Source organism: Buteo buteo, chromosome 2 (genome assembly GCF_964188355.1).
Source record: "Buteo buteo chromosome 2, bButBut1.hap1.1, whole genome shotgun sequence".
NCBI lineage: Eukaryota > Metazoa > Chordata > Aves > Accipitriformes > Accipitridae > Buteo > Buteo buteo.
Window position 1 is genome coordinate 7,484,841 of NC_134172.1, and position 575,578 is coordinate 8,060,418.

A 575,578-nucleotide genomic window follows, 5' to 3' on the forward strand; every position below is an offset into this window, starting at 1 on the left:
ACACTTGCACATTAGCTGTCATTTGCTTTCTGTTCACATGATAGGTGGTGGCTGCTCTTATCTGAAGACCTGAAGCAGTTTGACATGGTGTAGGTCAGTGGCAGAAGGGATGCCAGCTGGTCGATCAATCAGATTTAGGATCTGTTTTTGATGGTTGGTCATGCTGGTCCCTCCCCTGCCTCTCTTTCCCTCGTGGTAACACTCCTGCAGCTTTGACGGTTTCCGCTGCTAACTGGAAGAGATTCCTGGACTTCAGGCAGCATTTGGGGGAAATTTTGGAAGTCTTCACAGTTAGGCAGGCCTGTGTTCATTAGCATGCACTCACGGTCTCATATTTTTTACTGCCTCTCTTCAGGGCTCATTTATTCCACTGAAATCAAACACAAGAATTCCCCCAAGGCATCCTTGTCAGATACGAAGTGACTGGGCTACACGACACACTCTTTCCAGGTACTGCAGCAGGTACAGGAAGGCTTACAATGGTTTTCAGTGTCGTATCAATTCATTATCAAAGGGAAATTGATGAATATCCACTTTTGCTGAGTTAGAGAGTCTCCTGATGGTTAACGAGCGTGAATAAAACGTTATGCAAATTAGTAGCTGAGAAGGGAATTCTAGAACTGAACTTGAATATGAAATAGGTCATTAATACAACACATTTTTAACATCTGTTGATTGTTTCTAGTGTTAATGGTTGTGGCAAAAATGTCTGTGTTAAGATTGAGTGAGAAGAATGTAAGATGACCTCGCACTCACACGCACATCCCTCTGAACTCCGTGCCATACTTGATGTAAGAAAGCAGGAGTGATTCTGGATGAACAAACAGGTCCCTACTCCTGGTGAAGAAACACAATTTATGGCCAAGGTTGCTATTTGTTCAGCTGGTCAGGACACCTCAGTATTGTGTGTGCCTAGCTGGCTGTGCAGATTTTCTCATAAAATATGAATACTTCTTCCAGATACAGACAGTGCTTAACTTGCGTTTACTGTATGAACAGTTATAGGTTTCTATTATTATTTATAAGCCTACAGTGTGAGCAGCTTTTCTGTAATGCTCAAGAAGTGTCAGCTTCTCTCTTGCCAAGGACAGACAGACAAGAGGACACAGCAAGAGGAAGGCAAAAAACAAGAGATATGTATACAAGGCAAACTAGATTTTCTGTAAGTCTTACAGGCCATCTAGGTGTTTAAAAACAATTAAAATTGGAATGGATTTGGGCTTTGTGGGCTTGGTAGTGTAAGGTACAGTGTCGTATCCTGTTGGTACAATCCGGTCTGTCTAGGTTTCTGTGCATGGGGTTGTTTTGGGTTTTTTTTTTTTCCAGGTTGAAGAATGAGTGATGAAAGCCAGCAGGTAAAACAGGAAAAACCCAATCTCTTTGAAGATAATCTATGGTGCTCATAGCTGCCCCAAAGGGTCTCCAACACATCACGGGAGAGGAGTGGCAAGTTCATATTTGGAGGGAGTGTGTCAACGGTCTTTAAAAATGAAAAATGAATACTGTGACACACAAAAAAAAAAAAAAACAAACAAAAAAAACCCAAAAAAAAACCAGAACATCAGAATAACTGAAATGTTCCTTTGAGGGAAACAGGCATTGGGATACACAGACGTACTCATACCCCTCACCTCCCCTGTGGCAGGATCGAGACCTCCCAGGAGGGCTAGGTCTGGGTAGGAAATGGTGATCATTACAGGGCATTTTTAAATCTGGTTCTGCAAAGCAGCAACCTTACAGTCTTGCAGACATTCAAAGGGGAGAGGGAAGGAGGGATGGAAGGAAGGAAATCTTTCCTACCTTCTCCCTGCCCAATGGTTATTGAACTACCCACATGAAGTGGAAAAGGTCCAAGGGGAGGACAACCCATCTGCAATAGCCAATAAACCGTGAGCAGGGACATACACACAGGACGCAGCACAGCAAGTTTCAAGCCATGGTAGTGACACGAGCTTCAGTTTCTCCCTTCTTGGGTGACCACCAAACTCATCCCATCCTCAGGTACTTTAGATGAGGATATTTCTCTCTGGCCAGAAATTCTACCCTCCCAACATAAAGTTTCAGCTTCCATGACCTGCTTTCTACCAATCTGTCAGAAATTTCTATACAAGCTCTACCTAAGACAGCAACAGGAGCCCGCATTCAAATGAGGTCCCTCTGCGGGAAGGGCGGTGGTTTGGTTCCCCTGTCATTGCTTTAGACCCAGAACTTCACTCACAGTCATTGTTTACAAAAAGGAAAAGCAAACTAAGCCTCTTGCCACGGACAATAACAGCCAGCACAAGTGGCCCATCCAACCCATGGTCTAGAATTTTGGTCAGCAATGAGAGGAGAGCAAAATACAATGATCACTTCTAGCTGAGGCACATAACCAAGGAGAACACAATTAGGGAAACACTGCAAGAGAAGACCAGGATGTGCTTCTTCAGAGACAAAGACATGGAATAGCAGGGTGACAGGAGTACTGTCTAAAATTTAAGGGAGGAGAAAGGAAACAGTACAACATTTTTACATTTTCTTTTGAAGGGTTCTGCCCACCCTAGCCAGGCTCTGCGTAGTGTCTGCACTTGCTTCTTAGCTATGAAACCTCAATCACCGCCTGGTGTAGGAGCTTTAGATTGGTGTCTCAGGTGGTGCAGTGTGCCAAAGCCTACTATCTCACAAGATAAGGATCACAAAACATGCCCTTTACCAGAGGAAGCCAGAGGGCAGAAAAATAGTAATGCAAGTACTCAGGTTTTAGAGTTCTCCAAGCAGAGAAGGACTCAGGTTGTAGAGATCCTCATCGAAATCCAGGGCAGTGATTTCAAAGCTCTCCTTCCACATCAGAGCCACCTCTATAAAACAAGGGGTAAGAAAAGACAGTAACAGAATTTCTCCATCCAATGTGCATTGCAACTCCCTGGATTGAAACTCCAAGTTGGTATAAGGAATGACAAGTCATGGTGGGGTAATGAAACCTGGAAGTTATGCAGCTTAACCACAGCCCAGGGGTTGGAGGTGCCTAGACATTAGGCTACCAAGACCAAAAGTCACCTAATTTCTTGAATGCGGACCCACAGCCAAGTTTAAATGATCCTTACCAGGCCCCTGTATCTCTCATTCATTACCTGCTCATAAGTGCTGGCAGTCACCTCAGCAACTTCACCTCCGTTCTACAAACCACAGCGGTGGGCTACTATATTTATTATCCCATCACAATTAACCACCTCTGATTAGTTCAACTAATTACTGGGTGCTAGCAATTACTCACTGACAGGCCTCCTCAGAGTCTTTAATAGCTGTTCCCACAAGATCAAACAGGTGAAGACCAAAAGAAGAAAGCAAAACAACTAAACAAGTGGGAAATGAGGGAAAGAATTAAGAAATCCCTGAACAGCTCCAGGTCCTTTGAGACCCAGGGTAGCAACCGGCCCAGCTAATTAGCATGCCTGTTGCCTTGCCAGCATGCATGGAAATTTTCCCTCCAGCCCTTTTTCTTGCAGAAGTTCATGATTTGGGATTCCTCTACAATACAAGCACAAGACAAGATGCATTTGCACATTCTAGTTTCAACACTGCAATGGCCCTCCAAAACACTAAATCATGTCCGGGTAATTTTGTTTAGAGGGTGAATTTTGGATCCTAGACCTCCAAGTGGAGGGATTTTCTTTGTAGCTGACTGAAGACCTCTGACAATGGGAGGGATTAGGGGAGAATGGAAATGCTGACAAAAGGATAGCCTTAACTGACGGGGAACATGCTGCTTTTATGGATTTCAGGGGCAAAAATCCTTAGGAGGATGCTTTACATGTTGTAATAGCATCTGTATGTTTTCTGTTTCAGATCCTGCCAACAGAACGGAATAGAAAATAAATTGTTAAAGACACTAAGAAAAGTGATCTTGATCTGTGTTAAATTCTACAGGATGCAGAAAAAAATTCATATAATTGTATCTGATGCTTAGAGAATGCTTTTGCTCCTACTGCCGTTGAATTTTATGGAATTTCCCTAAACAGGAGAGTGTCCAAATGATATCTTTGTTTGCAGGTCTGTATTTTTCCACCTGTGGTGGGGTTTTCAGATGGCTGGTGAGGTCAGCTGAGGTGCCAGCACCATCTTTACCTCTGGCTTAAGACAGTCTTGTTTGAACACACTTGTCCATGGTGGTCATGGACATGATAGTTTCTTCCTCGTGATGCAGATGTTTGCTTTCCCCAACTGTTTGCTCACTTGGATAAGAGCAGGTCTGATTACAGGCAGAGCATGAAAGTTTCTGAAGAGTGAAACTGTTCATTCTCTTTTCTCTGCCTCTTCTCCCTCCTGGCTCTCCACTTGGCTGCATGCTTCACCCCTCTGGCCATAGCATTTGGAAGATGTCTGCTTCCAGGCATCCTACTCCAAAGCCTTTCATCTTGAGTAATACTGATCTGACAAGTTTTAAGGGAGGATTTCGAGGCGTTCATAAAGCACTTCTGTTAGCTTCCAGGTGGCTTTATAACCAGAAGCTAGCTTGCCACAGACAACGTGGCCACAGATCCTGAAGCATCTCAGCATCCCAGAACCAGCCTCCAAGCACAGCTGAGATCTTACTAGAAGGACTGTAATCCTGGGGAAGCTGCTGGAGAAGAGATATTAAGCAGCCTGACATAGAATAAGCTTGGTTCAGGGCCTTATGCCTCCCTTGCTCCAAACACGACTTTCCGAAATGATGAATGATTGTTTTGCAAATAAGGGTTTTGCATTAGAAACACACATTATTTCCTGAATTGCCCCTCCAACCTGGAAAGACTACTGCCAACACAGGGGAACGTGTCCAACACTTTGAGCCTAGTGTGCCACAGGTAACGATGGGAGGACTGGAAGGCTGTCATAGGACAGGCGGTCTGAAGGACATGAGTGGAAAACGTGACCACTTCTGAGGACAACAAGCTTCCTGAGCACAACCCTCTGTCCCTGCGGGTGGGCATCAGAGTTGGGTATCTGTGTGGGGTGGGATGAATCCCGCTCAAAGCCAACAAATACAGACAGGATCATCTGCAGACCAAAGATGGAAGAAACACCTCTCCCACATGTACATGACGTTATTACCCAAGTGCACTCCCTGCTTGAGCAGGAAAGGACAGCGAGCGTGGTCAGAAGACCTCTCACACCCTGACAAACAGCACCATGCAGGTCCTTTCCCTTTCTGAAGAAAAACAAGGAGGGGGCAGAGGGGGAGGGTAGAGCTAAAGCGAAATTGTCCCATAAAACATTTTACTACAACAAACCGATTAACATTTGACTCTGCTATACAACCCGAACAATGCTAAAGGCTGCAAAATGCCTGCCTGAAAAGGCGATGCGAAACAATACAGTCAGACAAAGAGCCCTTGCCGAGGCGGGAAGGGCCCCCACACAGCCCCCCTGCCCAGCCGCCCGGTGCTTTCATGCTCATGCTAGCCAGCCATGCTGAAAAGGCTCAGGAAAGGTGTTTTGTTTCAAAATAAAATCTTTCTGAACCAAGCGTGCGCTGTAGAAAGGCAGGGCACGCGATGGCGTTCCCCTTTTACGGGAATGACAGGAGCCCTTTGCTCTTGCACATCAGAAATACTCCCCGGGTCCTGGTTTCTGCCCTCAAGCCGCTCGCCATCCACGCGCGAACCCCAACAGGCTCAGCCCGGGGGTTCCCCTCCATCCTGCTCATGTGGAGGTGGGGAGCACATGGGGACCAGGGCAACCGGCCACGTGGCCACCGCCTGAAAATAGGCAAGATATTGCTAATTGTAGTTCTTCTCCATTTCTGCAGGTGCATTCAACATACACCACTTAGATTCTTCTACAGTACTGGATGAGTTTTCTAGACCTAATGAGGTCATCATGTGAACTGGATTAGAGAAGAATAAGTTTTAACTCATATGCTTTTGCTAATAAATTCAACTCTGGAAATCAGCTGAGGTTCAAGCAGCCATAAGCATCTCTCAGGTTAGATTTGATACTTTTAGTCAGCCATAAGCAATACTTTTTCCACACACATAACACGTTTTTTTCCTTAAAACTCTCTTCATACCATTTCACCTTTTTTTTTTTTTTTCCTGCTTGCTTTTTATGATCGGAGCTGCTAGAACATCTTGCAGGAAGGCTTTGGGAGATCTCAAGAGCAATATCTCACAGGGCTGGTCCCCGCAGAGGTCTTGCAGGCACCTCTGGCAGCCGAGGAAGAGCTGCAGGTGGCCTCCAACATTTGGGGACCCATCGGGAAAGCGACAGGATCTGATGCACTGCATCTCACCCACCCTCCAGAGTACAACAGGTTTCGGTGTCCCAGGCTCAAAGACAAGCAGGGCTGGCATCCAGGAGCAGCAAGCCATGGCCTGAGGAAGGTGGGTGCAGAAATTTCCAAGAGCGGCTGCTGTCAGAAAATCAACATCGGTAAGGAGCCTCCTGGGTGGGAAAATGTCAGACCGGCTTGTCAATCAGAGGGTAACGGCTGACAAAGGCAAGCTTCTTGCTACGTCTTATAGGGGCTTTTTTTTTTCACCCGCAACCAGAAATTCTGGCTTGCCCACATTCACGAGGAGATGCCTCTTGCAAAGCATCCTCCGTGCTCCACCAGGCAGGTAGCAACACAACAGCGGTCAGGTCCGACCTACCACTCCAGGTCCACCGAAAAGCAACCACTGGCCATTATGGGCAGGTCAAGCAGCACTGGATGAGGACTCATTTTCAGGGCTGTGTGCCTGCAGGAGCGGGGGGGGTTCTATTTTTCAGAAGGGAGATGTGCCCTAGGGAAGCCCCATTGCTCCCCTCCACCAGCTCCGAGGAACAGGTGGCTACAGCGTGAATATCCACACTGGTCTGGGATGTTTAATATCAAACAGAGAGGGAATTAAGGTGCATGGGTCTGTGACTGCTTTACATGTTAACTCTGGACGGGATGAAAATGTAACCCGCTGTTTTTGCCTTTATAAGCAATACTTGGCTTATTCTGTTCCCAAGCTTGTCTCCTGTGCAGTGTATTTCTTTTGCTGATAAATATTTATGCTCCGTGATTTTGATTTATACAAGGGGCTTAAATATTGTAAAGCTGGATATAACCAGTGTAAAACAACATAAAACAAAGCACTAGTATCGAGAATGGGGTGGACTAAAAAGGCATGGCTCCTGCACCAGCCAAATTTTACCCCAGAAATGACCTCTTCCCCCCCCCAGGAGTGGCACAAACTGGCAGCTTCCCCCTCTCTGCTTTACAATTGAGATTCCCAAACTGTGTGTATCAAGCAGGAGAGGTGTTTGCAGTATTGCCAAGGTTACTAGAGTGAAAACATTGCAAATGGCATTTGCATGATTGTACTTTCAAATCCTAACTTGTAGCAACAGTGCATTTTAAATGAAGGGAATTTATAACTCAAACCAGAACACTAATCATATTCTGGAGTAATAGGATTTATTTGTTGGTTGTTTGGTGGTTGTGGGTTTTTTTAAGCTCAGAGACAACAAGCTATGTTCATGAAAAGGGAGATGGCTGGGCTTAAACCCTACTCCCAACAACATTTCTATAGGATTAGAAAATAAACAGGAATGTACTCCATTTTCAATATGCGGTTCAGAATCCATGTAGTCTTTAAAGCTTCCCTGCTATGAGAACATCCTAAATTGCTAAGCAAGTTCAGACAATTGCCATTTTAAATGAAAAACTCAGATTAACACAAAAAAGAGGGAGTCATCTGGGGATCAAGAATGGATGTTTAACAGCGCCCAGCTGTTCTCCAGCTATGAAACTCCTTACCCAAAGCACACTGGGCACGTTATGAAGCAACACTCAGTCCTCCACCAAGACTAGGATTTACAGCCCAATATCTTGACCAGCTAAAGCTGGAAGCAGTTGCCATGTTCCCCACGACATTGGATTTCTGGGACTGACTGGTAAGGTCCTGTGGCACCTAACTTAAAGTCATGCAATATTTATGGGGAGAAAGAGCTCGTTTAGGCTGTAATTTAGGAGGCGCACTAAATCTCATGGCCCATATCCTTACATGGAATAAATGGATTAAGTCAATATACACCACCCAAAGAGCTTGATTTTAACCTCCATGCCCTGCACACACCAGACGTATGGGAATAAAGGTGCTCCATGAGGGATTGAAGGTTACCAGAATTAGTTTCAACAAATTCCCTGGGGGTTTTACAAAAAAAAGAACTTTTCCAGACATTTCTGAAATATCTCTGTAAAACACACGTTAAAGCCACCTTCTAGGGCTTGTTTTAATATAAGTATTCTCAGTGGTGGTCTGTTAAGCTAACCTGCCAGACGTGGAAAACCAGGAGCGCTCATGTGGTCTGTTACTGCAGCCATCTGAAGAGATGATAAACTTCATCTGACCGGTGAGAACTTTGTATAACACACACTAACCTGGTCATTTAAATTGCACGATCATATACTTGCTGGTGATTGAGTCTGGGCTAGTTAAAGGGGTGTCAAGTTAGCCACCTATAAACAGCACCTAAAATCTCTAGTTGTGCTTGGAAATTTTGGCCTTAAGTATGTTCATAGACACACTGATTTTATACAGCGTGTATATATATATATATGTGTATAATTTCACACGCACATATACATACATCTATAAATGAAAAAATTAATCTAAAATGTCGCCGTGCAATCTGTCAAATAAAGCTGATATAATAAATATGCCACTTTATTTAACAACTGATGCTGAAGAGAACTAGGCAGAATGAAAGAAATCAAGACAGGGCTTAGTAAAAACACTGAGGAAGGCAGAAATTAAAGCAATCAATCACATTCTCGTGGAACGTCTACACCACTCGAAATAATATTTTATTGTCTGCTATTGATTGGATGCCACTGAACAAAATTGCAAACAATGAATCTGGTGTTATAAACAAGAACCACAATAAGAATAACTTATTTCAAAGCCTTGGCCGCACAACAGTTTGTACTCTGCAGAGCCAGGCATGGAGCACTGGACATATCTACTTGTTCTACCACCATAACCTAAGAAAACATCGCTGCTCATTAACAATGGAAAGGTTGGCATGCAACGGTGCCCAAAATAAGGGCACACTCCTCTTTCACCCTCCTTTGCATTTTAAGCGTGAACATTTAAAACTTGCAAACTTTTGTAGGACTAGAGAGAAGGACAAGGATACAAAAGAGAAGCAACACTGTGTTTTTTCAAACAGTGAGATCTCAATTCAGGAAGGAGGAGGAGAACACCTTGAATTTTAATCTCCTGATACAATCATGAGAAAAATCAAGGAAATAATGCTAAATCAGAAAGCAAAGCATGGCTGTGGTACCCAGTAGCCAGACCCAGGCAATTTTGTGGAAAATGAAAGAAAATTTCTATGGGCCCTCCAGCAGCCACTGGCCCCAAATCTCTTCCCAGGTGCTTTGCCCTTGCTCGGGTGGGACACTGCCACCCTGACCTGTGCAGAGACAAGGGAGACGAGTCAGGACCCAAGCTGAGCCTGACGGATAGAACCAGGCACAGGACAAGTCATGAGGGGCTACCTCCTCTCTCTGCTAACCAAACCCCAAGTTACTCATCAAACACCTTGACTAACACCACCAGGACAACCTGAGAAGAAAGATGCTGCTCATGCTGAGCACTGGTCTGAAAGATTCACCTCCAGAAAGGATGAGTTGCCACAATGCTTTACGGCAACAAGGAGTAGGACCCACAGCTGGTTCCCAAACCCCTCTGAGCTTGGCTTGTAGTAAGGAGCAATGAATATGCGGCAGGCTTTTTTGTGCAACTGGGGGAAAGTCCTACTTCTTTCTCACCCCTCTAAAGCTCAGAGGGTGATAAAACAGAGCACTACTAACACCTCTAGGAAAATCAAAGGGGACGGTATTTAGAAGAGCCAGCTGTTCCTGATGATATCCAGACTCTAAAATAAATGTGGGCAAATATGAATGCAAAAGGCTGGATGAAGGAGCAAGTAGCCAGGATGGATTAGAGGACACATCTCTTCCTGGGCTGTCCTATGATGCCACCGGGTTGTCACACGTTAGTCATTTATAGACACATGCAAACGGCATGAAAACACTGGGCCAAATCCATCCACAGTGCAAATTCATTGAGTCCCAGCAGATCTACACTGGGTTCTAATTTGGCTTATTATGTATAACTGAACATAATTCTAATTGACGGGTTTGATTACGCCTCACATCACTTCTGCTCTAATTTACCCCCGTGGGATGAGAAAGAAGTAACACACAGATTGAGGTCTGGCTCCAAGGGTGACAGCAACAAGAGGAAGAAAGAAAACCATCCCTGGACCTGTGCACGATGGCCAGGGGTGGAGCTGGAGACATTCCCTCACCGAAGAAACATTTACCCTGCTGGTATTCAGGAATCAGGATGTTTCTAATTTATCATTACGCAGCTTTACCTACCCAATAGTTTGCTACCCACCCCTGCAATATCTAATCTCTACTATTACTACATATTTTATGGAGTGGGAGTACCTATAGGCATTTTGGGGGTAAAAACTCTGCTTAGTATGTGAGGGAGAGTGTGTTTGTGCATGGGCGGGATTACAGTTTGGGCGATTTGTAGTTTATAATTATTTTCTCCCATCTGTCTCGTATACGCCCCCCTTCTCTTACAGACTCTTCATGTCTCACATTAGGAGACAATTTCAAACCTACAGGGATCAGCGGTGCCAGCCCCACCTTTCTAGGGAGGACGGTACTTCCAAGGGGCTTCCAGTTAATGTGGATGAGAGTCTGGTACACTGGACACGTTCATCAACCAGTGTGGAAGGAAAAGTTCTTCTAATGCATTATAGTTACTTCAGAAAGGTCGGCCTAGACCCCCACCAGGGTGGGAATATCCTTGCAGGGCTGGGACTGCACAATAGTGGCCATGGGCAGATCCATGGACCTTGGTGAATTCGTACTGTAAATGCTTTGGGCCCAGTAAGCCCAGGTGACAGCCCCAGGTTGTAGGAAAAGCTAAGGAGGAAAGGGCACAAGTGGTTGGAAGACAGCATGTAAAGTGGTTAGCGATGGCTCACTCCCAAACTCCAGAGGCTTGCCTCAAGTCTGGGTCTGGCCAACACCTTGATTCATACCTTTGATGAAGGGTCAAGGACGTGCTTGTGAAATGCATGGTGGGACCAAGCCCGGAAGGTCTTGAGCAGTGCTCGAGAGGAGAGGAGCAGAATTCAGACAGACCACGACCTGAAATGCAACTCTCTGAAAGAAGCAAGAAGGAGATCCAGAGAGGTAAGTTCAACCTCCTGCCCTCGGGAAGGACATCTCCAGACCACAGGCACAAGAGGTGCTAGTTTGTGGTCCGGAGGGCAGGGAAAAGGACTACAAAGAGCCAGCAATGAGAGCAGCATCCCATCAGAGTTGTGGGATGTGCTGACTGGAGGGGTACACAGGGAGGCACATGAACCCACCACGGCACAGGGGGCATAACCCCCAACTTTTCTCCTGCGGGGGCTGAGGGCAGCTGCCCTCATCCCAGCCTCTGGGCTCCCTACCCAAGACCAGGGACGCTTCCTGCCACCAGGTCAAGGCACATCCCACGATCAACCCGATTTGCTGTTTGGCCAGCGGTGAATTTCAAGCAGCAGCTCTGGCTTTGGGACCAAGCCAGCCTGCGCGGAGGAGGACACCGCATATCCACGGCACGGATTTCGGGGTGGTCAGCGCTCTGCCGCCCGGTTAGCAGCAAGGCTGTGCGCATACAAGGAGCATTTTAAAGGGGTGGAAGGAGCCATCGAGATGTACAAAGCCAAATCTTGTCCAAACGCGTGCGAGGGAAGGCAGCGGCACGGAGGAAAGCAATCTGGCACCCTCTAGTGTGATGCTCCGAGAAAAGCTCGTCCCTCCCGCACCCTTCCCCGTACCCTCAGCAGCATCTTTCCTCACAACCACACAGGCCGTCTGTGCCCACAGGCTCGGTCTCATCAGCCCTCTTTAATTGCCATCCACTGTAGCAAGACACGAAACTCGTTAGCGCGAGCAGCAACGCGTCACGGTGAGCCTGTTGGGTCATTTGCATCCCAGGACATTCAGCGCGTGCAAGCCTGATCTGTGGGAGATGCGCAGCCCGGTGAGGCTTTAAAAGAGATTTTTCAAAGCTTTGGGAACGTGGCGTGGCTGAGACTGGAGAATTGCCAATGCCAGGACGCCAGGGCCACCGTCCCATGCAGCACTGTGTGTGCGGGGTTGAGCGTAAAGGCAGACACATCCCAGGACAAGTGCTGGGAAATGAGATGTGTCGCTGTTTGACAGCATTAAGGCGGGAGGGAGCAGATTCAGGTGACTGCGTGACATCAGGGGTGGGACACTTGTATTAAGAGAGTCTGAATTACACAAAAAAACCCCCAAGGACCAGCCAGGGTCTCCCAGTCCAGCCCATCCCTGGTGATGCAGGCACAGCTACAGCTGCCCGAGAACATTTCACCTTTTACGACTTGGCTTTTAAGCCATTGGAAGAAAAACAACTTTCTTCCCGTCCTAATCACCTTCACCGTCCTCCAGTGAACTTTTGGGTAATGTATGCTGTGTCATCAGAGCAGCGCTGCTCCACGAATGGTAAACAGGTGCCCGTATATCTCTCAGGATGACAGTTCACATTATCATTGAACCCGAGGAGCTGACACAGAGCACAGGCAGGAGGAAATTAAATACCCCCAAACCAGAGAGCACCGTCCCCTCCCAGGGACTGAGACCACTTCCACAAACACTACTGAACCAAACCTCCTCCTATCCCAGGGCTTTGCAAACAAAAGGGGTTTGAGGTCAGACCATGCGGCCATGAGACAGCAGTTGGTGGCCTGACCTTCAGAACCTGGGATGATGTAGGTGGGATGGCTGTCCCAGCAGTGACTGCCGACTCTGCCAGCCATCAGAAACAGGACAGGGACAAATCCCAAAAGGCCATGATAGCTATTGTGACTGGTACAGCAAACACATTAATGTGAGTGTCCCTGTCGACCCCGGAGAGCTGACATCTAACCAACCTTCGTGCCACTGAATGTCACCCCTTCTTGCCACATCGTTGCTGGCATTTTTACATGTCAGAGGTTTCTATGATCTGCCTAGAGTTTTGGGTTTGGTTCAGGGCAAGCTCGTCACCTCAAAACAGTCCTCTATCCTCATGGCTCATGCTCTTCCTTGCCCTGTTGGTCCAATGCCAAAGGACCCTGCTCAGGTAGGAGGCAACCCAGGGCCACGTGTCTCCTGCATCACCTCTTACATCCCCCACTGCCCACCTCCACGTCCTGTGCTCCCCTGCACCAGCCAGATATTTCCCATGAAAAACAGCTGCCAGTAATGCAAGCTATGGATCTGGCTCAGCTCTGAGTAAAGCTGGATCCAATTTTACAAAACCCGTCTTGCAAGCAAGTTCATCTATAAATAAACACAAAACCTGGGATGTTTGCCTGGGCCCTGAAACAAAAGGACTTTTGCTACACAGCTTAAATTTTTATTGCTAGTTAGCGTAAGAGAGGGGGAAACACAAAAATGCAGGCTGAGCCAGGATCTACGCAAGCTTTTGCAGGCCGATCAGCCAGCGTATCCCCTTAATGACCTTTAAAATCACTCTTGCTTGTCATGCTAAATTGCATGGTCACTTTGTGATGTGGACACATGTTCACAGAAGACTAAGCTGAGACCATTCATGAGATACATTGCTCTAAATTGATGTACATATTCTAAAAAGTGTGATTTTTCTCCCTTAAAGATGTAACATCCCTTCTTAAAATCAACTTTTATTTTCAAAGCATAGACTCACCAAAAATGAACACACTGAATTCAGCAAGCTAAAGTCATCAGAGAGGTGACTCAAGCCATGTTCAAGACATTAGAGTTATGACCAGATCACCAGCCCCCATCAGAAGCAGCAATATTTTTTGGAGCAGGGCAGGAGGATAAACATTAAAGCAACTCACTTACACTGGCCTTTCCACTTCCAAGCCACGGCTTCCTTGACATGTGCAATGCTTGGATCTTTTTGGAAGACCACAGAAAGATACAGCCTTACCTTAAAATATTACAGAAGCAGTGCTTGCTAGTCCACCACTTCAAAAACAGGTTTTGGAAAAAATGCAATGGGGGTAAGTACTGCCCTCCCCGCTGCAAACCAGGCTGATGCTGCTCTGTATCCTGCCCACCATAGCAGGTACCTAGGGAAAAGTAGCAAACATGATTCTGAGTGTATAAAATTGAGTTCCATCTTCTAGTTATGCACTTACAGAAGACACAGAAGGAAGAGAAACTGGGGCCCAAGCATGATACTTGATCTACATTTGTACAACAGTGCAGCATCATGCTTGTCCACATCTACACCTCTTAAGTGCTATTGCAGTAGGAAAACTAATACAAGAATACCCAAAGCAAATGAGACATCTTTCATCTTCTCCTCACCCTCTCTAGAAGTTTTTAATAAGAACCATTAAATGAAAGCCAGAGGGCAGGTCATTGCCCAAGGTTAATCGACACATCTCCCTCGTGGTCAGTGAAATTGCATCTGGCGAGGGCTTGGCCAAAGGACCTCAGGAAGGTTTGGACAGGAGCTGTGTTGGTGAGAGCAGAGTGAAATCAGTGACAACAAGAGAAACAGCCTGAGCCGTTGTAAAACTGAAGAGCTGAAACCAACTATCAACTCACTGCCCCTACTTCTCCGCTGGGAAAAGAGAGGATTGTGCAAGCAATGGCACATATCTGTGTTTGTGCCATTGGGGGAAAAGCTTTACAGTTAACACATTTCTTGGTTTCAATTCCAAAGATGAGTGAAACAGAGATAGATTTTTCTCAATATCCCTATTACCTTATTTTTATTGCTTGTTTTTTAGCCATTACTTAGTTGAACTCAGACTTACTGTTAAATGTACTCCCATCAATGCTGGTCAACAAAGCATTTAGGCACGTGCTTAACTCAAAGCAGATAACTAAGACGCATTCAGCAAAACCCACCCATACACCTCACTTTTTTTTTCTCTGAATAGGGGCCCTCCATCATTTTAAAAGCTGTATTTCTTTTCAGCATAAAGTACTGCAGCCACAAAAATCAATGCACTATGCTTCATCAGTGTGCATCTGTCACTCAGCTCCCAGCACGGGAAAAGGAAGAAGCACACATAGAAAACGGTCACCCAGTCCCTTTCCTTTAAGAACAGCCAAGAGTAAAAAGATGCATAATTTAGCAGAATGGTTTTATTTGTGTATCGAGTTATTTTAAACGTCAGCTAAGGTTATGTTCTTGTCTTCAGTTGCTGCTGGGTGTTGCTTCAAAGTCATTCTGAGTCACTGCTCTCCATCTTCATCTGCTGATGGGCCCCCAGGTAGTGATGGAAACATAACTTCCCTTGACATGGATAACCTCCAATAAAGCAGCGACTTCCCTTTTGACATGCTGATTAGAATAAACGAAGGGAGGCGGAAGGGAAGAGGAAGGGGACCGTAGCTCTCGAAAACTAAAGAAAATGGGTCACATCCTGCTCTCTGCTTCTGTGGCATCAGATTCAGTCCAAGCTAATTGCAAAACAGCAAGAAAGTCATTAGGCTGCTGCTAGAGCTATTGATGGAAATGCAAATCTTTACCTACAATACCTTATTCCACAGCAAATGAACAGAAGGCTGGGGAAAACCAGAAAGCTGTAGTCTCGAGTCTGAGGGTCCAGCAGACTGAAGTATCACCTCTGTTTTTCAGATCTCAGTCCAAAAAAACCTTAAGGTCTGACTTCACTCAGATTTTCCATTAGTTGCATCAACACTGACTTTAAAGAAATTCCTGCAGGTTTCCACAAGCCTGAATAAGGTGCAGATCAGAGCCTGAGTGTTGAGTAAATCAGCCTCGACCCAGTGCAATACGAAAGGGCTCTGCTCAGAGGGATACAGTCTGGCTGGTGCTTTGCGAGACCAAGGGACGTCTCCTCCAGAGTCGAGCTTTTGTTTCGGCCTGACACAAGACTTGCCAGAGCCAGTAATTCTTTCCATTATCTTCCACGGACTTTGGATTAGGTTGCTTATAGTAAATTCAGCTTCGGCTGCCCAAAGCGATACTTCATGAGATCATCTAGCTCAGAAACAGGGTAGAAGGTTTCCAGAAAAATCCTGCCCTAGTCTTCCAAGCGATCCTGCTGAGACAATGACTGAGTCATTGCACTGGTCCCAGTATGGCTACCTGCAACTGGTTCACACAGCCAGGGGCTTCTGCTCTCTAAGAAAGAGTACTAACACCCCCCATCTCGACCTCTCAGTAGGGTCTGCACTCCTTGTCACATGCACATTTTCCACAGAGCGCCAAACATTGTCATTTACACCCATAAAAAGCTGAATTCAGCACTCTTTCCATAAAACGGATCGTGAACCCTTAACACCACTTGCCTCTCCTTGGAATAATAAATTATGAGGACAAATGGCAGAATCATTATCAGTTTCAATATCCAGTCATAAATAGTCTTGTAAGAACACTCAAATGATGGTGTTTTATTGCGTTAGATATCACTTGCCATTAATTACAGCATGAAACTTTTGTACTTTGATGAAAAGCATTTTAGCCAGCTCAGTTATAAATTTAAAACAGTCTTAAAACAAAAGTCACCTCAAGTTGTGGGTGTTTTTTTTTCTCTATAGATCTGAACACAAAATAGTATTTTAAGATTGGAATAACACAAAAGTAAGGTTTTATAAAAGTTATTTTACTGCACACACATTCAGTTTTAATGTGTACAGCAAACTAACAGTACCCATGGCTATTTTTTACAATAACATTGTTGGCAGCTGGATTTCAGTGCTGCAGATACTTCGTAGTTCATTTGGTTTAGTGGGGGTTTTCTTACTAATGATCAAATGCTGTTGTGAATCAACGTGATCTAGTTTACGTTTCTGCCCTGTTTCTTTTGTTTGGATCATTTCTCCTTCCTTCTGTCACTGTAACTCACCATGCAGGACAGAAAAGCAGCTGGCTGCAGAGCGTCCTGGCATCAACAGGAGCTGGGGGGTTCAGCCCCTAGCAAATCTGGGATACCCACAAGACCCCACACAGAGAAGTCAACTTCAGCCTAACTTCAGAGGGATGACCTATGGGACTGAAGCTAAGATCTAAATTTTCAAACAGTTGTGGGATCAGTCTTCAAATTTCCAAGTCAAGGGGATTCAGGCTGTGGCAATTGAAGTTGCTGCTCCTGGGCAACAGGATATCAGCCCATGGCATTGATCACATTTTGCATTTGTTTGCAAAAGGGATTAAAGGGATTATTCCACCCCCGCTCTGGGCGTGGTAACCTTACAGCCACCACAGCCAAATCCCCCAGAGACCAGGCTTCAGAGCCTCTGCTCAGGTGAACAGCAGTACATCTATTATTAAATCCAGAGGGACTGCTATCATACACGCATGAATGTACAGTCCCAAATCCAGACCCACGGCACCAGCTGTACTGGCTCCCATAGATTTTTAAGTAGATTTGGAGAAGACATTTTGCTTTCTTTTCCCAATCCTCCAGGAGGAATTATGGGTGGCCCAGCATTTAAATTATTCTCATGAGACCTGGGAGACCAAGGTTTGGCTCTTGTCCTGCCAAAGGCTCTCACTTTGCCCAGGGACACAGGAAAAACACCCAGCTTCTCAGAGGTATGGTGGGAATCTACTCAAGCTTAAGACAGCTAAGCTCAGGAGTCAGATTCCCATGACAGTCAATGGAGATCTGGTCCCTGCATTCAGCAGTGACTTCTTGTCCTACATGTGCCTGGAAATATGGCCCCCAGGAAGATCTGCTCTGTAACCTTCCAGGAGACAGAGGTGAAGCTGACCAGCTTGCAGTTTTCTTGGATCCTTCTTACTCTCTTTGAGGATGAACTTAACATTAGCCTCTTCCCAGTCGTTGGGGACCTTTCACGACCATCACCACCTTTCAGAGATGGTAGAAAGCAGTCTCGCAATGACATCAACCACCTTCCTCAGCACCCTCGAACACATCCCGTCTGGTCCCACGCACCCATGTATGCCCATTTTGCTTCAGTAGTCCCTAAATTGATCCTCCCCTACTACAAGTAGCACCTATCTCCCCTAAATTCTGCCACTAGACACAAAGAGGCTTGACAGCAGACGTTGCCAGTAACGACAAAGGCAAAGAGTACCTCAGCTTTTTCCATGACCTTTGTCACTAGGCTGGCCAACCCATTCAGCAGCAAATCAATATGTTCCCCTGTTTTCCTTTTTCTGGTGATTCACTTATAGAAATCCTTATTCTTGCCTTTCACACTCCTCACCAGCTTCATCTCACTTTTGGCTTTTTGATTTCATCCATGTTGGACCATATCTGAGATCTAAGGACAAGTGACATTCCCCAGGACTCATCAGCACCTGTAAAAACAGATGTCATTGTCGCAACTCAACTGTTGCTTGATATGGTGACCATTTGCTTTTTGACACAAAAGTGAGAAATTGAAGTAAAACAGTCTAATTGCTCATTTAAGGCAGCCTGTTCTTTCCTTTCTGCTTAGCCAGTTGAAACCTCATTTGACAATCTGAGAGTTTAGCTCCCAGTGCTCTTGCTTAAAATATAACAGATGGCCTCTAATAAGTAAATTGAAAAGTGCAAATAAGGTTAAAACAATTTTTCTTTATTGAATATCATTAACTTCAAGGCTGTCCACTTTAAAATGCTAATTAAACCTCACTTCCTTTTGCAGGGTTCTAGTGAAGAAAGATTGCCATGGGGTAAATTCCTCTTGTTTGCAGAAGACTAGCCCAGCAAACTGATAGCAAACTGGGCTATTACACGTCCCAAGCCTAAGAAGTAGAGTTGGAAGCTTTCCATTTGTTTATCCCTTCCATAGTAGTTCCTTCCCACAAACCAAACACAGTCAAGAAGGAAATTCAAAAGAGGTCAAGAGTGAAACCCTGCTCTGTTCACATGGCAAAGAACAGTTTCTCTAAAGGTCACTACTAGTCCAAACCAGATGCAGTTTTCAGCACAGGATTTCTGACACCATGTTATAGCCCTGCAAAATGTCGTGCTGCAGGTATGGGGCTCTATATTCCTGGCACCACACACAGAGCACAAGAAGTCCTTCAGCACCTCGCCCCCACCTTACTCCTAATTTCCAGTTCAAATTTATTCCCAATCAGTATGTGCCACTTGCTCATGTGCCAACGTTGTTCTTTGGCTTGACTAGCTTTTCCCCTGCTCTTCACCCCCAACCTGAAGGATTTTTACTGAATGATGGTATCGCCTCACAGCTTCTACCTGCTAGGCAAAGCAAGCTAAGCTTTTAGTCTCCTCTCCTAGGACATCCTTTCCCTTCCCCTAATCAACGTATCAGCCCTCTTCCTCACCTGTTCCAATTTTAACTCTTTCTTGAGCACAAGAGAGCAGATTTGCAAATGTCCTCCCAGGCTGGGTCTTACCAGTCTTGCATGAGGCAACGCTCCCATCTCAACTGGAAAGGCACACAGGTAAGCTCAAGGATAACATTCACCTTCTTCATGGCCAGGTCATACTCCCAGTTTCTAGTCATCATCTAAAAAAAAATAGTACGTTGAAATCTTTCACCTACTTTACCCCTGCTGAAGGTTGAGTTCCCAGTTCGATACAGGTCCAAGAGGCACCGCAACTCGGCGCCCAAAGACAGCCTCTCACGTTCGACTAAAAGCGATGGGTGCGGAGCAGCCAGCTTTTTGGACAACAGCCTCAGGACGACAGCGCCATCGTGGGGAGCAGGGAGCTCTGGGTGCTACCTCTGCCTGGTGGGTTTGACCCCAGGTCCCAGTTTGCAGGCCAGCGTTGGTAGGCTGGAGGAAGCTCAGGGAGGGAGCCGTTTCCCTGTCTCCCATGATCCTGGGCTGCTGTTGGTGAGAAAAGCAAGATGCATCAGGCCAGAAGAAAGAGAGCCTGCCTGAGTACCTGGGTCCCCTCACCAAGCAATTCCTGAGTCCAGACGCATTCTCCCTCCCTCTCTAAACACATGATTCTCACTCATCTGAGAAAGTTAATTTACTTCAGAGAATCAGGGTATAAATTACAAAATGCAGAATTTGACACAAATTACCTGTCCAGTCTCACCTCAGTGATTTCTCACCTTGACAATCTGGTTAAACATCAGCAACCCTTACCCCAAAATACTCCTGCTATGGACAATCCAACATTGCCCGTCCAGTGACTCTGAGGTTCAGCAGCGTTTCTGGGCCAAGAGAGAAGGGAAAGTGTTTCTTGACATTCTGGCCTTTACAGGAAGCTCTTGCCCCATGGTGGCTCATCTCTTTTGCTATGGAAGCCCATGAATGATGAGGGCTGACTATCAACAGGCACGGGCAGTTTTTAGCAACACTTGTTTAACCGGTCCATTTATAAAGCATGCCAAAACCACACACAACACAGATCAAAACGAAAAATCTGTATTCACTGGGCAAACAGCAAAATTAGTCTATGCTGAAAGGTTTTTGGGAGAGTCTGCCGTGCTGCAAACATGGTGAGATGGAATAAAATGAAAAATAATAGCCATATCTTCTGAGCCAAGAATCACTCTGAGGGAAAAAAAAAAGCTTTCACAGCAAGGGAAGTCTTGAAATGCAGCTTATTTGCTTATTCATTCAGTTGAACTGTCTGACTAAATCACATACTGGATTAGCTGCATTCAACGTCTTCTCTTCCCTCTGCTTGAGTAGGCGTTTCTTCTAAGGGACAGCAATGGCAGGGACCAGAATAATTAGGCTGAGAAATGGAAATTGGGAGAACATATTGTCGCCTTTCAACAACATCTTTCTTGATCAAAAGGGTATTTCTGCTATATGCAACTGTCCTCAAGTAGGGCAGGAATCTAGCAAAGAAATGATACCAGGAGTGACAGGGGAATGTCCCATCCTAACCTAACAAGCTATGGCAGCAGTGTGAAGAGATGCTCTCAGGAGGCATAAGATGTTATATCAAAGTTGTGTGAGACTCCTTTGCTTATTACTTGTTTTCTGCAACATGTTTTATTTTAAGATAAAAGTCCTCAGCTATGCAGCAGCTCCATTTCTGCTCTGTTTCTCTGTCTAAGTCCTTCTGTTATACAGCATGGCTTAGACTATTTTTTAAGGAGAAGCCCATCTTCCAGTACACCAGTATTTATCAGATCTGGAACAGAGCTGAGGTTTCAGGAGGGTAGTGCATACTTGTCAGTCAGAGAGTAAATATTGTCTCCGAACAGCAAGTTGAACAGACCTTTGTTTTCCTGTGCAATGCTTGTCTAAGTCTTAAGGGAGCTGTCTTTCACTGAACCGGGGTACTGAGCTTGCAGGCATAACACAAATGCCTGAAAGAGTCCAGCTTGAAGGAATAAACACAAGCAAGGGCATGCAACAAAAGGACAAAAAGCAAGACTGTAAGTAACAAAGCTCCCGACCTATGTCTGCTGGATATCTCCATGCAGGTGTATGGAGAGGACTGTCTGGAGAGAGCTGGGGAGGTCAATCTCATGGATTTGACGGTAAAAACAGAGCAGTCCTGGAACAAGAAAGCTTTCTAGTTTTACAGTGGTAACTGGGGACAAATCTTGTTCTCCAAAGTTGAGACCAGCTTTGAATCACATCTTCAGGAGTTCGGGCACAAGAAGAAAAATTGGCTTTTTCTGTCCTCTTCTCCACACTGCTGCTTTTCTGCTCAGCAGGGAGAAAAGGCTGACTCAAGAGACAAATCACCTGATCTGCCGTAGACATCTGCCATAAGATAAGATGAACAACAGCCAGAAACTCTTCTCCCTTGTGGTCCTCTCCTTTGATTATAAAAGGAGCCCATATGATAGCAGACACAGGTATCTACACTGGTCATACAAATCCCACACCTGAGTGACCAAAGACTTCTGTTTGGCTGATGAGATGCTAAAAGAGAAATGACAACCGGATGGATGCATTACAGAGTACTAAGGCACAATATACGAAATAAAAGCAGAGCTAATCACAGCATCTTAACAAAGAACATATCACAAATACCTGTCATCTGAAGATCTGAGAGCAAGAAACGTTGTATGCAATTAATAATATCCCCAGTCATTCTAATGGGCAGGCTGACGCATCAATGGATGAGGCAACTTAGTGAAAGACTGAAATCAGAGATCATAGCAGTATCCATAAGCAGTGACAGCTGCTCCTTCACCCTCACCCCTCAGGGTATGCGCTTCAAGAACACTGAACGAATGAGTTCCCACAATGGTCGAGACTTTCCCAGAAGTCTGGGATCACCACAGAAGCATCATTCTGTTTATCAAAGCCAACTTTAAAAAGCAACAGAGGAGCAGAAGAACAAGTAAAGCAAAATGACTCTTGGGGCTGGATTTCAGCAGGAGACAAGTTCATTCAGGGAAGTGTCAAGTAAAAGAAGTTCTTAGCATCCCGCAGAAGTGGAAACAGCTAACAAGGCAAACCATGTACAAGAAAAGGTTGTATCTGCTGCAGGAGAAGAAAAAGGAATTCTAGGGGAAAAAATAATCTAAATATCTTACATTCTGGTAATGTAATCTTTGATGACTGAAAGCTAAACCACTTGAACTGGCTATCCAAAGAGGCTTGACCCAGGCTATAATCAAAGCACAAAAGGTGAGCAGGGGCTGTAACTACTCTGAATATCCCACTCAAAGGTGTCCTACTCACACTTCAGATACACGCTCAGAAAAAAGTGGGTTACCAAAAAAATTCATCCCTAGTTCTTCTGCCCAGCACATCACATTGTACTTTTGACCTGCACAAAATGAGTGTAAAGTAATACCAAGGTAAGATCCTTTGGTACAGGTATGATTTTGTACCCAATTTGCACAAGAGTAAAACACTACTAAAATTTCAAGCCACATGGAAACAGGACTACAGTCACCTTCAGAGAAGCTTCTTAAGGAAATGCTCCTCACAGCATAGTGGTTCCCTGGTAGCTGAGTGACTGTCCACCCATCCGCTTATCATCCTTACCCCTATGTTTGCCAAATTCAACCCAATTTAACGTGAGGGTTGAGATCTCGCCAAAATCAAAATCCAAGAGGTTAGATGAAAAATCAGTGGCTGAGAGAGAAATAAAATTCAAATTAGCAACTTTCTGCTAGGGAAGGGGTTATGATTTGGCCCCGTATTCATGACAAGCACCAACAGCAGACAGTTTAATTCTCTAAAATGTTACTCTTTCCTTCCCCCAGCCCCTAACCTGTACACAGCAGTCTGGGGACCAAGGTAATAGAAATAAAAATAAAACAAATGATTTGTTGAATGTTCTGATTTGGCTTTTTGTGGCTTTAGATACACATCCTTCACTGCGCTGCTCTGTGATCTGTGGTGGTAGCTGCAACTCCAAAGGAAAAGAAAGCTGAAAAACAAAAAGGTCCCACTGGGATCGCACACAGCGGTATTCAGCTCAATTACTTATTAAAGGACCGGCAGAGCACAGACTTTTTTCAGTACATTACTTATTCAATCAGTGCTCCAGCTCTCTCAGACTGATCCCTTAAGAAAAAGCAAACATCTTTCCCTGTTTGTTTCCAGCTGCATCACAAAAGACTTTAAAGACTTCAGGCTGCAAAGAAAACTGTTTGTCTTTGGGTCATGGAACACAAAGAGCTTGTGGGTGAATCCAGTGCAGCTCTGATTGACTGGTGAGGGCACAGGGCCATCAAGCTAAGGAAGCTGCTTGGATTTTTCCATGTAACTCCATGACCCACCTCCAACCTAGAGTGGTTTTGCTTGTGCGGGGCAGCAGCTGCAGGTTGGGCAGCGATGAACAACCTCCTTTCGGCAATCAAGGGTGGGGATTGTTTCCAGGAGATGAGATCAATTTTCCAGCAGATTAGTCTAGACTGGAAATAGCTCAGCAGGTCTTCAAACACAGAAGCTAACCTTTTGTCTAGACGAGATGGGGATGCCATGCTGCTCACCTTGAAGAACGGCAAGGTCACTTACGGGGGAGGGAGGGAGGGAGGGAATCAACCACCATCAAATAAGTTGAGGTAGAAGACATTGGCTTGCCTTTAGGTTTCTGTTAGTTAAGATGTTAATTAAGTCAGTAACCTCTCTACTCCAGACAACCAGAATAACATACGCTAGACAAGGTGGCAAAAAACCACATGCTTTTGGAAACAAAAGGGCACCAGATCCTTCCACCACTGGGGACTTTTTTAAAGGGATGCACATGCGAGAGCAAGACGCCTGTGGTTCCTTGGCAGGCTAATGTGCATTCCTGGAAAGACAAAGAGTGGTGGAAGTCTTACAGCAGCATTTCTTCAAAGGACCTTTCAAGGGGGAGATTTATTGAGTCTTATTCTATCTGACACTAGTCAGTGAACATGTGCAACTTTGGTGAGCTGGAAAAAAAAAGAGCTTGTCTATAAATTCTTACACTCCAGACACCATTCCTCAGAGGCCAGCCCTAATAAACCCATCACCACAGCAATACTATAATTCAGTGGTGCTCAACTCCTGGCCCTTCAGAGTCTTGCATCTGAGTCTTTTCTCAGGGACTCCTGCAGCAAGCACACAGTGCAGCAGCTACCCTGAGGAAACAGTGTTTTAATGCTAATAGGGGACATACCAGAGAGCCCCAACCCAGCCCAACAGAGAAGGAAGTGTTTCCTTCTCCCTATCCAGAGAAGAGCTCAGGTCCAGAAAGTAGTTAAACCATCCAGACAGCATCCTACTAGCAGCACATAATACTTTGTTAGGAGCCAATATATTATCTAGAAATGTTCTAACATGTGCTATGAGCTGGGAAACATAAGCTTTAACCTTCTTCACCTGAGTAAGAAATTGACCCCGAGTCTCCCATTTCACAGGTAAATAAAGCCACAAAACTACAAGAGACATCAGTCTTCTCGCTCCGATAAGCCAAATGAGCTACTCAAGAAATTGTCACCAAAACTGCACAAAGCTAAAACCCTTCTCTGAACCCCTTCCCTGTGTGGTTAATCTTGTCAAACCAGTAACCAGGCAGAACTAAAGGCTAATGATGATGGTAATGCTGCTTAAACTAGCAGGCATTGTTTAACTTGCATTAATGAATCCTTCTGTACCTCTCTACAGCCTTGCTCAATGACAAAGCAACTGCTGACGGTGGAGGCCTGTGAGAAGTATTATACGTTTTAGCACTGTACCTTGGGACCCAGAATAATAAGCACATAAAAGAGATAGATGTGTATTTGTAATGCCACCTTTTAAAGCAATTGCTTAAAAGAAGCCTGCTTTAGAAACTCAGAAATGTAATTCTTGACCTTCCTGAGTAATCATGCTAATATCAAGAGAAGTTATAATTATTCAGTTGTGAACAAAAAAAGGCACTGTTCATACTCACAAATGAAGCACTTAAATATAAAAGGGAAAGCAAAGGAGGAACATGCCCATTCCCCTGCCACTCCGGAGGGGAGTCATGGCAATGGGTTCCCACCCTCAACCCAGAGATGCTACAGGGACAGGGAGAGTGCTCCTCTGCCACTGTAATGTGAAGAATATGAATTTGAGTCACCCAGCTCCAGCAGGCACATAATCCAGCTCTCACTCAATAAAGAGATCCTCTACTCCCTACAATTCCCTGGCTTATTCCCTAGGCACATTACAACTTCTACAAGAAGGGAAGAAAGGCTTCAGTCGCTTTCACGAAACAAGTCTGCTTTATTCCCAGAAGAAATTCTATCCTATGGGAAAGATACCTGCACTGCAGAATGGTGCAGTAAAGCGCTCCCACTTGCACAGGGTGATTTAGGATGTTCAATCAAATTCTGCCACTTCCACACATCCCTGCAGAAAGATCTCCTAGCTTGTATTTTCTCTTAAGATTTTCTCAGCTAGAGGCTACTTAATCTGGACTAAAACATTTGAAGTGAAAGAGTAGCAACAGAACAAGACAGTCACCAGTCCTGCTCGAGATCCCCCAGAAAGAAATGGGATATCAGTGGTAGAAAAACAACAGTGACCTTCATGCCCTGTTGGGAGCAGAGCTGTACTTCTGCAGTCGCACTGAGCATGACACAAAGAATTTCATAGCCATGATGCCTGAAGGAGGAAAGGGAAACAGAACAACCCCAAACCAGTGTGCAGATGAACTGACTGCTTTTTGAAACAGAAAGGAAACATGTTAAAACTTCCCACATTTGTTCCCTTATTTTCATTTTTACAAAACTGATGTCAAGTAAAACATTGTGCAATGGTGTCTGTATCACATAAGGCCTCTGTGCTTTCCACAATTTATAAAATCCAACCATGTCATGTTTTATCACACAACAGACTTTCCATAGTGTCATGTAACAAGAATTCCCCTTCTTGGAGGATCCAAGGGAGTCTTTAAAGACTTTAATCAGCCTTCACACCACAAATCTCCACATATTAAAGATGCGATTAAGTCAGTGTGCTTATGCTTTCTGTTGGGTTTCATGTAGGCAAAGATATAAACATCGACAAGTTACAGATGTACAGAAAGATAAGTCTCAAAAGATTTAAGCAGGAGAAGTTGTGGAATTAAGATACTGTGCTAGATAGGTATGCAGAGGCCAGCATGCTAAACACACGGAATCAAAGCTGACAGAGATGGGTACAGTGATTCATATATACAAGGGACTTGACTTTGTCATCCAGCTATTCCAGAACAGCAAGCACAATCTGAAAAGTACCTAAGAAAAATTGAAGTCACAAACACACAGAGCAATATGATGCTTTTTTAATCAGGTTTTCAATCACAGTGTAATTTTTTCCACCAACACGCTCAAACACAGACATTTAAAAATTATTTGTCTACAAAGAGGAACAAAATGATTTAAACAACTCCAGTAAATTCTGAGCAAATCTTTTCTGATCTTCTCCTTGGGAGTCCACTCTTCAGCCGACTTATAAATTTTGTTTGCTTCTATTTCGCAAGACAAGAAGAGGTTGGGTTGTAGATAACCTTCTGTTCAAGCGCAGCATATCTTTTCAGAAGTGGACGATAGAGCTAAAAAGGAAAAAGAAATAAGTATGTCTAGGTTGAAAAATTAGATTTTTATACACACTGCAGTTACAAAACATCTTCAGACCTGATAAATGCAGCATCTTCATAAGTACCTGAAGGTTTGGGGGGTTTTTTTGCCAACTTCCTCAAGAAAATGCTGCAGAGCCTTTCTTCTTCAATGTTGCAGTCCTTTTTACCGTTTCCTTTACAGCTTAATTTTATGACATGAACAGGTTGTTCTTACTGTGGCTGTGTTCTTGCTATAAGCAGAAGTCATCACTTCCAGAGGAAGCAGCTCGGCTAAAGTCACCTCTCCCAGTCTGACATGCCCCCTCGGTAATAGCTGTCCTAATCACCCAGGCAGAACTCCTGTCCTTGCCTCCCTCCGCTACCTCAGGATGGATCACTGCCTCGGTCCCCTCCTCCTCTGCCTTGCTAATAAGCACACCGCCACCCTCTAGCACAGTCAAACACCACCATCAGAAAGGTCCTTCTTGGCCAATATGCTGACTAGGGCCTCCTAAAATACACTTTACACTCCCTCTCCCACCCCTCTCATATTCCTGTATGTATTTGAGCAGCTTCTCTCCTTCACGTCTTTCACAGCCACGACTTTTCCTATCTACAGTCTGCTCCATGACCAGGTTCCTCACTCCTTGATCCCAGGCTTTTTGTATTTCCCTAGCTAGAATTCTCCAGGAATTTTGAGATCCAGAATTGTTACAACTGTAAAAAGAAGAATCAAGACTCAAATGTATTCAAAACCCCAGATTTAAACACACCCTATGTTTTTGGATATGGTCAAGATCCATGCTGGGATTTGTTTCATTCATTACCTTTTTTTTTCCCCCTTTGCTTCAAATTCATCACAGGACATATCGCAGAAGATGAGCTGCCTGTATGTGACCAGGTTACATAGCAGAAACCCTGAACAGAGCCTAGCCCTACTGCTGGCTCCAACCCAAAACTGTACTTCATCTAGATCTGGGAGATACACCTTCTTCCTTATCTCCTCTTTCTGGTTTTAACTGCCCAACTAATAAAATCAGTAGTTTGACAAGCCGTACCAGGACAGTTTCACTCATTTGCTGGCTCAAGCACAAAGAAGGGACTGCCAAGAGCCAGTGTGGGGTCTGGTATAGGCTCGAGCAGTCCTTAAGAGGATGCCATAAGGTCATATCCCTGCCGCAATGAATCCTACGGGCCGCCAGTCTAGTCTACAAGCCCTCTGCATTGATGTTATTCATAATCAGGGCAGTCTCGCTCCTGGCTCCAGGTTCAGAGAGGTTACAGAGTCATAATGAATCATACCCAGCAAACTGAATTACTGCTCTCATCAATAAGTGAGATCCAGCATTTAAATGCATTTTATCCTTTTCCAGGTAAGATCCACAGCCAACAGCTGTATATGTATATGCATGAAAAATTCAGGAGGAAAATGTTTCAAGTGTAAACTATGAGGCCACAGGAAGAGACAGGGTTGTTCGTGCGCAGTTTTATGTACAGCTGTGCAGTAGCCTCGGTGTCCATAACAGTCACACTTTCTCAGACAAAAGAAAAAAAAATCACATAGTTTTCTCATCTAGGAAATAAAGAATTGGTGTCTTTTGGTTTTGTTTCAATTGATGGCGAAATACCCAGTTTCTGTGTTTTCCTGAATGACAGTTTCAGCCTGACCAGTGAAACCTGGATTTATCTCTTCATTCCCACTCCCACCTTCCACGATGGCAGGTGAGAGTGACTCAATGGACAAATTCTGTAGAAGGAGCCTGTTTTGATCAACCCCTCCCTTTTACCAACCAGATTTTACAGAAGTTAAAGTACATTTCTACAACAGATTAAGTATATGAAGGGGAAGAAGAGAAGGAGCATCTACAGCAGATGGAAAGAGACACTGTTCGCTAGCCAAGGCATCATCAGGACAGTTTTAAACCCATCTCACAGTGACTGAGGCTTACAGTGTCTTTCACTGATTAAAACAGAGAAACCTACTCACTCCTACCTCTTGCAACAGACTTCTTCAGTGACCCCAGGCAACTCACTCAACATGTATGTACCCCAACCCCTCTTCTCCACAGGACAGCAATACTCGGATCCATGGAGATTTATGCAGATTTATGGGGTTAGAAAATAAAATGTACCACTATTATGAAATGCCACATGACTCAGCATGGTATTTTTAACTAACTACATCAGGGCCTTGGGGGCTCAGTGAGGTACATATACATATTCTTTTCATTTTCCCAAAGAATATTATTGCTCCCATTTCTGCTAAATATGCACATCAGAGTAAACAAAATATTGAGCAGGCAACTATGGCTATACTGGGAGTATCAGTATGTCAAACAAAAACAGCTCCTTTATTCACTGAAGCATCTATAATCAAGCCTCACTATTTCTTACTTTGCTATTCTGTAAACTTGATAAACCCTAAGTGCTCCTCAGCAAAGATTCAGCACAACAGCGCTGCATTGGTAAGTGAGCTCAGGCACTGAGAAAGCAGGCTCCATATTCCTTACCCAGCAGTATTTTTACAAAATACACAACAGTGCATTTACTAGAAGGCTGGGAAGTATTATTGTTAATACATCACTCTAAATTAAAATGTGTCAAAATAAATGAATAACCGCATTTACTGATATAGTTTCTTTTCCTGTTTATTGGCGTTAAGCACTTAGCTTGCTAATTGAGAAAATTCAGGCATTTTCAATAAGCTTCTCAGCCATTAGTGTAAATGAATGTTGCATTATGGACCATCTGAAAAAAAATGCAAACAAAAAATTAACAATATTCCTTGTACTCTATTCCTGTTCATTTGGGGTAATAAGCAGCGCAGTTCAGAGGGTGAAGCCAAAGTCTTAAATTCCTCTTCCTCAGGGAATTTGGCTGTAATACCACCAGTACATCACGGCTGATAAGCGCAGCAGTACTACAAACTTTTCATAAACGGTATTTTACATGCCAGCTTGACACCAGCTGAAGTTTGGGGCCAAAACAGCGCAGCTCCCATGAAGTACAGAGAAGAAAAGCCAAACTGCACCAACCGAGACCATGGCCTGAGCACACACACAGTTGTGTCTGTGAAAGATGCTTCTCCACGTCTGCTGCGACTGAACTGCCTCCGCAGAACCTCAGGCAACTCCTCCTAAGCGATTCCAGGAGCCTTTTTCCTGAGGCAATTATATAGATTTATTTTTATAATTGAGGTCCAAAGGGAATAAAGAACTCTCAATGATGCATAAAAACTCAAGAACATAAATTCCCTCTCTGTCATAGCCTCAAACCTAATATATCAAACCATGATATTTAACAAAAGTAATTACATGTATCACAACATGAACCTTATTATTGTCCATAATTTAATTGTCCTTGCTATATTATGGCCTTTTCTCCTGCTTATCTCTATAGCCTACTCCACAACATCAGCAGTACTCTGATGGCTTCATTTACAAACCCTAAACTTCTCCCTGGGACAATTTGGCCACGCTCCGACCATCCCACAAATAACTAAGAAAATGCTAATGATAAATATTACATTATAATAGAGAATAACTTAACCTGCCCTCCCTGAAAAATGCATTCAAATAAATGTTACCTTGCTCTCTAGTCCAAATCAAATATGTCATCCTCATACTGTATCTCACCATAGTACCAAGTCAACAGGGCTTTTAGTGTTTACATTGTCCCTGCTGCCCCCTAAAAGCAAAACCAGCTACAATTTATTACTACAAGTGACAATCTACGTGGATCCTTCTCTCTCCTGCAATGCTATGTTAGCCAGTGATTGGAGCAATTCACAATTTACCAATTACAAAGATGATGCTGATGATTATCTAATTTTAATTTACCTGAGTACATTTAATCTACCCTGAATAGGTTAAAATTAATCAGTCTCTCACAAACACTTGCTACTTTTGATAGGTTCTTTTTTTTTTAAACCAAACTCAAATTATTCAAAGAGATTTGCTTAAGAAATCAAGAGTTACAGATGTTTTATTTTTCATTCGTAGCAGTTGTTCGCCTTTCTTAGCACAAAAAGAATACTCATAAAGTAGAAAGAATATGACAGCATCCTGAAATACTCTGAAGACTCCTCTAAGGAAGCACACCTCAAACAGTTACTTTATTTACTTCAGATATTCATTCTGCAAGCTTATCTTAATCAGTTTAATAGGTTAAAAAAAATTATTGGCTACACAAATCACCTTAATCAAACTCCCATCAATACCTATTATATTTTTGTGGTTGTATTATTATTACCTACTTTGCACTAAATTACCAACCTAAACCAATTCTAGAAAACAACCTCCCCCTTTCAAAATCTAACTCAAGAAAAATATCATTATTTTAAATCAATAAATAGGTCATTATAAACTTCCTTGGTAATAGGGTCACTTCTATAAATCCACCTACTTACAAGGCAATTCACCAAAGTCAAGAAAACCTGTTAGGTCTACATTTTCCCTTCTTGAATTTTTGCAGGATTAATACATCTCAGTAGAGTCAATAATGCAATCAAAAATTACACATCCAGAGGTAGTGAACTACACTACGCCTTCTCACTACAAAACCCTACAGGACAACATTACAATAAATCTGACACTACGTCATAGGCATACGGCTTGTATAAACACAAGTGATCAACTCCAGATAATCATGTTCTCTCTCATGCTTTTTTGCTTAATTAAACAACTAGCCAGCCATCTGTGTTTTAACAGATTACTAAAATAGATCTGAATTCTGATGCTGGAATAATAGATTCTTTCTGTTAACATATATTTATTGCTCTAGAATCTCCTGGTTATTTCTGTCATGCATAGTGGTTCTGATTAATCTTTCTCTTCAGGGAGGGAGAGGAGGCTCCAAAGAGGTGAGATGAGTCTTTAATTTTTGCTATTCTGAAAACAGGAAGATGGATTCATCAGGTTAACCCACAGGTGACTGACTTCAGCTAGCCTGGTTGAGTAAGTGACCAAAGACTATCACCACAGTGGTTACCACCAGAATACTTTACGACCCATTTGGTGTCATGTTTGGGTATCGACAGAATAAGAAACAAGCTCAAGTGAGCCCCCACACCCTACAAATATACTGTGAAATGAGGTTCAGCTAAGAGACTTAAGGTCATAGCGACAGAGAGGGATTTATCCTCTTTGAAATGGTCTCTTCAGGGCAGGACAGTCTGCTACAGGATAAAGGCACATTTTTGCCAGACAAGTTGGAACTTACGGGACTTCAATTTCCACTGACTACCAACTCATCACCCACCGCAAGGTCTGTGTTCCCCTTTTTGTGACTTTATTCTGTTTTACCTGCCTATCAGTTTAACTGAACCAGAAGAGCTGTTTTGTGTGCTCCGCCCCTCCTTTTGGAGATCACATTCATTACCACAAACAATCCCTCAGCAATCAAAGAAACACTTTTTGCATTTTTGGTTCCTGGAAACCCCTACTGCGTGCATAAGCCTTGGCAATGAAGAGGAAGCTACATCAAACTGTCGCGTTTGACCTCTGTCAATAGGAGGTTTTCCTCTCTCCAATGATCTAACACATGTTGTCTCTGACCTACACCAGGAAGAAAGGATGAAACCAGAGCAGATTGCTGTGTTATGACCTGTTTTTTCTCCACCCTGCCAAGATTTAGCTGTAGCCGTCCAAAAAATGTAGGTAAGTGGTCCTGGGAATTTCACATTGGTTAGCCAGACTCTTTCAGAAGAGCTCCTCAGTAAGACAGAACTTAACCTCGGGATGACTTTGAAGTTTATAAAAAGATCTGTCATTTAAGTGAAAGGCTCTAACCTCAACAGAATGAAATTGGATGGACAGGGAGATGCAGCTCTGTAAAAAACAGAATCAAACTGACTCATCACATTATGAATTTTTACTGCACTGTTCATGCTAACACACTGTATTACTGACAGGCCTTCTGGCTTTCTGCGGTTTCACAGCCATGAAACTAGCCAGGGAATCCACCATCAACTGCAAAATTATAAGACAGGAAGAAAAAAAAACGGTGTGGAATATGTGATTGCAAGAAGCTGCTTTTAATGGAATGAAGCTGGCAAGCTAAGCTAAAGTGCAGGAACAGTTATTCCTTCACATGCGGTTTGGCCACTGCCTTCTCTATCATTCACTCCTATCTACTGGGGCAATAATTCACCGCTGTACATCATTTAAAACCAATAAAAAGATGTGCTATGAGAGCCAGGTCTAACCAAGTGGAAAAGGAGAAGAAAAGTATTGAGAGGGAGATAATTAACTCTTTTAGCTTCCAGGCCATTTTATGCAGACAGTAAAATAGAAAGAGGTAAATGAATTCCCCACCGATCTTTCCAGTTAGGTTAGCTTGGCCCCTGCAGGGGTACAAGGTGCTTGCTGCTCTTGCAAGGCCCCCGTGAGTGACAGCTGTATTCCCTGCCCTTGAGTTTTCTAGCTGAAGCAGCACCAGGGGGTCAAAAGCAGGTCTCTGAGCACGCTGCACCTCCACGCAAGCCAGCCTGGCAGCTTTTCAGCAGACAGCATTTTTGGGGGGAGCAGGGCAGCAACGTGAGGTTGAATCAGACACGGGGGATCTGCTCCTGAAGCGTATTCCCCGCAGAAGGCTTCAGCTGCAACACACACGACACAGGCCATTGCTGTTAATTATTTTATCTTTTAAAATGAGGGGGGAAGGTTGAGTAAATGAGATCAGATCAATCAAGTTTAAATTATTCAATGTCTTAATATTTCTGAAGGGGACTTCTGTTCGATTACTGAGCTCCTCCATCTCAGTTAATAATTAAATAATACGCTGGCAGGCACAATGCAGCATGATCATTTCTATTATTACTCATGATGATATCTAGTGCTCCACTACACATGTAGCTGGGAGTTAGTAGTTTTGGCAGATCATTAATTTCCCGGTTTAAATAAAAGCTTTAAAACCTTGTTGCCTGTAGTTAGGGCACATCCAAATCTCATAAATGGAGAGTGGAAGGCTGTGTTGATGTAAAAGTAGCTTCTGCACAGCTGAAGACAGAGTTAGCTTCACCTTTGGTTATTTAAACTTGTGTTCTCTAGGAATCTTGCCATATTGTATTGTTTGTTTATTACTAGACATTATATTTCAAAAGCTGTTGTAAAGTAAGGCCTTTGGCACCTGATAGGAAGAGGTGCAGGGTTGCACTGGATGGCCTAAGACAACGATTCGTTCCTTGGTTTTACAGGGGCTGGAACCACATAGTTAGCAACAATGACTATTTCTTTTGCTTTATCTGTGCGGCCCCATAAAGCACAAGCTTCACCTTCAGATGCGCTGAATTTCCCAGGATGGGCATGGTACCGAAGCCCTGTGCCTACTGAATCCTCCCAGCTGGCACGCTTTCCAGCTAGGAGCTACAAGTGAAGATACGCGATTGCTGACCACTGTTTAAGATCAGACAGGAAGGATTTTGGGGGATGTTTTCCAAGAGGCCAGAAAGCACCATCACCACGCCTTTTCCCATGCTGCTTGCTGCAAACAAGTCAAGACCATTTTGTCAATATTATCAGTTGCAACCTGACTGACCTGTATCCAAATTCAACCTATTTTATAACTTTTTCTGTCCCTTAAGGAACAGATTTTGCTCTCTGATCACATCCAGTTAGGAAAAATCACTCTTGCAGTCCTGGATGGAGAGACCAGATTATTGCATCATTACAACACTAAAGATCTCCCCAAATCACATCTATCTTTACAACAAGGAGTAAGAATTGTGTAACCAAATGTTTCTTAGATTAATCTATTTTACTAGAAAAATTAGTAAACCACTACATTTTGAGGTAGACAGGAAATGAAAAGAAAAATGGTATTCCCAAGCTTGCTCACCTCCTCAGCCCCAGTGGTTGGTGTAACAGCCAATCTAGGCTCCGGTGCTAATTTCACAACATCAGCCAAGGACACATTCATCTCGGCTACAAGCCCTGCAATGAGAATCACAATTCTGATCAATGCAAAAAGCACAATGAGGGATGTGCCTTGACTCCCTAGCAAATTAATACATTATATTGATCTTCCCTGGTCAGGTCAGCATTCAGGATTGAAGGATAAATGGCAGAAGATCTTACATTCCTACGCACTAGCCCGGGAAGTGGGGACTCTGTGATTGAGGTTTTGCCAATCACTCGATTCATACCCTGGAGAATAGGTAAGCAGCAGAAATGCTACTCAACGATATCAATAATTATTTATGGTTACAACAATACAGTAAACAGCAGTGAAAATATGTGAAAGCAAGGGATTCAAGGACAAAATGTGACTAAACAAAAAAAGGAAGAGAAGTGAAAACACTGTCAAGAAAATATGCTACAAATTATTAAATATATTTATATAAAAGGAACCAGAATAACAGGGGAGTTCTGCTACTACAGCATTTTGCTTTGCAAGTGAATCGCAGCATTTCAGGAGCTCCTTGTACACCTGCTAAGAACCCCGGGCTAACTGTAGAAAACCGTACTTGCAGACGTAATATTGTACTTTGTAATATTATTAAGGAGCCCTTGCCATCAATATTTCACTTATATTAGCAAGTCTTCACTTTTACTCAATTCCTTGGCCTGGCCAAGAGTAAGTCAGCTGAAAGCATCAATCAAAAATGCCGTTCAGAAACACACACAGCAAGCCCCTGGGGCTTGGCTGGCAGAGTACCTGAGCTAAGGAGTCCCTCCATCAGCACGGCATCTGAAATCTTCACTCAAACGCTCTGTCAACCAAGCCTCAAGATTTCATATGCCAAACTCGCAGAGGGAATACACATCTTCCATACACACAAAATATCTGCACAAACTTTAATGACGGCTCCACATTTCACGTGCATTCACAGACAAGGAATTTGCCTGCAGCATTAGGTGCTGGGGAGCTTCTGCCGGCTTCTGAAGCAGTAGGCAAAGTTTGAGTACAGAGTTTGGAAACTTGGCCCCCAAGGTGGAAAAAGCCATCCACTGTGGCTTCAAACATACTGATGATCCTACAGTACTGTTTCCACTGTCCTGCAAAGGCGTACTTTGCCTAACAGAACCCTTGTGTCTTTTCTGGAAATAAAGAGGAAAGCACGCTGTGTGCATTAAACACATCGACTCAATTTTTGGCTGTACAGTTTTCTGTGCTGTTTTCAAATGCAGGAGAGCATGTAGTCTTCAGATGCTATAATGTGACAGCAGAATTGGCTTCTAAAATTAAAACGTGGCTGATTTCTTCTGATGGCTGATGTTATCTTTTCCATGCTTGCTGCAGTCCCATGATCTTACATCAACTTGTACAGAAGCTAACCATGTCTTAAGGTCCAAATCCTAAAGTTTCTAATCAGAAACACTGAGGCTAACAAAAGTTGGCCTAAATAAGGACTTCGGAATTTGATACACATTCCTTGATTTGTAAGATATTAGAAACTGTTGTAAAATACGTGAATAAAATTTCCTGCCTGGGATTCAACTCTTGAATGGCTGATGGCCCACTCTAGTGGTTTAACCCCAGCCAGCAACTAAGCACCACGCAGCTGCTCACTCACTTCTCCCCTCCACCCCAGTGGGATGGGGAGGAGAATTGAAAACAAATAAAACCCATGGGTTGAGACAAGAACAGTTTAATAATTAATAATAATAATAATATAAAAAGATAACAAAAAGAGAGTGAAATATAACCCAAGAAAGACAAGTGATGCACAATGCAATTGCTCACTACCCACTGACCGATGCTCAGCCAGTCCCCAGGCAGCAATCCACCCCTCCCAGCCAACCCCCCCAGTTTATATACTGGACATGATGTCCCATAGTATGGAATACCCCTTTGGCCAGTTTGGGTCAGCGGCCCTGGCTGTGTTCCCTCCCAACTTCTTGTGCCCCTCCAGCCTTCTTGCTGGCTGGACATGAGAAGCTGAAAAATCCTTGACTTATTATAAACACCAATTAGCAACAACTGAAAACATCATTGTGTTAGCAACATTATTCTCATACTAAATCTAAAACACAACATTATACTAGCTACTAGAAAGAAAATTAACTCTACCCCAGCCAAACCCAGGACAACCATCCTTAACATACACCTGCATGCATTAATAGATATAAGTTAATTAACACTTTAAATCTGGGACTTGACTGTTGGATTACAGTGAGTGATGTAGTACAACAAGCAAAATGACTGGTCAACCTAAGAGCATCCCAAGATTTATGCTTTTACAAGAGAAAGTGCATACTCAAGCATGGAGCCCAGAACACCTTGCATAGCCTTCATCCAGACATTTAAAAGCTAGAAGATTATACATACAGTTTTAATAACATTTACTTAGCCAACAGTATTACTGGTCCAGTTGTCCCTGCTCTCTCTGATCTTCTTTGCTAGGATTGATCTTTTGTTTGGTTTGACCATTTCAGCAATCCAGTTTAGAGCCTGGTCCACAAACCAGGGCAGCAAGCTATACCAGCACCTTCAGTTGGGTGTATTCTTTCAAGAGCAGCACATGGAGGTAGCAACTCAACACATTAAGGTCCTAGACCTTCCCCTGACAGTATCAACAGTTTCCAGGCCCCATCCCTTGGTTGAGAAGAAGCCACCAGACTTGAATTATAATGTAAATGTTATTCTTGGGCCTGATGCAAGCTTATTAAGAGCAAAAAAGCCTCTTTGACCTGAGTGACCTTCCAGTCAGATCCACAGAGCTTTATTCTCCCCTCATTTTCAGTAATGTTAATTCCAAGTATTAACCAACTGAAATTAAATGCCCAGACCACTCAGAAGTATCTCCTTACAGTCTTACCGTGAATTGCTCTGTAAGCACTTCCTAAACAAGCAGAGTTGGCGGTATCGATAGTGTACACCGGTGCGTTGAACACATCAGACAGGACCTGAGGAGTATCAAAGCATCGGTTACGCATGTCCATGAAAGACAAGTGATAAGCAATCCCCTACCACTGCTTAGGAAAACAAATAGCTGCCATACAGCCCAGCCAAGCATTTGGGTACCCACGGAAAGAAGCACTGCAGGCAACAATGAGCTCCGAACTTGGCACACAACAGGGTATTGGTAAATCTGAGCTAGAGATGTAACTACAGCCAGGAAACAAAGTCCCATTTCTCCTCAGATCTCTTTATTACAAGTTCAGAGGAGTCTGGGTTCAAGCATCGTCTCCCTCATAAGCCTACACAATCAGCCCACGCCAAAGGCTTACACCAGGGCAAGGAGATCTGCTCAGGAACCCACAACTGGTGCCTGTTTTCTTCCATCGTGTTTATGGCTGAGCCAAGTGGGAAGGAAGGAGAAAGAAACCAGTCATGGCTCCTTAGTTCTCAACTTTGATAAAATAAAAGCTCTGGCAGTATGAAGGCCTGCTAAGCCTGTCTTCTTCACCTCCATCATTCCCATCCTATTAGGGGTACCAGGAAGAATGACAGAGGAGCTGGTTACACAGTCTCTACATTTACCAGGAATTTTCCTGTATTCAAGGGATCCTTAGCTATCAAGATACACCAAGACACTTCGCAACTTGGCTTGAGCAATACACCGAAAATTTTACAGGCAAAGAATTTGTTATGATATCCAACAGTTATTAAAGTTATTTGACCACACATCACTCCACATCGAAATCGACACCAGGTATCTCACATTCACTGAGCTCACATGCTCTTCCCCACAGCCTAGGTTCAGGAAAACAGATACAGAAGGGGAAAAATGAAGACACGTTTGGATAGGCACACAGGAGGTTCAATAACTCTTTTCCAAAAACGTTGTCAACAAACCCTTTCCATTTTGGTTTCCATCACCTCTAGAATTGCAGGTGCCCCTCAGGCTGAGCAACGCAAGAAGCAAGCAACAACTCAGATTTAACTTGTGCTGCTTTTATTGCTTTTGCCAAAGGGAACAGTGTATCACCCGATTTACATCCATACAATTGAGTGTAAAATAAGGCCAGAGTGTCCAGGAATCCAAATCATTTGGACTAGTGATCTGCAACCCCAATCCGGTAATTTACAGCCCTACTGATGATGGGCCCCAGGGCTTCATAAAAGATGACTAAGCAATTCAATCCATATATGCTATAGAAAAAAATAGTATGACATTTCCAAAGGATTTTGCCTCTTTCTCCGAAAGTTTGTGGGGAATCTGCAAACCAAAACCTTTGAAAATCACCAGTTTTCATAATTTTAAACAAAAGTGCCTGGTTGCTAACTAGAATCCAATGAAAGCCTGAGGTTATACACTTAAAACACACTTTTCTGGTAAGATTGCCAAGTCAGTATTGCCTAACTTCGCTTGCAAGCAAGCATTGAGCAATACACGAGCTTCATGCTAGAGGACAAATGGAAAATTAATCATGGTATCTATTAAAAAGCCCTCTGGAAATGATAAGGTCACAGAGTGTTGGTTCCACTGCCCATCCTGCCAGCCAATAATACCGTATTGTTTCAGCACATTCCCCATCTGCTTCTTCATCTCATCTGTAATAGGTATTTCTTGTCTTAAGCTTGAATTGTACATTCCTTTGGACAACAGAGGTCTTTTTTTTTTTTTTTTTCATCTCTGCAGAGCCTTATATAATGCAGCTCTACTTTATACTGAATGCTAGTAAGTGCTGTAATACTACAAATAATAACTACCTTTTGTGCCACATGATTATAAAATTAAAATTATTCAAAGTTCATATATTTAGTAAGTCATTCGAAACTGTGGTCTCTCTCATGAATAATTTTAAAAGAAACTGTTAGAGGTTTTACTGTTAAAAATATTTCACTGTGTTTCATGTGGTCATTAATCAAGCACCACGTATGTTATAAAAAGCTTCCCAGAACCGTGGAGAAAGCTGCCCTACTATATTTTTTTAACAGATTTTCCTAAGTTGCCTCCTTTGCAGTGTAAAATATAGGAGTTACTGAATGTTGATTAATTAAATGATAGTCTTTTGTAGCCCTGGAACAAATTATCCAAAATTGACCATGATAAGGGTGGAAGCTGTTATTCTTCATGGAACTGATAGGGTTTCTGAGGTTTTGATTAAATTAAAAAGGAGGATCCAATTAACCAGCGATTGAATTAAGTAGATGACACCGTATTGATCATATTATTTTAAGACACTTCTAACGAGTTTTAAAAGCAGCTGTGTTGTTATACATGAAGAGCAAGCACCACAGCCACCACTCTCCCATCCCCACAATTTTTCAGCTGTGTATGTTGCAGAATTACATGTTATAAGAACATTCAGTTCTCTGCCTTCATTTCACAGCAAGGAAATCCTCCTGGCACCTCAACTGGAAATACAGCTTTAAAAACAAATTCATTTATTAATCCAATCTCTTTCCTGACGTATTCTTAGTAGAATTACTCCAGTAAGGACCAATGTTTTAAGCAATTAACCTATCAGTTAATTTTCCAACGTCAAGTTCCTAAGCAAAATAACCAAAGCATATGAAGAGAAGTGACATCTACAGGCAAAACATGCCAAATTTGTTGTGTCCCAATCAGCTGTACAACCAATGGTTATACAAACATGTATTTTAGATGCCTTAGGAGACAGAGCTTTTTGCTCTTTGCTCTTCAACCTCCATTTATTCCAGCTCACGTTTTGCAGAGCAGACAAGCTTCCTTTCACATGATTGCAATTGTCAAGGAGTATGGCGCGTAGTTGAGGCTGGCCTCTAAACCCTCTCTAGCTGATGGAAAGGGACTGGCATCTCCAGAAAAGAATTCACCCTGCGTTGACTAACTTCAGTGCCAGGACTTAGCCCAAGATTAAGACAGGTGCCTTTTGGTGTAAATGTCTACCTCCAGGCTCGGTGTCGGAGCCTCTAGTCAAAGGGGAGCTTGTCAAGACAGTCAGTGGAGTACAGAAAGCTCTGGCTAACCCGTAGGGAAACATCCACGTTTGATAAGTTAAAACACCATCCGGTTTCCTTTGCATTGTAACTGACTGGATCTCCCCTGACTATTACAGGATTGACAGATTGTACACAGACATCACACCGCAGATGACTGGATTCGGGCAAGATGAATCCCAATCCAGATGTCTAGTTCTGTGCTAGCAAAAGTCAGGTGAGAGGCCTCTCGCCGTTTGTGAGCAAGGCTTTGCCAAATCTCAATGGGCAGAAACAGAGAGCACACAGTACTCTCTTCTCCAGAAGATGGATGAAGGATCTTAACCAAGCTGGATGCGCAGCAACAGCAGCAGAAGAGGAAGGTGGGAAGAGGGAGGACAGACTATACAGAAGCATAGCCTCCCCCCCAGTATATGACACAAAGCTAATAAGAAATAGATACTCGGAACAACAAAGGCAGGGGTTTTGTTTGTTTGGGGTGAGGGTTTTTTGAGTGTTCAGCACCAGCATAATCCCCCTCCAGTTTAAATCCATGGTCCAACTTTGATCTGAATGACAAGAACTACAAAAATCTCAGGTATTGTATCAAGTCTCTTCTTGATTTCTTTGCTGATTGATTTGATGTAAGTGATGAGACCTCGAAATCACCAGTGCTTCAGATACACATTCATAAAACTAGTCAAGTGTAAAAAAACCCTTTAAAGTTCAATACAAAATTAGCATTGGGCTGTTTCCACACTAAACCTGAAGAAAAGCCCCAAAGACCTGCAGCAGATTCACAATCCCATATCCACACCTTCCTGTGCAGCTGCAGTGATTTTGATTCAGCAAATCAAAATAAAAATGAAGATGTAACTGCAAGTTCAGTTCAAAGGATTTAATTTTCTACTTACCTGTAAGATCTTTTTATTGTGGGATGCGCCACCAGTAGCCAAAATCCTTGTTCTGGGCACTGCAATGCAACACAACATATAGATCAGACTGAAAGCACATATTGTGAAGATTTGCACTACTGAACCAAGCAATGAGAACAAGGAGGTGGGAGTCAGATGATCTGGGCTTTCTCTCTGTACCTCTAATTTCCCTTCTGTAAAAAAGGAGATAAGACTAATTACCCACCTTTCCAAGGCACATTAGAACACTTTCTTAGAAGAGGCAACATAAATATTGCAGATCTATTATTATTATAGTGCTATCAAAGTCAGGGAGATTTGCAAAAGGGATATACAATAAGAAAGACAGAGTGTTGTTACACTACAGCTCTGGTTTGAGGTCAGATTGGTTTGGCTCATAGCTGTATATATACAAACTGACAGATAACCTTTAAAATCAGGAGGGTTTTTCCAAACTTATCTCCTCATGATGTTCACAGTCAGAGTTTACTAAAACCTGGGCAATCCCTATACGCTTGAATGACAAGGAAGTGTGTCAAAAGGTAATTAGAGATGGTCTAAGTCACTTTAATGAAATAAAATAAAAAAACTGAATCTTCATCAAATGCGAATCCACAGCTTTAAAATAAGTGTTAGAATAATTATCCTGTATTCTTTAGTCCTTAAAGAAACCCACCCTTCCTTCTCACATTCCTGGATGTCTGTCCTGTGCCTCATCATTTATTTGTGTGCATGCTCCTCTGGAGCATGGCATGCAACAAGCCATACCTCTATCCATAACCACAATTCAGCAAGGCATTATGAACATGAGTAGTCCAAATGATCTCACTGAAATTCTTCAAAGGCTTAAAACAAAATAAATGCATAAATACTTTGATATCATATATTTTAAAAATCTAAACACTTACTTACCCTGATTTATGACAATAATAGTGATACCATCATGTATTCCCTCCCAAGAGGGGAATTCTTCTGTGGTTATTGTTTTGTTATCTTAACCTCCTTTTATTAATAAAAGCTAAAGATAATTTATTTCTCACAAGGCAAAGTTAGCCAACTTATACTGATGCCCTAAATAACTTACTGTCATTTATCCTTTCAAGCACCTTAATGACAAAAGCCCTGAAGACAGAATTAGAAATAAAGAGAAGATACAGCTCACCATGCCATTTCTAGACCCACAACTAGGTGCTCAGGTGGAGTCTAAGACCCAGACAAAGCACTGCATGGGGGACCCTATTTTACTGATAAATTTAATTTTATTTTCCTCTTTGGAGGATATTCAGTGATGCACAAATTGGGTTTTAAAAGCCATTAGGATCTCTGTCAATGTCAGTAAACAAATAAAACAAACAGCAGAGTGATTCCTCAGGGAAAACAAGTTTCAATTATACCAACACAGAGTGACAGATCCCTGCCAAGATTATCACAACAACATAATAGCACAGAAACCAGTGAAAAATAACTAGTAAGCCTCTGTTCCTAGAAACCAAACTGAACTCTAAATGATTTGCCTAGTAGTCACAATTCTGTCTTGCTAAACTTTGTTGCAAATATAAATTCTTGCAGAACCACCATATCCAACATGAAAACGCCACATTTCAGAGACAGCCAGCAAGACAGAATGAGGAACAAACATGTTTGCTACACTTCACAGCAGCTAAAACCAAAGAATAAGGCATGCTTGCTCTCCACTGCCTCTGGAAAGGGGCTTAATAAACTGCTAGGCTATCACCATCAGCAAAGAACGGTGGACAATATGAAAGTGGTAAAGCAACCACCCCTGCAAAAACCACAAACATATCTTAGCTCAACTGCTTCTTGCTCTTCCATCTGCATGGAGCTCTGTCTTAGGGCTTCTGCCACAACTTTTCAAATGCTTCGGAGCTCCGTCAGTGTATATTGCTGTCTGCTTTCACTAGCACAGTAACTGATAGCTCGGGCAGGCTGATTTGTGCCTTCTCGCTGACTCCAATGCCCCTCTAACAGATAACATGTTTGCATTAGGAATCGAGGGCTGGACAGAAGACTTACTCCTTGCTAGGTCAGAAGATTCATGTTTTGGCGACGTTATCAATTTATGCCATAACTGTAATTCAGGATACTTCTATATAAATAAGCTACCATAAGAAAAGTAGGGGTGAATTCACAGTGCATTAGCTATTCGATACAAACCACTCATGAGTATGCATTTACCCTACTAGGAGTTGAGTTAGATAACTACCAAGAGGGCAAACAGACCTCAAGTCTAGAAGTGTTTAGCACCCTGATTATTTGCACACCCATCTTAATCCAGACTAATTCTTTCATAGCAAAATAATAAGAATTATTTCGGTATATAGCTAACCCACCTGATAAAAGAAACTAACTTAATTTACACTGTGAAGTTTCTTATGTCGGTTGGACATCGCAAGTCCTAAATTGGATCAGCTCGTGAGTACGAACACACACAGATACACAGTAAAAAAAACCCAAGCCCTATGCTGAAGCTACATGAAGGGCAAAACCATTCATTCTCCTCCACTTCAAATGGTGTGCTGGTTTTGGCTGGGATAGAGTTAATTTTCTTCATAGTAGCTGGTATGGGGCTGTTTTGGACTCATGCTGGAAACAGCATTTATAATTCAGGGATGTTTTTGTTATTGCTGAGCAGTGCTTACACAGAGTCAAGGGCTTTTCTGCTTCTCTCCCCAGCCCACCAGCGAGCAGGCTGGGGGGGCACAAGAAGCTGGGAGCTGACCCCAACCGACCCAAGGGATATCCCAGACCATATGATGTCGTGCTCGGTATATAAAGCTGGGGGAAGAAGAAGGAAGGGGGGATGTTTGGGGTGATGGTGTTTGTCTTCCCCAGTCCCTGTTGGGCGTGCTGGAGCCCTGCTGTCCTGGAGATGGCTGAACACCTGCCTGCCCATGGGAAGTGATGGATGAATTCCTTGGTTTGCTTTGCTTGTGTGCGCAAATTTTGCTTTGCCTATTAAACTGTCTTTATCTCAGCCCACAAGTTTTCTCGCTTTTACCCTTCCAATTCTCTCCCCCATCCCACCGTGGGGGAGTGAGCGATCAGCTGTGTGGGGCTGAGTTGCCGTCTGGGGTTAAACCACGACAGATGGCTCGCTTCACCAAAACAGATCCCAGTAGGTAACAGCCTAGTGAACTCTAGCCATCGCTGTCTGACAACAGAATCTGGTCCGCTGTACTGGTGCAACTGGTCTCTCCAGACCACGTGGAAGAGTGATCTTAGGTGAACCCACTGCACTGCGTTTCCAGAGGCAAGTCTGCGTGAGGTCAGAGCAGAGACGACAGCTTCCCTGGTTGAGTTTCAGCCACTTCTTAAAGATGAGGAGTAGGTCCCAAAAGAACTTACTTGAATTTGCTGAATTTTAGATTTACCTCTTATTTCAGTCTCTCTCCAGAGAGTGAGGAAAATGCATTGATCACTGATTTCAGGGATTGTCTTTTTAACGCCAATATTGTGTACTTTACTGAACGGTGGACATTTGCTCTGAGATGTGTAATTGGATACATCTTATAAATAAATAAAGCAAGCCCATCATTTATGTATACAGGGGCATTAACAAAGACATCATTCATCCATCACTAGCAGTGTTCTCAGCCAGCTGTGTTTGAATCTGTCAGGAGCTACCATCTATCCCCTACGGCAGTGCACAGAAAGAACTTTAATACAGTGTTACTAAAAAAAAAAAAAACCAAAACACCCACCCTAGCAAACATAATTCATTAATTCAATTCTTTGACATTTGAGAGAAATCAGATTTAAACATCTTTTAATTAAAAGCTCCCTGCATAGTACCTAACCAACCAGTTTATTTCCTTCCTATTTAAAAACTAATGATTTTTTAGAGTGCCAATACAGAATTTTAACCTTATCTAGAAAACGTTTGCAGCTGCATATGGCATGGTGTCATCCTGCAACATGCGCATCTTCTACAGATCTATTATCTGATGTGGAACGTGGCAACTGATCTAACGAAATTCAGTTAAAACAATAATTACCACTGGACAGGAGGAGGGGAAAACCCGAGTAAAGTTCACTTTTGTGGGAAGACTGAGCATAAAGCACTTTCCCACACAAGGCTGAGAAGTCAGCCCACTCTATGTATCTTACTACTCATACAACAACCTCCATTCTGCCTTTCACAGACATCCAGCAAGAACTGAGTGATGTCAAAGTTCATCTCCTGGCTCTTGGGTTTCAGCCAAAATATTGCTTTCATTGAAAGGCATATAGTGGAAAAAAAAATATCTGTCACTGAGAAGAGAGAGAAATTGCTGTTAGTTGTGTTCAGCCATTGTCAGTGGTCCCAAAAAGAATGAAGTCCTGCATCACTGTATATTTACAAACACAGAACTGATGCCTTCCCAGAAAAGCAAGCAATTTAAGCAGATTAAGACAAAAAGAGGAGAGAAAAACAAAGATTTTAGAAAGTGCAAACTCAAAGAGCATTGCCCATGTGGATTCAGCAAGTGACACAGTGGAACCAGTAACACATGGCGAGTCTCTCCTGAGCAGCCTGACATCCCCTCTAATGGTCTTGGCACATAACCGCAGCTATTAAGAAAAATAATCACATAAGCAAACTCACATCAATCAGAGGGTTAGTGCTGATAATTAGCACCAAAAGTTTGCTGCCACATCATTTGTGCAAGGAGACTGGAGGTAGAAATTCAGCCTCCTGTTCCACCAGGAGCGGGGTCAGATCAGACTGCTAACGGGTCCGGACGCTGAAATCAATGGGATGACTCCTGACCTCGGGGCTTTTGGATCTGGTTATATTTCAACTGGACGGTAACAATGTGCCTATGTCAGTCCAGAATCTTGCTGGCTCATGTGCCGCAAAGTCCAAAAGCAGAATTTGACCTTCCATTTTGAGGCTGAAAACTCTTTAACTTTCCCATCTAAATTTCCAGTGGTGCACACAGCCCCGGTTTGTACCCCAAACTCCAGGTACTCGCTGACTTTCAAAACTCCTAAAAGACATTTCCAAGGCTTCACCCAAACAACTTCATAACATCTTTCTCATCACATCCGAATCCATAAATAAAACAGAACAATAGAACATGCATTCAAAAAGCAGCTGATTATGCACATGAACCCACGCCAGCTATAAGCATGATTGCGAATAACTACAATTTACAATTTGCAAGCAACAAGAAAAGTATCAGCCCCTCCTGTATTTCTCTGATTAACTCCAAACACTATAATTTTTTAAAAAAGTATTTTCTAGCTTTTAATTGAAGAAAAACAAAATGAAAATATATGATTATTTTGTCCCATTTATAAAACAAATGTTCCAAAATCATCCTCGTTGCATATTAACTCTTCCAAAAATCATGCTAATCTTTCTTACTCATATAAAGACTGTGAAATTAAACTCCCACTATGGTAAAAGGTTTCTCTTGTCTATATCCTTTAAAATATGAAAATGTACAAGGTACTGAACGCCCTTTATGTGCCTGTGAGCTCTAGGACTGGGTCCAAAGGCACTTACTTCTCTACCTCATTGTGCTGCATCACTTCTGACATCTGCAAGTATTTCATAGCAGAGAAAAAAAGACTGCCACAAATGAGCCTTCAGCATATTAAACAGTATCTACCTGATTGAGGAAAAAGTAATGTAAACTGGAACACACTCTTTTTTTCCTTTTCCTTTTTTTTTTTTAATTTAGACCAATACAACTGCCCAAGTGAATAAATTACAAGCTTGAAGCCAAACATTCAAACAAATTCAGCCACCTTTACAATTCTAAAAACAATACAGTAATTCATAAAAGCTATTCAAAACCTATTTTTAGAAGTGTTTCTGACTTTCACTTTGAAGCATCAGCTAATTTATTACAGAGAAAAGCAAGCCATATATTTGCCATATAGGTTGGCTGTTTTCTTACTTATAAGGAAAGAAGATTTTGTAACAGGCTTTAATTTCACTGCGGGTTTCAATTGCTCAAATGTATGTCAGAAATTTTCCAGACATAGAATTTATTCTTATTTTTTAAATGCAGTGCCTGAGGAAGAAACACAACTTTTAAGGATAGAATTGATCATCAGCCTCTAAGGCTACAGCTACTATCATACCAGCTGTAATTCAACAGGGGAAAAAAAGCCTCGATTTTCTCAGCAGCAATGACAAATATGGCTAATACTCTCAACATTTATGCTACGTACATAGATAAAGTCTCTACAATGATGTAGAGAACAGGCATGATTCTTCTTGCTCACACTGCTGTAAGGCATGTCCCTTTTCACAAGGGCATGTAGTGACAGGACAAGGGGTAAAGGCTTTAAACTGAAAGAGGGTAGATTTAGATTAGATGTAAGGAAGAAGTTCTTCCCTGTGAGGGTGGTGAGGCACTGGAAGAGGTTGCCCAGAGAGGTTGTGGTTGTCCCATCCCTGGCAGTGTTCAAGGCCAGGTTGGATGGGGCTTTGGGCAACCTGGTCTAGTGGAAGGTGTCCCTGCCCATGGCAGGGGGGTTGGAACTAGATGACCTTTGAAAGTCCCTTCCAACCCAAACCATTCTACGATAATATCACTAAAATGAGTAGATGTGCACACAGAGTAGGAATGATATCCATAGTCAAGACTTATATGCTGCTGATAGTCTAGGTCATTTTATGTTCTCAAGCAACTTCTAATACCAGAAATTCTTCTTCATGAGGATGCCAAATTCAGCTTTCCTAAGACCTTACTTCAATAAAAACAAAACTTTGTATTTCACAGCCTGAAGCTTAAAGACACCTAACCACCTAACTCTGAAAATCCTATTAGTCTAGCTCACTTCAGATATGAATTTATATTTTAACATTGTCTTAGAACCATCCCCTTTTTGATGGATTTCAGAAAAAAAAACAAAACAAAAACAGAAAAACGTGTATAAATTCTCTCTTAACAGCACCTTAAATTATTGCAGATCACCCACAAAATACACACAGCCTAAGATGTACTATAGGAAACAAAATCTACTCAAGATACAACCCCACTGATGATGCAACTTCATTGACTTCAGCAGTTATACAGCAGGGAAAACTTCAGTACATGAATGGTAAAGACTTATTTGGGAACAAGCAGATCAATAGTCATAACACTGTTATAACATATACACTGGCATATGCTCGCAACAAGACCTCTGAAATATTTGCACTTCTTGTAGAAATACTGCAGAGCTGCAATTGCTTATCAATTTGCTGTGATTTTTTTTTTTTGAGACATAGATCTCTATTTGACAGAATATTTTGATGAAGCCTGGGATAAATTCCAATGGTAATGTATTAAAAAAAAAAAAAAATCTACAACTCAGCACTAGAGTTTACAGCAAGGGGGAAAAAAAGCAGCAGATTCAGACCAAAAGTTTTTGTAGATATAGGCTGAATATTTTGGAAATATATTTCTGTGAAAGCTTTTAAGGAAAGACATGGAACACAAATTAGAAGGACCACTTAAATCTGATTGGTCAAGACTGAAAATGTATTTGGGGAAAAGTCCTCTCCTGAAGACATTATTACCAGAAGTAACATAATAAACTGTTGCTGTCTCTAACTTGTGTAAATTCTTCGTTCTGAATTAATTCCTTAAAGAAAAAATAAGTAATATATTTCATTAATTAGTAAGGCAAAATGGGTTCATGTACCAATGGAACTGACTTACATCAGGTTTAATTTTTTATTTTTTAGCCACTCAAAGTTTTCCTCTTTTGTTACCCAAAGTTTGGATATGGCAAGAATTGTGAAACTTAAAAGTCGTGTGAGTTGGGAAAAAATACTAATCACCACAAAAACTATTCAGCAGTTGTCCAAACATCCATAAAGTAGCCAAGGCCCCAGTTAAAGGCTTAACACAACAAAGCACAATCTGCTTTGATTTACCCCATACTTCCACAATTATTCATAGACTCTTGGCAACACCTCTACCTTCGCCTTCCACTTCAGAATTCCTGTTGTTCAGCAAATAAACATGAAATCTGGAACCAATGTGACAAATTAACTGATTCTCAAAAAATATTCTGAAGCAGGTGGTACAAGTCTGAAAACAAAACCTAGAGGTGATCCAAACTGGGCATTTGAAATCTAGCCATCACATCCAGCTATTTAATAACCTACCTACAGAGAGCTCCAAAAAATGTAAAAGGTCAGAGTGGACCATCTGCTTAAACAAGATCACACAACTTTCATACAGTGATTCCACCATCCAGCTCAGCTCTGTATTCACAGAGTATTCTACAGCAATCTGAAGACGACACAGAACCTCTGCTGAAGGACTCAAAGTGACAGAGAATTTACTGTGTCTACTGGCTGTTTTCATGTTTAATACCTTTAAAGTTAAATATTTGCACTTTTCCCATAATTCAGATTTTTACTCTTCAAACTTCTAGTCACTTGATCTTTGTGGCTCAAGCCTTCCAGTTAAAACATTACTATAGAATTGGGTTTCCCCTTCACGTGTTGGCACTTACAGACCACAATTAAATTGCAATTTGTCTTTCTTTTTGATATGCTAAGGATATTAATTTCTGGTACTCATTAAAAGGCATAATTTCAAGACCACAAACCACTGGTGCTTAGTGCTACTGGTATACTACCACTGCCTAGCAGAAATATCTTCACCACCGAAACCACTATCACAAAAGACCAAGATTGGTACGAGCATTAAAAACGTCTACCCTAGAAGTACCTGCCACTGCATGTTGTCAGTTTGCCTATCCAAATGTTTAGTAGGAAAGTGCCAGTTTATAAAAACTCTGATAAATCACAGAGAACCTTGCACTAGAACACTTCTTGGGAGAATGTTCCGGCTTTGAAGGTCTGTAGCTCCAACAGACACGTGCTCTGCGGAGTCCTGTGGTAGGAGGTCAGCTGTCCCACGGTCCCCGTCGCGGGAAGCCCCAGAGTTCAGGAGGGCTCTGCGCTGAGCTATACATCAGTGCCACTGGGAGCCCTGGAAATGCGAACTTCCAATACCTGCTGCTCAGTTCCCAGGACTGGAGGTGAAACATTCCCTCAAAGTCAGGAGCGTGCAAGATGTTCCCAGAAATAGGTAAAAAAAAAAAAAAAAAAAAAGTCACTGCTACCTTCGGCATTTTCCACTGACTAAAAACAAACAAAAAAAAATTAATTTTTTTTCATGTGGTCTGTTGCTAGCATTGCAGCACAGCTCAGTATTTCCTCAAAATATTCTGACACATGAGAAATTCGTGATTGAAACTCAGCAAAATATTCACCCTCCCATGCCTATCCCATCACAACTCTGATGTGTATAATTACCACATGTGGCTTTAGAGATCGCACATCAGTAAATAATGCTTGCTACTGAGTTATTTAGAAACACAAAAAACATCATTGTTTCATTTTTAAAAACTATTTGCCCTCATATACAGCAATATTCAGCCTTGCAAATCTTCTAAGGGAAATAGAAAATTATATTGGCAAATCAACATATAACACCATCCATCGAAGGTTAAAATGAGAAAAGCAAGCAAGGAGATAAATGAGCTGCCCAAGGTCGCACAAAATCAGTAGAACAACCAAGAATAGAACAAAGGCCTCTTCATTACTTAGATCACAAATGCATTCGATTCTGCATTAGTTAATCTGCAGAGTCTGTGCATCAGTAGCAAGACATGTCCACAGGAGAAAAATATAATAATAATCAGCTGCAAGTTCAGCATTACCTAAAGCCACAGGATATAATTAAAAGGTACAGGGTGCGATGACCTGACCTTGAATGCCACTTGAGTGAAGAGAGGAAAGAACATCCTACCAGGTGTTTTGACTTTAGAAAAACCCAAACCACCACAAACTTGGGGGAAAAATCAGTTTGGGATCTAGATTTCCAAACCAGGTCTCTACCAGATCTCAGGACTACTCTGCTTCCCTGAGCACCGGTCTTTGCATCTTACCAACAACGTTAACAAAGGCCTCTAGCAACGCAACAGAAAAAAGTCAAGGCCCAAGTATCATTTTATTTTTGCAAAGGATAAGCCAGCTGAAAAACAGAAGAGAACTTACAAAACAAGGTAATTGGGGTGTTTTCTTTACAAGATTTTTCAAAAGAATCATTACGACTATTTTGGCATCCACAAATATTGCCTGGAGCTCTTCATCTCCTAGTCCTGTAAGACTGTTTTGTGTTTGGTGCTGCTGAAGAGTTTTTCTTCTTGTTTTTTCCTTTTAATACCTCCTACTCCTCTCAATAGAAATAACCGACAGGTCGTAAAGTACTTCACAAGAATAAAATTAATTGATAGGAGGGTGTACCTACTTGCAAAACTCTAGGCTGAAGTAGCAGAAAATCTGTTTATTTTGTTTGTTCAACAAAGTTCCATATGCCGAGAAGGGAAGCAAATCTATTGAGTAAGAAACACTTGCTCCTTTTTCTCCCTAAAAACTATACCAAACTCACTAGCAGAAAAAAACTCCACACTGACCTATATGTGACTGTGGTAGGTTACTTCACTCCTCTGAACCTCTTTCTTTCTGTACCTAGAGAATACAGCACTGGGGATCGCTTGTACCAATTGAGGCTCTGAGCACTACTAAAGTCTTCTGTTATCAATAAACCTCCTGCTCTCCAAGTGGATTATTTAAAAATTAATTTTGTGACCACTGGCAGGCTAGAACTAAACAGAGAATACATTTTTTTCCCCTTTAACTGAAAAATAAAGGCTAGAGAAAGATGAATAGAGAGAAGCAATTAATATTTCCTAATAATTGTCATACTGAATGGGAGAACCGCTACGTTTCTCGGGGTTTCTGCACAGAAAGGTTCCAGGTAACTATTCATTCACGGGGCTGGGTTCATGTAAATCGGATGCTGTTGCCAAGCAACTATAGGTGCTAAGGAATGAAATACAGTCTGCAGAAACCTAATAGCCTGGAGAGAAAAAGAACTACAATCTGAGATTTATGGCATATATAAAAGGAAAAGAGTCATTCTCCCACACACACAAAGAACACAGATACTTTATTATAAATGTCCTTAGCATGTTTTTCTAAGGCATAATTAAGCAATAAAATCCCCACTCCACCCCAAATCAAACAGGTAAATTATTTTTTTTTTATATTTTGTTCATTAAGCTTTCTAGAAACAGGTCTTGAGAAATTGGCTACAGACAAAAGCTAAAATTTAACCCAAAGATCTTTCTTTTACCCAAGAAAAATGTTAGCTGTACAGACAGCACTGCAACTGCCAATCAGCTATCTACTTTACCTTCTTATGTTTTTATACCATGCTCATTAACATTGCATCTGATCATCAGAAATTCTCTTTAAGCTTATTAAGATTTTAAAATATTTTTAGCAAGTTAATTAGAATACATTAACAGAGCTCATCTGTGTTCACCCATCATGCATATTTTATTTCATTCAGGCAAATTGCTTTTAAATGAAATATTAGACCTAGGAAGGGTACACTGTCGGGTACTGAACAATACAACCCCTTAGTACAAACATTCACTCCCAAACACCCTAATAACTTCATGCCACTGGAAAGCAGGGAGATTTTCTGATGGCAAAGGGGATTTTTTTTAGTGCCTGCCCTATCACAATCCCCTCCAGCTGCGGTGTGTGTACACGGACCTGGAGGGTCATCCTGGTACCTGAACCATCCTTAGTTGCCATCGTGTTCCCAGACAATCAATAAAAGTTAAAGCTGCCAAGAGACCACTGCAATGGGAACCAAAGGTCCAGCTAAGAAGAAGGAAAGAATGTCTTCAACCCCTCACCCTGTAGTTCAAAGGCTTTTACAAATTCATGTTTGGTGGTTTGTTTGGGGTTTTTTTCTGCTGACGGTCTCTGAAGATACCATTTATCTCTAAGGCAAGAGGCCAATTAGAAGCTCTGGCACACTGTGGCACGGGCAGAGGTGCACATGGATTTGGCAGAACAGCAAGAACAGCTCACATAGAATGAACCTGAAATACCCTTTGCTTTACCTAGCATTATAAATTCTTCCCTTTAATGTGCACTAAATGTCACCAAATTCATGCACATAAAATTAAGTAACAGTTTATGAGGAAAAGGGAGACAGCAAAAACTACCTTGGGCTATTTTCACCATGCCACTTGCGGAATTTCACTCAAGTGAGATGAAGTCCATCACTGGACACTGAAAAGATCTACAACAATACTATAATAAGATGTTCCTCAAGCTCCTGCTATCCGCTCACTCAATCCAGTCAAATACGACATCTTTGCAATTGTTCATTTAGACTCCATACGGCCCAAATCCTTCCTACCTAAGGAAGGATGGAAAATCCCACTAATTTCATCAACAGTTCTCAAGCTAAGCGGTTACTTTTAGAGATCTGCATAAATCAAAGGATGAACAAAGTTTGCCAACCTCATGCTTGATTCAGATTTTGCACTCTCACTGCATTTCAATTAACCTGCCACAGATTGCAGAGCTGACATATTTGATTCAGATAGTAAAGAAAACACTCTTTAAAAAACAACAGGTCTGAAGCTTTTGATGAGCGATCATACAATCCATATCAAAACACACATTTAAATCTCAGTCACCACACATTTCATGATCTGCATCATTAACACTGTCTGATTTGAGGGATTTTAATAATCTCTTTTACAATCTATAACAGTTCTTTATCTCCAAGGCACTGATGCCTTTTAACCAACGATCATTATTTAGGTATGCTTTGCACCTGTAGCCTTCCCCGAGATGTTAATCCCTTCAACTCTAGAGGCTAGTCTTTTACAAACTGCTCTCATACTCCCCACGTTTTCTCCCGCTGACGAACCCCCAAACTGGATGCATTTCATTTAGCATTTGGCTGAACACATCAGCCACGCTGGCACAGGGAAATTTTAATCACAGCTGGGCAATTCTGTGGTAAGCTCTTCCGAAGGCCAAGAGAAGAGAACCGTATCGATGGGCGGAGTCCCTTTTCTCTAAATAAATCGCTATCGATCGCGCTGAATCCAAAACCACCCCGTCATAACCTTTCCCTTCTACTTCTACATTTATTAATCAACTCAAACATCAAAAGCATAAGCTCCAGCCTGCACCTCCTCCTCCTCAAGCTTGACCGAGCAGCGGTTTGCCTTTTTAAAGGAATTCTCTGCCTTCGACGGCTGGAGCAGAGCCTTCACCTCCCCACCGCAGAGCTGGAGTCAGGCAGCTGCCTTGGCCGCTGGGATCAGTCGGGATCTCTCCCCGGCACTCGCTGCTTGCTGAGTAACGAGTCGCACAATCCCAACAACCTATTTGTGGGCATTAAAGAACACAAACTGCCTTGGTTTATTTTGTAACATTTAAGCAGAGATATGTCCTATCCTAAGGAAAACACCCACCTAGAAATCAATATAAATTTCTAGTAGCATCCTAATTGCAAAGAGTAGGGCTTGAATGAGCAATGAAGGCAAACCGACATTTTAATGTCATTTAGACTGACCAAAGGCACTGAAATGTGTTTGCAATTAAGAGTATTCACTAGCAAAAGGAGGGGGGAAAGTAAAGCATGACTACCACACAATAGTAAAATAAAATGCAATTTAGCAAATCACTTTTTGTCATTGGCCTACCCTGGTGTGTGCTCATTGCTCCTACAATGGAAACAGCAAGTCAGTTATGCAAGCCAGCACAATTTTAACAAACCCCCATAATATCACCGCTAGAGCTGCACCTGTAGTACAGCTACGCTCAAGCTTACCTGGCTCGGGATTTTAATGAGAACCTGGAGCTCTCCACTGCTTACAAAAACTTCCCTGTTAACCCAGCCATCCCCAGAGCAGCTCGGAGTGTGTTATCCACCCCAATCCCTCGTCTGACTCTGCCAGCCCTCCCCAGAAGTCTCAGCTACCTTTACTAAAAAGCTGCAAAACTTCTGTCCGTCGTCTCTCTCTTCCCCTTCTCCCAAACCCACAGCACAGAGGATGAATGACCGATACTTTTTCTTTAAATTTTAAAACCTTCCACTACCTAAAACCCAGCCCCATCTAAGAATGGGACACCATTGAATAGCTACTATCAATCAAATTTTTTTTTTATTTTGTTTTTTAAGTAAGAGGCTGCTTACATCTTCCTTTGAAATGGCAAAAGGACAAGGTTTTCCAGTCTGGGTACCTGAGATGCGGTTCACCACATACACCAAAATACAGCATATTCTCTGAGTCCCGTTCTCTACATGATATTCAATACTTGCATAAAACAGCAGTCAACAAAAATGCACAACATCTTTTCCCAGTTCCTCACAGTTAACACATTAAGTGGCAATAAAGGGTGCAATGACTTTCCAAGGGCATGTACCTGTTTAATTATTCAAAAGAAAATTGACTCAGGCACCATGGTATGAAACACTAAAATATGCAAACGAAGTAAATTATGGGGGAAAGCAACAAACGAGAAAAAAGGGATCATGGTGAGAGGAACATATGGGGGCAGATTCTGATCTCCTTGTGTACCTAAGTTTCTCTACATACTTGTGTATAAGAAGAAAAGGTTGTGAAGTGACAGAGAAATTATTATTTACTCATTTCAGTACTCTGACTAGCGTCTTGAAACAATCTAACCATGCCTAGAATTTCCTAAGAGAGTGTTATTTTCACCTATATACATGAAGCAATTTCAGAAAAGGAATGTTTACACCTTTCTAGACAATCAAATCTTACTGCTGGGAAAACACTTACTTGTTTCAACAGAGGCTGGATAGATCAGAAGAAAAGATGCAGGATCTGATCCATGAGTAAATCTTGTTTATTCTAAATTAAGGGCCTGAAATAACTCACTAAAATAATAAGAACAGGTTAACAGAAAGATATCATAACACCAATTCTACTTATTTGTCCATAAAATATGAATATCCCATTAAGACAAAGAGTATTTGATTTTAGCTTGGACCACAGCAAATGTCTTTCCAATCAAGATATCTAGTGAATTGAATGTCTCTTGTAAGCAGGTGCTACTGTGTTATATTTTCATCCAAACTGCTGAGAATAAGCTAGAAGAAAATGACAAAGTAAATTGAACAAGAAAGTGTCTGATCTTGATGAATAATTCAATGATGCAATGCAACAAATACTGATTTTTTCCTGGTAAAGGCAGTTTACAACTGTCCTTTGCTTAGAAAAATGACCTTCTTGTGGTAATTATGCTTTTGTCTTTAGGCACTGGGTGACAGTCTCAGTAATACTTGTGATTCCAGTTCACAGCTCTGTTGCTGATCTCAAAGCACTCCATTCCTGCTGTATCATCTAATCCTTTTTTAATAAGATAATCCAACTACCGAAGAACTTCGATAATATTAGGCACCCTGGTCACTGACTGTTCTTTAACTATTTTGGTCAATTTTCTTGGGTCTTAAAAAGCATGAGAGTTAAAGAGCTCACAGAATCACAACCTGCACACAGGCATGAGCCATAGTAACTGCAGCACGATGTACTAATCAGGGCAGGAATGATGCCATCAGGCAGGAATGATGCCATCAGCCAGGAACACAGCAGCTCGGTGGATACCTAACAACTTCTTACTGCAACAGGGAGAACCTGGCAGCTAAGGATTTTATGATCCACATTCAGGATTGTCCAAACTCTAACAAAAGTACATTATACCTACTTTTGTCTTCTATCTGTTAAAAGGCATTAGACAAGAACTACAGCTGGAAAGCAGGATTCAGGGCTGTTGGATTGTATTTCTGCCTCACACCAGCAATGATTTCATGCATTACCTTGGGCAACCTTCCTTCACCCTTAAGGGTAGAGCTTCTACTTTTAAGAACAGGCAGTATTAACATTAAACCTAATGGAAACATGATAAAAAAGCATCTGCAAGGAGAAAAGGAATAAACCCTCTTCTCCACAGCCAGGACGGACAGAACAAAGCCTGACAGTATTAAGCTGCCACATGCCAAAGTTAGATTTGTTGCAAGAAAAGCTTTTTAATAGTCAAGATAGCAAGACATAGGAATAAGTTAACCACCACTCCCATTCCCTGAGGAACTGCTTGACCGCATGGATAACAGTGCCAACGCAGACAACCATCACTCTTCCATTACAGAAAAGTTACCGTGCAGCCAGGACTGCCAGAGCCACAGGTCCAGAATAACCATGGCCATATAGTCTAATGAAACAGAATTCACTTGGGAAAGGGCTGAGCTGGATGTCAGTCTCTGTTCCCAGCAGTATGTCTTTTATTCCCAACAATTAAAAAGCACAAGTAAGAATTCACCCATCAACCCTGTTGTATCCACAGTAAAGAGTGCATCGGAAGAACCCCATCACTGGGCAGGTGAGCTCAGCCTGATGATCTAATAACCAGAGAGCCAGAGAAATCTTCCTTAGACTTGTGGTACAACACAGTGTATTCAGGTCTTTCTGTAAGTCATATCTCACATATCAATATTAAAAAGGGACATACTTCACTAGAAGATCATGAATGAGAAAGGCTCGTTTTGCCTTTGCTCATTTATTCTTCGCTAACAGTGCTCTACATCTCTTTCTTGATGCATAGTCTTACTATAACAAAAATATACAGGAAAGAATCCAGTCTACCGTAGATTACCATTCCAGCCAGAACAACATCAAAAAAAAATTAAGAAAAAAATTAACCCTAGTAAAATCTGTGCTACTGGACATAACCAGTAGGACTGGCTTAAATACAAGTAAGGACACAGGCACCCAGGTGCGTATTTTCTGTCCCCTACAATATATTCGTACCTCTTGCTCATGAATACTCAGATTACATTTGGCTAGTTGGCAGCACTTCTTAACACCTAACAATCTAATAAAAATGTATTTTTTCTCTCTGCTAGACAAATCTGCCCACCTTCAACCTCTACTACCCATAAAACACACAATTTATTTGAGTACCTTTACTCCGAGTATAATTAACCTTTTCAATGTACAAAAGATTCTGTGCCTTTTAAATGAACAAAGAGCTATTAATGAACAAAAAATACTTTCCTGATCAAATGTTTAATACTATTTCTGGGAATACAGAGTATTATATTACTACCCATATATTGTATATAATACAGTATATAGCTCATGCATCTTCTTCCAAAAGGTTTCTGTTTTCAAAGTATCATTGTATAAGACAGATTTTTATACACAAGGAGGATACATTAGTCAGGTTACTGCAGATTTACACTGACAATCAGAAACAGAATGACATGATCATGAAAAAGAAAAAGCCCTAGTTTCAAAGCCAAGGGACGAATGTAAGAGGAAAACAAGATTAATTTTATTTATTCATTTCAAGGTTAAACTGCAAGGAACCTTAACATCGCGTACACGGACATAAGTTTTCAATGCATGGTTCGTGAACTCTTGGCAGCCCATAAGGTAAGAGAAGCAGGTCAGTTGTCAAGGAGACTTGAATTTACCATGTAAGAGGTCCAGTCCCATATTGAAAAATTTATGGAACGTACAAATTTTAAGTTTGAAAAATCAGTGACCAAGAGGAAAAAAGGTGGCATGTGAGTGTTTTTCATCCTCCTTTCCCTAATTTCTTATACGGATGAGAGATCAGGATTGGACTGGAAGGCTTGAATTCACCAGTGCCGCACATCTTCTCTTCTGTACGGACACTTAACATCAAGGCAAATGCTGGCTTTAGTTCTGAATTTTTAGCTGTATTTTAAATGAAAAGATGCACTGAATACTGCAGTAACACAACTGTTGATCACACTCTGCTTTGTAACAGAATTCTGTCTGTCAGATATTTAGCCTTAGTTACCAAAAACTTTCTTCAGGGAGTACAAACATTTCCCCTCTGGCATCTTGTCAGTCACAGCAAATCTGTAAATAAACTGTCAAACTCCATTCCAATCATTCCTGAATCTGCAAGGGAAAAAAGTAGTAAAATTGGTGCAGCTGGTTGTAGTCCCTGTAGAGCAGGGCTGATTTCACAGCTTTAATATGGTTCACTACTTCACAGCAAGTCCGATCTGATATACAGCATGCAGAAATGAGTGACACCTTTGCTAATCATTTTCTTAAACTTATCACATGTGGAGGTAATAACAGATGCAATGACTTTTCAAGGGTACGGACTGGTTAATTTTTCAAAAGCAAATCAACTTAACTTCTGCAAAATTAAAAATCCACTAAGACACACTGTCAAGCTATCTAAATTATGGAGAATCACACAAAAGGGGAAAAACAAAGCTCTGGTCATGAGAAAGTCTTCTTACATTGTCATATGCAAAGTAGGAACATAGCAGCTGCAAACAAGCCAAGGATCTAAATAGAGATGCTGACTTTAGCAAAGACTTATTAAATAAAATAGGAAACCCTATGTACTATTACCTAGAACATATTGGCACCCTTGTTCTATAATTCATAACTTACTAATTCTGAGAGAGCTGGTCAAGAATTTTTCTGCAAGATATTTTTTATTGGACCACAACAGCTAATCAAAGAGTTTTTCAAGGCCATGACAGAAAACATGCAACAGAAGAAAACCAGAAAGAGAGCAGATAAACACTATCACCTTGCTGCCTAAGGACTTACTTAGGATGTAAATCACCTGTTTTAGAACAGGAACAGAGCCTCAACCGGGGTCTGCTTTATCCCACAAATTTTCCTTCACCATCAAGTTATACAAAGTCACACTGTCTCTCTGGACTGGTGAATATTTCATAAGAAGCAGAATAGCCCCAAGCAGAAGTCAGTTTAGACTGACTCTAAACCCAATAGCAGAGACACTGGCTTTATTTATGTCAAATCTAGGTTCAAGACTCATTTCTGCTATCAGTCAGAAAAGGGATCTCAGTCTCCAAAAGGAGAGCCATCCTTCATGTCTCTTCACAAAACCCCCTGAAATGTGACTTTATGAGACAGTTTGAAAAGAAATTTTGAAAGCACATCTGTTCTTATGAAACAAAAATACAGGTATTTGGCTGCACATGCTTACTCAGTCTTCCTGCTCAGGAAAGCAAACTTTTCATGGGAATAGCTGAATGCACCATAGGAAAGGAAAGAGCACTAAGGTCAGTATGACTGCAATGAGTTTGAAGGTGAAAAAAACAAAACAAAACAAAACAAAACAAACAACATTACCCCTGTAATTAAGGTTGCCATATGTTCAGATTTCTGCTTTCTTGTTTTCTTTTTTGAGCTCAAATTTTGACTGGCTGAAAAGAGAGGAATACAAAATGCATTAAGATTTACCAAATGTGCCCTGGCCTCCTGTACGCTACATGTCTCAGAGATCTGACATATCAGAGACATCATGCTCACCATGCAAAGGCTATATGGCCTATCAGCTACTATTTCCTTCCACGAATTCCCAGAAGAAACAATGGGAGCCCTAACCCACATCTTCCATTCTCCTATCATGCAGAAATCCAAACCATATGCTACAAAAGCTTTCAGCAGACGCAACAATTGCTGCTCTCCAGAACTGAGTGTCAAACTGGTTTATCCTCGTCTACTTGTATACAAGCATCTCAACCAAGGTGCGTATAAACCACTGTGAACCTGAAAACTTCAGTGACCCTGGTCTAGACCCCTGTACATGTTGGTGTACAGGGTCCTTAGCAGATCTTTCATCTGAGAATTAACCACAAAAAAGAAATCTCTGGGCCTGAATCTCATTTCCCATATAACGACTGAGCGAGTTTATAATCCCAGTCTAATAATAGTCAATTCATCCTCAGAGTGCCCTTAACAGATAGGAATTATCATCATCCTGATTTCAGATGTGAGAAAAAGATACAGTGAAGATATTCATCTAGATGAACTAGGACTGCAGGCCAAGTCTTCTGAGTGTCAAAGCAGCATCTAAATCGCACCACCTTTTCATTGGAACTAGAGCCAAGGCTTTGCTTTAAGATCAATGAGACATCAAAATCCAGCCTGTATGCTTCTCTCCATCCAAAAAAAGCAGCATTATTTCAATTTCCAATAAGAAAGAAAATGGTTTATTGGATTGTCCTTCCAGTATCAAAAAAAAAAAAAAATAGTTTGCATACAAAAGTTTCAGCCCTACAAGTCTGCAGTGAAATACAACTCTCTCTGGCAGACAGCACAGCACAGCACAACAACTCATGACATGAAATGAACCCTAAGATAACGGCTGACAAAAAGGGGACTTTAAGTAAAAAGAATGCAATTATCCCAATGGGAGTTGCTCCAGGGCACCTGTGTTAACTCCCCTGCCAAAAGTATTTTGAAGTCTTTAATGGCTGCAAATGATAAGAAAAGCTATGATGAGAGAAAGTCCGTAAGGCTACACCTGCAAAATGAAGTATTTTTAAGAAAAATGCTTCAGATATAGAGACGGAAGCAATTAAAAATCAGAAGAAAAACGTGTACAGCTGTCTTTGTTTTACCCAAGCTGAACTTCCCCTGCAATTGAATCGCTGGCTCACTGGGGCAGCTGGCTGACATCCTGAGCCATGAACAGGAAAAGCTTGTCTGGGAAATCAGCACAAACCTCAGGCTTGTTTGCTTGGAAATGAGCCCACACGTAAACACGCTTACACACACATACAGACCAAGACCTATAGCATATGACTGCAAACTAATGGGACCTGGTGATAAAGGACCAAAGTTCTCGATGCCATCTTTGCCTTACTCTTTACTGCTAAGATTCGCTTTCAGGAATGCCAGGTCCCTGCAGCAAGGAGGAAAGTCCAGAGCAGGAAAGGCTTACCCTCAATGGAACAGACCAGGTTAGGGAACATTTATATAAACGGGACGTACAGAAGTCCATGGGGCCTCACAGGATGCACCCATGAGTGCTGAGGCAGTTGGCTGGTATCACTGAGTGAGACCACTATTCATTACCTTTGAAAGGTCACAGCAATTTGGGGAGGCTCCTGAGGACTGGAAGAAAGCAAACGTCACTCCTATCTTCAACAACGGCAAGGAGGAAGATACTGGGAACTACAGGCCAGTCAGGTTCACCTTGATCCTTAGGAAGATTGAACAAAACCTCCTGGAAACCATTCCAAACATATGAAGGATAGAAAGGTGACTGGCATTAGTCAGCATGGCCTTCTAAGATGAGATGACTGGTTTGGTGGATGAGCAGAAAGCAGTGGACGTTGTTCATCTAAATTTTAGCAAGCCTTTTGACACTGTCTCCCACAATATCTTCATTGACAAACAGAAGTACAGATTAGATAGGTGGACAGTGAGGTGGACTGAAAATTGGCTGTACTGCTGGACTTCAAGGTTGTGATCGGTGGTACAAAGTCCAGCTGGAGACAACTCACTAGTGGTGTACTCCAAGGGTCAATACTGGTCTGATACTGTTCAACATTAATGACCTAAATGATGGGACAGAGTGTATCCTCAGCAAGTTTGCAGATGATACAAAAACGAGAGGAGTGCTGACACACAAGAGGGTTGTGCTGCCATCAGCAGGACCCCAACAGGCTGGAGGAATGGACCAAGAGAAACCTCATCAAGTTCAATAAATGGAAATACAAAGTCCTGCACCTGGGGAGAAAACAGCCCATGCACCACTACAGGCTGAGGGTTGACTGTCTGGAGGCCATGAGCTGTAAAGCAGCTTAGGAGAAAAAGCCCTGAGGATCCTGCTCTACAGCAAGGTAAACATGATCTAGCTATGTGTCCTTGCAGCAAAGGCGGCCAACAGCATCCTGGGTTGCATTAAAAAGAACATTACTAGCAGGTTGAGGGAGCACTGCTCAGCACGTGATACACGGCGGTAGTGCTGGGTCCAGCTCTGGGCAAGAGAGTACAAGAGAGACATGGACATACTGGATTGAGTCCAGTGATGGCCATGAAGATGATTAAGGGACTGGAACACCTGGCATACAAGGAAAGGCTGAGAGAGCTGGGACTGTTCAGCCTGGAGAAGAGAAGGCTCATGGGGGAATCTTGTGCATAAATATTTGATGTGGGAGAGTAAGACTACAAAGCCAGATTCTTCTCAGTGCCATCCAGTGACAGAACAAGAGGCAAAGGGCACAAATTGAAATAAAGAAAATTCCTTTTAAACATAAACTTTTTTTTTTCTTTTTTTTCTTTTTTTTAAAAAACTGTACAGGTGATCAAATACTGCAGCAGCTTTGCCAGAGAGGTTGTGGAACCTCCATCCTTGGAGATATTCAAAACCCAACTGGACACAGTCCTGGGCCACCTCCTCCAGTTGGCCCTGCTCTGACCAGACGATCTTCAGAGGTCCTCTCCATCCTCACCCATACTGTGTTTCTAACTACTCTTAGTATAACTTATTACATGTAACTGTAAAGACTGTAAAATACCCTGAAAGACTACTTTGCAAAATCAGCCTAAACTGTGCAAGATATTAATTTACAAAGATCCATTTTTCATCATCATATGTTTCAGTCTGTACAGGCAAAAATACTAAACCACATGTAAGAATCTACTTCGAAATATAGAAACTAAATACTTAGGGAACAAGGAGTCAGAGCAAAACAGAAAACTGGTCATATGCCTGTAATTTAAAGTGTATCTTCAGTAGACTTAATGAAGTCAGGACAGAACAAGCTCAAGATGACAAAATTACCCAAGAAAGCACCATTATGAAGGTAATTTTTTGACTAGTAAGTAATTACACTCTTGAGGACATGACAGTTATTTTGTAGAGCAAAAGTTTGTGAATGTAGCCATCTCTGCAGGAGCCTTTGAACCCAAGTAAGCCAACTGATTTCAATGGGAATTGGATGGGACCATAGCAATACAGTACAACTTCACAACTTGTGATGATCTAGTCTTAAAGACTTCAACAAGAAACAAACACATTTAAAGATGAAGACCCCAAAGATAGCTAATTTACAGCTATACAGTTGAGATAATTTTCTATCCCCCACTATAAAGGCAAGGGGCTCTTCATCCTTTTCAAGTTCCTCATACAACATTTCATCAGAAAAAAATGGTACATCCTAGCATACATAATAGTACGGTTTTTTAGTGAGGAAAAGGAGGACAGAATATGTATAAAGGACATGCCTAAATTAATTTTGAGAACCTCCTTATTTTAAAATGCCTGGTATTTAACATTGTGATAACTCCAGGGAGGAGAGTTGCCCGTAACTTTATAAGGAGGAAACAAAAGGAAGCACTTGGATACTGCAGAGACACAGACAGACGGACAGATTTACTTGACATGCTCTCTAGAAGCCCTGCAGGCTTCATCAGTGGGACTTGTAAGGCCTTTGAAGTATAGCTGTTGCACAGCTTGTAAGTCCCTTCCTCCGGAGCTTGTGAGCTTGTGGTGTTATAAGCTACTTAAGCTCCTTAGTCTAGATCTAAGCAAACAGCTTGACGCACTTACAAGCTTCACTCCCTCTTATTCTGAAGATGTTAAGCTGCTTAGCTTACTGTCTTCAACTTTCAAACTCCTACAACCAAATCCTACCCGTACACCGTGCATCCACCTTTATTAGCCTGATTCTCCCCTCTGCTGAGGATTCTGAATGTCTTGTGCCAACTCAAAGGTAGAAGAAAATAATCTTTTATAGCTTAGTCCTTCCAAAGTCATAGCCAATACCTGAATGCCTATTGCTTTGGCAACTACCACTCCGCATTTTCAGTATCCACAGATTTACAGTAAAACAAACATTTTATCTATTCTAACAAATCTCTTTCCATCAATAAAGTCTATTAAATCTTTCGGTTATGATTTTGAAAAAAACTCCACACTGGCATAACACTCCTCTCACAAATGTGAGCTTTAACTATTAAATTTTGATTCAGTAGGAACTGCAGAAGCCTTTGGAAGAAAGGCTGCTTATACAGGAAAGACTGTTTTCATCTAAATCAAGCTGGTACCAGACTACTGGCATTTACAATTAATAATGTTACAGGAGAATGTTTAATCTAAGAAGTGCAGTAAGGCTGGCACAAATGGACATGACACATTTTCTAGGGCTGAAATCATTAAAACTTTGTATCTATAAATAAAAGATAGGGCAGACATTAATAAATCTGAACAAGAAACCACAAAGAAGAAATAATTCCATTTTAATCATAGCACAAAAAATAAGCTACTGAGCCAAGTCTGGAAGTGCTGCTATACCGAAACTAGAAATCTAAAAAATAAGATAGAAAACCTAAAAATGTCTAGCTTTCAATGACGATATTGACAGAAGCAGCATACTGGTGAAAGGCAGACAATCATTACATGCTATAAAATAAAAGAACAAATTATGTTGCAATGATATAGGAAAACCACAGCAGTGAGTGTTGCTATACATTCATGAAAACCAGAAGTCAGAGCAGACAAGCAAGTTAATTGTACCAACTTGTAACATAATCCATATGGTTTGAATACCACATCAATATTGGGACCATACAACAGACCACTTGTCCAGAATGATGACAATGAGTAAAACACACACAAAGAGATGGGAGAGACTGCCTGGACAGACAATACAGTAACAATGAGATACTACAGTTATCTCTATATGAGTTAGGGTAAATATCATACCTGAATATGCTTTATGCTACAACTCCTCAAGAACCCTAGAAAAAAAGCAGCAACTTCTGACCTGTGGTATCTTAAGCAGAAAACACATGGGTTCAGAAAGTTACTACTGAAGAACCACTCTATAACAGCTACCATGAAGTATTAAGTTGAGGTTGTTCAGCCTGGAGAAGAGAAGGCTCTGGGAACACCTTATTGCAACCTTTCAGTACTTAAAGGGGGCTTGTGAGAAAGATGGGGACAACCTTTTTAGTAGGGCCTGTTGCGATAGGACAAGGGGCAATGGCTTTAAACTAAAAGGCGGCAGACTTAGACTAGATTTAAAGGAAGAAATGTTTTACGATGAGGGTGGTGAAATACTGGCACAGGTTGCCCAGAGAGGCTGTAGATGCCCCATCCCTGGAAACATTCCAGGTCAGGTTGGACGGGGCTCTGAGCAACCTGATCGAGTTGAAGATGTCCCTGCTCATTGCAGGGGGGTTGGACTAGATGACCTTTAAAGGTCCCTTCCAACCCAAACTATTCTATGATTCTATTAAGATAAATTGATCTATGAAATGCCAATCAATTAAAATAAATAATCAATCCACAGCAAGAATACATAATTTCAGCAAAGTAGAATAACAAAAAAAGGACAAAGCACATTAAAAAGAATTTAAAGGCAGCAGCCAAAAGCCTAGAATACTCATAACTACCACTGAGATTGTTCAAGGACAATTAAGAATTTGGGACGTGTTGGAGGGCCTGTTCCAGACTGAGGTGTCAACAAGGGATATTTTAGAACAAATCCTGTGTTACCCATGCAAAAATTGTGTATAAATGAAGTGCCAAATTATTATAGCGTTACCTGTGGAAAATATAACCTCTTGCTTAAAACTGCCTTAGTACCAGAGGCGTGTTGGTGACAAACACGATGCCAGTTATCAAAATGGGCTCCCAGCTGGACATGGGGAGCTTTCAATAACTGAGATCCATACTCAGCTAATCAGCAGAAAGCACTGCAAAGTCAGAATCATTAGATACTTTGACAAATGTGATTTAATGGGGAAGACTCAGTGCCTTTTGTAATGCAAAGTCCTGCCAGACAGATCTGAAAAGGAGTCTCTGACTCAATTGCTTTACACAAGCATAAACATGGATTTCCAACAGTTTTTTTGACAAGGTCCTTCACCAAAGATTCTTGTAGAAAGAAGGCTGCCAAAGGACAAGAATGGAAGTGGTGTTACAAATTAATGATCATTTTTAAAAAAGAGATGAAACAAAAAGTAGGAGTAAGTGATCGGTTTTCACTAGTGAAAGGTGATCACAAGTAATGTGGGAAAGGGCAGAGAATGAGACAAGAAAGCCAACCCCGAGGTGTTTCAGATTTTTCTCATGATAGAGACAGGATAAGAAGCAAAATGGCAGATGAAATTCAATGTTGATTACATTCAGTGTTGATGTACATGGAAAGAAGAGACCTAAATTTGCACACCCAACAGGCTCTGAAGTATTATCTTTGAGTAAAGCATGGCAAATTTTAATAATTTCATGAAAATATCAGATCACTACTCAAAAATTGAAAAAGTAAGTACACTAAATTTTTTATAAAAGGAATAAAACCAGAAATAGTATCATGCCACCTTTTAAAAAATAAAAGGTTAGTGTCTGCTTGAATACTCAGTGCAGCACTGGTCCTACATCTCAAAAAGAACATAATAAAAATGGAAACAATATAGAGAGGCACAACAAGGTTGATCAAAGGTGTGGGACAGCTTCCAATGAGACATGAGTAAGTCTTGATTACAATTCTTCAGCCAAGAAAAGAAATGGCTAAACGTATACCGGGGGAAGCCAGCAAAGCACAAGCAGTCAAGGAGAAGATAAATACAGAATAATTATTCGCTGTTTCTCATAGTACAAAACCTACCAAGGAGCAAATCAAATTATCAGGAGACATGCTCAACACAAGCCAGAAATAGGGACTTCTCACACAATGCACAGCTCAGCTGAAGTGCTCAGTGCTACAGGATACCATGGGTGCCAAAAACCTACATGCTTTTAAAAAGTGATTAGAGAGGTTCATGGGAAAAAGTCCGTCAACAACTGTTAAATAAAAAACCCTCAGGGTCAGGAAGTTGCTGAACTGCAGACTGGTGCAGGCTGGGAGAATATAATAGCTGTTCAAGCCTTGCTTGGTATTAGAGACTGGCCACTGTCAGAGGAAGACTCTAGCCTAGCTGGCCCTTCGGCCTGACTCAGGATAGCCATTCTTACCTTCACCGACAGCACCAGAACTATTTCAGCCTTAAGCGCTCTTAAAAGAACCTCCCCTTAATTCTCTGCCACTTTTGAATGAAAGCCTGCAAATCAGGTCAAACCAGAGGTAGTCCAAAAGAATTTTCAGTGGGGAAGACACACCTTGCACATTTTTCATTTCCCTATCACAAAATACATGGAAGTATTTTACATTGAGTGTTTAAAAAATTCACCATCAAGCCAACAAATAAGGCACCTTCAAATCTTGCAAACAGACATTTGATTGTACCAGCTCTAAATTTCCAAGTATAGCCATTTCCCCCTCTCAATGTGTTTGTTTTAAAAGTAATGAGAAGACAAAAGTCTTACCACCTTAATTATATTTATCATAATTCAGGAGACTGCAACAATCTTGACCTTTTTTTCCACATCCTAATGCAATTTCAAATTAATCTTCTCTGTTTAACAAGAGTTATCAAATGCCATATAGCAGGTAAACTACATCTTGATTGCTGAGAAAACATCTCTTTGCAGAACGTTATTTGGCACGCATTTGAGTTTCATTGACCTCAGAGGTACCCAAGCACTTTCTTGCATCAGGCATTTCTAATCCTGACAGCACCAAGAGTCAAGGGGAGCTGAAAGCCTGTACTTCAACCCTGACACGTTCAGTCCATAACATCCTACTCAAAGGGTGGCCGGTCAAGATGCTGCTTTGCCTTTTTCCACTGTCATGAAGGGCATAACACAATACAGCTAAAAGAGAAAGCATTCTCTATTTGTCAGAAGTAATTAAACATGTCACTGACTTTCTGTAAAACTCAAGAGCCATCTGGGAAAAGAGCAGTATGTCTCCACATCCATCTGAGTGACAAGGTCAGAGCATCCCTCCACTTCCTTGGTTGCATCTCCATCACTGACTCTGTTCATCATGCTGTAAATTAAACCGTAAAAATTTGGATAGAGTACCTACTGTAATTAGCTCTATCTGTCCAAATGAGGCAAAATGAGATGGGGTGGCAGCTGAGGGATCCAATTGGCTCGTGACTGCAGAGTGACAGAACTAGGTCAACATGCCACCTTATTCAGAAGGAGAACAACATAAAATGAGCCTTGTCTTGCTACATTTCTGAGGCAAGGTTTCAAGACCTCCGGTTACCAAGAGCCCGCTAATAAAATGCTTTATATTTATACTCCTCCCTGTGAAAATTTGCTTTTGTATAACCCATTAGAAACTCTCATCTAACGATTTATGGACATTGCCTCGCATCCTTCTGCTGTGCACCTCAGCAGGCTGCCATTAGGTCCCCCTGAAGCATCCTCCTCTCCAGGCTCAACTAGCCCAGCTCCCCCAGCCTCTCTCCTCAGGGCAGGTCCTCCAGCCTCCAAGCATCTTGGTGGCCCTCCACGGCACTTGGTCCAGTTTATCAGTGCATTTCTCACATTAAGGGGCCCCAAACCAGGTGCAATACTCCAGATGTGATCTAATGGGCTGCTGAATCAAGGACCGCAATTCACTTCCTTCAGTTGCCCGGCTGTGCTTCTGTCGGTACAGCCTGTATGCTGTCAGCCTTCCTTGCTGCAAGGACACACGGCTGGCTCGTTTTTAGCTAGATCTCCCACGCCCTTTTCAGCAGAACTTCCCCCCAGATTCTTATCAGTGCAGGGAGTTTATGTGCCCCAGGTGCAAGACTTGATGTTTTTCCTTATTGAATTTGATGAGGCTCCCGACAGACTATTCCTCTGCTTAACATGCAACTTACATGATTTATTCAAGTCACATGCATGAGCTTCTCATCATCATATCAGAGGATAAGCCTGGAGATAGAGTTGAATGTGTAACACGGGATTAGGTGTACACTGGATGAAGTAGTGTGATGCACAGCTCACCTCTTTAGCCTTTTCTCATTATATCATAAGACCTTTCTCAATGTTTATATTCACAGTGACTAACACACTGGAGGTCTCTGCTAATAGTTCTCTGTTCTGAGAAACTTGGCCCAAGCCACGTGTCCCTGTTTAAAGGGACTTCTGCTAGGAATTGCTAAGAACACACTAGGTCACAAATGACATGACTCAGTTTCCTTGCTGGCTCTCAGCAGGAGGTGAAAAATTAGAGCTAGGAACTTAAGAAACCCCTTCAGAGCATGCTTAAACACAAGTAGCATCACTAGCATTAACAAGTCAATGAGATGACAATGTCTGTATTCAAATCAAGACCAAAAAAAATTTGGCTGGACTAGAGATAAAGCCCATTTATATGAAAAAACATACATTTTCTTCTAAAGGTGCTTTCTTAAGTCAGAGCTGGGATTGAAGGGTAGGAAAGCTTTCACTGTTGCTGTTTGTGCAGAACCTGTTCTGCAACTAAAGAAGCAATTGCAATTTCCACCACTGATCCTGCAGAAATTGTGTTCTCTCTTGGTTTTTGTTTGCCTTCTAAATTTTCTGTGAACTTTTAAAGCAGACAGAAGCATTTCAGGATTATCTGTCTGAACCAGTAATGCCAAGTGAAAAAACACAGGAAACTTACTTTTTTTTTTTTTTTTTAAAGAGCCTACAAGACTTACACAAGTAAGTGTCAGGGAGGAGGTGCCACTAAACTGACAAGTCAAGGAAGTGCATGTATTTGTATGTATGTAAACCCATGAATACTTATGGATATGAACCAAGTGTGTCTCTATGTAAAATAATTTCTGCCATTAAGATCAGAATAGCAGGACACCTATGTAATTTAAACATCTGTTTCAGAAGCTTTAAAGACAGCCTTTTCACTAAAATATGCATTCCAAAATAACCTCCCCAGGATTATTTATTAGAATTATTAATAACATTCATAAACTTGTGTATTTCCTTTGAATCCTTGTCAAGCCTAACATATTAGACAACTGCTGCGCTTGCAACCTAGAAGCACTTGGTCTTTTCATGCATGAGTGGCACTATGTCAGGAAGAGGTTAATGTGTAAAAACACAAAATGGATTTGGCAAGAAGGAAGAGGAGGAAACACTGCACTTCAGCTGAAGAATATGACATTTCAGCACATGAGGATACTAAAACATCAGCTATTTTCTTTCTAGGCAACAAGGGAAGTGCACTAGTATATGCTCCATATCTTGGCAAACTGAATGAGCATTACAATTTTCAGAAAACCTGGAAGGGAGTAAGGGAATCATTTCTCAATGCAGTGTGGGATTTGGATGAGCTGGTATCCACTAAGGATCTGGAAATGTCCTTTTTAACTCTCAGTTACAAAATGATTTTAAACATGGTGGGAAGGAAACAGTTATTGCCATCCTGTTCCGTAGCTGAACCATGAATCAAGACCTGAAGTGTCAATTTACTCTCAAGAATCTTTTGTTGTAGTTTAATTTACTTTTCCTCCAATGTAATCCTGGTGTCACCTTACTGTTTAATATTGAAAGATATTGACAAAGGAAATGCTGATTCATGAAAGTGAGATTTTGCTCTAATGTATTCATGTGAAAACAGATGAGCCTGTACCGTTACATGGTTCTTCCTCCCGCTCACATTTCATCTCAGCCCTGACAGAATTTCCGACGGGGTGAGTGAATCCTGCACAAATCCTGCAGCAAGTTTTTCTCATTCGCAAGCCAACAAACAAATTTGATTTCAAAGAAAAGCTTCATCCTCAGTGCAGTAAGAATTCTCCTTGGAGTGTAAAAGAGTACAACCACTTAGAGACTGAAGCAGAGCTGTCTCTGAAATTATGGAATCTGTTTAACTAGCTTGTTTCCTATTCATACAGCACATTCTGCTCCATAGGTACATATCTGCTGTGGCTTAATCCTGATTAAGATTTATATTCTAATCCAGCACTGCTTGTCCTCACTGTTCATAACACCTGTATTTTCATTGATACTGGGCTCGATTGCCTGGGCTGGGTCATAGCCTACAAACCACTTTAGCCACCTGAAACCAGTCTGTTTTGCAGGAGGAAGCAATACAAGCTCCTATTGTGCAGCATGGTCAAACCTTAAAGTTCAATACCAACCCACCTTTCCTCCATGCTAGTGCTTCCAGGACTTCTCCATAATTGATTCCCATTTAACTAGCATGCATTGAAAACAAACTACTGTTTGCTCTCCCTGGATATGGAGATCCTCATTCTTTGCAGATTGCTGCAGTGCCACACCATTCAATTCAGTTAAGCGAGTACCAGATGATGCCATTGCAACATGGTGCTAGATGGCCAGAGGATCATTCTGGAAGTCTAGTTATCCTCTGATCACAGTGTGGCAAAAACACCCATAAGTTTGGAAGAAGCACCTGAAAACATCTATGTAAGCATTTTCAAAAATCTTCCAGAAGAAAAGCCCAAGCAATGTCAGCCTCAAAACCACAAGACATCTCCTGCAAGGTAAAGATCTCTCTTTGCAACCCAGAAACTCCTCATCTACATGCCACCACTACAAGGAGGCACTCGATAGCTGGCATCACCTCACCAACAAACCCAGCATAACATACGGGAGGTTTTTGAGCTAGAATAGTCTCATTTTTAGTCTAGGCACAGAATAGGGATTCTGATGACCGTGGGAATGGAGCAGCATGAATAGACTACACTAACAGACAAAAATGTTTCAGGGGGACATTCTGGAACCACACTCCAAGGATTTGTGCAATGACAGGCATGGGAGGAAAGCATCAAGAAAGGGAAGCATTTTGCTAACTGTATGGTAGCAGTTACTGAGCAGTCAAATGCATGAAACAAAGCAACATGGCAAATACCATGTGGTCCTCCTCATCATGACGCAGAAAAGAGGGGGTTTTTTCATTCATTCCAGTAACAAAACATTACAGACTCTTTCAATGCTTTCACAGAACCATTTTGAATGACTCTGGATGCAGGTTGATCCAGAACTCAGAGAAACTGAGAGGAGGAGGACCAAGAGAGAGCAGGGGAAAAAGACTGGTTTCTTACATGTGGGGTAGAAGGGGAAGAAGTTTCTCCGGACACAGGGTGAGAAGGCTGACACGCATGCTCAGTGCTCAATGTCTTGTCCTAACTCTGCCACATACTCCCCCTGTAGACACAGACATCGCAAACAACTTAACCCCAGCATTGGAATCCTATCTCCCAAAGCCAGCTAGCACTTTGGATACACTTGCTTTGCCCACCACATGAGGGTAAAACAGAACTGCAACTACCTCACAAGCCTCTATCACATCAACTCCAACAATTATCCTGCAAGGAAAAGGTTAATCATTGACTGAAGCTAAATCAGTTTTACTCACATGGATGATTATGAAGCTACTAGCACTGCTTACCTCATATACTGGGAGGAAAAAAAAAAAATGTACATACATTGAAATGAGAGCAACTGCTGTAAACATCACCTGTCACCACTTCTCTGGCAGCATCCCACTTGCACGGATTCCTCACTGAACTGCCTTCCAGAAGGTTCTAAAGCAGTGAAGAGGTCTCATGTTTTCTCTCTACACCCTGCTGTAAATGCAGAGCAGCTAGAGCAGAGGCAGCTCATCCACTTGCGCTGGACACGTGGCTTGACACCGCTAGAATAAACTGAAGTGAGGAGCATGCAGAGCTGAAAGTATTTTATACTACTGTACTGGCAAGCTAAGAACACTTCTGCATGGGGGCTCAACAAGACAGGCAAGTTCTTCCACACTATAGAATAATACAGTTCCTCTAGCAGCTCAAACAGGAGCTCTGGAGGACACCAGAGAAACCCCACTATCTTATCCAGCACCAGGATGGATGCAGCAGCACAGGCACAAACCAGCCACAGCTGGGAACACGGTAGCACCACGTGTACCTGGCTTGCCCAGGGCTGCGTGGGCCAGTCACGCAGCAAGGCATACTCGCAGTTACGGTGTCCCCTCTCCACCTGGGACTGTCACAGGGCAGCTTTGGCAGCTAGTTTGCTTGATTTCACCTTCCTGAATGGCTTCCAAGGAAAAAATAATAGCTTAGAAATGAAAAAGGAGCTTTTACACAGACGAGTACCTTGGCTGTGCAAAGCGGACAAGCCCAAAATGGCACATACATTTTCCTACCTAGATTTCTACTGATTTCAGTCGTTTAGGATACAGCATTTTATAAAAATATTAACCAAAGGATAAAGAACAACTTGGAATAATCTAGTTCTGATACTTGAAGACATGTTTCCTTTATTTTGGATGTTTTAACCATGTAGGGAGATCTAGCATGTGAAACTAGCATTTTTCTCGCTAGCTACTAGTATTTAAAGTTAGCATAGCAGAAGCCACTGAACATTTATTCAGGTGAACTCAGGTATGTAATGGAGTTGCCTTTAGCAACTCTCCCTCGCTTCTGGGCCTCCTGTGACTATGCTACCTAAAGTATACATTTATCTTTCTCTGATGATCACAGCTGGGCAGGATTTTAAAACTTAAACTAGAAAGCCTTCAAGTCTTCATTGTACACAGTGCTAACAGCCCAGACAAAGAGGCAAAAGCAGCAAGAGGTTTATTGTAATACTGGTATTTTCCAAGCTCTTATCGAGCAAAGCATTTAATCTAATGTATTACACTTAATGAAGAGTCAGGAACTTGTACTGCAAATAACAGATCAGATATAATTGGAATTTGCTCCACACCACTAGCCTACATATATCAATAAAAACAATAACCACATTGGATTTTGGGCTCACTTCATTTGCATTTCTTAATTTAGTGTTTAACTAATTTAACAATAGTAATGATTTAATTCAAATTAAAATCTAAGGAAAATAATTTTTAAAAGCCATTAAAGATTTCATTAAGTTCCATCTAAATTAATATTAGCTTTCTTAATATTTTCAGTAAATTATTTTTTCTCTCACCACTGAAACAAACATGAAGTTTCCTCTGTGCAGTCAAGCTTTAGACAAACCTTGTTAGATTTATTGGTATTATTTCAAGCAATTAATTACTATACATTAGAGTTATTTAGAGGAAAAGCAGAAAAAATGGCAGGAAAATGGATGAAGCTGTTTTTAAAACACTGCATCCAACTTAGATAATTGTTCTTTGAGCCTTTTATGTGGAGCTCTTAGGGTATACACTATCCATTAGATCACTTCTCCCATACATTTGTGGTATTGCTCCTAAGCATCAGACACACATGAGTTACCCAAGCCACAACAGTTTTACAAGACATCTTCTGCATCTCCACATGTAGCAGTCACTTGCACATGAGTGACTACTCAGAGAAAATAATTCATTTCATAAATAAGTCAGTCATAATAACCAAAAGGCTTCTGCAAATCTCCAGTCTTGCCTCCCATCCCCTAAATGACACATGCATTAATAGGCATTAATACACATATATATATATATATATCTCGTGTGTAAGTGTGCATGTGTATAAATAAAAACTTATCTACATAAAACTTTCTTGGTTTAACCAGCAGAACACACCCGACCTCAGCCCTCAACATATTTTTGTAGTCTCCTGGAACGTGCAACTGATTTTGGGGTGTTGGACATGCCATCAGGCCAGACAGAAGGATGTACGGAGGAGGCAGATGCAAGGTGCTGAGGCCTCTCTAAACTGGAACTGCTCACTCTCAGTTTAGTCCCTTGGTTAAAGTGAAAAATGGTTAAATGGTCAGGCCTCTGAGGAGCTATGTGGCTTATTTTCAAGCATATAACAACGGCTGGAAATTAGGGTTATAGTCTTGCACTCTCCTGGTTCTCATGATTAACCCTTATTCATGCAAATGGCAACACTTGAAATCAACAGGAATGCCCTTGCAGTGATTACGCTTGTAAGTAACAGCCTAGATAACATCTGAAATTTGCACTGACCTCTATCACAGCTCATAGCAGCTACTTTAGTTGAAAGAATTTAATACCTTGAAGTAATGAATAAAAAAGGAATTTAAAACAGAAAAATAAACAAGGAGCCACTAGGTCCTGAGTACTTGGAGTTTACTTAAAAACACAATTCCACCTTTTCAAATAGATACACCAGCAATTTTTTATTCTAATGTGTCACCCTTAAAACCAATGGCTTCAGATGTTCACCTGCATTTCAGTGGGTACCAGGCTTTTATGTTCATAGACAGAATTAGGTATGAAATACAAAGCTTTGTATCACTTTCTCTGCAGCTTAAGTGTTCACTTGCAGGTAAACTTAAGTCATTTAACTAGAAGTGCACTTAATTTGAAGAGGTTACTCAAGCAGCTCTCCACTTGTACATTTGTATTACTATTATAATTAGAACTACTTCAAAATAACAAAAAGTTCATTTTTGACCAGAATAAACACAAAGGAAAAAGATCAAGAGCACCTTGAGTGAACAGAGTGAATGCTTTTGAAAATATCCTTCAAAATGCCTCCCGCTGTGTGACCAGTGACCATCTTCATTCCGATGCTACTCACAGGGCTGCTGCTACACAGACTGATAGACAACATTTTCTGCTGTTTTATATGTTTTAAGTTGGCCACTGAGAGAACTGAAACACTTTGCTGATTTGTAACAATGTTGAGTGTCCTCCAGCTTTCTGTAATTACTTCTTGAGATGCATACATGGAAATTGCTATGTACAGTTAAATACTGACATTCACCTGTTCAGTAATAGATACCAGCAATGGAGAGGGAAGGAACTGAGTGGCCCAATCCTGGAAACACAGAGGAGGCAGCCCAGGATGTGCTGGAATAGAGCCCCCAGAAGCCTTCCTTCCGCACATGGATACCTCTAAGATCCAAAGTCCTCTACCAACAAAGCCCATATTTGAAATGTAACAGAAGTGATCTTAACCTGTTGAAAACAAGACATGAGAAACCCTGAAGAAAGCTGCTATCAATTATGGAGTACATTGAATAGATACGTAAGTACACTGAACCTTTGGCTACCAACTTTAGGCTAAGGAAATCGAACGTATTTCCAAGTCAGTCCATTTGTTGTCCAAAATAATACTGGCATTTGATACTACTTCTATAACGAATATACATTGTTTAGTATTGCTACCTTTGGCAATATTGTTGCCTTGTAAAAAGAAAGAATTCAGTATTATGTGTTTGCACACACCAAACACCTTCTAGTGGAGTTTTTCAGGCAGACCATTCAGCCCATTCAAATTCCTATGCAGCCATTTCTTTCACTTAGTGTTACTGCAAAAGTGGAAATACAAACGCACACAGATTTATATTTTAGGAAGATGCTGGCTGACTTCTACAAACAGGGGCCAATTGAACTTCCATCCACCAGAACTTCTGAAAACATCCAATAATTACATATTTCAGAAGAATCAACTGAGATAGGCACACCCATAGGTGAAACATTTAGAGTTAAGCCACACTTCAGTAACATTTCAGATAAAGATTGACAAGTGCAGTTATCTGCACTAGAGGTATCCTCTAAAGAACTATTTCACTTTAAGACACTATTAATAATAAAACCATCACAAACCCACCCTTTGCTTGGTTGTATATACATACTTCTATTTTTAATTTCAAATTTCCAGCTTTCAGGAATTCCTTGCAATTTCTTATTAAGCTTCAAATATTGTCAAATGGAAGACAAATACTTTAAAACCAACAGAAGTGGTAGAGAAGTGGCCGTTTTGAAACTCACTCTCTACTTGAGTAATAATTGATGCACAATGCTCAGCAGGTACTCCTGAGTTTAGTTTTACTTCAAGTCTGTCTGATGCTGTACAACCACTGTAAGTGCAGTTGGAAAAAGACAATTTCAAGCAAACTTTTTCTTCGTGTTCTTTCATCCATTCTTCAGATTTTCCAATGAGGAAGAGTGTAGCACTGATGAGCTGAAGGCCACTGTAAAAGACTGTCAAGTCCAGCCCTTTGAACATCAAAGAGAAAAATGGTATCACTGTCCAGAAATGGGGATCAGGAATTTCATGTCACCTACCATATCATTAAGGGACTTAATTCTGTGGATGCTTTAATCTCACTCTTCCACACATCTGATTTTTCTTCTTCTGGTCAGTCTTGTCACTGATCCCAAATTCCAGCCTCCAAGTGCAAAGCTAAAAAATTTCTGTTCTTACGTCAGAGAGAGAACTTCAGAAGTACATACTGCACTTGAAGCTTATTTTTCATGAACTTCCCATCCTTTGCCACCCTTTACACTTGGACTAAACTGACATCGTGAAAGCCTTGGGGCTCAGACCTGTCATTTTACATGCACCATGCACACCTTTGCTAGTGCGTAAGTTAGACACACCACATACAGGCTAACTAACATCATAGTTTAAAGGCGGAAAAAAGAATACCCTTCATGTACGTTCTTGAAAACCACGGGCCAGAAATAAGAAAAAAAAGCTGCCCAGATTAATTCTTTTCATACATGAAAGAATTAAAGTTGTAGAATGCAAAATTCACTTGTCCACAAACACATGAACTTTTATTAGGTTTTTACTTAAACAAGAAATGTGGGGAGTAGCTGTTTATTTTTTTCTTGAGATAATCTGAGTAAGCACTGAGTAGCTGTCCTCGGGAAATCAAAGTCTGGATGGAACCAAAGCTTTAGATATTTAAATTTTTTTAAAAAACTTAGGCAATAATCCTTACTTTTAAAGTAAGGCAAAACTGTCTTGCTTAATCTCACGCAACAAACACAATCACAGCTAAAAATCACTGTGCGTGCAGGTAAATTGAGTAGGTAGGGAAAGAATGACTTCTCTAGTAGAATCCCTGTTAACACTGAAAAACCTTGCATGGGAGTTGATGCAGCTGAAAGCATTGAGACACTTAGCGCTCAGAACTGATTCATAACATGAGATGTGTAAGAGAAGCTGGATAACCTTAAACCAGAAAAAAGGAAAGAAAGCTGGAGGGACTAGGAAATCTTGGGAGAGCTGACTAGAGTTCACTAACAGGCGTGTCACATTTGAGCAACAAAAATGAAAATACAGAAAGATACAGAAAGAAAGATTTGAAGTAATGTATATGTAACATTTCACTAAGTGTCAACTAAGGTAATTGTAGTATTTTACAAGCAGAATGATCATCAAAATAGGGCATCATTTACAGTGATAACAGCAGCTGCTATTGGTATAAATGATTAATACAAAGCAATGTATATATAGCTGTGAATCAGATAAGCTTCCTAGCAATGGCATCTCTTACAGATTCCCATGTGTCTGAGACAGAACGGACCACTCTGATCCTTTGAACTCACCCTTCTATAACATAAATGAACTCTTTGGACCAGAGCACCTGTTTTTAGGAGAAAAAAAAAAAATCTTGTTCTTAAAACTGCCAGTGCTAAAGAATTCACTACACCACTGTCAATTGCTGCACTGTTTGATTTCAGTTTCTGTTAAAAATCCGCACCTTGCTTGTCATTTGAGGTTTGCCTACTTTCAACTTCCAGTTATTGAACCATAATGTTTCTGTCTCTAAGGCTCAAGAGTCCTATACTATCAAGTTTTCTTTCCCCAAGAAGGTACTTATAGACTGCAATCATGTCATTCCCTTGCTAATCTAATTGGATTTAAAACTGTAGATCAGTCTTAAAAAACAAGCAATAAAAGGAGATTTATTAGATAACCCAACTGATCTCCAAGTCCCCAGCTCCTAGAGATCCACAAAGCTCTAACAAAACCAGCCAACTGACAGCTTGGCTATTTTTCTGAATACTGCTTTAACAGAACATCCACTGAAACAGTCATAAACAATCTCTCCCAACATGAGGGCACAGGAATTGAACCATTTACATACTTGGTCTTTTGCTGACCAAACGTTAAAAGCAATTGTTCAAACAATGACAACATTTTATCACTGTGTCAGGAAAGAAAGACAGATAGTATCCCTTCCAATCTTTTTATTAACTCTTCAGATTTTCTGTCTTCATTGTGTTTCCTGTATATGTATAACAACAATAAAACAAAATAAAAGCAAGACAATAGCCACTGCATGAAAAATTCTAGAGCACATAAGCAGCTTCCTTATAGCACGTTAGGTCATTTCCTTCAGAGACATTTTATCTAACCCTTTTAAAAATTAGTTAAACTAATACTGTACTCTCCTGAGCCAAGTGATAACAAAAGCCCTTTTTCGTAAAACACTTGGTCAGGGAATTGGTAATAAGCTAACCAACCTTTCACTCCAGACCACTGGCTTAAAACCAAGCCTTGCTTGATCGTGCCTAGAAGGCTCTGCTACGTGATAGAAGTCTGATGCTCTGTGGAAAATAAGAGGGAATACAGTCAAGCTCTTGGCAAGGTATTGCCCGTCTCACACTGGCACTCTTATCAACCAGAAGTTTCATCAGAAAATACATATATCCTCTGCAACAGAATCACTGGCTTATCTGGGAGGAAGATCCTGCCTTTGATGAATTTGAAAGTATTTCTTGAGCCAACACTCCTCCCTCAAAAATACAGGCTTAAGATCTAATGGCAAGGAGTATTTATGATCTGTTCGTACCACATACCAAGCGGTACACTCTGCCCCATCACTGTTCTTACATGTTCCAATCTGACCATTACCACTATTCACTATTATTTTAAACAGAGGACTTCAACCTCCCATCAAGGGCACTGTCCTCTAATTATTTTTAAATTGTTTTCACTCAATTACTGAAGCAAAAGGCCCCTAACAAAGCCATCACCCTCATGCTGCTGAAACACCATCAGCACTCTTAGCAGCAAACAGCAAGAGACAAGCACGAAGCCAACACAACATTTTAGTATTGATTTCTCTAAGAAATTTAAATCCCGCAGGGCATAAACATCAATTTAATCTGTATGCAACTACAAAATGGCCTCACTCACAGTGTTCCTCATTTCAGCCAAAACACTGCTACAACTGGCATAGAAACACGTTAGTGGTGAAGGCAAAGGCAACTGATGGAACAAGTACCCCAGCGTTCCTGATAATTCATAAGAGTTTTGGAGACTACGATCACAGAAGCCAGTCAGTCAAACACAACCACCAGCACAAAAACCTGTCTCATAGCCTGACACAAAGCCATCCCCAGAGTGTCCCGAGAACCAGTGGCATCTAGCCTTGCCAAACCAGAGCCACTTCATCCTCCAATGGACCAACACTTTGCTGTGAAGTGACAGCCTCATGCCTTGCCTTCAGGTTTCTGTGCCTCCGCATGACAACATGAATGATGAAACACAACTGCTCCATGTTATACTAATTCCTATTTTCTGAGCTCCCCTTGCTCCATCAGACTGCCTTCCTTGCAGACAAAGCCACACATTATGGCTACCTTACATCTGCTGAAAAGAGCATCAGAAGAAAACACCATCTGAAGAAAAAGGAAATTTGGCACCTTGGAGTTTGCCCTCATATAATCTTAGACTGAGTTCTTCAGAAAATAAAAGTTCCCCCTCTAACCACTGAGAAGTCAGGCCCAGCATGCTCTGACATTTCCCTTTTTTTCCTAGCACTGCAGGACTGCTGTTTTGTTTAAGAATGTATCCCGTTGTATATCCAATTAGAAAGATGTACTTTCACACATTTGAAACACTGGTAACATGTAGCACTTAAGGAAAAACCCCGGCTCATTCTTACACCAGCACAAAGCCATGGGCATGCCTGTGTCACCCCAGCCAGCACTTAAGCACCAAGTACAGTCAGTAGAATTCAGGGCACCAACATTATTTGCAAGTGATGGATTTATGTATGTAAGAAACTGTAAATTACATAATAAACACAGACACGGGATTTTATGGACAAAGCTTGCGCTTGTAAAACGTGGCACCTTCTATCCATCTTCCCCTGCTGATGACAGTTAGGTGGCAGAATCAGGTTCCTAAAGGTATAAATGTGACACGAACAGCACATCAGGCGACTGGAGTGCTATGAACTCACTGATAGGCACAACAACCTGAAGGTAGAAAGCCCTGTCCAAAGACTTCAACAGCTTCAACACAGACCCCACCCCACATAAGCAGCCTACCTACAAGGCAGGATTTATTAATTGCTGCTGCAGTCCCACAAAAGCTTATTTAACACAACTCTGGCACAAACCTGACCCAGTATGTATAGACTTAGCGCTCAGATCACCATTGACATGAAGGTTTCTACACTGTAGACCAGTAGATCATTTAAACATCTATTGACTATATGTGTGATCTCCACTAGAACCCCTATCTGTGTGCTGTTTTCCTTCAGTGTACATAACATACATCATGGCAAGATTTACTTCACCCATCAGTGGGCAGAGGGGTAGATTTTGCTCTCAAAAATAGTAAGTTTTGTGGGTCTTCATGAGTACAGCTTCACTAGGTCCAAGCGAGGACCACTGCAACATTCTCCACTCAGTGTTTTTAGGATGAACTTTAGGATTGCTTGGTCAGAAATAGAAGCAACTCTGAAGTGATCATCAAGATCATTAAAGTATATACTGGCAGATCAGTTTGAACCACTGACAGCTTTATAGCTGCTGTGATCACCTGTGTCACTGAGTTGCAGACCCTGTCATTTCTCTATAAAGGTACCATGGTTTTGACTTTAGAGAGTCCCCAAACCACGCAGCAAGCATGTCTGTATGACCAGCATGTGAACTCCAGTTGTGAGTTTGGCTTTCAAAAGGGGATGGCTGCAAGCAGAAGAAGGAAGTGACAAAACAGAAGGTGTTTATGATACAATCAAAATTCAGGAAAATAAAGGCAGAACAGCAAACCTTCACCTTATCTGCATGAATCTCTGAATCGGAGGATGTAAACAACAGGGACAGACCAAACTTCACTTGTTTGTTTCTAGATCACAACGCTCTATCCACGCCTTAAGCACATAAGCAAAACAGGATACAGGGTGTTACTGAATGATTTCCCCTGAAATCTGATTGAGAAAGATTAGAGCAATTAGAACAGAGTGACACACACTTTTAAAACCCTTAAATCACGATTAATGTAAGGTTTAACTTTTCTCCTAAGGATCATTTGGTGACCCTGTGCCATTTTCAAAACAAGGCTGACACAGCCATCCCAGCCTTAAAGAAGAAAATCATGAGACAGAATCCCCTGCCCTCTACTGGCACACCAGCCGCACTGAAACCCGTGCACATGCCTGCAGGCAAGCACAAACAGCACCTGAAAAGCTGTTTTAAGGGTTTTTTTAAACTACTGTTTGTAATTTATATAAGATCTATAATGTACCAGACACATCAAACTGGGAACAAAACCTCACATATAAAACACTCTTTCAGCATCACTGCACTTCTTCCAGCAATGCTAGCTAGAACAAAGATTCAAAGTACTGCTCCTAGCAAGATAATATATTCATTAACTGAAAGTAAATTCTAAGGGATTATCTAATGTTTGTCATGTTCACAGTGCATAACCAAGAACTCTGTATGACAGATTTTTATTTATTTATTTTTACAAAATTCTCTTCCACATACGCTGCTGCTTTTCAGATTACAGCCATCCAAACTGCATTTGGACCAAGAATAGAGAGGCAGGTTCATGACTGCCAAAATGATTTTCCGGAACCTTGGTGCCAGAGCTAGGAAAATTCTTACCCAGGCTTCTGACTCATTTGCACCACTGAGATGGCACCACACAAGCCTCAGAACACCATAGCAAAGCGTTTGTTGTGACTGACCATGTCCCTTCAATTTTTGTTACAGGTCAATTTAAAAGGTGTCATTATATAACTTTCCAAATCTTGTGAGCAGTTATTACTGTATTCTCCCATTAGTGTAAACAACAACAACAACAACAACAAAACCCAAGATTTACACTGCTGTGATTGTATTTCTGAATGTAAATCAGCTTGATTCCTGGAAAAATCAAAGTACGTTCCCCATGTAGAAAAGGCCTAAAAGGAATTGAATAAGAACAAGGGTCCCGACTGTATATTTCATCCAAAAGATAAATAAGCTTTTAAATCACATTAAAAACAAAAAAAAGCAGCCTGAAATACAGCAGCTATTAAACAAGAGAAAGTCTGGCAATACCAGAGTAATTCCCACAATGCTCATCCATACCCTGAAACACATTCAGAACACACCCTGTTTTCAGAGCTGTCACACAACAAATGCAGATGTAAGCCTGCCATCACTACACAAATAACAGAATATGACATTTAAATAATACTACTAAAGAAACGTGGAAGATGCATACAGCCTACACTACATACAGCAGTTCTTTTTTAAAGCAACTCATCTGTTAGTTACCAAATAGCTAAAAGACCCTTGGGATGCAACAAAACAAAAGCATACAAGGTTCCAAGGAATGTAGAGGAACACAATGCAATCACACCCATCTCCTTTTTACTGTAGGCATCTATAGCATTAAAAAACCACAACAACAAAAAAACGCTTATTAAGCCATGTCCTAGAACTAGTCAGGTCTTTAGCTGCCCTACTTAGCCTAAATGTATTCACAGATAATTTCTACCCATTTGTTTCTGTGTCAGAGTTGTCCGATACCTTATATAGTTCTCGCACTCTGGTGTTTGTCTAATGCCTGACATGTACAGCCTGCAAAAGTAGCCTCTCCAGCCACGAGCTCTCTAGGCTATATAAGCCTAGCTTTTGGTGCAGCAGAATCTAAGAATGAAGGATAAACAGGTATTTTAAACACGATCTATTTGAATCTCTGCCTGTCTCCATAAATAACCTCCCCAAATAAATAGGGTTTCAAGTATATAAGAAAATATATAACAGGAAAACCTTTACAGTGTAAATTTATGAGGCAGTGTTGCCAAGTTTTGTGATTTGTTCCAGTATCTCTACATTTTCTCAACTTTCATCTCATGGAGCTCTCTCTTAAAAATAAAAAATAAAAAAATTCTATCCTTCATGATTATGGATAAAAGCCTGGAAGTAGGAGTCAAGCAATGGCTTGTAAAGGAGGAGGTCAGGATGTAAATAAAAACAATATGATTTTAAAAAATAAAACATTGGTTAAAAACCTTCAAGATGAGTTAATTCAGTATTTGTTAAGATGCCACTGGCTGATACACTGACAGAAAACGCCAGTAATATATCTTATCAACTTGCCTGTATTCTTTTTGTAGAATTGGACAACTAGTAATGATCTGATCCCACTCCTGTAGGTAAAATACTGGCTGACTTTGTTGTTCCAGTGTGCTAAAAACTATTCATATTATAAATTCTAGGAAGCAGGATTTCTTGCTTGCTAAATCACAAGACAGGGAAAGGCGTTCTGCTTTATTAACACAAAACTGAGGTAAAGGGTAAGTGACCAGCTTATGGCAGATCCAGGAACTGAACATAGATTTCAGATTTTCTGAGTTACAGTCTTGTGCTTTAGGCAGAAGGCTGGTCTTCTTTTCACTTAACAAGCTATCGAAGCCCAAACTCTTATTTAAAAATTGACAATGCAGCTCGGTAACAATGAAACAGCAAGAATACTTGAAAAAGAAGTCATCTTAAAGTTAAAACACTGGTCCTTCTAAAGTTAACATCTGCAAAAACCTGCCCCCAACACACCGTCAAAAATTCTTCCAGGAGGCTAATTTAGGATTCATACCAATTTCTGTATCAATCAGGCAGGACAAGAATCACAATACTGACATTACTGTTGGGACTCCTATCTTTGTGTTTGATCTCTAGTGCCATTCGTTCTGCAGCTTTTCATCATACTTACTGACTTTATATCCCAGCTTTTCAGCATGAATCCTCTTGGCCATGAACTGCCCTTCAATCAGTGCTCGTATTTCCACCTCCTTTGGAAAGTCTGAAACCTGTATCAAAGAGGGAATACATTAAGTTAACAAGCACCTTACACAGTATACATGCCAAGCTGGAGACTGGTTAAAAATGCAAGACAGATTTATAGTTGACTATCCTTGTCTTCACCCTGAAGTCTGCTTTCAACTAGGCCCAGTTCTTCACTCATACGCACAAGATGAACCTGAAGACTCGTGACAGAGAACACAACCCATAACCTCAGTGCTGTTGGCAAATCCATCAAACTTGAAATCAATGCACGATGGGAAAAGGTTCTACTGCAAGTTGTAAACTCTTCTCTATGCATTTTCCAGCACCGAATCTGCTTAAGAATCAATATCTCGAAAATATAAAATTAAAGCAAGTAGATAAAATTCAGATGCATTAAGCAGTGTCACAAAAATTTTAGATCTATTTCTGTCTGCACAAAAGTGAAACCATGTAATCTTTTCATTAATTTATTTAGTTTCCATACATAAAATTTTTCTGTCCTTTCGTCAACCAGAATATAAGGCAACAGAAGTAGGAAAATATTGAACTACAAACAAATACGAAGAATCTTCCACAAAAAGTTTAATCTTTCCATGCACTACAGTAAGTGCCTACAACTTGTAGAACAGCTAGAAGTGATTAAGCATTCATTTAAACAGCAAACATTTAAGAGACTAGTGCTACACTGCAAACACAAGATAGTATCAATCTCTGTTCACCCAGATGAGGTCTAATCGACTGGGAGTCATGACTGATCAAAGACATCTCTTGAGTTTCAGTACCACCCAGAAAGCCAGATTGTTTAAGCCAGGTTTAAACAACAACCATTCCTCAAAAAAAAAAAGATACAAAGAACTTTCTTTTCCATAACCTAATTTCTATTTTAATTCCAACTGGACTTGAGCCTGCGCTTACTTACATACCACTATGTAGCTTGTACGTTACTCCAACACATGCAGGACAGCAAAATGAGGTCTTTACTTTGCATCCACATTTAGTGCAAGATAAAAGACAAAATATTATAGCCCAGAGTTTCAACACATCCTTATCTGTGTGTCTGAAACTTAGAAGATGGGGACTAAGTCATGTAAGTGTACTAAGCTCTCAATAAGCTTAAAGTTAATCCTGTTTCAAAACCAGTGTTGGTTTCAGTAAATCCACATTTTCCAGTAAAGTAAATATTTCCACAAAAAAATACCATATAAGTTCTAGTTCAGACTTTGCACTGTAGATATTCTCAAGCTACAGACCAAATACTTCCTTATGAAAATCATCCCAGGGACTTGCATCAGTAAATGAAACTTGAAAGCAAGTATCTCAGACAAAACAAAAAAGACGATGGCAAAGATTTCAAGCCTTGACAGTACTCCTTCAAGGTTTGAGACATTAACTAGATTATTACTACCTTTTGGTTGTCTCTGTTGAATCTGTGAATCCCAACTGCTTCAGGAGTAATTTCCATCACATCAAAGTAGAAACCTGCATCAAGGAACATTAAAGAGCATCATGTTTGCTCCTAGCCCAAAGTTGAAATCTTATTTCAGCACATAGCTAAAATGATAATAAATGTTTATCACGTATTTGGAAAGACATTTGAGTCACCACACAGCCTGTTTCTTTACCAATTTCAGTCCACACATTTATTGAATTTAACTACTTTCAGTTTACAACAATATGGATTTAAGCATGTCTGGTTTTATGCATCCAAACAATATAATAAGCAACAAGCCTACCAAAGAGCACATATCCACCAGAACACACACACAAGCAATAGTAGATAATATATAACACATCCTAGAAATAGTTTCAGTAGGTCATATGCAAGGGTGAAAGAAAAAAAACAAAACAGAAAAAACGGTTAAGTTAGTAAGAAGAGTACAGGAATACTGGAACACTTCATGCACTGGATTAGATTTCATGAGCTTATTAGAGAACATCAGATATTTTAAGTCATGAAGCAGAGCTGGTCTCTGAATAGTTTTGATGAGATCTGAAGAAATGCAGTAATGGTTTGTAGACAGCTAGACAAAAAGTGTGAAAAAGATTTCTTTTGTGTTGATGGCAAGAAGGGTTGGTCAGAAAAGATATTCAAGAAAGGAGACCAAAAAAAAAGAAAATGAGGACAGAAAAACTCAACAGAATAGCTAAGAAACTAAGGAGAGTTTCTAAGGTTCAGACCTGGGAACAAGAGTATGCTGCCCTAGGAGCCCTACGATTACTAGCCAAAAAAACCCCCAAACAGTACCGTGCTTTAGCACATATAACCTTTTTAGTTTAACATTCCAAAAAACTGCCAGTAAGCAACACTGTGGGTTACAGATCTGCAGGCCCTGCCAGGAGGATATATGTCCCAAAATTTCTTTTCTGACCCTGCTGCCACCTTGAATCTGGCAGATGAGGTCTTCAGGTAAACTTGCTGGTTTTATTAGCCTTCTCAGGTACCTCCCAGACGCAACAGGACCCCCATCCCAGTCACTCCTCCTCCTTCCCTATTTGCTACCCCTGTTACTCTCATTATCCCAACCTCACCTTAGCAGCTGCCTCTGCCCATCTCCAAACCTCTGCAGGGGCGTCTTGTCACACGAAAGGGAGTGCAGGGAACAAGTGACACAAGGAAAGGTGCCTAACCAGTTACTTCTTTGCTCTGCTTCCCTCAGGAACTCAGATTGTGGACATTACTGTATTTTTACATGTATACCCAGAGGTTATCCAAGCATAAAGGTTATTAACGATGACTTTCACAAAACACCCATTTTACAGAGGATTGAGATATCCAAGTGAATATATTATAATACAAATTTTTAAACTTTAAGGCAGTGTCCTGGTATCCTTCAAATCAGTAACAACATTTTCATCAACTTCCAATTTTTTTAATACTGTCTAAAGTGGCTGACTTCTGAGTTTTGGAATAACTTCTCCCCGTTTTCTGAAACACCTGAATTGATTTGTCTTCTAGTGAAAAGAGATTCCTGGTCATTTTAATACCCCACAGAGATTGGATTTGACAGAAAACATAACAGAGCTTCTGAAAATTAAAAACCAGTGCTAACCTCACAGTGTCAAGAAACTCTTAAATTCACTTTCCTAAAGAGTGAAGTCTTCTATAGCTTAAATATCTACACTTAAAAACTTTGCTACCTACAGTTCTTAAATTCATTTTATGGATATCAATTCAGATCTAGGATGATGGCGATGATTTCACATCCAGCTCTGCAATGGTTAAATTTTAATCTTGATTACACATATGCTCACTTTTCAATAACTTAATTCAGAGCTATATACTACACTTGCAGAATGTTAAACCGTAGGAAAGAAAATAATATAAAACTTAAATACATGGGTTTATGTATATTATTTCAAAATATTTCCTCCATCATCATTTTGTTTCACTTCATTCACGTACCATAATGTGGGGAAAAAACAGGGATGAAAAAACTCTTGTGACATACATTGGGGAAAATGCAGGAAATCTGGGTATCATTTGACATTACTGCTTTGTTCACATGCGTGAACAAGATTCTAACAACTGAGAAAGAAATAATATGGAGCTATTTAATTCACTTGGTTTGAGTCTTCAGAAAAAGAAACAAACTTTAATGAAAGCCTCCTTCAGAAATTACTAGTTTTAAACATTCTACAGCTGAGATGCTGCTAACACCCTTTCAATGACCAGAAGAGCTCCATAAATATCATTTTCTTAGTGAATACTGAAGGAAAATACTATCATGACACTTAGCCTGCCAACAGAGCATTTCTAAGTACACATTAGGAATTTCCCTCGCTCTGGTTAACTTAATTCTTGGCCTTTATCATGACCCAAGTAAAAAGTTGGTACAACACCTATTCAAGTATCTGTCTAAGCAACCCCTGGAACTCCCAAGCCCTGCTAAGGCTCATACCCAAGTTTCCATTGTTTCCAGCAACAGTAGATGATAAGGCTTTAGAGAATTCATCCCAGGAGCCTGAAGCACAATCATCTCTGATCCTCTCTCTCATCAGAGAGCCGTTCTTAAAACTGAAATACACAAACATACCATATGCATTTCCCAAAACATTTGGCTCTAGATTTTTAAAGCAATTTGTTGTTTTACTCCATATTGGTGTTTATTGTATCAGCTGAATTAAGCTGGGCAAGCTAAAACATACAATCACTTCTTCATTATGGAAAGAGATAGAGACAGAGAAAACTAGGTAAGAAAGAAAACAAATATTACAGGACATGTTGAGGAACGCAGTGCACAGATGTTGGTATACATCTCTCCAATGAGTCAGCTTAGATCCACTCTGGCAGGCCACACTAAACCCAGGCTAGCTCTGAACAGCTAAGACATCTCCTCAGAGAAGTACTCTGACACAGCACTAAAAAGCTCACTCTGAGATGACTCTGCAAGGAGAAGCAAGAGTGTCTCTACATTGCATTCATGATTTCAGGAGCACGGTACCGGTATGGAGCCAGCTTGGGTCCAACAGGACTTAGGAGGTCTAGCTCCATGCCAGGATCTGGCAAAGGAAAGCACCACAGCTGCATCTGCACGGTTAAGGTCCAGAGCCAGTAAGCCATGCTGTAAAATAGGCATCTGTTCAGTGTTTATAGTCTTTGCACCCTTTATGCAGTCACCTCCTTTGCCATCTCTGTGAATATAACACTCCTGCAAAATACTGCCGCATTGGACTCGGACCCAGAAGAAAGCAGTCTGAATACTCTCCAGCACGGAGTTATCAGAACAACTCAGCAGGGAAGGCAGAGAAATATCCAGAAAGATGGCAAGGAAATTACTGAACTTTCTCAGTAGAAGCAGCTGAAGTTACTGGAGTTTTCTGTACAAATACTCTGCCTGGTAGCTCAGGCACTCTTTTTCTACTAACTGAGGGTCCCCTATTAACTCTAACATTCTAGAAATGAAGGGGCATTGGTGCAAAAGGGGCAGTGTCAGGACAGAAATGGCTAGGCAGGAAGAACAGGAACTCTTTATATCTGCATAGCTACAGAAATATCTTGTGTTCTGAAAGGCAGGTTTGGCCTTCTGCACATGTTAAGCTGCAGTAAAAGAATGGAAGTATAACAGTTATTCAGAAAAATGCCTCAGCGTCTCCTTTCCTATTACAAACAGGTTGCTTATATAGCTCTTTTACAAAGCAAAAGTGGGGAAAAAATAGGGTAAAAGAGAAATTTGAATGGAAAACTTACTTAAAAAAAAAACCAAACCAACCAACTACTGGGAAATCATACTATGAAACTCAGTAACTTGCAGTTGACGTCATGCTTTTGAACTCAACTTCATGAACACTGTTCCCACTGTCATTCACAGCCTCCTATTACTGTACAGGTAAGACTCAACATTACAGTTAAATGGCAGATTTGAGCTTTGCTGAAGTTTTGAGTTTCGAGCACCTACAATCCAGGGGATTTAGACACAAAATTTATCTGCATATTACTTGTAACTATTTGCCTAAACCCTATGACTTGGTTTGGAAGTTTTTACCCTGAATACAGTGAGTCAGTGAGGGAAAAGATAGCTTCAGGCCACCTTTCCACCTACTTGGCTGGCGAGGGGCCAAATAATTCCTGAATCACAGCAGCCAAAAGCTACCATGAGGATCATTCTCTCAGATGGGTTTCTTGAGATCTCAGTGTTTTCCACATGCACAGCCTAATACATCCCTGAACAGCACTGACTATAGTCTTGTCTGAAAAGGGAATCTTCACCTGCCCCATTATGTCCCCTGTGGACCACTAGAAGAGCACAGAAGTTATACAGCCTGGTCAAGCTTCTGACATTTCACATTATTGTATTTCAGAAGATTGTTATTCCTGTATATTAAATGTATTACCTTAGATTCATAGTGAACTGGCTCTAAGCATACGTAAAAATAATTTCAGCTTTTTATTGCCATGAGAATTTATCCTCCACAACTCTGCAGTTTCAGTTACTCAAATTAAACAATAGGAATACTATAATGTTGATGCAAATATTTCAGCAGTAAATTGCCATATACCGTACAGAATGCTGAATGTTCTATTCATTATCATTTTGAAAAAAGAAATAAAAAGCACTAACATAGAGAAAGAAATGTATATTATTGATCCCAGATGAACAAAAAGAAATTATATTACCATAGAAGTGCCATATATGTTTGAGAATCAACAGGATTGCAGAGTATATGACCTTCTAAGGCAGGAGTTGGTTCTTGGATCCATAGAAACAATGTGTCACTCGTGCCAAGGCTAATCTGGAGGGGAAAAAAAAATAAATAAATAATTGAAGCATTATCACAATGTGCATGGGAAGCAATACAGAAATTAAATTAAAACCATTTGTTATTACCACTAATTGTTTTTAAATTACACATTAAGTCAATTGGATTCGTGTTGAAGCTAGCTCTGACTTAGGTTGTCACGCCAGTGAAATACATACTAGATAGAGACTTAGGTTTTAATGTCTGGAGCATTAGTTAAAAATACTCACAAGAGTTTACTTAAAATCTTTCAGGCAGCTTACAGATAGAAACAAAAGAAGCGTAAATCCAATAAACAGAAAATCAACACTAGCAGATAAATTTAACTGATAACCTACAGCTATTTTACATTTCATATATTTCATTTATTCAGGGATATGGACAGTTTTCAGGAGTATGTTTTGACTTACTGCAATATCTCCTTCTTGAAGTCTCATCCCTGCCAATGATGCTGAAAGCAGAAAGTCAGAATACCAGAAAAAAGTCACTTTTTTGACTCAACCATACCATATTGTATGAGACATCATAACACGTCGTGCTGACCATCTCAAAGTACAATATAAATGGCAAATATGCTCATGATGGCCTTGGCCTATACACCGTAAAAGACAGGCAAAGCATTTGGGTGAGGGAGTGATTTTTAACAAAAACAGAATGCTCAAGACAAAAGACTGTGGAACTTCATGATTATCTAGTCTTTTATGTATTCAAGTTTTAAATACAGTGGACCTTACTTAAGAACACACTTCAAAGGAGAAACTCCCACTTAGATCAGACTACTCACATATTTATTGGACTAAGATAGATTTGAATCTCTCGAAGAAAAACTGGACTTTTGGGAAATGAAGAGTTTAACCATCTCCTGGAATATGAATGTAAAATATACCAAGATGAAGCCTCCATCTTTATTCAAACTTGCACATGTTACTCTAATACGGATAAGTATTTTTCACAGTCTTGAGAAACAGACAAATTTGCTCTATACTAAAACAGTCTCCAGGATTCAAAAAAACTGACCCTAAACTAACACCTTCCCTTATACTGAGATCTATCAGTCTAACAAAAGGACAGCTCTAATTCTTAGAGAAATCCTATGAGGTCCATCTCCACCTTTTTGCTTGAAAAGATATACAGCAATTTTTTAACTTATATTTTCTAAGTTAAAAGGTTAGCAGTTCATAGTGAGAATAGTTTCTTAGGGGCAGGCAAACAAAAACTGAAGTTATCAAGAGGCAAATGAAATCACCTCTAATTACTAGGCAAAAGAGAATTCATTTGTCATACCCAGCTTATCTAAGATGTCTATATCTCAGAAGAACCAGTGATGGAAGGCTGTTGGGAAAAGGTATTAATGCTGATAAACACAATGTTCTTTCACTGTATAGGGAGTATCTGAGAACCAATGAAATTGATTTAGAATTTTAGTACATGCATAATCATATTCACTGAATCTTACACATTTAATCATCTCACCTGGATTGTCTCCTGTAAATGCTACTATTTTACAGTCTGGGCTAAACCCATAACGCTGACTATAATATGGAGAAATGGGCCCCTAAGGAAAGAAAGAAAAAGAGAGGAAAAAAAGCTCAAAAAATGGAAAGTAATCTTGCAACGTATGACATAACGTGTTGTTACATAGAACTGAAAAACCCCAGAGCAGCTACAATAATAATTTCTGTGTATTTAAGGTATGAATGAATACTTTAAAGATTTTTAGCCCAATTTTTTTTTGTTGTTTAGAACCTCACAGAAATACCCTCTGATTAGATTTTGAAATAGGTTAAGTAAATAGTAGCATTTTAGCTTTGGGTCCTTCTCCAGTTATTCACATCAAGTAACATAAACACATCCATCTGTTTTGCACACATACGTGAATATTAATACATAGAAATTAGAAATTCAATGCAAACATAAGAGGAAGCACAACATTAATATACACCACAACAACAAATGCTGCAAAATGACCCATATTAGTTTAGGGGTCAAGAACTGTACTTTTTTTAAGCCACATTTGATAGCCATAGAGAAAAAACAGGAGAAGAAAAAAATCCACAAAAAATACAAGGACATCTATGAGAATTTTTTGTATGTTCCTCTCTATCACAGAAGATCAGCACTGAATACAGAGGGATCAGGTGATGGGTATCTACACTCTTACATGTGCACCAGCTAAAGCAATAGCTCTCTTTGTGCTGAGTAGTAAGACTAAATTCATTTACTCTAAGAGATGTGCAGCTTGATTTGATTTCACCATTATGCTACATGAACTGAGGAGCTTTAAATATCCCAAATTATTCACAAAGATTACCTCATTAACTCTACAAACCGTTTAAAACAAGGTCTCTGTCAAGAAATGCAGATGTTGGGTTCTGTTTCCGCATTAATAAATACTGTGCACAGTTCTGCAGTGACCAGGTGCTTGTGGGCATGGGAGGGGACCCCAAAGATTCTTATCACTGGAGCACCTACCAAAACTTCTCTCATCATAGCCCAGGGCATGCAAGAATCCAAGGAGATCAACAATGAAAGCTATGACAGATGCCAGCTAGCAGCTTTCAAAGATGTCTGTTTCTGGTCTGGCATACACATTCACAACACACCTGGAAATATTAAATCAAGCAGCATAGCTCTGAGGATAACTGTGTGCGCACGCTTGTGCGCACACACAAGTACACTCCAAGGAAGTGCTATTAGCAGAACTCTCAGCACGAAGCCTTGTTTTTTTGCTTACAGCTCTTCTAGACAGGCACATACCAGGACTGAATGGGATGGTACAGGGCATCCTAGTTTCTCCTCTAATCCAGGTGCACAAGCATTAAGGCAGGACACTGACCATACCTTTTCCCAAATCTGCAGCAAGTTCATCCCAGAACCTACAAGACAGATCAAAACAGGAAGCACATATCATTAAACTTCAGACAGTACTGTATCAGAAAATTCCACCTCGTTACAGGCAACAGAAAATTCACAGATGCATATTTTACATTCAAAGAGAATGGTTTCAGCTCTTCTAAGCATAAAGAATACTGATAATTCAGCCTCTGGATAGCTTTCACCTCTAAAGGTAGCAGGAAAGGCTTCTCTGATGCACAATGCATTAGACAATTCAGTTATTCCCAAATTAAGAGCAAAAAGAAGAACATGGATGCCTCCCCATCAACTCCTCCCCAAATCTTCCACCTTAGACAAAGACTTCACTACAGCTATCTAAAGGTGATGTAGCAATATCACATGAAGGTATGTTGTGCTCACCAGAGACCTAACAAATGAAGAAATTCCCCCCTGGGTGGTATGGCTTTACACTACTCCTTTTGAGTCCTACTCCTACCTTTGAGTAGTATCATATAAGCATCTAAGTCCATGCTGACTAATCTTCCTCCATATCAACGTTTCCTTCTTCAGAGATGACAAAATAAAGGCTTATAAGTCCAACAAAAAAGCAAGAGGTCAAATTTTCAAATGTAGCGTCTAATTTCAAGGCTAGTTTGGGAAGTACAGCTTTGAATACTAAAGTCATGATTTTCAGAAATGCTGAACAGCTCATCTGAAATCTGTAACACCTGCAAGTATGCAACATCTCTAAAGTGTAGATTCTGCGAACTGAATTACAGGTTGCAAAAACCTAGGTAACTGATTTGGTCACCTATTTCCTCACCAGAACCATCACTAGATCTGAGGAAGGCCTTTGCAGTTTTGGTTTGGTTTCTCATTGCTTCTTCCTCAATATTGTATTGCTGGTTTAAAAGTTAATTGAAGTTGGTTAGTGGCCGAATCTACATTACATACTGAGCACTCCACATCCCTTGCTTATGTTTCGAAGATGCCTTTAATTGCACATTTCATTACACTTGAAAATCTGTATGTGTTTCTGGTTAGTACTGTTCAGGGACATGTTAGTCTTATTCTAGATTAACAACATTTTCATTTCAAAGACCGTTTAGCCCACAACTTATCTCAGAAACACAGGCATATTCTCAGCTGAGCACAGTGGAAAACCTGAAATTTGCTTCCATTCAGTACATCTTTAAGCTTTTTAAAACACAAAGATGGTGAAGTTGACCCCACATGCAGTGTCTGTGGAACAAGATGATGCTTGCAATGCTGGGACACAGAAGAAAAGGGATGCAACCCACATCTTAGCCAGCACATCACAAGGCTCTAGCAATGCTCTTATTCTGAAGAAGGGCGCACGCCTGCAACACACTCCACACACATACACTACTGGTGGTTACGCACACACAAATGAGCCCCCCATCAACTCCCAGCAGCCTTTTTCACATGGGCTTAATAATGAGTTTAATAACATTTATAAATAAAGTATATATTTGTGCAGTCCAATCCTAAGCACCATCAACAAAGTATGGACCTAGTGCTTCACAGAGCGTTGTGAACAGAAGATGTGACACACTCCAGCTGGGATACTGGAATAACCCAAGCCAAACTGTAGGATATTTGGATTATACTTAGTAACATAAAAAATAGAATTAAATTTACTAAAAAATCAATCAATCCCATTTCAGGCAAATTAAACACACTTAACAAATTATGCACCGGTTTATTTGGCCTATGATTCTACAGCAGGAATTTGAGAGACCACAAAGTGCACCACGCCTTCCACAGGCAAAAGGTGCATTTTCCTTTTCTGCTGTCAAAATCACTACCACCCACAGAGAAGGAAAGATGGTAAGATTTATTCCAGCTTCTCTCAGTTCTCTACACAAGAACACTTTTAAATCTAGCCATCCCCTCCTTCCAGGGGTAAACTCAGTCCTTCCAGGGTAAACTGAACCCAGCATCACTGTCTGCAATTCCCGGAGGCAGAGGGTGTGAGCAGCCTTGAGTCCCAAGCTCTCAGGCATAATACGGCTTTCTATGAGGAAATACATACATCTATAAATTTTCCTGGAAAAGTCCCTAATTTAAAATGCCAAGAACCCCTTCGCTAAATTAAATTAATCAGTGAGCAACAGAATCTCTAAATAAATAGGAATTTTACTAGAGAAAGGTTAATTGTTGTTTTCTCTGGTTTTTTAGAAAAAAAAAATCCTTTCCCCTCCCCACCCTGCAAGCCTAGAGAAACATTTAACCAGTATCCTCCAATGCAATTTTGCTAGACATAAGAACAGCCTCCAATCTTTCCTGCCTAAAACAGGAAAAACACTAACCTTTATAACTGAAAAGGTCTAAGTTTATATTATATAGAAACAACACTTCAGTTTATTGACTGGTAGATATAGTGGCACAAAGACTTTAATATGCCCTGAGAAAAGAAAGATGAGCTAATTTACCCCGCCCTCAGAAACTCATTTAAAAGATGTGAAACAACTGTTTTACAAGAACTATTAATCTGTTGGCCTGGATACATCCTATGCAACTGCAGGCACCTGCATGAGAATCTCCAGTCAGTGGAAAATAAAAACCAGAGCTGAACGCTCCCTGGAACCACTTCTCTTTCTCCTTTGATTATACAAGGAGTGACACACAGCAAGTTCCTAACTTAAGCACTTCTGGTCACAACCTACACAACTAAGTTCAACATATAAAGTAAGTAATAATCTGATAACTAAAGGGAAAAAAAACCCCAAAAATCAAAGGCAGCTCTTCGACTTGTCACTCCAAACGGATACTCCATCAGCAATGAAGGTCAATAGCCAAGGCCATGGTCTAGTAAGGACTGAGGGAAGGATCAATACGTGGATGAATAGGATTCAGTATTTCACTGCAAGCATCACTGACTTTTAACATAAAGTGACCAGAAGCACAATCAGGACTTGCTAATATTTACTACATATACAAAAGTATAAGTGCTTCAACACTGGGGGGGGGAGAAAAAAAACAAACACTTTCATTATAAAGACCAAACGATGCAGACTAACTGGTTTTATTAATCAACAAACTAAAGATCAATATTCACATAAATTTATAAACAGTTAAGTGTATCTGTATTACAGCACTCTGGATTGCCTTTTCAGTGAGCTAAAATCGTAAGCAGTGTAACTCTGCTGACACCACGCAAGCTACATTAGGAGTAAATTCAGCCCACCACGCTTCCTTTTGAAAAGGCTTCAGTTCAAAGCATCCTTGTTTGATAGAACAACAAAAACAAGTATGCTAAGCTATGATTTGCCTAAGGCTCTTAGAAAAGCATTTCAAAAGATAAAGCTTCTCTAGGTCAAGAGCTGAATTGCTGTTCTTTAAGGTGTCTTCTAAAAGAAACAATGCCTCAAGTGTTCAAGTTGTTTAGGTCCCAAATGTATCTTACTTTTAACATCTGCACAATACAAATGAAAATTATTCTTCATTCCACCAGAATGTAATTTCATTTTTTTTAAATCAATCACCCAGGGTGCTCAGCCATTCACGAGGAGTGATTTGAACCTTATGAGATTGGACCTCTAAAAAGAAAAAGAAAAAAAAAATCCTGAAACTAAATAGCACATTTCCTACAATAACCTGCAAATTTAGAGAGATAAGTTATTGTGCAGAGCTAAACAATTTGACAGGGTCTTTTAAAGACGATATGACCTGAAGTTAAACCTACAGAAATGAAGAATAGGTCTATTATCTGAACATTATTTTGAGAGATGCATTTTAAACTATAATATACAGGTACAATGTAAAAGATCAAGTGAATTGCGAGAAATGATAAATGACAAGAAAACAAGTTTTTAGCTGGATCCAAATAACTACTGCATACTTTATAATTACATTTTATTACTGGAATTAGAATTCTCTCTTATTATGTTAACGGAAGAAAGGAACAAACAAGACAAAATATAGCTTACAATGCCAAAAGATCTTTTGTCTTGCAAATAGAACTATAACATCCTGCTTAGTTCTCTTATCTTTTTTTACACAAAGACTTAATAATCTTACATGCATAAACATCCAGAGGTATAACAGAACAGGCTCTCCTAGAGCTCTTTGAAAAATGCAATATATTTTCTAAGAAAATTTTCCAATGAAGTAAATTTTCATTTTCTTTAGTTTAAAATGTTTTGGTTTTCAGTCAAACACAGAAATTTTCATGTCCTGAAATTGAAGAAGCATGAGTTTCCCCCACTTGCTTCCAAGTAGAAAAGGCAGAGGTAACATTACCAAAGGGGGAAGAAAAAAAAAAAAAAAAACCACACACCAAACCAACCCCAAAATGATATTTTTTTAATGCTTATAATTTTAAACATTTGAATCAAAATTAACACTTCACTCTCACTGAGAAATAAAAAATCAACATATTTCTTTATCAGAAAAGGTACCTTGAAGATCTCACCATCTCTCTTTGAAACACAGTACATGGAGCTAATTCTATGGGTTGCCGAGTGGCTGAAGTGCTCAGTATTTGGGCCTAGTAAAGTGCAAATCTCCAAAGAGTTACTGTTGCCAATAATACACAAAAAAAATAAAATTTACCTGTGAAAATACACGGCTAACAGTACAGGACCAGAAGACAGATGTAATAATCTCACAACTGCTGCAAAATAAGCATGGATTGCCTTACAATTTTTAAGGTCTCTAGTATAACTGATATATCTGATATTGAATAAGTTGTCCATTAGCTAAAATTGAGGTGTCATGCCTTTTCCTATGGGCTTTGATGGAACAATGAAGGAAGAAAAATGAGTTGGTCTTAACACATGGGTGTCAACTATGGCTCTATAATGTAAAAATTCCTTAGAGAGCCTTGTTATCTAACCTTTCAGCTCTGAAATATATCTTCTCTTAGTTTCAGAGCAGGAATCAAAAATGCTATTTAAAAATAACAGCACAGCTCCCAGGAAAATGGTTTCCTTTGTAAGTGCCATTTAAAATTGCCATTTAAAAGCTGGATAACTGAGATAACACACAACAGAAAAGAGACGCACTAGCCTTGTCACTTTTTTGTCTTTGTTATGATGAATAGAGAGATATGGAAGGTTAAATATTTTTTTAACTGAGTTTAGGATTTTTTTGCTTGGTTTATGCTTTTTTCTCTGGTTCATTTTGAAAAGATATTTCTGTTGCAGATCCATACTCCAGTTAGGTGGGGGGAAAAATAATCACAATATACATCTTGTTCACATCCTGTGCAACTCAGAGCTAAACCAGCAAAACCAAAGAACAAATAGCAGAACTGTGGAGTCTAGCCTAAAAATCCACAACTTTTTCATGTTTTTAAATAGATATTTCAACATTCCTTTATACATCATAAAGTAATGAAAAAAAGGTACAATTTCATTCAAGAATATGTTCTGTGCATCCATTTTATAGAAATGGGAATCATACTATGATGGGGATAAATAACCACAGCTGACAGCACTGTCAAGAGTAACAATAAATTGAAAGGAGTAACTTAGCTTAAAATCTAATATACTTGTCATTAAAGTTTAAAGACTGAAAATAAATAGCAGAGACCTTGTCCCCCTTTTATGTAAGGTGGGGATGGAGAGGAAAATTTCCTTGTTGAATTGTACTACGAGAAAAGCCCATGCACTTACCATCACTGTAATCAATGGGTGCATAAGCTCCTAGGAAAAGGGAAGCTGCAAAACTACTAACCAAAGAGATTCTCTGAAAGAAAAAGTGTGAGATAGTAAGTCCCATCAGTATGCACTTCAAAGAAAGTAAATTATTAAGTAATTGGAAGCAGTAAATGTTAATAGATGCTTAATGTTAGGCACAGAAAGCACACAAAAATGCACCTAGGATTATTCAGTTCTTACTGCCTAAGTAATACACCAGATATCAATCTAAAAGTAACCCCATGATAAAAGCTGTTAATAGCTTTGCATTCTGAAACATGAAAAATACACCTAATATATTAGCATACTCTATGCTATCATGAATTAATTCACAACTTCAGTGTATCACAGAATCTCATTTCAAGGAAAAACACTTACTAATAAAAAAAAAAAAAAAAAAAAAAAACAACAAAGCCACCTGTATTGTTGATGACAGGGAAAATGCCTAGAAACCATGCGCTGGTCCACCCAGAGTGCAGGTCTGTAAGCTTTTTAGCAGCTCTGGCAAGGCTCTGCTAGCACCTTTACATGAACAACTATCTTTCTGCCAGCTGAGACCTCAGACCTCCCAGGAGCCGGTAATAATCAGCTTTGAACTGATCCACTACCTGCAGCTCTGCCTCAGGGTATGTTCCAACAGGGCATAAAATCCAGCTGTAGGGCTTCTAATACTGGCCCCAAAATGCCCCAGCCTCATGACACAATGCACTGATCCAGCACAAACTTGCTTCCACTTCAAATCTGCTATACAAACTACCAAGTTAACTGGCTACCGCCAAGCTTTCTGCATGATCAAGTATTATCTATTCCCAAGAAGCTGGCATAAAAGCTGAGAAGTTCCTTATTGTGTGCTCTGACTAATTCAGAAGAAATATGATTGTCACCCAATAACTAATCAGAATCACATCTCTACTGGTCAAGTGAGGCAGCAGTGACAGGTTTTTTATTAATGATCACAAAACCACTGTTTCACACAGCATTCAAAGACAGACTATAGCCAGAGTTCTAAAAGGTGGTTATAATGGCCAGGGAACTTAATGATGCACTTGCTCTTCATGCATCTCTCCCCAAGAATATATCATATTGTGCTTAGATAACGAAGGCCTACCTTCTGTGGTGCCCCAGTGGGCACTAGCTGCCTGAAATGGAAGGAAAAGGATGAAGTTAAACTGTGAATCAGCCAGTTTAGCAAGCTGACCTACAGACGGAAAAACATCCACCTTCCACATGTCATTGAGACTGCCAAGCTGCTAAGTGCTTCTTCAGGGTCCCCAAAAGCAACTCTGGCATAAGAGATATTTTGTGCTTGAACACAATATCTTGCATATCCTTTATTGTTAAAAGGTGCCATCAATGCAACCAGCCCTCAAAGTCTAAAATTGGTGTGTCTAGTTCTCAGTTCCATGGACCCACTTCCTCCCCATTAATGTATCTTTCTCTAAATTTAGTCTTAAGCTTATGATCAGACTGTATTAGTATTCTGTTTCATCCCATACCTTACTACTGTAAAGGTTATATAATGAAAACGTACTAAGAAAGAAAAAAATATTAAAAATTAAGCATTCTCCCACAAAATACAGTCAACTTTGCAACTCACTTCCTGTTAACTGTTTCATGCAGGGGCGAGATTTTAAAAACCACAAAAAAATTATGATCAATGCTATCAAGAACTGCAGTAATACAAAAACAGGAGCAGCCTGACTTCACAGGTCTGGATGTTTGGCATATTCTAATCACAGGACAGGAGTCCTTCTCTCATTTACATCATATTTGCATGGAGTTTTTACCTTGCTTCAAACCATGGCATTTCAGTCACAGATAGATACAGACTCAACAAACTGAAACAATAATGGAATTGCAAGCTGATTTCTGAAAATTAAAAATCAGAAGGAAACCAACTACACAATGCAATTCATTTGTAATAATAGAATCAACGTAGCTTCTCAAGGGAAGAACTACGAAAAAAGTCTAGAATCAATGGCACATCTGCACGGATGCCAGTTTGTATGGCAGAGCAATCACATTTCTGCATGCAAATGGCCAGTTCTAAGTGTGAAAATTTCAACCGTGTGCTTAATTACCCGCTTGTGTTCAAACTGCTGTAAATACAATTTGTTATCACCAAAATGAAAGTGTTTTTTAAAACTTCTTCCACAAAGGTGAGATCCAATAGAGCCTGCTATGTTAAATATAACATTCAAGATAGAACTGATGCCCCATTTTTATCTGCCTAATGACTAATAATTTAACAAAAAATAATCAAATTTTCAATTTTCATCTTAAAATCAAACACAAGAATCAAAACACCCTTTAGTAAAAAAAGACTGCAAAAACACCCCCACAAAATTAATTTTAAAATATTTTCAACTGTGTTTTCCAATAAGCATATTGAAGTTGACCCAACCTCAGTTTGCATGTAGACTTCAGGATTCTGGCTGTAAATCTTTGCTATCTGGTTTCCTGTAAAACGCTGAGAAAGAAATGCAAATGCTTAGAAACACAAACCCTAAATGGAGTCAATAATCATTAACTCTGTGTAATGAGTTCAGTACATTGCACTTTGGATATTTAATTTGCCTGATGCATGATGAAAGTCAGTGCACAGTAGGCAATCTGCGCTAAACAGGCTATAATACATAGTCTCATTATGAGAATTTTGCTCACCTTTTGAAAAAAAAGCATGTGAAAAAGCATTACTATCCATAATTTACATTTCAGAAATGACAGTTCAATGGAATGAATCACACTTATTCTCTGCACAGGAACCAGCACAATTCAAATGCTGCCTTCAAATCCTTGAAAAGGTTTAAGCTACCCAACCTATGTACCTCTCTGAGGCAGGTGAATCGGGAGCAAAGCAGGAAGTTTCATACTGAAAGAAGCAACTCCAGCACAGGATAATAGTTATAAGAATAATTATTTTTCATCCATGCATTATATCAAATAACAAAAAGCTTCTGACACTGAAACCTTAACCTTTAGCAAGTTAAAAATAAACTGTTAGTGGTATGCAAAGTCTGATTTCAACACTGGCCATAAATCTGGCATGATAATTCAAAAACAGAATCAGCAATTTGGGAGGTTAGAGCCTTATTCTGTTGAACCAACAGCAAGTGTAGCCAGGTGCTGAGATGCCTGGAGGGCAGCCCTGCTCCCACTCCATAACTCATTGTCACAGTTAAAAGAGAGGGAAGCATTAGGAAGGTGAGACAAGTGACAGAGTACTCTCCGATAGCATCCTAAACTTCTGAAACGCTTCTCTTAGGTCAACAGCTGCTTGTTAGCCTTCAGGGAACATTAAAAGGCCAATCTTTTAACTGCAGAAGTAACCTAGAGCAGGGATCCACAAACAGAGGGGTCATAACCCCAAGTAAACCTGTAACACAAACTGGATTGCCATCCCAATGGAAATGTGGCTGCACAGGAGCTCCCAGGGGAGAACAAGGCCCTGAGACTAAAAGCATGGCGACCAAACACTGTATTCCAGAACCACTGGCCAAATGCAACAGCTCACCCCAGCTGCCTCCTGCAGCAAAATTTCCAGTGTTTGCCTAATTTCACTTTAAAATTTCCACATCTTCCTTTGTGAGACTACTGCAAAGCACAGTATCATTAGAGTTTCTTCAAAAACTCTCCCTTTCATAGTTAATGGCTGGTCATTAATCTGCTGCGGTACCACTGTAATGGCAAATTGTTTCTATCACAAGACTCTGCTGAGGACTTTCTTCCCATCCATTCCTTACCTCATAGGCTCGAGAACCAGTAATACTCGCTAGGTGCTGTGCTCCCCCCACAGCTTTCTCCAGAGCGCTGCACTGGGAAGCTGTGCTAGAATCCATCCAGATGGGGCTGTTACTGACAGAAAAACAAGCCTGCAACAAACAACATCCTTTATTAGTAAGTCTGATCTCTAAGAAGTCCCTGCTAGAATAATAGCAATACAGCAGACGTACGTATCAGCTCACAGTTTAGTTCTCTGATGGGCCTTCTGGTCTCCTCTCAATAATTACAGGAAAGCAGATATTGGGCAGCATGTTGGTCAGTGGTGAAAAGTTTAACCCAAACTTCACACCAGAGGGAAGCAACATGCTTTTTTCTGCTGTTACTTGACATAACCTGCAGCACCATGTCTCAGTACACTCCTTTGGTAGCCAAAGCCCTGGGCCCTTTTATGCAAGTTTAGCCCAGCTTTTTAGAACTCCTCCCTAAACAATCAGATTATCTTTCCACAGCTCTACTAACAGATTTCTCTTTAAAGGTTGGCATAACCATTTGGAAATGCAACTGAGGCTTAGTGCATCACCAGAGAGCATTTTAATTCCATTTCCATGAGTTTTGCACAGACAAGCTATTTCCAAAATTAATCATTTAACAGATCAGTTACACAAATGTCTCCTTTTCAACATACAACTGTCCTTTCTGATCTTGAAGTAAGGAAGGTAAGGGTATTCAAGAGAAAAGTTGATTCCTTCCTACTTTTCTTTTTAAATAAAAGTTTGTCAAGTCTATGTTCAAAACTTACCAATCACACACACATGCCAAAAAAAAGTTGTAAAATACTTACAGGTTGTTTACAAAAATATTAAACTTCCTAAATGAGCAAACAGGCTGTGACTCTGACACAGAAAGGTTCTGGGACACCCACTGGCACCTGTAAGCTTTTAAAGCAGTATATACTGTCACTCAGAAGAAAAGGAAATGTCAAAAGCCCTGGAGCTGAAGGAATAACCAGTACATTTCCCTTTATGCTGCAGGGGCATGCAACTCAGTCAAACAAGAGAAAAGGTTTGCAAGGAGAAAAGCAATGTGTAAAGAGCAGACAAAGCACAGTGTACCTCTCCCTTCAGAGCTCTTTTATGCACCTTACCTTTAGTGACTGATGTAGAGGCAGTTTGGATGATGCATTCTTTAAAATTTCGATGCTTCCTTTTTTCCAGTACACACTCCCATGTTGCTGTAGAAAGTACAGAAACAGAAGTTGGAGATGACCTCCTCAAGCCGCAAAGTTCATATCCTGATCTCAACTTCAAAGTCTAAGGGACAGAGAACTCTCTCTAAACCAGGACCAAAAAATGCACCTTTTCAAATCAAGTGCCTCATTAAAAGACTCTTTAAGGTTAAGCAAAGCATATACTAAACCAGAAAACGTAGGAGTCAAGAGACAGTGACAATTCTGAACTATAGCAACTTCTAGTGGGAACTATTATTACACTGCTAATGGCATTAGATATTTATTTGAGGGCTCTTTGAGCTGTAGCCATGGTTCCACAGTCAAGACTGTTAGTTCTGTGCTATTTCAGTTACATGCCTGCCCCAGTCACCACTAACAGACTGCATAATATTGAGATTATTTGAGCTCCATCTCTCAGGTGGCTTCCTCAAGCCAGGCATCTCTGGTTATGCACCTGCAGGACGCCCTAGACAAACTGCAAAGCACCACCCAGCGAACCCACTAACAGTTCTTGATGACACCAAGTGCACACAGAACCCCCTGGGCACAGAGTACGTGACCACAGCAACATCCAGATTGTATTTCACATCTCTCTGCCATTTCTGCAGACAATCAAGACCAAGTTTGTCCCTTCTTTGGGACAAACACTGGCACATCAGTGCACCTCCGCAGTGATCTGCAGCATAAAGACAAGGTTCTTCAAAGAGAAAAAAGAGAGAGACAATGTGGGTTGGAAGGGGGCAAATAAATGAAAGCTGTTCTACCTGAAAGAATCTGAATATAGTACCAAGCTGATACCCCCAACTTGTTGGAGGATGGGTAAAATAAATGGAATATGAGCAATCTGAAAGCGCACTTCCTTTTTTCACTTGAGTAAGCTGGGGTTACTTGGCAATCCCTAACTTCTGTTTCACTGAAGAATTCATACCCGAGCCTTGATACTGGCTATGATTTTCAGACACTTTGCGCAGACTTTCAACTGAAATCAATGAAACATGGAGATCAAAGCAAGAGTTTTGATTAATTAGTCCCAGATATATCAAGATGAATAACCTAAACCTCATGTGTCAGAATTAGCTATCGCTTTGGTGCTGTCCTCACCCTGAATATCATCTGTTAAATTTATAAAAGACTTCCTTGTTTCACCAGCATACTAGGAGACTGGCTAACTGACTAAATGTCAGGATGGGTTTTATAAATCTCAGAAAAAAGGCATTATGCACTACAGGCTAAATCATGGCAGCATCTTTGTCATTTCTGCATCAAAGACTATCATCATTTGGTTTTTGTTGTTCCTAGGCAGATCTCTATCCTAGCCAACAACAACTGTGCTCAACAGGATGTTACCATGCCTTTAGCAAACAGCGCTCCTCACTATTTTTTCTACCCCATTTCCACAAGCACCTGGATATGCTGAAACTCAAAATGACCCCAGTCATTTCAGAATCTGTATGTACAAAGAATTTAAACAACAGGAAACCAACTAGTTATGCACTATACTGATCTAAACAACTGCACTATAAATCTCACCCTCCACTCCCACTACCTTTTAGTGATTGCTTTGTGTGCTTCAGGTTTTAAGTTCCCCTGAGGAATATGTCTTTTAATGGATGCTTATACAGAAGCTTTGGTCTTACTTGATGTCATTATGGTCTTGGGCAATACAATTATTTAAATGAAATTTATCGCTATACATTATACTCTGTTGAAAAAATACAGTAAGACTGGTTTTTTTTCTTTATAAACTAACCTGGCCAGCACCAGACAAAGCTCTGACTTGAGAGAATTTAAAGCCCGAAGACTTCATCTTTTCCAAAATCATATCCAGAGCCTGTAAGAACAGAATCAAGAATGACTGTAACAAGCTATCAAATTATGCATACTCACAATCTCTGGAATTAAACAGTAAATTCATGTCATCACTGATAAGAATCCATTGGCAGATAATGAAAAATTAGCTAATGACTATGGACTTCTCAAGAAGATGCATAAATTAATTTAATAAGTAAGAGTCCATAAAAGAAAAGTTGAATCACACAGGGAAAAAAAAAAATCTTTAAATAAGCTGAATGACAAAGATCCATTATTTGAAACCTAAATAAGAGGCAAGAGTTAAAGAATTCCAATTCAATAAAAAGCCACTTTTAAGAGTGCCAGACACAAAGCAGGATTGTCTTTTTCTGTTCTTACTTTTGGAAATCTATGAAACCTTAATGCGGTGGACCCTGCACCCAATCCCACAAGATGTTAGGTATCAATACCACTGCCCCCAGCGTCACCTGAAAACTGAAAGTCCCTTTAATATAAGGCTAATTCAAGTGAATTTTAGCACTTTAAGCACCTAGGTTAATTTTGTTCTAGCCACATGTTCCTGAAGTTTAAAACCAAAAATTAATCTATCTTTACATTGTTTCATTCAGATCAGCATTTCCCAGGCTATCTTGACAAATGGACCACTGCAAGACTTCAGAATTTCCCAAGAAACATCAGTTACCTGTATCACCTTATTATTAATTTAATAGTTACAACTGTTCCTGTTCATTATGGTTCAAAAGCCCAACTGCAAAGAAATTTACCAAACCTTTGTCAACTACCATGGATTACCAGCTGGGGGTTCTGTGACCTTTCAAATATCAAACTATTCAAAACACAGTAATAAGATAAATTTACATAGTACCATATGAGAGCAAGTGTTGCAGAACCTGCACAGAAGCAAGGAAGGCCTTCTTTTAAAATAGAAAAGAATGTTGTATTCCAAAATAAACACCAGTCAAAGTGACTGGGAATCAATGACTAAATTGTTCTTTAACCACTTACCAGTTGAGACATCAATTGGTTACCAAAGCTAACCTGGATGCTACAAAAACAAAGACTTGAGCTAGGCAAAGCAACAGCTGCCTCTTTTGTGTATGAAACAAAAAGATTTGGAAAAAAAAGAACAGTCTTTTTTTCCAAATGAGGGAAAGTCAGGAAAGGATTTATCACACATACAATGCTATAATAGCAGAGACTGCAAAAACAAACAAACAAACCCTCAAAATGTTAGCAACTTCCACTATGTTTGTTGATAACATTAATATTTGCATACCAAAGACACAGAATTATACTTCAAAGAAACAGAATACAAGCAAAAGTCCTATGCTGATTTGAATGATGAGTTTCACTATTGCCTGGAATACATTTTCATTTCAGTAACAGAAAGGAAAAAGTAGAACTATACAAAGCTTGTTCATACCTTGACCCACATTAGCACAGGAGAAGTGACTGTCAGTCTGTCACTGTGAATATAGACTCCACCTTGAGTCCTACAGAAAAACGGTATTTTCTCTTGGTAAATTCAGCAATTTTTTCCCTGCCAAGCAAAGTTCTTCAAGTTTATTAATAAACAAAGAGAGTTTGCAATGCTTTTACATTATGAGCAAGGATACTATCAGTGTTTGAAACCTGGAAAAGTAAAAGCCAGCTCCTAGGAGGTGACATTAACTGATGTTTGACCCAATTGTAAAGTAAATAATTTGCAAGGAAAGGCTCCGATCATGAAGTAAGATCTGTGATAGACTCCAATGCTGATACTGCTCATTGACTCCATGTAATTCATAGTTATTTCTAAGTCTAACTGTCACCATTAGTGGCTTGGACCTAGAAGATGAAATTCAATTTTTGCTGTTAAACCATCAAGTAAATAAATGTACTTCGTTAAAACTTATGACCACGGAGGATGACATTTGTAAATTCTAGTCTGCTAACTGAAGTAAACAAACACTGCCATCCTACATCTTATTGTGAGATTTGGAACCACTGAATTTGTCTTCAAATGCCTCTTAGAAGTTCCCCTCATGCAATTTACTTGCTGTTATCACAGCATTCTACCCTGACACAAAGGCAGTGCTTACTTCTGTGTCCCAAAAAGAAACAGTCATGTCCACAAGTCACAAAGTCCCAAAAGAGAAAAAAGAAATTGTTTATTTATACATAATACTTTGGGGTAGATTTTTTAAATCTCTTTCCTGTCGGGAGTTCTTGCCATATTTATATACCAAGGAAGGGAAGAGTACATACTACCCTTGCCAAGCATGAAACATGAACATGGCATGAACTTTTTCCATGCCTCCACACATATCAATGAGACCAATTAAGGCAACAGCCCCCCCACCCCGATCTCCAAAGTTCTAAATTATATTATCCAAGTAAAATATAAAAAGCCATACTTAAATTCCGGAAGGTCTTTATCAAAATGAACATTATCCTCATAAACGACACTCAGCTGTTCATCAATAGCAATGACTTTCAGCTAGAAGATAAAAAACGGGATGTTAACACAAACTAACAATAATTAAATAGCACTGAGAACTCATTTGTAACAATTCAATTCCCACAGACAAAATGTGAAAGAAGATCACCCCAATCCATATAATTCGCTGAAAGTATAGGTACAATTTTACATTAAACAGGTTATTATGTGTATTTCCAGCATGCCATCTATCCAGCAACATGTATATTTGTTTGCTTACATTCCTCCCGCCCTCATTTTCTTTCTCCTTAATTGCACAAGATCAAGATGCAGGCATATGCTAAAGAACAGCAAACAAATTACCAGGTTTGTAGCTTGCATCACGGTAACGGATTTTTCCAATTTCTCCAAAGAATACAGTATCTTAAAGGTGCCATATGGGCTTCCCCCCCTCCTTTTTTTTGCCCCATCTTTTCAAGGAACATTAGAATACCTTGAGGACCTTCCCCGCTCCCCAAATGGTGAGTAAATCAGACTCTACCAGTCTGGCAAAGCTCAGAGGGCATTACACAAGTGTATTCTGAGCTTCTGCAATATATGGAAAGCAAGATCCCTAATAGGTAACTCCATAAAGCTGAGCTTTCTTGTAAGCATAAACTAGAAGAGCACCACAACCTTTTCTCCTCTATCTTCTCTCAAATTCACCTAGTAGAGAAGAAAAACATTACAGCCTAGAAGAAAAGTGAGAAGGTAGCTCACACTCTACACATATTTCAACAAGGGAGAGAGTGCAAACTGCTGCTGAAGGAACAGACAAAAAAAACCTACAAAGACTAAGTCATCTCAAAGAGTTGTATTCAAATAACAAGGCCAACCCCATTTTAGCTATACTAATGTAGGGCCATTATTTATGCACTGGCACAACGCATTACCAATCTGATGCCCTGCACTAGTTTAAAAATGGCTCTGACTCACTGCAGCTTAATTGGCTTTCTGCTTGCAGCATGCCCCCTTAAAAAACACTTGATCAACCTAACCTGGATGTGTCTTTTCAAGCTCCCAAACTTCAGCACAGCCATAATGAAGTCATTTATGCTCCTACGCCTATTTTAAACATATTCAGGCCTATGCACAACTTGGGCAGAGTTTCTATTCACGGTGTAGTAACACCCGATTGCGCCAACAACTCAAAATTTCAAGCGACCCGAGCATCCAGGTTCACGATCCTACTAATCTTGATTCACACGATGACACTGGAAAAGCTGGGTTCAGGTGCAAATCCCAGCTCCCAGCCTGCCTGATGCGGCAGGCAGAGGGGTCTCCTCGCAGTCTGCACGTGGAGAAGGGCCACAGCGCTCCTTTCCAGGATTAAACGTATCCCCAGCAGGATGGGGAAGTGGGACACGTTAGGACACGCAGCCTACAGCTGCAGACAAGAGAAGGGACAAACAGAAAGGGACGAAGGATGCGCTTATGCAGGCAAAGAGAAGGAGGCGTGCGAACAGCCAGGCCCACGCAGCGCCCAGCGTCCCCCAGAAGCCTTAAAACACGAGAAGGCGCCGGGAACGATTTTCCATCAGCCGTGGCAGGCTGCTGGCGTGCGTGAACCCTCGGCACCGAGCTCAGCACCGCATCCTGCAGCGCCCAGCCCGGCCCTGCTGTAAACGAGGAAACCCTGCGAACCAAAACCGTCGCTGGGTGGAGGAAAAGAGGCGATGAGAGCTGACGGAGGGGAGGGAAGGCCTCTTCCCCTTCCGTGCTGCGGGCCACCACGGCGGCAGGTCAGTGGGCCACCACGGCGGGCGGGCCAGCCGGGGCCTCGACCCTCTCCAGCTCCCCGAGGCCCGGCTGGGTGCGCCCCCCCCCCCCCCGCTACGCTCCAGACCGCCGGAGGCGGCTGCAGCGCCGGGCAGGCCCCGGGTAGGCCCCGGGTAGGCCCCGCCGGACCCCCGTCCCCGCTGCCGGGCCGCGGGAGGGGAGAGGAGGGCCCGGGTGAGGCGGCCCCGGTACCTGCTGCGTGCTGAAATCCCAGCCCAAGTAGCAGGGAGCGGCCATGGCGCGGCGGGGGCCTGCCCGGCCGCTCACCCTTGCCCCGGCGGAGCGGGGGGCGGCTTTGCTAAGGCCCGGCCTCCCCGGGCGGGGTGGGGGGGAAGCCGGCGGGCCGGCCCCGCGGAGCGGGAGAGCGGGAGTTAATGAGTGTTCAGCGCCCACGCAGCCGGGCTGAGGCCTCATCCTTCCCTCCCTCACACGGAGGGGCTGGAGCGAGGGCTGCGGAGCAGGGAAGAGCTCCGGGGAGGGGATGGTGGCTTGCTCAGCGCCGGTAATTTATGTGCTAATAAGTGGGGATCCCCCAGTCGGCAGGTGCCCGGGTCGGTGGGAAAACACCAGTGGCAAAACACCAGTGACCACCCGGTAAACGGCAGCAGAACAAAAAAAGGGGCAACTTCAAACCAGGGTCCGAAGGAATTCACGGAATTTTAATATTCCATTAATACACGCCGGTTCTCTTGTGGTACCGCACGCTGGTTTGCGCAAACGCACTTTTACAGTGTTCCATAAAAAAAATGCAGAATCGTTACTTCGGCTGAAGTTTTGTTCTGTGGTTTGCTTTTTTTCTTTTTTTAGTTGGGAGGGTTTGGTGAGGTTTTAGGTTTTTGCATTACCTGCCATAGCATGTGACAAGCAAAGTGGAATTGCTTAATCAAAAGAAGGCTCACCTAAAATAGGCTTTCATTCTGCAATCAAGGCGGTATCTCAGCAGAGCCTTAATGAAGTCAAATAGGTTTTGCATGCCCAGGATCTTAAACTGTGTTAACAGTACAAATACTTAATTTGAAATGCCCTTTAAACTACAAAATATTACTAAATTTTGTCATATAGTGAACATTTTAAATACATTTTAAATAGTCCTAGTGATTTCTCAAATCCCTGACTCCCATAGGTTTATACTTTTAAGATTTCTAGTTATTGTTGCAAAGAAAAACCTTCAAAACATTAATCCTGAAGACTCTCAACCTACACTGCAAACAAACATTCTAATATACTGACTTTTAAACCAATCTTACTCTATCATATCATCTTTGAATATTCTGTACTGAGAGTATCTGTATTAGAAATGTGATCACAAAATCTTTAAATAAGACAGAGTTTAACTTAAAGTTGTCTGAAAAATATTTACAATGTGGGAATCTCTTCAAATGCGTAGTGTTCTTGGCCTGCATTTTAGTGTCTAATCCTGCAAATTTATCTGAATAGTTTGCACTCAGGAGGCATCCCAATGAAGTAAGTGGAAGTACCAGTCCATTTAAAATAAAGGTATGTAGAATTGTCACCCAGTTTGTAGTTTGTCTTCTTTAAATCAGATGGCCACCAGGTAGTGGTGGAATTTCGCTGCCCCTGGAAGTTCATGCTGGATGGACCTGTCCTGAACAAAGGTCTCACTTAACCAAGAAGAGGCTGTGAAAGGAAACAAAGCTTTTAAAATGTTACCAAGAACTGTTTTGTTAGTGTAACTCTTACCAGACAACAAACAAAGGATCAAATAACACATAGAGGTTGCTTTTCCATTAATGCAGAACGTGGCTGGTGAGCCAGGGAGGAGAGGCTTGCTCTGCCCTTTCACTTCCTGCGCATTCCCTATAAAAAAGTAACAAATATGGAGGCCAAGGCTTGAAATGCTGCAATTTTCAAAATATAACTACTGGCAAAAATGAAGAGAAACTAAAGTCATTTCTGAAGAAAGCCATAGGAATGATAAATGACTTCAGAAAAAGACATCAGTGGATTTTTTTAATTTTAAAGGAGGTATTGGTTAGTAGAAGGGAAACAACCATTTATAAATAAATAAAGCAATCTTATGAGGATATAAGATTTAATTACATTCTTCAGCAATCAGATCAGAAGAATAGTCCCGAATAGCAAGAAATGCTTTGCTTTAAATAGCACAGAAATGTTGGGGCTGGAGTAACCACCCTTGTGTTATCAGATCTCCTTAAATTAGGAACAAGGGTGCAGACAATAGGGTAGGAAAATCCACTCAAGGACAGAATGAGAATGTTAATGTTGCTACTTCCAGTCTTCATGTTTTCCTAGAGAAAACAGGGAAGTTTGGAGAATCATTGCCTTACCCTGTCACTCTGTTGCCCATCCTTGCAAGCAAGGCAGTGTTCTCTCAAATCTACTTGTGTATGGAAAATGTGCATTGCTGCTGTTCCTTCTGCATTAAAGTTCACGCTTACAGATACTACCATAGCCTCTAAAATTCTGTCTTGAAAGCAAACAAGGTTTAGCTGTGCAGTTATCAGTGAAGTTACATTCATGTCCTAGTGATGTTTTAGCACTGACAAATCCAGAATTTCCAGAGGGGATGGACAAAATGCCGTTTATAATTGAAATGTCACCACTGCAGATTAACAGCTTGAGGCAGAGCACAGATTAATCACTCAAGACACATAAAGCAGGGTAAAGGGAAAAGTGAGTTTATTCCCCTTTTCCTATTAACTAGTTTCTGACCTGATGGAGAAGCAATACTAACATGCTCTGCTAGGCCCTTGGCTGTTTTGATAAGTTATAACTACTATGCCAATTAATGCTTTTTTTTTCTTCCCTCACTGTCGAACTTCAACTGCAAATTCATTTCAATTCATTGCAAAACACAAATTATTTTAACTGTATTCCATATTCCTACAGAGATTTTTCACTTTTTATTCTCACTTCGAGTATCAAAGTCTGCCTCTGATCTCAGTTACACCCTGATATGAACTTAGATTTAACTGCATTCTTCAGCTTTACACAAGTGAACTCCTTTGAAAACAGTGACAGCCTAAGTACCATGCTTCATTATCATCACATCATCTTAGACATGCCAACAAGCTAGAGAACAGATAGACCAGACCTTTGATATAAATTAGGATTACTATATTGACAGCAGTCCAGCTATCCTGATTTATACTGGCTACGTAATTTAATGGGATGTGGAAGTATTCACACCTTCACAGGAAGTAACAGAACTCCATCGGCAACTACAAAGCTAGCAATCCTTTTGCTGCCAGCAGTAGATTTTGGGCATCTAACTAGTTATTTTAAGTAGCAGGGCAGCCAAATATTTCTAAGCCCCAAACGGGTATTTCACATTCGTACGTCAGCATAGGTTGGCATAGCAGAAACAATGGGTCAGCTAAGAGTCGCTGCGCATACGGACATCAGCCACGCACATGCAATACAACCGAAGCAACCCATGTTAGACCTAGCGCTGTTAGGCCTGCTGGCACAATTATCCTCTTCCCAATAAGAAATCTTGTGGCTCTTTAATTAGCCTCAGAAACATTAAACATAGTAAGCTGGGTCAGATAAATGCCAACCTATTTGCCAAGTAACCCGATAGTCACGTGCAATGCTGCTAATTAGGTGGGAGATGTTTACAATGTTAAGCTCCAATAACACAACAATAACACATTAACACATCACCTTAAAAAAAAAATCTCAGCTTGAGCACTAGACCTACCTACTGGAAAGATACCTGAACAATGACAATGCTCTAAAGGTCATTCCCCTTCTACTTAGCATTGCAGGTACTCTATTATCACAAAATCTCTAGCAATGTTTAACAAAGTACTGATGATATAAAATACCACAGTACCTTAAACTAAAAGATGAAGTTGCTGTTCTTTTTATTGAGATGGCATTATAACACCAAAAATGTTTTCCTTTCCCTAAATATGCACTTACCTGTTGAAGTTACTTTTGCACATGATTTTGTAGTAACCATTGTGTTCGTCCATGCTTCCAAATGCTGTGGAGAGTCTCATTATTCACTGTGTAAGAATAAGTACTTGATGTTTGAAAGCAATGGATCGAGATGGCTGTTATCCACTGCAATTTTACTAACCGTACTGTGAACGGATGTATAAAGATCCAGCAAAAGCCCTATGCATGAGTTCCGCAAGAGGAAGCTCAGACCACAGTTATTACATGGAGACTGAAGACGTAGCTTATTTAGGTATAGTAATTATTCCACAAACTTATTGGTTGATTTAATTCTTGACATGTGCATATTCAAAATCCCAGGTACTGCATTAACCAATTAAGGCCCTTTACAGAGACCTCATGAAGAATTGGCACAGGATTCCATATAAAGGCATATACATGCACAGGAACAATGGGTACAAGAAAAGAATTTAAATGATGGCTCAACTACACAATCTCAATTATACTGTCAGTTTCATAGGTATTGGTCAATTTGAACCTTTTATTTAATCATGTACATAAAATCCTCCAATTTCACTTCTATCAAATTCAGCAGAACATGTTGACTTCAGTGGGTACTGAATCAGGCACTGTGGAATTGTATCTGGTTTTACATACTCTAGTTTTACAGATGTAATTTCATTGACTCAATTAGGCTACTAGTGATTATGAAGTGCAGTACAAATTCCTCATGAGATCTCTGCATGGAAGTGAAGTGAAGGATGTTTCTGAATAGCAAATTATTTTTAGGATACTTTCCTCCCCTGCACAGATTTCAAGTCCATATTCATTCTCACAATAGTAATAGTACTTAACCATCCTCTTTGGAGGACTATCTTAACTAGAGTCATTTGCAAGGATTATTAAAGTTAACTTATACACCCAGCAGATTTCCTTGAAGATGAATACTGAAGTGGTTTGTGTCCTAATGCTCAAAAGCAAATATCTCAGAAGCAAGATGTTGTCATCCAGATAAAACTTTTCATTAACAACAGATTAACCAGTTCTTTCATGCTGTACTTGATTCTTATCAAACTCTACTTACAGATAAGTACTTTTTATTGATTAAAACCAATCAAAGATAAACTCATTCCCACTCAAACAATGCCTGAAGTGGAAACTAATATGGACAAGCCTTGCACTTTTCAGCACCATCCTGCAAGGATCAAAAATCATTTTGCAATCAAGAATGAATCAAAATCACGTAGTTTACCGGTGGAAAAATCAAGGCGGAAAATATATATGGCTTATCCATTTTGTTTTAGACCCTGCTTGAAATTGTCCCAGAGTTCCTATATGCGTATTATGTCTGTTGGGAGAATGAATAAACACAGGCTGCTGTCACCTCCCAGAGCTGTAGCCATCATAACTCTGTGGATAGAGAACAGTTGGAGAAGTAGTTGGTATAGAAAAGATACTTAGATAGCAGTACCAGAAATGTGAACTCCGCTTATCAGTAACTGGAATTAAAGGCTTCTGTAGGATCAAGGAAGCTTCAATGAATTTCCAAAATCCTCTGAAGAGGACTACTGAAGGCCATTCAGCAACTTCTCACCCTCGTCTCATGGACAGTTTTATGAGGTCAAAATGGAGTAAAACTAACCATCTTGTTTGTCACACTTATTTAAGAAACCCAGGTTCATTTGTTTAAAATCTCTAACTGGTAAATACCTTCAGTTTCTTCTTAGACTTGCCTCTGCACATTGCCACTTCTAAAAGGCAATCTTAGAAGTTCTCAGTGGGCAAGGACAGCAGAACTACAAAATGAACCACAAGTCCTGACCCTAAATTTTAGATGCTGATTGTCTGCACAGGGGGAGAGATTCCAGTCCTAACAATGCAGACAACCAACAGAGTCAGCAGCCCTCTAACAGAGCAAATTTCAGCATTTTAGTTTACTTTCCACAGCAAGTAACACTCCAAAGGAAGATTATTTAGTTCTCAGCACCCACAGAGTCCAGACAGAAGAACAGAGGTTTTTAAACGCTGCTTATGCGAGGCACAAAACTCCACATACAGAACATGTTAGGGAATGTTTTGACTGTACAGAGCTACATGATTCTGATGACAAGGTGGAGTGCTTATGGGTGAGGATGAGAAGGAAAGCCAATAAGACAGATATTGTGCTGGGAGTCTGTTATAGACTGCCCAACCAGGTTGAAGAGACGAATTAATCATTCTACAAGCGGCTGGCAGTAGTCTCAGAATCGTGTGCCTTTGTCCTCATGGGGGACTTCAACTTTCCAGACATGTGCAAGTTTTTCCAGTCTTGAATTGAGTCTATGGTCGGTCAGATCTCCCCTTGCCACCTTTCCCTTAGTTGAGGCTTCTTTGGCAGTCACCCGGCCTTTGGCGCCTTCTGGGGCAGGATGTTTCCTTTTATCAGTCTTTAGTTCCCTCTTCAAGGGCACAGTTGCAAAGCATGCATATTTCATACAAAGTAACCAGGCTCACATAGTGAAGTTATCGAGTAATGGTCCCCCTTAAAGGACAATGCATCATGTTTAACCCTGAATTCAGCAGTATCACCATGGCTAGGCTGTAACTCAAACATATGACTACAGGTTCAGTCCCTTGGGAACCTCAGGGATCTAAGGAATAGAAATCTGGGAAGCCATTTTACAGCCTCTACTAACCAGGCAACCTTCTCAGACCAGCTAACAAAATAACATTCCTGATTTATTTTTGATATACAGATATATTGATATATATCTACATAGACACACACTACCTAATTATATATTTACGTAAAGACCCTGAGGGATAAAAGGAGAAAATAGAATCCTATCAAGGAAATGTGAAGTTGGGCTACATATGACCCAAGCTCACCAAACCTTCAGAGGGACTTGAAGGACAGCTGGGCCACCCTCCCTTTGACACACTTGAACCCTTTATGTCTGAAAGCACATGAAAGGTCAGATCAGAAGAAACATCTCAAGATCATTCTGAAAACTTGCATCGTAGGTTCCTTCATCCCGTTAGCACGGACATGCAGAGGGCACCAAAAAATAACATTGCATCATCAGAAAGTCCTGTGCTCTAACTACTTAACCAATCTCTAACTCTGGCATGCTTTAAGGTTGTGCTTTCAAATAATAGAAATATATGTGCTCTCATAAAAAATCTCATTAAAAAGTAAACAATTATTATTGATTCTACTAATACTGCCTGGAACCCAAATAATAGCAGCCACCCTGTTTCTACCTTTCTTTTTGTTATTAAATTTTCTAACAATAAAACAGTCACTTTTTAACACTTCAAGATTGCATTTAAATTAAAAAACAAAAACACTACAGAAAGCTAGAGAAAGGGGATTATCACAGCAACTTTGATTCTCCTTCTCAGGGCCAGTTAAAATCTACAGATATTTGTATTCTATCTTTGTAACCTGCATGAACAGTGTTGGACATGTCTGTAATTCTGCACATGAACAACATGAATAATCATACATACCTCTGGTCTCAGGTGCAGTAAAATCCAGTGTTACAGGCAGTGCATTCAGTCAGTTAACCATTATGAGCATTTTTAATTATCTTTAAATCAACAATTATTCCTATAAGGTCCTCGAAACAATTTTTTAATAAAAAACTAATTTACTACTCACAAATTAATTAGTATGTGATAAAATTAGTTGCATCTTTTTAAATGAGATTTTGCAACCAAGGTCAAGGGCAGTAAACATCAAGTTCTAAAAGCCACTGCTTTTGGATTATGAAGTATTCTCAAATTTTTTTGCCTCAAGGAAATGAAGAATTGCTTCCATTGTGTAATGGAAGAACAGACTTAAGGAAAATATGGCACTTCAGACTTCAGTGGATAATCAAACAGAAATCACTCATAGATGGCGTTTTGGACAGGAGTTTGTTCAATTAAAGAAAGGCAAGTTTTTACACAAACCTAATCATGGCAATAAATTTTCAGAACATATAGTACTGTTAGGAAATACGTGTGCCAGTGCTAGGAAATGGCTTGACTGCTTATATTCCTCAGCAACCTACAAGCCAAATGGAGGCCTCTAACATTTAAGACTAAGGCAAACATACAGTCATACCACTCCAATAGTGCCACCTGCTGCGTATTTTAAAAGTATACAGTGGTCTGTAAATAGAAGCAGCTCAATTTAAAGACTGAATGATTGACTGATTTAAACAGAAGTTCTAATTCTGTGTATATGTATGACAATAAGAAAATTTTTTTATTATTATTTATTAGTAATACCTAAACAGGCTAGGAGTGCAAAGAGTAATCCATGAGTAATCCATTTTCAAGTTTATCTCAGTGGCATAACAAGGATTAGTTACATCAGCTCTCTACACATCAAAACCACAATTAACTCTATGTACTTTGTGATACCATGTAGATTAGACCTGCAACTCATTTTATGAATTATATCCTGGTTGCAAATTATTCACAAAACACACACATGGACATATGTGTGTATGTCTGTGTGTATATATATACACAACAGATCCACACGCATGCCTTGATAGCAAAGTATACACACACAAAGACATATACACACAAACATATATATATACACACACCTCTTGAGACTGAATCAAGATGCCCTGTTCACAAGCTTTCCTTGAAAAGGAAACAAACTGCAATATATATGGGATTGGCTCAGCAAAACAAAAGCTAATCCTGTTCCTGGTTCCACCACTCTGCTGTACCACCTGGACTCATTCACTTCATTTCACTGGGCATCTGGTTTCTTTTCCCAGTTTCTGGTTTTGCTGCTTAGCCATGCGACTGTTTGGGAAGAGACTGCCTTGTATAACCCATTTGCGTAACTAAGTGTGATGGCTCTTCCATGATCCTGAGGGAATGGTACAGTACAAATAATTAATAATAACTTCTGATCAGATACAAACTCATTATACTTTAAATGCTCTTGTAATGAGAAGTTAAGTGTACATCTTTTAAGACAGAGCCTACATTTCATGTTCAAGGGTGCTATCCTGGTAATTCTTTTTGCAACACATAGTCAAGTTGCACAAGCCACTTTCACAGGAGGTCAGTGAGTCAAATAGTGTGACTGGAATTTTAAAAAGGTTGGGTAACTTTTATGACCATTAATAATGTTTGTATTGAATGCCAGCTCAAACTGTAATGAGGTTAATTAAATCTCCTGCCCCAATGTATAAACCAACTGCCTGAAGGTCCAAAGGAGGACTCCATGTGCCAACAACTCAGAACACTGAACAAACAAGGCAACTGAGGTACTCCTTTGTACAGAGCACTAGGTGCTTGTCACTACTGAATGCAGAATATCAGAGTAGATCTACCAAAGCCACGATATATCAGAAGACCTCTAACATGACACATGCTTTTTCCAGGATCAAGAGAGAATCTAACTCGAAGAGTATCTACAGGGTCTGACAAGTTTACTGTTCTTTCTCTGGCTAAAGCAGAAAAAGACTGCAGTTGAGGTAGGCGACACGATTTGCAAGACACAAGCATATTGGGAAGGCAAAAGCAATTATTAATGAAGTGAATTACAGCAGACTTAGACATGTGAGCCTGCTGAGCCTTACCAGAACTCTATGTACTGCATAACTAGAGTCTTGTCACCTGCGTACGCACAACTTCCAAAGGGATTCCCAAGATCTGCAGGATTTGAGCCTGATTCAGTAAATCATTTATAATGCAAATCATCGCATAATTTCTGCCAGTAACTGGAAAAATAGAGCACACCGGCATTCCTTCCACACACTGCCCTTTCACAATGTTTTTTATGCAATGTTTTTCACTGCAAGGAACCTAGCTGATGCACAATTATATTAAAACTATTGTTTAACTGCATTATTTTTTCATGTACCACTCTTTTGGGCCCTTGCAACAGTATCAGATGGACCTATTTCAGGGACAGAAATTTGCAGTTAATAGTCCAGACATAGTCTCATACTTATTTGATATGATCAAAAGCCATGTATTTTTAAAATTTTTGCCTCATTATTAGATAATACTATTAAATGTACAGTAAGCTTTAAAATGTGGCTTACTGTGCATTTGAAGAGTTTGTTCATCTCTCAGTAATGAAATGATTACTTCTATAGTTTATTTCATTTTATAGAAAGGCAGAAAACCTGAATGAGTCAGAGTAAGGCATTCCTATCTCCAGCCTCCGAATTCAAGTGTCACTGGCACATACTGTTTTGACTCTGCACCCAGGCCTGAATACTTTTAACACGTTCTTAAAAGGGAGCAATAAGCACAAAATTATTATTAAGGTATAAACAAATCCTCCCCTCCCACCCCACAGCCCCAAGAAGTGGCAGCAACAATGAAACTGAATGAAAGTTAAGGAAAGGAGTGTGGAGGAGAAAGACACAAAATACATGGAAAGAAACCTGAAGAAAGATTTCCCTGGTGGAACTACTGTCTTGGGGAGGTCACCATGACAGCATCCCTTTAAGAATTAACATTACTACATAAACCAGTATTACCCAGCCCTTTGTGCACCTGACTGTGTTCAATCAGGTTTTGTATTTCACTGTTTTTTTTGGCAAAGCTTCATATGCTCACAACCTTAAGTCAACATTAAATCCAACTATCCAGTTATAATCATGAACTATGTATGCAGTAGCTCCAGACACACCGCATGAAAACAAGTTGACTGAAACCCACAACTTCAGACTAGACCATGCAACTTCTGAAAGAAGTCACCATACTTGGAAGAAAGTTACTTCTTCATTTAGGAAGATTTCAGATGCTTTATACTTGATTTGCTTTTTTGCCACACAATGAAGGAAATGTCTTGCTTCTGCATGACTTTTTCTTCCTTGTTGGAACAGATGGTGAAGGCTTACAAATACATGATTGGTATTTTTTCAGTGACTCATACCTCAGAGCAACAGGCTTCAGATCGTGATAAGCAGCCAACCAAGATGGATGTAAGCTTACTCGAGGAGCAGTATGACCATATAAAACAGAAGCAAAAACTGCAATCGCACATTATTGTATTTAAAACAGGTATGCTTATATTTATAGGAAAAAATGCAAATGTAGATGTACAGACTATTTCTTTAAATCTTGAATAACTCCTAGCTTTGTTCTTTTTATGCTCAGCTTCAAGAGAAGTATAAAGTTAATTACTTTTCTGTCATTTTGGGGCTTTATTCATTTCACTGAATGGTGGTCTTATGTTTATATCAACTAGCTTCACGGCAGTGAAACACTACCATGAGTTTGAAACAGATGAACATATTTGAGATAGGGTTTTACAGGTTTTATGTGCGTAAAGTAAAATTCTAAACATAAATGGTAACTCTTCCAGGAGCCACATACTTCATGTCTGTCATCCGTGTATTTGTGCAATGTATTCTGTAACATTTCTGCTCTCTTGAATGCTTCCATCAGAACAAGCAACTCTGGGTCTTCTGTCTCTTTTCCCCTTCTTTATCTGTGTAAAGAAATGTGTCCTACAAGACTACAGGAAACAATAACAAATATCAAGTGACTAGCACAAGTTGTTGGGTTTTTTTAATTAACTTATACTAAGACTCATAGTGGATAACTAAGATACAAGCTTTGAACAAAAGGTCCTGTTTTGAAAATATTTTCACTGCATATTGCTTGAAAAGTACATAAATAGAAAAACAAGTAGCAATATGTATCACTCATCTACCTATGTCAGACAGATTTTATGTAAGAAACTTTCAACTATTTTAAAGTTTTTAGTTAGGCTACTGCTTACAATATTACACTGATAACATTTTCATTTACTTTCCAAGTAAAAGTGATATTGAGAATACTAAGTCAATTAATGAAGTTTTCTTCTGAATTTATTTGCAATATGAAAAATATGCTTTGTTCACCTCTCATATTAGTATTGAGCTCAACAAATGCAGAACTTAGGTTATTTCATTCTTTACATTTTCCTCTACATTTTTCAGCAATTCTAGATTTTAGCCGTGCCAGACTATATCACCAAAACAATTGAAAAAACACATAACTATGAACTACACAACAGATTCACTTCGTCAATATTCTTTCATCCAAATGTCTAGAAATTCTTATGTTAAAAGAATTTCAATCTCTGTGAGGAAGAAAAATATATATATATATAAATAAAAGCTTATTTTATCAGGTATGAAAAGGCAAATAAATAACTTGAAGACAAAACAGCCCATCTCATCAGCTGTAGCAAAAATGTAAGTTAGTTAAAGAAAGGAAGCAGGAGTCTGTATTCAGATTAAATTCAAATGAAGCTTCAGATATAATGAATGTAATCAGAGCAGATTTTTTGCAAAGACACTATTTGAAGATTAAAGAAAAGACATAAGAAAGTAGGACTGCACAGTTTCTGGGAAGTTTAAGATTTAGTAGGACTGGAAGTTCACATACAAATATTTTCATACACATACATATAACCCAAAACATTCACAAAACCACACAACCTACTGCACTGAACTACTGTCTTTAAACAACCTGTGTGGAAAGGATCTATGTTACTGTTAGAAGCAGTTGAAGTTTGGGTTTTTTTTGTTATGCTGAGTTCTCAATGTGCAGAAAGTTGATCTTATACATTCCTATGGTTTGGAAGCTGGGAAAACCTATTACATAGCTCAGCACTTTGAACCTGTTACATGCATCAGTTTCCAAGAATATGTCAAGCAGAAATGAACACAGCCATATTGGGATAGCCTACTGCCCTACACTCCTTAAGTTACAAGCTTAAACTATCCAGAAATTCCAGCTAGTACCAAAAGGCAGTCCATGTAGGTATCAGTATTTTGTACTGACAGCAAACTGTTTCCCTACCTAGAGGGTAAGATTATGGCAAGGCTGGGATGGGGACCACAATGACAGCACCACCACAACCCTGCACATACACACAAACCTCAAAGGCCAGACACAAAACCTCATGAGTTTTAAACCTCATGGAAGGAAGGCACCTTCAGTCCTCATGGTCTTAAAAATCCCTGCTAAAGGTCTTTGTTCCATCTAGCAAACCCCTAAATTTTTCCTGTCTGACAGACCAGCTGTCCTTCTGTGATACCACAGGGATTTTGAGCATTTGAGGTTTATTGCACCACAATTGGAATGGTAACTCCAAGTTTCCTTGAGGACTTTTAGCTTTGTATGTCTCTACCTGTTTGCCAGTGTCATGAAATTGTGCACTTTTAAACAGAACTTCAGATACTCTAACTTCTCTAGGTTTTTGACTGGTGGGTTAATAACTGAGAAGTCACCTGAAAACAACTGTCTTCTGTTCCTTCTGCAATACACAGAGCCAATACACACAGTTCACACTTCTGCCTCTTCCTGATTATTTGAGAACAAAGAGTATGACAAGATTCCAAAGTCACCAGCTAGGGGATAATACAGCAGTGTATTCATTATTTATTGGCTAAGAAACTGAAAAACTGTATTTACTTTAGGAATTAAATGGGAGCATTCAGCGCATGCAGTCACAACAGTTTCTGCTCTGACTGCAGAAATCTCTTCCAAGTATTTCCCAACCTAACTTGAAATAAGATTAACTTTTGTCACTCCAGAACCTTAAAAGTATCTATCTATGATGACAGCATATGAAAAAGGCCAGATGGTAAAAAACCCTGCAATGAGGCTATAATGCACAATTTATTAAAAAAAAAAAAAAAGGAAAAAGAAAGAAAGACCAAAGATTTGTCTAATTAAAGCTTTCTTTAGAAGTTGAGAGTGCTGAATGTGTGTTAATTCAACACACAGTGGTTCAGGACTCTCACATTTCTACCCAAGGTCATTGCTCAATTTTGTGTGCCACACCTGTAGCCAAGGAATCAAATCAAACCTGAACTCAAAACCAGTCCAGACTATTAAAATTTGACTAGATGCATTACTTTGAACTCTTTGATCAACTCAAGCCAGATGGTAATTGTTCTGATGACCAGTTCATAAGGTTCAAGGTAAAACCTGATGTTGCCTATTAATGCCAGTTCAGCCAAGAGTGCAATTACATCCACAAGAACATGCAAAGCTGCATCACCTCAGTCTCTCTCTTCTCTCTTGCTTTTTCTCTCACACATGGAGAACAAGCTCTAATTTTTGTAGCTTGGTGCTATACCATGCTGTTCTGCAAAACACATGGGTCTATTTTGCAAGTGGACTTTTTGTAGCCACCCAAGCTCAGCTTTATTTCCTGGATAACGTCCAGTCATAACTTTGATTCTCACTGTTACATATAGAGAACTGTGTGTTCTTACCTCTATGAATGGTTTCACCCTAGGAAATTCTGTTAGCATACTTCACTGTATAGACATGCACAAACACATCTATATCTCCAAGCTCTACATGTGCTTTAGTCTCCTTTCTCCTGGTAACACTGCAGGAGAGTGGAAGCTGTGGGCTGACACAGTTCTCACTCCCACAGCTATGCTGCAAAGCAGCTCTTACCAGATCAACCCTACATGGCCAACCCAGGGAGCAGAAAAAATTCTGTGATATTATGCTGGTGGTGTTCCTTCAGCAGTGGGAGCCAAAGACAGTCGTGAAAGCCCCTCCTTAGCCAAAGCCCTGTTGTACAGGTTCGTTTACTGCCAGTAAATCAGGTGGGTCTGATCTCTTCAAATATTTCCTTGTAAAGATGGTATGAAAGACAGTTACAAAGCGGGGGTTGTTCTGTTGTTTTATTTAAAGGCAGCATCCTATTCCAAACAGCTTCACTTCAAATTCAGGGTTACAATTCTTTTTAAATGGCTATTCAGATATTCTGTTTCAGAATATAATCAGCACTCTTCTATGTCTACTTTTTTCACTTTAATATGCTTCATAACTCATACTGCAGACACAGTTCCTATAACTCAACCCTGTAAATAAGGTCAGCATTCTGCACAACTCCTACTTTAAACTATATTTATACTACCTGAAGTGTATTTCATTAGTATTTGCAATGTCAACAGCAGTTTATCTTTAGTGTAGTGGTTCAGTGTCTATTCATTTTCAAGGCACAGAAAGCCAGTCATGTTCATTAATTTGATGGCTGCTACATGCAATTAAAGTAGCATTAGCGTTTCTATCCCTAATATCTTATACATTTCTAACAGTAACTTTCATACTGCTTTAGAAATTTAAGCTATAGGGATAGCAGAAAAAAAGAAGAGACCAGATTCTCTCCCACTGTTACAGCTACTCTATACCATTCATGGATCAAGCAGATTTTTCCTCAAAGCAATCATTCAGGCAACACTAGTGTGATAAGCTGTTTACTTTACACCATTTATACTGACTACAATAGTAAAATTGCAGTAAAATATTAAAATACAAGCCTATATGTCAACGCTCTCTCGTTAAGAAAAAGAAAAAAGAAATTTACAACTTCTTTCATCTGGAAGTGGTCACAGTATTTTTAAGTTGTGAATACAACTTCAAACAATATCAAACAGAACATTTTTGTCTTTCAAATCACAACACCTACCAACACACAGAGCAAGTCCCTGCTCACCTTAAGAATTTTTGCTTACAAGCAATTAATTACTGAAAGTCAATTCTCAATCTGTGTTGTTAATGAGTCTTAGAGTACCGGTTAGATCAATATTGACTTGATAAATCTCCATTTTCATTTGACTAACCCTGGGGGTACCGTTTCTGTCCTCAGAACTGCAAAACCGAGCATGAAATATTTCTACTCCGTAACGTGGCATCAGAAGAACTTGCACTACTCTCATCCATGACAGAAAGAGTGCAGACAAACTCATCTGTTAAAACCTTTCAGTTTACACCCTTAATTTTTGCCACCATAGTAACGTGCATGTATGCATTTCTCTTGTAGGTGAACATGAATCTGTTCTCCCAGCATCAATGGTCAATGCTGTTTTAATTAATAAACATGTTAGATCAAAGTCATTTACAGAACATGTTCCTGTCAGAAAGATCAGACTGGAGATGACCAGCAGTGGCAACGTACAAGACGGCTCACCATGGCGTACGCACTTGGGAATTCACCGCCTGGTGCAAGCCCCTTGTCAAGGAGTTAGCTGGGATCTTTCCCACTGCAAGAACAGACCATGCAGTTTTGACAATCAGAGGCTGATTTCAAAGGGAAACGGCACGCTGCAACACAAGGAATTAGAAGGAGCAAGTGAACTATCCGTGCTCGGTCAACTGGGAAGTTCAAACACGTTGAACAGTTTCAGCGAAGAGAATGACAGCAACATTTCGAGCACCTGCCAAAAGCCTCCTCCAAAATCAGCCACGTCAGCAGTTTGGACACATCAACATATTTCTTCTACAAAATGCATGCCGGCCTGCAACAAACTAAACTTTTACCCTTTCCCCAATAAAAAAGGACCAAGAATTTCTGAAGCAGCAAGGAGGCTTGGATTATACGTCTCACAATGAAGACATTCAATAATACATAAAACTTAGGCAAAAACTTGACTAAAACTTTAAATAGCAAAATAGTCTTCCTAGTTACACTGATCGACCTGCTGAAGATCTACTACTCTTATTAGCCAAGGAATATCCTTACTATATAATCTGTTGTTTTAGAGTACAGTGTAAAATTAGATGTTCTTATGAAGATGCTGGGCTGCAATGACAGATACTCACTTCTGTTATTTGAGATATAAGAGCAATTTTATCTTTTTTTCCTGTTTTCAGGTTACTGATTTTAGAAACCAAGGTTTTATGACAGCAATTATTTGAAATATCTTGAAGAGCTATAGCAAAGACTAGTAGACCTACTGATGAAGCAACTAGACTAAATTTCAGTATGGTACTATTTAATTAGACAATAAACAAGTAACAAATGAAACAGTATTGAAGGTGATTGGTACACTTAACATATGATTTCATCATTCACTTTCCTTGAAAAATTATACTTTCTGATGTGTGTACTTTTAAAATCAATGAATAAAACCTGTGCTCATTTCTATTGTTGTTTTAATGGGACTTAGTAAATGTCACCTTTTCCTTATATATAAATTCACTAATAACATGTTGTTGGTTCCCATCTATCCCCAGTATTTCATCAGAAAACAAAAGTCTGAAATAATTACTTAGTCCCCGATACCATGTATCAATGTACCTTCCTTACCGGAAGTATAATGCATCTTTCTGCTGTTACAACTGTGTGTGCACAAAGGGGATATAACCATTTCAACTACAGAAATATAATTGTAGTAACACAACTATTTTTTATAGATAGGGCTTAACATTTTCTCTTGTGGCACAACTGCACCACAAACCTGTGCAAGTTTCTAAAAGTGAGTACTTATTGTTTGTCTCCCCTCCTGCAAAAGCTTTAGAGGAAGGAGACCCTCTTTTGAGGGCACTTTTTCAATGACAAAAACATGAGTTAGGTATCGCCCACTTCTGGCTGCAAGTATTCATACAGCTCTTTCTCATGTGTGGGCTTCAGAAAAATTGAAGACTTGAAATGCCTCCCCACTTCATGATGACTTTAATTCCAGCTATATTCCTGGTAGCCACTGGCTCTTCTGAACCATTCCATATCTACCGGAGCCCTGAAAGGATGGAAAGATGAGGATCGGGTGGATGGCCCGCCAAGCACTTCATGATCCCTGCAAACAGTGTGCAAGCACACATACCCAGTTACCACCACTGTCTCAAAATCACACCATGCACACACCAAAAAAAAAGTGAGAAAAAAAATATGCCAAAGATGCTCAGCTGTGGTTTATGTCCTTCTACACACACTCTTCTCAGCAAGAAAAGATAAACCATCTCCTCATAAGATATCTTGAAAAGAGTTAATACCAATGTGCAAATAAAATCCTATTGTCAAAGAGACAGCAGTGGTATCAATTTCTAAGAGAAACTACCATTTTCTTTGCATCCAGCACAACTTCAAACCATTAATCCTTCATACAATTCCACTGACTTTTGTTGTGCTTGATGGAGGAGGATACTGCATCAGAGATGTTTGCACAGATCTGTCAGAGCCTACGCTTCCATTGCAGAAGATTCACAGCTGTAAGTGTACCACAGCACTTTGTTAGGTCCACAAAAATAGAAAAAATATCATGGAATATAATGCTATTTTAATCCCTCTGGCCACACATTTCCTCTATGCCACTCAGCAGTTTCAGACCCAAATTCTGTAGTGCCCCACACCAATCCAGCCACCACCAGCAGGTAGGCACGGACCTTGTCTCCTGGAAGTGACAGTCTTAAGATACTGCTGAAAAGCACTAGCAATTACCAATAGCGATGAGTACACTACAGTAACTACTGAAGAATTTTCCACTCATCCTCAGTAAAAGCAGCAGAATGAAGACATAGGTTTAGGAAGAGGTGTTCATTGTGATTTTTCAGGTTTTCTAGTGTTTTCAATTAACTGGGCCCAGATTAGTTTCCAGCTCAGATGCTGATTTCTATTTCTTCGTAGGCATGATAATAAAGAATCATAGCTACTTTTTTTTCTTCACAATGGTTACAGTATTTAAAGAAAGATTAGAAAGAAGAAAATAAAGATAAAACATAGATATGTGTAATAGGTATAATAGGGAGAAAATACTAGATAACAACCAGCCCGTATGAAACAAGAAACTACTTGGAGGGAAATATCAAAGAACAATTAATTTTTAAGTATGTGGTATACATTAGCTTTCCATTTACTTGTCTTGCTGATTAGAGTATACTGATTTGTATTCCTGCCTATCATTATACTGGAGTGTTATTTTTGTTATACCTCCAAGTCTGTAAACCACATAAAGCTAAAGGAATATCTGAAAGAAAAATCCCATGTGAGGCCACTATTAAAGCTATTCAAAAATTAATTCAAGATCATTTTGCCTAGATACTTGCAATGATATACTTGAGAACATTTCAGCAAATGCAACTGAAACTTTTAAATCAGTATCACAGAAAATTTATAACCTTATCAAGCTACTTACCTACTCTATAAACCCCTTTGAACTAAATTAGTGATATTATTTTCTGCAAACACTTTTAAATTTAAAGTGCTTTGAATTAGTTATCTTAATTAAACACAGATTTTGAATACCTTGATTTAAAACTCAGTGCAGGTTTATGCATGGACTAAGTAACTGACTCCTTTGTAAACACTTTCATACAAACACTTTGTCCTTTCCTGAGGCTCCTCTAGCATATTACTGTGCTTTGTACTGACTGAAACTTATTTAGAAAAGGCATTCTGCCTTCAGAGAAGCCTTTCAATTTAATTCCCAAGGACACTACAGAAGAACAATTTCAGTAAATTTTGGTTTGTTAGTGGAGTAGTTTTAGCTATGAGAAAAGTTGCTATACTTTTATTTCAAGAGACTGAAATATTAGGCACTGTGTCTAATGAGAAAATTATATTTTTTTCCTAAAGCAGCTGTAGTAAAAATGAAACAAGGAAACATGAGAAAAAATTGATAACTTCAAATATTAGAAAGTCCCAGTTCTCAAGTGCATCTGATTTTCAAAACCCTTTACTGTTAGTTTCTTCATCTTTGGTGATCATGGGACAGTTTATCACCCTGTGTCCTGGTTTCAGCTGGGCTAGAGTTGTCTTCCTAGTAGCTGGTATAGTGCTATGTTTTGGGTTCAGTATGAGAAGAATGTTGATAACACACTGATGTTTTCAGTTGCTGCTAAGTAGTGTTCATACTAAGTCATGGATTTTTCAGCTTCTCATGCCCAGCCAGCAAGAAGGCTGGAGGGGCACAAGAACTTGGCAAGGAACACAGCCAGGGCACCTGACCTGAACTGGCCAAAGGGGTATTCCATACCATGGGACATCATGTCCAGTATATAAACTGGGGGGGAGCAGAGCAGGAAGGGATCGCTGCTTGGGAGCTAACTGGGTGTTGGTCAGTGGGTGGTGAGCAGTTGCATTTTGTATCACTTGTATATCCAATCCTTTTATAATTATTGTCATTTTATTATTGTTATTATTATCCTTATTAGTTTCTTCCTTTCTGTTCTATTAAACTGTTCTTATCTCAACCCACAAGTTCTACTTTTTTTTCCAATTCTCTTCTCCCATTCCACTGGGTTGGGGGGAGTGAGTGAGTGGCTGCGTGGTGCTTAGTTGCTTGCTGGGGTTAAACCATGACACCCTGTTACCACAGCTTTAGCTAAGTTTCAAGCACTGAACTCAAGATAGCCATAAAAGCAAATTTATCCTTATTTTATCAGTAGGCAAACTTGACTGACTTATGCACATAGGGGAGCCTGGAATCCTGACATTCTTGTTCACAAGCTCACGATACCTGTGAGGTTCCCATTTCCAAAGCTGCAGTATGCAGCACCCCCACTTAAGTCTACATGACTGCCTAAGGAAAATGTTTTACATACAGACAGTCCTGCAGGCCCATCCATTCTGGAATAAATAGTACTCCCTTTGCTGCTGGGACATCTGGTCACTGAAAGAATTAACCCACAAGTTAATTATTTCTGGTATAACTCATTAAAAGAACACTTATGTCTTTTACAGGCACCAAAAAGATTCCAGGAAAAAAGCCCAACCCTTTGAGGGCCTCACATACAAATACAACATTGAGCAGCCTACGCTGTACAGCCAAATATCTGCATAGCCTCTGTGCTGGTTTTGACTGGGATAGAGTTAATTTTAGCCACTATGGTGCTGTGTTTTGGATTTGTGCTGAAAACAGCATGGATAATAGAGAGATGTTTTCATTACTCCTGAGCAGTGCTTACACAAAGCCAAGGCCTCTTCTGTTTCTCACCCCACCCCACCAGCGAGGACATTGGGGGGACACAAGGAGCTGGGAGGGGACCCAGCTGGGACAGCTGACCCCCACTGACTAGAGGGGTATCCCGGACCATATGACATCATGCTCAGCCTATAAAGCTGGGGGAAGAAGAAGGAAGGGGGGGATGTTTGGAGTGATGGTGTTTGCCTTCCCAAGTCACCATTAGATGTGATGGAGCCCTGCTATCCTGGAGATGGCTGAACACCTGCCTGCCCATGGGAAGTGGGGAATGAATTCCTTGTTTTGCTTTGCTTGGGTGCATGGCTTCTGCCTTACCTATTAAACTGTTTTTATCTCAGCCCATGAGTTTTGCTCACTTTTATCCTTCTGATCCTCTCCCTCATCCCACCAAGGGGGAGTGAGCAAGCAGCTGTGTGGTGCTCAGTTGCTGGCTGGGGTTAAACCATGACAGTCTAATACCCTACTCCCACTCTAGGCCATTATGGGTCTGTATCACTACAAGTGACACTCCAGCAACACCTCAGCTTGAAGTGGTGTTTAGTAACAGATTGTTCCCCCTACCACATATTTTTACAGCCCAGCCTCTGAAGCCAGGTTAACTTTTAACAGCCCCACAACAAACAGGGAAGAACCTGCCCACCACCGCCGAAGGGAAATACAAGCCCCCCCACACAAAGCTCACCCTGAACACTGCTGCCCTCAAAGAGCACAGCAATAAATCACATGCGGATCCTGCCTGGCAACTTTCCGAGCACCTCGGCCTTTCGCGAAATCCTCCCTCACAGCACTGACAGGAATTTCAGCCCCTTTTACCTCACAAACGGAGAGGCTGCAGCTGAGGGGGTCTGCAGCACACTCCACCTCCTCCAGGCCCCAACCCCTCCTGGAGGAGACTGTCGCTCAGGTAACCGAGCGCCTCGGGGATCCCCGCCATCATCACCACCTCCTCCTCCTCCCCCTAGGGGACAGGCAGAACTCGAAGACAGTACAGAGACAGCAGCACCCACCACAGAACACCAACAAACACCTCCCCTCCGTGTGAGGGCAGGACGCTAAGATGGCGGACGCAGCGCAGCTTCAACCACGTGACGAGCCCGACTTCCGCAGGAGCCTGTCCCTCGCCGGTAATAAAGCTGCCGGTGTGACGTACGCGTAGGCTCCGCCCCCCGCGCTCGTCCCGCTCCCCCGGAAGGCGAGCGGCTGGCCGGCGGGTGCGCAGGTAGGCGCGCGACAGCGCCGCGGGGGGGGCGGGGCGACGTGACGACGTGACGCGACGTGACGCTACGTGACGCGCCGCCCCCGGCCGGTGCTCGGGGCCGAGGTGCCGCCCCGGCCGCCGGCGGCTCCTTCGCCTCAGGGGAGGGCGGCGCCGGCCCCGTGAAAGGGTCTCGGGGAGAGCAGCTGCGTGAGGGCCCGGCCTCCCCTCGGAGACTGCCTCTGGGCCCCGAGGCCCGGCCTCCGCCGCGGGGCGCAGGTGGGTGCCCGGGGGCCGGCGGCGGCGGCGGGTGTGCCGGGGAGCGCCCCTCCGGCCGCCCCTTCCCCGCGGTGCCCCGCTCGGCCTGGCCGCTTGCCGCTTTGCGGTCGCCCGCTCGGAAGCGGGGGCCGGTTGTCCTCGGCCCCGTTGCCGCCATGGGAGGCTCCCGCTGTGGCTTGCCCGAACGCTTCCCGGCCGCCCTGGTTTGGAGGCGGCTGGGAAGGGAGGCGGCTCTGGGGGCCGTGCTTGGAATCCCCTGGTGACAGCGGGGACCCGTGGGTCTCGGTGCTGTCGTGGTAGGGGAGAGGCTGGATGTGCTCCTGGGGAGGCCTGGGGCCGGCGGTGTCCGGGTTGCCATCCTTTCGCTGAGCCGCTGGGTCGTGGCTTTGCTCATGACGCTGCTTCGGTCTCTTGGCCCTCCTTTAGCCGTGGAGGGACGTACCGTAGTTGCGCCAGGTAGCTTTCCTCCTTGTCTTTAGGGAAAATCGATGCATACTGCGTTATTAGCAAATCCTTCCGAGGATCCTCCGTTCCTTCCATCAAAAATTGGGCGTTTGAGCCTTATTTCTCTTACTGTTTTATGTCATCTGTAAGACTAGCTGGCTTTGGAGGAGGACAACTTAGCTACAAAAACTCGGTCTTGCATTCCAAGCGGCCCCTGGGGAATACCCCCTGATTGTTTACTGAAATTAGTTTTGAGAAAGCCCCTTTGCACTTCCTGAAACTGTGTCAGGAGCACTTGTGCTGTTGGCTGATGGAAAAGTAAGTCATAAATGTTTTTGCTAAGGATACTTCTGTAATTTAGTTATGGTGAAATAGAAATTTGTGATAAATGTTAGAAGTGTTACATATAAAATGATAGCTTTTGTGCTTGTGAAAGCAAGATTTCTTTTTCTTTTTTTTTAATAGAGGGTTGGAAAGAATAAGTTTAATTGGAGACCCTAGTGGTGTTTTCTGTTTTAATAGCTTTGTAAGAAATCACAAGCTTACAAAACTATAAAATAGTATTGACAGAAAGATGAATGATGAGTTTATAAGCGCCACTCATATTTACAATTCGTAGCCTTAAGTGTAGGTTGCAGTTTAGACTTTATCTGGATGCCCCAAAGCCATGGGTTACCTTTTTGTTTCTTGAGTTAATGTTAAGTAGAATTATAAAGTGGTTCTTTAGCATAACCTAAAAGTGGGAAAACTATGGTCACAGGTTGTTCATGAGAATTGCCTGGCATGTTCTGGAAAAGGGGGAAAGCTACATGAATAACTTATATGCAATCTTTTGAAAATTGAGCATGTTCGTTGCTTTCTGCTTTGTAAAGGCCATGTTTTGCCTTGGCCATAAAATAATGATGCCAACAACATCATCCCAGCAAGAAAGAGAACCCGTGGTTTTCTCTCCTAGTTTGGACAGACGTTATGCAAATTACAGCAATCCATCAGGAAGGACTGTTAAACCATCCACTTGCTCAGTTAATCCTTCTGGCTCCTCTTTAGAGGAGACTATTGTCTTTGCAGCATTCAAAGATTCTTTGTAGCTCGATAAAGCTGGGGTCGAGGTAAAGTTAACCAGTAAACTTATCACACGTTGGATGTTTGCCTGCATTTTTTTTGCTCTTAAATAGTGGTTTTCTGAGCAAGGAACAGTCTTTGAAACTGGAAAAATGGATAGAAATGTTTGATTCTGTTTTTCTGTCCCCTTTTCTCCTGAGAGCTATGTGCTAATAAACAAGAATGAGAAAAGGAAACTGCACTGAAAGTGAAACTGATTAATAAAAGTTCAATGGCAACATTAGTGCATATATGCCAACATTTTAAATGCTTCTCTATAAATTAAAGGACATCTTCTTCCATGTCCTAGTGTCCAAGAGCCAAAAGTCTCCCATGCTTTAATATGCACATAGATTTTTTTATTTGGTTTTTCTTCAGTTGAGATCACTGCATCTGCCTTTGCTTGTCCTCTCTGCCTTCCCTATTTCTTGTTTTGGTTTTTTTTTCAAGGGCATGTTGATTCTGTGGTTGCTACTTTCTCTGAGCTGAATGAGAATAACTTTTGGTGATGAATTCAACCTAAACTCACCTCACTGTCATCTTCTCCCCAGTGATGGGTACTTTAATGCCTGGTGCAGATTTACAGTATACTTCTCTGATCTCAGCCTCTGCACTTTATGTTGCTTGTGCCCCACGTGTCTTTTCTAGCTTTGCAGTGGGAGCGGGAAGAGTGTTTCTTGGACTATGAAAAGTGACACCCTGCTATTTCATTGTTGTGATAACCAGAATTTTACAATAGGATTTTGTGATACTATTAAACTTGTTTGCTTGACAGGTGGTTGAGACTGGGGAGGGGAGGTGTAGATCATTGTCTGCTCTTAGCTCTTTGTGCTCTAGCTAATCTTGCTTTGCTTGGGGGGCTGTGAACCTTACCTTATGGTCTTCTCCTGGTGGAGCTTGCAGTTCTGAGATGTCCTCTCTTGACACCTCTTTTCTGTCTTCCCAAAGAGTGTTCAACCATCCACTGGTGTAGAAAAGCTGTTAAAGTAGGGAAGTGGGAGAAGCAGGAAGGCAGAGGTACAGCAAGGACATGTTTCAGAGGGGAGTTGGGTTGAGTCATCCTTTCCAGGGCAGGGCAGAACTGAATCATGTATTTTGATGAATTGGTAACTCCTGCAATTCCAGCTCACGTGAGGGATTAGGAAGAGGTTTAATTTCTCTTGAAGTGGCAAACTTCAAAGCAGGGGGCTTCTGAATTATTCTTGCTCTAATCCAGGTTTCACCTGCTTTCCAATTTTTTTATAATGGTTTGGATTCGGGCTCCCCTCCCCACTGAAGTGCATGCAATGCATTTTATACTGACTTTTTTTGCAGAATTCAGAAATGTCACTTAGATTTCTTGAAAAAGGACAATATCTTAGTACACAAAAGCTATATTAAAATACTGATTATTTTTCTTTCTTTTCCCTTACAATCATGGTTTTGTTTTAAAAGAATGGCGCAAAAGAAGTATTTAATAGCAAAACTGACAAGTTGCTTAAGAGAGGACAAAATTCAGCTATGGAAACCACCATACACAAGTGAAAACAAAGAAGCTGGTAAAGAGATGAAGGTAAATATTCTCTCTAGAGTTGATACCATGTATCTTCCATGTCATACTGCTGGTGCATTTTCCCAGTTTTTCTTGCTGTTTTCTTAGGAGCTTGTACAAAAATATTCATCTAAGCTGAATATCAATGAGAATGATACAGAGAATATGCTTGAAGAAATACGGTGTAAAGCAATTGAGCGTGGAACAGGAAATGAAAATTTTAAAGTGACCGGGATTGCGAGACTTGATATATATCTGCCTCGTAGAAAAGTAAGTGACACTGTAGAAAAGTCAGGATAAGTAGCTTTACTTTGGCCTTTGGAGTTCTAGATATGTCTAATGCAAATATTTTCACTTATTAAACTTTTTCAGTTGTTTTGTATGAGATCTGTGTTGAGTATGTAAAATACGGGGGGTGGTGGCAGTTGCTGAGGTGTATTTCAGCTTCCCAGGTATGTGGGAATATCATGGCAAAGGAATATAATATTGGGAGATCAGTAATTGTCTTCTCTTTAGGATGTAATGAGGAATTATGTTTCAATGAAGAACAGTAAATTAGATTTAAGTGTCTATCTAGTTCAGTTTGATTCCTTCTGATGTGACTGTTCACATTAGCAGTAAAGAGCAGGTGTATTTTTTTTAGATGCAAAATACCTGAAGTTGAATTAGCATATGAATATCACTGTATTACTACAGCTTTTGCTTAAATGACAGCTTTAATTTTTAAAAAATTTCCCTTTATATCCAATAAGCAATTTGAACTTGGTGTCATCTTAGGCCATGTATGGCTGATGACATTGAAAAGAACTCCTTTAGCTTTTAACCATGCTATGTGGCAATGTTCTTAGTGATGACGTTATCCTCATGTAACTATTCTAGTCCAGGCAGCTAACTAAACTTACTTTAAAATTGGTATGTCCAGCGTTTCAACTTGGAAATGGGAAGCAGGATTTTCTATTGTGATAGTACTCATCTATTGTCTTCTAAGTCTGGCTCCTAAAAGCTTCACAAAGATAGAACTGAATTAAGTCTTGCCCTTTTAAAGCCAGGCTTCAACCTCTAGTTTCATGCATAAATATTCTAGAATAATGATGTGAATCTAATGAAATCAGTGTCAAACTCATCACCATACCAGATTTGATGGCTATATCTACCCTAGTCAGCTAAACACAGGTTGGGGACAGGCCGGCCACTGTTTGATGGACACCCATGCTGTCAGCGTCGGCTGTGATGTAGTTTAGCCCAGACCCCCTGGTATCCTGCGAGCCATGCCCAGGCACAGTGTGAGGGCTAACATGGGCCAGGGACTGATCTCAGAGGGCATTTTGGATACAGCTGCTCTGCTTTGAAGGTTGAGAGGATTCAACCATATGGATGTGAAGCGTGGTCTGCAGGTTTGTCACAGGACAGAGAGCAGGACCTTGGTTAGGTTCTCACTAATATAAAGCCTCTTAACAGGGAATATTTTGCTCTTGAACAGTCTCTAGCAAGCACAACAATCTCCAATCACTTCCTAGTTTTGATCATGTGCAGGAGCAGTATCTTCCCCAGTACAGTATGTCTTCAACCACTCTGATAACAGTGAAAGAGAGCTTCATTATTGAGGGGCACTTAAAGGTTGTAGTCATCTTATCAGCAACAGAAGTGAATGTTCACTCTGGAGAAGGGCAATGTTGGTTGGGGGTTTTTTTCTCAAGATGATCTTAGATGGTGACTGATGCTTCAGAAGGATTTTATTTTTATTCTTTTTTTTTTACTGAGTACTTGCAAAAACACAACACACAATCATAATTGTTCTCTCTCCTGTAGTGAAAAATAATTACCAGGGCATGTGATGGGCTAAAGGGTAGAGGGTGTTAAGTGATTGCCATGCAGTTAAAACAAACAAACAGTTTCATAATTTCTCTTTATAATGCTATTGGGCATAGGGGAATTAATTAATTTAAAATTCCAGTTTATCTAATCTGGGACCAGAGACACTAATAGGAATTAATGATAACTTAGCCAGTCACAGGTGAGTGGCATAATTACAAAGCAGAGTTAAGATTGCAAGTGCATAATTAAATTAGTCAGTTTAAATTGTTTGGTTCTGAATTTAGATTTATCTAATTCTGAATCTTCTTCTGTTATAATGCTTATTTTTAGCACAATATAGCAAGTACAAGGCTCCCTGCCTGGAAATTACTAATATGTATGCCCAGCCATAACCCTGTTAACATGGTTATTATTTGAAAAAGAAATTGTAGTTATTGTAAAACAATTAATTAAGAAAATGTCCAAAGTATCTTGATATCATGCTTTTTTCCTTCCCTCCTCCTTTCCCCCACCCAATATAATTACTACAGAGCAGAAAAATCCCACTGGAAACTAACCTGTTCATCACAGGCAAGGAGCTCAGATCACAGTAAGTGTAATCACCCTTGGTTCTTCTCTAGTGAGATAGTGTACTATCATACAGTACTTAAAAAAAGACAGAGCACTATTTGTTTGATTTAAGCTTTTTCTTAGCATGTATGTCTGTTCAGTATGTCTGAATAGGATGTCCAGTGTCCCTGTAGGGCAGTTCATGTAAGAAGCTGTGGTTTAACAGATAGGAAACAGGAAAGTTGCAACTGTGGAAGATAGTTCTCTGTAAATCCCCAGCAAGTACCTGAGAAGGCACTAGTGATCAATGTTCTAAATCTGTAACTAGGAAGGTCTTCTAAACAGCGAACATTAGCTTGTCTTCCTTTTGTGTTTTTAAGCCTAATAAAATTAGATTCTTTTGTCTGCTTTGCTTTTTTCCTTTCTGTATCCCAGATTTTCCCTATATGGTATACAAAGCTTTCTGATGATGTTATTTTACTTCTAGCAGCCTTTTATAGCAAAAGTTTTAAGCCAGTTATGAGCATACTGATTTTTTTACTTTTATTACTATTCTAACAGAAATACTGTATAGACTTAGAAACTTATATTCATGGATGAAATTCTTTCTTTCACAGGATAGCACAGGAACATGCATTAAAAGAAAATGCTATCAAAATAATCATAAATAAGAAGCAGCTTGACCTAGGTATGTATCTCTAGTTAAGTATACTTTTGTGGTAATTTTCTAGTTTACTGATTCTCAAAAGAAAAATTTCTTGCAACTCTGTTAATTTCAGAAATTCCCAAGGAATAGCAATTATATTTGTCAGGTTGTGGCGGATTGACTCTGGCTGAAGGCCAGATGCCCACCAAAGCTGCTCTATCACTCCCCCCACTCTCCCCCCCACCCTCAGCTGGACAGGAGAGAGAAAATATAACAAAGGGCTTGTGGGTCGAGATAAGGACAGGGAGAGATCACTCGACCAATTACCGTCATGGGCAAAACAGACTCGACTTGGGGAAAATTAACTTAATTTATTGCCAGTCAACCGAAGTAGGGTAATGAGAAATAAAACCAAATCTCAAAACACTTTCCCTCCACCCCTCCCTTCTTCCCAGGCACAGCTTCACCCCTGAATTCTCTACCTCCTACTCCCCCCAGCAGTGCAGGCAGACAGGGAGTGGGGGTTACGATCAGTTTATCACACATTGTCTCTGCTGCTTCATCCTCCTCCTCAGAGGCAGGACTCCTCACACTCTTTCCCTGCTCCAGCGTAGGGTCCCTCCCACGGGACACAGTTCTCCACGAACTTCTCCAACGTGGGTCCTTCCCACAGGCTGCAGTCCTTCACGAACTGCTCCAGCGTGGGTCCCCTTCCACAGGGTGCAGTCCTTCAGGCACAGACTGCTCCAGCATGGGTCCCCCGCGGGGTCACAAGTCCTGCCAGAAAACCTGCTCCAGCGTGGGCTACTCTCTCCACGGGGCCACAGGTCCTGCCAGGACCCTGCTCCAGTCCAGGCTTCCCATGGGGTCACAGCCTTCTTTGGGCACCCACCTGCTCTGGCGTGGGGTCCTCCCCGGGCTGCAGGTGGAGATCTGCTCCCCTGTGGACCTCCCTGGGCTGCAGGGGGACAGCCTGCCTCACCATGGTCTTCCCCACGGGCTGCAGGGGAATCTCTGCTCCAGCACCTGGAGCACCTCCTCCCCCTCCTTCTGTACTGATCTTGGGGTCTGCAGGGTTGGTTCTCTCACGTCTTCTCACTCCTCTCCCCAGCTGCAGTTTCTGTGCCTGCTGCCACTTTTTTCTCCTTCTTAAATATGTTGTCACAGAGGTGCTACCACCATTGCTGATGGGCTCAGCCTTGGCTGGTGGTGGGTCCGTCTTGGAGCCAACTGGCCTTGGCTCTGTCAGACATAGGGGAAGCTTCTACAGCTTCTCACAGAAGCCAACCCTGTAGCCCCCCACTACCAAAATCTTGCCACACAAACCTAATACACAGATTCTGCTCTACAGGAAATGTAATAAATTATAATGATCAAAATTCTTAGTTAGAATTAGAGCAATTATAGGAATCCTGTAATAAATGTTGAAAATCCATTTTTCAAGTGTTGAAATGCTTAAAATGCATGTTTAAGAGAAACCCTAAATTTCCTCAAAAACCATATTGTATAACAGCACATCCAAAAACTTCTTGTAATGCTTCACACATGTTCAACTTGTCAGACATGTTGTGGGAAGTGATGACAACAGCTTCCTCTTTATTGATGGCCTAAGCATCTGACATTTTTTTCCTTTAGAATATGTTGGAATTAGAGTGATGGAATTGACAACAGGAACTCAGATTCAGTTCCCAATTCCTCTGTACTGTTACTGTTGTAATGTATGATCCTGGAGATTTTGTTATTCCAGTTTTTGCCTGAAGATAATTAACTGAAATAGAAACAATCATATTTTTGATTTGAAAAAAGCAAGCAAGTAAAGAAACATACCAGTTATTTAAAAAGCTCTTTTAAGATGCAAGTCTGATTCTAATTTCTGAGTATCTACTGAATATGTCAGTAATTGGCAGGAGTTTTGATTGGGTTCCTGAGTCTAGTAATGACTGTCGTTCTTCAGTACAAGTAAGGCAAGGGGCTGTTCAGGTTGTTTTGTTTGTGGGTGTTGGATTCCTCCCCCCACCCCATGGCAGTACAATGTAAAACGGTCTGTCTTCACAAACAGAGTATTTTAATTTTATTCATCATACTCTATTTTGCAGGCAAAACCCTTGAAGACCAGGGTGTAACACACAATGCGAAAGTGATGGTACTTCAACTGGAACAGAGTGATGAGGAAACTAAAAGAAAAGTGCAGGAAGAAGAACTTCAATGCAAGAAAGAAAAAGAAATAAATGACAAGATGCAAAGAACTAAGAAGGGTTTAGAAATTCTAGCAGAGAGAGGTAAGGGGGGTTGTTAGAGGTTTTTTGTGGGGTCGAGGCAGATGGGTGTTCATTAATTCTTGCGCATCAAAAATTATCTTCTCAGGGGACTTTCAACATAGAAGAGTGCCTGTACCGTGGCTGGATTTCAATTTATACTTTTCTAGGTTTCTGCCTACTTGAAAACTGGATTTTAAATTGACTAAAACTTCCTTTTCTACTCCAACTCTTCTTACACAACTAGAATGCTAGAAAACATTTGGCATTTTGAGAAGGATATAATATGAATCAATTATTATTTAATTGGCACTTGACAGTTAAGGGACTGATGACTCTTGAGAACATGCTTTAAATTTATTGTAGACATAAGCACAGTAGAATAATGTATTATAAGTCATTAAACACTTTTTTGTAGTTTACCTCAGATATGGCTATGTGTAACCATGGTTTCATTGTGCAGAGTAGCTCACTTATCATTTTCATCTGTAATGTGGCTGTTCTCATTGCATTTGATGTTGATTACTGGCAACTGTGGATTAAGTTAAAGGGATATAGTCAATCCAACAGTAATAGGTTCTCAAAATGAGGTTGTGTTTGTACATTGCTAGATGGTGAGTTTAAATCACTTCTCTATTTTATTATTTCAAAAATCCATAAACAAGGAACTGTGAAACTGACTATGGAATGAATTCCTGCCAAATGCAAAAATACCTGAACAAAGCTTCTTTTAAGGGTCAGTGACAGCCTGTTTCTTACTATAGTACCAGTTTATGAACAAATTAAAGAAGTGATTCCTATTATGGATTTAAGGGGGAATTTAGACCCCAGCCCTTGAATCCTGTATAGGGCCTCTTTAAGGTATTTACCACTAACTGTCAGTTATAGCACAATGCCGAAGTATAGAGTGCAGTCCCTAATGGGCTCACAGGCTGAAGGTTCTGTGTGAAGTGTAGGAAGGATTTAACAACCCCTTTGTTTCATCTGAGAAAAAATGTAGTGCAGAAGCTTTTAATCTTAGCAAACTCCTGCTTAACTGTCTTTTGTTTATAAGAAAAGCATCTTTTCATTTTAAATCAGATGGAAGTGAAGACAAAATTGATAGCTTGGTTATAAGCATTAAAGATGTAGGGAAAGGAAAACATTGAGCTATTTTTTTTCTGTTTTATCAACTGTGCTCAGTTGTGTTTTTCTTTATATTGTATGCTTTATTTGATAAAGCATTTCAAATGTTACATCATTTAAAATGTAGGTGTTTTGTCTTCTGCAAAAAATTATTTATAATTCATGTAGCTTAATGTTGTGTCTAAATTTCTGGATGATTGTGTTTGTCTGATCAGGGCCATTGTTGGTAGGTATGTCCAAAAAACCACAGATGCAGCCTTTATATGTAATCCTGATTTTTGTTGTTTGTTTGCTTTTTTGTTTAACCGTGCACTTACTGACATAATCTTACAACAGCAGAGTTACTTTGTTGAAGGTGGTACTTACAATTCAAATTGTTTTTTCTTATATTTCAGAGGAGTACTTGGATCCAGATTCTGTTCCATATCTAGACATAGCTAATCAGACTGGAAGGTCAATTGAGATTCCTCCTCAAGCTAAAAAAGTAGGTAAAAGTATCTTATAAAGCTACTAAGACAGCTTTTTAAAGCTTGATTCATGAAGCATTTCAAATGTGGGATTGAAATACAGTCAGACTTTTGGGGGATGTAACCCTGGGTCCAGTAGAAGTTTGCTTACTAGAAATAATTTTTAAATAAAATTGAAGTAGAACTCTACAATTGGGAATACTTCAGTCATCTGGAGACAGACCTCTGACTGCTGATCTAATTGCAGGTCTAATCTTGCACTGACCCCTGTGTGGTCCATATCTTATTTTTGTGTTTTAGGGTGAGTTTTAACTTTTGTTATATCCTAGCACCTATTTTAAATTTCGGGTGCCCTAGAACAACATGAAAATAATTTGTTCGTTCAGCCTCAGTTTCAGTTGGAAACTCAATGAGTCTCTCAGTCGGACTCCTTTAAAATAGTTTTGAGATCTTTTGCACTCCCCTCTCAAATTTAAATTTGTTCACCACAAATTTTGACAAATTCACCACAAAGTTCCACATCCTCAACTGAAAATGTCTTTGGTTGGGTACATGGATTGAATTACAGTAGGAGTGACATACCTGATGTTGGCTGCTGAAGCAGAAGAATAGTGATAGATGCTACCTTTTTAAGATTGCTAGATTTTCTGAAGATAAATAAAAATCTTTGCAAATACTTGGAATTATACCCAGTAACAAAAAAAAAAATACCTCTGGAAGAAATGAGCAGGCCCCAAGGTGTGCAAACTGCTGCCCTAGCCTCTTCTGAGGCATACTGTGTTTTCTGCATCATCTGGAGTTTCTGGATGATTGGAATAACAACTGTCTGTTCTCACAATGCATGCTGTTCTGATGAAGTGCTGAAAGTAGTAATTCACCTGAAGAGTTAAAGCATCAAATGTTCAAGTGCACAAGATTTCATCATTCAGTATTGAATGTGGGTGAGAGGAAATATTGCAGGTTGTTTCTATCCATATATATTATTTACATTTCCATTTGTCATACTGCAGGAACTAGAGTGTTTTCTGGCCACATTCAAAATCAAATTTTTGGTTCTGAGGATTTAGAGGAGGTGAATTGTTAGATTTTACAAGATAGTTGTAATAGCAAAGCAACACAAATTTATGCTGTTAGGAAGTGTAGAACCCAGAAAAATGCTTAGCTTTTTATCACTCGTCATTGAAAATCTGTCTAGATTTTGCATTCTTAAAATAAACTTGGTGCGACATTTCATGTGTCAGTAACATTCATTGCTTTTAATTAGACCATATTTTAACATTAGCAGATGAGAAAAATGTGGAATAGTACTGCTCTTGCAGAACTGATACAATTGTATTTTTCTAGGAAGAACAAGGGCTCTTAATGGATTACCTAGGTATTTCTTTTTAGTTATAAAAGTGAGTCGGGGAGGTGCAAAGGAAGTCTCAATCTGTTTTTCTAGGCACTTGTGCTGGCAATGGGTTATCATGAGAAGGGCAGAGCCTTAATGAAGAAGAAGGAATATGAGATAGCCCTGCCATATTTGTTGGATGCTGATAAACACTTCTGGTAAGAATCTTTCTGCGTTCTTGTGTCTCTCTTTCCTTTACTGTCAACTAAATACAGGAACAGCATTAGCTCTACCTGTGCATATAAATCAGGGCCTGTTTTGCCAGGGATTACTTCACACCCCTCTGCAAATGGGAAATGGCAGACAAAGGCTCTGACTTGCAGTGGCAGGTGGCTTCATGTAGGACAGCTGAAACAGATACTGCCACTGGGCAATTTAATCTTTCATATCAACATAAACAAACTGTCAATATTCATGTACTAGGCTATAAATTGCATTAGCTTGAGAGACAGTTATGGATACTTGTTTGCAATTGCTCCTGTGAAGTAATAATTTCCTGTAAAAGGTGGAGCGGATAGCTGAGGTCAGTAACCGTATCAGCGTTTCTGCAGGTAAACTACTTTCCTGTCAGCAGTCAGAGCCCTAAATTGCTCTTTTGCGATCCCCAAAAGTAATATTATCCCTATCTGTTTCTCATCTGTGTGTGTGTGTGTGAGGAGACTGGCACAGGACTCAGCGTGTTCACATGCAGTAAGGAAGACAGTTGATGTCTGTCCTTTCAAAGATTACACAGGGTTTAATTCTGTTCTGCTTTTAAAGAGATGCTGTCTTAAATAGTAACAAAATGAGTTGTGACTAGTGTAATTCTTTGAGATCTAGAGTTATCATTAGTGTCCTGTGTATTAGTGAATGTGATGGGGGATCAGTGCTCTATTAAAGTTCCACTGACCTCAGTTTGCTACCTCAAATATGAAGTATGTGCTTTCTTAAATATGTGACTATACATACTTCTAGCATGTTGTTTCGTTAGTGTTAAAAAGTGTGTGGAAAAAACAGCCCCTCCCAGAAGACCAATAACTGTTTTGTTTTCCAGTGAGTGTAGCACAGAACTGCTGAATACTGTTGATAATTATGCAGTACTGCAGCTGGATATAGTGTGGTGCTACTTCCGCCTGGAGCAGCTGGACTGCCTGGATGATGCAGAGAAAAAGCTGTCCACAGCACATAGATGCTTCCAGAGGTGCTATGGGGAGAACCATGAAAGACTTATTGACATCAAAGTATGCAGGTTTTGATTTAATTAGGGTGGCCTTTTTTCTACATGTATTCAGTTACTGTTCAAGTATTTCAAGACTGACTTTCAGAAGTTTAAAGTTTTCTCGTGCCTCCTCAGCCTGTAATCTAGTTGTGTAATTGTCAGCATAGTGAAAGCATTGGATCTGATGCAAAGGTCATGGCAAATGTGCGTTTATATGCATAGACATCATCAGTGTTTTAGATGTGATACTTTATCTGCACACTAAGTGTCACATATTAGTCACTCTGTCTTCTTTAAATGTGTAAAGTGTTCTACTGATAATGAATTGATGTTCTACCATATGCTTCTACCCATGTGCCCCCCCCCCCCCCACCTTGTTTAAACAATTCTTTAGGGAAGCTATGGTCGTGAGAAGGTTTTATTTCTACGGCTTTACCTCCTTCAAGGGATAGGACACTATCACAGTGGCAGAGAAAAAGAGGCTGCTGAGTATATTCAGAAGGTAAGACACCGTTAGGTAAAAATTCTGAGTTGTTCACACTAGCTCCTGTGTTTGGGGTCTGTCTTGCAGCTATTCTTTGCTTTCTCAGAAAAATGGGGAAACATTTTTTTTGTTTGTATGTTAGCAACAGTGTAAGTAATATCATTTTGTTCTTTCTATACCCAGGCATCTCGTTTACATGAGGAGCTGTCCATAGATCCTGATAAAGTTCATCGCCTGTCACTCCTGGGATTCTCTGAACAGGAAGCTCGCCTTGCCCTGCGAGCATGCCATGGGAATGTGGAGCATGCTGCCAATCTTATCACCAACAGGAGAGAGGTATGGTGCAGTGAAAGTATTAAATCAAGGATCATATTAGTTGGGGTGTCTGTAAGATCATGTTTTGTGTGACTAGTGCAACATGGTGCTAAATTAAGGACTTTGATCATCCTGCTTTGGCACTGTTAGTGTAACTGACAGCTTGACATCTGTTGCCGCAAGTTTGAAACCAAAACTTAATACAACAAGGGAAGCTCTGTCCCAAAATAGATGGGATGAGAGAGCCAAAGACGTGTGGTTGTACCACAGAGGCGCATAGGAAGACTTTGCACCAGTGTTTGCTACTCGGCAGTGCTCTGTATGGGAATAAAAATGCCATGATCAAGCTATCACTCCTGGGCTTGGGTGGTCTGAATCCCAAGAGGCTGCACAATAAAGTGCTATGAGGGTGACCATCAAGCTACACTGTATTATGGCTTTGGACTTGGAAGATTCAGGAGGGGAGAAGGATTTTTTTCTGTGCTGAAGTGAAGACAGTGTTGTCCAGATCTGAAGTGCCTTAAGTCATGTTTGATAAGCTGAGGTGGCACTTCTAGACTTCAGACAGTGAAATGTGGATGGAAAAGTCAAATGGCTGAGAGAAGGGCTGAACAGGACTCCTTGGCTACACGCCCAGTTCTGACTGTGTGTCCTTGGCAAGTCTTGACTACAGGCCCATCTGCCAAACAGGTTTATCACTCACCACACAGGGCCTATAATAGCTGTGATGGCATAAGATCCGATCTGCAGAGACTGTAGAGCGGAAGTATGGCAACAGTGCTAGCTCATGGAAATACAACTTTATTTAGTAACAAGTGTCTGGCACCACAGTCTGTATTTAAAAAAAAAAAAAAATTAAAAAATCCCTTTTCCTCAAGAGATTCAAACTTGAAGTAACCCTATATGCACAGGGAAGGGCTGAAGGATTCCCATGCACAATGAGCTTTGTAATGGCTGTGTTCTTGCAGGAAAAGGCACAGATACGGAGGGAGGAGAGAGCTAAAAGAAGGCAGCGACTGGAAGACATAAATACTTTGAAAAGTATGGGCTATTCAGAGAGAGCTGCTCAAGTAGCTCTTCATAATACACAGGGAAACCTGGACCAAGCCTTTCAGGTAAGTAATTTTTAGGAGTAGTACTTTTGTACAAAAAACTTGTTTGCTTTTTTATTTATTGTTTAGCAGATTCTTATTTTCTGTAGTCTATATTTGTTAGTTCATAGGTATTTTTCTGAACTGTAATGACTGAACTGATGAATCAGATATCAATTAAGTTGGCTGATATTTGCTTATATCAACTATTGAGCTAAATACATACCCCTGCCAAGGACCATTATATCTCTGTTGCTCTATTCTGATCCCTTTCTGCTTTATTGTAGTTTATTCTTGACAATCCAGAGTTATTGTTGGAAGATGATGATCATGATCCTGTGGCCATGGACCAGTTTCAGGTTTCCCAGGAAAGTATTGATCAAGTAAGTTAGACCGCTTGCTTTCTCAGGAGTTGGTTGTCTTGTTTCTGAATTATGCCTTCAAACACACCAAATCTTCCTTGTACAGCTTTGTTTAAGTATTCTTTGACCCATGGCACTCAAGCTGTCACACTTCCACTGTCTGGCATCTGCTCTTCACGGTGAAGTCACACTCAGGCTAAAATGTAATTTGTGTATACCTCCTGCCCATTACACCAACCTGTCATGCATGGATGTGGAGGGAAGAAGTATGTGCGCTCTAATGCTCTATCCCAAAAAAGACAGAAAATGGGAAACTTATTTGAGTCTCTAAACATTGCAATGCACAAGGGAAAGAGTTGGAATGTGTCTTTCTCATCATAGGCTGTCTGAAAAGCTTTTCAGTAGTTAGTGTGGCTATGTAATTAATGTCAGATAGGCAAGAAAACTATATTGCCTAGAAAAAGTAAATAGCACGTGCACACTCCTGATGTGCTGGAGTGCTTTGAAGTTTCCTTTTGAAAAACAGAGAAAAGAATTGGTCTGATATTAAACAAGAGGCTCTTGATTCTTTTCAAGATCCCCATTCCTTTAATAGGTCACTGGCCTGTTGTTAACTGTTCCAGTAAACCAGAGTCAGTGTCCTGGAATTCCTGGCATGCAGCGCTTTCCTCTGTGCAAGAAGAATGACTGTCAGATGCAGAGTCAGATTCCTGTCAGACCTTGGTCCTGAATGAGCTTGGATTTCTCCAGATTTTTTTTTTCCCCCCCTCCTGTAGCTGATGTATATGGGTTTCAGCCGTGAGTCAGCAGAGCAAGCTTTAAAGGTCTTTAAAGGCAACATCCACTTAGCTTCCCAAACCCTTGCTCATTATGGGGGAGTTCTTCCTGCGTCACTGCAGCTGTCTCCAGAAGGGTCCAGTCCGTCAGAAGAATCAACTTCATCAAAGGACTCGCCTACAGAGTCTGCAGGTAAGGATGTTGCATACAGCAGGCAGAGAAGTGGGAAGGTTGTTTTCTGGCTTTTGTACAAAACAATTAAGCAATTTCTCCTTAAATACTGGTAGAGGGCCTTGAGTAATGCCCCAGACTACTTTTATTAGTAACATAGTTACAGGCAAGCCATCCATTAGCCCAGGTAAGCTACAGCCCCTGCAGCCCCTGACAGCCCATATGTGGGACCATAAGGGATACTATCAGCTGTAGGCAGTGTGTAAGATGGATGCAGCCAGAAGAAAGGGTGACCTTCAGAGTCGTCCTGGGAAGGGCTGAGAGGAAATGGCTGCTGAGCAGGCTGTGGCTTTGGCACACGAGGCTGGAGGCCATGGGTGTCTGCATCCTCACTTCCCCAGCGAGGAATGCGTGGCCCTCTCTAGCCCACAAGGAATTCTAGCTTCTCCCATCTAATTGTACTGGCCCACACCAGTTCTCTTTAAAAACAAACCAATCTCTCCCTGCCTGTACTCTCTCAGAGAGCAAGTACTAAGTTGCTGGAGCATGTTCCCGGGACCTACCACTGGTAATGATGATTTTTTGGCTTGCCAATATGTGGGTTCTGACTGCTAGGGAGTTTATTCCAAATCTGTGCTGTACGGTCAGCTGATTTGACCACATACTCCTTCCTTGTGTCCCTTATGTGACAGAACCGTAATTGATACCATTTAGCAAAGAAGAAACTTGCACATACTTTCTCTCCCTTCTGTTATTTGTCAGAGCTGTAGTGATCCCTGTTGTACAACTAAAGGGTTTCCTACAGCTTAAAATAGTAGGAAAAAACAGCCATCCTGCAATAGCCTTTGCAGAGCCACTTGAAATAAGAGGAGTCTTACAGTAACAGACTCGCAGAGCAGTCATGCTGATGAAAGAGGGAAAGTACCAACTTGTTTCAGAGGTGAATTCACTGCTGCTTCTTTTTATTGGAAGGTTCTTCTAGTTCAGCAACAGATGAAGACATGGAGACTGATGCAGTCAATGAAATCCTAGAGGATATTCCTGAACACGAAGAGGATTATCTGGATTTAACACTGGAGGAAGAGGAACAGATCATTCATGAATACTTATCCTATATACAAGTACCACAGCATTAAATCCCATTACATCTACTTTAGTTATATGTATTTACCTTGACAAATTGAGTTTGGATTATAAATGCACCTTCAGCTTATCTCTTACTTAAATGCCTTGAATTCTGTTAAACTATAGGTGGAACACTTAATTCCTGCTTATTTATAAATCTGCTTAAAGCCTACATTTGTGATACATTGTAATTTATTGTCATAGCAGAAAAATAGAAACATTTATTTTCAGAAGAAAATTTAATAGAACTAAACTATATTTTTATTGTGAAATAAGTTAATTCACTTAGTATTCAAGTAAAGAAGCATTTCTATACCATTTTAAAATACCAGCTTTAAAAAAAGAAAGTGAGTTTGTAAATCAGAAACCTAGCTCATGAGGTTAGAGGTATCAACTTTCAAACTGTTCTCCTTTTCTTCTGAAAGATTTCTAAGAGACATTTACGTATCTGTTGTGCATGGATTTATACTGTGTTCTGCTTGTCACTTCCTGCAGGTGTTACACAGGCAATAAAGATAACTATGTGCTGCTCCTGCTTTTAGGAGTTTTCTATGCTTTGGTTTTAAAAAACAGTAGGAACTACCTGGCAGGGCCCTGTCCTGTCAGACCCCTGTGTAGTGGTATTTCCTTTTACAACTAAATAACCAGTTTCCCCAAGCAGCTCCTCTTAACCTCTTGCAGGTGTGCGGCTTAAAGATTGATGGATTTTTGTGGGGAAGACAAGATTTTCTTTAATCAGCTGTTGAACAAAACTTGGTTCAGGCACTGTTCGGTAGTCGTGCCCAGCTTTGGCTTTCTGGAGGACTAGTTGGGGTTTTTGTGTGTGTTTTATAACATCCTGTTTTCTGCTACGTAAGCACTCCTCTCCACTGGGAACAGAAGTTACCCTCCCTGCTTGTCAGCTTTTCTTTAAACGTGGTTTATTTGTTTTCCATAACGTCATTCCCACGGCAGAGGGAGCTCGTTCCCCTCTGCTCCAGGCGCAGTGCTGGAGCTGGTGGGAACGGGGGAACTGGCAGTGATCTCTGCTTAGAGCGAGGCCTAACAGCAGCTGCTGGAAAATGAACCTTCTGTCTGGTGACAGTTCATCCTTACCCAGCATTTAGCAGTGGGGAAGTGAGGGCTTGAACTTCTGTTAGGGCAAACATGATCCTGGAGGAAGCAGAGCTTTGGCCTGCAAAATGACTGCTCGGTTCCAGCAGATGGACTTAATAGGCTTCAGTAGTGGATTTTTTTTTTTCCTGGTTACCTTAGCCAAGGACAGCAAAAAGCAGGGAGTGATTACACTGTTAAGGAATTACTTGTATTTCATACTTATGTATTAAGGCAAGTGCTATAAAAATTGAGTAGTTTTGTATCTCCTCCCAGAAGGTTGAAGTGTTTCTAAAGCCAGTAATACGAGCTGCTGAGGCAAAAACCAGCCCCAGCAACCATTGTATGCTGTTTCTCTACAGGTGAGCACTGAGGAACCACCGGGCAAAATGCAGAGCAAAACCAGAATACACAAAAGAATTTAAAATTGGGAACATATAAAAAGTGATGGATGTGGTTTTAACAGGAAGTAGGTGGGAAAGCATAAATTGATTCCTTCTGTTAGCCAGAGGGGTTCCCAAACCTACTGGCACCCTGGCATTACCTTATGCTAGCCCCTAGGCATGCACCAAAGGCAGCGTTGGGCTGTACAGGCAGTATTTTTCCTCTTTGAAGTGGATTGCGTAGCAAACTGGCAGTGACAACTTAAGAAGTGAAGGTTTGTCCTTGGGCAATTTAAAATTAGCAACATAACATGCAGTGCTTGTCAGAGAAGCCATTCCTCAATGATGTAATTCTGCCAGCGATGCCCCTGAGAAACTGTGCGTGCAGTTCTAAGTGATCAGCAGGGCAGGAGGCATTGGCTAGAAGTTTTAAGTTAATTTTGACTGTGTATTTGAAGATACTGTGATATGTTTAGCAACAAGCAGAAGTGGTAATGACTCATTAATTCCACTCTTTGAGATCTATGTCTATTAAACCCATTTGTTAATTCCATGTGCAGCTGCTGTATGGCCAGATAAGCTCTTGTGTTTAACATACTGCGTGCAAAGTTTTAAACAAAAAGTATAGCCCAGACCATCTGTGCAACTCACTCTGTCCATCTCTGCTAAAGGCCTCCTACTTAGCATTGACCTCATAAGCAAAATACAAACAAAATTAGCTGCATAGCAAGCCATCACCCCAGCAACCAAGAGCTACTGTCTCATAGAAATGTCTCACAGGGCAGCACTGAGCTGCAACGACCAGACTGAGAGGTTAGAGTGGAATGAAGTCTATACTATGTAGATGACCTCCCAGATCAGTCTTTCATGGTAGGCATTTAACATAATGAAAATGCTGTTTCCTACTAGATGCAGAAACCTGCCAGGTGAGAGCCAACAAAGCTGCTCATCAGGAGAGGTAAGGAGGGTAAGTAGTAGCAGTGACAGGCCCGAGCCAACGATGCAGTGTTACAGTTTTGGAGTAGGGGACTGGGGTGCCACCACGGTGAGAGCTGAGCCAGTGCGTGTGGCTCGTTGTTGTCCATGCTTTCCCTTAAGACTGGGCTTTGGTCTGTGGCTGGTCATCCCTTCCCCTGACTAGGGAAACCGAGCTCTAGCAGTCTGGTGACAGGCAGGACAGCTCCATGGCAGGCCTGACTCCAGCCCCAGCAGTGAGGGAAAGACAAGTGTTTCCAAAAGTGTATGGGTTGGGGGTTTTTTCCATATTCCATCCATTCTTAACTGCTGTGCATCTGCAGCCAGCCCCATCCCTGCTAAATGAGAAGAAAATAAAAAATAGACAGTTGTCTGTAAATGCCACATGTTTATTAGTCCATTCTAAAAAAGGATTACAGCATTTTTTATCTTGCTGTAGTACAGAATAAATAAAGCCATAAAAATAAAAACATGTGGTTAGATATTTTTGTACTGGTTCCACAAAGAGTTATATCTGCAAATAGAAAAATATAAGAACCCTTGTTTATTCATGGCTCAGTGGTTATCAGAGGGGATGAACCTGGAAAAAGACTGGGAGAACTTCTTGAGTTTGACTGCTTATCTGATGCTACTAACAACCTAGCAAACCAAGGCCAGACAGGGCCTCGTAAGGAGGAAAGCTAAACGTAGAGCACCCAATAAATCCTCCTGTTTTGCTTTTCTCTCCTCTGAAGAACACAGTTTGACATTCCCAGGGGATACAAGGAAAACCTTTCCCCTATGAGGGCAGTCAAGCAGTGGGCCAGGCTGCCCAGAGGTGGTGCAGTTGCCACCATAGCCCTGGTGCCCAAGGAACAGCCTCCACCTCCTGCCCCACTGAGACAAGGCCTTCCAGAGGAGCCCATCAGGGGAACCGTGCCTAGGGTAGCGGGCAGCTGGCAGCACACAGAAGACATGTGTGAGGCCACTGATGCTTCCTTTGCTAAACATGAGATTGTAAAAAGTAAAACAAGAACCTGCTAGGTTGGTGGGAGGAGGACAACTGTTGTGCCTTGGCAGACAGCTGACCTTGGTACCAAAGGTCTGAGGTTTAGATTGGTCTCTAGCTTATGTTTTGTTAAAAAAAAAAATTAATTTCTGTCCTACTACTCCCAACTTCCCAGAGGGGTGTCTAGTCTGCTTTAAACTCCTCCTGCTGAGCCATACCATCCTGCATCAGTTGGTCTGATCAGCAAAAAACTGACCCAAAGCATCAGCTGTGAAAACTGAATTCGCAGTTGTACTGCACGGCACCTTTCATTTCTACGTTTGGCCGAACAAAGGGAGAAAACATTTCTCATTAGATAGTAGACAGGCAGAAGTGTGCAACACCTCTCTCCCAGAGGGAATTGAAAACAAGCAGTCGTAAGTAAGGTTCTTAATTACACACACACAGAGGTGCATCACCTGAACCACACTGCACTCCCTCCTGACCCCAGTGCTGCTCAGCTGAGAGTCATCTGCAGCAACAATATCTGACAAGTCCATCTGACAGAATCCTGGCTCCTGAAAAAGAGGTTCAAGCAAAGGCATTTCCCATCTCTTTCCAAGTTCTGGTTTACGTGGACATAGTGGTGCAGAAAACAATAGGTTCAGCTTTGGTCACTGATGGGAAGTCTATTCTCGACAGTCACATTAGTTCAACAGCCTCGTGTTCCCCATTTTCTTGCTGTACCATACAGCCAACTTTATTGTTGAAGAGACGAGACAGACTTCCCTTCTGAGAGCTCCTGCCCTGGGCAGATCTCTCCTTCTTCAAACGCCGCTTATTTCTCTTGCATATTCCCCGGATGTCCCAAATCCTTAGTGTGCCGTCATGGGAAGCTGTGTAGAGCAACTCGTTGTGGATCTGGAAAAACAGTGTCACACTTAATACCAAACCATACAGCTTGGAATAGGCACAATCAAACCATCAAAAAATCAGAGCAAATGCAGCTTGATGCTAACACTTAAGGCCTGATAACTCATTGCAAGAGCCAGTATAAATTATCACAAAAGCTGCTGAAGTGGGATGAGACATTACCAAGGCAGGACTCATTTCTCAGCCACTTCACAGAGCCATAAAATATAAACAGCAAGTTATTTATAACCTAAACCCACTAGAAAAGCAATGGGGAACTAAACTTGATGTCAGAGTAGGCTGTAGCTGGGAATTTCTGTGCTGGTTTCAGACTGCTGGTTTCGAAGATGAAGCTTAAGGAGACACCAAAATCGGCATCAGGGGGCAGGGGAGCGGTTCAGGAATGCTTTCCTTCTCACTTCCCGTCTTCCTTTGCAGTAAGTTATAGGTACAATTCCTCCTTCAAAATTTGTTGTTCTTCCAAACCTGCAGTAATTTAACCTTGATTCCCCACTGTAATCTCATTTCCTTAATGAAACATTTGCTGCTGTTGGTAATGTTTCCAGTTGCCCTCACCCCGCCCTAGAAGCCAGCTGGCGGTCTTGATCATCTTCCCCTCAATGTGTCAGTCTGTCCACCGTGGGCACTCGCAGTCTCCAGAGGCAGGCTGGCTTACATCAGCATGAAGCACCACACAAGCACCGCACGACCACAGCCCCCATCATCCATCCCTCATTAATATACTTAAGATCCTATTAAGGGCGCTACTTCTCAGTCCTCTCTCCTCCCAGGATTTTTTGCCATGTACACTTGGAAATGAAATTACAAAAAAAAAAAATATACAAAGCCAAGCTTTGGTCTTGTCAGAAGCTTCTTTTCCCCCCTACAGCATTGCAAACACATCATTGGTGTCTTGTAATGGAAGGGGTCTCACGAGGTCAGAGTCCATTCCCTGCCCCTACACAGGATCAGTTACATTCGTCTCATTGCTTATGGTTGCTTGTCTAACCTGACCTGAAAAACCTCCAATCACAGACATAGAACTGTCTCTGGGGACTCATTCTGTGGTTTCACTTATCCTTATTATTACCGAGTTTGTCTAAAATTACAAAAGGAATATTCAAGTCTGTTACTTTTCATCTTACCCTAGAACAACATCCAACCCAAGACACACAGAACAGCTAGCCACGCCAATTCCCACAAAACAAATGAGGGAGCAATCAGAAGTGAGAAATCCCAGCAAAGAAACCCCTTCCTGACCTGGATGCAGTTGATGATAAACTTGTGTCCTCGGAAGATCTTCTGCAGGACACCACTCTTGGAATTGAAAGCTCTTGCACAGGCATCACCACTTCCTGTGAACACTGCAACACAACCACACAACACAGCGCGTGGCCAGATGTGAGCAGCCATGTAAAGTCAGTTCATGTGAGTTCAAAATGTACCTAAAACTAGTTCACAAAGCAGCATGACATATCATTTTTAGGCTTGATTCTCTTCTCAGTTACAGCAAGTTCAGATCATTTTCATTTCACTGACCTCAGTGTGCTTGTTTTCATTCATATTTTTCAAAACACTGAATTGCCTTAAGCCTGAAGTTCCTACATACATCAGCATTTCACTCCACACGCACTTCAAATATCTATTCCTGCTCTTCTCTTCCACTTCCCTGCCTAAACATGCCTCAGTAATTCTAAGCAGGCAATTTATCTCAAGTCTGGTTTTAAGGATTTCCACTAAGCCTTCCATTTGTTTTACCATAGTTATTTTCAGGTTTCCATTCAGTACTACAGTATCTTTATCACTCCTGCTACTGCATCAAGCAGCAGAAGGATCTGTACAGCAGAGCTGCAAACCACAGTAACAGCATTACCACCTCTCATAATAATAACAGGAATTTGGCATACCTTTTTTTATTTCCCCCATTTTCAACTATGAGTAGGTAGGGCCATCTCTGCTGAAATACCACAGTTAAATCTTCTGTCCTTATAAGTGAGTGGCATGTGTAGGCGGCTTTACAAAGAAGCTTTATAAATTCTTTCAGTGTGGTAGATTTCTTCAGCTAAACCCTGTAGCTTAGGATCTTTGCAAGCAGTAGAGCCTTTAAGTGATTCAAGGCCCAGGTTATAAACTCTATTTCAGTATGGCACAGAATTATTTGAGGGTTTTGGCTATAACTCTTGTATTCTGCATGCTATAGTGTACATGTGCTACAATGGGGCAGGAGGTGTTAAGTAAATAAAGCATGACCAGAGATTTTGGCTGTTCATCAGGTTTCCTTAGGGTATCTTAACATGTCCGAAGAACAAATTTTTCAACAAGTCAGGATCTTCACATCAAATCCCCAGAATTACTGCATCCAGAAACTGTAAGGCACTGTTTAATATTTAGATTTTATACTTTGCAATATGCCCCAAAAGGAGCCCATTTGTGTGCTTTAAGGATTACAAACTGTCTTCATAAACACTCACTTGCCTTCACTGAACCCAAACTCTTCAAGTATTTCAGAACTGCAAAAAGCAATTTATTCACTGCTCCCTGCATTTCATGTCTTTGCAAAAGCCACTAGCATGGCAAGATTTTTACAAAACTGAAGCGCCTGAAGACAACAGATTCCTTATCTTTTGGGAAAAGTCAGGCACTGGTTTCCTAAAGAGAGGCGAAGAAGTTATCAAGGCAGTAAAGTCAGGACTACAAGAGACGAGAGAACAGGCAACCTCCTGCCATCAGCTTTCCAACTTCAAATTAAACAGCAGGAGGCTGGATACTTCCTAGGTGCACCTTCAAGAAACATCTGGATGTGGAAAATCAATGTCATTTTATATGGGCCACTATAAATTCAATTACCAATACTATCCTGAAAAAGCATTACATCCCATTCTGCAAACCAGTAACAATGACGTAAAGCAGGGACCAAGGTACAGATTTTTTTCCAGTGAATGGAAATCACTGAATACTATTACACACATGCAGAGAGTAAGAACCAATTAAGAACTGTTTTCACTATGCAGCTGTTAGTTTACTTTAGCTATCACTACCAGGATTTTGCTTTTGACAGACATCCTTTATGTCTTTTGAACTGTCACTCTGGATTTAAGAAGTCTCTTTGCACCTCTGAATTTCAAAGGGGAGTTGTTGATCTAACCCACATTTAGCATTTAAATATACACTTACATATACCACCTGCAAACCAACCAACCAACAACAAAATCAATAATTCATTTTTATTTTTTACTTAAATTTCATAGACTCTTGGGAGGGAGAACAGGTTTTAAATGTTCTCTTGGAGTTTCTACAACATGAAAAAATATAAACCACATTAAATTTTAAATGACTGCACATACTGTAGGAGAGAAATAACCAACATGATATCATTAAGTAAATTAGATTGAGAACCAGCTTTAATATACCCCATGATATTAATTATACAAGCAGACTGAGGAAAGCCACTAGAAACACACGCATTCTGATGATTTAAAGCTTAGTTCTCAGATCTGTCTGGACTCCCTGTACACTATAAAGCCATTTTTGAAACACAAATATATTTTTCCTCTCATTCTTCTACTATATTTTCTTATTTAGATGGTAAACTGGGGCAACGAGCCTTTGGGTACTGATCAGATAGCAAGCAACAGAATCAAGATCTTCTAACAGAAAGTTACCACTTCCCAGCTGAGGTTCTTTCAATGTGCTTGTGCAAATGTGACATAAACCCTAACAAACATCATTTATATTGAAGTATTTTCTCCGCATTTTTGAAGGACAGAGAATGGACATACAGTGCTGATCTGTCCCAGGTGAACAGCTAGAATTTTAAGCTACGCTAGCTCCAACATTTGGTATCCAGTGAAAATGTCTTTGTAATTCTAATTGAAACAAAACTATTAGATACTGTGTAGATAAGTGTATTACTGTGTAAGTAATGTATTGCAATAACGCAAGCAATCATAGTACATAAATTAACTTTTAAGGGGAAATTTCCTCTTTCAAGAATTAAAATGCATCTAAATTCTATTCAAACAAGTCCCTAATATTTTTCCATGACATTTTTTGTACGCTTCAAGTGGAACAATTCAATTCTCCCTGTTTGACACTTTTAGTATGTTTGCATTTGATTTAAAATGAGATCTTAAATAACTCTGTGAATACTTCTATCACACTATCAGGATGTTCTTCACAGGTCTGACTAAATGCAGCAATATTGCCCGCATTTCAAGAAAAAAAGTGTTATAGCAAAATAATGTATGTGTATGGCAGGGACAGGGTGGTAGGATGAGGGGGAAGACAGAGAAAGCTGCAGAGCTGATGGGGGTGACATCAGATAATGAAACTTTTGTTTGAGCCTAAACTTTGGTTATGATGGTTTTAGAGAGTGTGGTCAAGTCTACACTGGTTGCATGAAAAGCAGGATCAATGCTGAAAAAAACGCAGCTCTGCAGGTCTCATTAATGAAGGAGACAGTCTCTCCATCTCCCACCCAGACATGAAGATTCCTCACTGGATCAGGCCAACATCAGCTTTGCACAGTTATCTTGCCTTTGGGTAGTCTTGATGAATTCAATGTTTTATTTTGTATCTTTGTAATTAAAAGGGGGAAAACACACACACACACACACACACACACACAAAAAAAAAAAATCAGTATTTTGTTTGCCAGTGTTCATCCTGGATTAAAATTTCTGGTTCATTTCCCCTGCCCTATCTGCCTGCACCTTTGAGCAATAATAACTTAAGGGTGCAGCATAAGCTCAGACACTTTCCCCTTCCATTGCAGCCTTCTAGCCAACTGCAAAAGCCGAAATCGGCAGAAATTATAACCTGCAGATAGGGGCGAATGGGGTAGTTCTGCAATATAAGTGAGGAGAGTTTAAATTAACTATAAATTATGATTAACTATTTTAATGGAGAAAAATAATGCTGTGGGTCTAATGCTGAAAGGAAGACCAAAAAAAGGCTTCCTGATTAAAATCAAAATCTACCTATGGGCTTGGTTACACGTTAAGTTTCCAAACATAATTAAGAAATCAGTTCAGTCACTGGGTTATAAATGTGGTCAGTCAGCCATGTCAAGCATGGTGCTAGACAACTGACATTAAACTGTAATCTGCCTGTGCAGATATGACTCTCTTTTAATGTGTACCATCTTGCATTTGTCAGCCATTTATCACTATCACAAATTTATCACACACCCCTGCTAAAAGAGATATCAAGGCCCAAATAGCAACCATTCATTTGGTGTTATATGTTCGCTTCATAGCTGAAGTACAGAAATCGAAATCAGAAAAGTGTTGCAGATTTCTAGATTAGCTTAAGACAGGCACTGCCATCCTGGTTACCCTGAAGGAAAGAAGTGCTTATTTGGGAAGCAAATGAAGGCATATCAGGTCTAACATCAATGGCAGGATTAAGACCAGGATGACACATAGAGAGGTTCAGGCTGATAAAAACAGAGGTGCAGTCTTGCAACCCAAAACCAGAAATGGATAGATGACATGCAGAAGGAAAGCCAGCCGGGAGAGGGATTTAAAGAGGGAGGTTTCATGGTCAGAATATACTGTTATGTCAACAATAGACATGTATAGATACCACTATTAACAGGAGTACTGACAGTAGGGGAACTGAGTCCTGAGCATTAGTAAGGCAAGCAATGCTTGGCTACTGCAGAAAGGTGGTTTGGGGAACAAGTACATGAAAGAGGACAGATAAAGGGAAAAGAACTTGTGGAAAACCAGTCTAGGAGATGGTCAGAGCCTGAACAGGAAGCCTAACTGTTAGAAAGAAGCAGTGAGCATCTGAGATGCGATTCCGGTTTAGGACAGTCCATTACACGGTACCTACAAGGTAGCAGAGGCAGGCACAGGGCTGCACATCCAGCAGCAGCTCTTGCTGTCCCCAAGTATGCAACAGAAGCAGACTGACAGACATCAGACTAGCGAGGTTAAACCATGGCTATACAAACAACCCACAGACAGCTCAAGATTTAAGCCACTTCCCTTGGTAACAGAAACAAAGCAACTGCCTCTTCATTTGCCAGAAGAGGGAGGTGGAAAATGGAAGGAAGGTCTAAGCTTCCTTCCTAAGCACATGGAGTAAAGCAGCAAAGTTTGATACTGAACATAAACATGCTGGAGTTGAAAAAAGTGACAATTTTACAAGCCTTCAAAATTACAGTATTCTCTATTAACAATCTTTGATCAAAGACAAACATCGAAAAGGAGATGGGATTGCTGAACATAGGAAAGGCAACTTACAGATCCCAGCGTGGTATTTCAAAGTGCTAACGCTGTGTTTGTGAGCCTTGTACGTTTGGATTCGCTCCCCAGTGTCTACTAACCAGCACTTCACTGTCCTGTCCGCGCTTCCCGAATACAAGTGCCGATTCACTAGCTGAAGGGAAGAGAAAAAGACATCAGCAATAGTCTCTCAGGCACGTTCATGAGAGAACTGTACTGAAGTGACTCATCCAAAGTCACGGTTTCCAACTCAACAGCCTGTTACAAAGAGCAACAACTACGCCTTGAAACAGAGGGATGGTGAGCAAAACCAACCTTGCATTCTTCACGATCACATCTCCCATTGACTTCTGGGCCTTAAAAACAGCTCCCACATTTCAGAAGATAAAAAAACTTAACCCATCGGCTGGTGCAAGCAGGCAGGATTTCAGTGAGCTTAACAATGCTAACCCTACTTCCATAATTAATTACATTAATACAGCCTCAAAAAAACCCCTGCATTGTAGTTTCTGCAAAGCATGTCTGACAAGAACTCTTATCAGATTGTAAGGTTTAATTACAACAAAAATTTCAGAATAATTTTGGGTAATAAAAACTAAAATAAAAAATAAAAAAAAAATTAAAAATAAAATCCTACACAACATAAACCAGGGTTTAACATGATTACTCTGCACAAGGTCAGTATTTGGAAACACTAACTCTTCCTTGAAACTGCTTTGTATCTGCATTTCCACAAGTCTTTTTAGACTGCGTTATCAAGTGATTAAATAATTAACCATGCTTACACAGGTTTTTAAACGTCTTCAATCAGACTGTCTTCTGCTGTGTGTTTAGAGCAACTCTGCCTATAAATCCCAAAGAAGAACGGTGCCTCATTACACTAGTCATCCTGCATATTGTGTGAACTCACTAGTGGTGGAGGTTGAGTTTTTATTCTACACAGATGTGACAGAGTACGACAAAAGGAAGGATTGCAGTTGGGAACCCAAAACAGAGAGAAAGTAACTGACCCCCTGCAAGACTATATAACTAGCCACTACACAGTAACAAACTATCCAAAGCCTGGCAACTCAGCAGGGAAACTCTCCACAGCCCAGAGAAAAATCTTGCATTCTACGTCCATCTAATGAAAACAAACTAAGGGTTTTAACAGCCATCATTACCTACAGCTCCGATCGCATACTCCTCCAAGCTGAGAACTGGCCCAACACCTGCCATCTGAAAGCAACGTAATGAAGGCAGCCAGTCATCGCACGCTCTCACAGCAATCCATGGGCTGTAGTTTGAGATAAATTTCATGGATTTGCAGCAGCCTCTGTATCAAAAAGGATGGAGAGCCAGGAGCGAGAACCTTGACCCCCCGCAAAGAAACAGAATTTGCATAAGGAGTAATGACACCTTGTTTGCCCTCCAGACACACAGATCAGAAGGTTCAAATGACCAGCCCACTAACCCCTTATGCTTCTCAGGTATCTCCAGGAAACTAACTGTATAACAAATGACAAATCAACTTGCCATGGGTCTTGCTCTTAGGTCACTTTTAAGGGTCTGGTTCTTCCACCACCTTAGATTATTATAAACCTTCAGCCCCTGTTCTTTGCACTCTCTGTAAGGTTGGAATGTTTTTCACACTCTCCCATCTCCACTCCCATTCCAAAAAGGAATCACCCCATTCCCAAAAGGCATCATAAGTGAGCTTTGTGCAAAAAAATATTTGCGCTGTGTTACAACAACATGAAACAAAAGGTATTTTAAGGTACAAAGCACTACAGTGGTGGGACTATGCTAACCCATGTAAGAAACGCATGCAGGCAGATCAAGATATCACTGGACGCATCTCCCACCAGCCCAGTTGGAGCAGTGCATGCCACACTTCATACCAGCAGAACTTGGCCCATCGGACAGTTTTCACAGCTAAATGTCAGGAGTTTGTAAAACATGTACCACCGTTAAAGCCAGCAGTACTCTGAAATGTCACATCCTATTACTTTTAAGCTGTTTTAGCAATAGCATTAATGCTACATCTCAATGAAGAAAGAGAAGGAATGCCCAGGAGCACCAACAAAAACTGCGAGCTATATAGTTAGCCTGAGGAAGGTACCCTGACTTTTAGTTTCCAGGCTCAACCTGAATGGGCATGAAGAACCTTGTCACTTTGCACCTCCTAAATGGAAGAGGATGCTCTGAGTTGAGATCCTGCTGTGTTGTTCTTGGACAAGTCATTGCATTTCTTTTTCAGACATCTTGCTAGCAGCATCAATCCACCCACTGAACAAGGGAAAACACTAAGTTATAACCTCCTGCAGGTAAATGCCACTCCACATTAATGGTACATTAGGTTGTGCTCCTTCATTTCTACACTTAAGTGGGTATATAAATGCTGAAGTGAAACAGAAAAGCTGCAACTTGTCTAGATTTGCTAATTTGCTAGATATAAAAATGTGTTAAATGACATGGGCTTACTCAGGTAATTTATAGCACCAGGATTGTAAGAGCCATAAAAGCTTCCAATGCCCAGACATCTGGCGAGATGGCCAGCACACCAACAATCTTCATTAAATTCCAAGCCTCTGTGCTACCCAGGCTGCCCCATGATACACTTTTATGCACCTTCCTCCCCCTCACCAGTTTAAGCAGGTGAGCACAGTAGCAAAGGATTTTCAGCCTTGCACAGAAACACTACTAACAGGTTAAACAATCTACCAGATGCCACAGACGAAGCCTGCAGCATGGCCAACAGCAAAACCCAGTACAGGCTCTGACCATCACACAGCCTCTCATTTCCATGGTATTTTTAAAACACAGAGCACGAAACAGCTATTAGTGGAGAAAGCCATCAAGAGCTATCAGCTCAGGTTGAAGTTGCAAATCAGATCTGCCTTTAGTGATATGGCACAGGCATCATCTCATCTAAATTGATGCAGTTATCTATAGCTAAGGTAGCCTTCTTATAGTCACTGCAGTCTAGGACACAATTCATCTCATCATGAAGCAGATGTTTGAAACAGACACACATTAAAACTCGCTATTTGTCCCCCCTGACAAGGACAACCTTCTCAGCTGTAGCCATCTATATCAATCTAGGCAAGATGACAACTCCTTCACTTGACTAAAGATAGGTCTAGTTTACAACTTCAGCCTAAGCTACAAAACTTCAGATATCTGTATTTAATCAAAATAATAATAATCATCACATATGTTCCCCTAGCCAAAGCACCTTACAAGCAGGCCCCACACTCTGTGTAATATAAAATAAGTACCTTCCCTACTTTATAGATGGGGAATCATGATATAATGCAACTGAAGCCCATCCAAAAAGGACCTGTAATTCATAGCATCCTAACTTTTGACTGCCCAAATCCCAGAGTGCAGCCCTGATTTGCGACACTGATCCAGGCTGCAACTGTCCCTTTCTACGATGCACAGAAGGCATTACATGCTTCAGGGCAGTTGTGACAAGCAACATTGCACAGTATCCCTGAAACTGGTCAAGAGAGTATATGAAAACCAGATGGGATTCTGTCTGAGAAGAGCAAGAGAGGCAGCAATCCAACCTGACCCGTATCAAATCAGTATTTTTACTCCAGAGCCTTCTTTCAGAGTTTGCATCCAAAGGGTGTGCCTATTGCCCCAACAACACAGACACAGCAGCCTTGGCTCTAGCTCACCAAGGTTGGTCACACTGTGCAAATGCCCTCGTGCTAGCTGGGCACAAGCCACCTTTGCTGTGGAAGCAGTGGAGGTCCTAGGGTCAGCCAGCAGCACAGGTCCTTGGCTCCTGTAATCACTTTTCTTAAGTCATAACTGTATTGAAAACTATCTAAAAAGCCCAAGAAAGAGGGGCTTCCAGACAGGTCCCCAAAGCACTGATTTCTACTTAGGTCACCTTCTGCTGGCTCTCCCTCTAGGACTCTTGCTAACCTCCTTACACCAACTTGGCTTCTCCTATCCAGTGGTTATGGGACTCTCCAAGTGGGTTCAAATCTCCTCAGCCTGCAGAGACCATTTAATCCAGATCCACCAGTTCTGTTAGGCTACTGGGCAAAACAGTATGTTGCTGTTCCTTGGGTTAAACATCCCTGCTGCCATCTTAGGCTCAGCCCATCTGTCCCCTCTCAGGAGCTGGATAAAGTATACTGACTTCTTCACCAAAATCCAAGATCATACTGCAGCTTTGGTGGGAATTAAGCCTCGCCACTGCCAGGACTGGCACCCATTTTTGTGTATAGGCATCCAGGCACGGTCATTTTCAGCAAATACTTGTGGGCTAAGTCCCCAGGTCCATAACTACTGGGCTTTTCTAGCCCAAAGTCTTCAAATCTTTACCCAATTCCTTAGGTCCCAGTCCTATTCTTATTAAAGAATTTCATTTTCTTACGATTTAGAAGGAAAAATGTAAAATTTCACTCAATAGATTTTTCCAGATAAACCCAAGCCTGTCAACTCTTGGTTTAAAAATTATCAGTAGAAACAGTTACATATTCTAATCTCCAACTGCCTGGAGAAGCAGTGATACTTTCAAAGCTGTGTTTTCCTTGGCTGGCTTCTGAGCACTTCATTCACTTTAGCTAACTGCCCAGCAAAGCTCCTGACAAGGAAAAGCATGGCAAGGTAAGGACACCTGTAGCAGAGCAGACAACACAGAACAGATTTGCAGCTCAGATATAACGAGCCGAGTGGACGTTTCAAACCTAAGTGGCTTCAAAAGAATTAAAAACCTGATGACAGTCAGATGCCCAATTCTAAAACCTCAGCCAGACAGCAAAAAATCAATGCCTTGGTATCTGTAATTCTGGACTGTTAATTTTTGTCATTACTCTGAGGGAATTTGCTTTGAACCAGATGAAACACCGAGACACACAAACAGACCAAATTTGTCTTAATCCTCAGGCCAAAGTACTGGAGATGTCTGACTGAAATTTTTCATGGAATAGTACATGCTTGTGAGTAGCAAAGTAACAGCAGTAGCAAAATACAGGTTGTAAACGCTTAAGTAGTTACAGGTTTCACTTAAAAAATGCCCGTTTTATGCAACCCTAATCTTGGTTGTAGCCCTCAGACACACCACAGTTTGAATTAAAAAAAAAAAAAAAAAAAAGGTCACATCTAGGGTTGGTCTCTCAAGACAATCACAACCCTATTGCTCCACAACCCTGGCTGACCTGAATATATGCAGCAGCTTAAGACAATTTCTATCTGTATGAATGGCAAAAACATCTTCAAAAGAGCTGTTTAGCAGGTGTTTCAACCTTATAGGAGTGGATTTTGCTCTCCCTATTAACCTCTGCTAATAAGAAACAATTTAACCGTCATCCAAGGAGAGGGAATCAGCTCTCCAAACAGACTGGGACACATCCTCTTTCTGAAGGTCACTGCGCTCAGACTGGCTCCCAGGAACTTCACGATGAGTTCACATCAGCAACCACATGGCCCATTACCAGCTTATTTCACATGGGGGGCAGTGTTCCTACAATCTGCCAGCTGGGTCTTCTGTTCACAGCCACTTCTAAGTTAAAAATCGCCAACTTGGACGAATCTCAAGTTACAACTATGTAAGCCTTCGGCCGAGTTAGACTTTCAGGATCCCATTCAAACCACATTCATTTTAACGAGCTAACGAACTCCCTGTGGGCAAGAAATTGTTTTTTTTTCCTGAGAATCCATCTAGAATGAGCTCTCTGGTCTGGCTGTTAGAGAACATTTTTCAATTTTTTTACTGCAGTGCAAAGTAATGGTCCTAGAAACATGCTTCTTTTCTACAGGTGTTGTACACATTCATATTCCTCTAATTCACATCTTCGCCCTCTGATGAATTATGCAACAAATACAAACACAAAATACAAAAAATATGTGCACTTAATTTAACTGGTGTAACAAGGAAAAAAATTCTGTCCCCCTGATCACAACAGTTAGGCGTATAAATGGAGTTCAGGCAACGGCTTTGTTCAAAGCATTCTTTTCTTCTAGTCAGCTTTAAAAGGCAACTAAAGGGAATGGTCCAAACAAAGGATCTTTTGCAGGAAAACCAGAAGCAAATCCTTGCCCACTCATGTTCATTTAAAACTCCTTTTGCAAGAAAGGAGTTTTCTTGCAAGAACGTTTGCTATAGGATCCAAGCTAAATTCCAAGCTGGATCATTCCTCTCTGCCAGCTTTTGGCAGCACAGTTTTGATAAATACTCAGAGACAGAACAATCAGCAAAGGACAAAGCAATCCTTGTGAACAGTTTGCAAAGCTACTTTGGAGATATTTAGAAAAACATACACAAGTAAATATTTAAGTCAGGATTATTCATCCTATTGCAGGCAGTCACATTAATGAAAATGCATGTTTGGTTATTAATTGCAAATACTGGTCTTTAGCCAGGCCTGAAATTTTTCAGTGGAAGAACTAGCATAAGCTGTGTGATTACGCTCAGCCCACCCTTGCTTTTTCCCATCGCTTCCTATAAAATCTCATCATTGGCTCTTATATGAAGAGGGAGCACTCAAAACAGCTGCCGTCTCTTGCCTGCCAAGCTATCAATGCACTGCAGGAGACAGAGTGAAGAGTTCTGACTGCTCCACTGCTAGTTACCTTGCCTGACTATGAGAGTGAAGTAGTCAAGGCTGCCAAAGCACCTAGTATGCACACGATTCTCACTGCAGACAGAAAGTCTCCTGGCACAACCTTTGTCAGTCTAATTCAGATAGCGGAAGGAAGATAAGAGTGGCATTAGAATAAGTGGTACCTGCAGCAGAACCACTTTGACAATTGACCACATGCAGTTAGTTCAGCTGGTAAATAACCTTCAACAGACTGACCCCAGGACAGCAGGACAAGCCCTGGGGAATATCTGAACACCTCACCCTCTTCACTCCACTGTCCAGGACCACCAAGGACAGGGAAAAAGGGAAAGCTAAAAGCTCACCAATGCTTTCCATTCTGCCATGCTAGATTAAAGTTGCTTTCAGGCTCCTCTAACCTATGCTAGCTGGCAACACCACCTAAAGGATCTTAGAGCAGCAACTGAGGTACATTCAAAATCCGAACACGCCTGCAGCATCACCCCTCTGCTTTTCACATGCCAGCACCACAGGAAGCAAGGTGGAAAACATGGGTGTGCTTTATGGATAACTACCCAGAAATGCTCCTTCAAGAAGCTCCATGAATTTCCATTCACTGCTACAGCAACACTATTGGTATTTACTGAAAAGTAATGGGAGATGACTGCAAGAGTCCAGACCTAATGTGTAGCAGTTTAGAACATCCTGCAGCATTCTTCTTAATAACAGTTACTTTTTAAAGTTGGGGAAAATATGTACTCAATATCCAGATTTTTCCTGACCTGTGTCCAGCATGAGAGATCACACTGAGCACTTCTCAAACTTTTTGAAGGGTCACCCTCCCTTAGGGATCTTTATTTGAATAAATGAAATTAAAATAAGTCTGTATTTTTTTCCCTTTATTCTCTCCACAAAAGCATTATACCACCCAGAGAACAGGTTATTAATTATACACCCTTTAATTGCTGGTACCAACTCAACTCCTCCAGGACAGGGGAGTGAAAATCTGGTGTAATTAGCAGCTCACTTCTGCCCTGAAGAAAATGAACTATCAACAACGATTAAAATCATCTACTGGCTACTGTGCGCGACTCACAACTACCTCCAAGTCCTTCCTGACCCACAGTTTGAAAAATACTATCCCAACTCACTGCCACAGACTGCAACACTGTCCCTAAGAAGCCCTAGGCAAAAAAAGGCTCCGAGAGCTTTTTGAGAAGAAAACAAAAATTAAAAAAAATAAACACCTCTATTCAGGAAGTTTCCCTTCTGTTGTAACATCTTTGTATGGATTCTGGTGATTGACCCCTTTCTAAAAGAATGAAAATACCATGTGGGCTGTGCTGAGAAGCAGCCAAGTGGAACAGAAGGGCTAGTGTTGAACCCAGTAAGGAAGAGGGAGGAATTAGGAAAGATCGACAGCCTAAAGCTATTCAACAGCAGTACAGTGACTGCTTAAGCTGGGATAAGTTTTAGAGGCCTAGAAACTAAATGCTCTCTGTGGGGGCAGTATGTACCTCAGCTGGACTCTTCTAGCCTCAAACATCAGCTGGTGATGAGAGAAGTGAGGGGCTACCAGTTACTCACAGCTAGAAGAGGATTTCGCCAGGACTGTTGCCAACAGTCTTGGCAGCAGTAGTCTTGTGTACTTTGAATTGTTCAGGTTTTCCAAATAGATGTATTGGTTTTGCTTTTCTCCCCTGCAAGAAGTTCTGTTTGTTTAAAACCATTGTTTAACTCTGCTCACAAGCGGAGAAGCATTGCTCATTTTTGAGCATTCAAAGAGTGTAATTGAATTTCCCAGGCTTCTGGGAGAGGGTCAAGCCAGTTTTGTGTGACAATTTTAGCAAGAGCCCAATTAAATTAAAGCAAGCTCTGTTGTTGCCAATCTGTGCCTTGGAGAAGGGTTACAATTAAACAGCAAAACATAGCGTGACACTAAGAACAGCAACAGATTTACTTGAGCATCCTCAAAATTCATTACCACAATATCATAAAAATAAGCTTTAACACTGAGAATTTACCCAAGCAAGACAAACATTACTCTAGGGCAACAAGATTTTGTGTGCGTTTTCTTCCTTTCTAAAACTGAAGGAAAATAGAACTCCTTCAATACTATCAGGTTTTTAGTCTGCTTGTGTCAGCTGTGACTACCTTCTTTAAAAACAAAGGCAATATTTATTAAACAGCTCTTAAAAATACATACTGTAGCCTCTGTAAAGAAAAAGCACTTATGGACGACAAACACAAACAAGGCGAGTACTGAGAAAAACTATTGTCATTAACTTCAGTCAGACACATACACTTATACAAGGTTTGCTGATCTGAAACTAAGTTACAGACCATCATATACCTCCTTTAAATATACCATTAGCATTTTCTGGTGGATAATGGAGCGTACAGGACAAGTGTTGGTGTGATAGTTCCCCTTTTCCCTCACCTGCCTAACCTCCTTCTCTCCTCTGCAACATTTAACAACCTGGCACCATTCACCAGAAAAATACAGCAAACAGAAAAACAGGGTACAGTTTTTCAGGTCACATCAAATTTTTTCCCTTCTCTCCTTCATAATTTCCTGATTTGTCTCCCCCATGCCCTACTTCTTCCGCTTTCCTTGCCCGTTTTCTTGTCTTGGCCATCTCTTTCTCCCTTTCTTTTCTCAAATTTCTTTCAGCTTTATACTTTCCTACTATCTTTTGCCCACAGTTTTGGGTTGGGTTTTGGGTTTGGTTTTTTTAAGTTACCTGGTTCACTCTGAATTTTTTTTTTCCCCTCTCCTTTTCAAGCTACCTGACCCTGTGTCTGTTTACTTGCTCAGGTTATTTTTCTTCAAAAGTCTGGTGATCCTGTGTACACAATCCCACTCAGATGAACAGTCCTCCCAGCAAACCTACTCGTGATTTTCAAGACCTAGGAGGATTTAAATAGATACTGAGCTAGAAGTTAGACCAGGATAGCCACTAGAAGCCAAGAGGATATCAGAAAGTGTTTTAGAGAAAGAGGATTTGTCTCAAGACCACAGAGCACTACTATTTTGTTATTACATGAATGTTTATGCTTACCATTTATAACCTGTCTTGGAAGAGTTTCTTTATGAATGAAAAGACAACTGAGACCCATAGGAGTTAGAATGCAGATATCCCCTTCAAACGGCTCTTGAAGAAGCCTCTGTTCTTACCTCTAGGCAAATTACTGATCCTTGATGCTCTTTGAACACTTTCAACTGCTCACCAGTGACAATATTCCACGTTCGAATGGTATAATCCGTGCTGCCAGAAAACAGCTCCCTGTTTGGTGCGTCAAGTATAAGGCATAAGACAGCCCCAGTGTGTCCCAGCAGAGTCTGGTAACAGCGCCCACTGGACACCCACCAGACTTTAACAGTGCAGTCTGTGCTACCTGTCACCAGGAGGTCTCTGCTCACTCTTTCCTCCTCCTCCTCTTCCTCCTCCTCTTCTTCAAGAACATCCCTGGAGGAATAGTGAGCTAGAGTCAGGACACAGTTCCGATGGCCCCGGAATTCCTGGATTTGTTTCTCCTTGTCCACGCTCCAACAGCGGGCCGTCCTATCATAGGAGCCACTGAAGAGATAGTCTTTGGCAACCAGGATCCTGCAAAAAATATAGTCTGCATGTATGAACAGTATCATTCTTTTTACATAACCATTTTTTGTCACAATTTCAATGCCAAACACCCTCAAGTTAGAAATGCTAACGTGAACACAATATATATAACCCTAATTCAGCGTCACTGTTAGTACACTCATTTATGAACTTTTTTGGTGGTTTTTTTTTTTTGTTTGTTTTAAACCAAACACCCCCCTGTTTCAACTTTTAAAATTGAGACCCCTTATTCAGGTACATTGATATAGACATTTTATAGCATTGTAACTTTGGGCATTTGTGTTTTCCTAAAATCTTTTCCAGCAGCACTATTATGTACTTTTCATAAGTTACATATACTAGCTAAGAGGTTTTTGTGTGTTTAAAAAAAAAAAACAAACACAAAAACAAAACAAACAAGTCATTCTTGATAATTATTAATTATTTGCAAACAAGTACTAATAATTTATAAACTGATCTATGAAAATAGCTTGGAATTAAAATACCAAAAATCCCCCAACATTCCAGGAACCTGAACTATAACTGACTGTGCAAAGATAATCATCTTTCCATCATCAAATAGAGAGAAGGCAGGAAAAATCACTTAGCCCAGGATCTCAAAAAAGGTAGAGCAAGAGCACCCCACTTATTACATAACTGAAGAGCAAATCAGAGATTACAGCTCAAGAATTCAACTTACTGGGCCTCCAAAATAATGAGTTGTAGCTGCCCAAACATAACAACAGAAAAATCTCTACAGTTCATATTTCCAAACCAGTGATAGGGAACATCATAACCTGTCTTCTTTGTCAGCTGAGTTTGGTCCTCTGGAACTTTTCAAACTGGCAACAAAGTCATATGAATAGGGAACACATTTCCCATTTGCTGATTCAAGCAAAAATCAGGCCAGTGCCAAAATACAGACAGAGCCAGTCTTCCTAACTATTTACAGAATCTAGCTACACATTGTATGTGGTTTGAGTTTAGTAAGGAACAAAAAAACCCACCCACCCACCAAAAAAGAAATGCAAAAAAAACCCAACCAATCTTTGACTGCTCTATTTGTCATTAATTAAATCCAGTCCAACTATTAAGAAGCACTTTAAATTGACAGGCCAATCAGTCACGCACAATCAGTTTAATATTAAACTTCATTTGCACAAACAGGAATAGTAATTCCAGAAAAAACCCTGACTTTATCCCTCTTACTGACACAAAGGCTTGACGTGATGTTTTTAAATCTATTTATCAGAAGCATCTGTTATCAATTGAATAATTTCTTCTGGAATTTCATTCCTAGCCCTGGATTCAATTCCCCTGCTGTGTGCCTTTCATTTCTCTCCTATCTGCTGTCTACAGATGTGTCAGCACTGTTGCTAGGAAAACTAATCATTACAGCACAGAACACGTGTAGCATGAACTCAAAGGTTTACACAACCCATTTTATTAGTGTAGTAATGGAGAACTGCAGTGAAATGACAATATAAGCAATAATAGATTACAGGAACACAAGGGAAGAACTCCACAGAACCAACCTGTTAACAATTGATGTGTGTCCTCGGTAAATGGCCAGGCACTGACCTGTCATCACATCCCACTTTCGAATGGTATGATCTGCACTACACGTGAAGGCAGCCTCATTTTCTAAGTGGCAAAAGGTGATGTAACTTTCATGTCCTAGGAATAACAAAGGAAATAAATTCAATCATTGTGCATGCAAGCAGGATAGACTAGTCTAGCTCTTCACCTTAACTAAAAGAAAAATAAAACAAACAATCAGACTGAAACTCTAGTTTTAAATCCACCACCATGTTCTTCACATTTAAGGATCTATATAAAACACAACATTTTTAATTAACAGCAGAAAACTCTGCTTCATTGATACAAGGAATAAGTGAAAGAGTAAAACAGTGGAGTTCCACAGATCAGGTAGATTGAAAAGTATTATAAAAACATAATGAGCTAAATTAATATCAGTATAATAAAACTCAGACTACTGAAGTTTAAAGCCAGTAAAAAATTGGCTTAGCTTTTTAATAAAGAAATGCTTTTGCTTCCTTCTTCTGAAGTCAGGAAAAAAAGGCTGCATTTCGACCAAGCCCATTGATTGTCAGGACACAAACAGCCTTAAATTAAAGCATGAAACCATGAAAAGAGGAAGCAACATGAGACTTACCAGCAAGTTTAGTTTCATTGTCCAAGCAGAATGAAACGCAAACAAAAAACATATCTGGTAAAAAGTCAGCCAATACTTTCCCCATTATGACTAATAACATGAATAAACCCCACAATTTACAAAATATCAGTATACCTTTAAGGAAATGACACAGAAAGAAAGAATAAGAGCACAGTTATTTATACAGTATTCAGTGTATGTTGGGATTCTACAGTTACAATAAAAATAGACACAACTGCTACTCTAAAAATTTTATGCTGAAAAACAGGGTAATGCTAGCAAAGAAGAATCAATATTACAACCTTAAGCTTTTGTTGTTGCTTAGCAAGATGTGTCATTTTTCTATTGGATCATTAAATGCACTGCATTTAAAAATCACCCTAGGATTCAAGTCCCAGCTTTGTCCAAGATATCTTGTGTGAAGTTCTTGTCACCTCTCTAATCGTTGGGATAGTATTATCTTGCGCTCTTCTGGTTTAATTATTTAGACTGTAAGCTTTCAAGATCAGAGCTGTTTCCTCTTAAGTACTTAACTAGCACAAGAGAGCCCCAGATTTTGGTTGAAGCTGGTGGGCCCTACTTTGATTTAAATAACACTGTTCTTTGAGGAGAAAAGAAAAAATAAAAGGACAAATGTGATTGAAGAGAGACAGATGGACAAAGATACTAGAAAAACAGAATCATGTTGTAGAATAAAGAGATGGTAAAAAAACACAAGGGAAAGCAGACTGCCCAGTAAAACACTTTGTTTCACTGACTGCAAAAACAGATTTTACTACAACTCCTGTAGTTCAAAAGCCTTGTTGTTGTTCAAAAGCGAACCAGAATCCATGTTACAAACACAAGTCTTGTTTTCTCTTAAGTGAATTCACCAGATGCCAAAAATTAAGCAGATCACCAGGGCTATAAGCAAAACTATAGCCATCCTCACATTTTTGTGAAAGCTTTTTGCAAAGCATTTTAAATGGGACAGGTTTCAACCACTGGGATTTTTCTCACAGCATCATGTAATCCTGCTCTGAGAAGATCAAAAAGCATCTTGGTTACTGCACCAAAGTCTGTCAGTCAGATTTTAAGCATCAATAATACTTGAGCCACACAAAGCATGCCAGAACCCCCTGTGGCAGACAAGGTCTGGTGCTGGTCTGGTCAAAAGCAGCCACCACAGAAGTCTGTTGGTTATGCTGTGGTGGAAGCCTGAAACTGTTATAGATACAGGTTTATCAGTAATTACAGCTTGTACAATACAAATTTACACAACAACTGTGTGTGTGCATAAATATAAAATACATACAATTATCTGATTCAACTGACAGTTCACAAACCATCTAGTCAACCTTCTTTAGAGTTTACCCCAAACACTAGCAGAACATAGGCCAGATTCTGAATATTATCCAATGCATTTCTCTTTCTAGTTAGAAGTTAGTTAGTAGTTTAAAGGGATTTCTAAGCCTAAAGCAAATGCAGTGAGTTTTCCAGGAGCTAGAACCATGGCAGGATGTGGGGAAAAAAGACAATACCCAAAAACAAGCAAGCAAACAAACAACAACAAAAAAGTCACAGCAATGTGATTTCTTCTTTGGAAAAAAAAAAAAAGTATTAGAAATTCCAAATTTAAGAGCTCTTTTTTTCTGTATTAAGAGAAAAGAACATGAGTGAGTGAAAATACAAACGTCTTTAGTCCACATCTGACTCCTGCATGACTGTACTTTCTACAGTTTTTTTAGTTATTGAGATGCTAGTCCAAGGGTAATAAATTTTGTTTAAAATGCAAAATCAATTTAAAATTAAAAAGCCCAGCCATTAACATTTCTGTGTGCCAAATATGGGGAAAAAACAGCCCATTTAGTAAGGTTTCTTTCCAGACTTCTGGGTCAAGAGGTTCTAAATACAGAGTGTCTGGAAAATGAGATGATTAAAAGGACAAAAAAAAAAAAAACCAGAAAAAAGAGAGAGAGACACAATAACAAAAAGTCAGTATTTCATCAGGGTGTAAAACAGAGAGCTTCCAGAAAGAGACAAGATAAACAACTGCTATGTTCCACACCCTGAGATAAAAGGATCCATGCATTCAGTAGCGCTGGTAACCTGTTTGGGGTTGAAAGAGCTTCTGCTTAACATTACTGTAACAAATACTCAAAAAAACACAAAACAAAACAAGCGTGATTTTGGCTGCCCGGCAAGCTGCATGGACTGAAAGAAACCAGAACATGCTGTGTGGCCTGGACTCAAAAAATAGGCAAAAAGAAGCTATTGTACCTTGGAAGTGGCCATGGCACTGGCTGTCAGCAGTGCTCCAGAGCCGCGCAGTGCCATCCTCACTACCGGTGAGCAAGCGCTGCCCGTCTGGGCTCAGGCTCAGCCAGTTGATGCCTCCTTGGTGATCCGTGCAGACCTTCACGGCTGAGCCACTGTTGCCCATCCTGGTGGTCCCAGCAAAGGCAGAGGCTGTGGGTCAGATCATAGACGCTGCGCAACCCTCAGAACACGCTCTGGGCCTCCAGCCATCTCCCACTGACCACCTTCGGCCATTACCTCAACTCCGAAAAATCAGCGGGGTAGTCGAGACTCCTGCACAGGGAGGCAAAGGAGGAAGAAGAGGGCACGTTAAATCATTTCATCTCCCTCCCCCGTGGATCCATCACTTTCTCAGGGTGCGCTGAAGCCATCGAGCGCCTCTTTCTCTGCAGGAACCAAAGCCCTACCGTGGAAGACGGCCCTTCAACGACAGGCTCACTTCTCCGTGGGCACAGAGGTACGTCCAGCCCCTCGGAGAGGACCCAGCCTGGACGGCGACCGTACCGCTACCTGGAGCCCGGCTCTGAGCCTGCCGGCACGCTGCCGCTTCTTAAAGCGATTTCAAGGCTGACTTGGGGCACGCTGAAGAGGCGACTCCTCCGAGAGAGGGAAGCTCAGCCTCAGGCGGCCCCCAACACCCCAAGGGGCCGCGGGCCCCCTCCCCCGGCCGCCCTGGGATCACCTCAGCGGCGCCCAGCCCTCCCCGTCCCGGGCTGCCGCCATCCCTCCCACAACGGCCCCCCGGCATCTCCGCCCTCGGCACTTTACTCACCGCCCCGGACGCGGGTGGAGGCGCGGGGCTCGTCGTCCGGCCGAACGATCCCGCACTCACCCTCCGGGGAGGGGGAAACCTCCTCCCGCCGGGGGTGAGGGGAGGCGGGAGGGCGGCCGGAGCCAGCGCCGGGCCGAGAGAGGGATCCCCCCCCCCCCGCCACCGCCGCCGCCGCCGCCTCCGCCCTGCGGGGAGGCGGGAAGGGCTCCCCTCCGCCCCCGCCGCCGCCGCCGCCGTGCCCCCCTCAGGCCACCTCGGGGCGGTTCCCCAGCGCCGGCCCTCCCTCCATTACCTCCCCCTCCATGTTAGAGCCGCTTCCAACCACGGCAGCCCCCCTCGCCGGGGCGGGAAGCCGCGGCCTCCCCCCCCCCGCCCGCCCGCCCCGCTGCTTCCTCGGTGCTACCGCTCCCCGCCTTCTCCTCCCGGGAGGTGCCCGGCAGCTCTGCCCCTGCGGGACGGCCTCCCCCCCCGCAGAAACCCCTGCTTTTGGGGGGAAAGAGGCATCCCCCACCCCTGTCCGCCGCCCGCCTCCCCAGGGCTGAAGCCGCCCTTACCTCATTTCAGTCACCCGGCGGCGAGTGGTCGGGGGGGAAGAGCTGAGGGGGCGGGAGGGTCTTTCCCGGCTGGGGACCCTTTAATAACCGCACTGGAACCAAAACAACCCGGCAACGCTCCCGCACCCCCAGCGGAGTGCCCAGGCTTGTTCCCGGGGGGGGGGAGCAGCGCTTCCTGCGGCACGTTTCGCCCCCTCAGGCTGCCTGCCGGCCCCGCTACCTCAGGGCAACCCCCGGGGGCGCCGGCCCCGCCGAGGGCTCCCCGGCGGGCAGCCGCATTTCTTCCCCGGCTTCTCCGGCCGGTGCCTCCCGGGGGGGGACGCAGAGGCTTGTGCTGCCGAGCTGGGGGCTGGCTTTGAGGGAAGCCATCGCCTTTTGTTCCGCCTCTCACCCCCCTCCCTGGGCAAGCTCCCGCCAAACTTCTCCTCAGGAGCTTCCAGGGGAACCTCAAACCCCCTGTCTCGCCCTGCACCTCCCCGAAGCTTTTGGGGCTGTTTCTTGCTAATGCGGCCCCTCGCCCCATCCGCCCCCGGTACCCGGTGGGCTGGTGGTGGGGGCCCCGGCTTTGTGCTGCCCCAAACGGCCTGGTCGAGGGCTCCGACATGGCAGGGTGGAGCTGCCCCAAAGAGGGGCTCCGCTGCCTCGGGAGCTGTGTGAAACACGGGCCGAAAGGGTCCTGTCCCACCGTGGTGTAATTAAACGTACAAAGGATAAATCCACCGGGCAGAAAAAAAGTGACGTGGGGAGGCCGAGTGCCCCCGGCAAGGTAGCAGCAGGGTCCGACGCAGATCCTCCCCCTGTAAGAAATGGGGAGCTGGGGCTAATTTGCTGCTAAAAACACGCTGGCAGTGGTAGGATAAATCGCGAAACCCACTTCTCCCAGCTCCTGCCCCATTTGATCAGAAAAGCACCTTTTTGTGTCAAACCACCAGCCTCAGAACGAGCCCAACGGCTCCATTTCACACCATGGTGTTAAGTATGGGGGTTCACCGGGCGCTTGCAGACATCTAGCAAGGCATCAGCCCCGCTCCGGCATGATGTATTTCAGTGCGTGGGTTGTACAGAAATGCATGTGTTAAATGGATACTTCACGGGATACGTTATTTTGCACAGAGCATTCTGGCAGAGGCAAAACAGGCCGAATATGTCACACCCAATGCAAACACAAGGTGATCCCGATTCCGCTGCTGGTTGTAGCCATGCAACCATGGAGAAGATTGCAAGACGGAGCTGTCGGGCTGAAAATTTGGGTTTTGCGAGGGTCAGGTCGAGCCCCGTGGCATATCGTCACCAGCCAGCTCTTTTCTGAAGAGAAGCATTTCCGCACAACCCCTGTGCGTTCAAGAAATGACCAAGAAGTTTTGGTGTGAGACATGAGCACTGGATTTCTTCCCTCTGAAAATCACATTATCTGTGGAAAGATATTTTTTTGGACATGGAGGCCTGGGAATCGGCTGCTCTCAGGGAGTGTCCCTCACCATCTGCTCGTACATCTGTCAAATCCACTCACAAACCCCTGCCCAGAGTCCTTGTTCGGGAAACTGTAGGATAGATTAGTGCTCCTTTTTATTTTCCTATGCTGCTATGATGTGAACGTAAGGGAAAATTCAGACGGAAGGGGTGTTTTGTTAGTTTTGAGGCAGGTATGCACATTTTAAACACACACAGTTTAAATCTCCAGGGGAGGCTGAGCTAGAGGGAAACCCTTGGCCACAGCTCAGCCATGCATTGGCTGCAGGAGCCTGTGGGAGCAGAGGGTGTGCTGTTCCTTCCCCCCTTTTTTTAAAGCCTTTTCAAGGTTTTTTGTTCTTATTTCAAATTACTATTTCCCCCCTGTGGTGACTGATGAAAGCATCTGAACTTTTGAATATTTTCATGAATACTTATTCATTTTCTTGCTTTTTAAAATATTATTTTTCTGTTGGTTTTATCTGCCTGAATTTTAGATAATTTTTCTTTTTACATTTGCGTTCTTTTTTTTTAATTGTAGTACAATGAGGAAAGCAAAAGAAAGTTATCTGCTGTTTGATTTTGCTCCTCAGTGCCCAAATCCTGCAATGAATCCTCCTGCATCCAGATACCTGGATGCGCAAGTACAAAACTCAGGATTGCTGGTACACATTTCACTTGACATTCTCCAACAATTTTCTATTAGCTATGTACATAAATAGAGGTATGTACATACACGCATGCATGAGCTGCTCCTATAACATCCAGATAAATATAAAACCTTGAGAAGGCATTTAGATGTTTATGGCTAGATTCATGGTACATGATTTGTGGGATCCAGTGGCTATTACTAAGTTTGGAGCCAAGTTTAAACTCTTTTGGCAGTCACCAGGAGTAAACAAAGGATGTGGAGTTTAGATCAGCTACACAGTCTTTTGGAAGGGGAGAGGGGTGCCTCTGTCCTTCACCATGGACTATGCCAGTGGTCCAACATCAGCAGGTTCCTAATTCTCTTCCATTAAGGAGAATGAATTGGGACCTTCGTCTTTAAAACATACCTTCATTCCACCAGAGGTTCAACCCATTCTCCAATCACTGAGCCAGAGACAACACAGTGCCACAAGACTCCTTAAATCCCCCCCCAAGACAGTAATGGTTGAGTGCAAAAGCCTCTATGAGCAACTTAATCCCAAATTATTAGTGTTTAGACTCACTTGACAGACCTTCAGACGTACAGCGTAGGCTCCCAGCCCTGCTGGAAGTCTTATTGAAGTCAGCATTTACATCAGTAGCTGCACTGATGTAAATGCTGAAGAAAGTTTCCCTTGAAAAGATTTCAGTAATGATGCAAATGATTTCAATAATTTTATTGATGCTGTTTGTGGGGGAAGGAACACAGGCAGCTCCTCCATGTTCACCTCCCCCTTCTGGGGCCTTGGGTATCTGGATGGATTGCAATGGTCTTTGATGGACAACAAAGGCTCTTTTGTTCTGTCAAAGAAGCAGAGCCAGTAACGCCCCAAAAGAAGTCAGCACCAGAGCTCCACTCACCCGACTAAAAACAAAAGAATAAAGTGTGCAGCAATGCAAATTGTCTTTCTTAGAGAATTAACCCCTTCCATCATCCCAACCCCTCCGCATTCCTACAGAAGGACCTTTCTGGCTGCCAGCATCTTTTCACTTCCATCCTATTGCTCTACTGCAGGCTGTCAAGTCCAATCACTGTCAGAATTGCTGATAATTAAGTATTACCTCCTCTTTCTTCACCTCAGAAAACTGCAAAACCCAACTAACTCTCTTAAAACTACTGTCAGGGGCCTGGAAGTTTGATAGTGGCATATCCTGCACTGACATCAAGCCTTGGGTTTTTTTGAATCAACCACATCGTTATAGTCAATGAGAACTGTTAGCCTCAAAAGCATGTTACATGGTGTCTCCAGGGGCAAGGTTCCTCACTGAGCAAATCGAGTCTACGCTAAGAAAATTTCCCTGGTAAGGTTAAATTTGATGTAAAAATTGATCCAGTTACACTGGTACAGTGTAAATAAAATTTAACCTTAAATAGATTTAAGTGTATTTAAATGTATCTACTGGTTTGATTTAATTCCAAACACTATCAACATCTATGTAGCTTCACTTGCATTAAGAGTTGGCGTTGGTAAAGGCAGATAAATTTTACATGGATTTAATTATCAAAACTCCAGCAGATATAGCCTTAACTCTGAAGTGAGGATGGAGGTGCAGAAGTCAGCACAGCTTCTTGATTACTATGTGACCAGGCCCTGCTCCACAGACCCAGCAAGTGCTAATGCTCAAATGGAGGGAAGAAACTGCCCTCTCCTTCTCTTCCCCCCATCCTTTGGTAAGTCCCGTAACAGCAACATTCAACTTTTCCTGGCAGAGCCATACTTTAGCTAAAAGATGGGCACAGAGCTTTGTGTTAAAATGCAACAGCATAGCTTTGTAGGATAAATTGTCTTGATTTCCCAGCCCGATGCCACAAGTATGAGGGCAAGTCAATGGAGGCCAGATAATTCACAATTCTGAAAGGAAATACCTTTTAGGCAACGTGTAATCAGCCTGTGGAACTCATTGCCACAGGATGCTGGTGCGGCCAAGAGTTTAACAAAGAAATTCCCTAACAATTCATACCAGTGGGACCTTGCCAGCCCTCAAAATTTATCATAGACCACCGTGTAGCTCTAGACCCATGTGGGGCTTTGCACCCCAGTCACAGTGCAGGGGAAGGCTGTGACCGTGCCTTACATCTAGGCTGTGTGTATTATTGCTTGGGGCCTCTTTGAAAGCAAGGGTTGATTTGGTCCGCAGACCAGCTGCAGTCTTCTTGTCATAGCGGTGTCTACATGTGGAATCACATGCTCTTTAAAGCAGTCCTCTTGCCACCCAGATTAGAAGAACTGTTCGAGTACATCATGGTTCCCTTCCAGCCTGCGAGCTGAGGCTCTCTTTCCATGTAGGCAGCGCAGGAGGGATGGTGTATGCCTGCACCGCTCACCGTGATGCCCAACATAGTGTCGGTTCGTAGCTGGGGTGCAGAACCAGACTTCACAAAACCCTAACCCATAGAGCACCAGTGTGTGAGGGACCACTGGGAACAGGACTGGAGAAGCACATGTGGAGGTACAGAGACAACTGTGGTATTGGCAATTGTATTGGGAAACATCAAAAACTGTTTTGGAAGGCGTATAGGCCCTCCCCATCTGCCTATTCTGGAATTTCATGCATTCTCCCAGGGTCATCCAAAAGGCTTCAGAGGCTCCGGGCAGAATGCCTGTATGTGCAGTTCTGCGCACCATCTGAAGTTATCCTTTCAGACTTCAGAACCAAGCTTCACGACTTAAGTCAGCGTTGCAGTTCCTGCTGACACCTCTGCAACTGGCCTTTTCTAGAGGAAACACAGTTCTTCCTTTCCTTATGTAAGTGTGGATCCTTTGCAGCTTAAAATGTCCCAGAGAGCACAGAAGTCTAGCTTGGGTATAAACATTTAGCAAATTCTCCTACAGGACAAAAGATGGCTAGAAACTGTCACCCTAGGATTTCCTGTAAACATCTATAAACTTCTTTCGGTTTTTAATCAGATCTGAAGCAGTGTTTCCAAAACAGTTGTGTTTGAAAATATTTGGGTTTCTAAGTTTCCTATGCTGCTGTAACAAGAATATCTGTCTGCAAAACCTATGTACATCTCTGCTGTCCACTGCTGCTTTACCTACGTGTATGGACTACTCTGAATCAAAGTCAGGAGTCTGAAAGCCTGGGATCTGGAAAATCAAGTGGTATCCAATGATCTAATGAATGCTTAGGTGATGGTAATATTGCTGGTTGATACAAATGGGGTCTTAGTACCTAACCCCAATGTCAGTCCTTGGTGGCAGTGGGAATTTAGCTATGAGCTTGGAGGGGGCGGGGGGAGGATTGCATTAACTTTTTGCTGCCACGAACCAATGGCTTAAAACCACTGTTGTGAAGGCATCTTACCTCTCTGGCTGAGAAAGCAGATGCAATTTCCTAGAAATTTTTATGATGTTACATGCCAGGAAGTGTAAGATCTCACGGCAGCTGTTTCAAAGATTACTGTAAAGAGGTTTCCACACGCATAGTCTATAGATAGCAAGGACCTTCCATCATGTCACTGCATAGTGGGAACTTTACTGCATAATTCAAAATCACAAATATTTACAAAATTACAAAATAATAGTCAAAAGCTCATTTTACCCTGTTCCCTACTTCGATGGGAGCCCTGCTGTTTCTTCCAGACGGTAAGTTGGCCTCTTGCCCAGACCGTATATCTCTTATGACAGGCTCCTTAAGGACCAAATCTAAATGGAAGCCAAAAGAAATATGTCTTACTAAGTGACACAAGGGTAACTTTCTGAGTCTGATTCTTAGCCCATTTTAACTGATTTTGCACAGATACAACTCTGCTGGCTTTAACTGCATTAATCCAGATTTGTACTGATGCAAGCAGAGAGCCCCAGTGCCTTTGACATTGGTACAAAAACAAATTTCTAAAAATGCTGAAGTTGCAACCAATGACCTAGGCAGTATTTTAACAATTGCATTCACATCTGGCCCCTGGAAGATTTCTCAGTTGTTTGTCTGCCTCATTGTTAGCAGAGCCAAATTGCTACGTTACCTTAGGTAAGGGGGGGAACATCTGCCATCTCTTACACCTCATTGCTTCTAAGAGAGTTATACAAACAACTGATACCAAACCCACTGACCAAAACAGAATAATCTTCTACAGCCTTGACTGAGCTTTGTACCAGGCTTTCAGGGCCAGACTGCCCCTGCTCCTGACACAAGTACCACAAGAACCACACACCTTTTCCAGGAGGTCTGAGAAGGGCAGGAAGGGGCTTAGGCGGGTGTTGCTGGTGGTGGGAGTAAACTGCTATCCCAAGGGACGTCAAAGCTTCTGCCTTCTTCTGTGCCTCCGCCAGAGCTTGTTTAGAGCCAATGCTGTTCTTCATCATTTTCTCCACCAAATACTCCAGTGATCCTTGGTAAAGAGGAGGACACCAGCATAAACATTCAGCCTACCATGAGGATTACAAGCACCTCTGAAGGTTGAACTGCTCAAATGCAACATCCCAGGTCAGATTCATAGAGAAAATATTCCCATGATGCACCTTTTCTTTTTTTTTTTTTTTTTTTTGGTACTTTATGCTATTTATAAGGTGCATTTCTTGTGCACATTACAAGATATGTGGCTTTGCCTTCTCAAATACTCTCACTCTTAGGACTGGATTTTACTTCTACCTGATGTAATATAGGTTTGCTCAGGGAAACTGTACAGTGTAACAACATCCACCTCTATTTGCGTGAGTTTGGGCTCACCAGTGGGCACAGTCTGTCTCTCTTACTTGTTGCTGTTGGGCTGAATAGAACTGGGACATGCTGCAGCAGCAGCATTGGGCCCACAGTGCCACTGTCTTGCAAAATCTTACTGAAATCAATCGCACAATGGAAGTGCAAAAGACTAGATGGTGACTGATGTTCTGCTGGGGAGGCACAAAATGGCAGCTGTGGAATAGCGTGAGGAAGCCTGATGCCGTGCACTGGTACCAGCATTACAGATAAGGTAATGGGATGTCAGTCTGCTTTCACTTCCTGAGCATAATCCCACAGTTTATTTGGTGAATAAATCTTTCCTCATCTCTGTTCTCCTTTTTACCTCCCTCACCAAGTTTGCCCTAGTGTCCATCCCATTCTTGTTTTAGGAAGGCACCCCAACTGGACTCCTTTTCTGTCGAGAGGAGAGAGTGCAACTTAGCTGGTCTGTAACTGCCTGTTTCCATTCATTCCTGAGGCTTTCCAGCTGCCCACAAAAACAATGCACTGATACACTCTATGCGGACTTGAACCACGTCCAGAGCAAAGGGTTAGGTGGGGCTGGGAGATTTGGGGAGTGTTCTTTGTCCTGGAAAAGAGAGCAGATACCGGCACGACACGGTCAGAAAGACGATGGTGGAGGAGCAGTCTGCTGATTCCCCAGCCCACACATGGTCCACACGCCAGACTTCGGGGTCAAGCATCCTGCTCCTCACCGGGCAAATGTCAGGAGTACCAAATTCAAGCATCTAAACACTGGGAGGAAGAACTTAATTCCAAGGGGGGCTGATGCTGCACTTTCTCAGGTGTAGAGAGATTTCATCAGAAAGGATGTAATATTTAGTTATTTTTTCAGTTAAACTCTTTCTCTCTCTCCTTTTATCTTCCTTCCTTTTCACAGAGAGGCATAAAGTGAGTAATAAAAAATGCTAACAGTACAACTTCTTGATTTATACCGCTAGCAGATCTCAGGCGCAACTCCCTGTTGAGTTTGAGGGAACAGCCTGATTAAAAATTGATGCCACAATATGGTCTGTCTTAGCAACAACACTCGCAAGTGAATTTCATCTAGGATATAAACTGTGACATTTAAAATGCCTGTTGGGTGAAACTTGACCAAAAAAAAAAAAAAATTTTGTGTGTGGCTCTGGGGAATGAAGGCAATTGCCGTGCCACTTTATGGAATATTGTGTGTGAATCACTGAAGCTATTAAGTCTTCTGCTGCCTTTTTCCTGGCCTCAAGAGGTTAACTTCTTCCCAGAGCCTGTCACTGGGGTGGGAAATAACTGCGTGCGTGTGCCACAGAGCTGTGTCTGGTCTGGGTACGCGGGTGATCTGGATTTCGTGTTGTTTGCCTGAGAGACCCACTGGAGAGAATAATGAGGGGGTTCAAAAGAAGAACATTCTTTCTGCTAGAAGTGGTCTTTAAACCAGGCCTTTGCTTATTTGTTGGGGGAGATTACTCACAGGGTCACCTGGCAAAAATGACTGGAAGTTATGAAAGAAAGGGCCTCCTGCCAACTATTTAAGAGAAAGAGGGAGAGAAATGGAGGAGAAACGGGAGAAAGAGCAGTGAGTTGGCTGCAGGGAAAGGGACATTTTGTGATTCAGAGGAGAAGCCAAGAACTAAGGCTGTAAAGGGAGGGAGAGGACCCTGGGCTCCTTAGAAGGCTCAGTGCTATATTCTGGTGGCATTCAAGCATAAATTGAGAGCTGAGGCAAAGAAAAAGGCATAGGCACTTACGGATGCCTTGTGAAGCCCTTACGGCAGAGGTGGAGCTCTAGGAAGGGGTAAGTATAAAGCACCAGAGTTACCTGGGGATCAGCACTGCTTCTGGAAGTGTAGGGCAGCTGGTTTTCCCCATCCCACTTCCAAAGAGGGGCAAAGAGAGCCTGTGCTACGAAAGCAAGACCAGGAGGCTTAGCCCAGTCGCTTGCTGGTTGTTAGCTGTTCACTGCGCCCAAAGAGGTACTTTGAGACTGATGAAAAGGAGGGTGCTTCTGAGACAGATACCCCCATAAATCTCAGCCTGGGCTGTTGCCACACCAGCAGGGACCTTCTGGGGCCAAGACAGGGCGGGCTCCCAGAGAATTTGGCCTTGAGCATGCCAACAAGGAAAGCTGTCGCAAGGCAGCAGCGATGCACCCACTGAGATCCAAGGACAATGAAAATATACAGACCCAGCACAGTTCCCTGCAGCTTACACCACTTTGACAAAACATCTGCTCCCCCGGAGTAAAATCCCTCCCTTAGTCTAAGCAGATACAGTTCTCCCTGAAATAGCAATAGGAGCTGCTGCATCTGCTCACACCATGGCCAGGCTTCAGCCCCAGGAGGATGAGGCCTTAGCTAAATCAGGCTGAGCTGCCTGCTTTATCTTACACTCTCCTGTGACTAACTTTTCTTATTACACCTCTTTACACAAGCGCCAAACCCCAAGCAGGCAAGAAAGCCATCCAAAATGCAGAAGAATTATGACAAAGGCTCACACATCATGGGGTTTTGGAAAGGTTATTAATTTAGTAAAAAAGTGTGCAAATCAAACTCTCTGGCAGCATTTGTGTGATGATAATCATGCTGATTAAGTGTTTGAGCCTCAGGATATGCTGGGAATGGCGCTAGGACCTAGAAAATAACCACCCCATGCTTTTGGAAGACAGCTGCAGGCTCTTCCTGTTCTGCTCTGTAAGTGATCCATCTCCTTTCACAGATCTGTTCATTTTGGATGCAATTGCTCAAAATATGCATTACTTATGGTCATACAGATAAATACAAAGGGGACTAGCAGTTGTGCTGTTAACCCTTTAGATCCCCGTTAGGCCAAGCCATGCAATGAGAAAGCAAAAGGTTCAGAGCCCAGTTTTACCTACAACTGACTTTGATAAAGCCAAATCAGTTACATTAGCTAAGGTTATTAACCTTAGGGAATATACTTTTCCTCTCTCCTCTCTAAATTTGGCAATGGACTCCATTACCATTTGCTAATGAGAAAGGTGCTCGTTCTCCTGATTTCTGTGTTGATGAAGGAAAGGACGAGCTGATCAAACCGATGGCCTTGATTCACATCCAGCCTTAAATTTGATATACCATTTTCATCTAATCAGCACTCTACAAGGGTGTTAGTGAATATTTGATGTTTAAGGCATGGAGATGGATTCCTAGGGAGTTACAATGGCACAGAAGTGACAGGAGGAAAGAATCAGGACAGAGGAAATGCTATTTACCTTGGTCGGCTGCTTTGGGACTTTTCTCCTCGCCTACTCAAGAATGAATTTCACAACTAAACCACTGAAATGATAAAAACAATAGCCATTTTGCAGAGGCACTACTGAAATATGCAGTCTTGAAACTCTTGAACAGGGACAGAAATGTGAAGAGTGACTCTTAACCACATAGGAACATATACATGCTGTGGGCCTGTAGCTGTGGCACCTATTTGGCTGCAGTAAATCAGTGCAGTTGGGCTAAACGAACTTGATTGAACAACCCGGCTTGCTTGATGAGCCAGTTCTGCACCAGGCTCCTCAACCAGCTAGTGTCCCTCTGGGACAGGCTGCAGTAGCCAACACACAGCTCTGGGCCTGCCCTAATTCACGCTAATTGGCACTGACTGCCTTTGACGCTGGGTAATCACACTTTGCAACTGGGAAATCAGAGCTTCACTGTCATTGTTGCACCCAGCGGAAGTCAAGAACAGCAAAGGACTGAGACTGACATCTCCTGACACAGTTTTGGGTCTTTTCCATACAAGCTAAAGTGCTCAGCTGCATCTTTCAAGGGGCAATTTGGACCCAAATGGAAAAAAAATCACGGATTTGAATGCTTTTAGTATTGTTGTTATTACTATTATTCTTACTATTGTTATTCTGTCCTGCTAGGGAGGTGCTGGGGAAGGAACATCTTCTGCAAGAAATCAGTGCAAGCTTTGAGAACCTGGGGTAACCTATGCCCTCCCCTGGAGCTTCTGTCATCTTGACAGCAAGTTTATGCTAAAGGGTCAAATGCCAATTTCAAAGAAAAAGAAAAAGGAAAAAAAAATACCCCAAGAACTGGAACAAGGGAAACTCTGTCTGGTACTTCTTTCCAGCCAAAGAACTCTTTAATAGCAAACTATTAGACAAATCCCAGGCCTGGGGGGTTGTTACAGAGGTTTTGGATTCTTACCAGAATTTTTTGTGTGTGTCTCCAAACCTGTATCGTCTGAATGCAGCTGAAAAGAAGAATCATTCAGTGTAATGAGAAGTTTTGCCACTATCATGGAAGTCCCTATTTCTGATGGGATGTGTGATCCTTAATTGTCAAGGGACCTGACTGTTAAATGTCATTTATTAATACATTGTGAGAAAAGAAGTCTGAAACCTTTGAAATGCAGATTGTCAGCTCTGTAGTTAGACCTGAACTGAAATGATAAATTCCAGAAGTCAAAATGGTGTTTGCCTGCTTTTTTTCCTCTCTCTCTTTTTAAAAGGTAGATGACAAATGAATCTGGCCCCAACCCCCAGTGAAAAAAGAAGCTCTATTATTTTCAGAAAAATAATTTCAAAGGGCAAGTCAATAATAGCAGGATACACACAAAATAAAACCTTTGGAATCCTGTTATTATTATTATTATTATTGTAGGTTCAGATGACTCAAATGTTATTATTTTCTTCTTGCACTACCAGCCAAGAAAACCAATGACAACCACATAAAGCTCTGCAAATCTCAGCAGTTTTGATTCCCACTTACATTACTGGAGCAGCTGTTGCACTCGCATAGTTTAGCAGGTCAGCTCTGCGTGTGGACTGGCCCACACTGTGCTTTGTCTTCTTGAAAACTTTAGCTTGATTTAAGAGCGGGATTCATGTACAGCCTACCCTGCAGAACTAAACTAAGCTTATAGTATTAGGCATGTTACTATGTCAGAAGGGGCTCAGTTACGTGCTAGTACCTTATGGCTTATATAGCACATGGCACTGGTTCATGTGCCGGTAAGAGACTTGTTTTGGTCATGGCTATCTTGAGTAAAGTATGCCAGGAAGAGGTCTGTTCCACTGACACTCTTTTGCTACTGCTCTCTCTAAGCTGTTGGTTTCCAGCAGCACAAAAAATGCAAGGGGAAGGTCAGCTGAAACCACAGTCTTGCCCATCTATGAGTCAGGATCATTCACCCACCTTCCCACCACCATGATCATGGGGCAGCAACGTCACAGCTTAAAAGCACCTCTCCCAAAACATGAATAAACCTGTGCTGTCCGTGCGCGGGTTGTCTTGGCTGGTGTGGTGTCATGTGGTGAAGGAGTTGCACTACTCTCTTACCCCATCACAGATGAGCAACACTGGTGACCACCAAGAACTAGTTCCATGAGAAAACAGCTATCTTTTAGTTTATATCAGGCTAAACAAATCGAGAGGCAGCATCCCAAAACTGCTGCAATGAGTTAAACAAAATAATTTTTAAAAAATGCAGTTTTTCTATGGAATAGCAGGGACTGATTCTTTACCATCCCAGACATTGGAGTATCCTAGCAGGAGCGCATGAAACCATTCTGACTGAGAGGAAGCATTCGGTGCATTTTGGACTGTGGGAGTGCACGTGTGAATGCCTACACAAAGTGTGGATTTACCACAATCCACTAGAGACCATCGTATTTTAAGAAGGAATTTACATTAACAATTCCAGTATGATTTCATGTTTGCTTCACGCACAATTTGACTGAATACACTGGTACATTCCTCCATATGTTAACATGCTTAAACCGGGACAGCTTGACTTGATTACGAACTGACTTATGCTGAACCACATAAAGATGGCCAGCTGTCCATGGAAAACATGGTGCACCCATTTGCTCTTCCTTCAGTGTTCCTGTTGCTCCATGGAAAATTAATACACATTTTACTTCTGTCCTTTTCCACTTTCTCCCATGTCTTTAGTTTCCTTCATAGCCACCAATAAATATGGGAACATCTCAAGTTGTGTGAGATGTTATTGCACCTCATCTGCTGATTGAATGGTTACTCTTGGAACAAGAGGGCACCAAGCTATATGAGTCCCAACCACTGGAGGTTGATTTAACTGAATTTAACCTCTCCAATAAACCAGATGTTTTAAAATTAAAAACCAAAACAAATCACCATTTGCAATGCTGAAGGTGCTGATCACATCAGGCAGATATCATCTGATTCAGCGACTTGTTAGCTGTATCAGATTTACTCCTGGACAAGAGTTTGAGCCCACAGATGGTAAAAATTTCAAAGCCAAACCTGTTTTCACCCAAGTTAATTTTCCCTTGACTTCAATACAACAAGGAAAAGAAAGTTAAAACCAAACCAGGAGAAGCATGGGAGCCAGGATGTCTGTCAATGTTTCCAGAGTACTAAGATGTGTCCCCTCTGTCATTGCGTAGGCTTTAGCAGCGACCATGGCTCTCCTCCTGGTGCCAGAGGTTGGAGATGTCCTTTGAAGCTGTTCGTTTCCATTCTGCATTCAAAGAGGTCACTGTTGAGCAAGACTTTCTGCTAAAGAACTAATAAAACGGCTCGAGCAGACACCGAGGAGTGAATTCATTTTTACCAGGTCCAGAGAGGTGTCTCTGGAGAAGGAGAGCAGAAAGCACAGGAAGGTGTGAGTGTTGGGCGGCCTCAATAGCAGGATAATGCCTCTTGAAATCCCCAGGGAAGGGAGGTGGCTCTGCAGCCCATTCGCTTGTGTAAGCAGTTAGTAGAGATTCATTTGAGCTATGACAACATCAAACATGCCAACAGTGGATCAGGAGGCAGTTTCCTCCTTACTTTTGCTGTATATACATGTACTGAGTAATATAGCAATGCAAAGGTACTGCAGTGGCTCAGCTATCTTCTAAGGATTCATCTGAAAGAGATGTTCCATCAAATTCCCACATTATTCAGCTACAGAGAAAGGACATTTGTGTATGCAGGCATTCTGGCAGGAGCTATTTGCTTTGGGGCCAGATGTAATTCAAAGTTATTCTGAATATTACACTGCAGCAGCCTGGCCAAGCCCAGTAATGCTGATTATTAGGGCTTTCCTGGTTTTCCAGATGGAGCTGATTTCATTTAGTTCTCTCTCTCGCAATTAATAACTTGTACCTTTTGTTCATTTTTGAATCTTTGTTTTATCTCTAGCATTTTGTAGAATAGTTTCCAATTTACTTAATCCATTGCCTGCCTCCTCGGTGCACGTAGCAGAACTCATTCAGCCATACAGTTTAATGACGTACAGCTCAAATCTCTGCTGCACAATCTCACATCCACTTCACATCAAGCTGGCATTTTTGTCATTTATAGTTTATATGCTATAAACTCACAAATCATACCATTTCATACTAGAGCAATGTCAATAATCTTTTTTTTTTAAAAAAAAACCCTAACCACTAGCAAACATATGGGATCTGTACGTTCTGTCCTTTAAACAAGTGCAGATTTAGCAAGGAGGGGGAGGGAAAAGGAAGAGAACGAGAGCCACATCCCCCCGCTGCCAACGCAATGCATGTTCCTGCAGCATCAGTGTTTGGATCAGGCCCATGGCCACCCTACTTAGGTTTCAAATCGAGAAAAAATAGATGGAATTAAATTCCCCACTGCCAATTTTTAGTGGTATTAGATTCTGCATACAGAGGATTTTTTTAAATAGTGTTCACATGAGACTAGCTCTTTGCATTGAGAGTGTGTTCACAAATGGGATATCAGATGTTAATAAATGATGAATATTTAGTCTGTAGGCATATTACAGACATGCGTAAAATGTGCTATAGGTGGCTAAACGTGAGCTTGTTACAAACAGGGTTCCACGCAACAGCACGGATTAACCAGACTGCCTTTTTTGTGCTTTTAACTCCTAGCATGCAGCAGGGTTCAGTCCAGGACCAGTGCTCCTAAGTACTTCCACAATTTAAATAACAAATACTAAGCTACTAGAACATATAAACAAACGATGAGTTTGAAGCCTATAGATGAAGTGGGCTTGCACACAGTAGCTGCATGTTGGAGTCAGCCTGTACATCTGTGCGTACGTGCACAGTCCCACGTATCCCATTAAGGACGGGGAGGGATGTCAGTGGGTCCCTCTAAGGGCTGGTCTGCACGGAGGGAGGTTGAACCACCGAACACTGGAAGCCATACAACAGAATATCTGTGATATCGCAGGTCTGACCCCAACATTAGTGGGACAGTCACCCCCCTTGGCTGTGTGCACCAAGTGTCAAGAAACCCAGGTGTGGGGATTTCTGGGCTTACACTGTTGTTCTCAGGGGAATGTGCGTGGATGGTTGTTCGTTATTTTCTTTTCTTTTGTCCTCCAACTACTTGCAGCATCTGGGATTCCAGTTAGTGTATATTTTAAAGCCTTTGTTTCTTTATCCTTCATGCTGCACTGTGACATTGAACATGCTTCAAATGAATGAAAAGCCTCCTTTAAAGCTAGTCACAATTCAATGCCTGTCTTTCTTTGGGACCACATTTGGGGTTTTTAACAGATTAATCGCCAGAAGGTCACAACAGAGAGCAATGCATATGACTGAATATTAACTTTTAATAGAGTGCATTGAGCTCAGGAGCCGATTAGAGCCTTCATGAAGCAAGAGCAACACTAATCCTGGAAGGACTCCTAAAATCTTTCGTAAGCTGCATTTAATTAAAAGAAAATGAAATACGCAAGAGTTGATGCACGAGTTGTACATTTGTGCATCCCACTCAATGAATGAATCATTTCCCTGCCTTCTTCTCTGACACAGAAATACCTTGCTATCCATTAAAGATGCTTAAATATTTTTATGGCTCCAATGGACCATGTGTCACCACAAGCCACCCAGGTCACAACCACTGCAGGGCAGAGCTGGTATGGTGTAACTATAGTGCTTCTGCAATGATTTGGGTAGAGGATGACATCCAGACTGTAGGCTGTCTACAAGAGGACATAATTGCTTGTATCACTGCTAAGGCAAATGTCACCCGATCTATTGTTAAATTCACAAAGTAGATTTTTTTTTTTTTTGTATCTCCATACCCCCCCTCCATAACACATATATGGCGTATGTGCATCTGGGGCAAATCTCAGTTGACGCATCTCTACCAACGGCACCACTTCATCACGGCAGCAGCACGTGTCCCTCTCACACAGGCCCAGTTGTTACCGATTGCCCCAGTCCTATTACTGGAAGAGATCCACAGGGAGCCAAGAAGCTCTAACTGGAAAGACGAACAACAAGGCAGAGGAGCCTGAACTGATCGAGTGGCAGCCAGATCCAGCGTCAGAGCGGGATGGAGTACGGGACCAACCAGCCCCCTGCCTGGGCACAGAGCACAGACCCCTGCTCTTCCCGACAGCTCTGCGAAGGGCAGGATCCCATTGAGGACCTGCAAAGCCGAGCAGCCCTGAGGGCACTTGCGCCTTGTGCTCCAGTGTGCTGGGGACCTGTCAGCCTTGCTCACGTCCCTTCGAAGGGCTGGGGACAGTGGTTAAATCAGCAGCCTTCCCACTGGATTAACACAGAGCTTTGCAGCTCTGCCAGCACCATGCCCATGCCTGTCAGGATCCATCAGACAGCCAAGTCTTAACAGCTAATAGAATAATGGAGTGAAAAGAATAAAATTACCCCTTTCCGAAATAGCCAGAAACACTCTTGGCTAATACTGAACACAGCTTATGATTTTACAGAAAGGAAGCTACCTGACTTTTGGGTGCTGAATGCAAGGGGAAGTGCCCAGGCTGTCGTGGATGGTCTGTACCTGAGTGGGCAAGGCTGTTCCCATCCCGGCTGCCAAGCACCAAATGGGGTTCAGGGGCACCGAAACAACTGGGATGGGCTGGAAGCACCGAAGGGGCAGAAGGATGGGAAGAGGGTTGTGCGGAAAGTGACAGTGCTGTGGCTGTTATCTTTGCTGCCACCCCCACAAAATGTCATTGTCAGCTGAAGGGCTTATGAATCAGGGAGCAAAAAGAAGATTGCTTAGGTTTTGTGCCTTCAGGGAATTTTTTTAAACATACATTTTTAATGTGTGCGGATCGAAGGTCAAAGTAACTCAGGACAAATGATTTCTACCATCACCTTTGCATCAGGACCAGTACGTTGCACTCAGACAGATGCCACGAGTCGGTCAGATCCTGACACGATCCTCACGTGTGTCATCGTGTGGCATGAGCAGATCATCTGACGGCTGTGCGCCTGCGCTCGCAACACACGCGTGCAGCAGTGTGACACCCTCCAGGCATCAGGAGTCAGCTGGGTTCATCGCTTGGTGGCCCTGGACAGGGCAGGGTGAACATGGGTCAGACCACAGCCATGCCGGGGAGCGAGTTCCTGGATCTGCTTGTCATCACCAGTTCTGGCCCATCACCCCCATGTCCTCCTTATAAATCACTGCAGAATAAAAAAAGCATATTCATGGCATGTAAATCAAGCTTAGAAATGTTACAAGTCCATTCCCTCTCGAACTCATGCAAGTGATGGAAAAAAAGTACTGAGAGCCGAAAGCTGGTATTTAACAATTTATTCTACAGGTCAGCGAGTGGGAAGGAGGGTGATGCCCGGTCTCAGCAGGCTATTGCTAGTAGGATGAAAGCTGAGCTAGAAGTAGTTGATGACTCTTCTGATGGACTGGACGCTCGCGCTGCGCGCCTGCCACGCATTGAAGCTGCTGAACTCGCCCCGCTCCACCACGTACATACGGCCTCGGTAGTTGGGCTCCTCATACAGCACCCACCTGGGCAGAAAGGGAGGGTTACTTAGGTCCCAACAGCGTGGTCATGCAAGGTGGCCTCATGCCCACGTTGAATAGCTACATTTAGGCACTGCAGTTCTGCAAACTACTGGGGCCTGATGGTCCCTCTGCAGTCCTGGTCCCATCCTGTGCACAAAAATGCCCCTGGTGGAATCAACTGCTGGCGCTTCCCCCCATTTCCAGCGTAGCCTGGCTATTATCCACAGCCAGATTGGACCTTGCCTTTAGAAGAAGTTGTTTTGGGTTACACCAGCGATGAAGCCTGGGACCAGGTGCAGCCCGCTTCACATTGCTGTAGGAATGGATCTCTCTGAGCTTTACCATGTGCAACAGAAACAATTTAATAGCATTTGAGAGTGCTAAAGGACATGAGTCCCCTCCGCACCTGGATAAACCCATTTTGGACTGTAAGGAGATATGTGCAATGCTTGAAGGATGTTTTACTGTAGGGTTCGGCGTTCGGAAGATCTCGCGACGTCACGGAAAGTTAGAGGGTTAGTCGCAGCCTTGTGATGTACCTGTAACCCCGCCTCCCCTTGTTAGTATAAAAGGAATTAACTGCGCAATAAAAGGGGGAAGTTGGTGCTCACACTGCGTGTGTTATCTGTCTCTTTCCCTGGTCCGGGCCGACCAGTGATCTAAGCGTGGCACCTTGATACGTAGCGAACGCTACATTTTACCTCTTTGAACTGACTCATTAGCTATGATGGGAATCACATCTAATAATTTCTCTCTTTGCTAGTAATTCTCAGTGGCCTCTATTTGATGCTTTCCAACAGAGAGCAGGACTTGGCTCAGTTATCTTCACTTTATCTGTATGTCCAGCATTAACTACAACTTTCCCTTGGAATACAGTCAAACAGATACAACACTCAACAACCTTGGTGACTTTGGCATGCCTGACTTCTTCACCTAGCTTGGCTACACCTTTCTCCATTTGAAGGTCTTCAAGTCAGGAGCAATTCTGATGGTCAAGAGGGACAAATTTCACTGCTCTTCTCTCCCTTTACTCCTTTGATACACGCTGTGCTATGATCTTAATGTGGCCACAAGCACCACCTCTTTCCTCTATTTAAATCCTCCATGCTTTTTAACCAAGTTTTGCTATTGCTCTGATAGTTTTAGTGAGTTTTAGTCACCCCATCAATGCTGAACTGCTCATCTCTGCCTTGTTTGTCTCTTCCCAATGTTTTTAAGGATTTTATAAGGATCTCTGCTGCTTGTCACATCTATGGGCTCAGCAACGACAGCAGAGCACAAATGCAATCGTCCATTTGGTTTCTGTGGTCTGTCTCTTGGCAGGAATTCAGCTGTGACATTGGGGTTGAGACCTACTGTATGTGGGATTTCCAGGGAGAAACTCTTTTAAGTACTGGATGGGTCAAAGACTGCTGGGCCTCCGGGGTCAGACAACAGCTGGTGAACTCAGATCAGTCTGACCCAGAGCAAAAAGCTGGAGGCCTAGGAAAAAAAAGCTGTTTATAAAACCAGCCACCCACGGGCATTTCTTAAAAAAAAAAAAAAAAAAAAAGGCAAAAGGTTAGGGTATTTAGTCGAGCCACCTTACAGACTCCTTGACATATTTGGATTTATTTTGTGTTCCTGAGAGGACACCAGGTGGGACTGTGGTGGGTCCCTTCTCGACCTGCCTGTGCACCGATACGACTGGCACGTTGAGCACGTGCCTGCCTGGTGCCCCCCTCCACCCTGCTGCCCGCGCTTGCACAACCCTTTTCTGCAGCATCGCCGCAGTGTGCTCAGCCAAGGCATTCGGATCCCGGGCGTTTCCTACAAACAAGTTCCATTCTTTAGCGCTTTTTGCAGCCAGTGTATATCTGAACCAGAGTGACAAAGTCATCCTCAGACTTTTCCTCTGAAGCTCACTTTGCAGCGCGTGGAGAAGGCTGCCCGCTGCTCATGTGAGTGTAACAGCAGATTGCTCTGAAGCCATGTCCCGTCCCCCCCCACCACATAACCTGATGCACGGTGTTGGAGAGCGTGCTCAGCTCTTCAGCTTAATTAAGAACAATTTATAAAATTATCCTCTTCCCCTAGATACACACCCCAGCCTTGTTCATATGGCATGCATGGCTTGCTTCCTTTTCTACCCCATCCCTTCAGCTTATATGTACCTCTCCATATTTTTGGACAATCATGGGCCTCTTTCTCCATCAGCTCACCACCCCTCCCTCAAGCACTCCTGAAGAGAGCTCCCAGTCCTATTTTCAGCACCTTCCAATCACTCCCTCCTGCTAAGAATACCAAACATTATTGAAAATACTGCATGGTGGTAGGACAGGGATATTCACAGGGCATTGCTGGCCTACCAGGTCATGGTGGATCTTCCAGCTCTGCTCTGCTTTAGGGCATCTTTCAACAACTGGTGGACCCTGGAGGTAGTGCAGGGGGTAGAGCAGCACCTCATAGTCGCTGCCTTTCCCAAGAGTTCTGCGTTTCTCTCCAGACACACGGTTGACGTGTCTGCGCAGTCGCATTGAGGGAATGGGACAGGCCTGGGGGTAGATGGAAGCAGACTGCATGACCTGGTGTGGTGATAAGAACCCACCAGCTTGTCCCTCTGCTTAGGGGAAGGCTGCAAAAAAGAGGAATAAAAGGAATAGCAGAAAGATGGGAGTGAAGTGTATTGGCAGTGCAAGGTGATGAGTGAAGACTTGTATGGCTTACTTAGCTGTTCCTTTATTGCCTAAAATTTACGTTCTCTGAGACCATCAGGGAGAGAGGAAATCAAGTCAGTCAGGAGCCCAGAAAATAAAAAAAAGATGATCCTGTCCTCAAGCCCAGCATGGGAGAGCTGATCCAGGCACATAGCATGCAGCCCTCAAACATCTCAGTGCTGTGTTTCATTAGCACATAAACCCAAAGGACACGAGAATAAAACTCGCATGGAACCAGCTCAAGCCTTATAAGCCAAAACTGGCTGCTTGTGCTGAAAAACTAGCAGGGGAGCACTGCAGCTTCAGCCTGAACCAAGTGGGATGCTTTCCGTAGGGCTCGAGGTCGCTTATTCTCCACGTAGGACTTGAGCAGTGCCATGAGCAGCTATTGCCTCTACTGAGAAAGATGTAAGGTTTATTGAGCAGCGATGTTTGGGTACCTGTTCTGGTTGATATTTCATAGCCTGACTGCAGAACATCTACCAAATGCTTGTAAATGCTTCAGCAGAATAAATGGTTGGTCTGGTTCCTTCAAGTTATGTCACTGTAGCGTAGAAAAGCCCCTTTTGGTGTATTCTCTCCTGGACTGTAAAACAAATTCAGCTTTTTAAAGTTGTATTTTCTAAGCAATCCTCTGTGGAGTTGCTGAGGCACAAGGGAGGACAAGAAGCGCACATCTTCATCTAAAACCAGATGATACCATATGTGATACTTGAGCTGGCTCTGCCCGTGGGACGGGCAAAGCCGCTCGTCACGCAAACCGCAACAGCTTCCGAGGAGGTGGTAACATCTCGAAACTGCTCCAAAATAGCAATCTCATTTCCAGCATGGTTTTAACAGCTTTACCATCACCTTTTCTGGCTGTGTGGGGTAGCAGTCGCCAGCCCCAAAAGGGCAGCGGGGAAGGTGCTGGACGCCCTCAGTCCCACCACTCGCCAAGCCAAAAGCAGACGTTTCTCTCCATTCTTGCGTTTCCAGCTGATCCATCATCACTTTCCGCAGGCACAGCCATCCCCACAAGTACAGGCAACAGCTTTTTAACAGCACGTGACACCATCCATGGATTTTGAAGGGGAAGCAAATATTTTTGTATCCAACGGATGTCGCGTTGCGGGAATTAAGGGGGAAAATCACAGAGCGAGAATTTGGCGGGCAGGGAGCTCAGGAGGACCCTGCTTTACACCTGCTTTCAGCATGCACAGGGTAAACCAGACCCGCTTTCAGCCTGGGGATGAGCTGGAGACAGCCTGTGGCTGAAACTCCCCTCGTCTCCAGTGACCCCCTCTCCTCTCCTCCCCAAATGGTCCTGGGATGGGTCCTGGGAGGGTTTTGCCGGGCTGAGCCCAGTACTAGCTACAGCTGCAGCACCTCTGGGGTCATCTGGGCTTATATGGTCCATCTGAAGGAGAAAAGCGGTGCCGTAGTGTCCCTTTCTCCTCCCTGGTCTCACCTCTCCGCTGCCCTATCTCCTCCTTCCCTGTCTCCTCCTGCAGCCCGGAGCCAGCAGGTCCCTCTGCACCATCCTGCCTTTTAATGGCCTCTTACAGACCCTTTGATGTGCTTGTAACAACCATGTTCCCAGGGTCTGAATGTAATGCTACAAAACTCCGCAAGTTTCCTCACCACGCTCCACTCAGCATTTTATTTTTTTCTATTTTTTTTATCGCTACTCGAAGCCTTTGAGAAGTCATGTAATGTTAACATAAACAGTCTAGGCTCCCTTGCGAGGGAAAGCAAGCTTTGTGGCCCTTACGTATTTTGCAGGGGAGGGGGAAAATCAATCTGAAAAATTTAAGTGCTTGAAAGTTTCTGGGCAGCTTCCCAATTTCTCAAGCTCCAGGCTCTGCTACAGGGACACATGTGGTAAATAATTGGCCCTAAAGCTCTTGCCAGAGCACTCACAGGCTTTCTCTTGGCTTTATAGCATTGATAGTCAAATGCCTTTTGCTTCAAATGCTCGGCACTAACAGAGCCTCTGGTGGGCTCCAGCCATTTCTTCTCATCGGGAGCTGGTAGCTCTGCTCCTTAGTTTTAATGAACAGCCACTGCCTGACCATAAGCCTGGTTTTTTGGAAGAGGGGAGGTCTTGGTTGAATCAGAAAGGGTCCTGCAGGACACTCGCTGTCAAGATGTCACAGGCTTGGATGGCAACAACCTTTTTCCTATTCTGGGAGACAATTGCCGTTGGACAGAAAGGGTCCAACGTCCCACACTGGGTACAGGTGAGATGGGTAATATCCAGTCCAGGACAGGCGGAGAAGAGCGTTTCTGTGCTCCCTCCTCTGCAGGGGCTCCCCTCTGCCCCGTGTCTTGCTCCAGCCACCCTCTGCCTGGCTCTGGGAGGATTTTACGGCATTGCCCCGCTCCCAGCACACTTGCAGTGAAAATATAATTGTCGGACAGAGGAAAGGGGAGACGGCCAGATAACAACCCGTTTCACAACAAGAGAAAAAACATAAGAAGGACCGACACCATTGAGAAAATGCAAATTGCTACCTGACAGCAAGAAAAAGGCAAAGCTGCCATCCTGCCAAGGCTTTTAAGAGCATCTGCAGGGGCAAGAGGATGGGGCTGAGCATCAGTAACATGTCTGCAAAGCGGGTTCATGGGACACCGAGGGTGACCAAAAACGCCCATTGGGGTGGCTGTGCATCACCATCGCAGTTGCCGCTGTCTTTCAGAGGCAGGATTTAATTTTAAGGCAGATGCCGCTGCCTCATTTTTGCTGTCCAAGAAGGGGGTTTCTGGTATTGCAGCAAGCCTTGGAGAAGCCACTTGCAAAGCAAAAGCCCTGACCTGCATCACCCGGAGCCATCCATCCGCCCTCCCCGAAATCCTCTGCGTGGATTTTAAAGAAGTGTTTGGAAACATGGACAGAAACATTTAAAAAAAAGAAAGAAAGAAAGAAAAGGTGGTCTTAGGCTTCTTGTTTCATACACCTTAAAAAGGTGTCTCAGAGCTCTTGTAGCTTGTGCTTAGCAGCCACCCTCCAAAATTCATGCCCCCTTGAAGCAGCTCTCAACGGGGGGGCACCAACATTCACCTTTAAACCATAGGCTGAATTCAGTTTTTTAGGCTTTCTCCACGTCCCCCCAGCATCGACAGGCTTTTCCATGATGGGGGGAGTCCCTGCAGCCTCCTCGCTCCCCTGCGGTGCTGGGCACAAAGGGCACGGGGCAGGGAGCACCGCAGCGGCTGCGTGCTGGGACACACGCGGTTACTTACGCGCCGTCCCCGTACACTTTGAGGGCGTTGATGCAGGTCTTGTCCCAGCCTTGTCCCTGCAGGAAGGAGCAATCTTCCGTCAGCTCCAGGCTGGGACCGCTAAAATGGCTCCCCTCAAATATTTCAATCCTGTAATGCTCGCCGTGCTGGGGACAAAGGGATTCGAATCAACCAAAAAAAAAAAAAAAAAAGGCAGCAAATTATTTCCCCGGCTTTTATAAGACAAAAAGGAAGATGGAAGGGTGTGTCGGAAGGGGAATGTGAAAAGCAGTCCAACACACCAGTGCGGGCATGCACAGAGCACGCACAAACTCGTGCCACCTCCCAGCACACCACGCCAACCAGAAAAGCAGCCAGAAAACCCTCATCTCCGCACCCAGCTGCACCTTCCTACAGCTGCCATCCACGTGCTAACACATTGCTTAGGGGATGCGTTGTGCTCAGGCACACGTGGCCCCTTGCCCATCTGAAGATCCTTCCCAGCGGCCCACAAACCCTCCATCCCAAATACAGCATCAGCTACAGCCCCGGCTCTCCATGCACTCACATAGCAAGATAAGGTATATATCCAGAGTGTACAAAGATGTTAGACTATCCCCCTAAACCAATTTACATTGCCTCCAGTTCGCATGTAGCTGCTATTCCTGATGGGACATGTTGTGCCTTTCTTTAAGGAAAATTAAAAGAAAGGAAAAGAAAAGAAAACTTCCTAGCATCATCAGTGCTGCATGAGCACTTGAGGGTGACATGATATAAATTCCCCTGGGGAGATTTCTGCAGCCTGCAGCATAGATATTTTGGACCGAACAAGCTGAAAGGATATTTTTAAGCAGAATTCAAAGAATACTTAAATGCATTTTTCAAATAAACAACGTCAACGCACAAGAAGGCCGGGCTGCGATGCCAAACCCCACAGCACACGGCCGCCGGCAGCAGCCGAGCGGATACCGTGCCTGAGCAAACATTCCTCCGGGAATCTGCGCTGCAGAAATGCCTTGAAACACTCGCTGGCATCTCACAGGGAAAATCACGGGCCAGGGAAGGAGGAGCACGTCCTCATACTGGCCGGGCTCCAGGACCCGGGGCAGAGCATCCCTCCCTGTACAGACCGCAGAGGTGCTTTGGGGAGGATGTTACAAACCTGAAACAAACGCATTGCTGTACCAAAAAGCAGCTTTGGGGTCAGCGAGAAACCCCACCAGCTCCAGGTGGGTTCATCATTGCCCCAGGGGTCATCAGTGATAGGAGAGGCAAATGGAAAGACCTAACCCAGATTCATTTTATTTTGCTACTTTTTAATCTTTCCAATTAAACCTTCCTCTGGGTGGTGCTTTTAAAAGCTTCATAAGGGAAGGGCTATCTAGTATGGAGAAAAAATCGGTTTTAGTTTAGGATTACTGGAGCGGGTTTGTAACAGCAGAGGATTCAGCTAAAATTTGCCAGGAGCAGCCCAGCTGCCCCATAGGTCTGGTTCAGAAAGCCCTCGGGCTGCACGCTCCCCCTCGGGGTGCGTGGGGAGCCAGGGTTGCCGCGGCTCAAACTTGCCTTGGGCAACGAACCCCCTTCTTAATTCCTCTGTAAGTATTTCATAGCAACTCACATTAAAAAAAAAAAGCACATGACGCCGGCAGGACCTTGCCACCTCATCTGAAAAACCACGGGAAAAATCTCATCCCGTTAAAGCCGCTGCATTTCATGCCACGGAAGGAAAGCAACGTGTCCCGGAAGGCACGGGAAACCGCGACTCGGCTTTGTGGCTTGTGCAGACCGCTCCAAGGAGGGACAAACCTTCCCTGGGAGACTATTTCCTTCTCAACAGGATGTATTATTTCTAAAGAGCGCAGATTTTTATTACGCTTTTTCACAAGGTTCAGGGAAAAATAAAGCCCAACGGCAGCTCCGTCCCACCGATGCTCCAGCCGGGAGAGCGAAATGCGAGCGGCATCCACTCACCATCCCGACGGGCCGGCAGGAGCCCAGGTGGTCACTGCGGCCGTTCCAGCGATAGAAATCGGGGTACTCGCCGTGCTCCAGGATGTACTGCTGCCCTCGGAAATCAGGGTGATCGAAGCAGACCCAAGCCCCGCTCTGGACACAGATGGAGTTGACCCGGTTGAGGAAACCTCGGTCCTGGAAGCTGCCGCAGCTGCCGCAGACCTCCAGCTTTCTGCCCGTGAAGCATTTGCCTTCGTAGAAAGTGATCTGGGGGAGGGAGGAGAAGAGGCCGGCGGTGAGGAGCAGGGGCACGGCCAGAGCCCCATTTTGAGCAGATGGGAATCTCTTGCAGATGCATCGTTTTAGGATGGTTTGGGTTTGGTTTTGGTTTTTTTTTTTAGCTGCTTTCCAGCAAGAGGAGCACGGCATCACTGGCATTTTTTCCTAAGAACCGTATTTGTTTTTCTGGGAACGCAGCGCATCCCGCATTTACGACACTTCTCGCCGCCTCATGCTTGCTCACACATATTTCCAGCAGGAATGTTTAAACAGGAAACTCAGCTCCCAAAACGCAGCTCCTTCTGCCGCACCCTCCCCATCCCTACTACCAAATTTGCTCCCGGTATCACCACTCACGTCGCATCCTCCGCGATATTATCCTAACTTACTCCTTCAACCCGGAGGATGCTCAGGCTCTCCGGTCCCAGGCTGAAAGGGAAGCGGTTGGGTCATTACTTACTTTTCCTGAGTATTGAGACATTTTCTGCTGGCTGCTATCCAAGACCAAAAGCAGGAGCCAAACCAAAACTGCGATGGACAGAAAGGTTGGACACCCCGCTATATAGCAGCCAGCGGGAGGGGGGAGACGGGGCTGGTGTCGTGAGGGCTTTTTAACAAAGCAGTGGGAACGGGGGGCTTTACGCTTTCCTGCTTCGTAGGCAGAACCACCAGTAACGGGGCCTGCTGAGTCCAGGGTTTTGATTTCGGGCAGACGATCTGACAAAAGATTTGCTTGGCAGGGCTTTGGCCGATTAGCGGTGCACATTGACTGCTCCTTTTTGAAGAAATTCTTTTTTTTTTCCCCCCCCTTTTCTTTCCCCCCTTTTTTCCCTTCCCCCCCCTTTTCCCTTTTTTCTCTCTTTTTTAATCCTCTTTTTTTAGAGCAGACAAGAAGTAAATATGGAAACAGCAGCATCTCTAAGCATAGCATGTAGTTTCTCTGTATTGGGTTCACTTCTTTTTATTGTTTTTTTCCCAGCTTCTCACCTATTGCAGTGTGGCAGCCAAAAGCAAGCATTCTTGGAAGACTCCTCAGCAATAATACATTGCACTCCATCCGTCAAAGCAACGGTTTCTCATTCAACCTTCAAACCTCTTTAAACAGCATCTTCGAAAGCCAAGGACCTAATCCCCTCTGAAGCACAAAGATCGGTCTCTCAAAGCCACCAATGAGTCGTTTTTATGAATGTTGTGATCTTTCAGCACTGAAGCACCAAGACACAGGTATAAATCAGGATTAGAGGGATTTTTTTAAGCCATACTGTTGACCGTAACATAATATTTCCCATATAGCTGCAATTACAGCTTCAGAGTCTGGCATCTCAAATGCCAGCCCAAGGAAAAACTGCTTCATGCTCCCCTCTTTTGTGTTATAAGAGCATCCAGAGACTTTAACAGTCTTATTCTCAGGGCAAATAGCAAGGGAAGCCCCAAGCCCATAAACCCCATCAGTTTATATTAATGAGCCAGGCTAGGAAGAGATAAAGGGGCTGGCCCATGGACCAACACGCAGAGACATACCAGGGTACCGTGTTAAAAGGAGATTTGCCTTTTATGCTATTTAATAGCTCTGGAAGAGACTTCACACCCAGCTCCTACTCATCAAATCCTCCTGTTCGTCACCCACGGGGCCCCCGTCACCTCCCCCTGCCACCGCCGCTCCGCTCTCCGGACCATCAGGCACACACTTCGAATCCGAACCCTAAAAACTCATTTCTTGGCAGGTTGCTCCCGTCCGCACACGTGCCAGCAGCCTCGCTCAGCAACCCCGCTCTGCTGCCTTGGTTCACCGCTTCAAGATTAAAGACCGTTTGGGAAGAAAGGATGTCATTATGAAGGCTTAAACGTATGCCGCCCTTTCAATTAAGATATAAAAGTTAATAAGTGCGTGTGCACGCACACGTAGGCTGAGCTGGAAGACGTCGCGTTGACTGGGATGCGCTGGAAGGAGGAGGGAGGTGGCATGTTGTGTTTGGAGAAGAAATGCATCCTTCAGCTGATGCAGGTAAACCTGCCCCGGCATCACAGAAACGCTGTTTACGTTTATATGTTCTGATGGAAGACAGGAAATAATGAATAAACGCCTCATTGAATTAAAAAAAACCCTACCCAAACCCTCATTGAAATGCTGGTGTTATTTTCTAGGTGCTAAATTCGTCACCAGATGGTGTGAGAAAAGTAACAGCGCATAGAAAGTCCCATTTGGAAGAGCGGCAGCCAGGGCAGGGGGCATTAGTGGCATCCCCAAAACCAGCCCTTCCCCACGGCCTTGCACTTAGTGCCCTAGGAGGGAAGGAGGAGACGTGTCCCTCTTCTGAGTCATGGCTGGGAGCACCACGGTGACGAGGTGGCCCCGTCATTGGCGTTGGGACCCAACTCTCCCATCCATTGGCGTCGTAACAGCCCACGTGCTCTTTGCGTTGGCCATGAGCTGTTCGGTGCCTGGAGAGGAAGACCCACAGCATCCATGACAAACTGGCCCTAAAGTACCCAGTAAAGCAAACACCACCGCAGGAGGAGGTTTTTACAGAACCACAAAAGCCTGGTTTCCTCGGGCTCTGTCTCATGATGGGATTTTCCTGTTCCTCCTAAGGTGCAAGCTTTAATTAAATGTGCAGGAACTTGATGTATTTGAGACTTGTGCCTGGCTGTTAGATTTGTTAGAAGTTGTCCAACAGGTTCAAAAGCTATTTTAGGAGAGATGGAAAGAGGGTGTGACAACTTTATTCTCATTTCTTTGAGAAACCACATGAAAGATACGAAACAACAAAAGACCCATCTCTAGAAAAAAGGAAAACAGTGGGGAAAAAAGAATATTGAAGAATGGCAAATCATAATTCCTGGACAAACCCCTTTAATTCCTTGCAAAGGATGGAAAGGCTGCCAATAGAAGAGAAAACAGCAGCCTGCAGAGCCTGGGGCCACTAGCAGCCTTTCAGGCACGCGATGCTGGGGCAGTCCTTGTCTCCTGCTCGTGCCCAGGTGCAGGAGCACATCCCACCATGGTGCCCTACACTAACAGGGTCGTGGGCAGCCTTCCTTGGCTGCGGCTGTTTAAAGGATGAAGCACTGAAAACATGAATTTGCAAGTTTGAGCGTTCGGCTTTAACAGACAAAACCCCAAAGTCTTGAGATATTTTTTGCGCGTCTTGGTTTCGAGGGAGCGAGAAATCGGGCTTGACGTCAGCAGGGACGGCTCCGGGCTGTGCTATCCCTGCCTGTCTTTGCTGCCGCGAGGCTGAGGAGTGCGGCGGTCAGAGACAGTTTGCTCCGACTCCAAGCCAGAACCAGGGGGGTGAGAAAACAGAACACCTCAACCACACAAGATGGCCAAGGCTGGTTTCAAGTCCATTTGTAACCCTGCAGTTACGTCCCCAACAAAACAGGGGCTGGAAGGACTCGATGCCACAGGACGCTGTCGGTGCCAACACTAGTCACAGAGATAGACCCAAACATGCTAGAAACCAGAGCTCAACCACCCAGGACAAAAACACCCTGCATGGATAAAAGTGGTGGCTCCTGGCCACCACCCCACTCTCCTCCCCGCATCGCGCCTACACACAGGATCTGGGCACAGCTCTTGTCCTTTTACAAAGTGATTTCCATGACACACCAAAGGATTGTGAGCAAAGTTATGTTGGCATAAATAAGCCCAGGCTGGGCGGTTTTCAAAACGCAGCCGTGAGATGCCACCACCTCTTTCCATGGGCTGTTACTTTATGGTGGTGATTTTTCCGTGCAGCTCAGCAGACGCTGGCAATCGCGCGTGCCTGGCCCAGCAATACGCCTCGCAATAATCTGCAGCATTAGGTGGTGCTGGCAGAAGGATGCTGCCAAATGACCCAAGTTACGGTAGGAAGACGTCAAACTTGCTCCTTTTGTGACACAGAGATGTCAAGAGAGCCGCACGTGATGCCTGGAGGTCAGTCTTTGGGAGTGACCTCGCTAATGCTAACAGGAATATTTCTTAGCAGAGGCTGAGCAGGATTAGCATTCTGCTCAGAGCTACCTACTATGGCCAGTACAACCCCACACAAGTAATAATTAAGTGAGCAACAGCCAAGGATTCACACCGCATCCTCTGAAAGGGCCACGCTTCAGCTTCTGGAGGAGCTTTTAGTATTTGCTAAGCAGCGTAAGACCAGGCACAGGAAACATCCGTATCCCAGGGCTTTCAAAACACTATCTTGCTTTAAAAAGCTCACAGATTTCTTCACGTACCTCAGTATGAAATACTTCTAGCTCATTAGGTATGGAACAACCATGGAAGATTTTTTGGCTCGCTGCTGAAAAGGACGAGCACATCTTGTGGGCCACTTCAGAGCAGCAACAGAGTGAGAAACCATCCTTATGACTCAAGGCAGAGTTTCTATATTAAATCCATGTTGCTCAAGACCTAGCCCACCTCACACCAGTTGCCAAAGCACCGATTTCCACTGGTGATTAACCCATTTCCAGTGCCTGGGTACACCACATGCTGCCTGAGCAAACCCCAGTTCAGATCTGGCCAGGTTCCTTCTAGGGAAAACAGCTCCTCACCTTGGAGTTGGGACCTGCTGGTCAGGTTTAGCCAAATATTTATTAGCAGCATTGCAGAGATAGATATTAAAAAAATCTGTAAAAGCTTGTTTTCAGCAATATTCTGCCTTATGATCAGCACCAGTGCAGCTCACCGCACATCTCAGTAAGCATCTGACTGAGATAGGACTTGGGTTTCCTTTTGGAAAACATCAGAAAGCCCAGGGTTTTGCGTGAAATCCTTTCAGTTTTCATCTTATTTCAAAAAGGAAAGGTTCCAGTAGGGAAATAGGACACCTAAGAAAAAGCTGGATGCTGAGGTCACCCATTACCCAGACCTGGCTTAGCCATGTTTCCACTGTGCCCATAACGAGTTGAAGGCATCTGTGCAAAGGTTCTCACTCCTGCTCCCCAGCTGTCAAAGGGGAGTAATTTTGACCTTATTAGATGAGGTTGTGAAGATTAGCAAGCAGTATTAGCAAGATGCTCTGAAGATGAGCAGTACTGATTACATAAGGACTAATTAAAACCTGTTGATTTCTCCTTCTCAAGAGGCTACAGCACAGCAGTGCCAATTAGCAGGGTAAGCCCAGCAAGCCCGGCTGCATCGTCACCACCTGCACCGCGCTCGTACCACGCTGCACACAGCAGCCCGTGACACCTGCATGGAGCAGCAGCACAAATTCTTTAGCAACAAAGGTGTAAGATTGCACATTTCTTTTGAAAAAGGTAAAAACAAAAAAATACGTACCCATTACAAAGGGTAGACCCTTCTCATTTCAGGCTGCTGCCCATCTTGTACTTCAAAGGAAGCTGCTGCAAGTTGGGACAGACCCAGCTGGATGTTTTACCCTTGTTTCTGGCACAGGTGAGTGTAACTGCAAAAGTTGTCCTTCATCACTTCCAGGGTGCAAGTTTGGACATAAAAATTTCTCTGTTCAAAGAAACTAGAAAATGGAAAGCCTGAAGTCTTCACCATTGCCTCCAACGCTGCAAGAACTTCCTCAGCAAAGTCCAGTTTCAGCCCACACTCCTCTGCCCTCGGTTGAGGAACAACATAAGGCTGCCTGGTGCACATACTACAATACAGCTACTGCAGACACAAGGCAGCAGTAAAAAAAAACTTTTCCAGCTTTTTTCTTCTCCAGCACGCATTCACCAACCCTTTGCAGAAGCTGGGAAGAAGCGTTAGGCAAAAGACTCCACAGACCCAAAGCAGACTTGTCTCCAAGCCTTTCCTCTTCTGGAGTTAATTTGGCAGGGATAAAGATTGCTACGCATAGAAAAAACAGGAAAAAGAAGGATCGCTTATCCACTTTCTGCCTGCAGCCCATCTTCCACTTGCTGAGCTGCGCCAGCCCCACCGCTTTCCTCGTCCTCAGCACTTCCATGCGTGGCAGGCTGGGAGATGGGCAGCTCAGTCTCTTGGGCTCAGGATACCGTGAGGTTTCTCAGTATTCACGCAGCAAAGCAAGGAGTTGGACAGGAGCACAAGCAAAGCAGGAGTCATTTCCAGAACAGCACATTTTAAATCCACACAAGTCAATGGGAATTTAACTTGACTTATGGTAGTTAAATTTTGCTTGTTTCCTCAACAGGAAAAGGATCTTTGCACTTTCATCTTTGCCAATGATCATCCCTTAAGAATAAGGCTGGGCCCTATAAAGTGTATAGCAAATTTTTTCTAGCCTGGGCCAGAGAACTTCCTTCATGACTTACCTTTTAATCCATGCACCACTTATCACAATCCTCCAGGAGCCTCCAAAGGATCAGGGCAGCTCCCAGAAAAGGCTGTACAAATTCATCAATTCCAGGCAAGCAGCAGTTTGCTAGATACCGACTTCTTGCTTCTGTACCTAACATAGGGCTTCCAAGATTGCCCACCACCCTGTTTTAGGGCTCTCACGGTGAAGAACCTAACCCGTGCCAAGTCATAAGTCAGTATAAGGAAGCATGAGGCTGCCCCAGCCTCCGTTAGACTCCAACTGCTGGAGGGTGCTGAGAAGCCAACTGAAGTCTCTGTACAGCAAAGGACAAGTAGTTCACTGATCACACTTGACTGTACATTTCATTAAAACTCCAAGACTTGCATATGGCTGTTCTTTAGATCTTATTAGCAGAGAAAAGCTTGGACAAGTGGAATAATTTACATTCCTTACTGGATAAGCCAGCAACAGTAGAAAGGAAACAACGTACATCGATGGATTCAATTCATCAGCTGTTACAGAAAATGCAAGAGCAGTACATGTATGTGAAGTTTTGGAAGTTCCCATTGCAAATCATCCAGAGAACCTGCACTTGCCTTTAAGCCCCCCTGAAAAGCCTCACCCCTGGAAGGTAGGACCTTGATTAGCCCAGGACTATCAAGTTGCACATTTCCTCATCCATCTCCTCTAAAGCCTTAGCAGCTGGCACACCTCAAGCACCAATGCCGCAGCTATCTCAGGCTTTAGACTGATCACCAGTACACATGCAGCCATTATTTTACAAAAAAAAAAAAAAAAAGAGTAAATGTGGTCATTGAGGTTTCTGGTATTCTAGAACTTCTACCATGTGATGTAGACCACATAACATTGTGTCCATGATGCAATGCCACAGAATCTGGTCATGCAACAAGTAATCTATCACCTCATGATTAGCCAATGAAGGATACTACCAAACAGATGCATATTGTTCCTGTGTTCCACTCACCATTTTCCAAATCCTCAGCAACTTCATTATCAGCCAAGCTAACCTCATTCCACTGTTGCAGGTTCTTGTGAAGGAAACCCACTGCACAGCCCCAGATCAGTCTGGTTCTGAAATCAAGGCACATACTGGTTTCCCTGAATGAGCACTGACTTTGCTGAACTTCAGCAATCTGTCATGGATGACAATCACCCAGCTAAAGAACCTGTATGTGACACAGGGTGTGAAAATTCAGGTAATAGAAATGAGTTTTCAGAAACTTTGGGAAATATCCTAAATGGAGGGGAAAAAAAGGCAACTTGTTTTGCCAGGAAGCCAGTTAATGTCATGGTGACGAAAGAAAGTAGTAAGTTTTTCTACATACACTGTTAATTGAGGGCTTTAGACCATTTTCTATATAATATGAAGGAACCATTGTACAAGAAATGAAGAAATTAGACATGCTAAATTTGCGTCTTTCAGCAGAGACCAAAATGCAAAAGCTAATTCTGGTTGCAAAAACAATGCAAGTTTCCCTTTCATATTATTCCTGCCAGAAATTAATTTTTCAAATGGACACAAAAATGCAAGAAAAACACTTCATTTAATTAATTGTTCCCCAAATCAGCCTCATTTGTTTTGTTGTTGTTTGGGGTTTTGTTTTGCTTTTAAACACAAAGTAGGTCAACTGCATATTTTTTTTTAAATATGTAGTTGAAGTAGTTTCTTTCCAGACTTAAGACACTAAAGCTTGTTAAGCCCCTAGTCCAAAAGCCAAGCAAAAACTTGCAACTGGTTCAGGGAAGCTGCCCAGAGGTGTGCTGGGACCCCGACACTGTGAATGGCCAGGTGCCAGGACCACTCACCTCTATCAGTGCTATCCAGATGCAAAAAAATACAGGAATGCATCATAAACAACCCACATCAATTTGTTCAGGACGTGCAATTTATTTTAAATGATATTTCTGTTTTCTTAGCAAGTCTACATTTGTGACCTGGATAAATCCACTCCATCCTGACAGCACTCCTAGTTACAAGTCCATGTGAACAGTCTGTAGCGCAGGTGTATGCTGGTCCTTTACTTGGGACAGATCTGCGCACCCTTTACTCCACAACTCTTTAACAGGTTACAGAGGAAAAATACAGTGCAGGTTGTCTGACTGAAAACCCAAACCTTCCCCTCCAAATCAAAGGTGTCACTTCACTTGTGTCTCCTTCCCACGAACGAGCACAAAGCACAGCTGAGCTACTTGGCCAGCCTGGAGTTCTAGCAGCAAAAAATGGTTGGGATCACTTGCAAACAACTTCCCGAGCAATAGTCAAACCATCCACTGGCTCCAAGGATCTCACGCCTCCTCTTAAGGTCAGCAGGTGAACATTTTTCATACAAAAAAAAAAAGTTGATATGGAATAATCAACAAAACGTTATAAACAGAGCATTGAAGGTTTGCAGCTATTTTATTTACAAGTATACATTTAACACAAAGAAACACTGATATCCAAGCCTAGTTAATAGTAGTGTAACAATATGCATCATTTTGATGATTATTCTAACCAACAAACTACACTGAAAAATTAATGCCAGTAAAATTCTTGGTCATAATATTAAGAAATACAATATATAAATTGAAAATATGATTGCTTAAAATTTGAAAATGGAAGTGAAGCCATTTGCACAGGAGTCAGAGTTTAACATAATCTGAAGGGAAAGGCTCCAAACCAACTGTTTATCTTTCAGGTTAACAGAAGAAAAAAAAATAAAATAAAAAAAAAAAGAAGCATAGTTTATCCTTAAAGATAATGGGCAGTTTTGCTTCTTCAGGTAGAATGTATTCCCAGTGTTTTCAGGTTTTGCAGTGGAATTACATTACTGAGCATGAAGACTTCCCTTGTGAAGCTGCCCCATCGATTTTTTCTGCCTCCAAAATTATCCTCTTAAAAACATCAACGGCAGTCTGTAAAGAGAGAATACAACATTAGTAGGTAAGGAGAAACTGCCCATTCCCTGAAAAAATAATTTAAAAAAAATGTTAGCAGTTTTACCAGCTACACCAGCAGACAAATGCACATCCAACGCTTATTCCAAAATCAAAGAGGGAAAATAGGGTAATTTCAGTTTTGAACACAACCTTTTGGAAGAAAAGTGTAAACCCCTATTCCACAGCAATCCTCAGCTATTTTCTCCATCACTGCAGGAAGGGCAAGTATAAACTGAGCCATACTCACAACATAGCTAATAACTATAATTCAGTTTTATTTTAAATAGTAAGCTTGCGCTGAGTGACTGACAGCATTGAAGATTCTGATGCTGTGCTGCTCCAGAGAATAAACCAATTTATTTCCTTTAAGTAATCTTTAAGATTCCAAGTACCTGCACAGAAGGCAGCAGATTTTTCAGCTCGAAACACTGACTTTGCACAGCCCAGCATAAGGGTTACTTGAATATTCTTCATTTTCTCATCTTACCTATAAGTTGCAAGACACGGTGCAAGAACACGAGGGGAAAACATGAGCCAAACTAGCCATTGCCTAATATTAAGCAATATCCTTTGATAAAGTCCTTCTGAGAGAAAGGGGGTTTGTATTTTAAACAGCTTGAACTACAGGATAGCCATTGCTAACATGGTCAGGCTCATACATTCTAGCTTACTGTATGGAGCATACAGGATTACAGAGAGTCCCTCTGCAAAATCACAAGCCACACATGCACTATGGATCCCTTCACTCCTTCAGAGGGAAGGCAGCAAGTACCCTCAGAGTATGGGTCACTTGTTCTGCTATCAACAACGCTGAATCTCCTCCCTCCACACTGAGCATAAAGCAGTCTGGTGAAAAAGGCTCTTCCCTGCTGAAGCACCAGGCGAGGAAACAGAGTGCGTGAGCTCAGAAGGGCGATACTTCCCCAAACACACACATGCTAGCGAGTCCAAGTTAAAAATCTTGGGATGGAAAGACAAACTTATTTTCATGGGAAATTGCAACTGAAGCAGACACTAAGAAAGGATGTCAGACCACTTAAGTGGTTCAGGAGATTTTACAGAAGAATTTGATTGATTAAGTGTAGTTAGGTTTTCGGTGGGGTTTTGATTGTCTTTAAGGACACAGAAAGACAGGGAGAGTAAGGCGTCTGGGACAACATCATGAATGCTACCTGTAGTAAATACCTTACACTGTTACTCTGGTATTTCAGCATTCACTCAGTTTTAAGGGTTTAAAAAATGTACACTAGCCTCCATCACAATATGCAGAAACTACAACATGCAGCATCTGAGATTGCCTAGAAGTGATTTAAGAAGAATAAATCTATACTACAGTCAAGGACAATTCTAAAGTGCTTTTCTTCTCTACGTATTTTTGAGCTGGAGATTCACCATATGATCAGTACTTCAGCATGTGAATCTTCAACTTGGAAATGGTCTCCTGATCATCTCAGAGATGCCATTTTCAGTTTATCTAACCTCTAGCCATCCGTTTCGTGAATTCCAAGCATATGCTCCTTAAGGAAAGTATAGTCATTATATAAAAGCAGTCACATTATGAAAAACGATAAAAAGGGGGTTTTGTTGATTTTAATCAACAGGCTGAAGAGCACCCTGTGATTTATGTGTTCTGACCTGACAGATGTTTTTCTGCCTCCACAAAGCGTAATTCTTAATTGGAACACTTCCAAACTAATCCCATTGACTGAAGTAGCTCCACAACTATCTTAAAGCAATCTTAACAAGATCAGACTGAATTTTAAAGTTTTCCATATTTATACTGTTTGTGCACAGTACTATCTCTGGAACTATTCATCAGCTGGAAATGGAGTATTCCTCTGTATAATGGAGTTTCCCTGCAATCCCCACAGAATCTGACAGAAGTGGCTCATTAGTCCAGTAATCTTACAACACATTTCCTGGGCAAATTAAGACTCAGGAGAACCATGGTCAGGACTGCAGTTGCTATCAAGCTGGTTCCACTAACGAAGAGTTTCCCTTAACCAAAACTTGGTGATATATTGATTTACGAATATGCTGCACCAATGTTTCCTTAGAGTTGAAATTTTCAATGGTTTCATTTTAATGCACAAGTTCTTGATAAACCTGGCTTCAAAGCACCCATTAAAAAACCCCCACGACTTATTCTGTCAACCAAGAAGCTATACATTCTCTGTCAAAAACATGCTGCCTGAGACACTAAGATGTAGGAGTTCACAGGGCTTGTTAATTCATTTCACAGAAAATATGTATTCACTCAGAAGGTTTAATCACTGTCCTACAGTTAACGCTCAGGAATTTGTAATTCAGCCCAAATATCCTATAGAATTTTAGAATGAGCTTTTAAACAACGCAGGAAGCTGTGTTGTGTGACAAGGAATAAAGAACACAGCCAGACTTTATATGCCTCTGTCTCCATATGGTCCAATTACAGAATGTGGGTCACACCTAGCCTACAGAAAGCCATCTGGCTTTCTTCTACCTTTCTCCCTGAGGAAACAAAATAGATGTTAGCCTGGGCAACACATGCTGCCTAGAGAGCTTAGCAGCGTGCAAGAGACACCAGAGGCTCAACTGGCCCACAGCCACCGGAGTCATCCTTTGGTATGCTGTATTTTTCAACTATGCAACTGTTCTATTATTTCAAAGACAAAACTCTCAACTGCTCATACTACTAGTTTATCTTGGCACAGAACCGGGCAAAGGAACTTGAACAATAGTCAGGTAAAGGAAGAGAGGTTTCTCCCTCCATCCTTTGCCAGGCCAAACACACTTTCCCAGGTAAACATGTCAGACCCCTGGAAAGGGGCTAAGACCCCAAAAAACTGAAGCATTTACTGAGCACTGCCTCTTCTGAGCTTGAAGATGAAGCTGCTCTTGAAAAAGAAGCAATGCCCAAGCAATTGGTTTTTAAGAGAGTGAGAAGTAGATTTTTTGCTATTTCCTTGCCCCTTCTAAAACAAATGTATCTAATGAATTTTGCGTAGCTGGATGAATACAACTTGGCTGCTCGTTACTCCCTAAATTCCAGTAAAAGTTGGCTCCCAGCTTCAGCTGGGTTTAAGACCAATTTGGATTCTGGTTGTATTTCAAACAGCTACCGCTTTATTGTACTGGGATTAAGATGAAGCACTATACTATGGCTTAGGTGAAACAAAGCAGGGAATTCCACAAGAAAGGCTCAAAGCTCCTGAAGTTAGCCAAAGCAGTTCAACATATCTGGTAATAATTACACAGCTAGAGAAGATATGACAATAACAGCCCAGCAGTAATCTAAATGAAGTCTTTTCCATTAAGTCTCAGAATTGCCTTCTCAAATCCCAGGGATTTCCCTTGATAACTGATGTGTTGCTGATATGCAGGCTCCTCCAAAAGTCCTACCAGGTCACCCTTGTCTGGAGGAGCTGATACATAGCCTCAAATATATCTGACCTTAAGAACTCTTGCCAGCCGCTACCATTTATCATTACCACAGCTTTGATCTTTGCCTCTATCGCTTTCCATCTATTCAAAGTCATGCCATTTCTGGAATGTGGTATCTCTTGATAACTCCTAGCAGAATAGGTCTAGTTTGCTGAAGTTAATCTACAGAACTATTTTAGTTGCCCAACAGAGTACAGCTATGCTCCCAGGACTCTCACAGATGCTCCAAAAGGATTTTTTTTTGGCCAAAGCAGGGAGAAGTCAATGCTCTCTCACCCCCTTGTAGGGTGAAAAGGACCTTTGCTATCAAAACCTGTTATAGGAATATCTTCTCTGGTTTCAGCAGTTCCTTGCAAACAGAGGTGTTACAAAGGACAGACCACATCGCTGATCGATCGAGTTTGGTCTAACCCATCTAGCAAGCAGACATACTCCTTGCTGCTGCAAAGAACATCACATAGCAAACCAATTTCAGACCAGCATACTAGAAATTGCCATACTTTTGCTCCACACCTACCAAATAGAGATGGCTAGGTTTCAGACAGAAAGGATTAACGGACTTCCCCCTAGTCACGAAGGTTTGAGGTCTCTGCTGAAGTTCTTAAGCTCTAAATTCCCAATCCAGTCCAGCTCATCCCTTTAAGCATCAAATTAGCTTTCTGTAAAGCAAACAGAATCTGAAGCAGTTTTGGAAGGAGTTTAGACTTTATCTTCATAGGCAAGTTACATTTGCTGTACCAAGCCAGTACAGGTGATGATTTGGATGAACCTCCAAGCAAAAAAGTGCCGACAGACTTCTCTTTCCAGTAATGCTGGCTTACATAAGGTGAAGGTTCAGTACCAGGAGAAAGACAACACGCCTTGTTACTAAGTTCGAAATAAACCCTCTCCCCCCAAACCAGGGACAGTTTTGGAGTAAGAGAAGATATCCTGTGTTGATAGAGCTCTGTTTTGAACCTGCCAAATTAGGATTTGGAGGAAAAAACCCCAGATCAGCTCAGAAGTGCTCCTGTCTAACTCATAAGAAGGGATGCTACAATGCCTGGCATCTCCTGTTTCCCCCTAGCACCTCACAGCTCCAGACTCCACACTTCGCTCTCAAAGCTCAATCTTACACCTCTTCAGAGGTGAGCATTCCTCTGCAACCACTTGCAAGAAGACTAAGACACCTGTCCCAGTTTTGGGCTCCTTCACACTTTCTTCCATACATCCCAAACCTCCAAAGGAAGCACGCCAGAGAGACTGAAAGATGGTCACATGCTGTGAGCACCCATCTCAGAAATGACATATGATCTCCCAAACTTCTGAGGCCTTCCAAAGCCAGACTAATTTACCAAGTGTATTATGTAGGAGGCATGAAGGAAGAATTGTGTTCAAGCACCTGTTTCTAACAACCTGCGTCTAAATCCAGTGATAAGATTTTACAACAACCTGCCATCACTATTCTGAAGGATCCTGCTGAAATGAAGACCTGGTAAGAACACCTCTGACAGCAAGAATGAACACAGCTTCTGATTTTTTGTGGTATTTGTACAGGACTGTACAGAGTTTTGAATATCTGACATACAACTGCCATTCTGATTTCTCTGAAGCCTACAAAGTTTGATACGAAAATTTCAGCTGGCAGCATAACTTAGTATAGACAGCCTGAGACTAAGGAACAGGCACAAATACATGGCAGTCAAGGGGACTTTGTTAGTGCAGCAATTTAATATGCAAGATATGCCAAGCATCATATAAAGCTCACAGCTTCTTTCCATAAATATACCCAACTTTTTTTTTCTTGAACCACGAACAATACAAACCTCAGAAAAGTTATCAGTAGGATATTCTGCTAGATATTAATTGCTACGCTGTTACACATTGCAAACATATGCCAAAAGAAAAAGAATACAGGCAATAGCTTTGCCTAATCCAGAGGTATTAAGTCATTTAAAATAAAGCGGGGGGGGAATCAGATGCTTTTAACTGGTTTATTCTTTAGACTGTCAATTTAGTTTCCCTGGGTATGCCTTTGAAGGTTTCCAGCAGTACAGAGAAGAAACTGAGAAATTTCATGCTTTCATCATGCCCAATTCTGACAAGGTTAATGCAAGTCTTAGGCAGATACAGAAGTACTAATAAACTAACTCCAACTGTTCCATATCTGGAGAAGAAAAATGCAATTTTTTCTTTCAGGGAAAATCCAACTTTACTCAAGTAACTTGTAGAATTGTTGACAACAGACATGGGAAAAAAGCTATTTGTTTTGCTTTTGGGGACAGGAGACAGAAAGAATGGCTGCTTAAACAGGCCCTGTCCTAGCTATAGGATTGCCCTTTTGATTGTGCTGATGTTATCAAGGAGGCCAAGGATGCAGTATGCTAGGTTAAATACGACTCAATGTAAGCATTTCTTCTGTATAAGGATTCATTTGTTTAAAACTAGCCTGACAACGTCCTTTTGACGTTATCATATGTCTGTATTTTCAAAAAGCAAAAGCTTTGACCCTGTTGAGACCTATAGGGAAAAAAAAATAGAACGGAAAAAAGAGAGAGAGGGGGAAAAAAAGACACCTCCCACCCCAATCTGCAGCAGTTATCCATTACTTCAAGCCCAAACTAGGAGGCTCTTGTAGCTTAGATACATAAGATGTCAAATCAATGACAAAATATAATTAACAGCCACAGGAACAAATTCAAATACCAGAACATATTTAGGAGGCATTTTAAAAGAAAGTTACTTAGAGCAACCAAGAATAAGATGTTATTTAACATATAATTAAACACTTTCTTTCTGTGATAGGAAACCAACAAATGTAAACGTGTACAGGTTATATTGCGTCAGATTGTGCATCTTCACTACAGCTGTATCACAATAGTGTCTGACAGCCTCTGCTGTACTCTTAATATTTTTGTTTGTTCCCCCCAACCCCTGCCATAGACCCACAAAACAATTATTCCCCACATTAGAGAGACAGAGCATTGCCTAGCACCTTAAAACGTGAGGTTCGTCCCCTTATACCAACTCACTCCTCTGCCAACACAATGACCCCCTATTTAAGGTAAGTGCAGCAGATCACAGACCCTGTTCCACCCACCACGTGGATTTGAGTTTTAGTTTGTCAGTAAGTGTTCTGCTATGTTCAGTGAAGCTTAACTTTCAGTTCTTCACTTCCTCCTTCCATTTACAGTTGCACGGAAAAACTTGTATACATAAACCTGAATGTAGACAGCCATTTTGTTTCCAACCATCCACACAAAATATCTGTAGAATACATGCAAATATTTTAGCTTCCTTTATTAAGTGAAACTATGAGCCATTCCATTACATTGCTATTCGAATGAAGTGAATCTTAAATCCGTTACCTGATTTTCTTTAGCAGAGGATTCCAAGAAAGCTGCATTCCAGGATTCTGCTAAAGCTTTCCCTTCTTCATAGCTGATCACCCTGAACAAAGAAGAAGAAGAAAAAAAAAAAAAGTACGTTTCTTTATAACTTGCAAAAGAATTGGAATTTGATACGTCAGGAAAGACCTCAGAGTACTGAAGCACATAAATGCATGTAATAGGAATGTTTTGTGAAGTCTGATCCAGAGCAATTGCTTTTGGCTGTTGTCAAATACACTACTGGGCCAGGTAAAACTGCTATGCGACCCAGAAGAGCAGCTGTCCCACAGTATTGCTTTGTTTTCATAATCTGTAATATCATCTGGTATTTTACAGTTGTGAAAAATACTCTTCTGTTACTTTTTTAAAAAAAAACCTGAAGTGTTAAATGACCATCCCTGGAACCTTATAGCAAAAGTCAACATTAGAACAAAAGTTCATGGCTCCTAGTTCACATTCTGGACACAAATACTTTGCCAGTACCTTATTTTAACCTACAATTTGATTTTAGTTACAGAAAGCCAAGAACAAAACTAGCGCTTTGCAGCCACAGGAATGCCGGCTGCTGTCTTGCATTTCACACATACTGGAGTTCACATACCGTTCCATATGCAGGTCTTTTTTATTTCCAACCAGCATAATGGGTATTCTGTGAAAGAAAGTTCAGAACTTCAGAACAGTTACAGTATACTGAACAAAGTACTAGTAACATGCCTGCAATGAAATGAGATGAAAGTGTCACTACTTACTGGACTTTTCCCACCATATCCAATAACTTGCCATGGATAACTTTTATCACTTCAAAACTGCAAAATAAAGGGATGAAGTCACACATGCACTCCAATGTTTATCCTTAATACCCGATACACAAGCAATTAAATGCATATGTAGGTTGCTGTGTTTAAAACTTACTCTATGTATAGTGGCAGAACTACAAAGATGCTGAAAGTCTTACCGATTTGTGTACAACAGACAAAATGGTTCCAGAAGCAGCAAAGACTAACCTATGCCTCCCCGGTTATGATATTTGCATAAATAAATAACATTACCCAGGACCAACGTATCTAGCATAGAATCACTAAAAGCCTCTCCCACCTCTCATCTGGTTTGTATCTGCAGTAAGAAATTTAACTGCTGGAGTCCAACAATCCTGGATGAGCATATCAAATTAAAGCAGTTTCAAAGAAAAATTATTTAGTTAAGCACACTCCATCTTGAAAGAATACATTATTTTTTTAAGAACACTTAATTCATATAGAATTCTTTAGTTTTATTTATGTGAAAGCCAAAAGAAGCCTAAATTCTGATTTTATATGGAAAGTGAGTAAACTGATCTGCAAGATGGTATCGAAACTGGTTATTCAAATAGTTGTTGCCTGTTCACCTACCATGTACGCCAAGTTTGGATGACAGGAGGTAAGAAGCAGTACTGTGAAATACTAAGAAGCCAAAAACCTCACTAACAAAATCCCCTGCATTTGACATCTAGTACTTTTGAGAACAAGCTATAAACAGGGTTGAAGAGCAGATGTTGTGCTCCTCTAATTACATTATGGAAAAAATGCTGGTACATGAAGTGCACAATTCAGATTTGTTTTGAGAGCGAGGCACAGGCTCACAGACAAGACACACAACTAGACAACAAAAAAGTGACCAAAACTTCTCCAACTTCCAAGGTCATTAGCTACAGGCAGTGTCTTGACTTGCACTGCATTTCAATTAGAATTGAAACTCTTAAAAACAGAGCGGCACTCAAACACACTTCCAACTCAGAGCTCTCAAAGAACTGGTGCCTAAAAACACTATTCAAGCTATCTGAATCATTAAAACTTCTCACTTCTGGAACAAGAAACGCTACCATATTTAAGAAGGATTTTCTGTCAAGTAGATCAATTTGTCTGACTTCCAATAGTTTTCGCAACTTAGTAGAACACAATACTTCTCCATGTTCAGCTAATAGTTTTAGTATATCCTATCAAGAAAGTGAGTTCTTTGCAAACAAAAGCATGACAGTCTGGCACAACTTACTATTAGTAACTCAAGTACGACACTACAGACTACATAAAAATGTGGAATCAGTGAAAGGACTTTAGGGTTACAAAGAGCTTATGCTGAAAAGGTATTAGTGAAATTCTGGTCTTGAGAACTTGTCTTGGACTTTCATTCTTATAATTATTTCAAAAATAAAGAGTGAACTTGAGCTTGGTTGTGACAAAGTTAAGAGGCATTGGTACATATAGAAGTAGGTGATCCTGCAAACTGAAAGAAGAATAAAAATGCTACAGAAAAAATTCTGCTACAGACCACAGAACTGTTTCTCAGTCTGAAGCAACAGTAAAGATCTAGCATATTAGCCACACGATAACCAAACCACTAACATAGTACAATCACTGTTTCCTTTCCACTATTAGGTGTGCTGTTCCCAGCATAGCCCAAAAAACACCATGCCATGGCACAGCACTCTGGTGAGTCCTCACCCAAGGTTCCAGGGCACAATCCTGCAAAGTGTTCTTCTTCAACTTGGACTCTTCATTCCCCAATTCTGTGTACCTATCTGCTTGCCTAGGATAGTTCACGAGTTCCACTTTAGTAAAAATAGCACAAATAAACAACTGATCTTTGTTAACAGATCAGGGTGGAAATCAAGAGAAGTGCTATTTAAACTCAAACACAATTCTGACACAGAAACAAGTTGCTAAGAACTGCCAGGAGTGAAATTGGCTTGACCAGATCAATTTAATGTTCTAGAAAGCTTTTCAAATTAATAAGGCTAGAAGGAGCAGGGACACGCTATAAGACAAATATCGATCAATCCAAAGAGAGCATTATCACATCAAGTCGCAAAACAGTGAGAGATTTGGAGACCATAAGAGGTCCTTTCCGGTTCTGTCAAGCAAATAGGACTACAGCAAACAGCATAATGTGTGAAATACAACAAAAAAAATCTGACTAGCTGTCAGATAAACATGTTACACATCATGGAACCTAGCAAGATACAAAATTGGAATTTAATTAAGCTGAACTAGAGCAAAACCCTTCCAGTAACCTTGCTGCTGAGAGCCTGGGAATATGAAAAATGTAGGGCATTAGCTTCTACTCTAGTCCCATTTAAACTTCCCACTGGAGGTTAGCAGGGAAGATGATAATTTTAAAAGGGCATTTCTATTAAGTTTGCTGTCAAAGCTCTCACCCCTGCTGGTTCAATACTCAGATCAATATACACACTTTGTCAAAGTCAAGACAGATGGTGACTATAATTTGATTGCCTGGGCAAGTCATCTAAGCTACCACAGTACTGTGGAAGATCTTTCCTCTTGCCTAAACACTGTCTTGATACAGAACATAAGGAATTGAACAAAACAGGATCATTGATACTTTGAAATTTAAAGGAAGAAACAAAAAAAACTTGGAATAAATTGATCAAGACTAAAATACTGATGAAGACTATCTACCTACAGTCATAACATATCTTGTTCTGTCAGTATTTTCACCATAATTTGGTTTCTGTTTTAACTGATCAAATGCTACCACAGGAAACAGATTTTCATTTCCTCATTTGTGCTGCTAAGCTCAAGACATCCTGAGGCAACAACTGGAGTAGCTGAAAAAGATCATGCCCTTTAGCTGCCAACCAGGGAACAGCACAAGCTGTAGAAGCTTCCAACTGGTCTATGTTGATTTTAGTCCTCACAGTACTACTTATCAATGAGCATTGTCCACTTAAGGCTGAGAATACTAACTCCTATATCATGTGAGTTAGCACCAACACTGAAAAGAGGGGGAAGAAGAGGGGGAAGAAGAGGGGGAAGAAGAGGGGGAAGAAGAGGGGGAAGAAGAGGGGGAAGAAGAGGGGGAAGAAGAGGGGGAAGAAGAGGGGGAAGAAGAGGGGGAAGAAGAGGGGGAAGAAGAGGGGGAAGAAGAGGGGGAAGAAGAGGGGGAAGAAGAGGGGGAAGAAGAGGGGGAAGAAGAGGGGGAAGAAGAGGGGGAAGAAGAGGGGGAAGAAGAGGGGGAAGAAGAGGGGGAAGAAGAGGGGGAAGAAGAGGGGGAAGAAGAGGGGGAAGAAGAGGGGGAAGAAGAGGGGGAAGAAGAGGGGGAAGAAGAGGGGGAAGAAGAGGGGGAAGAAGAGGGGGAAGAAGAGGGGGAAGAAGAGGGGGAAGAAGAGGGGGAAGAAGAGGGGGAAGAAGAGGGGGAAGAAGAGGGGGAAGAAGAGGGGGAAGAAGAGGGGGAAGAAGAGGGGGAAGAAGAGGGGGAAGAAGAGGGGGAAGAAGAGGGGGAAGAAGAGGGGGAAGAAGAGGGGGAAGAAGAGGGGGAAGAAGAGGGGGAAGAAGAGGGGGAAGAAGAGGGGGAAGAAGAGGGGGAAGAAGAGGGGGAAGAAGAGGGGGAAGAAGAGGGGGAAGAAGAGGGGGAAGAAGAGGGGGAAGAAGAGGGGGAAGAAGAGGGGGAAGAAGAGGGGGAAGAAGAGGGGGAAGAAGAGGGGGAAGAAGAGGGGGAAGAAGAGGGGGAAGAAGAGGGGGAAGAAGAGGGGGAAGAAGAGGGGGAAGAAGAGGGGGAAGAAGAGGGGGAAGAAGAGGGGGAAGAAGAGGGGGAAGAAGAGGGGGAAGAAGAGGGGGAAGAAGTTAGCTTAGTATCTCTAGACACACGTGAAAGCCTAACATCTGTTGCGTTTCCTCCAGAACACACGTGCCTGCCCTTCACTACTTCAGAACTAAAGAAGAAAACCAAGAATGAAGGACTGTGAAAACGTGTTCAACATTAAAGACCTTGCAAACAATGGAAGTTTATAACCAGGCTGTATCCTTTCTTGGAGAAGCACACAAGAGCTAACAGGGAAGTTGTTTTGCCTGTATTTTATAATGGTCTACTGAAGAACACTTGAGACAACCAGTTTTGTCCGGTTCAGAGGAAAAGACATGGAACGCTTCAGCACGCATAAAAAGCTGAGGAGCTTCCTTGCAAGTAGAAAGGAAGCATCAACTTCTCTTCTACTTGATGAGAGTGAAAGGTCCAAGTTCTTAATCATTTTACTTAAACAAAAATTTAAGAAAATAGGACTATTTTGGCTATCAAAACAAAGATGCTGTACAATATTAGAAAATTACGATCTATTCAAGAATGACCAATATTTAAACAAAGCAAGATGACCAGAGAAAGAGACAAAATGACAGAAGATAACAATGCCTTAGAAGAAGGCTGAGATGCATCCTGCAAGTAAATTAACTCCAGCTACAATGGACTCTGTCGTCATGTGAGAATGAACAGCTAACAGCAAGGACAAAATAGATACTCTGGGAAAATTTTCAGGTAAGATTATTTGCTGCAAGTTGTCAAGAGTAAGTCTACAGGCCAAAAGTCATATATTGCTATTTATATAAAAATTTCTGATGGTTAACCAGAACAATCCAAGACAAGAAGTCAAAGAAATCTCAGTACAGCTCTGAGCTACAAAGCTGAGGGACCGATCTAGCAACTAATTGAGTACTTCACATAAATGTACAGTGCCCTTCAGGTTCATATTTAAGTATGCCTTTGTATCTGATGCTAGAACAATAAAGTCTACTTATTCCTGAAATCATTCTATGTACTTTTACTTACACCTCAAACAACATAGTTCAGCACTGTCTCATTTCTTACATGGTACCTTGCATATTAGTCTGCAAAGTGTCTGTGACATTTGGATCTGAGGGGAAATTTCTGAAAAAACATTAATTTTAATTTCCATTATACTTCTAAGGGAAAGAAAGATTAAATGAATTAAACACATGTAAAAAAGTATAGCAGAGGCAGGAGGTGAACCCAGAATATATCTGGTTAATATCTGAACCAGAAGAACACAACAGATTTTATTACCTTTTTATTGACGTGACTGAATAAACAAGAATGTAGCCATTGATGTCTATGGAGTACGTCTGAGGAAATATGGAGTATTCATCCTGTAGAAGGAATATTGCATTTAAAATTACTTACTGTCACAGTTCAGAACTTGATGCTAGCAGGTCACTACCAGAGAAGTTGGTCATATTCATAAGACGTGAGGTGCAGGGCCATTTTGTATAGGTAGTACTTTCAGAATTAAGTTTTTTCATCATAATGTCAGATGTGGAATCTTTACCAAATTAAGAGAAAGCTGAGTCAGTCTGTATACTCTAAAATTTAATCCACAGCTTTTTTTGGTTTATTCCCTCTAAGACTATGGATCAGCTAAAGCTATTCCCAATCCTCTTATCCTGCTTAATTATCAGTTTGTATTAGTACAAAACATCCACTCTGTCCTACCACTAATTAGCAATTACGCTTCTTATCTTGCTGGTGATACATTTCAAATTCCTAATTTCAACAGCTGACGACAGGATCTACCAGTTTGTAATTTCAAGTGACACTGATCACATCTAAATTACCTAAGGGATTTGTTAGGAAGTGAATTAACTGTGGCTTACTAACTAACTAATGCTCACCAACTACAGATGCAAGAAATACAGTTATTAGTTGCTTTATGACAACTAGAAGTTTACATTATATGACAAGTATTTAATTAAAAGAAACAAACAAAACACCAGGAACTTATTATCCCTGTAGAAAAGGAACTGACCGAATAGGTAAATGAAATAGACTGACATATTGCAGGTAACACAACACAAACAGTACAAATCCCATGTTAAAAATCTAAATTGTTCTAATACATATTCCCAAGAAACATTTACGTTTTGACAAGAGCCGCACTTCTTAACGTACGAGTTCTCAAATTCTTAAACCTATGCTTCTCAAGATGTTAATTTTAGCTTAAGACCACATAACCTCTCTGTATATTGTCATGACTGAACAGATGGAGCAGTGCAATCATGCAGCTTAAATCTAGACAGCCAAAAGGAATCAAACTTCCTCAGCTGGTAAATGAGGAAAAACCCTTTATAAATCAACTTCACAGATTCAGCCAAAATAGTTTGAAGAAGAGCACTTGACAAAAGATGCCCTTATTTGCCTTTATTGCTACACAGTGAGGGCAGCCCTCCCCCATCTTCACTAAAATGCCAAACTGCCACTTCAGTTGGCCATGTAATCCCAAAGTCAATACAGAAGGGATCTGAGCTAGTCTGCATGTAAAACAGGTGAAAGTGCAACTCTGTAGTTGTTTGACTTTACCTGGAATTTCTCAGGATTGCCCCAGCTGGAATTTGGTGTTAGGTAAGATTTCCTTTTGCACTCCTCTTCTGTGATCCTGTACCAAGACTCCTGTTTAACCGAACTACGCAAAGCTGAATAGATAACCATGAAAGATAAAGAGGCACAGGACAGAAGAGGAGTACCAAGAAAAGTAAGTGCCATAACCTCAACTGTTTCTAATTCATTACTTAATTTTTATCTTGTTAGAGGAAGGAAGAAAAGCTGCTATGCTTCCTGGAACTTGAGGGTCAAGTTAAGAGCTTTGCCAAGTGATAAAACAATGTAGCTGTAACTTTTCAAGTTATAGCCAAGTTTTCAAGCATGTAACAAACCTACAATATAATTCTTGCCATGCTGTATACACATAAGGACTCCCTATGGATCATCAAGCAAGACAAACTTGAGACAAGAAATCTGTCCAAGCCACACCTTCCATAACCCAACATCAGCTCTCCCCTCTAAGCCTGTGAGTCAGAACTCAAAGTTCAAGTCATTCACAGGAAGAATCAAATCTGAAAATAACCACATGCTGGGAAAGAAGCTGTTTTGGTTTTACAATACTGTGTAACATTAAATCAACCCTAAAAATAAACCTCAGCAATAGAGGTATGTCACCAGTGAAGTTACACTGCCCTCCCAGAAGGCCATTTCTTCCTCAAAGAGAAATCTTACTTTTATCACTACACTACAACTGGAGATGTAAGGCAAGCACACTTATATTGGCACAAAGTGAAACCTATGGAGCTGCTCACACTTCTCACCCTGCCCATCTCTCAACCTTGCTCTCCTCTGCAGAACATTCCCCATCAAACAATCTTACCCCAGAATGTATGGCCAGTATTGTATTTCTAATCCTTTCAGACACCTCTGACAGATTGTAAGTGGATATAGTGTTGCTGATTAGCACCACAAGCTGACACCATATAAATACAGCATGGTTATTCTTAAAACATGTAGCTCTCTTCAAAGAAAGCAATAAACATACCTAGAAGGTTACAACCCTTCTGAATAGTCTCCCAGCTATGAGCAAGCATCCTGAAGCTTTAAAGTCTTAAGTACTGGCAGCGTATTTTACACCACCAACATTGTCTAACACTACTCAGTTTGAAAAAACCTAAAGGCATAGTATCAGAAATCACAGAAGGTAAGAACATGTAAAGCAATAAAAAGTTCAGGATAAAAATACAGGGGTTTAACAGTCCCTGTTCTGTTTTTTTTCCTAACACAGAGTCTTTCCAAAGACATAGCACTCCTGTGCATGGAACATGCAGTGCAAGTTCAGCCAAGCAGCACCATATAATGAGCACCCGTACTTAATGAAGCTACTGACCATGCTACAGGACATGCGTTCACTGTCTCCTCCTGTGCTCCCTGTCATTACGTGAAGGCTCAGAAGCACGCATAAACCATCACATAAAAATGTAAACAAACTGCAGTAGTTTACTGGTAGCTCAGTAACTACTACCTATATGCATTTCTGTCTATTCCCCATGACTACTTGTGCATACAAGTCACAGTGGTGTAGCTGGAGCACACAAATAGGAAAAAGTCATGAAAAACTTCTCCATGGTTTACTGAAGTGACATTTCCCATCTAAAGCAAGACTGCTAGTTTAGTCTGTAAATATCAAGCACGCTACTTATGAACTTTTGGTATATCAGAGCTAAAGCAGTTCCTTCTTCACTTTTTTAGACATACATTCAACAGACAGGAAAAAAAAAAAAACAACCACCAAACAAAAAACCAAAACAAAGCCTTTAAATAAACACTACAGAAACATTGCTCTTTAGCGGCTAAACAATAAGGCAAAATCATTTAAGTTAACCTTCACCTTTGAACGCATGGTTGTTACCAACTTAGCTGTACAGGAGTATGAATACCTGTTGTTTTAACTCTGAAAAAAGATCCAAAGAAAGAAAGATAACTTACTTGACCAGCAGTGTCAACCAGCTGAAGGTGATATTCTTGGCCATTTACTGTGATCAGTTTTGTAAAAGCTAGAACAAACAAGAAATACATAAACATGTCAGAACTATACACAAGGAAGGGATCACCATCAGCCAAGGCACTAAGAAAAAGAACTTCAGTTACAGGCTTTAAAGTAGCAGTAAAAGCCTAGATCAGGTGGCTGTACTTTTAACTAGTGTATTGCAGATAACGAAACTCAGAAATTCACTTTAAAATTTCAAGATTCTCCTCATATTGGATGCAGCAGTTTCTCCTTTACTTCCTTAAAAGGAAAGAGTAAAAAGGGTTTTTACATGCATTTCTAAGAGACTTTCAGGCAACTGTAATTTGTGGTAACAGAAAACACTTAAAATACAATTAGCATCAAAGCTAAGTTTGAACTTATTATAAGACATTTTACCCAGTTTCCAAGCAGCAAGATCAATTTTCTAAAGGTAAATACTATGAGGTAAATTACCTGAATTAAAAAAATCAAAAAACCAACCACAACCAAAAAACAAACACCAAAACCAAACTTTGGGGGCTAGAACACACAGAGACAAGCTTATGAATATAGTAAACTTAAATAATGAGAATTTAGCTAGAAGTTCACCGTGTTGCTTTCACATTTTCCACAGCTACCAGCCTATCTTAGTCCTCAGTCAGGAAGTACATTCAGTCCCTAATAGTGATGAGAATTGCTTCTCTTCCTCAGATTCATGTAGTGCCAAGGCACTGTGAGCTGAGGAATCTTACTCAGTGTTTGTATTATGCAACTGCAAAAGCAAACAGTGTTATGGCTCTTGTGGGAATAATGTACTACCAAGCACTACAGGTACCAAACAGAGCACACTGACCTGCCTTCAGAGCTTCACTTTGTCCTTAGTGTTGCAGTTAAGACACAATTACTGGACAGTACTAACATATTGAGTAAAATTTGTGTTGTCCTCTGGTTGAGGTGGTTTTCCCAAATACTAACAGTCCTATGAAGCTTCATCTTTGATTGCAGTGATGAGCATGGAAATAGCTAACACTGCAGTGACCTGTTCATCATACTCTAAGTTGTCCAACAGCTTGGCGTAGCTGCAAAGTTGAATGTTCTTGATCCCACTGTGCGGTCTCCTGCCTACGCCTTCTGGGTTTTGTACAGGGTCTCCTAGAAGCTGAAGTTTGCCAACTTTCCTCCGCCCCGCCAATGCTTGTTGCCCTGTCAAGTCTCCACAATGTGAGTATTGTCTTGAGTAAGTGGGCTGAAATATCTGAAACTGGAGGTTTCAGCCCACCTAGTAAATCAAAGCACCCTTTTAAAAAAAAAAAAAAGGAACAATTCAAACAGCAATGCCAAATTAACGCAGAGTATCTAAATAAACAGTGTAAAGCATACGTACAGTCTCCATTACAATACCAACAAGAGCAATTTGAAATGGAGCCTCAGAGAGCTCCCACCTTACCCTGTCTATCCCCCAAGAAAGCTGCTTTAGCACATGTGCATACGAGCTGCACTCAAGTCACTGTCTGGACACTGCTGTCATTGCTGCACAGAATTTTAGGGTTATGAAGCAAGAATCCACAACAGCTCTTTGCCTTGGACGCATACTGTGGTGGGGACAGAAGTAACTGTTTGAACAGATGTTAACATGCAGCGCTGCTATATACAATATCACTGCTTCAAGTCAGAGGGAAAACAGACTCATCTGGAGACATACTGCATTAACAGGTATATTAAAAGTAACAGTCTCTCTCTAGTGTCTTGACACTTCACATGCATATCAAAGCACTCTGCAATCAAAGTAGCCTCAAGAGCCTCATGAAGTTAATATTTAAAAAGGGACAGAGACAGATGGCAGCTTTTTCAGACTACTCGAGAAGCCTAGAATAGACCCAGCAAAGACATCATCATCATTGGTACTGGAAGCAGAGTGTGACAGAGCCAGCGGAAGGGAAACAGTGGAGGAGTCACCACAGACTGGGTGAGGAGAACTGTTAGTTCAGTGCAGAGGCTTGTAGCACTAGGAACAGCCCACTGCAAGAACACAAATCTGCTTTGATGTGGTCATAATTAGTGACTCCCATTTCTTTGCTGGAGTTTTTAAAAAATATTCCTGGTAAGAATTTAATCTTGGGAAAAACCTGCAGCTGTATTAAATGTGATTAGCGATCCACAGGTCCCCTTGATCCAGAGGAAGTCTCCACTTCCAATTCCATCACCTAACATCCTGGGACACATTGCCTTCTGCTGTGCCTATGAGCAAGACAAACAACCAATAATAAGATAACTGCACAGCATGGCTCTTCCCGGTATGCCAAGGACAGATTTCAGCAGACCTGAACAATCTCTGCAGTCCTAGTCATAACACGAACATCTGTGAAACACTGCTTATCAGCTGAAGCATGGGTAAAGCCTGTTTTACCTTCATGAAGCACGCCAATCTCAGAACAAGACATATTTACACCTTGCAAGGCATAACTCAAGTGTAGCTACATGAAGAAAGCTGCAAACCCCACCTTCACCTACAACTGTTCCCAGTTCTGATACACTGCTGAAACTTGGAGAATTCGATGCTGCAGTGAACAGCGCAGCACCAGATACATTCGTACAGTTGAGGGTGCACCAGTCAACAGCTGCATTGCAAAGAAACTAAACCACTCTGCCATCAGAGAAAGTTCTGGAAAAATTATGTGCAGAGTGCAGCCCTGAATGCTGCTACAGCTCAGCAGAAGTGTAACTTATGCAGCAACTCCCTCAACTGCTGATCATCGTCACCCTAAGATCGAGTGTATTTCAATGACACCAACATGAATGAAGTGATTTGCATATAAAACTAAAATGACAGCTGCTGTGAAAACAAGCCATTATGATAAAAAAAGCAGTACCAGGCATATGAATGCAGGCTTTTAGATCAATAGTGCTACTGAGTAAAGGTGACTGGTATAACATTATTCCCACAGAGCAACTGGCTGGTAGCTAAATACAATCACCTCATAAGGGTTCCTTGGTTACTACCTTTTGCACCCCTTTCTACTTGTCTTCATTCCAAAGTCACTGCCTGTCACTATCTGTCAGGACATCTTTTACAACACTAAGATGCGTAATGCAACAGACCTATATTTAATTTTTCTCAGAAGCCTCATTTCTACCCCTTGAGAATGCTGCTCATTAGCAACTCCTGGGAAGAAGCATACTTCAGCCTTCCATTGCAGTTGCCATGACATGCATGGAAGAAGTTTAGCCTTAAAGATGCTTCTAGCAGACCCATCTAAACCTATAGGTATCCCCTTCACGACTACTAGGGTTCCTCCAGGCCCCTCCACCTTTCTAATATGCTCTACTCACAATTTTATTAAAAAACACAGGATGGAGGAAGGAAGCCCTTGCGGAAAGACTATTCCTTTCCTTAGGGAGCTACTGAGCCTGTTTAGGGGAGAAAGGAAGACCACAGAGCTATGGCAGTGCTAGAAGCTTCTCCAAAGCTGTAAGGAAAAGCAGGAGGGCAGCCAGACAGGCCTCAGAGGAGCTGGAGAAAACATTTTTGAGACTCGGGCAGTCAAGTCAGCTTTCCTGCAACACAAAATCACTGAACTAATGATAACCAAAAAGACATCTCTGCAAAGATGGGGATGGGTGGAGTTGTGTGCACATCTTCATTATCTATTCTGACCTATTTGCTTCAAGTTCCAAATTAAGATTCTAGTTTTTATTCCAGTAAAATTTTTGAGTTTTAAATTGTTCTGGTCTTAGCTCATCCGAGCTAATCTGCCTTCAGAGCCCCATTCAGCTCAGTGCCCATACAGACTCCCTCCACACACTCCTGCTCTGCAACGATCTTCCTTCTCTTTCCAACACTCCCACAAGTAATTGTTCCACTAGTTTCTCAACCTGGCCATCTCAAGAATAGCCACCCATCATGGTGTCACTCTTGTTGGGACATTCAGAAAGGGAAAATCTACTTTGCTAAGCAATTAACTCTCACCTCTGCTGCTGCCACAAAGCGCTGCAAGTTACTCTTCCTGATACACAAGTTTAGTAGAAGCAACTGAATTCAACATGCTCATTAACTTACATAAACTAACTTTTCTGGTTCTAATGTAATATAAGCAAAGGAAAACAGAGCAGTGAAGCAGTGATGACTTTAACAAACACTAAGTGAAATCTGATACAGCTTATTTTCTCTTTACCACTTCCAAAGAAGGTAGTGATTTTCACACTGAAAAAATGAAACTACTAGAATATTAGGTCTTACTCCTATTGCTCAAGGCTTATATGCTATGCAACTTGTTCCTTTAAGAGCTTAACTACAGCTTCCCTTCTATACAATTTAGCTTTACACTCAATTTTTTGTGCAAGTTTTATTATTTGAAGCAAAAATTCTGAAGATTAAGCTACCAGCAGTACTGCAGCTTTCTACCCTTTAATCAGTGCTGGCAGAATACTGTAGTAAGTTATCAGTAACAATTTTCTGGAGACAAAACAGAAATTACATAGGCTGGACTATTCTTTAGCCTGTATTTTTTTTCATTCCCATGTTTTGTGACACTAAAGTAGACCCCATCACTAGATGAAACTGAAAAGCTTTTATAACCCGATATAAAGCACTGGAAAAATGCAACATTCTCCAACACGGCCCCTAGTACAGGAACCTGGACTTGTCAACCCTTTTTGCCATCATTGTTAACCAGATTTGTAATTTCAAGCTAGGAAAACAATAAAAGAGTTGATTACATCCTTTGTGTCTTATGACCCTGCACAGAATCAGAAACATACAGCTGGGAGTGTCAAAAGACTGGACTGGTCAAAGATTTATATTTAGAAAAAACATTTTAAAAAGATTAAGTAGTCAAAAAAAGGTTTTATAATAACCTCATCAAAACTAGCTTCACATGTCCCTCTTAAAGATACCTTCCAGGTATCTTTAAATGTTAAATTAGAATGTGTTATCTTTCCGTTCTTCACAAAAGCATTTTTAAAATATTCTATCAGGACTTCCAGGGCTTAAAGACGGGACAGATTTCCTCCTGTTTTGAACCTCAGGGCACATCTTTCACATTTTCAACCCTTACCTCCCAGCAACATGTTCTGATGCAAGAAGGGTCATTCAATTCTCTACCTTTCAGAAAACAAATTCCTCCAGCTGTGCCATACATCATAAGACTTTCACCAAATCAATAATGCTGCTTGTTTTCCAAACAAATTAGAAATCAAGTGAAAAGTTATGCCTTTTCAAGACACCTTGCCCAACAAAGTTTTCATGGCCATGACATGCTCAATGTTTAGAAGTCAGATCAAGCAAGCAGTGCAGACTGCAAGAGTCAAATAAAAGCAGAATTCATCCAGAGTGTATTTTCATATAGTTATGAAATGCTACCAGTGTGAGACATACAACTAGAGTTAATAACAGCAGTTACAGGCAATAGTTTCTGTGGACAAGAAGAGCTTGTGAAGAATGAAACAAGCCAACCTTTTACCAAGGTATCAAAATCCTAAAACAAGTTTGGAGAAACTCCGTCCCCATGTCTATCAAGCTTTATTTGTTCCCATATACCTGCATAAAACTAAAAGATTACTTTAAATAATTTGCATTTATATAGCACAGACAGTGAAAAATAACCTGTCCCAGCTGATATTAAGACTTAAAGTACAGAAGCTTAATCCCCAGTATTTTGTTAGCAGCTTTAATTCAAAATAAACCTTTTTTATAGTTTTAAAGTAAAAAGGGTTGATGGAAAGTGTTAATATTAATGACATCTGTATAAGGACTAACAGATCATTCAGGTCAAGGGGCAAATTATCCACCCTGACTCACTAAAGCGAATGTAGAGTTTTTCAAAAAGTACCATCTGAATTTTAGTTCTAAGCAATAAAATAATCCTCAGTAAAATATCCTGATAGCTACTGATTTGTAATTATTACCACATATATCCAAAAGAAAGCTTGTTCTGCTGAATACTTCATTCAAACTTCCAGAGTATCACATAGGCTTAACATCCTACTGCACAAGTTCAAAACAGTAAAAATGTGTGCTACCACTGCATTTCAGAAGTCACTGAAATACAAGAACTCCAGGGTTATGATCATGAAATCAAAGTTTTATTTGCCACACAATTAAAGTGAGCCAGTACGATCAAGTTACTCAGCCTAACACCACAGCTGCTCAAGTACTTTATGACCATCGCTAGCTCAGAAAGAGGTGGTTGGATTGTAATGAATACTGGGTAACTTGCCTCTGAAGTGACTTGTTGCTCTTGGCAGCATTTTTGGTGTTAGTATCTTTACTCACCCGCTATGCTAGGTATTCACAAAGGCACTAATATTAAAAAAACTGCTAAGAGAAAAGAGACACCTGAAGTCAGTTACTCAGTATTTGCAGCAAGCTGACTGTGTACCAGGCTTGTTATCAAGCAGTTGGATATAAGTAACTTAAGATTATCATGTTATCATGGCCACAGCATGTGTACCTTCTAAGGTAGTCATTTACTCCTCACTGGTATTGCTGGCTTTGTGTTCATCTGGATATACTGATCAAATGAGACATTTGAGACTTTGGAACAGTTCTGTGTAGCAACACATTTTCACATAGGTATGACATACTTAATTTGAAGTGCCCCAATTATATTAGGGAAGCAGATGTCCAACAAGATACATATAACACAAGAAGGAGATGCAAATAGCCAGATTAATTAGGTTTTCCTTCATTTAGTGTTAAAACCAATTTAGCTGTTTGGAGAAATATGCACACAGCTATTTCCATGCTGCAATTCTGTAAGTTTGGTAAGCATTGGTTTAAAGGACTCATAAAACTTAACAGTTAATTAATGTTAATATGTAAAAGTCCATATAAGTAGTACGTATAACCACAATGGCTTATGATAAAAGTTAGTTAGGCACAGAAGAGCAGCTTGTCAGTTGTTTACTTACTGTTCTCTATGGTTGGATCATACGAATCAACAAACTGTCCTTCCACGAACTGAATCGTCAGTGAAGATTTTCCTGTAAAGCAAGGAAAAGATAACCTGTATTGAAACAAGTCTTCAGGCTGTTATCACTTTACACTTACCAGCAGATACACTAATGTTTTTATAAGAGCCAGTATGAGCTTTGTATGGTTCATTTAAACTATCTATACATGACAACTGACCTATTTTTAAATTAAGTGCCTATTCCTAGTAACTGGGTCTCCTGAACACATAAAAAATAGTGCAAAAGCTACTCGGCATGTGTTCTGCTTTTGTTTTAACATAGCATAATTTAAGTGCCTCCTCCAGTTTAAAACAAATCTAAAAGTAGCAGTGTCCAATCCTCATAAAACTAAATTTAACAAACTGCTATATTTGGAAGGTTCTTCTGTCGAGAAGCAAGGAAAACTAGAAATAATTTTCAGTCGTTGCACAGGAAACTAGGAACTTGGATAAAAATAGCCAAATTTGGTTTGACTAGGAGATTGGACATATTTCCCATGACAAAAGGATGATCTCAAAATTCTTTATATCAATATATTCTCCTATTAATCCTCTTAATGCCACACTACAAGAGACCAATGGATGCTGTATTTTAAGCAGTGATTGAGGGGGCATCACTGGATTTTTTTCTTTTGAAAGCAATTTAACTGCTACTTTTGCAGACAAGGGTCTCAGTTATGCCAATCTGATCATACACCCCTCCAATAAAGAGTAATGCAAAACATTGTACTTAATAGCAGATTGAAAAAATTAAAACTAATTTAGTCTTGAAAGATTTTACAAGATGGCATACATTGACCATAAAAAGCACCTTTAAAGCTCTGCAACTGAAGACTTTTCAAAGCATTACTGAAGCCTTAACACGATTTCCATTACAGCACATCTACTAGATCCTATTACACTATGTTTACTGGACAAATACACTCTTATAAAGATTCCCAAGTGCACTAGCTGCTTTTGGACATAAGCATATTCTTCATGCTCCTTTATACTCTTCTCATTGGCAAGAAGCACAAACAAAATACGACCTCAAGTTAAAATTTAGACTCAAGACCATCCTACTCAGTGGAAGCCTTTCAATGATATCATCAGTAACCAATGTTGTGGTTGAACTATATAGTAAAACTATTTTCAAGAATTAATTGCTTTGGATAAAGATTGCTCTCTTGCAGTGCTCAGACCATGCTATGTTTATACTTTGCTGCAGAAAAAGTTCTTTCCTAAGCATTCCTTCAGGAGGTATTAAAAAACAGTTTTCCACTTCCAACCACCCCATTCTTGCTTCATCATACAAGGCTCTTGACCTACTCACATTCGACTTTTTATTATTATCAGCATACTTAGCAAGTCACTTTGTTAAAGACATTCTAAAATTTGCAAGTCAGACAAAGTACAAGCAAGAAAGTGATACAAGGGAAGTTTGGCTTAATATTTATAATTACATGTGCAGTCAATTCCTTCATTAACTGCAACACTTCCAGGATTTACTCCTCCAGGAGGAAGGAAGAAAGCATCACACAAGCATCATCATTTGGGGACTTCCAACAGCCATAACCTTCATCAACTCACCACCTGGTTTATTTTAACATCACTGTCCAGCTCTGCCATGCTTATCCCTTTGCTGTCTCCTATCAGTCATGCCAGTTTATTCAAGATACAATGCTAAAAACCCCAGACAACCCCCAAAAAGACCAACCAGCACACGACCTTTTAAGAGTTGCTTTTTCTCAAATCGAGTTCTTGGATACCATTCTCCAATACATCTAACAGTGCAACTAAAGGTGTTATACTCGCTGTGCATGAGTTTGCAGAGAACAATGAGCTTTAAACTGTTGCTCCAGCAAGGGTGAGGGGAAGCAAAGCAACCATGCACATCTGAAATCATCCTAATAAGGACAAACTCAGAACTGAGACTATGCATCCCAGCAACTTTCTGAAGCTGTATATTTTGGACACCACTTAGAGAGTGAAAGAACTTTTAAGCTATTTCTTCTTCAGCTATAAGCTTATGAAGCTGCTACCCAGAGTTTACGCTTCCAGATTCTTTGCCAATACCAGCACATTAAGCACTCCATTTTAAAACAAAGTTAACTATTCCTATATTAGGCTGTTACATCTTTAAGATAAGGAGAGCTAAGTTAAGCATAGATCATCACTGAACATTTTTCCTCCTAAGGAGGATCCTAAACTAACTGAAAGACTTGACTGCTACCGTCTGTCTGTGCTAAGTCTGGAAACTGAATACTAGAAATAAGTCCGAGCCAACAGAAAATGCTGCATTTAACATCCAGCTGTATTAATTACTGCTTTCCTCCCAACAGTGAAAGAGGAGGAAACAAAAACAGACAAAACCAGTGTTCCAACACTCTCCTAAATTCCTCCAAGCTTTGTAACGAGGCTACCAGTAATGATGTGTTTGTGATCACAAGAGGATGCCTGTTTTCCTAGAGGAGCCACAGGGAAGCTCTCCAGTCTTGGATTCAGCCACGTACCCTCTCAGGACAAGTGCATGCAACAGTATCCCACTAAACCAAGGCTTCCAAAGGGTACACAAGAAATTTAAAACCCAAGTCATTAACACCCCACTGCCTTGTCTCAGCCCATGCCCAAGAAGCACACAGGACCATGTCAACAACAGCTTGGCTTGAACTTTGTCTGACAGGTTTTATTCCAGGCTTTTGACCTATGCTCGTGGACAGAGAAGAAAATTAAGTTGACAATTTAGCTGCTATCTCCTCTTCACCCAGAAAGATCAGGCAACATTTTCAGAGAGAATTACAACATAAACATAACGTCCATGAGGCACGGACCAAGGAACTGCACGCAACTGCATCTACTGATGTGCTAACTCCATCTTCGAGCACTGCAGGGAGGAGGATGCGGGGAGATACTGCAGTCTAGATGTGCATGTGGCGCTAGCACACTTCAGCCTAAATGGGTGAGAGAGCCTGACACCAGCAGCAAAGATTTGATTAATTGGTTACTCAAGGGTGCATACCTCAAAAAAAAGGTTCAGCTCTAATATGCCCTCATTTGGATCAAATGCCAAATGTTTTTTAGTTTGCTAAGCTTTTCGTTGTAGCATCCTCCATGCTCGTACTTTTAGTGTATCCACTGTCCTCCAGTTTTAGGAAAATAAACATCTGTTGACACCAAAAGGAGAAGCGTCATGAGCAGCAGCAAGACAAAGTCTGCTGGAAGCAGTTCACTAAATAGATGGAGACCTGTGATTTTCAAGATGAAAAGCATTTGCAAAATCTGACTGGAGAAGATTATGGCTTAACATTTTGACTCTGTTCAGAACCAGAGAGTTTAAAATGGCTTGGAAGAAACAAGTGCATCAAACAAGGGCAACACTGGGGCAGGGCAACAGGGTGACTCCTCCAGCTGTACTTGCTGTGGTAACTCAAAGCATCAGATACTCCATGGCAGAGCAGTTTTAAGTAAAATTCTCCAAGTTTACTGACCCTCCCTCTCCCTGGAAAGATAGGACAAAGGGTAAAGGCTGGGAAGAACAGGTTTTACAAGTGTTTAGAATACAAGTCCCAGGTGGCTGAAAGCCCAAATCAAGCTGTCCAGAACTACCCAAAGGGTATTTGCTTACACAAGTCATTATTTACAATATGATGCTGGAGTGGTAAAGAAAAGTTTTCCACTGTCAAAATAAAAAGGAACAGGTTTTCAGACAGAGAGCCATTTCAAAAAATAAAGCCATTATTTCTGTTCATACAACAGAACACTCGCTACCTAAAGTGGAACATCCCATAAACACTCTGACTAGTGCAGTCACAGCACATCAGTTTCAAATGCCATTGCAATTGCCAAGGCAAAACAATTGCCAAATCGAGTTTTTACTCACCCTTTTACTTCTTGGACAAGAGCTGTGGTATTTAACCTAGCCTTAAAATTCAAACTTTACAACACTAGGCAGTTTACCAAGAAGATGAGTAACTGAGCATGGGTGGGCTCATGGACAGCTGGCATCCCCGAAGAGGCCATGCCCTCTCTTCGGTGCACTACCACCTGCCTGCCATCCCCATCCCACATCCTTATTCTCCTTACAATAGGCAGAGGGAAAGCCCAGATGAAATTCTCATCTGCAGCCAACTTCCCCCCCCCCCCAAACCCAGGAGACAGATATGATGCAACTAGCCAGCGAGCAAGTCAAACAACAGCTCCACAAGCAAGGCGTTGTGCAAGCTGAATTCTGCAGCTGCCCTCTAACGTGGCATCTCCACGATGACAGCCACTGGCAGCACAGTGCGGTTTATCTCAACAGGAAGAATTTCTCAATACTCAAAATCATCTGCACAAGCAATCAGTAAACAGTTTGATGGGGTCAGGAACAACTACCGAAGAGTTGCAATTCTCTGTTCTGTTAGAATTTTAGACGCACAGTTTCTTTGATCCATCTTTTTCTATTAAAATGCCTACTTATGTACTTTGCTTAATTATTAAACACTTAACTGCTGGCAGCATCTAATCCACTCCTACCACAAGCCGAGCATCTTACCTAGGTTAGTCTCTACATTGATCTACTCAGGCTTACCTACAGAACAAACTAGTTTAGTTTTTGTCACAAAACGGTTCAAGAAATTTCATAATGAAATGCTGTCAGTCATATTAAATTTGGTAAGACTGCATGCCCAGCTTTCAATATCTCACGCACAGCTATGCTCAAACTACTACACTTCAGAGATGGAAGTGTTCATACTGAAATTTACACTCTAACTTGAACATGGGATCTTTATCTTTTTTAATTCAGAATACCAAGATGCACAAAATAGAGACAGCAGCATTTCCACAGTGCAGATTATCTATTTGTCCTCAGAGCACAGAAAGCGACTGAACGACTTCCTGGGAGCAGGTGGAGGTTTAACTGGGTAGCAAAGGGAAGTATAGCATCACTCTTCAACAAAAATGTTTTCACAAGATAGCAGATGATCTCAGAATCCATCACCAGCTCATCATTCATCTCAGGCTTCATCATTAGCAACTTGCTATGGTTAATTAAGATTTTTTCCCCCAGGTACTAATTATGGCTATGTAGTTGCTATTTTGCCAATCATTGCTATGTAGTTCGGTGAATTATTCTAATGACTATAAAAATGATACATCTGGGTCAATATAGAATTCTGTTTCTAAACCTCTGGAGACGATACAATGAGTAGTCTGTGGTTTACTCAGATGCAACTTAATTCTACTATTAGACGTTTACTCATGAGGAATTATCACGTATAAACATCTACTTTGAGCCGTAGTTTTATCCATTCTGTAGTGATTTCCTTGTGACATCAACATTATGATACCAGGATTAAAAAAATATTTTCTGATGCTTACAGAGAAAACTCTTGCTGACACAGAGCTCAACTGGTGCACTTGCTTATATGATACTGATGCTTGATTTGCAACACGAAGAGTGGTGGCACTCCTCTCACAGGGTGCTGTCTGAGCTTTCTGAAGGACAGACTAAAGGATCTGCCTTTCTAAACCTGTAAGAGCAAAAGTCTGAGGACCTCAGTGAGACATCTTTTGGTAATGTAGTGAGGGACCTCAGGAACAGAAGAGACCTTCATGACAAACCAAAGAGCAGATCAGCATTTCAGGACAACATAAGCTCTTTTTCAACTTCCGTGGCACTCTATCCCATTCCCTGCCTTCTCCTGATCTATTTTTATATTAGGATATAAGGAAATGTATTTGACAGTCTAAGGCAAGGTATTGTAGCAAGAACCACTCCTCCTGTAGAAGAGGAGGTTCACATGATGGTCCATAACACCAAGAACACAAGCCTGCAGGGAGAAAAGGACACATGCTTGTTTCGCTTCCTTCTGCATTGCACAATCTTCTTGAGGTTTATCAAAGGTATTCCTCTGCAAGCCAGAAGAAATCTGAGGGGCAATCACTTAGAAAGGAAGTCAGATGGCTTCCCTTATTTTCTTCAGATTTCAAAGCACTCAGTTGAACTCATAAGCATATTTGCAGGCCCTTGCTAGGCTGACAGCCATGAGCCTTCAAAACACAAACCAAGAGTCCTAATAATGCTACCTAGATCATATTTTCTGTGGGGAAAGCAAGAAGAGAGCATGTGCTTTATTCACTGATATGTAACAGAAAGCTTGCTCCATCCTGCAGGAGTGCTCATCCCTGAATGTTCACTTATGCTTTGTTGCAATGGATTAGATGTCCAGGCCAAGTATGTAAAGAAAAATTCCACTGTTTTCCTGCAACAACTTAGTTGCCACTTCCAGATGTCAGAAGAAATGTTTTAGTTATTTTATTGCACAGTCCAGTTACCTCTGGTTGTTACCCTTGCTGGCAGAAAAACAGAGTGCCACAGTTTGCCTGATGTTTCTCTTTTAATGAGGCAAACCAATTTTAATTCCATGTGTTTACTATCAGTTGTCAAAGATGGAAAAGCTGTTACCAGGCTTAAAAAAAAAAAAAAATCCAGAAAACTTCTGTGGCATACATCTCACCTGGCCATGGTATACATGCATAGATGGCTGCATCCAAGATGTTTTAAATAGGTCAGGGGAACTGCATCCTGGGGTCTCCTAAATGCAAAGGAAATTCAGACATTCATACCCCAGACAGTCAACCAATATTTGCTCAGATAAATACCATCTTCTGTATTCCCTTCAGACTTTCTGCAGAAACTGTGCATCCCTGCAGCACCTTCCCACCTCCCTCTCCGCAGCACCATGCCCAAAATATTTCAGGTGACGGTAGCAATTCGGAGACAACTTATCAGGCAGGTGCTGCTAGCTTAATTAGCAAATGTATTCCTAAACTAAAAGTCAGGCAGTACAACTCGATATATTGCACTTGTAAAGGGAAGCTTATTAAGCTTAAAGATCAGACTCTAATGTTTCAGTTTATGATACACTTAAGATGGAAAGAGCCTGAACTTTGTACTGATTTCCCCCTGAAGAGGCAAAATTCAGCTTGTACTGCTGGGTAGAAGCCAAGTCCTCTCTCCCTATGCACACACTTCAAGCAGCTAATTAGCTATCTGAATAAACTTGACCTTTCCTTGGATCATCAGGTACGTACAACATTAAATGTCTTGGAAAGATACTTTCAGTAACTGTCATTGTTTCTTCATTAAATCAGTTTTAAATGCTATGTCATTAGAAATAAAAACACATATCTCTTGCTTTAATGCATTCCATGCATTCCCCTTTTCCATCTTGAAGGTTTCAGTTTCAACACAAGGGAATGAACTCCCAACTTCCAGTCAGGTCTTTCTTGACGCTAAACATCACTGGGGTGTACAACTTTAATTACCTTTCAGCAAGCCAGAAATATCAGAACTAGCAGATTTTAGCACTTCTTCAACAAGTGGGTCTTTCCAACTGCAGTTACCAGCACCAGCTCTCCATCCACTGCACAGATACTGTCTTAACTGCACTTGCAGCACAGTTGAATTTAACAGAAGCCAATGAACTCTACTCTATGCACACCACATGGGATAAAGCAGCTGTACCAGAGGTTTGTAGCCACCATTTTCCTTTTTTTCATTTCTACACAACCGGCTGAAGTTAACACCAGCCACACTAAGTTACATGCTACTACTGACCACCTGGTAAAGCAATGTGCCATCAAACATGACAGAGTACACAGGTACAAATTAGGATTTTAAACTTAACATTTCTGTAAGAACACAGGATAAACTCTTCTTTCCTCTTCCTTTCACTGCAAACCTCACTTATGTTTTTAGACCACCTGATCTACACCAGTGACAGAGAAAGCTTTAATAGCACAGAACCCTTACCAAGATAAAAGACCTCAGCCTTTCAACAGATCAGTACTGTTTCACTGAAATGCAGGTCTTCCCTAAGGATCTTCCTTTGTAAGGATCTTTACGAGGAGTAGAGCCATAGCATTGACTTGCCAATGCTGTGGCTGCCATACCTTATCATTGCTTACAACCACCACCAAGCAGAGGGCTAAGTCTCTGAAAATGCCAGTGAAATTTTCCTGCCATCATTTTAAAAAGGCAAGTCTAGGAGCTTGACCCTGAGCGTATTGTAATGACAAGTCAACTGTCGGAAACGCAGCTGAAATGGTGAGAAATGGACTCTTTCGACAGTACTACTGAAACGCATATGAAACAGAGCCTCAAGGATCTTCTTGGAACTGCAAGAACAATAGTAAGAGATTTATTTCTCTCTTCCTTGTAGTAGGATGACAGAGAGCAGGTATGGGACAAAATCCTAACAAAGTAGTAATGGTCATATCCCCTCTCTTGGTAACGTTACCAAGCAAACAGTGGGATACATATCCAGCAACTATAGCTAAGAAATTTCAGCCTCACTCTGACAGAAGGTCCACAGAGCTATTTGCCAACCTGTAGCAAAACCTGAAGATATTACTGATTTGTTCCAACAACTACAGGCAGGCTACTTTTACAACATATTAAATACATATATCTCAATCTAACTGCATAATAACCACTAGAAGATCTCAGCAACAAAAGGCAGCTTCAGCCTGTAGCACTATACTTGATTATGAAGTAGTCCGTTAATGTAATGAACTCTGTGCCCCCACCGATGGTCCAAAGTCTGATGAACCCAATGTCAACAAATGCCAGCAATGCACGTGGCAGTCAAAACCTGACCTTCGTGGAAACAGTGCTGCTACAGGCAGTCCATGTCAGCACACAGCCCTATTCACCTGCCATGACCTGCACTGCTGGAAGTTCCCAAAGCTGCATGAAGCATCAGGAACTGCAGTACCAACCCTGACAACACTAACATCTCTTAGCACAAAACAGAGAAGTTGGTCTTTAGGGATACTGACAAAGATTGGTGTTGACTCTCTCTCCACCCGTGGAGCAGGACACGGTCAACTCTATCACACCTCTATCAGCAGATGCATAGGTAGACACCAAGACAGTCTTGATTAACGATCATACAGTTGAGCCTTGACCACTTGTAACTCTCCTGTGCTAGCACAAGGCTGCTGTGGATCTATACATAACCATGCCAACATAAAAAACAGTATGCCTGAACTCTACCTTCCTCTAGAAAAACTATCCCACCAAAAGATTCAGAACAACTTTAGATAAGTCACTGTTGTCTCTCCTCCAGTTCAATTCTACATCTTCTTTGACTTAACTTTATAGGCATCTTCCACATTCCTTCTGCTTAACATGTGAAGTTCCTCCTCTCTATTAATCAGAGTTGAAGATAGCTACAATCTGTTAAATAACATATTCATACCATAGCACTTTATACAGCTGGAGTTAGTCATTAACCCCTCCCCACTAACTCTGAATGCAAGCCTTCTTCATTTACACACCCGATCAACGTAACAGAGTAGCCTCTGAATACAGAGGATAATCTGTTAACAGTAAGGAAGGTTCGAAGTAACAATATACTTAAATCACAGCATGACAGATGCGGGTAAGACACCAGGAAAAAAGACTCCGGGGTAAGGATAACACCATGCAGAGTACCAGAAGAATCATTAGAGCCCCCTGACCTTGGGAAATTTTAAGAGAATTTAAGCCAAAGATCCATCAGGTATGGCATGACATAGCTGATTTTGCCACAGGGCAGAAAAAATAGAATAGGTAACCCTTGTTTGCTATACCATACTATAAAGTTCTTGCTGTCATGACAGCCAGCTGGCCTTCTTACCTTCCTAACCAGTGTGTATCAACCTGCTGGTTCACAAAGAAGTACTTGAAAAAAAAAAACCCCAAACCAACACCCTCACCCTGCCCTTCCCCAACCAGTTGAAAATAGCTGAGGGAGGTAGCCGAGGATGACACTTGCAACCTGACATTAAACTATTTTTTCATTTAGACTGTCTTTCACAAGTGAAGTGTCTTCCAGCCAGTCCAGCTCCAGTACCTGAGGAAGCACTTGCCAACAGAAGCTGGACTCTTCACTTCCCAGCACTCCACTAGCACAACCATGCAACTAGGACAAGGAGTTGAGTATCAAGCTACAGTTTAAGGCAACCTAACTTCAGGCCAACAGCCTTCAAGAGACAGAGCAGTATGTTTTATTTGTCTGCTGCACAAGTGTCTGAATATCAATGCAAATAAAATTCTCAAAGTGGAATAGTAATTTTTACTCTGCTATAATCCAGTTAAACCATAAATTCATCCAGCTAATCTTAAATTCAAGTCTATTTTAAACAGTATCTAAGAGACTAAGTACATCACATCTACTTGGCAGAAATGGATAAAATATTAACTATCATAGGCAAATAGGTCAAGGGCCAAGATTTACCATAGGTACAGCAAAGACTTTCAGAAGTTGCTTACTTTCATAGCTTGGCTATTTGGGAAATAACCCGTAACTTCATTTTTGGTTTCCACACTTCCATGCTGTTAAGAACTGGACAGGTATGGACCAACTTTCCCCACAATAAGCTGCCCTTAAAACTTGGGTGCATATACCCTTTTTCTCCTTACCAACCTCCACCTTTAAACCCTTTCAACCTTTGGGATGTACAGCCCATGCCTACATAAGCAGCTGGATGTCAAAATAATGGGATGTTCATATGACCATCTTCAGAAAAAAGAAATGTATATCCTACAGTCTCATCATTAGCTATAAATTGTATACAAGATAATGGCTTTTTAAGATCACGATCTTTTTGCCTGGAAATGCAAAGAGAGAAAACATCATCTTATTTTTCTGTACTATCATTAACTTACATTTGTTCATAGCAGTTGGTTGTGACAAAAGGACAACCCAATGCTAGGCTTAGGAACACCATCCAAGACACTCGCCCAGAAGAAATTTCAACATGCTAGTCATTGAAACAGTTCTGGAAGTTTCACTTTAACTCTTCCTCTCTCCTACCATCACACTTAGGGATAAAAGGTATTTTGCAGTCGAGGAAGAAAAAGCAGAAAAATGGTTTGGGTGTCCCAAGACTCCTTGATACACTCCGTACAAAGAACATGATTTTGAAACATTCAGACACCTTCTTGTTCTTCCTAGCTCTACTGTTCAGTAAAACTTGAATTACCTCACATTTAAAGAATTTAAATTTAGTAACCACAAAAGGTTTATCAAGAATTTTGACAACTTTTTTCTCCAAACATGAAAAAAAGTTAAAACAGCACAACTAACACCTTTCTTCAGAATTTATTCACCAGTGTCAAACCATACAGATGAAGCAGAACATGTATTAGAAACAGACATTTCTAAGAAAGAAATGGAGAAGAAGGTACTGCAGCAAACTACGAAACACGGTGCTTGTTTGTATGCATATTTCAAAGCAGAAACTTCCAGTTCTAATTAAAAATGCTAATTTTTAAACAGATTTTAGAACACCCAAAATCTGTTATTAATGGAGGACCAAGCCTTAAAGCAAAATACACTTTACTGCCTTAATGTCAAGTGCTTGATTGTTTTGACAGTTTGTAGGACAGATTTAATGGGAGTTTTCCTACATATTATGCATCCCAGCTCTTTTGCATATAGCAAGAGTACCTTTAAAGGAGGTCGTACATATTGAATGAAGTTTTGGCAATACAATCTGACAAGCTGTTGAAGCTAGACAGATGTACCCCACTAACTCAAGAGACAATGTTGTCAAGAGACACTTTCATATCATAATTTTGTATTACACTTGCACATGTTCACACCCACACGCTGAAGACCACTTATGTATTCCCTCTTTTTCCAAATTAAAATTCATTTAACTCAATACTCCACAGAACACAAATAACTAGCTAACATTTGTCATGCATGCTGTTCTGGTTCCTGTAATCTAAAATACCTAAAAATACTGGTAACCATTCCAGAAGTATTAACTCCTCATTCTTTAAGAGTTCAGTGTAATACTAAAAAAAGAGAGCTGAAAGGAAACTTTACTGTTTAAAGCATAATCTATCAGGGAATTGTGATTTCTTCAGTTCTTATCTACTTAATATAGAAGCACCACAACTTTTCTGAGTGTCACACATTAGGGTCTTTTGTTCCTTAGTCTTATGCCTCAAAAGATAAACCTTTGGCCATTATTCTCAAACTCTTAAAGACTTCATCCAAATTAAACTCCTATAAATTTCCTCCTCATGTTCTAGTTGCAAGTTCTCTAATGCACGTAAGAAGCCCCATAAGAAATTCCAACTAGACCTCCCTTTTGCAGGAGCCCCCAAGGCTCAAGCTATTTTTTGCTTGTCCTGTCTTCAACTTGACCAGCACATCATGCTTGATAATCCAAAATCTGCACTTTGAGAACTTGTATCATCTGTTCATACCACTACCTTTTTCACCACTGTCTGATCCCACATCCTTCACACAGCTATACTTAAAATTTGCACGTACAGTGATCAAAGTGCATATGGTAAACTGAGGAAGAACCAGTGCATCTAAACAGATTAAGTAGTTGTGACTCATCTCAATGCTGCAACAGTGTTGATAAATGCTTACAACTAAAGTAGGAGTCACCCAGGTTGAGGAGTCATTTGCAGGAAACAGATATTTTGTAGGGTATCTTAGCAAACACTGAAGATTACTCTGAAAAGCAACAGAACATTTAGATTTGTTTTCCACTGGTTTTCCAAGTAGGGAGGCAATCAGTGATTCTGAATGCCTTGCACTTTGCTGTACAGGTTGTAGCAAGGCGGGTGGCAGTCTCTTCTCCCAAGTAACAAGAGATAGGACAAGAGGAAATGGCCTCCAGTTGCGCCAGGGGAGGTTTAGACTGGATATTAGGAAAAATTTCTTCACCAGAAGGGTTGTCAAGCATTGGAACAGGCTGCCCAGGGAAATGGTTGAGTCACCATCCCTGGAGGTATTTAAAAGGCATGCAGAAGTGGCACTTAGGGACATGGTTTAATGGTAGACTTGGCAGTGTTAGGTTTACAGTTGGACTCTGTGATCTTAAAGGTCTTTTCCAACCTAAATGATTCTATGATTCTGTGATCGTAGTCTGGAGCTTTGGCTTTGATCCACTGCAGCATCTTTACTACCAAGCATTTCCAGAAAATTCCAGATCATCTCACTTGAAGCATCATCTGAATTTGAAGACTTCAGAACAAGGTTTAGATTTACCCCAGGTCAAACATCTTACCTTTCCTCGATTCTGCATGCAATGATTAGATTAGAAGGTTATTTAAACAAGAATCTTGAAAAACTTGATTTCTTCATGGTTCCCTAATGCACATTTCATGACCTTTACAAGGCTATCTTTTTTCCATCAAGAGAACTACTCTGGTTCAAAAGGCCCGCTGTTGAAAGTTTACAAAAAAAGCACTCACACTTATCTGGAGTGGTGGAGGAAAAGACTTACAGATGTGGTTTCATAATACGTCTGACTGAAGTAAAGTCTGCCCGGCCACAATGAGGCTGCTGCACCCTCCCCCAGAACAGCTCCTGTTCCCTCTGTCCAGGTTGTACTCACAGAGCCAACCAGCTGAATGACATGAAAACTTTTCCTTCTGGTTGCTTTACTTTTCAAATAAATCAATTCCCCAAGCTGGTGACCACGCTTCCAGCATGCCAGTGCCAGCACCTGGGTGGGGACAGGAAGGTGGAACTTCCAGCCATGGTGCAGGATTAGCTCAGCCAAGCCCCACCCTACATAGTTCATTTGCATCTGCCTTCATTACATGGCAATTAAAAACAAAGTGGCAGGGACATCTCTTGAGATAACCTGCACCTGAAAGCCTGTTTCAGCACTTTGTTCAAAAACTGCCTCAGTTTACTCCCTTGTTACAAGTTCAATACAAGCATCTCCCCCCCCCCCCCCAAAACAATTCAGCATCCACTGTACTTGGTATTTCTCAAGAAGGAAATACAATCTTTAACGGCCCACATTCATGTTTTTGGTAAACTTAATGATCATAAATCTTGTTAAGAGGTCTGCTAGGCAACATATAAGAAGCTTTCTCCACATTCTTCCCTTTTTCCCCATCCCATATACCCTCATTTGCAAGACAGCTGCCATCAGCATGCAAGAACCATATAGGAAAGCAAATGTCCTGACCAGGATTGGAAAAGAGAAATCTTAAGCAACAACCAACCCCCAAAATTCAGGAAGCACATTTTAGTTTCTTACATTACCAAATTCACAACAAATTTGCCGTTCACTTCAAATATAGGCCTTGGAAAACAAAGGGAAGCCTCTCAAGTCCTTAAGGAGAACAGATCCATGACTGACAAGGGCAGCTTTGTGTTTTTACATACATGCTTCACGTTTGCAGCTTCCGATTTAGGATAATTTGAGATGACACCAAGCAATTTAGACTCATGCAGGACTTGCAGAGCTTGAGTGCATTATGAACATCCCACAGAGAAGCTGTTTCGATTTGGATTGAATACACAATTAAAGTGAGCAGTTCTTAAAATACACCCTTGAATTTCACCTTCGGGAGAGCTACAGGAAGTTAATAGTATTTGGCAGTTTATCACATTTTAGCCTGCTCTTCTAATCCCCAACGCGTGGTTATTCTAAGTTTCCACAGCAGCGTGTACCGCAGAGGTGGTTGGTTTACCCAGAACCTACACTTAAGGCAGTGTAGTGTATCTAAACGAAGAGCTTCAACTTTATATAGCTTATAAATTACAGGATCTACATTTCATTTGGTTTCTCCCATCAACGTTAACTCTAAGTTGAGTAATCAAATACCAAAACACTCACATATACAAGCAAAACCTGCAAGCGTTACCATTAAGAGATCAGAGTAGGCAATTTAAGAGTTAATCCTGGAATGGTGTCCTCAAATAACCCTACTGTGGCTTGATATTACAGCTGAACATGCTGCCTCTAGCGCTTCCAGCTACTGCTATCAAATGCGCTGTAGCAACTTTCACTGTTGAACAGAGTAGTCACTCACACCAAAATGCAATTAAAGCTGGCATTTCCAGCCTCATTTCAGTCCCCTGGTAGCTGCAACCTTTCCTTTTAGCAGCACTGCTGCACCCCAGCAGAGCGCATGCAGTCCTAACAAGGGAAGCGCTATGAAAATAATCTTGGCAACTTATTAGGGACTCGGCAGAATTTTAACCTTAGGTATCAGCTGGATCTTGAACCTCTCAATTTTCCTGTAAAAATCTCAGGCTTTCCAATGCTGCAGACACAACCAATTCTGTAAACCAAACTGCAGCACACAACAGCAGTAATCTCTCCATTCCTTCTCTCTTGACATTTACACGGGCAATTTATTGCCTGCTAAAATTACCACTTCCCTCCGTCCAATATCAAAGGGATACCTCCTCAGGGCGGTATACTGCTGTGCGAACAGATGCCATCTTTCAGAAGCGAAAAGCAAAGCCTTAACTCCATTTTACAATACAAACCTCCTAACATTCAAATAACTCAAGTTTTCAAAACTAGTAACTACGTTTTGTCCTAACAATTATTCTTACTATTTACAAGTACATATTAAAGGTACTGCTTTTTCTGCCTTTCTTGCTTTCAGGCAAGGTGGAGGGGGGAGAAAGTGCTTTTTAGCTTAATACAGCCACCTGGAAGCCTTTCCATATAAATCCAACCTTGGCAGATAATTTTGTTCCGTTACAGTTTTTTTGCTACCTGCACGCTGCAGTCAGAGACCACAACTACTTCTGCCTGCAGTATGGACTGCTCTCCACCTACACAAAAAAGTTGACTTATTTAGCTGGGGAAGAAAATAGCTAAGTCACCACTAACTCAACTGGATTTCCCCCTCAGAGCAATAAACTGACCAGGAAAGCGTTTTCAGATCGCCAGTCCAAACACGTAAAATTCAGAAACAGAATTCCAGTTTCTGCACATGTATCTGTAACACCAGCAGCCTGAGCTATATAAACAGCAAAAAAACCAAATCAGGCTGAGATCGTGACCTATGACTGAAGCAGCTGACCCAAACAACACCTCCCTGCTTATCTTAAATCCATCGGATCAATAGAATACCAAGAATGCCAGTAATAAGGTACTTTACAAGATGATCTAAGAAGCTTCTTCTTTCATACAGGCATCTGTGGTCTGAATTTACATATTTCTTCTATAAACAAAAAAAGAACCAAACTGAGCATAAAGCACTCTGGACAACTACATGCTGCTTTTTAGAGTGGCTGTTATTCAGAAGCGATCCAGAAAATCTTAGTCTTGCTTGATTTATTTCCATGCAAATCCATTATTTCCAATTATATCTGGGATATATTAAATTATGACCAAAATACAAGTATGAAGATTCTTCTTAGTGAAGGCAGTAACTTTGAAAAATGTTATGCTTTATCATGCATAAGACAGTTTTTTCCTAGAATCAAATCTCAAGTAGCTGGTCCGCTCTGGTCACTTATCAAACAACAACAATCAAAGTCGAGCTCCTCCCATTGTGAAACTATCAGATTTTGGGATGAAATCCGTCTGATTTCTACTCAGAACCTCACTGAGGCAAGCACACTTACATAATGGAATTTAACTTTCTTACAACCGATTTAAGCCTGAGCAAAACCCAAAGGAGACATTCTTGTGTGATTTTTGTCTAGCGTCATGCCACAACCTGTATGCTATACCCACACATAGTTGGCCTTCCTCACCAAAAAGCAAGTCCCGAAGTTCCTGGCAAATACTCTGTCTGCATCTCAGAAAGCGTGTCTGCCTGGGAATTCATGAGGCTTCCACCGTGATCTCTCCCATCTGCAAAGAACACTAGTTTCACATATGAAAGGGTTGATGGTGGTGTTGAAAGACAGAGGGAGTGTATTCAAACAAGCAGACTCCTGAATTTTCTTTTCCGAGAACTATTATATGAGAATACCACTCCCAACCTCTAGTTTATCTGACAACAGCACTAGGATAAGAATAAAATTTAACGTAAGTAAAAGAAACAAGGGCTTAGCGTGAAGCCAGTACCAGATTCAGATTCTGTTTCACAAATGCCCGTAGAGGTCATGCTTGCCCATTACTATACACACTCATAACCTGAAAGATACGCAAAATTGTTGAATCATCAACTGTAGGAAACAGCTCACTGCTTGAAATATGTCATCAAAACCTGGTTATTTCAACACGTAACTGAAAGAGACACAGAAAAAAAAAAAGCTCGCCATTTTCTAATTAGCTTCATCTCAAACACCCCACAAATTCCAAGGAGAGCTCGCAACTTCACAGAGCAGGTCACCTAAGCATTTATGCTAACCTATAAAACTGTAAACATTTTACAACTTACCAGAGTTAGCCCCCCTCATTCCAGGGTCAAGATTAATGTTAATGGCAAAGCAATGTAGCTCCCTAATTATAAAAGGAAATTTAGAAAACATTTTCTTAAAGCCCTTCAGATTTTGGCATTATTCCCCGCCTTAATGAACGTTAGCTCTATTCAAAGGTTGCATTTTCCCCAGAAGAAATGCTCTTCATTTCCTACCACCCAAAAGCTTGTCCCAAGAAGAGATTAGATCCCTTCCTACCCAGGGTTCAAGTAACATTCTTGCCATTGTAATACAATGCAAGACTTAAAAGCTTCTCTGAAGCCAAACTAAGTCACTATCCTCCTAGACTTTAGGAGGCATACTTGGATAAGCGGAGGACCCGACCTAAATCTCAGTTTAGCTTCCTTATTTTTCTAAGAGCTTTGAACTTTACATAAGTATTTGCCTAGAAATTTAATGCTCCCATATTTAAGAAGAGTAACTTTGCAGTTTTAACATGCAAGATTTTTACCTAAGAGGTAACACAAAATTGTCAAGGACAATAAAAGGAAAACTACAGTAAACCAGAATTCTTCCCCCCTCTTAATTCTACATTCATACAACTTGTAGCTGTCCTAATAAAGCCGATCTTGTTCCATCAAGCCTAATACTGCACTACTCGGGGAAACTTTAGTTGAAGAATTTCAGCAGTAGGTCTTAACAGACGTTAGCTTTTTGCACATCCTTTCCGTATGAGTACTGTTGCTCAAAACATTACCAAGCAGATCAACAATACTATACTATTTCTTCTATTTTTCCTCAATCGAGTATATACCCTACTGTCATCTGATTTTTGACTGCTGCTTGTAATTGTCAACAGACAAAAGACCAAAGCTCAAGAGTACACCCAGCCCCATCAGAGACTTCTAAAGGGCAGAATTTCAAGCATTCTTCCTTCCCACTTATACTGCCCATTGCTCATTTTCACTAGTGCTCTGAGACAAAAGAGAAAACATAACACACAAGACAGACAATGAAACCGACTGCAACAAGCAATGTCAAATATACTATGCAAACTGACCAATCTACTACTCGCTATTCCTTTTAAGGACTATACAAATTCATCATAATTTTTACGCTACCCCATCTCAAAGTCAGGCTGCAGTTACATACAAAATCTAAGAAACAGCTCCCCTTACTTGGCATTTTTTTTATCTTTAAAAAAGCTTTTTTTTTAAGGGTTCTTTCTGCTGAGTGCGTAACAGAAGACAGATTACTGATTTAGCCGCTACTTTCATGTAAAAACCCCTCTTATATCAGCATAGTATCTCTCTGTAACATTTTTTTTTTCCAACCACACATTATCTTCAACATTGATCTATGCTTTTAAGTTTGATCGATTAGGATAGCTGTAGTATGGCTTATTCCCCTCTGCTTTAGGAGCCCAAACGTTGAAACATCTGAAACTATTTTCCATCAAAGATGGTGAATGTAGGAGGAGAAAGGATTACAGGTGTGGGCAGTTATAGAACAAAAACCCTATCAGCTACTATAGACTTGTGCCAGACGCTTCCAGGAAGTTCCTCCACATAGGTTTAGTCCGTGCTGGACTGTACCAGCAGCACCGTGCTGCTGAGCAACACCATCCCGTGCTGGGGACACCACAGAGTCAGTACAACCCCATGGCCTTAGTGAGTACAACCGGTCGGCAGTCGGCTTCGCTACGCTGCTGATGCAAAGACACACACAAAAAATAAAAAAGGCCAGAAATGGGAACAAATCAACCCGGTTTTCCCCTCGGCATCTCGGAACTGGCTCTAAATCCTGCGCAGGGCCGCGTTTGGAGGCGGTTTGATCCCAGCTTCCCTGAAGCCAGCGGGACCGGAGCGCTCCCGATCCGCACCGCATCCCTCACCGGTCCCACGGGCCTGGCGTGACACCCCCCCCCCGTTCCCCGGGAGCAGCAGCCGTGGGGGGGGACGGGGGACGACCGGCACCTCGGGGAGAGCTACCAGCGCACCGGCATCCCCCCTGCCCGGGGGCAGGACCCTCCTCGCCGCCACCTCCCCGCCCCGGTTTCCCGGTATCCGTTAGGGAAGGCCCGTCCGGGATGGCGGCAGCGGGGCGGGGAAAACTTCCCCTTCAAGGGCGCGGCGGCCCCGCTCCCGCAGCCCCGGGCCCGCAGCGCTCTGCGGCGCCGCCATGGCGGGGCCCGCCCGCCCGCGGCTGCGCGTTCCCGGCGGCGGGAAGCGGGGCGGCCCGGCCCTCCCTCCCTCCCCGCCGCTGCACCTGCTGCCGCGGGGGAGGGCGATGCGGCCGGGGCCGCCGGACCGGGCCACGCTCCCCGGTGAGCGGGGGGGGGGGGCGCTGCGGAGCCCGGGACGGCCCGCCCGCACCTCCGCCCCAACGGCCCGCCGCTACCACCTCCTCCCCCCCCCCCCCTCGCCTCACGGCGGCGCCCCGCGCTCACCCACGCTCCGGTAGCCCAGGATCGCGATCTTGCGGGACTTGGACGGCGGCATCTTCTCCCCGCCCGGCCCCGAACCACATCAAGGGCGGCGGCAGCGGTCGCGGCGGTGGAGGAGGAGGCGGCGGCGGTCGGCGGTCGGCTGACGGGGAGCGGGGCGCGCCGCCAGCGACATGCGGCGGGGGGGGGGGGGTAGGGAGGGAGGAGGAGGAGGAGGAGGAGGAGGAGGGGCGGCGGAGCGGCGGGCCGACCGCACGGGACCCGCGGCGCCAGGCAGCAGCGGCGGCGGCGGCGGCAGCAGCAGCAGCAGCAACGGCAGCGCCCGCCCCACGTGACCGCCGGGCTCGCCGGCCCCTCACGTACCTGTGCGTCACAGCGTCACAGGCCGGAGCGGCGACCTCGCCGCCGCCGAGAGCCGGCGCCAGGCGCCGCGAGGGGAAAAACTCGCTGCGTCATGCCTTCCCCCCCCCCCCACCACACACACCACACCACACCCCCCCACCCCCCCACCTTCACCCGCCACACCGCCGATTGGGCGGCGCCGCGGCAGCGCGGGCGGCGATTGGCCGAGAGCGGCGGGCTGCGGTAACTAGACCGGCGTTCAAAGGGAGGGGGCGGGGCTGGTGAGCGAGGACGGGGATTGGGCGGAGGGGAGACGGGCAGCGGCGCGTGCGCGCGGCCGCCCTCTCCGTCCGTTGCCCGCTCGCGGTTTCCAACGGCCGCCGCGCTCCTGAGGAGACCGCCGGCCGCCATCCCGCACCACAGCGGCCCCCTCGCAGGGAAGGGCGGCTGCACGACGAGCCGGTCAGTCGGATCCGGCGCTGCTCCTGCGCCTTTTCGTGTCCCGGAGCGCTGCAGGCCGGTGGCGGCGGCCGGTTTGCCCTTGTCAGGGCGGTGGGCCCCGGGCCGCGCTCGCAGTCCGTAGAGCCCGAGGCTCCAAGGACGCGGCCGCCGGGCCGCCTGTCCCGAAAAGGGTCACTGCAACGGGCTGCGGCGTTTATTTCAAATCGTGTCGGTGCTGCCTTTGCACGCAGATAACTTCTGGAGAAATGCCGGATCTGAGCGGCTATGAAGTGCTGGCAGTTGCCTGTAAAGGGAAGAGGGGGGTGTGTGGAAAAAAAGTCGTTAACCATGAGATCCAAGCGGTGGCGAGTTTCCCACTTTGAAAGAAGCGAGCGCTGCATGTGCTAGTGGTGACTTCGGCACTTCGTGGATGCAGAATTTAAGGGAGAAAGACGTGAACAGGAAACTTGTCTTTTTCCCCCTCTACTGCTACTTAATTTGAACACGTTTGGTAATATTTACCCATTCCACATTTTCTTGCTAAGTGGACATTGCTTAGAAATCGAAATAGGGTTTTCTGTGTGCATCTTGTCTTTTTGGGGGGTACACCGATACCTAACATGCTATTATGTACAACTCATTGGTACAACTAAACCCACCCAACAGCTTGATGATGTTAAGGGAGATGGGTTGTCTTCTCCCTGATCTCAACCATTCATTCCCATGTGCTAGCATTCATCTAGCCTGGTGAGAGGGCAGGGAACAAAGGCAAAAGAAAGCTATATGCAAAAGCAGTTTGCTTCTTCAGAAGCAGACAAGCTTTAAGGAGGTATCTGCATTTTTGGGGATAGTCTGATGATGATACCCTTCGTCTTTTGGATTATAGGATCTTGAAGGCTAAGTACTGGTAACCTGTGAAACAGCAGGTATGATGGCCTTTAGCAAATAGGTACAGGACAAAAGGATAGTTATTTCATGAGAAAGGGGCGGGGAGGATGTGTGTGTACATTGTCTGCAATGTGGCTGCAGTGGATATCATTCCGCATGCTCCTTCTCCATGTCCAGCTCTTCAACTCACTACAGTACAGATTCCCACTTCACCGCAGCTCTGGAGTACCACACCGCAGGGATTGGTGTGATCCTGCCACACGGACGGATTTGGTGGGCCTCCAGAAAGAGTAGGGCGTGGAACTCCTGCTTTTGTGAACAGATATTCTTGAAAGCTCGCCAAGAGGAGTGGAGGGGCAGTCCTGCCTGATGTGGATCACTGTATCCCTTTTTGTCTTGCGTGTTTTAAAAGACCTAAGTCTTCTTAAAAGACGGGAGGATTGCAGCAACCATAATCCTGCAGGACCATCCCTTGTGTAGCTCTGCAGCAGTGCTGTCATGTCTGCACTCACTCCCTCTGGAACGACGCCATGGTCCAAAATCTGGGCTATTTACTGAGCCAGAGGACCCTTCCAATGACATCAGTAGATTTGGAAACAGGTGAAGTTTGTGGTAGTTGGTGCTTTCAACTTCCATATCCTTACAGTTCTTTTGACTTGCCTGTTGTATTCAGGCACTGTGCTTTTCGCTCTGCTGAAACCTAATCTGCATATTCAGAAAATATATTTGTACCCTTCCACATACTCAGAGTGGCAACCATCAGTATTTTTTCATTTGTGAGCATTTCTGGTTTTGCTCCCTCCTTGATACCCCACTTCTCTTGATCAGTTCTGTTCCCATACTCCCTTTTTCTTACCCCACTCACCTTTTGGACCCTTCTCTATTTATTTGTCTTGTTTCCATTAACCTGCACTCAGTCACTCTACTTATTTAGGAGAGCTCACTACTGCGGGGTTTCTGCTCCCCCCCTTCGGCTGCTTTGTTTACTGCCTCTAACTGCAACAGAGTTGTCCCACCTTAGGATGCCCTCCAAGCTTGCTCAGTCTGCTTTGCAGCAGGAACACAGAACTCATCCTGCCTGGGCACGGGTGTTTTTTAAACTTCCAGAAAAAAACTATGACTTTCTTTTCTTCCACTTGTTCTTTGGAAGGAATTGGCTAATAATCCTCATTCCATCAGGATCCCATAAGTGCTTCATTTTATCTTGACTGGGACACTCAAAATACAGACAAATACAGAGCTTTCAGGGAACTTCGACATTTCTCCACGCTCTAGGACTTGGTGATACTGCCGAGTGCCTTTTGAGAGCACTCTGGGATATTGCTACTCAAGCGGTAGCAGCTTAAGCAGAGGTGAGAGGAGCTGGATCACAGTAAGGCTGTCATTGCATTTCTGCCCAGGTGAAGTTCAACGCTTCTGGAGTGCTCTGGCGCAGAGGGAGAGCACACCTTCAGCTGTGAAAATCTAATCAGGGCATTGTGCGTTAAACTTGGACTCCTGCTGTTTATATACTTGGGGCTGAACAGCTTCACACACTAAGTGGCCCTTTGCTGAAGTTCTCTCCCCCTCCCATAATCTTAAGTGTAACCTTCAGGTTGTGATTTCACCGTGCAGTGTTCCGTAGCAGCAGTAGCATTAGGGATTAGGGCTTTGTCTGTGCATTCCCTGGTCCTACTCCAGCTTCTTCATTTCTACAGTGTTTGCAAGCTGTGCTGTGAACTACAAAGGAGTTCGGAGAACTTTGGGACAAGTGACGTACACCACGCACCTATGCACTGGCTGTACTCCAGGCCTGCTTTATGTCTCGCTTCACCAGATACTCCTTCAAATCAAATGCAGCCTTTGTATCAGTTTAGATGATAAATTACATTAATTTTATTGTAAATGAGTTAACAACAGACATGGTCAATGAATGCAGCGCATCAGGTACAGCCTAGGTTCTGAAAGAGAAAATACCAGATGGAGAACTGCAAGCACCAATAGAGTATGTGTGTGCAGCGAGATCAGGAACAGACATTGAGGGAGGCTGCAAAAATGGAACGTGTCTGTCTTTTGTTGCCTGTATCTGCTTTTCTGTGATGGAGGAAAAACCATGATGAATTTCATGTAGTAAACGTAACTCAACAGTCAAGTATTTTTATGATAATACAGTACATACAAACCCATGAACACTGCTCCTCAGATTCCAAATACAGAACAGCTCTGACTTGCACATTCAATTCCTGTAACAGCAATTACCAGTATCATTACGTGCTCTGTCCTTTGGCAAATCAGGACCTTCCCGAGGAGTTTTTTTGAAGTGTGTCCAGTGTTTGCAGTGGGCATGCTTCCACATGTACAGCATAGACTTTGCTGCCCACAGAGGTTACAAAGTATGTTCAGTTCAACCTTACACTTGTTCCTACTCCCTCCTGCATTTTCACAACAATAGTACTTTGCAATATTCAGATAGAAACACTGGCAAAATGTTAGTAGAAGCAAATTAAGGAACTAATTAGGTTCACAGCGGCTACTGACATCACAGGCTTATGCCATACAGGACCAGGTACGCAGCTGGCAGGGATGCACTCTATAGACACTTCTTTTCTGAAGGAATGGGTTTGATGTACAAGTGTAGGTCACCTCCTGTTCCCATTCACTTCAGTGGGAACAGGTCTGACTGCCATCATCATGGAACAAATGGGTACTAAGAAAGTGACTTTCAAAACCACATTTAAATTAAGACCTGAAGTTAAGAGTAAAGAGCAGCGTCTGCAGAACGTTCTTTTTGCATAAATGCATTATGTGGGTACAAGGGTAGTATTAAATTATTCAGGATGACGCTTTCCTCTGGAAATTGCCCCTAATAAGCATTCAATATGGGAGCATAAGGGGTGAAAGTTCATAAAAACTTTGGAAGTAAACTGGTTACTTCTGAAAGTGACTGGAGAGCTCAGTACGAACGGTTCAAGAGCCTGCTGTGTGACAGCATTAAGCACATGTCGTTTCACTTCCAGTTGGAACAAAACTGAAAGACTCCCAACTTACCCTGTGCTCTCTCCAAAGATGGCAAGGAGTGTTCTCAAAGCAATGCGTAGCCTTGGAACCACTTCAGTCAGATTCCTCTTGTCTGCTGTGAGGACAAGAGCTCAGGCCTCAGAAAGTGAGGCTGGTTCTTTCTGTGTTACCCAAACTTTCCCAGCAGAATAATATTCCTTAGTAAAAAGATGATGAATAGGCCTTGGATATGGAACAATTGTAGTTCAATTCCTAGCAAACAGCAAATACTATCGGGGGGGGAGGACTTAAAGATCTCAGACCTTCTAACTAGAAGGATTCCAGAAGTAAAACAGCAAAATGTTTTCATCAGTCAAGCGATCAATGCCAGCAAAGCGTGATTTTTCCTAAATTAGTTCAGAGCACGTTTAGATACTGGAAAATATGGAGGGCTGAAGTCCACTAAGAAAAGTTTTCTTACACCTAAACAGCTAAAAATACCCAGAGTAGGTAAAACCCAGACTTAATCTCCTCCCTTCCTAGACCAAGAAGCCTTTTAGAATAATTATCTTTCACAGACCTCTCTTGCTGGGCAAGGAAACGCACTGGGAAGCACAGGAATCAATCACGTGTTTTACAGTCCTGCTGGTTGAAATAGAATCCATTTCTGCAGTGTCTCACACCCTCAGGACAGATATCTACGCTATTGAACAGGCTTTCAGCAGAGTCACTGGGGAAGCTTACTGCCATCTCCATTTGCAGTGTGCTCCTGTCTGGGGAAAGAAAGGGAGCGCCTGGAGCCAGTCCTGTGGTCTCAGATCTATAGGTACTGCTTGCTGCCTGTCCAAAGGAGAAAAATGTAAAAGGACTTGAGTTTAATGATGTTTTATTCATTCTTTCTCATGGCTGAGGCCTCTCGCAAGCCATGCAAAGTCCTAGGTCAAAGCTTTAGTTGCACTGTCACTTTAATCTGGTACATGCAGCAGTGCTGCTGAGTCACCCCTCAGTTCTCTGCCCTCATTTACTTACTCCTGTCCCTCCCTGGTGCTGGAACAAGCATTTTTCTAGCTCTGTAGTAAACTGATCTGTATTACAAATGACGCGATTTCTTTAGTTGTGTTTACTGCATCAGCACTGGTACTTGTGCCAGTACAAGCAGAGTGCCTTTTTGAGAGCACTGCTGTTTATTCATGCTTGTGGAGTTACCACTGCAATTCTACTTCTCACAAATTCAAAGCTCAGAACTGAATTCCAGAAAGGGTGGAAATTCTCTAAATACAGTTGTGCATCACTGAGGAGGCTGCTTTCTATGATTTTGCTAGTCCTGTGTCCACAGCACATCAACAGCACTTGTAATAATGTTAAAATAGGAAGTCTGTACATGGTTGTTCAAAAACTGCAAATTCATTCTGGCTTTCTGCATACTAATTTGTGCAGACAGGCCCAAAGCTGTCTGCATGGAACAGGGCCAAAAGGCTTTGTGCTAAAAAAAAATATATAAAGAAGTACCTACCACTGGTTTAACCCTTATCTCAAAAATCCCTTGAATATAGGGCTGAAGAATATGCTCATGCATATATAGTGATAGGTAGAGAGATCCTGTGATGCATTTAAGAAACTCCCTGGCATCCCATCTCCTAGAGGAGGCCACAGTGCAGGTGCTGGAGCCCTGTCCGGGCTTTCCCAACGTTGCAATCTGTGGGGCTTGGGTGGCATTTGCAGGTAGTACTGCCGACCACTTACCCTTAATACAAAGTTCTCATCTACCACAAATTATCCCCTCCACACACCCCACAAAGAACGAGAGCCACTATTTTTAGTTTCTATCACTCCATCTCCCCAACAAAGAAATATCAGAGCTGTGCTGATGTCACCTCTGATGGCAGCAATCGGCACCAGACCCTAAGGTTGCTGTTGTTAGGCCAAACCAGCTACTTCAATTCAATACCATCCAAATTGCAGGGAACAGAGTTGGTATTTACCTAGTCAGAAAAGGTGCTGGAGAAGATTTGACAATATTTTTCACAGAGTAAGAAATAAATAGAGATAAAGTCTAAGAGAACAGTTTCCATTACATACTACAGGAATATTTTTATACATGAAAGATACCAGTAAGAAGAAAATTTTCAAATATTTAGTTCAAAATTTAAATTCTTACTGAAAGTGAAAAAGTTCTAAAGAATGGGGTTTTGATTACTATTAAACATCTCACATTTTATAAAAGCAAACAAAACTGTTAACCTTTTACCTCAATGTTTATAAATGGAAAAATAATGGAGCAATTTGCTGCATTATTCCAGTACAGTATTCAGGGTGGAAACACAGTAAGAAGTAGTACTGCCTGCATTATTTCATTAGCATAAGCCACCTTTAAATGCTTCTACACTTAGTTTACACTAATCAAAATGCACGTACATTTATACATGCAAAAGAACTTGGCAAGAACCGCTGAAAACAAACTGATGTTGTAGGGTTTAATTTCTTCCATCTACAAGAATCTACAATTATAAAAGTCTCATCTTCAAACTTTACAGTACATTTACATGAGCAAATACCCCACAGCTTTCCTCACTTCTCCACTTCTGTACAAATCATATACAATAAAAAGTTTCGGTTTTGTTGTACAAACATCGTTTTACACTTTAATACAGATGAAAATACTGTTCCCTGGCACCTCATTTCCTCCATGGTGCCTGGGTGTTACAGGACAGAGCATTTTCAATCCATGCTTCTGGAATCTTCAACTCAAGTGATACGGACTGATCAACGGGCCACAGCTTCTGCAACAGTTTTAAATAATGAGAAAATCTACCACTTGTTTGTATAACAATCAACAGTTTATTAATGGATATGGTGAAATTTTAGCTATCCACCAAAGATGTGTAAAAAATTGTCATGAAAGTAAAAATAAATAAAGCTGTTTTTAAAATCAGTCTTGTTTTACATCTCAGTTCAGAATGCAACATTTAACACAAAACTGTCATTGAAGTTTTAAAGAAGTCTACCGATATTCAAATTACAGCTTTTATGACAAATCTAATGAGAACTGAAACTGATTTGGTTTTGTTTAAAGACTTTCACATTCAAATACAGTGTCTCATTTAGCACAATACTTCCTTTGACAGTGATGGGCAACAGTGATGACATATTGCTGTATTTTGACATAAGGCACTATGATATGAATATGCCATACACTTGCCTTATGTCACATATATCCATTGCTGACCAGTGACTTCTGTCAAATACAAAATGAAAAAGTTTCAGAATACAGTGCATTTTAATGAAGGACATCATGTGAAGTCTTCCAGCAAATGTTTTGAAGACATTTTGAAATACAAGCCTACATTTTAACATAAGCTTTTGTCATGCTGCTTTTTTTGCGACATCACTGGGGGGAATAGACTCATCATCCATCACTAAGTCCCAATACACATTCTCAACCATCCTGCTCTGTTCTATTGCAGTCACTGTTCTTGAGACAAACTTGACCCAGAAACTTTGTTCAAGTTCTCCTACAAACGTGTATACATTCACAGCAGTCATTCACTTTCATTCTCCTTTTGTTTGGCACCTGTTAACAGAAGAGGAAAGCATGCGTGATTTCCTTATGCATATAGCACTTGGCTTCCGGAAAAGCACTGCTCATTCTGAATGCTGGAACTGTGTCTGACCATGTTATCAGAGTCTTAGTACTGGACACCATTTATAAAGAACATACTGCAGGATTGCTAAATGCTAATGTAAAACATACATGAGGAAGGCCTTGAGACCATTATTGCTTCGAACTTCATTGGCAAGGTAGTCCAAGTAACTCTTCCGGGAAGTTACTAAAAAGTGGCTTTGAAGATTCTCCCCAGCACAAAAATTTATTTTAAAAAACCCCAACCAAAAAGCCACACCCCAAACCTGTCCATCAGCTTAGAAGCCAAGCTTAATCATCATAATAGCCTCAAAAAATGAAGTCCTGCCTGAGAACAAACGACATAAGAATTCAGTTTAACTACACTTTGTTGATGGACCCATTTTTCCTGGCTCAGAGGCAGATTTTGCTTACAGCAGGGATCCAAGAGACCTGTTCAGCAGGACTATACCGCATCTAGCCTCTTCTCCAAGTACCCAAACTAGCCACATGCTGGGCAACAGCTGAACCCTATGGTGAGTTTGGCTTCAGCATCCAACTCTAGAGAGCAAAAATCTCGTGCCAGCAACCTGGAGTTACTACTTGTAATGTATAATCAAACACTGGAAGATTCATTAAATACATCCAGTTTTCACACCACAACCGATACTTTTTGCCCCTAATGCAGGCTGGTCTTAATTCCTGCCAGTCGATAAATTTTCCTTTCTAGTCTGTGAAGAGAAAAGGACACTTTTAGGGCATGATTTATCTGGTTGTTCTTACGCATCCACTTTAAGAGGTATGTCACACTCTGTACTCTACAAACTAGATCTACGTTGCAGACATCCTCACTTCATGAGACAAATCCCAATCTAAAATTGGGCAGTTGCCTGTGGAACTGCAATATAACGCCTAACTGCTCCTAAAAAATGCCTTCCCTCACCTCATCTCTTCCAGTGGCATAATCCTGCCCCCTCTGTTGCTCTAACCCCTGTACTCAGTACTAGACTCTTCTGTGAGTCAGTTTAGTGTGCCAAACTGACAAAACTGCAGCTTTTTTGCTGGCTCAGTTTCCTGTTTGATCAATGAGTTAAAGCAGCTCACAGAGGGATCTCATGAGCATGGGTGCTGCCCACACACTAAACACCAGAAGCACATGGTCCAGAGTATGGGAGCAGGAACTGCCCTTTTTAATTACAGAGCACTGTTGATATCAGCTCACAAGAGTTGCAACTTAAGTGTCCGTGTAATTCCAGTATAACAAAGCTCTTGGTTTGTCAGTATCCAGATTCATCTTTTTTGTCTAAACTTTGCTCCATTAACAATTAAGTTCTACTCTCCTTGGATCCTTCTACCCTCCTCATGAGGGAAACTACGTCCTCTGGCTGGAGAGGCACCATCTGCCTGTCTTTACATCTCCCTCTTAGGAGGGACATATGTCCCTCCATCTCCTTCTAGGCAATAAGCCCATTTGACCCAGGCCTTTGGGCTGATTTCTCATCCATACCTTTCACAGAAAGCTGGGTTACTTGCTCTTCCAGGTCCGTAAAAGGAACCAGATGCACTAACATAATACCTCCAGCAGTATCACCGATTACTTCTTTTCAGAGGAGAAACCTTATTATTTTAAAAGCTACATTAACTTTTTTTTTAAATATACAGAGAAAGATATTTACATTATCATGTTATCTATCAGTGCAAGTAAGAGATCACAGTTACGCTCACATTTAGACTTCCGTTTTTGAAGGATGTAGCCAGCTCTGTTTGTTTAGTCTGAGGGGTTTTTTTTGAAGCAAAATTGTAATCTTCAAGACGTTTTTTGTCTTCCTTACAAAGCCAAAAGAGGGCTTTGCTTTACTTCTTGTGACACTGAAGTCATTTATGTGGTCAAAGTGAAGTTACAATTAAGAACACAAAGCATGTTAGTTACTTGGGCAAAACAACAACAACAAAAAAAACAACAAAAAACCAAAACAACAAAAAAACCCAAACCAACCCCACTCAACCAACCAACATAAAAGTAGCAGAAATAAACCTATCATTGGATACTCTTGTTAAAAGGAACCTGATCGTGTTTAGTAATACACTAGAGATTTCTACTGGAATAATTCTGGTGATCTGGGGTACCGCCTCTGACATAGTTGTGCCAATCAAAACCCACAGCGTAGCTGGACAACTGCAGGGCTCCCAGGAGGTGGTTTTGCAGAGCTAGTGGAAAGCACAGCCACATCCACACTAGGAGCACTTGGCCAAAGCACAAAAATTCAGGAAGGTGGGGAAGGCACCCTGTTGTAGATGTTGTCTATACATACAACATTCAACTTCATCCTGTTTTTCCTGTTAAAACATTAATCAGGACCTTTTTTTCTTTTTTTCCTGAAGCTTTTGCATGCATTCCTCAGTGAACAAAAGACTGACAGTTAATATTTTGTCAGCTTTTTCCTGAAGTGAAATGAAAAGTGTATTTAAGAACTATGATCAAACAGTTACATAAGTTGAAAATCAAAAGTTTGTCATTGCCAAATAGATTAAAACCAGTAGGGTGTACACACTACCAAATGACTTATGGCAAAGGACAGAAGGCAACATCCATACCTGCTGGTGTGAGTACCAAAGCTTGTAGAATGTCAGAAAGGGAGATGATACCCACAATGCTATCTGCTTCATTCACTACCACTAAACGATGAACCTGCAAGCAGGGAAAATATTTTGAAATATATTTGCCTGACTTAAAGTAGTAGCTGAAGCAAAGAAAACCAAAATCTTAAAGTAATGCAGTATGAAGACAAGTAGAAAAAAAAAAAAGGTTCAAAATGTTAGCAATACCAACTCACACAGCAATACAAACATGCTTGCCCTACATAAATGAAAACTAGCACATGTTTCAAAAGCACACAGCTATCCGACATGGCAACAAAATCAGATTTGAAGTGACAGCTAAGCCAAGATCTAGGTCTTTAAAATACTTCTGCTCTCAAAAAGTGGCACTCACATCAAACACTTTTCCCCAATTTACAGGCTCTGCCCAACTCAGCCTGTGATCTCAAAAAATAAGATACAGTAATAAAATGAGGCTTCCTTCTGAAAAATACTTTCTCAGAGAGGGGCACAGCATTAAAACTTGTTATATCTTCACATGTCCAAGTTGGGTTTAACCTAATTTTTCTCACAGGGCTACACAATTGAAACTGACTGCCAGGTTGGTTTTAAAATCTTCATTTTGCATGAAGACAGAAAAAAAAAAATTCAACTTATCTGTGCAAACTCACTGTAGAGTTAATAAACACATGGACACAACTTGGAAGAAAGATTTATCAACAGTAAGACTGTATTTTAAAATAATGATCCTTACAAATCTATTCTAGGAAATATTTTAAAGTACAAAACTTTTGTCCTAACTGTAGGGAAAGTAGGTGGATACTCCTATATCCTGAGGCTCATTGGCCAGAGCAGGCTACAGCAGTGAAAGACCACTGCAGAACCAGGAGAGTGCCCTTATGCCAGTGCTGGCACCAAAGCCTACTGCAAGTGGGCACAGAACTGTATAACTTAAACTTCACAGCTGAACCAGCTCCTAAGTAAGCGATCCTAAAAAGGTTGTTTGTCAAAAGCTGAGAGCCTGCTACGTGTTTACTTTTTACCTAAATAGTGAAGAGAGAGAATTCACTTAAGTTCAAACAATCAGATATAATGGTGAAGAAAGTAAAAAGAATTTTTCTCATCTTCTCACAGAGGTGACAGCAAGAAAGCTTTATCAGTCTTGATTTAATAGATATGTTAATTTATGGTTGAGGTCAACCACTTCATTGCTAGTCAGATACAAGGAAAGAGGAGCTCTGAATTATTTGAACAGTCATACCCACCTGATACAGGGAGGAAAGAAAAGGGGGGGAGGGGGGAAGAAAATATTGTTGGTTTTCTTTTTGATGAAACTATATTGTGATATTTTAGATGGCATTATTAGTTTTTGTATATGCACATATTTAATCATTTTATTATTCTCTCAGTGTAATGAATTCAAGAAAAATGGACAATGCAATTGTTTCACTTCCAGTAAGATCAAGCACTCATCTGGCAGCTAAAAATAGCTTGTAGTTTTGACTGACTCATTTTGACATATAATCTCACTATGTGTGGCAGTGTGCTTCCCCCCCTCCCGCCCCCAAGCAGGACCTGTATTTCCCATAATCCTGATCAAGTGATAATCACCAGTGGATGTGTCTGCTGTGATGGCTGCATCCATCTCAAAGTGGATTTTTGGGGAGACAGATAACAATACAATAACCAAGGGCTAATTTGAACAATGCGCCCACCTAACCACAGTGCTGGTCAATGTCCAACTCAAGCCAAATTTGGAAGAAGCTAACATCTGTAGTCGGTATGACTATGAGTCAATTATCTTACTCCTTAAATAGTGGACAGCCCAGGGCACATTGAGCTCTCCTGCACAGCAGCAGGACACCAGGGTCTCCCCGTGCGTAGGGATGCCTCTCAAGGTTACTCCTCGAGATGGAGAGATTCCTTGCTGCAACAAATTCTCAGTGATTAATGGCATGCTAAACTTTGAAATCTTAGCTAAGTGATATAAAGGATTGATTGTGCATATACAATGCTTTAGACATAAACCACTGACCAAGTCTGAGACTAGGAGTGGATCCAGCTGCACCTAAACTCCTCCCTGAGAAGGAGTTTAGAAAGCAAGGGGGTCCTTTCTGAACCTCATAACTCAACGGGAGGGTCTCCCTGACAGTTTTGTCTGACCCTGTCCTCTATGCAGTAAGTATCAAGTGAACCTTGCCACTGAATCTTCTTAAACCACTGTCACATTTACTGTCAAACTTTGTTAAATCACTGTTTTATATCAATAAACATATTGCTACTTCTCTCTTATCAGTGAAGTGTGTCACTCCATCTGCAACGCTATGTTTAGACTGAACCAAAGGGTAGGAGTTGTTCTTAAAACCCAAATGTCTAAAGCTTCTTAACATAGTAATAAAATTACCTAAATTTGAAATTTGTATATCAGCAATACTAAAATTATTCAATTTCAGGAAGAAAATCAAGCAGATGCAGAAAGTTACAAGTAAACATTGCTAAATGGAGGTTCTAACAGATTATTAACAAAGTAGAAGTTTTGCTCATATCAAATGTATGTATGGTTACAGCCCTGAAGATTAAAAAAAAAAAATCTTGTCATTGAAGAAGTTGAAGCATCTAAATGGAGTTGATCACACCTTGGAGACAACTGAAACTGGTAATACTGGTTTTCTTCTGCAGAAAGGCATAACAGGGGAGGAAGACCTACATACTCATTCACCTCCATGTATAAGAAAGTTCCCAGTACCAACAAACAAGAAAAACGGTACCAAAAGAATGGAAAGCACACAGATAAGTAATTTACAAGAGCAGTTAGTGAAGGATTCTTCACAAGAATATATCTTCTGGCCCTGTGTATCGGCTCTGTGTGGCAAGGTTTTGGTAGCGGGGGCGGGGGGGGGTGTTACAGGGATGACTTCAGTGAGAAGCTGCTAGAAGCTTCCCCTATGTCTGACAGAGCCAAGGCCAGTTGGCTCCAAGACGGACCCGCCACCAGCCAAGGCCGAGCCCATCAGCAATGGTGGTAGCACCTCTGTGACAACATATTTAAGAAGGGGAAAAAAGTGGCAGCAGGCACAGAAACTGCAGCTGGGAAGAGGAGTGAGAACATGTAAGAGAACCAACCCTGCAGACCCCCAGATCAGTGCAGAAGGAGGGGGAGGAGATGCTCCAGGCGCCAGAGCAGAGATTCTCCTGCAGCCCGTGGGGAAGACCATGGTGAGGCAGGCTGTCCCCCTGCAGCCCAGGGAGGTCCATGGGGGAGCCGATCTCCACCTGCAGCCTGTGGAGGACCCCACGCAGGAGCAGGTGGGCGCCCGAAAGAGGCTGTGACCCCTTGGGAACCCCCACTGGAGCAGGCTCCTGGCAGGACCGGTGGTCCCGTGGAGAGAAGAGCCCATGGAGCAGGTTTTCTGGCAGGACTTGTGACCCCATCGGGGACCCACACTGGAGCAGTGTGCTCCTGAAGGACTACAGCCTGTGGAAGGGACCCACGCTGGAGCAGTTTGTGGAGGACTGTCTCCTGTGGGAGGGCCCCCACACTGGAGCATGGGAAGAGTGTGAGGAGTCCTCCCCCTAAAGAGGATGAAATGGCAGAGACAACATGTGATGAACTGACCGTAACTCCCATTCCCCATCCCCCTGCACCACTGGCGGGGCTCGTTAGAGAATCTGGGAATGAAGTTGTGCCCGGGAAGAAGGGAGGGGTGGAGGGAAGGTGTTCTGAGATTTGGTTTTATTTCTCATTACCCTACTCTGGTTGATTGGCAATAAATTAATTTTCCCCAAGTTGAGTCTGGTTTGCCCGTGATGATAATTGGTTGAGTGATCTCTCCCTGTCCTTATCTCGACCCACAAGCCCTTTGTTATATTTTCTCTCCCCTGTCCAGCTGAGGGGGGAGGAGTCATAGAACAGCTTTGGTGGGCACCGGGTGTCCAGCCAGGGTTGATCCATCACACCCTGTTTCACAGTATTTCTATGACAGCAGTGCAGGACTCCGTATGCATTAATTAATTATACCCATTAAATTTCCTGAACAATATGCCAATCAACTCTAGCCGTAAGCTGGAATTTAAAGAATTATTTCTCTGAAAAACTTACGATAGGCTTTGAATAAACTTGATTTTTTCAAAGCAGCTTTGTATTCAGTTCAGTTAAATGTCATAAAACAGAAATGCAAATAACCAACTATTATTACAGATGTGCTGTACAATATTTTGCACATCCCTCTAAGCACCTATCATCTAAGTCTATAAAGCAAAGTAATACCCAACACATGTAGTTATGAAAAAAATACTTCCGACAAGTAACCAAAATAACTTGAAAAGAATAAATTTCTACTGTTTATTAGTTTGGTAATACAACTTTTAACTTACAGTAAAGGGAAAAATACAAAGCGAGCTCACCTCAGCCTTCACTATTCTATCCACAATGGTCTCCAGTGTTTCCAGCATACTACACTTCACAACACCTTCAAAATACTGAGAACGGTGCTGTAGGGCTTGCGTCACCGTGATATCTAGGTTATTATATGTTTTTTCAGCAGCAAGATTCTGGAAAAAAAAGAAAAAGAAACAAAAAAAACCCCAAGGCACATAACACATCTCAGTACTTAGTAATAAAGTACTCAATAAAGCAAATATTTTGGCATCAAGTAGATACACATTTCTGGTGTAAATTGAGTCTATTCCAAGTCACATATTAAATAAAGCAGATGCTCTTCAGCTTCAGTTTTTGGGAACAGTCAAGCATGCAACTGTGTTAAACACCATATGACAGACTGGGTTAACTGATAAAACTGTTTTGTGATATGCATTAGGCCAATGAAAGTCTCCTTACTTTGCTATCTGATATTTGGCTTGATGCCACTTATCCTGCTTTTGTCATGAGTAGAAAATGTAAACATGAAGTTCTACAGATTTTAGAATTTACAGAATATGCTTTAAGAATATACATTTTTTTGTTGTTTGTTTTTCATAAGATAGGGGAGGACACCAACTGCTCTGAACACCACCCATGAAGTAGATCTTAGTGGAGAGCTAAGAGAACAAATTAGAGATTTTCTTCACCTTTCTTACTTGTGGGCTCAAACTCCCTCTCCTGGATTGTGCTGGCACTGCCATTTGACAACAATTTTTTTTGCGTGTGTGTCTATGTGTATTTTAATAAGTACTATAAAAATAATATAAATGAAAACCTATCACCACCACTAAAAGGAAGAAGATTAAAAGAGTTTGAAAGCTGACATTCTCAACTTTAATTTTAAGAAGACGACCATGCTCGTAGCAAGAGGACTTTGTCCAGACCAGCTAAAGCTTTCTTTATAGGCAAAATCATAGTGATATTTTGGTAAGTGTTGGCATTTCCTGGCCTCTTGATTTTGTGTACCAAAGCACTGAAGGACGAACAAAGACAGACCTTTAAAATGAAAGCACTGGACCAAGCAATAAAATGAAATTAATTTTTGGCTAGAATATACTGTGATTGGTCAAGTTTTTGGATTGAATTACACTGAACATGACAAGATAGGTTTGAGATGATCATGAAGATACAAGCAGTTTTGGTTTACTCATTAATTCCTAATGAAGGACACTAGGAGAACATAAAAAAGCCTCTGCAAACTGAAGTCACCCTACACAAAATAACTAGTGTAATATAATGCTATTTCTATACCATCACACCATTCCCAGGTTTCTCCTGTCAAGAACCTGAAAATGAATTCAGAACTCTATTAAAATGAAAGAAATCTATCAACTTCACCAGCTGTATATACAGGCATAGCTTAAAACACTGATTTAAGTAAGCAATTAGCCGCATGGTTTCAAGTTAAATATCACCAGTTGAATCTTGCAAATTCTATGTTTATTGGAAGATAAGATTATACTTTTTTTTTCCTCCTTCTTTTAAAGCTTGAAAATCAGGTTGAAGCAGACTGATGAAAACCTGGAAGCCTCAGCAGTCATTATCTTTTAAGAACAGCATCTTTCCCCCGGCCCCATTTAATAAGCAAACTAGTATATGGGAGGAAAATCTCAAATTATCAGTAGATGCCCTAACTCCTTCCCATGTTACTAGCTAGGAGCAAACAGTTATATCCTAAAGCCTTTGTGGTGGTTTTTTTCCCTGACCCCAGTACATAATTTTTCCAAAGAAATGATCCAGCATCTTGAAAAATCCTATAATTTTTGTTGCCCCATCACTTAAAATGAGAAAAGAAGTGAAAAACATAAGGAACCCTCTTCCTTTTGGTGTCTTTCTGAAAAAAACCGGCAAATAAAGGAAACATGTCCTGCCTCAAAGTCTAATGCAGTTACAAGATAAATTGAAACACTGAACCCACCAACTGTGAAATTTCATTGTCTTTCATATGTTAGATCACTTTTGCTACAGCTACTACAATTCCCTGATCAGCTTTTATGGCAGAACAGGATCTTACACAGTAGAGAATCCCAAAGAACAAAAAGAAGCAGCCAGAGATATTTATATGCTTAAAGTATTTCCATTTAGGACTGTTCTCCATATTTCTGAAAGCATTCTACACAGCATTTCAGACATCTGGATTCTTCATTAGCACTAGCAGGCTGGTGGAACAAGCAATTTGGGCACTTAAATCTCTAAAAAAATAAGGTATCTATCAAAAGTTCCAATTAGAAGGCAGGTACATACAGCTGGGGGGGGGTGTGTCAGGGATAAAAAAAACCCTAAATATCTTTTTCCAGTTTCTGAAGACCACAAGACTGGAAGAGCCCTTGCTCTCTGAAGTTGGCAAACCATGGCATGAATCTGACTACACTGCTGCACTCCTGAGGGAAAACCAGAAACAGTGGCCTGAATTAGATCTAAACCAAAAGGAATACAGATGCAATACTTTGGAGCCAGAGACTCACACAAAAGCACGGGCCAATTCACTGAGAAGGTCAAGTCATACAAAGTACCCAGACTGCATGGAGAAATTTGCATTCTTTTTGAAAACAGACTGTGGAATGGCAGCAGCTGGGAAAAGAAACAACCCTATGCCCTCTTTTTTTAAGAGTACAGCCAGATCTAGTTTTGGGTAACATCCAGAGCAGTAGATGCCTATATGCAAGTAGTATTACTAAGGATAGCTTAAATAAAAAATAATAATAAAAAATGCTGTGCAGGGTGAATTGAATGTTTTATTCAGTTTGTTAACTAAATCCTAAGGAACAAAACTGCATATAAAATATTTAGTAGACTTTAAGAGATATACTTACTATTACATCAAATTTGGAATAAATATCTACAACTTTTCCTAAAAAGAGAAACAAAAATTAATAAAATGCCTAAAATACAAAATTAGTCTTCTTGCTTCCTGCTTTCATTTGTTAACTTATAATTACACAGAAAGAAAACAGACAAGTCAAGAAGGAAAAATGGGAAAAATCCCCAAACAATCTACCAAACCATGAAGTTCTTCCAAGCCTATCAACCTATATCTTGCACAAATATTTCTTTATATTCCCCTTCTCCCCTTGCCTTTTTTTTTTTTTTTAATTCTTTCTCCTCCCCCCACCCATCAATCCAGGGTTCAGCACCATTTATTTTACCACACTTTCGTATACAGAAGATCCAACACACACCTGACTCATCCACAACAGGTAATGCCGATATCCTTCTCTCTACAAATATATTCAAGGCTTTAATGATAGGAGTGTCTGGATGTATGAAGGCAATGTTGTGGTAAGTTCCTATTCCAAGTTCATCCAGATTCTTCTTCATAAAGGCAGGCTTTGGCATCTCTGACATCTAGGAAAGTCAGAATGAATTTATTTACAGTGCAGTTTTCTGCACCTACCATGTCTTGTACACCTACTGTGTTTCCACATGATTGGTATATATAATCACGAAATCTGTATTCTCTCATCCATCTACAGATTTCAAATGATTGTTACAGATTACAGTAATCTGCTACTAGATTAACATAAAGCCAAAACAAGCTCAGATCTAGACGCATTACTTCTGTTCAAAGCAACGCTAAATTAAGACTATGTAACTGATTTTTTTTCTCATTTATTTTTGGAGTAAGCCATCACTAAAAGCTTTGGATCCTAAGCTAGGTCATACCCACTGAAACTGCAGCAAGAAGACAGCAAAACATACTACACACTGAATGCTTATTTTGAACTCTTCTTCCTTTGTTTGGCCTCTTATTAATTCCTGTGACTAATGTTATTCACTGTAGCCTATGATAATCTCGTTTCTGGGACACAATTCATTTTTCTTTTCATGTAAACAAGCTTCTGAACCTGAGAAAATCTTCCAGAAAGGACAGCAAATTACTCATATAGCCAAGACAAGTCCTTGGTGTTTACGTTTCTTTAGATGACTAAAACAAAGTAAAGGTAATGTACAGGTCCTGTATCAAGCTTTAATTTCTCTGTTATCAAAGAAAGATATGGACAGAGACAATGAATATGGAAGTTTATCACAAAGTTTCTATACTAAAACTTAAATTACTTAAAGATGATGTCTACTGGGCACAAAAAAAAAACAGTTAAGCAAAGTGCAATTTTAAATACTTACAAAAAGCTGGAGGAACTTGAGGATTCTTTTATGGGTAAGTATATAAAGTGCATTTCCACTGACTGGATCTATAACTGGCAATCTGTGGATTTTGTTTTTGATCAATGAATATACAGCATCAAAAAGGCTGAGGAGAAAAACATTTTTTTTTTAAATGGATGAGTTCTAGCTAGTAATTTCAAGTAATATATACACATATTTACAAACTCCTATGAAGTACATATGATGAGTAATTATTTGCATTACCTTTAATGTTATAGAAAACAGAAGTTAAGGGATTTCAAATTAAACTTTTGCACCTGGTAAAACACATCAACAATGATATGCTCATGAACATCTAAAACCAGTAAGAAAATGTGATGGAAAGTGACTTTTTATGGTAGAAAACATAGCAGAAATATTTCTTCACAGGTGTAAATTGTTTTCCCAGTGAGTGCTGTGCTTACAGTTCCCCTGTACTCAGAATGAATATTTCTGTTCAGAGACAAACAGTGAAAAACAGTGTTCTTGCACTTAATGCATCTCAATGCCAAACTTTTATAACATTTTCTAGGATAAGTACATATATGCAATTAAGCCAAAACAATTAGAACTTCACTGAATTATCATGGGGGATTGGCAAAAAGTTATTCTCAGGAGATCTGAAACATTCCTCCAGATGCTGCAGACTATGATTTAGCAATACTCCAACCTGTGCAAGCCTGCTCTTCTTGCAAGTAACAGTTTTTTTTTTCCTTGGACCTAGTAAGACTATAATAAAACAGCTGACCACCAATTGCAATAAATTAGTAAGTAATAAAGTTAGTAAAATTTGATAAACACCTACTTGCTGAAGTAGACTTCTTCCCATACATAATAAACGATATGTTCTCAGTCTATTACAGGGATGAACTATCCCCATTTGATATACATGGAATCAAGATTCCCACCATTGCACTGTAGATTCCACTGCTCGAGTAAGCATTTAACTACTCTTAAGTGCTGCAGTCTGATTATCACAGAACCCAAGTCCATTTCTGGATCAGGTCTTAAGTTGACTTGCTGTATCCTTTCATACATGTCCTACTGCACCTTCTTTATTGCAATACTTCTCTTGTTGCACCTTTGACTGAAAGCAATTGTACTACTTTGTTGTCTTAATAATATTCTTTGCAGCCAGCTACCATTCAAAATACATTCCTTATGACTTAATTGAAGGACTTATTCATGACTTAATGGCGATTCAACTGAGGATACAGTATAACATTACTTTGAGGTAATCACTAGAGCTCCCTTCACCAGTTTCCTTTAATAGGGCATAAGCAATCTTATTCCACAAACTGAAAGCAAGAATCAGAACTCCGCTCTTCAGTTCAGTGATTAAGTAGTACTTGAGTTGTTAAGTGATCAGCTAAAGCTCTCTCTCAAGTTACCTTTGGTAAATAATGTATAATGGCAGTTTAAAAACTATTTCTTTCAAATTCCATCAAGAAGAAAAGGACAGTTATTTATATTTTAAGGAACACAACCTAGTAGTAGTAGAGCAGAACAAAACGCACAGATAATGTCTTTCTTTTAGTTAAGGGAAGTCACTTGTGTTGAAAAGTACTGTAAGTTTTCAATTACTGATTGCTGAGAACAAGACAGCTGAAAGGCTCTGTACAGTTTTTGATTTTCGTGAAACGAACATGACTTGCAGGCTGGTTTGAACGGTCATCATGTTGCCTTTTTGGCATGTTTTTGGGCAATTAATTTTGATCCATGTCTAGTTCATTTACCAGAACAGTTACACTACTAAAAGACAAAAGTTTAACTAAAAATTCTCTTCTTTGAATAATTTAAAGAAGTCCTCACTCACAATAAAAACAACTCCCACACCTTCTTGATTATATAAAAAGACTGTCCTTCATTATTGTACTCTAGTTTAAAATATAAATTGTTTCTTATTATATAAAGTCTTAAATTCAGTGTTGAGATGGAGTTAGTTTATTTCAAGTTAAGCAGACTGAAAAGTAGAATCCTACCTTGCATCTGGGGAGATGTTCACTAAAGGTTTAAATGTCTCTTGTAAATAAAGCTCTGTGTATAGAAAATTAATAGACCATTACCACTTTATATGAAAACATTAGCTTTTTTATGAAAGCATTTTATGAATCCATTCGTACAAAATTAAGTGGAAGAAAGACAGCAATATGTACAGTTACCTTAGTTATTCTACCACTTATGCACATTCCTCTATAGTGACATTAAAAACCCTAAAGTTTTAAAAGCAGGACTAAACTGATTACCACCAGGGGTCACTGCAACAGCGTCAAATAATTCTTTACCAGTTCCTTTTCTGTGAGGGGTCTGCTGCATGGAGTACTTCTACGTATTATTTCAAGGCATATAGTCTATTTTTTAACATAAAGCTTCCTCCCTACATTCAGCACTTCCGTTTACACTCAGCACGCTGTATAAATTTCTAATTGCATCATGCAATTCACTCAGGCATTGCTTGCTGCTCATCCATCAGTTCACGCAATAAATAGGGTCATCTCTTCATTCTGCATCCTAGCTCAGATACATTTCCATTCCACATATATTTATCAACTCTACAGCCATACATGCTGCCTTATTCCAGTTTCTTTTTTTTTTCTTAAAGAGCAAGATGGTACTAATCACAAGCGAGTGGCAAAGTAGTATATAGCCCAGTCCACATACTGTTTCAGATAGAAAAACAAGCAGCAGGAGCCAATGGACAACCTTTTAATATTTTTGCTTTCATTAAAAAGTATGTGGAGAGAGACAAGCTAAATCTATGATTAATTAAAAATCCACTATAGTGAAAAGCATTAGAACATATTAAATTATCAACCAAGTAGTAAATATTCTTACCCCTCCAGGTTTCTATCTTGTGCTCCTCCAATTCATAAATCTGAACCTACAATGGGTAGATGGAAAGTTTAGAGTGAAGTATTAATTTTAAACCCAACATCATTCATGATATTATAAATATCTGAATAATTTCTTTACATTTCATTGCAGGCAATCTAACAAAGTAAGAACAGTCCAGAATAACATTTCTTGGCAATAACAAGAAGAAATGGTGCAATCCTGCTCAATGCAGAGTACCATACCGGACCTATCATTTCAGGGGACAGGAAAGATCTTTTACCCGCCTAGGTTTGTAGTCTAGATCTCTTTTAGACTCAAAGACATCTCCTCAGTAATTTATCTCACCTTAAAACAATCATGGCAGCATAAACCCTGTGATGATTCCTCACACATCCAAACCAGTAAAAAACTTACCCTGATCACTTGACTCCTTAATGCTAACAGAGATGAATTTTACTGTTACTTGATTATAAACAAGCAAGAACACTTGGTTTAGTGGCTGAGTTCAATCAGAAGAACTGACATTGTATTCCGCTGCGCCTCCCCCCCCCCCCAAGTTTAATCTTTTACTGATGTTACATTCTTCAAATATTTTCAGACACTGCATCTAAGCCATGCATGCTCTCAGCATTTCTCCTGTGCCAGCAATGTTGCTCATCTGACCTGTGTTCAGCTGGTCCCAGGAACCAAACAGGCAAAGAAAAGTTACAAAAATGTTAGCTTTCTGCTGGTTTAGCTTCCTTAACTGGCTCACAAAAAGAACTGGCAAAGATACTGGACAAAGGATGCGGCAAGTCTGCACCTTTTGATGGCAGCTTATCATTGGATCAGATCCACAGTAACATCAAGCCACCCTCAAGAGTCCAGTCTTCAAAGTTTAAAACAAAATAAAACCAAAAAAGACATGGTCACGTCACCAACTTCCAGCTGTTTAGCAGCTATTTCACTAAGTTCTTTGTCAAAAGACTGTATAACCTCCCTAGAGCAGCTCCTTCCATCTTGCTGATGGTTTTCTAAAAAGATTTCAGCTGTGAAAGCTACCTTTCTCTAAAGGTATCAAGCTGCAAGCCAGCCACTTGAAATAGTAATTGCACTTGCTATAGCCTAGGCCAAAGGTGCCTGTCATACCTTACTTCTGTCTTCTGTCAGGTACCTCTGCAAACACTGCAGAAGCTGAAGACTTTATAGGTGAAGGGTCGAAGTCTCCACAAAGCCTACGACATTTATTTTTGAGCTGAAGGAGACTACACTTAGATTACTCTCTGGAATTAGCATCCTTTGAAGAGTGTAAAGGAATGTTAAATTGATATACTATAATTGGACTACTCAAATATACCATTTTTGGCTGACGTAAGAGATACCTATATAAGTTAAATAATCTTTTAGGACACTTGACAAAAAAGGCAGTTAAGACAGTGGAGTGCAGTTCAGAAGATCTACTGAAGTGATCAGAATAGGAGACCACTTTAGAGGCTGATGAGATGAGGCTAAACCTAGTTCTTGGACCACACTATAGGGAAAAACTACCTGGATGTTCCTCTCAATCATTTAAAGATATTATCTAGTACATGAACAGCGACATGCTTCACGCTGTATGTGTTCTGATGGGTTTACAAAGAATGACTTAAGAACTATATTTTCAGCATAATTTTACCTATTAAGACTAGGGCATTCCCTGATGAAACATTATTTCAAATTTTTTATTTTTTTTTTTTTAAATAGAAGAACACATCAATCACTCAAGTCAAATGTCACTTCTCAGCTATTTCTCCTTAGTGCTGCTATTTTAAGCACAACCTATGGAATAGGATGTTAGACAATGTAAACAGGAGTGACAATAGTCAGACTTTAGGTAAAGTTACATGGAAAAATTGGTAGTATTGAGGTTGAGGGTCATTACAATATGGAAACCATTTTAAGGAAGTTACCAGTGTGCAATTACTTCTCATTTGCTTCTCCCACCACCTCTTGTAAATCCCCAGGGGAAAAATTCTTTAACAAGAAGAAAGGACAGTGTACCACACTATTGGCATCTGAAAAGAATTTCGCTATAATTTAAAAAATTAACATGAGCTTTGAGAAGCCTAATAGATTAGATGTCTGCTTCATCCCACTGTTCTTGATTTTTTAGCTAGTAAAACGTAGTACGTATGTTTTAATTGGTCGAGGGGGAATTGTGATTTGACAGGAACAAGAAAGGGATGTAAATGTTTGTATGAACATGAAAGCTAGAGAATTTAATCAACTGACTGCCAATGGGAATTTTAAATTACAGTTAATTGAAGTCAACAGATCTCCAACTGATTGTGCAACTCAGCCATGTAACTAAAATATTTGCATATATTTAACTAGTTTAACTTGTTTATTCTACACCATCACTCCAAGAACAGAGTAACCTTTTAATGCATTCAAGCCTCTGTAAGCTAGCATTCCACTTAACTGCACGTTCCTTTTGGAATAGCTCTATCATAGTTATGAGACAAAGGTGATTATATAAAACACGTGAACCACACATAGCTACATACTTGATTTTTAAATACAATGAACTTTTTCACATAACTTAGACATCCTCCCCAAATGCTCTTTGGTTGATGTTTGCCATTTATATAGAGCTCTGATTGCTATTGAAATATGTGCTTTGAAACAACCTGAACACAGACAAATACAGTGATGAATAATCAAGTATTTTCCTTCATACTTTTTGTATCGCATCTAGTTTTTAGTAAGTGTGTTAAGCCAGGTCCTTCATCCCAAATGCATTATTCATTAGTTGCAAAACTAAGCGGGGCCTCGTATCCAAAATGAAGGCTATCATTATGGTAAGCACCACACAAAACATAATAAATAGTAGTACTCATTAAGGAAATTCCTCATGTTTATACATGTATAACTGAAGCAGACAGATTGCGTTACCTGCCCAAGCTCATAGGACCTTCATAGCTAAAGCTGGGAACTGAACCTAGGTATCCAGATACCATTCTATTACCTTGCTCACAATGCCATCTTTTCTTTCAAAAAAAACCCCGCAGTGAGTATACCCATGATATATCTAAGCTTCCAAGGACTTAAATAATAGTAACAATCAACATCAATCTTTCAGTCTGATATTTCAGTCTCTGTATTGTATGGCAAATGATAAAAGTATAGCTTAACATCATACTTACCATTGGAGACTTATAGTATCTATGCAGTATGTTAATGAAATCTGTAATTGTTAACATTCCTGTAAAAAGTGATATATATATATGTAAAAAAAGGTTCTTCAGATATATACTTAACATATAGAACTTCCAGTTACTTTCTCTATTTATATTCACAGTATGTAATTTAATAAACGTTAAATCCATGTAACATACTATTTGTGTTGGACTAATCAACAGTGGAATTCCAAAACTATGTATATTCACTTTCATATTGATACAATACTTCAGAATAAAAAACACACTTCTGAAACAATATTCAAAATTATAACCTATGTGCTTCTCCTCTTCTTTCAATCTGACTCAAAGAAAACCTTGAATCCAGACTGCATCCACCCCCAAAAGCATGGAAAGAAAAGCAGGGGTTTAGAACATCTTTAAGCATAGGAGACTTATCCTTGCCTTCCATTTTCTTCTCAAATAAGACACATTCTCATTATGTACTTGCCAAGTCAGGCAGACTCTCAGACTCAAATGAAGGAACTGTATAATCCATTTTATTGAATATTACTTATTAAAGAACTTCATATAATCATTTCCACAGTAATCCTCAATGTCTGTATTGAAATGTGACTTTTTTTTAAAAAAAGAGATAGTACATCCATAGTATATACATTTTAACCACCAACACCAAACTATGTAATATAGTATTGATGATTAGTTTAGTTACCTGGAAACACTAATCTTTTCTGAGCTTTCAAATTCTAAATTTGGGAAGATGTAATTGCTCCACTGTTTACTACTCTTACATCTAAACTGAAGAAACTAAGAAATGGGGAAGGGAAAAATTAATCTGGAGGTCAGCTTTATATCACTAGAGCTTAGTTACAGACAGAAAATTAAAGACACACCATTCCTATGACATTGCATGAAACTACTGCTCCACCCCCCTTGGATTTAAAGTATTTTAACAAATGCTTTGTAAAGATGCTACCATTCATTCCCAAGAATCCTCCATTTACATTCCAGGTCAAGTAATAATATTTGTAACTGTGACTAAGACCCTGTTTTCTAACTGCAACACAGATCTAACTTTGGAAGGTTATTGTTGTGGCAATTAATTACATGACTTTTAAAAAAGCAATACATAGATGTTTTTCTCCCAATATGGGACATATCTGTAGCATTCAACATTAGTTCCGGTATTTAAAGATTTTTCAGTGCACCTTACTGATAACGTGCAGAGAAAGACATGCTCGTATTGCATGTATATTACTGTAACATTAAATTCTTCCTTATTATAGTTCCTATTTTCAAATTTCCTTTTTTGTGACCATTACCTTTATTTTTAAATACAGTGAAATGCACATATTTGAGACCAAATTTCAAAAGGTCAGGACCTAAAAGAATAATCATGATTCTCAAAGCACAGCAACACTATGAAAGCTGGGAACATTTCACTTGTCACAAGGAGGAAAAAGAAACCCTCTTTGTCAGTATAACTCTAGGATGTTAGACAATGGCTAGCCTCAGACTACCTTCTGCAATAGTAAAGCACCCTGGAAATTCAAGTCATCCCGATTAATGTTAGAACTACTCACCTACAAAACTCTGTTTTTTACTTTCCCACAGTGGAGCTGCTCTCACACCATTTGCCACCAAGGCAAAAAAGGCTTTCTTTACCTGCAAGAAGAATGAACAACTAAACAAATCTTTGCTCTTAATTTAGCACACCAGACACCAACAGAAGGGTTTCCCCAGTTACTAGGAAAAAAATGCAGTACAAACAGGTAGGTGGCATTCAAACTAGAACAAAGACTACATACACCAAACAAAAACTTCAAGCCTTTTACTTCTAAAATGGTTAAAAAGCTTAGAAAAAAGCTTAGCAAAAACAACCTCAAATTTATTCTTGTTTGATATTATCCATAAAAGTTATACCCCATAATCATGACGTTTAATAAATCTGTAATGAATTATCGCAAGTGTCCAGTTTACAGATATAGCTTAACACTTGAAGATTGTGTTGTATTTAGTTAATGTTCACTATAGCAAGAGTTGTATAAAAAAAGACTGAAACAATAAGTCTCGTTTCCTCTCCAGCTTTTAGACTGATGAATTATACAAATTAAAACGGGTTGTTTGATTATTTTAAATATGACTAAGCTATGACTGAAAAGGACTAGATAGCCTGTTTTGCTGCTAAAGAAATGTAACCAAATGCTTTCCTTTTTTAATGAATTAACCCTCCCCAGTTTCTGAATTAGAGGTTGTAAGGTTATAGTCTCATTCTCAAAAGAAAAGAAAAACTTCCCTGTGAACACTAGTTCTCTGAAGCATGAAGCAGTCAGGCTCTAGTGCACCTCAAAATCCTGATCTGGTGATATGCTTGAGCATGTTATCATTCCTGTCCTGCCCGTACCACTAAATAGTCTTCACATGGAAAACACAATACAGAAGTGATGGTTCTTGTCCAGGTCTTGACCTGGCACAAAACTAGGACTTAGCCAATCTGTATCTCTACATCCATGAAACTGGTCCTCTGTCCAAATAACACAGAAATAGCAATTGCAATTTGCAATTGCAATGATTGCAATCTGAACAGACCACGATTACACAGTGGTATCTTAAGTGTCTACTTCAAATGATGTGCTAAGGGGCTCCTCTCCACAACAGGTGCAGGAATAAAAGGGCTTCACAGTCAATGGAATCAGTGTCCAAAAAGGTAGGGGCAAACAAAAATGTAGGTAGAAAAAAAAAAAAAAAAAAAAAAGAGTAAGTCTGCCATTGTTAGCTACAACCTCCTTGGAAAAGTTTGCAAAGCCATCCATATGATAACCAGTATCGTATATTTGACAGAACCTCCATTTAGACTCTACCTGGTGTTATAATGTAGCAGTTTAAATTTCTAGAAGTTAATAAGACTTCTACTCCACACTAGAACACATCACCTCTGTCTACACTTCAGTAATTTGCAGTGAATGTTTCAAATACATGGTGTTATCCTGCTGTACATGAACTCCAATCTAAGATTAGACTTCTGAAAGCAATCCGTATTTCTTGCTACCTCTGTGCAGCCTGACTGCTTTCTCTCTGATCATGAGAAGGAAATCTACCCCCCTGACCTCAGCAGATGACAATTCTCAAAGCTGCCTCCTGACTTTACACATGCTTCTTCCATATCGTCAATGAAGAGGAATAATGATCTGCTTAACAGCCACCCCTAAACTGCATTAATACTGAAGAAGCCATATGGGGAAAAAAATACCCAGGACCATAAATCAGACAAATAAGACCATAAGATACACACCACGTAGTATTTATCTCAAAAATGGTTAAACAGAAAGGTCCCAGAGGTATTTAGCCACCTCATAACACAAGCAGGAGTCAGGCAAAACAAACATTACCAAATCCACCACAGGAACATATGAACTCATAAGGAAGACTGAAACCATAAAGAAACCCTCCAGGCAGACACATGAAGTGTTCCCACATAACAGCATCACACTTACAGTTAATGCAGCAAAAGCTAACAGCAGTGAGCTATTTGGGGAGCAGATACGAGACAGAAGTGAGCTCACACGGACTAACTCCACCTTGGGGTAAAATAAGTTCTAACCATTCTTCAGCAAAACAGAGGAAAGTACACTCAAACTGCCTAAAGCTGAAAGCCTGCAGCTTTGATGTATTTCGATAATAATAGCTGTCACACAAGTTAACGGTCAGTCAGCTTATGGCCCAAGTCTTCTGCAAGAGTAAGATGTTCAAGCTGTATCAGAGCAAGAAGATAACAGCTAATCTACTAGAGCCAGGGGGAAAATAGCTTTCTGTCAGATAGGAATCATGCAACAGAACTCCTCAAACAAGTTTACAAACTGTGTAATTGATAACCTGGAAAAGAAGCATGCCCACAGCAGAAAAGATGTGGAGAGTCAACTAACTATAGGACTTCAGGCAACCTCCAAATTCTTGCTACTACTTTTTTCTCAGACACAGTAGCAGCAAAGACCACCACTTAGTACAATGTTCAGATGGGCAAGATGGTAAAATCAAGGTGTGGTTTTAGATTCAGCAATGATACCTCAAGGGAGGCAATTCCAAAGATATACTAGGCAAGTAGCTGAGCCTGTAGACAACCCAGAAGGAAAAGAATGTTTCCTCAAAGGATCAGTTCTTGCCCTGATTCTGTTTGATTTATTTGCAAGTTATTTGTCTCCAAGAATCTCAAGAATGTTCAGTTAGACACTGTCTTATCTAGCTTTAAAAGACAGATTTGGGAAAAACTGAGGGCTGCTGAACAGATACAGCTACTGAGATAGCTCAGACTTAAATCCTTCATAAAAGACAGTGAGTTCAGCTTAGGTATTAGGATATTAAACATTTGATGTAATAAATCACCAAAATTTAGTAAAGAAAGACTTAAACTCGTCCCTCTGGGCTGTCCTAGACCACAGCTTAAGTGACATTCCTGTTTTCTTCAGTTTTATAGCAGAAAGTGTTATACAGTTACCTTTTAAATAAAGCAACAATGCCATCAGTTCTTAATGTTAATACTTGTCTCTTATTTAAATAATTACAAAGCAAAAAACCAACTTCATTCTTATTTGCTAAAACTGCTTGCGAGCACAAACACTCATCCACTCACACTCCCCTTTAGTTTCTGTGGTTTACCAATTTCAGTTGCCCAAAGTACTGTTTGGTAGCCAGCCAAAGCACTTGGGTGTGGAACTGGGCTTCCATCCAGCACATTTAGACATTTCAGCTATGTTCTTGCAGAAAATACCCACAAGGACCTTCCTTTCAGATTATATATAGTTTATAGCCTTTGAAGATCTAAACCACGTCCCATCTTTGGACCTCCAACAGCGTTGTTAATTCTCGACCCCACCAGTGTTGCTCTTTCTCTTATCTTGAGTGTTGGACTGGCCTGACCTTCATAAACCATTGTTCATCAGCCAGATCCCATAGATTGTTGCTGTCCAACACCATGTACAAACATTCTTTAAACACAGCACTTCTGTTCTTATTAACCATGTAGTGGTCCTAACAAACACACTGAACCATTAAAAATGGGATTTATCTGCCCAAATTTAGAGGTTGTTCTGACATATATGCTGACCTTGAATATGCACCGCATCTCTTCATAGACAACCAGGGGAAACAGTCATTTCTGCGGCATGACTCACCAGCCTTAGACAGACATCAAGTTGTATCCCACAGATGCCATTTCCCCCCTTACTGACTGTAAGATGTCTAGACATTTACCGTTTGACGAGGAATCCCACTTTATGTGACTACTTGTCTTCTGCAACATTCTGCCCGTTAAGTAGAAGGGTCATGTTATAGCAAAGGAACACAGTGACTGAAATCCTACGTGTATCACAGATCACCTCAACAATAGGTGCTATTACACTACAGTGAGCAAAACAAGAACAAGGTTTTCTTACTACAGGAACTCATTACACTGACTGTGAATATGCTGAATAAAAGAACAGACTAATTTGGGTTAGACAGGACTTCTGGAAGTCATTGCTTCTGTGTACCATTCAAATATTTCCACAATAAGTCTTAAGAGGATGTAGTCTTGTCCAGTGTAACAGTCATTATCAAGAAAGACCGAGTTAGACCCATAACATAGGAAGTCCCTTTTTTTCAGGTAGTAGAATATTTGGAAAAACCTTGTCCCTTACAGTTAGTGAGCTCCAAAATAGTTTGATTACCAGGCAGTAACACTGGAAACTGTGGTAGCAGACAGAAGATTTCACCAGACTACAGAAAACGTTTTTCCTCACTGATGGGAAATACTGAAAGGGACATTCCTCATTATGATATGTCAGACCAGTAATCTTACAAGCCCTTGCGGAAATGCTCTCTCAAGTAAACATCTGTCAATGAGGGAAGCATCTGAAAGGAAAACTGAGTATGAGCCTGTTTCCAAAAAGTTATCTTGCTTTACCTAACACTATGTTATGAAAACTGTACCTACATGCATAAGTGACCAGTGGGTTTTAAACCTGTATTCCAGGACTGTCCCATAAGGTAAGTAAGGTGACTGCTGCTGTTGTCACAGCAGCTGAAATCACTTGTTTCCTTTGCCTTGCAAAAAGGTTCTTGTCTTTGGCAAGACCTTGAGAGAGAAGAGCTGTCACAGTTCCTGGTGCTAAAAGGTCGGTGCTGAGTAGAGTAGAGAATGCTACCGTGCTGAAAGACGCACAACTCAGCACCATTGTCTCAATACGAAAGTTGACCTGGAAATCCGGAAGGTAATAGAAGCAAGAAACATAGTTATGGAACACCTTCAGGTATGCCAGTACCAAGCAAGATGATGACGCAAAAGACTAGTAGCATGGACGGTGTTAAAAGATTTGCCAGAACTTCTGTGGTATGACTGCCATCCAAGGGCAAGATCATAAATGTGTACTTTTCTTGCTTCATCTTTCACTGTATAAACCAACACCAGGGCGTTAGCTTTACTTGCCTGAAAATCCCCTGATGTAACTCCAAGAAATGTCTATTCTATCAGATCAGAAGAGAAAGGAAGAAGTTCCATCTTTTTTTTTTTGGCACAGAGCTCCCATAAAAGCAGTATTGGACCCAGCTGATCCTTGACACTTTTATCATTTCTGATTCCTGATGGATGGATGCTCAAAGGTGAACTAGAACACTCATTGTCATTTTCACTGGATAAGTTGACAAATTCCCAGTCTTATCTCATGATGATTTTTAAGGGCTACAAAACTTAGAGAGAACACATGCCTCAAATTCACATGTGGACCATGGTATCAAAACCAAGTATTTCAGGTGATCCCTGATGAACAATAACCCTTCCTAGCACAATAAAATACAAAGTTTCATACATAGTTGAAAGACATTTGCAAAAGGAAGGCATTCAGTCTTAGCAAATTGGGTAAGAACAGCTGAAGAAGTACCATAGAAAGTTAAACTGATATACCCATATACTCACACGCTCTAAGTATTAAACAGCAAGCCATGGAGTGCCTTCTTGAGGGATCCCTTGTAAAGGGGAAGAAGTTTTCCATTTTCAAGGGATAACAGCATGTATGTCTTCACAACACGAGCAAATATGACAAAGTCACTCTAGAATAGTCTTTGTTCTCACTGTTACAGTAAGAAGGTGCAAGAAAGTTACCCCAAAACTTCTCTCTTAGAGGCTAAACACTTGCATTTCAATAGTTCTTACCAAGTAAGACCACCAAGAGTAGTACAACCGGTCTTTGTTGTAACAGGAAAACCATCAGGCCTCCGCTGTGACCTTTGTACTGCATAAAAACTGGGCAACCTACACTTTATTCCCTTGGTCTAAATGTGTTTACGAGCTGACTGACATGCACTGCGTTTGTGCAGCAGGGTTTGGGGGGGGGCGGGGGGGGTGCTACAGGGATGGCTCCTGTGAGAAGCTGCTAGAAGCTTCCCTGGCTCTAAGTCAGACCCACTGCTGGCCAAGGCCAACCCCACCAGAGACGGTGGTAGTGCCTCTGTGATAACATATTTAAGAAGGGGGGGGAAAAACATGCAGTGGAACCTGCAGCAGAGAGGGGAGCGGGATGTGAGAGAAACACCTATGTAGACACCCAGGTCAGTGAAGAAGGAGGGGGAGGAGGTGCACCAGAGGAGGGGATGCCCCTGCAGCCCATGGAGGTGAGCAGGGGAGCAGATGCCCACCTGAAGCCCATGGAGGAGCCCACACCAGAGCAGGATGCCCCCAAAGATGGCCATGACTCCATGGGAAACCCTGTGCTCGAGCAGCCTGTGCCTGAAGGACTGCAGCCCATGGAAAGGATCCATGCTGGAGCAGTTTGTGAAGTACTGCAGCCCACAGGAAGGACTCATGTTGGAGAAGTTCATGGAGAACTGTCTCCCATGGGAGGGACCCCCACGCTGGAGCAGGAGAAGAGTGAGGAGTCCTCCCCTTGAGGAGGAAGGAGCAGCAGAGACAACATGTGATGAACTGACTGCAACCCCCATTCCCCATCCCCCTGCACCGCTGGTGGGGAGAGGTTGAGAAAATCAGGGCCACAGTTGTGCCCAGGAATAAGGGAGGGGTGGAGGGAAGGTGTTTTAAGATTTGGCTTAATTTTTCATTATCCTACTCTGATTTGATTGGTAATAAGTTAAATTAATTTTCCCCAAGTTGAGTCTGTTTTTTGCCCGTGAACATAATTGGTGAGTGATCCTTCCCTGTCCTCGTGTTGACCCACAAGCAAGCCTTTCATTATAATTCTCCTCCCCATCCCATGGGGTGGGGGGAAGTAGTGAGCAAGCAGCCTCCTGGTGTTTTGTTGCCAGCTGGGCTTAAACCACAACATTGACTCTCAAATGCTTTTGATGCGAAAAAGCAAGGAATGGGGCAACAGTTTCTAGCCCAACATAAACAGGACTATATTTCTTTAAGTAGCATGGCAAGTTCTCTGGCTGCCCAAATCTTGGCATATCTCCCAGGGAAAAAATGAAGAGTCCCAACTACTGCTACCAGGGAGAGGCAAGCCTGATGATCTAGCTGCAATAAGACAGGTTTATAACATGTCTCCCCTGCTACTCCCTCACATCACTAGAATCTCAGGTAGTGCTTCTTCTGTATCATAGGCTGTAAGGCAGATCTTGAACAAGGAATTCATCACTGGTTTTGTGTACTTGTTTGACAACGCAGCCAGTGAAGAGGCAAACCAAGGTAACTAACTACTTGAGTCATACCAACACCATGTCAAATAGCGTGCAAGCCCACTCTCAAGTCCAGCAAGTTTTAACCCTTTCTTATCTGAAAAATACTCTTCAACAATGACGGGAGGTGCTCACACTGTCTCCTCCACCGCCCCTGCCCTTATTCACTCTCAGCTTCTGCTGAAAGTCTTTGGATCCCAGGTAATGCAATATGGTCCACTGGAGAAGTCTAACCACCCAATTTTCACCTGAACAGTGGCTTGTGATACAGTACTTGGGAACATAGAAAAAACACAATACTAAGTTGAAAATACAACTTTGCCACAGAAAGCTCTTTGGGCAACCCTCTTCTTCCACACTGTCAGCATAATCTTCAAAGGATTTATTTCTATGGCCTGAAAACTTTTGCAAACTAAATTGGAATCAAGGACTCTAGCATTCACACCCAAATCCCACGATCATCACCTTGATAAAACAAAAGCTGTACAAGCTATATATTCTCCAAATACGTCATGCACTTTTGCTTTGAAGCAGTTCACACCCAGATGGCAATGACATTTAAACACCTTCAATTGAGGAGAAGTAATTCTTCCCAAACAGAAGATGTGAAGCAAAGAAATTTCAGGGAGGTGGACCAGTTTTCCACAGAATCTCCACATCAGCTTTCCAAGCAGTCAAGAGGAAATTGAAAAACACTTCTCCTAACTTGCAATCTAGGGATGACACCTACTATCAGGAAACAGTTAAAGTTCTCACAGGAATTGCTCTCTTTATGTTTCCCAAGAAGTGGCCAACAAAACACTGGGAAGGATATTAAACATTAACTTGTGATTCCGTTTTTTTTTTTTTTTGGTCTTCAAGTAAAGCTGTAATGTCCCATCCAGACATCTTTTTAAGTCACAGAAAACTACAGGAGCTATTTTGAAAAGTTAAAACCTCTTTTGTAGTGCATATATATAGTTCAGTTTTTATAAATTGGTCTGTCTGGAGGGACTAAACTGTATGCAAGACTACAACCAACCATCTCAGCGTGATGACTGTTGCATTCAAATTTATTTTCCAGTTATTTTCTTCTTTGGTCTATGAATTTGGTAGAAGTATTTCCTCCTTGAAGGACGATGTCTTTAAAAGAAAAAAAAAAAAAAAAAGGCTACTTAAGGACTTAACAAAAAAGACTTTTGCCTAGGGCAAGGGCCAAGCAGGTCTTGAAGAAAAGAACTTCCTCCTTTACCTTAGTACACCCGCAAGTAAAGCAGAGAAAAATTGGACAAACCTGTTATTAACTGAGTGGCTACATTTGCTTTAACATCTGAAAAAACCCAACCAAAAGCATCGGCAAGCAGCTCTTCTAGCTCATGTTGAATTTTGGAAAGCTTACATGAAACCAGATAAAAATTCAGTTCTCTTCTCCATTCACAGGACATGGAAAGGGAACACTCCTGGTAGATGATGTACTACTAGTGGCCATAGATTGCTTAATAAAATTTAAGAGCTGATGGAGTAACACCCTTCAAACCCAAGCCAAACCCCAGAAATAATAGGTAGGGTCTTATCCTCAAGTTAAAGTATGCAGGCACATGTTTTAGATTTCTCCCCAGAAAGCAGGTACTATGTCCACATGCAGAAGTCTTCCTCATACCACATCCACACGAAAAGGTTGCAATCCAACTGAAGACACCAAACCAAGACCTCAACTGATACCCTGTGTCAATATGCCCTACTGCAGCCTGCAATTAAGGGCTCTCCTTCTCCCTCTACCACCACACACGTGCTGATTTAATCAAGACCTCTTCTGGCCTGCTCATCCATGACAGCCGCTGGTCCATGATTATAGCCAACTGTTACTCCATCTCAATAAGGTACTCTGCTGATACTTACTTCCACCTGCTGTTTGAGGGAAGCCTAAGCATTCTAGTAAAAAGAAAAAGAAAAAAAAAAAGAAAAGCACAGCTCTGTTTTGGGGGGAGGAGTTTAAAAAAAAAATTAAAAAAAATAAAAATCACTTCAAGCCAGAATTTCTGCTGCCAGATTTCATGCCACAATGGGTTAAGAGTAAGACATTAGGTAAGCCTCATTGGCAGAGCCATTGGGACCAGCTGCATTGGGAAGGTACAGAAATTCTTTCACAGATTAAGATCTTGCCAGAAAAAGTGGTAGTGGGGTGGGGAAGGCAAGAAGAATGATGCATGACTTTCACTCAGCCGAGCACAAACACCTTACCTACACCCTGTGTAGAACAAGAAATTTCTGCTTAATTGGTACGATGAATTCATAGTATCTTCTTCCAAGATCCAGGAATGAATGCTTCCTATTGGTTTTGAGAGCTGCAGGAATTAAGCTCCTACGCTTGTTGTGTACAAGCAACAGGAGCAGCTCTGAAAAAACACAAGTCTTCTCATATTATGCTACTGATTCCAGCCTGATCTCAGTGAAGGGAGCTTTTATGTGGCCTGCTCAACTGCCTCAGCCCACATGCCAGTTAGAAGCTAAATTACATTATTCTCTTACAGTTCTGTGGGACTGGTAAGCAAGGAGGGGTGTTCACACTCCTCAGAAATGCAGACAGTATATTAGTTTAAAATTTAGCAAGTTCGACAAGGAAAAACCTCAAAGCCAATTAAGGAAGAGACAGTCAACCCTCTTGTAAAACTGTGAGAACTCTGTTGTGACAGCAGACCCACAGTCTGCTGTGTGTTTTCTGGAAGCAAAAGATTCTACAGCATTCTTCCTGGAAGCCTGGTCTATCTGATTACCTTGGAGAGAGGCAACACCCCAGTCAAGAATGACCTGGAGGGAACAAGAACAATAAATCCATTTACTGAATAGAGTCAGCACAAGGAAGAGAAATACAAAGTCCTCTTCCACTCTTCTAATGTGGAATCCGTTGCATGCTCTGCAGAAGTTAGTTATATTTACTTCCAGCTTGTTAAACCACTAACAAAGTTTCCAGAAGACTCTTCCAAATATATTTCTAGTTTGTGGTAGAAAAATAAGTATTGAGCTCTTAATAGCACGTGACATTACTGACAAAAGCCTACATTAGTGATAACATCTGGTCTATTACCAACTTAGATAATTTCATTAAACAGAAAGGTTAAATAATCTAACCTTCAGGTCACACAATTGTCCAAGATTTCTTCAGGATATAAAAGGAAATAGCCTTTAGGATTTTGAAAGCTTATTTTGATGACGGTTTCCACATAAACTAATAAAAATCATGTTTATGGAAAAGTGCTGGACAAATACTTTAAAAAACAGGTTCAAGGCCATGGTGAGCAAAAGCTACATAAGTTTTAATATTAAAACATGAATTTACTTTTAACAGGTAAGAATATCACTTAGCCAAAGGTTAGATAGAGCCTTTCACCCCACAAAAGCTTATACTAACTGCACAAGACACAGCCACTACATTTGCTAACATACCATTCCTGGGACTGCAGATTGCTGCTTGACACAGAGCAGGGAAGTCCCCGTCTTATACTTACCTCTTACATTCCTCTTGGAGGGTTAATTGCTCTGCACTACAAAGTAAACTAATCCATCTCATCTTTATGTAGGCTGGGCAAAGTCAAAACAAATTAATAAATTTGTATGAAGGTCAGACAAAAATCTGGCCTTAAGTAAGCTTACAGAGTTAAGCTTCAGAGACTGCTATAAGCTAGGTAAGAGCCATTTGCTTTAAAAATTCAAAGAGTTCAGGATGGGGGGGATGGGAAATGCACTGGTCTCTAAAGAAAACATCACAACGTCAAACATATGCAGTAACAAGGAAAAAAGTGAAATCACATTAGTAGATGATGTTAGTTAGACAAAAGTAAGCCAACTGATACAACATGAACAAAGTGCTATATTTTGTTGACATTTTAATACAGGAATTACTAAAATTCCTATTTTCCCTCAAAGCATTATTAGCTGCTTCAAATGAAAAGAAAAGATCAGATTGCTGTGTCACTGTATGTGCCTGATACAAGTTAAAACCAACAAACAAAGTAAAGGCAGATCTGGCTGTCATCTTATTTCCCCAGATCACTGCCACATTAAATACATTAACACTAGTAGAGTACTCAAATACTCTCCTGAAGACACAAGCTGGTACCCAGTAAATCTGCATTCAGCTCACTGTTTTCCTTAAATCTATTATAAAAATAATCCAGATCCATTTATTGAATAATTAGAATGAAAAAGAACAATAAATGAATGCTCATTCACAAGTAGCCCTTCAGGGGACAACCATCCTAACCCCCTCAAAAGGGCTGTGAAGTCTTTGTTCTCTTACTGTTTGCATCTTGGGAGATGCACAAGAGATTAGAAAAAGACAGTTTATCCACTGAGAGCCACACACTGTTGCAACTTGCCCAGTATCCCCACCATCCAGAGAATCAAATTTCCAAACTTCACAGGATAGCTCATAACATCTAGCTGTCTCTTGACTCCGTTCCTGGTCAGATCAGACTTTAAAGAAGTTTTTAATGTGCATCAAGCAAAGATAGCATCTTCTCTAGGAAAAGCAAAAAGCTGAAGCTTGTCACGAACAAGGAATATTCATGGGTCACAGGCAGGGAAAAGCCACAGCACTGAAGCGAGTTCAATATGATTCTATAAATATTTATGAGAAGCAAATACTTACAGGCTACATCTGTATTAGTAAACTAAAAGGGTGAAAGAACAGCCCACTGTCAGTCTAAATCTAGCACTCTCCCAGACAATATCTGCCACTTCTCAGGGTTCAGTACAGGCTAGGGACCATTTCAATTAGGCAAACTAGATGCAGATACTCTGTTTTGGGGGAAATATAAACTAAGCTATACTAACGCAAACTGAGCTGTGCCAGTTGGCCTCAGGCAGGTAAACAGACCTTGGCTCAGTACATTTTATTTATTTAGTATAGATGTTGCTCAAGTCTGTGCCAAGTGGCACATTCTCCAGCTGAAGCGCAGCACAGTTCACCCTTACCATATGATCTGATGCCTAACGGAAGTGCATGACATATACCACTGCTTTCACAATAGCCAAGTGTAGGTGCCAGCTGCACAGGTGTATTCTTGACATGCAAGACCAGACTGGTGTGCTAGCCCTAGAAGCAGCAAGATGTTTGGTAGCTGCTGGAATTGAAAGGCCCCTGTGCCTTCTGACTGACAAATAAGAAGGACTGAAGAGACTGTCAGCCCACTCCTGCTCTTTATTAGCTACTATTTCTGCTATTGAAGGCCTTTCTGTTTCCAATGCAATGGCACCTTACCAGCTCCTCTCTTATTCAGGGTTAAAGCAAGATTCCTTACAAATTTTTACACTAAATCCTCAAAGACATTGAGACTAAACATTTACTTCTACGAATAGATGTTGCTTCAGCAGTATGACTTGTGCCATATTATATAAGTTAACAACTCCCACAGCTAACAACAGTTTTAGAATACTTTCCACAGTATCTCATGAATAATTTTCCAGGGTAAAAACATATGATGTGTGCTGTGATTGCTGACCAGTAGAGGGAGACGGGATACTGTTGTCAAATAAAAATCCAACGGCAGAATCTTTCAAAGGATGCCATTAGAACACAACACAGCTCCATTTTTTCTTCTTCTTCCATTGATTGCTACTAGCTTATACTAAGGAAATGAAAGTAAGCCCTTATATATTCTGTTTTAGCTCTAGCATTATTAAAAACCTGAATTCAAATCTTTGGAGAACTTTTTCAAGGCAGCAGGCTTTTGTTTTGTTTTTTTACATTAGGAAAAACACTAATATGGTTAGGGGTGAAACAGATCCAAGAAAGACAAATATCTGCAAAATCCTCTCAGTTCGAGAGCTGTCATGGACACTGAATGTTTCACAAAGCTGTGTACTACATTTTCAAAATAAGAACTGATACAAAGTCCTGAAGTACTGGAAAATAAATAATGTATATATTAAAATTTAAAAACCAATATTTTAAAAGTGTTTGTTTGACTACCCTTACTAGGTACATTCTCCACCATGTACTTATTCAGCTGTTAAAAAAAAAAGCAATTAAATTTTTATATTCCAGACACATGTATGTGTACCAGCCACACTGATCAAGCTGAAGAAATAAAATGTGTTTTGAAGATACTGAAGGTGGAACATTAATACAAGGTGTTAGGTAAAGAACTACAAAGGTAAATACTGAAGGGAAGTATTTAGAAGTCCTCCCAGCAGTGTAGCTCAGGATGAGCACTCACATCAACGTGTTTAATGATTTCTTAGATAACCCTCTAATTTACTAGTTTTGCAAAACCTGTGAAGTTGGAAGACTGTGACAATGCTGGAAGAGGATTACTGCTTTACAATAATATTATGACTTTATAAATTAAGAGTAATGCAACTGGGATTAAATGTAATGGTGCAAAGTCAAAAAAAAATGCAGTTCAGAGAAAAAAAAGCTCCTCACCAGTAATCCAGGTTCAAGATATTGTCCACATTTGTCATATACTAAAGTCTGAATGAATAACTACAGAATTCCCTTCTACCACCACTGCCTTCAAATACCTGGAGAAGCAGACTGAGAATATGACCCCATGATCACAGAGCAAGGCATGCCTTGTTCTCCTCCAGTTGTAATCCATGACCATCATCAGGGATCCCAAATAAGACAGGGATTTTGGTGGAGTGTTGGTGAAAGTTTTTCCATTACCATTAAGTTACCCATTTTCCTTTATGGTGAAAATTCACAAGGTTCATTCACTCACTCTGCTTCTCCAATTATTACCTCATGCTGGCTCACCAACTGAAGATGGAACTCTAACTTCTTTACGTTAACAGCATTATCCCAACGCAGCTCCAGCAATGAAAACTGGTTATCTGGCAAGATTTTATGTAATTCAGCAGGTGACCTTGGGAATCCAAAAGGAATGGGTGACCTGCCCCCATGGCCCCAAGGTTAACTGGTTCATGGAATAAAGAAAATTCACCTTTCCAATTGCAACAGTGACTGAGCTCGAGCCTTTGACCCAGGTGACCACTGACAGCTGAGAACTCAACAGGTTGTGGGTCATGCCAACAAACTGCAGGTACCAACTCCCAACAGATTATCTCATAGTGTGAGAATAAATATCCCCTGGAATCAAAAAAGAAGCTAATAGTCTTTAAGAAGAGCTGGGAGAGTGACAGTAAACACTACCATCCCAAATTCAACCTTTCAGGTCAAAGGAGTCTGAATTCTTTAGTTCAGAGTGGAGAGTCACTCTCTTTTGGGCAGAAGAAAGGAAAAACTGCAGACCTTTTTCCCTCTGAGACGGTGAAAAAGTCAACACAATCAACCTCTCAAAGAAGCAACCTTCTGAGAGACAGAGAAAGAAATCTCTGAAAAGGAATGTAGCAGAAAGTATTTATTAGTATTATATCTAAATGTAACAGATACTCTTCATTAGAGCTTACAGTGCTTGCACAATCAGAATCCATGTGACTGGTGAAACGCAAGAGAAGATGCAGTTGAAAGACTATTATCAAAACAGTCAAGAAGTGGAATATACAAAGAAAATCAACAATGTGAACATTTAAACTCTGTAGAACTGATGTCTGTGTGCTTGAAAGCTCTTCCCCTAAGACTACAGGCTACCTTTTTCCACCTCTAATCACAGATCAGGTGTCTTTTCACTACAAAATCCAGTGTCCAGTAAAGCACATGGAAGAACCCTAGGGAAATAAGACTGTTCCACTGATACCAAGGTGTGTAAGGATAAAATATTTCCAGCAGAAGTCTGGCTTTCTGGGTAAAGGAGGAAATAATCTGACATGAGACAGCAGTGACCAACTTATATTCAGCATTGCCTTCTTGGCTACCAGATCCCCTAGCAGCAGGAGGTCCTTTGGCACATGGGCAGAATCTTAACCACAGCCATGCTCAAGTTTTAACATAACACTAGTACTAGATAGGATACTTACCTTTAAGGACTCAGCCAAGGTATCAGAGGCAACACACTGAAGCCTCAGCATGCTCAGAGTCTAAATAAATTCAAGATGAAGGAAACTCCCTCACCAGCGAAATGCCTGGATAATTGAAAAAGTCCAGTGCTGAAGCTGAAGTTGCTTTTTTTGTACTGAGCAGTAACTGAAGCTCCAGTTCTTTTAGCCATGCTGCAGAATTCAAGGAGGATGCTGTTGGTCATTGTACAAACAGACTACATGTGCAGTGCTCTTGATCCACCCCATTACTTTGCCTTGTGCAATGTAGGCTTTCCACCATTTAGATCACAGCACTCAATCTAGCATTATATATGATTATCTGATATGCAAGATGGTTCTGTGAGCATTTTGGGACTAAGTATATATTACATGGTTGCCTCTGACTGTGGAAAACTGAAGTCTAATTGAGCAGTACATTACAGACCAAAATTACTTAATGGGCTTAGTTAAACTAGAATTGGAGCATCTTTAAAAGGAAAAATACGCCGAAACAAACAAAAACCAAAGCAAGCCAAAAAACACCAATTCAGAATCCAGGAAACAAAAAGAAAGCCACAGCTTTCTACCACACTGCAGAACAGATTAGTCTGTTTCTATAGCAGGCAGCTAATGCCTTCTTTTGGCAAACAAACTCTTCAGACAGAGCCAAGAGTCTAGCAGATGATTTCCTGATTAAAAGCAAAATGAGAAACTGAAAACAAAATTTTTCTGGAGAATGTAATAATTTGCATAATTAAACCATCCATTTTAGTCCTAAATTGTCTTACCAATATAGTGGGAACAGGCTCAAAACACCTGGATACTCTTAACTATTGCACAGGGATCTTTAAATAAAATGTCTTTATGTAAATTCTGATAGCCATGAAGAAGCCAATATAAGTTTGGGCTCATCTGAAAGTTTTTTAAATTGTGATTCCAACTGCAAAACAAATTATATCCTGTCTTTCTGTTCTGCTAGGAAGTCTTCCCCCAGCTCCTCCTCTAGTATAACATGTAAGATACAGTTGAAACAATATGGTTTTGTACAGTCAAAGCACAGCATTATGGGAGAATTTCTCTTCAAGAGATCAAATTTCATTTGACACTCAGGAAACACTCATTTTAAAAAAAAATTAACTGCAAGCAAAGGCAGACTGAAAGGAGAATACTCACTTGTAGCGTAGTGTCGAAAACAACAAGCTTAGAGCTTGTTGGAACAATGTCATAACACTTGTGTGACCTCATGAATCGCACATAAATGTCACTTTCCGATTCTTCAAGTGCTGTAAGTAAAAACATTGTATTGTTTTATTTAAGTAACCTTAAAAAAAAAAAGCAAAAAACATGCCACAGCAACTGAATACCACTGCAGAAAGACAACCCTAAAGTAAAACTCAAATTCACACTTTCCGATCTGGACAGACAGTCAGTTTTGCACTTTGCATTTCACATACTTATCTTTCTTTTCATATTAAATATAACAAAGACAAAATGCATTGTTCTTCCTTGATGAGAAAGGACTTCCATACTGAAGAGTTATATTTCAAAAAACACCTTGTTTTTCTAACAGCAAATGATTGGAATATGCTTCTCAACTCTCGTTATGTACAGAGGAAGCCAGTTTGAAACTTAAGTAGTGTCAGGCTTGACTAACTCAATCTCCTTAAATTAATATTTCTCCAATGTCATCCCTATCCAGTCCACTTTTCACATAGTAATTTCATATTTTCTAAAGAGGCAGCAGGCAAGTTATGTAATCAGTTCTGTTCTCTTCAGGCTACTTCACATACAGCATCACGAATCCAACGCTTTATTTATAAAAATAGGATCCGCTTGGCTGGAATTGTTTTAGTGTGGCATGTCTGTAGGAAGGACATGCAATCCAGTGCATACTAACTTAAATTACTTTGCATTTGTCAGAGTTTAGGTGCATATGCATACATTCTTCAGATCTGCTCAGGTAAGTTAACTTTTTCTTAAAAGCAGTTTGGCTTTCCATTCTTTACAGCAGGTACCTAGAACTTGATCAAGGCTAACCCCTCCATCAGATATGCACCCTTTAGACCCTGTAATAATGCACAAAAATTTGGTCACATGTTAAACTTTTGAAGAGTGGAGAAAAAAGAAAACAAACAAAACAACCTTGAAATACCTACTGATCTCTGAAGAACTTCATATTAGGAAGCTAAAAAAACTCAAAATCCTCTTTTGCTAGATTTGCTCAAAATCAATCACCCAACACTGGACAAATTATTTGTTGCTTCCACAGAGTGGCTCAGCACAGCTTCTTTAGTCCAATTCTACAGAATCAAAGCTGGACCTCCCCTGCAAGTGGCTACTCTAGGATACAGGCAGTCTCTTCTATGTACTAAGCAAGCTGAAACACAAGCAATGTGAAATAGAAGTTCCATCGGAATACAGAGGAGAGTCTCGAACTAGGACAAAGCAGAAGAAAAAAAGAAAATAATTTGTTGGATTTATGTTCCTATAAAGGTCAGGACCAGAAGTAAAAATAGCAGGAGCTAGGAAAAATTGATAAGAAATTAGGAAATCATGTGAGCAAACTGGTAGGGAAGGGACTAGGCAGACAGACTTTGACAATGCTGGGAGGAAGCAACCTTTATGAGATGATCCCAATGGGGAATGGGTACTGACTCATCAAGGGCATGTATAGAAGAGGTTAAAAAGGGTAGTTTTGGACAGAGAAACTCCATAATGTACTAAAACATTATCATCCTCTAACTTTTGCAGTAGCATAAACTAATGTCTGTACAAAATTAATTTAATGACCCTGTGATTGAGTGAGTTGCTGGGGAGGGGTTGTTGGTGTTTTTGGTTTTGTTTTGTTGTTTTTTTAAATACACAAACTAGAAACAGGGAGGGGATGAGACACTAAGCATTAAAAACAATATTACAAGAACATTTAGATGATATACCAAGAACTCTGGTCTTCAGAAAGTTATGGCCGTGAAATCCAGTCCCTCTGTGTAGTGACAGTGTCCTTATCTACTTTAATCTCAACTTTTTCCATGGGACAGTACACAAGAACTGCACTTGAAATGGTAAGTCAAATCACCGGTAACTAAGGCTGGCTACTAACATGATCAGTAACCATTAGAGAGATGCTGCACTGTCATGTCTTTCCCCAGCACTACAAAACAGAACAGGACGAAACTAATTTCCTCCAATTTTAGTCCCCTGCCTCTTTCAGTAGATACATTCCAATTGCAGCAGCAAGCAAGACAGCAGTCCAATAGTACTGAATCACCTGCAGACCAAGTCTATTCCCCACACTGACTGAAACAGATGTTCTCCAAAACCTTCACCAAGTACCCAGAAACTACTACAACCTTATGTACCCAGGGACATTACTATTCTAATTCTGAATCTGTACTTCCTATTGAGTCTGTAGCTTTAACTGTGAGACTTTATATACAATTAAGTATACTACAGGTAGAAACAAGCATAGGGACACCTCACATAGTTGATAAACTACAAAACAACCAACTATTTTTAGCTGAAAAAATTTACACTCTTAGCAGAGCACATCATTGCTCAATACAGTCTTGCCAACTTACCAACATTATGCAAATTTAATGTATCACAATAGCAAGCACAGTAACTATGAAGCAGGACATGCTGCCAGATTTAATCAGGTAAGGCTGTTAATGGCAGCCACAGTTAAGAACTCTGTACGGACCAGCACAGTGAAGGTGTGCCTATAAACCCTCCTCTCAACTTACCATATACTCCCAACTCTCCAAACACAATTTCAGCTGGACCTCAACAATCCTTACCCACTTAGGGTGCATGGGATTGGTTAGGTGCTGTCTCACCTTACATTGTCTTCCAACTCAGAGGAGGCACCACAAAGCAACTGCTTCCCAAACTGACACTGGAAAGTTACAATTAGAAAGCTTCAGAAGCACAAGATAGCAATCTGTGAGCACTGTTTAACACCCATATAAATAGCTAGGAAACCCTAGCAGGATCTGAACAAGGATCCAATTGTCCAGCTGGAACTGAGGTTTATTTCTACAGGAGATCCTTATACTATAAATAAGTATAATGCTCTGTTTCATTAGTTGCTAACTAAACATGCAAAACATAAGCAGCACTGATTTAAGTCTTATGTCCTACATAACTTCATCAAGTGTTTGTTGGAAAGGATATTTAAGACCTTCTAACACCTTCAACTACTTGGGATTACTAAACAGATGCCATAGCCTAATTCTTTGTACAGGTATTGTATGTGCATTATGTATATACAGCTGCTGCAAGGAGAAAAGGTCTCTCAAGCTGAAGGCTTAGCATATCTCAGGGGTACACTCACACCCGTCTTTCCTGCACAGCACAAGTGGACAGGGTGTAGTCTTCTTCACAGTTCCTCTCACCTTCCAGAGGACAAACTTACTGCTTTTGGTTGTATCCAATCACCACTGTGTTGCAAATACAAATAATCAAGTATAAACATCCTAATCTCCACTAGGATATTTCTACTTTATTACCTCTTTATTTTCTAGTTCCACTCTTGTTTGTTTTTCTAATAAACGCTCATCCTTTCTGGCTACTAATAAGCTTCTGCAGTCTTATCCAGTACCTGCAAAGAAGTACTCCCTTTGGATGGACAAGAACAGATGCCTTTCAGCTTGACTTAAAAATCTTACTCAGTCTCTGCATGTCATCTTTGATCTGCATAGGAGATGATTCACCCAACATGCAGGAGCTGTGAATGTATACTGGCCATTCTTTCACCATGAAGTCAGTAACATATTCAGATGTTGATAAGACAATGGTGTACTACATGAACAAGAAGTGACATAAAATCTCCCCTCCTGCTCGAGGAAATGACTGAGGTATCCAAAATTAGATTTACTCAAGCAGCCTCATTTGCAGAAGCCCCAGTTACACAAATTTAATGCTTAAGATGTCCTAAGCTGTGTCACACTGATGGGCCACAGAGAAGGACTACATGCTACAGCTCAACTTCTTAGATCAGGGACTTCCTTAGCAAGACCTCCTCCTCCTTAGAAGCTGAACTGGACTTGCAACTGTGCTAAACACCATCTGTCCTTGACGTTCCCATCAACTGTATTCCTTCTCCCTTGGTCAGAAGCCCAGTGTACGCCTTTCTCATATTGTTTCCGCAACAACTCTTGCAAGGTGTGGGAAGATGGAAAGGTACTAGACAATTAGGATTGCCCTGGCATGGTAAAGGCAGTTGCAGATAAGCCTTATGGAGTATGTTTGCAGGACCTTAGCTTAGGTCTAGATCAAGACTGCCTCCAGCCAAACCTCAGCTTCTGCAGCTCATGATCTGGAAGTTAGTTGGCTCACAGACAGAGCAGATTCCCAGCAGGAGGCAGTTGAATGTGTACTTCCATGTGGGCGTTCACTCATGAAACCTTATTTCTTGAAGATTCATGTGAAAGTTATTTTTTGCAAGTGGACATTCTCCATGTGCACCCCCTCTCCCCAAGTCATAGGTGAAGGCAAAAAAATCCAGATCCCTAGTGCTGTTTTCTGCAATTTTTAATAAAGCACAAATAGAAGTCACCTGAAAGGTTAACAAGATTTTTTGACAGTTTAAGTCCTGAAGTTAAGAGCCTCGTCATACAGCCTTTTACAGAGTAAATTCTCTCTCTGCATCAGCATTTTATTTATTCCTACAGAAAGAGATCCTTTAAAGAGTGGAAAATCAATCTGCTTATATTTCTGCCACTCCCCCATCTTACTCACCTAAGACCAAATGATTTTCACTCCCTTCCTGTCTCCCACCCTTCACTAACATGAGACATGCTTTAACATTTTATTTCAGGCAGTAAATATTATTTACAAAACCCTCACAATTTTTTTTTTTTTAAGCAAAATAACTATTCAGCAATACTGCCTCAGAGATTGCAGTGGGACTTGGTACTAAGTATAATTGTCTATTTAGAGAGCTCTAAGGTAGAACTATCATCTGAGTACTCCTCATAAATGAAAGGGAAACTTCTGCAGCATCACTGAAGCCATTTCCTCAGAGATCTACTGACTGAACAGATGCCTTCAGTTCCATTCATACCTTCGCCACCATGCAGGGCGCTTTTCTACTGTAGCTTCCCCCTCAGAATTTCAAGGCCTTCAAAAGAGGAGAAAAAAAAGAAGCTCCTGCAGATGAAGAACAGGAACATGCAGCAACACGTATGGTCAACACATATTGCAAAGCTTCCAAATACTGCCACATAAAAACCTATGGAAAGTTCCTCAGAAGTGTTTACTGCAAACCACAGACTGTATTTCTGTTCTATATTCATACTGGGCTGGCCCAAAAACAAGATCCTGGACCACATGTGCTTCCTAATTTCAACACTACAAAATATGACCTTTCCTATTTATTTTATATTATAGCTATATTATGGTCATTGTATTTCTGCACTGGTATCCAGTCATATTTCAAGTTTAGTCTCTGGTTCCAGGAGTGTTTGAAAGGAAGACATAGGGTTCCACAGAAACTGTGTTCTCTCATCTGCTTTAAAGAGTTAATTGCGCCACAGACCACAATCATGCCACTGCAGCTCTCTATAGCACCCCTGCTCCTCATGGTTAGATTGAGAGCTGGTAGCTCTAGCACTTCTCAAACATTTGAAGCACCCAAGAACCATTCTGATGGGCCTAAACAACTGTATAACTACCATTTCTAAGTTTACTATGAAGTTAAGTGCCAAATTTTAAAAGCCCTTTAAAAAGCAAGGAAAAACCAGCCAATAGCAGTATGTAAAAAATATACTCAGCTAACTGTCTAGCTAGGTGAACAACTTAGAGAAGACAGAAACCATATATACACACAAGAATTCCACCATCCGCCCTGATTTTTAATCAGAATCAGTCTGGGGAAGTGTGCAACTTTAAAAGCTTCAGAGTTTTCTTAGAGCAGCAGGAATTAAGCACTGCCAGCACCCAACACTAGACTCTTCAGCTTCACTACTATTAGCATAACCATCTCCTCTCAGCCAGTTCAGATGGTGGACAAAAGGGAATGGGGAAGGAAGTAGAAATGTACTTTTGTGATATTCTCACGTGTACTAAATAACCTAGTTACTGGAAAAAACATTTTCTTTTCAGTTACTGCACACATACATATCTGTACTTTAGGTTACTCCAAATAACACTCCTATTATAAGAAAAGTCAAGTAATATGTTGAAAAAATCACATTTCAGATGCTAGAAAATTAAAATGTTACAGTTAAGAGACAAAAGACATTTTTCATCCCAATGTTTACTACAGAACTGATCCAACAGCAATACATTAGGTGAAGTTTATTGGTATAATTATGCTGATAAACTTTACTAAAAGAGGTGTTACACCAACAAAAGCACTCTATACTATTCTCTCTTATATCACTTAATCAAGCAGAATAGTATATATAGTCTTTTCTTGACACAGAAATTAAAAAAACACCTTAGACAAACACATATCATCACAGTGAAAACAGGAATTGGAGATTTGTTCGTGTACTTCTGGCTTAAGCTGCAATTCAAAAGAGAAATTTTTTCACATCTCTAGCCAACACTCCTTTGTCAGCAAATAGAGAGTAACTCTACCTTTTCAAAGGCCAGGTCTAAAGTTGCAGCTCCACAGCAGCCTAAGCAGCAGCACAGCATAGTAGCAGCAGCCGCTGATCCCTTTGCACTGGCTGTGTGGTTCTATTCCCTCCCTTGCACTGCTTCTGGATTTATATAAACCTGTTCCACAAGTGGGCTGGAAAAGCTGAATTTGTCACAAGTTATCGGCTTCCTGATAGTGCCAGTTTTAGGTCTATTCAGCTCCCATATCTAGCCATGTGGCAAGCAGATTATTTCTGCTCTTTCCTTACACTAGAAGCTATACAGTACAAGGACACCATCCTTGCTGTGGCAGCTAGCCATTAGATCAGGTTAGCTATGTCAAATGGTGCCAGAAGACACCACAGTGACTAATCACTTAAATAAGCCATAATGAGTTACCCTCTCTCCCTACTGTTACAGGTAACCCTTGGCAGAGTATACAATAGGTGAAAGATACCATTAACCTTGTAAATTGTTCTGCCGCATTTTTATCTTAAAGTTGTCACCAAAACTGGCTATAAAGTTTCTGTTCACCCCCAGTCTGAACTTCCTGAATAAGTTCCTTAATATCCTTGACAACCTCTCCCACAACTTTCACAATGCAGGAAGTGTTAATAGTCCTAGTGTAAGTCATTAACACAACACCTCTAATAGATCCTAAAAAATATCCAGAATGGATATAGTTAATCCACTCCAAGAACAAGAGACACACTACATAGTAAGAACCACAAACTATTCCTCACATGTTTCTACAAACTCACCAACAGACCCTGGAACATGACTTTTAAGAGAATGGAGGCATCTGAATGAAGAAGAGGGGTTTCAAGAACAACATTGCAGAAAAGAAATACTCAGGTAGGATTTTACCAGCATTCCTCAGCTAAGGGACAAGACAGGAACAGATTCTGAAAAGGAATCCAGTACTACGTTGTAAACGGTATGTTGCTGTGATCACGTGCAACAGCTTTACTTGAACCTGCCTTCTCTAAGAGAAATATGACTAATTTGTTAGACTTTTAGATAGGTTTGAATGATACACAGACAAATTAAAAAGTACATGGTATATCCTGTGAAACGCATGGGAACTGAGGGACTGGGAGAGAACAACAAGCAACTGCAATTTTGTCACAGAATAATGCACTAAGAGGGCATGACTTTCCAGTCTGCTGAGCTGTCTGCTAAAGAGCCAAGAACACTGAAAACAGCGGACAAGAAACAAGACACCAGAAGCTGAATCAATGTCAGACTTGGTAGGAGAAGAATACTAACATAGTTTAAGAAGGGCAAGCACAGAAAAAAGAAGCGATGTTGTACTGTATAATTTGATTTCTGTTTATTCAAGAGGAAACTTTTCTCAGAAGAAAAAAACCCCAACCAAAATAACCGCCCATGTAATCAGTCACAGGATAAGGCTGAGTTGTAAAAAAAGATGGAAAAAGTGGGAAGAGATGGTTACAAGGATGCCTACTCTAAGTGACAGGAGATAAATCATCATTAAGTTTCTAGAACATGTTCGGCACAACTTTGTTGGAGAGATGGCAACCAAGGCTAGCAAAGGATTACTTCTAATTTCAGAAGGGAAAAAAACCCAAACAGGTTTAAAGTCTAATACATAGGAAGTAATACGAAGACAGTAATAGGAGTTGACTATTCCATCACAAGCTGCAAGGATTTGAAATGCAAGGAACCAAAAAGAGAGGATGTAGTGACAGAGACAAGATTTTTTTTTTTTTTTTCCTTTCCGAAAGCTGCAAAGAGCTTTAAAATATCCTGGCAGACCACACATTAAAGTTACACAGTAGCATTATTCATGCAGCCACAGGCTATACGATATGCATGTTGCAGATTGAACGTTTCCCACCCCAATCTAAAGGAATGCATGAGCTGGCAGCTAAAGAAAGATCATAGTAAGTTTACAGATGTAAGGTACTCTGATACAAAGAAGTGATAGGAAGCGTATCTAGAGATGAGTATCAGAAGCTTCTTCAGTGATCCAAGACTAATTCAATTACATATTAAAGCATGAATACATGACAGGAAGAATAGGATTTTAAAAAGAAGTGTGAGCACACAGGGACAACATTAGAGTAAGTAAGTTCTACCCTGCTAACTGTATCTCACCCTACAAGCAGGAAGAGGGTCTAGAGGTACATGAAATAAGAGGGGAGAATAGCTACATTAACAGGTAAATAAAAATGAATAGATTAGTAAGTGCACAATGTCTTGTTGCTTGAGTCTTCAGAAGAAGGTTAATAATTTCTAATAATAGTGACAAGCTAGAAGAAACCATAACACATCTTAAAACATATCCAATCAAGAATTGTATTCTTCGTTGCTTAAGACACTTTTGAACATAACATTCAGGACTGCTTGCATCTACGCCTTTTTTTTTTTTTGCACACCTTTTAGTATGTCTTTTGAATTCTAGAGTTTGTGCAACTGTTCAGTCACTTTAGATCAGTAAGGTAATTGAGATGTTTTCTCCCCTTGTCACAAAGAGTTGTCTGATGCAGAGACAGCAGGTTATTATGTGTGTAAACAGGAGTCACCCTAGTCAAAAACAACGATTCCTGAACTCTTCAAGTTCATGAAGGAGAAGATACAGTACCAGTCAAAAGGAAAGCCAAACAAATTCAAAATCAGTCAGAATTCTTAGGTACGTATCAAAGCAAGTTATTGAAAACTGTGTATTTTAAGTACTTACAAAAGCTGCTCATCAAAAGCAAAGAAGAAAGCCAATACCATTGTGTCAAGAACAGTTCAGTCTAATCAGTTTTTACTCAGAATAAAGTGATCAACTGGATGGAAAAAAAAGAGGGCGGACACAAAATTAAAAAAAATAAAAATCACAGTATGCTTGAGACCCTGATTTCAAAGCAAGCTTGGATACTACTACATGTGGAAAAGATACTGTACAATCACCACAAGGTAGCTGCATAGCAAGCAACCGCAGCTGCAGCAAAACTAGTAAGATGTCTTTTTTTCAGTGGGTTTGCAAGACCGGATGACAACTGTCTGTTTTCAAAAAGATATGAAGTCCAGTTCAAACTCTTCTGAAAATTGGAACATTTGCAAGGTCCACCTTATGTGAATCAGCTAGTGCAGAATGGAATGCAAATTCATGCTACATGTCTTTAGTTTTCTACAAGTCACTCTGGAAGAGCTTTTACCAGTAGCTTGACATTTCACAGGGAAAACATTGTCAGAGAGTCTCAGAGGATTGGGGCTTCCTTTTATCCAGCATTCTCCTTAGTGATCTTCAAAACAGGAATAGAACATGCTTCAAAGAGTTTGCAGTAAGAGTTAGAAATTGTTGCAAGACTTTAAACCTCACAGTATCTTTGAACTGAATTCATAACTGGTTTGGAGTTAATATAATCTTTCAGAGAATACCAGAATCTGACAGGAACACTTAACTGGATGAGTGCAAATTAGGGGAGTGACTAAATATCACTACTACTGAGAAAGAACTACCCTGTTATTAATTTGATTTGCTATAGCAGAAGCAGGGAAGAAAAGGCACAGTTTGCTTAAATGAAACAACAAGCAAACAAAAAACCCACCCCAGCTATTAGAGAGCTATTAATGCATTCCAGAAGCTAGTTAGACAGAACAAAGCAACCTTAGGACATCATACAGTCTCCTTCCTTAAAGATCCTAAGCATGGAATGAGATAAGCGTCCACAACTGCATAAGCACATCCTGCTTTAGTGAAGAACAAAAAAGACTGTTAGTTCCTGAGAATATTTCAAAAGATCCACTTTTCTGTTTTGAGGCTTAAATATCTCCGCTTCTTCAAACTTCAGTAGTAGCTAAGACTTGTAAGAGAAAACCAATATAAATAGCTGCCTGAAACAATGAAAAATTCAGATTGTGTTTCAATCTTCCTTGTATTCATAGCACACTTCAAAATCTTGTACTGGATTTTGTTTCTCATTTTTGGAGTTAGTAAGTCCTGGTAAATGGGCTGAGAAGTTAAAACTCCTTTTTCACTGTAGCTCTCCATTGGCAGCATGGATAAACAAATATTACATGAGATTTGAGGCAGACAAAAGTGATGAGCAGCTTAAGAAACTTCACATTCCAGAGCTAATCATAGTAACTCTGAAGTTTCTTGTCCAGGCAGGCAGAGAAACTTACTTGTTTACAAGCAAGAGCTGCCTTGTTTAGGGACTAACTGGTAAACAGTATCAGAAGTCCAACTGAACACTTTTGAAACAGCCCACTATCACTTAAATCAACTTTCAGTCAAAGTTAAAGATTTGTACTTTGAGGAGAGCTACATCACTGTGGTTTTGTGCATAAAGGTAGCAACTTCAGCCTGCAACCTAATAATGCTTCTAAGATTTTCACCACAATAAAGAATAAGTTGACCTGAAGAATTTTCTAAAACATGTTCAAGATCTTCCCTTGACAACAAGCACTATGATTTTTCCCTAAGCATCCCAAACAAAGATCTAATTTAAGATGTCGCCCGTCTGGAATGCAGGCATGTTCTTCAAGATTGCGAGACACAGGCCACAAAACACAAGAAACTAAAAATGGTACTAAGCGTCTGATTATTAATATCAGCAACCATACGCTTGAGAGTTGCATTCAAGGAAGGTTTAAGGTATGCAATTAATGAAAGAAAAAACAGCCTGTATCCTTAGTATCTATACTGAAAGATCGGTAAACAATTTGAACTTTTACTGTTTCTTTAAAGCAAGCATAAATCCTACTACATACACAGTTTGCACATACTTTATAAAAGAGATAGCCATTTAAGTCTTTTAGGAACTAGTTTAAGATCAAACCTAAACACGCAGCTTAACCAAAGTATTATTCACAAGACAAGTATTTTCAAATTGAGTACACAGCATCTTCACAAGCCACAGTTGTATCCTTACTGAACAGGGCAAATATCTAACCTTTAGGAGATCTTCTACTGAAGACTAACAAATCTGAACTCAAAGCATCATTTATATAAAACTTTAAGGAAAAAATAAATTTTTAGGCTTAAGTCTTAAGGACTTTGGACTATGTTTGCTGAAGAAACAGTTTTGTCAGGTCTAATAAACTGTTGGGTCTCAAATTCTGAATGACTACTTACAGCATCTTAACTTGAAGATTTTAATAATTCAGTATTTACATTTTAATTTCTCTCTAGTCTCTCCTTACACATTTCTTCTCCTTCCCTCCCTATGCATGCCAACATTTTCTAAATAGCTATTACTGTTATTTCTTATTAGAAATTATAAATCTATATGCACACTCTAATAAATTATGAAGTGTTCCATTTCAATATACCACTTAAGAGATTTACCTAATGGCAGGCATAGCTGGAAGCTTAACAGAAAAAGAATTAGCAGTTTCCTAACTAAAGCAGGTGAGACTCAACACACATTCAATACAGTACATTCAGATAATTTTCTGGAACCTAGTTTAGAAGTTCTATTGATCCATTCTCTATACCACAGATAAACGGCAACTTCAGCCAAATCTGATCTTCCTCTGAACTCATATGATGTCCATACAGAGAACTGTTGTGGTTTTTTTCCTTTGGTTTTTTGTTTGGTTGTTTTAAAGGAACTGACTCAAAAATACCAGGGAGTTCAAGCAAGACTATGGCAGGAGAGATACATGCAACTGCTTGTGTAGAGCAAAGCATTCAGCTTCTGCACTATGGCATTCAGAGTCGTTTATTAACAGCAACAACACAATCCCTTTCACTGAGTGATCCCGCTCCATCCTGAAGTGACTCAAAGCATTAGAAGTCCATCCTACAAACTCACTCCTATAGTAACTATGCTGGAAGTTAGAATATTATTTCAAAGCTTATACAGGAAGAGTTTATAGCCATTTGTTCTTGTGCCAATGTTGTTCTTCAGTTAATTTTCCTCCTTGGTGTTTATCCCCTTCCCACCCCTTACAGGATGTTTTCATACATACAGTGTTATCACATCCCTTCTTGGCTTTCCTTTTACTAAGATAAATGAGCAAAGCCTTTTATTTTCCTCCTTTAGCGCAAGTTCTATATTCCTGGTCTCAAGAATGGCCCTTTTCTATGCCTATCCTGGTTTGCTCCCTTCTCCAGCACCTCAGATATCTTCTTCCTCTGTGTCTTTGCATCAGTAGAAACCCAAGAAACTAAGCAGCAGCCAAGAATACCACAGTGTAAGGGAATGTTATGAAAAAAAGAAAAAAAAAAAAAGTTGGATTCTGCTGCTTAAAATGCCCAGTGTCAGAACCAAATACTCAGTCACAATGCACAGAAAAGTAAAATAATATTGTAAAAAAACCCAACCAAACCCCAAAACCAACCAACTAAAAAAAAAACCCCAACCCAACTTAAAACACCCTAAAAAAGGCAAAAATAAATTTTCACAAATAAAATCACTAGTCTAAAGCACATGAAAACTGCTTTTAGACAAAAGTAGGAGTGCCATTTAACTTCTGCCACAGTCAAAATCGGCAAATTCACCAAACTGGTTCACATAAAACAGCAAAATCCATATAAAATTCAGCAGAGGAGGAAAGAATCTAAAAACAAGCTAGATTTATTCAAATACTATTCAAAAGCTACCTTGAAGATATCTACATCACATTCAAAAACCTCTTAGATGTGGTTTACTCTTAGAAGGATTGGGTTATTTAAGCTTTCCAAAGCTCTGTCTAGATGCCAAGCTGAACACCTAAAAGTCAAATTCAACTTTGCTCTAGCATAGTTATGCTTTTATTTGTATTAACTGCTTTGGCTACATGTTAATCCTAGCCATTGGCGCAACCCTTCCACAGAAGGATTTTCCCCTAAACTCCCAGATTTTCCTTTTGTCAGTCTTCTCTACTCAGAGGAGCCACAGTAAAGCCCGCACAACATGCATCCAAACGCAAACAGTCTCAGTATGGAGAGGTACATTTTGTTTCAAGATGCAAGAACCGTTATGAAAAACAGTAACAACAACTCCTGTACTTATGTTGGAAATGCTACATTCCTTAAGATGTTTTGGGCTTAATCTGCTCCCCCCCAGACCCATGCAATGCTAGTATAGCTGTAAGTTCTGGAAGTCAAAATATTCAAATCAATAAAGTAACTGCAGACAGCTTAAGTACCACCCAAAGAGCAAGCTCTTAACAAAAAGCAGTGCTGATGTAAGTGACCTGACTTAAAGAAAGGCTCCACAGACAAAGCTCTCTGATTATCCACCATCGAGTTATCAAAAACACAGTACACATTACAAAAAGTCCTATCTTAAAGGACAGTCACGTCTGTTGCAGATGATTAGTAAGCAGAAACATTTCTTATGATTGTTTAGCAACAGCTATATTGAGCCAACTTAAACAAATATTCTATCATTCTCGTGACATTGGCATTACTTCAGTTTAAACCAAGTCACCTACATCTAGTACTCAGTCATGCCCCAAGGCACTAAGTTTTCCAAGAGCACTGACTTGACCACAACAGCCAAATTCAACAGTTGAGCTTATCAAACTACCAAGACAATACCAATGTTTCATCTATACTGTCCTCCCTGTGTACGCAGGGCACTGGAGAGGTGTATCAGACAGAACATTGCAGACCACCACCTAGGAAGTTTCTTGAGGAAAGGACTCTATAGTCACCCTACTCAATCCTGGTAATGCTCAGCAAAGCAGTCACAGGCAAGTAACAGCATCTTGTAGTGATCTATAAGGCAACACTGACATTGTCACATCTTCCACGTCTATCATTGCTCAAGCACACAATGCTGTACTCTGAACTAGGGGGTTCTCGGGACACTTGGAAGTCGAGATGATATTGTCCAAAGTCTTTGACCTTATATCAAGCTGTTGTTTACCAACCATGATAGCCCACTATCAAACCAAACAGCCTCTGCATCAAGGGAGTTCTGCATGGAAGTTATTAGCAGAGTTGACATTGTCCCTCATCTGATGCAGGTGAAAGCAATAGCACTAGCAAGAGTGGCTAGTAAAGGTTACTGTAAAACAGTACTTCACATTGGCCCAGACACTAACATGTATATATCTGAAGCAGTAATGTCTTTCAAGTGTAGGAAAATACTAAGTTGTCTTAATATTCCTCACAGATAGCTGCTGGCCAATGGCTTTCACTTGGAAAATAAAGTTTGCAAATCATGCAGGTGCAACACTACCTGGACACCATCAGCCCCAACACTTCCTGTAAAACTGTTTTCAGTTGCTTGCAGCTTTGCCAAAGCAATTACATGGACTCATTGCCATGGTAAGCATTTTTCCGTAGTGTTTTTCTAGGAAGTCTCAGCTAGAATGGTTTCACTGTTTCCAAGAACAAGTTAGAGAAAATAAATATTTTGACCATATTAAAATTTTATGAAAGCTTTTGCATCGAGAGGCTCCTGCATCCCCCAAGACCCAAAGCAGAGAGTTTTAGAGCATGCCCTGTGTAACACAGCTATATTTTTTGCTGTACTAAAACATCACTTCCCAGATTGGCAAGGCTTAAAAAATGTTGTTTCCTGAGAAAGACTGCATGCATTAGCTGCTATGAACTGCTTATTTCCTAGTCAAGACAGAGTAGAGCCTTCCTTATTGTAAGACTAAACACCTTGTTAAGAATAAGGGAGTTTTACCTTATGTAGGAGCAGGAAAAGTTAGGACTGCTTGGAGATAGCAAGCACCGGGCTGACAAGAAGAACCACGTGCAATACTTGCACAAGGTAGAGATGCGCATACAAATTGTGGGAACAGTCTCTGTCCAAGACAATAAAACTCCCAATAGCTTCTTTTGCACTGGTCAATTACAGTTTTATACTTTCAATTACCTATCATTTTATACATAATTTTCATCTTTCAACTTTGAAGGTGGAAATTTCCAGGAGAAAAAAAAAAATAATCTATGATGTTACTGTATAGTAAACTGGCAGACAAAGGACCTGAGATTGCCTAGGACAGCAGGGTACTTAATCATAATTTCTTGCATAAACTAATAAAGCTGAACATTTGAATACCCCAGATACGTTATTCTTTAACTCTGGAAAGTACATCACAGGAAAGCCCATCATCCCATTGATACTCTTTGTTGCCGAAGGACGGAAAAGTATAAGCTGAGTAAATTCAGTGGAATAAGCAGTTGTCTATATTTTCAGATGCAAGTGTTCACTATTACTTAAGATCAGATAGCCAGGACAAAAAGCACTCAGAATAAGATTTTTTTAGAATCTGTTACTGTGCCTCATGTCATACCACAAAGTAACTCTAAAGCAGGAAGAGAAAATAATCCCAAACTCTAAGACCATATGAAGTCTATTAATACCAATTATCATCTCTGCTTAATAATTTCTTGCTAGGTCCACTTGGGATTCTCATCTGCTGTGGAAAAGTTCATGTGAAACATCCCCTATCACTATCACCACATACCCTCATATCTCAAAGCAGATCTTGTGGGCAAAATGCCCTTTCTGTACTCCAGAAAGCATCAGCTTTAACAATCACATAATGAATGTTTATTAGAAATTAATTACAGTTGCAAAAGGATGTCTTAACTTTACTATATCCTAACCTGAACACTTGATCCTTCAGCCTTAAGAATTAAACAAAATCTAGTATGTACATTAACATGCATTTTATTATAAGCTTCTTTTAACTATTTTTGGCCCCGAAGGGACATCTGTTTTCATACCACGATTCAGATATTCAGTTGACAGCAGGAGGCTGGCAGACAGGAAGAGCTCAATAATAAACTACTTTTAACAAGAAACAACAAGAAAATCTGTAGAGCAGGGAAGGAATGACCCCAGACACAACAATTAGTTAAGAGGAGATGCAATTACTGGTGAAAGTCTCTTTCAGGAGACAGCCAGAAACGAGTATGTGACAGAAGAGATGGATGATACAGGACGAGCAAGATGAAGGCCAGAGCATTACTAGGAGAGATTCCACTCTAACACAAACTGTTTATCAAATAACTGTCTAAATCCTGCTTTCTGCAACAATCCAGAGAAGTAGAGCATTCAAGAGCTAGCACATCAGTCCCATGGCACTGATGCTACAATTGCTGCACACACTTTGCAGAATTCTTTTTTCCAGACTAGGAATTGAGCACAGACACAGGAGAACCCTGCAATTAAGTTAACTCTGTCTGCAGAAAACACCTCAGAAAGATTCCCTGAGTTACCAGATGCTACAGAAAAGTAGTTAGTTCTGCTTCCAGTAGCTACTACTTTATTACCCAAGCTGAGTAAATGGAAGAGATTAACATGGATGAGAGCCAACTTTGCAACAAAACTAGTTTCCAAAATAACATGCTAAAACTATACCAATTACATCAATACAATTGACAGGCATGCATTTGCTACTCTAATCCAGTTTCTCCTCTCACAGCACAGGTAGCTGTTGGAACACAACCATTTCTAGAATTCTAGCTTAACAAATTAAAGCTAGTAAGTGTAAATTGTTAGCTAAAGCCCTTTTTCCTATTAGATCTTCAGAATAATTTCTCCTTGCTCTTTTCCAAGCTCATCGTATCCTCCATAAAATAAAACCCAGAATTACTCTTGACATCGATCAGAAGTAAAAACAACCTTAATATAGAAACATGACTGCACAAACACTAGAGCTGAACAAGCAAACCCTCAATATGTATGAAGATAACCAGTTTTTGATCATTTATATACATTCATGAGAGGTCTCTCAGCACTAATCTATTTCAGGCTACAATGAGAAACTCCGCACCCATCACCAGGTAGCTTTCATACTTTTTGAGGAGATGTAGGTAGGTCACTCCCATCCAAGGAATACTGAGCAGGATGAGTTCAGAATATTTTACTCTAATAAGTTTTTCTGTTTATTTTTAAACAGAGCATCCTTCAGTTAAAAAGAGACTCTGAACTTCTTACGTGAGAGTTTTTACTTTCCTGCTCTGACTGCTGTTGGGAAAAAGGTCCTTTAGGGAGTCCTGAATAAAATAAATATCCACTGGCCTATCCAGTCCTTCTCCTCTATGCACATAATCAGCCTACCGCCTGTCCTATTTCAGCTGGTCCTATTTCAGCTGTAGTGCAGTTGATGCTGTTCAACAGCATCTCACTAAGTTTTGCTCTTACACATCACAAGAGCAGTATTATTAAGCCAATGCTAGACAGAACTACTGGCCCACCAATAAGAAGTTGCACTGATCCTAGAGAATCCAGCCAGATATATGAAGTAAAGATGTTTTAAACCAAAAAGATGACCAGCACTTCTTTCTGCGACAATAACATGATGTCTAATACTGCCCATGGTAATTATGTACAAAATAGTTTATATACATTCTTTGTATATAATGCATATAATGAAAAAAATTGTCCTTCAGTTGACAATACCATTTCATTTAAAAACCATATCATCAGGCTAAACTCTGCATATTTCATTATGGTACTACTGGGACTATAAATCTTTCTAGTACCATTTTTTCAATTTAACCCTCCTGATTAGAATCCAAATTAAACGAACGCCTTCTGTTCTTTCACATTCTCATTTGTGTAACCTTTGAGGAGAGTGACAAACAAAAATTCATTTCAGCATACTGAACGGCATTTGGTGCACACACTGAGCCTCATTTTTCAGCTCTTTTTATTAAGCTCTCTGTTTCAAGAAAACTGCAGCATGATTTGACGCACAAGATAGTTAGCAACTGTTGATGGATACAGAAACTGGAAAGCTAGCAAGAGCAAATACTCAAAAGTAGAAGCAGTCAGGAAAGCAGTTCCAAAACAAGTTTCAAATCTCTCATTTAACTCACAATTTTAGGTTATCAGTGGAGAGACTTTGGCAAAAGGTCATCAGTTACAGTGTGGCTACAGCCACTTAATGAAATTGTATCAAGATTTCAAAGAAGTTTCTCAACTCCTGAGTGCTTAGGACTTGCCATCCAACAAAAAAGTGAACAGTGTCAGATGTCATTTTATCCCTGACCCCCAATATTAGCACAAATACAACTACAGCAACTAGTGCAAAAATTTAGGTCATAAAATATATACCGCAACTAAGCTGCCGCATTTCCATCTGCATCTCACTTTTCCATGATTCTTCTTCTATAGGCTTCCTCATATAGGAGCAGTCTGGACAGTAAGTTTTGGTCTGACATTGACACTCTTAATTTTACTTACATCTTACCTTCTGAATACAGCACTCTACATCCTTTCCACTTGGCTTTAAAATTAGACATAGAACTAGGTTTTCATTATGTCTGAAAGGCTAGTAAAGCAACTGCTTCCTTTCAAAATTCACATACTACTTTAAACTGGTCACAGGTTTGCTATTTGGCATTATCTTTTGACAGATCCCTGAACTGCTCTCGCCCACCCAGCCTGACTACCCACAGACAAAGCCTTAGTTTTAACGCTAAATGAATTAAGAGACAAAGTGAAACAGAAGCTTGAAAGCCAGGGAAAAAAAATATTTAAAAATTACCAAACTTTCCAAAGAACTCAGAAAACACTGTGATAAGATAACCCAAGACACAGAGATATTCAGCCTACTCAAGTGTCTGCAAATAACACTATGTTAGACTGTTAAAACTGCAAAGGTATTTCAAAACTAAGTTGTTGGGTTTTTTTTAACTAGACATCCTTTTCAGATATCTAAATTTATAAGATGTTTAAAATAGCTTTTAAAATGGCTTAACTATTAGTGATTCAGCAGGTTTTAGGATCTCCTATTTGACAGTAACAAGCTTTACGTAAAAAAATGAACACTTAAGTCAGTAACTTTCTAACTTTCCACGAGCATAAAATGAAGGCCTCACTAAAAATAGTTAAACAGGGTGAGGAAAAAAAGCTACAAGTTAGCAACAAACCCCTTGCACTACATATTCATATTTAATGTTTAAGATTCACAAAGGTGCAAGTATTTCATTGCAATTCAAACTCTGTCTGGACTCCTAATAAAAAAAAAAAGCTTAAAGAATCCAATTGTTAAGAGCTTCCTTTTCTCACACACAGAAAGCTTAAAATAAAAGGTGTTACTTTTTCAGACCAATCCCACAACTGTAGACAGCATGCTAGTAACCAAGAAGCTGGCTTATTAACACACTGGCTTAGAATTTCTTTTCACAGAATGACTCAGCCTACTATTTTCAAAGTTTTCCTTAAATATTTGTCCCATATTTTACAATAGCAGTTACCAACTACGGAAAAACATATCCCATAAATTCTTAGCCACTTTACAACACTGAGCATAGTGATTAGCTATGCGTCCACATTTGCATTCACTAATCTAATCCCTTCTGAAAATGAAAGCTCAAGATACTCAATATAGATCTTTCAGAGGTAAGCAAATGCTCTGCGCAAGTTCGAGAAAAAACATTCATGCTTCTCCACAGCACCGTTTAGTGCTTCCAAGATAGAAAAACTTGCCAGGAGTTCCCCTATCAAGAACACCACACTCCGTTAAAACTGCAGCTCTTAATAGGACAGCAAAGAACAACGTAAGAGGGCAGCCACATAAGGAAAATTTAGTTTACAGCTGTCTGCTTTAAAGAGATGTATGCATGTCTATAAGGAGTAGAAGCTTTAGTTGAAAAAGCTTTCCACCACTGCTCGCACCTCGCTCTCAAAGTCTATATTTGGTATCGCAGACGTATTCGAGGAGAATGAGTGCTTTACAGAGAGGAGGAGGAGGAGGGGATGCCATGAAGGTTGCCTTCCCCTCAGTGCCAAGGACTCTGGCTGACTGGAACTGCAGATGAAAAGCACGCACCGCCGAAGCGGCCGCGGCCCGGCAGGCGCAGGCATGTGCTACGAGGCGGCGTGCGAGCCCGACTGCAGCCACAGCCCGGGCTGCAGCCACCGGGACAAAAGCACCGCAGAGGGATCGGGCCGGGAATGGAGGGGAGGGGAAGGGAAGGGAAGGTTGCGACCCGCCCCGCAAGGACACGGCCAGCGCGGGCGGCGGCACCGCGGCCGGCCCGGGCACGGAGCAAACCCCCTCCCCGCGGCGGGCTCCTCGTCGGGGATACCCCGCTCCCTTCCCTCTGCCCAGACCCCCGCTGGGCGTGCGGGTGTCCACCGACCTGCCCCCCCCCCCCGGGCCCCCCTTTCCTTGAATTTTTACCTTCATCTTCGAGCTCTAGTTTCTCCAGCATCCCTTCGGAGGCGGCCGGGAGCTGAGAGGGAGCCGGAGCCGCTGCCGCCGCCGCCGCCGCCGCCTGCGGGAGGGAAGAGAGGAGAAGGAGATGAGCATCCAGGCGCGGACTCACCGGCCCCGCGGCGGCATCGGAACAGCCCGGCGCGGCGGAGGGGAGTGGCGGCGCTGAGGGGGCGGCTGGCGGGGTTCCCGCCGAGCGCTGAGGAGAGAGAGGGGAAGGCGGGACGGGCGCTGAGGCCGGGCGGCGGCGGCGGCTGCTGCCCCCTCGGCCTCCCACACACGCACGTCTCGGTGTGGACTGCCTCTCACACCCCCCCACCACCACACACACCCCACACGCACTGAGGGGGGAGGAACCGGGACTCGCCCTTCCTCCCCCCTTGGCGGCGGCTGCGCCCAGCCCATTAACCCTGCGGCCCCCGGGCTCCCCGCCCGCCGTGCACCCCCGGAGGGCGCCGCCTCTCCCCCTCACGGAGGCAGCGGCCGCTGGCGGCCGTGAGGCCCGCGGGGAGGCCGGACGCCCTTTCGCAGGACAGCGCTTCCCGCCACACCTCGCCGCCGCCTCTACCCCGGCCCCCCCCCCCTCCGGTGGAGGGATTGGTACGTTCCGTTTTGCTGCAGTCGAGCCCGTTGGTTACCAGCGGGAGGGGACGGTAACTACCACTTCCGCGCGCAAAAAGGGAGGGGGAGGAGGGAGAGGATTACTGCCCCAAGAGCTCTGCCAGGCCAACCGCCTTTCGCAGCCCGCTCTGCAGGCTCGGCTGTCCGCCTGGCTGCTTCGGAGTGGAGCCGTGCAGGAGGAGGCGGAGGGGAGGAAAGCCCTCCTCCCCCCCTCGCGAGACGCGGTTGGTATGGTCCCGCGCGTTCACCTGCAAGGCAGCAGCGGGGAAGCCGGCAGTTCCACTGCCCTCCGGGGGGGGTGTGTTGAGGGGGGGGGGTTGTTGAGGGGGTTTCCCCCGTGTGTGACAGGGAGCTCCCGCACTGGGCCAAGCCGCCATGCCGAGGTACCCGCTCCGGGAACAGACGCGCTCGTTTCCATTTGAAACGCTCGGGAAGTTACAATTCAAGATTAGCCCGAATGTCGGCATCTTCGGTGTGAGTCGCGCGGCTCCATCAAAGCTGGCCGCTAACCCCCGGAGCAGCCGCCTGAGGAGGAGGGAGGCGGCCTTGCGGCTGAGCGCCCTCCTCAAGACGTGCTGCAGCTCAGCCAGAAGTTAGGGGGGACTCGACCCAGGGATTAGTGAGTGAAATTCTAGTTTACATTGTGCTGCAGATCAGACAAGGTGATCCTACTTCAAAAATCACTCTTGAAGAAGAAAGAAAAAAAAAAAGAGTGACTGCCCCGCCATTGCCGTCGCTACAAGCAGTAGTGACAGTTTCGGAGCTGTTCTCGACCCCACTGGGTGTGAGGTGGTCTGCCTCCCTGAGCACAAAATGCTGACAGCCCAAACCACTTGCTGTTAACAGTGGCTGAAGGATGGAGTTTGCTCCGTGGGAGGCAAGAATGGGATTTATTGCACCCAGCTTTACAAGTCTGCATCTGAGCTTCTAAGCCAGGCTACAGCAGAATCAATGGAAATAAGGAAATATTTGGAACAGATTCATCATTTAGATTGTGGTAAGCTATAGCTAGGCTTCCTTAACTATAATGAATAGGTCCCCACTGACTGTTTAGGAAGCCCAGCAGGACCAGTTCACACATGGATGCTGTAGAGGTGGATAAACAGATTCTTTCTTTGGCAATGGCAACAGTTCTTGTGGGCAGACATGCATGCATGGTGCTCCAAAGGAGTCACAGGACCCATTAGAGAACATTTAAAATCTATTGGTCCCTAAGGAAAGGTTCAGCCTTCAAAAGTTCAGCAAGTCCTTCAAGGAGGGAAGATTGAATAGATCTGGGATAGCACAGTAATGTGCATATAACATAGGAAAGTATGAAAGATAATTAGAACTAAAGCTATGATAGGAAGAGAGAGCCTAAAATTATGGGAAAACAGAAAGCTGTCTGTCATTTCTCAAGTCCAGAGACGTTTCAAGCAAGGAAGCTGACCACTAGTGACAGCTTCTTTTTCCCAAGCTGCCTCTTTCTAGGAACACTTTTAAGGATAGGCGAAGTTAACAATATCCAGTTTTTCTTTACTGTAAAGGTCCTTTGGAAAGAAAATCCTGAAATATTTCATTCCTAGTTGTATTTTTAAAAGACTGCTAGGATTCAATAAATACTCTCAACTGACCAGCCACAGAAGATACCAAAGCAGTTCATATTAATTTATAATATTTTCAGCCTACTAATTAAAATGCTTTGGAAGCTTTTAATTATCTCTGGGAGGTATCTTTAAAAGCTCTAAATAATTTATCTTCCTTATCATGTACCTTGATACTGATAAGAGTTTTTAACCTCTTTTGCTAACCAAGAGAAGAGTAAGATGACATATTTGATTGGAAATAACTGTCATGTTTTTGTTTCTTTTCTTAAAACAACAAGTATTTACTCCCCATAATTATTTAGTAAGCACCAGCCATGAGGAAGTACAGCTCCAAGGTTGTTTGTAGCTGGAAGTGACACTGAGTTTTCAAAGGTGCGCGTTGCATTTCACCTGCTACAAAACACGGATATGTTTATAAGAAGTAAGTCAGTTAAGCCTATTTCATGCAATGAGGTACACTGCACTGTGACCCTCCAAGTTTACTGCAAGATCAGGGGTTTACAGTGGCAGTATCTACATTCAGACCAAGCGTACTATGAGAAACTCAGGATAATATAAAGGCAGTAATTTAATATGTAACAGAGATTTGTAATGGAAACATTATAGCTATGTTGTAACATCCACACTGCTCAAAAAACCCCAAAGGAAATAGAGAACAAAAGGCTGAAACTCCATCCTTCACTCTGCCTGCAGCCTCACAATTTGTTTAACCAATTTTGGAACAAGCTGCTGGTCATGGTGTTCATTTTGCTCCTTGCTTTGCATTCTAGCTCCTTGTGGTTTGTAGGCAATGCAGTGAATCAGAACAGGAAACTGATGCAGCTGAAAAACAAAGGGACTGAAAGGAAAGATTGTTTTTTATCCAGATCAGTTCCTGATCCAACTCACTGTGCAGTTGTATCAGCTAGCACCTGCACAAGGAGCACCAAGGGCAGGAGTGACAGTGGGACCACACCTTCTGGAAACAACCCACTCTTAAGTCAGCTTAAATCAATGGTGAAAACACCGTCTTGTTCATTATGAACTACTACAGCATTAGACAAATTAGCAGATATTTTTAACAGTCCCAGGTATTACTTCTTTCTACAAACTCTGCCTGCCATTTTACAAAAGGATTACTGGTTAAAGATAGGGAAAAGATCTGTCCTTCAAAGGACCTATATTTCCCACCAAGATGATATTATATATTGTAACATTTCAATATCTGTTTATTGTGACTATTAGTTCTACTGCCACAAGAGGTTTCTACTTACTATGACTAAGGAATTTGTCTAGATTATGGTTTAAATGTTTGCTATCAGAGTGTGTCAGGTAACCCATTTTAACTGTTTGAGATACCCAATGTGACAAGACAGTATATGCTTCATATACTAAATACTGCTAAGCAAAATAAATTTTATATGTAAAAGTTTAGAAGAGAAATATATGCAAAACCAAAACTGCCTCAATATATTTCTTCTTTGCCAGGTTTCAGTTCGTTTTTTACAAGGACATTACTTATGCCAAAAACCATAGACCTACAACATAACACTAATACAGAAGCTTAATACAGCAGTGCCAGCAACCTTTGTAGAGGCAAAGTAAAACAACTCAAGGTTGATACAACAGCAAAAGTCATAAAAAGGTGGATGTAAACAAAAGAAGTTTTAGGACTTCTGGGAAGGCTAGAACATAAATTTTAATAGGTAACTGCTTACTTTGTCTCTGACTGTTTTCTTTAGCTTGCTAGGGTAAAGGGAATGACTAATAATCTGTAGAAGTAAAATCAGCCCTGTAAATTATATGTGCACTTATAATGAATATGTTAAAACTTATTTGATAATCTAGAAGTCCTTTTAGTCCTATGTCCTGTTGAAGGAATCCCATTATTTCCATAAGAACACACTAAGTATTTAAATTGTTGGGACACTTCAGGGTTGTGAACAACAATTAACATCAGCAGAAAGTTATTTTTGATGTAGTTTCCTGCCATCTTGTCTCCCTGAATTAGCAGGAATGCATCCGTTGGGATAGGGACCTATCAGTGGCAGTCATCAGACCAGCTATATCAAAATGCTTTGAACGACACCTACTGTGTAGCTTTTCATATTGAATGAGTTACCGTAGGCTGCTGCTTTTGCAACCAGTGGAGAAACAAACATTTCTAGGACATCATTCACATGGTCTATTATAGACAACTACTTAGGATAAAATGATTTGCAGTCACTGTACTGACTAGATGTCTACATCTCCATTCGGTCAGGTTCATTCTGCTTAGCATAACTATCTGTAAGGGAAGGTTTGGGGAGGGAGCCAAGAAACTATAAACTACTCAGTGTAACTTTGATTCCAAGATGAATAAGAGAACAAATACACCCATTTTAAGTAGTTAGAGGAAAGAAAAATCATCAGTAACAGCCAACATGTATAAACAATGCCAAGCCAATCTGTCACTTTGATAACAGGTCAGAAGTTTTGTGGTAAGCAGATGCAGCAGGAGTTAACAGGACTTTTGACATTATCTTGCATGACACTCACACAAGCAAGCCAGATGATAGTCTAGATGAAACGACTGCTAAAGGTCACAACAATATTCACAAGGAAGGTAGTAAGATTTCTTTATCTAACTGGAAGGGTTTAAGAGAGGGTTCTACAGGTCTGTATTCTATCTAATATTATTTAGTGTTTTCACTGATGATTTGATGAAGGAATAATGAATAACCTGATCATATTTTCAAATGGCTCAATGGTGAGAGATGCTGCTCTTTTAGCGATAGCCTTAGAACTTAAAATGATCTTGAGAATTGCTGCAATGCTTTGAAAAACAGGATGCACTTTGATATGGGTAAGTAGAGCGCGTTACACAATAATCAAATGCAAAAATAAAATGGGAAAGGATTGGCTTGCAGCAGTCATGCAAGCACAAGACCTGAGAATGAAACACAATGTCAGATTCTTGGAAGAAAAATCACACTGTCTACAAATGTGTTATAGGTAAGACGTGGAGAATCTGTTCTACTCATTTCCTGAATAGATGCCAGCTGGGATACTGCATTCAGTTTTGGGCATTGAACTCAAGAATGAACCAAGAGAGTCCAAGGAAAAGCAACAACAATGAACTAGGAGTTCAGAAAACATGACCTGTAAAGAAGGACTTGAAAACCTCCCAGTTTCTTAGTCTAGAATAAAAAAAAAAAAAAAAAAGAGGACTGAAGGAGAATGTAATAAGTCTCCAAATACCATGTTTTTGCAAGAAGGAAAGTGATAAACTATCTTCTGGGTCCACTGGTTATGGGATAAGAAGTTATCTACGTAGCCTTTAGCAAGGAAGTCTTAGGTTGGACTTTGGGAGAACTTTCTGAACATAACAGCAGTGAAGCACCAGCACGCTTTGCTGAAAAAAACTGTAAAATCTCTGTCATGGGAGGTTTTTAGCAACAGATTGAAAAAAAAAATTGTTGGGAATTATTTACATATAGTTGATTGTGCTGTGGGGAAAAATGAATTTTTAATGTCCTTTCAGACTTACTTTCTTTTGTTTCTATTTTTGTCCAAACTTTAGAAAAATATATTTAGTCTTAGTGTGATAATTCAATGAGAAGTCTTTATATGTATGTTTTGTACAAAAGCCAGTTTACTAACAATCTAATACAAATGTAAATTTGCTTTGCCCTCCCCCCCAAACAAGTAGCCTTAATTCTAAATTAGAAAAATTCTAAAGCAAATATTGTTTGAGTAATAATAAAAATTATGTATTCATCTTTGATGACTGGGTAGGAGTAGAAAGAGCAACCTAAGAAAAGAAATGCTGCTGCAAATGACAAGTCTGTGTGGAACAGCTTACTCAAGCATTGCAACGAAAACTTTACCCATGCTTTATTTAGAAATAGGCATTTCCAGGTAAATTCAAGGCTGCCTTTCTCAAAGCTTTTCCTGACTTTTCTACTCTTCCTTTCATTCTGATTAATGAAGGCTTAATACCGATATGCTAGGGGTGCCATCTGCATAGCTCATAGTTCAGCAGTAAAACTGAATGCCCTTTGAAGTACTTCAGAAGAAAAAAAAGCTACTTACCTTATAAAACCTAATGGATTGAAGAGCAACAAGAAGGAATTCCCATCTAAATGCAAATCAAGGCAAACCCATTTTGAATGCAAGAGTAAACTACAAATGGTAATTTTCCCACCATTTGCTAGTGCTCCTTATTACAATTACAGTTCTATACAACTCAAGTAGTTAACAGCTCTTCTTCTGATGAGCTGTCAATGAACAACTTACTTAGAATTTTTCTAAATGTATGTCATAGATATGCTTATTCTGTTGCAATCTGTTTGTGCAAAATTAATTTAAAACACTTACTGCTTATTTTTGGTTTAATTTAGTCTGGTTCATGAAGTGGAAAAAGACAGAAGTTGTTAGAAAAAAAGGTTTTATCTGCTGGTTAAACTGTAAATTAAACTCCTACTTGTTTTCTGCTAGAGTGTGATAACTGATACCAGTGATATCACTAGAACACTAGAATCAGTGAGGCTGAGATTAGGGTCCCATCTCGGATCCCTTCTGTATTTAAAAATGCTAACTGCATGCTGAAAAGGCTGACTGTGGGGTGGCAGTCCATGAGTCTATTAGGTGGTTAGAGAACATGGTCAGTCCCAGTGAAGAGCTCTGGACCTGGTTCTGATACAAAGTTCTCCTTACCTCGAAAAGCTCAGAGTGAACAGAGCAGCTGTCCAGGAATTGTAGTTTCTACCATTTAAATAGATAATATAAATGGAACAACAATCAAATTTAGCCAAATCCTAAGGAAAAAAAAAAAAAAGAATATAGGAGTGCATTCAGCACTAGGAAAGATGATGAAATTGACAACTTGCATTTGTACTAAATCTTCACTGCAGTTACAGTACTGAGTGTTGAAATCTGTTTACCCTGAAGACATGTGAACTGAATGTGCAGAGTGATTTCACATTTTTAGTGGAGAGCCCTTCCTAAATATATCTGTGTGGAAATGAATTTGCAGTTTAATCCCAGTGAGTTCTGTCACTGACTTAATTGAGAAACAGGATAGATTTACAAAACTTCCTTTGATCTAACACCAGAAACAAAGAACCTATCTTACACATGAACAGTGTCCTGCAGCACCTAGCTTTAAGGAAAAAAAAAAGGTACCAGTGACAGTAGAGTTAAGCACTTCTAAAAAATAAACTTCAAAGGAATTAAAAGACCAAGGAATTGTCTAGATCTCCAGCTAAATTCTTACAGAGAAGTCAAGGCAGAAGTGGAGAAGAAGCAGGATTTGTTTACATAACCTCTAATCTCTAGCTGTGTGTCTGATCCTGTATCACTCTGCAACTCAGATAAGGCAGAGTTTTGAGTCAAGAATATCAGAGGCATTCTCTACATAAGCCTTTGTGGCCAATATTCATTCCTCAGATTACTCACTTAGAATATAGGTGGAGTCTGAATCAATATTATCAGCATGACACGTTATTCATCAAACAGCCCAACAATTTAAATTCTGCCCTTTTGAACACAAAGTTCAGAAAAGTTAAGTACTTCCGAGGAACTAACCTGAGCTTGTAAAGAAGACTGATGTTACAAGTGTGCTACCAGATTCTGCAAACACAGGGATGCCACTTAGTTTTAATCTATTCCAGAGTTTTTAAGTGTTCTTGTCTTAAAAGTTTGTTATCGTATATGCTCAAAAAGATATGCTTTAGCTGTTTTCACACATATGCTTGAGTGCTCCTTAGTCTTTTTGAAATAGGATGTACCTCTTATCAAACTAAGGGCCACGGTTAAGGGCAAGGGGAAATTATTGCCAGAGAGAGCTGCTGTAATCAGGTGATAAGCATGATGACAGTAGATATTTTGTTATGACAAACACTTTAAAAAGCCCCAAAGAACAGATGGTAGAAAACAGGTAAGCATCCACTAATTTAAAGTGAATGGAAAAGAAGAGTAAGTGTGAGCCCATATTTTCATGGGTCTTCATTCACTGTCATTGAATACAGAATTATTTGTGTTAGTTAAAGTTAAGCACTTACTTACTTAAGTACTTTAGCTGGATTGAGGCCAGAGTACTGATGAGTAATCTGCAGAAGAGAGGCCACTGAGAATAACAAATTTTAAAAAAAATACTCAGAGCCAAATCTGATTTAAACAAACACATTTACTATACACCATTTCGCTTTCTTCATTTTAGTGTTGTATTTCAAAGCCTCGATCATGGATAGTGACTTCACTGTGCAAACACTTACTACACCAGCTTTCAATGATGCTATTTCTTAAATTTAAAATGAAACACCTTTTCCCTAACAAAGCCTGAAGTTAATTGCTACTTCAGGCTTCAGTAAACTATGCAAAATTCTAGTAACCTATTAGTAGCCTACCACTAAGATGTAATTTTCATGATCATCAGCAGTTTTGAAAGGCTGGAAGCAGATCTATTGAGCCTAGATGTTAGCAGGATGATGTAGGTCAGAATTACAAGGGTCGTTTACTGAAAAATAGAGACAACCTTCAGCTCAGAGCTGAATCACTCACAATCTCAACAAAACTTCTTCAAGAAATTTACATAGACCTGGACCGAACAAATAATTCACTCTGTGGCATGAACAGCACTAAGAAGCAGGTAACTGCAAGCTAAACATGGAGCAAATGAGCTGCGCTATAGATGGCCACTTTCTGCAGAGCTTATCATGACTGAGGATCTCAATACTCTATAGGACTCCAGAAGGAGTATTTGAAAGCTATATCAAAGAGGCAGGCAAAGATAATGAAGTATTTTTCAGTGCAGTTCTAGGAGGACTTCAAACACCTAAGAAGGACTTCCTCGTAGCACTCGGGCCTTGTGTGTTTACATTAGATTTCAAGCCTACCCCACAGCTGACAAACTCCAGGCATGAGTGCCATCAGTGGCCCCATTAAAACTTGTGAAGTCTATTATATCAAGGTAACTACTCTTATGCGTAGACAAACCAATATATTAATAAACTTCCTTTAACACAGAGCCTATGGTTGACCTGTAATCTCCAAATTAATTTTTGACAAAAAGCTGGTTTTCAGATGGCACTGAATCTGTGTAGCTTGAGGAACATAACCCTCTTCCTGAATTACTTCCAGATCTACTGCTGATCACTCCAGGCCTAATTTTTGTGCACTGCTTCTTTTTTATCATTACGCACAAAGGAAATCTGCAATGACAGCAACATGCAATGGATACTTCCTTCTGTCATGCATGCTTTCCCTTTTGACAGCCTCTTAACTATATCCTTCCATCATTTCAGGTACACTACAGGTGAAACCAGATCGTCCTCTGTACTGGTTCTGTGGTTTGACACCATCTGGAAGGACTCAAGCAAGGACTGTGTTAAAAAAGAAGCATATCAAGTGTCTGAGCTAAATGTTTTATGACTATGAACAATATCATAAAGAGACATGGAAATACTGGTAAGGCTTTTCCTTGTATTCCAGGAACTACAATTTAAAAAAATCCAAATTAGTTCCATGCTAAGGACCAGGGATACACCTCCAGCAAACCTGCCGCCATGCTCATGTTACTGCAGAGCTTGTGGAGGTGTGGATACAAAAGCATATTCACAGGCAGTGGATACTTATAGCGTGGATCTGGCAAACACTAGGTTCACAAGCACGTAAGCTTAGATGCAGATTCAGTCTGTAGTTAAATGTCTGCAAAAAGCTGAAATTATTTCTTGACATGCTGCCCTAGGGCTCAGAAGAGCATCCTACTTTACAGTGATCTTTTGTGTAAATCTTGATGTGCTCTGAAAACATGATAGGTTCCTATACACAATCTGCAGTGTAAAAGCTTGTTGCTACGAACTTTAAATACAACATATGCTACCTGTGGTTAACTGATCTGAAGCCAGTTGCAGCTCCTGTTCTAAAAATATCTGAGTTCCATAGAACTTTTATGTATTTATCATCATAATATTGCTTAGACTTAGAGTAGTATAAACCCATTTTTTTATAAATGGGAAACTGAGGCACTGGGAGACCAAGTAACTTAGAGTTGCAGGAGTGATCTCTGCTAGGGCAGATGGTGGCAGCCAGCTCTCTCTGATCTCCAAAGCATTGCCAGCTACTGGCACTATATTATTCTCCTTTTTAAACTCTTGCTTTCCTTAATGACTTTGCAACTGAAACGCTCTTTGAATTCTAAGATTTCTTCTCTAAAACAGTGACAGCTAAATGCTTGAGGCCATGAGAAAAAGAAGGAAGGTTGAGGAAGGCATCCTTTTCTTCAAAATATAACCTCTGTACCTGTAAAATCTTGGATGATGGAAGAAACTACTTGGTGACCAGTTTGTATTATGTCCTTCTGTACCATAGCCATGCTTGGTGGCATTTTGCTGTCTTTTTCTGAAGACTTATTCCAGGACAGAAAGTTGTGCACTCTCCATGGAAACTATTCCTCACAGTGCTCCCTAAGAAATCAGCTTTGGCAGCATCCTGTCCTTGTGTGCAAGAGGTCTGTTGGGATGTACTCTTATGCAGTCATTATCAGCATGCTTAAGGGAAAAGGGTAGGAGAGGAATCTTTTGTCTTCTTTCATAAGCCATGTCTTCAACAATAGCTGTTTCCATTTATGTAAGGAGCTGGATCCTGAGGTAGTACACACCACGAATGTTTCCAAGTAAATACAATCCCAACACCCAAAGCTTGAAAGGCCAAACACACAACAGCAGGCAGATAGCGATCTTGCACCTGCTGCTCTCCCTGCCACTCAGTGATTAGCTATTTTCGATTGTCACCAGGAGCTCTCTTCTGATTCCCAAGCTCTTTCCCTCACTTAGTCTTTTCTGAACCTTTAATGTTTTCCCCAACTCTTTTTTCCATCTTCTGTCTGTCCATCAGCTTCCTTTCTCATCTTCAGTACTTCTGCTAGTCATTTGTAAGTGTTTTAATAGACAATAAAAATTGTACAAAGACCCTGATCCAGCAATGTGACTTGGCATGCATATAGCTTTAAGTGCTGTAGTACTGTTGACTCCAGCAGGACTACCAATATACTTAAAATTAAGCACACATTTAAGTGCTTTCCTGGATCAAGGCCATCATCACACCGACATTAACCAAAACAAAACAGCACCTGAGATTCAGCAACATAAATAAGTAGCAACCTCAACCAAACTCAGTGCTGTAACCTTCAGGTTACCTTTCTTCAATGCCTTCTGTCATTGCTAGCTATGTTATGGCTACACTTAAAATCTATTCTGCAAGCATATACTGGAAGTAGTGCTTAGGAACAATCCTGTTTAAGCCAATGCTTTCTTATGGTTTTAGAATTTGCCTGGCCTGTTCTGCTAGATCAGGCTCTTGGACAATAAGGTCCTCAGGGCAAGAATCATGTTTATTTTTCTGCCTGAATCATATGTGTTCATATACCACAAAATAGCAATTAGTAACTTTTGTTCTAAGGTACAAGGAAGAAGACTTTCTACATACTGCAGATGCCCTGGCTTGTGCAGTTGTAAGTGAAAAGTATGACAGATAAAAATTTCAAAAGTCTAAGGTATTAACCTTATCACTGGCAATTTACTGTAACCCTAAACATGCAAAAAGACTAAATTAAAACCTCCTCTCTTGAATTCTGCCCCCTCCTCCTCTTTTCCTGACATTCTGCCTCCGTTACCTTTTCTCTTTTATTCTGTGATGATTACTTCACTGGTTTACACTTCAGCTTATAAGCCCCATATGGTAGGAGCCTTGTCCTTTGTTAATCATAAAATAAGATTATGCCTACCTTGGGCACTGTACAAATCATTATTGTCTTCCTACAAATGTCTTCCACATGGCCCCACCCTCAGTTCCAGCTGAGAGTGCTGTTGTGAACAAGCTCAAAGAATAAATATTTTGCATTCATTTCACTAGCACAATGGAAACATTTTTCCAAGCTGCTGCCAAGATGGTATCTAGTCCTCTTCTGAGTCAGCAGCCCATGCAGCTGACTTTCAAATGGCCAAACTTGCTTGATTGTGATCTTAAAAGAAAAAAACACAGACACAAGCTGTATTTTTAAAGAGCTGTATTGCTCTCCTCATGCACAAGCAGGTAGTGACACTATAAAATATGAAAGCTGGAGGCAAGAAGCTGTACAGAAGAGAGTGTTGTTTGTGATGTCCCCTTTATTTCTGTGAACTTCAACAGTTTATTTCATCCAGTCAGAGGAAGGGACTGGGGAACATTGTGAGGAAGTGAGAAAGGAGTATCACTGCTTTACGTAGTCCATTTCCTTTTGGTATCAGCCAGCTTTTTACATTCTTTAAAGCTCTGTTAGCCATTAAAGTCAGTGTATCTAAAAATACAATATAGACAAAACCAGGCTAAGAGAGATGAAGATGGCAAGGAATTCGTAGAGTTCCCTTCCATAAGCATTTTTTGCTTATTCTTAGCTGTATTTTCACTGTAGTCCAATACATAAGCAGGCATGGTGCAACAGAACAGGTTCAAAACTGTGCATCTTTCCTCCATTCTCCTAATCCCTACTGCTTTGTGAATAAACAGCCTAAATGGTAAATAATTTTTGTGTTCCAAAATTGCCCAGATATAGCTGGTAAGAAATTGTCAGTGATTCTATATTAAGCTGCAGCTTTACATTAAATCAGAGAGTATGTATCTGGCTTCTAATCGCTAATAGAGCTTACTCTTACGAGAAGTTCCAATCTTCTAGCAAAATAACAGGATGCTTATTAAATTAACAAGTCTAAAATTCAGAAATAAACTGTGCCATAAGAAATCAGTTCAATGGGTAAAACCAGGCTGGCAATCTTAAAGCACCCTCTTTATGTCATGTTACTTATTCAAAAGATATCTATTTATGTAGACACATGAGGCCAGATCCCTAGGTTTAGCCTTTTTATACCATGCATAGTGCAGGACTTATGGTGATAAAAGTAACTTAGCTTTAAGCCACTAACTCTGTCTTCAGGATGCTGGGGTCATGATTTTGGCCAATGTGTATCTTAAAAAAGACTCATAGATGCTCTAGTTTTAATTGCCTTAGCTACTTATAGCCTTATGAGAGCTGGCAAAGCAGCTGGGAATTGATTGGACTCAGCATTCTGGCTATTCATCTTTTCCACCTAGCCTTTCTCCTTTTGATCTAGGACTAGGAGGAACAGGAGTTGTAGGACTTTATGCCATTAAAATAAATTGTCCACTGAGTGAATCCATAGATAGTTGATCAAATTATCTCTGTGGCTGCAGAAAAAGCCACAAGCTGACACAGACACACATTTCCTTAGGGCAGAAAAAAATCATCTTTATGCAGTACAATTTCTCTGCATCCTAAGATTGATTGCCATGAATCTGAACACTGCAAAATGAGAATACAAATACATTAGGAAACCAATGTTTCAGGAGGGCATGACTGGACATTTTTTCTTCTAAACCAAATAAGTAGCTTTAAAAAAAGCAAATTAACCAGTAGAAAATGGATAGTAAGACTTTTGTTGCATATTTTAAATACTAAAAAGGAAGGAAAATACCAAATGTGATACAAAAGATATGACTAATAGGGAGAAGGTGAAGCGGGAAAACAGAATATTAATAAAATGGGAGCTGTAATTAAGAGAAGTAGTGTGGTATAGCTGAAGCTTTCTATTTTTGTGATGTTTAGTTCCAAATGAGTTTACTGGTTCATTTCTTCTTTATGTCCCACTGAATCACACTACAGACTTTCTAACCATATTGAATAATTCTCCTGTGAGCCTATATTCAATTCAGTGGAGCTACTGTGATGCTCTGTCAAAGGAGACCGAAATCAAATCAGGTGGGCTCAAAACATTTTCCCTTTAATATTGTATGTAATTGTTACATAGTTCATCAGTTATTCCTTTACTAGGTTTGCAACTAATTATATACATGCCAACTGTTGGACAAATATATACCATTTTTACATTAAACATACTTTCACATGTACAGCAACAGTTCCAGTAGAGAGAAATGTTTAAACAATGATAGCTTGTTACAGCCCATAGGATCTAGTAGAGAACAGGTCTGTCTCCCCAAAGGAGTGCTGGTATTAAGGCACTTAAAACTAGCCTGGACATAACAACGCTGCAAGAGCTTTCTTCACTGGTAAATGACAGCCTTTCTGGTTCATGTGATCAGTTTACTGTGGTGTAAATCAAAGCTGAATCACAGTGATGTCTTGGCACTCTAATATATAGCCTTAAACCACATGAATGCTGAAATAGGGAGTTCTTGTACATTTGCAGACTGGATTCCTTTTTTCCCAGCCTGTGCTTTTTTTTTTTTTTTTAAAGACAGCATCAGAATCAAAGAACCCTTTTCTGTTCTCTTCATCAGATTTTAATCTCTTTAATCAGCCAGCTAGATTATGGAGCTCTGATAGGTGGCATGGCTTTTTGGAAAGAGCCAAACTGAAGGACCCGCTGCACATATCCTGGTTCCCAGGCTCCTTGCCAGCAGCAGGGTGTGATGTAATAGCCTTTCACGCTGAACAAGTTAACAGCCCTGTTTTTGAATTTACTACATTTTGGCTAAGAAACAGCATGAATAGCCTTGCAGGGAAGTGCTACTGTTTAACAAGCAGGTAGCTGCAGAAACAATCTTATTTCCCTCTCTGTAGCTAAGACTGGAAGAAAGTCCCAGCTGTACATTACGTCTCTCCTTTTCCATATGCTGGAGCAGCAAGGACTGTGTAAAATTAATACAGACCGGACTCTTTCAGTCCCTCCTGAGTGCTATATCTGCAGTTTTAACAGGACTTGCTCACACAAGCTTAGAGTAAGTCTCAGACTACCTTTTGGCTGAGATGCCCTCTTTTTAAGAACGTTCTGGGAAATCACTTGGCTCAGAAGTTATTTGGAGAACAGTGGTTAACTACACAATCATATGGAAAGGGCCATTTGTAAGTATGATCTGGCTTTGTCACTTCTTCTGAGCAGAGGAAGCCCCAACCCTGTTTTTCACCAAAAAAGAACTCAAAGGCAACTCCTCAGTTTGGAGTTAGCATCTTCTTTCTCTGGCTTGGACTCCTCTCATGCTGGGAAAGGGGAAACCCATAAAGGCCAGGAAATGATGTACCACAAAAATGCTTATGTTTGCAGGAGAAAGGCAATACTGCTGTTTTCACAGTGACTTATGCATCAGTAGAAGAAGAAAGGATGAAATGAAAAGAATACAACCACATTAAGCTCAACATACTACATTCTACTTTAAAATACGGGCAAAGCGGAAACAGGGTAAACATGTTCGTTACTGAATTTGCAAGCTCTCTACATTCCTTTCACAGTTAGTAATGTCACATTAGAGAAGAGTTATCATTTACCACTTACTGCCTGAAGGTTACACAGTCCAAACAACAGAAGGCCAAAGTACAGAGTCATGAACTATACTATGAAAAATCAAATTGCTCCTTCCCCATTTAATGCAGTGCACGATAATCTTTTGGTATAGCTTTGATCTCTTATCAGCTGAATTTCTCATTATAACCTTCTAACTCAACCACTGGGAACAGCTACACACCCAGAGGAAAGCCTGTAAGAGCTGCTGCAACAGTGTGTCACAGCCTCATCCCATCTAGCTTTGGGCACCCAACAAGTGCCTCAGAAATGCAACACCCGGAGTCACTCCCTTTGTAGTCAGCGGAAAAGGCTGAAGATCTGATTCATCCCCTGCAAATGCCTCTCTGTGGGATACGAAGACAACTAGAGCTACTATACTCCCAACTTAAGCAGCTCAGATAGGTTTCTAAAGTTAGGTGGGATAAATCCAGACCTTAGTGATTATCACAGACATCCATTTAGCTTGAGGTTAATTGCTGAGGTTTGTATACTGTGTTGAGATGATACTCACTGAAGGAGGATCTCCCTCTGTCAGGAACTGTCTCCCACTTTTTATCCCCCTCACCAGAATCTAAGGCTTAAAAATCACATCAAAACATACACTGTTCTAAGTGCTACTAAAACATGAAAGGTTTTGATTACATCTGCTGGGAAACAAATATTTTTATTCTTTCCTCCATGCCTTCTCTCTTACTAAACAGATTTAACCATTCTGCGCCACAGTCTCAGACATATAGAAAACAAGTACACAATCAGCTTCAAATGCAGTTAATTATAAAAATGGACTAAGATTAGTTCCAAGTCCTGATACTGCACCTTCCTATAGTTATCTGCTGTTCTGTGGGTTTTTTTAATAATAATTCTGGGTCTGGGTTCAAGGGTTACTCTTTGCTACTGCAATATATATAGCAATCATGAATTATTTAGAATAGTCCTGGGATCTCACATATCATCACTAGTTAAACAATGTAATAAGTAAATGAGATTTAAGTTGACAGAACCCTGTAGGTAAGAGTCAACTTCTCGTTTCATAAGTCAACATAGAAGCTTCCCTGTCATTAAACTGATCATCTAACAGCATGGCCACTATGAAACCATTTATCATATAATTTATAGTGTGTTTTTAAGATACTTGGAATTGTTAGGCCAAGAAATGGTGATCTAAGTAAACAAGAATTTGAGTTTGCCTTTTACAGATTTGTTTATGGCATGTGCATTATGAAAATGTATTTATTAACACACAGCTCAGAATAAATGTTTGAAATACAGTACTCAAATTAAGAATGTTGGTCTACTGCTGTCATATTTGTAAAGGAATGCTAGGTAAATAACTTACAGGGATCAAAAGACACAACAGTCCTGAGTGAACACCCATCAGCTTCAGATTCATGCCCTTCTGCAGAAACTTAGCCTTTCTCTTCTCTAACAGTTTCTCCTACTAGAAGAGCATGGCAAATCTCCCTGGTTTCTGTCGAGAATGAAACATCCTCAGTTCCTCACAGATCTGTAGCTGCTGACATTTGTTCCCAAGTAAACCAAAAAACTAATGATTCACTAGCAGCCCTGCACACTCACTGTTCTCAGATATAAATGAGTACAGAGGGTACAAAACAAAGATAATCAGGTGCTATACATCCTATATATTACTGTATCTTCTGAACAAGAAATATTTGAGTCAGACATACTGAGTTTCCATCTAGATTCTCTCTTGTACATATATACAAACACAACAGTTGATAAATATTTGCTGAGAATTCTGTTTCTTTATTCTGGCATCTTCTACTAAACTTCATATTTTCCAAATCAGCAAATAATTAAAAACAAAACAAACTTTTCAGTCTTTTAGTCAGTAGAATGTGCTAAGATTATGTTGTTTTCCCATTTCTATTCTAATAGGTACGAAAGACTCCTCTGTAGCTGCCTAACACGAATACATGCATATGCAAATAATATGGCTGATATTGACTGAAACCTACCAAAAATATTTTTGTGTCCTACAAGCCTTTGAGTTTCATAATCTATGTATCCCAAGACTACTACTTACATAGAAAGGCAGTTATTTGGCTGGAGAAAAGTTACTGCTGGAGTTCCCTAACTATCAATATAGGATTAATTTTATTTAATACTTTAAATATTTACTTTTGCATAGCAGCAGAACAGAAAGTCTGTATTTTGTAGGGAGAGTTTCGCTTGCTTAATCTAGAAAAACAAAGGTTGGCTACAGGTACAACAGGATGTAACAAACAGTGAATGAAAATGGCTATTGATTATAAGAGCAAATGGTCACAACTTGTCCATGAAAAAAATCAGTTGAAAATCAGAGACTTCCTAACCATTACAGAAGGGGTCCCCAAAATAGGGCATGTGTTTTACTGGATGTGTGTGAAAGACTTGAAAGTAGTATGTACCTAAACACTTTCAGCATAAGAACGGCTGCTGCTACTGTGGAGGTACCTAACACAAAAGCAAAAGGGTTTTGGGATTGCTGTGTTAGCATATTCAGATCCTGGAACAGCCTTCCCATGGGCAAGTGGGAGGAAACTTCCTGCTTTTAAATAAATTACTAAGAACTGGAATGAAACAGAACTTGTAGTCGTTCAACAGGGAAACAGACCTCATGAACCTTTATGTCCTTTACAGGTCTAGATTTCTAGATAGAGAAAAAGTCAAAGATTTTATATTCTGAGGAAAAAAAATGAAGAAGAAAATCTGGGAAAGACACATGCAGGGTAGTTAACTCTGGTGACAGATCACAGTCTGCTAGTTCCATGAGGCAGGGGAACGGTAAACAGAAAGATACAGTCAATGCAAAGGAATTAACACAGAAAAGAAAGAAGGAGCAAAAAAGCAGAGAAGAAAAGAAAAGAAGAAGACCGATGCCTCTGAGGCTCAGGCTGGCCAAGGGTGAGGGGAGGAGGCACAACGGCATGCAGCGCGGATGTTGCGGTGGGGAGTATCAGAGGTTGGAGTTCATGTATTCCCAGGAACTGCTGAGTTCATGCATTCCCAGGAGCTGAAGAAACCACTGTTATGAAGTCACCTCTACTACGTGGGGGGCTGGAAAAATACCCTGGTAGTGCTGCCCTTCTTTTTCTACTCTCTGAGCTGGGGCAGGAGGTGTAATAGCAACTAGTGCCATTAGACACCAGCTGTCTCAGTCATCTCAGACTCCAGAGGCAGCTAGAACTCAGAACCCCTGCAGCTCATACTGTGAATTTCTTTTTGATGTGCTCTCCTTGGCTGCTAGTTCTCTCATCACCTTTTTGTAAGGGAGATAAAAGACCATCCTAAATAAAATTTTATCCTTCTCTAAAGTGGCATCTCAGCAGTGTATGCTGGCATCCATAGCTACTGCAAAACTTGAGAATAGCGCAAAAATGAGTTCCTATATGGGTAAATCCAAAGGGGAGCTACCACCTTGGGAGTCCTAGTGCCTTGTCAGCTGAATACTGGGAAAGCTGAGACAAGTCTGAAGTAAAAGGCCCATGACATCGTTCTCATTCTGTTCCACAGTACGGACATACGTGCTCTAGCCCACCAGTTGTAATACAAGAAACAGTTAACACACAACCCTGTACATTTCCCAGTGGAAAACTGGACATATGCTTTACTTACTGGTTTTGAGGTAGCACAGGGAGCTGGTGTCATGATAGGAGGCTTGGCTGCACTTTGAGATGGAGGCAAAGAAAATCTCTGCCCTGTGTCCGGAGGTGAAGAACAGTGAATCCGTGTTTCTAGTCTCTCAGGCTCATGCTTGTAGGATTCAAGAGGAAACGTGGGCTGCTTGGTCACTTGTGTTGGGGTAGATGGAGAAGAGGAGAGGCCAGAGGCTGTAAACGAGAATAATTACCAAAGATCAGTTAAGAAGAAAAGTAGACAGAAATCTCAGCTTTACAGTGAACATGTATTTTTGCATCACATTTCCCCAGACTAAAAGTATGTATCTCACCTCCTCATTTATGAAAGGGAATTGCTCTGCCTTGCCTTTAAAACTCTTTTAATCATTCAACTGGTTGAACAGTCTGGTCCATTTACAGGGAGGCCAAGTGGCAAGACAAGAGTGCTGGAGATTCGTGTTGTATTAACCTCCTGTCTAATTGCTTATTTCTAAAATGATCCTCAGCACTGGTATTACTTTATTGTTATAATTTTAATACTCCTGTGAGTCTCGGGATTACCTCTGTCTCATGGCAAACAGCTCAAGAGCTTTAATGGTTGCTTTTTCTTTTCTTTCATTATTTTAACAGTATCTCAGCCAGCAGTTAGAATAAAATTAGGAGCAGAGGCGAAATGAAACAGGGCATATTTCCCATGAGCCTCAGTCTGCTTTCTATAAGGCTCTTGGCAATGCCTTTATACAAACTAGAATTGTTTTCAGCAGCCCTTGAGGAGAAAGATTATTCATATCTTTTGCTGAAAATCAATATCAGCAGCAGATCATTTCTCTTGTGAGCATCCTGTTTTTATTTGACACGTGTTATCTACCCCAGCTGTATTTTTGGTTACGTTCTTAGGGCAGTTCTGAATTGTAATCAAACAGATCATTTAAGCTATATTTATTATCCATTTAAGAAACAGCAGACATCTACAACCAATTATAAAATTCAAGTTACAACATCTGTGTTTCCTGTTATATCTATATGTACGTCAGCAAACAAAGGATGATTCTCTTATGCCAGCATAAATCAGGACAGACTTAAATGCATAAAAACTATAAGGCTGAACAGAGCTACATATTTTTAAGTGGGCTATATGATCTCTGAATTTGGTTCACTTCTTGTACTTCCAGAGATTTGTGCAGATGATCAGTTAGTCCAGAGAGGACTCAAGTCCATTGAAAGGGAGCAGATAAGATAGCATTTAATAAGCATAAAATCCCAAGCTACCCAAAAAAGTGTTTGAGAACATGATAATGCATCTTCATGATAAGTCTAGCTCATCTTCTCGGTGTGAGCTTTCAAAGCTCCATCAGAGATTTTTGCACCAGAGATTTTTTCCCATTCAAAAGCTTGCACTGGTCTACACACAGCCTCTACTGGTCCTTCCTTCCAACCTGGGGTAAAGTGCATTAGTACAACTCACTTTATACTCATTACCTCTCGGTGTCACATTTTACCTTGCAGACAGCATTTTCAAAGAAAACTTTGTATTGATGGAAAGTAAGAATAAAACTCAGTAATAACTAAGATGCTAGACTCAGAAGACTAGAAATCCAACAACTCGGGGAGGGATCTGTTACTTTAAGAAACTATCACTCCTGACATACCTGGGGAAGAGTTACCATATGGTTAAAGGAATTAAGGAGGAATTTAGGTAACTGTTCTTTAGCTATCATTCTTCATTGAAAACAACCTTTCTTGATGGCTTTTACATATGAAGAGAATTAACTTTAAGAGAATAGAATCACTCATCAAGAAACCTGCAAAATAATTAGGCTCTAATGTGTTTTATTTGTAGTGGGTTTAGTGGTGCAGTGTAATGCATTTATTTCTTTCAAAGAAAATCCTAACTCTCACTGAAAAATTTTAGCTTTGCTGGAATCAAAAAGGACCCCCTACTCAGTCCCTCTCTTCAGTCCTGTTCCAGAATTGCAGCTGCCCTCCAAGGACTTCCACTTCATTTCATAAAGAGACCTGCAGCTCTGCCAACCAAGAGCAATAACCACAGATCCAGTGGAGACTGGGTGTTGTAGGCAGATACAAACGTTGGCTAATGTGACATGCCACGGGGTGAGGCAAGAAGAATAACCCTGGTATTTTGAATGTCCTCAACTTCTGCTGATTTCAGTGGACTGGAGTGTTCCACATCTTGAAGGATTAAAAGGACACCTTACTTGCCTGTTCAGTTTTTGCTTACAGACAAATTTAGATAAACAGTTCTGGGGAAGATGCTCTTCTGTGTTTTTATGGATGTACAAATGTTTCCTGAGCACTCAGATTGGGGTTTGAGGTGGATGGTGGCTGTAATTGATGCAAATGAAAAACCACAAAAAGGGAGAAAAACACCATTAGACCTTAAAGTCTTGCTGCTGGGATGTGTTCACTGTGCGCTAATGTATTCAGCAAGTCTACAAAAACCATTTCCAGTATCAACAAGCTCTACCAAAAGCGCTATTACCAGGCATAAGGAAACCACATATTCACTGTCCTAACAAGGCTGGCCTGCCAAGTGTAGAGGACATCTATAGGACACAGGACGGTGAGGATCAAAGGAGACCAAGGAAGTAACAGCTCTTACATCCTATGAAAACTATTGCCACGTCATTATAAATGTGTAATAGCACAGCCAGGATAGACAGTGTTGTTTCCATTTTATAAGAACGTTCACTGTTGGTGAATCTCCTTTTCAGTGCCAGCCTTGGACACTTGTGATGAGTTTTTACGGATGAAGAGCATCTGTGACTTCAGTAACTTTCCTAGGAGCACTCAGCCTTAGAACTGACTGTTTCAAGTAGGCACTTAAAACATAAAGTACTCACCATCAGGCACACCCTATATATTTGAGATCCAATTTTTCCATGACTCAGCTGCTGCACAGAGGTGGAGGGAAAATTATAATTATTTTGCAGGGTATTTGATTAAATTATGTAATTAAGCTTTTCAATCTTTGGTATTTAAAAGCCTAACTCATAGCATTATTGTGGTATCTATGTTATTTAAATTTGTACAATACTGAGATTGAAAGAATAATCCCATAGGAAATGTTATTTTTATGATTATTAAAACAAAAGACTTTTGGCTGCTGTGGTACAGCTCAACATCCTAAACCCTACAAAGGATTTTATAAAAGCCTGCCACATAAAAGAATGAAAATCTGTAATATATACCCAGACCAAAATTAGTTCAGGAGTAACAGAAATTTGTATTAACTTTAATCCTATTGGACTGCCACCTAAACAGGCAGCATTGGTGTAAATATATCGTTATATGTATGTGCAGTAGTTGCTCTGTTCTACTACAAAAGGAGTCCATTGAAGATACAAAATACAGCTATATCCCATGGATGAAAATAGTTCATTTTGGAGAAAGTATGTATAAAACAATTAAGCAGTGAAAACTAGCCAACAATTCTAGAGTCTTCTATAATGAAGCTGAAAAAATTCAATATGTATGTAGGATTTTGGAAAACAATCTTTGAGATTGGCTGCAAAATCTACTGGTTCTGGTAACAAGATGAACTGATATGGTAAGTAATTATCTCTTATGCTAATGTTTCTTTCATCAGACAATGAAATGCATAATGAAATGTGATCTTTTCATGTTAAGAATCTAAATAGCTCTTCATTTTTCTGTAACACAAACCAAGAATTTTAGACCAAAAAATAAAAGAGAAAAATTCTAGCAGATCAGTTACTGTGTCACTGGCTAACACAAGGTTTTGTCCTATGTTTTCTATTCATCGTCCCTGTCCAGTTTTAAAACAGTCCGAGAGTTTTGCTTTGTTCTGATTCATCCTGGCATCCCCTTTCTGGGGACAAAGCAAGAGTGAAAAAAGAGGGTAACTTTGTGGTCTCTGTAACTGGTGAATCATAAGTCCTAACATTTGCATAATTGAATATGCATATGAATAAGTATTCATAAGAATATATTCATACATGGTGCAAAATTGCATTAATGTAAAACAACTTTCATATTATAGTATAACTTTATTCAGAACATGTACGTGACATCCTAACAGAACTAAATACCACTAGTCTTAATTTTGAGCAAAATGGAGCTATCTCTGGTTGCCTTCTCCCTGTGACAGTGTTGTCTCTGATGGCACGCAGTGGTGGCCCAGCACGCAGTTCTGTGTCTGCATTTGAGCAACGTCAGCTGGGATCTAGCCACACATCACAGGTTGGATGCAAGAGTCCTGAGAAAGTACTGCTGTAAGAGCAGAGCCCACGGCTTTGGCCCAAGTTAGCACGCAGCGCTGGCTGGTATTTAGTTGGTCACAAACACATCAAGATAATGTTGCTGCTTTCACTTGTTTCTCTAGGTATTTGCAACTATTCGTTTTAAATAAAGCCCTTATTTTGCACAGCATGAAGTTCTCCACCCACCTACTTGGGCATTCTGATCCAAACCAGCCCTCTACTGATCCATAACAGGAAAGGATAAAGCGCTACGTTGTCATTCGCGTACTCCCAAGGGAAGAAGGGTGGCTGCCCTCCTACATTTCCTACATTCCCTGGGTGACACCCACATTAGTTCTGTCACCTACATTTCATGCCTGACCTGGCAGGATGCATCTGGCGGTTGCTGGGAGGAAGGATGCTGCTCACAGCCCAGTGATTCCTGCCAAAGCCTCCCTTTTATATCAGCCCTTTTCCAGAAAGAAAAACAGCCCCTGCCCCCATGAACCTTCGGAGCCACCTGCCCACAAATGCTGCTGCAAGGGATTGCAGGGATGTGCTAATGCTCCCCTACAAAAGGGTGGCTTCAGGTGGTTTGTAATAAAGTCACACTCCCTTGTTGAGGGCTCAAAGGATATAGCCAGCAGCCTGCTCTCAGACTTTACCTTTGTATTTGTGCGCTTAAGATGAAGTTGCTAAAAGTGGTGAGAGTTACTGGCCATGAAATACAAATCACTTTTGCAGTGTACCTCTTCCTAGGGATCACACCAGGATTCTCTCATCCTGTGCCCGATCACGCAGATAATGCCATTGCTAACACATAAAAGCTGTTGCTAAAATAGCTTTCCAAGTTTATATATAGGGATATATTAATTTACCATTTAGACTGAAACTTCTCAGAAAAAACCAAAAGGAATTTCCATTTGCAGTGGCTCCATGTGACACTTTTTGTCTGATTCCTTCCCAGGACAACACTGTCCTTTCATTTCCATTCTTCAGCTGGCAGTGAAACAGAGAAGGCGGCAGGCTGTGGCTGCTGAATTTTAAGTAGTTAGCAGCACAAGTGAATCTGAGTTGAGCCGACTGTTCATTAAGCTGATTCACTCTTCAGACACAATACTGTGTTAATTTTGACACATAAGCAAATTGATGCAAATTATGTGAGATGAAGTTTAATGCCACTTAATGGCAATAAGACTATGAACCCATCAGCAGGTAAATGGCTACTGGCTGTTTCTATTCAAATGGTACTGGTGATGTTGACACTAAATATTGTAAAATAGCTGTTAATTTAAAAAAAAAAATACATAAAACTAAGCCTGAAAAGTAATCTTGAGGTTTTGTAGCAAAAAATATGACAGATACTGCCCAGGAAATTTCCTGCCGTATCTAGCATTTTCACTTACACACCAATTCAGGATGCCTCCTGCCCTACAAGAACTATAGCTTCTACGGTCAAAGCATATAGCCTGTATCTGTGATCAACAGAGCATCACCCGTATAATGGCCAGGCCTTCCAGTCCTTCATCTAAGCTCCCTGGTTCCGGCTGAGCAGCATCTACCTTAGCTGCATTAGTAAGCACATTTGTTTCAATCTTATCGAAACAACTCCATGTCTTTTCATGTAGCTGGTACACCATTCAATGGGAAGATTACTTGTTTCCAAAATCATCTTTCAGATTTTTTTATTAATCAAAGGAAGAGAAAAATACACACTTTAAGTCATTAAAATATCATACACTGTCTGAAAAGTTTCACAGGGAAATGTATATTTTTGCAGTAAAAATCTACTTTCTTTATATTAGTTCAAACATCGTAAAGGAAACCGCTCCTTACGTGGTCTCAGCCACAGAAATACCTGAACCTGACTGCTCCAACTTTTGCTTTAGAAGCTATTTCACTTTGTAAAACCAAAGACAAAGCCGTATCAGTTTCCAGGATTCAGCCTGTTCTACTCCACTTGTGGTCTATTTACATGCCTAAACAACTAACACCTTTTCCTTGTAAAACTGAGAAAATCAGGAGCTGAAGAGTTTAATTAGTAAAGTTTTGAGAATTGTTCTTCTTTCTGAAGATCTCGAGGCCCCTTTATGAGGAAAGGCTGATCAGGAGAAACACCTTCCCAATGCTGCATCCTTTCAAGGGTTTACTGCAGGTTTCTCCTGCGCTGCTGATTAGTCAGAGGATCTTCCACCTTGTCCAGAATCGTACGTTGGTTATCTTACATTTGTTAGATGTACTGGACAAATCTGGAAAGACTTGACACGTTATGTCAGCATGGCTTACGGAACATAACCAAAATAGTATTTCATCTCCTTAGAGCAGCTTTTCAAATACCCACCACCTGGGAACAGCAAGCAGGCTACACCACCAGTCTCAGATAAAGGGGGCTTCGCAGGCCTTGTGAGGTTTCGGTTTTGTGTTGTTTTGCCTCTTCAGGGTGCGCTGCAAGGTTCTGGATATGTTACCAAAGCAGTCATCGCCTCTGCACTGTCAGGCTGGATCAGTCCGACAGGCTCCCAGCCGTGGGGGATATACCCTGCAGAGCTCCCCTGGCCCCACTGCACGAGCACCCTTGCAGGCAGTTTCTACCCTCTCCTCCCAAGCTTAGCACCTTTTTGAGACAGAAACCTCCACAGTGACTCTGCGTTTTCACACTTAGTTCTTAACAGTTACTCTCTACAAATAGATGAGTTTCATCGCTTTGGGGTTTGCATTGACTGTTTTCAACAGACTTGTATTTTTCCTTGATTCAGCAGACAAATTTCTATCAGGGTATGTGAGTTGACCAGGGGGCTTGATGGTCGAGAGAGAGGTGGCTGTCAAGGGCTGTGAACTTGGGCTCTTAGGGCTATAGGCAAGCTGCAGGAAGTAGTACATAGGATCCAGACATGTATACAATTATGAATTTGTTGCTTTTAAAGCAACAGATACATGGGATCCAAATGCAGCAAACAGACCAGAAATCCTGGCGTAGACCATCCCTCCCAGTGGGATTTTTCTAGTTCTCATTGGCAGGAAGGTTCCAGCCTGGCTTCTAACTCCTGATTTTCTGCCACCCTTTCTCCTTTGTCTTGAAAATACTGGAGAGAATACTGTGGACAGCTAACTCATAGCAAAGAAACAGAGATCACCCACAAGCTTGATGGCAAAGAATGGCTTTTTTTTTTGTTTTGTTTTGTTTTGAGACAGCCAAATGCACATTCCAGTGCTGTTTGACAGCTTGACAGGTGATAAATGAAGAGGTCCTGGTCATGGTTGAGGCAGCCACTGAATAAGTACCTGAGCCAGGCATGAGCAATTAGCTCAGCATGGTAATTACATCGAGAGACTCAGCACCAAGACTTTACCAGGCACCATATGGCTGTGGCCAGCACATACTGTCAGAAACACAGGCAACACGTACCTTGGCAGAACCAGTGCCAGTGATAGGAGCAAAGTATTAGCAGTGATCCTCAGCAGGTAACAGCACGACGGGGAAACATCCTGTAGAACCACAAGAAGCAGGAGGAGGAGGTTTGGGCGTGCATCTCTCTAAGAAGCACACGGGAGCAAAGAATGCTTCATCCTCCTGTGTGTCCATCACCCACAAAGCATGGGGTCAAGAAGTTTGCAAATACCAGCTTTTCACTTTCTGAATCACCTGGCTGACTTTCCAGCCCTGCTACTGAGAGCAGAGCCAGAGGAGTTGACGAGTGCCACCTTCCAAATGGCTCCTGCTGTACACAAACCCAGGACCGCCGATAATGGGATACGACTTCTGCAACCGCTGCCTGGGGGTAACTGCTGGGGTATAACAAAAGCTAACTGCACAGTACTATGATACCTATCTAAAAAGTCACTAAAATGAAAATCAATCCCTCCATTCAAACTGTGCTGGAAGGACACATGACATTTGTGCAAACTGCGAGTTTCTTTTTCTGATCCAAACTAGATGACTAATGAGCATAAGCCAATCCATGCAAATAAGCCACGTGCAACAGTTGGCCCTTATCAACATACTGATAACTGCTGAAAGAAAAGTCTCCTCTGACTTCCCAGCCCCGTATCAGCACGTTAGCCGGGCATAGCACTACATCACATGGCAGAGATTCACATGGTCACTTGTACTATGTGCTGGTTAGAGCCGGCTGCTGTGAGAAACAGTGCCTACAGCAGAGCTACTTTATTTACTTAATACACCACCTGGCATTTAAACTTTCACAGAGTACTTTGTGTTCAGAGGCTTTAATGAAATAACTTTTGTTTTCTATTTTAGCAAAGACGTCTGGCTGCTAAAGCTAACATTTAACAGCTCTTTCCACATTAACCTCAGTTGTCCTATCTAGGCTTTCTTTGCTGTTTTGAGCCAAGCTGAGCTAAATGCTCCCCTGCTGTTACAGAAAGCTGCAAACTGGCTGTCTTTGGTGACACTTCAGTGGCCAGCACTGTCTGTCTCTCCATCACCCTGTCCTCTGCTAGAGGCTGCTATAACTGCTTTCTGCCCCGGCACCCTCTCCCTGGTTTTGCACAGCAAAGCTTCCAAAGCACAGTTACCATCATCATTGTTCGTGTTTTGCTTCTGGTAGCACCCACTGCGTGCAACGTGCTTCACAAACATAAAAGATAACACAGGCCCCGACCTGAAGGGTTTACATTTTGAGAGGCAAAGGAAAAGAGGAGGAAAATTAAGGGGGGAAAGGTGGGAGGGGGAATGTTGTATGCACAACATCTAAAGACAAGTTTGGAAGTAATTACTTGCTTGTTCTGATGCTTAATTTCACACTTACGGATTTCATACTTAATCACTGCACTGAATGTCAGTTTTTCAAAAGCAGCTGCTTGGGGGGTTGCAGAATAGGGTAAGTTGTTGCTTCTCCTATGATTTACGATACGCTCATCCAATGTAAATTTAAAAAATGAGGGAACTGAGGCAAAGATTTTCTTAGCTTGCTTGTTCTGCATCAGTGCCTTAACCACATACTTTATTCCTGTAACATGCTAAAGGAGAGGAACACCCTATAGAAACTGAAAAAAAACCCAAACATTTTACAAATCTGTCATTAGAGGTCCAAGTTAATGAAAAGAACAGTCTAAATCCGAGCCTGCAGAACCCCACTGAAATCACTGTGGGTGATTTCATCTGCACAGTACATTTACTCTCTGTGTAACCGAAAGACAGAATATTAATGCACATGAAGACCACTAGGATATCCATTTACAGTGTACGCATGAAAGCCCCAGGGCTGGCGCCAGGGGAATGCATACTGTAATGCTGCACACAGCCACGACCGCGCAGCAAGAAGGCAGGCGTTCAGACTGTGCCACTTTGAGGTTTGGAATAGCAGGTTATAAGGCTGCCGGAGCAGAGTCTTCAGGACTCAGGTCCTGGGACCAGCTCTCAATTTATCAGTTCACATTAGCCTCAGTTTCCTACTCTTACAATGAAGAAAATAGCTCTAGAGGTGCTAGTAAAGGCATCAGAGTTACAGCTGGATTGCAAGTCTTGCAGCACAGTTTACTTTTGTGTTATTTTCTGCAATGCTTACAAGGGCACTGAGGTGAGAGTAATTAAATATTTGCAGAGTGCTCCAAATCCTCAGGAAAGCTGTAGCTAGAGAATGAAGCCGTAATTTGCCATTTCTTCACTTCTGAAATTCATGTTTTTCATTATAAAAAGAACAAAAAATCTCCCTCATTCTAGCTCTTTTCAAAATTCAACAGGAGTCCAAGCACTGCTTCAGCCTGTGGCATTTTTCTCTCCCCACTGTGTCTGACTCAGACTTCTGTCTCATCATAATTCCTATCTTGCTAACCTGGGAATTAATCTTTTTGTGCACACATGGCACAGCAGAGATGACACAGTGCTCTCTAGCACACCTACCAAAGCCTTCTGAAGAAATAACTAATGACTTCGTGGCTCTTGTTTGATTGAAAATAAATTGCTATGGGCCTGCTCCTGTTCCTTATGCCACTGGGTAGTATAATTTCCATTGCCTTCATTGGTACCGGATCATGCTTTTAGTTGAACATTAGTGCAGTAAATGGCTGCTTTCTCTAGACACTAGCCTGCTCCAAGACTAACCCTCTCCTTCCCATGAAATGATCCATGCAACACCGGCTTTCTTCTGCCTTTCACAATTAGATCTCGAAGTGATGTAGGTTACAACCGACCTCAGATCTCTGTCCTTCTGGTTAGTTCTAATCCAGACTGGTCTCCCAATGCAGTACAAACACAAGCACAAGGATGAGGGCAGCAGGAAAAGGGCCAGGAAGAAAGCAGAATCACTCTGTACAGTGGCATTGCTGGTTTATACCACATGAAGTGTACAGAAAACAACAGCCCAAGTTTTGCTAACTATTGCTATGAACAGAGCTGTTCATCTAGGATCTGGCTGAGGGCACAAGGGAGAAAAAAAGGGAGAAGGTGGCTGCACAGCCATGTACCAAAACCACAACTATATCAAAAGACTTAAAGTATGCCCTGAATCGGGAGGGACTTATCTACCACTGGCAAGTCCATGCTTCCCATATATGAGGAATCAGTTACCATCTTATTTTCTTCTCCCAGCACAGAAGCTGGGTGACCTTAAAATCAAATGAAGTCCTGTCCTCTTGCTGTGATTCTCCACACCCTTACCCATAAAGTAAGTACTGTCATGATACCCAGCAATTAAATGAGGCTGAAGAGCAGCGATATCACATCTGTACCTCAAAACTTCAGGATGGAACCAGGAGTTACCCCAAGAGGCTATCCAAGGTATACTAAAAGGTATGCCTACAAAGTTTTAGATGCTGGTGTTGCCACAACTGTGCAAGTCAAACATGGTTAGCCAGCATGCTACATGCTCAACAGAGCCATGAGCACTTTGGCCCATCCTACTTAAAGAGTTCAGCAAGAAATTAATCCCTACTTTATTAACAAAAGCCTAAACGAAACTTTAAACACATACCTGGATAAATATCAGTTAGATGAAATGAACACTCACCCTGGGATCTTTAATGATTCTATCATTTTGGAGGTCCCCTTAAACTCCATCATCTTATTCTTCTTACCTGCCTATAGTAAAATTCAAACTCATGGGAGGGGACTAAACTTCACTGATGTCCATTGCATTGGATCAACCAACACCCGGTCCGATTTTATATCTCTATTGCCAAGTGTTTATATTGACCACACACATTTCTGGTATTTCTGCACCAACTACATGACCCAAGGTTGGCCTGTGCCTTCCCAGCCACATATGCTTTCTTGACTCCTGATCTGCCTCCTTCTTCTGCAGACCAAGCATCTCCTCTCCTCTCTACGCTTCCTGCTAAAATGTTACATCTAACACTCCACTTCGGGTCCACTAGAGACTGATGCTATTAGAATAAGTTAGAGGAATTCCTCACACATTTCCTTTTTTCTTCTTATTTCACCTTCTGTTTGCAGGCTGACTTAAACCTTCCTCATCCACTTGCCTACTCACCAGAGCACCTGCAAGACCAACCCCTAACAGCATGCGACCGGCTGGCTTCCTTCGCTTGCCTGCACAACAGTTTGCAGCTGATACCTCCTCTCAACACCCAGCTCTGGGGTGCTGCAAGCTCCTGGCAGGAAAAAGCACAAGTGCCCTTCAGTAGAGCACGCTTACATTTTTCCAAAGGGCTGGCCAGGCAATTTTCCTCTCCAGGAAATCCTTCCCCTCCCTTGTCATCCAACCCCAGCTTCAACCCACAGCCCATCCCAGGTCACTATTAGAGCATGCCTCCAGCACATGACAGCAGTCACATTCCTGGCTTGTTTTACTCCTCAGAGCTGTCATCCTGCTATAAAGTGTATGAAAACAGTAGGAGCCAAAAGGACCCGGCATGTTGAAAGAGAGTACCTAAATAGCAGACTCTTTGGAGCAGGGGACACCTTCATGCCAGAGATTTCCCTCAGTGGGGAAATCTGACATATTTAAGGAGATCTACCTTTGCCCTTTCATTCTGCCTTTCCCTCTCATGACACCAGTTCTCATCCTTTTGCAGGTGTCTCTCTAAGTCCTGGGAGACTTCGGCCCATCAGCTGTGGACAGGCAGTTCACACTGACACTCTCAACTATCCTTATTTCACACTCAAGTCAATACTCTAAAGCAGGCTAGGGATTTCACAGCCATCGCTTCAGTCCTCAGACTCAGGAAGGCTGAGCCATGTCTGTTCACGTACAAGACAAACCCAGAGGACTAGCACACTTTAAACTGCAGACGCTAGGCAAATTAAGCAGCCATAAAAATCACGTAAGGCAAACAGAGTGCTTGGTGCTTCCATTGCATCAGGCAAAAGCTCAGTGCATCTCCAAGCAGGTACCTTTGAAGAGGCCCTTCCTCCAAGTTTGCTACCTCTCTGACTAGGACCAGGCAATATCTGAAAGCTCAGACATAAGAGATGCAGAAAAATCTATGATATGAATGTTAACATACTACAAGGGGAAAAAGCAGAAACAACTCCAACTGGCTAACGTGCCAGAGAAGAAAAGCAGGTCTTAAATATCTCAGTAGCTCCTTCCCTACATGGATCAGTAAGAAAGCTACATCCATTCCTAGAAGATGTGAATTAGAGAACAACCTGTGGGCAGTGATCTGACTGTCTGCCCTATTGTTTTTTGTAATTCTACAATGCTCAAGGAAAGGAAATGTACAGAAGACACCTATGCCCTTTTATTTAAGGCTTTACCCTTCAAGGATCTGTGCACACAGGGGCAGACGTGGAGAGGGGCTTCAGAGGAGGCTGCGAGGAGGGAACCCGAGGGCAGGACCAGACTTCCTGGGGAAGGGATGGCCTCACCAGTCAGGACCAGATCGAGCAATTGGTGAGGCTGCTGCAACAGCCCTGGCAGAGCCGCTCTGATGTTGCTCTTCAACTCAGAGTAGATGATTACCACAACCTCCACCCCACCGCCCTGTCCACTGACACAGCTGGAAACAGACAGGGTTCAGGGCTTCGAACCCGGAAAAAAGTACGTTCAACCTAAAACCTTCTGAAGAGCAGGAGGACAAGGGTGATCCCGGCAAGAGGAGCGGGTGCTTTGCTGCTAACCTGCCCCGGCCCCCTGTGCAGGTCCGTGCGATGCACAGGCAGCCGAGCAGGGTGCTGGTTATGCAAGTCCTGACTCAGATGTCACGGAGCAAAGCCAACACCGCAAAGGCCACGGTGAACAACTGTCAAATGATAAAAGATTTCAGTCACTGCTGACTGAAGCTGGATTTAACCTAGCAGGGAAAGGCTTTGTATCTCATTACCGACCCGCTGCGTCAGTCACTTCCCTCCCCAGCTGCACTATTTTGACCTCATTTCTGAAAACAAATTATGAGCTGTTTTCTCCTTGTAACGAGTAACTATTGCACTGGAAAGCTGGTTGTCTTCAGTTGTTAAAGGAAGGCAGTGCTGCAACCTATTCCTCGAAGCATGGGCAGCTCTGGACAAGAGTATCACTACCCCAATCCCTGCATACCCCCTAGATACCCAGGACTCCCACTCAGAAAGCCATTTAGACTGAATCTGCCTCCACAAACAGACCTTTGACAAGCTTTCAGGCATTTCTGCAAGTAGTAAACCACATCTATTACCCTGGTTTACTGAACATTGGCAAAAATGTATTTGATGCTGAGAGTCATCTGCTGCTGCTCAACACAAATGAATCAGTCAGATGGTAAAAGACCAGCTGGCTTTAAAGAGCCATCCAGATTAGGGTTTGTGGCTGATAGCTCATTAGCTGAGCCAGGTCTTGCAAAAACCAGACGAGAAAGGGGACTGGTGTCTGGTCCTTCCAGTCCAGATGCAGAGGACATAAGATGAGGAGACTGTACTTGCCAGGAAAACCACATCCTTTGCTTCCCCAAGCCTCTATTTTTTCTGACAGCTGATTATGTTCCTGACACGTCCAGAAAAATAGAAGATGACACTGCAGAGACAGCATGAACATATGATCCATAACTCCTACCAAAAGCTTACAGATTGACTGCAAAGAACATCAGGAAGTTCTGCAATGTTCTCCTTTCAAGAGAGGACAGGATAGTACTGAATAACGCTCATGGCTCTCCAAATGTTTCCCTAAGATTTATCCTTACAGGCTCTTGTCACATCAGGGGCCTTCAGCAGTTCATTTGCACCATTCGTTCCATCACATTGTAAAGCTGTGGCCCCAAGAAGCTTTTTTTTTTCCTCTTTTTTTTTTTTAAACTGTTGCATTGATTGAACAGATATACTCTGTCAAAGTTTCACCACTGTAAAAGCAATTCAATCACTGTTTTGTGGAAGGTAGCTGGTATTTAGCCGACACTTTTTTCTTGATGCAGGATTGAACATGAAGCATCACCCTGAAGTTCTGTTGAACTTGAACGGGATCCGTCTTGGAACAACTCAGCTGTATCAGTGTTGGACCATGGCTGGTACAAGCTGAACACCAGCCCAGGCCAGCTGAGACCTCCGGACCATCACGTGGCTGGCCGCTAGCCTTGCAGAGCTTACGTCCAAGGGATTCACACTATGTGGAGCCAAGTGTGGGATCTCTGACAGCGTTTGCTTTAGCCCTGTCCGTCCCAATGATGCAAAAGGAGTGCTCAGCCCTATTCCAAGCACAGATTGTGCCGGGTTCTGCCACCCCACAAAGTCCTGGAGTTCGGGTGAAAGCAACTTCCTAGCACAGACTTGAAACTTTACAGGGTTAAGACCAGCAAACACGGTTTTTGGAGAAGGCACTGACTTCCATTCAACTGTGGCAGCAGCAAGAGTGGTAGTGGGATTAAACCAAGATGAGAGAGGAGCTCGGTGTGCTGGTACTACTGGTATGGAGCAGGCAGAGCAGGAAGGTTGACAGCTCAGGAGCTGGGGGAGCAGTTTCACCAAAATTATGATTATTTGTGTTACTCTGTGCTCTGAGTGCACTGCTTCATCTCGGCAAACAAAGCCGCAATGAAATTAAAGGGCCCTGACAGCAAATCAGAACTATTTAATGTGAAGGAAAATAATCAGACCTGGATGGGGGGCTTGGGCACAGCTGGCTGCAGGAGGAGGTGAGTGCTACAGAAACAAAAAGGGTATCAGCCAGAGCGGGCTTAGCCACTAAAATGGCCAAGGTAAACAAGGCACAACCTTTGCTAGGCCCTCAGCAGTATGCAATTGGAAAAAGGGTCCCTGATAGACATAATTATGTAACTTTGTCATTGCTGAGACACGACGGCTCTAATCGATGACCTTCCTTCCCCGTGCCCTGTGTCCCACCAGTGGTGAAAGTGCTCCCAGCCACTGCACACCTACGTACAATGGCAGCGTGCAAGAAATGTGTAGAAATAAATCCATGCAGGAACAACAGAATACGTTACTAACTGTATTTTGTTTCATTCCTTTGATCTGTCACCTGAAATCAATCAAAATCCAAAAGAAAATATCCCAAACCTGTGCTTAAAAAATATGTATCACATTGTTTTCATTCACATTGATGAATCCTTTTCCATTTTTCTCTTGCTGATGTCTAAAGCTGGAGTTTTAATGACATTTTGCTCTGGCTCTGTTTTCAACACCACTGATGATAAATACATGCCAGCAGCCAGCTGAAGCAACAGTTGCTACAGATCCAGTGTCAGAGTGTGACAGACATGTGGACGGCTGCTGTAGATGGGAGGACACGCAAGCGGGGACCCTGTGATTCCCGGTCATGTGCCACAACGTGATCAAGGAAAACTGGCTCAGTCCTTTCCCTCGATCTCCTTCCTCTCCTCCTCCCCTTCCCGAAGGAGCTGTCGGCTTTCTTCTCTTGCACTTGGAGCCATTTGGTTTGGCTGACACCGGGGATTTACCTCAACTAAATTAAACCAAGACAGGAGAAATGTGTGCTGAACACAAGGAAACTATCTGCCAGCAAAATATATGAAGCGAAGGGTGCAGGAAATGCCTCAATATTCACAGCCATCCATGGCCATGTCATCCCTCCTTTACTCAGCTCTGGGCTCTCCCAGAGACCTTTCAGGCAGATCTAAAACCTTTAGCCAAGGGCTCTTCTGGCTCCCCAGAAGACTTTCCTTCCTCTTTACTGAGCAACGATGCTGAGGAGGGTGAAGGTCCCCTTTCCTGCTGCTTGCAGGTGTTTCTTTACTGTTCCCACTCTCTCCAGAGCTGCACTCTGCCCAGTTCTTCTCTTCCCCCACCCCTCCTCCTCGTCCGTCGATCCCTCCTCCAGCACCCAATGAACAGGACCCAAATTCAGGACTAATTTGGGAAATAATCATGCAATTGCACTGGCAGAAAACAAGTGTCTTTGATGACATCAGTAGCAGAGACGAGGACCTTGCTGGGAGCCAGGTGCTGTCCTTGGGGGGGATTTCATTCCCTCATGAAGATTACAGGGCCGATTTGTGCTGAAAATGCTGACTTTGCTATGTCCTCCTATATCCCCATGGGGATTATGGGACTGTATTAACAAACCTCCTCCTTCCCCTCCTCTGCCGGGAGCATCCCGGCACTCATGGTGCTCCTGCTCTCATGATTTGCTGGGGAAGAGGAAGCAGGAGCACAATGTGCTCTCACCATCATCCTCTCCGCGACCGGTAGCATCACCTATGCATGAACTGGTGCTTGCCGAAGTGTGGGAAGGTCAGATGGCTCAAAGCACAGAGCCAGATTTCTGCAGATCCCAGGAGAATTGGCATCGATTACAAATATGTCCCTTCAGCTCTGCAATATTACTGCTGATCAGCTATGCCATCCCAAACTAATGAGCACTTTGCAGAAAAAAAAAAAAGCCAAAAACCTCACGACAGAGCTCTTCTACAGCAGATTATTAACCACTTTATAGATCCCTTCCAGGCTGCAGTTTGCTTTTTCTGTTGAGAGAAAGTTATTTGCCAATACAACTGCCTTAAAACATGTGGTGATGCATATTTCATCTCTTAAAAGTGATTAATACATTTGCTTAGAACAAGAGGCATTTTTAAAGACCAAAGCCAACATTTGGTGGTGGAGGCTTTGCTAAAGCAACATGGAGTCATGATTCAGCACGGAGAAGTTCTTCCTAGGTAAGTTCTCCGGCCACAGAACTACTTAAAGTGTCAGTTTAATGCAATAAGGTTGTTTATACCTATAGCACACTGCATATCAGTTGATCAAACTGCAACTTCAAAGGGGTCTCAAGTGCTTGGAAGCAGCAGTATAGTTAATAATGTAAAACAAAACTCGACAAAGGCAAGACATCAGCAGTAGAGTATATGGGGCTCTGCAGAAATTAGCTTCCATTAGACTTAATCAGAGCAGCATTTCTCATTCCCCTGAGAACACAGATGCAATTTATCCCTTGAGCTACACACTCGCTTTTGGAGTCAGGCCCATTGTATCATTTCCATCAAATATGTAGAGCATTATCTGCAATAAGATGTAGACCAAAATAACAACCTACACATCTCGCTTTATTAAACCATGATTTATATGCTCCCAATGGCTAAAAGTTGCTCTTCAAACAGGGGGCAGAGGCACAAACTAGTCCATTACCTTCCTTTTCTGAGAGGTCCCAGCAATGCCGTCAGCACATCCCCATTCCTCGGCAGAGACATGCATTAATTCATGACTTTTCCTGGGCAGCCAGGGCTGGCCGAGTTCCCACCGCGCCGAGCTGGAATGCGAAGCTGCCCCTTCCTGGCAGGCTGCTGGGGTCAACCTCTGCCATTGACTCAGCTGCCCCTGTTTGCACTTTGGTTGCTAATTGGACCCCTCTAACACCATGGAGATGACTCCTGCTCAAATATTTGGCTTCACGAGAAGCCAACTTGCAGATAACGCGTAAAACAGAACGTGGCACAGAAATTCATGGGAAAAGCACATGCTTATCAGGAAGGTAACACATGGGATGTCTCTAGTCTGTAATGTGGCTAATCATGGCTTTGTTTGTTTAGGTTTTTTTTTTTTCCTAAAGACAAACTTTCTCGCTTTAGGGAGCTTTCAGATCTGATCTGCTTTCCATCTTCTATATATTTCATCCCACTTGGATAATGAAACAGATTCTCCTTACTCTAAGTGGCACCTGGGCTTCCCAGTTCTCCCACACGAGTGGAAAGCTGCAATGCACAGGTCTGCACTGCAGACAGAAACAGATGGTCTGGATTTTATTGAACTGTCACGAAACCTTCTTCCTTACATTAGCAGCTGTAAAACATACACATTTAAAAAAAAAGCACGTGCACTATTTTCATTTCCCCCTGCTCCAGTCCTACCCCCAGGGGATCTTTATGCCTTGCCTCTAATGTAGACCTTAGTCTTTCTGGCTGAGGATGCTGGGGTCCATCTCCACTTCTGTGAGGAGGCCTAAAAATCTCCCCAGCCATTCTGCTCAAGATGAGGGTGGGTGTTTCTGTGATTTCCAAACTGAGCTGCTGCCCTTGTTCAATGTTTCTCCAAAAAAACTCCCTCTGGGATTCACAGGGGGTCATTTATACATTAATAAGCCAATGCAACTAATCTGGGCCTGGATTCTTAGGGTGTGTGGATCTACTACATACAGAAGGGAAGACCATTGTTTCCGAATAATGTAGCTTCTGCTGGCCATAACACCATAGAGTGGCCAAGCTAACCTTGGTCCCAAATACCTTGTTTTGCTCAGGGTATGTTCAGATCCGCTGGCACAAACGCTGCATCTCGCACTCCGAGTACGGTATAGCAACACCAACAAGCTGTTCCTCACCTAGAATGTAAATATAACCCAGCATTTCAATAGCTGTGTTATTATAAGTGGCCTTGATATGGCCACAGCAGAGCTACCAAAACACTGGATTAGACGTACATGTTTTACAAGCCGATCCAATTTTAACTCATTCATTTATTGGCATCACACGCGGTTCAGCTACCTTGCTTGAATGTTGCACAATCAAGAACAAGAGGCAGTATTTTCAAAAAGTACCATGCTAGAGCTATGCATGTAATGCAGCTCTAACAATGAAGCTAACTTCTGCTTTAGATGCTTGATTTTCCATTGATATGTCCCAGGATTAAATAAACAAAACTACATTGTAACTATACAGCTATTTTAGTGCATATGGTCCTACTGTAATGAGCACATTTGTATGTACATATTGTATTCATCAGTAATACTGGTTTCAAATGCCACAAAAAATCACCAGCTAAACCTTCAAAGTGTCATGGTATTTAAACCTATAAATGTCAGGGCTCCTATCTGCATTTTCTTTTTTGAGACATTAAGTCTTCCCAATATTTCTCTGCACCCGGATGGGGCTATAAAATTCCAAGGAAGAAAAAAAAAAAAAAAGCTTTTATTTTCGTTTCCTTTTTTTTTAAAGAAAGAAAATGAAAGCTTTCATAAAGTAACATGATTCCAGAAGCCAGGGACATTAAAGACTATGGTTTCAATAAGTTGCAATAAATTTAGACTTGGCAATTCTGATTCATAAATTGCTTTTGATTTCTTTTCTCATGTATACACACATATGAAAAAGAAATATCTCAACTTACTCCGATTTGTACCTATTTACAAAGCAAGAATCAGACTCACATTGTACATAATATGTTCATAAAACCAGTAAGTATTTATGAGTTATGATCACAAAAATCACTGATCAGAAATACCTGTAAAATGTTTAATTGAAATAATGGTGTAGGTGATAAAAAGGAGGGAAATTAAAGGGGATACCAGCTCCTACAGCAAATAAGCTGATTCCTCTGATTCTGCTTCCCTTTCTGTGAATGCTAGCGACATTTCTTACCTAACACACAGTGGTGATTTATGACTTGCTATGTGACGCTATGAATATATATATGAAGCCTCTTGAATTTTACACAAAAAATACTGGGGAAATGTAAAATAGACTACTGCATCATCTTAGCAACACTGAAATATGTGCTCCACGTCTTCAAAATTGATGGAATAAGTGGCAATAGGGTAATACGTTTAATCATTGTTGTTCATAAGTGAAGCTGTACTTCAGGAGAGGGGAAATGGTTTGTGATTGATTCCTTGTCTCATTTCACTCACAAGCAAAGGCCTTGATCTAATTCCCAATAAAAATCAATGGAGAGATTTCCAGTGAACCTTACCTAGACTCCAAATAAGTTAGCAACTTATTCTATACATCTGCTCGTGCAGTCCCTGCCTCAGAGTAACTTCCAAAGAAATTTATTCATATCTGGCTTGCACAGTCTTTGCCACTTTTAGTCCCCAATATTTTAAAATTCAAAAGAACTTAAACTACTGTATTCAGGGTTGGCTTTTTTCCCCCTCCTTAAGTACAGTTGGTCTTTTCCATGCATGCATTAGGTTTCTATAGCAATGTGTGTTACCTAGGTTATGGCCAGGGATAGTATTTTCATTTGGATGTGACATTTGATTAATTACCAGACTTACAGGCCACCTTCCAGCTGCCTGTTCCTGTGTGTACTTGCACATGTGTACACACGTACGTAAACAAATTAGGAGAAAAAAATCATAACTTCGGTTTTTAGAGCCCAGATTTGCAACCGTTACATGTAGAAACCCAGGCTGGACATCTTTAAAATTTCCTATGAGTAAAACTATACTGCGTCTTAGAAGAGTTAATTCTGGGGACTTCAGTATAAAGCCATGTCCAAGAAAAAGAAGAAAACAAAGCCATTCTCTCTGATGTCCCATAAGGTATATTAAAGAAACTAAAGTAGAAAGGCAGATTTAATGCCTACAATATTAAAAACAAACAAACAAACAAACAAAAAACATCACCAGTGGAAATAGAAGGATTTATACACCAATAATGTGGAGAACGACAAGGCACAACTATGGTCCCACCAGCCAGTACAAAGAGTATTTATGTGCATTAGTGGAAGGACTACGGAATTCAGCACTATAAGAAGCCAGCAAGAGGAATCCTATAAACAGTGGAAATATTTTTAAATTCATACAATATTTATCTAATTGATTGTCACTACATATAACAGCACTGCTCTAAATCCTGACCACCAAATGCAGAACAGAATGGGGCTGTGAAGGCGCCTCACTCATTTCACAGCCACATTGAGATGCCTTTCCACGATCCCTTTATATTTGATTTTACATGTTCACACAACTCCCAAACTTGTCCTGGTGCCATTTAATTAATTGAAATCACTCCTGCAGCCTGAGACTGAAAACCGAATGTTGTAATCCCTCTTGTTTAAATCAAGATGATTACAAATGTGGGCAAACATGATGCCTGGTAGGTGTGCTTCTCTAAATATGTCAAAGAATAATCCACGTGCATGTCTGAATGCCAAGCCATGTGGCTTGGCAGTCTTGCTGTAGCGGGATAAATATTATGCCATTCAATAGGAAAGAGACACCTGGGCTTAGAGCAAGCCTGAGTGAGGCACCCTGAGGTTAAACCTCTGATTTTTTACATTTCTTGCTCTTCGCTGAGAACTTAGCACATACTTTCTTGCCACGGCCAAACCCACCAGACATGGAGGCAAAAGGTCTCCATAAAACCGGGCAAATGCGCTTTGGGGAGGACAGGCCGCAGAGAGGCTCTGCAAGGGACATCGCTGCCCTCCGTAGCAGCGAGGACAGGGGCAGAGATGGGCTAAACCAGCCAAAGCATGGCTGAGGGCCAGAGGGATGAATTCAAACCTTCCCCTTCCCCAGCAAGAGCCTTGGGTCCTCGTGCTCCTGGGACAGAGGAGCAGCTTTGCCTCAACTAATTTTTTTTTTCCTTCCATCAACTTGATGGATGCATTGGGTCCATGCTGGTGACCTGAGCAGCCACAGATGCTCTCACGAAGGGGCAAAGACAACCACAGCTGCCAAAATGCTCGCCATAGCCCCGGATCATCTCTGCTGCTGCTGCTCCACAGCCCGCAGAGGAGATTCTCCCCTTTGCTCCCTCCAGATAGCGTGGGTACAAGCCTGGTTTACACATTACAGGGATCTGGACAGAGGCTGATAATGTATTCTTAGATCTAAGTGGCTGCCAAAAAAATCCTCATGGAAATCAAGCAAAGCTGCTTGTGAGAGCAGTTGAAGACAAGCTAGTGTTTGTCAGACATCTACAGATAACTGCCAGGCTCGAATACTCTAAACAGTACCAAGAATTTAACATTTAGTCATACAAAATGCTGAAACCCAGCCTGCCAGACTGACAAACCCTGTGTTTTTAACAAGGGTTAAAAAAAAGAAGATTAAAGTAACTCTGCTCGTTTTAAACAGCAGAAATGTAGGAGGAAAAGTATGGCTTGATGCTTTGCAAGCAGGGAAGTAAATTCAGCTCCTGTTGCATCTTCTGTGGGGAAAAAAAGGTGTAACAGCAATTCCAGGCAAATCTGATTCTGGAGTAAGAAATAACCGTACATTTCTGCCCTGAAGTCCCTCTGCAGATTGCCACCTCTGACTCATCTGTGCCCACACCCATATTTCAACATTATCCGCTATAAAAAGTTGAATTTGGTAATGTTAGTAGGACAGATGCTTTGCTCCCTGTCCTGTCTGTATGGCAAGGTTTATGCAAAATAAAATAGAAATCCTTGGAGCTGATAGAAGCAGTTACTGCTATGAATAGTCCCTCAGTGAGCTATTCACATGAGGAAGCATTTACAGTGTTTGACAAGCCAAGCCCAGAAATTCTGCTGTGATTTTTAATACAGTGAAACCCTACATTTACTTACAGCGTTAATAACACCTGGATACAGAATAACTCACTGAAAAGCACAATGGGTCATATCATTAGTATCTTATACTAACACCAGTAACTTGTGTACAGCCAGATTGCTTTAGACAGTGTGTGTTACCAGTTAAAGCACCATTTCTTGAACACTTCTAAGATACTGTGCCTAATCTGGCATAGTATTTGGGTTTAAATCATATGACAACAGGAAAGTCTAATTGCATATATTTTATATACAAAATAAAACCATAGGAGCTTGAAAGCCTACAAGTTTGCACCCCGTAGCTCATGGACTTCAGGTTCCCACCAGTGCTCAAGCATCATATAAGTTTGATTGATCCACGTTGTCTCCAGACCCAGACCGTTCCTGCTTCTGGAAAAGTCACACTCAGCACATGCCAAAGGAGGCAGGACAGGAAACCAACCCAGAGGCCCTACCTGAAAACTTCTTCTATCAGGACGTGAAAGGCTGAAATGAAGGAAGCTGTGTGTCAGCTAATGAGCCCTGACAGGACCAGTTAAGATTTTTACAAGTGGATTAGATGGCGAGAACTCACCCATGTACCTTCCACAGCCCATTAAATCATTAGGATGAAGTATAAGGAAATAGAAAACAACAAAAAAAACCCCCACCAACAAAAAAAACTTTCAAAGTTTCTGCTCCTTTCTTTCCAGTTCTGGGAGTCTGACATTCCTCCTTCTTTTCAGAAAAGTCTCAGAATCCTGTCTTCTGGGGGAGAAAACCTTTTTTTTTTTTTTTTCTTGTTTGGTGACACATTGCATTACTACTTGTGCTACCAACACCTCCTTTCTGGAAGCCTCAGCATGCCTTTGACTTTCGGACTCCGGGCTCTGCGTCCTGCCTCTCCCTTAGGGACTGCATTGGTAAAATAAAGTCCATGAGCTCTAGTACAGCTGCTTCTCCCTAAGGAAATACCTACAGCAGAGGACACCATGTTTCCAGACTCACTCCCAGAACTGCAGGATGATCCGAAACTCACTGGGGATGCAGCAGAGATTTACATGGGAGAGCAAACACCAGCTGCTTTTCTGAAAGCCTTACATTGCATTGACCAACATTTCATATTCATCTCAGATCAATGAATCTTCAAATCACCATCCTATATTAATGTGCATCAGATGGTGATAGTTTAGATAAATTAAATTAGGGAAAATTGGTTGTAATGGTGAATATAGTGAAATTCTTGCAAAATGAGGCAGAGTCAGGACTCTTACCCAATGCAGCCTCACAGTAGGGAGCTCTTACTTCCACGGGTTTTGCCAGCTGGGTAAACAGAGAGATTAAAGCAAGAACTGTAAACTTGGACCTGACACCCAAATCCATAGTATTATTTTAAATAACTTCCCTAGTGCCTTAGCTAAGGCACTGAGCACCCACTGGATTCACGGGTGGCTAAGGACACTCTGTAATGCTGAAAATTGTTCTGGCATCTCCACAGGGCTTTAGGAAGTGAACTGCAAGCACCTGAATGGGAATATTTTTTTATCTGACTTATCCAAGATCACTCAGCAAACTCTGATCAAGGAAGAAAATCTCAAATCTGCATTTCCCCTCTCTCTTGCTCTAATCAGTATATGCATTAACACCCCAATCTGATATGGCAGTCCTAGTCATCTGAAATTCAGCAGTATACTTTCTTGAGCATCCTTTTAAACCTCCTAATATAAAAAAAAAAATCTGGGCAAACAACATGCTGACTGCAGTAAAGAGCATGTCTGTACCATAACCAAGAAATGTGAAACTACAGCCACCAAACCTGCCAACACCTTGGGGTATTTATGCAGGTGGCTGGCTGAAAGCTCCCTGCCACAGGGTTACCTGATTTAACTAAATTAAAGCCTACTCTCTACACCTGTGGGGTGGCTGTATGTAATCACACCACATCAGAGACAGACTCACTCACACAGTCCATCAGATTTCTTCCAAGTGGGCCACTGAAATGCCTTAAAAATATGCTGGTTTCCTCTCTGTGTGGTCAGCAATATCTGCTGACATTGTGAAATTAAGGATTATTCCATGTGTCTGTTTAATTTTCCCAAAATCAAAATATAATCTCACATTTAAAGGGATGCAGCAGCCACAAAAATCACATTCTGCCTGAATTTCTCTGCTTGCTCTTACTCTCCCCTCTCCCTTCTGACACCACCAAAAGCTAGTATAGAAAAATAGACTTTCTCAATTTGCTTATTCTGAACTTTCTTCCCATTTCCCAAATATAATCCTGCTGTTTTTCCGCTTTGCTTGTGTGGATTCAGGAAGAGAAAGAGCTTTAAAGTGGGACCCCCCCCCCCCAAAAAAAAAAAAAAAAAATATTACCTGGAAGATTTGAAATCATTACAGAGCCAGAAACTGATTTCTGTCCCAAGTATCTAGACTCCAAGTTATCCCTTTAATTGTGAAATACAAAAAAATCACTGCACCCATCTGTCAAAGACGGGTGACTGCAATGAAATCACAAGGCGTAGATGGGCATTCTGCTAATGCTTTCTGTCCTAGACACGTTTCCATGAGAGAGCAGCAGTGGCTGTTCAAGTAGGGGTGGCCTTTATCAGGATGGAAGAGGTGTGAGCTCATCTTGGAGTTAGTGATGGGCTCTCATTTCGAGGGAGGTCTCATTCTTTTTTGGCTTTATCTTTCTCACAGACCCTAATTGCATGGTTCTTCTACTCTGGTGCTCAAAATCTCTTCCTGAAACAGATGAGCAAAAAAATAAATGCAATTTTCATAGCTGCTATCGATGAGGTTTTAATGGCAACAAGGAATGCTGGTTGAAATCCTGCCTGGCCAAAGGGTGGGCTGCCAGTTCCTCTTCCCTGTGTCCTCCCAGGGCAGCTGGAGGAAGGTGTTGTGGGACACCAGAAGCTGTGTAGGGGATGGAGTGTCCCCGACAACTTCTCCGAGGTTTCAGACCCCTTACAGAGGCTGCATGTAGGACATTAATTATTAGGCTGCTTGGCCTGGGAAGACATCTGACTCTCCGGTCCTTCCCACTGAGCTCCTCAGACTGGGGGAAGGATTATGGATAAGGCATTAGCACTAAAAATGAGCCCTTTTCAGTAACAGGTTGTGGGGAGGCCCATACAGTTAAGAGCACAATGCACAGCAAAGCATTTCAGTGAGCATCTAGAATGTCCAGATGTTTCAGTCTTTTCAAAATTATAAAAAGCTCTACTCTGAATATCCTGAATGAAGCTCTTGAAACAATTGAGATAAAGAGCCTAACAATAAGGGACCCAAATGTGAATCCACTGGATGTAAATCTGTAATGGGTTTGCATATATGGAGACATGGAGCTGACCCTTCACACGCAAAATGTTTTACACCTGAATTATTACCATGCAATTCAGTTCCACTGTTTATCTCATTCCTCTAATGTGTTCACGTCTATCTTCTAAAAAGCGGCATGGGCAGAACTAGTCATCGTTTCCTCAGCTGCTGATCAAAGATGAGAAGTTCCCACATGCGTAACTATTTCTGCATGCAAGATGCAGTGCATGTATGAGGATGTGTGCACACACACACGTAGCAGGTATGGCCATGCCAGATCAGTGGTTTATGAAGATACAGAGACAGATACAAACAGCCTTGGGTTTGCACAAATTCCTAATGTGTTCAACGTTTTCAGAAAAGATCTACACAGAAATGAAAAGTTTCATCTAAATTCAACTCTGGATACCCCCAGTGAATTTGCTGGAGCTATAGGACAGCTGGATATATATGTTCCTCTTCCATATATGTCCCCATGCTCATTCAAGGTGCTGAGCACCTGGGAACAGACCAAACACATGAACATAATCCCACTATGGTTAATAGGATCAAATGGGTCAGAGCGTGTGATGTTTTACAAAGATGAACCCATATAGCAGTGTTGGGAGATAAAAATAATCTGAACAAAGTAAATGAACCAACTAAGATATTCTCCATTTAATGCTATAGTTAGGCATTATTTGAAATAATGTCCTTTCCACAAATGGGTAAAGCTAAAAAGATTGTTTATAAAAGCACATAATTAGGAAAGATTTGGTAAATTCAAAAAAAGGACCTTCTAATTACCAAAATATTACCCTTAGTAACTAAATCACTGTTCAGCAGGAAGTCAGTGTTTGTCCCTCTACCCTTCACAAAACTCTTTCAATTGGAAAAATGAGCAGAGACGTCTGCAAATGCACCTGCCCACATGAAACATGTACTGATGGGAGACCTGAAGACAGTTACATGGGCAAAGATAACTGAACACAAAACACTGTCTTTGGATACACAGAGAGAAAACTGACACTGATGCAGTTGAAGGCATCCTAGAGCAAATCAGCCCCTGGGTTACTTGCTTTGTAAGCCAAGAGGAGATATAGTTTGTCTGGCCTACCCTCAAAAGTGTTCTCAAGCAACAAGTAAGGCAAATGAATTGTATGATGCAAACGTGCAAAACAAAACAAAAAGTGGAAGATCAGCAATGCTAACTTAAATAGGAGCATTTGTTTCACATAAACTACACTGTCCAAGGTGAGCCAGCCAGCAGATAGGTCCCCTTCATCTGAGCAGGGAAGTGCAATTTGAAACAGCAGGTCTTAGGGTCATCTCTCTGAAATAAAATTTCAGTTCTGGTTTTGATACTGAATCCATCCTGGCTGAATTCCTTCATCTCTCTGTGGTTCAGGCTCATCATCTTCTGTAAAAATGTGGAATGAAGACTGAACACACTATTGCTGTCCCAGACCATGGTACATTATGGCAGATAGAGAAAATGGATCATAAAGACTCTTTAGAACTGCTACACTAAAACCTCCCAATTGAAATATTGAGGGAAAATTTGGTTTGGGTAAGTAACACTAAAAATGTTATGTGTAGATCCAATTAGTCTTTTTCAAATACTCCTATTATTAACACCAGTCCTGCTACAGTCCCCCGTAACATCCCTTTGTTACCATCTTACCCTATTGAAAATGGACTATTTGTGCTCCTTGCCCTCTCTTGTAGAGGCTGTCTTCGCTGCCACTGTTAGCCAGGATTTACTATATTTGATTTCTTCCCTGTGAATGAGAAAAAATAATAAAAAAAGACCTACTGACTTCAGCAAGAGCAGCAGCAGCACCCCTGTGATTTAGCTGCACCCTCCCTGCCACAGTTTGAATGTCAGCAGCAACCCACTCCCCACTGAGCAAAGCAGCTCAGCGTTAAAACATCTCTTAATCTACATTAGAAACTCCTGTGTGTGAGTAGGAGTCAGCTGGGGTGAAACTCAAGCTACCAGTACAGTGAAGACAACTCCAATTTTCATCCGCTACAATAACTCCTCTTCCTGTAACAACTCATTTTCCTGAATGCCTCTCATTAGGGGTTTCAAAATTGCATCAGTCAGATTTCTTTTGTCAAGTCTTTTCTCAAGGTTCAAAGGAGGTCTAAGAGACTGAGGGCAAGGAGGAAATCAGTCTGCATCATCATATCACTTTCATGCAAAATATTGCATTTGAATACAATTCAGCTGTTTTGTTCTTAGATTCTTCACAATGCCCGAGCAAGCAACACAGAGCTGAGACTTCTTACTTTTTCAGTGTATTACTACATTTGTCATCTCGTATTTCTGTTTAACGAGAAGGCATCTTCTCAATGTCTTTGACGAAGAATATTACTGCAAAGAACATAATCAGCTTCCCCTGCATCTTCTTGTCCTGAAACGTTCCTTTTGCTGCTAGATAATGGAATAAATCCAAGATTTCCATGTGAGTTCCTGTTTCCAATCCACCAGCGAACAGTGTGTTCTAGTGCCTTAACTACGTGCTCTTCAAACTGTCTCCTAAACTGCAGACGTTGAAGCTCTCTTCATATTTCCTGTTCTTCAAGATGCCAGTTTTGCTGGGATGAGCTCTGACACCCGTCACTTAAACACAGCATTTAGTATGGTCTAAGCAGTGAGTAGGTTTAGTCTGGGATAATGAGCTTGAATTTTAGAAACTGAAAAAGGGATACAGACCTGTTCCATATGCCTTTAGCCCTGCATATAGGATTTTTTTCCCATCTCCCTCTTTCAGGTTGTAGTCCTGAGAACTTAAACATCCAGCTTTTCATGGGAGGAAGGTCTGTGTGTCAGGTCATGTAACCCAACATGGGACAGAAGTCTGCTCCGTGGTAGGTGAGTTGGCACTTAATCTAACTTTTAGTTATCTGAAACGTTAAAGCAGGCAGAACTTCTGCCAGCTTAATTTAGCTGATTAACAGCTTTTGGGAGGAGAATGCTCTTAATGTATAGAGCAATATCATTTTACAAGTACAGATAGTTATTTTCCAGGAACGGCTTAAAACTGTATACATTAAAGAATAGTTTTGATAAGCTATGTCTGCCCTAGGGTGTATGTCAGGACAGCTCTTGTCACAAAAACCTTTAAAGTGAAAAAGCTCTACATTCAAGTCTCACCTATTTCTGCCTCATTTTCTTGCCACAGCAAGAAGGGACACTAGGCATGGGCAGCGGCTGAACACGGGGACTGAACTGCAACACACCAGTGGCAGACCCATGCCTTTCTCCTCCTCCAGGCAGGAAAGGTGTGGTAGCCCTACAGAGCTGAGATTAAATTTAGGATCAGACTTTGCTGAAGTTGTCCTACTCATCGCTTCTAGCCTTGCTTTTATCTGCTCAGCACTTCACACGTTCCCTCTGCAACATCAGCCTTTTGCTTTCAGTCTCTCCTTATACCTTGATAACCGTGATGCTAATCAGAATATGGGAAGATAAGAGTCAAGGAGGATTTAGACAGAAAACCCTGAGGCTGGCCGAAAGAACTACTGGGCAACAGGCAGATTGCTTACATAAGGAATTGGTAACAATTTAGGACGTTGAGGTAGTATGAGAATCACAAAGTGAGATAATCTCTGTAGTTATTAGTTACCTTCACAACATCTTGATGGGATTGATCAATATTATCAGCATTCTACAGATGGGAAAATAGGTTTTCTAATCCCAGTTGTGGTCTCTTCATCACAAAACTGTGAGTCTACCTATACATCAGCAATTTTTTTCCATGGCATATATACATCTATATGCCTCTATTTGCCACATCACCTTACATACTAACTGAATATAGCATAGCTGTCACCACCATACTGGAGTAGGTCTAACCAGGCATGGAGGCACCCCAGTGTGAATGGGCATGCTGTCGGGGAAGTGTTGCTCTGAGAGCAATTTGCCCATGGTTATAACACATCAGGAAGGAAAAAAAAAGCCAACAACTCATTTGCACATATAAGGTTTTTTTCCTCGGCTAGAGGAATGCAAATGCCATGCAGCCTTTACATTGTCTCCAACGGTTTGGCTGATTATCGCATCTCTAATTCCAGTTCACACAATCCACACAGCACTTTCTTATTATGGATGTGCTGCTGACATGTACAAAGACTGATTAGATAGTTAGGCACAAGCCAAGGAAATAATAAATACACAACTCCACTTTTCAGAGAATTATTTTACTATAGGCTCTTGTGTGCACAGTTTAATTTGTTGTCATAGTTTGATTTCTGCCCTTTCGTAGCAAAAAAAATTTCCAGGTATTGAGTTAAACCTTCCAGACAGATAAATCGCGTCCTAACATTTGTCAGGTATATCATTTTCCCATCTGTTAGACAGTGAATTATTCTTGACTATCCTTATCACAGCTCTTATAAAGCTACCTTCCTAATCCTATCAGTGGGCCAGGAAATGCTTTTCCCCTTATGTATATGTCCCACCTTGCAAATGTACCCATTCCTTGTAATCAGTATAGGAGAAGACTACACCACAAAGGCCAAGCGCATTCCTTTTCAGGTAAGCAGCCAGTTGGGTGGCCAAGAGATGTCTTCTGGTTTCATGCCAGAGGGGTCTGGCTAAGCACGGATAGTCTACATATGGATGGGCTGCAGAATAAAATACCCTCCTTTTGAGTCAAGCTCTAGTGTTCGGGCCCTAGGGTGGCATCAGTGGTGGCCTTGTCTTAACTGGTCACTTAAGGGCTATGGTCAAAGGCAGCTTCATAATACAGAGGTGCAGACTGAGTTGAAGCTACACACTGCAATAGATGACCATGGGTTTCTATTGACCAACCTCAAAGAGGACCCAGTAAAACTAGAAAAGATGCAGAAAGGCTGGTAAGATTGATCGAAGGTATGGAGTAACTCTTCAGTTTAGGAAAAGATGACTGCAGGGAAAGGATATGATAGAGGCCTGTAAAATCAGGCATGGGATGGAGATAGCAAACAGGGAAGAGAGGATCAGATGAAAGTAGCAGGTGGGAGGCTCAAAACAAATACAAGTAAATACTTCTGATATATCATGTTCTTAAACAGCAGAGCAGGTGCCGTTGTAGGAGCTAGAATTTTGATTCTGAAATGCAATTGGACCAAGATCCTGGAAGAAAAACTCGTCAAGGTCTACCAAACACCAGCTGTAGCTCAGGACGTGAGCCACAAAGCGCTGAAGGCTGGGAGAGTACAATGGGAAACATCCTTACGTTCTTCTCCTGTTCTTATACTACTCCCTGCACCCATGTTACTGGCAATTGGCACAAAAAGAGACTGATCTGGATGGATAATTGCCCTGACCTTGTACATTTGTTCTTGTGTTCTAACTGAAAATGAGTTTCAAAGCAGTGAAAATAGTAATGTAACCACACACCTAAGCAGAAGGTGCCTTTATTCTAGTGTTATCCACACTATGATTATGAAAAAACACTTAATTTTCTATAGCCTAAAGTTTACCATTTGTAAAATGATACTAATGGTGCCCATCTTTTAAAGATACTCCAAGATCTACAACTGAGTGAATAACACAATGACAAGGAGTTACCCATGTTATTAACCAAAACCTCTCAGCCACCTAAGTGTGTCAATATGTGCTGGTGCTCAAGTCCAAATAGTCAAGGGTCTGTGATGAGGCCTTCAAACTAGATGTAAAACGACATCAGGCATTAAATTTGATTTTCAGAAGCACCAACTGTCGGTGAGCGTTTAATGCCTTTTGAGGTCAAACCCTCCTTTTTGTGTTTAGTTTGGAATCTAGAACAGGGTGCTTGGGCTGCTGTTTTCAGAAGCGTGAAGAGTCAAGTCCAAACCTATGTGGCCTGCTTATGGTTACAAGATGTTGCAACAGCAGTGACAGGATCAAACCTGGTGGATTCCTGACTCCTATTAGTAAAGAAGTTGGGGAGGAAAAAGCAAGGTGGAATTGCACTGCCTGCAACGCAGAGAAGACGTATCCAAGTCACCTTTAAACACAACACTTGGATAAGCCGTGTCAGCACAGCTGCGAAACTTGCCTGAGAAGCAAGGTAAATTACAAACTCCATTACAGGGCAGTTAGGAAGCTACTATTCTCCTTTAAATTAACTATTAGCTAATTTAAAGTTGGCTTCTTAGAGTTATTTTGGACAGCAGGGATTGCAGTAGCGGCACACTCATGTCTATGTGGTCACCCGGGGCTGAGGCAGTGCTGTGATTCTACCTTGGCAGCTCTTCAGCTGCAATGAGACTCATGCTATTCCCCATCCCTGCACAGAGAACAAAACCTCTGCTATTATCATTTCTTCAGTCTAATTCTTTTCTAGTTTGAGCTGACTTTCCCCTCCATGTATGTAGCCTCACAGCTCTAATTTTCAACTGAGAGCAAGCACCAAGCGTATCACTCCAGGTTCTGATCAGCCACCAGCTCCCTCTGAAGAGAAGCAGCACCTCTCAATCTCCCAGACAGTTTTGTAATTAAATTTTAAAAAGTGCTGCTCACTCACATTTTTTGTAGTAGGCTTTCATTTCAGCTGGCAACCCGCTCCCATAACATAATCATTTCTCTATGAGTCTCCTCAGTTAGGATTAGTTGTGTCAATCTTGAGTATTACAATTTTTCCATATTAATCTCTTACATCTCAAGGTTAGTTTATGCTCTTGCGATTTCTTGTAGGGAACTTGCTGCTTCACTTTGTGCTCTGTATCATACTGGTGTTTATTCTGGGAAAAATGTGTAATGATTTACAGTAAGACCCTTGTTTTACAACCCTTCGGGTTTCAGTTCATATAGACTTCACATAATCTCTAGTTTTCCTAATACCACTGCCAGGAAGGATCTCCATAAAGTTTTAAAGAAGGATATGGCTGACAGAAAAGAAAACTCTGGTATCTTTTTAAGAAGGAAGAAAAAAAAACCAAATCTGACAGCAATTGAAAGTTGCCACCTACTCTGGGGTAAGGAGATTTTTATTGCAGGGTGGAAGCAGCAGTCTCTTTAGGGACAGAAAAAACACTTCTAACTGTCTTGCCAGCTAAGAGAGGTAAAAATCAGTTTACTGTCATGAAGATATTGTATCAGGAGAATACTGGTACTAGGAACTCTGCTCACTCCTACAGCAAATTTTGTGTCCATGCCAAATCTGCTGCCAGGCTGAAGCTGGGAGTAAAAGCACTAAAAAGGGCATTTGCTGGCAATAACTCCTGCAATTTGGGGGAATTTTTCCCTTTTGGTGTATGTACTGCTATCACCTCCAGTAATGGCAACCAGCACCTCCAGAAGACTTGGCTGACTATGAATGCACAAGTCTTTGAATGAGCATGTACAGTGACCAAGGTTCATTTGCTCTCTTCTGGTTCTCAGTAATGGCCGTGCATTAGAGACATTCACCCAAACATCCTCTCGCTCCCCAAAATACAGCGCCAGAGGGCCAGTGTCACGCCTGGGGTAGGTGTATGGGCTTTGCATCACAGGACCTTTTCAATGAATGATTTTCTTCTGTTTAAAAAAAACTACACTTCCATTTTCACACCTCCATGCCTCCTGTTTGGGAGTGTGCTTAGGATTTCTAATTACTTTGCTATGCAGTTCCTTCATGGCTCCAAAGCTGATTAAAAAGAGGACCCAGTGAAGAGGTGAAGAATATGGGTCACATCCCCAGATGGTGTAAAAGTAGTGGATCTCAAGTGAGGTAAAAAAATGTAACAAGAACTAATTCTACTTTTTTTTTGCCTTGTAATAATATGCTTTAAGCTTGAAAAGATTGGTGGGAGTTTGGGGGTCAGCAGTATCTCTCACCCTCCCCCTCTGCACAGGTATCCTCCTGAGACGGTGCGTGTCACTATTGAAAGCTGCTTCTCTTGGTTCTAGGAAGATGAACTAAACATAAAAAATGCTATTCATAATACTAAATAAAAATAAGCATCAGAATATACAGGGCAGGAGCAGTTAAGTGCCTACACATTTTAATATCAGCTATGTCTGCAAATTGTTAGCCCCAAAAGGTCATTAAAATAATCTGGCCTTTTATCAAGAGCAAAGTCTTGCTGACTGATAACGCTGAAAACATGATGCTAATTCCAGCCATCTCTGGAAGCTAATTTAACCCTTTCCTGAGCATCATACATACTGACTGTGATATACGAGCTATCTTAATGCAAATTCAGTTCTTTTCCCATCAAAGGCATTTTCAGTTAATTGTGTAGCTCTTTAACAAGCTTTTTGTCTTGTTGCTATTTTGCCTGCACACCTACTGCCCTATCTTCCCAAGGATTTATTCCGTTCCCTTCAGATGTAAGCACTAGCTGTGTTTGGAGGAAAAATAAGCTCAAGTATCATTTGCACTTCCCTTACAGAGGACCCTGTCCCTATCAGGTGCCAAAACACTCAGCTCCCATTAACTTCAGCATGAGATAGCGGCTTCGCTAACAGCATTCAGTTTTTCTCAGGTTTGTGTCCCTCACAGATTTCTGCAGATGCCAGTAACAATTTCATAAATGAGTAGGGATTTTGATAACTTACATACAAGAGCATAGAGGGCTATCAGGTCTAATGACAGAGCTGCAGATCTGCTTACTCAGAAGATAAGATCCCTTACACGTCTTAACCGAGCTAAGCAACATCCCACACAGTTTTCAACATCCCCTGTGTGCTGGGTGATAACTGCAAACACATCCCTCTGATAAAAAGTAATGCATGCCCTTTGCTAAAGCGTCAAACCCACTGACACGGTGGGGTTTCTGGATAAATAGGTTCCCCTCAAATATTTGTTACATGATAGATTATTTGTAAGAGGTTTCAAATGCTCCAGCCTTAAGTCAATAGCTGACTCTACAGCTCTCGCTATCACTGCCCCTTTTGATTTCCTTTGGTTTTCTTTCCTTGAGATCAAGGTGATCTATTTTTAGTGCAGGGACTGGTTAAGTGAGGAGTTACTATAGTGACAGATAGCTGATACAAACCAAGTCCCAGTGCAATTCCTCCAGCTGGTATATCAACACTACCCAAAGTGGGGCAGCAGCCAGGGGTGGCCAGACACTGCTCACCTCAGGGGGGCATTAATAACTGTTCAGGACTCTCAAGGTCACACTTAATGTATATGAAACGGCTGGAAGGCAACGTGGGAGGCTTTTGTAGGAAACACACCTCTTGCTGCCTTTGTTGGCCCAATAAATGAGTCAGTGTTCGTCTTGGGCTTTGCAGTGGTCTCCTTCTGCTGGTCTGCTGATACAAATCAGCTGTACGAGCAGCCCTAGCTGCCTCTACCTGAGAAGTCACTCAGTTCTTGAAAATTTATTAAAACAAGAGCAGTTGTATGTGAATGTTGAGAATTGGCTGGGAAAAGATGCACAGTCAAGGTATTTGCAGCTTCAGCTTTCCTTGCAACTGAACAGCTGAGCATCACAGAAATGTTGGTTGGAAGGGATGTCTGGAGGCTGCTTCTCCAATCTCCCAGTCAACGCAGGGCTGGTATCAACCAAGAACAGGTCAGCCATGGCTTTGGCTCACTGAGTCTTGAAAACTCCAGGGAAGGAGAGGCCACAACCTGTGCCAGTGCCACACCACCCTCTTGAGGGAGCTTTTGCTAACATCCAGTCTGACCCTCCTCAGCCACAAACTCTTATCTTTTATCGCCTTTGAAACTGCCCTTCAGGTAGTTGCAGGCTGCTGTTAAATTGCCCCTTAGCCTTCTCTCTGCTGCACTAAAAATGCCCAGTTTCCTCATTCTCTCCTCACAGATCTCAAAACGTGTGCTCTAGGTCCCAAAACACCTTGGTAGCCCTCCAGGGAAACCCTCTCCAGGTTCCCAGCATTTTTCTGATGGGGGGGACTAGCAATTGTGACATCCTCTTCCAGGTGCAGCCCCACCAGCACCACGTGGAGGGATAATAACACGCCTTGACTGGATTGCTCCATTCCTCCTAATGTAGCCCAGTATGTGGTCGACCCTATTGATGATGACCACACATTTTTTGATTATTTTCCAGATTATATCCACCACAACCCCCAAGTCCTTCTCACTGGGAGACAGTCATCAGTGCCCAGCATGTACTGCTGCATAGGCTCACCTCACCATCCATGTCACTAATGAACATTATCAGTCCCCATACTGATCCCTGGGTGTTGACCATCCCTAAACTCAGGTAAGTCCCTTGGGAAATATCAACATTATTGCAGCTTCTCACCCTTTCAACTCAGTCCTTCTTTCAAGGGGGCTGGTATAATCCTCACCTCTGAACACCCACCTGACATTTGTTGGCACTACTGCAGCAAAAACATCTCCATTGCAAACTTTTTGTCTCCCTCGTGTCTCCAGTTGACTTTCCATCTCATTTCTCCCTCATCTATATTTCTTACATGGATTTCTTGCCCCATTCTTGTTTATTATCTCTAATTTTACTACATACAAGCAGCAGAGATGTCACAAATTATCTGTTCCTCTCCAGGAGCATCGCCTAGCAGGAAAGGCAGGATTGTTGCAAGAACCCTGCGTACACTATCGTAATTCTTGCACTGACTGAAATAAAACCGTGGGGCCAGATGGGCAGGATCTGTTAAACAATCCGGTGACTGTAGCTCCGAGCGTGTCAAAAGGGTCCTTGTTACCCCACAGAGAACACAGCACTGGGAAGCAGCTGTTTTCTGATGCATGGAAAAAACTCTGAGGAAACAACAGGATGCTCGTAATTAATGTCAGCTAATCCTATCATGCCTCCTCCAGCTAAATTGCCCCAACTTTATCTAAGGAGGAGCAGATAAAGGACAGGACGGGAACTCTTCAGTGCAAACGTGTGATGCAGCGTTAGGCTCTGTCCTTAAACCAAGTAAGGCTGTCTGACCTTTCCAGCATGGAGCATTCAAGCCTCTAAGCCAAGCCTGCCAGCCGCTCAATGATATCTCACAGAGCAGCCCTTCATCTCTCGAGACCTAAGCCTTCTGTTTCAGTACGACTCTGTAATGACAATAAAATGGCTAAAACAATTTTGAGGCATTAAATCCCACCGCTCCAAGCACTTTTAAGCTCTTGAACTGCTTTAGGTTGGACAAGAATAAAGGTGAAAGTAGAAAACAGCTGAATCCTGGTAATTCCTGGGATTTGCTGATCCAATAAACCTGACAAACAAACTGCCTTAACAACATCTTTGAAATTGCACTCTTGGGCAATTCACTGAAACTTTGAGCAAGGAGTCAATAGTCCAAAACATTGATTTCTAATTAAACAAAAGTACCCACCTACCTAAATGCTACTGTCAAGTGAAATTTTAGGCTGTGAAAACAGATATGGGCTTGAAATTTGCTTTTAAAGCCTGGCAACAGGATTTGTAATATAGATGCATGGGAGTATAAATAAATTGTGGTCTAGCTTAGCACATTCAAATCAAGTAGAAAGTCAGTCTAGGATAACAGCTTCTCATACAGATATTCTTCTGAAAGTTAGAGCCCTTGAAAAGTACAAGTGAAAGAAGGAGGGAAAAAACCTGGTGCAATAAGGGTGAGAGTGCAATTTTGATCATGCATGGAAACCAGGAATTCCACTGACTTTTGGCATGTAGGTTGCAACCCTCCAGCATTCAGATGAAGACACTCCAGGCTGCATTCTTTAAGCTGAAATGTCATGTATGCAAGTCTCATCAACACTATTTTCTTTCACCTCAAAAATGAATGAGATGACAGTTAATTATATCACAAGGTAACTAAGCTAGTTTTCCAGTCTTATATACATATCAGAAGTGACCTGATACCTGAAGGTAGCAGAAGTGAAGGATGGAAAAAAATACATATAAATACAGAAATATTGTCTGCTTTCAGAAACAGGCAGTGTGTGCATCCGCTTTTGCTTGCAGTCAGTGCCCAGCTTCCTTCTGTCTCAGTTTCTCCTTTTCCACCTCAATGAACCCCTCTGCATAGTTGCATTTCACAGCTTTGCCTAGATTCAATCCCAAGATTTGCTTTTAGTTTCTCTCTGTCTTTCAGGAATAACATTCATCCTGGTGTTCCAAATGACACTATTTGAACAGCAGAATTAAATAGCAGAATTGAATAGCAGAATTAAAGTATCCTTAAGACAGTAAAAAACTGAAGTATCTATGATGCTGCTGTGCCTGAGGGACAACTACCTGCACCCCCAAGCACCAACAAGGACCATAACCACATGGACTCCTCCCAGATGGGAGCTCTCCCTGCCGAAAACCTGTACAGTTTGTAGAATAGCCTGCCAAAAGGGAGGCTGGCCCTGCTGGTCTCACCCACCACACTGTTGACACCAGCAGGTCAATGCTGAGTAATTCAGTCATTTATAGTAGTATTAGTATTTTTGATCAAACTTTGCAACAAGATACACAGAGCTGCCTGGAGCAGGACTGGGAAGAAGTGTCGGTGGGCAGATTCATTTGCAGCACTGATCTTTAAATTTGTGCCTCAAGAGAACATACTGTATTTTCACATGTATAACCTGCCCTTCAGACAAAAATAACTTTATTTGAAAATAAATTACTTGGAGAATCTGCATTCTCAGACAACTCAGTGTGAGAGTAAAGAGTCTATAGCTTCTTTAAGTCCACAAGGAAGGATGCAGAGGAAGGATGCTGCTGCACTCTGCACCAAGAAGGGAGCAAGGGAAGAGTCCAGGGCAAAGCACTCTGCTCGGTATACCTCCATTTCAATATCCACCAAATCAGTGGAGGTTTTCTGGGGTTTATTACTATCTGAATTTACCGGTATCTGCTTGAAAGTACCTTGCTGATTCTATTGCTTCATGGGCACCGTCCTTTTCCCCCCATTCAGAATGCTTCGAAGCTGTGTACAAAGCTGGGATGTGCCAGAAAGCACCAGCACAGTCACTATAAGGAAGCAGAAAATGGAAAAATAAAAAGTCTCAAACATTTAATCACACTCGTCACCACTTTTCTCCTTCCTGACAACCAACTGTAGAAATTTCACAGCTTCCAGGTCTCAGAGCTCTCTGTAGTACAAGATTAATTGGTACTGATCAGCCAGGGCTGCACATTTTCTAAAATCACTGTCAGCTCAACAGAGCATGAAAAACAGTAGAGAAAATTATTAACAAACCAAAGCGGTCTCAGTTTCTCATATGCAGTCTCTGATGCTGGTGGTTTTAAGCTGCTTTTCAGGAGCAACAGGATTTTGCTCTCTCAGTTCATTTACGGCAGCTGCTGGAACATGCAGCGACCCCCTCACTCTCATTTATTTCTCCAGAAATTTTTTCGCCATGGTTTCTCCCCCACTGCTTCATAACAGAAACATCCCACCAGAATGAGAAAAATAAGTATCTCAGCTCCGGTCCTCCCACAAGCAGCATCACCCACTTTGGGACGAAGCGCTGGATGAGCTACAGCTGCCCAGGCTGGAGGAGCAGGAGATCAAGTCCTGTCTCCTTTTGCAATTGCTTCTCCATTCTCCTCCCACACATTTTCTGTCCCTGTTCTCAGTGCAACTATCCGCAACCTGGCTTGTGCCGATAAACAGTTATGTGAGCCAGGCTGAAGTATCCCCTGGGTTTCCATTTGCACTTGGAGAGGTTGTGAACTGCCTGCTCTTTGGTTTGCTGAAAGCTGTTGCCCATGGACTGCTGTCTGAGCTGGTTGCATCCTATGGCATGTTAACTCCACGTGGTGATCTCTGATGCAGTTGCCACATCTCCACTGGTGGGAAGAAAGAGTGTGATTTCTCCACTTGACACATGATCCATACTCATCCCCAAGTCCAGGTGTCTGGGAAGGACCATGGCAAGCTATGGAAGAAGACCTGTGCCTTTTTGACCAAAAGGGGAAGACATTTCCCCTTGGCTTGAGTATTTAAAGATACTCTAAAATATGGTACCTCCCAGATCCAATCTAGAGACTCAGCAGCCCTCAACCCCACAGCGGTTAGCAGGGACATGGGATAAAACACATGCACTGAGTGCCACCAGTGTGGCTACAGCAAGTTACGGAGTGACTTGGGGACAAGCCCCTGCCCTTCGCACTGGGACTGCCTGATTCGTGTACATGGGGGGGTCAAAGCACGTTTGCACGTGTATGTATTGGGGTCTGAGTCATTCAGCAGGTTCACTTCTAATTTAGTCCTAATTTGCCCTTAAATTATAAACAGCTGCCAGGGAAATTGTCCTCGAGAGTGTTGTTGAGGTGGGACAGGTCTGGGGCCAAGGAGTAGCACTGAGGTTTGCCTGGAGCCCCTCGGAGCCAGCTTGTCGGGGCTCAGCTTCTGCCCCTGTGAATTAAAATCCACATCAACAAAACCCCTGAGAGGAGCAGCATGGGCAAGGAGAAGCTCTTCGGCATTTCCATGCAGCTAAAAGCCTCCAAAATGAGCGGTTTGAGGCTAAATGCCTGGGCATAAGGCAGCACCGGGGGTCACGGCAGCCACGTGTGCTGCAGAGCAGCTTCTTCGCTGGGCACTCATGGCTTGGGTAGGGAAGAAACACTTTTAACATTATACCTTTTGCATGTGTCATTCAATCCTTCACGGAATAGATGGTGTCCTTTAAAGGGCAGAGCAATTAGCCTCGCTGGGGCCAAAAAGTTGTCCCCTTCAGAAATGCCACAGAGCCTATCTATTTACAACACACCAGGCTGCAGCAAGACCTGGCAGGTGGAGAAGTGGTCAGCAACCCTGCACAGGCAAGGAGCAACTGCAAGAGGAAGGAGGAAACTCTGCGGTGGTGATCCAGAGGTTGGAGAAATTTTGGGTAATCCCAGTCCTCAGCCCTGCCAAAATCATATTGCATAAATCAGCTTCCCTGCTGTTTGGTGGACAGCTCAAGCTTTGAGGTCTCTCTGTTGGCTGCTCCTCTCCTGGAGCAAAGCTGTGGGCTCTCTGCCTTCGCCCCACAGCTTCCCCTGCTCTCATTTGCTCCTGGTGCTCGTTCATGCATTTCTCCTTCCTCTCTCTGTGTGCTCTCTGCTTCTGTTTGGCCATACTCAGGTCTCCTCATGCTGTTCACTTGGCATAAAAGGACCGTAAGGCTCCAAAACCACGGAATTACAAAGATGCCCGTCCTCGGCAATACCACCCTTCACTTCTCTACCAAGATGCGAACCTCTTCATCGGTGCAGAGGAAGGATGGGGTTTAGCTCAACTGATACACAGAGGAATGTACTACTTGATAACGTCAGTTGCAGTGGCCTGACAGTATCTACCCCGGGTAAGATGAGAAGCTGTGCTGGCCCAATCCTATTTACAACAACTGGAGGACTCCTCCTTAAAACACTTACAGAGATGGCCATGAAAAATCAGAAATTCCAGATTCAAGTAGTCCAGGTGACAGAGCACCCCTTTCTGGGGCATCAGGGGATTTTCTCCTCTTCTTTCCTTTTCCACCCCTTTTCTGAATACAATCCAAGCTCATTCAGCAACAGGGAGGCTGCAATGGCAGCACGGTCACCCTGGGAGAGCAGGGTGGGAAAGCCGATGGTGGATTGCTGTCATTCATTTCTCATCCCTGATGGTAGATGGCAACTAAATAGGATGCACCAGTCTGTGACTGAACCTGATGAGCCACCAAGTCTGGTTGCTACCAATGCTCCTGGATGCCACTAGATACTGATCATAGAACCTGCTGAGCACCCGAGGTTCCCTTGAGAGCTGCTCAGAAAGTGTTATTTAGGCCTTTATTAAGGCCTAATAGCTACGAGATACAGATTAAATCTAGAGAATAATGTAAAGCTTTTGTTTTGACTCTTGGTGCAGGACAAATTCTTTTCTCTGTGGAGGAAGATATGGATGGGGTTTAGAGTTAGACTCTGAGGAAGCAGACTTGCAACACTATGTTTGGTGCTTCTAGCAGCAAATCCTTTTGCAGATGTTAGCTATTCCCATCTCATTGACGAAACCACAAGAAGAGAGCAAATTAGTGCCTCAAAGTGCCATTAATCACTCAGTCAACAAATCGCACGGGTGTTTCTGCCTAGGTGAGAATTTAGGGGTTTTAATTAGAAATTTGGGAATAAATTTTACATCTGGGCAATCTGTCATCTAAATTTTACCCTCTTCTTGAATAAACTCTGTTACCTGTCTTTGTGCATCTTGCTGACACTGTGAAACTCCAAAGACCTGGGTCTTATCTAATTCATATCACCTTGACCTTACTACCACTCCAGCAGAAACCCTCAGATGGGTTTAGGAGAATGCAGAACAAGGCACAGTACCTTAGATTTAAAAACACTTAACTGTACAAGATAGGAACAAAAGGAGAAGCATTTGCCAGAAGGACACCTTAAAAACAACACAATCCATCACTAAATAAATTGCAAAGCATTAAATAATAGAAAAACAAGTTTTCTGGGCAGCCACCCATCCATCAGTTGCCACTCCCCACCACTAAATCTGTATGTACCTCTCCGCACCATCCATATGGTCCAACAGGACTCATACCTTCATCATTCTGCTGGATTTAACACAGTGACTCCTGACTGATAAAGAGTAAAAAAGAGCCTTGCCTATTGTACAAGTCAGCCTCTCTAAACTGCGCCTTATCTGGCTGATTCAGTGTAACATCATTTTTTAACCTCTTAGTCACAGGACAGAATCTCTCAGCAGCAGCAGCACTCGTGGTCTTTGGGGAGTCACAGAGTTGTAAAACAGCTACCATTAGTCCATACAGGAAATGCATTAAACATTATATTTCTCCACTATCCTTAAGAAAAACAGCCAGATCCTGTTGGAAAACCTGTTGTCTCCTGGCCAGCTAATCGCTATGTGATACATAGATACTCTCTGACACACACAACTCAGCATCTGTATTAGACTTAATACTCAGTGACCAGGAAAAGCTTTTGATTAAGAGAGAATGGTCCCTAATTGCAACTCAAACACAATTATATTGGTAACCACAGTATCAGAAAGGTGGTTCTGAATGCATTACTTATCGGATTGATATGCAACTTTTCTCTACTTCAAATTAATCTTTCAATATACAGTGCTAGCCCTAGCTTAGCATTTTGTTACTATTCTTCAATTAAAGTAACATTAGCCAACAGCCGCTTTTGAATGTATTTCACAGAGTTTACTGTAAAGCTTCCTGTTCCATCACTCTTTTCCTAAAGGCTATATCTGATGTGTGTTACAGGTGTCAGCTCAAATGTTCATCTCTGGTGCAAACCAACATAGAAATAACCTCCACGCAACAACTGCACGATTCAGTCAATGAAATTGGGAAGCACAAAATTGTTGCTTAATTATTTGCTATCCCCCACTTGCTGCCCTCTCCCAAAGACTAATGTCCCTCCTTTTCAGATGGGTAACACAGAGGGTCCCTACCGAACAGGCCACGAGGATCGGACTGGCGTCTCTCCGAGCTTTTGCACTGCTCCTTTCTCTTCTTGCTCCCTCTAAAGCTACCAAAACGCTTCATGAGCTGCAACATGCGCTCGTGTGGCAGCAGCTGTCGGTCATGCCCAGGACTGAAGAAAAAAAGCAGCACGAGGGGCAAGCCAAGGTGTCGCTTACACCAAACACCCAGGTATGAGAAAATAAAGTTCCAGAAAGACCGTGTGGCTGTAAAAAAAAGTCCAGCTCGCTGGCGGTTCAGCTCCGAGGCGCTTGGTTGTGGTCTTTGTGGAAAGCCGTTCTGCAGCAGGCTGCCAAACCTCACACGCCAGGCACTTCCAGTCTTAATTCCAGCATACAGTAACTCGCCTGGAAGTATCTGCAAACACAGGGAGAAGTTCAAAGTCTGCCCAGCTTGCAGCCCCGGAGCTCTTATCTGTCAGTGGTCAGAAGCCTCCGAGACCAAAGCAACGTTTCCCAGTGGATCAGCTCATGCGGAAAAGGTCAGGAATCACCTGATAAGCTCCCTCGTTCAAAAAATACTAACTATGCAAAGGAGCCACAAGCCCTCTTGAAGGGAATTGTCATGTGCAGCTCGGCATGATGACTCTTTAAAAAGGCTGTAAAAGGAAACCACCCCTGGACAGACAATTCCTGGCAGCGAGCGTCCCGGGCACACTTGCACTGTGACATGACATCACCCAACTATTTTGATTCATGTGTGCTGGGTCTTCGCAGCGACAGCATAGTCCAGCTGCCTGTTGATGAGCTCTGAAACGCTCGGCCCTCTGTGACTAATGACTAATGGATTAATGGGAACGAGGTTCTGCCAATTCATAAAAAGAAGGCTGATACTTTCTGGAACCGTAACCAGAGTGATGAGCTGGACTTTCTCTAGCGACATGCCCTCACTGTGTTACGCATATCTATATGGTCTGCATAGATTGCTCCATTCAAATTTGCCGTCTGCAAAGCAAAAGGCACCCGGGACAGCTGTTTGTAATACAATTGAAATCCACCTCGTGGTCTTTTCAATGAGACAAACATTCACAGGGCTGTTGCTCATCCCAACCGGCCGGGGTGTATTATGTTAGGCTCTGAGTCTGTACATTTAGAGCTGTTTATTTTAGGAAAGGGTTGATCAGCATGGGCTAAATCTTGAGCAGTTGGAAAGGGGTGCAAGCACAAACCAAGGCATGGTCAAACTATCATAGCCAACCTTCCTAAGATTACAGTAAATGTTCTGTTAAATCAAAAGATTTTTTTAAAGTCACAGAGCACCAGCCTTTCCTCTGAACATCACTGGAACTTGAGGCTCAGATTTTTCAAAATTAAAACCCTATATGAGTAATGAGAGTCTTATCTTTTTAATCCCTGGGGGGAACTGAAGGTCATATCACCTTTTTCCTCTACAAAGAAGCATGCCTTTTTCTTTGTGCCCATGATTGCTCCTGGGACTTAATATCATTAGAAAGGAAAAGAAAGAATAGCCATGAATACCGCAGAAAAGACCTTCATCAACACAGATTCCTTACAAGCTCTGGTCTTTCAGAAAGATGGCTGCCTCCAAGGCATCAGTGCAAGGATGTCCCAGGATTTCAGGGACCCCAAGAGAATATGTAGAGATGACAGCAGGTTCTTCTGCCACCCTCAGCTACCAGGGACTTCCCTCAGTCTACCCTATGGAGAATGTGGAAAAAGGCAGTACAAAGGGCACCTTTGTTCTTCCACCTAGCGACCAAAATAATCAAATTATTAACAAGATACTTAATTATCTTCCAGACAAGGCTCTCACTGATATCGAAGTGAGGAACCACAATAATTACTTTAAGGCTGTTCCCCACCTTTTCCCTCCTGACTTGTCCTCCTACTTTCTTTCACCCCCATCTTTGTGGCCCTGTTTTAGCTCTGCAAGTGAAGATGCCTGTGCTTTTCACCAAATAACAATCTTTTACATAAAATAGCCTGTCGGCACATGGCTTTTAGAAAGCCCCTTCTCCAGCCCCTCCCTTGAGGCTTGAGGCTCATTGTTCACCCAGTGCAGAGGAGAAGCAGTTGGAGCAATGAGAAATGTTGAGGGATTGGCAGGGGAAAGTGTCAGTGTTATTTAAATATTTGTTTTACTGTAGCTGTAGGGAAGTGTCAAGCTCTTCACACCCCATCTGGCCGTGTGTGACCACCACATTTACCTCTGCAAGCTTCATCTTCACTGTCCCTTCCCTTCATTCTACCATGCTCATGCCACCACAACTGAGATAGTAGCCATAGTGGGACAAGCTCTGGCTCTCCCTGTAAGTACATTTCATGGGCCACCTCTCAACCTAATTCCATGAGAGCAGTGACCTTCACAGTCCTTCCCGTTTGAAAACCAGCTCCCCAATAGCAAAACTGAATCTTCCTTGCTGCAATTTAAGCCTACTGCTTCTCGTCTTATTCACTGCGCACACGGAGAACAGATTGTTCCCTTCTGCTCTGGAGCAGCCCTTGACATATTTGAAGACAGTTATCCAGTTCCCTTTCCAGTCTTTACTTGGCCAAAAACACAAGAAGCGCTGCCTACAACACCAATGCAATCTGGACCTCAAGTTTCCCCTCCTTAGAAAAAGCATTCCTCATTCTTCAGTGGCCAAAGGACAGCTCGGAATGACTCAATGTCATCAGAAACCAAAACATTTTAATCCCTTTTTAATGAGATAAGAATTGGTATTGCTTCAGCATAGAAACAGCCCCCTTTTTGATAGAGGCCAAGGATAAATAGTCACTGATGACCTTTTCAAGCAGGCCCGTTGCACCAGGAGGGCTCATTTCCCCTTATTAAGGAAAGCAGCAAGACCCTAATGTTTCTGCACAGAGCTACCAGAAAAAGAAATGCTGTTTAAGAACTGACTTTCACAGTAATTTGTTAAAAAAGCACTAAGCACTTTGAGTATGATCATTTTGTCTCCCACAGCTAATGGTCTAACAGATACTAGCACATTTACACCAGATACTACATCTTCTTAATGATTCCAGTGGAAGGATCTTATAAAACTAATAATAAAAAGCTGGGCTTCAAAGAGCTCCTTTGGGGCCATCTATGTTCTGGAGATTGAAAACACAAATCCCTTCCAAACAACCATGAAATGGACTCTTGTCAAGCTACTTTAAAGTCTCCCAAATTAGTTATAGCATATTATGTTTCTTGAGCTGCATAAGAATAACACCATCCCCTTCCAAAAACCATACACGGGCTCATTCTGAATGGTACCAAGCACTGGGCAGCTTAATAAAATTATCTGGGAGGAAGCAGCAAACAAACACTCGTGTATGAGTGTGAAATGCTTCCCTGGTCCTGCTGGATGTGCTAAGCTGGCCAGACCTGAGCCATTTCACAGCCTTAGAGCAGCCTCCATGCTGACAACTCACCAACCTGCCTCCAGTCCCACCACCCTCTTGCCCCAAGTCATCTGTTTCTCTTAGAGTTTTCCTTTGATGACCTAGTGTCAAGTCCAAAAAAGAGCCTAAAAAAGGCTCAAGAGCTAAAAAACCACCCACATCTCCTGGAAATCTCCCTTACACTAATTCTTGCCTTTATCCCATCAGCTGCCTGTGTGCCCAACCCACCCAGAAAAGTCCTCCCCTGCTCATCCCAGCCCTCCATTCCCCTAAACCACTTGCTTGTTTTTTTTTAAAGGGAGGCTGGAGCCCATAAAGTAGAAAAGACAAACCGCCTTCTACTGCATTTTTCACTAATTCACAGGGTCACATAAGGAGAGGAGTCTCATTGCAGGAGTCAACTCCAATCCAACCTGAAAAAGCCCCATCTGTGGCCCGGTTCCTTCTTTATAATGCCTCTTGCTTTTCAGTTCTCCATTGCTCAGGATAAAACCACCTTTTGTACCTGCCCCCAGTGATTTAACATGACTCATCAGGCAGAAACATAACAAAAATCTTCCCCTCTCTGGATGCGATGTGAAGATTTGTTCTATGAGGCAGAATTAGGGGTTGAGTGTTCAGATTTGGTCACCATATAGGAAATATGGGAAATGCCACCACACCAACCAAGTGCAGCCATCATGGGATGTCTGACCCAGACGTCAGAGTTTTGAAACACAAACTGATTCATCCATCTCACAGAGGTGTCAGTTCTGTGCTGTGGTGAAAATACTTTAAATGCTGATATTTTGAACCATTTCCTCACTTGACTTTTTAACAGGAGCTTTAACCTGAAATACAAATGCAGCAGCAGAGTGCGGGGCAGGCAACGGGGACCAGTTAGTGCTATCAGGGTTTATTCTGGTGTGAAAATGGAAAAAACAATACTCCCCTCCTTGAAATTAAAGAGCTTATTTAGTGCTAAACAGGAAGGCTAAAAAGAATACGTATCCCCTTCATGACAATTAATGCTTCAACTGGCTTCTGACTGCAAATCAGCAAAACTAAGTATTTCCCTTTCCTCATCGCTGGGAATTTCCTTGTTCAAAATTCCTTCTGGTTTTGTCATTGCTCAGAGAAATAAAGTTCAGATCCACCCTTAGAAAGGTAAAGCATGAATCACGTTTGCATTTCTACATGGATCACGTTTCTCTGCCTTGTTGTCCTTAAAAATTTCCCTAAATTGGAATTTTTCTAATTTTCTCTTTTAAATTCTACAGACTGATGTTGGCAAAATTAAACATTTTCCATCATTGTCAGTGGTGCCGGGACATGCTTACAAGCCTCACAACACCAGACTGATTTAAACCGCAATCGTATTATATATAAATAGAAAACTTGGAAAATATTTCAAAATAGCACGCAAATAAATATGTAAAAGAGATCTTTGCTCTAAAAAAAACTCACTCAAGACTACAAGTGATGCAATGCACAATAACAAAAAGCCTGTTTTGCCCAAACACCATTTGCAGGCTGGTTGAACAGAGCATGCAGCTTGCGTTTTCAAAGGGAAATACGAAGTACCACTTTCTCCATCTGGTCTAAGTCCAGCTCACATCCCATAAAAGAATTGCAAGTTTATGACTCCAAGCTGGGCTCAATTACTTCCCATAATCATAACCAAGTGTTTCTCTGTAATGAGTTTTTGTCTTTATCCCCCTTTTTTATACTACTTCATACTGCTTTCACTGTGCATTAAGAAAGATTCCAAACTCTGAAGCTGTCAGGCTGGCACTAAATTGGTTTTGAAAAATCTGAAAGTTTAATTTTACTTCTTTTTAGCAGTCCCAAAGGTGCACACTAGATTCCCCAGAACTCTTGGCAAATTACTTAGAAATTACATCCTGGCGTCTTTGTGATGTTTTTCTATCCTACCTTTCCAGAGCTTATAATATGAACCAGCAGTAATAGGAGTAACAGCGATGATAGTGTTGGCATATTGGTGATTTCTAGTAAGAAAACCACTGTATTTCAGGCTCAGAGCACCTACCCCAAAAGACCCATAAGCTGGGACCGATGACTATGATCCTATCCAAATGATAATTTTATCATTTCCCCACATCCTACTAATAAGCTGTGGTGCATATGTTTCCAGCAGTCACTTCTTTAGCAATTTCAGTTCATAATGTGAAAAATTGAGCCATTCTTATATACATCGCAATCTGGCTGTGCTCAAAACAGCAAAACAGTATTCAATCCAGCAAGTACAGGATGTCTGGTGTGACAACACCACTCCTAAAATTTAGTAAGTTCTCAGCTAAAGGAAAACATCTCAGCAGTAACTATTACAAAAAAATAGCAAAGGCAATAAAGTTCCTTAGAAGCATTTTTCCACTTGTGCTTTTCTCATCTCTTCTTGCTCCTCTTTCTTCTTGCTTCTCTCAAGTCTTTCAAACATATGCATCCACAAAACCTTGAGAAGGAGATAGAATTCCCTGGAACATCACAAATCTCTTTTTCACCCTCCTCTTGTTCTTTCTTTTCCACTTCCTCACTTCTCATGGAAGATTGGAACAGATTAAATGATGTTAAAGTTAAAATGGGCATTGTAGGGCTGAACAAAATATCCCCTTCAGTTTAAAGAAAGTCTTTCAACCAGCAATGAATGGGTCACAACATGAATGACAGCAAATTAATGAGCAAAAAATCACTTTAAGAAAGTGATACATTAGGGGTGGCCAGTACCCGAAGAGTGAAATTCATATCACTATCCCATAGTGAACACCCCCAAACACAAGAGACTAAAAATCAGAGCGCCACGACTCCACAGAAATATAGTTCTCCGCTGACTCTGCCCTAGGAGATTTATTTGGAGAGAAGAGGAAAACTCAGTGAATCAGCAACGGTTTGCACCAATCCTCAGCTGTCCTCAGATGTCAACCCTATACAAACCTAGTGAGCATCCTTCGTTGCACAGCCATACATTTGCAATTCATTAGCTAGTAAGAGCATTAGGAGTAAAACAGCTTCACACACATTTACTGCAATTTTAACATTCACGTCAATACGGTTATCACAAAATACAATTTCAGTGACAAACACGCATGTTGGAAGCAATGCCGTCATCCTAAAATCTAGGTGGGATGATGAGATTTCAATGTAATTTCAAGTTCTGTATCCCTCTGCTCCCCACAATAAGCAGACGAATCTGACAGCAAAAGCCAAGAAATTTGCTTATGCACAAAATATGACAACGAAGAGACTCTTCTCTTGGCTTGGTATTATTATTATTATCTGCTATTTTTGGTTGAAAATAATCTTAAGTGTTCCCTAACAATAATGCAATGTTGGGGTTGACGGTCATCCCACAAATGACCCATTCCTATGCCACAGTGGGTATAATAAAGACACATGCGCTATATATATTATACACATAAAATTAGACAGGGTGGTCAGCAGCATCCTATTAGACATGTGAGACAACACCGAAAAGCTGACTGAAGAGAAAATTGAACCACACCTTGAAAAGCTAAATGCTTAGCTAACACTTGAGAAGCCTTTCTCATTCCTGGCTCCAGCAACTTCACTGACGATGCTCCTGTTCTTCAGTGATGAAAAAGGGACCTCGTTTGGTTCAGCTGCAAGAGAGCAGCAACTTTGAGAGGAAGGAACCATTCCCCGTGAACCCTAACCCCAAGGGTGAAGGAGTTTGCATATGTGTGCCTCTCCTGCTCTTAGCTGCTCTGATGGTGCAGGAGAGCCTGAGGTCTATGTTCAGGATACCTATAGGGGTATCTAATGCAGGTGTTTACACAGAATGGATGTCTTCCATGAACTACTGCAAACGCCGCTTTGTTGACAGTGAAAGCAGGGTCTTGTAGCATTATACCAGCGGTGAGCTGAATTGCTCATTGCACTGAAGCTCAAAGCTCACAGAATCCCAATGACTAGCCGGGGTATCCATAGGAAGGGGTTTAAATACTTATTATAGAGCCACCGACAGTGTGTTCACATGAATGACTAAGGACATCGTACAGGACCGGATCTCAATCTGATGAACTAAACACAGGCGTAATGCCAAGAGGGGAAATTCCTAAAGGATCACCCAACACTGCATTGTCATTACAAGTGGGATTGCTCCAGCAAGGGGATTATAATAGAAAGGGAGGAATCCACTGTGTGCAGACAGGGACTGCACTGAAATCCAACCCCCCTGCACAGCCTCTTTGCATTGCAGCCTTGGTCTAGTTGTTCAAGCCACCTCTAGCAAATACAGCGCACCTTCATCTGGTGGTTAAGAAACAATACAAGGGATTTTTTAAAAAAAAACAAACACACAAAACCCCCCAAAGATCTATCTTCATTTTCTACCCTTACTTTGCCTACGAATTAATAATTCTGAAGTATCGTTAGTTGTAAGCAAAGGAATAAACCCAAGTACATTGCATACTTTAATGTCATAATAATTGAACAACTAGCAAACTAGCTCTGTTAACTTCCCAAGATAAACATCTGGGGAAACACCACCAGCTACATCTCATATAGAACCTCTTCATCTTCAGCAGAAGGGAGGTGAATACCACGGTTTGTAGCTTCTTTGCACAAGAGAAGTGACTTTCCAAAAGTCCCCGTGCAGCAGGCTGGCACGAGGGCAGTGAGGAACAGAACAAGACGGAGGTCTGTTGGACTCGACAGCTCTGCTCCTTCCTTTGCAAGAACATGACATATTGTTCACACTGTGTTAAACCACGGTGTGCATGAGGTGGCTGTCTCACATGCCCCAGCTCCAAAGAGATTACTAGAATTAGTCGCCCAGATTATGGAAGATCTGCCACAGCAGATGGGAGTATAGAGGAGGAAACATTTGTTATCACATACACGAGGTCTGGGAGGGAAATCAATCAAAATCTTTCTGGTTTCTCTTTCCAGGTTGTTTTTTTGGTTTGACTGGGGGGGTTAGTGGGGGGGAGATTTTTTTGTACCCAGATCAAACATTGCAATTTTGTTACCAAAAGAAACTTTACGGACTTTTTAAGAGAGATGAAAGCATAGTGAGAAAGACAGACCCTGAAGCTTACTGAGATGGGAACAGAGGTACCTTAGCAATCTGCCAGGGTACAGAAGGGACAAAGGAGGAGACAGTGGACATGGAAGGGAAAGCTGGCACTGTTTTACTGGCTACAATGAGCTAGAAACCATCCAAGCCCCAATATTTCCCATTTCTTGATGATTCTACCAATTCATGTAACTGGCAGACAGGTAACTTGGAAAAAAGCATCCGACACATCCATGGCATCCAGCTGGGAAGCTGTTGCAACTGTGGGAGCCACAAGCCTATGATGGGAGTGAATCAAGGGACCATGTGGGATGGCTTGGGTGGTAAAAAGTTCCCTGTTCGTGCACTGTGCAAGTGAAAACACCAAGCACTGTGAAGTTCAGAGTTGTTATATTTAGGACTGTGTGAAAAATCCCAGTGGGTTGGCTGGGACCAACACAGACATGAACTAGAGAAATCTTTTTGAGTCTTTACGCCTAGATGACAGAAGGGCTGGAAACCTGGGAGCTACAAAGCAGTAAGAGAATATTCCTGGAAAAGCCAGCCCTGACAGTCTGCACACACAATACCTGGCAGAAGAAAAAATAGTCTGAAACCTTTTCACAACAGTTATTTATAAGGCAAGAGACTTTAAAGGCTGTCAACTGTGTCCTTCAGGGGAATGCCTGAAAGCCAGAGACCGAGCGTGGAAGAGGCAACCTCATGGTAACTCCTTGCGCAACACTTCTTTGGTTATTTAGGTTTTAAGATGCCCTTGTGAATCAGAGGGCAGGTACCAGTGCTCAGGCACATCCCAGCTCGAAACAGTTCTGAGGCTGACAATTTGCAGCCAGCATCTTTCCCAGTTCACTTCCTCAAAACACATCAAGCCTTAAATTGAGGAGAGACTTCTGGAACCATGAAATCTCTTTTAGTGGTGACTTAGCTTAGCAATGCATTGGGCAAATTACACTACCATTTGTACCTTGTAAAGTCATTTGAAAATGATCTAAACTAGTATCACACATAACCAGAACTTGTTGTACAGTGCCATCAGATTCCCAAACCTTGTCAAAGGTCAGCATCTTGCAGTGGCTTCACTACTTAAAGTAGAAAGCACTCTACCAAGTAGCTCTAACATCATTAATCAATTTAAATTCCACATAAAGAATCAAAGCAGAAATTCAGTGCTACGGTTACAGAGCTCTGGATATATCCAACAGCACAAAGCCCAACTTTTTAATTTCTTGGTCTGCCCCAAAAGCATCCTGCATCCTTAGTCGTTCACGCAGGTGTCTCCGTTTTCAGTGTCACGTTTCTAACACAGTCCTATGAGCTTTCCATAATGCCGCCTGGTGCAATTGTGGCTCTCAGAGTCAAGGTTGCCTAAAACAGCCTGTAAAAACCTATCAGTGTTACAGACTGAATGCTTTTGTTATTATTATATGATACATATTTGTGGAAAAAAATACTCTGTCACCACCTTGTCAGCTAGCAACAAGGCCTAGCAAGTCTGACAGTCATCTTATTTGCAAGCATGTCACTGGAGCAAAAAATATTAAAACCTCTGTCGTAATAGGCATGAACGGAAACTATTGCTCTAAGCTACATATTGCTGTAAACCAGGTAGGTTGTTTCCAGTCATAACAAAATACCCATAGGGCAGAGGAGGGGAGGAAGGAACACTGAAATGGGGCTGAGTATGGTGTTAATAGATTCTGGTTTTATTCTCAGCTCTGCTACTGGGCTACCTGCACAACCAGGGATAACTCACATCATCTCTGCAAGAGCTTCAGATGAAAAGCCATCTTCAGACACTGTGTGTTACTGCACTGCAAGTGTCTTATACCTAGACCAACCCCTTTTCTACCCCTACTAACCAGAAAGATAATTAAAAATCTTAAAGAAAACAAAGACCTACAGCAGATGAAGTAGATACTTACAGTGACCACAGGTTTCTTGCTTTCCTTCCTGTGTATTTGCTGCCAATATCCATTACAAGCCTACGTGTTCAAAGGCAAACAGCAAAACCCCCGTGTCTTCAGGAATTGCTTGGAGTGGGGCAATGCAAGCGCAGGGCAGAGAGCATCAACCCTCAGCCCAAGAGACCAAACTCCCACTGACCTCAGCAGCAAAAACCAGGCTCGTTGTCAGCAAAACTGAGCTTCTCAAGAAGTCTTTATATTAATTTCTGAGTGGGTTTTTTCCTGCACAATGTGTTAAAAGATGTAACACGAGCTCCTGCATCAAGCGCAGCACTGACAAGGAAGATCCTGCTGGTTTTTATTTTGAGTCAGAGCCCTCAGCATCACCAGCCTAGATCAGTCACTTCAAATTCCCCCTGCACCCTTCAGCCCTCCCCACTTACAGTCACCTGCTACAAAATTCACAGTCTTAAACTACAGTAATTAATGAAACTTCACCAAAACCCAGAGAAGATCCGCTCAGGGTCACGCACGAAGCTCTGGGGGAGCTGGGAGCAGAGGGTGATGCTCCTGCCCCGGTCTTTACACTCCTTGCTTGCACAAACCTGCCACACCACAGCTCGCACAAATCTGGCGTGGGAGGGAAGGCAGGGGCACCAGCAGAGTCCAAAGGACTTTGCAGCTTAGCAGCTCCCCCTGCATCTCCTCCTAATGTGCTTTAGCTACTTGGCAAGCAGGGAGCTAAACATCTTCATGTTTAGCAACAAGTTTTACTGGATTTTTGTGTTACTTGACCTTAATGATTGGGAAGCTCTTTGTGCCTTACTGACCTTTTCTCGGCCGCTGTCACAAGGCACTTCCCAAGGTGAAAGACAGTTTTGCTTTTGCTCCAAGAGTACAAAACATGCAGCTGTGCCTGGAGAGCACTCAGTGCTCCCTGTGTTGAGCCACAGCAAAGAACAAGGCTGTCTCCTCAATACAATTTTAACTTCTCAGCTACAAGAAAAGGTTCAGCTTTGCTGTATTAACACATCCAGTGCAAAAATACCTGCATTTCAGTAAGTGGACACAGGAAACCAGTGTCCTTTCTTTACCTACCCTGCAGCACAGTCCCTACAGCCTCGCGGCATTGAGCCCATTGGGCTGTACGTATTCTGCCCCCAACAGTCCCACCTTACCCCTCTAAGACTGCAAATGCAAGGTCTTCTTCCCTTCATATATTAACATTATTACTATATTAACGAAGTTCCTAACCTCATTTAGCCACTTGGCTTTTGCACTATGCAAAAAAGAACTACAAAAGAAGAGGTGGAGGCTCCTCTAATCCTGCAACCTATGGTGCAGTGGCAGAAGTTGCTTATAAATGGCTTAATCAAATGTGAATCATTCCTCAATGCACAGTAAGTATCTGTGTCCAAGGGAGACAATAAGAAACTTAAGGGGAAATGAAGTGCCACATAACAAGGAACCGCACACCTTCCCAGCCATGAACTCATCAAAGGTTTTCTCCCTCTGAATTTTTGCAAGATGTGCATGTGCTGTGTGTTGCTGAGCCTCACATCTGCTGGACGGATGAGAAACTAATTTCTAAGAATTTCAATGATGTCAGGCATTTTCTTTTTTTAACGTGACCATAAAGTGGCAAAAGCTGTCAGTGGCACTGGCAATAGCTTAACAGAAAATGTTGATGTTGCCTGGATACTGAGGATTTGCCTGCATGTCTGCATTTGACAGCAGTAACTCCTAGGGATTTTAGTTTTTCTTTAATACTCTGAGTGCCATGCAAGTATCTCTCCTTGTTCAGATCCTTCCTCCTCTCTCCTCCTCCTTTTTTTGGCTTTGTAAAACGCAAACTAATTCCTCGACCATAGTAAAGCCATAAATAAGAAGCCGTAAAAATGTTTTTCTAGCCTTCTTTTTCCAAGGTTGAACTTTTCAGTTATATAAGCACTTTATAAAATAGCATGGGGAAAGTATATGAGAATCTGTTTATGTGATTAAGACTTGGCTCCTTCTTTACTGTGGCCCAGTGACAGTATTTTATGCTTTGCATTTGCCACCGCCAAAGTTCACTCAGCTGTCTCTCTGTGACCTCCAAAGCAGAAAGCAGCAAGATTTAACATTGCTTTTCATGGAGTGCTTACAGTAAATCATTACTGGTGGGTATCCATGGAGTCTTGGGAAAAAAGAGCATTATTAAGCACCTGTTAATTTTTCGTTACAGTGGGTGGATTCCAGGTTTTCACTGATGGCAAAAATCCAGCTACTCTGAAGGGAAGCAAATTTTCCCCAGCCTTTCCCCTTACTGCTGTCCTGCTTCCAATCTGACTTGTGCCTTAGTGTTTGAAGAAAGAGTTCTGGATGCCATTTAGTGAAGTGCTGTAGTGTTTTATTATCTTTTATGGTAAAGAATTTGGAAGGACTTGAGAGAGATCTTCAGGCAGAAACAGAAACAGGACCAAAGTGCATATACAAAATACAGCACTAAACTCCTCTTCCTGGCAGCTAGATGACAGAGAAGGAAAAAAATTCACTGCAGATAATTTTTCCAGTCTGGTCCCTGACATGGTTCCTAAGTGAGGAACAATGCAGTTATCCCAGTGCTCCGCAGCAGCAGATATCAGCACTCTGCAGGGTTATTTTCCAAAGGAAATGACGTGCTGTTTAGATACTTCCTTTAGTGCCACTTGTTTTATTTACTTAATAATGTCACAAGCTTTGCATACGCAAGCATCCAACTCTCTCCTTCAGCAATCCCATCCCAAACATCAGTGCCCCATTCCCACAAAGCCCTTCTGCACTGGGGAGTGACTCAGTTTAGCCACACTGAAGTAAAGGGCATACTCTCCTGCTCCTTGCAATTGCTCCTCCAGAAAAAATCCACATATCGTAACACTAAACATCATGACAGCATCACCTCAAGAGAGTAAATTAAAGCTTGAATGCAACAAGAACACATACCGTAACCTCCTAACTCCTTCCAACTGATGCCAACCACAAAGCAGTGAACATGTGAGGTTCATCTACACAGCGTAATTCTGTTTCCCCTCTCATCACAGCGGTAGCACGCATGAGATTTTGGACACTATGCCAGCTTCAACAGCTCTGCGGGGAGAAGACACCTTTCTGTCGTAGCACTCCCAATCCTGCAATTTAACCACTGGTAAAAAATTTACGTGGAAAACTACTGATGCTGTCAAAAAACAGGTGGAAAGCTTGAAGCAGAAACGAGCCCTTAAAAATATCACATCTCTTCAATTTTAAAACTGGAATGGACAAAGCGGTAGGCAGTGGAAAGAAGGGTGGAGATGACTCAACAGGCTCGTTTTGTGGCGATGCCTTTTGCTGTTGCCTTCCCCAAGCCTCTTGTGGCTGGGAGCCGTAAGAGCACTTGCACGGTTTGAAGATGCAAAAGCGGGTGCATGGAGGCAGTGCCAGGACACTCACACTGAACACACACAAGTGCATGAGAAAAACTCACCTCCTCCCAGCTGCACACCTCTTCTTAAATACAAAATGCAATGAAAGAGTGAAAATGATGCTGTGAATCCTGAGAAACACGCTCTCCAAATTTCTTTTCCAAGCACTGGTGAGACTCCCAGCCCAGCCCAGGGCAGCTGGACCTTCTCTTGGCTCTCTTGGCTAAACTAGAGCCAAACTATGGCGAAAGATGCAGCACAGCTGGTGCAGGTCCATGCTCCGTTGGCATTCCTGCTCCCTGGGTTTGTAGCTGGGCTCCCCAGGGAAGCAGCTGCATGCAGCAGATTTAAGTTTCCCATTCTACAGCACAGTTGTCTGCTTTGTAAGCTCCCCCACTGACAATGTTCACTCTCTCCATATCCCACCTTTCCAAACGGAGAGGCTATGGGGGCTTCCTGTGATTGACACAGTGGCTTCCAGCTACCCCAGACAAAGCTCCAGACACTCCGCCTCAAAGCTCATCCCAAAATGATGGGTCAGTTTAACAGCAGCGTGGCTTCTGACCAGCGCTCATCAGCAGCTTGTTTGACTGTAATGTGATTTAATTGCAGTGACGTGTCTTTAATAACAAAACCCATGCCAAGAAACTGCAGTTGGAACAAGAGCTGACCTAAGGTCAGTTTCCCAAGGATTTTCACTCTTAACTTGTGGCTCCCTGGTGCCACACAAACTCTCCTGGGTCACCGAGGTGGCTACAGCCACCCAGAGCTTCTCCAGCACCTGCCACAGCCACATGTAATGAGGTACCTTACCCCAAATTTCACTCCCTGTAATGGCCACGTGCTCCTCCAGCACCATCCTCTGAAACTGGGGATAATCCCAGAGTAGCCAACATCCTAAAGTTACCACCAGGGCTTACTCCCTTAAAAATTATCTGAGATTTCACCTCCCTTCATCACCCCTAAACTCTGGGGCTAAAGGAAAAATTGAAAAATCACCATGAGGCAGAAGCCTCCCTGATGGCATCTCCCTTGCAGAGAAGCTTCACCCCACCACCACCCTGAAAATCCAGGGGGGTCTTGTCATTCAGGATTTATCTGACTGCATGGATATGTGCTACTGTTGTTATGTGGAGATGTTCCATATAACACACAGAAACAAGACATGCTAAATTTTTTTTGCATTTTCATACTCTAATATTTTTTACACATTCTTTGCCCCAGTGGTCTGGATAATACTGGAGCATAAGTCCATTCTCGTTAAACAAACTTGAAGGAATCATGGCCCATCACAAAGGAATACCAAAGTGATGGCTATTAATTAAATACATTAATGCAATTAAGAAAAATGCTAAATTCTCAGTTTCTTTCTTGGTCTTTGTTTCTACAACAATGAATACTAGGGAAAAAGAAAAATGTTCCTAATTCCTGCAGCAAAGCCCGTATTTGTTACCCCATAGCCATGCCTTTGACCATTTCTCTAAATTCAGAACATCTCTCCCTGCCTGTTTTCCCTTACCACAAGTAAGAATTTGCTGATAATCCACATATTTTTCTGCAGACTGGGCTTCTGATTCAACAAAATCTAGACAGCTGTACAAACTGGTTTGCGCTAATCCCCACCGTTTGCTTGAAAGACTTCTGTGAACGCCAGCGAACGTACAAGATGTCAGATTGGCGATAATCCTCATTACTTAGTATTTACATTTTTGAGGAGGGAAGGGTCATAATTAGGCTTTTGTCAATGAGAGTGCCTTTGACTGCATTGGAAGTAAGGGCTTTCCTGTGGCTTTGAAGGACAAAACCCAACACAGTAAAACTTAGATCCCCACATAGGAAACTGTTCCTTATTGTTCACCACCTTCATAAGAGTGACGAGCAAATATTGCTGACATTAGCCAAAATATTTCCTTTTTAATTCTCTTTTTCTTTTCTTTTTTTTTTTTTTTTTCCTTAAGAAGGTCCTTTTTTTTCCTCAAGTCAACTGGCTTAGGTATCTCAGCAGGGATTTATACTATTAACTTCAGGCACCCAAGTCTGGAAATTGTTCCACTGTGTTCAGAGCCCAATGGTCAAATCTCCCCCTGTGTCACTCTGAGAAAATCAGACGTAGTAAATCAGATGTGTTTAAATACATATAATACAGCAGAATTTGGTCTTCGCAGGGCAGAAGCCACATTTTAATTAGGTTTGCTGAAAGGAGCAATACTTTCTTCTAAAAGAAGAAAGAAAATACAGCTAACTGCTTATCTAAATGTTCACATCAATTCATTTTTGAGGTTCACTCTCCTGAACAAGCTTAGGCCAGTGTTGCCTTGTTGAGGACTCTTATGCCAAAACCCCTTTTTTATTACCTGGCTACATGTTTCAGCCACTGTTCGTGCTTCTTGTCTTTCAGAAATCCTTCAAGGCGTACCTAGCATGGCCAAGCTCACCCCTTCTCTAGCAAACACAAAGAGGGAGGCACTTACTATAAATGCTAAACATAGAATAAATAACATGGGCACTATTTGCCACCTGCAGCTACTCTTGTTCCAGTGTTACGCATTAGCTCACGTGCAATTCTTTCACCCCCTCTCCAGAAAGTCTTGACCTTCACAGTGTTTAGATATTTTATTTTGCATGGATTAAAGCCAGTTTTGGCCTCCGGCTGCTCGGCACTATGGGGGGCACGTCGGCGTGTGAGAGGAATTGGAGCAACCGCATAACTGCAAACAGCATCATCCTTTTGGAGTTACAGCTCAGGTTGCCAAGCGCAGTTCTCTCACCATTAAACAGCTCCATGGAAAGACCGTGAACATGAAGAGCTATGGAAACCTTATACTGAGGTTAAGCAAACAAATCTGACACCAAACCTTCTGCCCAGCTCAGGCAGGCGATGAAGCTGATACATTCACAGTGACCCTGAAATGAAACACTCAGGATTCCCAAATTACAGTGTTTGTTGAAGAGTATATGATTAATGGCTTACCTTTACATGCCTTCCCCAGCCAAAAATGAATTGCATTAGGGTTTGTGCATTTGTCAACGCAGTTAAATGTCTATCTTGATATTGAGGGCCATATCCTGACCTGAGGGCAATGGCAAACCCTCCTGGGATGAGGAGAGGAGAAGCTGGTTTCCTGAACAACTGCAAAATTATTGCTTACGCAGGTTGGAGGGAGGGATGTTTTATTCCCTGCTGTTTGAATGGGTTTAGAAGAAAAAAAAAAAAGAAAAGAAAAAGAAAGCATAATAAAAGGTCCTCAGCATCCTGCTCAAAACCTAAGCCAAAGCATCTCCAGGCAAGCAAGGCAATCCCAGCCTCTCCAGACAGCAAAGAGGAGCAGCAGGATGCCCACAGGAGGGCACCTATGTTTCACAGTCATATAGGAGCTCCCAGGAAGATGCAGTTTGGGCTTGCACAGTGCGGCACTGTCTGGCGTAGCTATCCCCACGCCCTTGTCACCGCAGTCCTGTGTCACACATCTATGCGGGGCTTTCAAAGCTGCACTTACATTTCAGGTTCTGAGAGCCGTAAACAGCAGGAGATGCTGCAAGAAGCAAACTACAAAGAAACCTCGTTGCAAACTGCTGCAGTTGCCTACCAATAAAGTGTGCTTATAGGAACCCCAAGGCAAGCTTCAAAATAATTTAATTAAGAAATTGAGGTGTTTTGATGGTTGATCACCAAAGATTCCGAGTAGTTGTTTAGTGTATCAAGTACACACAGATTAATAATTTCCATAATCTAAGACAAGAATTTTTTAAAGATAGAGAAGAGTCTTCAAATACTGGGTGAACTCTACCAGAAAAGGGCATAGCAGAAGCCTATAGAGAAAGAAAACAATTTCTTTTAAAAAGAAAAAAACCACAAAACCCCACACAATCCACAACCCTTTTTTTGTTTGTTTGTTTGTTTTTGTTTTAAAGCTGAAATAAGAAAATTCAGATTTCATTAAACACTTAGTGCCCCATGCTAGAACCAGTCATCCCTGGTGGGAGGGGAGGGCGGTTAAGTCTATTGATCCATCCTAGGGATCCCAGGCACAGGGACCTTTGTAAGCTCACTGCTGGCTTTAGGTTTGTCATTTGTCAACCACCACTGCTGGTTTTAGGATTGTCATAAATCAGTTAGTTCCTGACATTTGGACCTTTCCAGCAATGCTCTGTAGATACAGCTGGTTTAGCTCTTTAGCTGGATAATAAATTCTAACATCCAGAAAGTGGACCAAAGAGAAAGCAGTCTGGGGAGAATACCAGTTACAGATTATTGCTAGCAGTGCACAGATGACTCTACAGACTAAAATTTTCCCTTCAGAAGGGCCTCTATTCAGGACATTACTCTCAAAATTACATTCACTACAACATTTTTGCTTACCACAGCTTCACACTGTACCCACCATGAATCCTCAGCTCGCTGCCCCATCCTTTGCACTTTACTTTGCAGAGCATCCACACACACCCACTTAGCAGCACAAACCATTTCATACACTGGCTGGCACAGCACAAAATGGGCTTTCGAGCATTTTACAACCCCCATCCTGCAAATCCAAAAATGGTGCAAACTTTGGGGAGCATGGACCTCCAGCTAACATGCATGTGTGTGCTTGTGAGTAATAAAATGCTTTTATGAACCTGATGGTGTCATCCTTCATTCAGTATCTCCCACACTGTGCCAGGGAAGCTGGTCAGAAGCTTTGCTGGATTATCAAAGCACCTGCAATAACAGTTAGTGGCTCCCAATACACATATTATCAAACGAATTTCTTTAAAGGTTCTGATGGATGGGAACTATTCATAGGTCAGTGTCCAAAAATTAGACCCAAGACCCATTTTCTGACATGAGTTGAAGACTTTGCCTCAAAACTCACACTGACCCAAGAAGGGCTACATAAGAGATACCGGCTGCTGGACTGACCCTGGGATTTTACTGTACTTTACTTACTCTACTACATATACTATATTCTCCAAACCATGCATTCTTCTGCCTTGTGATCAGGTTCTTTCATTCCGTATTTTTTCCAGATCAGAAAACCAATTGATTCAACATTTACCACATTTATTCAGCCTATTTTTGAGGTATTTTCCATGGACTTTATCTAAGAAGCTGAGAACCCATGATATCTGTAAAGCTTGGATCTGATACTTTGAGTGATTAATAATACTTCAAACTAACCACATATCAAAAGAGCTTGGATACACAATGCATTTTCAATGGGATCATGATAAGCATTCACTAAGAATCAGATAAAGCAATGTACTTAACATTAAATTTGTGAATAAACCCACTAAAATAAACACAAATTCTCCAACTCTTATAACCAAATACTTGCTTAGGGAAAAATTTCTGAAGTGATTGCTCTAAATGGAAAATGGACACATAAATATGTTTGAAAATCTGCTCCTACATGTATTCCTGGATTTTTAAACTACAGACAGTTTAAAAAAAAAAACAACTCACAACAACAAAAAAATCCCTCACAACTTATTTCCAAATGATTTTCTGTGATTAGACAGCTTGAGACTTCAAAACTCTTTAGCTTTACTGTTGCTTACATTACTACCTGTGGTGGAACAGTCACCTGCACATGAGCACTGCCCTGCAGACCTCTCTTATCAAAGGACACAAAGAAGACCAGCAGTGAAAGGTCAGCAGGGTTCATCAGCCTTTAGAGATGTTCAAACTGTAGTTTCTATTTCCCCTGCATGCCAGCAGCAGTCTCTAAAAAAGCAAATATAAAACTAAGGTCTTGCCTATACATCATAAGAAATAATAACTTGGTTGTTATTTACAAGTCTGATCATTTATAGCATGTTCCATAGTTTAAACCCCAGGACAGAGATAGAAGATTGGAATGAATGTGGTCACAGGTCTGTCCCATACCCTACAGATGAAAGTTAGAGACTGAAAAACTTCCCCCCCTTTTTTTTTCTTTTTTTTTCTTTTTTTTTTGCATCACTGCTTCTAAATCATTAGCAATTTGAAGATAGTCTGAAAAATCCTTCAGCCTAGAAAGAGTAGTAAAGAATATAAAAGCATACTGGATGTACTCCACCTATGCAGATAACACTGACCATGGGAAACTAAGGTGAAAAGGGAAGCGCATTGAAAGATATCTCCAAATAAACTAAGACCAATCACCATAGGCACGTTTTAGCCAGAGGAATCATCTGCTGCTGACAGCAGATGTCAGTAACTGGCAGGAGAAACGGTGCTGAATGTGGCTGGTCTTTGGTATCAGCTGTGTGTGGTATCAGCTCGGCTGCAGCCATGCTGACACATGTTGTCTGCAAAAAGTCATTTTTCTAGTGTAGATGAGACTGAAAGGAACAGTGTCGGTCCCCCTGTCTGCCTTTGTGGACAAAGTAAGCTTGAAAAATTATGATTAGATGTTTTTGCACAGCAGTACTGGAAAATAGAGCAAGACAAATGAAATGGTTCTGCTTCTTTCCTATGTTTTATGGGATGACCGTGGAAGAGCCTACGCCACCCTCCCAAGATGAACCTGGACGGAGCAGCCCCATCCTTCCCCAACCTGCTCCCCTCGTCCTGCATCGCGAGGGTAGTCACAGCCACAAATCAAAGCTGCCTCATGGCCTTTCCCTCTGGCATCCCACCCGCCTGCCCGTTCAGAAGGCAGACTGTGAACACAGATGAAAAATTGAAGATGGAAGTGGCCTCAGCTATTTGGCGTCCTGATGCAGGTTATAATTGATTGTTCTCTACAGTTGTGGTCCGAAGGCTGAGAGTGTCCAAGACTATGGGATGAATTTGTTGATTTAACAAAGAAAAATCCAAATATAGACTCCAGCAGCTGGCATGAGGAAGGACATCCCATCACATGGCACTGAGTGTCATGGAAAGGTATTTCTAAAGAGTAATGGTGGGAAATAGCTTGAGCCAATGGTAAATGAAATGCCTCTGCCTGGCTGCTGACCCTCCACAACAGCCTGTCTCAGACTAAACTCCACTGCAAGTTGTTACCTAAATGTCACAAATATGGAGTAAAATCTTGGGGGGAAATGAATTTCAGTATAAAGCTTGAAGAAAAGTTTTAGCACAGATCAGCCACACTTAGAAGGCCTTCAGGGGAGCAGAGCTGAATGTGGCAACATGAAACCTTACAGAGTTTTCCCCATTTCTTCCCTGGGCTATTGCAAATAAGAGCTACTTGCTCCATCTATGGGTAAAAATTAGTACAGTCATAAACTTTTCTTAGGGCATAGTCTAACCACAAGATGTTCTCCGAGAAAATAAATTATTAGAATGAATAAAATACGACAACCTCTCTGTATGGCATTTCACAGTCTTCTGAAAAAAATACTCTCTGGTCCTTTGTTATTGGAGCGCCAGAGCCCTCCTTATGGATTGTTTTGGAGCACCACAGTTAATAATATTGAATTTTAGAAGGAGAAAAATTACTAAAAGACAACAGAAAATTAAAACTTTATATTGAAAAACATTTCCTTCCTCAAATAAATTCACTGTGATTCAAATCTGACCACCTGCTTCAAGGTGTTTGAAAGCTGCTTAATTTTTGATTCAAAGTTCATAAACAACCTTTACTTCTGAGCTAAATTTATCTTTTGATCCCACCCACTGCAATTCAAAGCTTTAGGTCAATTGAAACCTTTTAATTGATTTCCTTTGCTGTTAAAACCGGCAGCACCATCAATGTGCCATGAGTATTGCTGTTACTTGAACTGATGTTTTGGGGAGGGGAAGCAGGACTGGAAAATGCCCTGCTGTCCTTCAAATGAGGCATTCACCCCCATGGAAAAAGCTACATTTTAATAACTTATATTTCATACAACCATCTACTTTTAATAAAATATTCAGGGTACTTGATTTTAGCCTCTCTGCAGGGGTAGCTCCCTAATTTCCACTCAGTAAAATAAAGCTCTCCTCATTTATTTGTATATGTATTGGCTCTGAAGGGAGACCTCATGCAAGAAAAGTGTAATCTGAATTGTGTTTTCCCCCAGTGCAGGTCATCCTCCTGCATTTATTTTGGATCACCTCAGTTTGCTTTACTGAGAGTAGATTTGTGCCACTTCTTCTTTCTCTTAGCATTATACTTTCTCACGTAAATTTGTACACAAGAGAAATGCACTCCCTTCACAGACAAGAGTCAATAATATCTTAAAGCATCAGGTCCCGAGCTGTTCCTCGGGAGAGCAGTTCATGCAGTTTTGAGCAAACCTAAGACAAACTCGGAAGCAGTTCCACAAGGCTGCCAATTTTGAAGTCACTTGTCACAGCACCTCAAACGTCAGCTTGTACCTCTTCACTCATACTTTGTTCCTGCTGTCCCTGAAAAACATCTAGGAAATCAATGTCAGCTTCTGCAGAAGCATCCTGCCAGCGACAGGTCACAAGTGCTATTCTAAAACTAGAAAACTCCAATTTACTCATTTTTTCATATCTAATTGTCTACAAATAATTAAAATTTAATTGTTCAGTGTTCCACGGCTGCTCATGTGCCTATACTGATGGGTAAAACCCAGGTATTGAGCTCCACATCTCATAGACCCAAGTCTCTGCTTGCAGAAGGCACCTGGCTTTGGGAGGTGTAAGGTGGGCAGCGCTGGGTGGGACTGCATCTACCAAGCTTCATAGTGTAGGGGAGCAGCATCAGCAAGTCATCTGCACCACCTCAAAGCCAAGCTTAATTCACCCCAAATCCATATTCAGTTTTCCATTGTCAGTCTAACAGTGCTGTTGCAAAAAGATTCTCAGACAAAAAAGAAATTAAAAAGCCGAGAATTAAATTTCCAAGCACTCATACAGAAACCCAGCATGCAAAGAGCTGCCTTGGATTTTTCTGTGGCGAACTTCCCGAACTGAAGGGGCTGCACCAATGGCCAAGCACACACCTCACCCAAAAAGGTCCCCGCAGAGCCTCTTCCAGAGGGGGCTGAGGTGGATTTGTTGCCTTTTCAAAGGTGGGAAGCTGGACGCGAAGCCCCAACCAGTAGTTTACTGTTTCAAAGCTGTACTTACAAAATACCTGAAGTGGCTGGCAACCAAGTACATGTTGTGGGAAGGTGTTTTTCCTTTCAAGGGCAATCTTTTGTCAGATCAGAGCCGTGGGGTTATGATCAGATGCTGAACTGGGGTAACCAGAGGGAAAAGTCACAAAGATGAGCTTTTGGTTATTGCCAAAACAAGTGATAAAATATTAAAGATGAGCAAAAGGTTTAAACTCCCAGCCTTACGTGGAAAATGTTTTAAGCCTCAAGCCTGCAAATCACTTTCTGTTTTAATATTGTCCTACCCTAACCATTAATGCCCTTCCTAAACTGTGTATATTCAGAAGGCAAAATAACTTAACTGGGAAAAGAGCAACTATATGGGAAAGAAAGGACTGCAAATACCACACATAGCCTTTAAAATGAAAACAAGCTAGGAATAAGTTGCTTCCAAGAAAAACAAGGAATATGCGGAGTAACAGGTTAGTCTGTGTTTTGAACAATGCGTGGGAGGAGGAAGTGGAGAGAAGACGGGCTATGTTATTTAAAACAAAGGCTGCATATACTTCCCCCACATACTGCTCCATGATGATAGGGAAAGGAGTGCAGCACAGACTCATTTCAGATAAAGTGGGGGACCAAAAAACCCCTAAGCCCCTGTGAACTTTTATCTGGTGCTTTTTTTTTTTAATTGCAGATTGCCTGGATAAAATACAGATTTGATATAAATCTTCTCCTCCTTCTTCTTCTTCCCCTCATACCATATGCCCCAATCCCTGACCAATGTAGTGGCCCTTTGCTGGACCAGTATGACGCTGTCTCTTTTGTACTGGGGAGCCAGAACGGGACCCAGCACTGCAGATGTGTCTCACTGGTGCTGAGCAGAGGAGGAGGATGACTTCCCTTGACCTGCTGGTGATAGTCCTCCCAGTGCAGCCCAGCACACAGGTAATTTTCATTTTAATACTATTAAACCAGCACCAGAAGGGATGTAAAAGCAGGCAAGCATGGCAAGTCCATCTGATTTCAATGCACTCACAGTTTCAGAGCTGACAAAGCAACCTATGTCCCATTCACTTTTAACACAGGTATCCCAAGCTGCTTGGGAAAATGGGATTTTAATCACGTAGGCTGTGACAATTTTGAGCAGTGAAGCATCTATGCACCTTCAGAAATGTGGAATCACATGCAGGTTTAGCTCTTCTCAGGGCTCTTCAAAACAGTGTCTGTGCAAAGGTCTGAGATAGCTGGTCTGAGGAGTGTCTGAGATGTCTTGTCACTGAGGTAACGCTGTTCAAGCCACAGAGACTTTGTTTTGAGTGGGACGTAACCAATTAACTTAGTGTTTTGTAGTACATAGGGTTATTCTTTATTTGCAAAGTACCAGAATGCAAAAATTTTGCTTGTGAAAAACTACATAATGTGACAGAAATGCTAATCCACACATTTCCTTAAGTCCTGAAAAGGTTTCCTTAAATAAAACTCAGTAAAATTTAATTAAATATAGTAAACCCTAAGAGCATAATTCATTACCGATCCCTGTTTAGCACATTCTGAATAAAATAAACTTTAACGTGGTAGTGAAGGGTATGTATCTGCATTAGTCTCTCTGTAAGAGAGCTAAATGATGCGAAAGCAGCTGGAAGGAAATAGTCTGTTTTGCAAAAAGCTGCAGAATGGAAAGAGTTATCAATTTAAACAGCAATTTTAATCATCACACCATTTCCAAGATGTTGTCCCTCCTGCCTGAAAAACAAAAGACCACGAACACCCAAGCCCAGCGCAATTCCTGCAACCCTCTTTGGAGCAGCAGGGTCATGTGTATCTTCTGTTAGCTCAAAAATAGCGTGGCCCTGTTCCAAGCCTGTTCCTGCGACAGTGATGTGACCTTATCAAAAGGATTTTGCTGACTGCTGGAAGATTCCTTTATTTAATATTCTGTTGTACCTAGCTAGGACTTAAACAGTGCTATTTACTTGGATAACTCCCTTAAAAAGTCACAAGATGGCTTTGCTATGCAGTGTATATTGCTGTTATTCACGCAGCAGTGAGCCCTTCTCTGCGTACTCAATCGGCAGCATATTGCCTATGCAATATTTAAACCTATGGACCTAAATGGGTGTCAATTTTTGTGAGGCTTGAAAAAGAGGGGAGCATAAAAAGCCTACTTGAACTTTAAAGCAGAGAAGAACAAGTGTCCTTGAATAGAAATGATGCTTGGGGTCTACTTGGTGTCCTTCAGAAACACTGACTCTGCTACTTTCAAACTCCTGAAGGTGTTTTAGAGAGAAGCAAGGACTGGAAAAGATGCCATTTCAATTAAGCTGCAGCAGAACTTCTGGTAAGCATAAAGAAAAATCCTATATGGGTTTGTATAGCTGCGTTCTTGTGCACAAAAGTCACTATGAAATTACTTGTTCTGACTAAACCCAACGTTTTGAAGAGAAACTCTGATGAAGAAAAACAAAAGGTCCCTCTACACTATTTAAAAGTCACTGAAAGCTATCAGTACATTGCAGGAAACATATAGCCAAAAGTAGATATACGCATCACTAAACCTGTACCTATGTTGTCACAGAAGATTTGACAACAATTTATCATTGAGTTATTTCTTCTGCTCACAGAAAAAAAACTCGCTGTGGTCTGACAATCCAGCACCCTCAGTGGCAAAATATTATTCCTCTTTCCGCTGTAACTCTGTCCCCTTCCTATAGCCACTAACCCCTTGGGTAGACCAGACTTGGTTTATAGACCAGCACTGGGAACCTTTATTCAGCAAGAAAGTTTTAAAACCAAAGCCTTTTCTGAACCCTGCTTATTTCTGAGTCTTAATGGTGTGTTAGCCCACGGGCTGCTGAAGAGGTAAAATTTGTGCCCAATACAAAGCAGGCAAGTGTTCTGAACCATGGAGGTCTATGATGCCTTTCGTATTCTGACAGAGGAGCTCAAACACTCCCTTAACGGTCATTTGATTGGAAACACATACCATTTACTTCTATCCAGTAAAAGTCTCTTTCCCCTCCTAGAGCAGGGCAAAGAAATATCAATTAAAAAACCAGCTGAAATTCTCTACAGAATCTACAAAAGCGAGTCTCCTTTAGCTCCCGAGATGACATCCTTTCTGTGCCCATTTCCACCACAAACCCCATGAACATCTCCAACTGTTCTCAAGTCCCGGTGCTGACGTCCAACCAGCCTCAGCGAAACCACCCAGAAAACTCCCACTAACATGGATACAGGATTTCTAAGCAAAGCTTTGAAGCGCGATTTCCCTCCTCAGCCTTGCGTAGGTATCCATGGCCCTGCAGAGGTCATACCCTAATGGCCAGCATGTCAGAAACCCAAAACACATGGTCAGTGAAAGCGATAACGAACAATTAGCACATGCCTCATCTGCACTTACTTCACTACCGCAGGTAAAGTATGGGCCAAGCCCAGAGGTACCGTGTATCTTCCTGAAATAACATGAGCAATTTCTTACTTTTTCTTGATCTGGAGAAAAACTTGATGCCCCCAGGAGAGGTAGACGGGTTAGAATTGGGGGAGGACTCTTTGGAGGAGGACCTGAAGATCCCACTGAAGCTCATTCGGCGTGGGGAGCGTGGGGGAGACTCCTGGTAGGGGAAGGGGAACACTGTTTTGGGTGAGCCGGGGCTATGTTTGGACCTCACAGGGGCAGAAACAGGGCTGGAAGGTCGGTTCTGGAGCCCCTTTGAGAAAAGGCCTTTTGACGGACTTCCGGCAGAGTAGCTTTCTTCCACCTGAGGAGGAGAGAAAAAGGAAGAAAAAAGAAAAAAATCACCATTAATTCAGTTCAGCTCAGGCTATCAGGATCTCTGAACTTGTCTCAATACCGTCAAATCCTGTTTATTCAGGTGGTGAATTAGTCAGACCTCACCTTCCCCAGCGCCTGCCTCCACTGACACACAGATGCATGTGTGCCACCTCTGGGCTCCACGCTGCCCCTTGCTCTTAAGGACACGCTGAATTTCACAAAAAATTTCAACATGTGTGCATACATTTTATTATCACACATATAGTGCAGGATTTTCTTTACTTTTATTTGCCATACATCCCTCTTCCTTCCCTGGACAACTGAAACATGACTGGCAATGAATTTATTTAAGGCAATGAATGATCGTCATTAAGGAAACACAGTGCTCCAAAGTCTTCCTCCCAGATTTAAGCACCCTTCTACAGTACTTAAATCTCCATCGCATGATGTGACACAGCACAGTACACAAGCTCCCAAGTGCCTGACAGGTCTCTGTGATGCCAGCCACAGCCACAACTGTGGGATTGCAAGTCCAGTCCCCAAAATAGAGGAACCATTTTAGAGCGATGACATTCCTGCTAATTACCCTGTCCCTGAGCTTGGGTACGACCTTTCTAACAGCTGTATCTCTTTTGGAACCTGTGCTGGCTTTCCAGCTAGCCTGAATATCTGTGCACAACACAGCACTGCACTGTGTGGGCTTGCCCAGCAAGGGGGGATAAAAATCCAGAAAAACAAACAAAGAAAAGGAGCAAAGATAAAATTATCCCTGCATACAATTAACAGAAGCTGACCCAAAGCCTCTGTGGGATTTGCCTGTGCCTGGGCTATATGTAGGGCTTATTTCCTTCTGGATGCACAAAGTACTTCTGCGGGTATGAGGCTGCTTTTTTAGCTGGGGGCATTTCTCATGAATGAAGAGCTCTGTTCCTGGCAAAAGGCAGTGGTGGGTTTCACGTCTCCAGGGAACGCGTAAGCAAAGGCCACGGTGTATGTGCCCATGGGTATAGCGTTGTCCTGGTTTCAGCTGGGATAGAGTTAATTGTCTTCCTAGTTGCTGGCTGGAGTTAAACCACGACAAGCGTGCCGCCAAGTTTCCAGCTCTTTGCACGCCTGCTCCTCTCTTCCCAATTACACAACACAAACCAGGAGGTATGGAGCAGACAGCAACTTCTGCCTGTGAAGACGTCGCCCGATGTGTCTAGTCTGGTCAGTCTTCTTAGGTATGGGCGTTGTTACCATGGGAGTTTTTGTAGGGAAAAATGGCATCTTTTATTAGGATGACTTAGATGAAAGGAGAGATGAATGAAAGCCTCATAGGTACATATGCCTTCCTTTGGGTCAGTGAAGGGCTTGTGTATACGAATCCAGCTAAAAATGGTCAGCTGAGTTTAAAACACACATGCAATTAACTCCCTTTTCAAAATAACATTTAGCCACAGCTCCAAATCACTTGTAGAAATATGTACGAGCAGCACGATGGCCAAATATCTGCTCCCTCCATAACACAGGATCCAACGTCTCATAATCCTTTCTGTCTCCTGCATATGCACTTTGGACCAGCTCCTCTTTCCACTTGGGATGGGACAGAGCTGGAATGGGTCCTGCTCCATGGGAATTGCAGAAGGGCCTGCAGAGAGCATGCTCTCCCGTTTGGGAAGGTTTCTGACCTAAAAGGCAAGCACGTGGCCTGGAGAGGGACACTAACAGTGTGGGTCACTAAGAGGGGCACAGAGACGTGCTGGCACGGCACAGCCTTGGACAGCCACCGAATTCTGCACTGTGCTCCTCTGCACAGCACAGAGATGTCTGGCAGGATGCACAAACGCTTTTTGTACCTGCACACTTATTTTTGACAACATAGGCAAAAATACCTCAAAAATATACTTGACCTTTTGCAGAAGAATTAGAGGAGCGTTTGCCCTCAAGGAGAAATTTTTGGAAAGGATAAATCAATTCTAACTGAAGCACTGGGTACCAAACACTCTGACAGTAATCATCAGAGAAGACAAAAATAGTGTTTCAAGCTTAATGCCATGGCCTGAGCCTCCCATTTGCCTCCCAGCTCTGTCACGGATTCTGTGTGCAATCTTGAAAACTCATTTCATATTACACATCTATTCTGCCATGAGGACCGTATCTCCTTTATTCCCACTCTAAGTCTTCTGGCACACAGACCTTCTCCCGGTGAGTATTTATCAAGAATAATAGGGCACAATCCCTGGACTGATACCTGGAATAATAACTACACTATAAGTAAATTAATAAACAAATAGCACTTTTGTCATGGGTAAATAGTCCCAGAGTGGTAGCTTTTTCATAAAAGCTCATTAACTTTACTAAAATATCATCTGTAAATCATCTGAGACTACTTATATGTCATTCTCTTCACAACTACACAGTTCAGGAAACAACCAAGTAGTGCAACAGCACCTCCTTTTGCATTGTGATTTAGAGGTCTGTTACCAAATCTACTGCCTGCAACTGGGGAGTAAGAATATTTTCAAGTTCATTTAAATCATAATACAAATCTGCCACTAGGACTATAACTTAGGACTGTTTCCACGATGGCAATTTCATTATAGCTTTTCCTAAAGTGACAAGCTATGACATTTGTAAAGCTAAGAAAAGGACGTCATTCTGGTGCCACCCTTAATATTTCATGTCATCTTTTTTGCACAGTTGGTTGGTTATAACGACACACTGCTAGGAGACACTTTTAAAAGACTATGGTATCCTCACACTCTAAAGCAATTCTAGAAATGTAAAGTGTCAAGCAACAATTTGTCAAATAACATCAGTATTCCCTTCTACGCACAACTTAGACACGAAAGCAAATTGTTCTCAAATTCTGAGCAGAAGCAGCGGGATGTTTTTATTTATTGCAATCACAACCAGTTGCTTTCTCTCCATCACACCAGGCAGATGAATCAGCTAATTGTTGGAGCACCAGGGGCACGCTGCTAAATACACATGTGCATGCTACTAAATTAAAGGAAATTACTACATCGAATTCTTCCCCAGCCGCTCCACACGTTAATTATACACAGGTTACACCCACCATCAAAGCAGATAAATACCTGTGATTTTGCTTTGGGAATTACAACAGGATTGCTTTCTTAGAATATTATTTGAGGCTAATGGATTGTGAATTTTAAACTATGGTTAGGTGCTTCTATGAGTAAAATCAGCAGCAACAACAGTTATCACAGCATATATAAAAGTCACAAGGCAATGTTAATTTTCATACTTCAGCCGGGAATGTGGAAGAATTTCTGCTGTAGAATAAATCCCACCATCCTATGCAGATTCGGCGTGACAACTCTGGCAGTGGTGCTGGAGGCAGGTTACACAGCTAGATGGATCATCAGCCTGTTCTTCATGCTTTTTGGACTCATTTCCTGAAGCTACAACAGGCAGGTGGGCACAAAACTCCCACATGTGCTTTGGAAAGATAACTATTCCTCCAGCCGAGCTGTAGCAGCAAAAAAAAAGTATTGCACCCTGGTTTCTCACATTAATAAACCTTGTACATCAGTTTGTGTTGGTCCAGGAAAAGCAGTGAGAATGGGCATAAATAGGAAACACACCTAATAAATGCATGTGGTGATATGGCTCATTTGACCCTGACCAGATAATTGGCCTTTGGAGATAAGGAATCCAAACTCACAATGGAAGTACAATACAAGTCAATGCACAAATAAGGTCTAATCAAACAAATTGAAAAACTCCTCTAAGTATGAAGACTGTTCACCTAACTAAAAAAAACCAAACCACCAACCAACCAACAAAAAACCATTCCCTGTGTTGGCTTTGTGCAGAGCATATATGGGATCTTTGAGCTCTATGCCTAATCTTAGACTTCTTAAACCTTAAAACTGGTTATGTTGGAGAGAAATGTTAGCTCCTGACTGTATGTCTGCAGAGAACAGTGCAGTGGGAACAGGGCTAAATTGGCAGCTCGATAATAATGCCAGTGCAACCCTACCCTCAGCCTTCAGCAGTGTGCTCCCCAGTGAGGTTAAGAAACCGAGCACAGCCCCATGCTGCATCAGATGTGCTGTTTCTAGCAACTGACTTCACTTGTTCAAGGCTAAACTGGTTACCCTACATAGCACTGAGTAAATATATCCTAAAATGCTTTAAGACACTACCAGTTTTCATGCTTCAAAGCACAAAAGGATCCTCAGCTGGGGACCAGGGAAAGACTTTGCTCTATTGTATACACCAAATGATCTTAGACAGGTTTCTAAAATACATCCAGAACCAGCCACTGTTGAAAATAAAGCAACAAAATGAGACATATCTTACAGTGCTTGACATCTAGCAGACTTAATGTTCAATTTTTGGAATGATACTTAAAGTGATACTGTGGCACTTGCCCCAAGCTGGGCAGCTCTGGAAGATTTAAACGCAAGAAATAGCATTCTGAAAGAGGCCCCTGTCATTTCACCTGGATGAGGGAATCTTTCTCTCTTCCTAATCTCTTCTTCCTTTCTCCTAGCTACGCACATTAATGGCTCAGAGCCACCCTGTGATGGACCAGCAGACCCACATCTTCATTTTCAACAAACTCCTAGATGACAAATTCCCAACATAAACCACTACCAGCCCCAGACTACCCCATACCGGTGAATAAAACAGCTGGAAAGAGGCTCAAACCATCGAGCACTTGTCCATAAAGCTTTCCTGCTCACTCACCATCTGACAGGGATTTAGCCTGTGCTGTAAGCACTCCTCAGGTGCCGCCTGGGCTCGGACAGAGCACAAGCCAGGGACAGTGCCAGGTTGCACGTGGCCACCCTGCTCTAGTGGGTGCAAGAGTCCAGCTCTGCAACAGGACTGTGTCCAAGCCCTTCATCTCTGGGCCAAGAGAAAACTCCCTGACCTCTTTTATTTATTTCTCCTGTTGACATACCCCAAGTGAACAACCTTGTATCTTGTGCTGTTAAGAATCATCCATCCTGAAAGTCATCCAGGTCTTCCTGTATAAGGTCCTTCCCTATGATGAAAAAACCACCTCTCTTTGCATCATCAACAGATTTGGTTAGTATACTTCTATTTTTTTGTCTCAGCCTTACTAGCAAAGACTGAGGACCGAGCTTGGAGAAACTCTGCCAGTTTTGTCCTTCCACCCAACAGCTATCCTTTCAATACCAGGCTGCCATCTTTCCCTTCATCTATTTTCTTACCTGACTCGCAATTTTTCATCTTATTTTACAAGAAAGATTAAAGTGCACTACATTTAATCACTACCATATGGTAATCCCCAATGCAATATGCAAAGAGACCAAACTATTCATACTTCACCACAAACTAGTCTCTTGTTGTCCACACACCATCTCAGTTCTGCCTCTTCTCACTCACAGGCAGAAATTTTCCTAATCTTGTCGTTTTCTTTCCCATACTTAGTACTGAAAATCTAATCCCTCTGTTTTACCAAATAAAGTCCTCTCTAAGAAGCCATTTCTGCTCCCAACCTAGAATTTCAGGACCACTTAACTGCAGGGAAGAGAAGCGTCCTGCCAAAGCGATGTGCCCAGAAAAATGAACAAGCTCTGCTGAGAAGACCCTGACCACGCACAGGCAGAGGCTGTGTTGGAGCCGGGGAAATCCAGGCATCGCCCTTGTCCCTGCCACCACACCTCTTCACACTCATGTCCTCTGCTCCCCTGCCAGGGGGCTCCAGTAACGGGTCCTTTCTTGGGCACACAGCCTTCCCCAGAGGATGCCCCCCCTGAAAAATCTCTGGCTCTGGTTCAGTTTCTGGTGAATTTAGATTCATTTTTCAGAACAGTCAGAAAAAATAATCTGTCTGGAATACAAATGGGCTCAAGCTAAACAGCCTTTCAAAATGCTTCTGAATTTAAGCAAAAGTTATTAAACACTCCTAAGCTCCATTCCTTTTTTCTCCAACACTGAATAGTTAGGACATTTATGGAGCATTTGAGTTCTGTTTCCTTTTACAACAGTGAGTTATATGACCTTTATTTTGCCTCTTTGCTTAAAAAGTTTTTTGAAAGGCAAGTAACAGAAAAGGAATCACCTCCCACCATCCTTGACAGGGACAGTAAACACAATTAGAGATGATACACCAGATAGACGTCTGTACTTGTTTCCTGCCCTTCGACTGAATCTCAATAAAAAAGCCCTTTGATAAAGTTAATTGGATGATTCTTTCATGCTGCTGGAATAAAAGAGCTCACAGAAACACAAGAGCTGACTTCATTAGACTGAAAGGTAATGAAGGACTTACTCTTCCAGGCACCATGTGGTCACATTCACCACCACTAGTTCCCTTGGTTCTGCATGAGCAGTTACAATTGAGATGACAACATATTTTACAGGATCAGAGATGTCACTTCCCAAAACTAAAGTACAATGACACTTTCCCAAATTAAAATACAATGGGATGCGGCTGGCTGCTCTGGCAGGCTCCGAGAGCTCTGCATTGCTGTACGGACGGTCGGGGTAAGGTTTCCAGCAGCGAGCAGGGCTGCTCAAAGGCAGAAGCAGGTTTAAAGAAAGCTGAAAGCAGGCCTGGCTCCCTGTCCACTTCCTAAACCTTAATTGCATTTATTTTAAAGCAGTGGGTGGGAAGGAGCCATGCAGATGACAGTGCAGTGGTTGTCCTATGTGCCTTTGCCCTGAGGCTCACTGCATCCACTGCAGGTGCCCCATGCCAAGGCTGTGGGACCATCCAGGACATGCTCCCCATCCTCACTGCTCATAAAGAAATGGATAATTAAAAGACTGGGAAAAAAATAAATTAAAAGGAGTGAAGGGGAGGCTAAAAATGGCACATTTTTTGCTTCTCCTCCCTGTTCCAGGGGTTGCTCGTGCAGTTCCCATGAGTCACTGAACAAAACAAAAACAATGCTGGGACCAGAAGCAGGATAAAGCGCTCCTTGAAGTCCTTTAATATTGGAGTCACTCCTCGGATGTTTTCTGATCCTAGTTCATCAACGCTTTCCTGCATTACTGATAACAGAACTGTGAGTCAGTGCCAAACACAGTTGTAACAAACCCTCTACTTTTCACCCTATTCCTTTGTTCGTACATCCAAAAACCAAACTAATTTTTAACCACCGTGTCACATCCAGAATCCATGTACAGCTGATTACCTACAGCTATTCTCAAAATCTAATCAAGGCTTTGTGACAGACTTCCCAAAAATAAAGTCTGCATTACTTCCTCCTAGGTGTAACCGATCGCAGTTTGGCCAAACTGAGATGGACTGTTTGTTTGCAAAATATGTTTTAAGTGATTCAGGTCATTCTACATTGGAGTTTCCTGCTCAGAGTTTACTATTCTCTTGCCCCTCATTTTTGTATGGACTACAAATTGTATCAGTAATGAGCCTGTATTTCTTTCAAGTCACTGATAAAGTATGATAAAGTGTAGCAACAGAATGTTTTGTCTGCCTAGAAACAAAATTTTCCACTGATGAGTCTCAATTTGTTTTATCAGCCAGGTTTTTATTCATTTAATAGGCACCATGTTTATTCAGTATCATTCCAGTTTCTTAAATCAAAATGTCTTGTGCTACTTTTTTATATACATGACACCGATACTATGACATTTTCCAACCAAATTTATAATTCATTTAACTCCCCACATTTGTTCAATAAGAACTGTTTACCATTCATTCCAATCCAAATGAGTCTATTATAATAGCATCATTAACTATTCAACATTAGATATTTCATTGTTTTGCCCAGGACTAATGTTAGACTGACAAACCTGTAAATTACCCTAATTGCAAACATTGTAAATATTAACACAGTAATTGGTTTTTTTTGCAGTCTTTCAGAACTTCATCTCTGCTCCAAGATTTATTCAAAATCGGCACTAGTCAGAGAAAGGTCTGCCAATTCATTCAAGGGTGTTTTATCAGAGTTGTTTGGATTTAATTTTAAAATGTCTAGCTTTAGCATCTTCTGCTTTAAATACACTTAAGTCATTAATAGGACAGAGTCACCATTGTCATCTAAGATAAACATCTCACCAGCTTTTTCCCCATGTAGAGAAAAGAATTTTTAACGCGCGCTTCTATTCCAAGCTTTATTCTATATTTTTATGACAATTCTATTATTTCCATAAAGGAATGGATCAATATCATTCTTCAAACTTCTTATCTTCCTCCTCCTCCTCCTCCCTCCTCCATCTATAATTTGCTAGCTGCCTCCCCATGGACAATTTTCTCCTTGTGTCATTTTCTTCTCTCTAATCATTCACAATCCTGGGCTTTCAGCTGAAAGCAACGGCTATTGGTTTCCTGTAATTTCCACACCTTATCCTTTAACCTACATTTTAGATGAAAGATCTATAAAAATTCAAGGTGTTAAGACCTCTAAAATTCATAGAGCCATTTGAGTGCAGGGGGGCACTCATCCTTGACTGCTGCCCTGCCACACTGTACCAGAATTATTTTCTGAATGACGCTCCACATCACTCATGATTTTCCAGGTCTCTAAACTGCCCCTCTTTCACCGTCTTTTCCCAGACCAAGGAAATCCAGTAAATGTAATTGCTTCTCAGCTCCTAGTTGTCTATACTGCTGTATTTAATGATCCTCTAAGGTCTCTCTGCAAGGAGGATTCAAGCCATTTCTGGAGTCCTAGCTTTGAGCACGGGGCAATCAGCATTACCAGTTGTTTTAGACAAAGCTACCAGCACAAGTATTAAGGCATTTTTTCAGGCAATAAGAAGGGCCAGAATACCTGCCACAGGCACAAGAGCTACCTTTCTCCATCACATCACGCCAAGAACTTCTACGCAAGAGTCTTCAGAATATTACATTCTCCATCTTCAGCAGAGGAAGGTGAAAAGTATCCCTATCCCCTTCCTGCCATTGGTCATAAAGGAAAGAATACATCATTTATAATAGTAGCCATGTTAATGAGAAGTGATTAAGGCTAAACTTCAGGAAACGTGTGTCACATTCCCACCCCTGCCAAAAAATTCCTATGTGAACCTGAACAAATAATTCTGCACTTGAGTTTCCTAGCCATGTCATGAGGATTGTCATCACAGGATAATGACTGAGAGACACTTGCATGGTAAAGTGCTGAAGATATCTGTGAAAAATGTTAATTCAGTTTCTAAAAGCCTTTCACAAAGAACAGGAGAATTAAATTAACGGCAGATTGGACAGATGGGTTATGAACTACTCTTCCCTACCTTAATCTATAGCCCAGGCGACAGAAGAGTTAAGTGCAGGAAGAGAGACATCCCTGATGAATTGCCTGTCTCCAACATGATGGGTGAATGGAAAAACCACATTACTGATGAAAAACTGGCTTTTAATATGCAAAAGTTCCACACAATACTGTGATTTCAAACTTGAACAAAGAAAAACCATCTCACTTGAAAGTGAAGAGTAACCTGGGGACTTCTTTATGTAGCCCCAGTAGTGACTGGCAAACTTTTAGAATTAAATAAATACCGCAGTCTAATGCTACTCATTATTCAATAGCAGCAAAGATCCCATCCTTCACACTGAGGAAAACGATATATAGGATGAGATGTGTGGCAATGGATTTTATTAGATGATCTGTTTCTTATCAGAAGTTGGGCACTGCCAGCTTGTTTCTTACCACTGTGTATGTTGAACAGAGCTCCAAGTACTATGTTACAAAAAACTCTGGGTCTTATACACTCAATCAAAAAGGTCAGTTAAAAATGCAATTTCAGATGTTAAGAAGTTAGCTGCACTTCCATAAGCAGAAATTGATCCAAGTCTAGGGAAAAAACCCCAGCATTTACTAAGCCTGCAAAAAGGGGCAACTACTGAAATGTTCTTCCAATTCTCCCAAGACAAGCACTCATCAAAAGAGAGTCCCAAGACCAGTAAGAGGAAAAACAGGGGATTCATAAATGGTAAAGTGGAAATCATTAAACAATATCATGTAATACTACACATGAGCAAGATTAGCTTTGGTGTATTTTTTTTCTTCATGACTGAGATTCATGCAGCTTTCTCACCTTTCTTTGGGAAAAGGAGGTGATAAATGGAAAAAACCAAGTTTTAGCTAGAAACTCCTGCCTTCTTCCAGCATAACAACCCTTTCCAAAAACATCACATTGTTCACTTTATTCAAACCCTCCAAACAAGCAAGTTTTGGTAACACTGTATATTTTAGCTTCCCTGTCATCTACAAGAGTTCCTCTGCATCAGTGACTCCTACATCAGTTTTAAGACATCCAATGCAGAAAAGAACAAGGCCAATGTTATAAATATATGCAATTACTGATGGATTGCAGAAATTTTTTAAACAACTGTCCTCTGCTGCAAGGTGCAAAGGGATAGAAACTCATGCTGTCAACAGAGCTAAGTTATTGTTCTAGATGCAGATTAGCTTCACTAAGGAGATATTTATTGCTTCACCTGCCTTGAACTATAACTGCAGACTCTTTGACAAATGGCTTGTAGCGGGTTTAATCTTCACAGAGGTCCATAGCCTTGTAAATACTGTGACAAGTCAAACTGGTCTGCTGTGTAGCTATAGATCAGCTTTTGGGGTTATCTACTGTTCGGAGGAGTACCTCTCTTCACCAAGCCTATAACTTGGCTGGTAGGAGGCTTACATTTAGCAGACCAGCTTGTACTTCAACGCTTTGTGAAAATGATGAGGCCGGGACCTGAAGATGACAGATCCCACCCACAATTTTTATTACTTTGAAGATTGTGTAGGCGCTGTATAACCATCCCTAATGTCATCCACTGAATATGCGCGCCTGATCATTTTAAAGCATGCAAACTCTGTGAATGTATTAGTTTAATTTAATAGTGGGCCATCAGAAAAACACATCATAGCAATGCCTCCAGAAGGATAACCTTGAGCTAATCCCACATCAAGAAGGAACCTTTCCACCTTGTTTACAGGAAGACCCTACCGTTATGGCTTCAGCAAATGAAGGTAGCTCATTTTGCCAATGCCAAGGACAGATAGAACAAGGACACTGAACAGTTAAAACCTCCGTAACCAGAGAGCAACCATCAGGAGGCAATTCTAGGAAAACATACCGAATCCCCAGACACCTGTTTGGGCACTGTATTTCTGTAGCTAACTTTTTTTTGTTAGCTAACTATATTCTTGAGAATACAGTTATGCAATATCACTTCATTGAATTACAACAGTGTTACACACATCTGCAGTATTTAAAACAATATCACCAGAGGTTAGCACTGTTTACAGGTTATACTGCATAAGCACCATCATGGTAAGGTCTGCAAAATTCACTGCATTTGCCTTAGTGCATCACTCTCAACAGGTTAACGGAATGGCAGGAAAGATAAAATCCCAGGCTTTTTTAAGGCTAATAAATTGTGTTTACCACCAAGGCACTCAAACACTATGGTGAAAGTGAAGCTTTAGAAATATCCTACCTTGCGAGAAGCATTTTTATCTGTGCTCTCCACATCACCGTCCAAGAATGGCATGGCAAATGAGCTGAGATCCTGCCAGGACAGAGAAGAAAAATTGAAGTCCTATATTAACGTCTTCTTCCTTCCATCAGACCATCCCACGATTGTAGCCCGTGGTTTTATTTCCAAAGTGCCCACTCCTTTACCCATAGCGATTACTGGTAAGCAATAACATGGGCTTTGATCATTCTTTTTGGCTGTGAAACCAATGGCAGGTGTAAGTAACAAGTGAATAGGGAGCCCTTAGCAGCGCTTGCACTACATCACCATGAAAAAGCACCTGTGCAGCCAAAGTCAAAAGTCCTGTGCTAAAACTTTCAAGGGGAGGTACTCAAATCCCACAGAAAAATTCGTGGGAAATTACAGTTTAAATACAGCCACTTTCTCAGCAGATGGCCTATCTTGCCTTTAGTGGGGTGTATAATCTTAGTTTAAAGAGTATTTATGGCAATAAACAAAACCTGAATGAGAATATGTCAATCTTCTGAAAAATATGTAACATATGTAACAGAGGGAGAAAACAAAGACACAGTGCTTGGGGAGGAAATAACCAATTCACTTGCACAAATGAGAGAGGAGAACCCAATTCTGAGCAACTAAAGACAATAAAGCCGTGAGAAAAGCACACATGCTCATCTTTAACTAACAAAAACAAACTGCAATTATATTCTACCTCCTGCCGTCTGTTCTGTTTATGATACTTTGTGTTCCAGCCATGGGGTTTTTAGAGCTCCTTTCTACATGCATAAGGAAATTACATTAGTGTCAAGTTTAGCATGTTTGATTAGAAAAGTAGATAATGAGTAATTCTATGACCAAAACCATGGGGTTGCCTAATGCTGTGTGCTGAAGAACTAAGTCTTGGATCCCAAATCTTGATCTAAATGTCAGAAATACCTCCCCAACACAGAATCTCCCAGATGCAAGGCATCACCCTTTCCAAGTAATGATTCAGTGCTTCTCTACCACCACATCTGCATCCCATTTAAAATAGTTCAAAACATAAATAAATAGCAATTTCACATAAACCTGATTTGAGATTAAATAGAGTTTAATTAAAAATTAGCACCGGCTGGGAAGTCTGCAAGGCTTGCTTGCCTTCAGAATTCAGAGCAGCCACAGGTCTAATCACATCACATTGTGTAATCATACTAAATCCAAAATATGCTCAAAAATGTGTAACTCGGGCATAATCCTTACAAGTGTTTTAAAATATTCTGGTTACATAACGAACAACAAAAATAAGGAACAAAATATTGAATTACTGGAACTGAAGCACATGGGAGTAATTCATGCCAAGTTGGAAAAAAAAAAAAAACCCAACCAAAAAAAACCCAGCAGCAGCCAGGCTTGGCCAAGCTGGCCCCAAATCATTAGGCCACAAACCAAAGTATTCATGACAAATTAGTGTGCTCCCGGCTCTATCTGTGCAAACTCAATGGGAACTATCTACAAAGGCCCAAACTACAAAGCACCAACCCAACTATGTAACTTCACCTTCATTGCCTTGCTTTGGCATCTGTGTTTCACATCACCTTTGTTTGCAAATGAAAACATAAGCAAACACCTCAAAACCAAAAGAAGAGGCAATTTGTTTGGTTTAGATTTCCACTGTTATGAAGATTTGACAGAGGCTGAACCAGGCACCGCAGGACCTTAAAGAAAAGCTTCTCTATTAATTTGCTTATTCTTATGATTAGTTAAGACAAAATGACTTACATACTCCATATAAAAATTATTCAGCCATAAATGGCATTTATAAACACTGTCAATAAATGGATTATTATTCCTATTTCATATGTTACTGCAAGAATGAAGTGAAGGATCTCTGTGAAGAAGTTTAAGAGCCTAATGGAAAGTTAGACAAAAACATAGCCCCTCGTGTTTACTTTAATTTAGCCAAAGGATTTACCAACATTTTCCTCTACCCATCTTCGGTAGCGCAGAAGCTGGAATCTGATGTGGGCTAAGCCATTTTCCATGGAATAAATCAAGGAAATAACCTCTTTTGAGCTCCACATATTAGCGGCCCTATATTGCTACTTGCTGTAATCCACAGAGAGAAAACCTGCTGTTTGGGAAGGCTGGAGACTGGATGGAAGAAACTGGCTTTAAGGGGACACACATCTAGTAATTAGAGTTGAAAAAGCTGTTCAGGAAACCTGAAACAGCTGGGAAAGAAACCATAACTTCTTTTGAGCAGAAACCTTCAAAAACAGGAGGGGGTAGGTAGGTACAACTGTTTTCCTAGGAGCTAAATTTCAGTTCCCAGTTACAATTCCAAGCTTAAAAACATGTATATATTACATTCTAAAGTCTAAAAATATCATGAAACCCAGCTGATAACTCTGTTCTAATTTTTAACTCTCAGATATGATGGAGATATGCTTATTTCATCTGTCTTTAAATGCAGAACAGGAGATCTCTACTTGTAAGCAGAAATAACTGGAGCTATACCTCTCTGGACAGCAGGAGACCTTTCTTTGTTAATACAGGGCTGGAGGACATTTCAAACAGGATAATAATTTTAGGACTTTTAGTCCTGTGATAAAGTCTGTAATTGTAGCTGCTACCTAACAATTTTTTCATCTTTCACTTTCTATATGCAAAGGTATCCATTTGCAGAAGGAAAAAAAAATACATATATCAAATGCCAGGCTCCAAATATTGCTCTCTCAATTCCAATCTGTTGGTTAAGCAAGGAAATATTAGATGCTTATTTTCTCCTTGCATGTATCACTGCAGAATACAGACTAGATATCTATTTCTTTCTTGTGTTCCTCTTCATCCAGAAGTACATGTGACGATGCAGTTCATGATATGTAACTCTTTAAAGAAAAAAAAAACATCAACAAAACAACTCCAAAAGTGTTGCAAAACACCACAGTACTTCTTGACGGGCCAATGGTGCAGCCTCAGCTCTTATCACATATCTGACTGCTCTGATCTTATGCCAACTAATACATGTTGAAGGCTCACTCTGCCATTAACCTGGGATTGAAACTGTTCTTAGACAGCTCTCCAGCTCTGCTTACTGTGCTTGGAATAAGTGTCCTGGAAAATCACATGGTTCTGGAGAGACATTTAAAAAACTTCTGCTAAAGGCATACAGTGATGTGTTGGTACGAGGAAGAGTGCTTCTCATTTGAGACTGCAGAGCCCTGGCTGAAGAACAAACAGCATCACTCCCTGTATCCATCAGTCCTGCGTTATATCCTCGGATAAACCAATTCTGTAGAGACCACAGTCTATGATCATCCCCGTAAGAAACAAACGCCGCCAGAGATTGTAGCTCCTAGTGCTGCTAACCTGGAATTAAGAGTATGCAAAGTCTGTTTTGCAAAGTTGTGTTAGCTTTCCTGCCATGTTCCGATTCCTCAGTCAGTCCTTCACATCGCTCAGCGCTGTCTGACAACCAGATACCACTCCTACCATCCCCAATTAGAAAAAATGACCTCTTGAGCAGTTTAGATTTACTTTACAGACACAAAGCTGCTTCAGATTTATTTTGTTTTCAATCCACTTTTATTTATAAGAGGTTATCATGGCAGGTCCTGTTATATTTGCTGAAGAATACAGCCCCAGGGACATCAAAGCATTTTCCAGAGGACAGCAGAGCTGTGACACAGCAAAGCCACAGCTCGGTGCTCCTGCTACCAGCCAGGCTCCCTCCTGGGGAGGGCAATCTCCCACACCACCTTCTCAACAGGTGATTTTCCAGGACTTTTCTTATTGATAGCACAGGAGGTTAATGGATCTAAAAAAGCAACTACATTGACTTTATTGTAGTTAATAGGCTTGTCTGCTGCTTTAGTTTTTGCAGGGTCTAAGTCAGGATAATACAGTCTGCAAGCGCACTTACCTTCTCTATCCCTTCTTTGCCTATTTCCCCATGGGGTAGAACAGAATCTGGAAGGTTACATATTCTTCACACTAATTTCTCCTCCAAAGGTGAGACTAACACTAAGGTGACTCTTGTCTTGGTTACTGCTACATCTAGAGGGTGATCTGTCCTAATTCCAGCTCTTTTTCCTTCTCCTTTCCTTTTATTCCTTGTATCAGAATACTTAGGATTATGTAAAAAGAAGGAAAAATAAAATTTTTGTTCTTTGATATTCTGGGAAAACAAACAACCTTTTCTCAGAACTGTTTTGGAGAATAGGAAGGAAAACCACATTTTAGGATACAGAAAGCAAATATATTGGCTGGCATAGCATAGCCAAATAGCAACAGGAGCAAGATTTGGTTAGCCAAGCCATTTTTCACCTTTTCCAGCCAGTTTCACTGTTCCTTTCCTTACTGGCGAGGATTCCTGCCAAAAAGGCTTGCCCAGACATGCTGGTCTGGATGCTGCTGCAGTTGGAGACCTTGGTGTCAGAAGAGGGCTTCCAGCAATTCTGTTGTGGAGGCTGCAAGCTTAAATAACAGACCACTAAAGCCTTGAATCCAGTAAACAACACAGAATAAACAGGATACTTTTTTAATTATTGTTTTGTTTCAAGACTACTTTGGCAGCTAGGCTGATAAAGCTTCTCTGCAATGGCTGAAGCCAAGGAGCCAGCAAGGCACTCTGGGGCAAGTTGTGATTGAAAGGTCAGAGATCAATTTCCAAGGTATTTTGGGTGGAAGTAGGACCTTTTTATGGCCCTGCTCAACAGCGGTCCAAAATTTCAGGGCTGGGTATCAAAAGAATATTTCATAAACAGCTCCCTGCTGCCATCCTTTGCAACTGTCCCTTCAAACGCAAGGCATGGCCATGAACAACATGGTCATGTGAAATCTCCGTCCACGGTGGTGGGTCTATGTCCCATGAACACAGTCAACTCTTTGGCCATGTTTCAGAGATGACTCAGGTCAGAACAGTTTCACAGTAGCCCTGTGGTCCGTCTCTGCTGAGAGACTGGGTTCCTCAGCTATAAGCAACTTCAAAGTCCTAGCGTAGGTAGCATCATGCAGTCCTGACTACTGATGGTGTCACCTATGAGATATTATTTTTCTGCTTCACTGAGTTCTATATATGCGCTAGGATTGCACCAAATTTAAGGATGTGAAATGCCTGCCAGACATTACAGTTTCTTTTTACAACATAACTCAAGCAGGAGGTGACACTTTACTAAGACAGCTTTTCAAGATGGGGAGACAGCTCCTTTAATAAAATAAACAAAGAAAACAAGATACAGAGAAATTAAGCTGAGTGCTGACAAAAGCCCTGATCTTACAAAAAATTGCTAAAAGCTGCACTCCTCAGCATCACACCTTAACAGGGCTCTCAGTGTCTCCTCCTCTGCTAATGTTACTGAGCTGTAACTACTTCAACTATCCTACCAAGGACAAAGAAAGTCAGGATTTTTATTAACATTAGTTGTGAATGGTTTCTTTCAGCTCAGTCTGCACCCCAGCAGATTTTTTTTAGCTCAATCTTGGATTTGTACCTATTACAAGCCTATGTAAAACTCTGAATAGCAAATACGCTAAAAATGCTAATAGCCTGTGAGCAGAATCCAAAGTTTGAACTCCGTGGAATAGAGGGCATAGCTTGGTAGCTCTGATTGAATAGAGAATTTTCTTCTTTTGAGAACAACCCTTTCTAGAAGCCTTTGAGGATTTATATCAAATCACTCAATTATTGCACAAGGAAAGATTCAAAACTGACATGCACAGGAATTTCTGTCCTTTTGTTTTTGTTGTTTTGATATACTAGTCATAGTATAGTATAATAAGACTTGCTACATTGCTTTATTCCTTTAGGAGTAGGTTGCTCATTGCTTTGCTTTTCTCCCTCCCCCATACCATCTAGACTGCAGCATGTGTTTTGGAGACAGATATATAAGTCGTACTGTGAGACTGAGCATGCTGGTGACTAAGTCTCGGTATGACTCAATGGGAGTGGGCAGTAACAGATGTACAAAGCTGGTTATATTTGTGCAAGCCAGCTTTGTACTTCACAAGGCTATTCCAATTTATTTGTTTGCTATTACTTTTAAGACTATTCGTATTAAAAAAGAACGATTGAGTGGGTCTGCAGAGTTTTGAGTTGGTAGAAATGAGAAATACAGGCTTGATTTTGTCCGCAGCATGAAGATGCAAGAGGCAGCATGGTCCAGAAGTCACCCAGGTGACCGTGCAGGACCAGCTATGCGCACTTCAATGTCAAAATGGATACAGCATCAGATTTGAAGTAACAGAGGGTAAATCAGCCTAAATGATGTGCCTGGAAGAAATGGGAAATATTCAGTCCCAAAGATGCATAATCTAAAAAGTTAGGGAGTACTGGCTGGCTGAAATCTAACCCAGATCTCGGTATGTGAAAATCCCCATCCATCTGGTGAGTAATCGATGTCCTGTATCAAAAAATCCGCATACAAAAACTTTGCATAAGAAAACCAGCCCACATGTAATTTCAAGGCATTTCTTTCAGCTGCAACAAGAAACGGTACTAAAGAGCTACTGAAGCCACTTCTCCTGTTCTCACCCATGGGTCACCTGGCTTGGATTGCCACCACATGGTCTAAAAGAGCTGCTAAAACTAAGAATTTCAAGGGGAAGGGGATAAAGAGACCCAAGAAACCAATAAGGACTTGAAATTTCCCTGAAAACAACTGTCTTCCAAGCTGTTCTTTCTGAGTTATCCTGATCATGGGATACCGGCAGCCTCCAGCACACCCCTCTTCATTTCGAATCCTCCTGACTGATCCTGACAGCATTAATGTCCAGCAGTGTACAGCAAATTCACCTCTTTTCTTCTAAGGCTGTAGACAAGGTTCATCAACAAGAACGGCCAAGAGACAGTGGATCGTTTTTTGTTTTGTTCTCAATCTCAGACTTAGATCACTAGAACACATTCCTACGCTGTTCACGGAAAAAATGAAATTTTCTTTCAAGCTTCATGTTCTTCTGCCAGGGAACACCACTGTATCTTCTTGGTGATTCAGCCTTTGCAGATGAGCTGAGCACAGATAGCCTGGGGTGGGATGCAACCAGTTCTGCTTGGAGCCCTGTAATGTTCATAATGTCCAGAGAGCTGTATGGAAATGCTCTGATGAAGGGTACTGCTCTCCACCTCATCACTAAATCCCAGACCAACATTAGGGGCTCTCTGACAAAGCCTGAATACGATCCCCATGCACACGACAGCCTGGTTTGTCAGCTCCTTCACACCACGAACCACACAGCGCGGTGACTGGCAGCATGTTTATTACAACGGCAGATGGACAACCTAGCAAATGTGTAAATAACAAAATGTCATTTTAAAAAAAATAAAAGAAAGTGAGAGAACAGCAGAGAAAGCAAGTCAGGGAGGAAAACAAAATTCTCAATATTCCCTGTGACACTACGATCCACACACAAACTCATTATTAAGTGCTATTCCTGGGTGCTCAGCTGAAGACCACCTTTCTCTGGTGAGACATTTCCTCCAAGAAGCACCCAAACTTAAGAGACACAAGGTGAAAGGAGAGGATAACATACCTCAGACCTGGAAAATGTGGTCAGGTGAGCAATGAGGGAATTAAGAAACAACAAAAAGACATGACTATAGGGAAGGACTGCAGGAGACTGGAAATCTTACCCTTCAGATAGCACATACTCAGTGCCAACAGAATTGCTTTCCAATACTTTTATGGCTGTCTTACATAAACAAGACATAGGATCCCAATGTATTTGCAGAGAAAAGCATGCATTTGCTATAAAACTTAACTTCAGCAACAGTGAAATAGCAGAACCGCAGGAAACAAAAGATGATTTTGCCATAATGTAATGAAAACACTTGAGATGCTGCAGCATGGGGGCAATCTGAAGGGGATTCAAGGCAAGGATCATCATGAGGCTTTCTAAATCTTCTCTACACTTCAGCTACTTTAAAAGTCAATGTGGTTTACATTTTTTATGTTTTTCTCCACTATCTATAGGCCAAATCTCTTAAAAAAACATTTCCTCAAGGAAGAGTAAAACAAAACAAAATCAGAACTGAAAACCTCCAGCTGATGGCCTTATCCGAGAAGGACTTGCAGGGTTTTCCCTTGCATATATATGACTAAAAAAGGTGACATTCACACCAGGCGGAAAATCTCTGTTATAAATACTTGAACTGCAACTCTTTTTTGCAGTTCACTGCATTTAGCAAAACAGCTGCCTGTTGCCTCCTCTTTACATTCTCGTCAGTTAATAACCGTGAATAATCTTAACAATCAGAAGAAAGCTTATAGCTGGAAAGCCAGGCAAGCGAGGGACCTGCTCTGATCAAGTAGCCCCTCAAATAAAGCAGAAAGAAAAAAAAAAGTGTAGAAGCAAAAAGGAAATTAGGCAAGGAAAGGAAGAACAGGGTGGCTCTGTGCTTGGTGTGCTGAAGACCTGAATGGGAGGTCAAAGGGAACAACACATGGAGCCCACAACGAGGGAAGATTCCCCTCTTCATGCTTTTCTGATGCATTCTCCTCCATCTCTCTGCAGCTGCAGAGAACAATTTCACATCTACAAAGTTTACAGTCACTTTGCTATAGCTTTTCTTACAGTTTTAGCACCACGTGTAAGAAGAGATCAATATATACAATATGCTTTATTTCATAGGCTAAACTTTTTTCTCTTCCCAAAAGAATGGATGTCTTCATTCTTCACTCCCTGAACTCCTTATTTAAAGGTGCATTTTGCTGAAGCTGGCAACATAAAAAGACCTCAAGGACAGAATAAAGCTCAAATTCTGAGAGATCATCTAGAAAACATTATGACATTCATAGTACAGTACTCTGTCCTAAATCCAGCTTATATGTCTTTCAGGTCTCACCCTTGGCTTTGAGCTGAGAGAGGCTGAGATTTGGTACCATTATTATTTTTTCCAGTTAGCGATGCCATGTAATACTAATAAATTACATTGCATCTTTCATCCTGTGGGAATCCAAACTGCTTTACAAACTGTATATCCAGTCCAGAATAGCTTCATGGATGGACTTAAGTGATGAGACTTTCATTGCCTGTCCTCTGGCTTTCTGGTTTACCTCTGGGAAGGCATCAAGGATGGGATATCTGTCACCTAGCTTCAGCCATGCAAAACACTATTCATCTACCCCACACTTTTTGTCCAGCCTAGAGAACAGGGAAAAGCCAGCATCTCCAATGGGCAATTTGCTCCCATTTGCCTGGTGTGGGACAGGCTGGACAACTTGCTTAAACTTTGGATGATTCAACATAGGATAAATGAACCCTGCCTCTTACCTCTCCCTCTTTACTACTGATAAAGTGAGAATAAAATAAGTTCTTTTCCTTTCTGTTCTCTATTTAGAAAGCAAGCTGTCCAGACAAGGGATTGTGTCTTACTACGGGCATGTCTACATGGCAATCGCAAGCATGGTTTACACCAGCTCACTTTCACCCAGCTCCACACAGCACCGATAAAAGTGTAGCCATGACAACACACGGCTTAGCGTAGGCTGCAAAATCCCCACGGGAGGTTGAGTAAATACCCCAGCAATTTAGCTCACTTCGAGCTCCTCGCTCCCGCCGTTGTATGGGTGTCAGGACTCAGACGGGCTAATTTAAGCCCAGCTTCAATCATGTCTTTGCTTGCAGTCTAGACACACTGTAGGCATCCATACAATGGGCAGCACAATGAGGTCCTAAGCTCTGTTGGCATTTCTAAGTGTTACTAAGACGTACATTTTCTTTACACAGCTTTGGCTGCTGTGTAGAAAACAGGGTGAACTCTTTGATGGGGTGAGCACCCATTGGAATGAAAATGAAGGAGCCACTGTGTCCAACTGAAACAACTAGAATTTAAATTTTAAGAAAACAGGCCAGCTATACAACCTCTGAGGAAAACATGTTTGTTAAGCGAATTGGCATGATCTAAGGGAAATGTCCAAGGGATAGTATATCTCGTACTTCCAGGCCTCCTCACACCAACTCCTGGGCACTCATTAAGGCTGTCTCAAGGGATGTGCTTCAAAAAGCATCACAGCTCTGCTCAGAAAAAGGTGTTAGAAGACACAAAAGACCACCTCTGGAAGAAAGATGGATAAAATATTTACCCATCTGGAAAATCTTGTGAACAATGAGACAAATGGAAGAACACAACAAAGGGATTACTCACTCTCACTTGAAATAGCCATCACTGAAAATAAGTTTTTGCAGTGGGTCCAGTTTGGAAATAATCTTCATATGGAAAGGGAAGGACAGAAATAACACACACTGAGTTTTTTCTAATTACTGTACATGCAACGCTAAAATTTTAAGGCGATATTTCCCCAAATAAACTGCAGGCTTCTTTCAAGGGCTATCTATCGCTTTCATTAGTATCTTCTTTTTTTTTTTTTTTCCCCCCAGAAATTGTTCCTAGTTTAGATCCAGTGCAGGGAAAAAAGCCTTACAAATGAGCCATATTCACTTCTGGGTCCTCTAGTAAGAGTGTTCTGATTTTAACCATCTTATTTCTTATTCTTCATGTGCCCATTTAAGCATCACGATTACAATGGACCTACCTGAACATGCTGTGGAGAAAAGACAAACAAACACACATTCAGGTAAATCCAACTGAAAACTTAAGCTCAATATCTACATATACATGTTGCCAGAAGTAATTTCTGCCCTATGCAATGGTTTTAAAACCCAGCAGACACTGGTGAGCTGAAACAGGCAAATCTGCATTTGATGTGGCGGGCAGTTTGTGCATCAAAATGTGTCAAGAAGCATTTGATCCTGCTTGGAGAGTGTGGGAAACATTTCCAAGTTAGCAGGACACCCTGGACATGGTGACAGATGGGCAGAGTACGAGCCTGGCGCAGGAGAGGCCATTTTATAACTGGCTGTTGCTCCAAGCCATGTGGCAGACAGTCCAAGCCCATTTGTCACAAAAAAATAAAGCTCACACTGGAATTACCAAACCAAGGTGCAGGGAGAGCCTCTGCCCGCGGCTCACCCTGGTACGGACACCCGCCCTGACAAGGAGCATCACCAAAAACCTCCCACAAATCAAACAAGCACCCAAGCAGGAAACAAAACTAAGCAAAAGACAACCAAACCAATTTTTTTTTCTCAAGGTGAATTAAATCCACAAGCAGGAAATTTTGATTTAGAATTTTTTATTCTTGCTTGGCTTTTTATTTTCATAGAAAAATACTGCTTTTTTTCCTCACTACCAAAAATTAAGTTCATGCAAGTTATAAGGCCCTAAAAAAATACTGGTTATTTTTTTCTCATCAAGAATGTTGATTTCTATCCTTACATATTGAATAGCTGTACAACTATTAGTAAGAATTTAAATTCAAGTTTTATTAACATTCATTTTGAGCTCTATTAGGAATGGAAATTGGACTTAGAATTGCAATCAGGCACTAGAAGTCATTAAATTCCTATTTGAAAAGTGTCTTATATCAGACCAAGATGATAAGTTTATCAAAACATATATCGGTTCTAAAAGCAAAAGCATTAGCACCTACAGGGAGAAACAGAAACAAACTTCACCTGTGACTATGTCCTCCCAGATGTAGATGTGCAGAGCTCATCTGACAGGGCATCACTTTTTTCTTTTACACACATATAAAACATGCTCTCATATAGGAGAATATATATGGCAAACATATATAATCATATAACATGTGTATACAAACATAACGACAAGCTCTTAAAGGCTTTTAAACTGCCATTTCTTTTATATTTAAGATGATTAAATATTTCTTGGCTCCAAATCAGCTTGTCACTGGACCTACTTGGGCGGCCAAACATGCTGAAATGACACAGGGATTTTCTCTTTGTGATGGAAAACCAGTGGCTGTTTGCTGCCTGAAGCAAACTCTGGCTACAGGTGATTTCCACCAACTCTGTCCTTTGCGTTTAAAGGTTTGCAACAATATTGCTTTTTATTCTCCTAATTTCTTCTTGATGAGTGTCAGACATCCTAGTACAGATTCATGGAGTGGGTTTTGGGGGGGGTGGGTGGTTGTGTTTATTTCAAACTGTGGCATTTTTCAGAATAAATATATTTTTATTCCACTCCCAGTAATAAAAATAGACTAAATTAAAGTGCAAAAGAGTCCTCTTTTGCTGGGTTTCCTGCTGCCTCCCTTTGGATCAAGGGTTGGCCCCATGTCAGCAGGATCCATTTCATCCTCCTGCCCGTCGTTCCCTCTTCTGACAGATGCTCCTGCCCCCCCAGACTCCCAATTTCGGCAACTTCAGTTTCTCTCACCTCCCAGGGCTGCTCAAAGTCAGTGCAGCCTCTGCTTTCCAGCCTCTCCTAGACTCCCAACTCTTCAGCCCATACAGGGGATAGAGCTGAGGGTGAAATCTCTTCCCCAAAGGCAGATACCTAATCTCTCCTGTGGCCTTTAACAGCAGCTAAAACACAGTGACCAACAAGCAAAACACACAAGATGCTGGCAAAATACCCTGCATCTTATACTAGAATAAATTTCAGTTGCTATTCACCAAACCCCTCCCATCACCCCACTAACGGAGCACCTTTAAAACCTTCAGGCTTCGGGTCTGATCCCAGGAAAGAGTCAGCCTCGTTGTTATTGGACATTCATTATCTCACAGGTCCATTAATTGCAGCGCAAATTGCATGTGCTCAGCATTAATTCTGGTAGTGGAAAGGGAAAAATGCAAGAGGAATGCATGAAGCCCATAATATGCCTCTTTATCCTGACAAATCTCATCAAATATTAAATTAAAATCAATAAGCAAAACAGGAGTTCCTAAAAACCTGTGATTTGGGGTTTGCAATGACTAGCCACAGCAATTAGTTGCCCAGCAGTTCAGGCTGCTCTGAGATGAGCAGTATGAGAAACAAGGCATTGCAGGATGCAGAGACCAGATGGTTTTAGGCTGAAATTAAATAAACACCCCCCAAAAGATAATCTCTCTTTCCAAAACACTAAGTAAAAGTTATGCAAGGAAAAAAAAAACCCAAGCTACATTCTTTAACTAGATAAAAGAACATTTTGTTCAGCCTTGGAGTATCTATTGTAATTAAATGCTCTAAAAACAGGACAACAGCCCTGTGCCAGCCATGCATACAAAAGAGACAAAACACGATGAAAAAAACCCCAAATACCCAAGAAACATGCATTTCTTACACAGCCTGAAGAATGCCTGCCTCTCGGCAGAGTTCTGCAGTCCACTCAGGCATCCACCTAAATGAATGCAAAACCTATTCCCCCTGCTAAGATAAATAAATTAAGGAAAAAAAAAATAATCAAATGCAAAGAAACCCACAGACAATCGAGCCCCGTTCTGACTTACAGCTCTGAAAAATCCTGCAGTCTGGCTGGAAACGTCCATTGAAGAACTGCATTCAAAGCTTTTCCCTAAAGGCAAGCGCATTTAAACATCTCGGGCTCTGCTACTGAAGCTGATGCTGCAACAGATGGGGACCAGGGCTGGGTGTGTTCCTCCTTCCCATCGCGGCACTGCGAGAGGATGGCAGGAGCTGTAGGTAACTCAGGAGAAGGCAGGCGACGGTTTTCTCCCTCGCTGCAGGCTCCCTGCCAAAAATGCTTTAGGCATCGCAGGATTCGATTACGTGACTGCAGCAACCTGCCACATTAACTCTGACGGGGGCCAGCGATGCACACGGATGGTACAAGCAGGTAATTAAGCGCCGTATTGGGTGCATTAGCTAAATGTCGCGGGTACACCGGGGAAGTTGGAGAGTTCAAATAACCGCAGATGTTTTTAATGGGATCAGAAGAAAAAGGGATCCTGTTTTCAATAGCAGAAGTTTCAGATAACTGAGGCTGCATCTGCATCAGTATCTAATACTTGGGGGAAGGCAGCACAGAGCAGCAGATGCATTTTCAACAGCTGGAGTATCTGCTGCACCATAACAGCCTTATTCCCCACTTAACCACAAGTCCACTTTGTAGCTGTACAAAAGTGACATTCTTTCTCCCGGCTTAAGTTCTCCCATCTGCAGCATGAACAGAGGAAGACTTAATTGACTTTGTAATTTATTATAAAGACCTCACTGGGAAAACACAGTGTCCGAGCACAAAGTGTAACATTACTGTTAAAAGTAAAGATAATAGCAGAGATTTTGAAAGGGTATCATGTGAGCAAGTGCTAGCAGAGCAACGCAAACTCTCCCAGTAGGAGCTGAGGGATGGTGGGGATCTGAGTTTTCTTCTTCATCAAGGATTATTTGACAAATCCCTCTTTATAATCACGTTCAGCTTTGATTACTCCACCAAGCAATCTCGCAGTGTCCTTTACTGGCACAGAAATCACCCCCCCAGACCATGGGGCCATATCCTTGGCCAAGACGCTATCAAAAGCTGCCACAGATGAGGTCACCTCTGGTAGAACAAAGATAACATGGAGGCAAAAGGCAGAAAGATCATCTCCGTGGCTTCCAATATTTTAACAAAAGGCATCAAAATACTCATGCAATGAACTGACACCTCTCTGGAGAAACAGGTGGCCAGATCCTGAGCCATGAAGCATTGCCAATCCTTTCTTGGCCATTTCAAAATAACATTTGTGATGATATATTGAAATACTCTTTAACATGGAGGGTTTGCTTTAATTAATGGCTACTAGTCACTAAATCATTACAGTGAGGTGGGCTTGGCTTATGCATCACTCTCAATTTATTTATCCTATTCGTCACAGGATCCTGCACCCCTTTGCAACTGGGTGAAACCAACACCGTCCTTAATTCTGTATAAATCAAATAATAAATGTCACTGAAGCCAGGCAGTTTTTCTTCAGTAGCAACAGAGGTGAAGTCCAGCTGATGCCCCTCGTGTGCCAGGCAGAGAGCACATGCTAGGAAAAGGCCGCTGCCCTCCCTTCCCTCGGCGTGCTAAGTGCATCTGATAAAACAAGTCCCTTTGGAGCAAAAAAGCTGAAAATGGTACATATTGTTCACTTGCAAATGGCAGCTATTACTCGAACTATTTTAAGACAAGCTCAGTGGCAGACCTTTTTAACAGAGAAATGAACAAATATTTAGCGTTCAGAAGGTTTTTTCCCAGCTAAATTAAAATTTTACACATGCAGAATATACAAATAGTTTAAGAAAATAAACAAGCTTCCTCTTAAATTCTGTTTCAGGGGTACCAGAGAAACCAGTCAACCAGCTGGAGGAAGCAAAACACATTTGTGTCTCTCCCACTTGAGTTGTAGGAGAAAGAAAGGCATCTGTGGCTGACCTAGAGAGGGCAAAAGGGAAGACTGCATTCGTCTTGGAATAAAAGAGGTTCTCCTACAAGCCAGACTGCAAAGCAAGGTTCAGCTCAAATGCTTCCTTGTATAGCTAACTTAAAAGGATTATTCTGATTAGAGATCAGATCGAATAAAAGGGGTATTAACAGCCAGGAAAATGTCCCATATCCCTAAATCATCCCTTTCAAATCACTCACAAGGCTCAGTTTGATGTAGCCAATTTCAAGAATCACCCAGACCTATTAAGCTAGGGTTTTTTTTAAAATTAATCTGCAAAACCGGTTCTGGTCTCAAAGTCTGATTTGGCACAAATTCTACCTCAAAAACATGCCTTTTCCTCCCCCACCTTTGGATAAGGAGCACGAAGCAGGAGAAACAGATTGCACAACTACATCTCAGATAAGCAGAACAGTTAATGGTTTCGATACCGTTTCATAAATATTTGCTGAACTAAGTTTTGGTTTCTGTCCAGTTTCTGACATCCACGAAAAACACTGAATAATGTGCTGTTTTCTTTCATCCTTCTGGGATGAAAAATAGGCAGAGGGGTTTTATTGTTGTCATTTCTTACCATTATTTAATGACTATTCACATTTATGTTGATGTGTCCTGCCAAAAAAGCCCAAGCTATTCTTGAATCTACAGGCCTGAGGTGTCAAAATCACATTTCTGTAAATAGTGATGTATTCTTTATTAATTACTTAAAACCTCTCCTATTACTGAAATAGTCCCAGTTCAAATACCTGTGCTCAGATGTGGCTGGCTAGGCAACTAGTGAAGATCTGAGAAAAAACAACTTGATTTCTAAATAAATATCTGGTTTCAAATTGGGATTTCAAGTGCATGTGCTCTGATCAGAGATGCCAAGGCTCAGGACTCAAATGCAGCAGCCTTGGTGAAAAAAAGCAGCGGTGACTTAGTGTATAACATCTTGCACAAGATGGTGCAACATGAGAAATCACCCAAATGAAGTCATTAAATTATGTTTTCTACTGTACCTTACTGACAAGTTCTAGGACCCTCTATGAATAGGGATCCAAAATTCCAACTGTTTCTTTATATGTTAAGAACAATGTATAAGCCTCCACAAAATGCTTTATATAATATACATCCCATGCAAATAAACTTTTCAGATTTAAAATTTCTTTTTTTCAGATTCTTAAGTCTTTGCATTTCAAGCTTAGCAGTTATTATTCATTTTATAACTACATGTCTTTAAAAAAGATTTCGTTTTGGAGCACTTCTAGATCATTCACATATTTGGACTGACCATACGATTTTCACACTTTACCAGGCAGTAACGCTGGGAGAGAAAAATCAGCAAAGCCCACTTGTGCCTTTGACAGTGAATCAAACATTCACTTTTGGCCCAAAGACCAAACCAGGAGGAAAGCAGATTCACAACTACCACATTTTCACCAGTATAAAGCTACAAAATTACTTGCTCAACTGAAACAGAGTCAGTGTTGTACCAGCTGTACCTTGTTTTTCCATTTGAAGAGTTTCACAGTTCTGGTTTGCAAAAATTCAGAGCCAGACCCTCAATCAGCGTCAGATTTGGTTGAACAGAATTCCTGCACAATTCCCTCGAGCTGTTCCAAAACACCAACTCTATTTCATCTTTTTGGTCCAAGTACAAGCCTGAAGTATCATAAATTTCAAACTGGCAGTACAGCAATCTTCTACAATTTCCCAAAGGATACTGAAACTGCCTGGCTATTGGTTGGTATTATTTATATTCTGTAATTTTCCACAAAGATCTGGTGGTTTTATAAGTACTACATAAATTAGATGAGTTCATAGGGCCTGCTTTCATTATAGTTCCCTTGTTCTTACTAGGCAAACAGTCCCTTGAAATCAATGGAGCTACTGTCTGTGAAGATACCACTCAGAAACACGGCAGCATATAGCTATTACTGAAGCACATGGGGAGCCAGAGCTCTGCATGGCAGGGCAGGGCTTTTGTTCAGTGCATAATTCAGAAAGATTTTTCATATTTTTACAAGGAATGCAGTCATCATATTCAGGGTTGCCCTATCCCCACTCCTACTGAGTGCAGGCAGCAGCAACCAAAAGCGACATGCAATACAGATGTGCACCACAGCAGCCCGCAGCCAAGAAGTCAACGCACTTGGGAGATGCTCAGGTGAGAGAAGCAACTCCTTGAAGGGCAGGAAAAGCCACAGAAGCAGTTGGAACACCAGCAGAGACCAAGGGAAAGATGAAACGGGGAGAGAAAATTCCTGAACTGCACCATAAACTACACCAGCTCTTAGTAGGACACCCAAAGTTGTCTCTCAAGAGTTGATGTTTGGCAAAGGGCAGCTGTGATCTGCAAGGGCTGGAAAAGGGCATATAAGAAAAAAAAGCATTAAGACCCAAGAACAGGAGTTAGGGATGAACTGTGGCGTCCATCTCCCCAAATCAGGCAAAATTGGCAATCAGGGTGGAAGAGATAGTACAAAATGGAAAAAGAGGGGAGTGGAAAAAAATATCCCATGAAAAACAAAATCCACACTTTATTCCTTTATCATCTCAAAGAATCACAGTTTTTTCTTTGCAATTTTTCAGCATGATCTACCAAGCAATGAACCGAATAGCTGGGATTCCTGACTCACTGCTGACAAGCCAGAAGGAGAGCAACCATGTGAGAAACACCAAACCCATCTCTCCCGGGGGAGGGAGCACCCTGCAAGCCTCTGCAATGAAGGTGGATCACACTGCGCCAGAGACGCCTCGGCCAGCTCGGGTACCAAAAGCAAGACATCTGCATGCTTGAATTAATACATCTAGTTCTTCAGCAGGACTAAAGCAGAGGGTTTTTTTTTTCTCTGTATTTACATATATACCCAAATGCAAGTGATATTGAAATGATTAGGTGTTCATACAATGACAGTATTGGAGGCTGCACAATAGCAGCCTTGTGCCCTGCTCCGCACTGACCCTTCCCACCACCTTTCCCACCTTGTCCCCCTGTCTAGAGCTACGCAGATGGAGGGATGTAGCCTCTTTCCTATACCATGGTCGGGAGGAGGAGGCTGGAGGCACTCCTGGAGAGGTGCCAGCGCAGAGCTGTGCTGTGTCTGGGATCAGCAGAGGTCTCCGAGTGACGGGGGAGAATTATGAGGGTTGGGCTAGGACATGGTGTTCAATAACTCACGGAGCGAAGGACTGACACTTTGGACTGTAATCCTCTGATGGAGGTAAAGTCCCTCAGAGATGTCCTGATCTCCGAGGATGAATAAATCGGAGAGCAAAATTAATATCAGAGACTTGGTGGTCCCTCATTCAGCCTTGCCCAAGGCATTCAGAGGGACTGCAACACTGGTATCAGCAATGCTCCAGGAGGTTTTGAATCAGAATTGTGCAAAACTCAAGGGTAGTGATCAGTGACCTGAATTACACCCTGTGGGCCAGATCAGAGAGCCTAGCGCTTTCCCTCTCTAACAAAGGCACTGAATTTTAAAAGTCCTGAAAGAAAGGAGATGGGTCTTATCCTGCTTCTAGTGTACCCCTTACGGGTTTGGCTGAGAAACACCCTTTGTGGAACAGAAATAGTCCCACAAGACAACAGAGGAAGGATGATGCTGCAGCATCTGGAAATGGAAGAAAACCACATGGGAGTAGGAACTGGTGGGTTAAGAGTAAGAGCTCCAACCATGGGCTTCAGCAAAAAAATCCTTGTATATCTGAGTGCATACCCAAGACTCTTTATTGGGACCCATGAAACGTGTATTCTGCAATATGACTTTTCAGCTTCACTGGTCCCGGAGAGGGACCTCTAAGGACCAGCAATTCATGAGGACATGGCAACAGCAGCATGAACAAAGATGCCTCAGTTTTGCTGCTGCCTCCTTGATCCCTGTGCCTTCGGGCTGCTTCGTGCTCCCCCACTCAGCAATGCGCACTGCTCTTGGGGGCTGCAGCTGCAACGAGGATGGGGGTGTCAGTGCCAAAAAAGCCAGGGGAATGGGGTGGAACAATGAGGCAGCAAGGAGAAAAAGGTGATGGTAATTAGCTCCACATAAAACCAGTCACACCTGAACTGTCTATAGTATTTTAAGCCTGGCTTAGAGTTTGTGGCTGAGTACACATAATGCTACAGCACCTCTGCAGCTCTCTGGAGAGCACTAATTATTTACCCAAAAGAAAACATCCCACTACGATAACATCACAGCACAACTATCCAGGAATTAAGATGCTCCTGCACGCTGCACAGCATGTTTTATTTTCTTTGAACCTCATGACTATTTGTCACCCATCTTAGGACTTAGTCATGCTGGACGTTAGTTCATCTAAGTTGTCCCCGTGGCTCCAGGGTACAGGTGAATTACCCACGTACTCACACCTTTGCACAGCCTGGCTAGGGACAGTATGTTCTTCACATTGGGGATTCTGGGTTTTCTAAGGCACTACGAGCACGTAGCAACTTTGCTGCATGCAGGTTTAAACTATGCAATAAATAGTAACCATTAACTCTGAATTGAAGCAAGAGCCCACCTACAAAAGGATAAAGTGGCTGCCTACATACAGTAATGAGCAGTTAAAATGTCATCAGAGGTTTAGAAGCTGAAGTACAAAGATCTCTGCTGGTATCAACCAGCTGCTGAAAAAAATGGAGGTAACAGCACCCTGCAGCATTTAAAGTAGGTCAGCACTGCCAGAAAAATAAATACCTTTAAATAAGTATATTGCAATGCAGAAACCTGACACAGAGTCACAAGTTCACCATAAAGAATGCAGTAAACATATTTGTCAACTTAATGAAAATAAAGTAAACCAGTTTACCCACTCATTTTCATTTAGAGACATGCAGTGGTTGGGGGCTGAATGTAATGGGTATGAGCAACATGGACATTTGTAGACTGGCATGAACAATTTAGGAATAGTTACATCCACAATATTATGCCAGTTCCTATCGAAAAGAGCATTCAGACTTTTGGACTGTAACTACAGATGATTGCAAGGATTTTTGGAATACAGATGGACCACTTACGTGAGAGCCAGGCTGTTTCATCTGCTGCCACAACACCTGCGGGTTGCCCAGCTCTCAGGGAAGCTCTCCCCGGCATGGGCTGGGGCTGTTGGCAGAGCAGCCATGGAGGAAAGGGTTGGTGCTTGGGGCACTCGCCTCCCTTCTGCTGATGCTGGAGCTCAAGGACCTCTCGTCAGAGCCACGTTCCCTCCCCAAAAGGATGCAAGTGCTTGGAGGCAAAGCCCCACTGTTTTATTGTGGCATCCGCTAGCACAGTGGAAGGAAGCCATGTGGTAATGAGGTCTGAAATAGATGTCATTTATGATAAAAGTTCAGTGCTTATTTAACAGGCAGAAGCTTGCAAATAGCAATTCTGGATATGGGATGCACCCGGTGAGAGTGCAGTTATTTTAAGATTAAATGTTTGATTTCCACCACAGGGACTTAGTTACAAAAAATAAAACAAACAAAAAAAACCCAAATAAGAGCACACTCAGAGTTTAAGTTTTACTTCCTAATTTTGCCATGTCAATAATAATTTAAAATAATCTACCCCCACCAGAAAGAAAAGCATGCTCTCAAAGTCTCTGACCACAGGCAAGAGCATTTTAAATACATCCTAGAAACAAAAGTTGCCTAAAGAAAAGTGAATGCAATTTGATTTTACAGAACCCAACAAATAAACAACCAACAAAATTTTAAAAAATCAAATACAAGTATAAATTATCATTGCAGAAGAAAAGCTTATGTCTGTTTCTTTAGTATTCTGGTTTTGTTTTGGTTTTTTTGTTTGGTTTCGTTTTCTTTTTAAAGGTAAGACACACAAAGCAGTCACTAAGGCATATATAAAAGAAGGTTTTTTTCACTTAAAATGTTCATGAAATAATTTAAAAGGGGAAGTCTTTTAAAGGCTGTAAACTTTACACCCTACAAAGAAAAGGGTGTAATCTGTCACTGGATTCGTCTTATTCATACCCTCATCCTGATCAACAGGAGTAATAATGTGTGTGAATAAATATATCTATCTGAAAATATACACTATATATATAGCTACAGATACATATATAAAAGCTAGTGTTGCATGTGAATATTTTTAGGTCTTCCCACCTCCCATGGCCCATACTCCCTGTTACATCTATATTTTAAGTGATGAAAAATGGCTTTGTGGTTGAGGCTGACAGGGTATCCATGTTTTATTCCCAGCCACCGCTTAGATAAACTCCAGCAGCCCCAAAGGCTAATGGGTCTCTCTTCTCAATCAAATCTTGGCTAGGTTTGTTTAAGAAGAATTAAATTTTATGTTTTTTAACATACTTCGAGCATTTTCATGGTACTGGAATAAAATTTATTATTTTTTTTAAACTTACCATGTTTGACACAATATTGGCCTAAACTCACAAATAAAATAGCAGCAACAGCTACAACCCACAAACGAAGCATCAGTTTTTTGATTCCTCACATTGAAGTCTTTTTCCACAGACGCCTGGGCTTCCAGACATGCCCCAAACACCCCAGTCTGAACTAGGGGCAGCACCACAAGCCCCAAACCTGCCACGTTTGTTCAGCAAACTGGCCCAATGCATCATTATTGTACGGTAGGGCTCAATTCAATAAATGTTACTAAATTCCTTTCCCAGTTCAAATCCCATCCTCCTACCTAAGGAAGGGACACACCATGATATTAATAATTGTACTGTCGGTGTTTTCTTGGGGAGCTGAGCCTATGTGTGAAGATTAAGAAAACACGAACATTAAAACCTTTCAAATTAGCAGGGGCCCAGAGGCTGGCAGGGTTCCAGCAGTATTTCCAATCCACTGGTTGCACAGCCTGGCTGCCTAGTTGAGACTTTTCCCTTTGAAATTCCCTTTCAACATTCTTGTTCATTCTTTATCATTTATTGTTTATTGCACCAAATTGGGGACATCTCTACCAGTTTACGTGAACTGGCAAATAACCTACTATCATTACCGAATCATCTGGCCCTTTCATTTTCTGCTTACAAGGGCTTCTGTCTTTCAGGCATCACCATTTTCAATTTACTACTCAACAGCTACTTCTCATTATCTACAGACATAACCCAGTCAACCTACTTCATAGAAGATTCCTGGCACTTATTTTAATTCTCGCAGGATAGCATTTGTGATTACAAGGTGTGCAGATATGAAAATCCCACCAAGAACATTTTCATTGACATTGTTAGGTTGCAGACATCTGAGATTAATTCCAGCTGCACCTCACTTCAGTGAAATCAAGCAGTACAGCTGCAGAACCAGCCCTGAAGAAAACCAGAAGTTAGCAGAGATATCCCACTTTCATATCTATCATCACTTCTAACAAAAACAACCACTATAATTATGTTGCAAAAATACTGAAGGCTGCAATCAGAATATTAAATTATGTCATATCAATTTAAAAGATTAACCAATTTGATCCAACATTCCCCAAGTCATAGAATAGCCCAAGTTGGAAGGGACCTCGAAAGATCATCTGGTCCAACCTTTTGTGGGAAGGGGAGCCTAGAGGAGATTATTGAGCACCCTGTCCAGTTACATCTTGAAAACCTTCTGGCATTTCCATAACTCATAGCCACTTCGTTATATCGCATCTGTTTTAATCACTATGTTACAGTGCTGTGTTGGATAACATATGTCTAAAAGCTTGCCGAGCTTACAGAAATCACCCTGCAAGTGCCCAACCGCTTCCCTCCAGCTGTCAGCACTAGATTAGCTTCTGAACAGGAACAAGTCCCATAAACAGCAAGATCATCTGTTTTGAAAGCTGGAGACTGAAATCTTGTTTCTTGGGCAACATTCAGTAATTTGAAGCACATTCTTATGTGTTTGATAAAATGTCTTTTCCTTCCTTTTCTAGTGTTTATGAGTCTATACACATTTTCCAACAGGACCAGGCAGCTGGTGGTGGATGCGGGTCCCAGCTCCAATCTCCAAGTTGACTCCCCGCATGGCCCTGGGCAAAAGTGTGCTTCAGTCTGGCAGGTCTTATTTACTGCACTGATTTATCAGCAAGAATCACTTTTCCACACCAGGCTGTGCAGCTACTTTTGCAAAATGCAGGGGTATCAATTTAGAACAAGAAGGCATGAGCACAACTCTTCTTTATTTATATTTAACAAGAAAAGGAAAAATCATTAATGGTTGTTCTCACAACTTTTCTGTATATAGGATCTTTTTCCTCACCTCTCTCATTTCTCCCCTCCTGGTTGTTCTTTGCTGCTTCTTTAGACTATATGCTATTCAGATAAACCACCTTTTAACAGAACATTATACAGTAACAAGTATCATTTAGTTTGATTGTGATATAAAGATAATAATATGGTATTAAATAAGGAAGCATCAAAGAACCTGAGGGACCATTTGGCCATGATACTAGGAGTAAGTATGACGAACATCACCTTTGGATCTTTATCAACAAACAGATAGTGGTTGAGGGCTATGCAAACCACTCCAGAAAGTCTTTCAACCTTGCCCTCGCTGTTTGATACCTCTGCAATGCTCCTGCCAAACATAATCTTCCCCTACAGTTCATTAACATATTCTGAAAAGAGAATTTTATTTACTTTAGAATATGTTAATTACTATGTGCATGTATTATTAGCAGCATTTTTTTTCAAGAATGCACGAGTTGTCAGCTATTTTGGAAGAAAAAAAAAGGAGGAATCACAGCTACAGAATGCTCTGCAATTGCCCCCTCCTAGCACTTGAAGTGAAAACGTGGTATGTGGCATAGTATGCCAGTTATAATGTCCTGAAACAGAATAAACATTTCCATCTACGTACAGCTGGAGATACCTGTTTCTCCAGGACCACTGCCTCTCTTCTTGATTGCAAAGCAGCTTTTGAAAAGAAATTTCCCAGTCTTTCAACCTTCCAGTCTAATGCTCCTGAAAAACCCATGTTTACCAAGTTGCAGGAGGTCCTTGGGGATCTCCTGCTGAAACTCTGACAGCACACAGGCATGTGTAATAAACTGTCTTCCACCTCAGCTAAAGCTTTTTTATGCAAGGTTTTTCTCTACAGAATTCATTCCTTGGTGTTTAGAGCCTGATTACCTCTCTTAGGACCCTCAGTACAGACTTCCACTTAAATTTTATCAGTGGACACTATGTCTGTGAAAGAAGTAAAAGAAATATCTCTAGCTTGATCTTTGCAACATAATCTTTCATTGCTTTTGGAAGCTAGACTGCGAAGTCAGATTTCTGTGTAATACAGTGACAACATCTCAAGCATCAGTAGATACAGAACTATTTTGGTTTATTTTCTCTAGGGCAAGAGGAAGGGAAGCAGAAAGGAACTGGGAAAAGAAAATTAAACTCCTATAACTGCCTGGAAAACACCATTTCAAATGCTGATTTCAAGGGCATGGAAGGAAGTGGCCACTGACTGGGACTATATTTAAATGTAATATGAAGCTTAATACTGCGCTTATTTTTAGGCAAGAATAATAACCATTCCCCTTTCTTCTGTACAAACTTGTTCCTAACAGACATCCTGTCCAAAGAGTGATCCAGGGCACCTTCTAACATAGACAGGAGTGCAGTACGATGCTATATGGCCGTCTACAGGAATGTCAAGGTCTCTTATTTTTTCCTACCATCACAGAGATATTAGCAGTGCATTTCCACAGTGGAGTTTCCTCCCCCAGGTCCAAGTCCAACATCTACTCCAGTCAGTGATGATTCAGGTATCATGTCAGACTCTAGACTACACCCCAGCCAAAAGCCAGCCCAGCCAGCATCCCCCAAAATCTCTTAGCCTTTGCTTAATCTGTCTGTGATAATTTCAGTTGTGGTTGTCCAAGCGACATCTTGCCCAGACAAGTGATTCAGAGCCATCCAGGGAAAGCTGAACACTAGCCACGTCCACTAATTTATTACATTGCTAACCTTCTTCTTGAATCCATTTCTCACTTCAATTTTACAAAAATAGGTTTATCTAACTTAGTGCTAGAGTTTGAGGTTCACGTACTGAAAGGACAAACGTTATGTCCCTGCATGGACTGAATATTGGATCGCTGGGAGAAGAAGAGGTGATTCACACGCTCAAGGTTAAAACAAATGGAGGGGTTTGGGACAGAAGGGATTTCCTCTTCTTCGTTCCTTCCTGCCCCAATGTGAAAGTGCTTTGTTTGGTTGTTTTTCATCTTTTTATGTGTGGTCCCTTTTCCAGGGCCACCTGGGAAATTTATCTAACAAATTCTTCCTGCCAGGAAAGTAAATTTCAAAGTAAAAAGCTGACAGAACTCTTGATTACTCCAGTCCCTTTCCTGTAGCACATTATGGTGGTGGCTTTTGATTTTCATGACAGGTCTAAGCCTTGCTATTGGAAGCTGTGAAATGTGCTGTGGACTGTTGTGTGTCGCTGTGTATAGGGTGTAATAATGTTCTGTAGACCCTTCTAGCTTGAAACCTTTGGAGGTGGCCAGTACCAATGCTGACAGCTGAGCACCTCTTAGAAAGAACTGGAGTCATTCACACTGAACAAAAAGCAAGCACAGCACTTCAGGGATGTATCTTCAAGTTTCCATCTCTCACACACATATACACACCCACAACAATATGCTCACTGGCAACAAGTGCCATTGCACACAGATCTTTCTAAGACACTCCATTTGTTGTTCTAAGCAACCACCAGATCAGCTTGTTCCTCCAGATGTAACCGCAAACATTCAGCTGCTTAAACTACGCTCTCAGGCCAAATTCATCTTTTTTTTGATTGAGGAAATGAGGTAACAGGACAATACAGAGTAGTCCGTAGCAATCTTACCCCACTACTAAACTTCTTCAGTTTATAAAAATCACGAAGAGGCAGTTCCTGTGTCAGCTATTCAGAAAGCTGCACAGCAAGTCAGTGGCTCTAATACCTTACAAAACTAGTTGAAAAGTCATAAACTTGATATATGGCTTCAGCTACAGCCACATGCTCAAAACAGGGATTGCATCTGAATGTACTATTTGGCAATTCCTATTTTAACAACCTGTTTTAAGTTGCCTTTAAGCCTTGCCAAACTGTAATGAGAAAGGGCAGAAATTTTCCAAAGCCGCGTCTGCTCCAAACAGGAACTAGCTGGGAAAACTTCAGCCAAAATATTAAAGCCATTACTAAAAAATGTTGCAGAAAATATGTCATTTCTGTATAAGAAACAATTTTCTGGTGAATTTTACAGGGAGATTTCTAGGTCCTCCTTGGTTTGGGTCAAAGAGTTTTGATTTGGCAGGGCAGATTGCATCAGGCAAACATTTCTGTTCTCCTTACAAAAACTCCTCTAAATTCAGTTACTTTATACAAGGACTTTGACACTTACACGGGACAAGCACTGGCAGCAGTGGGACTGAGTAACTGACATCCTCAAAAGAAGAGAGGGAGTATGGGAGAGAATTTGGCCAGACTAGCTAGTAAGCAGCTATGGTGTCTGGAAATATCTCAAAAGGAGCAAGGGATTGAGAGGTAGAGGACAGAATCTAATACTTGCTGGGCAAGGGGATTGAAACTGAGTTCAGACATCCACAGAATGGAAAGTGGGATTAAGAAGCAGTCATGAGGTAGAGACAGTGCATCCTGAAGCATGGGATGAGAGCAAGACAGCTTTGTTGGGAATGGGCAGAAGAGTGTTCACTATTGCCCCCCTCCAAAAAATTAAAGAGAATCAGTTCCTCCTGACAAAAGTAAAGGTACAGGATTGGGTCATTTGACATTATGGGCAAGAATCAACTAAGATTAAGACACCTAAGCTCAGGTGTCTCACCACATGTGGCTACATATGACCTAGTGTTTAAATTCAGGATAGTAAATGGATATGAAGGATGGCATTCAGTTGCCTAAACAGAGATCCTTATTGCCATCTGAAACAACAGAGAAGACACAGGGCTGACATCTGCCACAGCTTCTACACGACCTATGCACTACAGGAGAACACTTCAATTTGCCTGGCATCCTTTTGCAGGGAATACGTTACTCTTCTTTGTGATTGACATACCCTCTTCAAAGAGAGGACAGAAGCTGGTAGCCCAATGTCAGTATATGTACCAACAAGGAAGCTGAAGGCCTTGCAGGGTACCTTAGCACAACTGCAATGGCAGGCTACAGGCTTATACATGGGCATCTTAAAGTGCTTTCTTTTCTACAGATGCATTAAGATGGACAAGCTACTTGTATCCAAACATTTCCTAACTTTTGAGGTGCTGACTTTGTAACCTTACCAATATTGTTTCAACACATCTTGTGTTTGCTTATATAAAGTCCTTATATATTCATTTGGACTGGCATAGTCAGAAGCATCTAACAAAATTCATACAAACCCTCTTTGATTTGTAATAGCCAATAAAAAGGCATCATGCATACATAACGCACAACATGTTCTGTACTGATACCTTTGGTACCTTTGCCAACTAAAGCAACCCCAGAGCTGGTTTTCCCAACCACTAAAGACAAATATGGTCAAACAAATGGTTTCTGAAAGACAATAGCAAGGCAAGATTGCCATTGAGAACAAGGCCAGTCTAGCTTGATTTCTCTGCCTCCTATTTCTCTGTGCTTGAGGAATTCAAACTCACTGAAGACTCTTTATGTAACTTGTGAGGACCAAAGAGGAAGCTTGAAGCACTGTGAAAAGGTTAGTGAAGAGAACAACTGGAGACACATGCATGTTTCGCACTATGTTAATCACAAACAATTTTTGTTTGAAATCTCAAACACAAGATCAAGCAATTCAGGCCCCAAACCTGATGCGGATATTTGGCAATCACCAATCTGTGTGCAAAAGAATAAAGAAAACCCTGCTCTTTGTACTGCTGTTATAGCTGTTTACTTTCTGGCACAAGTTCGCAGTTCCTGAGATCTTATATGTTCTGTAACCACAGAGCTGCAAAGGTTTGAGAACTCTACTAGACCTTGGGCCAACAGTTCAACAAACAACTACAAAAGAAGAGTTCAGATCTTCAAAGAGAAAGAGGAAGGAAATCAACTGTCAGCTAGCTTAAAAAAAAAAAGGAAAGAAAAAAGATGCAGATGATTTATCGCTTACCAGTTTATTTCAGAAAAAAACCAAGCCCTAAGAGCCTATGAGCCTAAGCGTGAAAGGGAACAGAAGCTTATATTTTCCTCCTTCAAGGGGACACTATCTTCTTCAGCAGGGATGGGCTATGTGGACCTTCAGAGAGCCACCAAAGGGCAGTCCGTCCCAATCCCTCTCCTGTCGGGTGAACAACTGAGATGTTTAATGTTGGTGATCTACCCAAAGCTAGAACAAATCATGCATTTCAGAGAAGGAGAAGCTAAAAATCTTCAATGAGAAAGAACCATAGCTCACATACCTATTAGACAACTGCAAGACAAAAATATTGTAACATTTGGTTTACTCTGCATATCGCAATCTGGGGATACAGAACTCAGCCAGGACTTACCTCTAAATTGCTCTTCGCCTCTCTTGTGATCAGGGCAGTCCCAGGTACAGAAACTGAAGTCAAAAAGATCTTTTCTCTATGCTTCCCTTGCTGATTCAGACAAAGAGGAGGAAGATGAAGCCTGACTAGAAAGCATAGGAGTGAAAAAGAGGCACAGAGATGTTGTAAGAATCAAAAAGTAAGGGCAAGAGAAGGCAGCAAATAACAGAACAGCGTGGAGAGATAAAAAAGAGTGCACATGAATAGAAGCAAGAGAACAGAATACAGAGATACAGAAAAATGGCACGGCAGCTAGGAGAACATCCACAGGAATGGACAGGAAGCAGAGAAAGTATGGGGTGAGATATATAAGGGATGGAAAACAAGAGAAGAGTCAGAAACAAGCAGGTCTGTCATTTCACAAATGGCAGAGTTACAGGTTTCTGCTATCTGTATTAAACACACAGAAAGGTTAAATCAAAGCCATCTCAGGAATCTCAGCTTTTTAGGCCTGATTTTGTAACTGTGCAACATTTCAATAAGAAGTTCACAGCTCCATGCCAGATCCCCTAAGTGGGGAAGCACAGATGCCCTTGGAAAAAACCCACAATATTCCTAGGATAATGCCAGTGCATCATCACAAAACTGTCCTAACACCTAATATATTTCAACTGATTTTGATATTCTGTTGCTATTTCTTCTGACCAAAACTTTCTGATTTGTTGCTTTCACTGAAAGAACAAGATGAGACAGAAAAACAGTAAACCGCAGAGAAGAATGGGACCCCAAGACAAAATCAGGAATCTATTTTTTTTGATTTCTGTTCTCTCTCTCTCTTTTTTTTCCCCCTTCCCATATTTCAATTGCCTTATAAATCTCTCATGGTTCTTACAAACTTTTAAAAGGTATATTACAGAACCTTTTTATTCTGATTTTGATTTTTATTTTAGTACTTCTCAATTATTTAAGAAATTGTATTGTTACTTTGGGAACATGTCTTCTTTTCTAGGTTACTCCATAAGCAAGCACATATTTTTTCCCTACAATGGAAAAGCAGATTTCTTGAAGAAGCATCATACAGGATTCTTTTTCAGATATGAAAGGAAGTTATTATATCAGTGATGCCATCCTTGCCTTAACCAATAGTGGGTATGCCAACTGGTTTCATCTGGTTATGGTGCACTGCAATTTACTAAATCACATAACTTTAGGGAGTACTTAATTTTATTTAGCTAATCTATTGATACACTGTTATCAATTCAGATGGCTTATTTTGGCAATAACACATTTGCCTGTGTTTCTCATTATCACTTCTTTTACTCCCTCTTATTTCTGTCCCTTCATCATTTTGTTCTGCCAGCTAACACACATAGAAAATACAAAGGCTTTAATTTTCATCCTCGTTAGATATCAGTTCCCCATCTCTTAGGTGCACACTCTAGTTTCACATATAGGATACAATTTACCCCAAACACATCCTAAAATGCACATATTCCAACATGATTGCATCTTCTCTCAGTCTAAGTGTTGTTCCAGTGTAGCTGAAGCCTATGAAGTAAAATTTGTGTCTTGTCCTTCAGGGGCTGAAAAACAGGATTATCTAGCTTAATCTCAGTCTTTCTCATCACCACCTCTGCTAAAACCTCAGGCTCACACATCTACTTCTAGAGGACTGTGAGGGGAGAACAAGATCAACTGAAGCGTGCTGCTCCCCAGACACAGGTCTATCAAAAGAAAAGATTTGAAGATAATTGCGCCCTGGCCCAACACACCAGTGGGAGCCCACACAGAGACATTCCCAAACAAGCACATATCCCCAGTCCATCTCTTAGACCAACCAACAGAGAAGCTGAAAGGACACTGGAAGTCTGCACATCTGACTGGACCAAAAAAAGCTCAGGGAGTTATCAGCTACTTAAGCTGGACTCACCTCCAGTTAGAGCCTGCCAACAGCACAACAAAAGCCTATGCAGCTTCCATGCAAGCCATGTGTCAGGCCTTGCTGGTGGCATCCCAGGTGCTCCTGCCTTCAGAGTCTTCTCAGGGACTCCACAGAGTGCTAGAGCAGTTCTAGGATATCTCCCAGTGATTCTAGGGGTCCCTTCTGTATCCTGATGAAAAACTAACGCAACCAGTTGAATTGGTCCTCACAAAGACATGTGCCCATCCACCGTTTACTCTGATGTAAACCAACAGAGCAAAACCATTCAGAAATGACCACATTTATCATTTGCTCCAATATTACGTGCCAGTAGCTATTACAGAAATGCTCTCAGAACTTCCCTGACTCTTGACGGTTGTTTTAGCCAAACACCGCAGTAAAGTTATATATGAGAAAAACAAGGCTAAACCCCAATCTTATCATCCATATCCACAAAAACAGTCCAAGCTGAGAGAAACACTTCAGGCACCCACATAATGTTTTATAGGCATCATTACTGGCCAGAGGTTGAACAATTGAGGTTTATACTATTGACTGAAGACATTTCTTGTAAGATCTACAAAAGGAAGTGACAATCTGTAATTTACTTTATTTTTCTACATAGGAATGTAGCAAGAATATAGGAAAAGGAAAACATGATTCACAGTCCATGTATAATTCAATATGTTTCACTTCGGAGAACAGAGCGTTGTAGTTAGTGAAAAATAAAATAAATTTTTTTGCCAAAGAGCTATCACCAACTCAACTCACAATAACTGTTTCAGTTGAAAGAGTGCAGGGTTAGTTTAGAGAACACAATTTAATGTTATCCCAAATGATAAGGCTCTTAAGCTTTGGTAGTGAAAGAGCCAAATCAGCCCCAAACAACCCACAGGAGACCTCCCTACAACTGATGACTCTCAAGTACTGTTTGTTAACAAATACCATATAGTATTAATACTGACAGCAGTCCAGAACCTGCATTATATTGCCAACAACAGCAATGTCCACAGGTCATGTTTCCCTACTGATATCCGTGAACATTTTTGACCACAAATACATCTTACGTAAAAATAAAGAAATATTTACATCAATTATAGCAACTAAGAACAACTTCAGGAAAAATATCTTACCTTCCTCAAGTACCTCAACACCTTAAAATGGTAATTTGGTTCTCTTTGTTGCCTGCCCTATGTGGTTGTAAGGTTTTTGAGCAGTTCCTAAATAATGCCACCTTCAAGCCAAAGAAGTCTAAATTCTGGAGGCAAGGCAGCCCAGCAGGCAAACCATTGGGTTGCTGGGAGCAGAAAGAAATTCTGAAGCCAAAATACTATTCAGAAGTTTGAAAATAAGTTGGGAATTTCCCCCAGAAAAGCTCAGCAGCCAAGAGGCCTGGCTGAACTGCCGGCTGCCTGGAAAACATGAATCTGGATGGCTCTTCAAAGGACAAGGCATTCACCTGCTGCCAAGGAGCGACAGGTCTGCTCCCATTCCTGAGCTGCCAACAGGCTGAAGTAGCTTTTGCAACACACAGGGCAAATTAGCATGAAAATGAAGAGCAACAAATTAAAAATGTTACAAAGACGAAGGCAGAAAGTGGTCACAAATAAGGATTTTCCAGGCTGCGACTGATTTGTGGGTTCTTCTTCAATTATTCTGGGTTTATGAGATTGTTACTACAAGTATACTCATTAAGCCACTACAAAAATTTGGTGAAGCTGCTCACCTAGTATTCACTCTTATGGAATTGCATAAGATATTTGTAGGCCAAAGTTTAACATCAAAGTTCAGAGAAATGCTGATCGGGTTAATAAGGAGTGGAGTTCACAATAACATGCAAATAAAACTTCTCACGCCTAGAGAGTTCTACAAACACGTTCTAATTCATCTTCACAATAGCTCTATTGAGGAGATAAGGACAAATTATTCTCCTTTTTAGAAATTAAGGAAAGAAAAACAGAGAAAGTCATTTACCCAGAGTCACTGCAGGAGCGAGCAGGAGCTAACGAGCTTTTGATCTTTAGTGACGCACTAGTCGGCACATGTCTCAGATCTACCCAGGCACCGTTTCTCACCGCAGCGAATTCCTCATTGCGAGGTCTGTGCCTGTGTCAATACTGTCAACTGAAATTTCAACAGAAAGACATGGGAATACTTTCTAATGAAACAGTTGGGCAGCGAGATGAATTAAGGACCGATTCTGCTTGCAGGCTTGGCACATAAGTCTCATTAAAGTTAACAACAGATATGAGACTCATGTACAAGGGAAAGCAATTAGAGCCTTAAATCCAATCAACGTTGGGTTTACTGCGTTGTTCCACTTCAACTTCTTTACTGCCTACACTGATGCTGCTTTCCCAAGGAAGTTTATTTGTACTTGCATTCTTCTTTCTGCAGCGATTTTTCTTAGAGAAATGCAAATATTCTGTGTTCAGCATTGCTAACAGGGCTGCCTCTGTGAGTAAAAGTGGTCACACCTGGGTAATTGGTGAGGTGAGGATTAGGGATGGTTACAGAATTAAGGACTTCAAACAAAACTATAAGAAAAGCTTGCAATTCCCTAAGGGCTGAGAACTGCCCAGAGGGGTGAAGATGTACACATGCTCCTTATTTCTTTGTTCAACATGGCAAAAACGCACCAGGAGATTTTGGGAAACAGCAACTTTCTTCTCAAGCAGCAGGGCTCCACTTTCAGAGGCAGGGTAGCTCAGTGGTTCACATCTCACACACACAAACATATACAGTTAAACTAGTGTTCAAACTAACAGCCAAGCATTGTGTTTGGTTTTTTACCACAAATAGCTAGAATCAACCCAGGGAAGGACTACACAGCGGCATTTTGGCTCCACAAAGCCCACTTTGCCTACCTGCTTAGCACAAGGCTGCTGTCCTCCCCACCACCCACCAAAGCCCCTCTCCAGGTTTGTTTCCACATCCCAGACCCTCCAGGTCACAAATTAACAGACAAGGCTGTCTTTTTGAGACCCTTACTCTGTTCACCTGGACCCAGTGAAAGCTTATAAGTGGCACATGCGTATTACAAAAGAACTGAAAAAAAAAGCTAGTCAAGAAAACATGGTTTACACACAGATGCTGCAAGATGTCAGAGCAGACATAAACTAGGGGTTATTTCAAGAGATGTATGAGGTGTTACATGATAGAACAGCCTTAGACTGGCAATAATACAAAGCTCGGTCATTTTTAAGCACAGAGAGAGAAAAAAAATTGTGTATAGAAGCTTCTCAAACATTCTTGTCATCAAAGGAAATAACGGTCTGCTCTCCACCAGCACGGGAAGCACTTTCTACCCACTCAACTAATAGCCATAGTCACTTGTGTGACCACCAAGGTCTGCAGAGGAAATCTTTAACTCTTTTTTCTCAATTTGTACAAAGGCAGTAAACAAAAGCATCCAAAAATATGGATTAGAAAATATATATATAAAATAAATATGACTGCATTGGAGTTTTTTCTTTTTCTGACTGGTACTTTTCATCATCCAAATGAGGGAATTACAGAGCAGGAGGCACAACCCTATTCTATAATTTAAGATTCTTTTGGGGGATCAACAAATTACTGCAGCTACCCAAACGAGAATAAGATAAATATCTTACATGGGTAGGTTAAAAATAAATCACAAATTAATCTAATTTAAACTGAAGCAGTAAACAGCCTCTGAGTCAAGAAGAAACAGCAGATACAATATGCCTTGAATTCTGTAAAGCTTCTTACATTGCCACACAGGACATTCTCATAACCAAATTAGAGAAATGAGGTATACATAAAAAACACCATGAGAGTGCCCCCTCTCAAAAAGCCCTCAAAAGGGGAACCAGTAACTAGTGATGGCTTGCCACTAAGGTTGGAAGACTCCTGCATAGCATTACTGTTGGCCTGGTTGTCAGGAGTGCTTTTATTTATTACCTGGATAACAGATTAGAGAAGATACTTCATAATAATTATGAAATAATTTCATTTAGACTGCATGAGGTTTCTGAGCTTTCTTAGGAACAGCAACCAGTATGATCTTGCAAACTGAGAAATGGTCCTCATCCATGAAATGAAACACTCTAAACTACAAAGTGCCAGAGAAAGGAGGAAGGAAATGCCTCAATATGAAGCAGGGAACAGCTGGCTATTAGCTGGGCTGCTAAAAGGGATAACTACTTGAGGATGAGTCAGTGACACGAAACTGCTGCAAAAAAGGACAAATGTCACAATGGGTATACTAGAAGAGATTTCAGACAGCATTAGAGGCAATTTTTCCACTTCATAAGACTTTTAGGAGTCCCCTTCTGTAGCTTGTTTGTCCAGAGCTTCTTCAAAACACAGTGCCCCAAAATGGAACAGTCCAGAGAACAAGAGGAGTATTATCAAATATGGTCTATATGTTGACAGAACTGGGGCTTCAAGACTAGGAAAGAGAAGACAAGAAATAACATGTCAATGGTCAAATAGTCTCCATGGTCACTAAGCCAAGAACAAAAATAAATCCATTTATTTTGCAGGAAATAAGATTTAGGTTGGACACTAAGGATAATTTCCTGTCAAGATGACAACAAAGTTTAAGAGACTACCAAGGAATGCTGCAGAACATGCTGCTTTGGAAGGTGGCATACTCTATTAGTAAGAACTTCTGTCAAAAACAGCGTAGCTAGAGGTGGCCTGATTTTGTTAGCTTTGGAAGCTGGATCTGAGTTTTGTAACATCCCACACACTCCACTTTCATGGAAAGGGTGGTCTTGGATGAGGGAGACCGTAGCGTCATCTCTTCCTCCCATGTGGATTCAGCAGAGGCATCTTTTCAACGTGTACATCTGCCTGTGTGCAGGACCATGATGAGAGAGCTGGTTGTGGGAGCACCATGTGCTGCTTAAGCAGGCATTCCCTCTTTTCATCAGTCCTGCTGGCTCTGTGTGACCTATTGGCCATCCATGACCTCAGTCCAGTCTAGCTACACCTATCCTGCTTTAGTGCAAGAGGGTGGACTGAGTCATCTCCTAAGATCCAGAATGGAAAGCAAATGCTTCCAGAAGGTGCATCACAGAGATAGGGCTTAAGACTTTGGCTTTGATTTCACAATGGCCAAACCCATTCTAGTTTCAATTGTTTTCTCCCACAACAGACAATATAATTATGAGTTGTCTGATGATGCACAGCAGGAATTAAATATAGTTTTCATAACATTAGACCTGGCTCCCTTCACCACATATCACAAATGGAAAGAAAAATATATATTTGAATAGTCTTGGTCATAAGTGGTTCTAACAGCTCTCTCACATGCTATAGTCTTCAACATACTCTTACAATCACAAAATTTGTAACCATTTTTTCCCCCTTTCATTCAGTGCTTATGTATTCACATTATTCATGCTAGAGAACAACTTTCCACAAAGAGGATTCTATGCAAAGTCCGTAGTTTTCAACAAATTACGTAATTAACATAGAAAATAACCCCTGAAGTGCATGAACAATTGTTAACCATTCTTGCGTGTTCCTTCAATCACATCGACTCCATTTTCCCTGTGCACTCAGAACTTTGAGATTGGTGGATAGTGCATTTTAGCCAGTCTTTTGCTCCCACAGTGAATGGGCAAGGTCCTGTAGGTGCCAACCTTTTCGTCTCTCAAGTCGTCTTGTCTGCACAATTCCCTATTCTTTGGCCCCAGAAACATGGCATTATTTTGGCAGAAACTGCACCTTCCCTTCAGCAAAACCCAGGGATCACTTTTGGGAAAGAGAGCTCCAGAAAAGGTACAAAGTTTAACTCAGAAACAGGTCAAGCAGATTTTCTGATCAGGTCTTTTTTTTATTCTATGTTTACACTCCAACCAGGCTAAAATCCCACCCAAACTGTTCACCAAACACTTCAGCTACATTTCGGCGTTCTTGCAAAATACACAAGCACTCCCCAGTTTTCTAATAGTGAGAATGCAGTACAAAGACTGCCCATAAAGTCAATCACAGATTCAAGAGCAGAAAGTGTCCTGACTCATTAATGTTCCTCAGCCAACACACCCTTCGGCAACCAGCTCCATAACCCATGAGAAGATGAAGACTGGAGTTGGGAGAGGTGAACCAGTTGTCACTGTACTGTAACACCAAGTCACACCATTGTCCTTGTTTGCTTTGCTGCTTATGGATTTTTCTTCATATGCTGTCTGGGTAACACTGATGAAAGCAGAAACACTGATGAAAGCCCTGTTCCACCATAGTGGGCTTGCTGTGATAATATTTCTATAATAAATAGGTGCTGAGAGTATAAGGGTGAAATATGACCCTGGCACGGTATGACATTTAATAGCTAAGCAAGTTTTGCAGTTTCAAGATACAGAAACATTGGCCTGATTAGTGTCAAAGCAATAAACACTATCTTTACTTGTTTTATTACGAGTGCAGAAGTGAGGAAAGCAAATTTGAACCAGCCAAAAATGAAAAGCTTTCATTTCAACACAGTTCTTTATTCCTTTTGCTTTTAGCTAGAGAAACACAGGCATCACACAATGCCCAACCAGCCATGCAGCAACCTGTCCGATTTACAGCAGTGCCTGGCAATTTAAGGTTTTCCTTCAGGTGCTGACAGTCATGATGAAAAAGAAAAGCCACATGACTGATTACAGCCTGTGCTCTCTCTGGAAACACAAAATAAGACAGGGATGGGTGAAAAAACCCCAAACCTTCCTGTTTAGGTAGAGTTCAGGAGCTAGACAAAGAAATTATACTGTTATATATGTCTATCCTTCTGTCCCAGACTGATGAAGACATTGCTCGGGATGATGACAAGAAAGGCCCAGGGTGGTGACAAGTCAGGCAGGTGGAGGATAGCAGGCTGGCAGTCATGAAAGCAGGACATTCTTCCTTTGACCCCAACTGCCCAAATATCAGATGCAAATTTTAACTCTCTGGTTACCAACGCTGGATGCCAGAAAGTGGTAGTGAGCAGCATGATCATCTCATTTAGAAATGGGGCCTTATTTCCACCAAACAAATTTTGATCCACTAATTTCTAATTCTGGTCATCTCTTGTTTTCCAATTATTGTCTTAAAGTAGTCCTTGGGGACATCACCAAGCCTAATTCCTTCTTTTTCTCTGAACTATATTGACCTCTATAGAAAAACATGGTACTTCAGAGAAATTAGAGAACCAGCCCCAGGTAAAGCTTTCTGTCCCCCTTTCTTGAGAACAAAAACCAGATTTACAGTCTGAAAGTCTCTGTACCAAAATCAAAATTTCCAAATATGGGTCAAATTTGCAGTGTAAGGACTTTAATTATTCTTTTAAAACATAATCTATGCTTTCCCACAGTTATCCTATAATTCATTATGCAAGTAACCAGCCCAATTGTACAAGGGAGGCTGAGAAAAGAGAACAAATTTTCACCATGGCATTAGAGACTGACAACTGCTGGAGGCAGGTTACCAGACTTAACTGACAAATTATTTCACTTGCTATTGCAAACCTTGCATTCCTAAGTACTTTAGACAGTCCTCTTCATAAACCTCTTAATCTGCCACTTTAAACAATTCCCAGGCTGGAACATTCAGCTCAAAGTAATATGAAGTTAACCCTCACCAAAGAAAACTCATAGCTTTAAAATTATGTGCTCTACAGCAAATTTAGCTTAAGACAGATACTTGCAAGTTCATTCAAACCTGACTGATCTGTAAAGGCAGAGGTTTTTCTTCTAAGATGGAGAGAATTGAAAGGAAATTAAAGGTTAAAAAATGATTAAGATAAAAATCATGCAAATGAAGAAGCCACAAAGAAACAGGAACTGCCAGCCGATTATTTTTAACAAAACGCAAAACACCAAGGTATAAGGTTGAAAAAGGTAACTTATTAAACTGACAATACAGATGAATTAATATAGCCAGAAAGTTTTCCTTACCTGTTTGCAAATTAAAGTTTGTGTATATAAACCTGTCTAGGTCAACAGCAATTTTAGTCCTGAAATAAGATGCTGTTGTTGGGGAGTATAAAATCTTCCCAGATGTAGATTACAATTCCTAAATCCTGGAAGATTGCATCATCAAGTCAACAGGACACTGAATTAAGTCATTACTGTCACTGACATACTTTCTGACTTCTAGTAAGTCATTTCTCCTGTGTTTGTTTCTGTTGAAGCCCTTCCTCAGCTTTGACCATAAATAATATAAACTCCTCCAAGCAAAATTTTTCTTTCACTGTATGTCTACATATGGCCTAGCACCCAGAGGAACCAGGATTTTACCTTAATACAACCAGCAACAAGGAGAGATTCATAAATCCCTCAAAGGCTGTTCTTGCCATGTAGTTGGATTTCTGCAGAGGCCAAGGAATGTTATACAGTAATTTCTCCATTAATCCCAAGCACTTGTGTTTGACCTGTTGTATCCCTTCCACTGGTGATCTCCAATTCTGAACATAACTGGCACTTAAGACTCAAATACATTAATTACAGGTAGAACATCTGATGAGGAATTTAAATGTAAAGCAAAAATCTAGCTGTCAGTCCTCCATGAGTACAGAAGTTAAAAACAATCTGCACTAGAAAGACCATCTGATGTACTATCACCTGATAACTTACAGTCCGTGTTTGACAAGGATCTGATAATGCTTATTCAAGGAGATTTGAATTGGTTTATGATCTTGAATCATGCAGAAAGTGGAAGGGACTTCCAAGTCTCTAGTCCCACCTCCTCCTGAAAGCAGGGTCAACAGTGAACTCCAACCAGGTTGCACAGGGCTTTAGCCAGTCTTGTCTTGAAAACCTCCAAAGATTCATAGTCTTTCATGATCTGAAAGAAACGATCCCTTTCAAAACAACACAGGAGTTCTGGCCTCAAAATAAAATTTTTGTGTGATACTCCTCTAATTCACTCTGACATGGAAGCATTTTACTATTGTACTGAAAGTGTTTCCATCTCACCTTCTCTCTTTTAGCCCAGCAGGCTCAAAACACATCTGCAGTCTTAAAAACCCCAAAGGTTGCACCCATGATAGAGCGAAATTCTGAGTCCATGTAAGCTGCAGATGGAATATTCTCAGATTTCAGTAGAACCAGCCCTGGCTACAGGGCCCCAGATATGCAGAGATATGAACCTAAACTCAGAAATTCTTACTTGGAAGGATGGTTGATAATTATATTCATTTTAAGGTGACAAACTGCATTTTCAGCAGCCTATCAGTTTCTTAAGCAGCAGATGATTCTAAAAGGCATTTCTCTAGCATCCAAAACAGGACCACAAGATCAGAGCATAGTTCAGGTTGGAAGGGATCTACATAAATCTTTATCCCAACCTCAAGCTTAAAGCATGGTTAGCTAGAGGTCAAACCAGGGTTTTAAAAGAAAAATATACCCACACCATTGAAGTGACTGTACAAACACCCCATATTTCAAAAAAGGAAAAAAAAATACCATATTTTTAATTCAGTATCAACTCAGTTTTTGGAAAACACAATTGGAACATTCAGTTTTGGTTACACAGGAAAACAGACAATATTGGGTGGATAGTGAATTGTTTTGGTGTTGTATAAGACATTGGTTAAAAATCCATGTGACTTCAAAGGGAGATTACACAAGATTATAGACCTAGGGTGAAATTCTGGCTCTGATTAAAACCACTGGCAAAAATCCCACTGGCTTGACCACTGCCAGGATTTCACCTCTAATCTGAAGTGCCCGTGTTTTACCATGGAAACCCACGCATGCAGGCCCAGATGTATCTTACGAGTGCATCTCTCTGCAACAATAAAGCCTGGAAAACTTTTTGCAACCTCCCCCAGAGCTGTGTGTGGGTTTTGTCTCATTTTTAAGATATTCTGTCTTCCACTGTAGACTCTTCTCTCTATACAAATTAGAAAGACTGTGTATGCAAGCAAAAACAATTGAACTTTCTGGAAAAAAAGCTGTGAAACAGATTTTTCTGTTCTTTCAAGCCATGGCTTTAGGGATTTCAAGGAACACAGAAACTTTCCTCCCATTCCACTGCCTTCCCTACCACTGGTGAAGCTGGAGAGACCATGCTCCACCTTCAGTAATGGCAAAAGGGTGTTATCCTGATACACAGCAGCTTGCAGAGCATCCTTTAGAAAAGCACCCTGAGACGAGGGCAGTGCCTGTGAGACCCAGGTGAGTGCTGAGGTGGAAATACTGTTTACATTGGAATTTCATCTGCACATCCACGTTCTTTTTAATGTCCACCTACCTTTACCACAAGGACGCTACCAGGGGAACAACTCCATGACCAAAAAACTAGCCTAAAAGCAATCACTGAAGTGTTCCTTGTGCCACAGATAATGTTTCATGTGGAGACTGGCAGCCCAAAGGCAAACAGATTAAAAATAAATTCTGACCCTGATTCTTACAGTGTTTCTTCTTTCCCCTGGGCAAATCCCACTTTACTGTTCCAGCGTGCCCTGCACCACCAAGCTAGCAAGCACGAGGCCAACACCTCTACACATAATCAACATGGCAACAGAGAAAGACCCAGCCATCTTCCATGATATCCAAGAGGAGATCATCTGCAGCTGGCAGTGCACAGTTAAAAACACGCACGGTACAGCCTCCTTGGATGCTGTCTGGGGATGCTTGCTCTTCCCAGCAAGTATAGAGGTTACGCATTATCATATATTCTCCCCTGCCAGGTAAACCCAAGGCATCCCGCCTTATTCTGGCAAAAGGCATTGCTGGAATCCATCCCAATGCCACCAGTTGTGCTTTCAACACTCTGCACTTCAGCAAGAGGTTTCCCCAGCTAAAAAATGAGCATAACACTCATTTACAGCAAAAGTGTTGTGACAGTTAGCTGTGTAATGCTTGTAAAGGCCCCTGAAAATATAAATCACTCTAGTGTTGAATTATTAACCTTGACTGTTATTGCTTATGCAGAACTTTGGGTTGGGGTTTACACAGGCAAGAGAAGATGAATTATAACTTGTCCTAAAAGCAAAATAGGAGGAAGTGGAACACCCTCCATTTTGCTCTCATGAAAAAACGCGATCACTTAGAGCAGCCTGAAGATCCCGAGATTGCCAAGCTCACTAGCCAGCGTACAGGAGTGCTCAACTGAACGCTAAGCAAACAGCCCACAAGAAAGGGATCAGTCGATTCCTGCCTCTCAGCAGCACACAGACCAGCAATACAGTTTCACAAACATATCAAATGCTCCTTCTCAGAATGGCCCAGTTAGTTAGTTAGTTACAAACCTTAACAAGTACACAACTGAAAAGCATCAACTTGGGAAAGAACCTCTTCCCAAGCCCACAACTGTGCATTTTGTCATAAAGTTTGCTTTTTGTAATCTGCTGCTGTCAGGAAGTTAACATAGCAACAATAATTTAAATTCAGGTGTTAATAGAAAAGATCAGTATCTTCGATCCAAGTTTTAAAGTTTTCAGTGTTTTAAATATAAGCAGTCTACTCTTCTGTGCCCAATGCAAACACTACATGACTGTTACACTGCTGGGCTGTGGAAGGAGCAAGAAAGGCAGCTGTGGTTGCAGGGAGATAAGTGCTTTATTAATGCATGCTCAGAATTGATATGGAAAATCCAACACAACTTCTACATGAAATTACACCCCTTGTAATCCTGGAAATGTGTAAAAAACAGCGTGTGAAATAGAGACAGCACAGGTCTTGCTTTTAGAGAAGTTAAGCAACCGTCTAGTTTCTTCAAAAGGCCTGTAGGATCCACAGATCTTTTTTTCCTTCCTGAAACAATCAAATCATAGACATAAATCTATCACAGATATCTTGCACTATGAACTCTACTCTCCAAAAGTATCGACATCCTTGCACTTGTCATGGCCTAAACAGATGAAAGAGCCAAATAACAAGAAAAATTAACCCACTGCGAGCAATCGTTACAAAGTCAATAAATTTTTACCTTGATCATATCTCCCTAAAGAAGGAAGCACTGCACTTCGGAAGACCTCAATACAAAGATTATCAGAGTTAAGCAGTTTAGGTACCTCTGCAAGTGAAACTGTGGTTTCTGTGCTGATACTGGAAAACTTTTGCTGGCTGTAGTAGCAGAGCAAGCTAATTTCATCAGAGTATGGGGAGCTATTAGCTTAGACCGCTTTGGCTGAACACACTGTATGTGCTAATCAGAATTAATATGCTTGATTCAGCCACTATTTCTTTATTTGGATCTAAATGTTCACAAAATCAGCAGGGTTTTTTTTGTTGTGTTTTTTTTTTAATCTTGCTGCAGATGGAAATTTCCATACTACAGTTCTGCAATGACTGTAAACAGGAGACTGGTTTCAACATCATCAGATCTTAACCCTTTATATAAAACAAGAGTGGCTGAATAATCTGTCAGGAAGGGAGATCAGGGCAATCCAACAAGGGCTCTGTGCAAAAAGGAGGAACTGAGACTGAGAGCTACATTTCTGCTCAGCTCCCCATTTTTAAACTCCAAGGAAGACAAGGAAAAAGGGGGGTGGAGGGTGGAGAAAAAGGTCCCTAACTTTGCAGAACTTAATACTTTATTGTTAAAGTCTGCATCTGCTCCTTAGTCCAAGATATATACTAGCTTGCACATGACAAAGTAAAGAAGTCATAAGAAAAAAGCCTATACAAATGCTACAGGATTCCTTCCAACTCCCTCACCTCCTAATTCAAGACATATATACACTTTTCAGTACCAGATGACTTTATTTTTGAGCCATGGCATCCAAAATTTGACATCTTTAGTCTTTTTTCATGAACCTGAAGAGTGAACAGGGACAGAGTATGCATTCTAAAATACAGTCTTTCTCATTCACATTACCAGGCTGCTGTGTAGGAGAAGCAGCAGACAATACTGCGGGCTTCCACCATCCATGCTCCATATCCCTCCAATTTGCTGTACACACTGAAGGTGCAGCGACTCTGCCTCTGTCATACCTTTTATAGAGCATATTTTCCAGAAATATGTGTACACAGGAAAAGGAGACAGGGTTTCTGAGTTTCCAACTCTTGTCCTATGCACAGCAGTTGATTTTTAAGCTAGTTCAGGATTTGCCTCAATCTTCAGACATCAATGGAAGGATTAAATGTTTCAAGAGTGTATTTATATAATCTGGGCCCAAGTCACCTGAGGGATATATTGTCCCTGCCACAACTCTCCATGGCAGCAGCCAGGCAGGTTTGCTTTGTTTTCCCTCCAAGGAAGGATAAAATAAAATGACAATAAAATAACAGTTTTCAAAAACCCAATATCTAAAGATTTAACAAGTTCCACAGCAATTTGGGGTTAAATCCCAAATTCTAGGTCTTCCTTAAGGCTTAAGTTATAAATCAAATGCAAAACTGTCAAAACTTTGCGGCACATCTAGCAAACACAGACACATATTTCAAGTTCAGAAAGAACATTTCAAACCCTTGAAATACAACCAATCTGGTTAACAAATGTACATTCTCCAAGCAGAGATGTTCTGGTTCATGACTCCTGTACTTTGTACCAAGAAGTGATCCAGCCTTGTGCAAAGTTTGCAGTCTCCATTGGAGAGGACTTCCCCCCAAAAGTCTCATTTGAATGTTCCCAACTTTCATAAGATTTACTAGACTTGTTTACTGTCTATTGTTTAACACGCTACTCTCGTAAAACCTTCTTGCTATGCTGTTACAGCAGTCTGAACAAAACCAAAAGCCAGATCAAAATGTTTAAGCTTCCTTCTACTTCTAGCATATTTTTGCCACCAAGGGACTATTGTTTGGTCCCTATAGTTCTACGTCCACTAATTAAAGAGTGCATCCCATCTGCATTGCAATACTAACCATGCAAAACCAATCAATTATCTATCACAGTCATGAATTGAAATCTGTGAAGTATAATACCACTGATAAAACCAGATATTATCCTGTCCTTTCAAAATAAGATGAATCTTCTCCCTCATAGAGCGGTTTCCTTTTATTTTTTGCTTAAACCTAACCAGAGGGAGCTGGAAAGCCTGGCCCTTTGTGAGTACCAGTCCCCTGAATTCCTTGTCTGAGTTTGCAGCCTATGTATAGTTTTTGATTAATATTTATTTGACCATTATGAATTTCTTTTGAGTTCTGCATATCTTACTAGGCCTGGTTTTTCACTAAACTGGCAGTGATGGCTGTAAGTTAAATTTTCCATTTTTATACACATTAACATGGATACTTTTTGAGACTGTGTTTTTATTAAAAAAAAAAAGTGCTGCACACAAAAATGGCTACTTTCACACAGGTGTGAGCAGGGGCTATGGTTTACTGCTGAATTATTGCATAGATTTGAACACACTGCTCCAAGAAAAGATCTGTAATTGTTTAGCGGTTGGGCTGCTGGCAGAATTCCCTGCCTGGGGCTGTTTTTATAAATAGGCCGGAGGACAAACAAACAAGCTACTAATAACAAGTCGACTGTTCTGTTTTGAAGCAGCGCTGCTTTGTGTTGCTCAGCTCACAAGAAGTTCAGATGGCAAATATAGCAAAACCCATGGCAAGAAGCAAGGGTAGATCATGCCAGGAATCAGTGGCACTTCTATTTCTCTAAAATGCTAAAATTTCGGTTCACTAAAATAAGCTTAATTTGGGGGAAATACCAAAATACACAAGCCTGTGTATGGCTGTGCTGTTTCAGATCTCCATTTCCACTATTACTAGGTAAAGCTAAGAAACGAGGTAAAATGGCTTATTAACAGACATCACCAACTCCAGAAAGCCTAGTGAATGTCTAAAGCAAGCTGGTCTTGCTTTTTCCACCAGCGCTTTTCACCATGTCCCACTCATAACTACATCAAAGATCTGGACAATACTCAGGACATCCTGTTTGACTCTTACGAAGTTCTCAGATTTGTCAGGAATACTAAGGTATCTCATCACAGCTTTTACTGGGAGCTTCTCTTTCCATGGGTAATCCATTGGGTACTTAACAGAGTTCAGATTTTCTGCCACCTCTATGTCAGTCTGTTCACCTAATCTCATCACACTGCAGATTTTTTTTCTTGCTTTTAATGTTTTGGGAAGGTGATTTAGGCTTCCCAGCTAAATAGTCAAACCCATTTATTGGTCCTTCAGTACCTATTTTTGAGAAAGACACTCTGACTTGGATATCTTTCTCTGGTATTTCATATACTTCTTCCTCTTTCTGGAAATAACTACAACATCAGTAGAAGACATTTTTCACCTTTAGCGTTGGAAACTTACTTGTTACCAATCAATGGAAGCCAGGGGAGTTTATATGGGAACATCCCATCCTGATGCAGTAACTTTTCCAAGCAGTGCAGCTATAGTAAAATATTTTGGAGGAAAGTAAGGAAAATTAGGCCCCTTACCCTTTTGAATTTCTCTTCTGTTGCTTATGGATCTTATCTCTGTTACTTGGAGGGTGACCTTCACCAGCATCTATTGGCCCTGGCTTCCTTGATGTAGACATCATAACTTTGCTGCCTGCTGCCCGTTTTCTCTGCTAAGCTTCCTCTTGGAGGGGCTTATTTTTTCTTTCCATAACTGCATTGGGTTTGCTTTGTTTTGTCTTTTGTATCCTCCTTGGAGAGCACACTTTGTTCCCACAACCCTCCTCAAAGACTTAGCAGCTCTCTTACCTCTTTCTTTGTATCATTCAGCATTAGCAGCTTAGTCTGCGAAAACAAATCCTCTTTTTTGCTGATAAGAAGACCCACTTAGGCTCTTCCTTCCCCTTTGTTTTCTCCTCTCTTTGGGGAGAAGATCTAGCTAGTTCTAACACCACTTCATGTGATGACGCAGGCAAGAACATGAAGTCCAGTGGACCATATGCAATTGCTACCGAGGTGAGCACTTTTCTGATAATACCCAGAAATGATGGAGTCAGCACGGATTAAGGAAACAACGAAGCGCTCAGCATTTATGGCGACACACTGACGCATTTCAGGGTACGTGCTGCAGCCCCAGGGGAAGCAGCAGTAACATTGCTAGCACAGATGAAAGGACTCTAGGTGATAGTATAAAAAACATATTTTCCCAGAAGAAAATCCTCTCTGGTAGAACTACATTGGTCCTAATAGCAGCAGAGCAGAAAGAGGAGCTGGTAGGAATAATAGTTGAGAGAGCAGCAGCTGGTTTCTCTCCAGAATCACCAGCCAGAGAGACACAGTTCCCTTGGCACAGCAAATGCCACGCAGCCCTCCCAGAGAGTGCCCTCATAAATCAGCTTCACTGCCACGAGATGAATTTGTACTTGGTTGAATTTCAAATGGTCCACAGTCTGCAACATAAAATTATCACAGCTTTCAGCAAAGCATAACTTCTCAGACCTCCACAGGATCTTGGTGGGGTAAACAGACACTGAAATGGACATCAGCATTCTCTCAAGGGGATCTAGACTGGCAGGTAAGCCAAAGGCAATGCCAGGCCAGGGGCTAGGCAGTACCTGCTCTCTGGATAAATGGACTACTACAGGGCTGCTAATCCAGCAACTTTTCTAGAAGCACTAAATCCATAGGAAAAGAAAAAAAAAATAATCCTTACTAAAGCATAAGCATTTCCAAATAAATTACTTAAACATTTCACTACATTATTTTACATATATGCAAACAGCTTCGTTCTTGAAATCTTGCTGCATCTCAGCAGGTATCTAACAGCACAAGAAAACCTTCAGAGCACTTACTTACACAAGAAGGGGGGAAAAACGACATTTTTTTCAGCTTTAACGAAACCAGTTGTTTCTGCAAGTTTCTGCCGTCCTGCTATACCACAGCTGCTCCAGCCCCACCGTCAGCTTTAGCCAATTGTAAGTCCTCACTTTTCAGCACACAATGCGGCTGAAAGCCAATTCGTCTGGTAGCACCCTTGGAAACGAATCATTATTTGCCCAGGTCTTGTATTAACCTTTTATTTCCCCTGAAAATCACCACTGAAAAAGGACAGCTCACACCCTTCAAAGAGACTAGAGAAAACAGATAGCAAAAAGAAATTTAAAAAAAAAGGAGGTAAGACTGGAAAGCAGGGACTAAGAAAAGTTTATAAAATATAGCAGAAAGAAAAAGGAAACAAAGCTTTAAAAATTATTTCAAGCATTATCAGCCTCTAAAGCCAGCTGGGGAAGACCCTGAAGCAGAATCTGAGCAACTTCTACTTCAAATGAGCTCACCTTCTTTCAAGAACTATATACCCCATCAATAAAAGAAGTGTGAAAAGCAGGTTACCCTAAACAGAAGGAGACCAAAGTATAAGCAGGCTTAGTTCCAAAGGTCATGTTATTTTAGCCAAACCACCAAACATCTACCCCATCCTCTTGCTCTAATCACTCTACTGTAAATTTAAAGCTCTAGACAGCTACTACTGCTGCAAGGATGACAGAAGTAGCCCTAACTAAACACATTTAATACTGTCTTATCAATCTGGTCATATAATTAGTTTGTCTTCCTGCATGAAACATCTATTTTCACTCACAGTTCTGCAACTGTAGAGAGGTCTATAGGCTATACAACCTACAGCAAATGCTACACAAATACTTAGCAAACATAACCCCTGTTTTAGTGGGCTATAATTCAACAAACTTTGACAGATGTTCCCCTCAGATATACATTTTTTCAAGCTAAGTTTTAGCTAAAATCAGGATAAAGAAGGCAAAGTTAGAAAAATAAATTATTTGTCAAATTAAAAAAAAAATTACAATATTGAATCAAAAAGATCTATCACTGCCACTATGACCATGAAATCTGTTAGGGTCTTGTGGGGTAACACAGGTTACCCCATGGCTCTGTCTTGTGCTATCTCTGTGAGACTCTCCCAACTCTGGCCTAGTGATAAGCCAGACAGCTGTGGGAGGGATCTCAATTTCTTAGTAAATTCTCCCAAGATTTAGTTTGTACACAGCAAACCCTCTGTTACCCCTTGTACATCCTCTTGCTGTTTCTCTTTGCCACATTGGGCCACTCAAGTGTCAGCTATCAGAGCTGAGAGTAAGGAGGAGCCTCTTGAACACTCTCTTGCTGGCATCCTAGGCAGCATGGGGGACAACAAGGAATTTCAAGTCCCTAGTGCAAAGAGAAGTAATAATCTTTCCATGAAACAATTTACTGAAATCTAAGTAAACAACCTCAATATTTTTAAGCTAAGCCAGGCACCTTGGTGATGACACCAAGCCACAGGGCTCACCCTCTAACAGGAGCACCAGAATATCTCACAGGAAGGATTGGATAACAGCAATGAGTGGAGGAACAGAAATCAGGTTAATTTAATCAATGTAATGAATTTAGTTTAATCCCTAAATTATGTACTTATAAACTATAATTTTGTCTAAAACTTGAGCATTCAACAGCTGAATAGAGACAAACTGAAGTGTAACTGTCTTGAAAGGTTAACTAGGAGCTATCATTGTAATGCTGCTATGGATAAAGCATATGTGATTACAGCATGCACCAGGAAGCCTCCAGAGCAGATAAAAAGCTTTAATACCATATATATATATATTAGCACTGTGAAAACTCAGCTGGAATAATGTGTACAGTTCTGGTCATCTGCTCAGGAAAGGTTAATTCAGCTCAGAACAGGTGCACCAGATGACTATTATCTCGACAACGAGGGGAACACAGAGTCTCTCTTGTGGGACGTGACTAAAAGAGCTTGGCTTGCTTAGTTTCACAGTTCACAGCTGAGAGTGTATGCGATCCTTCTCCAAAGTTACATAAGGTGGATAAACACCAACAAGGGAGAAGAGAGATAAAGGAGACTTTGTGGGTGCAATTAGAAAATGGAAACTGATTGTGAATAAGTTTAAGTTAGAAATTAGGAAGGAAAAAGAGTGAAATTCTGGAGGAAAGCTTTAACAAGAACAAGAAACATCACTACTTTTCAGACTGATGAAGTTTATTACAGGGAAGATACAAGGGGGCTACCTACAGGATTTTCCTACAGGAGCAGGAAATGGAAATAAAGGGCAGGTTAAAGAAGGCTCCTTCTTGCTTTATGCATCTTCTAGAGCAAGAAGGGAAAGGAATAATAATTATTTATAGCACTTTTTTCTAGGCTTAAGAAGTTCTGATCCTATTGTGGAGACCCAATAGCTGACAGATCTGCAGAACAGAAACAGTTCAGCTGTCTAATGAATGAAAGAGCAGGAAGGGCTGTGGACATCTGGAAAGCAGTCATTCTATGTATAATGTGAACATAAAAATATAGGATGATTCAGAAAGGTTAATTCTGAACTGTTTTCCAAATCTGGAAAGAGACTGGTACACAACATGTGGCTATGTGTCAGAGAGTGACCCTTTCAGTGTTCAGAGTATGCCAACCATACTCTTTTACTAAAACTGCATCAAAACATACTAAACTTGTCATAAGAAATCCTTGCTCCCTAATGCCATGCTTCTGGTCCTTCTCAAAAGCCTCACATCAACTGTGCTGTGAGGATTATATGCAAAAGTACACATGGAAATATGGGCGTATGCAGGCACACCTGTATATATATACATATGACAAACATGGGATACTACTCATAAAAACATATCACCTGCTTATACATGAGTCTCAAATGTCCCAATATTCGATAAAGAGCTGTATAATGACTCCAAAGGGGAATCAAGATGATCCTACCTATGTAAACTAACCAACAAGCAGAAATGATCTCCATAACCTACTGAATAGCCTGGAAAAACAAACAAGCAAGCAAACACTATTTCTGTGAATCTGAAAGAAATTTATTTTTAATAGATTTAAAAGAGAAGCTCAGAAAGAGGAAGAAAAAGCTTTAAAAGTGAAATTACAAGTAAAACAGGACAGAGAAAGAAAAGAAAAAAAAAAAACTTTTTGAAAATGGATGGGAAAGGGAACATAGAAATATACAGCATTGGTATTTCAAGCATTTGACCAGCCACCACCATAGTCCCTACTTTCACCTGTCTCAGCCACCTGGAAGACTACTTTTATCACATCTAGAAAAAACAGACCCTCACTGCGAGAATGCTGAGCTCATCTGTCACTGTCTTTCCAGGTTCAAACCACAGTTCCCACGGTGAGGGCGTCCTTCGCAGCATATGCTCTTCCTCAGCTCTCCCCAGGGCTTAGGGAACAGCCGGCTCTCCAGAGGCATCAGCTGCTGTAACTTTGGGAGTCTGGTGACCTGTCTTTTAAAATAGTGGGAGTAACTTCCGTTGCTCCGTCAGCAGTGCTTTTATGGAGCCAAGAGCATGCCAAAACACTGCTTGCCCTTGCATACAACTCGAGTAACAAAAGAGCAGCTGTACTCAGTTTAAGGCAAGGCTATACTTTCCCACCCCTTATTTAACACTGGCTTATTTCCATCAGCCTTAACAACAATGAATGGCAGAGAAGGGATGTTTTATGGGGAGCCATAGGCTCATGGTGCTATCTGATCCTGCCTCAATTGCGTCAAATTGACTTCATCCACAAGTGAAGGCAGTAAATCTATTGACACTGGAGTCTGGCGGCAGACCTCATCACAGGTAAACTGCTGAGGCCAAAGGGAGCCTCATTATAGTTGATCTTATATATGAAAAGCTCCATACAGAGTCAGTGCAGAATCAGGAGTAGAGTAGGCCAAGACATCTGCCAGTGTTGAATTACCTAGAACAGTCTGACTTTAACCGTGATGGTTTTTTTAGCTTACATATAAGACTAGGGAGTCATTGAACTCTAGTTTGCAGCTTGCTATAGACTTGGGCAAGTTACTTGTTACATATTTGCTTTCCAAGCTTTAAATCAGAAATAATGATACTTCTAGGGCAACATAGGTATTATTAACTCAACCATTCCTCCTAAACATTTTGAAATTTGCAGAAGGAAAGAGATGGAGAAGGGCAGTGCATTAGGGTTATTATATCACATTGGCTCTCTTACCAGGCTTTCATTTGAGGAGAGTTTTAAAACAAATACTTGGATCAAATACCCCATCAATAAAAAACCTAGATATCCTCCAAGAGTCCACTTCATTGGCAAGTTCAAATAAAGCAGGTCTCCCTGTGTTTAAGGTGTAAGTGAAAACTTGAGTGCACAAAAGGTTGATATTAGAGGGTACACTCCTACGATCTACACTTATCTACACGATAAGAGCTACGATCTACAGAGGATAAACTGAATAGCGTATGGATAACAAGATGAGACTGGGGAATATCAGGATCTTGCACATACCTGAGAATTGACAGTCCAATGATTGGTGATATTTTACATTTCAGATTCAGAGTAATTAGGGCATTGATATTACTTGGTTCACTAGGAACCCCTCCAAACCAGGGCCAGTGCAGTCAGTCAAAGTGCTACAGAGACGCTTGAGTTTACATGGAATGAAGAAAACCATGTTTTTCTCTAGACACAGAAAAGTAAACCACTTGTGTCCATTCAAGATCTTACAACACTTTCCTTTAGAAAATTAATTTTGACTCTAAACTCTGTTCCACACATTGCATTTTTTGGCAAAGTCCTCCTTATCAGATATTCCAGATGAAGTAATTTTCTTGAATTCCTGCATAAATTTTCCTAGTACTGCTAAGCACCAGTGAAACACCTAGTGATCTCTGTCCCAGCTCTATCTACATGTCAGTCATGTACAACAAAACATAACTTCTAAAGCACTTCAGAGCTTTTCATATTGAGAAGGTCTGTATCAGTTCCAGAGTTTACTCCACATACTCTGTACCCAGCCAAGTAACTGCCAGAAGGTCAGGGGAGCGAGCGCTTGATTTGGGCTACGTGCTCCCTTCAAGATCAAGAACAAAGCCATCAGGGTGTTAGGGTCAAGACTGCCATGTTGCTGACTTCAAGGATATCCTCTTCCTCTACAGCTGTGACACATGGAAGGAGAAGCACAGCTGGATCCAAGATAAAGCAAGCTTGTGGTTAGGAGGTTACACTGTTGCTCGCAGTCTGGCTAGACTTGGCTTTAACCACCAAATTGACTGTGTATTTTTGGACTGGTGAGAAAATGAGACATTCATGACCTGATTCGGAAACTAAAGCTCTGGACAAAGTTTTAGATGAATCTGTTAATCATAGAATCATGAATTACCAGCAAAAGCTGAGTTTATGTTTGACTGAATTTCTATGGTCAGCTTAATGAATACATACACTTGGAAAAGACTTAACCAAGATGAACATTCGTACTCACTCTGCTTTGAAGTTACACATAAAATATACAAACATGTTGCACCAGTCACAGTTGCTTTACATTTAGTTTCCCAACAATAAAAAGTCAAGAGCAAGAAAATCTTAAGGCTATTGCCAGAACATATAATTAAATTTCCTTCCCAAAGTTATAACCTCCTGTGCAGCCCAACCAATGTGCCAGACCAAGAACTCCAGCTTCAGCCATTGGAGGTAAGTCCTGTCCTTCCATTGGTATCACGGATCCTTTTCTGAGCAGCTGTGTAAAATGACACTCAGTCAGACTCATGGACAGCAGTGCTGAAAAGCCTGAAAAACAGAATATCCTAGAAAGGAAAAGATGAACTTCTTAAGGCCTATTTTTCATTAATTACCAGATGGAAATGAACCTTTCTTGGAACTTCTGGAAGCTTCTCAGAAAAGTCAAGCTTTCCTCGGAACTGGCCTTGTGTGCAGATTGGGACAGATAAAAGAAGGGTTTTTTCTCTTAAATAGATTGTGATAAATTCTGACACAATGCTCAAAAAAGAAAACAACATTAACTAAATCACCATGAAGACTCCAACAAAACAAATCTAGCCAAGTATATGTACCACACATAAAAAACTCATATATTATGCAAACATACATAAACCAGTTTGAATTTACAAATCCTCAGCCTGTGCACAAAGGCATAGTTTATTTAAATGACTGTTATAAATCCATATAAAGTACAGGACTTAGCCTTATAACTGTCTCGATGTCATATAGTTACCAGGCCTCTATTTAAACAAAATAGTCTGTCAGAATGCTGTTTGGCCTTTTTATATTTTGTCCCTACAAGGGGGATGTGAAAAAGAAAGGCTGAACTTATTTATTCTGGTCTGGGCACTTTGCCAATACTCACAGAGATACTGTACTTTTTCTGGCTCACAGTGAGTTCAACCTCTTACCTGCCTCCCCATTTAGACCGCTGGAAGAAGACACAGCTACAGAATTACAGTTGTAACACAATCAGAATAGCAGAGAGGGGGAATCATAGCATTAGCCTACCCTGGTTTCACTCTCCCATCTCCATCACAGATCACTTTTATCAGGCATTTTGCACTGTTAAATGTGGTAAGATTTGTGGTAAGCAGTGTTGTAAAAGTTATCTGCAAGGAGAGAAAGCTCTCAGCAGAGCATCCAGAAGAAACTTAAATATTTGCCAAATTGAATTATTGCAAAATTGAAAAAAACCCCTCATATTTCAGTATCCATTGACGAGGTATTTACCAGTACACCATACTTCGCTCATTTATACTTCATACACTCACAAGCTTTAGGTAGTTCCTTCTCCCATCCCTCTAACCTGCAGAGAGCCGTAACAAACTCTCAACAATTTCATCTCATGCGGAAATAGTGCTTCCAGCTCTGACCCCACTGATGACAGCAGTTTCAGTGATGACGGGGAAAATATTCCCGCTGAGGCAAGTAACACTACGTTCACACCCAGCGTATCTAGTAGTGAGCAGCTCGTACAGCTGGAAATCTTCTTCCAGCAGGCTTAGCTGCTCCCTCCCCTGTGCTGAACAGGTCACGTAAGGCAAAAAAATATTCTTTAAATCCCCTAAAATGCTAATTGTATTGAGGGGTATCCTCCATGAAACAGCAGGAGCCTTGTGGCTCCCATTAGCATTAAGTATCCCACCCATGGGCAGCCAAAGTCATCGAAATTTCTGAAAAACCTGATATTCATCCCTAATGTCTACCTATGTCTCTGGGATGTAAACAAACCTAAAAATCCTTTCCATAAAGACACAACATGGAACTCTGTGACACCGATTTTTGTGGTCTTTGTATTTTGTGGTTGTGGTGGGTTTTAGAAACTCTATCTAGAGATAGCAGCTAGTGCTTTTGGCTGGGGGGATACTGCTAGGGGATTATTTGCGTGGTGGTTACAGTGGCTCTCAGAAATCACAGGATTACAAAATAGGAACACATAATAAAGAGAAATCTGACGTGAAAACTGGAAGACTGGAAGAAGACTGAGAAACTAAGATCTTTTGGCAACATGCTCAAAATCAGTCTTAGTCAGCAAAGATGTTTAGGAGATCGCTGTGAAATGAAGTTCCCGGCCCAGTGCCAGGAAGTCAGATTTCCACACTACAATCATAAATATCTTCAGTGGTAATTGCTGGAAGGCCAATCCTGCCTGTCAAAATAGAAGCACCACAATGGTCTGTTGTGAGGAATTTTATATGATGAACTTGATTTGCGCTCTGAGCCATGATCAGTCTTCAGGGCTGTCCTCGTGATAACTTTCACAGCACTGAATTTACATAATTTTAACTAAAAACGGATAAATCTAACTCCTTGGATAAATCATCCTATCTTTCTGCATTCTCACTTTTCTGCAATGCTATCAGCAATCATATTTCTACGGCAAATAGTTTTCCATCTTCCTTAACTCTATTATCATTTTCCATTTAAAACACACTCTGGCATAATCAAACTGCTTTTCAAGATCAATCAGCCCTGGTAGGAACAAGTATCTGTCTTGGTGAAAAAGCAGTTGCATTGGCATAATCAAGTTACTAATGATAGGTCCATTATATAATCAACAAATTGGTGTTTCTGCTGGCTATTCCCTTTCCTCTTGCCTCGATAATAGTTCTCGGTTCAGTTAGACATTTGCGATTCATTTAGTAAATGGATAAAGTAAGCATTTGGATTTTTACCAATCGTGTTGCATCGTGCTGATTACTAATTGCAGCTGTTGCATTTCACTGCAGAAATACCTCCTTTTCAGCATAAGTATGATGATCTTTCAGACATAGATGAACATGCAGGTGCCCTGTGTATCACCTGTGTTTTCTGTTTCCTTGATATAATGAGTTTTTTCATCTCCAGAGGATTATGAATCCGAGCATGGGCTGGTACCTTCCTTGTGTAGCTAAAGTTCCACTGTGTGATAAAGCATAGATCTCCTCATTTTACTTTATGAATCTCACTAACTTTATTAACTTCATTTTCAATTGCTCATAATTTCATATAGCTCCCATCCTATGGGATAAATGTTCCATTTTCAGGCTCCTCCTACCAAATGGTCATCCCTTCATCATTGTCTTTACCTGATTTTTTCAGAGTTTAAGCAAAATACAACGCAGATATTTCAGCACAACAGTTCTTGAGAGGAAATTCTGGTTTTCGTTATGAATAAAAACCCCAAATATGTCACTGTATTCTATTTTATTTATTCTATATAATTGATCTGCAAAGCACTTCAGCCTGCTGTGTGTTAGAGGACACAGTATGGAAGAGAGTCACTTAGATATTTAACTCCACTTCAGCAGAATATATTTTGAAATGTCACTAGCATGTTACATTAATAATCAATTCATTTAAGTTTTCCATTCCCAATATTTAGGCAATACCAAATAACTAGAACCAATAATTCACAGATAATTTCAAGCTAGCTTGGCAGTAAATTGCCACTACCTTTTACAATTCGTGGTTGCTGAACTCCACAACCCCAAATAGCCAAGAAAGCCTCTAGAGGTAAATAAATAAAAAAAAGAAACCTTCTAAAATTATCTGGCAGGGGCAGACGAAAGCAGAGGATTCCTGTTGTGGGAGTTCTCCTGTGCAACATGTACATTCCCAATGAGCAAGCCCAGGCATATTTGTTTTTATACAGTCGTTTCCACACCAAGACACATTTCCATTCCCCCCTCCCTCCTTCTGCTTTTGTATTCCATCGTCCACATCAACAATTAGTGGAAGTGCCTGGCTGTGCCTGTTCACATTGTTCCCAGACTTTTCTCTCCCCCAGTGAGCTCTGAAGACCATGCATTATTTGACATGACATGACTTGGAGGCCTTCTACAGCAACGGCTGTATGCAGGGAAGCAGACAGAGACAAGGAAGTAAGTCAGTCCTAGTTACAACTATCTGGGACAGTAGGACTCAAATTAATATGCATTAATCTCTTAGCACAATACCCCAGGTGACTGGACATTAAATTACTTAGTCTTGTAAACCAAAAAAACCCAAGCCCCACCAGAAATAAAAACAGCCTAAAGGTCAAGATGCAAAGTCAGCTCGTTGTTCTATTTGTTTTGTGACATTAAAACACAGGATATGAAATCGAAAAGAATCTTAGTACAGCTAGAAACTAAATCCAGATGTTTTAACATCAGGCAGAAGCATATTCATAATGTGGGGTTTTTCTGAAATAATTAAATATCTATTGCATTTTCCATCACAGTTCATTTCTCTGCAACATGAGCAATTTGCCAGCTTGTACATACACACTGAATTTATTCAGTTTATATTAAACAGCTGCATGCAGGGCAGCTTCCCTTCACACACATAGGCTCTGCACTTGTGTCCTTACATGTTTTTTAAATTAACCTACTCAAGTGCACAGAACATTCAAGACCATAAAACATAATCAAAGGTACCTATTACTCTCTGGAAATGAACTCTGAGAAATATCTTCTCTGAAAATGGATGTTTCCTTTGAGTGTCTACTCAATATTTCCTCTCATTTTGTTGCTAAAGTCCAGAGAAATTAGATTTTACCATTCCTCCAAGAAGTGATCACATATGTCCCCAGATGTTCAGCCTGTGTGTTCCAACTCTCATCTATTAAAGTGCATATACTGATCACTGCCATTGGTATTACCAGTTTTTGCTTTTACATGTGTGCCTCTTTCTCAGTTACTTCAACTCAAATACAGTAAAAGCTAAAAGCTTGTTTTACAACTAATATGCATAGAGAAATTTCAAAGACTCGGTTGGTTACCCCCTCAGCTTTTCACAACCTGAGGAGCTCCCCTGTGTCCTCCTGTCTTCCTCCAGTGACCTCAAGAAGCAGCAGCCCACGAAGCAATATTGACACTGACTTGCAGAACTCCAAATACCTTTAAACCCAAATACCTCTGCTTCATAAACATGCTGACAAAAAGTACATGTAGATTATGGCAGTGAAATATATTTCTCCTCTAAAAACATTTATATTGGAAAGTAATTTGAAATAACTATCCACAGTGAGTCTAAACACATTAAATGCCTACAGTAGTTAGCAAAACTAGGTAAAAAAATACATAAATAGGTAAAAAAACTAGGTAAAAAATACATAAATAAAAAATCCTCTCAAATTTTAAATGATTGCAGCTTTTTCTCAAATTACATTGAAAAGTTGAAGGGAACAGAAAAGAAATTTCTTTCTGAAGTCTTTATCATATGTAATACTTGGTCACTGTCAGTCAAACATAAGGTCGTACATAGACTTTATCATGTGTCACAATGGATTGCACTGCACTAAGTATCAGTATTAGTTTCAGTCTTTATCATCAAGAGAACAGCTGCTATTTATCTCTTCCCATATTACTTCCTAGTATTACTTTCAATCTCTGTTCCATAAAAAACAAGCTTCTGACTTGGGGTTTTCGGGGTTTTTTTTTCCATTTTAGGTATCAGGTGCAAGAGAATGTTATTGGGAGTGGAAAATTAGGAAAATCAGCTTCTGTTTTGTAATACAGGTGTAAATAGCAGAGGGGGAAGAATGGCATCTTGAAAGCTCGAAAGACGTAAAGCTCGATTTTCAAATGTATTTAAGGACATCCTGATGCAAGTGGACTAGTAGCATTTTCAAATACTGCAAAGGAACCTAAATTATTTTGAAAATCCCATCTCTCTGAACTACTAGGCTTCTTAGCACCTTTTTTTTTTCCTCAAGGATTAATCTTGTGAATGGCATTTCAAGTAAACTTGAGTCATCTGTTCTTGGATTTTTGGATCTCAGATTATAGACAGATGGACATCAAAAGTCAATGAATTACCAAGGCTTACCAAGTTACCACTCACTTGTTTTATCTGACAATGTACACCATGAAAATAAAGCATGTTGGCTAACTAAGAAGGCATTGTAAGATAACACGTTTTATTCAGCATTGCGGTGGGATAGGAGGATACACATAGTCTGTTAATAAAGCCAACTGGTGAACAGCAGCTTGCTTTGCCTTGTTAACTATTGGTTGAGGTCTACCAGGACAGCTGCTGAATACTGGGTGAAAAACATTTTTTTCTTACTAAGTAATGGAGACTAGCCCACTATTGTACATGGTTAAGTAAGGCATGTTTCCTCTTTTACTGACTTCAGTGTTTCAGCTGAAAATCAGAAGAGTTCATTTAACAGCAACTTTTGCATGCCAACTGATGATGCCTCCACAGGTCTGCCACAGTGAAAGGAGCCAGAACTCTAAGTACACAATACAGAAAAAAAGGAATTGAAGTAATTGCAGTTTTTGAACTACTGGTATTACTTTATAAAGAAAAATGCTGGCATGTACCCTCCTGCATCTGCATAGCTTAGAGCACGTACAGTCATTCTCAAAAACATAAAAAATATAAGGAAAATGTATAATTAATCATCACCCAACTAAAAGAAGTCTATTAAATTAGTATTTACCTTTAACATCAACTAGCTAAATAAAAGGGCAAAGAGAACAGCTGAATAACATCTTCTACCTCCCATTCATTTCAGGCTATAAATCTTATGTTTATGAATAATGTTGGCTCAACTTTTCAGATGGCAGAAGCTCTCCATTTTCCCCATAAAAATGTAAAGTTGGTCTAGCATTAGTGGAGGGAATATCCAAGAAGAACAGTGTTGAGACCACGCTGGAATTCTCTCTCCTGCACTAGCTGGCAGCAGTACTGGGGAAAGCCCAGCTCCAGCAACTGGAAAGACAAGTCAGTGGAGTACAGAAAGCAGACAGGATGCCTGCAAACTCTTTGGAGGGTGCTGTAGGTTGAAGGTGGCTGGTCAAGTGCTGTTTCGAATGTCCCAAACCTCATGAGCTTAAGTTTATAGATGACTGCTAAATGGCTGCAGATGCCAGATGCCTTGTTTCAAGAGCTCTACAACTGATCTGCCACCAGCTATTCAGAAAAAAAAAGACTAACGTTTCACAACTTTCAACAACCACATGAACCACATGGAGGGTGTGATAAGTAGGCACACTCATTGAAGTACCACCTTTGATGCTGGAATTTAATATAGTCTCCTCTGATTTACCTAATAACCTCAACCCTTGGTCTTCCTGATCAGACTGCCAAGAGTCCTAACAGTGTTATTTTAGGACACAGCACAACTGTCTGTAGACGTTAGACTGGAATCCTTTCACTTCACAGGTATTTTCAAAATGCAAACGGAAAAATATTTTCCATCACTGCTGACTTAGGCTGAGCTTGTACATGGATCCTTATGGGACAAATAAGATAGGAAGAAGGTTGGGCTTACGGTTAAGATAAATGAACTAGGTCTCAAGACTTCATGAGTCCAACTATCACACTCCTGTACAACATGAGGCAAGTTGCTTAAACTCTATCTACTTGAGCATCAGTATTGCAGGGACAACATCGTTTCCTCTCAACTGCCTCCAGTCTGTAGCACCTATGAAGGCTTTAAATTCTTCAGAGAGTTTGTCTTTACTAACGTATGTATCCTTATGCATGCATAGACATCTAGTTCAACAGCGTTCAGTCATGGATGGAAAGAACATCCCATAAGATGTTTCACTGTTTCAATGTGGCTCACTGATACTTTAAAAGTTTCTTCTTTGTGGACCTCAAGCTTCAGCCCTTCAGCAATGCAAAGCTTACATCAAGGACTCTCCTCTGCCCAACCTCAGGCAATATAGCAGATAGAGATTCAGACAGCTAGGTGATGATTTACTGCTCTTATCCCTGAACTGTCTTTCCTCATGCCTCTTGTTTTAGATCACACTTCCAACACAGATGCCATGATTAATACTCAGTCACAGCAAATTCCCCTCTAATTAATTTATGCAAAAGGAATGACAACACATGATGAAAACCACATTCCAGGAGATGCAATGCTCTACTGAGAAGCTGGCAAACTCCCATATGTATTGTGATAACACTGACTAAGCACCTTTTAAATCTCTTCCTTACTGTCCCTTTCTTCCACAAGCCTTGTTGGGACTATTGTGCCTCCAGTTTCAACTCCCATCTCAGAGCATGCTTCTCCCAGAAGTCTCTACACTACGTGGCCAAATCCAATTCAATCCCCAGATGTGGGGACAAGATCCAACCAACTGTGGAGTTAATTTCAGTGTGCCTGTGTAGTGGCTGAACAGTATTTAGTTTCAAGGAGCTTTCACTTGCCCAAATGCATTCTTTCAGAGCAATGAAGTTGTGCAGTCTCCATCCTTGGAGATACTCAGAATCTGGTGGGACACAGTCCCGAGCAACCTGGTCTAGCTGACCGCAGGGTCAGCAGGAGGACTGGACTAGACAATCTCCAGAGGCCTCTTCCAACCTCAACTATTTCATGATTCTATAAAAACACTTGTTAGCAGTTATACCTTTTAAAGGCCGTATCACCAAAAGCAAGACAATAAAGGCTTAGCAAACATATTAAATGCACAACTATTTAAAGGCATAGAACAGTCCTGAATCTGTGGAAACTTGTCAAAGATTATGGCTAGGTAGCAAAAATAGAGTCATCGTGATACACTTCAGGATTCTGTGCATAATTCCAGGTGTCTTTCTTGATTTCCATGTGGAGTCCATTCAAAATAAGTGGCATGCAGGTAACAATCCATTTCTTCCACTATGCAGGCTATAGGCAATGCTAATGGCACCTGTTTAGTCCATCACATTCTTACAACTATACCTTTTCTATGGAGAGCTTGTCTTCAATGAAATGTTTCTTCATGACTGGATTCAAATTTTACCCCTAATTTAGCTCACCAAGCATTGATTTCTCTAATTCCATGGAAAACAAGTTTCCAAACTTTTCTAAAGGAATCAACAGGCACATAGCTTCCACAAAACAGATCTGAACATCAGTCATTCACAAAATACCACGAATAAGTCTACAACTGAGCAGGAAAATCCTGCGTTTCATAGTGCTGTAAGCCAGCACTCTGATCACTCAGATAGCTTTTCTTTCTTCAGCTTGCAGAAGCAGAGTATTTTCTTGTCTTCACTTTTCCAGCAGCATTACTGACGTGAAAAGATGACTGAAAATCACACAATGCCTGGTGTAAATAAATGATGATAAAGGCTTCATACCATGGCAGATAATGCTTCTAATGCACACACTTCCTCCTAATGAAACTCCAGATCTATGAATGTGTTCTCCAGCAGCTTAAAAAAGGCATATAGCTCTATCACCCTGGTTGCAAAAACAGATTAAGTCTTCAGCTTATGACATAGGTTCTGTTTTTGGAGCAGAAGGTCACAGGGACCCTTTGCAATAATGACCATAAAGTCTGAACAATCACGGAGTGTGATATAAATGACAACCATGAAACACATGCTGCAATGCATTTGCTATGCATCCCACTAAGTCACGCTTACATAATGTAATTTACTGTCATGCTAAATTATATGAAAATTTGAAGGACGCTGTATACTATTCTATGAATCCTCAGTGTCGAAACCTGAAGTACCATGTTGTGTTTTGATTCTCTACCATGTAAATAATGCTTTCACGCTTTAACAATTTCATATGTAGTTATATGCAAGCAATTTAAGAGAGACAGTACTACAGAAGCAAACACTAAACTGAAGCATTATATTCCAGTTTCTACAACTACCTAAAGAATAAACACAAAAATGATTCTGCAGCAGAAATTGTCATACGCATCACTGTTTCAACTCACTGCTAGTACTAGAAATAGTTTAGTAGTAGCACAGCACTATATCACCAAACCATCAATAATACATTTATTGATGGCATCTTACATTCACATGTATACATAAGTTCTCCTTTCTAGGAGAAAAAACATACTCCATTCAAGATACATTCAAGTTGTTTTTTGTCTTTGAAGACATGCATAACTCTCCCTATTTGTTAGGCCATAACACTTTCTCCAGTGTGTCTACAGCACAAGCAATAGTAGCAAATTGAGACAGCAGTCCTCTGCAACCAGATCAGGCCCTGAAAGCAGGCTAATTGTCAAAGCCTGATGATCAGTCTAGGGTAACGTAGCCCACAAAGGGGCTATTTCTATGCCAGACAGACATATTCTGTGGCATCTCTTGTCTGCTACTGATGTCTTCCTTGATGCTTCATTTCTTTTATAACCAACTCTCCTCTTTCATTATTCCCTATGCATGGGATGTCTTTTGATATAAATTCAGCTCTTTTTCAAAGGGATGAGAATTATACATGGTATTTCACTCAACATGAATGTCCACAATTTGGTCTACAAACAGCCATGCTGACACAGTTTTGGTTCCTTTCTACTCCCATTAGCCTGCCAAGCCAGCACACAGACACACCAACCTACTGCCATGACTGTCCATACATCATCAACAAAATGATTGTTGAATCCTGTCTTCAGGGTTAAATTCTGCTTTTGGTCACATCTGAGCAGCTCCCTTGAATGCAATGTAGTGCCCAGGTGAAACTGGGCATAAGTTGAATGTTGCAGATGTGTGAACAGGCACTGGAACCTCCCAGGTGGAGATCACTACTTTCTGCTTCACTCCTGATCCCCCTAGGAGCACGACATTTTCTTCTGATTTAGTAATTCCCAATATAAGCATGGTGTGAGTAACATTCCCTGAGGCCAAAAGTCTCACCATCCACCTTTCTGTGAGGTTCCTTCCACATTCATGACTTATTCCTCCAAGGAAATTAATATTTTTCTGAGACCACATTCTTCACAGGCTCACAGGTATAAATAAAGGAGATTGGATGAGACCATTTAGGAGCAGAATTTCCTACCAGAAAAAGCGATGTTTTAAAGAAGCAGTACTTTTCAATAACCTGATGATCAGTTTGTGTTATGCTTTAAAAGCAAAAAGACTAAGAACTTCCTTAATTACAGAGGCAGCTATTATGACTACAAACATAAATCCTTTTTTCCTTCAGGTAGATTCAAAGTGCAAGCTCAACACTCCTGAGCAAATACCACTTGCCCTTCAGATCCTTAATATATCAGCCCTTTAGGAAGGAATCCAAATTTAAACTTTAAGGCCACAGAGGCTCAGGACAACTCAGAGTCCGCCCTATGAGAGCAAGGGGCAGGACAGTTGCAGATTTAATTTTAGGGAAACATTTCTCTCTCCTCTGTCTCGCTCTCCCCCTACCTCCTTTTCCCAAGAAAACAATTTTTTTTTTTTTTTTCATTCCTAGATCACATTGGAAGCCGATTCCCTCACCTCCTCTGAAAGAACTGACCAGCTTATTCCTCATCTGCAGCTTGCTAAAGTGATCCCTACACTGAAGTGCTATTCTCATCAGCCCACCCAGCAATTACCGGGAGACAAGCACCCTGCAAAAAAACTGTGACAGAACAAAATCATTTCACAGTGATTTATTAGGCATGCAGCCATTAATGACTGCAAGTGTGGAAAGCAAGATGGAGGGGCAGAGCCTGAGCCAACACTAGCTGTCAGAACATCATTGTCATCTATCGGGTTAGAAATATTGAAGCCATCTGATGTTTCAGCCTGGCATTCCAATGTAACAACAAGCCTGGAAACAGCAATAAATTTGCACATTGAGGAGACTGTTCAAAATCATAGAGGTTGATAAAGAAATGGGAGAAAGTGTGCAGAGATGTTTGTTTGTGTGACATTGAAAATAAAGGATCATAATCTCCAAGAGCATCTTTCTAGTGCACCAACTCTGCTGTCAGGGCTGAAGTACCAGAGGCAACAGACACTTCACTGAACTGAAAGATGTTTTTATATTCATTTGCAGATGTTATTTTTGTCCTTACTGTGAAAAAATCTCTTTATTCATTTGAATAAAAAGTCACCTTGTGATGTATTTGGGAAAAATCCAAGGAAGTGCCAAGGTTCTGCAATTTCCACCTGCTGGGAGCACCAGGTGCTTGGCACTTGCCATGGTGAAGCTCTTGAGACAGGGTCTGCCCTCAGTTGCACTAGTGTAAATACAACATAACTTTGCTGGCACTGACTGAATTATCCCAGATGAAATTCAAAGTAAGCAAGAGCAGAATCTCTCCTTTTCTTTCCAGCAACATGGGATTACAATGGTAATGTTAACATTAGAACAGATCAATTTTGCAAAATGACAAAAGAACATACTGATCTCACTGCTGTGAGTTCCTACTCAGCAGACAATTGCGTCCCATCTTAGAAAAGACTTTCTGAAATGTTCAAAGCAATGTGCAAGCATTAACTTCTAATGGCTTAAAAAGGAATTTTATAATGCTAATGTCTTCATATTACAGATGTGATGCATCTAGAGAGCAAAGGTTTCTATTCATATCTGTAGCAGCTTTCAAAGGTATTTGGACCAGAAATTTCCATTTAGGCATCTCTAATTTGAAGACTTCAGAATGTGCTGCTGGGAAAGACAGAGGGTGATATATATGACCTCTACTTTACAAAGGCTCCTGCAGTTATATTATGGTCCATCGAAACTACTAGTTGGTTAGTCAGTTGTGTATTTGCAAGGAAAACAACAAACAAACAAAACAAAAAATTGTTCAATTGGTGCAACAATTTAGCAAGTAATTCCCTGCCATGCTAACAGAATACAGGTGCCCCCACTTTACTCTTGGCTACTGAACACCAAGTTGAGAGTAGATAGGAAACCCAACTAGCAGGAACTTAGTGGTCTACCACTATTCCCAGAAGCAAGGGTTGGGCATCACCCACTTGTGCCGAAGGAGAATGAGCACAGAAAGAAGGTGAAAATAGAGTGTTTCCACAATTTTTGTATCATGTCTTGTTCTCGCTTGAGAAAGATGTACCTGAGAAATGCCCTGGAGTGCTGCAAGACACAAAACCCGCTTTCTTAAATTGATACATCTTTTTTCCACTGTCACAGGCAAACCCAAAAAATAAAAATATGTGGGAGAGGGAACAAAAGCATACAACTTTCTTTTCAGACATGCCTATTATTCCACAATCCTCTAACCTAATTGTAGTGTATTTTGCACTATTCGCCTTTTTTTTTTTTTTTTGCACAATATTTGTCATTACTTTTTCAGTCAGCATTTCTACATGACTAATAAATATGTTTCAGGATAGCCTGCACCACAGCAGTACCTTTCTGTCCCACTGCTTTCTCTTTCAGAATTGACTCCTCTCTCCCCTCCTACTCAGACCTTGTTAGTCCTTCTCTTGTTCCTAATTTGAAGATCTCAATGAGCAAGAATTACATGTCTCAGCAATAAACATGATCTCACAGCAACACAAAGAAGAGGATGAACAAAATAAAAATTACTGTCTGGTGAAAGCTCCCTTGACAACTACAGCTACACTGACAGGCGCCACTGAAATAATAGGAACGATGCTTCAAAACAACAGCCAAGAAAACGTTATGAAAGAGAAAAAAAAACAGTCTAAATGGATCTTTTCAAATGCAGATTCCACTGTCAAATGAGGAGAATGAGAAAAATGTTCTTTCTTATAGCACAGTCATATTTAAACTCTGCCAGATAACAGAAAACCACCAAAAATGTGGGTACAACCTGAAAGATCCTGAGCCCAATAGTCCATTTCAGGAATGCTACAATGATGCAGAATGCTACAATGATGCAGAATGGAACAGAAGGATCATATTTTGGGGATGGAGAGGAGGGATGGAAGGTGTTATCTTATTACCAAATCTTGAATTGCTTCCAACTGGGTGAACAATAATACTCATGTTGACTTCAGAGCAATATCAGGCATTTGCAGGCTTGTATCTGAATAACTACCACTACCTAGGTGACAAGCTGCATAGCAAAGAAGCCAAGAGATTAATGAACATGAAAAATTATGGCCCACTACTAATGATGGTCCATCCAAGACAGAACTAAGGCAACAGTCATGAAGAAAGGTTGTCTACAAGCTTAGGAAAATTAGGAAAAAGCATTAGTCTTCCTCTGTCAATATTGCTTAAGTGTGAACAAGTTACTTAGGCACTTTTTCCACCTTAGCTTCACAACCATAAAACAGGGAAAACTGCTGTAAGTACTGGTGTGGTCAGAGTTATCTGGTGGTCAGAAGGTATTTCAAAAGCACCAGATGAATCCTACAAAATCCTGCAGCAACTGCAGCATCTCCCAAACTACCTATGGCTCTTCAGCAGGCAGAAAATGCAGCTTCTTGGAGCAGAGGTGGAGATCCAGCTGCACAGAAGTTCCTGGCTAGACTGAGTCAGAGGTGGGGGGGCTATGGAAAGAGATGACATACTCAGTGCAGCGAGCAGGATGGAAAGGAATAAGGTGCACAGGGTGAGTGGCGCTTTGGTGTGGTACATTTTATCTTTTTGGTATTTTACATCCCTACTGTGAAGTACTACTGGTAACAAGGCAAAGATTATTGCCTAAAAACTGTCACAAATGCATAGGCAACACCCATGTTAGCAGAAACAGACCCTTTTCTCCTAGTACTGAATGCACTTAGAGTTCCAGAAGTTTGGCTTAAGCTCTTGGGCTTGCATTCCTCTCCAGAGAAAAATGAAATCTGCAGAAGAGACATGTATTTCTCCTCCATTTTATTCCACACACTCAAGACACCTAATAAATTTGCTTTGACTTCTTATTCTTCCCTAAAACAAAGGAAAAACTTAGAACCCGAAATATCTTTTTGCTCCCTGGCGAACTGGCAGACACACGTGTAGGACTGTTTCCCACTTTTATATAATGAGATTTAAAAAAAAAAAAAAAAGCCAAAACAGATTGCACAGGAAAAGATACAGGGACTCTGCCATTTCTTGCCAGAAGCACTAAAACTAAAAGCACATCGGGACTGAGAATAAAAAAACTAAATGGTTATGTAGATAACAAGAACATCCTAATAGTAAAGAAAAACAGTAATCAAAGTTTTGAAAGGCATGTAAACTCTTGAAGAGAGAGCCAGCCATCCTTTTAGTACTCACTGGGAACAGAGAGAAACTTTTGGTCTGAGGTTATTCTGTATCTATATACTAGAGTTTCTTGCGTGTTTCTTTATAGTGTGGATATACAAAACAAAACAGAGTGGGTGAACAGACTGCATGGCTCCCTAGTCTGCTCCACCACAGCAATACAACTGTCCCTGCTCTTTCAGCAATAAACAGACTGCTTGTGTCGAAATCTGAGAGAGCTCTGGGCTTCCCAGCCCTGGGAAATTCAAATGTGGACTAGTTTTGAGAGAGGGAAGAGTCAGATTAAACACTGATTCAGCCACAAGGCACGGACAGTTCCCAGAGCCAAACCCGGGGATGTTGAGACCAGCATTTTGGGGGGAACAGACCTTTTGCTAAACCGTACTGTGAGTCTGTGTGTGAACTGGATGAGACATACTGAACCAAACCCACAGCCCAGGGCAGGGAAGCAGTGGTGCAGCCGGAGTTATCCTCGCTCCTCCGTGCCACAGACACTGCACCCTGAGCTCCCAGCACTGCACGGGGGGCAGAGAGCAGAGGACCCCACCATGCTCCAACCCACCCCAGCTGTGGAGGACTTGCCTGTTGCACAGGCTGCACCCCCCAGCCCAGCATCCCCCAAACTCCACACCTCAGCAGCAGGAAACACCTCTCCCTGCCTTTCGCTGCGCTACATGTCAGAGAAAAACATGCTCCAGCGCCCAAGCCACGCCAGCTGCGGAAGGGGAGGAAGAGCCAGGAGCCACTTACGGGGATGTGCACTCGCAACATGAGTTTCTTCTGGCTGGAGGTTTTCCTGCTGCCGCTGCTGCTGGAGGCATCTTTCTTCTTGTCCATGGCAGTGCTTCCCATCCCTTCACCCAGACGTGGTGCTGGGCAATGGATCTGGAGAGGGAAGCTCCTTTTCCACCTCTCCCCACCGTCCCACCGGCCGCAGTTACTCCAGGCTCCTTATTTTCTTTTTTCTTTTCTTTTTTTTTTAATGGCCTTAGGAAATTGGGGGGGGGGGGGGGGGGTAGGGGGGGAGGATAGGAGAAGCAGAGGGAAGGGGAGGAGTTTCTCCAGCTCCGGCCTTTAATCCCAGCAGCGAGGTGTCAGGGGGGACCTTCTCAAGAGCATGAGATGCCCTTACAAAAGCTGCTTGCCTTCTCACTCTTCCGCCCTTTCAAAAATATCCGGAGCATCCTGGGGGGGTGAGAAAGTTTCCTTCCCCTCGCCCAGCCCGGCGGCACTCTCCCCCGAAGAAAGAAAAAAAAACAACAACCCCAAAACACCCAAACGCCACAAAAAAAAAAAAAAAAACGAAAAGAGGAAGGCGCTCGGGCGAGGCTCTTGGCAGACCGGCGGTCGCGGGGGACCGAGCCGGGCCGGGCCGGGCGGAGGGAGCGCGGCTTCCCCGCGGAGAGCTCGGCGGGCGAGCGCTGCCCGGCGGAGCCCCGCGGGGAGCCCGGCCGGGGAGGGAGGAGGTTCCCGGGCGCTGCCGAGAGCCCCGGCCGGTTCGCCAGGAAGTGCACGACGAGCACGACACAACTTTCCTCCGCGGCCAAGCTCCGCAGCCCGCCGCGTGTTCGCGGCCGCTTCCCCCCCCCGGGCTCCCGCTCGCCCCGGCCCCCCCTGTTTGTTTTATTTTGGGGGGGAAGAGGAGCTGGGGCTGTGCCCGCATCCCCCGGGCTGCTGGAGCACTGGGGTGGGCGAAAAGGCTGGGTTTCACCTTGCTAAAAACGCACAAAGGCGGCGCGGTTCCTTTTCCTCCCTCCCCCAGGATTTCTCGCGGTCGTGCCCTAAAGGAGGGTTATTTCCCCCCTCGGTCCCCCGCAAGCGTTCCCGGGCCAGCCAGCAGCCTTGAGCGAACCGGCTTTGCACGGCCCGGCCCGGCTGCTGCAGCGGCCCCGCGGCCCGAGGGATGGCGCTGGGCGGGGGGACCAGCCCGGCGTCCCGGCCAGGCTCACTCCCGCTGGGCAAAAGCACCGCGCTGCCCTCCCCCTTGCTTGCCAGAGAACTTGTGCCAAGCCCCGGAGGGCCCCGGTCCCCTCTTGAACATAGATTTTTGTTTTGTTTTGTTTTGTTTTTTTCCCCGCTCCCTCCCTCCAAAAAGCCTTCAAACGCGAATTCGGCCGAGCGACAAGAGGTGGATCACGCCCCGCGGGGAAACGATTTTGGCGTTACGGAGTATCAGAAGACGAAAAGCTTTCAGGATCCGCTTCACCTGTGGCTGCGCCGGTTGCTGGTGTGTTTCAGAGCACGCTGCCTTGCAGCTACAGAGCAAAACCATGCCAATGCCACCCCTGCTGCCAGGCAGGCTTTCGGGGCTGAGATTTGTGGACCGCAAAGAGAGAGAGATGTCTTTGCCTTAAAACAGCCAGTGGTTTTCATACACATAGAAACAAACAGACCTTCTGCATCAAAATCGGAGGTTTAGTTCCAGAAAAAAAAGTGACTCTTCTTCCCTGGACAATCTCTACACCATTTTACGCTGTCTGAATTGGAGAATTGGACCAAGCCCGTTACAGCCACAGACCTTTGATCACATCACTTAAACACAGATTTTCACTGGGTTCAAAGCTGTGCATGTATGCATTCGCAGAGGCTGCACGGTAGTTACCTCTAACAAATCTTACAGGATTCTATGATAAAATTATTTATAAGCATTGAGGGGAGAAGGGGAAGTGTTTTCCATGAAAATCTTCTTATATTCTGAAAAAAATATAGGACTGTGATGGCTATCTTCAAGAAATAAAAGAATTCAGATTTACTTCCCTCCTTATGGAAGTCTCAGGATTTAACAGATACAGGTATAAAGTCAGTAGCCACTTCTCTAAAACCATACAGAATCAAATAAAAATATGAACCCTCTTCTTTAATGTTATACATAACTGTCCTATAGGTTCCTACAGGACGTCATGGAAGGAAACAGACCCAGAAATGAGACCGCAGGGCTTAACAACATTGTCACCGCATCAGAAAGGAATATTAATGGCACATGGACAGAGGAAGCAGAATTCCCCCAGACAATAAATGGTGCCTGGGGCAGCCTGCGAGTCCCCCCCAAAAAGAGGAACAGGTCTGTAACAGCCACTTTCCCCCAACATTTATATAAACTGTTCTGCCAACCAAGTGCTGCTGACAAGGGATATGGGAATGACTGACCCCTGGAATCAAGAAGTGAGAAAATTACTACTGAACATGTCTCTCAAAAAACTGTCACGACATTTTTCATTGCAAGTATGGTCTTGAAAGTTAAAAAATAAAGAAAAAAAGAGGTAGAATTTCTTTAGAAGGATTTTAGCACTAGGTATCATAAGTAAGCAGATCTCCTGGCTGTTCTTTATTAAATTAACAAACATATAAGGTGGAATAAAATCTACCATATATATAATCCATTCCCTTATTTATGCAGAATTGTTTCCTACAATATTATAATTTATTTTCCACATTTAGTATTTTAAATCCAAATTAATTCCTTTTCTTCTTGTAGGTTATTTATATGAATAACAGTGGATAATGTAAAATAAGTTTCAGGAAGTAACATAATGTCAGTATGGCCAAATTCGCAAACCTAAAAAACCACCATGAATCAGCCTCCCCCCCAACATGATATAGCCTTAAGCATATTTCTAACTTCAATAATACCACAATGTGGGGTTATTCTTATTTTTCTCCTTTGATCCTCTAAGATCCCCAAAATACGACCTTTGATCCTCCAGTCATATTTTTAAACTTTTCATTGCAGCTCTGAGGATTAGAGACATATTTAAAAAAAAAACCAAAACCCAAAGCCAAAATCATCCTACAGCTGCTAGACTTCAGAAGCTTGACTCCCCATCAAATCAAGTGTTAATAAGACCCTGCTATAAAATAAAGGAATCACCAGTTATTTCAGACAGTAAGGCATCATGTTTTTATCCTTTTTTTTATCTTTTGGGGACAAATGCAGCGATTGTATGAACGAGCAACATCATAAATACTTTTAACGAGAGTTAAAATTATTTTTTTCCACATTAAATCCTGTCAATTTGGCTACTAACAACTGTGTTTTCAGAGGCATGTAAGCATCTAAATTACTAATTTCACAGAAAAATGGGTACCAAAATACTTTTGAGAATATCACCCTAAGTACTTAGAGGTTTCATGCACCCTCGGGTGGGAAAGCAGAAGAGCATCTCAAACACACCAGCCACATTTTGGTTCTGCCTAATACCACCTCAGTGCTCCCCATTACCAAGCCATAGCTGTAACTCAGCAGAAGTAGCACGTGCATTTTGGGCTACACCCCATCACAGAGCTTGCCCTAGTTATTCCTTAAATACAGGTTGAGTCAATGTTTCCATGATAAATTCCCAAAGTACATTCCTAAGTTTATAAAATAGCCATAAAACTTTGCTTTGAGCCTTGGTTGTATTGATTGTAGTTGTCATAAGTAAAATAATATGTCACCAGCTAACTTTTGTGCTGAAATTTCACATGCAATATATAGAGATTTTTTAACGTCTTTACATTTAAGTGAAAAAGCGTGTCTAAAGAAAGTGGTGCATGGGGAGAATTATGTGAGTTGCTGGTGGTTTTTAAATTTTTATTAAACCCAGCATTTTTTGCTAATGCTTTAAAGTTTGTTGTTAGTAATATTGCTAAGCACTCATTTATTTTATTACAGAAAAAACCTATCTGTGAAAATAACTGTTGTTCTTTCTCTTCAGATGACATATATTAATCTTACTGTGAGCATTTAATGCAGATTTTTCAAACATACAATCTGTAGCAGCCACAAAAACCTGCAGAAGCCCCATTTTGGGGGACTAACTTTCCCACTATAAATAATGCCTGTATTATACCAGGATAAATATTGTAATTTCTCAGATCAACCACATTATATCTTATGTATGTGTATACATATGTTCTTACTTGGGACTCTCAAACCTTTTTAAAATGTTTCCAGGATTTAAAGACAAATCCTTGAAAATCAATATATTTTGAAATCTGGATGGCCAAGAACTTGCCTGGCTGTTACTGGTATCTGGTATGCCACCACCTACTATGCTTCATCACAGCTATTTTTATTTTCTTCTTATGCTAACCTTTGTCCATGTTGGTCTCTGCAGTTCTCTTTCTGTCTGCCCCTTTCTGCTCTGCCTCATATTCCACCTCTTATTCTCCATCTTTCCCTGTTCTCCACTTTGCTGCTCAGTTTCTTGAGCATGCATGAAGTCAATTGTTCAGTTCCTGTTCACCGTATTTATTAGATTGAATTCAACCCTGCTGCATAGGGCTCCTTAACTTAATCAACAGCACAATGTAATTAAACATGATGCAGTATCAGGATGCAGTAGTCCCTGTACAAGTCTTTTCTGTAGAGGCCAGAGAGGATACACACCCCTACATCTGTCTGCCCATACTCACACTCTCACCTGCTACCCACTGACACTCAGCACAGTGCAGGAAGCAGTTTTCAAGTCAAGCAGAATATAGTCAACACGAGGAAATACCTGTAGACAGCTAAATTGCATTTTTTGCAGCAAAACTGCAATTAAAATGGTCTTCTGTGGGGAACTTTGCAGGGGAAATCGCAAGCCTGCCAAGAAAGCCTAACTTGCTGATGTAAGGTGAGATAATGAGGTTAATGAGAGAGGAACTTCTGGTCCCCAGAAGGTCCCCAGGAGCATAACAGCAGCAAAGACTGAGAAGTTTACGCTGAAGGAGAGAGGTTGTGTGGTCAGGTGGCTGTGCTTCCTCTCCAGGCTGTCAGACGCCTTCTAGTAAACGAGTGGTTACTGAAATAAATTCTCTCTTGTCACTTGAAGCCCTGCAGCACGTGGTGCTGTTTTAAAGCAGCATGCTCTGGTTGAGCCGTTCTGCCCTACAGCTCTCTCCCTCTTGCTGACACTGTTTCTGCTGATGTGCTGGTCACTCCAGAGCTGCTGCACTGATTCATGCACTGAGTCAGTGAGATGTCTTCTCATCCAGACCATAACACAGAGGAGAGGAAGTGAGAGAGAAGCAGTTTCACAGGAACTTTCTAGGCTGTTTCTCTAATTTAATCTGACTGCTAATTTCTCTCCAAACAGCCAAAGGCAGGGGCAGTTTTTTGAGTTTTCTTTCCTGAAAGTGTCTCAGTTGCAGATCTTGTGCAGCTTGACAATTGATCCTGGGTATCAAAAAGTTTCAAAAGTCTTCATTTGAAATGAGTAGGCCCACGCAACGGATTAATTTGGTACGTAGAGAGCCATAGTATGGTTGGCATGGGCACCAGTGCAAGGATTGGCAGGAGGCTCCCTGTTTTGCCATCTGCAATGCTTGCCTCACTATCTCCCATCTGCACGGTTCCACAGCCATAGTCCTCCCGCAGTTGCCCACATATTCCATAATACTGACACCACAAGAACAGATGCAACCACAGTAATTCAGATGGGTGGATGATGGTGTGACCCAAACCCTGTTGCATGGTTCGCATTAGTGCCAGCACTGTACTGTAGACTATAGTGACAGGTAAATTCAGATTCTCATTTACATGACTACAGTGTAAGAGTAAAATAAGAATAATACTCAGTGTCATCTCTGCATAGAAAGTAAGTGTCTGGGTGTAATGGGTTGACCCTGGCTGGACGCCAGTTGCCCACCAAAGCCATTCTATCACTCCCCCATCCTCAGCTGGACAGGGGAGATAAATATATAACAAAAAGCTTGCGGGTCGAGATAAGGACAGGAGAGATCATTCACTAATTACCGTCACGGGCAAAACAGACTCAGCTTAGGGAAAATTAGCTCAATTTATTACAAATCAGCCACAGTAAGGTAATGAGAAATAAAACGAAATCTCAGAACACCTTCCCTCCACCCCTCCCTTCTTCCCGGGCACAACTTCACTCCCGGATTTCTCCACCAAGCCCCCCCAGCAGCACAAGGGGGACAGGGATGGGGTTTACGGTCATCACACGTTATTTTCTGCCGCTTCACCTCCTCAGGATGAGGGCTCATCACACTCTTCCCCCGCTCCAGCGTGGGGTCCCACCCACGGGAGACAGTCCTCCATGAACGTCTCCAACGTGGGCCATTCCCACAGGCTGCAGCTCTTCACGAACTGCTCCAGCATGGGTCCTTTCCACGGTGTGCAGTCCTTCAGGAGCACACTGCTCCAGCACGGGTTCCCCACGGGGTCACAAGTCCTGCCAGAAAACCTGCTCCACGGGCTCCTCTCTCCGCAGATCCGCAGGTCCTGCCAGGAACCTGCTCCAGCGCGGGGTTCCCACGGGGTCACAGCCTCCTTCGGGAACCCACCTGCTCCGGCGTGGGGTCCTCCACGGGCTGCAGGTGGAGATCTGCTCCACCGTGGACCTCCCTGGACTGCAGGGGGACAGCCTGCCTCACCAGGGTCTTCACCACGGGCTGCAGGGGAATCTTCGCTCCGGCGCCTGGAGCATCTCCTCCCCCTCCTTCTTCACTGACCTTGGTGTCCGCAGGCTTGTTTCTCTTACATGTTCTCACTCCTCTCTCCCGCGGCTGTTTCTCCCTGTCCCAACTTTTCTTCCTTCTTAAAAATGTTATCACAGAGGCGTTACCACTATCACTGATTGGCTTGGCCTTGGCCGGCGGCGGGTCCGTCTTAGAGCCGGCCGGTATGGGCTCGCTCTCTCTCGAACACAGGGGAAGCTTCCAGCAGCTTCTTACAGAAGCCACCCCTGTAACCCCCCCCCGCTACCAAAACCTTGCCACATAAAACCAATATATTGGGAGACCTGATTAGGTATAAACATGAAAAACACATCTTCTTTTTTGAACCAGGACAGCTTGATGAAAGACCTTGAAGCTGATTTTTCAAGGTTCACACAACCTCTCTTGTTTCTGAGTGCCCAGAAAGCCTTCCAATCATCAAAGCACCTTCAGAGATAAATATCTTTTTTTTTTCTATATTGGTTTCTATATACAAAAAAATTTCCATTAACTGGAATGATGTTGTTCAGCCTCAACTTTTCTTAGTACTGAAGAATCATAGAAGAAATGGACAAAGCCCTGTAAAGCATCTAATTTCCTCCTTACTGATATGGGAAAATTTCTTTTGTATTTTCCACTGATTGTGATTCAGACTTTCTGGCTGTTAGCCAGACACAATACTTAATGCTTTTGATTTGCATATATAGGCCTACAAGTTAGACAGATAACCTCAATCAAAATTTAATATAGCAGATTATATGCAAAACCAGTGGAATGATATTTGTTTCCCATATAGCGCAATTTTTGTCAGTCCTGCAAATTAATACAGAGAAGTACAAATAGGCTTCAGGAGGAGTCTGCTTTTCATTTTCTTTTCCAACAGTATGCGTAATGCAGTACATTAGCTAAAAGAGCATTTAAAGGAGGCAGAGACATAGTTCTATCAGATATGTGTGGGCACAAGAACAAAAAGTGTTTTCAGCAGTAAAAATCTGAAAATACTTCGATGTTCTTCCCAGTGAACTGGGAAGAATTCAGAGAGCTGAAGAATTACAAACGTACTTTCTGTGAGACTTCTCTGTGCAGTAATCTCAGAATTTATTCCTTGGCATAGAGTGTGTTGGGCCTCAGACAGTACAGTAGGCAGTAACAACGCTTTCTTTCTGGAGCAAAGTGAGTGAGACTGCCCCAAAACATCAGCCTGTTACTGCTTGGTGGTGCAGATGTAAAAAGAGGTGAGGTTCCCAAAAGTAATCATAAGCAGTCAATTCCAGGATGGTCCATAAGATCTCAAAGAAAATAATTTTTGCATGTTCAGCTTCAAACTTATTATGCTGCAAAGTACTGGTGGCAAGGTGTCCCAGAACATACCTGTAGCAGTGTTCCTCCACTTGAGTTCTGCCCAAGGCCAATGGCCAGGCTCTGTTTAGGGAAAGCAAAATTGCACTGACCAAGAGTATTTCCTGCACAAAACAATTTAAACATGTTTTCTCACATGGTATTAACTAATAACAGCAGAGCACCAGAAATCACATTATGTGTGGAGAACCAATGAGAAGGTGATCATTTATGGATGAGACAGAGGAGTGAATAAAAAAGGAAGAAACTGCAAAATGATATGAAACCTCATCTGCACGATGACTTCCAGAGAATCAGAATACACACTGAGACTTTGCTTGCCTACACAGCTTGGCAGGACCTATGGATATCACAACATGAAAGCAATAAGATCCAAACATCAGAAAAGCACGAGAGGTGAATCACAACTTCTTGTTTTCATAAATTGTATTTCTCTTGTACTAAGAGCAGAGTCTTTCCAAATTAGTCTTGCTTGCAACAATGCCAACACATTATTTAATCCCCAGCTAGCTATTCTAATTGAGGTGCTGCAGAAATTAGCTTTATGCTTCTCCATGCATGGTGAGCACAGGCAAGCATGACGAGCAGGTGTGAAGTGTGCATTGATGCAGATCCAAGATGCCACCTCCCCAGAACAAAAGGTGACCTGTTGGAAAGGTTGCTCAGAAACAGTACTTTCATCTACACTAGCAAACCAAACAGTGTCAGGGCACAGGCCCGAGCACTGTCCTGTGACTGTCCATATTGTTAAATTGTTCACAGTCTCTGCAGAGTTTTGGCTCAGGCTAACTACAACTCTCCAAGACACTGCCAAGGCATGGTTCAGGAATTAACACTGGTCAGGGACCATTCCCAGTAGGAAGCTTGACATGGCTGCTCTGTCCCAGAGATAAGAGTTTTACTATAAGCCTTGCTGTACCAGTTGCCCTCAGGGCAAGAAAGTCATCTGAGGTCTGCATCCTGGACCTGTGCCAAGAGGATGGAAATGTTAGATCTTGGCTTCCCTGCATGCCTGGGCTCTCTGCAAACAAAACTGAAGTTCCTCCTCAGTCTTTTCAAGGCCCGTCAGCAGACCACTTCCATAGGAAGAGGCAAACATAATGTCCTACTATACTACTACTGTTTTCAGCAGAAAACGAGCGATGCAAGGAGGAATTCTCTTCACATTGCACTGAGGTGTATAATGATGAAGGTACCAAGGGTCATAATTATTAGCAAATCATTCTGACACATGAATGGTGATGGATATATCCAGTTAAAGACTGCAGATTGTGCATTACCATAGCAACAATGGAATTCCAAAAGAAGTATGTATTTATAATGTAGCAAGTGCAGATTTAACACATTTCATTTTTCAACTCAGTCTGAGATTCTAAAACCAGGAGAATAGCTTTAAATCTCTCCAACAGTGTTAGAAAATCATGCGAATGACAGTAAGGAAAGATTTAAGGTGATATAATTTCATGTCAGAAAGAACTTTTGTTTTGAAATATCTCAAAATAACTGTATCATTTTTCTTAAGATGATTGTCTAAAATCTTACGAGGAGAGTTTTAGAAGCAACAAATGTCTAGAGATGACCCTAGAACATAAAGGTGCTCCCAACGCTGAAGCCAAGAAGTTCCCAACAGATGCTAGTTAGAGTCAGTCAGTGTAGCTTCATTGAGATTATTAATTTTTTCTCAATTAAAATTTTTATTATGTCTTATTATGCAAAGTTCCTGGACTTCAGAGTCTTAAAAATGAACAGTTAACACTAGAGATGCATATAAACTCAGTAGATACATGTAGGATAAAAAGCAAATTAAAGAAAAGGAACCAATATGAAAAAAAAAATAGTCCTTATCTTTGTAACTGGTAACTGATAAGTCCCCATTTTGGGCCAACTTAATTATTTTCAGCTGAAAGCAGTCAGTCTTCTCAGCTCTCTGGGTAGTAAGCACTGCAGGGAGACCACAGAGAACAAGCCTTCAATTTATGTTATTTTAAGTCAAATTGACTTCCCATTTGTGCTGTTTACTCCTTATTTAGCAATCAGCTTAGAGTGTCAAACAAACAGAAGCAACCAGCAGGAATGTCTTGTTTTAGTGAATGAGGACATGGTCAGAAGCTCACAGAAGTGCTGAGAAAGTGTGGAAGACAATAGGAAGTATCGATACAGTGCAATTGCCTGCAGGAATCATGAAGGGATGGGATACAAAAGATCTGCTTGGAGAAAACAGATGTCAAGGTCATATTCACTTCTACAGACCAAGGAACTCACACTTCCAAGGGTGAGCGACAGGGTCAATGTGGAAAGGTCTCCCAGCTGGAATATATGACAGCTGCTAACCGGACTGAAAGAAGGGTGGCTTCTTACTAAAAATCTTGCAAAATAGCACACAGAGAATAATAATAAAGTCCTAAAATGCCCTTATGCCAGCCCTGAGAGGTCCCCACCTACAAACTAAGAGCAAACCCGAGAAGGGGGCATTTGCTTGAGCCACAATTAGAAACAAAGATCATCAGGTGTTTATTTAGCAGGAGGACTAGTGGAAAGCTAAATGGCTGAAAGGACTGTAGCATCCCCTTAGCACCACTAATACACGACACTTGCATGGGGTGACATGATCAGACTGAGGCCAAGCAAAGGGTCATGTCTCCTTCTTTTCCAGTGCCCTTCCCTATTCACAGAGCAGCTAGATCTGGCAATGCTTAATATAATGAACTACTAAAATTCTGCAACAAAGCAGAGCTCCTGGTGTGAAAAAGTGGTACTGCTGTATGACAGAAGAGTAAAATCAGGAAATACTTGTAGGAGAGGAACAGAACCTACATACTGGAGGAGAATGAATAGCAAGAGGGAGATTGAAACAAGAAGATTAAAGTCCTGTATCAGGTGAGATGCAAACAACTGCATCTGTTTCTGCAGGCATCTCTGCAAGCTTCCCAGATGACAGGAAATGTATAACCTGGAACTTATGGTTTTCTTTTTAAATACAAATTTATTTTCTTTTCTTTTCTAGTATACATAAAAAAGTGGGTGGAAAATGTGGGAGACTCTCTAAACTGAGTGAAATATGTTCATTATGCCCCAGCGTTACTGTAGACCACAAAAGACCCATTTCCACTGGGAGATGATCATGAGGTGAGGGGTCTCAGTGCTCCACTCCAGCGTGTGCCAGTAAGCTGTTATGGGACCACAGCACCTCGGGTGAGAGGAAGGAGAGAGCAGTCATTCTCCCGTCAAATTTCTTCCTGCCCATCAACATTACTCTTGATGGCATGAGGCTGATAATGTGGAAGATTTTTTTTTATTGCACCATAGGAAGCTCTACTGTGCATTACTCTATTATCTGAACTGACAGTAGAATTATCAGTTATCCAGAATTATCAGAATTATGAATATCTGAACTGATATTTAGTATCTAGGAGATTATAATGACAAGCATTTTGTGCCTGGAAGCTCCAAATCAGAACTGTAACACCTCTGTATTTTGACTACCGTATACTACAAGAGTAATTAAATAATGTATAACTGATTAAGAATATAGAAGAACCATCCATATGTAAAAAAACATATGTAAAAATCACCATAAACAGGTCTAATTTTATATTAAATGCAATGCCAAAGTAAAGATACAGAATTGCTAATATACAGACATAAACATATGTGCATACGTGGCATATATATCTCAAACCAGTCTCAAGCATTCCATACAAAATTGGCTACAAGGTAACTATATTTTCTAGTGAGGAAAAGGTGTTGATAGTTTTTGTTGGAAGCAGGCCATTACTTACTAAAGTTGGGGCTAATCCTGCAATCTTATCATAACGGAAGTTTTGTTTTTATCAGGACTTCAGGATCCATATTAAACAAATATTATCTCACTGCCAAAATAAAATGCAAAGTACTTGGTACAATGTGTTTGATTTAATGGAATATTCAGATTTGTTTTTCGTATGCCACCCTCAGGCATTTGATAATCAGAATTTACTTTTTGATGTTTGGATTAACAATTACACTATTCTTCAAATCCCTAAGGCTATCATTCAACTAAGGAGCAAGACTTGAGTCCTGGGAGTGGAAACTCAGGCATTTCATTTTAAGCTCTTTGGAGATGAAGGGACAACTTTTCCCATTCATGTCTTCAGAATCTGACAGTAATCCCTTAGCAAAAGGATTAGTCCTACCAGAACATAGATGTCCCATGAAATTAGGGCAACTTCAGGAAAAAATATTTTTAGTACATTCTGCTCATTAGCACTAAAAGAAAAGCTGAGGAAATCCCAATACCCTAACAAGTATCTATGAAAGTTCACACAAATATTTATCACTGAATCACACAAAAAATTACAGCTACAATAGTAATGTTGAGTGAAGGATACCATTTTCTTATCTGTAAAAAATTACGTCTCTCATTAATTCTTTTCACAGTAAAGCTGCTTCATTATTTATCCTCTGGGTAAGCAATTACTAACAAAAGTTGATCCTGGGTAGTGTATGCTGTTTTTCTCTTTAATATTTACTACAAGAGACCAGATATTTCAAGTCACAGAAGCCAAATTAAAACAAACCCCCAAAACTGAAGAATTGCTCTAAGCAAATAAAAAGTTCTTGGTATCAAAGCATTGCTGGGCAGGAGGAAACATGTACTTTCTCCTTGAAGAAAACTGGAGAGCACTGGAATTACAGATTTATAAACTCTTTCAGAAAGCATCAGCCTGACTATGAGAGTGTTCTCAGCTCTAGCTCAAATCAATTAAGCTGAAATCTAAAGTCAATACAAGAACAAACATAAAAAAAACCAGCATGCATACGTTTAGTCAAGAAGATAGAAGAAGTTTCTTATATATAAGAGCAAGCAAGTTCTGGAATGGATTTTCAGTGATAAACAGGGGCAAAAAAAGGGCAATAAATTCATGAAAGGGATTATATACAATATGATATGGGTAATAACAGGTGATTGGACTATGTTCCCACACAGAATGTAAACATTAATCTCAGAATTAGGCCCAACAAGGTGTGACTACCAAAAGATTAATGTCAGATTCACAGTTGGATACCACAACTGAGTCTGCCCTGCCATTATAATGTTCAAATATAGCCCCCAGCTTACCTCTTATTCAGATTAAAAAAAAGTAACCCTAAAATCTTGGTGCTCTTAAGCTACAAAGCCTAGATTGAAAGCACCACAGATTAGCTCATCTATCAAGTTCATTTTGAGTTACAAACTGAAATTAAAGAATTTACTCATTTGGGTGAAAGACCATTATTCCCTTACAAAAACATGGATAGAAGTTAACTATTCAAATGCTCCAAATCCTCTGACATTTTCTCAGAATGTATGTGCTCACCCAAAAGGAAAGGTGAGTTCTCCCAAAATTCACTGGGAAAGGATAAAGAGTGACTCATTTTACCGTATTCCTACAGACTGTGAGATAGTTCTGAACATTATGAGACTCTTTCAGAGGTCCTGGCATCTCCTAGAAATACCATGAAGCCAAAGAAGGTATGGCATCACCATGAGTATAGCAATTCAAAATGCCTTCTCAACCAAATATCAATTAGCCTGGTAAAGATTACTGTAATGAAAGTAAATCTTTTTGTAAAGCTCAGAGTATTTTAGGGAAGAAATAGTCCTGTGGTATGAAATCTGTGGAAGTTAAATACTTCCAGGGCACAAGGCGATTCTAGTTGGAGGAAAAGGAGTACAACCAGTGAATAAAAAAAGAAAAGCACACAAGTTAAGGAAGGCAAACAAGGGTGGAGGCCAAATCAGTTCTCAGCTGCCACTGGACATGACAGTCCCAGGCTACATGCGCTCTGACGCGAGTACTGACACAGTAATGCATTGTCCTCTTTGTCCCCCCAAAACTCTGCAAGTCACTGAGACCTTCTCCTCTGAGTCAAATGTCTCAGTTAAGCTTCAGTTTTATAGTGGTTTGCAGACACAGTTGTATAAATGCTGAGCATCTTGTGGAGCCCTTAGAAACTTCCTGAAATCAAATGCTGAACTTGCCTCTTGTGAGTAGCACAAAACCACAAACCAGTCTTTTCATGTGCTGTTATCACATTAGATCTTCAGCTTTTTTTGTAGGCTTACAATGAGCCAAAGTAAACCTATTTATCATGCATACCATTAACCTACATTTTCTCTTTTTTTGGACAGAAGAGTTTTGGAGCCCTTGGTGATAAACATAGATAATCCTTGCTCAACATTTTAAAATGTGCCTATTTAAACTTGGTATGAGTATTCTGCAGATTTTTTTTTAGTGTCCCTCTGAACTGTTTGCATGCTTTCTGCAAAGAAAATAAACAGAACAAATACTATGGCACCACAAGTTGGTCAATTATTAGCCTTTGCATACCCAGATCATGGCCTTTCTTTACAAGGACACATGTTAATATATAATAGAAGTGTATTTCAATTCTCTTATAATTGATTTTTCAGACACATATTGCAATCTTTTAAGGTCAGCTGGAAAGTAAGTTGACCAAAGAGAGGCCTTTCAGAAAAATCAGCCAGTAGCCACACATAATGAGAAATACAACTGGAGCTAAACATATGACAATTATTTTCATTCTGCAGCAGTCCTAGGCTGGCATTTGACATGCACCCACCAGCCTCACTTAAGTCTGGATGAACTGTCCATAAAGGCCTTAGCGGTGATTCTAACACTTCTCAGATGAGAGAGATGTACTAAATGTAGTGGGCCAAATTTACAACCCACTTTTTCAGGCAACTGTTGCCTACCATAGCTGTGACTATCCCTGTGAAGATGCAATTACTATTTAATACAAAATAATAATTCTGAGGATGTAGAAAAGGTAAGTGGGGAAACAGAAAACAAGTTTAATCTGATTTTATTCATAGGAAATGAGGTGGCATGGAACCCGAAATGGCCAGGCAAAGTACACATTGCAATCAAAATTTTTTTGGCTACATTCAGAGACAGAACTAGGAAAATGTGAGAAAGGTTTTATTCTGAGACAGATTAAGGCAAGTCAGAGTTTTGTGAACCAAAATATTCCTAACATATAGTCACAGATAAAAATGACCAGAGAAAAAAATAGGTGGAAAATTAGAGAATGGTAGCCAGAGAATAGCAAACTGACTCATGCAGCCTGAAGATAAAGACAAAGCCAAGGAACCAGAGGTGAAGAAGAAGTCTGGACTCACCTGGCTCATTGGGGGACTTTTGATAAGATAAAGAAAATCGTATCAGAACAGTCCAGTTCAGCCTTCAACAAACTGCCTGAACTTTGTACTGCTCTGTCAGATACGGGCAGTTTTAATGCAAGGAGGACTGTAATACAGGTCATCATACTGTGCTGAGACCACATTTATTCTGCACCAAGTTCAAAGTCTTACAGAGGTAAAAACACCTGAAAAAGCTTACACCAGAGGTGTAAAGGTATGAGGACTGTACACTCCTATATACAACCCTGCACACAAACCCAAACAATACTTGAGTAGTACATTCAATGTATCTAGTGGCTAAACTCTCCCATCTCTGCTAAGCAGAGGTGTGAGGGGCTCAGGAGGAAAAAGGCCCTTGTAACTAAGAGTTCCTGAAACTGTCTTTCTAGAAACTACAATGCCCAATTTTGCCATCCATTTGTCTTCAAGTATTGCATTTAAATTGCTAAAAATGAGCTAATTTCAGCTGCATTTTCAAATGGAATTATAATAATTATTTATGAATTGCACATTACATATTTATAAGTTATGATTGGCAAAATTTAGCATCCTGTCTGAAGGGACCTGTAAAGGAAAAAAAAAAAACCCCAAATCAATTCAAAACTGAAGCCAGGAATGTTTTCTAATCAAAGTGTACAACAGAAAAATTAATTAGGCACTTTAAAGAGAATAGTGTACAGAAATGGCCCAATCTCCTTCATTAACATGAGTCTGAGTGTCCTATCATAAGAGATAAGAAGGGAAGTGTTATCAGGAGTAGGAGAAAAGACAGTCTGCTTTAGTCTGGAGCAGCTGTTCCAGGAGACTGAGTAACCTCTTTATTTCTAGAACATTAAAGATGTAGCTCTAAAGTTTTCTAGGTGAACCAAGTCTGAAGACAGTAGAAACTAATCAGTCTGTCAGCCTATTACTGGATAAGATGTTGGAGCAGCTATGAAAGGGCTTTATTGCCAAACATAATCTTAGTGACCCATCTTGTATTTTTTTGTAATTTTCTCCATTATTGACAATCTTGTGTAAGTATTGTTTTATCCCTAAATCTCCTCTAGTGGTAAAGCAGATTCTACACATCTGAGATATGAATACAGCACTCCTTTCAGCATTATGAATCTATTACTTGGTAGGTAAATGACAAATTCCTGGAATACTTATTACACACCACTTTTGGGACTCACACAAGTAATGAGGGAGATCTACCACTGAGCTGCAAGGTCTGAGCCACAGGCAGACAGCACAAGCTCCTGGGGTGAAAAGCAACACTTACTTAGCAAGTTTTAGCCCAAGTCTCCTTGACAAGCAGTGAAGTAATGGAGGGATTGGAGATTTAGGGTCACCACTACAATGCTATTTTTTAAGCTGACAATCTAAATTAGATCTCAACTTATACAGATGAGATTCTCTGATGTTATATATCTCACGTAATATGTTAGTGAGTTGCAGGTGGATCTAAGTAGATCCAGAAACTTGACATGAAAACCAAAGAGTTTGGAACTGTCTGGGTAAATCTAGGACAGAAGCCTGAACACAGCGAACACTTTTCTGTTTATATTGTCTTGGGGTTTAAAGCGTGTTCATCTGCAGTTTGGGATGGGTCCACATGCTTTATGGGTTTGTTTTTCACTTAGTTGCATCAGAAGAAATCTATATATAAACGTGGAAACCTGAGATACCCAAGTTTCTTTGAGCAGTATGGACTTTAACCTGGCCATACAATGCATGTGTACATGCTATTAAAGAGTAAAGTTTCTATCTCTTAACAGCTGTGAGGAAAACCTCAAGAATTTGATCACTTCAGACAGACAGGTGTGCAAGGAACCTGGAATAAGAATTCTGAGACCTCTATATTAGTTTAAATGCCTCCTAATGGCAATCTGAAGGCCATCATTGTTAAGTAAGTTAATCATTAACTTATTAATGCACTTATCAGTTATATTTTTTGTTCATTATTGTTTGCATAAGACAACAAAGACAGGTCAAGACTTACACAGAAATGCCTTCCTTGGTACCTCAAATTGGGTGATGTATCTGCTATTGTACCACATTCTCTACCTTCCAGTCAGGAAGAAACCAAACTAGCAAAATAACTGAGATGTCCACTGGCCGTTTTCTTACAGGCAGTTAGAGGATGTCTACTGCCAAATCATTCAAGACCTGCCTTTTGAGAGTACTGTGTGCTCACAGTTTTTACTGAAGGAAGTGGGAGCTACAGCAGGTTGGGTTGTATCTCCTTGCCCCCTGTACCCAGCAATGACCCGATCCCACACGGTTCATTCACCATCACTGACATTAGTGGTCTGAGGCAAGAACAGAGAAGGCAACAGACTCCTCTCACATGGGAATTTTGCCCAAGAGAAATCTTACAGGGGTTAAGTTCTGTGCTACTGTTTTCTCATTTGTAACCCGGGACTTACAAGCCTTCCTTATTTCAAAGGGCTGTGGAATGATAAAGGGTTTAACACAGATACACTGCAGTAATAACATAATACGCTACATATCCATGAGACATTCTCTGGGAGCCTAACAGAATAGGAAAAAAATGTTTTAAAAAGCCATAGCTGGAAAAGGAAAGCTGTCTTTTCCTTCTGTTCTGAGTCAGCTTTGGCAGGAAGGGATATACTGCAGAAAGCACACAATAATTTTTCTGCTTTCAAATGTGGAAGAGAGTACAAATTGTGTTACAAGCATATTGCATTATAAAAGGATGATCTGAGAAAGCACACTTCATGTGGTTTACACAAATATCACTGACCTTACAGTTCCTCCTAGTTTTGTTCAGGCTCTCTCCTGGACAGCACGTAGGACACCAATGATCTATTATCTGCAAACAGATAGCATTTAATTCCAGGTGAACAATTCTGTCTGTGGAGAAACCCACTGAAGTCAGTGGAGCTCACTGTGTACATGAAAGCATGGTAATTGTAATCCAGACACAGCATTAGACATTTGGATCCTGACTTTCAGAACTGCTCAGCATATTATAGTGCTCCAAGAGCAACCTGTAGCAGCTAGGGACAGGCAGCTAAATAATTTAAAAATCAGGCCCTTAGCACCATATTGGACTGGACCCTTCTGGCTTAAACTTTGTATGACAGGGCAATGTGTATTACCATTACTCTATTGGAATTTCTCTCTTCTGTTCACTTTTGTCAACAATGTTGGCTAGTGAAGGCTGCTGTGTAAAGGAAAAAAATATCCCACAGCTTACCCTCTCACTTCCAACTCATCATCCCTAGAACACACAGATTTAAAGCAATCTTTTATGCAATACACAAAATAAAACAGCTGGCTGCCCAGAAAGGCCTCACCCTAGACAAAACAGTAACAGTACTTCAGTTAATCTATCTTGCTGGCTCAACCAGATGCCAAGGAATCCAGAGCCTCCCAGACTTCTGGGAAGCAAGTAAATATCCTAAAATGCCATAGGTCAAACCATCTAATGCTTCTTTGCTGTCTCTGATCCGTAGCTGTTAGAGAACTGCTAGTCCTCAGACTGATGGCTATTGCTGATATGCTGGTGGCAGCACTAGCTGGCAGGATGCTGTCACTGCTAGGATTGTGCCAATCCTCTTTACACAGCAAAAATGAAATCACCTCCCAGATTGCATTCCAGAAAAGGCCAGGTAGCTGAAATTGCCCCTTTGTGAAAAAGGGTGGGGAAATAAAAAAAGGCAAACAGGAATGTACCCGTAGTTTGTCGAGGTTCTTTTTTTTTGTTTAGCTAAATACTTTTGGTGTGTTGGAAGCAAAGAAATAGCCTTGGGCTAATACCTGCAGATTAAAATGTGAAGTTGATCACTGTCAAAAATACTTTGTGACCTAAAATGAAGCTCTGAGTAATCATCACAAGTGGCAATAAGCAAATTGAAGAATGAAACTGCTTTAAACCATAGAGTCATAGAATCATAGAATGGTTTGGGTTGGAAGGGATCTTGAAAGGTCATCTAGTCGAAATCCCTGCAATGAGCAGGGACATCTTTAACTAGATCAGGTTGCTCAGAGCCCCATCCAGGCTGACCTTGAATGTTTCCAGGGATGGGGCATCTACCACCTCTCTGGGCAACCTGTTTCAGTGTTTCACCACCCTCACCATAAAAAACTTCTTCCTTATATCTAGTCTAAGTCACCATCACAGTGACTTTGTCAGACAGAGTACCCCAAACTTAAGTTCTACTTTGGCTCCGACAGCTTAAATAGTTTTTACTTTGCATTGTCTGGCTTTCTTCACAGGGATGGATTTCACTGTTGTACAACATGATTCAATGGCAGCGTACCAGCAACGCTCTCCGCATTTCTCTGCTGTTAGTAGCAACTACTCTTGCCGTTTCAGTCCTGTGTTGCAGTTATTTATACAGATCTCTATTACTAGAAAATCAGAAAATGTCACAAATTTACTTCCCATCACTCCTTATCTACCTTTCCTGTAAGTCAAGAACATCTTCTGAATCCCACTGAAGAGCTGAGGAATGGAGGCGCAGTAAGAAGTGATTTGTATATGACAGTTGGTGGTCTAAGAAGAAACTGAGCATACATCTACAGAAATCCTGGTTGGAAGCCAAACCAGATGACCACGTTTGAACTAAATTGAACTAAATTAAATAAAGGCTTTCTGCAGCACTCAGCACGATGTTATTTATGCCTTGAAATAGCATATCTGTTTCCCAGATCTTCCTGTCCAATTATTTAAAGGCTTGGTCCAACAGAGATAACATACAGAATCTGACTGTCAAAAGATCTGCTGCCAGCTGCAGTCACCTGCAGGGACTGGGAAGAAAGACATGTCTGATGATAGCATCAAGACTTTGGCTGAGACTGTTAAACTTCATAAAGCTGTCATTGTTTGAAAAGTGATGTCTGTTCCTTCTGCATCATGATGGAACCAGCAATGATCCATCCCTTGGATTTTACCCAAGGAAAGGCCAAAGAGAAACGTGAAAAACAAAGGAAATGAGCAGACCGCTGTTGCCTGCCTCTGCCCCCAACCACAACCCACACGAGCTCAGTTTGTTGTTTTGGCAGGAGAGCAGGCACTGAATAAGCAAGAAGGGCTGAAACTGGCAGAACAGTCAGAAAAGTATTTAGAGTTGTTTATGTATGAATGATTGCAGGGTGGGAAGGGCAGATATCTCTTCTATTTGGATAGATCAGGTAAAACCCTGGGGGCAGCGCTGAAAACAGAGCGCTTTGCAATCAGATGAGTAACATGATCCTGGACTGCTTTCTCTTTTCCCTCTGTGCAGACTCCAAGTTACAGTCGAGCTTTGCCTTGGAGTCCTATTGAACATTGCATTCACAGGCATTTGTTAAATCCTGCTATAGCCCAGAGGATGCCTACCACTTTAATCCTCTATATTAACAACTCTCAAATTTTCTGTGTTGTAGCCAAGGTTCGCTTGCTGACTTCCAGTCTCAAGAGTCCTTGGAATATTTATATGGTATATTTACCTCCCTCTGATTTCATTACAGTAGTGATACTTGGCATTTCTGTACTACCTCCTATAAAGGAGGGACAGGTCCATTACTAGTAATATAGGTTTGACACCACCAGCTATGCTTAATTGCATTCAAATGCTGAGTAGTAAACAAGGAACCAGTCTAAATGCAATGCCCATTTTCCACAGCTAATAATCTGACTGAGAAACTGCTATTATTGGAAACGTTCACCATTGCCTTTATTGTGAGAATTATATGTTTTGTAAACACAGCCACTGCGGGGCAGCAATACATAAGCATTCATCAATGCACACAGAAGTTTAAGTGTGCTTTGCATCTCCCAGGGTCCTGATGAGGCTGGTAATTGTTGTTACCCTCTGTCTGCAGACAACGGGGCTGATGCAAAGGTTAAGCGGTTACCACCCTTTGCTGTAAGCATATTTCCCCAACCAGGGTGACTTCGTGACTTGGGAACCATTACAGTTTTTGAAGGTAATGTTGAGATAAGGTAGCACCAAAACTGCTTTACATAGTTTGTATGTCTATTCTGAGAGATGTTGTCAACAACTCATAGCTTGAGGATGTTTGAACTTCATTTGCACATGGTGCCAAATTATATGTTCTCAGGAGGATCACGCCTACATGCAAACAGGCAAGTTGCTATTTGCTTTTGCCATTTTCCCAGAGGAAATGATGGTGCCAGACAAGTGTGAGCAGACCAACCTCATATAGTATGTCTGGCTTTGTGGTTTGTAACTCTGGAAGTAGAAATGACAAGCACTCCCACTACACTTTGTGTAATTGCCCAAGGATGCAGAAGGGTGACTCTAATCCAGGAGAGCATGAGATCCCCCTACCCAGATCAAGTCTCCAGGCTCAGGCACACAAGAACTTTCCAAATCTGAATCGAGGTTTTATCAGAATTTCTCACCGTTCTTCATTGCCCTGGATTCCTAGAGTGTTTGCACTCAGCCTAAATGTAGATTTGGCCCAGAGCTGAAGAATGGAGATTGTAACTGATACTAGCCTGATAGTGAAGAAATAACTATTGGAGCTCATAACCATCACTTAGAGACATAAGTAAACTAAAACAATATAGAAGCTACTTTTTTCCAAGTTAGGATTCTTGCCATCAAAATAAAGACAAGGAGACTATTAAAACCAGTTTGGATAAAACAGAAAAGTCTATCTACCTTCTTGCTAAAACCAGAAAATCAGATGTTACAGTCACTGTTGAGGATTAATTTTGAGATAGATCTCTGACATTAAGTACTACCATGCTGCTGTGTACTGTGACAACCTTTCTCTTGTCTTGCATTAATTATTTCACAGACCAAGTTTTTCTGAGTTTAGATATATTCAGTAATGATTATCAGTTTTATTTAATGTAGGTTGGTTACTGAGCAAGAAAACAATCAATTTTAGTTTTCAGCTTATCTTTGTAATACATAATGCAAGAATTTTCTAAACCTTTATCTGCCCTCTAAACATAAAACACATGAAACAAAACTCTTAGTTCAATCAAAATTTGCCCTTCTTGCTAGACTTCCACATGAATTGTCTTACTATGTCAAATAGGCAGATGAAATAGATTCACTTAGTGAGCCTGGATAAGAGGGGGAACAAAAGAAGAAGAAAATATAAAACCAGACCTCAGAGTAATTGAAATTTGCTGTTTTGATTTTCTTTCTGTAGGTGCCAAGATATGAGAAGTAAGTATTGAAAAGGCATCTTTAGATAAGCCTCCCAGACCTAAGTTACCTGTTCTAAAGTTAAACCAATGCTACAGACTACACTATAGACAGCTAGCTTTAAGTGTAAAAGCCTGAATGTCAGAAACAGTCTGGACATGACAGTATAGAGCTCTCTGCAGGTTCATTGATCCTCTTTCTTTGCAGGGTGAAGGCATAACCTGAGATAGTAAAGAAGCTACATGCCTCCTCATTCAGAGCACCATGACTTCTAAAGACCACATAGTTCTAATCATAAAAATTAGCAGGGTGAGGAGCTGCCCTGTTACTGACTTACAGTTTTCTCCCAGGTTGATGTGACAGATGGGTGCTGCACCAGGCAAGAATCATATAGAGACTCAGATGGGGAGGGCATCACAAAGGGCTCAAGAGCTACGTATGTCTAGCTTTTATGCTACCCACCATTGGGTTAGACTGGCTTTCTAATAGGTCATTAAACATATTGCTAATCTTTGACTTCCTTTTCCTTAATCTTCTCTATGGGGCATTATGGAATAGAAAGAACTGAACTTTTGTGTCTGGGTTTGTTTTGGTCAGGTTTAGGGGGTAAATCTTTTTTTGATGTAAGTACACACTCATATAAAACACTTGAAAAAAAAATTCTGATGATTTTAGCTAAAAAGTCTTTCTTTTCTTCTGTAGTCAGTAAATACCTAACACACATGGAAAAGGATGATTCTTTTTTTGTTTTGTTTTGACTAGTACGGAAAGTTGCAAAGCATTAAAGATGACTAACTTTTTATTTTGGAAAGAAAGAATATATGTAATGTTGCTAACCAACTAGCTTTCCATCATCCTTTGAAAGGTAAAATAATTGCAAAACTTGATAGGACTGTACATGACTAGCTATAAGAAGAGCACATTTGTTTTAACTTCCAGTTGAAATAGGTAAGTTAGAAAGGCAATAGTCCTAGGAAGATCCCCAAGTCCAGTCCCTTTATGACAACTTCCCAACGCTCTAACCGTTTTTTTAAATCACTAAATTGTACATCGAAACATGTGGCGCAGTGAACTTCTGCCAAAAAAAGTGGCAATAAAACTGACTGGGACATTTACCTGAATGTGTTCAGACTATTCAACAAATTGCTTACCCAGTGTACTGTTGTGGGGACCCACCTAGTGAAAGCATGAAGAATTGCACTAAACCAGAAAATGAAAGGGAATATTGAGCCAAGGAGACAAATAATTGAACAATATAATTTAGAAGCTTCCAAGTGGTGAAACATGTGGCAAGACGAGAGAGACCGCAAATTCCAGCCAACATACAATCACCATCTGGAATTACTTTGCAACTCTCAGATAACTCGGTTCCATAATATGGTACAGCAGAAGCTTGCATTTAGGAGAATGGATAATATATTTTGGTTTAACTCAAATTGGTACAGTGCCAGAAGACATATTTGGGACTTATGCTCAGTATTACCAGCCCCAGCACTAACAAAAACAGGAGTTGGTCTCTGTAACATCAGAAGAATGGCTTTGTTAAGAAACACTAGAAGGTATTTCACTTTGTCTCTTTTTATTATTTTTTAATTTGACTCTTGTAGTATGAGCCATCATTTTATGTATGTGTCAAATCTTCAAGGCTTTATTACTCTGACCACAAGGGCTGGAAGCTTTCATTACAATGAAAGCTGAAATTTTTACCTTATTTCTTTTGGCAACAAAGGCTGTAAGAACACCGGTAGGATCGTTCAGTTTACAACAGATTTTTATGTAATGAAGTGCTGCAAATTCTGTTACAACCAACATTGATCTGCTCAAAAGGATTTTGCCCTCATTTCCTCACTTCCCTGTCCTCACTTATCTAATCCACAAGAGAACCAAAACTTCCATAAGTAATAAGTCTCCAAAATATGTACACATTAAAATCAGACACCTGGCTAAACCATTGGTATTTTCTCTTAATGATATAAAATCATATACTTTTTTTTCCATCACAAGGACATAAAAAAGGGGTATGGACTTGGTATTCATTTAGTATTGAAAATAGCTTATAATACTCTGAAGTAGGAAGCAGCAAACATCTTTTGTTTTGCCATCTGAACATCCTCCAAAACAAAGTTGCAAATACTAAATATCCAGTTACAAAAAGCTATGTTATAGTGCAGGAATTCCCCCAAGACTCTTAGAATCACTTGCTTTTGCTTCTGCTCTTGTCTATACATTTTAGGTCCACACGGCTTATGTGACTTCATTTCCAGAAAAGTCCTGGACAACCAACCCCACAGAACCACTTGCTGGCATATCAAACTGCCACTTAAGTTTGGAGAAGAGCCATACCAATTTAGAGGCAAGAGCAGAATTCTAGTTTATCTACACTAATTACAATTTTGTCCCTCTTTCTTCACAAGACTTTTCCAAGAAAATCCTGACTCTTCTAAATCCTCCTCATGCCAACCAGCCTAATCTCAGACTTTGAAAATATTTTATTTCCACTTTTTTATCTTCTTATCTTTTTCAAGATACTTACTAGCATTTCTCTAAGAAGTGATACTTTACATAAAGATCTACCTGAAAACTAGGGCTCCTGTAAGAGCGTGTCTTAGTAGTCAGAGCACGGCTACCTGGGACACAGGGACTCTCCTCAAGGTTCTGGACTACACAGAAATATCAAGGCACACAGGCTGTACTTGCCTTCTGTCTGCACAACCACCAGTGTCTCTGAAAGAAAGGGGGGCAGGCGTTACTACTAGAGCACTGGCTCTTCAGAGCAGTGACTTCTGACGCCAGTAATAGGAACAGAAAGCCTTGCTCTCTAAAGCCTTCGTCTTTGGCTCGGAACCTGTTCCTCCTTTCCCCTTTGCTGAAATAGTCCTTTTTCTCCTGTCCCCTCCCTGCTCCTCCTTCCTCTTCTCAGCAGCCCCAAATAAGTAGAAATTGCTGTAGGAAGAAGACAGGGTATATTGTTGCTTGTGGTCACTGGAGTTGAGACATACGGCTGCAAGGGCAGGTTTGGGGATCCCATAACCCTCACAGTGCTATGAAAGAGACATCTGGGTGAAAAAGGAGACTCCTCTCTCTGTGGCTCTCCAAAGCCTCTCCAAGCCTCCCTTCCACCTATAGCCTTCACAAAATGCTGCTGACCCCTTCCCCACCTGGATCCCCATCACCATACAGCATCCTCTAACTCCTGCTACTGAAAATGTTGCCTAAAACTGAGAAGCTTACAGCTAATTCTGCTTATTGTAAATGGCAGTTAGATCCTAAATGGCATTGCTACCAATCCCTCTTCTGCAGCTTGGCAGCCTTCTGTAGCTTCCATTTACCTTTTACACTTTCTTATCCTCTGTCAATACTTCGGGTGTTTTATCCTGCTCTGACCATGTACAAGGTCTCAACAGAAATAAACAGCTGAGGTTTATAACACCAGGGGGCATCTCACAACTTGCACAGAATGTTATGCTATCCCCTTGTACAGCACAAGGTCTATCCAGGACAGATTTTAGCAGTATTTATCTTCCATTTTCACCATTTTCCTTAGGCAGTATACTTCTTTCAGAGCTTGACATTTTCAGTTAGTGCAATATGGTTCCCTCCAGTCATTCATTTAATTGCCTACTAATCCTTAACTAAAATCATTAACACAAAGGTCATGTTATTTGTATTAGGGTTTCTTAATAAGCCCCCAAATTATGTTGAGCTTTTTAATCATACAGATTTTTTTTCATTCTAAAACAAGGGGTAAATTTACAAGTAACTGCACAGCTCTTCGGTTCTGTATAGACCAATTAGAATACTTATTTTCTAATTTGTTTTCCTCATTTATTGAAAACAAGTTTATGACATTTCCAAAACTTTTATTTTAGAAACACTACTTTTGATAGCCTACCCTAACACATTTCTCTGGTAAACCACAAGTTAGTAATGCAATGAAGAGTATGTTGCTGACGGGGATTTTTTTTGTTTTGCTTTGGATTTGCCTAGGAATCCTAAGAAGTCAGGTATCCTTGTTTGTACTGATACATAATTGCCCAATAAGAAACTGTGTTTGGCCACCAGTGCTTCTAATCTAAACAGATAAAATAGACACACATTGTGGGGGTAAGTATTTTATCAACATACTGTATATAACAAGTTAAGACATCAAGCAATAAACCCAGATTTATGGAGGAAGCTTTGAGGGACAGTCATGTGTCCTAATTCTTGTCCCTTAAGCTATAAGAATGTAATTTCTCTTCAGTTTCTCACATATGCATAATAAGATAGGAAACACAACTACTATTGAATTTCACATACTCTCCTTTGAAAAAAACAATACGAAGATCAGGTATACTGCTAATATATCTCAGGCCTCTGAAAAAGAAGAATGATTTAGAGTAGAAGTTTCCAAATGGTTGTCTGGTTGTTCATGAAAATTGTAAAGTTGTGGAATTTTTTTAGGATGAGTTACAGAAACAGCAGACAAAAATAACAAATTGGAGAGGGGGGTGGAAGAGGAAGGGGTATAAACCCTGTGATTCTACAACAGATATTAAAGTTGCTACAGAGAAGCAGGAACTGCCCCCAGTTGGTATGAATCAGCATAATTTTGTAAAAGCAATGGGAAAAATAAACATAAAATGAAACTAAGAATATTACTTGATAATCATTCTTTGCTTGTTACACATATTTCTGTTTTATGCTTTTCTCAGTGCTAGGAAAGTGAAAACCCCATCCTTGAGAATGCAGAAGATGAAACTGTAGTATGAAAAAAAAAAAAGGCTCAGCATCCTGTTGTACAAAAGGTATGGGGCTAGAGGCTGAGGTATCTTTTGATGAAAGATACTGGGGAGATTATACCTGCTATGAGAAAGAATTACCAAAAAGATACCTGTACAACAGAAGTGCCGCAACTCAGGCTTGGAGTCTTTGTCTCAGTTTGAACTCTATCTAACCTCTGTTTACATGACATAACTAAAAGTTTTGATTTCCATGCTTCAGGAAGTCTGAATCTTTCTCACATACTTACCTACAAAAATTACATTTCAGACATTTTCATCAAAACAGGAAGACAGCGTGAGGCAACAGAGTGAGCACTGAAGGACTTGGTTCTATTTTCTGTCTGCCACTTGCTCTGTTGGATGACCTGGAACAAATGAACTTCATCTTTCTGTGCTTTAACTTCCACATCTGTAAAAAGAAGATAATGAGACTGACCTCCTCTGCAAATAATTTTTTTCCCTCCTCTTATCAGGGAGTAGAAACAAAGATGGAAGGAAACTCTTGGTAGAGTTCTAATATAATTCATTGGGAAAAAGCCAATTCAATTAAGAGACTTCTGAGTTTTATGGGATTGTTTTCATTCTCAAAACTTTGCAAAACAGTCCAAAGTGGAAAAGAAATCAGCCCAGGCTGGCCCAGAGTCCGAGTCTGTGAAGTGATCTGAGCACAGTTGAGCAACACTGGACAGAACATTTAGCCAATTACCTCCCTCCACAGATTCCAAGAAATGTTTTATTTCAGTAAAAAGAAATGACAGAAAATGTAGCATCTTGCTCCCAGATCTTAAGATTGAGAACTTTTGAACACCAAAAACAGATGAAATGTTGTCAGCAACATTTCAAAGATAAACCACAACTTTTCCACAGTTCTGGAGAGACTCTACAGAAAATATCAGAAAAGAGGTGTTTAAAAGTATAGAAAAATAACACAGATTGGGCTGAAAAATGAAGGAAAAAAGTTGAAGGGAATTGAATAGAGCATGACAATACTACTCTTCTCTGTATGCTCAGACAAAACAAGGCAAGATTCTTAGATCTGTGAATTCTCCCAAGAACTGCCTGTCACTCAAACGACTGCCTTCTTCCTCATGTTCCTGCAGATTTTAGGGCCACATCACATACGCTCATCATTCCACCCCATAACTTCTTTCTTCCTTCATTAGCATGGGTTAATGTTAATATATTTAGCTGGTTGGTAGATCTTATCTGTGTCCCACATATGGGAAAAGGGAGAGGGCCTGCCCATTATATCATATTAGGTTTGTTCTTGTCTGTGTCTCATCTTAAAGATGTTAACAGCAGTGATGCTAGGAGGGAGTCTTTAATTTTGTCAATAAATATCAAATGGGAACACTGCTGCAGTAGCACAACTGGTGACCAAAGCATCAACACTCCTTGATAGCTTGTTTTAAGATATCCGAAAAACAAAGTCAGAGCTTGCTGACTTGTTTTGTTAAAACCTTCACCAGCCCAAGAGGACAGCATTAGTGCTAAAAATGTTGTCTTTCCAACAAGAAAATGTAAATAATTTGAAGCACGAGAGATTGAGGAAAAAACTGATTCTGCTTCCCAAAACTCATCTAATTATCATCTGGCTTTTCTAGTTAACTTTCCTTCTAATTTCTTTGGCCTGAATCTTAGCCCAAATTCTTCTTAGCCAAGTTCTGCTACTCTAACAAGATCTAACTGGTCTGATTCACAGAGGGGTGTAAAGCCTGTCATCAATTAAATGAGTTTTGATTTAACTTTGTGAAAAAAGTCCCTTTCAGCTACAGGATCTAATAGCTTAAGAATTTGTAATTCTGGTGGCTTCATCAGCACTATCTGTGGTGGCCCCAGAACTCTTGGACATCAAGTATCTTCCAGGCTTAGGGAGTCACGCAACTGTGTTCAAATTGTGACTACACATCAATGCACCATTATACAGTGCACCATGAATCGAAACCTTCACACAATCCTCATTATCAATAAATCTGAGTATCTGAAGAAGGTTTTTCATACATAATCTCCTGTATTCTCCCCCTAAATCAATCCCAGCTGAATCAACTGAATGCTCTGACTGGCTAAGGAAACTTAAGGAAATAGTATTAAAAAACTAAGCAATATGCCCCCTGGTACAGCCTGGCAAAACATGTAAATTCTGACACCTAGACTGAAATGTCCCCATGAAGATGTCTTCATCTGAACATAAGTTCCTCCTACAGTCAATAGAGAACTACTTAATACAGTTAATGAAGCTGAGAGTTATTCAGCTGTTCACAATACTGATATATCTCTCTTAAGGTGGTCTGAATAGCTTGCTGTATCAACTATGAGCAGGGTTCAGCTTGCTAACCATAGGTGCTTAGTGTCAGCTGTGATGGTCTGAGATATCAAAGACTTCCAGGTGAGACTTCAGATATGACAGGCTTTTTCGAAGACGTGCTTCTTCTTGGAGCAGGAGGCCAGGTAGAAAACTCCACAATGCCTAAAATGGCATTTGATGTCTGCATTTATGTAACTAAATCCCACATTAGTTCTCTACTGAGTATAAAGGGAGCTTAGACATCTGGTTCACATGGAGACACCTACACACTGAAACCCAAATTTAGGTGTCTTAATCTGCTGGCTGAATCCACCCCTTTACTTGGGAGATTTCCTGAGCTGGCAGCTGCATTAGCATTATGTTTAAGAGGCCTCAATGGACATTTTTTCCATTTCAATTTCTAATCCACTCAAGAGTACATTTATGCTTTTGGCCTCTACAATACACTTGCAGCAATTTACAATTGTAACTCAAGAGAAAACATACTTTCTTTTGCTTCTTTTAAATTTACTGCCTGGAAATTTCACTCAGGTTGGCTAAATCTTGTGCTATAAGAAACACAGAATTCACTTTCTCCATGACAATAGATTTTTATGCCATTTTCACATTCCTTCATAATCCTTTTCCAAGTTAAACCATTCCAGTGTATTTAAACGCCTTTTAATTTTTTTCCTTTAATGAAGCAATTCCACACCTCTGATCAGCTCATTGCTTTTCTCTGTACCTTTCTTGGTGCTTTAGGAAGAATTCCACACAATATTGAAGATGTACAAGCACTTTGGCTTTTACAACAGTATCCCATCTTATTCTTTATTCCTATCCTAACATACCTAATACCCTTTTTGCCTTCTCACCTACTATGAAGCACAGAACTGATGTTCTCAATAGACTAGCCACAACAGCTCCATGGATTCTTTCCTGAGTGCTCCTAATGAATTTAAGGGTATGTAGGATGAACTTGTTCTACAGGCTTTTCCTCAATAGTGGATAACAGTCTCGTCTATTCAGACATCTATTTTTGCAAAGCTATTTAGAATATAATACCTTTGAGATCTCTGCCCACTGTCAAATTTGATGAATATGGCCCAAGATTTCAAAAGTGTTTGAGAAGAGAGAGCAGATGATCAGGTAAACCCATATATGTATTCTGAGTTGTCATTCAACCTTTCTTTTGGAAAGCAGGCAAGAAAACACATTAAGTGATATGCAGCAAAAGTAACCATAGGAAGGAAAAGTCTGAAAGCAACCAGATAAATGTCCTCCTTCCTCAAATAATCCAAATAAACCATCCAGCACTTACAAGGGCTTGTTTGCTCTATTCAGAACCATAACCACATAGAACCTCTGTTAGGGGACGTGCAGACTCTGACTTCAGTCATCGACAGCCCATAGGCAAACTATTACAAAAGGAAACCACTGAAACAAATGCAAGTTCTCCCAGTTATTGAAAGAACAGATGGAGTTTCCTCCAGTCTTCTCCATCACAGCTGGTCAACAATCTCTATGCATTAGCTGGAGAAATTTGTTCTGAACAATTTGGATTTAGAAAAACAATATACATTAATTCTGTTTGGGTTTGGGGATATTTGCCTCCTTTTTCACAAAGTAGAAAAGCCAATCTAAGAAATGAGACAGGACTTAAAGAGTATCTTTTGTAGCTCAGACTGTCCTTTTCCCTTGTGCCATTTCTGTGTCCAAGACACGTCAACAACAAAAACATTTAATAAATGAAAATTCAGTGCTTGACTACATATAGATTCCAAATTCTGACCACAACCCATATTGACAGAGGATTACTTTGGGTTACAACTTTTTGCCAGCACTTTTATATGAAATCTTGTCCCTTGCTGTGAGCACATAGGAAGTGGGTCAATTCGTTAATGCTAACAAGTTATCATGGAGTATATTATGCAGTTGGGCTGGGCAGATTATCACTATCAGGGATTTTGAGAAATAAAACACATGTCTCAAAGACCTTACAGTAAGTGACACTAAAAAGTAGCAGTTTATTAATTCTGCTAATAAAATGATAATCCATGCACCAGGGAAACTCTTTTCGATAAGAACTAAAATAGCTATTTGGGTAGATTAAATACATGGAATTACAAGGTAGCAAGAACTGGCCAAATTAGAAGGACTTCAAGGATAATGGTTCTGCAGAAAGCAGATAGCATATGTGCTGAGGTTGCTCTTCCCTAAAAGAGCTTAACACACACCTCCAGTCCTCAGGCTAAATTATTATGAGACAGATCACAGCTGCATATTAGCCATTATGAAACAGGAATTATGTGAAGCTGGCTGATGGGGATGCTGACTATGTGGCTATCTCATTTAACTGCACACATTACTTTCATCTTGATCCCTGCTACCTCGTTGTCATCTGCTTACTAACCCCTCCACAGACTGTCACTCCTTTTTCTTTCACTGCAGCTTCTGATTATAAATTGCCCTTTTGCCCTCTGTACTTTAATGCTGTAGCTACAACTTTTTGACAAGTTCTGTATTCTGCTCTATTTGTCTTATTATAAAGCATCTTGCCATAATCTCTGGACACCAGGGGCAATAGCCACTAAAGAATGGGCTCAGATGTCTCAACCCTGTTTAATTTCCACTTTACTAAAACAAAATCTGCCATCTCCACACTGTCACTCAGCAGCTCAAGTTCTGTATCTGGGTATTCACAAAAAAGCTCCCAGTCCTGACTATGCTGAGCAAATCTAACACTTAGCTCATTCTTAAACCTCACCAGGGTTTACAAGGCCAAGATGCCTTCCAGTTTCACCCCACCTCCCAAAAGGACACCTGCCAAGTCAGGTCCCGGACGAAGATGGATCAGTGGCGAAGCTACCCCAGCACCCTTTTGTCTAGTAAGTCAGCAGTTAGATCACTTACTCTGGACATGAAAGATCTGAGGATTCAACACGCCTCTCCACCCGTGAGGATGTAAACTCTTGTCACTATAGATGCATGTTAACTGCCAAGCTCAGGTTATTTTAGTGTAGTTGTGGCTGATCTCCCTCTGCTCTCTTCCCCTTCCGGCTGAAGAAGCCGTTTCCCCACATTCCAGACAGCTACTGAAACTACGCGGTGAGGAAAACATTGCTAGTTGGCCCAGACATCCTCCATCAGCCTGACCCACACCTCTTTTCTCCCCTTCAAAGCCCCTGGACACGTACTTCCAAGGGCCATTTAAGACCATAAAGCCCAAAGAAGACACCTCCTTGAGGGACTAGGAAGGGCTTTAGTCTTCAGAGAGAGCTGCAAGGGAAATCCTTGCAAGCCCAAGGGCGAGCGCCCAGCGGGATGGGCAGAAGCACAGCAACTCTGAGGGGAGAAGTGGGTTGAAGGCAGCACATCCGCAGCCCCTCAGCCCTCAATCCCCCCGTGGCTTCATGACCGTGTACCGCTCAGCAAAAGGGGGCCAAGCAGGAACCCCACCACCTTCCCCTCGCTCAGAGCTCGCCATTTTCTCAGGCCGACCCTGCCCCGCCGTCATGGCGGCCGCGCCCCGGCCGCCTCACGTGACGGCGCCGGCCGGGCGGGGAGGGAGGGAGGCAAAGGGGGAGGAGGCGGGAGCGGTCACGTGGCGCCGCCGCCGCCGCGCGCGAGCGGTGCGCGCCGCCGCCGCCGAGGGCACGGGGCGGGCGGAGGGGCGATGCCGCCGCCTCCCGCCGGCCGCCGCCGCGGTGAGTGCGGGGCCGCCTCGGTGTCGGGCTGGGGGGGGGGCTGGCAGCGGCGGCTGCTCCGTGGCTGTGAGGGACAGGATCGGTGGCGGTGGTCTGAGGGGAGGCGGCCCCGGCGGGGGGAACCGGCGCCGGTGTGAGGAGCAGCCCCCCCGGGGGGGGGTGTGTGTGTGTGAGGGACGGGGCCGGTGTGAGGGGCGGACCCGCGGGGTGAGGGGGACGGGGTGGGCGCCGGCCGTTTTCCCGCCTGCCCTGAGGGCGGTGATTCCTGTTTCCCAGAGGCTGGGGTCAGGTTCAGGGCTTCCCCCTCTCCGGCTGAAGTGAACGGCGTGGGCTTTTGGCCGGGGGGGGGCTGCCCTCGGCCGGGTCGGTGGGTGAGGTAGCCGCACGGTGAGGGCTCTTGGTTTCACCCGGCCGGCAGCGCTCCCCCGGGGAGACACCGTGGGGACGGTGTGGGTTGCGCTACGCAGGATGGAAGACAACGTAATTCTTATTTTTTTAAGTCTTTAAATGCATGCGAAGGAGCAGCAGCAGCCCGCCTGCAGGTAGACGGAAACTGTGCAACTGTCAGCCCCAAAAGTGAGGATCTGTACGTGTTAGTTCTGCTGGCGCAGCTCCTTTCATTGATTCGTTTGCAGGGCGAGGGCAGGCGTTGCTTTTTGGAGGGCTTTTTGACCCCGTGATGTATTAAAGCTTTCTTATCTTTATGACTGGGAAATTTATTTTTAAACCATTTCTCCTTTTTTGTTCCTCTAGTTTTCGGTATATGTACTTTGCAACATTGAGGCTCCCTTTTCCTCTTGGCAAATACGTGTTATTCTACCTGGCTGGTCTCCAGCCCTTCTAGTCGGTTCCCACTGCCATGTGGTATTTTTCTTTTTTTGTGTGTTGCAGCTTCTAAGGAAGGCTGCAACAGAAAATACTGATAGCAAATTAAGTGTCTCCAACTTACTTGCAAGGCAAAAGAAAGGTTCTCTGGTCCCTTGTTTGCATGAGAACAGACTGAGCTGAGCTAGCAACCAAAAGCTCTGCGCTGCTGGTAGCGGGGAGCTTAGCAGATCGGACTCTTCTCTGCTTTAGTTGGCAGTGGAAGCAAACACCATGTTCAGAAGGTGCCTTTCCAAATATAGCTGCTTCACCTTCATTCACTTCTTCATAGGTGTCAGCCTTAAAACTGCCATTCTAACTAATTAAAACACTAATGCTGTCTAGTACAGCATCTCTGCCAAACTGTATCCTAACTTCTTTTCAGTATCAGTTGCAGGGCAGCTGCAGTAGACCTTGCAGAACTTTATTGTATAACTAAATATAAAGTGCAACCCCTACTCTTCCAAAGAAAATACCTCATAACCTGGGTTTGTTGTTGCTCTGTAAACAATCTGTGCTTTATCTGTTTGCTCCAGTGTATTTAGAGTATTGCTTTCTGTTTGAAGGAATGGTGAAATCTCCTAATGCCAGTACAGTAATTATGCAGATGGGCAGGATCATTGGCATTCTGCCAACATGCTTTTTTTTTTTCCCTGGAAAATGTATTTCAACATAAGATCAAACCCCTTCTGTCCTTACTTAGAGTATTCTGTAAGTGACAGTAAATATTGAATACTTTCTGATCTAGCATTGTTATCTTTTGTTTGGTTTTTTTGTTTGTTTTTTTTGGGTTTTGTTGTTGTTGTTGTTTTTTTTACCTTTCATATGGATCTCATTTTAATAGGAAACTGCTCCCAGACATCTCTGATTAGCTTAAGCTGATCCAAGTGCAGACTGTGCCCAGGAATGGATGTTACCAACCTTTCCCTGACAGTATGTTTCTGCCCTGCTACCCTGTAGAGAACCTCTGCATATGTGAAGTAGTCTGGCTGGGATTCCTAGATGTCATTTTAGAACAGCATAAAGGTCCAGGTGGTTCCAGATAAGAGGCTTTTGATTAACAAGCAATTGGCCTCCCCCAGTATAACTGTCTCTGAAGAACTGCATGCCTTCTGTATAAGCTTTTCCTCATCTCTGGGTAAGATAAGCTCCTGCAGAGTTTTAGGAGCTCTTCTGCAGCAGGGAAGGAAAGAAATAACACTGCAGCTCTAATGAGCCTTCATCTCAGCCTCAGATGAGGAAGCCAGCAGGCTGAGTGGTATGTGTTCCGGTTTAAGAGATTCTGACTGCAGGTTTCAGGGCCTGTTGCCTTGTCTTCTGCTATCTAATCACTTCGTCTCAGAGGATGCAAATAAATACTCCATTATGCATAGGAGGCAAACTAGAAAGACTTCCTGATAAACTGCTGTGTGGCAGTAGTTTAGGAGAATGGGTGAATCTGTTCATCGTTCTCACAGTGATGTAAAATAACAGTAGGTGTGATTCAAGCTTTTTAGGAGGAAGAAAACCATGAAACAGCATGGCAAGGGAAATAAAGGTGAATTATTAGTATTTTGAAAATTTGTCTATATAAAACACGCTTCCTTGTAGTAAATGCTAGAAAACCCAATTTTTTTATGGTAGTTATAGGGCATGTGTGTAGAGTGGGGCAAACTGTGGGTCAAATGGATAGGATTAGAAGTATCTGAGTAGATAGTAAAAATGGGGATTTCAGATCATCCAGCAAGAAAGAATAGGGTGTTGTGGGGGCGAAAAGAACAGAGGGAGAATCGTTCTTACTTTAGTTACATTACCTTGCAAGGTACTGTAAAAAGGTTGTGGTCTGAGCAGCTGGCAGGCTAAGTTCGGCAGTGTGGCAGCTGTGTGTTGATTACTGAAGCAGAAGGTAAGAGGAGACTTCCAGCTGAAGGGAAAAGGTAAAATTTTGAAAAAATACAATCATTCCTTTCTGCGACAGTTCAGTTTATCGACCTTCTGAACAATTCCGTCTGTCTGGCTAGGTCATATTACAGTTACAGGTATCCCTAAAATCAAGTAATTTTCTTTGGTACCATTCATTTTGGAGAAGTGCTGCAGTACAATTATGTTGCTTGTTGTTGAAGAGCAAAAGTATATTCATGTATTTCAAGTGCAGAAATTAATTTGTTTATTCTTTCTCAAAAAATATTACAGAGGAGAAGTCTGTTTCAATCCCTGTTAGGCTGTGGGAGGTAGATAAATTGTCTTGATTCTTATCTAAGGTTTCTTTTCAAAACATATGGTGGCTTATGGAGATGAATGCATCCGCTGTTGCAGCTACTGTGTTAAATGTATAAAGTACTGTCAGTACAGAGGCCTCGGCTGTTAAACCAGTGTTTAGCAGCATGAGTAAATGCATTTGTTCAGCTCATTTTGTTTAAGAGTTAATAGTATCCACCACGTCCTTCAGCTGTGCTCTAGCATGTTTCTCATGTGAGTCAGCATTGTGTAATAATTAGTGTAAATGCTTTATTTGAAAACTCTGTAAAAACTAGAAATACACTGCAACAAAAAGGGGGAAAATTAGGAAGCTGATCATACTGTTTCAATCAAAAGTTGACTTCAAGTATACTAAATTTCGGATATTTTGTTGTATGAACTTCTGAACTCCTTCCCTGAGATGTGAAAATATGCTAAGTCTGTAGGTTAAACGACTGATGGTGTTACCAAAATGCGGAGTATGGATTGAAGTGCCTGTAAGGGTGACATGCTGTATCTCAGCCCTTTCTTGTGCAGTCTAGGGTTTTGGCAGCCAGATACTTTGCATGTTTGAAACTGGAATTCAGTGCTTGGGGTGAATCAACTTTTCCACTGTTTACACGAGTTAGAAACCCCTAATGCGGGGAACCTCAGGACTTCTACTGCCTGCTTTATGCTTTGTAGTATGAGCAAGAAATAGGTGTGCAGGCTAGGGAGGACTTCAGACCCCAATACCCCATATTGCTCACAGGTAGGTACTTTGACGTCTTTGCTGGCTCTAAGTTCAGTTTGGAGCAGGTGAGCTGTTGTGGTTTTCTGTCTCGTGGCAGTAGTGGCATTGCAAGTTCTGCATTTCTGAGATTGAAGGTTTGCCATGACTGGCAAGTTATACCTTATCATCTGTGCTACAGTGAGTGCTTGTATGCATGCTTTAACCCCTCTTGCCATGGAGCAAGCTACCTTGACAAAAATAATTTCTCTTGGTGCGCAAGAGGAAAGGAATATATGTATGAAGAAATGTTGCAGAGCGGCTGATTGGAGGTAACTGCTTACCTGCAATAACTTTTTGTCATTCCTAAGACTTCAACTATGAGACACTGGACCACTTAAGAAGTTGAATTTTAAATTGATAGGTTAAGCTAATGAACTTGAAGAGGCATGCTAAAAAGAAGATACCTCAGTAAATGATTGCTATGTGCCAAACTGATTTAAGCAAATACTTGATGAATGTTAGGAGCATGTTCATAGAGGTTTTCTTTTTAGTTTATGTAAAGCTGTCCAAGTACTGCTTGGCTAAATGACACAGATTTTCTTGTGCAGACAAGGATTAAATTAGGTGCTTTAAACCCTGGAAGTGGCCTTAATTGAAACAGGGATCCTTTTCCAGGAAGCAAAAACTATCCTGCTTTGGTACACAACCCCTTATGAATCAATCTTCATAGGTATTTTGACTATTTTGCTAATTTCTGAAGTGTAATGTCAAGAACAAATTATGTCATTGTCTCTGTTGATACCTCTCATATTTGTTAGTGAATTTGCTTTCTAGGAGTGCTTTCTTTAGTTTCCTGCAATACCTTAATTTTGTCAGTTAGCATAAATCTCATCTCCTGCATCAGCAGATGCTACGTCTCATTGCCTGTGCAGCAAGAGAAGGCTAAGTTTTGGATTGCATGCTAATCTTCTGTGCTAGCAGTGTGTTGGAAAGCATGACTTCTAGTGAAGTGGGAAAATGTATTTTGGATCTGCTATTCATTTTGTTGCAACATCCGCGATTTCAGCATCAAAATCCTGAGTATGTTTTCCCATTAGAAACATTGGCAATAGATAAGTAGAAGAAGAGTGACCAATAGTGGATGGAAAAGGAGTGGTCCACAACTCTTTCTTTGAAAGGATTTCCGTGGAGACAGAGAGATTGAGTCTGTAAGATCATGTAGGAAGAATGAGAGACAAAGAAAATTAGTTTTTGTCATAACTTGCAGAAGTTTGCTCTCCTTACAGACAGTGTAAAATCTCTTTATGCTAGCCTCTTATCACTTATCATTCTAATCCAACAGTTAATGTCCACAAAAATGTTTTTTTCGGAAGCATGCTAATAGAAGGCCTGTTTACTTACACATTTGGAAAACTCCCTATCCTGTTGTCGAATACAATACTTAGCAAGATAAACTTATATTAAACTGATAGCTTAGTTTAGGTGTGCGAGTGAAAGTGTTTTCATTGACTCCATCTGTAGGTATGGTTGTACCAGCAATGGTATCTCTTTGTTAGTATTACTGTGTTGAATTAAGGAAGGGAAAAAGAGAGAATGATTCCTATAGAAGAGTTTGCTAGTATAATTTAGAAATAGGTTTGCTGGCAGAGCAGAAGGTGTGAGTTACTGCTGTTCTAAGCCAGAGCTCGGCTTGGTATTTGTATCATATCTGGTTATTGTGGCCTCAGAACCTTTGTTGTATTTGCCTTAATGCATCAGTCAGGTTTTATAGGTGAGAGCTGAGACACTGAGTTGCTAAGGATCTCATCAAAATCTGTAGCAGAGCAAATGGTTCAACCAGAATGTCCCACAGGTCAATCTGATAAGTATACAGGTGTCCTGGTTCAGTCAGTGAGTTGAAGAGGGAAGACATAGTAGGTTTATATCCTTAGGATTCTTCTCTTATATTAATGCATGGAGACATCAGTGAAAAAATGAGAGAAGTAGAGAGAAACCTGTGTGCAGAAATTACTTTAAACTTCTGTTGGGAAAATGAATCCAAAAGCAAGAAGATTGCAGGGATTTTTGGTCTTTCTAAGAGTTTCTTACTGGAAAAATGGAAGTCCCGTGCCTCTGCTGTTCCAAATGGCATGGATACTGTGGACTCTGTGCTAAAGCTTGGAGTGAAAAACTCCAAGTGACCTTTGTTTCTGGACATGAGAAATACAAATGGACATTGAATTCAATTCAATGCCTACTTTTAGTATTTCTTTCAGTTCTGCTTTTTTTTAACAATGGCCGTCCACCCAGGAGAACTAAGTTAGGACATAATGTATTGAGGAAATCTCTAAGATAGTGCCATCTCTTAATAGCGTGGTGAAATGTAAAAAGAGTTAAGAACTCCGAGCAGTTTAGAATGAGTTAAATATTTTCCTATCAGAGGCAGTTTGGGGATTTAAACTGTAACTTGTTTTAACCTCACTCACAGTTCTGGTGCTACATTTAATCTTCTTTTTTTTTTTTTAAAAAAAAAAAACAACACCCTGATAATGTCTATGTATGCTAATATCAGTTACATGGGCTCCATAAAGGTGTTTGATCCTGGGCTAACCAAACTAAGTTGCAAGGGCAGACTGCAGTGCTACAGCAAGTAGCTGACAGGCTAGTGCTATCTTAACTGTGGTGATTTCTGACATCTGACTGTCAGTGAATGTGACATGTCTGATATCCAAACATGGCACTTTTAATGTACTTTTATGTAAGTTTCTGCATATTGGAAAGAAAAACCCTGCAGAAGAAGAGAAATGAAGTAGACTTGTGTGATTTGTGGGGAGTGAGCTTGGAGGTCTATGAATTCTGTAATCTGATGCTGTAGGATAAGATGCAATGTAACCATTCTCGTGAAGACATTTTCCAATTCTGTAGTACTAGTAATAACTTAATTGCAGCAGTTTGGTGTTTTATACATGTTCAAGTATAGTCTTTTGAAGTTTCTAGTCTGAGTTTGCAAATGTCGTGTTTATTTTTTTGTATACAGCTGTTCATTTCAGTACTGAGTTCTGCACAGGTAGATGTCTGCTTGGAGCTAACTGCAGAACTGGGATTTGCAGAAAAAACTTGTGCAAAATGCAGTGTCCATGGTCAGTAGTCACAGGTTTAAAATTAAGACTGGTCAACCCCAGTTTTTACTGTCCCACTCAAAAATACTTCAGTGAGGTCTGTTTTGTTGCCAAATTTGCTGCCAGCTTTTTTGGCAGGAGGGCTGTACAAATAAAGTCTGATTTATTTATTTATTTATTTATTTTTCAGAATTGGAAAATGTGTTTTTACTTTGCTTGGAAAAGACTGGAAAAAAGCCCAAAGCACTTTTGATGAAAATTTCTTAAAATGAACAGAAAGCATACCTAGAAAACGTCAGTCAAAATGTGGCAATTTTATAAAATAACTAGTGATTTGGAAAATGAGGAGTAAAGGAATTTCTAGAATTTAATTTTGTATACAACTTAATGATCGTTTTCTCTAGCATTACTGTGGTCTAATGCATTGATATTATGATGAGGAATGCCTCAGAAATACACTGATTGGTTATGCTTCTCTAGTGAGTGGCAGTAAAATGACCAGTCTTGTTTATGCTGCCAAATCTATGGATCCATATGTATCATGCATCAGCTGGGGGGGGGGGGGGGGGGATATATATATATGAAAAAAACCCGCAAACACAGAAAAATAGGTTGGTGCTCTTAGGGCAGTACATGCAGTCAAATGAGAAATAACCTTGCAGCATTCATGTCCTAAGACACATCCAAAGTAGCTTGTTGTCATAGAGAAGCTTGTGTTTGTTACCCCATTCCTAGTTAGGACTTGGAAGCAGTACTCAGCAACAAAGCGTTAAGTTTCAGGCTCAGCATTTTATTGTTCACTGAGAATGAAGACACCAACTGGATTTGACTGCTATTGCAGTAAATGTGTTTTCACTATGTAACCTTGCACTGCTTCTGTAGTGCCGACTCTTCTGGAACAAGGTGAGTGTTCTTCTGTTCAGCTGTTCATGTAGAAGTGTGTCGTATCAAATTATTTTGCATGCATCTGTATTTTTACTGTTATTTTGGTGAGCTTTGCAGACATAAAATGCAAAGGACAGCTAAGCAGATTTTAAACATTTAGAAAAGGTATTAAGCAGCTTACTTGTGTGTAGTTGACCTTGTAAGCTCTCTTACATTTTGCTTTTGTATATAGTGCTGGAGGGTTGTTAAACTAATGTTTAGACACATGGATCTTCAATGTGAGAGAGGTGCATTGAAAAAGAAGTTGCCAGCGTGGGTTTTTTAATCTTGCTGTTTTCTAAGCTGTATGTGAAGAAGGAAGGGCTGTATTACAAAATGCATGCGTCTTTCTTTGGAGACAGTACATGAAAATTCTGGCTTCCTTGGGAGCTGGTTTTGCTAATGAAAAGAAAATCTCACTATTTCAATTGGAAGAAAGTGTTTATTAGCAACAAAAAGGAAGAAAGTATTTTTAGGACTCCCTGAATGGCGTGACATGTATTTATATGCCAGATGGCTTAAAGTAACATCCAGCTGAGCAGCCCTATGGTGCAGCGTTTGTTAGGGGGATAGGTAAGAAAATTCCATGCATGTAACTGTGCTTTGGGAAACCAGTAGGTGGTTGTTTTTTTGGGGGGGCGGGGGGGTAGGAGGGAGAGCAGTTTATGAGGACACTGCAGCAGCATGAAAATTGTCTACTGTATAGCACTTAGTATTGAGCACTAGGATTTTGGTAAGCTCATGTTTCTAATCCAAGTGTACTTGCTTTCCCTAATCAGACTGTTACTTTTCTTGATGCAATCTTGTACCACTGGTTGTAACTAAAACTGGTGTTCTTTTCTGTTGTTTGTTAATGTGAGATCCTGATTCTTAGGAAACTTTTTCTTTCCAAAACTTGTAACTGCTTTTTTCCATTAAAATTGTGTCCTTAAATGAGAGCCCTTGTGAAATATTCTCACTCCTTGGAGAGGAGAAGTATGTGGGGAGAAAGGTATCCTTTATCAGTAAGGAAAAAAGTAGTATGTTTTGTTGTTGACAAAGAAGTGAAAGATATTACTGCAGAAGATACTTTAAAGGTGGGTAAAGAAGGAACTTCACATTTTTATTATAAAAATGCTGAAGTGTTTGCATTCACTCTGATATGGCAGCCTGCTAAGTAAAGCTTTTGTAACTGGAGTTGAGAAATTCTAAAAAGCTTGATAAGCAAAGTTATGTTCCTAGAGGAGGCGTTTCAATATATAGTCCACAGATTTAAAAATTATAGTATGCAATATTTAGACATCTCTGGTTAAGGTCCAAAAACTGAAATAACAAATGAGTATATAAGTGAGTCATTTGACAGTGGTAAAATAGTGAGGGATGAGAACCTAAAGACATAAAGAAGATGAATTTTTAAATTTTTCCTAAAACACTTTCTGCTTTTCAGACTTGGTATACTCATAGTATAGGTTCTTAGGTCTTCAGCAATTCATGCAACTAGTCTATGTGCCTTTCTTTATCTATAAAGTATGATGAATTTTACTGGTGTTTTAAGATTATTTATCTGTAAAGTGTTGATCAAAATTTTGTATTCATTCCAGGAGGATTTTAGGTGGTATGACATGGACTTGTATAGCTGTGCTGAAATGACTAAACTGTTGGCTCTCAAAGCTTTTAAAGTTGCATTTAGAAGTGACTTACAGAGGCTAATTAAAAATAGATCTTAGTGTGTCATCTCATTAAAATGAATGGGAACAGTGATCTTATGCAAGAGGATAGCCTGTGGTCCACAGTCTATTTCTGTGAATGAGGGTTGCTGTGACTGGGGTTACATTAGTCTTTTTTAACTCTTTCATTCTCCCACCTTGCACCTCACTAAATAGCCTGGTTCTGTTTTCTTGATAACATCCCTGTAGATAGCGGTGGGCTGCTATTAGGTGTCCCCCCCCGCAAGCCGTCTCTTCTGCAGGCTGAAGAAGCCCAGCGTCCTCAGCTTCTCCTCGCAGGGCAAGTGTTCCAGCCCATGACCATCTTGATGGCCTTCCACTGAACTTGCTCCAGTTTACTATGTCCGTCTTGTACTGGCAGATCCCAAACTGGGTACAGTACTGTGCCTGTGGTCTTATGACTGCTGCGTGGGGTGGTGTAATTAAATCCCTGAGTCACCTGGCTGTGCTCCTATTGATAAGCCCGTACGCCGTCAGCTGTCATTGCTGCAAGGGCGTGCTGCTGGCTCCTGTATAGCCAGACCTCCCAGGTCCTTCTCTGCAGAGCTGTTCCCTAGGCTGTGTCAGTGGCCAGGGAGTTTTCTGTCCCAGGTGGAGGACTTAGCTTTTGTCCTTGCTGAATGGCACGAGGTAGGTTCCTGTAGGCCCAACCAGTCTTTACATGAGTAGTTACCTGCCTATGTTGTGTCAAAAATAGCCACTTAATTCATTAAGTACAATGACTCAACCCTTCTGTAAGGTCAAAAATTAATGATTGGTTTTAATTAAAAACAAACTGTCAGGTAGATCCAATTTAGTGCTAAAAAAATCCAGTAGGAGTTTTTTTGTTGTAAGAACTTAAATTGGGTTGTCTCTTAGATTCTGGAGCACATGAAACACTAAGCTTTTATTTGGAAATATCTCTGGCTTTTGTTCTGAATGTCTGTTCAGTGCATGTTGCTCCTAGTGATGTGTGTTGGAGTCTGAAACAAAAGCTGCCTAAGGTGTCCCTTTTTCATATTGCTAGTCTATTAACTTAAGGATGCCTGGAAAAAACTAATTATCATGGAAGTGCAAAAGCTACTGTGAATGGCATCTCTGTTTGTGAGATGAGTGTATTATTGGAGTACTACTTCTTCCTAATCTGGCCTCTGTTCATCGTACTGTTAATGCTGTTATTTGCTAGTGATTCAACAAGAAAATAGCAAAGCCTGTTCATGCTGATGCTTGTTTTGGAAGAGGAGCGATGGTAGCCATAACATCTTGGAGGCCAAGAAATATATAAAGAGTTAAGGCTATTAAAAGAGCAAAATTGCATTTGTAAGTAGTGTTGCTTTATCTTCTTGCATTTTTCCCCCCAAAATAAATAACAAAGTAAAAATTAAAAGCGTCTGTAGGAGGTCATGCAGCAAATTATCCTAACACTCTGTAGAAAGATAAAATTAGTTTAATGATTTTTTTACTAGAATTCTCTTTAAAAATGAAGATTATACACATCTGTTCCTTGCCTTAATATAGGTCCAAAATACACAGGCAGTCTTGGAGGAAATCTGGGTGGTATGAGTTGTGTATCTGTCTTCATTTTCCGTGGTTTTTTTTTTTAAGAAGAAGAAAAACTGTTCTTGGAAAAACTACAAGCAGACTTTAAGGTTTTCTCAAATAATTCTTACTCCTACTTCAAATATCTTGAGGTTAATCTGATCCTCTCTTTGACCTCTAACAAACATGAGTTTTGGCACAGTCATGAAGTATCTAGTCATACGGTGTGTTTACTAAACTGTGAGGTTAATCCAAGCAGATGTCAGTGTTTAAGCAGTGGCAGGTCATAGAGCTGGTAGCTACTTTTGCTCTTTAAGCCAAAATATTGTGAAATGTGGTTGGCATTTTTTTTCATTAAAGCTGTTGAAGGCTAACACATTGGGCCAGTGTTATTGCTGCACAGGTTACAAATAACAAATTCTCCCAGGCTGTCTGGGGGAACAGAGTTGTATCATTGTTGGGCCGGTTATTAAATGAATGTAAATGTTACTGGGTTTGATGTATGAAATTAATGTCGTGCTGGTGTTGTAAGGGTGCTACAAGAAGCTGGTGCAACATGGAAAGCAGTATTGCACAGTAATTACTGAAGCTCAAGTCTGGTGGGTAGGCTCCTGGAGTCTTTTTTCAGCTTTGCAATTGATTGACTTTCAGAGACTTTTACTAAGTTACTAATATTTAACTTTTATAGTTCTCTGAAAAAAAAATATCAATGATTTACTACTTCTGCAAGGAACTGAGACTTCTGTACTGGAATTCATGGAAATCAGAGAGGAATATTTTATTCTTGGCATTTCTGGCATGTGGGTCTGCAAACTCAGTGCCAAGGTTTTGCCAAGTTTCAAGTCTGAAAACTATCAGGCAATAAATATATGACAGTCAGAGCAACAAGAGAGAGACTGAAAGGTAGAATATTGGTTAGAAATTCTCAGAATACTGTGCCTTTCAGTCTTGGTCTCTTTGGAGCTGATGCTGATGGGGGCAGCTTCTAAGATAAATTTTTTCCTTTCTTGGTCACCTGAGTTGCCTCCAAAATGGATTGCAATTTCCTGATGTAGGAGATGCTGCCAGCTTGAATGATTTGTTTGTCCTGTTGAAGTATCTTTGGATTCCTAAGTATACCAATGCAAACAGCCATAAACTCCATGTATTGCTAGAATCTTGTGTATGTGAATGAACGCTTGTAAAATACTGAAAGCTGTTATCATTTACTATTTGCTGTGAAAGCTCCTATATTGCCAAGGAAGAGGAAATGTCTTCAGTTCTTTCTGGATGTTCTTTATGACATGAGTTTTTGGGAAAGTGAATTGTTTGAGGTATTTTGGAAACTTACTTTTGGCAGCTTTGTTGCTTTTTGGAAATGAAGGGGAGAAATATGATAGACCCTTCAAGCCTAGTCTCATTTACTAGTAAAATCTATGAGGAACTGTATTGTGAAACAATTCTTGATATGTTTAAATCATGGGTTGTTTTTTTAATGGCAATTAGTATTTTTGTTTGCATTTGAATAAATAAATAGAAATGTGTTTTAACTATACTGTCCAAATAGCAATTTATTGGTGACTGGACTCAGTGTTATGGTATTTATTCCATAGGTGAAAATTACTCTTATGAGCCCATTGACATTATTATCTGGATAATGCAATTCTGCTTTTTTGATTTAAGTTGTTTCTATCTAACTGTTCAAACCTGCTAGCTCTGCTTGCATTAGCAGAGCTTTAGGACTGTTGAGTTAAAAATATATATAACCTGTTTTTCTCATGCAGCATGTATCAGGGTTGAGAAAGATCCTGTATTCAGGAACAGCTTGTCTCCATTAAAAAAAAAAGGTGAGGAAAAGAAGGGAAAAAAAAATGGTTTGGATTTGTGTAAGTTTCAAAATCCTGCTTGGAGAAACCAACAGAGAGGATGAGTGTTTAAGATGATCATCAGGGTATTGTGACCATGCATAGGCAGTCACAGACAGTTGTTGGGTAAATTGGCAAAGCACGTATCTTAGAAGACTTCACAGAACTGGAAAGCAAAAGAGTCTGGACAGGGTAAGGCTTTTATTCACTGTGTCTAGATGGCTTGCAGAAGAAAGTTGCAGATAGGGAGATGGGTGAGGGAAGAATCGAGGGCCAAGTGGCTGCCTCTGAACTGAGCGTTTCCTCCTGGGTTCTTGTGATCAGCTGAAGTATTCTCTCCTGCCTCTCTCCAGCATGTATCAAAGTGGTTATTTTTTTTGTTGTGTGCTGAAATGAGTGAAGGGATACTTGTTTCTTGGTATATTGAGGAGAGGCGGCGATGTGTTAATGTGATTGTACTTTGTATGCATAAAAGTATAGGGCTGGGGAGGTTCTCCTGGTTCCTCAGGGCAGGTCCCAAGCAGGACTGACGTTGCTTAGGACTTGAAAACCTACTGCAGCCTCTTTGCTAAAACACATCTGTAAGAAGTCATGGTCAAACTAAAACTGTCTAAAACTGGAGTATGCAGCTCTGACGCATATTATGACTTCTGGGGCTGCTTAAATGGTAGAAGTGGTTGAAACCATAGAACAGTGGTTGTGTAAATGCATATGTGTTGGTGAATAAAGTAAACTAATAAGCCTCAATGTGCTTTTCATAGGCAGGGTTTGAATTTTTTCCATTCTGCCTTCAAAATTAAGCATCTAACAAAACATTTGGTGCTTAAAGAAAGTAAATAGTGAGCTTGTATTTTCCTGCCAAATGTATTACCAAGTGTCTTGGTTGAATAGCAAGCTACTGAAAGGGCCTAGTTTTCTGCATTGTGGAGGTTCTGTCATTTGATTTAAATGTAGTATTTCAACCTTTGTATCCTTCTACAAAACTGCAAAACAGTGAAGGAGCGAAAAGGAAGGTGAAGCGCTTCTGCTTTAGCAAGGAGCATGTGGAAATAATATCATGCTCAGGTTTGCATTCGTTGCCTCTGTAACAGTAACCAAGTGTGTGCTTTCAGCCTGGTCAGAGGGCTTTCTGGAGATGGAAGGGATATACAGCAATCTTTTCACTCTGGTGATTACTAATTTATCTCTTCCTCTTTAACGTGAGTATGCCTGATGTCAGTCACAGCAAACTTCCTTTAGTTTGGCTAGAAGTGCCACAGCAGCAAGGTGGAGCTCTGAGCTGTAAAAGGGATGCAACAAGCTGGGGAAATACTTAGTCCATGATGAATTCCGCTCTGCGTGCCTGTCTTCCTGCTGTTACCTGAGATAACAAGGATTATCTTTGGTTTTCCTGTGCAAGCTGCAGTGTAGATGTGTCCTTAAACAGCTCTGAAATGAAAAGGTTCCTTCTCTGTTATAGTAATTTTTATCTTACTGGAACAGTTATATTCCACAATGTAAGTGCATGTGCTGTGATGTTAGGATTGTGCATCTGTGTTGCCATAATGAATGGAAAACAGCTCTAACAGGTTTTGAGGAGCAGTATATTGGGTTTTGACAAGTCTTACAACAGGTGACCTCCTTGTGGCTGTGCAGAAAAAAAAAAAAGCTGGCAAGCACCCAGATCTTATTTTATGGATAAGTATTAATTGTCTGCAGACTGTCTGGCGGGAAGAATTATTATAATGAGAGGATATAAGTGTTTATCTAATCTTGCTCCTTTGCAGCCTCATGTGCTTTTTCTGAGCCTAGATTCATGTTGGTATGATCATTGACCACTGTTAGCACAGGGAATAAGGCATTGGGGATTGGCAATCTGTACTTCTCCAACCGGTAAACCCATTCTGCTAGCTAGAATGAGGCGGTTTTGAATCATTTCTGCCCCAGAGCATTTGTTGCCTAATTCCATGGCTCTACAGTTAAGCAGCAAGATTTCTGTGTGACAGTGTTAGAGAAGGAGCCTGTTTCATAGAGCATGCGATTCATCTGTATGCACAGGGTCAGTATGAGGTTTAAACCCTGTTTAAGACCTTTTTAAGCTCCTTGGACTTAACCGCTGCGTAGGTTGTTGCCTTGCAGAAGTGAGGGAGTTTGACATGGTAAGAACAATGAGTAAATTATTTTTGAGGAGGTTTAGGGTTTTTTTGCTTTATTTTACTTTGTGGATATTTTCTTTTGGAAGGGAGACAATAACCTGCTGCAGTCTGGGAAATGTGAGCTTGAATTTTGACGTGTATTCTTTTTGGATGCAAGTCACTTAGGACTCAAAATTACATTGCCAAAATAAGTGGGATCTTTATAGGTTTCTTTGGGATCATGAATTCCTTCTAGCGCTGTTTAGTAGTTTTCCACATTGAGAAGGGAATAACCTGTTTGTACTCACAAATGTTGTTGTGGTTTGTTCTTTGCCAGGCTGACCTGAAGACTTCTGGTAGTTTCCGACTTTTTGAGAAGTCTGAAAAATGCATCAGCATAAACCCTTGACTCCTACCCCAATACTCTATTTTCTTAAATATTTTGCTAATTAAAAGGTGATTAAATGGTTTCTTGAATTTTTGTTACTATGCAAAGAATTTGTTGTGGTTAGATAATGATGAGAGAAATCTAATTGTTTGAGTTAGTGTTTTTCTCAGTTTTGGGAACTAAGCTGTATAGTTTTGAGAGTTTTGTTGTTTGTTTTTTTTTTTTTTGTTTTTTTTTTTGTTTGTTTGTTTTTTTTGTTTTTTTTTTGGAGCCTTTTTTAGATTTGAGCAACTCCAAAAAGTTTACCTGATTCTCCTGGGCCATAAATAAAATGTTATCACCAGTTTCATATGCTTTACTTCAGGGATTTGCTTATGATAGTAATTTTCAATATAGCTTGGGGAAATTGTGTTAGTGGATGGGTACTTCCTTCCAGCTCTAGGTGGGCATCTTCTCCAGGGAGTATGGAAGCTCTTCTGGAATCTGCAGAGGCATGCAGGAACCCAATAAATTATCTTGGAGCTTTTTGCTCTTTCCCTATCCCATATGTGTTTGTTTCTGCAGAGAAGAGTGTCTGTAAATGTAACTGTCATGGTGCTATGTGTTGTTAAATTGCACCCCGTGATTTCTGTAATTTCTGGGATGCTCATGATGGCTGTTTTTAAATTTGGGACAAGGAGGACTGAACTATGTAGCTTTTTTGAGTCTGTGTTCTCTTGTTCTGTGCTTTAGGACAGGAAAGGAACTGAACTACAAAAATGGACATGTCTGGATATACTCTTGGACAACTGGCTCAAGGTGGCCCTGCTTGAGCAAGGGGGTTGGACAGGGATGACCTCCTGAGGTCCCTTCCAACCTCAACCATTCTGTGATTCTGTGAAGAATCAATTCCCTGTGTGCAGTATATTTAGTTAAATAGTGATATGTTTAAATGGATGCAGGCATACAAGGAATGTACTGTTGTGGAAGAGAGATAATTATATAACTATTATGAGGAAAAATTAGTCATTTTTACCTTTCATTGTGATGTGTCACTGGGCTCTTAGTGATTGTTCGCTTCATGTTTTAAAGCAGTACACAGAATGTGCAAACTGGTCATGGTTTTTTTTTTTTAACAGGAAAGTGAAAAAGGATTTCATCCTTAAGGTCTGTGCTTAAAGTTCAAGTTTCAAAAATCATTTAATGGAAGAGCAACCTACAGAATGCATTTCCTAATGTATAGACCTGATGAGGTAACAGGCAGCACTCTCAAATCATGTGTTTTCACTCTCTTTCAGGTAATTGAGAATGGGTCCTCAACGATGCTAAGTCTACAATGGGAAGTGTCACACTTCGCTATTTCTGCTATGGGTGCCTTTTCACATCCGTGACCTGGACACTTCTGCTCTTTGTTTATTTCAACTTCAGTGAAGAGAACCAATCCTTCAAGAATGTGCCCGTCAAGGGGCTGGAACCTCAGAGGCCATTTCCAAAAAAATTCTACCCCCGTTTTACACGGGGGCCTGTTCATATACCTGAATTGCAACAGAAAGAGAGTAAGATAGGAAATCCTCTTGGAAATCATGTCCAGGACCCACTTAAGGGGGAAGTAGAATTCTCTCCTGAAATGGGTAAGCGTTTTTCAGGGCTGGTGACAAAATTATTAAAACAGTAAAAGAAATGAGATGTTAAGGTTGGTTGGTTTGTTTCCTTGTTTTTTAAAGGATTGCAGGGAAGATAGTGTAATGAAGTCATTTTGTTTGTTGAAATGCAGGTGGTACTAGTGGCTCCCTTCATTAGAAATTACTTGAAATTTATTCTATTGTATTTAATCCAAAATATATGTCTCCTCACATTTACAGTTGTGCTGTGTAAGTGCTAATGAGGAGGACTGAATTACAGCAAGGTGTCTACCTTTCACGTAGTTCTTGCTTTTGGAAGGTTCAGTGTATGCTTGTTTAATATCTTACTCCTGTGTTGCCTGGACTCAAACACATGAACTTTTATTAGCCACAGAGATACTCTACTCATATGCAGTAATTAGAAATAGCTTGATAACAATGCACAATGAAGAGGACCCATTGATTTGGAGAATATCCTTGGAGTATGAAATAATCCACAAAAAATGTGTGTGGGACAAATTATGGTGAAAGATTTACTGAGATGACGGTGGTTAGGGCCAAATCCTGCTTACTTTGTACCAACAAAGGCCTGTGTGTTTTGTTGGAGCATATTTCATCAATGAGATGATTTGAGTTTGTCTTCCAAACTTGCCTTCCAGACTAAAATGCTTTGTATATTTAACCACTTACTGCTTAGTGTTTGCTGTTGTGTTCAGATACGCAAACTGACGCATGTTGCATACTGGCCTGCAAACTTGCTTTAAGTCTGGAGGCAGATGTGGAGTGTTGTGGTATCAGTGTCTGCTGCTTTGGGAATTACGGCATAGTACCCTTTATAGCCAGGAGTTTAATACTCATATCTGATTGAAGTCCTTTGTTGTTACTTTGGTTGAATGCTGGATCACCAGCTTCAAGAGTTTATAGAACTTTACCAAACTTCAGTTTCCAAGTTGGTCATTAGATCTGTGTGAATATGTAGGGGAAAAAATGCCAATTCACGTTGCCCTGTGGCATTACAAATGTTTATCAGTTTACTGCAAAAAGCATAAAAGCCAACTGAGGTTAAGGCCAGTCCAGAGGTGGCCATTTCTTTCCAACTATTCAGTACTGGCCAGGAAAGAAATTGGACCTTTTTAACTAAGAAGTCGCTTGATCTTCAAACCAAGTGACTGGTTTGGTTGGTGAAAGCCAAGGGGAATTGTAGTGCCAGGATAAATTCTACATGAATCATCAGGAGACAGCTGGCTCTCTGCTAGAATTAGACGAGGTGCCACAGGAAAGGGCTTCCTGTCTGTCTAGGGTACGGCAGTGATAAACACACAAAGCAAAAAAAAAAAATGAAAAGAAGTTTGGCATATGATAGCCAAAATCAAACTGTCATCTGGTAGGACAATCTATCTTTTCTTTTTTTTTTAATCTGGGAGAGCCACGTAATACTGCTAAAGTAAAGCCTAAACTGATGTTTCGATTGCAAAGCCCTTATTTTCCAAGGGCTTTTATCTGCTGTTTGGACTGAAATCTTTCAGGCCTTTTGGATGCATTTTGAATATTGTTCTTCATGAGAATGTTTTAAAAATATTAGCATTCCTTCTTGTCTATATTCAGAAGATCAGAAAAAAGTAGTTAGTGGTTGGCTATAGATGGATTGTAGAATGAAACATTTGGTATGTGGTTCTTAAGCTTGTGCTTTGTATAAAGAAAATGTTTTAAGTTGACACAGTGGCACAGTGTTACTGTGATGCTGAGTATTAAGGAATGATGGAGCTGGGTGTCTGAATTGACAAGCCGGAAACCTTACTTTGGAAATGCAGGTGGTTCAGAGGAGGACTGACTTACTGCTTTAGACCCCTGGTGCCAGAAGAGTGGCACTGCCACTGTGAACAGACTTTATTCCTGTCCCTGTGATGCAACTTATCTACAGTGGGAGCACTCATCCATAAGCTTGATAGCGTCAGTCACCACAAGACACACTATGTGGGTGTAGCCACATCTTTTCCAGATAACCACTACCCAGCACTTCCTGCTTGGTCCTGTGCAAATGTCAGGGCATCTGCTGTTGAGGTGTTTGATAGTGCAGCTGCATTGCCATTGCTGTAATCAAGACTAAAAGTGGCAGGGTGGGCAACATAAATGGTGGGAATGTGGATGCACAGAATTCCGTCTAGAAGGTCATCTTACACCTATAGGTAGGCTTTGCTGAAACACAACTGGTAGTGACACAGCTGTGCTCTGAAGGCCAACCAGGACTACTTGTTTGAGAAGGAAGAAAGTTTCAAAACTTTTTAAATGACCTTTTCTTCTGTTTTTTAACCCATCTGATTTTCTCTGGGCTTGACCTCAGCTGGCTTTTGCATAGCTGTTAAAAACTGGAGAACACGAGGTATGAAAAAAGACTGAGAGGATTGGGTTTATTCTGCCTTAGAGAGAAGGCTGAGGGGTGAGATTTTATTGCTGTCAACAGCAACTTAATGGGAGGCTGTAGGGAAGATGGAACCAGACTCTTTCTGGAGGTGCATGGGGTTATGTTAAAGAAATTAAACCAAGGAGGAGATTTCTATTAGATAAGAGGAAAAAAATTTTCAGTGCAGTGATGGTTACGTGCTTGAACAGGGAAACGAAGAGGTTGTAGAATCTCTGTCCTTGGAGATACTGGAGGCTTTCAGTACTTAACTGGACAAGTTTTGAGGAACTTTGATATAGTTGGACCTGCTTTGAGCAGGGGATTAGACCAGATGTCCATTTCAACCCAAATTAGTCTATGATTCTGTGAAACATATTATTCTAGATGTATGGTAGCATGTGAATGAGGAACCCCCTTGTTTATTTTCTGCAGATTTTGAACCATATAGAGATAATGGGCAGAGTGGAAGGACATAAATTACATGATCCTTGCTCCCTTCCTGTACTGAAATTTCAGTGAAATTGCCACTGTAGGTTGATAGTAGCCGGAGGGGACATACACATCTCATTCTGTGCAGCCAGTTGAACAGAGACAATAAAAAGTCATTGCTGTGCTACCTGAATTGTTGCAGAAGTACCTAGCAGACACAAGTGGTGGCTACTAATTCCCTCCTCTCCCTCCTGTTTTTCTGTAGAAGAGTTGAGTGAAGCACCGTAATACTTTGCTCACACTAGTGAGTTATGGCTCAGAGAAATCTGTGGCACTGAGTCAAGGGAGGCAGGATGCAATTGAGGATTTCAGCCTTGGCTTCTAGCAGCGTACTTATTTATACCAGCAATTGCTGCCTCTGCCATGCACAGCAACAGTTGATGCTTCTGCTAAATAATCAATAAACAGCTAGCTCTGTTGCTATTTCACTTGCTGTCAAAGTCCCAGGTGATACAAACAAGAAGTTCACAGGTTTTTCATAGCTATTTTTATGTGACTGCAGACTTGAGAAAAATGCATGAATTTGGAGTTGCTATTGTGAGGGTTTTTCTACTGTTGTAAATGTATTTTCTCTGTCAAAAATCCTATTACAGACCTTTCATCTGTATGGATAGGTGCTGATGCAGTGTGTGCCAAAGTCTATCCTGCGTTTCTTGTTTGATGTTGGTTTTTATGTGGTGCTAAGAATTAGAGGGCATTTAAGTGAAGGGAGTGTATCTGGTAAGGCAATAAACACAATGGAACCATCAGTCTTTAGAGAATGATTCCATTTTATTATAGCTGCAAGAGCTACTCATGAGTACTACCTGTTTGTGAGGGGTAACAAAAATAGTTGCACTAAAAGACACTTTGCAAAACCAGAGGGATTTTTGAAGAACACAGTGGGTTTTAGGGGAGATCGAAGCATATGTTTCAATCCTTGATTGTTTCCAAAGGATATTTTTGAGCCTGTTAACTGATCTTGGCATGGTTTTTTTTGCAGGAATGATTTTTAATGAAGAAGATCAGGAAGTGAGAGACTTGGGCTATCAGAAGCATGCTTTCAATATGCTTATCAGTAATCGGCTGGGATACCACAGGGAGGTGCCCGATACAAGAGATGCAAAGTATGTACTGATTTTTGGAGAGAACATGGTATAATTTCATGTGCTCAAGGACTTGTTACTCATGTTATACCTGATGTAGTATTTAACATCTTTGGTATTGCATTTCTGTTAGATACTTTCAGCCTCCTGTGTTGCTGAAGGCAGATTTTCACCTGTTTAAACAGGAGTGCTTGAGGTTAGGATTTTTTTCTTTGGTCTCTTCTGTCTTTTTTGACTGAATATTGTTTCTGGAGATGTAATTTTTTTCTGGCTGGAGAAGGTATGTGACAGGTAAAGCCCCACAGAAACCAGGCTCCATGCAGAAAGAAAGACTGCTACTCCCTGAAAGCAAAGTTTTTTCCCTGATTCTTAATTCACTTTAAGTATGCTTAATGAAGAACCAGATTAGTTATACACTTATTCAAACTTTTATGACATTAATTTAATTTTTGTGAGTAGTAGGATTGGCAGACAGCTATTTTGATAGAAACAAGATTCCAAAATAATAATACTTTAAATAAAAGTCAATGTGGAAAAGAGCTAGGAATCAAACTTTCTTTCCAGCAATGCTAAGATTACATGTCCTATGTCTCTTTCATCATGCTAGCTGTATAGTCAGCTGCTTAAAGCATGCTACAATGTTTTTATTTTTTGAAGCTTCATTTTGAGATACTCAGTACTGTAACTACCAGAAGAGATGCTATAATTCTTTTTGGTACCTTTGAAAAATGGACATTAAATGTTCCAGTGCCCAAGTTAATGACAGACTTTCACCTTATGTACTATTTCACATTTTTTTTAAGCCTACAGAGGATAAGATAGAAGAATGACTGATGACAAAGGCTCTCTGTTTCTCAGTTAAAGTCCTTGCTTGGTATCTGGATTGCACTGCTCTGAACACTTTCTATTAAAAAAGCAGATTTTTTCTATACTCTGTCTGATCCATATAGGGGGAAAAAACCCACCACTGTAACAACAACAAAAAAACCCACTGAATTTAAAAATAAACAAACCTGCATCTGTTTTTCTAGTGTTTTTTCTGGTGTGGGTAAGATGTAATGAATTGTACTTGCTGAAAAGCCTCTCCCAAGAGCTAAGTTCATTCCAAGTCAATGAAGATTTTTCTTGTATGCTTCTGGGTTTTCATTTATAGTTTATTGTTTTTATTGGATCTTCAAATGGCATTAATCTGTGATACTGTGCATTTGTAGAAGTATGGACAAATTTTGAAAATAAGGAGAAAGAAAGAATGATGTTCTGCTTTGAGTGGGATTCAGCTTGCAGATTAAGATGCTTAAACCTAGATAGCTGCATGTTAGTCAGTTGTCTCTGCTTTTATTATAATTAGCAGAGATCCAGTCAATGCAGTTAATGGAGCATGCAGAGCTCTTCAGCTGACAAAATGCACTTGCCAGCCTTAGGGTGAGCTGAACACTATCTATACTCCACTGACAGCAGTGACTAGACTTAAGTGTCTTCATCTGCAGGCTGAATCCCAACCTTGGTTGTTTAAATAGGTATTTAGCATCATTGGAGCTATGTTGGGAAATCCAACCTAGTCTCCAGCAACTGGCCAATAAAGTTGTGGGTTTTTTGTAGGCCTCATGTCATATTTGCCATTCCTGTACATGTCTGAGCTACTGGAGGGTACTAGGCAATGTTTTGACAGCTGAAAAAAAGCCCTTGGTGTTTTTTCTTGTTTATGTCTTGGGGATCTGTGAGTCTCACTCCCACCCCAATCCATCATATCCTCTGTTTTCTAACAAGCAGCAATGTTAATTATAAGTCTGTATTATGTGGAGAGTAATTATGCTGAGTCCTACTGTAAATGTTATGCACCTGGGCTCTTCATCTTCAAGTTAGGGGTTCTTCCTACACATTTAATGTTTGCTTGTTATTTATGAAGTTTCAGTAGTGACCTAGTCCTATGGAAATCCCACTAAAAATAGTGATAACTACTATATTTCTGTTTGCAGATGTAGGGATAAGTCCTATCCTTCTGATCTGCCATCTGCCAGTGTTGTTATCTGTTTCTACAATGAAGCGCTTTCTGCCCTGCTTCGCACGGTACACAGTGTCCTGGATCGCACTCCTGCACACCTTCTTCATGAAATTATTTTGGTGGATGACAACAGTGAATTGGGTGAGAGAACCTTTCAATAATATTGTGGTCAGTGCTTACATTTCTTGACCTTCCTATCTCTTCCTGTGCTTTATTGACTGGTCATAATAAAAACATGGAAGACATGATGCAAAACTGGTTTGTACTGCAGTCCATCTCCAACAAGTGCCAGCCAGTAAAGATGCATGATGTTCTGAGAAGCCCAAGATGACATCCCCTTTGACACGGATGAGCTTTGTATCATACAGCCTTTAACATTTAAAAACATGCTTTGAAGATAATAATGAGGAGTGTGTATTTGCAGAGGGGGTGATTAAGCTGTTCTTTATAGTTCAGCTGTTTTTAACATTACCTTGCTTGGCTGCTCTGGTGCTCAGAGCAGATTACGCTGATCTTTCCGTAAAGTTTGTGGGCCAATACTCACTGTGAATGCATCTGAAAGGAATTGAATGCACATAGTCTCAGCTGCGGTCTTGCAAATAAGTTGATGTGGCACTATGGAAGCAGTGCGTCAGTTTTTTGTACTTGCACAGCATTTCAGACTGGTAGGTGCTGGGACGGAGCTCAGCCTTTGCTGGGAGGGCTCTGCGTGGCTCTCTCACAGCCTCTTGTGGCCACCCTAGGAGTAGCTGTCCCTGGCTTTTGGTGGAGCAGCCTCTGCTCCCTCAGTCTGGGAGGGGCCGTGGAGGGGTAGACCTTGCAGAATTGCTTTACTGTTGTTGAAAGATTGATGCTTCGGCATTTTTCTCTCGAATGATGGACAAGGTAAGACAGACATACAGTTCAAGCGTTTTGGCACTTCAGAAGCAAAATGCCTGTTGAGGAATGTGTTAGTGTAGCAGCACCTACCAGCAGGACTGTGCAAGTTCCCTGCTTGCCTCTGTACGTATAAAGTCCACAACTTCTTGCATTTTTAAAATGATTTTTAGATTATATTTTTTTTAGTACACATTTGGTCTCATCGTTTCGTTTCTGGGTTAAGATCTCACTTGCTTTAAGAGACTGATTAGATATGTATAATATAGAATGAAATTCTCTTGTTATGCAGCTAGTTCATTTCTCTGAGGTCAGATGAAGTGTTAAGATACAGGAGAGAACAAAGATCAAACACTCTATCCCTTGCTGATAAGAATGCATAATATTTAAAAGCTTGTTTTGTTGTTTTGTGTTTTGGAAGCAATAGGCGCTCTTTGCTGCAAAGTCTCTTGAGCAATTTGTTGTTTTAAAGTTTCATAACCTTCGTATTCAGAACTAAGCTTAGTTGAAAACTCATTCTTTTGAATATGGTAATGCATTTGGTTAATGCCCATGTGTAGGCAGTAATACCATCACTTGTCTGGTCTGTTGCTATTTGAAGGCCAAATTAGGTTCAAAACATTCAAGTAGCTACTTTTGCCTTTCTGACTTCAAATTAACATGTTTTGAAGCCGAAGATGGGAGGAGATATTGTTTATACAGAGAATTACTGCTCTTGATTGCACTGCTGCTTAATTTTAACGGGTGGAATTTTACAGCTAAAGAAAGGCAAAGCTGGTTTGATGACTGTGGGGATGGACAAAGACTTTGGCTCTGCCATGGATCTCATGTGAGCTTGGGCAAATTGCTTAATCTCTATGACTGTCTGATTTTTTTTTTTTAAATTCATTTTCCCTACCTTACATACTTTCTGAAATGGCCTCTTAGATTAAATTCTGCCTATTTCTTCAGCTTTAAATGTAGGAGCTGTGCTGCACATCATTGCTGTTGTGCAAAGCTTGGGCCTTTGCATCTAGTTTTGCCTCAAAAAGCTTCTTACACTCAATCATCAACAGTCTTACTAGCGACGCGGGCATTGCCATGACTCAGCTGAGTCCACTGTTATATTTTTCTTTCCCTTTGCTGCAAGGCAGGATTTCTTTTTCTAGTACAACTCTTTTCTCCCTGATTTAAGCTTTACCTGTTATGGAACAGCCTACAGGATATGTTGAAGGCTGTTACTGGAGGCATTCTTCTACTCAGAAGAAGAGACTGAAGAACAGAAAAGAAGCAAATTGTCTGCAATTCAGTATTTTGAAATAATAATGCCCCTGACTCCCATCCCAGATTTCTCTTGTTTGGAGGAGCCTTTGTCACATAGATTTGGAGCAAGATAATGGCTAAAGTAATTTTTGGAGACTGTCTACTGGCTGAAAGGGAGCAATTCTGTCCTTGGAGCAAAATTTCTCAAGCAGGATGTATTGAAGCAATTTTCTGGGTTATGTCAGAAGAAATCGCTCTTTCCAGTGGTCATGGAGCTGGCACACAAAAACCCATCAACAACAAAAACCCCAAAAGGTGTCTGAGACCAAACTGCCTATTGAGAATGGTCCATGATATGTTCAGTCCCAGGCAATGGCTGGGCACAGTTTCCAGCAGAATACTAGTTTGTCCAGGCCAAAACTGTACTCTTGAGACCATGTTAGCCATTAGGTACTACTGGCTCCTAGGTTCTGCTGCTCAAGCCCGTGTTGTGGGTCTAGTTTAGGTATCAGTATGGACTTGACCTTTTTTTTTTTTTCCTTCCGCTGTTTTCAGAAGTTTGCACATGCCATTGCACATGCAAAACTATTTCCTCTTGTATTGTATGTCCTTTTCATGCAACTTTATCTGCCATAAGTGCTGAGTTTGATAGCTGACCTTTTCTGCTTCGTGCTAGCCCTTTGTTTTCTGCAGTTGTACACTGTCTTTCCCTTGCTATGATACATCAGGTGAAGAATGATTCAAGCACTAGTTTATTTTAGGTTTGCAAATTCTTCTGTTCTGCTTATTTGGGTATCTCATTTGAGTAGCATTCTAGAGATGACTTCATTTCATCAACTTTCTAGGAGACTTTCTCCAAAAAAATCTTTCCTATTGTCTCTGGCATATGATGTCACAGTCAAGAGCAGAGGAGAGAATGCCTGTGACGCAAATGAATCCTGTCTGCGTCTCTCCACAGACTTTTCTCTGTCCTGGAATATTCTCTAGCACCACATTTGCTATGAGGTACTTTCTCATTTTTTATCTGTGGTGCCTCCTTGCAGTGCAAAGGCTGAGATCTTAACATTTGGAGTTGCTTCTGGGAATCTCCTTTTCAGTCTTCCTGTCTAAAAGTTCTTGTACCTCTTGAAGGTTACAGCTCTGGCTTCCACATATATTCCTTTGGCATTTAATCGTGTTAACAGCAACTTTAATGTTTGAACTGACATTCATCATCATCATAATATTTATTCCAGCATATCTGCTGTTGAAAGTCTGTCTGCCTCTCTATACCAAGGTTCTCTATAAAGTCTCAGCTGGCTTTTTGTTTTTCTTCCTCATTTTATATTCCTCTTTATTTCTCCATAAGCTTACTAACTTATGTTTTTCCATTACTTCACTCTTCATGTGTCCATCTTCTCTTCAATGGCCCTACTTTAATGTTAGAAACCACTGTTCTTGGGTGAAAAAAGTATTGTTACTCTTAAAACTGCCATCGATGTAAGTTAACTTACAGTAGTGCCTATAGACCTCAGTGAACTTTGTTCTCCTTCAAAGCACAGGCTTGCTAGCAGTGTCTTTGATCCTTTTGGATTTTAGAAAAGCAACCACCTGTGAGTGAGTTGTACTTGGTATCTGCTGTTGTATCAGCTAAGCAGGTACAGATAATGAAAGGTGTCTTCATGCTTCTTTTTAAAGGTGTTAACATTTGTTTTAGCCTATGGAACATAGTAATTTAAATCACTTGCCTGTGTGAAAGGGCTTTCATTACTTCTGTGGTAAATGACAGTCACCATGAGAAGAATTTGGAAATGTCTTTGGAAGTGCCTTTTATTTTATTTATTTTTTTTTTAGCAGCAGTAATTCCTTTTAGCATAGAGTATAGTAGTTCCAGTTAAATTGAGTCATATTGTACTGAAGGTTTTGCAAACAGAACAAAAAGGTAATAATCCAGTCTATTCAGGAAACCAAGGCTAAGTATAAAACCCGAGACAGTGGCAGTGCCTAAAAAGTTAGTTGGGAAGATATAAGGAAGTGCTTTCTATCAGGACTGCACCCCATGGCAAGCCCAGTCATATGGTCCATCACCCTCTTAAATGCAGGCTATGTACCTGCTTTGTCCATGTGGATTTCCACAGTGCAGCAGGAAAAAGTGAAGCAGATAATAGGAAAATGTGTGAATAAAACAATAAAAAAAGGCCACCAGAATTGGAATGCAGGTGTAGGATGTGGGATGACTGACTGTCCTTTTGATACTCTTGGTTTGAAGCGCTGCTGTATTGGGGTAGCTTTTTGATGAAGTTTTTGGGCCTTTTTGAGTTGAACATCTTGGGACTTTAAGCAGAACTTTCACAATTTCCATCCTGTAGTTGAATTTGTGTTTTCTTTTTCTCAGCTGACTTGAAGAAAGACTTGGGTGAATATGTTAAAACTCAGCTTCCAAAAACCACAAAATTGGTAAGAAATGAGAAGCGGGAAGGCTTGATTCGAGGAAGGATGATTGGAGCCTCTCATGCCACAGGTATACTTTTTTCTTTCTCTTTTCCTTGCGTACTTTGACCATATGTTAATTGGGTGACTTCTCTTTCTGTAGTGCAGCTCTTTCAGATGTTGAATGTTTGACCTGTGATTGCTTTAGCCCGCTGTAAGGGCTCTGCATGTCATGCCATGTCCTAAGCTATACAACTTAGCGCAGGGGAAGAAAGCTTTGGAATAGTGTTATCTTAGGTGAGAGACATTTTAGCAATTGTTTCAGAATATTGATGACTTTGAAATGAATTAATTGCATTGATCTTTGGCTGTTATATTAACTTATGTCACAACAGCTGCACAAAGTGTCTTCGGTGATACCTGTATTATGATAATTGGAGACCTTAACTAACATTATCTGTGTATTTAAATGTTTACGTCATGCAGTTGACCATAATCTTTATAAAGCTCTCTCCAGTATTTCCTCATAACTTTATTGAATTAGTCCTCACCTGGGGTTTTTCTGTTACTCAATGAGAAGGAAGCAAGGAGGACCTAGTACTCACTTACATGTAAATATAGAGTAGATATAATAAATTCACTGTTTTTATAGCTTGTAATTAACTTTAGGAAATCTATGCCGTGTAGGAGGGGGGAGATGTTTTTTCAAGTCACCCAAACAATGACTTTACAAATTTGGAGCCAAATTTGAGTGTCTTTTAAACCTTGTCTGAACTGTTGATTTGTAATTTTTTTTATTCTTCTTGTGGAGGCTTGCTTTCGATAAAATGAGGTAATGTTTTAGGGTGGGTCAGTGAGATAGTAAAACAAAAACAGCATTTAACAAAATTTAGTGAGGCAATGTAGAATTTTCCCTATTCCTGCCCTGAAAGAATGTTGTCTCAGGAACATCTCCATCTGTACTAGGTATTGTGGTCACAGAATATTTTCTGCATGTTTCATGTGAAAACTGGTGCTCTAAAATGGCAATCTGCTTCTTATTAAGGTACAGTCTAATCTGGTTTCTAATTCGCCAGTCTAATTGTAATGTTTCTCATACAAGCTTTTCTGTTGTTGCAGTGAGTGTTATTTGGGATAAACAATGTTTGGTGCTTTATGTACACTGTGTGCCTTTTACCATAAGATGCTTCCAGTTAAATTCTTTGGCATCTAAGAAAGTATGTGCTACTTTCTCAAATAATTTTGAGTGGCAGATCAAGTCCCTTAATTGGTGTTTACTCATTAGCATTGTAATGGCATAATCCAGAGAGAAAATTGTGCTTGCACTTTCCAAGATGTGCTAGGATTCATTTAAGTTAGTGCAATTTTAAGTCATTTTATCACTCTTCTAACTGCTGGAGTCTTTTTTTTCTTTCTTTTTTTTCTTTTTCTTTCCTCAGTCAATACTGTCTGTTAATGGGTGTCTCGTTCTATATGTATGTTTCACAGTTGTTTTCTTTGAAGCTCTTTCCGATGTCTTCCACACTATTCTAGTATTACATAAATTTTGTGTTGGATCATAAAAATTTGGATGACTTGTTCGACCAGCTGAGCCTGAAGGTCCCTCATGGGTCAAACTGCCCTCTCTGACCATGGCAGATAATCCCCATGTAAACTGATGGGACTGAAGTATTGCTTGGTCTAATACTGGTGAATTTGGCTATGCCCATTTAGGGCATTCACTCTCCTTTTAAACTGGTATGAATCCACAATCACTCTAGAGTTAATGAAATGGGGAGATGCTCTGTGTTACTTTATATTCAGGACTTGAAATGTTGTTGGCCTGTGTCATGGATGAATGCAGATTAATTCATCAGAATGACTTCGTTTAAAATCCACAGATCTTAGCTGCAACGGTAGTTGGATGGGTGCTGAAGTGTGATATGAAGCGAGCTCAAGGCCATTACAGTCAGTGGACAAAACCAGCTTTGTCATGGGGATAATTAATCCAGCCCAATATCTGTTACTGTCATCTATCTCTGTAGTGTAACTCGGGCGTCGGAGGTGCTCTGCATTAGGACAAATGCACCTCCTGACTCTTAGAGTGCTGGTCTGATGATGTTTCATTTAAAGTACAGTAGCTCTGCTGAATCTGGGTAGAAAATTTGATGACTATAAAACCCTGTCAAAGAAATGCAAATAATGGCCTACTTGAATGTGAATAGTCGTGATCTACCTTCTGCCTTTGTGACTGAACTAATCCCTGTGGAGTCTCTGGTTTGTCAGAGCTTCCAATTGCAGGTGGTGTTTCCCCTCTGTTACACAGGGTGGTGAGGATACTGCTGATACTCTGCTGCCGATATAATTGCGTATGCGCTTGTGTGTTTCATGCTACCGTGGATCTTTATTTTGTGTGCTTTGGCCTCTGTAGGGAAAGTGCTGGTATTCCTGGACAGTCACTGTGAGGTGAACGAGATGTGGCTACAACCTCTGCTGACTCCCATCAGAGAAGATCGCAGGACTGTGGTGTGCCCTGTGATTGACATAATCAGTGCTGACACCCTTACCTACAGCTCTTCCCCGGTTGTGCGTGGAGGGTTTAACTGGGGCCTGCACTTTAAGTGGGATCTTGTTCCTTTGTCAGAACTAGAAGGACCCGAGGGAGCCACCGCTCCAATCAAGTAAGGTTCCTCCTATGTGGTGTGAAGCTCTGTGTAACGTATGGATGATCAGAAGCACTTCTTAAGCATTATGGAGTGTTATCTGGGTGTGCAGTTTTAGAAGCAGATGCCTAACCTGTCAGATATTGACTTGTTCATTTTACTTAGAAATAGTTTTGGTTACTATTACCTATTTCAGTTTAATTTCTTGCATTTAATCATGAATTAGATATATCTGTCTTACTAGGTCAAGAAAGCACACTTTTAGAGAACAGTTGTACAACAGCGGCTTTTGCTAAAGACAAAAGTCTTAAACAGCTTATGCTATTCTGTATTAAATCTGTCCAATAATTTTACTTTTGAGCTATGCATTGATGTTTGTTTCCAGTCTGTCAATGTGTTTGGCTTAATGATGATTTTGATAACCGCCTTTGTGCAAGTAATAGCCTGCATAGCTCACTAATATAGGCTCTGTAATTTCTGTGATGAAATGCTAAAGAATTGCTAGATTGGGAAAATATGGTTTTGTGGTAATAGAAAGGTGGTTTCCTAGCTGATGGCAGAGAACATAAGAGCATATGGTAATTTTCTATGTCAACGTCATTTTTTTTGCTTTAGATTTCACTTACATTTTCCTCAAACAAGCAATTATTTTGTCATAAAGCATCCTAAATGAACACACATGGATGTGAAAACCATCTTTAAAAGATGACTTGTCTCTTTGCGCAATGTGGCAAATGCCTAAAACTGTCTGTTGGAAGTCTGTCCGTATTGTTTTTGTGGTCTTTTGAGGGTTGTTCTGAAACAAAAGTCTTGATAAAGTTTAACACTAGGACTTGAAATTTACCTTCCTTAATCTTTTAAGCAATGATGGCTGTCTTGCCTGTACAGAACTGGCAATATCTGGTTCCTGCTGGACATGTAACTGTTACGAAATGATATCAGTAGACACCTTTTTTTAGTAGCAGGCACATATGGTTCAGACATGAGAATAGAAGCTGTCCCAGCATGAAGCCCTTCATGAGAAGGGCCAGTGCCGGTAGAGCAATAGCAAGAAGCTGATTGTGCTTTTTCTAGTCGCAGGTATCCACCTTGGTACAGAATTCAGCTTTGTAAGGTGAAAGAACTTTACCTTTTTTACAAATGGACTCCTTGCAGATCGTGTGGTACTTCTATAAGATTTGCAAAGTGGATCAGGAATTGGGCGGTCTCATCTCTCTTTCATTCTCTTTTCTTGGACTGTAAATGAAGAGCATTTTGGGCTGATGCAAGCAGCTGCAGGACAAGGTTCTCTGCTGTTATCTGACAGCTCTGCAGTTAGTCTTTCCACGTCTACCCATCACAAGATTTGGTCTGAGAAGCCAGGAAACTTCTTAAGTTACTTAACAGTTTGACTGGCTTGTTTGGGAAGTGCCACTGTGGCAGTTTCTGAAGCCAGAAGGGAAAGGACAGACTGGGAAAACATGAATGGGGAACCAGCATAGAAAGTATTAAAATCCTTATTCTGTTAAGAACTGTTCTCGCAGTTAATCTGGGGAATGCCTGAAGGCTAGTTCTTGCTGTGTTCAACACTGTTGTTGCATTCCTTCAACTCACTTTTAGGAAGAACTCCCACGGAAAAGGCAGAGAACTTTACAGTTAAAGGGAGTCTAATCATCTAAAATGATTACATTTTCTGAGTGTGAAAGAGACTTTTTCCTAGTTGGAGGTCTCTGCCTGCTTTGAAAAAGAAGCTAGATTGCTATTTAACCTTTGAAAATGGCTTTCCATCAAATGGAAAGTTTTACATTTTGCATTTTAGAGACCTTCATAATAGATATTTTGGTGTCAGGGATGGAAAAATTGAGAGCAACCTTTCAACCCAGGTTTTAAAGTGACAGAAACTGTAGTAGAAAAATGGTGTGAGACCAAGCAAGGAAATCCAGACTTAGGCTTGGCTTTATCACAGGTTTTTATTAATAAGGATGGGAAAAATCTTGTTCCCAGCCCATCATATGTTCCAACTATCATATCATATTTATGTAGTGGTTTTACTCTTTTTTTTTTTTTTATACTCTTCTAGGGCATCCACATATTGCAACTTTGTGATACAGTAGCAATTCAATCTAAAGACTGTACAGTGGGGATCGTACACTGTTGTTTTTACAGAATAGAGCACCATTCTAGTAACACGCAGGCAAGGTGAAAAACTGGGAAATGCCAAAGAGAACACCTATGCAAATATACAAACTGTAAATAACTTACCAATACATTGATCATTGTATCAGTGATGAAACAACACTGCTCCTGTTATTTAAAGTCTATCTATGAGACAGAGTACTATTTCTTTTAGCAGCGTCCTTGCTTGTATAATTTAAATTTGGACCTTGTTTCTCGATTTAATTTAATATGGGAAAGTAATGTGTTACTCTGGATTCTACTCTTTCTGCAGTTCAGTCAAGCCTGGTCTGTATAATTTGCCCCTGTAAGAGGGGGAAGAACACATTATTGTGTGCAAGTGTGCATGTTTGTAACTGTAGGGGAAAAAGCTTCTGGTAAAGACAGATCTCATTAAATGCAGCTCTTAAGTTTCAATGTAGAAAACTTGATGGACTCAAACTTGCACAAGTTTTTACTTTTTTACTTTTTTTTAAGTGGTGACAGCCACATTGTTCCTTTTTCCTTGTCCTATCCCTTTTCCTCAAGCTTAGTATACAACGAAATATGGTTAATAGGTATTGGAATAATGAAAGATCACAAATACCACTTGCAGATCTGCTTTGGAAAATGTTTTGAGACTAGAAGTGTGATCTGATGATTTCTAGTGTCTGCAGGATTTAAATTGTATTATGTAGTTCTAAATTTAAGCCTTGGGACTAGCAGATTCAGCTAAAATTACTGGGTTTTTTTTTCCTGTGAAAGAAAATGAACTTCTTTCAATGTTCCTTTTTAGGTCACCTACTATGGCTGGAGGCCTGTTTGCCATGGATCGCGAGTACTTCAATGAACTTGGACAGTATGATAGTGGCATGGACATCTGGGGAGGAGAAAATCTGGAAATATCTTTTCGGGTAATCTAGCTTTCATGTGAATTTGGACTATGTACCTCAGTGTCTTGCTGCTTCTCTCCCCTATGTACAGTTTCTTTAGCACTGGAATAGCTATTTGCACACAGAAATTGGCATTTTTATTCCCAGGAAGGACGACTTCAGTGCACAGTAACTGTCTTTACAGTAATCTTCAAGTTAAGTTTTAATGGGAAGATTAAAGAGAATTTTGAGCTCTGCAGTTAAATGTTTGCGATTTTTTTGTTTGGTGGAATGTTTCATAATACCTATAGAGAAGTATAAGAAATAATCATGCAAACTTCTGAAATGAATTTATAAGCAATGTCTGATGAATTTCACAAGTCAGTTAAAAAGATGTGTAGCTCACAGCAACATTGATAATAAGTAAGCTTATTATATTTCCTTAGAAATGTATGGGGCTTTTCAGACACTTCAGCCTCCTTTGTGAGGGCCTGGAAATGTAAATTTTTTTTGTAACTAAATTAAGAGTCATGCAGAGGAGTCAGCTTGGTTGGAAAAATAATGAGAAAGTCGTAATCAGGGGATTCAAAACTGATATTTTGTTGGGCTTCCTGTATTTTATCTCATCTTCCCTGTTACTCCGCTGAAAGAAAAACAACTTTTTGTCCTCAATGTCATGTTTACCTCTTCACTTTTGTAAAGTGGATTCATCAACAGGTTTGATAAGAGTCTGCCTGAAAATGATATGCTATCATGACAAATATGAAAAGGGGATTAAAAAGTGAAGTTAACATAAAACCCCCCAAACTAAACACACAACCCCCAAAACCTTAGAGAAATCTGTCAAATTGGGTCTTCAGAGAAATCAAGATTAGAGTTCAAAAATAAGAACTGGCATCTCATAAATTTGAGTGCCTTTAAAGGGGTGTCTACTAAATAAATAAAATCTTTCAAGTCTTCAGTACAAAATACAATTATTAGATACCTGAGTAGAAGTGTATGGTGTGTGAGGAAATTATTGCTACTGTGTAATACACAGTTTCAATAAAAAGGGCTTTGAAAAATTGGAGGATATTCAGGGAGCTTTATAATGTCTGGAAGCTCCATCTCCCTAGGGGAGAGTTGTAAAGAAGTTTGGCCTTTATCTTATCCAGGAGGAGTTTTAAATTGACTTGATTATAAACTGCTAATGTGAGACGATCTTCTGAGATTGGAGGACCCCTTAGTCCAACAAAGCACCAATGATGACAATTTGCTGGAAGCTGAAGTTTAAAAAAGAAATTTAACGAAATAAATGGAAGTAGAGTGTGAAGGAAATCTAGGTTTGGGGTGCACTGGAGCTGGATTAAGGCAACTAAATGTAGCATCTGAATGTGAACAGTATTTCTGAGTTCCCATATACTTAACAGAAACGAACAGCTGTGTAAAATAGGTGCTTATACTTGAAAAGATCTCCAGGCTCCCTTAGTGATATTGACTGATCTTCATTATGTATTGTGGAAGTGTGGACATGTAATTCTCATGTAGGTAAATAGATTTAGATATCTTAATCTGCAAGTTCAGTGTTCTCTAGTAGGTCATTAGAGCATAAAATTTTAGAAAACTTACTATTTTTTTTTGTGAAAGCCATGTCGTCTTATGTGGAAAGTGTGATGATATGACAAAAATAGTCTTTTCTAACCTGAAGATCTAATAATTTGATTTGTCAGAAAGCATGACATGTAGGACAACATTGCTGACACCTAATCCTGTCATAATGCATAAACCTACCTAAGTATCCCTTGAAGGAGGAGAGGAGGTAGTGAGCCTTGTCAGTATGCGTACAATGAGGTGTGTTCTGCTTTTGTATGGACAGATCTGGATGTGTGGTGGTAGACTTCTGATCATTCCCTGCTCCAGGGTGGGACATATTTTCCGTAAAAGGCGTCCCTATGGCTCACCAGGGGGACAGGACACTATGGCTCATAACTCACTGAGGCTGGCACATGTGTGGATGGATGACTATAAGGTAAGAGACAATTCTAGGTCATGAAATAAGGTTATTTAACTGGCTTGTTTGTCAAAGGACTGTATCACGGTGGGGTCTGTTAGCACCTCTAATGGGGTCTTCCTTCTGTAGTCTGATTTCCTAAAGTTAATTTTGATGTGAATTCCTAAAATCTGTAGGACTGTCATTTGGCTTTTGGGTGCTCAAGGCTCCTCCCTGTTACTTCTGCTACCTGCAGGAGATGCAGTTTTATGCCTTTTTAATGAAGTAAACGATGGTGAAAGAGTTCTTGTAAGCTCTGCATTGCTTGGTGTCCAAATCAGTATTACATGGCAGCCATATACTGCTATATGCCTTCAGGTAGTTTCCATGTTGGCGAGACAGGGATTTTCTTGGATGGTTGTTTGTTTTCTGTTTTAATTAGCAGCCTGATTCTTAGTCTTGCCCTGGAAGATGAATCAAGATTAACTTCTGGATTCAAGGGCAAGTGTATTCCTTCCTTGTCTTCAGATCTTGGTACTGATGCGTTTGAATGTAGATTGGGTTTTTGTGAAGCCCTGATCTCTATGATACTTGAGGACATTTTTGCCTTGTGAGACCATAGGATTTGCTGTGTGGCCAGCTCCTGTGGTCCCTACAATTTCTATACAAGACATAATTTATTAACTTTATATTCTTTAGAGGTTTATGTTTCAAACACTATCCTTTATCTTGATGTTCAGTCAGTTTGAGGAACCTATTAAGGGTCATTAATTTTTATCTCCATTCTCCATCTCAGTAATGCATTGGTAGATTTGATCTATCACTTTCCCTTTTATTGGTGTCTGGGCACAGTTGTTTTGTGATTAATGATGGCTTTCTCTGAAGCTTGGAATTGATTCTTTGTTATAATTTCCAGCTAATACTACTTTGTCCAACAAGGACTTAAACTGCTGATTCTAGCAGTCTTTTATCACAGATTTGTCCTGAATGTTTCCAGCTGTTTCTAATCTAATTCTCTGATAGTTGCCAGAGACTGTCATTATGACAGATTTATGTATGGAAGGCAAGCCTAGAAATATTTTTGTTTTTATAAGTGTAATGCAAATATTTAGGGCCTGTATAATTTACTGAAGTGATTGTGTGATGAATAGTACAAAGATAAGACTTAAAGGACCTGTTTTGCAGCAAAGAGCAAATATCAATATTTAATAAATAAAATTGCATAATGGAAGGCAAACAACAAAATTTTCATAACTGTCAAAAGCAAAATGTAAAAGAAGTAAGTTCATGTATACAATGGAAATAGATAATGCAGAAAAGGTAGGATACTAACATTTGAATTTTATCCAGGAAAGAGGCAATTGGAATAGCAGAGCAACTTTTTTGAAGCAGACCGATTTTCTGATAGTCATGTCCAGTGTATCTCTGAACTTCCTCAGAGTTGTCCAACAGTCCAATGTACTTAATGCTTCCCCTTCCTCTGCTATTAATATACCAGTGATACATCAAGTGCATCCAAATACTCAAAGATCTTGATAAGGACAGATATGTAATTTATCTTGAAATGGCATTGTCTGTCATCTGAATATCAGAGATAGCAGTAGGTAATTGAAAACTGTTAGAACCACATTACAGTAAGTGAATTCCAGATGTCTGCTAGAGATTAATCCAACAAAATACCATAGCTCAGTGCCCTGAAAACTGATTTCTAAGTAATATCTAGTAAACAAGTTAATGTGCAAATACAATGCCTCTTCTATGAGCTCTGTAAATCTAGCTGGAATTAAAGACTCTACAAGGGGATTTTTCTTCTGGTTTTGGTAATAGTATTCATGCCACATTGTACATTCATGAATTCCTGTTTGTCCTCATTGTCTCTGCATTAGAGTTGAACAGCATGTAAGATTGAGCCGGAATCTTAATCTGTCCTTGCCTAACCAGGTACAATTCCGAGTATAATCATAAATTAGAACATGAAAAAATAACATCGTGGGAGCGTTTCTGGAGATGGTGCAGATGAAGGGGGAAAAACTGGGCTTGACAGAAAGTCCAGGTGACAGTTCTGATTCTTCATGTGAATAAATGCATGGTCCCACTGAACTTCACAAGATAGTCCCATTTATAGGTTTATTCTGATACGGAATTTTTTTGCCCTGGTAACTTGTAAAGTTGGAAGGCAGAAACTGTGGAAGACAAAATACACTTGAACCCCACAACAGTGAAAACAATCAATTACAATCAAACTAATTTAAAGAAAGCTTTACCAGGTGAGGAGAATGATGATGATATACACATTTGTTTCCGACTTAATGAGTCTAGGATGCCTTTATTGCCAATGGAGTGTAGGGCTGATTTGTTTCCTCCTCAAGTTGGCATCTAAAAAAGGTCAGCAGATTCATGCCTGAGAAGGGTCTTCATCAAAAAAAGCAGTCTAGAAAGATTAGCTCAGAGTTAGGCAAGATAAATCTCACCTCCTGTGGCAATCTAAACACTGGAATTTCCTAATGCCAGTTTTAAACTTAATGGTTGAAAGGACTAGGAAAATGAAATGAAACTTCGGGAGTTCTGCAAACAGGAAAAAGTTGGAAATCAATAATCTGAAATTCTTCTCCTCTTGTACCCAACCTGTTTCTCTTAAATACAGGAGCAATATTTTGCTTTGAGACCCGAGCTAAGGATGAGGAACTATGGAAATATTACTGACCGTGTAGAACTGAGAAAAAGATTGAACTGCAAGTCATTTAAGTGGTATTTAGATAATATCTATCCTGAGATGCAAATATCTGGGCCCAATGCCAAAGCTCCGCAGCCAGTTTTTATTAATAGGGCACAGAAACGACCGAAAATAATCCAACGTGGAAGGGTAAGATAAACTTTCTTAAAAATACAGAATTCTTATTTATTTATTTTTTTACATTTTGAGATTCTTTCTGAAAGATTTGCTTAAATACAATAAAAATGGTCTGTTTCCATAGAGCTTTAGTTTTGCAACAAGCTGTCTTGAAAATAACAGAATTTCTGTCTTTGGACAAAAGCAAATCAGTTTCACTGTGATCTGTATTTCAGGTCATCTTCAGACTAGATACTATTCAGTGAGGTTTCTTTCCTCAAAGCTCTGAGTTACGAAGTTTTGATGTCTTTAGAATGCACTTTCATGGCTGTTGGTTCTGAAGATGGATTTGGATAGAGAGAAATTTGGCCTCAAATATTCATGCTCTGTTGGTTTATGATAAGAGTACAATGTAATTAGTTTCCAAACTCACTGCTTTTACTGGATAATTTTCTGCAAAGATGAACATTTGCATCTGAGAGTAATGATGGCTTTTCTAGTCCTGAAAAGGCTGTTAGATAATGAACAAAAAATGAGTTTTGCTGCTTTTTTTCTTCAAAGTAGAAGAGATAAATTTTTATATGTATTCATGAAGGAAATCATGATTAAATTCATGCTTTAGCTCTGACACTTATGTTTATGGGTTTGTATGCAGGCAAAGCCAGCACGCAGTTGCATCTGTTTTCTCCAGTGCCAAATTGGTCTGATGTGTGCTATTTATGCTTCCCCAAAATAACGGATAACTTCAAACCCAAGACAACATTCTCAAAGTCTTCCCTGTGAAAGAGAAGACCTTGGAATAAACTATTTCATGTGCACATAGGTTATGGTTAGCAGATTCCTTTCTAGCTCAATAATTGGAAGCATTAAATAGCGATGCAGCCCTCTCCGCAAAGTAACATTGGCTGCAGTAGCTGTTGACAGTTGCTGGTGCTGCAAGTAGGCTCAGCCTGGAGGACCTGAGTTCATGCAGAACCTATTGACATCATTAGATTTTTGCTTGGAAGCAGCTATCTGGGAATCCATGATTTGTGCAGTATTTTTATAATAGTATCCCAGCCAAGCTGTAAAGTTATTTATTAGGGCAAACATGCGTAGTTTTCCTGAATAAAACTGATACAATGGGCTGATTCCCCTAGTTGTTAAATGCTGTTATTCCCCTAGTCAGACCTTGTTTGTTTTCTTTTTCCCCCATTTAAATTTAATAGCTTTCTGCTTTCATTCAGACAGAAGTTTAACTAAGGAATTGCTGATGTGGGGGAGGCTACTTGAGGGATCTGAATCCCTCAACAACACTTAAGGGGAAATCTTCCTGGCAATAATTTCCCGTACCTTAATTTGGAGAAAAACTTTGTGCACCCTTTAAGAAGGGGGAGACAAGACACGGAAAAATGTAGCTCCTCGGCTTTGTTCTCCGGGGTTCAAGAATTATACCCAGCATTGTATGAGAGAGTCAGCTTTGGCTCTGATGATCGTATAAACTATTTCCAGATGCCTACAAGGAACAGAACGATCAGCCAATGTCACCACTGTGTGCCAGACTCTTTAGGATTCGGGATGAATCACTCCAAATCCCATCTTATTCTCAAAAACTAATTGGGCCGGAGATAAGTGCTGGTTTGACAGCTGGGAAGAACTGTAATGATCACAAATTCTGACAGTTCTTAACAGTGTTATCAAATGCTGATCATCATGGCCAATAAAAACAAGGGCAAAAATCATATAAAACTCATGTAGCTGTATGGTTTGAAAGCCTTCTGTTGAGTGAGGAATGATGAAAATGAGATCTCTCCTAGAAGTCTCTGGGGTGTGAGGAAATATTACTTAGAAGGTTATGTGTAATTTGTTTCAGATGTGTGTAGGGAACAGGAGAAACATGGTGCACTTGAGGAGGGTGTTGATGTGCCTTGGGACAGCTATTTCCAGAAATGTTGTTTAGTGAAGAATATTATTTGGTATTTGCACTCTCTAACTTTTGCTATCTTGTGATGAAGCAGTTCGTTCTTTTTATTGCTGGAAGTGTCTTTTGGTTTCTTAAAAATTGTTGAATCAATACAAATGCCCAGACAGCGATGTAAGTCTTCATAATAAAATGCAGCTAGCTAATTAATCAGCCTGTCCTTGAGTTCAGGACAGCAAATTCTTTTTTCCTCTACATTCAGCTCCAGATTGGAAATAATTACTTTTAATGTGGATGCCAGATCTGGGGCCCTGCTATCTCCCACGCATGCACACACCCAGTGACTGTCAAATGCACTCCCATGCACTTGGTAGAGAGCGGGGCCCTTTGCTGTGAGGAAGGAAATGGCAGAGTTGTGGACATTGCTAGAATAATTGCCTTTCTCCTTGGTACCCTTGGCTGTGTGCAGTGCAGTTCTTGATGTGCAGGCAGTGATTGCTGCCTGAATAGCCTGATCCCCACTGCATCACGGGAAGAAAAAATAATCAGGCTGAAAAGAAGTCTTCTGCTGGCCACCAGTTAGTTCAGGGCATGTGTGTAATTTAAAGCCAGAATAGAGGTGTTTCGTCTTGCTGAGTAACTCAGTGGGGATACATCAAGATCTTAATGATTCTTGACTGTTGGAATAGGACAACCTAATCTTCAGACTCTGCAGAAGACCTCTTGGGTGACTTCCAGGGTAGGCATCATTGCCCAAACCAGGAGAGAGATTGCTAACTTGCTGAGGACCTCCTTGTTTGCTGTGATGGTAGATGCTTCCAGTTTTGCATCACAGGACAGTCTCCTGACCTGAATCTAGTCCTCTGATACAACATTATTCCAAATCAGAGTAGGCAGTGCATTTGAACTGGAATGAGCATTTGGGTGTTTGTAACATTTTCTCTTCTTCCCTGATCTGTCATTAAAATAACATAGCTGATAACTATGGCTTTTCAGTTACCTAAATGCTCTTGAAATTCAATTTGCAAACAACATTAAGTCTCTAAAGTTGTTTGTATTTAAGTAATTCCTTCTCCTTTCTCAAAGAGGCTGTCCTGCTTTGTGAAGAGAGGCTGTAGGAGGAGACATACGTTCAAGCTAAACTGTAGCAAAATGTGGTTTATACAGTATAGTCCATATTCCTGAGCTAGTGAGTATCTGGGACCTGAGACTTCCATGGAGAGTGAAAGAGGGGAAGGCAACTTGACAGTCGAGTATGGCCAGCATGTGCTGAGCCAGGTTGTGCATACTGTACTTGTACCATAAAGAAGGAAATCTTGATGTAATTAGGAAGCAAAATGGAACCATTTAATGCTGTCTTTTCTCCAAATTATCTGAAAAACAAAATGGTATTTTAAAAGGGAAGAAGGGGTTGGGTTTTTTTGTGAGCACACTGAGTTCTAGGGCTTCTAAAGCATTACCGTATGTTCCCTTTGGTATGTAGTGTTTGTTGTTTATTCTGTCCATCAAACTGTTTTCCTTTCCTAGTTGTATCACCTTCAAACCAACAAATGCCTGGTTGCCCAGGGCCACCCAAGTCAGAAAGGAGGCCTGGTAGTGGTTCGGGAATGTGACTACAACGATCAAAACCAGGTATGATATTCCTAAGTATATTGACTAGTGATTCACATCTTACAAATTGCTAATATGTTTTCCTGCTGGCAAAATGTCCTAGTTTAACATCTCACCAGCAAGAAGACTGATTTCAGAGTATCGTTCAAACTGCAAGGCTGGCTGAGGAGATCGTGGAGCTTACTGCTCTGTACCTTACTAATGCTGAGTATTGGATATTATATTCCCCTATCTTTATGGCAAGAATCTTTGTATGTGGCTGAAGACTATCCTTAAGTGGCTCCCAGTGGGCTCATAATCCACTGATTAATGCTTCAGAATTTGTAGAAGCTCTTTCAGTCAATTCTTCGTACTGGGATTTAAGGCAGCCTTTTCCTGGCCTGCTGTTCTTTGTGTACTGTACAACTAGTCCTCTGCTGCTGGAGAGGTTGTAGTTTGGGGTGAATGAATGATTTGTTGTTATTGCTAAATAGAAGGAATTCTAAGGAATTTAGAAAATTCTTTGGCTACAGGTGATTTGCTGATCTGGGAATTAATTGGGGATGGATGTGAAAATCTAACGAGAGTTTTTATAATACTACATGAAGCCTTTGCTATTTCACTTCTCTTCTTTCAGGCAAGAGAAATGTGGGACATGGATAAACAATCTCCAGGGTAGAGAGATCTTCACCTAATGTCATAAAGACTTTTACCTAGCTAAGAACTGCATTGAGAACATTACGATTTAGGAGCACATGGGACCCAAATCTAAAAACTAGATTGCATCTGAAAAGTAATCAAAGATGTAAAATAAATGGAGCATGGGATGTAACACAGCGTAGCTTTACCAAAGGTGGTTTATGCTAGACTAACTTGATAATTTATGAAATGGGCAGTAGTTTTCAGGATATGGAAACTGCAGCAGCAGAAGCAGGATGATTTGTCATAGTCCCAAACAAAAAGTTGTGTGCTTTGTCAACTAATGGGACTTTTTGCCTCCTACCTGTGACCTCACCAGTTGAATGTGACAGAGGCAGGCAGTGTGAGGGGTGTTAGCCAGTGTCTGGGTAAGTGTGTTTGGCTCTAGACACATGGTCTCTAGTTGCCACTTAGGACCAAGCAATGCATCCCTGCACTTTGCCTCTGGAGTACTGAGTAATCATCACTGTGACCAAATTGTAGGTCCCTGTGTTCAAGGTGGATGAATTTAAGCTGGAATGGGAATCAAGGTTTTCCTATGTGATCTCTTCCATTGGCTGTAAGAAAGTCAGCAAGTCTTGTAAAGACTGTGTAAATGTAACAGTAGCTGATTGGCACCAGTGATTGTACATTTACAGTGCCAAAGGTGCTACGCTGCTTTCTGAGCCTTTCAGTGTGAGTGAGAAAGCAAAAATGACTGCCTGTGGATGATGTCCGCAGTAAGAACAGATGGATCCTCACAGTTACTGTTTCCCCTCTCCTTCCTGCAATATTTTTAATAGTGAACTGCCACATGGCTGGAGGAGGAAGTCTGTTGTCTTTCCTTATCAAAACCTTTTTCTGATTTTTGTCCTGGAGACAGAAACTTCAGTTAGCCTTTGGGTGCTGAGAAAGACAAATTTAGTGCTCTGATTGTTGATCTTTGACTTCTTTTCTCATGAATCTAGTTTACTAGTGGTAAATTAAGGAATTAGTTCTCATAAAAAGGTGGCTGTGCTATCTTCTTTCACAGTGATTTTGTTCTCCAACCAAGTACGTTAACCAGTGCTATGGTTTTCTGCCATTGGACTTATTTCGTTCTAATAAATCCCAAGAGTGCATTCAGCCAGCTTTCTTTCATATCCTCTTGAACAATCTAGCTATAGATACATGAGAACAATTTAGAGAAAGATGACATTTAACAGTTTCTGTTTCTAAAAATAGCAAGAAAATTCCTGAGTATTGGAAGCTTTTGACTGTTATTTCTGGTAACACTCAACCCACTGGCATTTTCAGCTGATTTTTGCTCTAGAACCATCTGTATTATGCCTTTGGCCTAATAAGAAAGCCTGTGTTGGGTCTGGTGAAAGGCAGGTACCCAGCTATCCTGTCCCCTGGATGCCCACTGGCAGCAAGTTAAGGGTGTGTTGCTTAATATATACAGTGCAGACAGTTACTCTGGAAGATGACAATCTGCACATCTAGAAAATATTTTAAAAATTTGTGTCTCTCACAAATGTTATAATGAAAACTAGGACGTTTCATTAACTGGAACAGAAATACTCATTCTGGGATAATACTGGGGATTGAACATAAATTTAGGAATAAGTGATGAAAATTTTGTAGTTAGAAATAGCACAAGTAGAAGAGGTGACAGGATCTTACAGAATGAAGGTCAGTGAAGAGAGGTCTGAAGTAACAGAAGAAGCAGAAGACCTGATTGTGAATTTTGAAAACAGAAGACTAATATGGAATGAGAAATTTTGTAGTTGAAGAGTGGTCATGTGAAGGAACTGCAAAGATTGCCAAAGTAAACACTCTCCTGAAATTCAGTAGTGTGTCTGACCTCTTTCTGGAAGCAAAACTGGGAATGCACAAGGTAGTGCATACCACAAAATCTTCAGTGTTGAAGGAGGGTAGAAAATACGTAAGTGCATTGAAAGATCATCATGAAAGACTGGAGATGTCTGAAAAGTGGAAGTAAGAAACTGTGGTGTAGATTCTACCCAAAACCATTATGCCAAGGTTAATCAGATAGTGATTAGGGGATAAGGAGGCTGAAGCAGGTTTTGGGCTAGATACTGCTGTAAAGGAGGAGGAGTAGAAGTAGTTATTGACAAACTTGGAAGAGAAGAACCAAAGAACACTAAAAAGGAAGGTTTTGGAGTGAAGCACAATGGCCAACAAGGACTAACTAGTGGGAGTGTTTGTGATCTAAGACCTGAAAGAATATTGGGTTTATCATGTAGCTATTGCATGCTTGCCTTCTTCCTGACCTAAATGCTTAAAGCCAAGTTCCTTTTCCAGAAAATCTCCTCTTAAAGTCCACTGAATTATGCGGATTTTTTTGTACTGTTTGTTTTCAGATATGCTAGGTTGACTCTTAAGGTTTACTTTCTGTGTTGTCATAACCTCTCCTCTGTGTGTTTACTTCATTTCAATAATTTAATTTTTCTCTTACTTAGCAATATATCAAGATTTAAAAATGTGGCTGTTGCCATTCCAGCTGTGGATGGTGCTAAAGTGTCTAAGCATGTGCATCTGTGCTCTGGGCCTTTAAAAGATAACTGATGTGAGCAGGGAATTTCAGAAAAGCTCTGTTAACACTCTTGTAGCACTTTGTAAAGCATGTATTCTTATGTTTATTAACTGTTCAAGAGTCAGAGTCTAGAAGGATGTGCTCACATGTGCAGTTCTTCTGTAAGATCTTTCTCCTTAAACCTCTGGATCATGGCTGTTAGTTTGCTTTTCTTATACAACACATGTCTAGAGTGAGTGTGAAGATGTGCAAGTTTGGTCTGCTTACTGCTTTTCCATGAACTATTCAAGGAACACAATTCTTTGATCCCTCTAACAATTGTTATAAAACATCAGCAACACACTGAACTGTGAAACAGAAAGTATGTATCTGCTTTGGAATGACATTCAGGAGGACGTTGGGTTTTCAGGGTAGCAATAGCTTAAAATAATGATTATAGACCACCAAACTTTGCTGTTCCTGATGATTTTCACAAGTAATTTGGTGCTGTGATGTCATTGTTATCTATAATAATAGGAGCTGAAGTATATGCAAATAGCTGTGGTGTTGCAAATTGCTAGGCACATCTCTTCCTTAGTGCTGAGGCCACTTTTTGTGCTCTTAAGCTGAATTCGTCTTTTAGAAAACTGTCTGACAGAATAATACAGTAATGCCAACCTAAGCAACAGATTTTAACTGATGAAAGTACTGGAATGCTTTTCCTGTCAGCACAGTTCATGGTAGGGATTTTCTTTCACACAAAGGGCTGTTTCTGTAGTAGTTACTGTCTTGTATTTACTGAAATTTTTCAATGCATTCCTCTAGTGCTAATGCAATTTGCAGACCAAATAAAGAGTGTATATTCACAAAGCTTTGCCAGTTGGCCAACCGTGCCTTTTGCTACACTCCACTGCACTCTGAAAGCCAAAGTGTAGGCTGATGCTTCCTGGTTTATTTGACATCATTTTGAAAGATTTATTCCCTAGGAACAGTGAGCTTCTATTTTCTATCTATGACAGATTCTTTGATTTATTGTTTTTCCTTAGGTCAGGTGATAGGTTTTGTTGTCTATATTGACACTAGACTCAAAATCTTCTACAGTTAACTCCATGTTTCAAAAGGAAATGATAGTACGGGCCATTCTTCTAGATGATGAGGCACCATTTGGCCCTTTCCTCACTTGCATTTCCTCTGAAGTAGTTCAGCTAGCTGTTATCTGTTTACATTAACTAATATTACTGTAGGAATAATTTTATCTTTCACAAAAAAAAGTGCAGTAACACAGTCCTGTATCTCTTTATTATGGTAAAAAATAATCCCAGAGGGATATCAGTGTGATATAGTGTTTATGGAGGGATTGAAGAGTGTGCCTCCTTTACCAACAGTGGCAACCTGAAACCAGTCAGGAAATCCAAGTATTAGTAAAATGAGAGAGCAAAAAAGCTCCACTCTCCAGTCTTCAGCACTGTCACACTGCTGTCCTTGCAAGGAGTTAAACTGTAGTCATCACTGAAACTGCTTGTTAGGCTGTGTATGAGGAGAAGCCCTGTTTCTACTTGCCTATCTGTATGTAAATGAGATTAATGAAGTTGTCTTAGCAATCAATCAAGGAGAAGGCTGGGTGATTTGTTTGTGTTATATGGGGGTGAAGTAAAATCCTAGAGGTACTAGAAGCCCTAGGAAACCTCAGTCTTAAATCTGTAAATAGTCTGAACTACTTTTTGAGGGGACTAAATCCAAAATCCAGTTCTTCCTAAGCTGCACCTGCATAAAAAAAGGTTGATAGTAACAGAGTTCATACTTTGGACCTCTTCCCCATTTATTTTGCCCACAAGACCTACTCTAGCATGTGCTATACATCTGTCTGTAGGTGACCAGAAGGATACACATGCTGGCTTTGCTGTAGCGGTGAGAATGCTTACCCCAGATCTGTGGGTCCCATTTCAACTATGGGAAAGTTGAACCAGCTACTGCAGTCCGGGTGACGAAGCATGAACAGGACCTCTGTGCCCCTGTAGCCAAAGGCGAAGGCATTGACTGGTGGGTGGGAGACTTGGGCAGACATCTGAGCACTACCAAATCTGAAATGCTTTGCTTGAGGAGAGATCTCAAGGTGTTCTGGGGACATCTAAGGCCTCAGAAGGGTCAGTCGGCAGCTGAATGGGCCCCTGCACTCCAAGGCGGAGGGGGTCCTTGCACCTTTCCTCTTATCCTGTTGCCTGTGTTGAGAGGCAAGGAAAAAAGAGCTGCTATAAAGAGGCCAATTCTGCAGCATTCACCAAATTAAATCATTTATTTAACCCCAAACCTGATCAATTTCACTATGGACAGAAGTTCTTCCGTAACATCTGCCATTTAGGTTTTATTTAAAAACAGAAACAATTCATTATATTCTAATTGCATCCCAGTGTTTTTGACCCAGTGAAACTGGTCAGTGATTTTCCTTAGATCTGTGGAGCCGATCAGTTGTTAGTGTGTGTCTCTGGGGGACAGCAATTAAAGGGGCTCCTTTCCTATGTGGTGGGAGCTGGGCACAATTCCATTTTTAGAAACTGAAATCTGACAGTGATGCTGTCCTAGATGTTAGGAGGTAGATGCAGGATGAAAATACCCTGCACCTTGTCTGTTACCTTTTTTTATTATTATTAAATAAAATAAATTTTTAAAATGGCATTTTCTGTAGAAAATACCTAGGAGGATAAAACAAAGCATCACTCAGAACTGAGGTATAAATCCTAGGCAGGCACCTTATTAATGATAGACTTTTTGATAGTGTGCTGGCTGCCGGGAGATTTTTTTCCTTCCTATACTGGGCTGTTGCTCCTGACAGCCTGTAACAACAAGAGCTAAACATCGTCCTTCCAGTCTTCAGCAGCAAAGTAGTTAATAAATTTTGGAGTATGCAAAGGCTTGCAGTTTTGTAGCCCCCCCCCCCCCCCGTGGGGTGGCTTTGCTTTCCTCATGCTTGAATCTGTTAATAATCTGCAAGTTCATACTGATACTCTAATTTGAATTTGGAACCATAATGTGTCCCAAATTTGGGCCTTTTTTCCTTTTTCCTTTGTTTTCTATACCAAACACAAAATTAGTTTGAAATTAATTTTGGCCATCTTGTATAAGCCTTTCTCAAGAAGTATCACACTGGATTTAACTGCTGTTTTGTGTTCTTTGCCATTACTCAGCTTTTGATTAAAGGTCTGCTCCCTGTGTCACTGCAGTCTTCTCTCTCAGTTCTTACCAGTTTCATCTGTTGTTTGCATTTGGCTCCATCATTCTTCTTCTTTTAATAATAATACTCTTCTGGCACGTCCTGCTATTTCTCCATTCTCTCCTCTTTAATCTTGCCATGCTTTCTTTCTCATGACAGGTTTTAAACAGAAAAAGTACGTTAGAAGGCAGAGAATGCCTGAGGTTAGGGCAAATTTTAATATAATACCTGCACTTCCTCAGAGGAGGCCTTCACTGTATTATAATAGTCACTGTGATAATGAATGAGCTGTATGCTTTTCAATCATGCTGTCCAACTGAGGCAGTGTCCTGAATCACAGCTCCCTCCAGAAGGCTGTTTTTAGTGTCATCAGACAAAAAAAAAAAACAACCCACCACCAGAATTTGTTCTATTTGCCTGACTTTTCTGCCTGGAATTTGATATTCTGTACTCTTAAGTTTGAAGCTCATGCAGACTTAGTGGAAAAAAAAAAAAGAAAACCAAAAACCCCACAGAGCAGACGTGGTTACTGCAGCACTGTGAGCTTTTGTGAAATCAAAACGTGGCTGGAAGAAGAGCGCACTAGAAGAACTTAGTGTGCCTGTAGGTACTTCTGGTACTGTTACGAGGGGCTTAATTCCCTCTCATTCACAGGGTCAGAAGTCAGGGGGAAGGGGTTTGATGCTGGCAAGTGAGGTGGATAAGCAGCCTGGTGTCAGGTCTGGGAATGGCAGCAGAGCAAGAGATCTGGCCAGCTATGCTGTTGCCTGCTCAGCACCCCGAGAGGTTGGGAGATACTGTCCAGGTGCAGCGTGACTGCAGGGGCCCCGCGGTGCATTCAGAATAGCAGTAGTTTGGTGTTTAGCCAGGTGGTCTCAGTATCTTCCCTGCACTGCAGTTACAGTTTTCAGATACTTTCTTCTCCTTTTCCCTACCCCTACGTAACCCAGGATGTTCTAAGTTGCACACACCGAAGTTCCTTCATTTCTTTGCTTTCTTGCATAGAGTCTCCTGTTTGTTATGAGAGCTCCAGGTCTTCCACCTAACTCATCTTGGACCGAGACTTTGCAGGCCTGAAGGCACTGAAGGAGGGAGGGAGGACCAGCAGCTCCTGCAGTTAGACCAGGCTGGTGGTCCAGCTTCCCGGAACCTTCAGCTGTGCCCGACATGCCTTGCTCCAAAGCAAGGTTTAGTGCAGCCCAGTGGGAGCCAGCAGGGTATGGGCATGAACTGCAGCAAATGAAGGTGCCTGACACTTTTTTATGCCAACAATAAAAATACCTGCTTCCGCTAAAGTAGCATATAGGAGAGGACAAACTGACAGCTTGAGTGTATCCTTGCTTCTTGTTAAAGGTGATGGTGGTTTTCAGCGTGATCACAGAGAAACTCCTTTAACGTCATGTATATTCAGGAACCAAATGCAGCTGAAGCTGCAAATGTGAACCAACGCATTCTTGCATTATACATTTGGGCCCCAGAGAGGAGCTGAATTCAGTTCCCACCACTTATGTGAGCTGCTAGGATATTGTATAGGTTCTTTAGGTCCAGATCAAGACGTTTTCGTGTTGGTTCAGCCAATACAAAGTGGGTTGTGAAACAGAGAGGGGTGGTCTCCCTGTAAGCACGGCACAGCTAGAAAAAGCAGTTTGGCTGGGGAGCAGAGAAGGCCATAAACCTGTCAGTTATGGAGCATGTAGTTTCAGCATGGGAATGGTAAAACAGCAATTTTTCTCACTCCGTGGAGAGCAGTATGGAAAGTTTTGATAGCACCTGGATGCTGGTGATCATCTGCTTGAGTAAAGATCTCTGAGCACCAGGCCACCAGCTGCAAGGAGTAGGACCCAGGGACCAGTGTGGAGACTAATGTGGGCTACCCAGCACCAGAATTTGCACAGCTGGTTTTGGTTTCTCATCATTTAGCATCTACAAGCTGACCCCAGCGCACTATGTTAAATAAATTCCTATGTGTTTATAGACAAACGCAGCGGTTTCAGAGAAGATTGGAGATACCTTTTGGCCTTGCGTGCCTGCCAAGCTACTTCCCCACAGCTCTTGGGCCACCTGCTGTCACCCAGCATCCACCTCTGCCCCCCATACTGGCTCCGTACGTGGAGCTGAGGCAATCCACCAGCTCCTCCTTCATGACTGAAGGATCATCTTTGGATAAGAAGGTTTACTGTCTGGCTTAACGACTTTGCTCAGAGAGCGGCTGGTCACCTGCTTGGAGATCTACTGCTTGCCTGTCATGTTATCTTGTCTAGCTGCCTGGACAGGAGGAACATATGGGGGCTGCTTAATTTTAAAAACACTAGTTACAGAGCAGAATCATAAGCGGTCCTTTTAGTGCCTCTGTATGGGGTAATGCTTGTGATGTTGGGAAGGCAATAGAGCACCGCAGCTGCATTTCAGTTGCTGGAAGAAAGGCAGCAAAGAGGCAGTGGGCATTGGAAGGCACGTCTCATGACACCCAGATGCTAAAGCACCTTCTCTGTAGCTGAACAAAAGATGCAGGGCACCTGCCCTGAAACATTGGGATAAATGTCTTTTTATCTTCTCTCTCAGGTCTGGATTTACAATGAAGATCATGAGCTGATTTTAAATAATCTCCTTTGCTTGGATGTTTCGGAAACTCGCTCGTCCGATCCACCTCGTCTCATGAAATGCCATGGGTCCGGCGGCTCACAGCAGTGGACGTTCGGGGTAAGTGGAGTGTCTGGCCTATAGCATGTTGCTTGTAATTAATGTCTCAATAAGTGACAATAGCACTAACAGGACATTAGGGTTGAGTTTAATTATGACCAAACCTCAGATGTACCAAGTCAATTGTACTGGACTAGGGCCAGCCCACATTCTAGGCAGACTGTACAAAAGTTACATGGGCTTTGGTGGCTGTATTTCAGCCTGAATAAAACTTTTGCTGAGCTCTGGAACATGCAGGCCCTTTCCTTTGCAACACAGGAAGGTTTCTGCAGCCCCGTTTAGCCTTTTTTCTGCTTGTCACAGCCACCTGCAGCACTTGTGGCTCACAAGCGTATGCCAGAGAGAACAAAATCCATGCCACAGCTCTTTGTTGTGTTGTGTTTGCAGGACTGGGAGATGGGAGCAGTCCATGTGGTGATTTCTGCTTAGTGCTTGAAGATGCACAGGGTAGAGCTGAGGATTGATAGAGGAGTTTTTTGCTGTCGTGTCTGCCCTATAATTGCATCGCGTTAGTTTAATCACTTAGAGTCTCGAGTGGCTGATTTCACAAAACCGAGCCAGCGCTGCATACACGAGTTTTGGCTCCTGCGTATTAACGCAGAGGCTGCTCCCTCACATGCCCTCAGCATAGCAGTGAGTCTGTAGTACAAACATCGTCTAACAAAGAGGAGGGCAGTGCCAGAACTGCCTATTGCCCTTCCAGGACAGCTCTGCATAAACTGTCTTGGGTTCATAGCACGCTGCTCGTTGGCAGCACGCGTTCCTAAGTGGGGTCCAATAAGGAAGGCTGTTGCAGTCCAGGATGGTTTGGAGATACAGAGGCAGATACTGCATGAGCCCAGCGTTGTGAGTGTCTGATGCTTGCACCAGCAGTGCCACAGCCACAAATGGTACTGGGAGTTGAGAACTTAAAAATTCTGCTGCTGATAAGAGATTATTCAGGGTTCTTCAGCTTGAGCTAGCGGACAAAATTTTTACAAGACTGAGAGAATGGCCATTGAAATTCAATGCACGTAACTGTTAGGGGATACCTGTAGTGGTGGTGGAGAATTTGGGCTTTGTGTGTGAAATGTGGGCTTTGAGCTGGCCATTTTCACTGAGGGCGTGGGAGGTAGATCTCTAACAGTGTCAGATTGGTGCTCGGTAATGATCAACAACAAAGGAAGGCGAATCAAATATTAGGACTGATTAGGGAAGGAATAGGAACCAAAACAGAAAAACGTCATTGCACCATTGTAGTTTGCCCGTACTGCACATGCTGGTCGTCTCCTCTCAGAAAGGCTAAATTAGGGCTGGAGAAGGTTCAGAGATGGGTGGCAGGGCAAACCAAGGGCATGGGGCACCTTTCACATGAGGAATATGTGAGCAGGCTGGGACTCTCTAGAGAAGTGAAGACTTGTGGGAGTAAGGGGAAATAGTTTAGGTGTGTGAGTCACTGGTACAGAGAAAGGACAACTATGCGCTCTCAGTTACAGTACAAGACTCAGTGGTGGGGTGATTCTGGAGGAGTGTTGTGTATTCTTGCCGTGTTCTTCCACTTCACTGGAGATCTGCTTGTGTCCATGAGCAGTGACGGAGAGCCTGGTGCGGCTGTTCTCACCTGTCTGCTCCCTTTATGCAGGAGAGCAGGAGGTTGCTGCCCACGGGAGCTGCTGGGGTTGTGGAGAGAGACCTTTCCAGATAGAACAGGGACCCTCAAAGTGCCCAAAGCAGCTGCAACAATCTGTTGGTGGGGGGAGATGACAGGGTCCTCTGGGGGGAAAAAAAAAGAGGAGAAGGATCTGTTTCCTTCTCACACTTGACTAGAGTCTGGCCTTGCCCTGGTTACTGGGACGTGGGTGCTGCGGGCAGTGGCATTGCTACAGCTTGGCCGGCTGCAGAGCAGGGACCTGGCTGTGCCGCGCTGTAGCCTTGTGGTCTCCCTCTTTGCTGAGTGCTGGGGAACGGTTTTGATCATCCCTCCACCTCATTACGGGACTGTGGTATAAACAAAATCCAAACTGGGTCCCTGTAAGGATGTGAGAGCCTTCGTTTCAAGGTCTGAACGTGGTTATGGGGTGTGCTGTACTCTGGCTTTTAACTGGTGCTGCTGTGGGTCTGGTGTGTCAGGGAGGCTACTGAAAGGCTTATCTGTCAGGAAGGAGCATCCTCTCCCCTTAAACATTGGTTTTGGCTTCAGTTTGACAGTGGAGTAGAACAGAATTTTTAATAAACAAATCCCATCTGTCTTTCTCTCTCCTCTAGAAAAACAACCGCCTCTACCAGGTCTCCGTGGGGCAGTGCATGAAGGTGGTAGATCCGCTTAGCCACAAGGGGTACGTGACCATGGCCATCTGCGATGGGTCCCTTCCTCAGCAGTGGCATTTTGAGAGCTGAGACAGCGAGGATGCGGCTGAGAAGCGTTAAGCCAAGACTCGATTCCCCTTCAGCCATGATTTTAAGTCATTCTGGAGGGCTTTGCGAGGAGCCCCTAGCTGCTACACCCGGCCCAACCATTGCAAGGACCCTTTAGAAATACTCTGCTATGAAGAGCTGTGTCCATGAGAAGGTCCAGGTGGTCACCGGTCTCTGGTCAGATATAACAGTAATAGCAGCAGCCCCACTGCAGAACAACATGTAGAAGTGCAATTTATCAGCGGTTCCTTGGATTATCCTGGATTATTGAACTGTTTTTAAGTAAGAGAAATTATTAGAGCAATGTAATTTAAATTGTGAGATTTTAGCTTTGTGGATCTTTTAAATGACAATGACAGAAAGGAGTCCTCTTCAAGTATTTCATGTGCAGTATCTCATTAATTTACATTTTTAGTATGGTTTTACTGGCCAAATTATTTTACTTTTTCTGGAAAATACTTTTATTCCCTTTTATCTTCTGAAAATTGTCATTTGTAATATTTAAATTTAGTTCTTTTAATTTACAATTTTAGGACATTTCATGTAGTTTAAATTCTTAGCGGTCATTCGTCACCTCATATTTAAAACAAAGTAACTATTACAAAGTCTATTTTGATGATTCATGACAGTAGCTGCATTTAAAATAAAGTATCATTTTTTTATTAATTGGTATGGCCTTACTCTTTGTAGCTGTTGGACCAGAAAGCACCAACTTAGAGACTGATGAAAACGAGTGTTCACATAACTTGGGTCTTCCCTTGTTTTCACTCTTTTCTTCACAGCTGGCTCTTTCTCCCTCTCTCAAGTCTTGGAAGGTTTGACAGATAATTTCTGTTTGGGTTTTTTTCCCCTCCACTTCTCCATTTCCCTTCCCAAGTTCATTTGTTTCACTATTTACCTTTCTTTGACTTCCTGCCTCACCCCCAGATGCCGCTTCAGTGCGTGGAAGCTGCTGCAGAAGAGAAAAGCTGTTCTTACCCAACGTATTTTTCCTTAGCAACGTTGTCCTTGTTTATCACGCTGCAGCGACTTGCCTTGCCTGGGAAGCACACAGCTCCAACATCGGCAGCGCCAGGACAGCCTTGCCCTTTCACTGGGGCAGCAGAAACATTTTCCAACTGCATCCAGTTACCCTCATTTTGGGCAGCATGAGGCAAATAATGATAATGCTGGAGCAATTATAGACCCACGTCTTCCTGCAGAGAGGAGATTCACTTGTGACAGACTGTCATCTGCCAGGGCAGTCACCCTGGGAGGAGAAAAGCAAGAGGAAGAACACGAGCAGGTAAGAGCGGTCCCTTGCCGCTGCGCGGCTTCTTGCCTCCTTCATCAGTTAGGGAAGCAGTGAGTCACAGGCAGGGAGGAACGAGGTGAGCAAGGTTTAATTGTAAACCAGAACAATAGGCTGAAGTGGAAGTTCTTCCAGATAAAGCATTATGATGGGAATAAACATTAGACACCAGCCAAGTTCCTTCCTAGCAAGAGAAATCTCTGAAAACAACCCCAGCCCCCGTCAGCAGCTGTACGTCAGCCGAGGCCCGTGCTGCGCCCCTCGCTGGGTCAGGCGGCCCTCGTGGGGGCACCCAGAGTCTTGAAACCGGTTCCCAAATGGCTGTTGCAGGGCAGGAACAGATTCACAGGGTGTCAGCTCACAGGGCCTCCCGCTGAACCCTTTCAGCAGCAGCAGGGACGGCGTAAAACCAGCTGTCGGGATGTGCCGACAGCTCCGGAGAGGGTTTGTGCTGCCTGTCCTTACGCCAATACCCCCGCTTCCTCGGGGGGACACCTGGGTGGCTGTTGTGCGTGGAATTAATTCCAGTCCTTGTTGGGGGCGAAAGGGTGGGCTACAGCTTTGTTTATGCCTGTCTGCTTAACCCTGACTGCTCCCACGAGTGAGTGTGAAGCTCTCAGCTGTTTGCTGGGCTTTCCTGTAGGCTGAGAAATTTGTTTTGGCTGTCAAATTGGCTGTGCAGTAGCCTTGCTCTGGCTTTTTTTTTTTCCTGTGGCCTTTGTCTTTTTAAAAAATAATAAAAAATCAAAACCCACACAAATCCTCAAACTGGCAATGCAGAAGCTTGCTTTATTTACAGTCTGAGTCTGTTGCCACAGAGAATTTTTGACCTTTTGCTCCCCGTGAGGAAATTTGGAGGCAGCTGTCAAAAATGGCTCAATACATGCGGTCTTTAAGCCTGCAATAATAGGCAAGAATGTAGAATTGATGGACCACTGAGTTACAGCTGGATTGTTCCTTAATATAAAGAAGATAAATATTCTACCTCACTCTTATATAAATAATGCACCTTTTTTTTTTTTTAAATTGGTGATACCCACATTTGCAGTGCTGCGTGTGTGGGCTGGTGGCTTCAGCCTCTGCACGCCCAGCCCCTGCCAGCACCTAGGGACTGGTGCTGGTTTCCAGGAACAGATGGAGGCGATGGCATTTTGGATGGTGTCAGTTGTTTCTGCAGCGAACAATTTTTGGCCAAAGCTGTAGCTGTTCAGTGCTGCAGCCGCAGAGCCAGGTCATTGCACACAAAATTTGAAGAAGAGAGGGGTATAAATCTTTCCTGTGAACACCCAGTCCTGAATCAGTTGATGGTTCTTAGCTACGCCCTGCATGGGCAGCCTGCGATTAGGTGGAAATTCATAGTTTTCTTCCTCTATTTGAGTGTCTGCTCACAGCTGACCCTTGGGAATTTGGCTCAGTAGGAAGAACAGAAAGAAAAGCCCTATCCTGAGATTTAAGCTGTCCCAGCACTCAGTATGCTGAGTCATACTGAGAATTTATTTGTAGAGAAACTGCACCTGGGACTCATTTTTAAGCCTGTGTCAAATATTTCTGTCTCGATGACCTGTGGAGTTGGTGGCCAACAGCAGCTTCGCTTCGTGGCTCGTTTCTCCTGTTTCTGCAGCTGGCCTGCCCTGCGCTAACCGCGACACACGAGCTGTGCTCCCCGCTCACCCCCAGTGCCGACACCACTCGGGTCCTCTGTCTTCCAGCAGCCGGAGCGCACAACGTAAGTAAGGCTGGAGAACAGCTTTGGCCTGGCTGCTTCCCATCTTGGAGCCCTTTTTTTTTTAGCCTTGACCCAGTACTGAGGTCTCAACAGAAACGTTTCTGGGCCAGGCAGCCCCACTGCAGCAGTGTTGGGGTTTAACCCCACACAGCCCCTTGCTCACCACCACCCCTTCCACCCCCGCCCAGGGATAGGGGAGGGACTGGGAAGGGTGGAAGTGTTAAAACTCCGTGGGTCGAGATAAGGACAGTTTAATAGGTAA

General features: G+C 41.4%; 8 protein-coding genes across 31 annotated transcripts; 3 read left to right on the top strand and 5 right to left on the bottom strand.

The window, feature by feature from the left end:
* Positions 1 to 26,594: 26,594 nt before the first annotated feature.
* Positions 26,595 to 111,989, bottom strand: XYLB (xylulokinase). 4 transcript variants are annotated; one of them, XM_075044937.1, is made up of 20 exons: positions 111,753 to 111,937; positions 109,720 to 109,802; positions 108,747 to 108,816; positions 107,262 to 107,342; positions 105,428 to 105,514; positions 104,304 to 104,432; positions 102,965 to 103,030; positions 101,669 to 101,695; positions 100,537 to 100,609; positions 94,817 to 94,935; positions 93,533 to 93,614; positions 92,470 to 92,510; positions 91,938 to 92,053; positions 89,722 to 89,837; positions 87,228 to 87,301; positions 85,749 to 85,845; positions 41,589 to 41,647; positions 37,646 to 37,733; positions 34,723 to 34,817; positions 26,595 to 26,880 (listed from the first exon to the last, which is right to left on the bottom strand). In XM_075044937.1, exons 1-20 carry the CDS (start codon positions 111,795 to 111,797, stop codon positions 26,797 to 26,799), a joined length of 1,632 nt encoding a protein of 543 aa, XP_074901038.1. In that variant the 5' UTR covers positions 111,798 to 111,937; the 3' UTR covers positions 26,595 to 26,796. The 4 variants fall into 4 exon arrangements, with proteins under 4 accessions (XP_074901038.1, XP_074901057.1, XP_074901065.1 ...); XM_075044956.1 differs by lacking the exon at positions 101,669 to 101,695 and having other exon boundaries at positions 111,753 to 111,989; XM_075044964.1 differs by lacking the exons at positions 26,595 to 26,880; positions 34,723 to 34,817; positions 37,646 to 37,733; positions 41,589 to 41,647 and adding an exon at positions 60,444 to 60,688 and having other exon boundaries at positions 111,753 to 111,955.
* On the top strand, positions 110,929 to 128,140 carry C2H9orf152 (chromosome 2 C9orf152 homolog). 2 transcript variants are annotated; one of them, XR_012652766.1, is made up of 2 exons: positions 110,929 to 111,523; positions 127,243 to 127,472. XR_012652766.1 is itself a non-coding variant. In XM_075044985.1 (2 exons), exons 1-2 carry the CDS (start codon positions 122,234 to 122,236, stop codon positions 127,809 to 127,811), a joined length of 798 nt encoding a protein of 265 aa, XP_074901086.1. In that variant the 5' UTR covers positions 122,075 to 122,233; the 3' UTR covers positions 127,812 to 128,140. The 2 variants fall into 2 exon arrangements, 1 of the variants encoding a protein (XP_074901086.1); XM_075044985.1 differs by lacking the exon at positions 110,929 to 111,523 and adding an exon at positions 122,075 to 122,462 and having other exon boundaries at positions 127,243 to 128,140.
* Positions 128,141 to 133,270: 5,130 nt separating this feature from the next.
* Positions 133,271 to 150,974, top strand: NUB1 (negative regulator of ubiquitin like proteins 1). Of its 5 annotated transcripts, none has more exons than XM_075044909.1 (15): positions 133,271 to 133,337; positions 136,572 to 136,689; positions 136,777 to 136,938; positions 139,014 to 139,072; positions 139,650 to 139,720; positions 141,775 to 141,957; positions 143,454 to 143,542; positions 144,967 to 145,073; positions 145,949 to 146,135; positions 146,508 to 146,615; positions 146,781 to 146,933; positions 147,881 to 148,027; positions 148,291 to 148,386; positions 149,142 to 149,334; positions 150,286 to 150,974. In XM_075044909.1, exons 2-15 carry the CDS (start codon positions 136,573 to 136,575, stop codon positions 150,447 to 150,449), a joined length of 1,836 nt encoding a protein of 611 aa, XP_074901010.1. In that variant the 5' UTR covers positions 133,271 to 133,337; position 136,572; the 3' UTR covers positions 150,450 to 150,974. The 5 variants fall into 5 exon arrangements, with proteins under 5 accessions (XP_074901010.1, XP_074901001.1, XP_074901020.1 ...); XM_075044900.1 differs by lacking the exon at positions 133,271 to 133,337 and adding an exon at positions 133,400 to 133,592; XM_075044892.1 differs by lacking the exon at positions 133,271 to 133,337 and adding an exon at positions 133,900 to 134,354.
* A 2,314-nt stretch (positions 150,975 to 153,288) lies between these two features.
* On the bottom strand, positions 153,289 to 176,538 carry WDR86 (WD repeat domain 86). The gene is made up of 7 exons (XM_075044972.1): positions 176,394 to 176,538; positions 175,583 to 175,894; positions 172,683 to 172,824; positions 170,724 to 171,156; positions 161,019 to 161,154; positions 156,028 to 156,131; positions 153,289 to 154,776 (listed from the first exon to the last, which is right to left on the bottom strand). The coding sequence occupies exons 2-7, from the start codon at positions 175,743 to 175,745 to the stop codon at positions 154,558 to 154,560; spliced, it is 1,197 nt and encodes a 398-aa protein (XP_074901073.1). The 5' UTR covers positions 175,746 to 175,894; positions 176,394 to 176,538; the 3' UTR covers positions 153,289 to 154,557.
* A 17,735-nt stretch (positions 176,539 to 194,273) lies between these two features.
* Positions 194,274 to 202,630, bottom strand: CRYGN (crystallin gamma N). The gene is given in 4 exon segments (XM_075022440.1): positions 194,274 to 194,451; positions 200,370 to 200,515; positions 202,323 to 202,579; positions 202,582 to 202,630. Coding segments are annotated over 4 exon segments (588 nt in total). The 3' UTR covers positions 194,274 to 194,315.
* Positions 202,631 to 211,207: 8,577 nt separating this feature from the next.
* Positions 211,208 to 254,509, bottom strand: RHEB (Ras homolog, mTORC1 binding). Of its 2 annotated transcripts, XM_075045005.1 has the most exons (8): positions 254,158 to 254,505; positions 234,557 to 234,628; positions 227,626 to 227,693; positions 224,386 to 224,468; positions 219,288 to 219,344; positions 219,140 to 219,187; positions 218,518 to 218,599; positions 211,208 to 211,723 (listed from the first exon to the last, which is right to left on the bottom strand). In XM_075045005.1, exons 1-8 carry the CDS (start codon positions 254,207 to 254,209, stop codon positions 211,631 to 211,633), a joined length of 555 nt encoding a protein of 184 aa, XP_074901106.1. In that variant the 5' UTR covers positions 254,210 to 254,505; the 3' UTR covers positions 211,208 to 211,630. The 2 variants fall into 2 exon arrangements, with proteins under 2 accessions (XP_074901106.1, XP_074901116.1); XM_075045015.1 differs by lacking the exon at positions 219,288 to 219,344 and having other exon boundaries at positions 254,158 to 254,509.
* A 6,752-nt stretch (positions 254,510 to 261,261) lies between these two features.
* PRKAG2 (protein kinase AMP-activated non-catalytic subunit gamma 2) lies at positions 261,262 to 486,499 on the bottom strand. Of its 12 annotated transcripts, XR_012652795.1 has the most exons (18): positions 380,310 to 380,432; positions 375,767 to 375,871; positions 364,722 to 364,818; positions 355,738 to 355,832; positions 336,939 to 337,153; positions 317,771 to 317,864; positions 297,308 to 297,417; positions 281,158 to 281,239; positions 279,581 to 279,639; positions 276,417 to 276,462; positions 275,564 to 275,618; positions 273,561 to 273,687; positions 272,618 to 272,783; positions 272,252 to 272,289; positions 269,423 to 269,569; positions 265,016 to 265,109; positions 264,146 to 264,289; positions 261,262 to 262,372 (listed from the first exon to the last, which is right to left on the bottom strand). XR_012652795.1 is itself a non-coding variant. In XM_075045175.1 (16 exons), the coding sequence occupies exons 1-16, from the start codon at positions 486,386 to 486,388 to the stop codon at positions 262,341 to 262,343; spliced, it is 1,719 nt and encodes a 572-aa protein (XP_074901276.1). In that variant the 5' UTR covers positions 486,389 to 486,490; the 3' UTR covers positions 261,262 to 262,340. The 12 variants fall into 12 exon arrangements, 2 of the variants coding, with proteins under 2 accessions (XP_074901276.1, XP_074901295.1); XR_012652790.1 differs by lacking the exons at positions 355,738 to 355,832; positions 364,722 to 364,818; positions 375,767 to 375,871; positions 380,310 to 380,432 and adding exons at positions 406,488 to 406,767; positions 418,174 to 418,245; positions 486,287 to 486,499; XR_012652792.1 differs by lacking the exons at positions 355,738 to 355,832; positions 364,722 to 364,818; positions 375,767 to 375,871; positions 380,310 to 380,432 and adding exons at positions 406,488 to 406,767; positions 418,174 to 418,245; positions 431,443 to 431,493.
* A 32,768-nt stretch (positions 486,500 to 519,267) lies between these two features.
* On the top strand, positions 519,268 to 572,965 carry GALNT11 (polypeptide N-acetylgalactosaminyltransferase 11). 4 transcript variants are annotated; one of them, XM_075045029.1, is made up of 12 exons: positions 519,268 to 519,375; positions 536,038 to 536,370; positions 540,234 to 540,357; positions 542,313 to 542,479; positions 546,831 to 546,956; positions 549,276 to 549,525; positions 552,437 to 552,554; positions 554,368 to 554,520; positions 557,126 to 557,344; positions 560,739 to 560,843; positions 569,768 to 569,905; positions 572,150 to 572,965. In XM_075045029.1, the coding sequence occupies exons 2-12, from the start codon at positions 536,076 to 536,078 to the stop codon at positions 572,279 to 572,281; spliced, it is 1,827 nt and encodes a 608-aa protein (XP_074901130.1). In that variant the 5' UTR covers positions 519,268 to 519,375; positions 536,038 to 536,075; the 3' UTR covers positions 572,282 to 572,965. The 4 variants fall into 4 exon arrangements, with proteins under 4 accessions (XP_074901130.1, XP_074901155.1, XP_074901145.1 ...); XM_075045044.1 differs by lacking the exon at positions 519,268 to 519,375 and adding an exon at positions 527,153 to 527,169; XM_075045035.1 differs by lacking the exon at positions 519,268 to 519,375 and adding an exon at positions 527,644 to 527,763.
* Positions 572,966 to 575,578: the final 2,613 nt, after the last annotated feature.

What these genes read in the sequence shown, in the direction of transcription:
- NUB1 (XM_075044892.1), top strand. An exon ending in AGAAATTCTAGCAGAGAGAG is followed by an intron (nt 141,958 to 143,453) that starts GTAAGGGGGGTT and finishes CTTATATTTCAG; the next exon opens with AGGAGTACTTGGATCCAGAT. An exon ending in CTGCTGAGTATATTCAGAAG is followed by an intron (nt 146,616 to 146,780) that starts GTAAGACACCGT and finishes TTCTATACCCAG; the next exon opens with GCATCTCGTTTACATGAGGA.
- WDR86 (XM_075044972.1), bottom strand. Translation starts at nt 175,745, where the DNA reads ATGGGCAACAGTGGCTCAGCCGTGAAGGTCTGCACGGATCACCAAGGA. An exon ending in CACACATCAATTGTTAACAG is followed by an intron (nt 171,157 to 172,682) that starts GTTGGTTCTGTG and finishes TATTTTTTGCAG; the next exon opens with GATCCTGGTTGCCAAAGACT. An exon ending in GAAATACCACGCTGGGATCT is followed by an intron (nt 156,132 to 161,018) that starts GTAAGTTGCCTT and finishes GTTGTGTTGCAG; the next exon opens with TGTTCACAGGAAGTGGTGAT.
- C2H9orf152 (XM_075044985.1), top strand. Translation starts at nt 122,234, where the DNA reads ATGAAGGAAATGTCTTGCTTCTGCATGACTTTTTCTTCCTTGTTGGAA. An exon ending in CATTATTGTATTTAAAACAG is followed by an intron (nt 122,463 to 127,242) that starts GTATGCTTATAT and finishes TTTCTCTTGTAG; the next exon opens with GTGAACATGAATCTGTTCTC.
- RHEB (XM_075045005.1), bottom strand. Translation starts at nt 254,209, where the DNA reads ATGCCGCCGTCCAAGTCCCGCAAGATCGCGATCCTGGGCTACCGGAGC. An exon ending in TGATCCAACCATAGAGAACA is followed by an intron (nt 227,694 to 234,556) that starts GTAAGTAAACAA and finishes TGTTTGTTCTAG; the next exon opens with CTTTTACAAAACTGATCACA. An exon ending in TCAGTCACGTCAATAAAAAG is followed by an intron (nt 219,345 to 224,385) that starts GTAATAAAATCT and finishes TTTATTTTGCAG; the next exon opens with TTTTGAAGTGATAAAAGTTA.
- GALNT11 (XM_075045029.1), top strand. Translation starts at nt 536,076, where the DNA reads ATGGGAAGTGTCACACTTCGCTATTTCTGCTATGGGTGCCTTTTCACA. An exon ending in AGAATTCTCTCCTGAAATGG is followed by an intron (nt 536,371 to 540,233) that starts GTAAGCGTTTTT and finishes TTTTTTTTGCAG; the next exon opens with GAATGATTTTTAATGAAGAA. An exon ending in GGAGCCACCGCTCCAATCAA is followed by an intron (nt 549,526 to 552,436) that starts GTAAGGTTCCTC and finishes GTTCCTTTTTAG; the next exon opens with GTCACCTACTATGGCTGGAG.
- XYLB (XM_075044956.1), bottom strand. Translation starts at nt 111,974, where the DNA reads ATGAGGCCTCAGCCCGGCTGCGTGGGCGCTGAACACTCATTAACTCCC. An exon ending in AAAGACCTTCCGGAATTTAA is followed by an intron (nt 108,817 to 109,719) that starts GTATGGCTTTTT and finishes GTTTTTCTGTAG; the next exon opens with GACTCAAGGTGGAGTCTATA. An exon ending in CAACCACTGGGGCTGAGGAG is followed by an intron (nt 26,881 to 34,722) that starts GTGAGCAAGCTT and finishes TTTCCTTTTTAG; the next exon opens with CTCTATCGTCCACTTCTGAA.
- PRKAG2 (XM_075045175.1), bottom strand. Translation starts at nt 486,388, where the DNA reads ATGGGAAGCACTGCCATGGACAAGAAGAAAGATGCCTCCAGCAGCAGC. An exon ending in TTTCTCCAGATCAAGAAAAA is followed by an intron (nt 337,154 to 406,487) that starts GTAAGAAATTGC and finishes TCTCGTTTACAG; the next exon opens with CCTCTGGCCTCTCCTCTTCT. An exon ending in TCAAGTTCCTCCAGCTTTTT is followed by an intron (nt 272,784 to 273,560) that starts GTAAGTATTTAA and finishes TGACTTTCCTAG; the next exon opens with ATGTCAGAGATGCCAAAGCC.